Genomic DNA, 576,716 nt, shown 5'->3' with positions numbered 1-576,716 from the left:
CCACTAAAGCCCTTTGATAAGGGATTAGCTGTTCTAGAAACAGCCAGCTCTGCAGTCCAGTGTGCCTCTCACCTTCTTTTCTCCCTCGCTGCAGTCACATCACTGTGGTAAATCATGGAGTCCAAGACATGCCCATTGATCTCTTTCAAGACGATGGAAGTCATAATGGTGAATCTCAACATTGATTTTAGGAAATGATAATTACTGTATCCTTCACCCCAGCTCTTTTCTGGACTAGCATCTTGGTTTAGTAGAGGGTAGAACATGAAGGCCTAGAGTGCGTGTACTCATTGCAACTCCAGACATTTGAAGACCTTGCATCAGCTGCAACAACAAACAACCTCAAAATTTCAGTTTCTTATCACAACCTGCCTTTATTTCTTGCTGATGTTGCATTTCCAGCAAGGGTTTCAGGCAGGCTGTATGCATTATAGTCATTCAGGGATGCAGATAAGGCTGGCTTTACCATTACACATGCTTTCTTGGTCATCTCATCAGGTGAAAGGGGTGCAATGAATCACGCCCTGGCTCCTAAACTCCATGCCTGGAAATCTCATATCTGCACCCATTTCATTGACCAAACCAGTCCTATGCCACATGGAACTTCAAAGAGAGTGGGTAAGTGGAATCCTACCATGGGCCTGAAAGGATGACATAATTGTGAGCAGGCCTAACAACTATTCTAGGACCTAAATAAAGGGTTAGAGGAATCTGCTCCATGAGGAGTCAAATATCCCCATGGGAAATACACACAACCAGAAGCTGAGTGCTGATGTGGAGGGGGAAATTCTGAAGGCCTGGGGAGCTGCTGTTAGTCTGGTATTTTAGGTGTGTAGCAGATGATAACAGCACTCATCAGGGAAAGGTAATTGTTGGGGGCCTGGGTGAAGGGGGCTCTGAGCTGGAACAGGTGTGGGGGACCACTGAGTGCTCCACAATGGGAGAAATGGTCAGACTGCCTTCTTCCAGGAAGATACACCGTTTTAATAAGTCTGAGATAAATACAGTGTAGTTATCACTAGATTCTATATAAAATCAAGGGTTAAGCACAGCGGTGCTTCTAAGAGGGGGTAAGACCATTGACATGGGAAGGTGTGCGGTACCCTTATGAGGCAGACAATGGAGAGATGAGGAAGAAGCTGGTGTGTCTGCTCCATCTGGGCCTGGACGTAATGTCCTCCACGTACCATGGTGGCACCAGGGCACAAGTCAAAAACAAACCAAGCCAACAGAAACAAGCCTCAGAGCACAGCTCGTACAACTGCGCAGGTTGGGCAGTACTCAGTTGGAGGGAGTGTCCATCACACAGTGATTTATGTGAGGGGAGCATGTGGGAGCTGGCCATGCGCAACTTGAAGAATTTTGGGTGGTAGCCCTGCCTCCAGGCCCTGTGCAAGGTGAGATCTCCGACTTTGCTCTTCATTTCACCGGGCTCCTGACCTCACTAGTGTGGTTTCCTGTTTCTGGCGTGGCCTTTACCCTTGGAATCTGACAACAGATCCAGGTTTTCTGGTTTCAACATTTGGTGTTTACCAGTTATAGCTTACGTAGTCCCCAGCAGTGAGGTCACAAAGGGTGAATTCTCAGCCATGAGGGTACAAAACCCTAGAGAGGACAGGGAGAGGAAGACTACACACCCCACAGAAGACTCCAGACCAGAAAGAGGGATTAGAATGAAACTGGGATTCCCATGAGCAGAGGAACCAGGGAATCATCCTTCTGTCCCAGTTACTGTGATCCTATCCTATTGGGCCACTAAAACTGGCCTGACCTGGACAAACACTTACAACAGCAGTACCCTCATTACCTAACCTCAATTCTTGGTATAAAGTGGGTCCTCGTTGCATTTTTGTTGAACAAAAAAATCATGATTATGGGGCGCCTGGGTGGCTCAGTGGGTTAAGCCTCTGCCTTCGGCTCAGGTCATGATCCCAGGATCCTGGGATGGAGTCCCACATCGGGCTCTCTGCTCAGCGGGGAGCCTGCTTCCCCTCTCTCTCTGCTCTGTCTCTCTGTCTGCTTGTGATCTCTCTCTCTGTCAAATAAATAAATAAGATCTTTTAAGCAAAGTTTTTTTTTTTTAAGATTTTATTTATTTATTTGACAGAGAGAGATCACAAGTAGGCAGAGAGGCAGGCAGAGAGAGAGAGAGAGGAGGAAGCAGGCTCCCTGCCAAGCAGAGAGCCCGATGCGGGGCTCGATCCCAGGACCCTGGGATCATGATCTGAGCGAAAGGCAGAGGCTTTAACCCACTGAGCCACCCAGGCGCCCCAAATAAGATTTTTAAAAAATCATGATTATGTATATTTAGAAAATAGTTCAACTTTCTTCTTTTCATAGTCAAGAAGGGTGATGAGAATTTGACCACAAAACAAGCTATTGAAATGTGAAAAAGTCAAATCAACCAAAGCTGAGGGAGAGGAGATGAGTCTTTATTCTGCAGGAAACCAAGTGACCATCTGGAATTAGATTGGTGCTTAGGGACTCTGTCTTCTTAGATCTACCTTCCCTTGGGAATTGGTCCTTGTCATTACAGCTCGAAAATGTTCAGTGGTGGAGTGAGCTTTCAGCTCTTTAAATGCTTATAAAAATACAAGTCAGGGTTAGTACTGGATCTTGTATTGGTATCACCAATATCAGAAGGTATCACCAGCTTGAAAACTAACATTAAACAGAAACAATGCTGCCATGACAATGTTAAACATACAGAGGGAAAATTGCTTATGTTCTCAGCCTTGTTGAGTTAAAACAATGTATTTACACTGCATACTTCCTCCTCAGAGTAAACATAAATGTAAATCATAATTGAATGTGTGTAAGTGTAGAATAACCATTCTTCATGAAATCATTCTGCTTAGGAAAGTAAATACTGAGATTGAGGTCAAGCTGTTTTCAGGGGAACATTTGCCTCCAAATGTGTGTGTGACCTCCACCCCACTGTCCTTTGTCATTTTCCTCTAGACAGAGACACAAGTTAAAACGTAGGCGTAGTGAAAACCTAACTCACTGTCAGTCTCCAAGCCCGTACAGCATTTGTCCTCAAATAAACAGAAAACCTCACCTTGAAACAAAGAAGAAAATCTGGAAGGGGGGAAGGGCAGGAGAGAAGCCAGATCTAGATTTTTAGGACATTGCTGGCCAATGGATTTTTCTCTGCCAAGATGAGTATCGGCTATTATAAAACCCCTGCTTAACAAAGCTTCCCACCATCAAATTTGCATAATGCCTTATTCACATGCATAGAATTCCACATAGCATTGCTTCTAACCAAGGAACTCAATTTGCAGAGGGAAAAAAATTGTGACGTGAGTCCAAGAATCAAAGGCGGAGGTGGGAGGGGCTTCTCTCACGATGACACCTAATATCCACCCACAAAATGTTTGCTCTCTGGCCCGTAACCTGGGGCTCTTCTGGTTCTGAGGTCTGATTTCTTAATGGAGAAATGCTTCCACCAGTTGACATAAACACTGTTCCACTGGTTTGAGAGTTGAGACTGCCCATCTTCCTTGTGGGGCTCCTAGCCTTGCTGGTGGAGGGGGCCAGTTACTGTACTGGTGGTTCGCCATTACTAAGGGATGTCGGATTTCTATTACACAGGAAGTCTTTCTGAAATCCAAGGGGTTCTCTACGGGATTTCTTAGAACCTCTGTGCCCCATAGTAAAAGGTAATGGAAATTGGTAGCATCGATAGCCAAGGCAAAAAGTTATTATTTTATATAGAATTTCAAATACACTGAGATAGTATATTTAGTAGCTCAGTGGTCAAGGAAGTGAACTGTGCTCCAAAGCTAGCTTTCTACATTCTGCGCAGTGGTTGTGGGGTCTATAGCCTTTTTGATTGCTGGCTTCCCGTTATGTCCTGCCAGTAGGGGCTACTAGAGGAATGTCAAAAGGCCAGAGCCTCCATAGGGTGGGGACTTACCTCTTGGGTAAACATTGCCTCAGAAGGACCCTTTGCCCTGGCATTGACTTTTAGCATTGCCAAGAGCAGCCTCATTGCACCTTTCAGAAGGATCAGCACAAAATCCCTTCCCCCGAGGGTCTAAGATTTAGTAAGACCACCTGCTTCCCTTAGCTTCCTCATCCCTGTGAACAGTTGCTACTTACAGCGGTAATAATGTTGATGACGCCGATGGTCACTTTTTGTTCCTTCAGCCCTTTCACACCTGTGCGGTCAGTTCTCCATATTAAACTCCCTCTGCTGAAATATCAAATGTGGGTTTAAAGAAATTTTCTTACTGAAGTAGAATTGACACACAATATTACATTCATTTCAGGTGTACAATATAGTGATTCACAATTCTATACATTACATTCTGCTCATCACAAGTGTAGCTACCATTTGTCTCAACTGTGGTTTTAGTTTTCCTGACCAGACCCTAACTGATAGCCAGCATTAGAAGGAAGTTCAAGATTATTTGATGTTTCATTTACTATCAAATCTTCAGAAAAATTTATTAGGACCCTGAGTTTAAAAAATTTTTTACAAAGGAGGGAGATATTTTTAAGAGACTTTAATATGAAATTGCTGCTTTTCAAATGCCATCATCCAAAGAGGTACGGGAGAAATTCCTGTGAACGCATGCTAGAAAACAAATTCGTTTTATTAAAAGGTTTCCCTCTTTGTATTTGGAGGTTAAAGAAATGACAGAATTTTTTATTCCACCAAACAAACCATTTTGCTTATTTTTGGTAAATTGCACTAAATGTGGTTTAATTACTGTGTCCAGAATAGCATTTCACATCTGTGGCCCCAAAAGCTGTTAGTGCAGTGGATCTGTGGGATAAAGAAATAGAGCCCTCTTGTGGCTAATTTAAATACAACAACCCCTCGCTGTTAACGTAGATGGTATTAACCTCCTTCCTGGGTTGCAGGATCTTGGGACCGAGACACCCTAGGGACCCTGCCTGGCATTGCCACAAAACAGACAAGAAGTATACTGTCCAGATAAATAATGGCTGTGTTTCTTGGCAGTATACGAATACAGTTATTTCTCATTTTATTGTGTTTTCCTTTATTGTGCTTAACAGACAATGTGCTTTTTACAAATTGAAGGTTTGTGGCAACCCTGCACCGAGCAAGTCTATTGGCACCTTTTTTCCAACAGCAGTTGCTCACTTCATGTCCATGTATCACATTTCAGTCATTCTCACAATACCTCAAACTTTCTCATTATTATATTTGTTACAGTGATCTGTGGTCCAGGATTACAGCTCGTTGAAAGCCCAGATGATGGTTAGCACTTTTTAGCAGTAAAGTATTTTTTAAATTTTTAATAAGGTAATTTTTAACAATGTACTTTTTTTAGACATAATTCTACTGCCCACTTACTAGAGTGCAGAATAATGTAAATATAACTTTCGTACCCACTGGGAAACCAAAAAACTCATTTGGCTCACTTTATTGCGATACTCACTTTATTGTGGTGGTCTGGAACCAAACCTACAATATCTCCAAAGTATGCTTATATAACATAAACATGCTCATAAACCACGTGAACAAGGTCATTATTAAATACCCAGTTTTTTAAGGAGTATGTAGAGGGAGTGAGAATAGAAGTGAGCGTGTGTAGCATTATTGGTGGAAAGAGACACTGAGATCCCTTATGTCAGGGGTCTTAACACAAACCATAGTCATTTCTTCCTGAATTGGCTACACACACACACACACACACACACACACAGATAAGGTCCCCAGGCATCACAATGAAAGAATCTCAGCGAATGCAGTAAGACTGATGTGAGGGTAGAATATGTTGAAACATGCACATTATTATTTTCTGTGGGCAAAGACAAGATAACCCAGTGAGGTGGAGTGTTAGAGACCTCACAGGACAACTTAGAGAAGCTGGCTATGGAGGGGAGGAAGCATTTAAGGATTGACACTGGGTTCAAATGCCACCTTAGCACATTCCCAGCTGTGTGACTTAGACCAAGTTATCCAACTAATCTATTTCTCAGCTTCCTTCTCTGTAAAATGAATTTAAGAACATCTACTTCAAGACAATGTATAGTGTAATGGTTGAGGCTTCCAGTCCTACCCCTGCCACTCACTATGTGACCTTGGGCAAGTTACTTAACCTCGCCATGCTTAATCCATAAAATGGGGGGAAATATATTGATCTTGCTTGGTTGTTTTGAAGATTAAATGATTCAATATACACAAAACACTTAGGAGTCATGGATGAGTTCTCCTTGCACGTGGTAAACACACAGTAAATATTAGCTTTATTATTGGCTGTAAATCACAAGGGACGGTTTACTTGTCTTTCCTATCTGCTTCTTTTTCTACTAAGCAGAGTCATGTGAAATTGCCATTTGTGTAGGGCAAAAATTCTTGAATGCAGTAATTTCTTGGTTTAATCTAATACAGACCAATGTTTGTTTCCACATCACATGAAGGGTTTTTGGCAAGAGCCTAAGGTCGAGGAATAAAATAGAACTTTCTGTCCACATTTATGTCATGGAACCCAGATCCCCCCTGCCCCCTGCGATGACAAATATCTTGAGTAGTTTAAGCGAGACTTAATCCCCGGGAGACCCCTGAGTTCCCCCTTTTAGCCCCTGGGAGGGATGGGGAAGCAATAAGGGTGTAGGTACCAATTAGAGCCTAGTCAGGAAAATAGTACCCATTCCAGGGAGTTCCACAGAGGGAATTTAGTATCAAGAACTCGTTATGACAAAGGCATTGGGAAAGTTAAAAAGCCAAATGGGGGCATTGGAGCAACCCAGAAATTAGCAATAGCAAAGAGTATCTACACCTTTGGAGGGATAAAAGGCAGAGGGAGCACTGCCAGAATCAGCGCCAGGGCCCCCAACAGGAGAAGGAACCGTGTGGGGCTGCTGGCCCCTCCCTGACCTGCTCGCACCCAAAGCAGAGAGGGAGGAGGGGAAATCTCTCTTCCCTGTGCTCCGCAACGTGGCAGTGCCGCCCTTAGGTGGAACCTAACCGTGTTCCAATTGGCGAAGGAGTCTAGGGCATGTAGTTCCCAGGAACCAGCCCCTTGAATACAGGGCAGACAGGAAAAAAAGAGAAATAGATTTGAAAGCAGAGAGGCAAACGCCTGCATAGAGAAGCAAGAGCTGGGAGGGAACAGATGGGAAAAGAACGGGAAGTGGCAGGGCAGGGCGTGAAGCCCCGCAGCTGCCCTATTTCCCCTAGGGCGCCCCAGAGCCTCCGCACCTAATGGAGGTAGATCCCCGGCACTCTGCTGCTCCAGCTCGGTCATGCCAAATAAAGCCATGGGAGCCACACTACTCTGACTCTGGTGGCGGCATAACACAGAGAGGCGCGCAGGCGACTCCAATCAGGCACGTGTTGTGGGAACCCGCGCGGACTGACGATCTTCTGGGGAAAGCGGGTCTGTGCTGCACATTCTTGGCCTCAACCCCTAGTTTTGGCGCCAAGCCCGGCAGCCAGGAAGCCGGACTTCGAGAAAACACTCCTCCTATTGGAAGTGATCTCCCGCGAGAGTATGAAACAAGGCAACAATTTTCTTTAGGAGCCTGGATGGAATCCTGGAGCAGAAAGGGGCATTCCTGGAGAAACTGGGTAAAGTCCTAATTTAGTCAATAGGATTGTACCAGTGTTAATTTCTTGGTTTAGACACACACACTACGGATGTTCAATGTACTTTACAGGAAGCCGACTGAGGGTATATGGGATCACTCTGTATTATTTTCTCTTTTATACATTTAAGTTTATTTCAAGAAAATTGTCTTGAGTTGCCTCCTCTAGAATGGTTCCTCCCATTAGCTTGGAAGGCAGCTACAGCAGAGTTGACAGGCTCCTCCAGCTCAGTGAGGCATCACCAAGGGGAAGCCCGACACCTCCCCAAACCCCCAAAACGGCAGTGATCATATGTAGGAGACTGTCGGAGAGGCCACGTTTGGGAAACATTTCTGTGGACATTTCATTACTGGTACAAAACATGAATTCATTAACAGTAGCCTACTTCCAGAGAAAATGATTAACACTTCGGTTGTTAGCACAGCCATGCCGTTACTCTCGTCAGTGGGATTTTTGTTATGCCCCTTTGACTAAAGCAATGAGCTGTCTGATGTCAAATTTAATGGACAGAGTTCATGCTCTAAGGAAGTCCTTAACTCGAGATAGCCAGGGTACTGGTCACAGATGCTCAGAGTTTGTACACACGCATCTTTTAAAGTTGCGTTAAATAATTTTTAGAAAAAGCAGAGTCCAACTACTTACATGCATGTATACATGCGTACATAGATACACACATGACCAGTTGAGGGGGGAGGCTAAGTCATGAGCATCTAACTGAGAAGAGAGGTTTCTCCCACTTAACCACTCTCATTGTCCTCTGTCAAGATCACACTCCCCACTGGGTGGTGGTTTCCTTTAAGGATCCCAGTCCATTCTATAAACTTTTTATTTATTTATAGCAATTAAAACGGTGTCATTCTGGCTACCAAGATTTAATCCCGTGCATTTTAAATTTACAATATTGTATTACGTGGGCACGTGCCCCAGCCCCCCACATAGCTGGTGAGGCTAGTTTCTTGGGGGCCTCCTCCCACTGCTCTCTTCCTCCAGTTTGCTCCTCTAATGCTTAGGCTGGGAGGCTAGGTGGGAGGAGGTGGGGAGAAGTGGGAGGAGTCTCCCTTTGGGGATGGTTGTGATAAAGTATATTTGCCCCTTTCTGTAAACTTATGTCCACTATCTGAGCTTCTAAGCTTTGGATTGCCCTGTGGTTACAGATGGAGACTGCAATTGTCCCTAATACAGAGACATTTAATTCCACTGACTATTTTTTTTTAAAGATTTTATTTATTTATTTGAGAGAGAGGGAGAGATCACAAGTAGGCAGAGCAGCAGGCAGAGAGAGATGGGAAGCAGGCTCCCCACTGAGCAGAGAGCTAGATGCGGGGTTTGATCCCAGGACCCTGAGACCATGACCTGAGCCAAAGGCAGAAACTTAACCCCCTGAGCCACCCAGGCGTCCCTCCATTGACTTCTGATGCACAAATGCTGGCCCTCTATCTACATTCCTTTGAGAGGACTAGCCTCTGGTGGTTGCCTGGCAGTTCCTGGCCAGCCTGTGGTCCCCAACCTCACATACTATCTGCAGCCCTAATCTAGAGCACAAACTCAGTACATATTCTGGGACTCTCAGAAACCAGCATCCAAGAGGGTGGTCTTTGACCCTTCTTCTCCATCTGGGTGTGCCCTGCTCAGGTCAATTGAGGTACGTCAAGAGTCTCGATGGCTGCTAACCAGGGCAAGGAATGTCATCCATCCTTACAGAACTCACAGTGCTATAAGGAATTTGATGGGTTGCCTTCTCTGGTCTTTAGGGATGGGAATCATTCATGCTCACCCTCTTATCCCCCAGAAGGAGACAGAGGTGAGGAAATGGACACTCTTTATTGTACTCCTTAAAGAAAGTATGGCCCTGACCTCTACCTTACATGGCTTGAGAGTATAGGACCTGACTCTGCTCAGCATCGATTACCCCTGGAATTGGAGAGTCTTATAACAAAAATTATCTCTTATTTGAACTTGGCAGAAAATACAGAGGCTTCTCCCACCAGAAAACCATCTCCACTGTGCATAACCTACAGAGCCGGAGAAGATCTCAATTAGGACCTCCCTCCAGACTCCTAGACACACATGGGTAATTATATTCTTAAATGAAACAGCTGACCCCTCCATAAGAGTGACCCCTATAGCTCCAAGGGTATACTCTTTGAGATGTAATGTGGATGCTATAGATCTGTCCCATCTTGACATTCCTTTGAACTCCACGTATTCTTTTTTTACTCTTTTAACACAATAGTGGCAGGGGACTTGAAAGGTAAAAATTACCAGTGGTTTCAAAGCTCCAAGCATCTAAAATCCAAAGGATGGGGGAGGTTGCCTCCCTGTGGACCACTCTTTGAGTGTCCATGTCAAAGGACAAAGTACTTGGCTAAACTCATTCCAACCACAGCTTTGCATTGGCTGTCTGGAGTGTCCCCGGAGAACTTCCCTTATGTCTCTCTATTCAAGGGCCACTTGTATTGATGACTTAACAGTTAACAGCTCTCTGCCTCTCACTTACGTTCTTAGACTATGTTGAAAGGTCATTACTCCCTGCACTCCATTCCCTTTGCGTTGCTCTTTTTAGAGATTTAACTAAAATGGAGGCTGAGAGGTAGAGAGATTCTCTTGAATTCCATCTCAGTGTAATGCATATCCACAATACTGAACATGTTCTTCTAAACATTTGCTGATGGCCTACTAAATGCCAAGCGTAAAATAAGCACTGAGAGATAGAGAATAGGCACAGTCCCTGCCTTGCAAGCTCGCAGGGGAGACAGACAACAGTGAATGCCTGGTCTCCCCTGGAAGGGACTCACCTGTCATTCTTGGGTGCCAACAGAAGGCTCCAGAAAGGAAGTAACATGTGACCTGGAGTCTTGAAGAATAAGAAACCAAGGGTGGAGATGGAGAGAAGCTTTGCTTGAGGCAAGCAGACCAGCTAGACAGAGGTGGGGGGAGTTAAGGGCCGGTGGCATTGGCAGCCAAGGTTCTGCCTTGCAGAGCAAGAGTCAGGAGTGTAGGCCCTTGGAAGCCATTTCTCCACTAGCCACGTGTTAACAGATCCCGAGGGGTAAACTGACCATCTCATGTCCAGGCCAGAGGAGGGCTGGCTACACACTGGAGGTTTTGGGTACAGAATTGCCCATGCAGGTCTTTACTGGCCTTCACATTTATATGAAGCACTTACTTCTAAGCCTGTTATACACAGTGCACCTCACTTAATCCTTACAGCTACCCTGCGAGTCAGGACTGTGTGTATACACCTCATCTGACAGATGAAAAAATAGGCTTTGCAATTTAAATAATTTATCAAATAAACAACAGATCCAGGTTTTGAGCTCGGTTGAATATGAATCCAAATCTCATATTCCTAACTACTTCATCTCCTGCAAGAGGAATTGTGAGACACAGCCTTCAATTGATAAATCCAAGTGCGTGGTTTTACTCAGTTCCATGGCACAAATCACCTACGGGAGACCCTAGGACTCTTGCTTATCAGGATCAGGTAATTTAATCAAATACCACACATGGGATTAATTAACTTAAGTTTAGCTCAGGAGCATCTCTCTTAAGAAGCAAGAGGATTAAATTTTTTAATTTGGGAGAATACTTTAGGAACTCATCCCAGATCAACAGTACATCTCCAGGAAGGAAACCTAGGCATTCCTTAAAGATCTCCCTATGCCAGCATCCCCATCTCTACCCTTTTCTCGTTCTGGGATCTGGCCCCTGCTCAAACGAACAAATACACATTTTTTTTTTAAAGATTTTATTTATTTATTTATTTATTTGACAGACAGAGATCACAAGTAGGCAGAGAGGCAGGCAGAGAGAGAGGGAGGAAGCAGGCTCCCTGCTGAGTAGAGAGCCCAATGTGGGGCTCGATCTCAGGACCCTGGAATCATGACCTGAGCCGAAGGCAGAGGCTTAACCCACTGAGCCACTCAGGTGCCCTACAAATGCACATTTTTAAACAAGTCAGGGCTGATTAGGATCTTGGTGTAAGAGGGAAAGTTGTGTTCCACCTTGTAACATTAAGACCAAGCAAGGAGGCTGATTTTGAAAGGCAGATATATGCTGTCATCAGAACCCCATTCACCTTTGAATTCAAGGTTTTGCCTTCAAATCAGGATTTTTATTATCCTAGCAGATCCTATAGAGGGTTGTTAGTTTTGTTAAATTTAGCCATTTCAAGACAGAATATTTTATTGAGCACAGAAACTGAGAGTTTCGAGGAAAAAGATTAGGCTCACCCTTTAATTTTATTTAGAAAACCTTTTCAATTCATTCAGTCATTTAATTTGACAAATATTGATCTAACACCCCATGTGCTGGGATCAGGGTATACTACAGACTTTGAGACCCAATGCTTGTCCTGGAGAAACTCGTACTCCACTGGATGAGAAACAAGTAGCCCACTATAAATCAGAGTGACAAGAGCTGTGAAATGTATACATAGTCTTAAAAAGGCAAAGATGGTGCAACCACCCAGCAGAGAATAGAATTGGAGGAAAAATCATGGGAGACTTCTTGGAAGTGGTAAAATAGTCGAGTCCTGAGGGATCAGTCGTCAGGAGCATTTTATCCACCCTTTAACATCAATCCTCAATTGAACCCAATAAAAACAAATCATATGTTAGTGTACCCACCTGGACAATAAAAGCAAACACAATGTGGGTAACCAAAATCCCAGGTCATGAGCAAATTCAATTTCAAGGCAAAGATCAAAAGGAAAAATCAACACAACAGAACACATGAAACACTCCGATGTTAGCAGATGAGCAAAACTTAAAATTAGTGATCTCTTCTGGGAAAAATGAAGCAAGACGAAACCAGAGAGAGAAACAAATCATAAGAGACTCTTAATCTCAGGAAACAAACTGAGGGTTGCTTGAGAGAGGGGGGGTGGGAGAGATGTGGCGGCTGGGTTATGGACACTGGGGAGGGTATGTGTTGTGGTGAGCGCTGAGTATTGTGTAAGACTTATGAACGTGTATCCCTGAAACAAATAATACATTGTATGTTAATAATAAATTTTTTTTTTAATTTAGTGAGCTCTTCCGGCATAGCGGTATCTTCAAAGTTAAACGCTAGGTGGCGCTCTTAGCATAGTTTGCTGTCCCATCCCCTGACTAAAGCCAGCCCGGGGAATGGGGAGGCTCACTCTTTCCAGGAAAAACAAAACCAAGTGAGTACAGTTGTCATGAAACTGACTTTATAGAAAGAAATACCTTTTTGGTATCCTTTCTCTCTACAATGAGCAATAAATGCTTCTTACTATAAAGATAAATGTTTTCTTGTAGTCACATTTTCCTTGCAAAAATGAGGTGGACCCCTAGGGGGCAAATTGTCCCAGGCCCTTTCAGCCAAGCTGTTTTGTAAAGGTAGCAATGTTTCTGGATAATAGAGCCAAGAGTTCATATTGAAGAGCCCCTCAGGCAACTTTGACCCATCCCTCAACTTCACAGTCTCTGAGGAGAAGCTTGAGCTTGGAAGAACTTGTTAGGAAAAACTTAAACCAAATCACCAAGGCCAGGTGATACAGAATATCTGCCTCCCATTCTACTAAGTAGAAAAATGCTATATTAAAGGATTAGGATGTACTATGCAAAGCACGTTAAGCTCCTTGAATTAAACGAATTATGAGAACACCAGATGTTAGCAATAAGTCTCAAAGATGACGAAGATAAGGATAGACCTAACCCCTTAAAGCCATTCTCATAAAGTTGCAAGAATCTGATAGCACAAGGAAAAGAAGAAAAAAGAAGGAAATAATTACAACAAAAAGTATTTTAGGCAAACAGATAAATTACAGAGAAAGTATCGTAGATCTCATTCATTGATGTAAAAGAAATGGGAATTTTTTTTTAATGCTGCAAACAAGAAGCCAACTAATACAAGACACAAGGCAGAGAATAAAAAAAGAGAAAATGATTTGCTTCCAATAATATTTTAGGCAAGCAGGTCAATATTATCTGGTTTCCAAACACTAATATAAGAACCAGTCCGGGTCCATGACAAGATTTTCACTGGTCTGTGATGAAAAGGAGGCAAGAAGGACATTGTAGAAAGTTTTTTAAGAGGCTAAATACATTAAATTTAAATAATTTACTTTTACTCTTAGATTAGCACTTTCCTATCTTTCTAAAATTGAAAAGAAAAAGAAAAACATTCTTCCTATGATATGGTTATCATAGAGCTGTGTATGTGTTATTGTGTTGTTTTGTAGTTAATCCAACTCTAAATTGGGTCCATGTGGATCCTGAAACATATTTGTGGAAATGTTACTGGTCTGAGAAATCTAGGTTGCATCAGCAACCTGTTTAAGGGAGAAGGTGTTATTCATTCATTTATACAACAAATACTTGTTCAGTCTGTCCTGTGGGCAGGTGTCATTCACCAAAATGGATGAGGCGGGGAGGATGCTGGAGGTCCACTGCCAAAGGGCAGGCTCGTACTAAGGACGATGGCTGACATCTTAGTCTTGTGGTTGCACATGGGTTAATTTTTGACATCATCTGTAAAATTTAGCACTTTATTTTTTAAAAGCCAACTTGGGAAGTTGAGTGAGTGGATGTCTATTACTATTGAGTTACTTCAAAAACACGTATCTGCCCCCACCCTGAGCATTGCCAGGCTCTCCAACCAACCAAGGCACTGTCCCACTCTCCATGTGCAACATGCGGTGAAAGGAGTCCGAAGACAGAGCTCCTGAGGTTCACATAATGAATATCCGTATTAATCCTGGTAAGATAGACCAGGAAGATTTAGGTGTGAACCAGAAATCTTCACCCTGCCATGGAGAGAGGAGAAGTCTATTTATGGGATCCATGGTTATTCCCGTTTCCAATGTGTCCAGGCATCCCTGAATAATAGACAGTTCACCTTGGTCGCCTTGCTTCCCAGCGTGACATTTTGAGACTCTCGGGATCATTGGGTTATATTTGGAGCTCCTTCCAGCAACTGCATGAGTCTCCAGTCTTTAGGAGTCAAGTCAGCAGGAGGATTTTAGATGGGAAAGATTGATAAAACCTGACAGCGCTTATGCTGGTTTCCATGGTGACATGCTGAGTACTTACTGGCCCTTAAGACCAACAACATGAATAATTAAAATAAATTATTTCAGGGCTGCCTGGCCTAGATAAAGGGATCTGAGTTAAGAAAACATTTTAAGCCTCTGCTTCTAAAACAAATGTGTTAGATACACATACCTAAAGGGAGGCTTGAAAGTAATATCCAAGTAGGGTTTTGTTTGTAGCAAAATCAAAACATACAGGGATTGACTCTAAGTGTTTATATATCAGAGAATTGTCTTGAAGCATTACCTGGAGACTTACTTTACAAGATTTTCAGTTCCTATAGGGAAGTGTTTCTGTATGTCTACAACCTTATTAATTCTTTTTACAGCAAATTAGTTCTCTTAACTATGCCCCTATGCACCTCACTTTCCATTTTACATTCACTTTCTCTTATTGTTTCTACCATATACCTTTCAGCCTCACTGTATCTGGCCAGTGTGAGCCCCTTTGAACCAGAGGTGAGCAAGGGGTGCCTTCCACACTGCCCAGCATCCATGGAGTTGGCCCAGAGGTGTCTTTCCTATGCCTCTCGACACCTTTGCCAGATCTCATGGAACAGCTTTGCACATGTCTCTACCCAGACCACGCAGGAGCCGCTCTACTTCTGGCCCCTAACTAGTTAAGTAGGATTTCCAAACTTTGTTCTACTACCTCTCCTCTCTCTCCTTCTGGCTGGACCCTTCTATGGATAGATCTGCCCTGGATGCCCCCTTTCGATCATTTCTTCAGCAAAGAACTTCCGAGAGGCCAGCCTCATATAGTAAGGCCTTGGACCACCCTTTGTGAGGGTGAGGTGAGACTATCCTTCCAGCCTCCGCACACAACAACTGGTCCAGCAGAAGGGCCTGGGTCGGAGTCACTCTCCAGTCTGATTCCTTCCTGCCTTCCTCCTTCCCTGACTTCTTTTGTAAATTCAATGTTAGGTCTCGAATCAGAATCCTCAGGTCATGATGAACCATGGATTCATGCAAGACTCTTCTCTGGTATGCATGGACATATCTATTTAATTTTTGTAAGACAGTTATTGTCTTGTATGCCGATGTTTCCAAGTACACAAATTGTATTGCACCATACACTTCATTCCCTTCCTCACTATTTCACTCAGCATTGTGGTTGCAGGTTCTCTTCATGTTGCGACACACGTATCAGGTCTTGTTGAACTGCTTTATAAAATTCCCTGGTACTGCAAGTACCTCTCCATTCTCTCAGTGAGGGACCCCAGATGGCCTCCACCTCCCTAAAAAACAGTGAATATCTTCACGTACATCCCTGTAGAGACCTGTATCAGCCTCTCCCTGGGACAGGCACCCAGATATCCTCCCTACAGCAAACCCCTGGATTCCCCAACAGGACGGCTGAGTCATAAGATGGGTGTAGTCTTAATTGAGCCAAATAGGACACTGGCTTTCCAGCATGGGGCACCACATTCCCACAGTCCACATGCCCATCTTTAGGGTATGAGGATCTCTATGCCCCCAGCTCACCACGGAACTTGGCATGAACTCCAGCTTTGTAATTTGGGCTAATCTTATGCGTGTGAAATGATAATTTTTGTTTTACTTTGCATTTCTTATAAACCTCAGTGAGTCTGAGCATCTCACCAGAGGCTTGATATCACTTTAAGTTTTCTTTTTTTTATGAATCAAGTGTTTTTTCCCCCCTTTGGCTATATTGTTACTGGAATTCCGGAATTCCCCGTCTGTTCTTTGCCACCTTTACTCTCGTGATTATTTTCATTGAACGCAGCTTATTTATGATGTAATCAAATCCATTTTAAACTCATGGTTGGTCCTTTGAGGAGCTTGTTTAAGAAGTTCATCCTCATTCCTGAGTCACAAAAATATTCTCCATCCTATCTTCTATCAATTTTATGTCTTTAACATTCATAGATTTAGGTCTTAATCTAGCTAGAGACCAACTATGTATGTGTGGTACACAGGAATAGTTTTCTCTCCAGGCTCCCAAGTGTGTTTCATTGAACTATTTTTCTTTTATCAGAACTGCACTATTTTTATTACTTTTCTCTGTGACAGAGCAAGTCCCTATTCTCCCCCTCTTTGGTCTTCTTTTTCAATGTTGATTTGGTTCCTCAAGGAGCATTAAACTCCCTTATCTGTCTTACATGTAACTGTTGAGTTTCTAAAAAGAAAATCTAGCTGGCATTTCAAATGGGATCTCACTGAAGTTATAGTATAGTTTCCTTTGCAAAGAACTGACAGCTTTATGTATTAAATATATTGAGTCATCCCATCCAAGAGCATGGAATGGTTCTTCATTTATTCACGTTTATTTATAGCTCTCTTTTTTAAGATTTTATTTGTTTATTTGATGGAGAGAGAGCACAAGCAGGAGGCGCTGCAGAGGGAGAGGGAGAAGCAGGTCCCTTGCAGAGCAGGGAGCCTGATGCCAGCTGGAGGCCAGGAGACAGGGATCATGACTTGAGCTGAAGGCAGTACCTTAACCAACTGTGCCATCCAGGTGCCCCTTATTTATAACTCTTAATAGAGTTGTGTATTTTCTTCACTGAGATATTAAGTAGTCATTTCTTAATCAAATTGTTTCAGGAACTGTTGTTTTATAATACTTCTATAATATAATACTTTATACTTTATAATATAATATAATATAATACTTTATAATACTTTTCTGCTAAGTCTAGTTCTCTCTTGTTCTCTTATTTTTTCTCTTCAAAATGTTCCCAGCTATTCCTTAAAAAAAACCAAAAACATATTGGGGTGCCTGGATGGCTCATTGGTTAAGCATCTGCCTTTGGCTCAGACCATGACCTCAGGGTCCTGGAATCAAGCCCATATCAGACTTCTTGCTCAGTGGAGAGCCTGCTTCTTCCTCTGCCTGATGCAGATGCTCTCTCTCACTCTCTCTCTAGAAATAAATAAAATCTTTAAAATTAAATTAAAAGTTAAAAAGGTTATTTACTTCTATATGATCTGCACACAGAAGAGTGCACTAAACTTTACTTTTACAGCTTGATGAATATTCATAAAATGAACATTACATCCTCATATACAGAGAGATCACTAAATGTTCTTTGATAAATGAGTCCTTAGGAACTTTATAGCTTTTGTTTTTATTGTAAAGAATAACCCATTTTAACTATTTTTTAGTAATTATTTTTAAATAAATGTGGTAAATATTTGTTACTGGTATAAAGAAATGCTACTGATTTTTGAAGTGGTATCTGCAACCTTGCTGAACTTACTTGTTCTAATAGTTGGTTGATAATTCTTTTGTTTTACTAAATAGATCATCTTGTCCATAGCAAATAACTATTATTTCTTTTTCCTTCAAATCCTTTGCCTCTTATTTCATTTATTTTCTTACAGTGCACTTGCACAGGAAATCCAATATTAAGCTAAACAGTGGCAGTGATGATGAGCATTCTTTCTTGTTCCCAGTCTTAGATAGAATTCTAGAATTTCTCCAGCAAACATAATGCTTGCTATAGGTATTTGTTATATGAACTTAATAAAATACGGATGCTTCCTTCCACATCTGATTTTTCTAAGAGTTTTTCTTTTTTAACATAGTTACTGAATTTTATCCATGCTCTTCTTGGTCTATTCCTGTGGTGAGTTGCATTAATTGATTTTCTGATATTGAATCACCCTTGCTTTTTTGGAGGTAAAACTTTCTTAGTGGTGTGTTATCATGGCCAAAATGTGAATTACTATGATTATTGCTACTATGATTGTTAATAATGTAGATGGACCTCACTGATAGTTTTTTAAACTTTTTTTTTCTTGGAGCAGCTTTAGGTTCACAGGAAAACTAAGCAGAAAATGCAGAATTCCCATATATCTCCTGTCTGTACATATGCACAGCCTCCACCATTACCAGTCTTCCCCACCAAAATAAAACAATAGTTGCAACTGATGAACCTACACAGGCACATTGTAATTACCCAAAGTCCATAGCTTATGATTCACTCCTGGCATTGTACGTTCTATGGGTTTGACCAAATGTAAAATGGCACATCTCCATCACTATAGTATCACACAGGATATTTCTACTGACCTAAAAATACTCTGTGGTCCACCTATTTATGGCCCCCACCCCACAAAAACCTCTGAAAACCACTGATCCTTTTACTGTCTCTGTAGTTTTGCCTTTTCCAGAATGTCATAGAGTTAGAATAATACAATATGTAGCATTCTCAGATTGGCTTCTTACACTTACCAATATGCATTTAAGTAAACTCTTGCATGTCTTTTCATGGCTTGAAAGTGCATTTCTTTTTATTATTAAGTGCTATTCCATTGTTTGGACATGTCACAGTTTATTTATCCATTTACCTATTGGACATTTTGGCTGCTTCCAAGTTTTGGCCATTATGAATAAAGTTGCGGTAAATATTTGTGTGGATATAAAATTTCAACTCCTTTAGGGAAATACCAAAAAAGTGCAATTGCTGAATGGTATGGTAAAGGTACATTTAGTTTGTAACAAGCTGCCAAACTGTCTTTCAAAGTGCCTGTACCATTTTGCATTCCACCAGCAATGAATGAGAGTTCCTATTGCTCTGCATCCTCACCAGCATTTGATGATATCAGTGTTCTAGATTTTAGCCATTGTAATAGGTGTGTAATGAAAATACCTTTATTAACAAAGGAAATAACACTTCTCTCCTACTCAGTCTTCTACTGCCTTCCCATCACAATTATGTCCAAACTCCTTAACATAGTCTGTTAGGAACTTAACCATATAACTTATATATCCAAGCCAGGCACTTTTGAGACTAAAAGGAGGCTTTGCAAATAATGTCAGGAAAGATGACATCACCACTTAAGCCTTCCGTGTTCCCTCAGCTCCAGCCACACTCACAGGGTTGCTCTTTTTTAATGGTTCACACATTGAAGCTTTTGCACTAGCAAAAGTTCAGCAGGAATGTATGAAACGTCTGGTATGTATCATGCCCTGTATCTGGGGACATAGTGAGCAAAACAAAGTTTCTACTTTTATGGAGTTCACATTCTAGATGGTCCTTTTGTTTAGAAGGCTTTCCCTGAAGATTCCCATATGGCTCACTCATTCACATCAGTAAGGCATTTATTCAAATGTCACCTTCCTGGAAAGGTCTTGCCGGAATATCCCGTCTACAATGACCAGCCCCCACCACATCATCAATCTGTATTCCCTCACTCTGATTTATTGTTTTTTATTAGTACTTGAAATTGTATCAGTATATTGTCTGACTTTTTATAGTCCATTTCACCCTAGGAATGTAAGCTTCCAGAAGGCAAGGATTTTCCCTACTTTCATCACTGCTATATCTGCAACCCCAGGAACACTGTATTGAAACATCAGTATTTGTCTCACAAATAAATAATGAACAGTTCATCGGGGACATTTAGTATATACAAACCTTTCCTTTGGGAACATTTAACTATGTCGTTATAGTGCATTTAATAATAGTGAATTTCCCAGAGCTATCTAAAGAAATAGCTCACAACCATTTCTCTTGAAAAAAATTTTTTTCTTACTCATTCACTTAATTTAAATGGCTGTTCTCTCTGCAGATAAACTGGGTTACACAAGTAGAATTCACATATAATTCTGAATTCTCTTAGCATCACTAAAATCTAGACGGAAAGCACATGCATGAAAGAGCTGATAAGTCCTTTTTCTCGTGTCTTTCATAGCATATTTATCCACTGTTCGCCCTATAAAGTGTTGAAATTTCAAACTGTAAAGAAAGCCCTGAGAAGAAAGCTTTGATTTTCTTGAATACCCTTAGTGCTGAAGTCTGAGCTGCATGGGCTCCCTAGAGGTTTCCACCTTTGGCCAAAGTCCAGAGTCTGGCTGGAGTTTTTGCAGTTTACTACCTATATGCTCCAGAGAGCTCTCTGTAGGTAAATATGTGAACAAGAATAAATTATACACTTGACACTTGAATGTTGCAAAAGTTTGGGGAACTGACTCCCCCATGCAGTCAAAAATCCATATATAACTTTGGACTCCCCCAAAACTTAACTAATAACCTACTGTTGACTGGAAGCCTTACTGATAACAGTCAATTAACATATTTAGCTTGTTATCTGTGTTATATCCTGTATTTTCACAGTAAAGTAAGCTAGAGAAAAGAAAATGTTATTTAAAAAACCATAAAGAAGGGAAAATATGTTTCCAGTACTATACTGTATTTATTGAAAAGAATCTGCAGATAAGTGGACCCATGCAATTAAAATCCATGTTGTTCGAGGGTCAACTGTAATTATAAAATAATGAAAATAATTTTTCTGCTGAACTTATGGATATCATTCTCATGAAGCCTTCCTGCCTAGTCAAATGTTTTCTCCTTCCTTCTGCCAAGTTTCTCAGAAATTTAATTAAAAATGGCTTTGGTGGTGTGTATCCAAGGGAAACCAATTCCTGGTTTTAACTAAGGAAGAAATGAATACTTAAAGCAGGTTGCTATGATGGACTAGGAGAGCACAAGCAGGGTTTTAAGACACTGAACTGGCTTGCATGCCAAATCCAGCTGATGGCTTAAAGAATGTGTTAAGAAAGATGATTGTTTAGAGCAGAGAATATCATGAAAGCGTGTGATTCAGCATAATTTTTGAGAGGTGTATGTCAAGTACTCCTTGGACAACAATTGCTTGGACTCTTCCAGGATAGTGCTTTGAGCATCCTGCAATGTCAATTTCAATTAGAATAGTTCTTATAATGAATTTTATTCATATATTTCAATCCATTATTACTGGATTCCTTACACTGTCTTTTGTATTATTGTTCTGGACTGCGGTTGTGTTTTGGTGTTAAGAATGCAGCTTGTGTTCAAATTCAACTTGAACAGGTTCAAGTTTTCAATTTAAAAGTTTGGCAAGACACTTAATCTTCCTGTGGCTCAGTCTGTTCCACTGGAAGATGAAGCTAGTGATCCCTACGTCTTGGGCTGCTATGAGAAGTGAATGGGGTCATATGTGTGGGTGTTTTTCCCTTCAGTTTGGTATGAGCAAGGCTGGAACCAAGGTGAGGGAAGTGAGGAGCAAAATTTAAGTCCCTTCCCCCTGCAAGTCAAAAATCAAGATAAATAATTCTTTAATGCAACATTTTTTAAAAGCCAAACTTAATGTAAAAAACAAACAAACAAACAAACGGTGTGAACAAAATATCAGAAATGTTCACCCTAGGTATGAGAATGTGTTATAATCATCTGTTTGGTAGAGTTATAAAGGAACTTTGACCAACTGTGTTGCATTGTCACACAGTTTTAAGACTATTTTGTGTTTTCAGCAACTGGTTTCAGAGCCAGGTTGCCATCTGCTTCTGCTTCCTCACTGTCCAGTCAGCTGGAAGCTATTCTTAACTTGCTCTTTGCTTGAACTGGCTCTCTCTTCCTTGCAGTTACATGGTCACCTTTCTGATCATTCTCTCATCCTTCAAGTTCCTCCATTGTCCTGTAAGGGGCACTCTGGTTCTTTGAAAAACCTTTTGTATTAGCTAAAGATTTGGTGCCAACAGTTTGTTTCTTAACCTTGGTTTTCCTGATATGGACTCCTGAGGCTTTTTCTGAGGCTCTCAAGGTGGTAAAATGTCAAAAGAATCACCTGCTTTGGGATGCATCACAATTCCAGACATCAAGCTGTATTACAAAGCTGTAATCAATAAGACAATATGGTATTGGTACCAGAACAGGCCCATAGATCAATGGAACATAATTGATAACCCAGAAATGGACCTTCAATTCTATGGTCAACTAATCTTTGACAAAGCAGGAAAGACTATCCAATGGGGGTGGGGGAAGACAGTCTCTTCAACAAATAGTGTTGGGAAAATTGGACAACCACATGCAGAAGAATGAGACTGGACCATTTTCTTACACCATAAATAGACTCAAAATGGATGAAAGACCTAAATGTGAGACAGGAATCCATCAAAATCCTACAGGAGAGAACAGGCAGCAACCTTCTTGATCTCAGCCACAGCAACTTCTTACTAGACACATCTTCAAAGGCAAGGGAAACAAAAGCAAAAATGAACTATTGGGACTTCATCAAGATAAAACTATTTTTTTTTTTTAGTTAACATATGATGTATTATTTGTTTCAGGGGTACAAGTTTGTGAATCATCAGTCTTACACAATTCATAGCACTCACCATAACACATACCCTCCCCAACGTCCATAACCAATCTTTTGCACAGCAAAGGAAACAGTCAAAAAAACTAAAAGACAACCTACAGAGGAGAAGATATTTGTAAATGTCTTATCAGGTAAAGGGCTAGTATCCAAAATATATAAAGGACTTACCAAACTCAACACCCAAAAAACAAATAATCCAGTCAAAAAATGGGCAGAAGACATTAAAAGACATTTCTCCAAAGAAGACATACAAATGGCCAACAGACACATGAATAAAAAGCTCAACATCCCTCAGCATCAGGGAAATACAAATCAAAACCACAATGAGATACTACTTTACACCAGTCAGAATGACTAAAATTAACAAGTCAGGAAACAACAGATGCTGGTGAGGATGTGGAGATATGGGAACACTCTTACACTGTTGGTGGGAATGAAAACTGGTGCAGCCACTCTGGAAAACAGTATGGAGTTTCCTCAAAAATCTAAAAATAGGGCTACCCTATGACCCAGCAATTGCACTACAGGTATTTATCTAAAGGATACAAACATAATGATTCGAAGGGCACATGTATCCCAAGGTTTATAGCAGCACTGTCCATAATAGCCAAACCATGGAAAGAGCCAAGATGTCCACTCACAAGTGAATGGATAAAGAAGAGGTGGTATATATATACAATGGAATATTATCCAGCCATCAAAAAAAATGAAATCTTATCATTTGCAACCACATGGATGGAACTGGAGAGTATTATGCTAAGTGAAATAAGTCAATCAGAGAAAGACAATTATCATGTGATTTCACTCATAGGTGGAATTTAAGAAATAAAACAGATAAATATAGGGAATGGAGGGAAAACAAATAAGATGAAACTAGAGAGAGAGACAAACCATAAGAAACTTAACTATAGGAAACAAACGGAGGGTTGCTGGAGGGAAGATGGGTGGGGATGGGGAATTGGGTGATAGGCATTAAGGAGAACACTTGATATAATGAGCACTGGATGTTATATGCAACTGGTGAATCACTAAACTCTACCCCTGAAACTAATAATATACTATATGTTAATTAATTGCTTTTAAATAAAATTTTTAAAATGCTAAAAAAAAAAAAAAAGAATCACCCGCTTTAATGTAGACTTACTCTCAGGTGCATTGTGCACATAGAACTGCATTCACCAATCCACAGGTGACAAGTCCCTGCCAATAACTTGCACATTTCATAGAACAGATGGGCAACCAGTATTTAAATATGGAATAAAAGAAGCAAGTTTAGAAGTCTAGGATGTGTGGGGTGCCTAGGTGGCAGTCAGTTAAACTTCTGACTCTTGGTTTCAGCTCTGACCCATGATGTCAGGGTCATGAGATTGAGTCCTGTATTGGGCTCCCCACTCAGCTCGGAGTCTCCTGGAGATTTTTTTCTCCCCCTCTCTTTGCCCCTCGGACTTGTGCTTGCTCTTTCTCTCTTTCTCTCTCTCTCTCTAAAATAAATAAATCTTTTTAAAAAAGTAAGTCTAAGATACATATCGCACCTACTCAAACTCTTTCCTCCTATGCAAGAAACAGGTTATTTGCTGATTTATTGTTATCACCATCATGAGATTCATATTTCTATCAATAATAATTACTTTTTACTGCTTACCTACTAAGCACCAGTTTCTCTGCATACATTATCCTATTCAATTCTTTTTTTTAAAGATTTTATTTATTCATTTGACAGAGATCACAAGTAGGCAGAGAGGCAGGCAGAAAGAGAGGGGGAAGCAGGCCCCCCGCTCAGCAGAGAGCCCGATGCGGGGCTTGATCCCAGGACCCTGGGATCATGACTTGAGCTGAAGGCAGAGGCTTTATCCCACTGAGCCACCCAGGTGCCCCATATCCTATTCAATTCTTATAACATCCATTTGGAATAGGAATTATTAGCTTGTTTATGGATGAAGAAATATAGTCTTAGGCTATGACAGATAGCAATAATAGATTTATTCATTTACCCATGTAACAAATATTTACACATTTTCTGCAGTGATTGAGGCTCTGTGTTAGTATCTTTGGAGGCTGAAACAGACTCTGACTGTGTTAAACAGAAAGGGATTCATTCAAGAATGTTGAATCGCTCACAGAATCCTAGGGAGATGTGGCTATGCCAACAGGGACAAAGCCTAAAGTCACATCACAGTCCCAATCTGGTGAGGAAACTGTCACACTGACTTCACTCTCGTGGGCACTGAAAGATTCCATCAGCAGCATGACCACTGCTGCCCTGGGGGCTTTGTCCTGCTGCACTGCTACCTCTAGCAAAGAGCATTTTTTGTCATTCTTGCTGCCTTGCCCAGCTTTCCCTTCAAAGCCTCATCTGGGGCATCTGTTTGGGAGAATATAAGTCACGTGTACACATCTTAACTATAAAGAAAGCTGGGAACAGGAGCATCTGGGAACTTCTACAGTAGAAGGTGGGATGGGTCTTCAACAAGGACTCAATTCTCAAAATAGAGAAAGGGACTTCAGATGCTGGTACATCCAAAACAATAACACGTGACCACTACATTGAGTCCTTAACCTCCTGGCACTTACAAAACTGACAGGAGAAAAGAGGCACACAAATGACCACAGCATGTAAGAGAGCCCACTAAAGTGATGTGGACAAAGAGTGTCACTTGTGGAGAGAAATAAGAGATCAGCTCTGGCTGGAGGTAACAGGACAGACTCAAAGAATCGGTTGCACTGCTGTTGGGTCTTAAAGAGTGGTGGAAGTGGGATAGATAACAATTGGGAGTGGGCCAGAGAGGAAAGGCAAATCAAAGAATGAGGCAGCCAGGCAAAAAGGCCCGATGGGTGTTGGCAAGGATGAGTCCTCAGATTGTGCTGAGAGGAAGAGAAGGGAGGGTGTAATGCAGAGACCTATCTCTGAGGGGATAAATGTGGCTATGGGGAAGGGAGATAAGGGATAGGTAGACTCAGGAGTAATTGTGAAGAGGCAACAAATGAACTGAGTTCATTTCTCCTTTCTGCACCTGTCCTGGTTGGGACTCCTTACTTGTGTCTATGATGACTTAAGTAACATCTGTCTCCTCTGTCAGACAGAGGCCACCAGGAGGCAGGGACCATGTCTGCTATTCCCCCTCCTCATACATTCAGAGCCTTGCACAGTGCCAGTGGAATAGAAGGTACTGGGGGGAAGGCAGGTTGATAAGCAAGAAGACTGATAAATAATTTGTAGAGAAAAGGAGATGAAAATAACATAATTCTGAGGTTTGGGTCATACAGAAGTCTTACTGACATACTGAATTTGAGGTTCAAACGGGACATCCCAGGGGAAATTTTCCATTGAGATTTTGAAGATGATGGAAAAATGATTTCTAGCTCAACAGAATTAGACAGGTAAGTCTGTTCTATATAATTGTGCAATGGCTAACATATCTCAAGCATGCGTTACCATGATGACATATTACATATACAGTATGAAAAATTGGCTTGGGAAGAAAGTGATGTTTGATATTATGTTACTTTGCATTACCCATGCCCCTGTTCATACATTCCCCTGACAGGTACAAATATTCTAACAGTACTGTGTGATCTGAGTGGAGAGCTATATCTCTTTGGACAAGCTTTGTTCAACTGTATGTCAAAGATGCAGCCCCCAAATCCCCATGATGCAGTCTAAAGAGGGTCCCTCCTACTGCAGTATACATGTGTTCCTTGGCCTTATGCCATAATTCACATCAAGAGCTGATTAATTCTTCACAGTGAGGCTCTTAGTGTGTGTGTTTGTTTTTCAGTCTTGCTATTCTGGAGTCAAGTGACCCAAGCAGGATTTGGTGGCTAATAGGGGCACAGGACTTAAGGAATAGCACAAGAGCTGGAGGGTTTCCACCAAGCTTCCCTGGTAACACAATGAGGTGATAGGGAACATTTTATAAATTAATCTGCTTTAACCAGAAAAGGAGGCAGAACTTTTGCATCCTTACAGTTAACTATTTCTCTCCCAATAATAAGAAAAATAAATGATATATGTTCGCTATGTCTCCCCCAAATTCAGGTATATATAAACCACTGAATCTGGGTCATAGGGATCTCAGAAGAAATTAAATTGTCCTACCTAGTAAACAGGGGATATATTTGAAGAAGGGAAAACCAGGGGGTGGATATTTGAGGCTTTGAGCTTCCCAGCAGCCTTTATCTTGGCAACAGAATGTATACCTTCCCTTGGACAATCGCACCTCTCTGGTCTCAGTCCAGGCTACCAGGATGGGCATGTGGCCCAAGATGCTTCTAAAGATCCAAGAGCACTGCACCCTGGCTGGTGAGATTGGTTTAGGGATTGGCACATTTCTCACCAAGTCAGTCAGAGAAAACACTGGAGTCTGTAGTTACTCTTATGCTGAAGTAGTTTCAGAACTGTCTGAGTCCAGCCTCATAACATAAGTATATCAGAAGGGTAGGAAATTTTCTTTTGAAAATGAATTTGTCCCAAAGCTCTTTGTTTACACTTTAAAACAACACTAAACACAAGTGTTACGGACTGAATGTTTGTGTCCCCCAGGGTTCAGATGTCGAAATCCTAACCCCGATGTGATGGTATTGGGGAGTGTTAGTCTTTGGAAAGTGATCTGGTCTGCGATCTGAGGTTGGGGTCCTCATGAATGAGATTAGTGTGCCTATAAGAAGAGACAGGAGAGTTTGTGCCCTCTCTCAGCTCTCTGCCATGTAATGAAACATCAAGGAGACAGCCCTCTGCAAACCAGAAAGAAGGTCCTCCAGACACTGTTTCCGTTGGTGGTCTTGATCATGGATTTACCAACTTGAAGAACAGTGAGAAATGAATGTCTGTTGTGTAAGCCACCCAGCCTATGGTATTCTGTCTTAGCAACCCAAACCAACTAAGACAACAAGCTACTCTGTATGAGAATTATTTGTGTTTTTATGTGTTCCCCTTCACTGGGCTATGGATGCAGGGGACAAAGACCACATCTCTCTCTTTTTTAAATCTTATGTTCCCAGAGCACTAGCACAGTGCTGCACACATGAAAGTTTTAGATACATTTAATAAAAATGTGTCAGCTTCAGCTTTGCCCAAGCATGGGTGATGGGTCCTCTAAAACGGATTGACATCGTGGTAAACTGCTATTCAGAGAGATTCTACAGCCTACCCAAGGTTTAATTTCAAGGATATATCTTAAAACATTTCACGAAAACATTCCTTCGTTTGCTGAAGTCTTCCTCAAGACATCTTCAGAACTAAAACCAAACTGCTTTGCTTCCTGAGGAAAGAGTATTTTTTCCCTAGTGAATAATAGTATCTGTGTAAATGATCCTATTTCTTTCTTTGCTTTGGCTATCAGAAAACTTTGAGGTTACTTTACTGCTCAATTATTGTAACTATGTAAGATGTTTTTAGTTCCCTCATCTTTATTTTGTACTTGTTCTAATTTACACTTCTCTGGCCCTGTTACTCAATTTTAAACTTATATTTTATTATATGTGTGTATTTCCTGTATTGTTTGTTGGACAAGGTATGGGATATTAATCAGCTAATCCTTACTCAAAAATATAATTTTTTTCAGCGTATGGATGTTTGAGATAACGGTGCTGAGTCTCTAGAACAAGGAGCTCTTTGCTTGACTCTTATTAGGTGGACAGTTTTGTTTTCCTAAAATGTAACTCCTGTTTTGGAGGTGGTAGAAGTGGTGTGAGTTCTATGCTGGGCTTCTGCCTTGACTAGCAATGAATGATTCAACCTTCACAAGTTCACTTTTCTAATATGGGGCTGGCATTGCTCACTGCTCAACTCCATTTGGATCAATGAGTTAATGTTTGAAATAATTTTGAATGTGAAAAATTCTGGGTCGCTCCTATCTTTGTTGCAATGTTAGTCCTTGTCTTTGTGACAGATGAGTGTGCTTAAAGTCTTTCTGTTCTATGAAACCATTTCCTTTAAAAGTCTGCTGAAGTCACCAGGAAAACAGGTAGAGCCTGCTACAGCAAAAAGGAATCCAATCTGGACATCTGAATATGATTCATAGACACCAAACAAGAGACAGAGAAGGAGGTTGGGATCAAAAATTTAGGACTTGCAGGAACACAGAACCATCAAGATTTCTAGGAGAAATTATGGAAACATGAGCAAAGTCAGGGCAGGAAGTCCAGGGCTGCTTCTCAGAGAGGGAAGTGTTTTTCTTGGGGCCACTGTGGCAGCACTGAATTGCTGCATAACCCAGGACCTCAGAGGCCCACTGAAGACCAGGGAGTAGACACTGGGAAGGACCAACAGTCCATCAATCCGACTCCAAGTCCTTCATTCACACAGAGGGGAGGACTAGGCTTATGACTTGGGACCCAGTGAATTGCGTTAGCCGGGCCAAGACACAGCTCACCATTAACTTCATTACAATGAAGAATCTGTGTTCAGGAAATCTCTCGAGTGCTTTTGCTTCTGTTTCCACCCAGGCTTTGCCAATCAGCCTCTGCAAAGGGCGAACCAAAGGATAAAACAAAGGTCAATTGATGAATTATAATCAAACGGTTGTGAAACTTTACAATTTTGGTCCTTGAAAAATAAAAAGTCTACAAAATGTCAGCTGGATAACAGATAATTGGCCAGAAAAATGCATCCAAGAGAGGCTTGGACTGCTTTGGGTGTGTAAGGAGTGCCTCCCTTCAGCACCATGAGGGTGTGGTGAGGTAGGACTGGGGTGGGAGCTGGACAACTAGGGACTTACTTCAAGTCCTGCCAGCTTGGCAAAGAGTCTCCTGCTTCTCTGGGCTGGCTTACCCAGCCCACATCCCAACCTTCTCTGCTTGTTGTACAACCTTTCACACTGTTCTCTAGAAGAGCTCACTTTCAGCCTTACCAGTTAGAATCGCACTACTTTTGTGACCCTCACCCTTTACATCAATCCGGCTTTGTTCAGCCTAACAGACCCAGCCTCTGCATTTTCTTTAAATAATGAGAGAACATTTGCTGTCTGGAAATATCAGCCTGCATCCAAATTTAAAAAAAGAAAAATAGGAGAGGAAAGCATTCAAACAAAACTCTTGGAACTGGGATCCTGGGGTAACATACCAAATAAAGGAAAACAGGAAAGCAATTGCAATATTAAAAATGGATGACTTCCTGTATGTAAATTCTTCACGGACCTTGTTGATTAAAGCGTGGTCAATGTTTGCTGGCCTGACACCTCCTGATTTCATGAAGGTCCATACGATGGGACAGTTCTCCAGGATTCAGAAATCCCCTCTCCCCCATTTTAAAAGCATTTGCTTATAAGTTTGCCTACAGGCATCAAACCTTTTCTCTTTGGTCCTCAATGCCTATCAGAGATCAATTCCTTATTCGTTGTTTCATTGACACATCTAAGGAGAATTGACTGAATATTGAGAATAACTCAGAGGAGAGCAGAGATAGTTATCAGTGCATAACACCATGTGCCTTGATATCTGCGTCTACTGCCCACATGGTTTGAAAGTAGCAATGGAGAAAATTGTGTATCATCCTGCTGAGAGAGCATTCCTCCACTCTGAATATTTGATGAGCACATACTGCTCTATACATTTGGGACATACCTGTGCCCTCAGTGAGCTTATATTGTAGTTAGAGAAAACAACAATAAAAAATAAGCATAGTAAATCAGTAAATGATGTAATATATTATAAGACAGATGTATAACAACAACCAAAAAAAGGACAAGAAAAGTAGGGTAAGGAGGATTGGGCAGGTGGGTGGTATTAAATAAGGTCGGGTGGGCCTTGGGAAGAAGATAACTTATAAGCAAAGGCAAATAGGCAGATCTGTCAAGAAAGTGTACGGGCTGACACAGCAGCACAAGCAAAGGTCCTGAGGCAGAACCAATAATTGGTTACCCTGAGACTTGCATTCCCTCTCTTCCTCTATCAGGGAGGCTTCAGACAAGATAGTTATTCTTCATGGGCAGCAGAGGGGATGACTTTGAAGCAGCAGGAGCAACAAGAAGATGATTTCAACAGGGACAGCTCTTTGGAACAGGGCTATGTCTGGGTGAAAAGGAGGGGTAAAAAAGTTAAAAAAAAAAAAAGGTGGGGGGGGACACGCTCCAAGATTCCATTCCCTAAGAGGAGAGTAAGAACTGGAATCTAAAGGGCACACCCAAAACAAATCAACAGGAAACAAGGAGTCTAGGGTTTTGATTCCTCACGCAGTTACGAGTGCTGCTTGGTGTCTTGTGAAGCACTCGTGGAATTTGGCCTTGGATCACAGAATTTTAGGACTGAATTGTTTCTTCCTAGCTGTGCTTATTCCCTAATCCCCTTCTCTCAATTGCCTTGGTCCCTGGAGTTCTCTTAACTATTTTCTTTTCAGGCCCACTCTTGAAACTAGATCTGGCCATGGGATGACCAGTAGTTCTTGGCACTGCTCCCTCCTCTCTTCACCAAGGCAGATTAATTTACTGTAATCTGAGGTCCTGGGGGGAATTCATACCCATGGTTAGAGGTATGGGAGTGGCCAGAGTCTGAGAACTCAGGTATTTATCAAAAAGTGTTTGATTTTTCTCCCATAGCCATTATGGTTTAATGATGAGAGAGAGGGATGGAACTAGAAGTATGTGTATTTAAAATCCTCCCAGCTACCCATCTTTCTTATAAGAAAGTCAACACTCCTTAAATGTCTTCATGATTCTGGTCTACCTTCCCAAGTCCCCTCCTCACTAATCGAACACATTAGCACTTGCCTGAGGGGCTCTGCTTTCTACTGCCTCCAGGTACATGTACCTCCTATCCTGGAAGACTCTTTGAGCCCCCTCCTCACCTGGCTAAAGCCTTCTCGTCCCTCAAGTCCCAGCTTAGCCAGTCAGGGAGCTTAGTCAGTCCTGCCTTGGGGAAAGATTTCCTACCCCCTAAATTAGAATGGGCCCTTGTCCTTCCAGAACTTATCATGACACCTGGTCCATAGTAAGTGCTCAATAAAGATTCCTGCTTTATGAACTTATTTGATGGATGAATGAAAGAGCAAATGAGCAGAAAGAGAAGCTAAGAACCATGTGAATTTTTTAAAATTGAAGACCGAGAGGAAAAAGAGAAGGAACAGAGAATCAAAGAAAATAAATTTTTTAAGGTCTGAACTGCTTTCGCATAAGGCAGAATTCAGACCAATTCAACCAGGTCAATTACCAGAGAAAGCGACAGAGATTTGTTCTAGGACATTCCTTTTCTGGCTTTCTATTCAAAGTAACATTGTTAGCCATGTTAGCTGACACTGAAAATGAGTTGGATCCCACACTAAGGCTGAAGGGGTAACACAAGAGCACAACCAGGAAAGTTAAATGCATCCAACTTGGAGGGGTAAAGAAACAAATTCAAGAACATAACTTGAACTTTTTGTTCTGTCTAATCCACTGTGGTGGTGATCTTGGGCAAGTCACTTAACTTTTTGAATCACACTTTTATTGTCCAAAAAACAAACTTGGGGCTATTTGGGAAAAAAGGGATATTAGCCAAGCTTATATATGACCAAAGGTCCCACACAATAGTGGTATTATTAATGATCACCAATGCTATCCCCAGCTGTTCTCTGTACGGTTTTATTAGTCCCACTGCTGTTTCCTGATTTGTTTCCATTCAGGAAGCTTTGAAATAATGGTTAGCAGAGGGGCACATTGCAAAAATAAAAATTTTCACTCTTTTAACTTTTCCATTCACTTTAATCCCACTGCCCATCCTTCCTCTCTCTCCAGCTTCAGCTGGAGTCCTGCCATTCCTGTGATCAGTCAGGCACTGGAGAGAATCTTACTCCTGGTGGGAGGATGGGAGGGTGGGGGCAGGGGGAGTTCTGGGCCAGCATGACTGTTGAGTGTGATGTCCTTTTGTGGTGCCCTCAAAAACAGAAGTGAGGAAACAGGCCATCATTTATCATGTGGCTTTGTAATGGATGCTGATAATGCAAAACAGCCAGGCAGCTCTTGTCGCTCCAATGAAGTACTGAGTCAGCTGTTGGGGGCCAAATCGGAAAGGGAGGTTCCCTGTGTGACTTGCCCTTCTGCCAGGGATCTCCCTGCAGTGACAACTGCCCACTTGCTAATGGGGCCTGACATTTGCCCTGGGAAGGCACGTTTGTGGCCTCTAGGGGGAGCTGAAGACTTCTCTCCTTCCAGGCACTTGTACCCATACTCCCCAAGCCAGGCACACTATTGGATGCAGGTGCTAGAGGGTGGAGCTTTTGGCATGATGGCTGGTGCTGGCCCTTGAACCAGTCACTGTGACAAAGGAAATGTGGCATTCTGGTTGACCAAGCCTAAGTCAGCTGCTTGCTCTTGGTTGGAAGGGAGGCAACCTAAGCCATATGTTTGCCACAGTGAATCATGATTCCAGAGTGAAGGAAGAGGAAGTGTGATGGGCATAATAGAGACCACTAGAATTATGTCTCCCATTTCTCTGCATTCCCATGCTTTTGTCCAGAGAAAGATTCCATCAATATGGGTTTATTGGGAGCACCTGGGGGGCTCAGTGGGTTAAGCCTCTGCCTTTGGTGCAGGTCTTGATCTCAGGGTCCTGGGGTCGAGCCCCACATCCAGCTCTCTGCTCCGCAGGGAGCCTGCATCCTCCTTTCTATCCACCTGCTGCTCTGCCTACTTGTGATCTCTCTCTTTCTGTCAAATAAATAAATAAAATTTTTAAAAAGTATATGGGTTTATTGGCAAGAAAACCCTTGAATCCACAAATTAACACATGATAAAAGCCATGCACAGGCAAGAGCTCCATGAAAACACTTTAAAAACAAAACAAAACAAGACAAAACAAAACCTTTCCACTGGTACCCCATAAGTAGATGTCAAGCCAAGAGAATGCCGTCACTAAAATCAAGTAGACTGGTCCAGTTTCTCAAACCCACTTACCCACACTCTCTCCTTCTGACCTTTGCTGCTCTTCAAGGTCACAATGGCCTCTATGTTGCTACGTCCAGGGCTCATTTCTCAGGCCTCATCTTATTTGCCCCATCAGCAGCATTGATAACTTTCTTCTTGAAAACTTGTCTTCCCTGGCTTTTAGGACATCACACTGACTTTGTTTTCTTCTTATCTCACTGGCCATTTGTTCTTGGATTCTTTTGGTGATCCTCTTCCTTCCTCCAATCTCTGAATGTTCAGTGTCCAGGGATCAGTAACTGGACCTCCACTTTTCTATCTATGCTCACTCTTTAGGTGGCCTCAGCCAGTTTATGTCCTTACTACCATCCATGTGCTACAACTCCAATATGAACCCAGATCTTATATCTATATTCCTGCTTGATATTTCTACTTGAATGTCTAGTAGACATTTCCCAAACTGTTCCATGTTAAACTGAGGCCATAACAGCTCTCTTTCCACTACTATCAAAAGAAACAATTCCTCCAATAATCCAGTCATTCAGGCAAAAATCCGTCATGCTGTTCTTGATTACCTCCTCTCCACACCTTACATTCCCCACCTTGTCCATCAGAATATTCTATAGGCCCTATCTTAAAAATATATTCAAGATTGAATACACTCTCTACTGTGACCACCCTACTCCTAACAGGTCTCCCTGCTTTTGCTTTTGTCTCCTACCTCATATTTATCCTCATGGCCCAATCTCAACATGCTAGCCTCACTGATTCCATTAAAATATTAGTCAGATCATGTCAGTCCTCTGCTTAAAAACCACAATGTCCTCAGAGTAAAGGTTAATTAAGTTCTCACTACCTGTAGGAGGACCTGTGTTAATCTGTCTCTAACTTATCTTGCTCACTATCTGCTGTTAATCTCACCCTTATTCCCTGCACTAGCCACTCTACCCTCTTCTTCAGATATTCCAAGCATGTTTCCACCCCAGGGCCTTTGCCCTTGCTCTTCCCTCTTCCTGGAAAGCTCTTCTTCCACAAGGCTTACTCTTTAACTTCTTTAAGTCTTTATTTAAAAGTAAAGTCTGTCCAAAATTCAACACCCTCACTATTCTTGTTCCCATCTCTTCTTGTTTTTTTTTCTTTTCTTTTATCAGTAACATTCATATATTATTTTTACTTATTTTATCTTGTACATTATGTCTTCTCCCACTAGATCATTAGCTTTCTGAGGACAGAGCTGGTTTTGTTTGTTCTTATCATTAATATCTTCGTAGGATCTACAATAGTCCTTTAATGTGGAAAGGAAAGTAAAAAATAACATAATTGTACAATTAAGATTTGAGACCCTTGAAACCCATGCTCTATATTTGGGCTTGACTTTTAATTAAATTCAGTCATGGAGCAGGATTGGTTTCAAGTCTCTAGGCCCATTCTTGATCTAGAGAAAGCCAGGACTGTTTTCTGTTCCTGTCATTTACTAGCTTGGAAGTTTTCAATAGCTTCCCTATTGCCTTAGGGATCAAATTCATCCCTCCATCATCTGTGCTTTTCCAAGGTTATCTCCTGGGTCAGCACTACATTTGTCTTCTCTAACTAACTATTTCCCCAAATTATCTTGCTCCATACTATTTCTTCTCCTTTTTTTCTCATCTGAAACACCTTCCTTCATCTCCTCCATCCATCATTGCAAACCCACCCCATTCTTCCATGATCTATTTCCTTCTCCACCTGCTGACATCCAACTCATTTATTTAACTCACATTGTGCCTCTTTTTTTTATTAAATCTTTTTATTTTTTTATAAACATATAATGTATTTTTATCCCCAAGGGTACAGGCCTGTGAATCGCCAGGTTTACACATTTCACAGCACTCACCATAGCACATACCTTCCCCACTGTACATAACCCCACCCCCCTCTCCCAGCCCCCCTCACCCCAGCAACCCTCAGTTTGTTTTGTGAGATTAAGAGTCACTTATGGTTTGTCTCCCTCCCAATCCCATCTTGTTTCATTTATTCTTTTCCTACCCCCCAAACCCCCCATGTTGTATCTCCCCTTCCTCATATCAGGGAGATCATATGATAGTTGTCTTTCTCCGATTGACTTATTTCGCTAAGCATGATACCCTCTAGTTCCATCCACATCGTCGCAAATGGCAAGACATTGTACCTCTTTTATAGTCTTCCTTGAATACTCCACATGAAATGAAATGCTCCTTGTCTAGTAATTTTACAGTATTTTTTTTTCTATGCTTACTCCAGTTTGTTTCACAGTACCATAGTGAAGTAGTAAAGTAAGGGTTCACCCCAGTCTAGAACATAACAGCATTGATTCAAATCCAGGTCCTGCCACTAACTGGTTGTATGACCTTGGGCAAGTAGTATAACCTCTCTGTGCCTCCGTTTATTTCTTTGTGAAATGAGGACAACACTTAGCTATCTTAAAGGGTTTTATGAGAATTAAATGCACGAATATGTAAAATACCTGGAATAGTGTCTTTACTCTGGATGTTTGCTATAATTGTGACGGTTGTGCTGGTTAGTAATCTGTTTTCAGTCCACTTGATTTTGGGGGGTGTGAAACATAACAGCGGGATTTATTTCTAGTTGCTTAAAACATACACCTTAATTTTACTCAGTAATAAGTATATAATTTTTTTTCTGTTTTTCCCAGTTTGAAGGTACAGGTCAATTAAATCAAGTTTAGGGGATTCTTGGTACTATAAACAAGTTCATTGATTTGTTTTCTTCTGCATACACAATATACAACCACAATGCAAGTGTGAAGTTGACTTGAATTGACTTCAACTCCTGTTTATTGAGTTAACCCACTGTGAGGAACAGAAACATGAAGACGAGGTCCTTCCTTGAACCCCTGTCTATTCAGAAAGATCAACATATGCACAAATAACTTCCCAATATCTGTTATATGCTATATAATATATAGTTCTTTTATTTCTATTTTAAGATTTCAGCTTTCCTTAATTTCTCAATCATAGCTTTTTTTATCATTTTGAATCCAGGATGCATTAGTTCATTTGAATCAGTTTCTTGTTTTAATGTGGAGACAGATGTCATTAGTTGTAGTCTATTACTGCCTACTTAGAGAAATTGTTTTTGAAACCCTGCCTGTTAACCTTTAACCCTGAGGCCTGTGCATAGTTTCCGTATTCAAATAAATGATTAACTCACTTACCAGTGGTATTTATGAGTTCTTAGCTCACCCTGAACCTTTCCAGTCTAGCTCAGAGACTGAGGAGGTTCCAGAATCATCTCCCCAGGCTTTTCCTGAGACACATCTCTGACTGCTTCATTTGTCTTCCCTTTCCTGGTCATCCCCCCACTTCTTTTCTCCCATCCCTCTTCACTCTCCCAAGAGGTACAATGCATCTGGTCCTCATTGTGGAGATCATTCAACTTTTTATTTTTATAGATGTTTAATTGGTTATGCAGGTGAAAAGATGAAAAGGAAAGGGTGCATCTTTCTAAATATTTATTCAAAAAACAAATTCAGCAATATTCAATCTAACTTCTTGTCTTCCTCAGGGGCATTGCATCAACATCCTCTTGCTCAACAGTGGCCTGAGACACTTGACCCCTGAAGATGAATCTTGAAACTACTGCTTAATACCCATGAAATTAATTGTTTTTTCACACCTAATAGTATCTTCACTCTCCACTCTGGATAAACAGGCTCAGAAGTGGTTTATACGCCAGGTTGTTTTCCTTCTGAAAGATGATCCTTAAAGTAACTTCAGAAAACAGAAGGGCAACTCCAGAGATAAAAAAGGAGGTCATTATTATGTTAAAAAGCTCTTCAGTAGGCTATGATGCTGTTCACAAATGTTATAAAATAATTTTCCACCAGTTACTAATTTTAAAATAGTTTAGAGCAATAAGACTTATAAGGTGCCTATGAGGATAGTAGCTTCAGTCATTTTTCTGAAGGTAGTTAAGATAAAACAAAGTACTCTATAGTCTGATGCAGGTCACTTTAGGATATAAAACACTAAGTATTTAACTGTTGAAAGGGACAAAGAGATATTCAAACAATGGCATGGATTGAAGAGGTTGTGGTAATGGCTCCTTTTCCTAAAAATCTGTAAGACTGGCCAAGAAACGGAGAATGGTCCTTCCATATTGCTTTGGAAATCCTCCAGTACATAAGCTTCACCTTTAATATATCTCTGAGGTCCGGGGCGCCTGGGTGGCTCAGTGGGTTAAAGCCTCTGCCTTCAGCTCAGGTCATGGTCCCAGGGTCCTGGGATCGAGCCCCGTATCGGGCTCTCTGCTCCGCGGGGAGCCTGCTTCCCCCTCTCTCTCTGCCTGCCTCTCTGCCTACTTGTGATTTCTCTCTGTCAAATAAATAAAATATTAAAAAAAAAAGATATCTCTGAGGTCCAAAATTAGGGATTGTGAGTCAGGCTTCCCAACTGTACTCAATGCCCTTGGTCCCAGGCTAATAATGACAAAGGGAAGGAGCCACACAAAGAATCTATCTTGAAGTAGTTGAAAAGAAAATACAAGAACCATTAAAATTCATCTCTGTATGTTTTCTCAGTGAGGCCATAACCAAACTATGACCACAGTGTTTTGGTGGACAGAGCCCTATCTTTTATTAAGTATTTGAACATCCCAGTAAAATGGCTATATCATTTACAGAAGATTAGAGGAATCCACATAATTCCCCAGACCAAAAACTACTGAGAAGATGTGAAGTTCAATCAATGACCACAAGGATAAATAAAAGCAGAATTCAAGATCACAAATCTCAAAGAGATCAGTGAGACAGATGAGACCTTCATGGGCAGAAAGAGAAACAGAGGCAGCAGAGACGTCTGTCCACCGTGCTCAGAAAAATGAAGTTGCTTTAGACAAGACTGTACTACCAGAGGATTTGACTGAAATTTCCAAGGCCCACATAAAAGGGTTAGGGAACCCATCTGTTTTGTTGAATGGTTTTCTGGAACTTCATCAAAGTGAAAAAGAACCCTATTTAATTAGTCAGTCTATCAGATGCACACCTGAACGGAAGATAAAGCTAACCGTCATTAAAATGAGGGTCAGGTTCTTGGGCCTCAGTGAAGGGCACTGGAACATTTGCCAGAAAGTGGTTCATTGAGGCTCTTTTGTGGAGAAGAAAAAGGTCTCTGGAAGACAACTGACATTAAAGCATGAAAGTACCAATCATTTAAAATAAACAAAACTGTTCCAAATGTTTTTATATTACCTTGCTTAAACTTCTCAACAGTATGTGAGGTTCCCAAGGAAACTGAGATAAAGGAAAGCAAAGCCATTTTTACCAATTTTACCTAGTTAGTAAGTTTCTACCCAGAATGTAGATCTAAAATAAAAGTTTCTAAAGTCCCTGCTATTTTCACAATAGGCTGCCTCCATATGGGGCAATAATCTCTGTGTGCATGAGAGAGGAAAAAGACCAAGATAGTCTTTTGAAGAGAAAAACATGAAGTATTCCTATTACTGAATAGTAAGATAATCCTTGGAGGACAAATGGATAAGCCATTCTGCATGTAGGTGCTGATGAGATCACTTTAATATGTCAGCTTTTGCTGGCTCCACAGCCCCATCAGCTGAACATCAAGACATCAACATCAGCTGAACACCTACTTCCTTTCCATTAAGATTCTCTCACCTTTAGAATCCCCAGGAATCCCCCAGGTGTCATGGGCACAGCAGACTAATGTTATCCTTTAGTAACACTGCGGCTGTTTCTCAGGTCCCAGCTGCCTATTCGCACACCTCAGGGCTCCACCAGTGGTACTGCCGCCTCTCAGCTCTCTCCCCTACACTGAGGATTACCTGAGCTACTTCTTTACTCTTCCCTACTCTGACTACCTTCTCTGAGTTCTGGACTTACACATTCAAATGCCTTTCACACATCCCAACGGGATATCCTGAAGATGTCTCAAACAGAACACATACAAAAAAGAAATTACCTTCTCCAAAAATCTTCTTTGCCTCTTGTGGGATGAATTTTGATGAATAAATGACACCAGCACTCACAGTGACTCAAGTGAAAAACCTAGAATCACCCTATGGCCTCTTTAACCGGACATCAAGTCCTATCAGTTCTACCTTCCTCACAACTGTTTTATCATTCCTCCCTATTCCCTGAAGGGTAAGTCGGTAAACCAAATGCTTTTGGGCCACACACACATTCTTATTCACCTTGTTCCGGGCCTCCTTATCTTTCTCCTCTCACTGTCTTCTATGTTTCTTACCAGGATCATCATTCCAAAATGCATATTGTATGGAGTTGCCTCATTCCATACAATGGAAAGTCTTAAGTTTCAAATTTAAAGCCCCTCATGATTTGCACCCTACTCATTTTTCCACTCCACGTTAAATCATTGGCCCAGTTACACTTTCTTAAATCTATTGACTTCAAAAGAGCATGGAGCGATGATACACACTGGAGCTCAGATGTAGACAGTGAATAATAGGGTTACATTTTCCAAGAACAAGTAAGTTAGATTATGCACAGCTGATATGTCAAAGAAGAAACCAAGGATGGCTTGGTATTCAAAATGAGCAACAATATAGGGGATTGAAAATACTGAACTTCAGCAACTCTCTTAAGCATATCTGTTTTCCTGTGTTCCATGTTCCAACTAATGAAAGAGTAATCAAAGCAAACATCTTTGGAATGAAAATAACTTTATGAAGAATGTATGGACTGACTGTAATCTGTGTAAGAAACGTGAGTGAGTGAATACCAGTGGAGATCAGAAACAAGATTGATGGTTTGATAAAGAATCAATGGAGACTCAGAAAAAGATGAAAATGATTAACACTGAGAGATAAAGCAGCCTACTACAGAATCTGGGAGAAATTTCTACTAACCTTAAGGCAAATTGAAGTGTACTGGGAAAACAGAATGAGTGTCTGTGCGTTCCAACATGAAACAAAACTATTAGCAACCTGAGAGAAGGTAGCAAGACACACATATTCCTTTCTCTTGCTCAGGGACACAGAGTCATATTTAAGACTTACTTAAGACTTACGTTAAGTCATATTCTAGACCTACTTATAGACTACTAACTTCTCTAAGACAACATTGTGTGTGTGTGTGTGTGTGTGTGTGTATCCATCTTACGCAGGTGTTTCTTTATAAATAGAGTAAGTAGAGGGATAAAGGTGTGAGTAGAAAGCAAAAGAGTCAATGCTAAGAATTATCATCTTTTTAATAAGAAGAGGGATAAAAAGGAAAACACTATTATAGCACTTAATATGCTAGGCATTCATCCAATCACTTTTTATATATTAGCTAGTGTTTAGAACAACCCCGTATTAGTCAGAATACTAGCATAAGCTGTGTCGTGGGAAAAATTAAGTAACTCCAAAATCTCCATCTTTGGCACAAGTTTATTTTTTGTTCATTCAAAGTTTGATTTGGGTAAACAGAGACTCTCCTGCACCTCATAACTCAAGGATTCAGGGACCCTCCACCTTAAGATACCACCCAAGGATACTGTTGTTCAGAAAGAGAGGGATGCAGAGGGCAAACTGGCTCTTACCTGCCTCAGTCTTGAAATAACATATGACTTTTCCACTCCCAGGCCATTGGCCAGAAGTAGTCACATGGCCCAAATCACAGCTAGGGAGGCTGGGAATTGTTGAAGAACCCATGGATATCCCAAGGAGCATGGTCTCATTTACAACCATATGAGAAAGATAATAGCATAATCCCCATGACTTTTATAGATGATGGGAAATGGGCAAACAAGTAAAAGTAATTTGCCCAAATTCACAGTTAATAAGTGGTAGACCTGATACTTTAACCAGGCAATCTGATTCCAGAATCCATGCTTCTACAAATTATATCATAATGCCTCTCAAAAACAATAGAAATACCAATGATTTCATTAATGGCTTATATCAGTGAAACAAACAGTGAATGGAGATAGAAAACCTTCTCTTAGAATCTCAGAGCCAGGTAACATGAGCACCAGCTGGACATTGGGAATTAGGCATGAAATGTATAATCACCTTTCTGTAGATCTGAGAAAGGACTCAACCAGAAGGCTGGGATTCAACAAGGACAATCAAGGGAAATCCCTGCATCTTGCTTATTGGAAAACACATAGTCTAGAGATATATCTCTTACTGAGGAGGAGTAGCATAAAGAAAATCAACTCAAAACATATGAGAAAAGTACTGAAAATACAAGATAAAGGAAAAAGGAGATTGACAATATAGGAGTTTATTCTCAAGAGCAGGAGTGAGCAAACTTTTTGTAAAGGTCCAGATTTGTAAAGGTCCATATTTTAAGCCTTGCAGACCATACTGTTTCTGTCACAATTACACAACTCTGCAAAAAGGCACAAAAGCAGTCGTAGAAAATACATAAATGAAAGAGGTGTGGTTATATCCCAATAAAGTTCTGCTTTCAGAAATAGACTGAGAACTAGATTTGGCCCATGGACTTAGTTTGCCAAACCTTGCTCTAAAGAAAATGAAATTAAGAAATATAAACAATCAATAAACATTTGAAAAATATTCAATGTAGTAGGAATCCAAGAATTACGAATCTAAACAATGATGTAATTGTTTATCAACAAACAACCGACAAATATTTTTTAAGAAGTTATTGTTAGAAGATGTTCAGTGGGATGATTTTATATACTTCTGATAAGGGTGTGAATAGGTGAAATTCAGCCTGAAATTAATCAGTTGTAGAAAATTATATATATATATACACATACATTATATATATATAGTATACATACATATTATGTTAAATGAAATAAATCAGAGAAAATAAATCAGAGAAAAGACAAATATTGTGTGATATCACTTATACATGGAATTAAAAAACCAAACTCAAAAATAGAAAGTAGAATGGTGGTGGCCAGGAGCTGGAGATTGGGGTAAGGGAAGATGTTGGTCACAGCATACAAATTTCCAGTTATAAGATGAATGAGTTCTGGGGGTCTAATGCACAGCATGGTGACTAGTATTTTAGTAATACTATTTTGTATACTTAATGGTTAATAAGAAAGTAGAACTTAAATATTTTCACCAAGTCTTTTATATGAAAGAGATAATTACATGAAGTAATTGATATGTTAACTTATTTTGGCAATCATTTTGTAATATATGTGTATCAAATTATCCCATTTTATACCTTAAACTTACACAAACTTATATGTGTGCATATTATTATATATCTCAATTAAGCTGGAAAAATATATACATGCATTTATATGTGCCAATTTTATAAACATTTATTTAAGACTGTATAAGATAAAGACAGAACATAAACCATAAAATGTTAATGGTGAGTTAGGATGCAGCATATGGGAAGGTACATCTTTACTTATTTATTTATTTTTTTACTTTTTAGTCTATATATTCTTACTTGGTTTTCTTTTAATAAAATAAAATTAAGATGAAGATACATATGTGAATTTTTCTACATAAATGTTTCACAATCAGAAAAAATTAAAGAATACAAAAGGAATTTTGTATTCCTTTTAAGTCAGACTTGAACTGAATTTTCAGCTATAAGCTAGCTGATCTTAGTCAAATTACTTTATATCTCTGACCCTTAATTTTTTCACCTAAAAGAGTAGATACAATCACTATATGTGTATATATATATATATATATATATATATATAATATGCTGTAATGAGAGTTCCACATTGCAGCAAAGCTCCTTCAGCATATATATATGGCATGTATCATATATTAGAGTCTCAATAAATATTAGTTAGACTTTTAGAAAGACATAAATTTTGGATTGCGTGGAAAGGGCTGAGAGAATGGGAAACAGGGAACTGATCATTGTAAAAGCTTTGAAAGTTGAGGAGAGACAGCTAAGAGATTTTTTGTACATGGTGGGAGGGAGAAGAGAAGGGGAGAGAAATGGAGAGTGAGAAAGGAGACATAAGGGAGAGGGGTTGGGGAGAAAAAGGGACAGAGAGAGAGGAAGAAGGAAGAAGACTGAAATTGTTGCAGCGATATTTCTGTGAATGGTGGATTATGGATGATTTTCCTGGTCAGGATTCTGGTAAAACAATTTCACTTAGGAGTTGAGAGACAGAACTGGATGCAGGAAGAAACACTATGGTTTCTTCTCTGAACACAGGAGCTGAAAGAAAAGCCCTCTTTTAGAGGAAAGCTGGCAAAAAGGCCCTGGGGATTAGGGACCAGGGCCAAAGTGGGGGCTCAACGCAGCAGGAAGCTCAGATTGTGAGTGTCTATGCCTGATGAACAGGGAATGCCTAGGGAGGAAGGTCGCCATGGACTGCACCCCAGATCCTACCCCTGTGGGTTTGTTCCCTGAGAGTTCCACATTGCAGCAAAGCTCCTTCAGCATAGCACTGAGTCACAGTAGAAACATTTAGGGAAGTAAAGGAGGAGGAAGAGAGAAAAAAAGAAATAAATACCGAAGAGATGAAATGAGAAAAGGACTAGGCTCTCACAGTGGGTCTTCAGAGCAGAGGAATACTCCACCTTGCTGCTGGGCAGGTCACCAGGGAATCTTTCATAGACAAAAGAGCCCATTCACCAGACACCAGAGAGGCAAGGCGGAGCATCAGTAGTTTAGCAAACAGTTCCTCAAGTATCCCTCACTCTTCTCACCTCCAAGTACCACAAAAGTGTACCTTCACACCAGAAGCATTTTCCAAATGCTCCTTGTCTGTCTCTTCCTCACATTCCTACTCCCACCTTATACCCCACTAAACATATGCACTCATGTCAGCTCTTCTGGCTGACTCCTTATTTACATCTTTACCTTTGAGCATTGATGTCCCTATATCTGGGCTGTGATTCCTAGAACTCTCTGTTGAAACCTGTGTGACACTCACTGCTCTGCAATGGCGTTGTCTGTGTGCTGGTCAGTCGCACACTGAACTGTGGTGAGCAGTTTAAGGACAGAGATGCTGTCTCATGACCATTGTTCCTACATTCCTGTCACAGCATCCAGAATACAACTGTGGCTGGGCTTTTCTTACGGTCACTTTTCAGCATGCCTCTTTCATCACCACACCCAACAGAGCTCCTTTAGTTTAAGAGCCAACTCCTGGCACACAAGACAAAGTGATCTCAAGAATCCTGGAATGAGAAGCGAAGAGCAGCCAACAGAGACCTGTACACAATGGGGATGATGGACTCGGGCTATGGCAACAGACAGGATCAGGACTGCAAAAAAAATGGCATAATTTCAACCTCACTCACCTTCTGAACATCCTTCCATTTTGTTTAGTATTTCTTGCAATATTGTAAAGTATTTGCCAAAGACAGGACAGAGGTGAGTGTAGGAAATCAGTCTACCAGTCTCCACTTGACTTTTCATTATTGTTCTCCATACAATTTTAAACCTAAATCTGTAGTCCCTCTTTTCTTGGCAATCAGTTAGCAACTCATTCTTGGTAGAACTGAAGACATGATTCCTTTGTTAATAAGGAAATCAGAATGACACTACTTACTTTACTTACTGAGCACTCATTCTAAGCCATGCCCTATGCTAGGTACTTTACATACATTTCAATTAGTCCTCAAAGAAACCTTTGAAATGAACATTATTGTCCAATTTTGCACATGAAGAAGCTGATGAAGGTTGAGTCATTTGCCCAAAGTCATATATTTAGAAAGCGTTTATAGTCAGAATTTGATATGTCTTTCTGTCCCGTCCATACTGTACTGCCAAGAATTACAGATATAAAGGTCTGAGTAGAGCTCATTCAGCAGAAATTGAGTTAAGAAAGACCTCAATCTCAAATTCTATGTTCAACTATGATGGCAAATGACTTATCTAGAAGACCAGGGATTGGGTTAGACTAGTGATAAATGTGCAGCCTTTGAGACTTAAGCTGTAATGATAGCAATCACAGACCTCAAAAGCATGTTGGAAGTTGACCCCAATTAACACCACTGGGCATACTCAGTTTAGCTGTAATATCATGTAACTTCTACACATCCTTAAAGCTCCAGGTTCTGTTTTCCAGGATCATTGATGACAGTTTTGTTTTCAGAACAAACAGCTAGAGGGGGATAAGGATTCCCAGGGGATATTTAGTCTCTAGCAGTGTCTATGACCCACATTTTAAGCCCTAGAAGTAAACACAGTCTGCTTGCCAAGAGGTCTGTCCATGTTGGTTCAGACAAAGATAAACCCAATTAGGTATTACCAAGAAAGTGAAGAAAGTTGCTGTGTGGAGGAAAATTCTGTACCATTAAAAAGGCATCAAGACAAATCTACTTTTCTAGGGGTTTAAGAGTGCCAAGATAACTGGATTAACTCTGACATCTGTGCTCAGATTTGAACCTTTGTTAAAGAAAAGCTTACAGCTTAATTTTGCAAGACCCAGCATGGAATCTTTGTTGACCAGTAGGGAGATGGGGTATGAGAAAATTGGATTAGAGTTTCCGATATAAGGGCTTGAACAATCAAGAAGAAAACGCAGTTAAAAGCAGTTGTACCAGACAAGTCTTTCCTCTGTATGATGTTTCAATTCCAGAAAAGATCACAAGCTGAATAACCAAACCATCACTGATCTGTTCCATCCAGCAAGTGGCAGACTCTGAAAAGATTTTGTGTTGGTAACTGTAAGGAATAAATCCTTTTTAAAGGCAATAGTTTTAAGCTCTTATTATTTCCACTTCTTTTAGAGAAAAAGGAGCAGCCATCTCCTAAAAGAGTGCTCCATCTTTACTTGTTATTGATGTTCCTACCTCTATCCTCTATCTCACCACCCATTTCAGTCAGCAACCACCTTCTCTTTTCCCACCCCAACTATACATGAGCTGGTGTCTGTGGTAATGCCCTTCCCAATGTTCTCATAATCCCTATCATTTAATTTAAATTGTTATATTTTAAATTAAATATATTAAATCATTTACATTATATTATTAAATATACAATTTATTAAATATATTAAAATTGCAATATATTAAAATTGTTTATATGTCTTCCACATAGGAATGTAAGCTCTTTATCTTATCCATTTTTCTTGTCAGTATCTAGCACAGCGTGACACACATGGCAAGTTCTCAAGAAAGGTTTATTGAATGAATTCATGGATGGATGGATGGATAGATAAATGAATAAATGATTGACCTACAGGATCCTCTGAAGGCTTGTTCTAGGAAGACATGCCTGGATGATCTTGCAGAACATTCCAGCTCCTCCTGTCTTCTTCTGATGAGTTACTTAACATCACTGAGGCTTAGATTTCTTATTTATAAAATGAAAGCAATGCTACCCATTTCATTAGGTTGTTGTGAATCTCAGAGTAGGTAACTCATGCTGGGTGCTGATCCATGAATCAGACATTGTTCCTCATCTGTCTTCTACTGGCAGAAGTTGTCCAGGGTTACACTAGGACAGTAGCAACCATGCTATAATGAGGCAAAATTATAATGTGGCTCCAAAAGCTCAGGAATTTGAGTGTTCAGGGGACTTTTTTTTTTTTAACTGGGGCAGAAGAAGAACTACGTCAATTCCTTGATTCAGCTTACTTTATGATAGAAACGTTGTAAATTAGAGTATGTAAGAATAGTCCCAAAACTTCCACTTCCCACAAATTAAAGAATATTATGAAGAACTTCCTGGCTTATGACACCTAAAAATGCTGGATAAAAGATGTTAAAATGCTTAAATGAGTTGTCAGGAAAATAATGGAAATCATTAGAGTCTAAAAATATAAGAAAATACAAATTTTCAGAGGTAACCACCCTGAAGCAATGGGACCCTGAAAACATTTATTTATTCCTTGTGGCCTAGAGTCTTCATTTTAATGGAAATCAAGGAGGGATAAAGATACAATGCCTAAAACCTGAACAGGATGTACACACACACAAATCCCTAAACAGGCCAGGACCCAGAAGTTGACATCTGTAATGCAAGAGTAAACCAAAAGAAGAAAATCTAGCCCACAAAAGAACATAGTAAAGAAATTTTTTATCTCAATCTTGACTCAGAGTAGAGTCTAAAATTCCAATTCACAAGTGGTTCTCATAAGGTTTTAGAGCCAATCTAGAGCAAATCTAGAATTTTAGAGCAAATCTAGAATTTACACTCTTTATGTGATCCCCAAATACCTAACCTTGAAATTTAATTTTTTTAAAAGATCTTATTTATATATTTGACAGAGACACAGCAAGAGAGGGAACACAAGCAGAGGGAGTGCAAGAGAGAGAAGCAGGTTTCTCAGTGAGCACAGAGCCTGATGCAGGGCTCAATTCCAGAACTCCGGGATCATGACCCAAGCCAAAGGCAGTTGCTTAAGGACTGAGCCACTCACATGCCCCCTTAGAATTTAATTTAAAGTGACTCAAGATTACTAATGCCTTCCTAGGTAAATATGCATACCTTAAACAAACGCCTCAAGTATTTCCTCAGGTAATTATAAGCTCACTAAAATATTAAATACAAAACACAAGAGAAAACAAGACATTTGAATGAGAATAAGTAAAATAACAAACAATAGGATTATAGTTACAACAAATGGCTGATATTGGAATTACCAATTAGGAACTATAAAGTGGTTAGGTTTGATATAATTATTTTTACAAAAAGAATATTTGAGGGCGCCTGGGTGGCTCAGTGGGTTTAGCCGCTGCCTTCGGCTCAGGTCATGATCTCAGGGTCCTGGGATCGAGTCCCGCATCGGACTCTCTGCTCGGCAGGGAGCCTGCTTCCCTCTCTCTCTCTCTCTCTGCCTGCCTCTCTATCTACTTGTGATCTCTATCAAATAAATAAATAAAATCTTTAAAAAAAAGAATATTTGAGGTATAATAAGGTACAGGAACTATGAAATGTGATCAGGTAGATTTGAAAAAAGAACCAAATAGAACATCCAGGTGAAAAAAAAAAAAACAGATAATAAATGAATTAAAAACTCAGTAGATGCATATAGCATTAGATACAATGAAAGAGAGAATTAATGAACTGGAAGGAAGAACTGAAGAGTTATTCAATTTGCAGAAGAGGGAAAAAGAAATTGAAAAAAAATTAAATGGAAGTTAAGACATGGGGAGGAGATGGTAGCAGTAGACATTTTAGTCATGCTGTTACGGATACTCTGGGGTTTCTCTGAGAGGCTCCTGATCAGAGGTGCCAATGAAATATATAAGCCACAACACAAGTTGTTCTGGATATTCCCAGTGGATGAATAACATGTTTGAAAATGGACTTAGGCCTCTGGGACTCTGGGTTCTCAAATTACACAGTAGGGCTTTGATTGGTTAATCATAGAAGCTTAAAGTGAAAATAAGAAAAATAATGGATGGGCACCTGGGTGGCTCTGAGTTAAAGCCTCTGTCTTCAGCTTGGGTCATGATCCCAGGGTCCTTGGATTGAGCCCCACATCAGGCTCTCTGCTCAGCAGGGATCCTGCCTCATTCTCTCTCTCTGCCTGCCTCTCTCTCTATTTGTGATCTTTATCTGTCAAATAAATAAATAAAATCTTAAAAAAAAGAAATAAAAATAATGGAACATTTTATTCTCTGGAACACATGGATTTCAAGGGCATCAAGAAGAGACCCAAATTAGATCTGGAACTTAAAAATGAAAGCATAGGCGCTCATTTCAATGCCTATACCTCCAGAAAGTAGACCATATATTTGCCAAGGAACTCTTTAAAGACTTGCCAACAGCTTTAGAAATTCTTGATGATATAATGAAAAACAGTACATTGGGAGAAACAGAGTCAAAGCCAAGAAGTTGTTTTTTATTATCTACATGTCACAACTTATCAAAATATTGCACTTTGATGGGTGGTTTGGGGACCAATGGAAAACATCAACCCGAAAAATCATAAGGACTTAGTGAACTATGTAATCACATATTATAAGGGGCCAAGAAGGGTCCCTACTATAACTGGAAGAGTTTCCTATGATAAATAACTTGAGTTAGCAAGGTTTCATTTTTGTAGTTTTTGTCCACACACAAAGAAGAAATACCAACTCTTCCCCCATGAAAATTCACAGGAAATAACAACTAAATGAAGAATGACAAGGTGGCTTTGGCATACCTCGCAAGAGCTGCTGAAACTGTTGGTTAGGCATATCCATATACGTTCTCTTTCAGAGGTGTAAACACACTGATTGACAACTAGAATTGCCATTTCAGAGGAGGAATAAATTTATCTAGCAAAAGAACTAAGCTCATTTGTCATGGCAACCTCTGTCCTAGCTTCCAGTCTTTCTATATTTCCTACACAGATATAGAATTGTGGGGAATCTATATGAGTTATGGATCAGCCATCATTGCAGACATGTTACATATTGTTCCAAAAAAACATGTGATTATGGATTCATATCACTTAAAAAAGTTGCACAAGCCAAAATTCCTCTAAATTTGCAACTCTATGGTTGAAGTCCAAATTATAATGATATTGATAGGTTAATGTTATATTATAATAGAAGAATTCCCATCCCTGAGCTTGAAGCTGACTGCAATGCAAGGGTAAAGCAAAAGAAGAAAATCTGAACTTAACACTGCAGATGCTGAGACAGCTCAAGATGTGTGCACTGAATATATTTAGGATGAGAGCTATTGCTATTATTAATTTCACTGAGCAAGATTTTCACTGGATTTTCAGTAACCTATGCTGGTTTTGTGATTTAAATGCTCTTAATCAAAATATTTTGAATATACTGGTAGTTATAAAACTACCAGAGATCTGCAAGTTTTAAACTATTAAACTTTAAAGGAAAAGAATTAAAATGAACACATATATTTGAGAAAGAAGACATGGAGACTATAATTAAGATGTCTAACTTATATTAAATTAGAATACAAGAAAGAAGTAATAGAGAAAATGTAGAAGCAATAGTCAAAGAGATGTTGACAAAGAATTATTATGAATTTACAAAAGACAGAAATCCTCAGATTTAAGAAACCTGATGAATCTCCAGCAGAATAAATAAAAAGAAATACAAGGCAGGTAGATACATTGTAATGATACTGCAGAACACCAAAAGAGGGAAGGAAGGAAAGAAGGAAGGAAGGAAGGAAGGAAGGAAGGAAGGAAGGAAGGAAAAGGAAAGGAGGGGAAGGAAGAAAGGGAGGGAGGAAAAGAGAGAGGGAGGAGAGAAAAGGGAAGGAAAGAGAAGAGAAGAGGAGCAGAGAAGAGAGGGAAGGAGGGAAGGGAAGGGAGGAGAAGAGAAGAGAAGAGAGAAGAAGAGAAGAGAAAGAAGAGAAGGGAAGGGAAAGGAAGGGAAGGGAAGGGAGGCGAGGGGAGGGGATCAGAGGGGAGGAAAGGGAAGGAAGGAAGGAAAAAGAAAGAGCATCTTAAAAGCAGCTAGGAAAAAAATATTACTGGCAAAGTAATATCTGATTTTCATCTGATTTTCAAATAGCCACAATGAAAAATCTGAATATAATGGAATTTTTTTAAGCAGAAAGGAAATAACCATCAAGAATGATATGACCATAGGGGCACCTAAGTGCTCAGTCGTTAAGTGTCTGCCTTCGGCTCAGGTCATGATCCCAGGGTCCTGGGATGGAGCCCTGCACTTGGGCTCGAGGGAAGTTTGCCTCTCCCTCTCCCACTTCCCTTGCTTGTGTTCCCTCTCTCACTGTGTCTCTCTCTGTGAAATCAATCAATCAATCAACCAATCTTTTAAAAAAAATTATGCTATGACCATAGAAATTGTCTATCAAGAACAAGAATAAACTTAAGGCAATATTCAGAAACTAAAAAAATAAAAAATATTCAGACCCTTTCTTCTTTTTTTGTAACTAAACATCATTTATTTAATTTGCAGTGGCTGCTTTATAATTTCTTTTAGAAACATCATTTCACATATTGCTGCTTTCAGGACAGCAACTCTCACTTGCACACTCTCCCTCTCCCTCCCTCCCTCCTTCTCACCCCCTATCCTCAATTAACCAATTAGTCAACTTCTCAGTCTCTCTCTTGCTTTCTCTGCATCCTCATTTGTTGATCTCAAACTGAGAACCCTTTTACCTTGAGTGGACATATAGCCCAGTGATTAGATATCCTACTCAATTATCTTCTTAAAGAAATATATGATCCTTAAAATATTTATTTAATAAAACATTTTCCATTTCTCATTTCACACTCAAGCTAAAACAATGACTTGTTTGTTTTCACATCTTAAAAAAAATTAAACCTTTCCTCTTTAGCTCTAATTTCTTTTTTTTTTTCATAAAAATAAATAACTTTTAAAAATTAACATATAATGTATTATTAGATGCAGAGGTACAGGTCTTTGAATCATCAGGCTTATACACTTCACAGAACTCAACATAACACATACTCTTCCCAACGTCCCTAACCCAACCACCCTATCCCTACCCCCTCCCCCTGGCAACCTTCAGTTTGTTTTGGGAGAGTAAGAGTCTCTTATGGTTTATCTCCCTCCCAATCCCATCTTGTTTCATTTTTTCCTTCTCTACCCCCCCACACCCTCCACTTTGGCTCTCAAATTTCTCATATCAGGGAGATCATATGATAATTGTCTTTCTCTGATTGACTTATTTCTCTCAGCATAATATCTTCTAGTTCCATCCACATCATTGCAAATGGCAAGATTTCATTTCTTTTGATGGTTGCATAGTATTCCATTGTATATATATATACCACATCTTCTTTATCCATTCATCAACAGATACCATCCATCTGTTGGTGGACATCTAGGTTCTTTCCATCTTTTGGCTATTGTGGACATTGCTGCTGTAAACATTCGGGTGCACGTGCCCCTTTGGATCACTACATTTTTATCTTTGGGGTAAATAACCAGTAGTGCAATTACTGGGTCATAGGGTAGCTCTATTTTCAACTTTTTGAGGAATCTCCATGTTGTTTTCCAGAGTGGCTGCATCAGCTTAAATTCCCACCAACAGTGTAGGAGGGTTCCCCCTTCTCCACATCCTTGCCAGCATCTGTCATTTCCTAACTTGTTAATTTTTAGCCATTCTGACTGGTGTAAGGTGATATCTCATTGTGGTTTTGATTTGTATTTCCCTGATGCCGAGTTATGTGGAGCACTTCTTCATGTGTCTGTTGGCCATCTGGATGTCTTCTTTGCAGAAATGTCTGTTTGTGTCCTCTGCCCATTTCTTGATTGGATTATTTGTTCTTTGGGTGTTGACTTTGATAAGTTCTTTATAGATTTTGGATACTAGCCCTTTATGTGATATGTTGTTTGCAAATATCTTTTCCCATTCTGTCAGTTGTCTTTGGTTTTGTTGACTGTTTCCTTTGCTGTGCAAAAGCTTTTGATCTTCATGAAGTCCCAATAGTTCATTTTTGCCCTTGTTTCCCTTGCCTTTGGTGATGTTTCTACGAAGAAGTGCTGTGGCTGAGGTTGAAGAGGTTGCTGCCTGTGTTCTCCTCAAGGATTTTGATGGATTCCTTTCTCACATTGAGGTCTTTCATCCATTTTGAGTCTATTTTTGTGTGTGGTGTAAGGAAATGATCCAGTTTCATTCTTCTGCATGTGGCTGTCCAATTTTCCCAATGCCATTTGTTGAAAAGACTGTCTTTTTCCTATTGAACATTCTTTCCTGCTTTGTCAAAGATTAGTTGAGCATAGAGTTGAGTGTCTGTTTCTGGGCTCTCTATTCTCTCCCATTGGTCTATGTGTCTGTTTTGTGTCAGTACCGTACTGTCTTGATGATGACAATTTTGTAATAGAACTTGAAGTCTGGAATTGTGATGCCGCCAACTTTGGCTTTTTTTTTTTTTTTCCAACATTCCTCTGGTTATTCAAGGTCTTTTCTGGTTCCATATAAATTTTAGGATTATTTGTTCTATTTCTTTGAAAAAAAAATGGATGGTATTTTGATAGGGATTGCATTAAATGTGTAGATTGCTTTAGGTAGCATAGACATTTTCAAAATATTTTTCTTCCGATCCGGGAGCTTGGACCATTTTTCCATTTCTTTGTGTCCTCCTCAATTTCTTTCATGAGTACTTTATAGTTTTCTGCATATAGATTCTTCGCCTTTTTGGTTAGGTTTATTCCTAGGTATCTTATGGTTTTGGGTGCAATTGTAAATGGGATTGACTCATTAATTTCTCTTTCTTCTGTCTTGTTGCTGGTATAGAGAAATGCAACTAATTTTTGTGCATTGATTTTATATCCTGACACTTTACTGAATTCCTGTACAAGTTCTAGCAGTTTTGGAGTGGAGTCTTTTGGGTTTTCCACGTAAAGTATCCTATCATCTGCAAAGAGTGATAGTTTGACTTCTTCTTTGCCGATTTGGATGCTTTTAATTTCTTTTTGTTGTCTGATTGCTGAGGTTAGGACTTCTAGTACTATGTTGCATAGCAGGGAGATAATGGACATCCCTGCCATGTTCCTGACCCTAGTGGAAAAGCTCTCAGTTTTTCTCCATTGAGAATGATATTTGCTGTGGGTTTTTTTTTTTTAAGATTTTATTTATTTATTTGACAGAGAGAGAGATCACAAGTAGACAGAGAGGCAGGCAGAGAGGCAGGCAGAGAGAGAGAGGAGGAAGCAGGCTTCCTGCTAAGCAGAGAGCCCGATGCGGGGCTTGATCCCAGGACCCTGAGATCATGACCTGAGCCGAAGGCAGCGGCTTAATCCACTGAGCCACCCAGGCGCCCCTCGCTGTGGGTTTTTCATAGATGGCTTAATGGTATTGAGGTATGTACCCTCTATCCCTACACTTTGAAGAGTTTTGATCAAGAAAGGGTGCTGTACTTCGTCAAATGCTTTTTCAGCATCTATTGAGAGTATCATATAGTTCTTGTTCTTTCTTTTCTTAATGTATTGTATCATATTGATTGATTTGCAGATGTTGAACCAACTTTGTGGCCCAGGAATAAATCCCACTTGGTCATGGTGAATAATACTTTTAATGTACTGTTGGATCCTATTGGCTAGTATTTTGGTGAGCATTTTCACTTCTATATTCATCAAGGATACTGGTCTGTAATTCTCTTTTTTGATGGGGCCTTTGTCTGGTTTGGGGATCAAGGTAATGTGGCCTCATAAAATGAGTTTGGAAGTTTTCCTTCCATTTCTATTTTTTGGAACAGTTTCAGGAAAATGGGTATTAATTCTTCTTTAAATGTTTGGTAGAATTTCCCTGGGAAGCCATCTGGCCCTGGGCTCTTGTTTGTTGGGAGATTTCTGAAGACTGCTTCCATCTTCTTAGTGATTATGGGTCTGTTCAGGTTTTCTATTTCTTCCTGGTTCAGTTTTGGTAGTTTATATGTCTCTAGGAATGCAACCATTTCTTCCAGATTGTCAAATTTGCTCAGATTGTCAAATTAGTTGCTCATAATATGTTCTTATAATTGTTTGTATTTCTTTGGTGTTGGTTATGATCTCTCCTCTTTCTTTCATAATTTCATTAATTTGGGTCCTTTCTCTTTTCTTTTTGATAAGTCTGGTCAGGGGTTTATCAATCTTATTAATTCTTTCAAAGAACCAACTACTAGTTTCATTGATTTGTTCTACTGTTCTTTTGGTATCTATTTCATTGATTTCTGATCTGATCTTTACTATTTCTCTTCTCCTGCTGGGTTTAGGCTTTCTTTGCTATTCTTTCTCCAGCTCGTTTAGGTATGGGGTTAAGTTATGTACTTGAGACCTTTCTTGTTTCTTGAGAAAGGCTTGTATCACTATATATTTTCCTCTTAGGACTGCCTTTGCTACATCTCACAGATTTTGAACAGTTGTATTTTCATTATCATTTGTTTTCATGAATTTTTTCAATTCTTCCTTAATTTCCTGGTTGACCCATTCATTCTTTAGTAGGATGCTCTTTAGCCTACATGTATTTGAGTTCTTTCCAATTTTCCTCTTGTGATTGAGTTCTAGCTTCAGAGCATTGTGGTCTGAAAATATGTAGGGAATGATCCCAATCTTTTGGTATCAGTTGAGACCTGATTTGTGACCCAGGATGTGATCTATTCTGGAGAATGTTCCATGTGCACTAGAGAAGAATGTGTATTCTGTTGCTGTGGGATGGAATTTTCTGAATATATCTGTGATGTCCATCTGATCCAGTGTGTCACTTAAGGCCTTTATTTCCTTGTTGATCTTTTGCTTGGATGATCTGTCCATTTCAGTGAGGGGGGTGTTAAAGTCCCCTACTATTATTGTATTATTGTCAATGTGTTTCTTTGATTTTGTTATTAATTTTTTATATAGTTGGCTGCCCCCATGTTAGGGAATATATATTTGAAATTGTTAGATCTTCTTGTTGGACAGACCCTTTGAGTGTGATATAGTGTCCTTCATCATCTCTTATTCTAGCCTTTGGGTTAAAATCTAATTTATCTGATATAAGGATTGCCGCTCCAGCTCTCTTTTGATACCCATTAGCATGGGTAAGTTGTTTCCACCCCCTCAGTTTAAATCTGGAGGTGTCTTCACGTCTAAAATGAGTTTCTTGTAGACAGCATATTGATGGGTTTTGTTTTGTTTTTTATCCATTCTGATACCCTGTGTCTTTTGATTGGGGCATGTAACCCATTTACATTCAGGGTAACTATTGAAAGATATAAATTTCATGCCATTGTATTGCCTGTAAGGTGACTCTTACTCTATATTGTCTCTGTTCCTTTCTAATCTACTACTTTTAGGTTCTCTCTGCTTAGAGGCCCACTTTCAATATTTCCTGTAGGGCTGGTTTGGTGTTTACAAACTTTCTTTTAGTTTTTGTTTGTCCTGGAAGCTTTTTATCTCTCCTTCTCTTTTCAATGATAGCCTAGCTGGATATAGTATTCGTGGCTGCATGTTTTTCTCATTTAGTGCTCTGAATAATTCATGCCAGTTCTTTCTGGCCTGCCAGGTCTCTGTGGATAAGTCTGCTGCCAATCTAATATTTTTACCATTGTGTGTTACAGACTTCTTGTCCCGGGCTTCTTTCAGGATTTTCTCTTTGTCACTAAGACTTGTAAGTTTTACTATTAGATGATGGGGTGTGGACCTATTTTTATTGATTTTGAGGGCGGTTCTCTGTACTTTCTGGATTTTGATGCTTGTTCCCTTTGCCATATTAGGGAAATTCTCTACAATAATTCTCTCCAATATACCTTCTGTCCCCTCTCTTTCTTCTTCTTCTGGAATCCCAATTATTCTAATATTGTTTCATCTTATGGTATCACTTATATCTCAAATTCTCCCCTTGTGGTCCAGTAGTTGTTTGTCTCTCTTTTGCTCAACTTCTTTATTGTCCATCATTTGGTCTTTTATATCACTAATTCTCTCTCTTCCTCATTTATCTTAGCAGGAAGAGCCTCCATTTTTTTTTAAGATTTTAATTATTATTTGACAGAGAGAGATCACAAGTAGGCAGAGAGGCAGGCAGAGAGAGAGGAGGAAGCAGGCTCCCTGCTGAGCAGAGACCCCCGATGTGGGGCTCAATCCCAGGACCCTGGGATCATGACCTGAGCCAAAGGCAGAGGCTTCACCCACTGAGTCACCCAGGCACCTGAGCCTCTATTTTTTATTGTACCTCATTAATGGCTTTTTTTATTTCAGCTTGATTGAATTTTGTTTCTTTTATTTCTCCAGAAGGGCTTTTTTTTTCCTTCAAATCAGGTTTCTCTAATATCTTCCATGCCTTTTTCGAGCCCAGCTATTAAGAATCATCATTCTGAACTCTAGATCTGACATATTACCAATATCCATATTGATTAGGTCACTAGCCTTCGGTACTGCTTCTTATTTTATTTATTTTTTTGGTGAGTTTTTCTGCCTTGTCATTTTATCCAGATAAGAATATATGAACAAGAGAATAAAATACTAAAAGTGTGGCAAAGACCCCAGAAAAATGTATGCTAACCAAATCAGAAGAGACCCCAAATCAGGGGGAGAAGAAAGAGGGTAAAAAGTTTAAAATTAAAAAAAAAAAAAAAAATATATATATATATATATATGACTGGTGAACAGAACAGAGCCACCCACTTGATTTTGGGGGTATTTTGGTCTCTTAGAAGAAACTACCTCCCAAAGTTTTAAAGAAAGAAAAATTTATATATATATACAAAAATAAGGCTAAACATGATGAAAGGATGGAATATGACTGTAATGATGAAAATTTAAAAAGAAATTTCTAAAAAAGAGAATTGATAAGTTGGTTGGAAAAAGAAAGAAGAAGGAAATAGAATTTGCTCAAGCTGGAGACTAAACAAAGCCCTGTGCTAGATTTAGGGTATATTTTGATCTATTAGAAGAAACTGTATCCAAAATTTTTTAGAAGGAACAACCCTATATGTATACAAAAAATAAAGTTATATACAATGAAGGATAAAATATGATTATAATAATGAAGGTTTAAAAAGATTTTTTTTAAAAGAAAGGTATTGTTAAGATAAACTAGTTAAAAAACATTAAAAGAGGAAAGAGGAAAGGTTAAAAAATTAGAACAAGAAAAAATAAAATTAAAAAAATTTAATTAACTTTGCAAGACTGAAGAATCATGGGGAGAAAGCCATGAATTCCATGCTTTGCTTTCCCTCCTCTGGAATTCTGCTGTTCTTCCTTGATCAGTGAGCTTGGTCTTGGCTGAATATTCTTGCTGATCTTCTGGAGGAGGGGTCTGTTGTAATGATTCTCAAATGTCTTTGCCCGAGGCAGAATTGTGCCACCCTTGCTGGGGGCTGGACTAAGTAATCTACTAGGGTTCCCCCTTAGGAGCTTTTGTTCCCTGAATGCTTTCTATAGAGCTCTGGAGGACAGGAATTAAAATGGTGGCCTCCCAATCTCCTGCCCAGAGGAGCTGAGAGCTCAGGGCCCCACTCCTCAGTGAGCCCTCACAGAAAAGCAGTCAATTACTCCTGTCTCCCTGGTCTCTGGCCATGCTCCAAGCTTGCCCAGCTGGTGACCGAGTGTTTCTGTCTCTGGCACACAGCCTTGTTTGGAGTCTCCAAACCCAGCAGGTTCCTGCTGCTCTGCTCTTCCAGCAGATGAAAGTGGGTCTCCCTGGATCTGCCACTTATGGGGTCCCTGCTCAAAGAGCAGTGGTGTGACTGAGCTGTGGATCACAGTTTAAGGTAACTCTGAGCTGAGAGCTCACTCCTTGACTCTGTCTCTGTAGCCGGCTTCCCTGCTCTAATACCTGTGAGCTCTGTGACACTCAGACACCCCTGATCCTCTGTGACCCTGTGGGACCTGAGACCACACTGTCCCCTTGACGGCTCCACCCCTGCTTAGCCTCTGGAGCGATGTCCTCAGTGGAGCAGACTTTTAAAAGTTCAGATGTTGTGCTCCATTGCTCCACCACTTGCTGGGAGCTGGCCCCTCCCCTCATGGTCTATCTTCCTGGTCGCTTTGGATTCCTTTCTCCACGTGTCCTACCCTTCAGAAAATGGTCAATTTTATGTTTCTAGAATTGCTACTCTTCTTCTCTTTGATCTCCTGTTGGGTTTGTAGGTGTTTGGAATGGTTTGATAACTATCTAGCTAAACTCCTGTGACCTGAAGTTATCTCAGTCTGTTACTCCTCTGCCATCTTGACTCTTTCTATTCAGACCCTTTCAAAAAGAATTTCTAGAAGATGTAATCAAGAAAGATGAATGAGCCCGAGGGAATTCTGAGATGCAGAAAGATATCATGAGCTGAGAAAATGTTAAATCAGTGGGTGAATCTAAAACAACATTGTAATTTGAGAGGTTAATGACTAGAAGAACTAAAGTATTGGATAATTATAGCGAATACTTCATAAGTGAGGAAGGGACAATCAAAATTTAAGCATTTTAGGTTCTTTATATCAATTGAGAAAAGAATAAATGAATGAGTTAACTTTAGACTTGCTAAATTAAAATGCATTCTATAATTTATAGGGAATCATTTAAAAATAAAAATGGAGATATAATTTCCAATTAGTTGAGGGGAAAATTAAATGAGGGGAAAACCAAACTTAATTCAAAACAAAGTATTAAAAAAAGAGAAAAAGGCATGTAAAAAGATAAAAAGAAAATACAACATAAATGGCAAAATAAATTCAAATACACCAGTAAATACATAAACTCTTTAGTTAAAAGTCAAAGACCATCAGACTGGATAAAGTAACAAATCCACCTATATGTTATTTACAAGAGACCCAATTAAAAGGACACAAAAAATGTTCAGAGCAAAAGGATGAAAAGATATTATCATGCAAATATGAAATAAAAGTTGACATTATATAAAATAAACTTTAAGACACAAAACATTATTAAAGACACAGAGTTACTACATAATTTTTTTTAATTAAACTTGTTTTTTTTTTTAAGATTTTATTTATTTGACAGCGAGAGAGAGATCACAAGTAGGCGGAGAGGCAGGCAGAGAGAAAGAGAGAGGGAAGCAGGCTCCCTGCCAAGCAGAGAGCAGAGAGCCTGATGTGGGACTTGATCCCAGGACCCTGAGATCATGACCTGAGCCGAAGGCAGCGGCCTAACCCACTGAGCCACCCAGGTGCCCAAAAATTAAACTTGTTAACAAGGTGTAGAAACTATAAAATTAACACACTTAACACCATAGTGAGAAATTTTAATATACTTTTCTTAGTAAATCGGAAACCAGAGAGACAAAAGAACCAGTAAAAATATGAACTCAAACAATATAATTGACAGGCTTGATCTAATGGACATGTATAGAACAATATATCTAAATTTTGGTAATTGACATTATTTTCAAACATACATAGAATAGATATGAAAATTGGCAATGTGTAAGACCATAAAATAAGTCTCAACAAATTTCAAAAAATCAGAGTTTATACAAAACAAGTTATCTGACTAGTATATAATTATGTCAGAAACTAATAACAAAAATATAATCAAATCTTTTTTGTTTTGAAATTTTAAAAACATACTTCTAAATAACTTTAATCAAAGAAGAAATTAAAAGGAAAAATTTTAAATACCTAAAATGAAAAGATAGTAAAACATGTGTGATGTAGCCACAGCAATACTCAGAGGGAAATTTGGAAACTTAAATGTTTTGCTAAAAAAAAACAAAACAAACAAAAAAAAAAAGTTAGTAAGCTAAATATGTAACCTAGGAATGAAGTAATAGAAAAACAGAAAATATGTAAAGTAAAAAGCAGTACTAAATATACATACTTAAGTTAATGAAATTTTAAAAACCAGAATATTATCAAAATAAAATTTGTCTCCTTCTAAACAGTAATAAATCAATAAAATTCTGACTAAATTGAAAAGAGAAAAAAGAGAAGGAATGAATTAGCAATTTTTGAAATAATTAAGTGAACATCATTACTGTTGCAGAATAGATTGATGGGATAACAGTGAGTATTAATAACAACTAAATTTGAAAACATAGATCACATGAACAAATTTAAAGGAAAAACACAAAAACAAAAGCAACTCTAGGAGATATAGATAACCTAACCAATCCTACATTTATTAAAGAAATAAAATAAATAATTTTAAATCTTTCCACAAAGTCAAAATCAGTCCTAACATTTTAGTTGAGCATTCAACAAACATTCAAAGAACAGATAATGTCCATCTTGCACAAACTCAGAGATCAAAAAGGAAGGAAGGAAGGAGGGAGGGAAGGAAGGAGGGAAAGAAATACTACCCACAGGGAGTGTCTATATGCAGTAGACACACTTCCCCCTATTACTACCACTAAATAGAGTTAAAACCACTAAACATTATATATAAAAGAAATATAAGAAGACTTGGACTTTCGAGAAGGTCGAATGACCTCATGACCCAAAGAATGGCTCAGTGGTGAATGCCCTGGGTTTTATTTTTCCTCTTTATCTTAGATTGGATGCTGGAGAAGCTGACAACCAGGAAGTTTCTAGGGACACAAAGAATGTCCTCCCAAAGTTTATAAGACTATTATAACTTGATACCAGGACCAGAAAAAGATAGTATAAGATAGGAAATAGACCTTGGAAATTAAAAGTAAGATAGCAGAAATAAAAATTAATAAAACATCTGAAAATAAAATGGAGAAAAATTTTCAAAAGACATCCAGGTGTAAAATATGAAAGAAAAGATAGGAAAAGATTAGAAAACCAAAGAGAATCAAAAGGATAAGAAATATTAGAGAATCAAAAGCATAGGTCTAATATCCTACAAATAGAAGCTCCAAAAGAGCAAACAGAGAAAATAGAAGGAAAGAAATTATGAAATAAATAAAACAAGAAAGTCTCTTAGTACTAAAGAAAGAAGTTTCCTGATTGAAAAACCCACTGAGTATCCATTATGATAAAAGAAGATCAGGCTACATCACATTATTGCCAAATACTAAAACACTAAATTATGCTTACTGCTGTATACCCAGTGACTAGAACAAGTATCTGTGCTTTTTGTGTAGTATGCCAACTACATACAGGGCATCAGCAATTATAATGAGATAGGACTTCTTAACATAGATCCAACTTCTGTGATACTTTTTTTTTTTAAGATTTTATTTATTTATTTATTTTTCTAATTTTTATTTTTATTTTTATTTTTTTTCAGTATTTAAATTTATTTATTTTTTTCAGCGTAACAGTATTCATTGTTTTTGCACAACACCCAGTGCTCCATGCAATACGTGCCCTCCCTATTACCCACCACCTGTTCCCCCAACCTCCCACCCCCGACCCTTCAAAACCCTCTGGTTGTTTTTCAGAGTCCATAGTCTCTTATGGTTCGCCTCCCCTTCCATTTTTTTTTTTTTATAAACATATAATGTATTTTTATCCCCAGGGGTACAGGTCTGTGAATCGCCAGGTTTACACACTTCACAGCACAATGTCTACAATAGCCAAACTATGGAAAGAACCTAGATGTCCATCAACAGATGAATGGATAAAGAAGAGGTGGTATATATACACAATGGAATACTTTTTTTTTTTTTTTGGTAGAGGGATAGTTCAAAGAAATGAAAAATAAGATGTGGCTCTTTTAACTCTGGATAGAAAAAGATAAGTTCTATCCATTTCTTTACCATGTCTATAAAGATGACCCTCTGTTTCTTCCAAAGCTAGTATGTATTCTAGAATGTACTGTATGCTCTTTTTCCATTCTGTGAACATTGAGAAATAGAGAAGAAGGGTAGAGATTCACCAATCCATTCAATTAAAACCTATGCACTGTTTCTGGGTCCAGGACAAAATGGAATAGACACAGTTCCCCCATTACTCCCACTAAACAGAGTTGAAACCACATTATATTTAAAAGGAATATAAGAAGACTTGAGCTTCAGAGAGAAGGCAGACTGTCTAATGACCTCATGACCCAAAGAATGGCACAGTGGTGAATGCTCTGGGTTTTATTTTTCCTCTTTATCTCAGACTAGATGCTAGAGAAGCTGACAATCAGGAAGTGCCACTGGACAGAGACAAAGAATGTCCTCTCAAAGTCTATTCTCTCTACAAAGGACCAGGAAAGGAACAACCTAGCAAGACAGTAAACTTTTAGACAGTAACTACTGTACTCTAGGGAAACACCTTGGAAAAAAATGTGGCCCCACCACCATGATCAAAGGCCAAATGGGAGCAGTATCAAGTGCTCCTTCCCCTCCCAGCCAACTTGTACCAGTGTAGGCCTGGTAAGGAGTCTGATCTCCTACCCCCACCCAGCCATAATGAGATACCATGCCTCTCAGTGTCCACAGAGGCCAAGAGGAAAACCTCATCTTCTCTCCATCAGATAGCAGTAAGACAGTGCCCACTTTCCTCTATCAGCACTGTATTAAAGCCAGTCTATTAAAACAGAAGAGTCAAATAAGATTGACTCCAATAACATACTATTCAAAATATCCAAGAGAAATAAAAAAAAAACTACTTAGTACGCTAAACACCAGGGGAGGAAAAATCTAGGAAAATCTCAGCTTGAATGAGAAAATACAATCAGTAGATGCCAACACAGAAATGACATAAATGTTGACATTATCTGACAAAGATTTTATTTATTTATTTTTAAATATTTTATTTATTTATTTGACAGAGAGACACAATGAGAGAGGAAAGAGAGGGGGAGTGGGAGAGGGAGAAGCAGCAAGCTTGATGCAGGGCTCAATTCCAGGACCCTGTGATCATGACCTGAGCCAAAGGCAGACACTTAAGGACTGAGCCACCCAGACACCCCCTGACAAAGATTTTAAAGCAGCTATCACAAAATGCTTCAACAAACAATTACAAACATACTTGAAACAAATGGAAAATAGAAAAAAACTCAGTAAAAAAATAAAAAATATAAAGAAAAATCAAATACGAATTTTAGAACTGGAAAAATATCCAAATTTTAAAACTCACTAAATGGGCTCAATGACAGACTAGAGAGGACAGAGGAAAGAATTAGTGCTTAGAGACAGAACAATAACAATCTGAACAGCAGAAAGAAAAGAAAATAAAAACAAAATAAAATAAAAAAAATAAAAACATATTTAAACCTTCACATATCAATTATTACATTAAGTGTAAGTGGTCTGAATATGCCAATTAAAAGACAGAGGCTGGCAAAGTATATTTAAAAACATGACCTAACTCAAGGGCACTTGGCTAAGTGATCAGTATGGGAAAGTAGCACTTGGCTGAGTGAAAAAAGTCAGTCTCAAAAGGTCATATACTGGGGCGCCTGGGTGGTTCAGATGGTTAAGTATCTGCCTTAGATCAGGTCATGATCCCAGGGTCCTGAGATCAAGCCCCACATAGGGCTCCCTGCTCAACGGGAAGCCTGCTTCTCCTTCCATTCCCCCTGCTTGCATTCCCTCTCTCACTGTGTATCTCTCTCTCTATCAAATAAAAAAATAAAATCTTTTAAAAAAAGAGATCATATTCCAAATGATTCTATTTATATACCATTCTAAAAAAATGACAAAATTATAAAAATAAAAAGCAGATTAGCCACTACCAGGGGTTAGGGATAAGTGGAAGGGGCTGGGTATGACTATAAAAGGAGATCTTGGTGATAATGGAACAGTTCTGTATCTCAACTTTGGTTGGTGGTTACATGAATCTACACATGTGATAAAATAGCATAGAACCACACACACACATTGCAGCAATGTCAGTTTCCTCTTTTGACATTATTCCATAGTTATGTAAGGTATAATCATTGGGGGAAACTGAGTGAAAGATACACGGGACTTCTCTGTACTACTTTTTAAATTTCCTTTGAATTTATAATTTTTTCAAGATAAAAGACCTATCAAGCACTTATTTTGCCAAGTCTTGACATTAAGGATGAACAAAACAGGGCTTTAGAAAATCCTGCCATCTGGTTGACTATAATCCTTTTAAGAGAGTGGGTAAAACCCAAATATATTAAAAGTACAAATAGCAACAGAAAGAGGGTTGTAGCTCTGAGTAGTTCTGGGGTTACAAACTCCAACAGCACCAAGACCCAAGTATTGAGTCTTTAGAATAACATTCAAAATGGTAACTATTGGAAAAAACAGCCTTAATTCAATGTCAAATTTATGCAATCAGGGTAAAAAGTAGGGTATCCCCAAAAGTGGATCAAAGGCGTTACCCCAGAACAGCCCTCAGTTTTCTGCATATAAACTTATCTAAAATAAATCTACCACATACAACATTCATGTGCTAAGTGGCATGTCTTTCCCATACTGATCACCACTTTCTCACTCAGCACACTTGCCAACCTGAGTAATAGGACGTGAGCCTGGGCACAGGCCCTATTCACAAGGCCAGCTGCCCATGTTCTGGGAGGGCCTCCAGGGGCACACATATTATGCAGACCCTCCACAGACAGCAATCCATCACTTCTCATATGACCCTTTCCTCTCATACCCCCATATTTTAGTGAGACTGCTATTACCAAGATCTCACTTTTCTTGGCATTGAGCCATTAGAAGTTTTTGTTCTTTGTTCCCCCCCCTCTTTTTTAAACAAATTAAAAGCAATTTATTATAATATTCTGTGCCTACAATGGAATATGTGAAATACATGTAAGCCCATTTGGTCAACAGAAGATCCCCAACATCAAAAATATAATTGAAATTAGCCATGTCTTCCTTTCCCATTTCCATCCTCCTGCCTTCTCCTCAAACATCAACCACTTTCCTGATTTTTGTGTTTATCGTACCCTTGCTTTCTAAAAATAATTGACCAGAATGTATCTCTCTCCAAACAATATTTGCTCAGCTCTGAGAAAGTGTGGATCATGCTTTCACTGACAGTCTTACACACGTCTCCTAATGCCCATGTGCAAGAGTTTCTCTAGGGTACATACCCAAGAGTAAAATTGCTGGACCACAGAAATGTAACCTTTACCTGTGCTAGATATGCCAGTTATTTTCCAAAGAACTTGTGCTCTTTTGTAGTCCCAACTGTAGTATATAAGATTCTGTTTTTCCACATTCTCACCAACATTTAGTATGGTCAGGGTTCAGAATTTTTTGTCCATCTAGTAGATATAAAATGATACCTCATTATGATTTTAATTTGAATTTCCCTGATTATTAACAAAGTTGAGAATCCTTTATTTTTATGTATTTTTTTAAAGATTTTATGTATTTATTTGGCAAAGAGAGTGAGAGAGCACAAGCAGGGGGAGCAGCAAAGGGAGAGGGAGAAGCATGCTCCCCACTGAGCAGGTTGAAATGGGCTTGATTCCAGAATCTTGGGATCATGACCTGAACCTGACACTTAACTGACTGAACCAGTCAGGCATCCCGAGAATTTTTTAATTTTTTTTAAAGATTATTTATTTATTTAGCGAGAGGGAGAGAGAAAGCATGAGAACAGGAGGGGCAGAGGGAGAGAGAGAATCTCAAGCAGGCTCTGTGTTGAGCACATAGCCCAATGTGGAGTTTGATCCCAGGACTCTGAGATCATGACCTGAGTGAAAACCAAGAGTTGGATGCCACCCAGGTGCCTCAAAGTTGAGGATCTTTTAGGATCTTTATTTATTTTTGTGAATTATATCATATTTCTTTTTGGGAATTACATCATGTTTTCTGGACATTTTTTGACAGGTTACAGACATCCTTTATATATTCTGGATCCTATTTCTTTTTCAGATGTAGTATCAAGATTTTCTCAGAGTTCATGGCTGATCTTTTTATTCTCTTCATGATATTCTCAGTAAGCAGAAGTTATTAATTTCAATGAAGTGAAATTTGTGACTTTCATTTCCATAGAGAAGAGGAATTCATTGTGAAAGGGAACACTTGGGATCTTTTAGAAAAAACTACAGCAGAGTGACCCTTACAGCCTTTAGGTAGAGAAGGATTTCTTTAAAAAGACCCAAAAAGTGTTCATCATAATCCATGGTTGTGTTAACAAACATTTTTTAAAGATGGTTAGAATAAATCAGGAGGATAATAAGCTGAGCCCTACTCACTGTTGTTTTTATTATTTTCCCAGGAGAAACAGAGCACTCTGTGTTGCTCTTTTTTTTTTTTTAAAGATTTATTTATTTGACAGATAGAGATTACAAGTAGGCAGAGAGGCAGGCAGAAAGAGAGAGAGGAGGAAGCAGGCTCCCAGCCAAGCAGAGAGCCCGATGCGGGGCTCGATCCCAGGACCCTGGGATCATGACCCGAGCTGAAGGCAGAGGCTTTAACCCGCTGAGCCACCCAGGCGCCCCTCTGTGTTGCTCTTGAAGGGGTGGTCTCAGAGCAAAAGGCTGTCAGTGTGGCCCCAGTAACAGCCCCAGTCCCATCCCTCTCACCTCGAGGCCACCACCTTCCCAGAAGGGAGGCACAGGGACCTGCAGTGGTTTCTTCACCTTTAGTTCTTTTTTGTTCCTAGTGCTGATGGGGGTCTGTTTCCGCTAATCTTAACTGTGGCAAAATGCTCCAGGATGTCTATTCTTCTGGTTACATATGGAATTTCCTGGACTTCAGTTGATTGCTTGGGATCGGGGCTGATTAGACGCAGCTATTTCTAGGCATCCTTGCCTTTTCTTTCCTGAAAAACCATTGTGTTAGCAACATATTTTTAGGTGGGGCTATGTTATTCACATACATTTTTTTTTTCTTTTCACCAATTTCAAACCAAGTTTTCTCCCAGAAAAAAAAAATACTAGCAATGAGGGCTACTTTCAACAATTCTCTTCTTTGTAATACTATTTATATAGTCCTTGTAATACTGTACTTTAACATACTTATGATTTTAAGGCCCATTTTTCCCATGAGCAAGCTCATGAGGCTTCCCTCAATCCTTCTCATCACCCCCTACTTCTTTTTTCATCTATCTGTTTATGGGTCATTATCCCCTTCTCCATCAACATCTTCTCAGCATAGCTGAATGCTCCAGGGAGAGTGGGTTGGTGTGAGGCTCTGCCATGATGAATGGGTTTCTTTTCACTCTTTGGTAATGAGCTGGCTTCCACTAACAGCAGCTAATTTCTCTGTAGCTACTTGGAGTAACTAGATTAGGTTACCAGTATCACTGCTTCTCTCATTTTAGAATCAGTGATCCAATTCCCATGATCACCTCCTATAAATCTGGAGAAACTACTTTATAGAAATCCTAGTAAATGATTAGTAGGCATTTTCTGAAATGAATCATTTAGAAGACAACGTCTTGGTTCCCAGCCTATTTCTGAGGCAGTTAGGACCCAGTGAGTTGCTTATTTGTTGACTTCTTGATGATGGCCATTTATTCTGGTATAATACCTGAATCTTATCCCTAGTTTCTTAGTGTTTGGGCCACCAGCTCTTTCTCATTTCTTTGTCCTAGGCTTCTTTCCGAAACCTTCTCAGACAGATGCCCAGTCTGTGATAGAGTAGATTATGAGTTTCCATCTATCTGTTGATTTTGTTGGCACTGAAATGTCATGGTTGTTTTGATCCTTAAAGAAAGTCATAGCCAGGATCTGCCTCCTCCTGCTTTACCTTCCCAGGTCCAGCTGACCATATGAGAGGAAAAGGGTGAAGGAATGTGTAGGCAGAGGACACAAAGAATGCCCAGCATTCTCATCCCAAGACCTGTATGGTAATGTGGCATGCCAACAGAGAACAACAGCTCTCCAGCCTTAGGTTCGCTTGAAGCAGAAATCCTTGTTTTTCCAATCAGATAAGCAGAAGGCATTTATGATTTTGTATAAGCCAGGCACTAAATTATAGACTGTACCTTTTAAACCTGAGTGTGGGGTTGGGAGGGGGGCACCTGGGTGGCTCAGTCGGTTAAACATCTGACTCTTGGTTTCAGCTCAGGTCATGATCTCGGGGTCCCGGGATTGAGTCCCACATTGAGCTACCTACTCAGCAGAGAATCTGATTCTCCTCTCCCTTTGCTCACCCCTATGTGTGCTCTCTCTTTCTCTCACTCTCTCTTTCAAATAAATAAAATCTTTTTTAAAAAGTCTGAGCGGAACAAGAGGTCAGATCATTGCTGCCATGCACTGGGTACCTTCTCTGAACAAGGTGATTTGTGTTCAGAGTTTTGCCTGCACCCTCCTATTTAATCGTATAACCATATTTGTCCTGGGTGTTATCACCTATATGGAAAACAAGGTGGAGAAAAGTTGGGTACATTTTCTAGATCAATCAACTAACAAGTGAAGAAAAATTCAAACATGCAGTTAGCTAACGCGAGAGAGTGCTTTTAACCACTACAACATACTGGCTCCCCTTAAAAAAAAAAATGATAAGCCAGAATTACTTGATACTAAGTAAAAGAAGGTCACAGAAAGGAGAGTTCTCAGCAGGTTAGAGTAGTCCTGTGCTATAGGATAGAACGGAGGGGTCCATAAGGAACACCTAATCTCAGATCTCTCAAACTTTTTTAAAAAACATGTGATTAAAATCATATAACATAAAAGAATATGGACTGCTTCACGAAGTTGCATGGCATCCTTGCAAAGGGGCCACAATAATCTTCTCAGCGTCATTTCAGCTTTAGCGTATGTGCTGCTAAAGAGAGCAGTCTCAAACTTTTAAACTTCCAACCTACAACGTGAAATACATTTTACATCATGACCCAGTAAACACACACAGATAACTGAAATGAAATTTTACTATGCAATATTTTCCCTACTCCATGCGGTGCACATCATTCTTCTACTATGTTTTATATCTTTCTTTTAAAATAATTCTGGTTATAGTCTATTAAATAGACTTTATGACCTAGAAATACTGTCTAGAAACCTCAACAGATGGGGTAATTGAGATCTAGAAATGCCTTGGGTATCTAGAGCAATATCTTGCCAATAGTAATTCTAAATGTTTTTGTTTTCTTTCCTTATGTGACTCAGCACACCCACGCAGCACCTCAGTGGCAGAGCTGGGATGGAATGCAGATTTCCTGATTCCCGATCCAGAGTTTTTCTCTCAAGGAAAGTTTGTCAGAGAGGGACTCTCCCATGGCAGAGTTTCCTCACAGGTGTGGGTAGAAGTAGGAGGAAACAAACAGTGAAGTTGTGGAAGACTCACACTGCGACACCCCCCAGTGGACCTTGTCCAAGGTCACTGGGTGCTAGAAGGAGTTAATTCCAAAGCTGATATTTCTAGTTGTCTATATTGGTTGCTCAGTGAAATCACCTGGGAGCTCTTTAATAATACTAATGTCCAGGCTACATTTGGATGAATTTCATCTGATTAGTTAAGGATAGGGTATGTTCTCAAAGCTCCTCAGGTGATTTTAATACAGTGGCCATCTCAGTAAGAAGATATCCTTTAAAACTATTCCTGCTTATGGGCGCCTGGGTGGCTCAGTGGGTTAGGCCACTGCCTTCGGCTCAGGTCACGATCTCAGGGTCCTGGGATCGAGTCCCGCATCAGGCTCTCTGCTCAGCAGTAAGTCTGCCTGCCTCTCTGCCTGCCTCTCTGCCTGCCTCTCTGCCTGCCTCTCTGCCTGCCTCTCTGCCTGCCTCTCTGCCTGCCTCTCTGCCTGCCTCTCTGCCTGCCTCTCTGCCTGCCTCTCTGCCTGCCTCTCTGCCTGCCTCTCTGCCTACTTGTGATCTCTCTCTGTCATCAAATAAATAAAATTAAAAAAAAAAAACTATTCCTGCTTAGGGTGCCTGGGTGGCTCAGTTGGTTAAGGGACTGCCTACAGTTCAGGTCATGATCCCGGAGTCCTGGGATCAAGTACAACACTGGGCTTCCCGCTCCATGGGGAGTCTGCTTCTCCCTCTGACCTCCCCTCTCATGCTCTGTCTCTCTCAAATAAATAAATAAAATCTTAAAAAAAAGAAAGAAAACTATTCCTGCTTATCCTTCAAACTTCAGCCAAAATGCCTCTTTCCCAGCCTGATAGCATCCTGACTGAAATTTACAATCAAAAGCAACAGCCTTTCCATTATTGTATTCAGCCAGCACTCCTAGAGCCTTTCTTTTTTTTTTAAAGATTTTATTTATTTACTTGACAGAAAGAGATCACAAGTAGGCAGAGAGGCAGGCAGAGAGAGAGGGGGAAGCAGGCTCCCTGCGGAGCAGAGAGCCCGATGCGGGACTCGATCCCAGGACCCTGAGATCATGACCTGAGCCGAAGGCAGCGGCTCAACCCACTGAGCCACCCAGGCGCCCCTCCTAGAGCCTTTCATCCTGTGTTTATCTCCCCTGCTGGATGATGCACTTACTGAATGGGGAGCTTATGCCTTACTCATCTTTGTAACCAAGCGTGCAATAAATATTTACAGGATGCCCTTTACTCAGAAGGTTCTTCTCCCCCAAACCACCCAGACCTCGAAAATGTGCTGTGATTCAGCTATAACTCCTAATGCGGGTGATGGAAATTCTCCCCAGCATCCGTTGTACTAAGGACAAGAAGGACGTTCACTGTAGGAGCTGGAGAATCCTGACCAGGGAGGACAGCAGTCCCTGAAGACGGTGAGACTGCAGCATCTCTTCTCGTGTGCCTGGGCTTTCTCTCAACAATCTTTCTCCTCCCGTGTCTCCTCCGTTCAGATTTCTGACAAGGCAGTGTGGCCCGGTGTGCAGAACCCGGGACAGGAAGTGGGGAAGACGGACTTCCTGTCCGGGTCACGACCGTCCGCGCGTTGCACGGTAGAGCTCACTTTTCGGTTTTTGTTAGCAGGGAATGGCAGCCTTCCTCCCTAAATTGTCACCCTCTGCTTCTTTCCCTTGGGGATTGTGTTATATAAGACCTCGTATATGAAAACAAGCTTCGTTGGGTCCTTGAGCTTGTCTAAGGACAGCTTTGTATAAATATAAGATACCTTTTGTTATTGTTTATAACCCAAGGGATTTGCGGAAAGAAGTTGAGAGCCAGCGATGCTCTTTGTTACAGGCAGAAAATAGCTGCTGGAAAAACAACCTGCTGGGTAGAGCACAATGTTCTTATCGAACAGACAGAATTATCTTTCCCAGGCAGCCATGAACACAAAACACCTGGTGCACACGTTTCCTGCCCCTTCACATATTTTGAAAGAAAGGGACCTTTACCCTGACCTGTCAAGCAGTGATCTTCATGAACTTCTGTCCCCGGACTCTGCGACAGTTTTCTTGGCTTGCTGCTATGGACTTCAATGGTAAACATAGCTGATCGCCCCTTCATGGGGCATCTTCTCCAGATAGCACTCGGAACTTATCAGATCCACACATGTGCCTTTCTTTTTCCTTAAAATGCAGCCACTGGATGGGTTAAGAGCTAGCACATCCTCCCAGCACTGTGTTGGGTGTTGCTGAGAAAAACAGGGACCTGAAAGACTTCATCCTGACCCAGTGATTGTTTAAAATCTTTGGGGAAAGGAAACAAAATAAACCCACTGAAAACACTTAGCAAACAAAACGAATCTATTCATAGTAAGACTCACATTCTACCTTAAAGTCTCAAAGGTGTTTAAAGAAGGTAGAAAACAGTGTGGGCAAGTTCTATGGAGGGCGAGGACCCAATACAGAGAAAAGGCGCTCAATAATAGTGTTTAGTATGAAGGAAACTTGAAATGGGCCTCAAAGGACAAAAAGCATCAAAAATGGCAGAGGAAGGAGCAAATAGCCATGGTTGGAAGAGTCCTGTAGCACAGTGGTTTAAGTATTGACTGTGGAGGGAGGTGGATTAACCTAGGTATGGCACGCACCAGCTGCATTTCTGAGCAAGTTAAGTAACATCCCTAAACTCTAATCTCCTCTTCCATGGTAAGTGAGTACTAACAACACCTCCAGCATAGATTTTGGGGAGAATTGAATGAGCTAATATAGGCAAACTCTTACCACAATATCGGGCATATAGTGACTGTTCAAACAATATTTGTTGTTGCTATTGTTACTATTAGGGAAAATGTGAACAAAGGCAGGAATTACTTAGTCTGTAATAAAATAATCAAAATATTTGGATTACGTGTGATTCATGTGAATTCAAGCAGACAGAACCTGCCCCCATCAGCACTGTGAAGAAAAGAAAACATGTATTACCTCCTCAATCTCCAATTTCTTGCTTTTTCCTTCTTTTAGCATCCTCCCCACTGCCTCCATATCCCCACCTTGTCAAAATGAGCTCACAATCCTTCTTTGTCCTCCATCCCCACTGAATCCCCCACCTCCCCTCACCCAGGGCTGGATGAGAGCCTGATGAATTATAAGAAAAGCCTCTGCAATTGTGGCCTTTCAGACTACAAGGATCGAATAAGGGGTCTGAGGATAGAGATACTCTCAGATGTTTCTTGATCCTATCAATTCTTATATATAGATAGATCCTATATATAGATAGCCAGACTCCTCTAACATAAGGAGCCCTCAGCAGGACAATTTCAAGTTCCTTTACAGATCAAACTTTCAAGAGTGAGAACTGAAGGAATTTCTAATATATCTTTCTGTGAAAGTTTTTTTTTTCTCATTATGCATTCTTTATTTCATGATTAGGCTGTCCTCTCAGTTTTGGGTCGAGAGAAGGGACAGGGAAGAGTACAGAAGTCTTTTATTACCTTACCTCTCCAGCGTATAGCTGAAAAAATGAAAAGCAGGAGCAGGGGAAACCTGTCATAGGTTAGAGTCCTTGGAATCAGAGGCTGAGACAGGGTTCTTAGGCAAATCCTCACTGGAAGGATTTGTAAGGAAGTGAGAGAAGCAAGACAGGGCAGAGAAGCAAAGTGAGGACATTGGTTCAGCTGTGGTCCAGCCTCAGATCAATCCTGTGGGAAATTCTGGGACGGGGTGGCCTCACAGAATTGTCCCACCTGGAGGCAAATGGGTTGGGCTTTTATACTACTTCATCAGTAGTTGTCAGCAAGTCACACCCAGAAGTCAGGGGACAACCTCCCAGGCAGTTCTGGGTGGATCAGCTCCAGAGGGCCAAGAGCAAGTCTTCAGTAATGGGTGTGGCTGTAAGCCATTGGTCACCAACACTCTCCACCACTGAGTGACAAAAGAACTGGTCTGGTGAAAGAATCCCAGCAGCACAGCAAAAGCCCTTACCACACCCCTAAAAATAAAGACAGTAGAAAGTGTTTACTCCTAGAAGGATTATCCACGACTTTATTTAAAACCTATCTACTCCTACTAGATCAAGTCTCTCTGGACTAGAGACTTATTCCTTAACAGATTGGAAACAGCAAGAGAGAAGGGAGTGCAGAAACTCTTAAAGGTAAATACAGCAATTGAGGGGTAAAACAAACAAACAAACAAACAAACCAGGAACTCTAAAAAGCATGGGAGTCTGGAACCTTGGAGTGTAAAACCCTAGAGAATTATAAATTAAAGTCTAAAAACATTGAGATTTACAATGATGCCCGAAGTTGACAATAAAATAAGCTGTGCTTGGCCTTCTACCTTTAAGAATGCAGGGTGATACGCAACATAATTTTAGATTTCATTTGAAATGTGGAAGCTTTAGGTATATGAACAATACACACTTTACTTTTTCAGAATCTCTCCTTCCCTGCCAGCCCTAGATAAGGGAGGTGTCACTGAATTACACCTTGGAGATCATCTGACCCCCAGGAGCATGTTGAAACTTCTCAGACAGTAGCATAACCTTAGCAATTTCTTAATGTTCTGACCATTCTGATTCTACCTAGCACAAGTGTTGAAATAATCAGAGCTGACAGAAAGTTCCAGTCACCACACATATATACATAGTTTGATGGAGAGACCTGTAGCCTGGCATCTGGAGTTCAAATTCCCCCACTGTCATTAACATCTGTGTGACCCTATGCAAGTTATTTATCTTCTCTGAGTCTCAGTGTCTTCATCTGTAAGGGAAAAATTATCATATCATTATTAATATTTATTCTATTATATTACACACTCTATTACATGTGACACATTATTATATTAACAATATTATTATGTCTCATCAGCCTGCTGTAAGGAACAAATGAGATAATGCTTGTGTAGTTGCTTTGTAAAGGGCACATAATAATTAAAATGGAAGTAGAATATTTGGGAAAGTAACAAATATTTCATCCCTTTCTTTTTTTCCAATGAACCCTTTGTTAGTTTTTCTAAACCTCTAAAACTGGTGAGATAGACAAGGATGCCATTTCCCAGATTTATGCTGACCCCATTCACTGCCATCTGGCCTCCTCTGTTGCCCTCTCAGTAGCCAACCTGTACCCCTATTTCTTGCTCCTATTTCAGAATGACCGTCTTTGGAGAATGGGGTTTCTCAGGAAGGACATTGCACAATCAGAAATCGCTGATCTGCCAAGGCCGTAACATTTTTTTTCCTGGAGCCCTTTCAGGAATGTGTCACAGGAGGTGGGGGAGATGGGCCATGGAACGGAGAGTACTAGGCACCAGCAACCAGGTAATAAAATGTTTGAGCATTCCTTTTCGAAATCTAATGAAGACATCAATCTTCATTAAGTCAAAGAGTCTGGGGTCCACAGCAGTGAAATTTACTGAGCTGCATCCAAAAGTGGGAGAAACAATGACCAAAATGCAGGCCATAGAGGGAGAGGCAGTGAATTCTAGAACTTGATGACATCTATTTTCAACAACTGTTGAGATTGCCAATAGCTATTATCCCTTTACGTGAGCCTCAAGCTCACACAGTGGTGTGCCAGAGCCAGCTTGCACCAACTCAAGAGACCCAATTACTCATGGCCCTTCCCAACTCCATGCTCAGTAATGTCATGTAGCCTGCAATCAGCCATGGTGTCAGTATTTACCATGGAGATCAGCAGGTGCCACAAATAGGGTTTGTTTGTTTTTTTTTTTTCCTTCCAGAGAGCCAGCTCACCAGCCCACCACTGCTTAAGCACAACAAAATGTGTGGAACCATGAAACAGCTTTCAGAAGAGCAGTGTTGTTCTTGAATTTCCATGTGAACCACCGGAAAAAAAATAGTTTATGGGTATATAAATATCAGAAAGCCTCTGCTTTTATATACCAGATTCACCTTCCTCATATAGCCTCTTTTTCCTTTGAGGCTGAATGTGGAGAACTGTTACTACTGAACTGAGAAAAACCCGAGTCAGTGTTATATCCTTAGCATTGTCAACAGGACTGGTTTTCTCATGAGTGTTTCCCAAGCTCTACCCTCTGCTGGGACAAAGGATGCCTATGGAAAACAATTTTTCTTCACCAGGTACTTTCAGAGCTAGAAAGGTAGCAGCAAGATGCTGCTCTCTGCTTGGGGGAATTTTGCCAAACAGATTGCGAATAGCTGAAAGTAGAAAACTTCAGTAGGAGAACATAATTCTCTTCTTTCTTTTCATACTGAACTGTAGGATTAACAAAGAACAAAGGGGATGGGTCATAAGGAGGACACATAGTACATGGAGCACTGAGGGTTATATGCAAACAATGAATCATGGAACACTACATCAAAGACTAATAATGTACTGTATGGTGACTAACATAATAAAAATAAGTAAATAAAAATACAAACATACACAATATTCACCTCCACAGAAGTTTCACTGATATCTTTGTGGCTATAGCTAATGATTTCCCACTGTTTCCCATAACTTATCTAGAGGCTAGAAGCAAAAAGGATGGGGAAGAAAATTGGTATTTATAGTGTAAGGGCCTATTTAGCAAGAGCGATGCCATCTGGTTAAACAGTGATTTCGGTGTTAATGCAGTAAAACTTAAACTGTCCCTGGCCCCCCTTCCCCCTGGGGACTTACTTAAAACAAGTCCCAGAAAGCAGTCCCAGGTAACAAAGCCCAAATACAAGGGTGGGTCAGACCAGGTAGAGGTATCCAATCGGTGGGGGTGCGTACTGTCTCCCTAGCTACCAAGGAGTATGGGCCTCACCCTTTGGTGCCTTTTGGGCGCCAATTCTGACCAAGGTGATAGGCTGGTTCAAATAGCTACTATAGGGTAAATTGTGATTCAATTGGTCACTTATGTGTGACCTAGCAGGACTGTGCAGCTTTCTCTGTGTTACAATCTCATTCACCACCTGTGAGTGGCCAGGCCCAACCACATGGTCTTTGCCCTTAAAAGCTAGTCTGTACAGCAGAGAGAGTTCGCCTCTTTGCAAGAGACGGCCCTGGCTGGTCAGTTTGATTCTTGATGCTTGGCACGAAATAAAGCTTTGCTTGACCTTCGCTTTGTATCAGTCTCATTCCTTTGACCATGGACCCAACAATAGAATACTGTCTTGGTATGAGGTACTAGATTGTCTTATTTACCATAGCAACCGTGCAAAAAAAGGTACTGTTATTTCTATTTTTTCAGAGAAGGAAAGGCAAGCATTACCTAAGGTTAGCCAGTTAATGGGTTTTTGGAACTGGAATTTGAATACAGTTCTCTGACCAGATTTTTGTGCTCAAAAAACCTTTTGATTTTGTGCCTTTTCTGTTTATTGACTTATGGGGAAAAAATCCAACTGTGGACCCAGTTCTGGACACATGGATGCAGGCTGTCTGGTCCCTTGGGGTTGGCCTACCGCAAAGATACACATTGAATTGTCTCATTGTCTAATTGGATTGGAATGTGTAAAGATACACATTGAATTTTTCTAGAGAAAGCCCAGAGTCTTCCTGGATGCAGAACTTGCAATTTCTCAGGGGCAGTTTTCAGACAAACACAGTCTCTGTTGTCATGTCCATTAAAGATGTAAAATAGGAGAACATGGAAATCAGAAGTGAATCAGACAAGATTTTTAAAGATTTTTTTTTAAGTACCCTTGTTTTAATGGCCTAATCCAACTGCTACTAACAGAGTCTCAAATTGCCACCTGTGTTGCTTAAATAAAGAAAGGAAAGTTGTCTTTTCTAGTAATCTCATACTGGGAGAAATACATAGTGGTTTTAGCTGTAAATTTCACATTAGCAGTCACATTTTGGGGGACTATGCCATATCTCAGGCTAAGGAATGTGACATATGCCCTTTGGCTCCCTAGGATAAACCTAACAAAATCTCATTCTTTCAAGTTTCAGTGATAAATATATTACTGATATTCATACTTTACTTTCATAGAGTTCACCAACTCTCAGAAAGGTTAGCAGAACTGTTTATTTGTTTTTTTGGATGAAGTGGCAGAGAGATATTGCATTTCTGCACATGATCCCTTTACACACTCAAAAACAATCCCTTATGTTCCTTCCAAATCATTTTTTCTCCTGGGCAATAACTTCGTTTAATAGGCTTTTTAAGTTTGTGATTATTAAGTAATAGATATTCAAAGGTTAAATAATGAAAAAAATCTAATGTAAAATGATGTAAATATGGGATGTTACTCAAATTTTTACTGTATTAATATTAGAGGGGGTAGGGGCAGAGGAAGATGGAGAGAGGGGATCTTAAGCTCTCTCTCAACCCTGAGATCATGACCTGAGCCAAAATCAAAAAGTTGGACATTTAACCAACTGAGCCACCCAGGTACCCCTAGATTGTTACTCTAATTTTTAAAGTGTATACTTTTGGAACCTAGCATTGGTACCCAAATTAGTAAATATAAAAATCTCATATAAATTTTTGCAAAATGTTTTATAAATTTTCTACTGTGAAAGCCTAAAGTTTAGCAGGAGAGAAAAAGAGAAAGAGAGAACATGTATGTGAGTTAAGTGTTCAACGCTTCTCAGTTAGAAGTGCCTTTATGACCTCTAAGTGGAAATGTGCATGGCTAGATATATGGGTTTGGAACTCAGGAGAGAGGTTCAGACTACAGGAACAAATTTGGAATTCAATAGCATATAGATGGTAATTTGAGTCATAAGAATGGAACATATCAACCAGTAAAAGTATATAGAGTGTAAGAAAAGGGTGGGGTTTAGAACTGAATCCAAAAAATCTCCCACATCTAAAAGCCAGGACTTTTCAGTTGTCTAGAGTCACTCAAATATCTCCACCATCTCTGGATCCATTCTGTCTTTCATTTTCTAGGTAAGTTCTGGGCCAGAAAAGAGGCTTCACTGACATAGATCATGTTGGAGTCCTCCCTACACCAACTAAAAAGCTTTTAGGAGAATTGGCATTTTTTTAAACGGCATGATAGAGCTTATATTTCCACTTAGAATGTAGAACCAGTCAATAGAAGCAGATCCAAAGATGGCTCAATTATGAGAATTATCAGACCAAGACTTTAAAACATATTATAAATATGTTAAATAATTTATAGGAAAATATGGATACAATTCATAAAGAAATGGAGTATTTCAGAACAATTCAAACACTAAAAAATTAAAAATACAGAACTGAAAAATAAATATAAGAAATTTGAGGGCCTACAAGTATCAAGTGGAGATTGCAGAAAAGATTAGTGAATGGGAAGCAAAATCAATAGAAATTATTCAAACAAGAAGAAAGAGAAGGAAAAAAGTAGGAAAGTAGATAGATTATCGATAAGCACGGAATAATATCAAGTGTTGTAATTGCAGTCCCTTAAGGTGAGGAGAAAGAGAACCAGGCAGAAAAAATACTTGAAAAAATAATAGCTGAAGCTTTCCAAATTTGATGAAAACATCAAACCATGGATCTGTGAAGTTCAACAAGTCCAATGCAAGATGAAACAGAGAAAACCACTCCTAAATACATGATAACCAAACTGATGAAACATAAAGAGAAAAAGAGCATCTTAAAAGTAACCAGAGAATTAAAGACATACTTACCAAGAACAGTGATATGAATGGTAGCTGATTTTTCTTTAGAAACTATGCAAAACAGAAAATGTGTCAGAAGATAATGGAATAACATCTTTAAAGGGAATAGAACTGTCCCCATAGAATTCTATACTCAACTAAAATAATTCTTCAAAAATGAAGGTAACAAAGAGACATTTTCAGATGAAAAAAGGCTGAAAGAATTTGCAGCAAACACACCTATACTAAAATAAATGTTAAAAAATTTTTTTTTCAGACTAAAGATACCAGCTGGAAATTTGAATATACAGGAAGGAAGAAAAAAAATGAAGAAAATATGTAACATATTTCCAGTTTCTAGTCCATCAAGGAGCTTAGAAGTTGTCAGTCTGTCCTAATAAGTTAAAAACTTAACAAACTGAAAAATTAGCAACTCTTTTCAGATCTGCCAGAGAAGTGAGGTCACAGGCAAACCACTTCCCCCTCATACTGGAGAAACAGACAGATGAATACAGAGAACCATAACTTATTGGAGCAGAAATTCACAAGCAGAAGCCACCTTGGGACCGAGGTAGAAAGTGCCAAGGTAGAAAAACTTGAACTGTAATTGGTGAATTGTTGAAGGCTGAGTGTGGACAACTCTGAAAGTTAAAAACTGAAGGTGTCCCGGGTATTCAAGGCTAGATCAACATTCAAAAATCAATTAATGTAATTCAATGCTTCAACAGACCAAAAAAGAAAACTGCATGATCACATCAATGGATGCAGAAAAAGATTTGACAAATATAACACTTACTCATGATAAAGGAATACTTTAAATGATTGATAAAATAGGAATAATGAGAGACTGTGGACTCTGAAAAACAATCTGAGGGTTTTGGAGGGGAGAAGGTGGGAAGGTTGGGTGAGACTGGTGGTGGGTATTATGGAGGGCACATGTTGCATGGAACACTGGGTGTGGTGCATAAACAATGAATCCTGGAAATTAAAAAATAAAAATTAAAAAAACAAAAACAAAAAAATAGGAATAAAGGAGAACTTCCTCAACTTGAAAAAAACTATCTTCAAAAACCCTATAGCTAACATCATACTTAATGGTGAGAAACTCAAAGCTTTCCCATTAAGATCAGGGAGAGGGCAAGGATGTTCTCTCTCACTACTCCCTTTCAAAATCATACTGGAAATCCTACTAATGCAATAAGGCAAAAAAAAAAAAAAAAAAAAAAAGAAAGAAAGAAAGAAATGGCATAGAGATTGACAAGGAAGACATAAAACTGTCATTGTTCTCAGATGACATAACTTTTTATGTAGAAAATTCAAAAGAATTAGCAAAAACACTCCTGGAACTAATAAGCAATCATTACAAGTTTGCAGGATATAAGGTTAAATACAAAAGTCAATTGCTTTCCTATAAACCAACAATGAATAAGTGAAATCTGAAATTGAAAACACATTTTTTTTTGCTTTGTAAAAAGGCATTCATTTTTGGCTTTTAATACAAAATAAGTCAGAGAAGCATAGAAAGAAAATATCATACAAGACAGTTATTGAAAAAAATCCCCAACAAATGAATTTCAGTCACACTCCTTCTCTTCAGCCTGGATTAGAAAACAGGAAACTATAAGCCAACCAATGTCTGTCCCCTTGAAAAAAATCTTATTTAAAGGAAAAAAAAAAAGGAAGAAAAACACTCTATGAAATATGGCAGGAGATTGTTAGAGGCCACTGGAAGCTTGTCTTAACCAACTTGATGAAATGAAATACATGTGGCCATTGGAATATGACCACCTCCTTGTTTCTTGCTCATAATGCTCTTCATCCAAAGGGAGGGTGCTGGTCTGGGGATCATTTGATGCCTCTTATGCATAAGTGGCAACCTGACATCTCAAGGTCAAGCAGGTTTAGAGTCTTCCATTTCATATCTTCACTCTCTCCCATATGTGGTTTCTTGTCACTGGAAGCAGAAAGAGTGATGGGCTTAGCAGGGGATGGTGGGGGGAACCACTTCATTGATGTAGCAAGTGTGATCAGGCGACTTATACAAAATCCTCCTGCTTGTGGTATCCCACACATACACCAACCTGTCAGCTAAGCCAACAGCTCTCTTGCTTCCTTAAGGTGACCAAGAACATGTCAGAAGATTCTTTCAAAGTTGTGCACACTTCCTTAAAATATACTATTTACATTACCACCTTCAAACATGAAATTCTTATAAATGTAACAAAATATGTATAAGATCTATATTGAAGAAAACTACAAAACTGATGAACAAAATCAAAGTACTAAACAAATGGGGAGATATTCCATGTTCATGGACAGGAAGACTCAATGCTGTCAAGATATTAATTATTCCCAACTTGATTACAGATCTGATGCAATATCAATTAAAATCTCAGAAAGTTATTTTATAAATATCAACAAACTTAATCTAAAGTTTACATGGAGAGTCTGAAGAAACAGAATAGTCAACACAATATTAAAGAGAAAAAAGTTGGAGGACCAAAACTTCCCAGCTTCAACATTTACTATAAAGCAACAATAATCATGACAGTGTGGTACGAGCAAAAGAAGACAATAGATCAATGGAACAGAATGGAGAGCCCAGATTGGGTCCCAAATAAAGTCAACTGATCTTTGACACAACCCAGTGGAGCAAAGACAGTCTTTGCAATAATTGGTGTGGTGGAACGTCTGGGCTCAGTCAGAGTAATGAAATTAGAATCTTGATTTCCACTCAGGTAAAGAACTTGAAGTCATGAAATTGAGCCCTGGGTCAGCTCCACACTAGGCATGGAACCTGTTTGGGATTCCCTGTCTCCCTCTCCCTCTGCTGCCAGCCCCCTCACCCCACACAGAATGCCTGTGTGTGCCTGTGCTCTCTCTCACGGAAAAAAACAAACAAACAAAAACAAAAATTGGTGTGGGAACAACTGAACACCCACATGAAGAAAAGAGAAAAGAAACCTTAGACACAGATCTTAAACCCTCCACAAAAATTGACTCTAAATGATTGATCACAGGCTTAAATGTAAAAATGCAAAACTAGAAATCTCCTTGAAGAGAACATAAGAGAAAACCTTGATGGCCTTGGGGAGGACAGTGACTTTTTAGATACAACACCAAAGGCATGATCCATGAAAGAAAAATCGAGAAGCTGAACTTCATTAAAATTAAGAACATCTGCTCTGTAAAAGACAATGTAAAAAGAATGAGAAGACAGTCCACAGATTGATATTTGCAAAAGAATACCTCACAAAGGATAAAGGACTGTTACCCAAAATATACAAGAACTCTTACATTCAACAATAAGGGAAAAAATGTGATTAAAAATGGACCAAAGGACTTAACAGACACCTCTCCAACGAAGATAAACAGATGGCAAATGAGCATATGAAAAGCTGTCCCACATCAACTTTCATCAAAGAAATACAAATTAAAACATCAATAAGAGACCACCACATGCCAAGTAGAATGACCAAGCAATAAACAGACAATTCTCAGACTTTTGGAAAATATCTGCAATTCATTGATCCAAAAAAGGACTGTATCTAGAACGTAAAGAAGTCACAGGACTCAATAAGATAGTATGGCTAAAAAATGAGCAGAGGGCTGAAATAGACACTTGATAAGATATATCATTAGTCATCAGGAAAATGCAAATTAAAGCCACATTGAGATGCCATTTCACACCCATTAGAATGGATAAAAATTTTTTTTAAGATTTTATTTATTTATTTGACAGAGAGAGAGCACAAGTAAGCAGAGCAGCAGGCAGAGGGAGAGAGAGAAGCAGGTTCTCTGCTAAGCAGGGAGCCTGATGCCAGGCTCAATCCTAGGACCCTGGAATCCTGACTTGAGCCCAAGGCGGCTGCTTAACCAACTGAGCCACCCAGGCACCCCAGAATGGCTAAAATTAAAACGAATGACACAAATGCTAGTGAAGAATAGAGGTAGAGTGGTGAACTCCTGCCAGCAGGCCAAAGCCAGTTCACCCTGGTTTTGTAAATAAACATTTTTTTTTCATAAATAAACTTTTACTGGAACACAACCAAGCTCATATGTTTATAAGATGTGAATAACAGAGTTGTTTAGTTGCAAGAGTCCATATAGCTCACAAAGCCTAAAATATTTTCTCTCTGACCTTTAACAGAAAAAAATATACTGACCCCTAATATAAATCAATGCTTATGCATTTATTGATAGACTATAACATGGTACATCCACTTTGGAAAACAGTTTGGCAATATCTAAGTAAGTTAAACATGTACTTCTCTCTTTTTTTTTTTTAAGATTCTATTTATTTATTTGACAGAGAGAGATCACAAATAGGTAGAGAGAGAGGGGGAAGCAGGCTCCCTGCTGAGCAGAGAACCTGATTTGGGGCTTGAGCTTGATCCCAGGACCCTGAGATCATGACCTGAGCCAAAGGCAGAGGCTTAACCCACTGAGCCACCCAGGTACCCTGTACTTGTCTTTGATGCAGCAATTCTATTTCTAGGTATTTACCCAAAAGAAATAAAAACATATATTCACAAAATACTTGCATAAAAATGTTCACAGTATGGGTGCCTGAGGCTCCCTGCTCAATGGGGAGCCTACTTCTCTCTCTCCCACTTCCCCTGCTTGTGCATGTCCTCTCTCTGTCAAATAAATAAAATCTTAAAAAAAAAAAAAGAATGTTCCCAGTGACTTTATTTAAAATAGCCCAAACTGGAAACAGTCCAGGTGTCATCAGTAGGAAAATAGATAGACTCTGGCATATTCATAAAATGAATACTACTCAGTAATACAAAGGAGTGAACTACTGATACGCACAATGTGAATAATCTTACAAATTTTGTGTTGAGTGGAGAAAGCCTTACACGAAGAGCATATTCTGTGCAAATCCACTTATCCAAAATTCTAGAATAAGGAAAAAAGTATTCTCTGGCAGAAAAAATCAGAACTGTGATTGACGTTGGTGGGGACGGAAGTTGGCAGAAATTGAGAAGGAAAGGGCATAAAAATTTTTTCTGGGTCTAATGCTACTGCCTTTTATCCTGAAAGAGGTTTGGGTTATATACAGTTTCATGAATTGTCAAAATCAGCAAATATATACTTAATATTTATGAAGATTCATTCATTTGTATATTTTACATCAAAGGAAAAACTATAAATGAATACTGAAATCTACTTAATGTAATGCAACTGAAATATTTATAGGGAAGCTTAATGATGCTGTGATTTACTTTACAATAAAGAAGAAAATGGGTCAATGGTTAGGTAGGGAAATAAATAGATGAACAGATTCACATAAAGCAAATGTAGTTAAATGTCAGTGGCAGACTGACATTTGTTCAGGTATACACTGTAAAATTCCCTCAACTACGCTGTAGCCTGAAGTATTCATAGATCAAATCCTGGAAATTTAAAAAAGAAAAAAAGCCCACAAATTCTTTAGGAAAGGGGAAAGGGGTAGGCAGGCAGGGTGAGAGTAGTTAGTGAGTTGCTCCTTCTTTGCTGTGATTCTTACTTTACAGAAAGAAGAAAATACTTCTATAAAAACTAACTAAAGGATCCCAGGAGAACAGAATTTTACAGGATATCTATATTAAGTGGTTTTCGAATCCTTCCAGAATAGGTCGGAAATGTTCAGGTTCCTGAAGTTGTAGATTTCCTTGCCTGAATTTGCCATGGCCAGTTCATGGCTGGTGTCCTGTTTGGGATTGAGCTAGGAATCCCCAAATGTAGCAAACGTTTGCTTCCCAAAACACTCAGACTAAGATCTATTGAGAGGATGAGGCTATAAATGGCATCTCAAAAGATCTTGTTATTCTACTATAAGCCATAGACTATTTCTTATATAGCCCTAAAAAGGAAACAAGAAGAAAAAAAATTCACCTACACTGTAAGCCCCACAAAGGCAGAAATGCATCTGTCTTGCCACCATTTTATTTTTAGCACTTAGTATATTGTCTAGCACAAAGTCTTAAAGCCCTGTTGAATATTTGTTGAACAAATGAATGACTAATGATTCCTCCTATTGGAAATCTTGGAGTAACCTTCAAAATAAATGGTCCATGCATTTCAACAACTTTCTCTACTCAGCCCTAGCAGAAAAAAAACTTCCCAGAAAGATCTTGATTAAATATACAACTTTATATCCTTGTCTAAAAGGCTAGTATGTTCTCCCAATAAGAGAACAGCCAAAACAATTACTACGGCTACTACCATTCATTGAGCAAGTACTATAAAGCTAGGGACCGTGTTAAGCACCTGACCTTATTGCCTGTCTTTGCAATAATCCTGAAAGGTAAGAATGAGATAAGAAAACCAGTGCCAGGATAAATAATTTACTAGATGATATACTGCTAGTAAGACCCAAAGCATTCAAATATAAGCTGCCTAACATCAAAGCTTATCAGCCGCAACACCTAGCACAGCGTGAGGTAAATGTGTTCTCTACGATATAACACATAAATAAGGTAAGAAGGCTAGTATCTAGTCAGCTTGCTTTTCTACATGTGCATATATGGAGAATCTACTCTTGGCAAGCACATACTGTAGACCACTGTGTGTGTGTGTGTGTGTGTGTGTGTGTGTGTGTGTGTTAGTAACTGCTTGAACAATTAAAAGGAGGAAGGAAGCACATCCTCCCTGGCCTTTGGCCTCTCCCTTCCTCACCCTCTAGTAAATACAAGCCTGTCCAAACCAGAAAGCTCTTCCTACCTCTCATAGAAATAGTTGCTCCAGTATTATTATTCCCCACACAGCACGGTTTAATGTTTTTTGTTTTTGTTGTTTTGTTTTGGATATCTGTCCCCATGAGAGGACTGCTCCTGGGGTTTGCTGTTTCTCCATGCCCTTGATGAACACTCCAGAGCCCTGTTCCTCTCCCCACTGAAGGTCACTTTGAACACTAGACATGTATAAATGTTCCTGCTCTGCTCATATGCACCCCTGAACAATAGCATAAGAATAGCACCCCATCGGGACTTGATAACCACAGATCAGATGAAGAAGCTCATTCTGCAGAGAATCAGGAAGTAGCTAAAAGAGGTCTTTAGTGCAATCCCCCATTCCCTATCACAGTCACTCTTCTCCCTGTTGAAAAACCTTCCTATCAAAGTGGACCTTATTTAGAAATTAATACCTACATGTATCTGAGTTAGAACAAGTGATTTCTAGGCCACAGTGAAAATGTTGTCAAGCTGTTACAAGTACAGATTTCATATTACAAATCATGGTTCTACTTCTGAAAACATACATCATATCACTAGATACAAAAATTGATTAAAAAATAAAATAATATCCCTATATATTTTCTTCCTAATATGAGATCTATCATAGTTCAGAATAGAGTGTAAGACTTAGATGTAGTTAAAATAATTATAAAGTTAATACCCATCTTAAGACCAAAATCCCAAGAGATCCACCCCTGAGGACAATTACCTAATTTAAGAAATTGAATTGGGGGGTGTGTGTGCTGTGGTGAGTGCTGTGAAGTGTGTAAACCTGGTGATTCACAGACCTGTACCCCTGGGGCTAAAAATACATTATATGTTTATAAAAGAAGTTGAATATAACCAGTGCCCCTGAAGCTCCCTGTCATGGCTCTCCCCAGTTACATTCTCCTGTTTCCTCATCAGAGATAATCACTATGTAATCTTTAGTAATAAAAATTCCTGGTTGTTCTTCACAGTTTTAGTATGTATGTGTCCCAAAACAATGTAATTTGGGTTTGCCTAATTTTGAACTCTATACAAATGGGCTTCAACCGAAAGAATTCTAACCCTAGGTATCTTTTTGTCACTTGCACCTGCCTCTCATTACATCTACGGATGGAATTCAGCCTTGTTGTTGCTCAAATAATGTTTTAAAATGTTAATGCTAAGCTATTTTGTAAAAGTTCACCTTCATAAATTTTTCCTCCTATATTGGCCTAGGTGGACTGAAGACCTCATCTGGGTAAAACTCCAAATAGTAAGTAAGCATGGATATTCTTTCTTGCTACAAACTGCCTTGAACATTTTTGTTGTATTTTTTACTTGCAGCAATGTCTTTAAAAAGAAAATGTTGGGGATAATAACTTCATTCTCTCTCTCTTCTCCTTTTTCTCCTTCATCTCCTTCTCCTTCCTTTCCTCCTTAAATATCACTGCAGACCATTTTTGAGGCTGCCTACTGCAATTCATTTACCTTCCCACGAGCTCATCATATGTGAGAACTATTTGATCCACGAGTCACAGATGAAGAAACTAAAGCACAGAAATTTTAATTACCTTAATGCAATACAGAGATCCAAGAGATGAGAGATGTGAAGCAAAAATCAAGGAAACCTGGAAGACAGAATGAAAATCTCCAATCTCCAATGCACCTCTAGAAATTCCAGAAAGAACAGAGAGAGTGGAAAAGAGGCAATATTCAAAGAGATTATAGCTGAGAATTCTCTGGAAATGAGGAAATAAATGAGACTTCAGATTGAAGGGGGACTCTACATCCCGAGCAGTATAGACAAAAATAAATCTATACCTAGACTCATTATAGTAGAACTGCAAATACTAAATTCAAAAATAAAAATGTTAAAGCTGGAAGGGAGACAAAACAATTGTCTCCAAAGAAATGGCTATTAGACAGTAAATCCTCATCAGCAGTAGTAATTACCAGAAGATAATGGAATAGGGGTGCCTGGGTGGTTCAGTCGTTAGGCGTCTGCCTTTGGCTCCAGTCATGATCCTGGGATCCTGGGATCAAGCCCTGTGTTGGGCTCCCTGCTCGGCAGGAAGCCTGCTTCTCCCTCTCTGACTCCCACTTCTTGTGTTCCTTCTCTCACTGTGTCTCTCTCTGTTAAATAAATAAATAAAATCTAAAAAAAAAAAAGAAGATAATGAAATAATATATTCATAGTTCTGAAAAACTATTAAGAAAGAACTGTATAACTGGTTAAATTATCATTCAAGACTGAAGATGAGATAGATATCAGATTAACAAAGGTTGAGGAAGTTTTTTCTGAGAGAGAGAAAGAGAGAGAGAAAGCAGGTGAGGGAGAGGGAGAGAGAGAATCTTAAGGAGGCTCCACACCCAGCACGGGGCTCAGTCTCAACAACCTTGAGATAATGATCTGAGCTGAAATCAAGAGTCAAGTGCTTAACCCACTGCACCATCCAGGCACCCTAAGGAAACTCTTAATGCATAAATCCTCACGGAAAAAATGGATGCAAAAAAGAGACTGAAACCAGAAATCAGAAATGAATGTATAAAGTAATGGCAAAAAAAAAAATTGGTAAATTTTGGTAAAGCTGAGTATTCATCATGAAAAAGATTGTAACAATTTGAAAACTATAAGTTTTAGAAGTCAACTCCTACAATCCACAGTGGGAGTCGGAGCAACTCAACTTTCTGTGTGATGCTAAGAAACGACTTTAACTCACTGAACGTTACTTTTCCACATCTGAAAAATAAGATTTACAGGATTTCCAAGAATCCTCCAGTAATGTGTTTCTAATGCATTTGGATTGTTTCCAAGAGTTTAATGTTATAAAGGATGCTGCTAGTAACACCTTTGTACAGATAGCCCTCTCCTACTTTTGTTTAATTCAGATTAATTCTTCAGCATAAATTCCGAGGAACAGGTTTAATAGATACACACATATTAAAGGCTTTTGATACAATTGACCAAATACATTCCCTAAATTGCTTTCCTAGATCATACCAATCATGTCAGTTGATAAACTGGCAATAGTTATTAAAGGCTTTAAACAATGTTCTTATTCTTAGTTCTGCCACTCCACCTCTAGGAATAGATCCCCAAAAGAAAGAGCAACACAACCATGTTTAACAAATTACTATTTATAATCTAGAAAATGTGGAAAGGAAGCAAATGTTCAATAACTATCATAACAGGCTATTAACAATGGAATACTGTGACTATCAAAAATTAGAATTTAGAAGAGTATTTAATAAAATGAGGAAATGTTCACAGGATATTAGTGAAAAAGCAGATGTACAAAACACCATGTTTATTATAATTCCATTATATCCCCATATATGTATGCATTTGTATATATACATACGGAATACACTTATATACATATGTACACAAAATATATACATGTGTGTTTTAATATTAATATTTGACTTGTAACTATATATATATTTGGCTTCTAATCACGTTTTCTGTTTATGTATTCCATATACATATCAGTATACTATATATACAATGCTATATGGATATATTCTAAGTGTAGATATTTATATGAATATAAACAAATCAATCTATATGTAGAATATGTATGTGGGTAGAAACCAAAATGTTATCAGGTAAAAAGCAATATGGTTTCAATTTCCTGAATTTTAAACATTTTGCACTAAGAATGTATATGGCTTTTGTGACCTGAAAACAAAGTAGTAAAAGCCAAAGAACAATAAAGCCAAACGTCACTCCAGTTCACCTCATCACTCATAGAGAACTATACTCCAGCGAGCGTTTGAATTGCCTTCCTTGTTCACGCTTCATTTTCCTTTGGTAACACACCAGGGTCTACAGGGACACAAGGCTTCCCGACAAAGCTCTGGGCTTCACAGTCCCATCTCCAGTTCCAAGGGGGTACCTGACTGGTCCTTGCCAGTGATTGATTCAGAAATGGGCCAGCTCTGGCCACTGAACTGTCAGGTGAAGCTTCATTGGAGATAGTGAACTGCTGGGGACCCTTGACTTGCTGCTGAGAGGGAGACCAGGATGAGATGGTTTCTCCTAGTCTGGGCCAACGGCAGCCATCTTGCTTCCTGTGAAACATTCAATTTGCCACTGAAGATGGGGAGACAAAGAAATGGAAATAACCTGGGTCTTTGGGGGGCATTATAGCGCTGCTGAAGCCCCCCTTTCTCTAGACTTACTGTCATGTGAGGTAATACATTTCTTACTGCTTAAACCAATGGTTCTTAACTTTCACTCTGTGTCAGAATCTCCAGGGAGATTTTAAAAGCTACTAATTATTAGAAAGCTACCAGATTATTCTAAGGTAAAGTCAGGGTCTTCAGGGATAAACCCACAAGTCAGGGTTTCCTGTTGGTTTCACCTGAATGCATTTTCACTGATAAAGACATCTGCGCGGACATCTCCATCCTTGTTTTCCTTAAACCTTCAAAATGGAGATTTGCTTTGGTGTTTGCTATATAGGTTTCTCCTGGAACTGCGGTCTTTGCTTCTAAAATACATTACGACTGGTGTCTAGTTCTTGGGAGCCTAATAGAACCCATCCCAAGCCCGTTTCACGTGACTGTGTAATTTTAACACCTTAAGGATCAAGGATGTGGATAATCTGTTCAGTCTTTCTATGAAAGTATTTATTTTTTCTTTTCAAAAAAACAGTTTGTCAAGCATTACCTTTAACAACGGTTTCACTGTGCTTCAGTAATTATCGAGTTTAGTTTTAACTACCAAGTGAATACAATATTTAACAATTGTATGTGTTTGGTTGGTGTGTTGTGGAAGGTCAGGGCTCTGGAATATTCACACACTCCGTTTTTATAAATTCCCAACAAGCTTCAAAAAGCTTTTTTCATGCAAATCGCTCTTAGCGAGGAGGCTGTTATAAACGGTACCTGCTTAAAAGAGGAGTTCCACAGACTCTCAGAAATAAAATCTGCCACAGGATCCCATCTCACCACAGATTATCAAAAGCACTGTGTGTGTCTGAACAGTTGGTGGGTATAGTGGGGGACAGGGGGTGGTGACTTGGGTATCTTTTGAGGTAAACAGTGGGGGGAAATCAGAGAGCCACAAATAAGAATGGCAGCTTTCAAATTGACCCACAGCCCTCTCTAACCAGGAAACAAGCTGGTCTAAGGAGAGACAACACTGCGCCTCTCAGGGACCAGCTGCTCGTGGGGATAGCCACACAATTAACACAGCTGTGGGTTGCCAATAAAACATAATAAGCCAGGCCCACAAGGCGGCGGGATCACTGTGGGAATCCGCTCAGGCCTACCACACTACTGATGGTTTTCGTGCCATTAAACAGCGAAGGGGTTCATAATTGCGGAGGTTTATCTCAACGCTCCCTGCTGCTCTAAACGCTTAATTCAAAATGTAATGTTCATCAGCTGCTGCCAGTAGGCCAGAGGGAGAGCTTTATCAGAAAATGTCAAGATCGCTTTGAGATTCTTAGTTCACCTTAGGGCAAGGCTGCCCTCAATGCCCCACACAGAGCCTGGTGGGACGTTATCTCCTGAAGGCTCTGGAAGCGAGTACCTCGGCATTTAGATTTCCCTCCATGCCTGCCCCACTCCCCCCGCCAACACACACACTTTTTCCATTTACTACCGGGCTGTCTTAAATCACGCAAAATGGCAATTGATAAGATATGGAGTCAGCTGTGTTTTCGTCTCAGCATAGACTGGCGGACTCGATCACCTCTGCTCCAGGCCCACCTGGTTCTTGCTGTCCACAAAGCCACTTACTTCCTTGCCATCCTAAGCCTAGTGGACATACTCTGTTATCTGGGGCACCAAACTCTCAGACCGTCACCCTGTCCCCTTGTGTGGGTCAGTGCTTTACAGTGTGGGGGCCCCGAGCAGGACCATGGACTAAGAACCCCAGCAGCTTGTGGTGGAGGTCAGTAGTAGCCCGAGACTGACTTTTAATTAAGTGCCAGGTGGGCAAATCTTCTGTCCTTTCAGAGAAATCATTAAAGCTTCCTCTTAGAGTGATTTGGTCCCTAGGGAATTCCCATCACAGGTCAGCGGATCAAAGATCCAGCCAGCATCATGAAGAGAGCCCTTGTGTCCCGAAGCAGTCACATCACAATCTGGCCCTGCAGTGAGTGCAAATTGGATTTTCAGATCAGACATTTTTAGTGTTCAACGGTTTCTGGTTGGAAGATGCGTAAAGGAGGCTAGAAGAGAAAGAGAACGTCACCTCAAAAAAGGTAACATGCCAGTCATCACCGATGAGCACCCTACTGTCTTCAGGCATACCAGCTCCCGACAGCCTAACTACTAGAGTGATAGCTAGCCATGTCAAAGGAAAGACGCTGTCTCTAGATTTCACTTATTAATCCCAAATTTTAATTTGCAGTGATCTCCCCAGCATCCTCCCCTGATTGTTGGTTATTTGCCTAGAAAACCCAGTATTGATAAAATTTGAAGATGCTCAAAAGCCATGATTACAATTGCTTTTCACAGATCACTTTGTTCTTTCATCATCTGGAAAAGTTCCCAAATGACATAAAGTCAACTACGACAAAAAAAAAAAAGTCCCAAATGACTTTCCAAAGATCAGGCTAGATCAGGCAGATGAAGAGGAGATAGAGAAGCGTGTATTGTTATAGACTCTACAAACAAATTTTTGAAATACATTTTATTTGGGGTTGATCTTGATACCAACTGGAGTCTGAGAAATGGTAGATTTCTCCACAAGGCTTGTGGAGACAGATTTCTTTTTTTTTTAAGATTTTATTTATTTATTTGATAGACAGAGATCACAAGTAGGCAGAGAGGTAGGCAAAGAGAGGGGGGAAGCAGGCTCCCTGCCGAGCAGAGAGAGGGGCTCAATCCCAGGACCCTGGGATCAGGATCCGAGCCAAAGGCAGAGGCTTTAACCCACTGAGCCACCCAGACATCCCTGCAGAGAGATTTCTAATGAGCCTTAAAGTATTTGTTATAAATTTTAGCTCTAAATCAGTTTATGGGATTAAAACCTGTATCCATTACTTGCTAACTGTAGAACTGTACAAAATTTAACCTGCCTAAACCTCAGTTTCCTCATCTGTAAATTTGTGATGCTATTACTACCTAACTCATGGGTTGTTATGGGAAATACATCCGATGATAGTTCTATAGCTGCTTAGTCCTCTGCCTAGCACAGAGTAAGCTCTTAACAATTTGCCATTATTAGTATATTGAGTCAGCGGAAGTGTCATGGAGGTACCCTCAGTGAGGGCCATGTAGTACTTGGCCGCAAGTGCGTCTTCTGTGGGACCGACTGCAGCTTCAACCCAGCTGGCAGTCCTGGCTCTCAGCCTTCCCCGAGACCACCCGGCAAACTAACCACGGTGGCAAACCCCACGTTAGCAGAAAGCACGAAGTGAGCTGGCTCCACAGTGAGCCTTGATGTGATTTATTCAAAGCCTCCCTCAAAGATAACTCTCTGACCCTCCCAATATTAAAGAAACAAGAGGCCCGTGGGCCTTGGGTTGTTCATGGCCGCAGCTCCCCCAGGTCCGGTGGAGCCTCCTCGTTGCTGCAGCTACCATCAGCTCAGCCTCTTGGTCCGTCAGCAAGTTGTGATTCTAATGATCTGGCAGGAACAGGTACCCCCTCTCAGTTCCCCTAGTGTGGTCTCGCATGCATTTGTGAACCAGAAAAGCCCCCCTTCCTTGCTACTTACTATGCTTAACAGCTAATTACATCTGTGTAGGGATTATACTTTACATTGTCCAGCTTTATGGAAACAAACCCCCAGGCTTCCTCAGATTCCCTTAAACAGCTCCTTATCTCTGAGAGAGAGATTCTTATCAGGGCCATATGTTAGAGGTCCTGTGCAGTTTCCAAATGACCCCAGGAAAGTCTGGGGCCTAATCCATCTACAGGCCCAAAGTGGGGACTGAACAGAGTCCCAACCTGAGCCAGCTGGGAGGCCAAAGCCTTCCACCATCCATAAACCTGTCAAAGGCTGAGTCTGGACCGAGTTGACCCACATTAGCTCCTCTCCCCAAGTGCCATGGGCTTCCTATGTTGATCTTCATGCAATGTGGAGTTTGAGTGTGCAAATCCCAGGGGATTATGGGCTACCTAACCCAAAGCCAAAGCGAAGTCTTTGCCCTGTCCAGGGGTGCTGTGCAAGGACCATGTTGGCAGTAACACTTGGCTTTTTAACTCACAAGGGAGCTAAGCCCCTCCAACCCCCAAGGAAAGGATACTACTGTCTTCCTTTGGCCAAGATGGCAAGGTAAGCCCCAGCAAGAGAACCAACTGGCCTCACACATAATTTTCCCAAGGCTTGGAAGATTCCCAGCCTTGGCAGACACCAAAAACACTCCTTCCCGTGGCATATAACCTTGTTTTAAGGAACTCTTGGGGGAGGGGTTTCAGGGAGTGCAAAGAGCAGGAAATGTCTCCCAGTGTGAGGAGCTCAGGAGGGGCCCTGCAGGAGCTTTCCAGGCTGTGACTCAGGCATGGGGCCACTTCCCTGCTTCTCCCAGCCCGGACTGCGGCTCCTCGGCCACTGTGTCTCAGTGCCTCTTCCTGTCTCCATCCCGCCCAGACCACGGAACAAAGCAGAAGTCTGGAGTCCAAGGCAAAGACTAAAGGGTTGTGTATATATTTGGGCGTCATCTGTGGAAGCAGCTATTTTGAAAACAAAAAGTAACTTCCCTGCCATCAGAAAAACTTAGTGAGCTCTTAGAAGTGTCTACCTTAACCATTTGAAACTGAAACCTTGATGATCACCCCTTGAGAAAAGGAAGGTAGATGGAGTACATTCCTTTTCATTGACTCAGAATAATAGGGGAGGCATTGGTCTAGGACTGATTAGGGGCCAGGCACTGAACTAAGAGCTTTGCATTCATGACCTTATTCAGTCCTTACAGTAACCTTACGAGGTATGCAGAGTCATTATCTCTGTTTTATGAACGAGGAAACTAAGACTGTATTACTCCAGAGCGCAGCCTCTTGGTCTCTGATGTGCGGGACTGAAAAGGACCTTGGAGGTCACCCTGTTCAAATGGTGCTCTGATTCCTTAACCCCTCACAACTCCTCTCCGCAAACCTATAGCACAGAACACTCTCTGCTGACTCCAGGGAAGGGAGAATCCATGAGGAACAAAGGAAAGGGCATGGGATTGGGAGTCAGATAACACAGAGCGGGCCACTCTCATGGTTTCTGTCCAATGATTGAATTTGCCCTTTGGGAAGACAAAAGAAAGTCAGAGTACTTTCCACGGAAGCCCCTTCACATATTAAGAGTCCTTGCATATTCCTTTAATCTCCAGTCTAACTATTTTCAGTTTCCCAACCATTCTTTATGTAAGATTATCCTGGTAGCCTTCTTCCGGGCATGCTACTACCTATCAAGTAACCTCTTAAATGTGGTTATAAGAATGGAGCGTCAGAATCCAAGTGAGTCTGGGACACCTGGGTGGCTCAGTGGGTTAAAGCCTCTGCCTTCGACTCAGGTCATGATCCCAGGGTCTTGGGATCGAGCCCTGCATCGGGCTCTCTGCTCTGCAGGGAGCCTGCTTCCTCCTCTCTCTCTGCCTGCCTCGCTGCCTACTTGTGATTCTCTCTGTCAAATAAATAAAATATATTAAAAAAAAAAAAAAAAAAAGAATCCAAGTGAGTCTGACCAGCTTGGAGAGAGCCCCCTTTGGTATCTACATGTTTACTTGGTTTCATAGCTTAACATTTCCTCACCTCTTTGGAAACCCCAACATACACTGAAAATACAGTCAACAAAAAAAAACCTTACATTTTTGGGCCCCTGCTGGTGCCTCGCATAATAGCCAAAATCCCAAAACTCAATGTGCTGAGAGCCAATTGGCTGAAATTCTATTTACCAAATGACTGATTTTATTGTTGCAAATAGTGAACCTACTCTTGTCAGGCACTGGTGTAGGTGCTAGAGATAAAGCAGTGAACCAAAGAGACAAAAATGTCTGTCTTGATGGAGCTCACATTCTTAATATAGCGGAACTATGCCAGCCATTTTGAATTCTTCTGGCTCTTTTTGAGTGTTGTTTCAACAATGCCTCAACTGGCATATAAGCCTAAATCTGGCATTTCTAGCAATTGGTAAGAAAAATTCATCATTTCATATTGATGTGATGAGCTCGGATCCCTTCACAGAATTTTCAAATTAGTGGCAAAATATAATAAAATCTTATGCTGGAATTGATAAATATGGATGAATCCTTGAAAACAATAAAAATATTCATGGAAAATTTAAGCCTCTGTCCATTAACTTTTGGAAAAATTGAGCATTCTATAAAATCCGGCTATGAAGACAGAGTAAAAACCAGTCTGTTACAACTTCAAAGACATCATCTATACAAATCTTCACTACAAATTGTTGTAAACTTTATAAATATACTTAAAGATTTGTATTTATTGGTACATTTAATTTGGTGAGTTAATCATTGGGAAAACTGATTTTTAGCAAATCAGTCATTGTCTAACTGATTTTGGCAAAATGATACTTATTAACCAATTTAAAGCTGTTGCTCAGCCACAATGCCTCATCCCAAAATTGTGTAGAAAAATCAAATTGATTTATTCAACTCAGCCTTTGAATTCTAACCAGTGAGGTCTTTCTGAATCCTAACTCTTACCACATAAGGGTCTCCCCAGGTACATGGCAACCAGCAGTTTATTCCTCATGAGAGTCTTTATGCAAGTTTTAAAATCTAAAGCACCAGGAAGATCAGTAAGTTCCATTGGACCTCCATCCAGTTTGTCAATAGTAAATTTAAAATCTTCGAGAAATGGCATTCAACAAGTTGTAAATCTGTCTAACTTACCTAACACGAACATCATCATAAGAATATAATAATGACTAACCTTTACTGAAGGCTTTCCGTCTATTGGGTAGTATGGCGGTACTTTTCACACATCTCTTTTAATTCTCATCCAGATGAGAAAAGCAAGACTAAAGAGGTAACTCCCCTGAGACCATATAGCTACTAAATAACACACTGTGTTTCTTCTGGCAGTTAGATGTTTATTGCAACATTAACTTTTATGTTTAGCCATTGTCCAGTGGATTTATCTTATAGATAAAGCTGCCTGAAAGATGAGAATACTGGAGCCAACACATATTAACTAAGACACATAAAGGTACTGGGCCACCCTAAGATGTACCTCTCATTTGCTTAGTTGATTTATCAGAGGATGAGTCAGCTCACTGTCTTCCATCAAGGCAGAAGATTCCATCCTGGTTCCTATCTCAAATATGAACGTGTCCCCAAGGTGAAAGTAGACTGGATTTAACCCCGGCATGACCTTACCTGCGGGACTTAAAATCTTAACTGCTGATCTTCAACTGTGACATGGTGATAACAGCACCTAATACAAGGGTCCATGGCAAGGATTCGGTGATACAGTATCTGAGGAGTGCATAGCTCAATGCCTGGCACAGAGTAGATGATCAAGGTTAGTTCTCTGCTTTTCTAGCTACTCAGGTGTGAGGGACTGCAGAGCTACTTGAAACACCTATCACCATGAAATAGAGAAACAGAGTGAAAGTTAAATCCATAATATATATTTATCTAAAAATTCTATTCTGTTATGATTAAGCTTGCTCTAAGATACATGTCATCCAAAATTAATACCCACTGGCACTTCAAGTTTACATTACTAACTAATTCTGTAAGATCGGACTCAGGAATGTTTTCTGGCATGACATCTTCAGGTACAAATGACTTCGAGAACGAAAGCTGGGCAGAACACTGAAATTCACTGATGAATAAAGGTGATAAGAGAAGAATGGGGATCTTTTTTTCTCTCTTCATGACAGATCCTCAGGGCAATTTGCCAACCACACTACATAGGAGAGAGGGGGAAAAGGCACAGCAATATACCATGATCTATTCACGATGATTGAATAAAAGAAAGTTCCCTTTGACCGACTTCAAGCACAGGCTCCTTAAAAGGTGCTCAGGGTAGTTTATACAGGAGTACACTTTGATCTGTGAAACAGATGTACTTATGAAATGTTGCATGGTACCTGATAATATTCTGAAATACCCAAGAAGTCATTATATAAAATAATCCCTACTGAAGAATTCCTAGTAAAACTAGTAACAATGATGGGATTTATTCCTTCTGCACTTTGGATTTTCATCCTCTGGAAAAGTTTATAATGTAGATCAGTAGTATAAAGGACAACACAATGTTATTTACAATAAAACCAAAGGTTCCTTCTGTGTTGCCATACGACGCCTGCCAACTTGGAATTCTGGAGCACTATCAGAACCTCATTTTGCTTTATAAGCCACTACAGACCCGAGAACGCCTGTTACGTAAAGTAGCCATGTTATGCCTACTGCCCCTACAGGGAAAGAGCATGCAAGTGTGCAAAGGTGTATATGGAAACCCAGTGTCTCAAAAGCTTTAGCCTCCCGTTTGCTTACATTTTATCATCTTGGAGGTTAATGTGTGAGCGAGAGGTAGAAAAACATGCTAGGGGGACATAGGATAAAAGGGTAACTACAAAGTTGTGGGTTTGAGATTTTTACTTTTCTACTTTTCTTTCATTGAAGAGGACAAAGGAATGTGCCTTGTTAAGAAAACTTAGTGGGGTAATGAGCTTAAATCCCCCCACAGCTCTCTCTGTCCTGATGATGGAAGAGGAAGGCTACAGTGGGCAGGGTCAGAGGGTGCGGGACGGAGGAAGGTTAGTGGAAATAGAGTAATGGAAGGTGAAGGGCCAGAGGAGTTTGAAAGGAGGCAGAAGAACAAAGCAAGTAAAGGGAGAGAAGAAGGGAGGCCAGGAGCCAAGGGGAGGGGGTGGCCACACCTAAAACAAACCAAATGTCTCCAGTTAAGGCTCTGAAAATAAGAGCATGCAGGAAGCGCTTTCAAAAGCCACAAAGTTCTCTTCAATTCAAGGGCAAATGAAGAGAGAAAAGGAGCTAAGAACAGGAGCATGGAAGACAGAAGAGAGGAAGGAGAGAGCCAAACCTCACCTCCTAATCATTCTGCCTGAGGTGCTGAAAGCATTTCTTTATAAAGTGTGAAGTTTCAGCTGAATCCAAATTCCCAGCATCGGAGACAGTGCCAGGGGCCGCTTATGAGAAACAAAATCTATTTTTCCTAAACTGAAGAAAATTCTGTTTTTCTATGAGGGTGTACTGGTCTCTTCTTCCATTCATTTACTGGATGCCATCATCGTAACAGGAAAAGACAAGGTCAGGCCTGACAGATAGTATAATAATGTCTGTCAGAGACCCTAACCCACTAATCCTGGCCAATAGCCCACATCTGTAAGCGCTGCCCCAGGAATCACACACGCCCATGGCAACCCTCCTCTCCACCATAAAATTGTACAGAATGTCTCAGTAAGATGACAGGGCTTGAAAATAGTGCAATGCGCATTTCCCCAGCCATGGAGGCAAAGAGGTATATTTAATCAAGAGTACTGCCATGATCGACAACTAGTTGAAGAAAACAAAGCCAGATTCCTACCTCACTCCATATAGATTTCAGTGTAGCAGAAGAACATTTAGAACTTATTTTAAAACTGAGACAACCTTCTGCACCAAGATTTAAAAACCCAGAAGCCATCAAAAATGATAGGTACATTTGAGGGGTACTGGGGTGGCTTAGTTAGTTGAGCATCTGACTCTTGATTTTGGCTCAGGTCATGATCTTGGGGTCATGGGATCAGACCCCATTTTGGACTCCGCACTCAGCATGGAGATTCTCTCTCTCCCTCCCTTCCTCTTTCCGAGCTTCCTCTTCACAAGCTCTAAAATAAATAAGTAAATAAAAACTTTTTTTTAAATGTATATTTGACTATATAAATATTGCAACACTTGTATGAAAAAATACCACAAAGAGTAGGGCCACTCATGGATGCCGATGATTTTTAGTAATCACTGAATTGAGGTAAAAGTAATCGCTCAAAAGGGCAATGTTGGGTCTGACTTCTGACGCTGTAAGTATAGAGGCATCATTGAGAACTGCAAGTATGCTTCACACTTCCCTGGGGTGCCTGGGTCTAGCCACCTGTCTGGGGATCTCTCCCCCTCTGATTTTAATAACAGGCACCAGTACTTTTAGAGTACTTTTATCTCTCAGTCCATGTTTTAAGAATCTCAAAAGTACTCAGAATATAATGAGCATTCACATGTGCATGAATTATTTGTGTAACAAAAAAGAAGGGGAGAAGCAACTACACTTCAAGCCAGAAGTGCTTTGCCTCAAAAGAGTCATGAAATATTATAGCGTTGGAATTTTTTTTTTTTTTTTTACTAAGCATACATGTACTGGTTTAAAAAGTATAAACTACTTTATGAAAATATCCTTTATAAGAAGAAGGAAACAATTAAAAATGAAAAACCACATGGCAATTTGTCTGATTCCCCCTCCTCCACTTTAGGAGTGAGAGAAATGGTAAGAACAGAAATGCAAACTTACAAAGGGACTCATTTAAGTTTTTTCAATTTTTTTTTAATAAAATGGCATCAATTGCTGAAAGCATTATGGCCTTTGTTATGCTACATAATACTGGTATAAAATGTGAATAGTACAAAGTTCATCATATATAATATAAGGTTTTAATATATTACATTTGTTTCTACATAAACAGACTATAAATATATGTGCTATAGCATGTCTTACAGTCATGGTTCCAGCATCTCACACTATGGTACCAAATGAAAAATACATATTCTTTTTTTAAAAAGGAAAGAACAAGGGCAGAAACCAGTAGAAATAGCTTGACATGTTAAAAGTCTAAATAATACAAGAGATGTTGTTAAAACTTTGGCTATAAAATAATTTCGAAATCTGGCTAGTAGTCAGTCATTCAGAGAGTGAACAAACCAAATCAGTTCTTACTAGAGTGCAGAGGCCAAATTACTAAGATACTGACTGATTGGGGTGAAAGAGGGCGAGTTCAGGGAGGGGAGAAGGAACAAAAGAGTAAAATCCTTCCTGAAACTTTGACACCACAGCTTGACACGGAACCTACTGCATTCAGGCTCAGACATATATCACATCGGGACAGATATGTGGGTATTCATCCAGAAGAAACCAGAAGCTGGTTTATACAGTCAGAACTCTTCAACATGACAGGGAGTCTCTGTCTGAATGTCCATTCTTTATGGTGTTCTGAATAAAGGATCGGCCTGGGAGACAAGGAGCCAGAGCTACATCATTTCCTTCCTGGGGCTTGGCCAAGAGACACGTAAGAGTCCGGAAGGAACTCTCATTAGGAGTCGGAAACAGCTCAAGGAGCTCTCATTTAGCCCAACTGGGAAGAGCACGCAATCTTCTGAAACCACTAACCTCATCTGAAGCCTTTACCTTTCCTAACAGACCCCAGGCCCACCTCCGCCAGAGCCAACACAATGCCTCTGCAGGCTCCGGCACACTCTCAAAGCAAGCCGACATCTTCCTTTCTGTCGATCCAAACCCCACACGTACGGCTTGGCTCAGAACCCATATCCTGACCAAAGCTTCCTGGATGGACTCAGCCCTAAAGGTCTTTCCCATCTTCAACACCTAAAGCACTCGCGCTGCTTGGTTTATCTTCTGGTTTCACAGAGAGGCATCAACTCCCCGGGTGCTGCCACTTCACGGAGGATGCAGCCATTCCTTGAACTTCTTTTGTTAGAACCCATGGGGAGACCCACAGTAAGGGGCATCATACATGCTTTCTAAATGCATAAACAGAAGGTCAACACCGGGGGAAAACACAAACACATTCTTGAGTCACAAACATCTTCTCAGGAAATGCCTACAGGACTGGCTCCCTGCAGTCTGAGGTCCTTTTTTTTTTTTTTGAAATGAAAATCAAATGTGGCTACTTCCTAGTGATGGAAAGAACAACACTTGAAAATCTGAGCAGCACCTCTCATGTGATTTCCAGGAGTGGGGGACGTGGGTGCCTCCTTTTAAACAGGAGGAGAGCTCAATGTGGGTCCAGAGTCAGGCTGGAGAATCTGGGCCACACTGCTAGCTGGTGGTCCAATGTCCACCAGCTTTAACAGTTCAGCCTCCTCGCTGGAGTACACAGTGTTGTCTGTGTCATCGGAGTGATACCCAGACTGGTAGCCACTTGTTTGGTTAGAGCCTTCGGATGCCACAGACTCCTTGCTTTTGCTGGGCATCAGTCCACTGTGGAAGAAAGGACAACCGAATGAGTTGGTGGAAAGAAGGCAGTTCTTTCCCGTTTTACCCTAACCTTGTTCCCGACCCCGTGTGGGCTGTAATCTCCCTGGAGACACCAGCCCCTATCTCCCCAACTTGTTAATCAACGTATCAGGTTTACTCAGACAATGTCTATTTTCAGGTACGAGCATGAGCTTGTAGTTTCAGATAAGTCCTCTTATTCAGGTCCAAGTCTTTCCAGCCTGTGACAAGATGAAAGGCAGTTCTCCTGAGTTATGCAGAGGCTCCAACCAATGGAGCATTTTTATGGCGTTGAAGATTGACAGGTTTGTATACAATGATAGGAGCCAAGGGGACTCTTTGACCATGTAAAAGGAAATTGGGATGTTCTGAGAGTCGATTTCTGCTTTCCTCGCAGTGTTGATTAGGGATTACAAGGCCTATGTACGGTGTTAATGAAGTTCTTGAGCAACTTTAAACTTCAATAACTTGAAGCGTGTGTGTGCAATCAAGCCAGACTGTCAAAAACTGCTTTTTATTCATCAAAACCACATTTTTTGGAAGGACTGATGGCCTGGGTCACTCAGCAGCAACTAGAGAATGTTTTCAATGGCGTGGAACCGTGACAGACCATAATCATGTCAAAGCCTAAAAGTATAGGCTGTGCTGATCTAAAAATGGCAGGATTTACATTTTCTCAAGCCATTCTGAGGTGTGGGTTTTCCCCCTTAATATGTGTTTTACCAAATTATTCGTGTTAAAAACTACAAAAAGGATTTCATTGACTCTATGTTCATATATGGTTCAAAAGCTATTTCAAATAACTAGAAACACAATTTTTCTTTCAATTCAACCTCAAGAAATTGAGTTTAGTATCTCAAACAATGGCACGGTACCGGGCACATAGCCACTGCTGAATAAATATATTTTAAATCAATGAATGAAACATATCATGGCTCTAACAAGTTCTCACCCTGGGCCTAAAGCAAATAATACAATTGCACAATGACTCATTTTAATTTACCTTTTCTTTAGGTGAACATCCCTCAATAACCCATGGGTGTTCCCATTTTATATAATGTTTAGGTTATAAGTACATCAAAGTCTTCAATTCTCACCTAGAGTGAGTTCACTAGCAAATAAATGACTGCTCTTTATCTTAGCATTTTTATAGAGATTTTCATTATGTAGTAGGTTAAAAACAAGTACGTCTATTCAAAACAACTATAAATTCCTACAGAACCACATGGGGGAAATCATATTAAAAACCAAATTTAATATTTTTTCCACAATGAGGCCAATGATGATAATAAGCCAAATAATTCAGCCAATAATATTTAAGTATCTCAAACAAATAGATATTGACTTATTTATGCATCACACTTCTAAAGACAGATGCACTCATTTATGTACAGGTTTGAAAATTCTTCAGAGTCCACAGAGATTTTAATCATCTCAATTTAAGGGATTACCTCCAAGGACCTTTGTTACTTAGCCGGTACTACATAAACATAAAAATTCCCTGGTATTCATAAATTCTCTATAAAAACTGACCAAATCCCCTAATTAATTTCAGATTCTTTTTCAAATGTGGCATGTAATTATTTGTTTGATTAGTTTCGGTTCTTTATTAGTTCAGCTGATGCAAATTTGCCTAACCAACAAAGACACAAAAAGGGAAAACTGTATCTACATTGAAAGTCCTAAGTTCCTTCTAAAAATTCCCTGTGGAGATTTTTCTTTTCTATTTGACTGCGCCTTACCTAAAAGATGGAGCTAATTTGGTTCTGTCTTCCAAGGTTTTCAGCTCTTCTGATGCAAGGACCATACCACTGTCCGTCTGGTTGTCCTTTTTAAGAGACAAGGAGATGGCACAGTTGATTGAGCATGCACACTGACCAACTACTTAATTAAATCGATTTCTTAACTCATCTATCAGACAATATGCTCCAGTGTTCCCCAGGGGGAGGTAAAGATATCATAGACAGAAAATGGACCAGCTACAAGAAGAAACAACTGCTTTCTAGTAGTAAACTCAGGCCTGGAAGAAAAGAATTCAAGAAGCAGCAGCTGAGGAGACCTGATGCCATCCCACTTTTCACAGTGATACTATTTACACTTGAGTGGAACTGGGCATGAGGCTAGACTATCTAGAACCTTGGACTAGGGGCTGTCCTTATGGAAAATCCAATGGGGGGGGGTACTGATCAGTTTCATCTCCATAATGACCCCATGACACATACCTTTATAATGAGGCTCCAAGACTCGAATGCTTAGGCTAATATTTATCTAGCTAATATTTCATCCTTTGTGTTATTTTTAAGACTATTTTTAAAAGATGTACTTACATCTGGGATTACTTTTACTTCTGGTTCTTCCAACGGGATATCTTCAAATGTTTTTACACTCACGGGCCGGCTCTTTCGCTTACTGTTCTGCAGATACTGGCTGCAAAAGAACCAATATTTATATTTGGGTGGTGGTATATTTGGCTGCAGAGACCAAAAGTGATACCTAAGTTCATTATCTTTCAACCACAAGTTTAATAGCAACCTTCAAAACATCCTTTGGAAAAAGAAAAACAAAACAAAATAAAAATCTTTCTCTGCTAGCACACAGTGAAGGCTTCATTTCCTGTGAGGGTCTATTTAAAAGTATAATCTAAGTGAGGGCCCTAGATGAGCTCCTGTTCCTTTGAATCCTACTTCTGAGGGCCAGGGCTGGACTACAGACAACAACAGCAAACTAAGTGATCAACCGCCTTCTGCACAGTTTCCTGATTGTCTGAGATTCCTCCACTGGGCTCTTGACATATTACAGAGCATTGAACATCTTTCTGGCTACCTCCAGAAAAGTTTTTCTAGACAATGCCCACAGAGCAACCATTCAGTGAAAGATGGGCAGAGGAAACGCCTACAGATCTCACCTGGGTTCTGTAAAAGACACTGAACCCATCGGGATCTGGAGACAACCTCTTCTTTCTGCATGTAATGGAGGCTTAGTGTGTGCATGCTGGGTGGGGAGGAGGCTGCTGAGTCTCACAATCCCCTATCTTCAGCCCACAGAATGGCTGGTCTTGGGAAAAGGCAGTGGTTCAAGAGTCATGAGATGTTTCATCTGTTTCAAAGTCTACTACTGACCACACAAACTTGGGAAAGACATGAATATTTCCATGCCTCTACTGCCCCATCTTTAAAATGTGTTGGCAATATCTTTCTCTCCCTCACAGAGATATCTGAAGGATGAATGAGGTGGGTGGCAAGTGTTCCTAGAAAGAATGATGTTCTATCAGCCAAAGCCTGTTTTCCTCCTTTGAGTTCCAAAGGGTACCAGTTTCCTTCAAGGGTTCAAAGATTAGGACTTATCAGACAACATATCACCTGTTTCCTGGGGGTGCTCCTTCCCTGCTATGTGGCTCTGGGTGAGTCTGATTCTGTTAAAAGCACCAACAGTCCAGTGGAAAGAAAGGAAGTCCTTTTTACAACAAGAGACAGCAAATTCACTCTCCACGCTTATCCCAGCATAATTCCTCCCCTTGGCAGGCTTCTGGACATGTTACATATTCCTGTGTTTTCCGTGACCAAGTGGAATGAGGACACACTTGAGCCAAACAAGGAGAATGGGAATTGAGTCTCCCCACCCTGGAACCAGGAGGCTGGTTCCTCCCCTTACAGAAAGGAGAGAATGAGGCTCACTAGTGACATCCTCCTTCAGGAAATTCCACACACACAAAAAAGAGGACGTAATATATAAGGAGACAGAGAAAAGCCCACTTCTCCTGAGTCCAGTCCCTGAAAGTGGCTGTTGCTAAAAACTACTGATACCACAGTTAATCATTCATTGATTCACTCACTCAGGAATCCTTTACTGAGAATGTCCCACATGCCGGGCACTGGTCCCCAACTGCTGTCTCATAGCATCTTCATAAATAGTATCTGTTAGGGGTGGGTATCAGTATCCCAGCTTCCGAAGAGGAAACTGAGGCATAGAAAGGTTAAGGAACTTGTCCAAAATCACATAACTAGACTGTTTGAGTTACGAGTTTCCATTGAAGGACTTGAAGCACGAGACTGACAAAGCCAAATGCACCCTTTAGGAAGCTGACTCTGGTAGAGGAAGGTGAAAACAGGCAGTGAGACCAATTTAGGGGCTCTTTTCCATGTCTCTAGAAGAAAGAAGGCCAGCTTGCACAGGAGAGAGGATGCCTACAGGGTTTGGAAAAGTAGATAAGATTCCAGAGATATGTGGCATACAGAATCAACTAGAGGGGGTGCGTTTGGGCCATAATACAGTTGCCTTAGAAAAAAACAGTTGAGGAAGCTAAGACTTAGGGAGGAAATGGCTAGGCCTGGGATTCGAAATTGGCCTTCAGATTCTAAAGACCATTGTCTTGTTTGTTTTGCTACCCTACTCTACACTGACTCCCTTGGAAAAGCAACAGGAAGGAAAAACTAGAAGAGAACAATGGCTATGACAGCTCAAGTCTTTACGAAGCACCTACTACGTGCACAGCACTGCTCTCTCCCACACAGGCACTGACCGTGTGGTGGGACCAGCGCAGGGGAGAAGACTGACAGAGGTGGAGAAAGGACAGTTTCACTGCAGGCAGTCTGAGATCACAGTCAAATTCAGGAACGTCTAGTCAGGAGGCTGTCCCAGACATCAATCCACAAGGAGCACTTAATCATCACCAGCAATTAACCAAAATGAAGAAAAATGGTATGTGCCAAAACCTTTCTCTGGGAGAGAAAAGAAATCTTTGATAAGCTGCTTGGAGTGGGAGGTGAAACTCCCAAGGGGAAATGATGGAGCAACCACAGATGGTCCCCAAACTGCCCTCAAAGAAAGATGAGTCCAATTAATATGTGTTTCCTTACAGAAAGCATGCAAACTTGGGGCCAGCTCTGATCCACAGGGGAAATTAGAGACAAAGCGAAGTCTAGACAGTAGTGATCTGTCCTGTTCACCCTTCCCCCACACACCTCTCAGCCCCTTTGCTAAATAAATGTTGAACAAATATTTTTAATTAATTTGAAGGGACAACAAACGATGAGGTACCCCCAGTGATGCCTCTATTCAGCTCCATGTATAATGCGATGGGACTGAAAAACTATCAAGAGGAAGCAAATGAGAAAGAATCTTCAGCTTTTCTACCTAACCGGAAATGGGAAAAAGAACAGAACAAGCCCACTGAGAAGTACCCCAGCCTCATCTCAGGTCTCCCCAGGGAAGCAGAACCAAAAGAAAGCCTCAAAACGAGATGTGCCAGGTACAGATGCCTCAATGCTGAGTTTCTTTTAACCCAGCTGATTTACATGTGACTGTGGAGTCCTGTTTTTATAAAAGGAAAAAGGGTTGCAGGGGTGAAGAGGGGGCTGCAGACAAAAGATTCCAATTTCCATTTTATTTTTCAAATTATGGCTGGATAAAAGAAACTGGACTGGAAAGACCAATTCGAAAATCACAGACAGAAAATAGGAGCCAGGCCTGGTGTCACATTTGTCCATGCTTCTGGGGATAAATGTTAGCAGCCCTGATTTAGATCCAGCATTGCATTTGGCACTCCCATTACACAAACATGACTTCATCCACTCTCGGCACCATATGCAAAGCATCCAAGCGAGCCAAGAGACTGCCGCTCGGGTCCTCACTCCACCTGGTCACACAAAACCCAAGGAACAGAGTTCATGATCAAATGGCTTTCTGATAAAGAAATAATTAACACACAAGAAGGCCAGTGGAGCTTGAACTAGAGGTTTTTAAACATGAGAGTGGAACTATTGGCTTTCAGTTCATTCACCTTTCTCTTTGAGCGTACCTCCTTCTCGGGGCAGAAAACAGGACAAAGAGAAAGATTGGAGGACCTGGATTCATCCTAGAGATGTGATTTTCAGCAGCTTGATGAATAACTATCACCTACCGAGTGCTCTCTGAGAGCCAGGCACATAGAAGTATGTTATACCACGCAGTTCTCAAAATAATCATTTCTGAACATCCGTGCCTTCGCCTGGGTCACAGCGAAGAGGAGCGTCAGGTCACTAAGAGGCAGACTTAGTTGTCCAACCAGCTCTCTCTGACTCTAAAATCTGGATCTCTAACCACAGTTGTTTATGCCCACCAGGGGGTTGCTCTGAGCCTCACATGCAACATCTTCGTCAAGAAAGATAATAGTTTCTCCCTTGCGTAACGCTACGAGTTATCTTGCAGGCAAAATCTGATAACGGAAGGAAAAGTTCTTCGAAAAAATGCTGAAAATTCCCGACAAAAATGTCACCAGCGGCTTACGTGTTGGCTTCTACCCACTCTGGCAGTGTTCCTGCCAGCCTATGTGATTCCACAGAACAAACTGTCCAGGGGGCCTCCTCGCCCGTGACCAGGCGGCCTGGCTAGCCTAGACCTCCGTGCCCCTGCTGCAGTCATAGCACTCTCAGGAGTGCGGGCTGGACCCTGTGATCAGGGAACCCTGGTTCAGGGGAGCCAGTTACAGGAGGAAAACACCCAATGCGGAGGGGGGCGTGGGAAACAAAGAAGTCCCAGACTTCGTAAAAGGCAATTTTAATATCATAGTGTAGACACTATATCAACTCTTTCCTCAGACACAGGTGCTGGAAGAGAGAAAAAAGAAAGCTGCCTTCAGAACCCCTTTACAGATCAGGAGAGGAGAGCAGTGCATGTGTTTTAAATAAGTCCAGCATTCCCATTATGCAAATAAAATGCTGAAAATCAGACTAGGCTTCTGAAGATGTGCTGACCAGTCCAATTCAGGACACGTCCCCATGGCACCCTGCGTCCTAGCCAGAGAGGCATAAGCGTGTCCTCATATATGCAGAAAACCCTTCCTTCCAGAATCTTTCCTAAGCCATTTAAGTCACATTAATAAAAGAGTACAAGGGGATAATTTAAATACAGATGTCTATATAAAATGGGTCTCTTTTTCTGGAGATTAACGTGCTGTGGCATTCCAGCTATTTGCAGCTGCGGGGCTTAGAAGTGGAAAGAAACTGCTACGGCAGCAATGTGGACCGCAGATGGGGAGCAACTCACCTACCCCCGCCCTCTTCAAGGAGCACTTCCCCTGAGAGCCCTCTCAGGGCTAAGGTTAAATGTGGAGGAGAGAGGCAATCTTCCTTCCATCCCCTCCCCAAATGACCTTGAAGTGCCCCCATCTCCCCCCACCCCCAGGGGGATGTTGACCATATAGAGTACCTGATTCCTGCTGTGTTGTCATAATGGAATTTGGGGTCACACACTTCCTCTTCCTCCATACAGGAAACAGGTGAGGTAGGCAGAGAGAGTCCAGAATCCTCTTCCATGCTCAAAGTCTCTGATATCGGGAGAACAATGTAGTCTTTGCCATCCTGAAACAACAAACACAGAGTGCTATTGTTATGGCTCCTGCCCCTCAAGAACCTTTTCATGAGAAACAAAGGCCATAGGGGCTCCTTGGTGATGAGGTCTGTGGCTTTCGTATCTGAGCGCAGAACTTAAAGACAACATTAAAGATGGTTTGTCAAAAACAAAAGGGGAACTTGAAAGGGATGTGTATATATGAAAGCATGTTAAAAGAGTTAATATGAAAACAAGAGGCGTAAGGGGGCCGCCAACAACTGTGGTCAGGAGGAAGACAAAGCAGGCTGTGGCCAGAGATGTGGCCACAGAACACGGAGGGCTCAGAAATCATTTCTTCACAAAGCTCTACCTACAGGAGCCAAGTCTTTTAAAAGGCATGTCATCCAATTTTAGCCTCTACATTTCAAGGCAATGGAAAAATCTGATGACAGCCTAGAGAAAAGCCGTAAGTGTGCAGGAAAAGGGGTCTTCTGAGAAAAGGTTGCACAATTTGACATTATTTCATCAAGAGAAAGAAAGAAAGGGCGATGTGATACCTTTAAGCGTTTGAAACGCTTACTGATAAAAACAGATTTGACCCATTGTCCCCCACCTGTTCAAAAGAAAAGCAGGAGGAAATTGGCTTCCATTCATGGTAGTAAGAGGCCACTGACTGGAGATTAAATAACTTTGTAATGGTAAAGATAACAATTCTAAAATCCTCCAGTGGACGTTCTGGGAGTCTGGGATTTTACTGAGGAAAAGCCATCTATTTTGCGGGATTCAGATATCGTGTTGCCTGTGCAGCGTAGTAAAAATTCCTTGAAATTCTGTCCATGTTGATAGTCTGGAGATCAGCTAATTTTTATTAATTAAGTGACTGGTTGATTTTACTTTAGAAGAGCATTTGAGGACAACAAAAAGATACATCAGGAGAAATGAGTGGTTAGGATCTCATCTGTCTAAAAGGGGAGTTACAGCTTTTTTTAAAAAAGCATTATTGCTCAGATCTGCAAGAATATGGTGGCCGTGAGAACGTCTAGGGAGGAGAAGGGCCCTTGGACACACTTCTTGGATGGAGGTCACAAACCTGCTGAGCGTTAGCTTGTAACAGATTTCCCAAGTGTTCCACTAGCTCGGAAAACGTGGGTCTCTGATTGGGCTCCCCGTGCCAGCAGTCAAGCATGGTCTGGTATCTAGAGAAGCAAAACACTAATGTCATTAACAGTCTCCTTCTTCCTCATGTGGTGCTGAGAATAAGCACTTGAATGAGTAAACATTTATGAAAAGTCCACCATGAGCCCAGACACTAAATAGTAATATAACACCATATAAAACACAGAACCCTATAGTTGGAGCATCAAGTATGTATAGGAAACGTTATAAATTGACATCCAATAAAAACTAACTGGTGGGTATAGATAAAGTGCTGTTGTTTCAAGAAGCGATGACTCTCTGCTTGAGATTATCAAGGAAGACTTCCAGAGAGAAGGACACAGACGGGGCCATGAAAGAGGTCTGTATCATGAAAAGTCTTCTGGGCAAGGGAAGTTTTTATGCATAAAGAAAGGATAAAAAGATATTTTCAAGGTCTTACATTTCTGGTGTGGCATAATCAGGGGCCCTCATTCGGGTGCCTTCTTTCAATCGCCTACAAAATTCCTCATCAATCTTTACTCCAGGATATGGAGAAGCACCTAGAATAAAACAGGAATGGGACATTATATGATTTTATTTTTTTCTTATAAAAAACCCTGATTCTTGAACATCATCCCAAATATATACATACATATATATGTATATGTATACACACACACACACACACACACACACACACACACACATATATATATTTTAAACTATCCAAAGCTTCCAAGTAACCTTCACCAGATAAAGGTGGAATGCAGGAGAGGAAAATTTGCACTGGGCCACTGACTTGTATCATTCTCTTGGGAGTATGGATGGAAGGACAAAAAACAAGTGACTTACCTAACGAAAATATTTCCCAGAGCAAGACACCAAAAGACCACACATCACTCTGAATTGTGTACACTCTGTCAAAAATTGTTTCTGGGGCCATCCATTTCAAAGGGAGGCGAGCCTAAGAGGGTAGAAGACAAGGAATCAGAACCCAACTTAGCACACAACTATAGAGAAACCTTCCTCTGTTCCCAACGCAGGTCCTGAAGCTTGCAAAGACGAATTTGGATCCTGCAATTTAACAGAGCACTGGGTTCATCTTTGAAACTTACATCTCCTTTTCTGACATAATCTGGGTCTTTATAAATATCCCGGGCCAAGCCAAAGTCACAGATTTTAACCACGTTCTTCTCCGACAAGAGGATGTTGCGTGCAGCCAGGTCCCTGTGGATACACTGCAAAAAGAATCGTGTGTGCGTTAGGTCTCGGCACAGCTGATGTCTTCTGCACCTGTTGTGATCTCATGCTCAAAAAAGCCCCACTTCAGAAAACCAACTGATTAACAAGCACTGGGCTAATCTCTTTCATCAACCCTTCAAGAAAGAAGTCTGACTTTGGTGGAGGCACACATCTGCTTATCGCATAGAGTCCCAGGCTTCGGAGTTAAATAATTAAGTTATAGTATGATGATGGAGTCGTAAATAGACTTCTCTTGGACACAGTTACCAATGTGTTTCTGGTCACATCCACATATCCCTTTTGCTTGGCACCATATACGGTTAAAACCTGTTATTCTAAGGAGGCCCTAGAATGCCCTCCTCCTCGGAATGAAAGCTCAGAAATCAGGAACATGGGGTTCTCCTTCATTTGGTGCCCTTTGTTGGTTTCTCAGTTCCATACGGAACTGAAACTGACCGGCTTTGATAAACCGTCCCCCATGGGGCTCATCCTGTTTCAAAGTGTTGGATTATCGTAAAGGTCTATGAAAGAGATTTCAGCTTCTCACGGGTCAAGTTGATTCTCTGGTGCACTAAAAAAGGAAAACCAAATTCATTCTGCTTTCTCCCCACTCTTTCCCGGTCCTCGGTGTCTCTCTTCTTGATATCCCCCGTCCTCCTCTAACTTCTTACTACTGAGCAGCTTTGGCTTCACCTGGTAGATTTGTTGGGGAACAAGAGTCTCGGGGAATATCTGTAAATGAATGAAAGGCTCAGAGGAGAATTCTGAAGCTAGCACAGGAGTGATCACAGGAGCCAGGCATAGCCGACCACCCCACACCCTTGTCTCCGTGCAGCACTTGCCTCTGAAAGAGGCGTGTTCAAAAATCTTCGGCCAAGCATGACTGAGGAAGACAGGAGATTCCAAAAACCAGAAAGTCCTCTCTACTTTTCCCCCAACCAAAGCTTCTTTTTCCAGACCAACAAACAGGTGGTTTTCAAGAAAGCAGCTGGTAGATGCAAGGGAAGTTAACGGTTCCCACCCCATTCGAAAGATACCCTGACTCAACGCAGGCTCTGGTCTTTAAAAATAATAATAAAATAAAATCAGAATCTCCAAGAAAGGCAAAGGGCCTTTCTCTGTGGGAAAATCCCCTAAGACCACACTGCTCTCCTTTCCCCTTGGGAGAAAGGAGACAAGAGCTCTCTCAGGCAGAAACTTTCAAGATCCTGAGGTTCTGAAAGCTATGACGAGCTTTAAGCTTCAGAAAAAGAACTGGGTTAGCGATTTCACTCTAATTTAGAAAAACAAAAACGGTAAGTGTTTCTTCCCCTCCAGGAGGGTGCAACCAATGCATTCTGCCAACTGATCATTTTTCCTGAAGCTTAATTTGAATTTTCCTTGTTCAACATAAAACCATCCGTCCTGCCCTTCCCAGAGGGGTGACTTCAACCGACCCGGCTCCTGCCGTGGTGTTTACAGCCTCTGGAATATTTGTAACTTGTCACGTCCCCACCTCAGCCTTTGTTTGGCCTACTTTTCTAATTTTAGCTTTTATAATCGCTCTCATCTGAAGCCTGTCCTTCCTGCTTTCTAATTATACCACTAACAAATAGTTTTTGATGGATGGGGATGAATGTAAAATAAATTAAAAATAGGCTCTCTCACCCAAGATATCTGCAAGTCTCAGTCCCTCACCTTTCCCAGGTCATTGCTCAGATGTCACATTCTTATAAAGCCTTCCTGGTCCGTTCTGTTTAAAATGGGTGTACACAGGCACCCGGGTGGCTCAGTGGTTTAAAGCCTCTGCCTTCGGCTCAGGTCATGATCTCAGGGTCCTGGGATCGAGTCCCACATCAGGCTCTCAGCTCAGCAGGGAACCTGCTTCTTCCTCTTTCTCTCTCTGCCTGCCTCTCTGCCTACTTGTGATCTCTGTCTGTCAAATAAATAAAATCTTTAAAATGGGTGTACACAAGCACAGAAGCGCATGCACACACAAACATACCGTTTCTGTATACTCTCTAACCCTAACCCTTTCCTGCTTATTTTTCCCCACAGGGCTTATTCCCATTCTACCTACTATGTCTTTGACTTGTTTATATTGTTCACTGCCTGTCCCGCCCAGTAGGATGTCAACTCCAAGACGGTGGAGAGCTTTGCCTGTCCGTTCACCCAGTATCCTTAGCACTGCCGGCATTTAATAGCTGGTCATTAAATATTTACCACATGAATTAATTAATTTCATGAAATCCTTACACCTCCTTAAATGAGCAGGAACGGGGCCTTTCCAACAGAACTCTTTAAGTAGTCCCAGCAGTAGAGAATGAATTACAGTCCCAGATACACACCGCTGGCTGGCGCTGGACATCTTACTTCCAGATCCGTGATCCGAAGAGATACTCGGGGTCCCCTCTGAGCTGTCTTACCTTCCGTGATGCCAAAAACTCCATGCCCTTAGCCACTTGGAAGCTGTAACAGATGAGATGCTCCAAGGTCAGGAAGTTCTTGTATAGATCTTCAGACACTGTCAGAAGATGCAGGAGGACAGAGATCAGTATTGCCCCCAGAAACTATTTGTTCCTAAGTTTGTTAGAGTAAGCTTCATTTTAACACTCGGGAGTTAAACTTCTGGAAATAGAAGCAGAGAGAAAAATGCCTGTATCTTCTGTAAATTTGCTGAATCCTCGTATTATTAGCTTTCATCATACCCCTTAGCCAAAAAATGTTGGTTTTTCCATCTTAGTCAAATTGGACCAGCAAATCCAGGAGGCAGAAGGGAGGTGCATTTGGCAGAGATGGCAGAGAGCAAAAGAGGACTTTTTTAAGTTTGCTGTTTTAAACTGTTGGGTTTTTTCATGTACCCAGAGGGATAAACAATAGTTTCATATCAAGAACTCTAAAAATAAAACAACAATATTCAGGGTCATTGAATCTTTTCTCTCCAGGCTTTATCCTGGGACAAAGGCCAAAGGTCAAATTATAATCTACAACAGATAACTAAAAATATCAGAAATATATTCACTTCTCTCACTTTCAAGCTGAGAAAGTGCTGTAAACACATTAAAACACATCCCCTGTGGGGATTCCCTTCAAGGATATGAATGAGAAGTGACAGGAACATCCAGAGAAAGATGGTTTTATGTAAATTGGTGGTATTTATTTCCATGCAACTGGTACAAATAAACACTAGGACATTAATGGGTGTTTCAACATGATCACTTAACTCTGGTCAGATAAGATAAGACATGGCTTTTCTCCTAGAGACAAATACCAGAGTAAATGAAAACTCACTTATAATAATAACCTTGTAAGTATTAAAAAGACTGAGAACATTTTCTCAATGATTTTTTTTAAGCTTAGGGTTAGAGGGCTCTCAGTGAACGATTAGAGAAACACTTTCATTTTCCAAATGAAGAAATGGAGGACAAATTCCAGGCCACGCCCTTTCTTCTCCAATCCTTTGGGTTTTCAGCCCACTGGCCACCATTTTGTGAGAGAGAAGGATGAGACAGAGAGGGCCCCACTTGGCATGGGCCCAGTTACATGAGGTCTAGATGGCCTCTCCACACTCTTCTAGACTGAGTTCCAGCATCATACACCCTGCTTGACTTCTAAGAGAAAGAAGCCAGATTTAAGTTTTATCTGTAGCCTCATGTCTAGGGAAAGGGAAACAGGTTTCTTTCACTATTTCATGACTGGGTTCTGCTAAGACATGCCTCAGGAGGAGCCAGATGTCAGGAAGCCCCATCTCTATATCCATGGGGCTGTCTCTGCTCCTTCTAAGGGAAGCAGATCGACAGTGTATCCAGGAGCTGGAAGAAATCCTGGAAGTTAGACTGTGAACACAGCTCTACTCAGAGAGAACACTAAAATATCACTGGAAGCATAACTGGATATAGAAAAATATGCTTACCAGAACTCTTCTGAGGAAGTACGGTTGCAAGAAAGACTCAATAAGCCCCTTGGAATGGGGTAGAGACAGCAGGTAACTGCCTTAAAGAGTTTGGGTGATGTAGGCAGAGTGGGGCTGAACTGCTCCAGGCAATGTGGAGGCTAAGCTACCGTCAGAGAGCCTCCTTTGTCCTAAGGAACAAAGCACTGAGCCTCGCCTGCTACTAGATGCTGAACCAATAGTCTCAAAGCATTAGTTTGGTTGTTGCTGACTGTTGAGCCCGCCTGGGGTACCGGGATCTCTCAGGCTTGCCCTGTACTTTGCCTCGCAACATAGACAGCTGCTTAGTGAAGGCTTCCACAACTCACTTTTGGGAAAACTGAATGGAAGCAGTCTAGAAATGTAGGTCTCTTCCAAATATTAGGGAGTACTGAACTTTTCCCGGACAGAATTCCTCGTAACACTCTACCACCTTCTCTTTCCTGCAAGAGTACACGTCAAGTGTGGAGAAAGCAATGGCAGATACCTTCCTCTTCCTCCACGTCACTGAGGGATTTCTCCTCCACAAATCCAGAGCTGGCTGAGCTCTGACTACTGGTGATACTGTCCAAGCGGCGTTTGGGATCCATAGTGATTTCCCCAACGTATTCTTTCCCTTGACGGAATCGTGCCCCTTTGGTCTATAAAGAAGCAAATGGGCACACTCCTTGAATACGACAGAGATCTCTAGAAAACAATTATAGCTATTAAAAGCAGATAAGAAGGACATCAGTTATAGCTATTAAAAGCATATAAGAAGGACATCAGTTTCAGGAATATGGAATCTTGGGGCTAGAATTTGGGCAAAGAGTTCTATATAATAGATTTTCTTCCATAAAGCCTAGTTTCTTCTTTAGCTTAAAGAGATAAACACCTCGTTTCAGGTCTATTTCAGACACGCTTCTGGCATTAGGACATTAGGGTGCTCTTTACCAAGGGACTGAGACTCCACGAGACCAAATACTGCTAGGAGAGAGAGAAAATAATCCAGAGACATCCTTCCCTTTCCTTAATCGTGCCCACCCTCTCCCCTCCTTAGGCACCATCTCTAATGGGTCAGTAGATTAGAGTCACAAAAACAAAAACAAAACAAAAAAAACCAACCATGAGAAGATATGTGCCCCAGCAGGTAAAAGAGGAAATTAAAACAACCAAAAGAAGACTCCTCACAAGTTCTTCACAGCATTTTAACAGAGAAAGATTAACCTGTATTTTCCTCCATTTTACAAATGTGGTCAGAGCTGAGTTCAGTGACATACCTTGTAGGGGACAAATTCATTTCTCTTGTTCCTTAAGTAAGTTGACAGGTTTCCAAACTTGCAAAATTCCACTATCACCATGAGTGGTCCTGCAGACAGCACAGCATGTCAGGAAAGGAAAATGTTTCCATTCATGTATCTCATCAAGTGTTTAACACATGGATGAACCAAAAAAATCATAGAAGGACACTACCAACAGTCACCGGGACAGGATCATCAAAATCAGCTGGTTGCAATGCCCTTATAATGTAGCTTTTCTTTTACTAACTGGCAATTCCGCAGCAAGATGAACCAAAATTTCAGAAGAAATTCCAACCACTTGCTTTTCAACACAATCACTTAAGATGACTTCATTTTAGAGGGAACTACTCTTAAGGTCTTTGCTTTCAAGGTTTTTGAGAAGCTTACTTTTCTCATCTGAACCTCTGACACAGGAAGCAAACTGCGGTATAGTGAGATGGCATTTTTTAATTCACAGGAAGTTCTAGAATAATTTATAGTGCCCATTAAACCTCCATGAAATATATTTATATCTAGGAATCTGGCAAAGTATCCTAAGCTAAGGAAATCAAGGCCATGGGAGCTGAGTGGTTTCCCTGAAACACCAGCAGAAAATTATATGCCAAAATCATCAGGCAACCAGAACCATCCACAGATACTCACCTCCTGGCTTGGTACAGGCTCCTAGAAGATTGACCACATTGAGATGATGGCCGATATGAATGAGGATCTTGAGTTCAGACATGAGCGCTCGGTGTTCGCTGTGTGTTGCTCCTTCTACAAATATATGGCAAAGAGTGAAATCATAAATGTGGGCGTTAGCTTAGGAGGATCAGTGCCCCACTGCATGCATGTGCAACTTACCCTCTAGGGATGATAAACTGTAACCGAATTTACAGTCTGGGTACATTGAAAGTCAAGTATAAATTGTATTTTCCAGGTCTAAATCCAATTCTTAATTTACGTGCACCCAGAATGTTTGATATTTAAAGGAATCCATTGTGAAGTCTTTTGCAAAGTGGGGAATGCATCTGCAAAGGGAATCATGCCCAAATTTTCCTCTCTTACAAAATTGGATTTTCGTATATCAGGTTGACTATGCTTCTTAGGGCCTGATTATTTCAGTCCTTCCTGGTAAGGAAGCAACACCACGTATTAAATACCCTTATGTGTTAGGGGCTATGCTGAAGTTCCCGCCAATCAGTGCCAAGCAGGAAACTTAACAGGGGCCAGCTGGCAAGGCCAGTTGGCACAAGAGCCTGATGAGGCTAGAACTGCAAGTGTGATCCTGCACAGACCGGTACACTTCCCTCTAATTCACACACACGGTCCACACCTCAGACCCTGATGAGCCACCTCAAAACCGCACACCCCCTTAGCCACAAGGGAGAATAGGCAAAAGGAGAGAGAGGGCTTTGAAATGCACATGACCTACTGGCCAAGGGTCTGTGGCACTGCCCTCATCATGAAAGCACATCACAGCTGGAGCCAAGAGCCATCGATGCATCACCTCCCCAAATGAAAACGACAAGACCAGAATTCCATTACTATTAGGATAAACCATTGTTCATAAAACTTTTACTTCTTAACATGTCACCTGTGGTCCTTTTTTTCCCTAGCGCAACCATTATCTTTATAGGAGAAAGTCTTGCACATATTCCAATTCTCGGAAACATGCTGTTTTTGTGCTCTACTATTTTTACTTATTATATTAAATTTCTTTCCATGTCTCTACATGGTCTATAATTATCTCACTAATGCATCGTAATATATTAAGAAACAATCTTTACATAACCAAGGTATTATTTTCCTATAGTCAGGACATAAGTACAGTTGTATAAGCTATGCCCTGCACAAGGGCTCTCAGGCAAGTTGGGAAAGTGGGTGAAGCTGCAGCCCATCCTCAATGTTGCCTGCCAGGCCACGCACCTTGCAGGAGGCTATAAAAGAGGGACTTTTCCCCAATCTGTACAAAGGTATCACCTAAGCCATTTGCACGCTTGGCTAGTGGGCTCACCTAACCACAAAGGTGCTGATACAAGGCTTTCATCATGTTTACAGACCAGACGAAACAGAGAGAGGGATATATCACCATATAATTTTGCCTTTACCTTTTAACATTTTGACGGCCACTGTCTTGCAAGTTGCTGTCTTGTCGATTCCAAAGGCATCTGCTTCAATCACTTGGCCAAAGGCACCTCGGCCAAGAGGTTTACCTACAGTCAACGGTGACAGGAAAAAGACTTAGACTATGACAGGACCAAAGTGTCATGCAGAGATTCCGACTAGATTGGGTCACCACACATCCCAGTTTAACTTGGAAGAATCCAGCTCAACTCCCTTATATTGGCTTCATTATTAAATACCTCCCCCTTTGCTCTCCAAATGTCCTGCTTTGGATAATTGTACAGGATCCTACTTCTAAGTGACTAAAAGGATGATTACTCAAGTTCAAAAGACAGAATGAATATTCTGAACCTGGATCCAACATGTGAAGAGACTAGATTTGTCATCATCCTAAAGGAGGAAGAGAAGTCCTGGTAAACCCAACATCAAATTAATACCACTTGAAAACACACCTAGTTTCAGCCGGTCTCTGGGGAACTCCCACTTGCTGGCATCATAAGGCAGGCGTTCACAGTGCTCATCCAAGGGGAGTTCATCTGGATCCATGACGATGGACAAGTAGCCTGTCTTCAGTTCCCCTCCATTGGCCTGGAAAGCATTATTCCTTCCAGTCACATACGCTCTGTTGTCTGGCTGTTGTTTTTGTGTGCTTATTATTGTTGTTTATAGAAGCCCCATTCCTGATGTCTCATTCTCAAATAAAACTCATGAAGTTTGAGAGTAAGTCCTATTATAATCCTGTATCCAGTGTCCCCTCAACCCCAAATGAGCTCAGAATGAAGTACTTAAATCTTAATTACACTAGACAGTCCAAGCCCTTGTCTCCTCTAGTGGCTTCTATCAATTAAAGCCCAGTGGTCCAGCCAAAAGAAAGTGGGAAAGAATGTTATTGTATTGAAATAAAATTGTGCCCATTGAGCCAATAACAATGGGAGGAAACAACTCAAAGAGCCCCAGTCAGCTTTCATTAATCATGAAAACCAATGTACATGGGATGGAAGGGAAATGATTTTGTTACCCGCTTAACGGTCCGTAGAACGATGACAAGTAACAACCAGAAGAACATGGCAATCACTGCTGTGCCTACTAGAATAATGACTTCCAAGTTCGTCTTCTCCTGGGCACCTGGAAAGATGAAATTGAATGAGCATCAACAGTTGAAAACTCATACCTTTTGATATAAGATGACAAAGTTCTACACTAAAGCAAGATCTCAAGTTTACCAACTTGGAAAAAAATCCTACACAATAATAGTCACAAGCCTCTAAGTTGGAGGGAGTCTATAACATTCTTAATGGATAATTAAAGTTTGCAAAGCATTGCCCATGAAAACTTCCAACGATAAAATTCCAAAGTTAAGGATAGAAATTAAGGACATCAAGGATTGAAATGTTTGATGTCTTACAAGAAAAGCATATGAAGTGTTTGGAGGAAGAGGAGACTTTAATGGAAAGGATCACATTCTACAGATCACACTCTACAGGGAAGAAAAGAAGTATGTTTTAATTCACGGTAAGTTCTAGAATAATTTATAGTGACCTCTTTCTGGGGAAAATGAAAGTCTGGTTTCATCTGTATAGAGTCTGAGAAAGGATAATATGAGAAGACAAGTGGCCAGTGAATGATTGGTTGCCATGCAACCCCTAATTGCTCATCACTTTAAATATACCATCCCACCTAATCTTCTCAACAACACTCAGCTTTCAGATGGAGAAACAAGCTCAGAGAGGTTAAGCTCCTTCATTAAGGGCACACAGCAAGTTGGGGGAATGGTCAAGAGTCCAGCACCAGTTAGCCATCACACTACCCTGTGCTTGTGTGGCTGGAGCCGAGCCTGAGTTAGGAAAAGAGAGAAAGCTGAAAGAGAGCATCCCTCGTGGCCTGACGATAAAATGAGTTTAAACCACCCATGAAAGGTAAGGCAGAGGTGGGCAAGAAAAGCTGCAGATGCTCAGGGCTCCAGAGGACAGCTCTGAGTGGAAGAAATTAAATGCCAGAGGAGGCTTTCAACTAGAGTGATTAGCAAAGAGGTGATAAGGAAGCAATTACCACCTAGGGCCTCCCATTGGATGAGTGCAGTGTGAATCAAATAAGCTGTTCAAGTGGCCCAAGGCAGCCTCAAAAAGGCAGAAGGACAAGGAATGAACTAGTTAGCCAAGAAAGAGCTAACAGTGAGAACCAAGGACCAAGCATGGCTTGGAAGTCAATTCTGTTTCCCCAGTGGTCCTATTGAAATAATTTTCTTTTTATACACAGAGGTCTAAAAAGTCCATTATACATATAAAAAGTTCAAAGATTCAATTGTCTACATAAGTTAGTGTGTTAATATTCCCATGTTAACATTTGGGAACTTAACAGAAGAATTAAACATCTATCTCTCTCCTTCTTAGTATTCCGTTTTGGGTACGAAGTAAATGTAAGCTCTGCGGATAGCCCACTGCAAACAGCCAAACAGGTGAGGCAGAGCATGGGAGAGAGCCAAAAGTCCCCACTAGGATCTGCCCTAGTGGGCCCTGGGAAGTGACAAAAGCACCATGATACTTGAAATTTTTATTTATTTCACGCACTTGAAATCTCTTTTGCAAGTGCAGTTCATGAAATGGTAATAAGCCTACAAATTGGAAAACAAGTCATCAAGATGTAACAGATCTGACAGATGAAGGGAACTAAAATCTAGACTTTGAGAGACAAGTTAGGATGAGTTCATAAAAATTCATCAGTTACTCCTTCTGTTACCATCCTTCTTTCTTCCCCTTGCATACCATTCCTTTCACCCACATAATAGAGTTTCATTGCTCCCCTGATAGATTATTTTTTAAAATAGGAATACATTTCTGAAGAGAAAATATCCTGTCACAAATTACCTTCCCATCTGGGAAAATGCCAGATTTCACCTCCCTCCTCCATACAGGAGTTTCCTTTCACATTTAGACACACTAAAATTCCGCGTCACAGAAGCAAGGGTCTATTGTTCACAAATAAATTTTGATTGTCTGTAGTCCAAGGAAAACTGTGAACCCTTGTGATGATCTGGATAGCATTGATTTTGATGGCTGAGCAGCAATTCCAATGTTTTTCCAAGTAAATACAGGGGTATCGCTTCCACAAGTTAACCGAGCCACTCAATGAAGAAAAAAATAAAGGCCAGGTGGGTATTCCACCTGTCAGGCTGAGAATTTTTCCAAAGCGAGAACTACAAGGATAAGAAATGTGATCCAAGCAGCATTAAAATAGCATTGATTATGGTTTCTGGTTAAAATAATATGTACTTAGAGTAGAACATATACAAAGTACAAAGATTATCAAAAATCACCCAAAGTGTGTGAGTATATATACAATACAAGTGAAGTTTTTAAAACCACCTGACGTGTCCATGCAACTGCACTGACCTTCTACTATGAAAAATGCCTCCACTCTTGCACACCCAAGAACACTGCATGCCTGGCAGGTATAGAGGCCTTCGTCCTCCTTCCTCACCCTGCGGATGGTTAGGTTCCGGTTCCCATCCTTCAGTACAATACCTAAGAGATAAGAAAAATGATTGTTTCTATTTGTGATGTGATCTGGTGGAGTTTTTCAGGAAAAAAAAAAATCTAAAAATATAAATGGTGTCCTTTCCTTGGACTAGTGTCTAATTCCAAAGAGTGGTACAGGATACATGCTGACTCATCACCCCCGGCTTCCCTGAGAATTCAACAAGGCTCTAAATACTTTAATTCGGAGTCTAGAAAATGAGCCAGACCATGGACACTAATTTGCTTTTTTTTTTTTTAACTATCTAAAACAAATCAAGACATAATGTGGGGTTTGGGGCATGTCTCCAGGAGAATTCTGCAACCAGTGAGAGAGAGACATATTTTATTCACCTGAGTCTTCTACAAGTGTCTCATTATCTTTAAACCATGTGACTTGTGGAGGGGGATTCCCAGACGTGGTGCATGAAACTTCAATGGTTTCACCAATGCTTGTAGTCTGATTCTCCAGGTTTCCAGTGATCATGGGTGCCACACGCTCTATGCACACACACAAAAAAATCAGACGTTTAGTTGTAACTTTTGAAATGGTTTTAGCATCGGTAAACTAATAAACAGTGTAAACTTCATGAACAGTAGGCTGTTGATTTACTAAACTGCAAATACACAGAATAGATGATAGTACCGTTGGTCACTGAGTAAAGTTAAATGGAACAAGTCAGGATGGTTGAGATAGATCACTACATCCCTTTGAACATTCCTATTAGTGATTCTAACTGGTTGTCACATCACAAAATAAAGGTTGTCACTTTTATGGGTTTTTTTCCTCTAATTAGACACAACTTCCCCAAGGAGAAACTTTCCCTCCCAGGAAAGTTCTAGCCAGTGACACCCATGAATTCCACCATGTTTCTCTTGGAAAGTGTGAAACTTCAGTGTAATTCAACAAAGAATGCCTTATATTTATTTGGCACTTTTTACAAAACTCACTTAAACTATTTTTATTGCTCCCTATCAATCTTAGAATGGGCAAGAATATTAATCTTATTTCACAGATGAAAAAAAAAAAACTGCAGTTCAGGGGGTTAAACAACTTGTCCAAGTCCCTGTAACTAAGTGTTTGAACTAATAATAGAATCTGGCAAACCTGAAGGACTAGTCCATTGCCGTTTCCACTAAAACACAAATGAGCAAGACAACCATCCCTGAAGAAAGTCAAAGGTTTCAAGAAAATTAAGCCCATGGGTATTTCTTCCAATGTACAGCAAAACTTGAGATTTGCCCTTCCATCAAAGGTTTATAGACATATCTTGTCCAAAGCAATCAAAAGGAATCTTGCTGAAAGGATCCACTTTAACATTTAACAAAATGAGATTACCTCAGTGGTGAACTACATTGGGGTTTAAGCAAATGTCCTGGGCTCTACTCTATTCTAAGAATAATTTTAGGAAAATAAGTTGGGAGTCATTAGAGAAGCAAACCAGCTCAATGTGAGCACAAATTTCCCGGGCATGTCCTCCTTCACGTCTCTTTCTGAATTCTTCTATTACTTTGAAACCAGACTGGTCACCAAGGTGAACAGAAAACGCATGGTCATATATGTGATATGATAAGAAGGGCCCTGGGAATGACTTCACCCAAAAATTTTCCTTCTTTTAACATCTAAGTCTTAACACTAGCGAACACGTACTAGAGTCTGTCTGAAGATGCCTCTGAGGAAGATATTACTCCTCTAAAACCTTGGTATAGATTCATTCACCTGGGCAGTTTGTTTTCCTCCTTAAGAGTAAAATCAGACCACACATGTCTCCTAGAAATTGGGAAGGCACACTAAAGAGAGGAGAAGATGGAGACAGTGGACACAAAGAGATCTTCCTAAATTTGTCTGATTTCCCCAGAGACAGAGGCATGACTACATAGCTTTTGTGCAAGACACAGGTTAGATGAGGTGTGGAGAGTGGCTCCCTGGGGAATTTACAAAGCTATCTGCTCATTAAAATGATCATCCCATAGATCCCTATGCTGGACTACATAGGATGACCCAGAGGGACAGGCAGTGAATGTAACAGCACTCCCATGGCTCTCACATGTCCTAAACAACCCCACAATCATACTCTTCATGTGGCAGACACCTTACTGAGCACCTCGTATGTGCCACTATGTTCTATGATGTGAGCTACAGCAAGGTGTAAGACAGAAAACAATTCCTGTCCTCATGGACATAGAGACCTCAATGTGCCATGACTGACCAGTGGTTGCCTATGTTCTCATCTCATCTACCTACTCACCACTGTGAACTTCTGAAAACTTCTTAGCTCAGAGTAGGCATTCCATGAATATGTGTCTACTGAAATATAAGAATGTCTAGAGTGAGGCAGGAATTTTCCCAGTTTAAGCTAATCCCTTGTAGACAGTAGTGAAATCCTATCATCAGAGCTGGAAAGAAACATGTTATTTTCTCTCTTTAATACATCATTTCACCATTATTCACCTCTTTCTGCCTCAAGAACCCTCAGTGAATAGGTAAGTCTGCACCAGTCTACTTCATAAGCTCCTATAGGACAGTAATCTTCTTATAGTCCCTAAAAGCACTACATTGAAGGCATTCCAACTGTCTTTGATGACCCCGAATTGCCTCCCTACCTAATACTGTGAGCTGTCGGACCACACAATGTCTTTTCTTGGTCTTCCTGTCCTGGGCAAAGCACACATAGTCTCCTTGGTCCCGCAAGGATGCATTCTGGAGCTCCATGATCAAAATGTCATTTGTGCCATTAGAGACCTTCTTGGCATTCATTTTCCAAAGAGCATCCAAGTTCTTGCAAACAGGTGTGGGTAACTCTCCCGCATGGCTTGGCAGAGCCTGTGAGCTAATCTTGTACCACGTGAGGTCCTCAAACATAGTTCTGTCTGCAGAGCACCACAAAGACACACTCTCCTGCTCAGTTGGCTGGGCGTGAGGTTGCAAAGTGACTTTAGGGACCCCTGAAATATAAAACCCATGGTTAGAAAATGATGATTTAATTTGGGCAGCACACGATTCTCTCCTTGTTGTCTTCAGACTGCTATAAAGCATCAAGAAAAGTGAAGCTCTAGCAATCGCAGGCAATGTAATACAAGGAAACAATCAAACTAGACAGTTCTGGCCCCAAAATGTATTATTTTACCAAGATGCAGTCCACAGATACACATCAAATCTCCACTTTGAGCTCTAAACACAGTTTTTGAGGTTGAAAAAAAAAAATCCAAAACATATTCAAAGCAGATAATTATAACATGGAACTTTAAAAATTAGTTCCTCATTGACAAATCACACTCAATGACATTAAAGCTGTATTTATGAAAACAAATTAGCTCAGACTGAACTCTTTCACCTAGTCCAGTCAGCTAAAGCTTACCCATAAAACTAAGATGAACAGGCAGAATCAGCAGCATTGGGAGGAAACTGTCCCTATGCCATTATAATTCCCTCCAGAAAACTCAATGCTGTCCACTGTTCAGCACCAAGCCCCCTGAAGGAACCCCAAGAAGCCAAGTGCTAGGTTACACTTGGATGGTGGAGACATAATTATGATGCAGGACTTGTGGCTAAAAACAATGTGAAACCGTTCTGTCCCCTGAGGGAATGGGAGTGTCAGTTGCACTGACTTCACAGGAACCCAAGAGCTAGCGGAGGAGTCTTCATGTAGGAATGAAAGCACCCAGAGTCAGTCCAAGTCCTCTCCTGAAACACCATGCCACTCAGGAATGGCAAGGACCACAGAGTATCAGAGAGCTTAGCGCCCAGCTGGTTACAGACCCAACACCCCCCCACCCCCAACACAGAGTGGGACTTACTGGTCACGTGGAAGGAGATCACCCTCTCTCCTCTCCCAACTTTGTTGATGGCTTCACATTTGTACAAAGCTGACACATTTGCCGCCTGGATAACAAGGGTACTTACAGTCTATTAAAAAAAAAAAAGAAAAGAAAAGAAAAGAAAACCCAGGCCATAAACAAGGGAGGCTGTGTTTATGCACATGAATTCAGACTAAAATTCAACCTGTGAGAGCTTCGTACTCCATTCATACTACTGCACTGACCTCTCTCAAATCCACACAACTGTAATTACGCTTGCGTGGTTCATGCGTTACACAAAACAGACATTGGAAAACGAAAAGGAAATAGTGTTTTAACACTGTATGCATTTTCTATTTCCGCATTTGTAAAATCAGAATCACCTTACAACAGATGTACAGATTTAACGGCACACGTGTTTTACCATCCTGTGGTAAGACCTTACTAAGTCGATGGCACTTCTAAGAGTCGGTGGTGTTTTCAAACTAACTTCCTATGTTAGTATTTTATCATACAATTAATGGGACTGTCCATCTCCGATATCCCTCACATAAGATTGACCTCATGCTTCCATTCCATCCTTCTATCCTTCCAGAAAAGAAAGAGAGAGAGACTTTTCAAATTAAAGAACTTCAAACTCACTTTGTTTTTTCCTTCAATTATGGCAAATTGATTTTTGTTGACTTCAATTTTATTTCCCCCCTGGAAGTCATCCACATTTCTCCATCCTTTACAAGTATGTGGGTTTGTCATTAAGACGGAGTGGCTATAAGGAAGAAATAACAGCTCTTATTATGACTTAATTTTTCTTTCGTTCAAATCCACAGCAAGGAAAGGAGTCTGAGGTTGGTTATTATGTTCTTAGAAGTAACTTTCAGTGCACCCTACCGCATTACACGATTTGGCGCCAATTAAAAATAGGCCTCAGCAAAGAAGGAAGAGGTTCTAGGTAGATTCTTCCAGGATACAGGAGGGAAACAGCTATTCTGGGAACAAACCTCCATTCATAAATTGAATCGACAAGACAATTCAAGTTAATTTAGTTCAAAGGAAGACAAGGAAACTAAGAAGTCATTGGGCTTCTTAAAGTAATCTCCCTGGGACTGTGGCCTTTGTGTAGGAAATGGTCAGCATCTGAGGAAGAAACTAGTGGTGGCCATCTCAAAAACAACAACAGGAAGTGAACTGCTCGGGGTGGTAGTGGGTGGCTTGTTGTTTTGTCTTCCTAAGGATGTCTGGACTTGTGTGAGAACCTGATAAGCTGGGCCTGAGAATCCAAAGGCTGCAGCCAGGTCTGCCGCTCCCTCAGATCTAGCAGCTCTCCCTCCGAGATGGACCCTCTCCCAGATAAGAAGGAAAGAGAGCGGTATTCACCAGTTGACTGGTATAAGGAAAAACACCAAAGATTAGCAATTGGCAAAGTGAGCAAAAAGCCTGCATTCAGAAGGGTCTGCACACCAGGGCTAAGTTAGGAAGAGAAGGCTCGCTGATCTCAAGGTAGAACACCCCAAGGAAAGACATGTCCTGAAACGTAAGACATGGAGAAAGATGGCAAGATAGTAAAAGTATAACTTGGGGCATAACTTTCTTAGGAAGTGTCTTCCCAGGGTGGAATGGTGTTCTACCACAGTGTAGCTGCAAGAAATGCACAACAGCAGGCAAAAAGAGGACGTGGGCTACTCACGCGGGCTTGTAGGCGCATTCCTCCAGCTGCCAATACCAGCGAATGTGATGCGGCGGTGGGACAGAGTAGACCGTGCATGTCAGCATTTGCGTGGTGCCATACTGGTAAGAATCCACCAGAGATATCAGGGACTTCTCACCGATCTGCGGTGGGACTGGACATGGGGGAAACCACGTTATAATTGTCAATCCAATTTGAGGAACAGAAAGTGGAAGTTTTCATGAACTGAAGCCTATGTTTCTATAAGCATATGATTTTGCCCTCTTTTTCTTTTTCAAAGAACATCTAGATGGCGACATGGGAGATATGACTTCTCGTGATAACCATCATCCCCATAAGTGGAGGACTGTGTGCAAGTCTGTCCATCCTCTGCCTTAGTTTTTTCAGTCTGCGTCATAGGGATAACTCTCCTTGTGCTCCCAATCTCAAAAGACCAGAAAGAAAGAAACTCACTGGGACTAGCACAGCAAATACTTTAATTAAGTGCTAGCCATTTTTATAAGTGCTCTGCATAGGTTAATTCACTTAACCACACAGGAGAAAAATGAAACAGAAACATTAAATGACTTGCCCAAGGTAACCTGCTTCTCTTCCTTCTCCCTCCTCTTCTTCTACTTCCTTCCCTCCTTCCCTCCACACTCTCTCCCTCCCTCTCTCCCATTTCTTTCCTCTCCTCTCCCCCCTCCCTCTTTCTCACTTTTATTCTCTCATTCCTTTTTTTTTCTTTTTCTGGTTCCAAAGTCATTAATGCAAAACTATTCCCCTATCGCTATCAACTTAAAGCCTCAAATTATACTCTCAAATTTTGACTTTTTATGTTTATCTTATATAGCAGGGTAAATGCTAGGGTGAATCAAATGTTTAGTGACTTCATGAATTCTTGAGATGGGGTTATGTACAATGTTCATTTTTACATCTTTACTTTGTGTTCATTTTTTTCTCCCTACCCTACTCATTAGCTTTCCAGCTTCTCACCATTCCCCAATGTCTGATTCCTGAGTGGCTTCTGAGTGACATTTCTGGAACCTGTTCCCTTTAAAATACTCCCTGAAGCTGATGTCCCAGAAAAGAAATGAAGCAAAGCTCAGCAGACATACAGAGTGGTGGCATGATATATAGGGAAACACTTTAATTTACAAAAGAAGATCCTGAAGTTGTCATATGCCAGGCCAATATGGAGAACAAAGAATTCTAACAGAAAAGCATTTTCCAAACTGTGTTTGGGGCAAGAGATTAATGGATTTCCAGGGTGGGAAAGGGATGCTCTGGTCAAATATCTTTGTGAAACCCTCCATACTCTGTCTCTTTCCCTGGAGAATGGCAATATACATTAACACGTTAAATAAAGGTCCTGATAAGTTCTGCTATAAAGACACCTATTGTACATTGACTTAATATCTCCTACACTTACTTGACCATGATACTGTTTTATTCCCCTCCCAGAACACTTTCAGTTTGGAAAAACAATGTTCAAATCATCCTTATCAAAAACTTAGTATCTTCCCTTTCTAGCCTCAGAGTCAGATAGATCTTAGACTCCTGTTTAAGAAGAAAAAAATTAAGTTCCAACAAGCAAACAATGTCAACCTGCAAAAGCCTTCTGAGTTGGAACCTGTCTTTGCATCATACTAGCAGCTTCCCACAAAATTCAAAAAGACTCTTGCACATTTGCATGCCAGGTGCAATTTCATGAGACAGTTTCATGAGATAAGAGCAAAGGTAGTACAACAACGGTCCCTGTAGGCATTCTTATTGCACAGCATATAGCCATCAAGTCTATCGTCTATGTGAATACCGCACCTGACACCAAACAGTCCATTTACACGGCCTCTTAAGCAAACATATCCAGAGCGCACTGCCCTACACCCCCATTTCAACTCCACTGCTCTAGATCATTTTTAAAAATAGGAGCCTATTCATGATGGGAATGAGGCAACAGATGACAAAGGAAAGGTGGCCTGGCTGTTTAAGAAGATATAATCGTACTATTTATAATTAATTTGGGGCAGAGAAGGAAAACTGAATAAACTCACCATTCACAACCAGAGACACCATGTGGCTCTGTCTGTCCTTTGATAGGGGGTTTGTGAGGATGACAGTGTAATTTCCTGTATCTTTTTCACTCACTTCCGTAATAACCAGTTCCTTCTCCCCTTTTATTGTGTGATTGGACTCAATGGGTTTTCCATTTTTATACCTTGGAGGAAAAAATTCCCAGGAATGAGTTAATAATTTAAGGGTTTGCTTTCAGGTGGAACAACATTTTGCATTTATGTGCAATACTTACCATTTTATTTCAGGGGTAGGGTAAGCAACGTACTTCACAGGGACTTTAACACGGTCTCCCACTGTGGCTTCCACCAAAGATTCCATGCTACTATCAAAAGCAATAAAAGGTTTTTCTGGGAGAAAAGAAAAATAATTATTCTCACAAATGTCAACTTATTATAAATGGTCATTTGGTTTAGTTTTTCATTTCAAGTGAAGAGTCAAAGATCTGGGGAGTCTGAGTTGCCACGGGGCAGGGATTTCCCCACACTTCCTTTCCTTGGGCACGGTCCAGCTTCTCCCACACAATTGGCCTCTGCATTTGCTTTCCTCTCTCTCCAGGTGCACAGTGCGAGCCTACTCTACAGACTGCTCAAGTTTCAGTTCAAGAGTTTGCTCCTCTGGGAAGCCTTCTCCAAGTCCTCCTGGGACCTTAGGAAGCTCCTTCTCTACTCCCATGGGACCCTATCCCTTCCCGCCATACGTCCCAGGACTCAGTCCTCAGCCACTTCTCTTTAGCTACACTTTCCTCCAGGCTCAGCCATAAAGTGCCATCCACATTACTACCAAACTTGTATTTCTTCTTCTGACTTCTCTGGGTTCAAGGTGTATATATTAAATATCTCTATTTGGATGCTTAGTGGGCATGTCCAAATAAACAGACCTAATACTGTTTCTCCAAATCTTACTTTCCTGTCAGTCTTCCCTCTCTCAGTAAATAAAACCACCAATCACTCACTAGCTCACACTAATTCAAATCATCTTCTATTCTTTTTCTCTTACCCCACCCCCCACAACCACTGAGTCAAAAGGCAGATCCTGCTGGTTCTATCTTCAAAAATACATCCGGAATCAGATCACTTCCCCAAGCCACTCGCCATCTCTCACCTGGATGCCTGCAACTAGCCCCCCACTGATGTCCTTACTTCTGCCCTTACTTCCCTAAAGTATTTCTCAAAAAATACATAGTAATCCTACAAAAACATAAACCCAGAGCATGTCTCTGCTCAAACCCTTCTATGAATTCCCATATTATAAAATCCAAAATCTTTACCAAGGCCTATAAGTTGGGTGCCATATGAATTATCACCTAAACTGAGACATTTATGTGTTATTATGTGACATTATTATAAGTGGAAGAGAATAAATAAGAAATTAAGTTATTTGTTCAAAGCCCCAAAGACAGCAATTAAATCCAGGCCTCCCCAATTACAAAGCCCATGAATAAACACAGGCCTCTCAGCCTTGCCATAAAATGAAAATTTTAAAACTATCTTAGATCATAATACCTTGCTTATTATACTACTAATCATAGCATCAACAACAATCACAAGTAAAACTTAGTAAGTGCTTACTGTATCAGCTCACCTCATTATTAAAGTTGGGATTTGAACCCAAATTGTGTTTTTGACCTCTAGGTCATATGGTCTCCCTCCCTAGCAGGAGCTCAAAAATGTCTTCTGAATGAACAAAGTAGGAATCAATAGCCGACCTAAATTTATTTAAATTATCTCACTTTTCAAGGCACTGCATAACTCCAAAGGAGATCTTAGCTTACCGTGGACCCTCACTGACGTGTTGCTCTTCACAGTCATCATCCCACTGGAAGCTTCACAGATATACTGCCCTTGGTCGCTTCGGGTTACACCATCTATAGTCAAGATGCTCAAAAATTTCTTCATCTCACTCCCAGACTGGGTTTTTAGGTCCCGGATGACAACGTTTTTATGCCGATGCTGAAAAAGAGTTCACTGAACTTTCAAAGTCTCGCACACCATTACCTGGTAGCTTTTAGATACCCACAAGATCAAGCCTTGGCCCTTGGAGAACACTATTCATGCCAAAAATAAGGGATCTCAGAACATTTTATACCATCGAGACAACCAATATATTTGGTCTCAGGAGAAATAAATGGGACCAACTGAATTAAGGTTTTTAAGGATGAGATGGATATGTAGTGCAGAAATACAAGCAAATATGACCACTGCTTAAGGAGAAGTGGGTTTTATGCCCTCTCTTGAAGACAAATTCCCTTAGAGGGAAAATAGAACAAAGACTTTGGACCACAGAGAAATAATGCAACCTGAAAAGATGTAACCTAGAGAAAATTCATCCTCACAGCCTGATGGGAACAGAGTGGGACAAAGTTCTTGGCGTTGCGTTCTTTCTCCATGGATGCTATATGTTTTGCAGTTCTTTTAAACTCTGTGTGTGTGTGTGTGTGTGTGTGTGTGTTTAGGGCCTTACATTTTATCTGGCCAGAGAGGTCCCTATCTCTCAAGTCAACTCCATTGTGGCTTATTATCAAAGTATTGAGAGGCCTGGCTTTGAATTGTTAGTGTTACCTTCGAAGAAGGGTATTCCCAGTTGAAATCAATCCCCACATTTAGTTCAGTCCTTGCTGTACAGTTTAAGACAAGCCTCTCTCCAACAGACAGCTCAACTTCAAGAGGGGGGCTGACAACCACATCATAAATCTTATACCCTGGAACAAGGAAATTGAAAACACAGAGAAAGAAAAAACAAATCTATAACTTAGCACGTACTTGTTCAAAAATGATGCAGCTTCAAAATGTGCCACATCTTTTTTCCCTGAGGGCCTCACCAATACTTGGTACCCCCCAGCAAAGCGGCCTACAGAGACTTACAAAGCGAAACTACAGAGACTTACAAAGCAAAACTACATCTCAAAGATGTAGCTCAGTGGCTAGAAAAGCAGTATTTTTAAATAGTCAATAGCCAACAAAGCCATCCTTAGTAAATTATAGAGCTTTCCATAAAATAGGTATAATTAAAAGAACTGATGCCAAGCAACGTTCTTAACATTGAATTTTCCATAAAATATGCTCCAATAATAACACTCTTTTCCATCCTTGCTTTTGGCAAGAAAATAGAAAAACTCAATTATGCATAGGTTTATTTAGTAGAGAAGAGTAGATGTAATGGATTGCCCCCACACTAGATCTTGAATTAATATATTTTTCAATATCCTTTGTCCTTCACCCAATACCTTAATCTCCAAGATCTTAATATAGGAAGCTATTCTTTAATGTCTGATTTAATGATACTGAAAGAAACGGTCCACTTACCTACAACCACAACTATGTACATAATAGACTGGTAAGTTTCATCATTAATTTTTGCTTCACAGAAGACCATTCCAGCATAGCTGATCATGTAGCTGGGGATAGTAAAGCCTCTCTTACTGTCCCAGGAAATTCTGTTACCATCAGGAACAAACCTCTTTTCTGGATACCTCTGGGTAGAAAAGAAATATCAAATATTGAATAAAGTGCTATCCAAAAGTGAAAATCATATAAAATGATCAGTAAAGAATTCATCACTAAAGAATATAAACTGGTTTTGGTTTTATTGTCATTTTGACCCTTCCCAGAGGATCTTTAAAACATATGGTTGATAATATATTACATATAGGCTATCCACCTTAACATTATGAAAACATGAGAAATGATTGAAAAAGATGTAACTTACAGCACAAAGTGATACATTGAGGTTGGAAATGGACCCAAGACATGGAATCACCACAGTTTTGTTTTTCTTCTCAGTGATGTAAACAACTTCATGTTGGTCACTAACAGAAGCAATAAATGGAGATCTGTAATCTGGAAGAAAAATCAATTCTCTTAGTTAATGGCATTTACTGAAAAGTTGATTTTGCTTTCAGTTCATAAATTCTAACCAGAGAAGCAAATGATTGAGAATGACATTTCACAGCAGGCAAAGGAATCCACAGACTGGTCCGCTGGTAGATCTCTGGCTCCAAAGATATGCTGCAGAAAGGGTGTGTGTGTGTGTGTGTAAAAATCTGAAAGAAAACTCCTAGAATGAAATTGACTCCTTTCATTAGGATCATCAACAAGTAGAATATATTTTATAGGTTCCACATTGAAACAGATGGATCATTATAATTTTTTTCAAAATGAAGGAGCATACTTCATTTTTCATATACATTTTCATGTACACATGTACATTCTTCATAGACACTAAATATTTTTCAAGTACGTTAATTTAAAGTAAGGTTTTAAATTTTAAATTAATTTTGAAGTTAAATCTGTACTTTACCTACTGAATTTTATTGATGCTTTAAAAAAAAGGCATATTCTCTTTTTAAGCAAATAATGTCCAAGGGCCATGAAAATAAAGCAATGGATTCCAAAGGACCTTTAAAATAAGCAGAAAATAACTTTTTGATTCAATTATTCAAGAGAAAAAAATGATGTGGATTTTTTAAGATTGTGAACACTAGGTATGAGATTCTTTATAAAATAATGTTCAGTGGTTTTGAGTTCAGTTTAAAATTCAGCAACCATTAAATCTTCAATGATAAAAACTCAAAAAAAAACCCATGGTAAAAAGTGAGAGGAAAACAAAAGATATTTTAATGTCATTCAAACATTGTTCCTAGTGAATACACCTCTGGAAAAATAGTCCACTCCCCAGAGACACAGTACAGAGACTGTGAAATCGTACTTGAAATCTCACAGAGATAATGATTCAGACTGCTATGCCCAACACACCTGATCGAGCATTTCCAGAGCTCTTCAGGATGTCTGGCCAAAGTAAAGAAAGAGTTAATTAAACCAAAGGGAGAAAGGCAGCTAATTCCCTGCAACAGCAGAAGTTTGATTTCCTTCCCAGCTGGAAAGCACAGAAAGACAGCCAATCCAGCCCACCACATGCCATAGCCATTATCTTATGAGGCCAAGACCCACTTCCTGGCTCCATCCATTGCTGGAGGGAATGGGGTCAGAAGACTAAGGAAGCAAGGTAGGGACCAGAAGGGACATTAAAGGGCCTTCCATAAGGAATACTTCAGTGCTTTCTTTCTCATTGTTAAACCTCATGACAAAAATCTTGGACAGCTCATCTCCTAGAACATTAGGCTTAGACAGGAAGCAGAATTTAATGGTATACCCAAAGACAGGCAATGCATAAATAAACAGTGCCAGGGATTGCTACTTCTGAATCTTACCTACTTTCATCCACATACTATGAAATATTACCAAGCTTGCTTACAGAACAAGTCCTTGGAAGCTAAGTTAACCCCTTACGTAAGACTAAAGCTATTCAGTAAATCAGTTCTATTTCAGTATTCCAAAAAAAGGAAATAAACAAAAGAAACCCAAACAACCACCCATCCTCTCAAAATAAAATATTTACTGTAACTCGTGAAATGAATTTTCACATGTCTTCAGGTTTCCTGACTTGGGGAGAAGGAAATAACGAGATACTATGGGAGAGATTCATCTTGTAGTATTTCCAGACAGGCTAAAAGCAGGAAATCCTTGCAATCTTCTGAGAAAGCCTGATCTCCCAAGACTGCCAGATCAAAAGGAGCCAGAAATTCTCAAAGATCTGAGCCTTGTCTCTTTCAAATTCTACAGAGGAAGGAGGAGGGCACAGAATTCTATCTTGGACTGTGCTCACCCTGGGCAAAAAAAATTCTCAAATATTGTGCAGTCCAGGAATGACATACGTTATTTTGATGTAGTCTCCATTTTCCCATGGCACTGACCATATTGCACTATTGATGTGTAAATGGAGATATCCAAGTGTGTTTCCCAATTCTAATGAAATTCCCTGTTCTATAAAAGATGCTTCTGGAAAAATGTCTAAGCCATCTTCACCTGTCTCAAATCCTCTGGGGTGCAAAAAATTTATACAAATATATAAATAAAATGTCTAAACAACTCATTTTCACTGAAAAGAAAAATATTTAGTATACCCAAGCAAAGTTCTAACTAATTAGTACTAATTATTATTAATTAGTACTAATGTTAGTAACACTAATATTCCCCAAAATTGTATGACAGAATTATAACTATCATCAGTCAGGTTGGGTTTCCACATGAAAATTAACATAGTATAAGATTTTTGAAACACTAAAGAAAAATAATTTCTATTGTACAAACTAAATACGTGTAACATTGTGTTTTATTCTACATGGATGTTAAATTGACCTTCAAGGTGTCAATCCCAAATTGCAAACTCTAGAAAGATGTTGTATATCATCCAATACCTCAGACCACACAAGCAAAGGAAAGAAACACTGCCCTCAAAAAGCCCTTTGAGGTAGTATCTTCATTTGCACAAGAGGATGGAAATTGTTTTTCACAAAGTGTAAGTCAGAAAAGAAAAGTTCTCATGTATATAAAATCTCCAGAGCCCTTGGCTGTTTCCCTGCACATTCTTGAGAAAATCTCCTACCCTCTTGTAGATAACCTATCTCTCCACAGAAACCTCTCTGTAACGCACCCCTGAACCCCCCTTTTCAAGGATTTCAGGTTCTTTTTCTCAAACACCAGAAGGCTTTTCATAAATCCCCATAGCCAATTGTGAACACAGATTTCCCTTAGAAACAAAGAGCAGAACCACACTAACTGGGCAAGAGATGTAACAGGCCCAAGTTCCAGGACAAAGCAATGAATCTGATTCTCAGAGGAAACCTTGAGAGAAAAGAACTTTGTGTATTCCTGTTGGCAAACAGCCTTTGGAGCGAGCCTTTTGTCACACTCCATTGTCCTCGATTCTTCCCTGCCTGTGGTGTTTTAAACCTGGTAAATCAGCTTGGGAAATGAATTTGATGTAACTACTTACCTTGAACATGGACATAAATGGTTGAGGCCTTGTCAGTGTCCCGGTAGAAGCACTTGTAGGCTCCAGTATCATTTCCAATCACTTTTGGGATTGTGAGCGTCTTACAGAAGGGGCTGTCCTTGCATTCAGTCACTGCCACTCTTTTCTCAGAGCCACTCTGATTGTTGGGCCAGAGCCAGTCCAAGTCCCTCTCTCCACTGAAAAATTAATTCCAGGGAAGTAATCATAGGTAATGCCACACTATGAGGCTGTTTCTAAGAAAACAGAAGGTTTGTTTCTCAAACTTATATAAACTCAACAGATAGATTGACAGCCTTCTACCAATGACAGACTGAATGGGCAAATGACAAGAAGCCATAAACTCAGCTTCAGACACCACTTATAAGAATTCCCGAGTTTTCTACTAGTTAATTTATTCACTCAACAGATATTTCTTAAGCAGGTGTTATGTGCCAAGTATTGTTAAAGTCTGGGGACACAACAATGAACAAATCAGGCAAAAATCAATGCCTTTATGGAACTTCAGTCTGTTAAAAGAAACAGGCAATGAAATAGTAAGTAAACCTCAATGAAGCTGAATTTTTTTTAGTAGAATTTATGGTGTAAGTAAGGTGGTGATAAGTACTGTGGAGAAAATATAGAATATGCAAAGAGTACGGAGTTCTGGAGGGAGGGGGCCTGATGAAGCCATATAAACACAGGGAAGAACAGTATTCTAGGCAGAGGGAAGAGAAAATGTAAGGGCCTTGAGACAGGAGTATCTGGAGTATCAGGGGAAGGTCAAAGAAGCCAGAGTAGTCAGGTAACAGTGGCAGACAGGAAAATAAGAAGTGAGTTCAGAAGGAAGAGGGTGCAATTGTTTCAGAGCCTCACAGAACCTTATACAGACTGCATTCAAACAAAGATTATTTTCATTGCAGCATTTCCCTGCAAAGCCCTAAGAAAGTCCACATTTATAAAAAAAAAAAAAAAAAAGGCAACATCATTGATACTTCTTTCAAAGAATCTGAACTTTCCACAAAGTTGCAGCTACATGAGCAAAGTTACCTTAACACACTCCATGGCTTTTTCAGGACCTAAAAAATTCTTTTGAATAGGTTTTAAAAGAAAGTATGGGATCTTCGGGGATTTTTTTTTTTTTTTTTTCAGATTTTATTTTATTTTATTTTTTTTTCCCTTTTTATTTATTTTTTTTTCAGCGTAACAGTATTCATTCTTTTTGCACAACACCCAGTGCTCCATGCAAAACGTGCCCTCCCCATCACCCACCACCTGTTCCCCCAACCTCCCACCCCTGACCCTTCAAAACCCTCAGGTTGTTTTTCAGAGTCCATAGTCTCTTATGGTTCGCCTCCCCTCCCCAATGTCCATAGCCCGCTCCCCCTCTCCCAATCCCACCTCCCCCCAGCAACCCCCAGTTTGTTTTGTGAGATTAAGAGTCATTTATGGTTTGTCTCCCTCCCAATCCCATCTTGTTTCATTTATTACCCTCTGTTATTGAAGATGGGTAAGAGGAAAATCCACCAAGAAATGTGTCCTCAGTTAGCAAAGCTGGAGAAATAGCACAATTACTGTATCTTTTCCCAAGGGCTGGATATGGGTTACCTACCCTTGATAAGCGGACGAGAGTTTCCTTTGCAGTCTACAGTCTGAAATAGATCTGTGTCATGTTGACCACTGGTGTTCATCAAGTGTAAGCAATGGCAGTAAGATGCCCAAGGTTCTCCGTGGACCCCTGGCTCTCTTATCAAAGGACAATATCACCTCCCCACATCTCTGCCGAAGACACACTGAGAGGTTCCTGAGAAGTCTCCAGGTCACTGCATTAAACCCCCAAGTCTTCTACCTTTCCTTTGGGGGTTGGGGCTATGACACAAAATCTAAATGTTTCTCCCTTTCAAAGAACTTGGCTTCCCCAGTTAGCAAAAAATCAACAGTACGACTTCTTGCTAGCAAATCTTGCTAGGAAAATTCCAGAACGTCAAGCCGAAGCATGAAGTCTGTTACCTGTGCAGAACATGCACTCAGTGATATTAATGGCCGAATATCACACTGCTACTACAGTCATAATTTCATCATAAAGCAAAATTCCTGGCAAGGGCTAAACAAATGTCCAAGAGCCATTCTGAATATAACAAATATGGCCCCAAACTCCTTCTACTTCATCCCTTAAGGGTAAGAGGGAAAATCCTCAATTTCACTTATTTATTCAATATTTATCGAATGTCTACTATTTACTGTGTGTGTGTGTGTGTGTGTGTGTGTGTGTGTGTGTGTACAGAGAGGAGCAGGAAAACAATTCCAGAAAAATCATACAAAATTTCTGAGAGAAGAGCTTTCTCATTTTTCATTATTAAGTCATTTATTAAAAACCTCACTACTTACAATTACTACAACTCTACTACAATTCTGTTTATGTAGATTATTTTTCCCTCAATAAACAATGAGTTACTTAACATAGGAAATCTGAATCTAAAATGAATCCTTACCTGCAAGTAATATGAAGTGTTGTGTTAGCCATAATTGTAAGTATGTCTTTCTGGACGCTGAGTCTGGGTGGATCAGGGGAAACACTAGGCAGACCTAGAAACAAATTAAATAAATGAATATAGCTGCCACTGAGTCAGACCCAATAGGAAACACCTTCCATAAACAATGCACACTCTATACTTTAAAAGGCCTCTTCAGCAATTCATTGTGTAAAACTGTGAATTTACTTTTCACCATTCCCAGTAAAAGTTCACAAACTGTGTCATAACAGGAAGAATGGGCAGATGGTCATAAACCAACACAAAAGTTCTGCAATTCATGGATCTGGGGTGGAGTTCCTGTTTTCCTGCATTGCCAACTTCAAGGTCTTACAAAAGGATATAGGACATTGAAACCAAATGAACCTTCATCTGATGATCTCACTCCCTTGGGAAAGGACCCCCTGACATTTCTTATAAAGCATAGGATGCACACAGTTGACTAAATTGCTGATTAATGAATACCACTAAGAGAGATTTCTATACAGTTCATCTATGTACCCTGAAGGGGGGAGGAGGGCCCATGACATTGTCTCATTTTCCTTTATCAATTTTCTAGTGCACTTCCTCTGGTAACTGAACTGCCAAAGTTGGAAAGCTGTACATTAAAACTAGGTGAGAGGAACTTGGGGGACAGGGGACATTCACTAGTGTCCATATGATATACCTACTAATACACTTTTCCTTAGAGAATGGAACTAAAAAAGTGTGATACTAATGAATTAAAATTGGGGAATCTCAAGTTATTAATCAAAGCTCTGAGCTCTTCCTGATATCAAGCTTAGGATACAAGAAGCTGTCTTTACCTAAAAATACCACAGGACAGATTCCTCACCATGGATCACTCCCCAGCAAGAAAACAGAGTTCTTTGTGAACTACAAGTGAAGAGCTAGTAAATGATGAAAATCTATCAGAGAAAGAAAAACTGTCTGTTACGCTAGGGCCTTAATAACAAGATCTCCAAAACATCACTTTAAAAAGTGATGGATGCTGGGTAAGGACGCAGGCTTCATATGATCCTTAACTCACATTGACTAAGAACAAACTACTCTCTACCCAAAGAAAATGGAAACACTAATTCAGAAAGATACGTGCACCCCTTTATCACAGCATTATTTACACTAGCCAAGATATGGAAGCAACCTAGTGTCTGTCCATCAATAGATGAGTAGATAAGAAAGATGTAAATGTCATGGGATATTACTCAGCCATAAAAAAGAATGGAACTTTGCCATTTTGCAGCTACGTGGATAGAGTTAGAGAGTATTATTCTAAACAAAGCATGTAAGTCAGAGAAAGACAAATACCAAAGATTTCGCTCATTTGTGGAATTTAAGAAACAAAACAAACAAATAAAAAACAGACTCTTAAATATAGAGAACAAGCTGATGGTTACCAGAGGTGGGGGAGAGGGGATGCGAATTAAGAGCACACGTATCGTGATGAGCACTGAGTAATGTATAGAACCGATGAATCACTACATTGTAGAACCAAAACTAATAGAACACTGTATGTTAATTACACTAGAATTTTAAAAATAAGTAAATAAAAACATTTTTAAAAAGAACCACTGACTCTCGAGGCCTAAACTGGCACTGATCTTGGTGGGTAAATAAGACAATATTAGCAAATATGAAAAAGTATGAGTAAAGAGAGTGAGCAAATATCCAGTGCAAATATCCCATATATTGAATCTGTGGACCTCAATGTGAACAGCTGCAGACAAAATGAATAACTGCTCACACCTATTCCTTCACGCTCACCCAGATGTGCAAAGTAGACTGCTGACACAATTGTAGATTTGTTGATCAGTATCATCGGGGTTTTTTTAAGAAAAAAACCTAGAAATTAAGTTATATTAATAAATCTCAGAAACTAATTGGTATCAGTACTGATTTGTGTTTGGGCTAGTAATTCTTAAACTTTAGGATGTGTAAGATATCCTGAGCCCTACAAATCTGCATTTTCACAAATATTTCAGATGATGCGATCACCCACAGTCATGGGACGCTCTTGGATAGCTATTGACCTGGCTTCTCATGTTCAGTTACTTAGCATAGCACTTTTCAATATGGGAAGAAATAACTGCACCCAAAGTAGATAAACAATATTGTAAAGTGTTTAAAAGCAATAGAAAAGACTTTTAATGATGGAGTCTCACTTTAAGAAAAGGAAAATGAAAACAACTCATTTGGATGAGTACAAGTATCAAACCTGTCTGGGAAACACTAGGTTAAGAAACACACTGAAAACAGTAACTTAACACAATGTGTACAATGATCCAAATGAGAAGGAACCTAATTATTCGGGCACACTTACGTGAGAAAAAAAATGGTATTAAAAAAAAGCTCTAAATAAGCCATGTTCGTCCTACCACCAAAATAAGAGGTTCTTTGAAGATCTCTCATAAGTGATTATCACAGATTATCTCATACTCTGGACACACTTTCTTACGTTCAAAAAATTAATTAAAGATATGCTCTCCATGCAGAGGAAGCTAAGACAGTACCATACTATTCTAGAGACATGTATACAACAAAAATCTTTTCAACAAGGCTTTATCAATAATGATCACTTCAAATTCCTATCTGTAGACCAACCAACATTCAATTTTGTTCTGCTCCATTAAGCTTCATTCCTTTTCTTTGGCAAGTTTAAGTTCTACTCTTTGGAAAATTCTAGAGAAATAACTATAAGAAGCACATATGCTGCTACTCAATAAAAAGCCCTTCTATGTTCAAATTCCCTAACCAAAATTAATTAATTTGTGCACTATTACCCTTCCAGCTCAAAGACAGGAAGGAAAAACAACAGTGCCTCTGTCTCTAGAATTTGATGGCACCAATTACAGCCCAATCCAATTAAGCAAGTCACACACTCCAAAAGGGCAACCTCATCATTATATTCAGGACAACCCGATTACAGTTACTAATGCTGCGCTATGAAACACCCCAGGCTTAGAAGCAACTCACTTCTTTGTAGGATACAGAACAGCCACATGTTCCAGACCATAAAGGGGGAGAGAGAGGTCTTGTCAGGGACAAATGAGCGTCCCTGGTGGAGCTGGCCCGATGAACCAAGTCATTATTAAGAAAATTTAATAACTATAGACAGATGATCTTGTTACTGTATATGAGTGTATTTTTTTAAGACATGTGATTCTTTCATTTCAATATAAGGAATTTCTCTCTGAATTATTTGACTTGTTTTCCCCTCCACCTTCTCCCCTTCCTCGCCCTTCAAAGAGTGGAAATCTGGAAATCAGCAAACTGTGACTACGGAAAAAAGATATGAGAAGGGGGAGTCTGGCGAGCAAAGCGAAGAGAGAAAGGCAGACATTAATTGCATCAAGAGCAAGGGTGTTCCTACTCCTGAAGGAGTCTGAAATATACGTGGCAAGGAAAGCGCGGAGTGGAGCTCAATCTAGCTAACTAGTCCGGCAGAGTAAGTTTTCAGAACGTGAACTTCTGACCATGCGCTTATCCCAAGGACCAAAGCTTTGAAAGGTAACTGTTAACTTGGAGACATTTGGGGAGGCTGTCACAACCCGGGCTCAGAGGCCAATTTCACCTTCTCTCTGCAAGGGGAGTAGCATCTGGCACCAAAGAAGGGAAAAAAGTTTCCCTGGACTGCACCTCATACAGTGGGTATGTTTGTGGGTTCCGACCAGAAGGGAACAGCACACCGGGGTCCGCTGGATTCCTGCAGAAGCAGAGCGGAGTGCACGGTGCATGCGATCCGAGCAACCCGGTTTGCGCTCCCTGCAAGGCGTCCTTCCCCGCGCCTGGGCTGGGACCGTGCAACCAGCGGGACAAAGTTCCACCGCCGGGCACCTCCTGCCTGCCAACCCCGGGCGCCTGCCTTCCCACACCCGCCTCTCCAGAGCCTGAGGGTGTGTCGGCCCCACAGCGCTCGCTCTAGCCGAGGCCCGGTCGGAGACCAGAGTCGGGGCGGCGTGGGGAGGAACTGGGCTCGGGGGACCACCAAATCTCTGGATAATCTTAAGCCAATCAAAGAGCCTCAGTTTCCTCATTGGTAAATGAAAAAAATACAAAGTGTCAAGTCACTTTTCATCTTTCCAGCTCTCTGATTCCGAGTAAGATCCGGCCTCCAGGACCTCTCCGCATCCCCCCATCTCTCCGCCCGCACCCGACCTTTCCGCCGTCCTGCTAGGGAGTGGGGCTTCTTACCCACTGAGGCAGCCCTGGTCTCCACGCAGAGCCACAGAGCGATGGCCAGCAGCGCCTTGCTCTCCATCCCGCACCTAGCGCCCGGCGCAGTGCCCAGGACCCGGGCGCCGGTTCTTTCTCCCTGGGCCTGCCCCGCGAAGAAGGCGCGGAGGTGGACCGAGCGCCGTAGTGCAGGACTGTGGGCGCAAAGGGGAGGGTGCCCTGGCTGCGGTCACGGCTTGCCGGAGCGTCTGCGGGGGCCCGGGAGGAGAGGAAATCCCCGCTGCGCGACCGCTCCGGGCTTTCGGCAGCGCGCAAGGGATGCTCTGCGCGGGCAGAAGAAACACAACCACCCACCGCCAGCTCTCCCGGGGTCCCGGGACTCAGTGCTGTGCGAGAGCTGGAAGTCGAAACTCTAGAGCTTGGGGGCGGGACTGTGAGGGGCGGGGCCGGGGCGGGGTTCCCCTCGGCCGCCGGCCCCGCCTCTCAGCCGGGTACCAGGCCGGGACCCGCTGCTTCTTGTGCGGATTAGGTCTCCCGGTCTCCCCGCTGGCCTGGGACTGCATGTGGCCCCGAAACGTCCCGGGCGCACCCGAAATTCCATTTCGGGTAGAGATGACAGGTCACCCGTAAGGGCTTCCGAGACACTCCAAGCTTCATTAAGCTTCATTAGCATCCGAGAGGCGGGTGGAGGCTGGGTGATATCGAAGCAGGGGACAGCGCTGCCAGCGCAGGCGAGGGACACGGAGCCTTCAGGAAGAGTACCGAAATTTGCGACCGTCTTTGGCGCCCGCGCGTTCCTGAAGTGACTGGGGGACAGACCGTGGATCAGGAGCAGGTTGAAGCGACCAGGGAAAAGATACTGAGCCCAGGAGAATGCAGGATCGCAAACCGGCGGTGACTCCAACTTGTTTTGCTCGGGAGAAAAAAAAAAAAAAAAAAAAAAAAAAAAAACCTATAGTTTAAAAATCTGACTCTGAATGTCTTTAATCAGAATATACACATGCTAAGTTCTCCAAAGTTCTTCCTATTTCCTCTTCATAAAAGCCCCCAAAGGCATTTAAATTTGAGACCCTTTACCCGGATTTCACCAAAAACCTACAGCAGGGAGCTGTACGCACCCAGGGCTCTAGCATGCCCGCATTGTGAGAGCCACCCATCCTAGTGAGGCTCTCTCCTTGACAAGGGGCTTTTGTCCACCTTGTTACCTGACAAGGAGCCCCTACTTGACTCTTCCTGGGCTTTTGACCAGGTCCCTCTTCAGAACAGAGCTCCCAGACAAGATACCCTCAGGCTGAGGCAAAGCAGGCAGGCTTCACTGGAGATACAATGAAGTGAATGCTCCTGGATCAGACCCCGGGCACACAAAACACTCGGTACCAAACCTCACAGCTATCTCTCTGCATGTGTAGACTCCTCATGGAGCTGTTTGGAGAATTCAGATCCTTTAGACACTTTTTTCCCCTTCTTTTCTCTCCATTTCTCCCCACCCAGAGAGTGACACCAAATTCCCCTAACTTCTTTAAATAGGGATATTGCACATCTCTCTGTCTTAAAGGACCATCCTTCAGGGAGATGAAGAGGTAGAATTATTATTTCTGCATCTAGGCCGAACCCCCCTTCCTGAAATACCCAGTGTGAAGTGTTGCTTTTCTTCTATGTTTAAGATCACCAAGGGTGGCCTGGGTATAAATATTGTGTGTTGGCTTTTTTTTTTTTTTACTTTAAAATATAACTTGAGAGACGTCTGGGTGGCTCAGTTCATTAAGCATCTGCCTTTGGCTCAACTCGTAATCCCAAGGGGAGCCTGCTTCACCCTCTCCCTTTGTTCCTCTCCCTGCTTATTCCCTCCCTCTCTCTCTCTCTTAAATAAATAAATAAAATATTTTTTAAAAATATAATATAACTTGAAGATCATTCTACATCAACCCATAAGGTTCCATCTTATTCTTTTTAATAGTGGCATGATGTTTCCCAGCAGAGATGTACTAATATTTGATCCAGGAGATATTTATTGGTAAGATGCACAGATATCCTTAAAGAAACTTCTCTCTTCCTGCGAGTAAACTTAGCAAATAAAACAGGACAGACTCTGGCAAAGCTAGACACGGGGAAGGGGTTTGGAACCTGGCTTGGAAAAGGCCATTTTACTCCATTTCCATCCCCAAACAATTCTTTCTCTCAAGCTTATTTACAATTCATGACACTTCCTCTTCCAGGTCTCACTTAGGAAGATAGTGTCTCCTCCGAATGCAAACCAGAACCTGCAGGCCCGTGGTAATAGCCCCCTTTAGAAGTCTTGGAGGAAATGATGCGTCTTTGATGGCCACAAGACCAGAATTTGGCAGGGTCTCAGTGAAATCAGTCTACCACATTCCCTCCCACACAGTACTTAGAAGTGCCTTATGTTCATGAAAAATGACAAAGTCTGTTTTTTGAAAAACGCCTGGTCTCTGGGCAACACCCTCCCATTATCTAGCACCATTGGAGTCATTTCATGACTTAATCCTGCACTACAGGTACAGCCATAGCCTATCAAAGTGTCCGAGTGTGTTCAGTGTTCCAGAGATGGGATTCAGACACATTTGGCGGTGAAGCAACAAAAAGCGCCAGACTCTGGGACCACACTACCGGGCTTAACCCTCTGATCTACCCCTTTCTATCCATGCGATCCTGACTCATTTATTGGTTGCATACCTATGAGACACAAAAAATGATAATAGTACCTACTTCATAGGGTTTTTTGTAAGAATTAAATGAGTTATTTCATGTAAGGCACTTAGAATCGGACCCAACAGCTGGTGAGCACATCTAGTACATAGTAAGCATCTAATACGTGGGAAGCATTCTATGAAGATCAGTCATGCTACTTACAGTATGTGGCTGCCTTTGTGCTACAGAGATCTACACTGCAAATAAGGCTCACTCATTCAATAGCGGTTTTTGAGCACCTACTATGTGCTAGGCACTATAATAGAGACTACAGTTACAATGGTGAAAATAAAGGCAATATGAGCAGAAATGAGCTGTCATCACGTGGCTCCATCTAGGGCAACTTTAAGTCAGTCACAGAGTGCTCTATATTCTAGCTACTTCTTTGGGTTTCGTGCACACAGAATATACATTGTTCATATCACCAAAGCACGCTACATAAATTATACTCCATGATGCCAAATTTGGCTCCATCACTATAAACATTTTGGACTTCGTATGTTAAAAAGTAAAAATGAAGACGAGCAAAAATTTAATAATTGTGGAAACTGGATGCTGAGTGTATATGGGTTCATTTCATTTCTCTTTACTATTACATGTTTAAAATTTTCCGTGCCAAAAAAATTTAATGTAACTATACCCAAAATGATGCCTGATCTAGTATACCGTCACTAACTTTTCCACAGTCAGTATCTTGACATTACCTCTGGGAAATGGTTGAGACAAAGAGGCAGATGGATGAAAAATTGCACTTTTTATTTCATATATTTCTATACCACTTCAACAAAAGAAGAAAGTGTTACTTTTATAAATAAAAAATATAAAGATCAACTCTCTCTTCTAGTGTCTGTTATATTTTCAGATACTGCCATTTGTTGATTACCTATTTGCATAACACTTTCCCATGTTTACTTCTTTTAATTTGTTTCCAATATTTGTTTATGTTGTAACTTACAAGAGCTTATGACTTGCCAGATGTTGGCCTGATTTCATAGCACATCTGTACTCATGACTATCATGTCATGGGAGATTATGAGCATACCCTTCATCTCTCATTCACCTTCCTTCCACATGCACATTTATTTCGCTGTCTGTGTGATTTATTTTTTTAACTTAAACTCAAAATATATGTGTATATTCAAGGGAAAAAAAGGCTATTTCCCCGCAAAGCCAGGTTTGACTTGCATGTTTCTATTAGTGGTTGGTTTTCTTCCTAAACTCTAACATTCTAATAAATACAAAACAAATTCCTTTTTGTGAAATGGATAAAACAGAATCTAATTACTTGTCACCCACAAAGGAAAAATCCCAGTTACTTTAAATAATTATGTCTATGTGCCCTCCCCAAACTATCCCTTTCAGTTTCTTGTTATAGCTCACATACATATAAATAAAACCATTTTTTAATGTGGAAAGCATTAAATTAAATAATCAACTGAAAATTCACACAGCACAAGAGAAGGATGTTAGAAAATAATAAAAGTAGCCAACATTCATCACGTACCTCCTTTGGGCAGACACTGTTCTGAATACTTCACTTCATCCTTTGCTTTATCCTTACAACATCCCATGAGGGCAACAAGCATTATTAGCAATTCTTAGTAGAGAAGAGAAGTAAAGACAAGAAATTATTTATTTTTAACTAAAAGTCTTGCCCCAAAAGTGCTTTATCTGTTTGCAAACAATGGATGCATAGTTTTCTCACCGTTAATTAATGACATAATAGAAGCCAAGACACTCTTTACTTTTTTAAAGAAGAAGGAAGTGGAGGAGATTTGGGGAGCACTTACTATGTGCCAGGTAGTTTCCTTGGATTATCTTCTTTTAACGTTTAAAATTACCCAATGTAGAAGATACTCATAGTGGCTTGTGGCAAGGGAGGGGTTGTGGGGGTGAGGTTTAGGTTTAACTTTTCTAAAATCCCACAACAAGAGCTGCAGCCAGAATTGAAAGACAGAGAGGCATTAAACACCCAAGAGAGACCCCTCCAAGCACATAGAGATAGTTTCTTATTGAGGGTTGGTCTCTTTCAAGGGATGAGACTGAGTCAGTCAATGCCACTGGCTTCCTCAGCCTCTCTATGATGATCACTTCCATTTTCCCAAGCAGATAGAAGGCCAAGGGTGACTTAGGAGAATCACTCTGGGACAAATGACCAAGAAAGAGGAAACAAACTGAGGGTTAGTGGAGGAGAGGTGGGTGGAGGGATGGGGTAACTGGGTGATGGGCATTAAGGAGGGCATGTGATGTAATGATCACTGGGTGTTATATGCAAATGATGAATATGAACTCTACATCTGAAACTAATGATAAGTAATTGAATTTAAATAAAATGAGATAATAATAAAAAAGAAAGATATGTTCTACACGGGGGGTGGGGAAAAAAGAATGAAAGGCAGGTAATAAGATCTCCCCTTCACCTACACTAGGAATCCCAACCTGGCTGGATCCTCACCTTCCTTCCAATCTCTGTCCCACTGATCTTTTCCTCTAAAGGAAGGTAGTTTTTACTATACACATAATTATTTGTGCATTTGGGACTTGGGACATTTCTTTTCCATCTTGGATTTTTATTTTTTTATTTTTTATTTTTTTGTTCCTTTGGTCTCCTGAAAAAATTTTAGTCAACCTTCAATACTCAGGTCAAATGTCCTTCACAAGTGGTATGTTTTAGTTTTTTGTTCCAAGTCTTCTTCAGTTGAAATCTTCTCAGAAGAAATCATCAGGGGTTAAGTCTTACCTGAGCAAGTAGTTGAGTCTAAAAGGATGGTTTTAAGTTTTAATAACGGCGAAATGCATAATGATTATGCTTATTTAGTAAAATGTATCTTCTATACTATAGACTTATGGGGACATGTCTAAAAATAGAGCTATTGCCAAAGATACCATGGGGTGCAAATTATATATGCTAGCTATGTATCACATATCTTACATGATCATTCTTAAATTCACATTTAAGTAATAGCCATACATTTAATAAATATATCCAGAGCTATACTGAATTTATACTTTATTCTAGACAAATTAATAAGAATTATTATGTTATTCACAGAGCTAGGAAATTGCTTTCCTTTTCCTATATACATACAGCACTTATATGATATGATACATAACATATATAATATAGTCATACGTTTATGTGAATGGTTCGCCCTCAAAAACAGACATTAGCTCAAATTCATTTTGTATCCTTAGTGCCTAACATTCTGTGCATACTCACCTCTCAATACATTGATGAATTTCAAATGATTTTTGTCATTTTCTTTTCTGCTGGTCTTTATTTCTCCTTCGCCTTTTCCCCCCCAGAATCACATGTCTCTTGGGTATCCTCACAGTTATCTTTACAGAGAGTGACTTGTTGAAATAAAGAAAACTATGCAATGGCAACATAGACACAGGCAGAATGAAAAAGTTCTTAATTTCTTAAGCAGGGGCAATTGGAGTTTTGTTTTTGATCTTAAGTAATGAAGAAAAAGGAAAAATCATTTATTAGATTTGCATGTGCTAAACAAGAAATGTGTGACTTGAATTTCACGTTGGTGTCTTTTGCAGATTGTAACCATTTTCCAGTGAATTAAGACCATCTCCCCTTTTAAAAGCTTATCAAAAATTTTCAAGAACTGAATAATGCATTTTTAAAAAAGAAGACTTTGGGACGCCTGGGTGGCTCAGTTGGTTGGACGACCGCCTTCGGCTCAGGTCATGATCCCGGAGTAGCCAAATCAAGTCCCGCATTGGGCTCCCAGCTCCACGGGAAGTCTGCTTCTCCCTCTGACCTTCTCCATGCTCATGCTCTCTCTCACTGCCTCTCTCTCTCAAATAAATAAATAAAATCTTAAAAAAAAAAAAAAAAGAAGAAGAAGACTTTGTTTCCCAGGGGATAGTTACAAGTCACTCATCCTTCACAGGAAAAATACATGCAGTTCCAGGTTAGTTGTATAAGATTTCAATGCTCTTCACATTTTTACAGAATGAAGAGTGTTCCCAGTAATGTTGCTTCACCAGCACTAAGAGCTAGTCAATGACAGCAGAAAAGTTTTATGTTCTTTGTATATAAATATAGTCTTCAGAGTTTCCAAAACATTGGTGAGTAGTCCCTTGAGGCATAAATAAAAGTTCTCTCTCTGAGCAGTGTTTTTGAACATTTACTTCTAATACTTCACTACCTTGGTGCATATTTTAAAAAAGAAGAAAAAAGAAAACCCACCAAATGAAACTACTCACCAAGGGGAACTCCACACAGAGGGAAATTTTTAAATAGTATAAAAAAATACAACTTCAGATCTAACTGATAATCATCCAAAAATTGGTCAGGCTGGTTATAGGCACATGAAAGGCCATAAGGGAGTCATTTCATGCATCTGACCACATAATATAAATAGAAGTTCCAGATGTGGAGAAAATGAGTCTAGTAACAAAGCAACACATCGAAAATATTAGACGTTAGAATGGTCTTTGGATTGTGTACAGAAACACTTACATTTCCTTATCCTAAGAAAACTTGACCTTGCTTTTCCCTTAAGGTACTTCATTGTCTGTGACTTTTACCTTTCCTTCGTCATAGAGGTTCTTGAAAGAGCAGAGGCTGTCCTTCACCTTCTCTCTTCAAGGACAATAGCTTCTTCTCAGTCTTGACTCTGCTCAGCATCTCTACAATATCCATCCTGCTGTCCATCCCCTTTTGAAGCTCTGCCTTTGTTTGATGTTCATAATACTGTGCACACCTGTATCTCCAGCTATCTCCAGCTTTCAGAGGCTTGAGCTCCCTTGCTCAACTCTAAACATAGGGAATCTCCACACCCATTTTTGGTCATCATCCTATGTGCTTTTCTACAACTTTCTCAGGGAACTCATTCCCCTTCATGACATTAATTATTCTCTTTGTGGGAATCACTTACAAAATTGTGCTTTCCAGCTCTGATTTCCTGCAATAGCTCCAGACTCTAATCGCCAACGCTTCCTTCACATCGCTGTGTGTATGTTCCACTGATGTCTTAAATTTGAAATGTCCAAAACTGAGCTCTTCATCACTTCACTCCCACACTGCCTCCTCCAGCATTCTCAAGGGCAGAGTCCTTCTAGACACTATACTCCATACTTTATAGGCATGACATTCCCTTGCCTTTTCCTTTCCACCCAAATCCAATCTGGTCTACATTCTGTCCATCTCTTATATTAATCCACTCCTTATTTTTGTTCATCAAACTGCCTTGATTCATGACCATTTTTGCCTTTGTCCTGGAATATTCCGATCCATCCATCACTCTGCTGCTAGAGTTATCTTTCTAAAACACAAGGTTCAGCTGTCTTTTATCTCTGACAGTTGGCATTACACACAGCATAAAGCCCCAAATCCTAAGCCTGGTGTTCAAAGGCTTCATTCTTTGCCAGCTTCCTGTTTTTCTAGGTTACCTTTCAATGTACCATATACATACTGTATAGTCCAGCCAGACAGGGTCCACTGACCTCTTCCAGAAAATACCTCATATTTTCTTGTCTCTGGGCTTATGCTCAAGGTGTTCTCTTTGCTTGGGATGTACTTTATTCTACTCTTTGCCTGTAGGAGGCCAACATCTCTTCAAAACCAGGCTCCAGGAAGTTGCTTCCACCCCTGCCCTTCCTGCCCTTCCTGCCCTGCCCACGTGAATTACTGTCTCCCTGACTACAACAGTCAGGATTTCTTGGGTTTTAAGCAACAGAAAAGTTAACTTGAGCTGTCTTAATGTAAAGGATCATGTTGCTTTAAGTCATAGACTGACTTCAGGTAGTTTTATCGAGAGTCTCAGTGTGTCATCCTGCCATTTTTCTGGGATCTTCTCAGTTCTGCTCTCAGGATCTCTTCATAGTTGAAAAAAAAAATGATTGTACATCCTCATAATAAACTGTCCACAGAAAGAAAATTCTTTGCTGGAAGAACTTGATAAATACTGAAGAAGACTCTTTGTCTTCAGGAAAAACTTCTTGTATCTCATTTGCCTACATCCCTATACCAATTACAGGAACAGTGTCTTAGCCCATTCAGGTTATTATAACAAGAAACCATAGACTGGGTGACTCATAATCAACAGAAACCTATTTCTCCCTGTTCTGGAGTCAGGGAAGTCTGAGATCAAGTTGCCAGTAGGTTTGGTGTCCAGTGAGGGCCCACTTCCTGCTTCATAGAAAGCCATCTTCCTGCTCTGTCCTCACATGGTGCAAGAGGTTGAGAGGGTCCTCTGTGGACTTTTTTATAAAAACACTAATCCCATTCATGAGGACTTCACCCTCATGAACTGATAACCCTCCCAGAGACCCCCGTCTAGCAATACCATCCACTTTGGAAGTGAGAATTTCAACATATGGATTGGGGGGGAGCACTTAAACATTTAGATCATAGCAGGCAAGAAGGATGCCAATAGGCTTAGATCAATCAGAATCCATCCCTGCAACTCCGAGTGGTGTTGATAACATCAAAAACATATCATTGAAATGAGAAAGGGATTATTTCTCAAAGAAAAGTCTGGAGGATTTTTTTTTTTTTTAAGTAGACTCCACACCCAGTTTGGAGCCCAACAGCGGGTCTGAGATCAAGACCTGCACTGGTATCAAGAGTCAGATGCTTAACCAACTGAGCCACCCAGGTGCCCCTTGAAAGATTTTAAGAAAGCAAGGAGAGATGGTTGTTAAGGAGACAACCAATCAATGACCACAATGTTCCTCATACTCCAAAAACCCATCACTCAGTATCTGTTGTGGCATATATGATACTCTGCTTTACACCAGATTTATTTGGGTTATGCGTGTCTGTCTTCCCCAAAATATTGTGAGATAGAGGACAGACTTTGTACAGTTTTCATAATTGTTTTCTCTAAACTTATGATTAATTAAAGACATGACTTTTCCTTCTTCCTGTGAAATACTTCCCTTTCATCCAGTGGTATTATTATAGCAATAACTAACATTTATTGGGTTACCATATGTCAGGTCCTGTTGCAAGCACTTTACATGTGTTGACTCCTTTAATCCTCACCAACAACCTACAAGGTGGGTACTATTATTGTCTTTATTTCATAGATGTAGAAACTAAGGCTCAGAGAGGTTAAGTAACTTGCCCAATGTCATATAGCTTGTGGTAGAGCCAGGACCTTGCCAGGGCAGAATGAATCCAAAGTTATACTTGAAAGAAGACTCTTAATGTTGGTTCATTGCTTAATACAATATACCTCCTGGTAAAATAGTTATGAAGCTACTTCTTGTCTTTCAGTTCCTGAGATCATGACCTGAGCTGAAGGCAGAGTCTTAACCCCCTGAGTCACCCAGGCGCCCCATGCTAGTTTGTTCTTATATTAAAGCAACCATCCAAGTTTTGACAAGGCTCCTGGGATGATGTATTTGAGGATCATTTAATCTCATATCTTCACCAAAACTATCCTCTGGGCTTCAATATCTTCTTCCTGATCTGATGTCCAATATCAAATGCTTCATATCTTTCAGCTCATGATCATAAGACAATAAACCCATGAGGAATTAATGCTGGGTCATTTTTGGAGTTATTCCTGACAATAATTCTTACAGGACAGTGTGTTGGTTGACTCCTTAGACTTGTTCATCCTGTGAGATGAAATTCATAGAACTATGGGGGCCCTCAAGAGATGATACAAGCCAGTCTCCTATATACAATGAGTCATTGCCTTCTAAAGACAGATCTTGACTATGTGCATTGAAAAGATCTTCCACAGCCACATTTGGCAACACAGAATTTCTTCCAGCATGTGACTAGGACAGAGTCTTCCTGAGATGTCAACACCATGAGGTCTTGCACCATGTCCCATACTCAGAATTCTGCTGTTCAGAATTCAGAACCAGAGGCGTGTTCCTTGAGTACAAGTAGCAGACTGTCCAGCAATCTCAATTCACTCACGAAATTATTATTTCATTTTTAATGGCAAGGTAATCGTGACATATCAATGCAAGCACCAGAATTTTAGACTTTTTGAAAGTATTCCCCATGAATTAGTTATATTGTGCATGTTTTGTGTTAGAGAATTTATCTTTATTTTTATTTATATTTATTATATATTTGTATTTATCTTATATATTATAATGATAACTTATATGTTATTTATACAATCTTATGTATATGTATTATATATTCATATATAGTATTTAATATATTGCTATTATATTCTTATAATATATCATAATATAATATATTATATTATTATTAATACTTAATATATTTTATTTTTATTTTAAAATTTTGTTTACTAATTAATATATTCAAGTATTTATTAATGTTAAACCGGAGGTTCTCAATCCTGACTACATGTTAGAATCTCCTGAGTCTGGGGAGCTTCAAAAAAATCCTGGTACCCAGCACTGTCCTACATCAAATGAATCAGAATCTCTGGGAGGAAGACCTGAACAACAGATTATTCTGTGTGTTCTAATGTGATTCTAATCATTCTAACCTCGTTAAACTCTTGCTCATGAGAACAGGAAAGAGTCTTCCAAAACTTAGAAGTAAAAACATTGTAACTCTAGGACTACTTCACCCCTTGAATACTGTCATTGCAGTGAGCTTTCTTAAGAATACAAAAAATATGTGAGAAATTTTAAAAGTATGACTCATTAGAGCAAAATAACTTATACTTAGAAAACTCAAAATTATTTTTTAAAATACTTAGCAAAAAAGAAATAGCTATAATAAATAGCTAAAATAGCCCAAAAATCTATTTAATGTGAATGCATTTTAGTGTGTTTGCCATGATTCAGCATAAATTCTCCAAAAGTAAGAACATCCACAATATTGTAAAGTCTTAAAACACCCTTGAATACTTCAAATGACAATTCAATATTTACCATGTAAAATGTTCCTATCTAGGGCTGAGAAAATACCAAGAAAGTAAGGTCTGAAGTCAATAGTCTGGTAACAACTCATTTCGATAGAAAGAATTACAACTTTCCAGGCCCTAGCTTCAAACAGAGGATAAGCTTTTTATGTTTACTGAAGCAGCTCTTCCATTTTCTTTTTCTGAGTTATGCTTTTTGTTAAATGCTATTCTGAATGAAAGACTGCTTGAGGGAGGCCGGGAGGGAGGTAGACACCAAAATTGAGTTTCAACCAAGATGAATCAAACAAATCAGTTTCTCTGATCTAAAAACACTGCTGAATGCAATGTATCAGGTGATGCTGCTTTCCACCCTTCCTAGAAACTCAAGTCAAAGCTAAATTCCAATGAATGGCAGCAATCTGTAGTGCTAGCTAGCTCTTATATCCAGTTGCAAGAATTCTTTGAGGTCTCAAATGAGGCTACAACAATCCTTAAAATTCTTTTTTTTAAAGATTTTATTTATTTATTTGACAGACAGAGATTACAAGTAGGCAAGAGAGGCAGGCAGGGAGAGAGACAAGGAAGCAGGTTCGAGACCCGAAGTGGGCAATCCCAGGACCCTGGGATCATGACCTGAGCTGAAAGCAGAGGCTTTAACCCACTGAGCCACCCAGGCGCCACAGTCCTTAAAATTCTTTATGAGCTTATGTTTCAAAAAGTTTTAAAATGTCTGTATGTGTGGGCTTGTGTACAGCACACAGGATAAAAGTGTACACATCAGAACTTTTTAAAGATTTTTTATTTATTTAGTTGAGAGCAAGAGAAAACACAAGCAGTGGGAAGGAGCAGAGGGAAAGGGAGAAGCAGACTCCCCACTGAGCAGGGAGCCTGATGTAGGGCTGTATTCTAGGACCCCGGGATCACAACTTGAGCCAAAGGCAGATGATTAACGAACTGAGCTACCCAGGTGCCCCCACATCAGAATTTAACAGTGATTAGTCTTCAGAAAGAAAATGCAGATGACTTAAATTTTCTTCAAGAATTACATAATACTTTTCACACGTATATGCATAGAAGTCCTAAAGGGCATACATGAACCTTGAAAATAATTATCCCTGAGGACCAGGATGGGAATGGGAGCAGGGAAGAGATTTCATTTATTACACTAAACTTTTTTATATTTTTGAATCTTTTCATTGATAAACTATAATTTTACATTATAATTTAAATAACAATAAACATGAAAATAAAGCTGAATTTTATAAAAGCTGCTGAAGACCACATTCATCTTCTCTAATGTGGAGGTGTCTTTATTAACATCGTATTTGCCCAGGTGGGTAAGGGAATGTGAACAGAAATGTTTGCCCTTCTGCCTGCAGAGGATGGAATGGTTCTTTCTGTCTCCTCGTGTGTTCCAGGGTAATGCCAAAGCAGAATCTTTTTTTTTTAATTAATTTTTTTTATTTTTTTATAAACATATAATCTATTTTATCACCAGGGGTACAGGTCTGTGAATCGCCAGGTTTACACATTTCACATCACTCACCATAGCACATACTCTCCCCAATGTCCATAACCCCACCCCCCTTTCCCGCCCCCCTCCCCCCAACAAACCTCAGTTTATTTTGTGAGATTAAGAGTCATTTATGGTTTGTCTCCCTCTCAATCCCATCTTGTTTCATTTATTCTTTTCCTACCCCCCAAACCCCTTATGTTGCATCTCCACTTCCTCATATCAGGGAGATCATATGATAGTTGTCTTTCTCTGATTGACTTATTTCGCTAAGCATGATACCCTCTAGTTCCATCCACGTCGTCGCAAATGGCAAGATTTCATTTCTTTTGATGGCTGCATAGTATTCCATTGTGTATATATACCACTATCCATTCATCTGTTGATGGACATCCAGGTTCTTTCCATAGTTTGGCTATTGTGGACATTGCTGCTATAAATATTCGGGTGCACGTGCCTCTTCGGATCACTACGCCAAAACAGAATCTTGATCTCAGAGAACTCAAGTTATCCATAGCAATTCATTTTAAAAGCTAAGATATATTAAGCTCCTGCTATACAAAAATATTTTATCACATTATTGTATTTTTTTCTTCAAAACAACACTATGAGGCTCAGAAAATTTAAGCATCTTTAACAGTCAACACCATTGGTAAACAGAAGTACAAGGATTTAAATCTAGATCTTCTAGCTTCACAAATCAGTGTCCTTAAATGGGAAGAAATTGAAATTATGAAACAATCAAGAATTTTGAATACTAACTGGGTACCAGTCTAAGATGGTAATATTTCTGCTGACATAATTCTCTTAAATATTTTGTAGTTCTCCTACAACTCTTCTTTTTTAGGGCAGGGAGGGGCACTAGAAAGAGAGGGAGAGAATCTTAAGCAGACTCTATGCCCAGCGTGGAGCCCAACACAGTGCTTAATCTCACAACCCTGAGATCATGACCTGAGTCAAGACCAGGAGTCGGATGCTTAACCAACTGAGCCGCCCGGACACACCTTTCCTACAACTCTATTTAGAGATTTCACTCAATTAGTGAAAATCCACATCCACAAATCTCTTCGAGGTGAGTGTTCCTCTACCTTGGGCTTCTGCTGACACCGCTGGGAAATTATAGCCTTAACATTTCTCAGAAGCCCAGTTGTTTGACTAAATAAGCTCTGAGACAACATCTGAGATCTTTCAGTTGAACTTTCTGCCTCCAGTGTCCGGCAGCCTTCTCAACTGCCATTATGCTTTTGCCACTAATCTCATCAATTTTCTATTAAAAAGAAATACAATTCCTCCTACACATACATATTTTAATGGTTTAACAAAAATTTTATGTGGGGAAAGCTTCAATATACAGGGTTTGGTCCATTCTATATTTTAATTTTATATTGATCGATTGCATTTTTTTTTTTTTTACTGATGCCCGTTCAATTGTTCAGCATAGGTCCTTTCTTCATTATTAGCTCCTAAATAATAACTCCTAAATTCCCCCATGGAAAGGGGGAAATCCCTTAAAATATACTCCACATGACTTTGAAGGGAGAAGAATCCTCAAAATATACAGAGGATTCACATTATCTTACACATAAAGGCTGTCATTATTTCTTACATTAATATCCTATAGAATAACATACAGTAATATTTAGTCTTACATAGCGAATCCTGAAGACATTTTTCTCTTCCCAGTCTTCCATATTTGTTTGAAAGGGAAGTATCTTTGGAGGGGTGGGAGTTTTGGTGCCAGATGAACCAAGATTAGATTCTCAAAGCCAGACAAAGACACCACAAGAAAAGACAACTACAGTCCAGTATCCCTGACAAGCACTGATGCACAAATCCTCAACAGAATACTAGCAAACTGAATTCAACAGCACATTAAAGGGATTATACACCATGACCAAGCGGGATTTATCCCTGGGACACAAGGATGGTTCAATGTACAAAAACAAATTAATTAAAAATCAATTAAACCATATGAACAGAAAAAAGGATAAAAATCACATGATCATCTCTCCAATATTCTTTGAGCTTTCACTAACGTGATTGTCAAAGTCCTGAGAGCCTCTTCTAACTGTCCTATTCAAAAGCCACTCTCACACTGAAAAAAATTTTTTTTGCCTCTTTAAAATTTTTTTCTTTTTTTTATTAACTATAATATATTATTTGTTTCAGGGGTACAGGTCTGTGATTCATCAGTCTTACACATTTCACAGCACTCACCATAGCACATACCCTCCCCCATGTCCATCACCCAGACACACCATCCCTCCCACCTCCCTCCCCTCCAGCAACCCTCAGTTTGTTTCCTGAGATTAAGAGTTCCTTATGGTTTGTTTCCCTCTCTGGTTTCATCTTGTTTCATTTTTCCCTCCTTAAATATTTATTAAGGCAGTACCTCAGTACTACGCACAAAAACCTGTGTTAGTGTCTATTACTGCATAAAAAAAAATAATTACTCCAAAACCTAGTGGTTTCAAACAGTAAGCATTCATTATTGCAAAGTTTCTCTTGTTGGTGAGTGTGGTTCCATAGCTGGGGAGTAATTTAGCTGATTCTAGTTCTGGGTCTTTCAAGAGGTCGCAGTCAAGATGTCAGCCACGGATGCAGTCCTGGGAAGGTTTGCCTGGAGCTGAGGAATCCATTTCTAGTGTGACTTACTCACATCACTATTGAAGAAAGATTCAGATTCCCCACTGAATATCGAGGATATCCATAGGGCTATTCAAGTGTCCTCATGACATGGAAATCTACTTCCCTAGAGCAAGGGATCCAAGATAACAAGGTAGAAATCGCAGTGTGTTTTACTAGTTAGAACTAGAGGTCATACACTGTCATGCGCACAGTATCCTGTTGGCTACATAGTTTAGCCCTGTTCAGTGTGGGACGACAGTAATACTAGGGCTTAAATATCAGGAGATAAGGGTCATTGGGGATCATCACGGACTTGACTATAGTTTCTCTCATTAGTGCTTCATAAATTTTTCATAGATTCCTTTTATTGAGCTGAGGAAGTTCCCTTGTATTCCTAATTTATTGGAAGTTACTCTGAATGGATGTTGAATTTTGCCAAATGCTTTTTCTGAATCTATTAAGATAATCATATGGTTGTACTGGTAAATTGCATTGATTGATTTTTGAATGTCAAACCAAACTTCCATTTCACTTGGACATGATGTGCTTTTTTTTAACATTTGGTTAGCTGTGATTTGAAAATACTTTGTTAAAGATTTTTAAATCCATGTTCAGGAGGAAATTTTGTCTATCATTTACTTTCATTGTAATATCTTTCTCCAGTTTAGTTATCATGGTAATGGTAGTCCCATAAAACTAGTTGGGAAGTGTTCCCTTTTCTTCTATTTTTCTGGAACATATATGTTTACAAGAAAAATGACATTATCTTGAATTTTCTCATGAATAATTTGGGATGGCGGAGGGACAAATGTAAATATGGGTAAAACAAGATAGGCTATGAGTTATTATTAATGTTTAGCCACAGGTATATGGAGATTTGTTATACTTTTCTCTGCTCTTCAGTATATGTTTGAAATTTTCAATAATACAACATTTTCTCTTAAAAATAAATCAGTGTCCTTTCCACAGCTCTATCCTTCTTTCCAGTTAGTATGCTGAGAAAGGAGTGTGTCCTAAAATTTTGGCAAAGAGGGAAGCAGAGGTTTAGACAATGAAAGTTCCCGAATCCTTTTAAAGAGTGGACTGAGTATCCAAATGTGTATCAGGAGAACAGTAAGATAATAAATCAATTACAGCTTCAATTTAGATGTGCAATTTAAGACAGTCTTAATTTCTTGGCTATTTCTTCAACTTAGCTTTAACAAATTTTATCCTGTAATGCAACGGTTGTCAAACACTAACATGTAGGAGAACCACTCAAAGGACCTCTTAAAACAGAGATTGTTTAGGGCAGTGAAACAATTCTGTATGATACTGTAATCTTGGATATATGTTATACATTTGTCAAAATGTTTGGGTAGTAATGATGTGTCAATATACTTTTGTCAGTTGTAACAAATGTACCACTCTTGTGTAGGGTGTTGATAGTGGGGACATCTGTGCATGGAGGCAGGGGTTATGTGGAAACTCTACTTTCTGTTTACTTTTGTGTGAACCTAAAACTGCTCTAAAAAAATCTATTTTTGGTCCATTTGACCCATTATGTTACATTAGTTTCGGGTGTACAACGTAATAACTCAACAACTCTAGACTTTATGCTCTGCTCATCCCAAGTGCAGCTACCATTTGTCACCATACATCACTATTACAATATTACTGACTACATTTCCTAGGCTGTACCTTTCATCTACATGACTTATTCATTCCATAACTGGAAGCCTGTATCTCTCACTCCCTTTCACCTGTTTTATTCATACCCCCACTTACCTCTCCTCTGGCAACCATCACTTTGTTCTCTGTATTGATAGGTCTGATTCTGCATTTTTTTTTAAAGATTTTATTCATTTATTTGACAGGCAGAGATCACAAGTAGGCAGAGAGGCAGGCAGAGAGAGAGAGGTGGAAGCAGACTCCCTGCTGAGCAGAGAGCCCGATGTGGGGCTTGATCCCTGGACCCTGGGATCATGACGTGAGCCGAAGGCAGAGGCTTTAACCCACTGAGCCACCCAGGCGCCCCCAGATTCTGCTTTTTGTTTGCTTGTTCATGTGTAAAAAATAAAATCTATTTAAAATCTGACAATGAAAACACAGGTTGTTAAACTCCATCTTAGAGTTTCTTATGCAGTAATGCTGAGGTGGAGCCCAAGAATCTGCGTTTCCAACCAGCTCCTAGATGATCGTGATGATGTTGGCCCAGCAACCACAAGAGAATTATTTCTTTAATGTAAAGCCTCTGATTTTGGAAATTTCAAGATTTCTTCAGTTTAAGTCCTGGGTTCCATCCAAATAGAATATTATTTATTTCACAAGCTATGTTGACTCTAAATTCTGTTTGATTCATTTTGGCAAACTTTGTTTTGGACATCTACCATGTACCAAACCCTCTGTTAGCCTCTAGAGATATAAGAATACATATTAATTGCATTTTCCCTGCCCTGAAGATTTTATAGTCCAGTTTCCTTATTTTTAGTCCTGTTTATTATTTTTAGAAAAAGTTTTGTTCAATTCTAAGCTAAATATTTCACAAATTTTAGTGGAATGTCAAAATTTAATTAAATTATTGAAAATCTGTGTGACTCAAAGGAGAAAAAGTAGAGAGAAAAAGACGAAGGGATGGACTGGTGGTGATGGTCATAGTTATGGCGCTGGTAGTTGTACTAGCAAAATAGTAGTAGGAATAGGTAACTTCCTATATGCTACAGGCTGTGACTTTCTTAGAACATTTCCTCTTCTCAGTAACTGTATCAGTTACATACAATTATTATACCCATTTTACCAAATGAGGAAATTGAGGCACAAAGAAGTTTACTAACTTATCCAAAGAGACATGGCTTTTGCACTAAATTCCATCTAATGGACTTGGGTCTAATTAATCCCCCCAAATGTAACCTAATTCTGCTAAGAGAAAGAATTTAGTAATAATCACTCTGTAGAGCTGCCTAGTTCTTCAAAGCTCCAAATCCTTTTTGAGAAGCTTGACGACTCTCAGTGAGATAGTTGAAAACCAAAGGTTATAATAAATCTAACAACTCTATTCTTCTGAACAGATCACATATTAAAGGTTAAAAGTTCTTCTGCACTTTGGATTCATAAATAGGTCAATAGCCTTCATTGGAGTGGAGCACGCACCAGGTACACACACAGAAAGAGACACGTACACATACACACACACCCTCATTCAATTTCATGTATAAACAAGCATCACCTTAGACCCTTGGGAAGTATTTTTAGCTATCTCAGCCAAACTGGTTTCACTTGGCAGACAACAGCCCCTACAGGTGGCACCTATTCTCTGTGAAGTGCTTCCTTTTCCCAGAACTGAGACATTGGCACCACATACCTCCTTACACTTTGCAACATCTGTTTCTACTTATGTGCCAGCTAAGGCCACCTGACCTGTAAAAGGAAACAAAACAAAGGTCTGTGGTCATTGTCTACCAAAAATGTCATGTTTTGATCCACCCAGACCCTAGAAACACAGATAGGGAGACTCAAATGAGATGTCAAGCATTGGTCTACCTTAGGAAGGGACTATGGGGGAAAAAAACTTCCCTTATTTATCTGTTGATATTGAATAGAAAATAAAGTAGATCTGGAGCCCAGAGAAATCAATTTGTAAAGTGACTAAGTAGTCTATCCTTTCCAAAGCATCCCATGTTGTAGCAGAAGTGTTACAAAGTATTTAGAGAGATAGAAAGCTTGTCCTGAAGAGGTTTCTAAGATAAGCAAGGCAGAATACCTAACATTAGAAAATAAATACATAAGGCTAAATACACAGCATGTCAAATTTATAAGAGAAGCAGTAAGTATCATTGGCATTCCTTAGGAGCAAAAACTCAGGGCTGGAATGACAAGTAAACCTCCAGTGGCGCTACCTAGAGAAGAAAAAACAATAATAACTTACTTTGTGACAAATGAAATCACTTCCTTAGTTTACCAGAATGAAACTTACTAAGCCACATATCTCCTAAGAAATGATCCTCATGGCATCCGAGAAAATCTTTGTCCATATTCCCTAAATATATTTCTTTCCTGCTTCTCTTGTTTTCCTATAGTCAGCTTTCAATTACCTGTAGCAGTTCAGGGGAAAGACTAAAGAAGATAGCTCTAGAGGTATGTCATACCCTTTATTTCTGCCCTCAGGCTCTGTTTCCAGTTTTTAAAACTTCATCAGGTTTGCCTAACAAACACCAGAATGTAGTTATTTAAAGATGTACATGTGAGGCACCTGGGTGGCTCAGTCGGTTACGCATCTGCCTTTGGCTCAGGTCATGATCCCAGGGTCCTGGGATCCAACCCCTGCATCAGGCTCCCTCCTAGGCCTTGAGTCCATTTCTCCCTCTGTCGCTCCCCTCCCCCACTTGGGTGCATGCTCTCCCTCTCTCTCACACACACACAAAAATAAATAAATAAAATCGTTTCTAAAAAAAGACGTACATGTACAAGTCTACAAAGTTCCTACAACAAGGATATACATTACAGCATTAGATGATTTGAAGTCTTAAAAAGTGGAAAAAACCTCAATACCTATCAATAGGGAGGAGTTAAATACATTGCTGATGGAAAAAGCAAATTTCCAAGCAGGTGTGTTCTCATATGATCCCATTTAGTTAAAACAAAAAAGGATATCGGTACCTCATGAAGGCACCTCATGCACAGGAGGCAATATAAGACATTGTTAACAATGTTGATATCTGTGAGCTTGGAAACTGTCTTCTATTTTTTATTTTATTATTGTCTGTGCTAGAGGAGATTTTAAAATCTATATTACATTGATACTTTTTAAAAAGTTATTAATACACATGTATGTATCTGCATAATATTTACATTTTTTCTTTTCAGATACTCTTTATCAACTTTACCAACAAACTTTACCAACGCTTTACCAACAAACGACCTAGAATTGTCGACTTAGACTGAGGCAGAATACTAACAAAAGGGCCATAAAATAAACGATTATGCATGAAGAATCATCATTATACACAGATTTTTTTTTTTTTTTTAGTTTACAAGTATTGGTCATTGCCCCACAGAAGATCAAATTTTCCTCAAGCAACAGATGAAGGAATATTTTGACTTCTTGGTGATAATAAATAATTCAAGACCTCAGAAGCGTGACTATCAAAGTTGGAACAACACATGGCTCATGGAACTGATCACAAATTGAGAGGCTACAGGTTTAAGTGACAGAATGCTCCGTTGGCTGACGACATTCTATGACAGTTTCTGGCCTCGAGCAAGACTGAGGAGTGCTACATGTCCAGGTGGCTTTTCTTCCCTTTTGCATGCTGGGAGCTCTGAGCAGGGCAGCAAGATGGGTACAAATTCTGTGTTTGGGACCTAAAAGCGAGTGGGAGAGGCTCAGCCCATTCTGCTGATGTGCCAGTTCAGGCAAAGTTAGTTGACGTAGCCCTTTGCCTTCCTCTTGGCTTGAATCAGATCAGGAAAAGTGCTTTAGATTCAGGACTTTCTCTGCTCTCCTCGGGGTCCACATGTTTCCTGACCCTTGACCTTTTTTTTTCTGTCCAAGGGCAGTCACCTGAGCTTAGCTGACCATGACATCCTGCTTATCGCTGTGTCCTGGACCCATCATTGGAATTCACCAATCTGCCCACATCTTCTGCAGCTGACTCGCTGCATGTCCTGCCATTGACGGACCACACCATTGCCTAACTGGCAAGCTGGTTTTCTTGTTTAACAGCAACCAATTTCAAGCAACCTTGGAAATGGAAACATTGGAGGGAGTCTCTAAAATCTCATGAGCTAATTTACATAGTAAACATAACCTCCAGGAAATTATTATAATTCAACGTATGAATACCGTTTTGCTCCAGAATTCACTCCTTGGAATCTAATCACAGAAATGCTAGCACTGGTATGAAAAGCCATATATACGAGGTCGGTGCTCAGTCTGCAATGGGATATGACTCTTCTGGGCATCTGGTTAAAACGCAGACGCAAATTCAGTAGGTTGTTGCTGGAACCTGAGATTCTGAAGATCTAAAAACTCCCAGGTGATGCCAATATTGCTAATCCATGGGCCACACCTGAGTAGCAAGGATGTTTATTATAGCACTGTCCATTATAAAATTAAATTAATAACCAGAAATAATGAGTGAACACTCATCAATAGGCTCAATATATTGTAAAATAGTCACATCACTGAGTATTATACCGGCATTTAAAATATTGAAATAAAGGAACACAGGTTGATTTGGAGGGAGTTCCACAGGGAACATACAGAAAAATAGTATAATATGATTCTATTCTTGTAAAACAGCGACACAAATTCCATTTGCGTATGTGTGTATGTGTAGGATTTTATTATCACAGGTAAAATACAAGAGAATATTTTTAGGTTTTTTTTAAAGTTTCATTTATTTATTTGAGAGAGAGAGAGAATGCACATGTGGAGAGTGGGGCAGAGAGAGAAGCAGAATCCCTGATGAGCAAGGAGCCCAATGTGGGACTTAGATCATGACCTGAGCCAAGGGCAGATGCTTAACTGACTGAGCCACCCAAGCACCCCTTTCTAGAGTTTCAGTACTAATTATCTTGTGGAGGGGACAAAGGTAATGTGGGAAGGGGGAAGAAGATAAGCATTAAAAAGGGAGAGAATCCAAAATTTATTCTAAAAATAGCACGTTTATAATCACATTAATGGAAATTAATGTATTGGTATGAATACATGCATAAATATTTTTCTATTCTAAATGTTTCAGATTCCAAAAAAGTTAAAGGAATAAGACATAAGCACGATAAAAATAAACCAAAAAATCGAAATCTAGGTTATCTCCTGAAATCAGTTTTTAACTTTGGTTACGTCATTTCTTTGAAACATTAAGAGATGCCTTAAATATCTCTAATAATTTCTGTGGTCCCATCGAAGTCCTAAAATTCTATGACCACAGTCGCTTTGGCAAACAGCCTGGCAGCTCCTCAAAAGGCTAAGCATATGACCCCACAGTTTCACTTGCAAGTATATACCCAAGAGAAATGAAAACTGTCCCCACAAAAACCTGTACAAGGATGTTAATAGTAGCACTAGTCATAATAGCCAAAAAGGTGAAACACTCCAAATGTCCATCAACAGATGAATACATAAATACAAAGTGCGATATCCCTACAACGGAATATCATCAGATGATAAGAGGGAAGGAAGAACTGATAGGTGCTACAGTAAAACTTTCAAACAGTATGCTAAGTAAGCAAAGCCAGGCACAATAGACCACGTGTTGTATGCTTCCATTTAAATGAAATGTTCAGAATAGCCAAATCCATAGAGACAGAAAGTAGAGTAATGGTTAATGTCCTTTTTAGTAGCTGCATGATATTCTATTAAACAAATCTATTGTGATTTATCAATTATTCCTTGATAAGTATTTGGGTTGTCCACAACACCACCACCCCCCCCCCCGGAAATAATGCTACAATAAATCTTATAAGTCAATTCATATATCTGGTGCTTTCGTTTCTTCAAGCTAAATCCTTAGATGTGTACTTCTAGGTCAAAATCTAGGTCAATTTAAATTTTAATGGGTACAGACATGTTTTCGCAATTCCTAAAAAGTTTTAGCACTTCATCTCCCAACAATATAGAAAGAGCATCTTTGCACCCAGCTCTGGCCTGTGTTGGATGTTATCAATATTTTAAACTTTGAACAATCTAAAGGGGGGAGGTGTAAGTATTTCATTGTTATTTGCGTTTCCTGAGTACTGGAGAAATTGAAAACACAGACCTACAGCCAGATAATATCTCAACGTTAAGCTAATGTACATGTTTTCTGTGTGTGTGTTTTTTTTTACTGGTACCTTTGGACTCTGTTGGCTCTTTTTCTATCACCCACTCCCACCCCCATTCTAAGCTGAAACAAAGACTCAAAGAAACCTCAGGCCTAAAGGCAGAGTAGGGAGGCTTTAATGCCTGCTTTTCCTCTCCCCAAGATTAGATAGGACTGTGGCTAGAACAAGGAAGAAGCATAAATTAGGAACAGAGAATCCATCCTTAACCAGGGACAGAGAAAGGGATGGAAAGACTAGAATTCCAGATCACAGAGTGGAAAGGAGAAATATCTTCCACCAAAAGAACCAGGAAACACAGCAGCAAGAAATCACTGCCAGGTAGTTCTCAAGAGTGTACTTTCAACAGCTCACTCCCCCACCTCTAACCACCCTCCACCCCAACATCCTGGACTCTCCAAACAGAGGAAAAGGAACTTGTTATACGTCTTGAAAGATAATAGGGGTGGAAGGTGGGTGTTTCCCCTCAGAAAGAGGGAGGGAGGAGAAGAATTTAGAGAAAAACCTAGCTTATTGACCAAAGTGAAACCAAACAGAAAAACTGGGAGGTTCCCTAAAAGCCCACACATTGCCGCTGCTAAATATTTATCAGCCATTTGCACTTTATCTCCTGTGAATTGCCAGTTCGTATCTATTGCCCATTTTTTAATTGGACTTTTTCTAAATGTCAGTTGTATAAATATTCTTTGTAGATTACAGACACAAACTTCTGTCAAACGGGTTGCACATGTATTTATTCTTGCTTAATCACTGGACTTTGCTGATTTTGCTTATGGTATCTTGTCAGCGAGTTTTTGTATAATTTCAGACTAAGAGTTTTTTCTTTATTTCTTCTGGATTTTCTGTCTTGCTTAAGAAAATTTAATTTCAAGATTATGTAACTGTTCCTTTGGATTATCACTTTATAGTGTATTAGTGTTATAAAGATGTTATTTTATACATTTAGGTTTTTCATCCATCTGAAATTGAGTTGTTTTTAGTTTTTGAGTTTTTTAAGTTGGCTCCACACCTTACATGGAGCCCAACTCAGGGTTTTAACTCACGACCCTGAGATCAAGACCTGAGCTAAGATCAAGAGTCAGACACTTAACTAACTAAACCACCCAGGAGCCCCTGATATTGAGTCTTTATATGGAATAAACCGGATACTGATCTAATTTTACTGCCCAGGTTCAAATCCTGACTCCCCAACTTATTAGCTATGTGACATTGAATCAGTTCCTAAATCTCCCTGTGTTTCCATTTTTTCTTCTTCAAATGGGGATAACAAGAATTTCTATCTTGGGCTTCCTGGGTTAAGCATCTGCCTCCGGCTAAGGTCATGATCTCGGGGTCCTGGGATCAAGCCCCACATCAGATTCCCCGCTCAGCAAGAAGCCTGAGTCTCCCAGTCCCTCTCTCCCTCTGTCCTTCCTTACCTCCCAGATGGTGCTCTCTCCCTCTTCTCACTCTCTAAAATAAATAAATAAAATACTTTTAAAAAAGAGCTTCTATCTCAAAAGGTTGTTCTGAGGATTGAGTTAATACATGAAAAGCTCTTAGAATAATATCTGGCATGTAGTAAATGCTCACTAAATGCAGCTGTTAACTGACCCCACCAAAAAGTCCTGCCACCATCTATTAAACAAAATTTTCAATTAAAAAAATGTTCCTTTTAGCAATATAAAGATAGCGTATGTGTATTTGAATCTGCTCCAAACTCTCCTGTGTTCCATTGACCTCTGTATGAAAAATATATTATTTATTATTAGCTTTAGAGCAAATTTTAACATCTGATGAGACAAGTTCTTCTCCCTAATCTTCCTTTTCATACTTTCATGATGATTTCCCATAGTATTTTTCTGAGAGAATATTTATCCTGTATTTATTCTCTCCCATTCATTCACTCATTCGTTGGTTCAAATCCCACTGTTTGACTAGGTATGGCTCCATTAGGGAAATCTAAAAGCTTACACCCGCAAGACCAGAGGACACACAGGCAGAACAAGTCACTCACAGGCAACTCTTTGACCAAATTGCCCTTAATTTGGAGAAGAGTTAGCTTCTCCCAACACTCTGCCCATAGGGCACAACGTAAGGATTCTTGTGTGTTTACTTTAAACGGTGCTTGCATGTATGCTTTCTAGGATAACACGGTTTATCAGGATTTGCAAAATCATTTCCTGTCATTCTAAGATCAAGCACCATCTCGACTGTAAACACGTTCTCTTCTGTCTGCCCACGCCACTTGGAGGGCACCAATTCGGTTTCCCTTCTGATCACCACCAGGAAGAGGCCCAATAAATATTTCAAACATAAAAGGACTGTTATAACAAAGGGGTCTTAAAATCCTCCTAGGTTATCTGAACAGCTTTCCGTTGTAGTTTGTTTTCACCTCTCTACCCTTGAAACTGGAAGAGTCCTGCGGGGGGGGGGGGGGGCGGGCGTGGGAGGGAGATGAAACAAAATTCATGCACACATAGGTTGAGATTAGAAAAGAAAATGAACAACAGTAACAAACAAAGCGAGAATCTCCCAAGTGAAGATACAGATGTTAAGGGGGAGAGAAAGTCAAGAAGTCAAGAAGTCATTCTGACCCCAGGCCAGGCTCGGTAATCCCCACGCAGGATGCCCCTCTTGATAGCAAGCAGTTGCTGCCTCAGGGACAACTCTATGTATTCGTGTTACAAACAGGAACCTACCAGAGCGTGCATTACACACACCTTACTGTCACATGGCAAATGGTGCCTGGCTTCCAAGATAAGCTTTATGGAGAGTGAAGAGGAAGGGACTGTAGGTGAGAGGCCCAGAAGAAACACACACACACACACACACACACACACACACCCCACTTCCCTTAATCCTTTGGTGTCACGAAAGTGATCATTGATGAAAGAAGCATAATTCTTCCTCCCCTCTCCCCTTCCGTAGAATGAAATTAGAGGCGAAATGTTGTCCAAGATGGCTCTGTTTAAGGAGATGGCTTTCTATGGGCCTCAAACCAAAACCCAAAGCACAGGATAGTGGACATGTTGGCTGGACAGATCTGCAAGCCGTTTCTCCAGCTTTATTTCTTCAAAGTCACTCACACTGAGGCTCATCCTGAACTATCTCCAAGAGACTTTATTCTTTTAATCTTATACAGATTAAAGAAGGGAAGCGACAACCCCCTGGAAATTGTTACAGAAGCCTGACAGCCCAAGGTAATTTATAAGAGACTTAAATTTACAGAAAGTTCAAGTTGACAATGAGATATTTATTCAATTAGGGATAATAGTATCTGGCTCGGGGTAGGAACAAACTACAGTACAGCAAAAGCATCTGGACAATTAATCAAGGCAAAAATATATATTATGCAATGACAGTGAGCCCAGTTCTGTGAAAGAGGCTCACTGGAGAGGGAGGCTAAGAACGAGTCACACAACCTCACCCTTCCAACGACCATCTTTCTTACTAGAATAATACCAAGGGAATGAATTTCAGTAATACGGGCAGTATGTGACAACACTTTTTAATCTGTGCAGAGACCATACATGCTTACATACATCCAATAAGGAAGAAATGGTCCTTCGGATTTAATTACAATGAGATGATAATGTAGGACTCAAGCTACAGGCTCAGTTCTTTAACTACACAAATTATTCTAGTTGAAGTATACTTCCTTTTCTTGAAAGACAATTCTGGGCTTTTTCCTCCTCTAAATTCTAGTACATAGTTGTTTGGAGAGGACTTTTCTCTCATTAGAGTTCTCACGTTTATATCCATATTTAATGTATTTGGCCTTATGCAACTATTTAAAAATGAATCTGACCTGAAATAAAGTATATAATAACATTGTATTTTCCTCCCTGAATAAAATGAGTCTTAGCTGGAACTACAGAATCTCACAGTGAACCACTTCAGATTATTTAAATACAATTCTAAATAAGAATGAATGAAATTCTTTAAAAAAAAGAATGAATTGGGTCTAGGAAATAACATGGAAACAAAGCCAGTTATTACTCATGACATAGACATTTTCCCTAATAAAAAAATGGAAGTTCAACAAGAAATCACGGAGAAAATGAACAGTTGCGGATGATGGTGCCAATAACTTAGCCCCAAACTCCCCAAAGCCACTGACAACATGATGTAGGAGGCTCGTATTCCTCAGACCAGCTGTCCAAACTGATCAGAACACACAGACAGCTACTTACAACAGAAGTCACTCAAGAAATACTTATCATATTGAGCTAAATATGCAACTCTCCACTTGGAGCCGTTGTACCCCAAATGATTGGATGAATCAGACGGCAGATGGAGGAATTAATATGAAACTCATGTATTAATCGCCAATGTTTATATACTACTTGATCGTCATAGAGAACTTCCAAATCACAGGAACTGCCCCCTTTGCCCGTAAACAGAACCCTGGGAGGTCGTTAAGGGATTCCTGTCATCCTCACGTTAGAGAACAGAGTCTCAGAGAGGTTAAATGACCATATTCCCCGGAGGACACCCCTACAAGGGAACCCCGCTCTCTGACACTACCGACCGGGTTGCGAAACCAGCCCCCAGTTTCACAACCTGTACATGAGTGTCATTGTTGAGGGAAGGCCCTCAATTCATCCGAGGTGCATATACATAAACTGCTTTTGCTTTTTCAGATACCTGATCCATCTTCCAGCTGGAAAGCACCTCCCTTAATGACCTCTCAGCCTGATTTCATAACTTCCCACCACTTTTTGGTTAATGAAGCAGACTCATTTCAGGCAGCGCCCTTCCCGGAGCGGGCAGTCAAGGGTGGCCCTGGGCTTTGAGCTGGGGCGCAGAGTGGGGGCGAGGTGGGCATCTCTGCGGCGTAAGGGGAGGAGGCGGTCCCCTCTCGTGGACCACGGGGGCTGCGGGGTGCTGTGCTTGTGCAGGCCTCCACACGCCATGCCTGAGCGGCCGTGAGCGGGTGTCCGCGCGGCCTCGTCTGGCCTGGGGGAGAGTGCCACCGCGAGCCGGGAAGCGCGCCTCTCCGCCCGGCTCCTGAAATGCCCAGCAGGCTGCAGCCCCGGCGGGTCCCAGCCTCCGGCTCCTCCGCCCGGGCCCCGAGGTGGGTCCTCCTGCCAAGCCCTCGCCCCCCGGCTCGCCCCTTCACGCCTGGGCTCTTGCCTGCGCTCCCGGAGCTGCGCGTCTACGCGGGCTATCCGCCGGGGCAGAAGATGTCACTCTTGCCTTCTTTCAGACACCCACGAAGTTCAGATCCAAATCTTTCGGAGACTCGCTCTCACTCCCTCGGCTTTGGGAAGAAGTCGCGAGCACGCCGCTCCCTAGCCGGGGTCCCTTTGGTCACCGCGCGACCGTCCTGGCTGCGCTCCCCGCACAGGCCCTGGTCCCTGTGCGGGCAGCCAGCCCTCGGGGCAACCCTCTTCTGCATTGCTTCCAAATTCAATGCCTATCTTTACCCCTGTACACCAACACCACCAGGTAATCTCCGAGAAAAGCAGGAGAATCTCAGGGAACGCCCCCATGCCAACCACAAGCCAGCGTCTGCGCGCTGAACGTCGCCTTGATGGAAGGGTGATCACCTTCCTGATTTATTTTAGCTTTGTTTCTAGGCCCAGCAATATGTGTTGCAAAAAAACATGTTCTCAGCAAAATTCTTATTTCCTAATCTACCTGACCCTCTTCTGGGTCAGTTTTATAAAACCTGCTTTTAAAGAACTTGACATAATTGAATTTATTGTTTATACTCTACATTTTATACTTCCCACTGTGGATTTGAAGTGGCCCTTATAATAGTAAGTAAACCTTTCCGGCTTTTTAAGGTAAAAAATAATTGCTGCAGGTGTAGTTAAAGTTAGGAAAATGTAAACCAAGAGTTCCAGGGTGTGTATACAGCCTTACCCAAATGACAAAGTTATGAGAGCTATTAAAACTTTATTTCCATAATAGAATTATAACCTTTCACGCCCATAGTTCTTAATGTGTGCCAGGCTCTGTTCTAAATTTTTAGGAACGTTATATGTGTTAACTCATTTCATCCTCCTCAGAGTCTTTTAGAATAGGCAACCTGAGATCCCCACTTCACAGAAGAGAAAACTGAGGCCAAAGGCTCCCAACTAGAAAGGGAGCAGAATTTGATTCCAGGGTTTGTACTCCTTTTAGCCACCTCAAAATTTTTCCTCTTGGATTTTGTGTTTCTGGAGGCTACAAAAACAATATCGTACATGGATTTCTGTCAGCTCTAGAATTGCCTAGAATTAATTAAACTTACGCTTTCATGTGACCACTCTGTAAGAGCTTTAGGACCTCAACTTCTGCCACCACCCCCCAGAGCTCCTCCCACAAAACAGATGCAAAAGCATCTCCAAGACCAGTTCCTTGGCCAAGGTCATGACATTAGCGAGTGTCAAAGCCAGGTCATAAAACCAGGTCAGCTTGATACCAGAGTCTGCGGTCTAAACATGACACTTTGGGTTCTGTTTAAAGTGAACTAAATGAGGTTTAAACCCGACCCAACGTTCAGCCACCTGGCACAATCACTGATGTTATTATCAAGTCAGAGATTACAAACTGGTGACTTCTGGGTTTCCAGCCCCTCTGTGAATCACTGACGATCTGGCAGCTCGGGGTGCCAGCTCGTCGTGCTACACATGTGCATGGCCCTTGGATAGGACTGAATGGTGACAGCGTCCCTTAATCACGCAGGTGCTCAACACCTCCCTCCTCCCCAGCTCTGTCTACATCACCCAACTCTGCCAGCTGCCTGGCCCACCTCGGGCATTTGCCTGTTGAATTCCAATGGAGGGATGCTCGGGCCAGTGTTGGGTGTCATCGAACCATTGCAACTGCTGCAGAATATGAAATAAATTCTTGCCAATTAAGTCTGGTTTTCCCACAGTGTAAAGCTAGACATTTAGCGTTGGAAAGTTCCAGTCTCAATGCCCTCTTGGTATTGGGTGAACTCAATTTTACAATCCCACGTCAAGGGTCTAAGATATGGCTGCTGGTAATGGACGGGTGGTGCTAACTCTGCTCTCTGGGGAACACGACCCCTCCGGCATCAGGCTAATGTCAACCTCTGTTTGCCATTTGTGGTCTCAGCAGTCTCATTTCACTCTCTGTAGATTGCCACCACACATCTGCTTAAGCCTTCCTAGCCTCCTGTTTCCCTCGGGACCTGGAGGGTAACAACAATCTATAATATCAGTGTGATTCATGCTTTAATGAAAAGAGAAACTTGGCTTCCACAGAGCTCCAGATAAGAATCTGGATGAGAAGAATAAAGACAAAAGAGGAAGAAGGGACACCTAGTCTTTGTAAAACAGGTACAAATGAACACAATAAGGTTAGATGGACAGGGAGGGGATTGGCAAAGCACACAGACTATCTGAATACTGTGTGGTTGTCAAAAGCACGTTTGGGGCAAGAAAAAGAATAATATGGCTGCTTAACCTAATATGTTTTGGAAAGCAGCGGACAGAAATATAGTCTCATCACTGAAATATTTTTCTTTTTTTAACACCATGGAAATTAACAATATTCTGACAGTTAATTTCTCGAGGCTGTAAATTTGTATATTGATAGATTCTTCCTTGCTGAGTATAGAATACTTAGATTTCAAACTATGGCAGATTTTTTTTAAAAGGCTCAAATCAACTTGAACAAAAAGAATTCATTTTATTTATTCATATAACCAATATCCAAGCTGTTCTGGCTTCAACTATGGCTGGATCCAGATACTCGTATGGTGTCATCAGGAACTGGTATCCAACCCTGGCTCCGCTCTCCTTTATGTTGGCTTCCTTCTCTGGAAGACTTCTCTTCTGTGGTGGCAAGATGGCCTCCAGCAGATCTAGGTGTACATTCTGCCAGTTTAGGAATCCCAAAAGGAAGAAATTATCTCTCCCCCAAAAATTTGAGCAAGAGGATCAGGATGGTCTCTGTTTGATCTGGCGTTGGTCAAAGGCCCACCCCAGAATAAGTTACTGTAGCCAGAGGGATGTAGTTCATGGGTTGGAGTTAGGAGATAGGCCATCTCTATCCAAAGCCCAAGATCAGTACCAGAGCGATGTGATTTTCCAAAAGAAAGGGATTCTGTGTGCAGAAGAAGGGCACTGCGCTGGCCAACCATAAAATGGCCACTATAGCATTCATCACTCAGAGTTTTGGGTGGCTTCAATTAATTCATTTTTCTCCCGGTCCCTTTTCAGTACTGAGTTCCTTAGCTTCTCAGTCTAACCCGCAAATAAACCAGAAAAGTAAAAATTATGATTTTCATTGGATCACTGTACCAAATACAATAAAACAGGAGCCAATATATCAACAAAGGAACTCTTTTCATGAGATTTCCTGGCTAGTCTTCCAGACCCAATAGTTACCTCCAGGTAATATTAAGCATCAAAATGTTATTCACCCAAACTCCTACATATCAATTCTGAGGCTCCCACATTATTGGTATAGAGCCAACTCTTAATTATTGAAGGACATAGAATATGGACAACCATGGATAAAACCCAAAGTCTTGTTTTTAGTCAACAGATTCAGCCTCTTTCCCAGATAAACCTTCACCTCAGCTGCAGGGAACAGCCACACTGACTAATTGACTTTCACATCTGGTGCAACTGCTCCCACACATACCTAGATAGATCATAACTCCTCAACACACTTCACAGAGCCTGATTAATTCATATCAACTTGCCCCAAATGCAAAAGGGGAACATTTTGTCATTTTGGCAACAAGATTCAATTAACCAAGAACTCAAAAAGCCAAGAGTGAAAAGCAAATACAAAACCTGCCGTTTTAAACTGAATTCCTTCCTGCCCTGCCCCCCATCTCCAGGTTAGCCAACACTCCCAACCATATTTCCTATCATCCCCATCACATAAAATGACTTCTTTCGCATCTACCCTTAATTATTACGACCTAAGCATAGACAGATCACCAGGGAGAGACTGTAGATGAAAAACAAAAGCGGTTGAAGTTCTAGGAGCTGGCAGTTCTATTCCATGGTAAACTCTCTCATCTCATTTACTCCAACTGCCAAGTAACCTTGTCCTAGTCACTAGAAGCCTTCTCTATCCCTTTTGGAAATTGTCATATGGACTGCCTGTTGTGCCCAGTCTGATGGCTAACTGTCCAGTCTTTTTTTTTTTTTTAGTTACACTAGTTTCAGGTGTACAACATAGTGATGCAACCACTCTGTAAGTTACGCTATGCTCACCACAAATGTAGCTACTATCTGTCACCACAAAATGCTATTACAATAGCATTAGCTATATTCCTGATGCTGTGCCTGTTTTTCCCATGACTATTCATTCCATAACTGGAAGCCTGTACCTCCCATCCCCCTTCACCCACTTTGCCCATCCCCCCATGTCCCTTCCCTAACTGTTCTTTCTTGATGATGGTTTGTGCCGCTGCCATGACAACCTGCTAACATTCATTCTGGCCTTCACTGTGTCTGGCACAGTGTCAAACACTGGGCATGGATTATTTGGCTCAGTCCTCACAATCATTCCACAGAATGGAATACTTTTGTTATCCCCATTTTCCAGATGAGGACATTAGGTTTAAAAATGATGAAGTAACGTGCCCAAGGCAAACCCATAGTACATAGCAGAGCAGTGAAATGACACAAAAATGGAGAGGAGAAAGGAGAAATGGACAAAATCCACCCGGGGCGTGATCCGCTGTTCCATGACAGACTCTGTTTATATTTTTAAGTAAAGCTACAATTCTTTTTTTAGAATTTCCAGTAAACAAACACTTGATAGATACAGAGACTCTATTCTTTAATATAAATCATGTTAAGATATTAGGAAGTATTAAAACTATAGAAATCATTTTTCAGGATCAACATATTCTAGTAACATCGAGCTCCAAAGAAATATTTGGGGTTTTTGCTAGGAGCTTAAGTTCTTCCCTTAACTGGGAAAGAACTGAGACCCTATGGCATTTCCAGGCTTGGTGGTTTAGGCTTACATTCTGGTTCCCAAGAATAAATTCTAACCCCTAGAATAAATTCTAACCTAGTGCTAACATTGTAATGTCAGCACTAAATGTTGGCATACAGTGGAATTCACAAAATGTGGAACTAGGAGTCTGGGGTTGGAATTTCAGGTATGGATTAGCTATGGGATTCAGGATAAATCTCTAAACTTCTACAGGTTATGAGAACGATCACAACACAGGTGCACAAGTTTGCCATTATAGTGAATGGGAAAATATGTTTGGCACCTAGCACGTGCTTAAAAAAGGAATTTAAATCACTCATTGAAGCTGAAATTTTAAATAACACCTCTTTGAATCAGTGACCCTCACTGGGACATAACACCTCTAGGACATAACGGTACGTGAGAAAGAAAAGCAAAAGGACACAAAGATATATGTATAAAGATGTTCATTAAGCATAGAAATAACAAAGAAAGAAATTAGGGTGGCCAACTACTGGTCCATCCATGCCAGCGACAGAGCAGAGGCATGTGGGTCTAGAGCCAAGCTGCCCGAGCCGGAACCCTGGGTGCATTATGTTGTATGATCCTGGGCAAATGGCTTAGCCTCTCAAGGTCTTCCCCTCTTTCCTCTGTAAAGTGGGAATTATAACTGAAATGGTTGCCTCAAAGGTCCTTGTGAAGCCTAAAGTGAGTTAATACTGGTAAAGTGCTTAGAAGAATACATAGGCCATCATAAACTTGGCTAAATGTCAGCTATTTTGTGACCATTTTTAAAAAGGACGTATTTCAGGTGTAGATGTGGAAAATCTGAGTAAAAAGGAGCAAATTGCATCCCATTATTAAAAAGTAGGTATGTATATAATTGTTATGTAATTTTATGTTACATTTATACAAACACATGCATTTTAAATGAACAACTATTTTACCTATATAGATTATATTTATAAAAGTATATATTTCTATTTATATTATACCATGATGTATTATATACTTATGTGTATAGTATTTTATATTTCTATTATAAATGTGTGCAATTTGCATATGTATTAAAATTGCCTATTTTATATATATCATTGCACAGTTAAAAAAAGAAATGGGAGGAAACTTTTTTTTTTTTACAGTGTGACCTCTGAGGCATGGAATGAGAAGACTAAAGACCCTCTACTTCTATAATCAGTCCAAGTGATGGGATTATGTATAATTTTTTCCTTCTCAACTTTCAATTTTTTTCAAAGACATCAAAACGTTAATGTTACTTGCATCCAATGCACCACTGAAAAGGGACCTCCTCCTTTCCTAGGAACCCCTGCAACACAGACACAGAACTCCTGGCCCTCTAAAGAATCTGAGAAAGAAAGGGGGATTACACAGGGACTTCTCTCGAAGCCTAGGAGAAATAGTGCTTTCACTGGTAATCCGGCTGCTTCGCCTAGCTGAAGCAACCCGTGACGGCGCCAATGCCGGAGTTATATTAATTAATTAATTAGTATAATGAATAATAATATATTTAATAATATAATTAATTCAGTATAACACTGATTACCTCAGGCCAGGGAGACATTCCAAGGGGTTATTTTATTTTATTTATTTATTTTTTTTTTACAAATTATGATTGATTATTTCCATAGAGAGAAAACAACACCAGGCTTCATAAATGAAAGCAGTCTCTCTCGGCTGTTCCTGCCTGATAGGAAGAACATTTTTTTAAAGACCTCAAGTCAGGTGGCAGTTTTTGCCAATTAACAACTTGATGGGCTCCAGGTCTGACCTAATCTTGCCAGTCTCTCAGTTATATTCACGAGATAAGGAGTCATAAATAACATACCAGCTACAGGGGTGGCTCTGCCCACCGCTGGAGTTACCTCTGGCCTCTCCCTCCGTGTGGACCCCTGGCCTCATCCTCCCCAGCGGAGCCGGGCGGCGTGGCTGACCGTTTAGTCATCCTTCGGAGCCTCTCTTCCAGGAAAAGGCCATTGTTCCTGCATTTCCTGATCACTTACTTCCTGTCATTTTTTTTTTATAAGGGAAAGAATATAGAACATTTGAAAATCACAGACGGTTCTGCTCAATTTCACAACCGTAGTTTATTGTTTGTTTTATAATCATTTGTTTGATTTGGGGACCGTCTAACTAACACCACCGCTTGTCAAACCTAATCACCATTGTCCCAAAGCCACGGACAGATTCCACACCCATGCCCAGTATGAGGGTCTCCTCGTTTTCATTCACAGGTCCCCATGGCTTGCAACTTACTTTGCTTCAAGACGTCAAAGAAAGCCTGTAAGAGTCTCCACCTTATCCCTCCTACCCAGGACACATTTGATGAAGAAGATGCTCGAATACAGTGAGGATCAACACTTTCCTTAGCTGGAGAGGAGGGGGCAGGCGCATGAAGACCTGGAAATGCCTCCTCTCTGTTCCTGCCTTTCCCCCCAGTTTACAGCTGAGTAAGTGGAATGATCGTAACTGGGCCAGGAAAACCAAGTCTTGCTCTCCAGTAGGGACTGAGTCAGCAGGAGGGAGAAAATGAAGAGCTTGGAACTCAGGAAACCAGGAACCTGGGTTTGAATCTTGGCACACACATGCACGCATGCATCCCCCCACACACGTGCACAAGCACTTTAAGGGCTGGCTTTGTGCTCAGCTCCGTACTGAGCACTCATATATGCTATCTGCATTAATTTTGACAGGCCCATGACGTAGTTTCTTTCATTCTCGCCATTTTACATGTTATGAACCTGTCCAAGTTCACACAGCTAGTAAAGTGGCCGAGCCACAGCTCACTCACGCTTAAACCTCCACGGACTATGGGATTCCTGTGAGTCACTTAACCATGCTGAACTTCATTGTCCTCATTTGTAAAATGGGAATAACAAAACCTATAAGGGACGCCTGGATGTCTTAGTCGGTTACGCATGTGACTCTTGATTTTGGCTCAGGTCATGATCTCAGGGTCGTAAGATCAAGCCCCAAATTGGGCTCCACACTGAGCATGGAGCCTGCTTAGAGTCTCCCTCTCTCTCACATTCTGCCCCTCCCCCTCCCCCCCATTCTTGTGCAATTACACTTTCTAAAAAAATTTTTAAAAAATAAAAATTAAAAATTACTATCAAAGCTGCTTCCATATTGTGTTGAGAATTAAATGAATTTATGCATATAAAGTATCCCACACAAACGTTCATTGTCTCCTCCTTTCCTCAGCTTTGGTTTGCTTCTAGGTAAAATGCTTATGTCCCTGGGTTATTATAAGAACCTAATGAGAAAACAATGAACATGCTTTGGAAACTATAATTTGCGACATAAAATTAATTATTATTCTCCGATACACTTTATTTTTTTAAAGATTTTATTTATTTATTTGACAGATAGAGATCACAAGTAGGCAGAGAGGCAGGCAGAGAGAGAGGAGGAAGCAGGCTCCCTGCTGAGCAGAGACAGCCCGATGCGGGGCTCGGTCCCAGGACCCTGGGATCATGACCTGAGCTGAAGGCAGAGGCTTTAACCAACTGAGCCACCCAGGCACCCCATCTGATACACTTTAAATAAGGCTATACGACCATGACATACAAATATGTATGTACGCATACTTAGTTCTGTATGGACCAGCACCATCCCACGGAAATACAATGCAAGCTGCAGATGTAATCCACATAGGTAACTTTAAATTTTTTAGTAGCTACAAAGAAAGTAGAAAGAAAAAGGTAGGGACACCTGGATGGCTCCTTCTGTTTAACATCTGCCTTCGACTCAGGTCATGATCTCAGGGTCCTGGCATCAAGTCTTGCATTGGGGGGCGCTGGGGTGGCTCAGTGGGTCAAGCCGCTGCCTTCGGCTCAGGTCATGATCTCAGGGTCCTGGGATCGAGTCCCACATCGGTCTCTCTGCTCAGCAGCGAGCCTGCTTCCCTCTCTCTCTCTCTGCCTGCCTCTCTGTCTACTTGTGATCTCTCTGTCAAATAAATAAATAAAATCTTAAAAAAAAAAAAAAAGTCTTGCATTGGGCTCCTCGCTCAGTAGGGAGCCTGCTTCTCTCTCTGTCTGCCGCTCCCCCTGCTTATGCGCTCTCTCTCTTTCTCTCTCTTTCTGACAAATAAAAAAATCTTAAAAAGAAAATATATAGGTAAAATTCATTTAAGAATATCCAAAATATGATCACTTCAATATGCAATCGATACAAAAATTATTTATGAGCTATTTACATGCTCTCTCTCATAAGTCTTTGAAATACAGTGTGTGCTTGACACCGTACACCTCAGTCTGGACTCGCCACTCTTCATGTGCTCAGTGCAGCTAGACACACACTGGCACCTGTGGGAAGCAGTCACCTTAAAAGACACGTGGTGGGTATAGTTAACTCCACAAGAAACTGGTCATAATGGTTGCCTGGTAAAGGACCTCTCTGTGGATGGAGGTAAAAGGGATAATTACTTTTGACTCTCTACCTTTTTGTGCTTTCTTAATTTTATGCCTGTGGTTATCTTGCCGTTTCAGAATTAAATGAATAATTTACTTCTTTACGGTAACTTTTTATTCACTCTAAATACAAATAGGGACTGATGAGTCATGCAGCATGAAGACAATTATCAGCGATGAGTAACTCTTTCCTATTCCTCTTACTCTTGTCATTGTTCAGTAATTTAAAGAATCTCTCGGAGAAGTGACCGTAGAGCAATTATTTGCTCTGAGAGAATAGTCAGACAAGGGAATACTCTTAAACTGTGGAAATCAGTCAAATTAGAAATGGGGTTTCGGGGGCGCCTGGGTGGCTCAGTGGGTTAAGCCTCTGCCTTCGGCTCAAGTTATGATCTCAGGGTCCTGGGATCGAGCCCCACTTCGGGCTCTGTGCTCAGCGGGGAGCCTGCTTCCCATTCTCTCTCTGCCTGCTTCTCTGCCTACTTGTGATCTCCATCTGTCAAATAAATAAAATCTTTAAAAAAAATAAAGAAATGGGGTTTCACATAAGAGACTCTTAATCTCACAAAACAAACTGAGGGTTGCGGGGGTGGGGGGGGGTGGGGAAGGGGTATGGAGAGGGTGATTGGGTTATGGACATTGGGGAGGGTATGTGCTATGGTGAGTGCTGTGAAGTGCATAAATCTGGCGATTCACAGAGCTGTACCCCTGGGGCTAATAATACATTATATGTTAATAAGAAAATTTTTTTAAAAATTTTTAAATGGGGTTTTGTAACCAGTTTATAACCAAGGAAGTGGAATATGCATTGGTCCTACCTGGTGGGGAATCTTCTCAAACATTTCCACCGTAAACTCATGGCAGGCCAACAGAGCAGGAAATTGTGGGGGGCACATGAAGGCAGGAACAGGAAGGACAGGTGAGGAAAGATGAGATTTCCATAAACAGGAAACAACCGTATGGCCTCTTTACCTCTTAAATCTTATGTGGAGACAAGCAGAGAACCCCACTCCCCACCAGGAGAGAGGACCTACCCTTTCCCATCCGGCTTCATCCTGGCAAATAGTCAACTCAGGTGAGGTCAGTTTATCTTCCTCTAATTCCTTCACTGTGGGGCAAGGTGGCCTTCTGTGGGGAAAGAGAAGAAAGAGTAGACTGGTTGCTTGAAAGGCAAGGACACCGAATGTTCCAGGGAGAAGACTTCATAGAAGTCAGGGAGACATGGGGTGGAGAGGAGCAGTAGCCAAGAAGAGTGGTGTGACTGCGTACAAAGATTTAGCCACCAGGACATGGAGCAAAGCATCGTTCATGACCCGGAAACACTGAAGACAGCCCCAGTGTCTTCATTAGGGGGTTCTTTGTGATATAACCCAGAGGAAAGAGCAACTTATAAAACAATAGGACATAATCGTTCCACTCCTAAAAGTAATCACGTGCATACACATTCACACCCACACACACAACTGGACAGATATTTATTAAAATAAAAAGGGAAGTGGTGGGACTGTAGATGTTTGTCAATCTTTCCTTTGGCTCACTTGTATTTTCCAACATTTTGGACAGTGAGCACATATTCATCAGCAATAATATGGGGTACGGGTCACAAATTTATCTCAGATATACAGAGAAGAGGTAGTTTCCTTACTGGATCTTTCGCTAACCTATTCTTTACAATATCTATTTGTTAAAAGGGAAACCTTAACTTTTCATCCTGTCTTCTTAACCTGGTTCAATCTAGTGCATTAAACAGTCCCTCTAAATATGCATTGTCTAGTATGTGAATTAATTGATATTTAAATTTCAATTCCACACACATCTATTTCATTTTCCGTTCAATTCTTTCAAATAACGATCAAGAAAAAATACAAGACAAATCTTTATTTTCCCTGCCCTTTACTTGGAAATATTTTAGCTCTCTTCCTAGTTATCCCTAGAGGTAAAGAAATTAAAAGTTAATTTTTATCTTGTACGTGTTCTATGATTTCAGAATGGAAAAGCAGATATCCAAGAGAATAAAGACCAAGAGAGAATAAACAAAAAACTTTATGTTATAGTACAAAGATTATGAGGGCTACTGTTTTGTATTTTAAATTCTCTCTCAAGGTTGTGACTTCTTTTTTACAATAAAAAAGTTAAAATTGAGAAGAAATTCAATTCCTCAAGGTTACTAGCCACACTGCAAGTGTTGAACTGCCACACGAGGCTCCTGGCTACCCTGCTGGGCATTTAGAAGGTCTGCCCCATCGTGGAATGTTCTATCAGAGAATACAATTCCAAATAAAGCATCATCTAGGATTTCTGGGCCATCTGGCCCCTCCCTGGCTGCTGGGTTCTGGGTGAGACCCGGAGGGGTCTGGATAAATGAAGAAAAAAGTATGTTTTGGTGGACAGGAGCCCTTTGGCTTAGTGCTGGTCTTTGTGAGCTCAGGCTGCCTCAACCTTGGGGGGCCCTTGAGCAGTTTTTAGGTACCCATACAAACATTTCTTATTCAACTTCCTGACTTCAGGGTTTTTACAAAGGCCCAAGCTCTATTTGTCTACTCCCATGGTCCTCCAGTCTGCAAGCGGGCCTGAGTGGGGCCAGAGGAAGCCAGCCAGCTTCCTCACTGGGCCACTTTTTGTGACCCACTCTGTGGGCCCAGGGGATTCCCTGAGCTGCCTGTCACTCTGGCCTCAGGCCCTCAGGAAACTGGAAACTCTTGCACCAGAAGCCTCCCTCAGCCATGTCTGACTAAGTTGCAGGTCACCCAGTTTTCCAGAGTCTGATATATCGAGAACCTCTCCAGAGAGACTACAACTGTCCCAGACCGTACCAAGAAGTTGGGACAAGGCGCCAGCCCTCAGACTCCCTGAAACTTCTCTGACTGCTTTTAACACAAATCCTCCCTGAGAAGTTCCAGCCCAGAGAGGGACAGGCCCAGATGCCTTCTTCTCACCTCTCCCCTCTCTCCCTCTCTCTCTTGACAGCTTCTCTTCTTTCCATCAAGTCTTGGGGCTGGAAATGGGTGGGATATTCATCTACTACCCAACGTTCTATGGCAGAGGAACAAGCCTAGTAATCAAGATATCGCATCGCTAGTTGAGAAAGCAAGGCCTTTTCCTCTGTGTGTTTTAAGGGGAAATTAAGGAATTCAGAAAATCCCCCCTCAAAACAATAACAGTCTTCCGGCAGAATGCGATTGCATTTTCAACATTAGGGAGGGATTATTACTCGCACCTTTGTCTTTGCATTCTATATGCAACACTTCCAATGTCCAAACTGCTCCTTTATGTGTTCCCACGCCACCCGCTCAGGCAGATGGATGCCCTGGTTCCACCAGGGCCAAGGTCATTTCCTCAGAAAATTAACCCCAAAAGCACATGAATGAGTTCCAAATCATCCTGCCAGTTACAATAAAGAGGACAAATATTAATTTAAAATTTTTTCATTATAACTGCTGGGTTAGGCTAATCAGAAGCCATCTTTAGAGGAGAGGTGATGGCCAAGGTCGCCTTTTTATCTATAAGTGGGCAGGCGTCAGATGGGTGTTACAGACTGACATCCAAAGTCACCACATTACTAGCTCTGTAACTGTGAGCAAGTGGCTTTACCACTCTTTGTTTCCTCATCCATAAAATGAAAATAATAATGATGCTATCGTGCACTATCAAGAAAATTAAATGAAATTGAGTGTGTGAAGCACAAAGTCTACAACACAGTAGCCACTCAGGAAACGTCCTGATGACTAAAAAGAAGAACAACATTAGACAGAGAAATCTTAGAGCAGAAAGTAATAGTAATAGCCAAACTCTTGCTTTTTCAGCCCAGGATAAAATGGCTACAAGTATAACCATTAAAGGGTTTTATCTCACAGAATCTCAAAGCATAGTAGAATCCCAGGGATGTCAGATCCTTACAGATCATGGACTCAACACCCCATCATACATTAGGATCTCTAACAGCAGTGAGACACTTGTTCCCATCCTTGGATACCTCCAGAGGAGAACTCTGCTTCTAAAGGCAATGAGTTTTTTGTTTTGTTTTGTTGAGTTCTGATGGCTCTAATTTTCTTCTTCACCTTATGTATTACTTTCTGTCATTACAATTTTTTCTCCTTTGTTATCTTTAAAAATCCATAATAATTCAAACAACAGGTGAGATATTATAGAAGTTTGCAAAGTAAAGCATTAAAGTTCTCCTACTGCACTCAACAAAATTCTACTCTCCAAAGAAAACTCCTCTCAGCAGTCGTGTTTCCATCCTATTTACACAGACATTTTCTGTTTATACACAAAGTGATAGATGCATGCATTTTTTACATAAATGGGACCAGATTCTACATACACTTCTGCCTGCAGCTTTTTAAAAATGGAATAGTGTATCATGAACATAGTTCCATATCCTGACACGAGAACTGATATCATGCCAGGCTGGTCCACAATGAATCTAACATGTTTCTCCTTGGCGGGTCTCTCAAAGGCACTTGTTTGGCCTTCTGTTGCCACTTGAAAGAAAGAGTCTTGATGGTTTTAAAACATTTCTGGTCAGCCAGCTACCATGTGAGAACTTTCTCTAAGCTGAACATCCCTCATTCCTAATGTTACTCCTCATATGACATGGTTCTAGGTTCCTCCAAACGTGCTGGAGCTTCTCTGGATCCTTAGAACTCAACAGCATGGCCAGGACAGCTGCTCCCATGGGTACCGAACTCAGGAGGCCAGGCCTGCCTTCCTGCTGGAGAGCTTGGGAGGCCGCTCATTGATCAGGCAACCAGTTTCCCTCATCATTCATAGTTCATGACAACACAATTGATCTTCTAAACCCAAACACTTTGCGAGTGGAAAGTATACTAACTGGATGGGATATGTAAAAAAAAAACAAAACAAAAAAAAACACACACACACAGAAAGAGCTAAGGCAAAATCAAGAGCTTTTCATGTGAAAGTTGAAATCAATTAAAATATTAAGACTTTCGGGGCACCTGGATGGCTCAGTGGTTAAAGCCTCTGCTTTCAGCTCAGGTCATGATCTCAGGGTCCTGGGTTCAAGCCCCGCATCGGGCTCTCTGCTTGGCGGGGAGCCTGCTTCCCCCTCTCTCTCTGCCTGCTTCTCTGCCTACTTATGATCTTTGTCTGTCAAATAAATAAATAAAATCTTTAAAAAAAAAATTAAGACTTTTTTTTTTTTTAACCCAACTGACTTTAAACAAAGCACCAAAGCTATAGGACATACATAGCACACAAACTGGTCTCCACTGAGGGTTTGATTTTTGAAAAAAAAGCAAATATTCGTCAGATAGAGCGGACATGAGAAATAAACTATTTTAATTTCTTTTATAAATGAAGAATGAAGCCCAGAGGAGCTAAGGGATTTATTAAGTTTATTACTCAGTTAATTAGTAACAACTTTTTTAAGGAAAAAAAATTATTGGGGAAGTGGAATAAAAATTCTAACCAGTACCTACTATGTGTCAGTCACCATGCTAGGATTTTTATACATTTTTATTCAGTTAATATTAATTGAGCATCTACTACATGCCATCTACTGTTTTATGTGCCTGGACTGCCTTCCCTGTCCTCAAACAACTTACCAATTTATTGACTCATGGAACCTATCAACAAACCACCAGAGTCCATATTCTTATCCCATTTTAGGATATCTCATTTTAGGATTATTAAGAATCCTAAGATAAGAATTTTAGGATTCTTATCCCATTTAGGATGTTTTAGTGATACATATGAAGGAAGAAAGGGAGGCCCAGAAAAGTGAACATGTTTTCCAAAAGTCACATAATGAATAAGTGAGAGAGCAAGATTCTGACTCCCCGCCTTCCATCCAGGACTCACACCACAGCCTGCTCGAACCCTAGCACAGAGTTTGGAATCGGGAAGCCTGACGCACAGGGAAGTTGCAGGATTGACCTTGACTGTGAGTGTCTGTGAGCCCCTGCAGAGGTGTAGGCAACCTCTGTCAGACTCAATACCACTGACAACACTCGTTACCCAGGGCTTGTCTAATGGTGAGAAAAATCAGAATTTATTTTTTTAAAGTCTACTTAGATCCCAGGTACAATTTTTTATAACAAACTCAACACACACAAAACAGATATAACACGCTATAGAGAAGCCTAGTTAACGTAGGGAACTTGACACAACAACCACCAGCATGTGAGAGGGTCTTTACAGCTTTCTAAGTGCTATGGCGTGCATTCTCACACCGAACCCTTACAACAACTTTACGAGGAGGGAGGAGGGCAGGCATCATGACCTTATTCCTACAGAAAGGTGGGAAGGTGGGGGGCAGGGAGCAGCTTGCCGAAAATGCCAGAAGTGGTGGGCAAGAGCCTGTGTACCAGCCAGGACCTTTCATTCTATAGGCATCAGTAGCCGATCTCTGTCTATTTCATTGATCTCTGTCTATTTCATTAGCCAGTGTGGAACACTCTCGTGTTGTTTGGTTAACTGCAGTTCGCAAAAGTGATGCTTTTCCTTCTCACCGGTGCCTTGGAGGTGATTGAAACTGCAAGGGCACTTTCCATCCATCGCTCTCATGCTGGATCCCATCAGAGCAAACAGGCCGCCTGGCTCGGGTTTCCTTTCCTTGGTGTTTTCTTATCTGTGTCCCACCAATGGCTTAGCCCCAGTGGGTGAGTGGGGTCAGGAAGTGGCATACAGTCTCTGTTTTTATTCTCTGTGTGGAAATTTTCTAATTATAGGTCACACCAAGAGTTTCCATTCTCCCCATGGCACTTCACTCTGTTTATGTAACTTAATAAGCAAAGACCCAGCACTTTTTTTTTTTTTAAAGACTTAAACCATGAAGCTTTTAATGAGGAATCAAACTCATTCCCTTATCTTTCTGCCTAGTGAATAACCGGTCGTCTGTTATCTGCTTAGTCTGTAGCTGAAATTACGATCACCTCTCTGGTCAGGATTTTATAGTCTGATTACGCCTTAAGCTTCCTGTGGAGGCCATCAGGGGAAGTGGGGACATTAATTCTCTGCCACCATCACCAACACCAGAAAATAGATTCAGATACAATCCTTTAAAACTCCAGGCTTCACAGAATAAAGATATATCACAGAAGCAAGAAACCAGAGTTATAGTTCAAGAGGGATAGATATACCCCAGCATATGATACAGGAAAGGTGACCATTTAGACCATCAAAGATGTGAGATTTTAGACAGTTGCTATGTTTGTGGGAACACAAACTAAGGGCTCAAATTTAAACAGTTTTATTCTAATCACAGAGATATTTCTTCCCCCATGTAACTGCCTGAAAAGATATTTTTTAAGTTTATGCCACTTCAGTCTGGGATCTACAGGAAATGTACTCAAGAGTAGTAACTTTTAGGCAAAACTTGTTCAGTAGCCATAAGCAAATCCTATAAAACAAAACAAGGCAAAAACACATCTTTAAACCAGATTTTTTAAAGTCAAAAAACAGTAATGTAGCAAAGATTCTGTTCTCTCCTTGCCAGCGGTGTGTAAATAGAAATCTCTTTTGCAGAGCCTCTCCGCAATAGAGGCTGAAAAGGAAATATAAAAGACAGGAGTTTGGTAAAAGACCTTGACCCTGAAGCCCTACGCTAATATTAACTATTATAAAACTAACTTTTTAATTATCCTCCAGGAGCTGCAGAACACATCCAAATGAGAGGAAACTAACTTATGAATCAGGCTGCCAAATGGGATCAAGGAGGGTGCCTGCTGTTCAGAAAGAAACAGGAGCGCGGGGTCCAGAAAGAAAAGTCGTCCAACGCCAGGAAAGTCACTGAGCTTTGCTGAACCGGTGACCGCAGCAGCCATACCACCAAAACTTCTCTTCCTCACGTCCTTAACACAGTGAAGAGTCAAGGAGGCACCACGTGACATGTTTCCAGCACAGAACCTGGCACAAAGTCAATGCCACGGCAATTATTGTTGTTGCTGCTATTCCCAGACAGTCTCCATTTAGGAGTATTTGAAATGCAGATACACAGACATCTTTCAGACTTTGGGTTTCTTAGTCAGTTTTATTTTAGGCTATGTCCATTTTGCTAAGTGGAAGTCTTACTCCATGGTCTCAACTCGAGCTCAGTGTGTTCCTGGCGTGGGAATGTCCCTGGGATCCCTAAAGAATCTGTCTTTTTTAAAATTTATTTATTTATTTATTTATTTATTTATTTGACAGAGAGAGATCACAAGCAGGCAGAGAGCCAGGCAGAGAGAGAGGGGGAAGCAGGCTCCCTGCCGAACAGAGCACCTGATGTGGGGCTCAATCCCAGGACCCTGAGATCATGACCTGAGCGAAAGGCAGAGACTTAACCCACTGAGTCACCCAGGTGCCCCAAGAATCTGTCTTTTTATATGGGCTCACCAGTCAGGAAGAATTTGCTGTGCTTCGCTTTTGTTGATTATATTATGAAAAGAGTCCATATTTTCTGTGATCAGCATAATACAGAATGTCTCAAGTATCTAGTATTATATTGCCTTATATTGCATTACTTAATATAGTATCAGGTTGACTATGTTTTCCCAAGCATACATAAGCCACTTTCTCCTCTCCCCAACACCCCTCTCCGAGCCTTTCATGAAAATCACTGTTTTAGGACTTAGTTTAGGGGAATATTCCATCTCCAAAGCAGGTTGAAGGGTGGTCTTCAAAAGAAGTGGGACATCAGGAGCTCACTGAATTCCCATGAACCGGAGCAAGAAAGCATTCAGAAGCATAGAGTCACTACAGAGAACAGCTAAGAGAGGAAGAGGAATGGGTTGATTAAACTGGTGAAAAGTAAATCAGAGTCTCTTTAGCCCTCCACAGAGTGCAAGCTGTTCCTTGTGCCACCAGACCTGTAACACCAGAGGAATCCAAATACACACACTCAAATACAATCACTAGTTCCACCGCCAGTCCATGTGGTGTTCTTAGACAAATTCGAAAAGGACACCCCTTCAAGGCACTTTTCTTTCTCTTCTAAAAATCACTGCAATATATGACTTTTTTTTAAGAACAAGAAACTTAACTCCCATGTGCTTTAATAGTATCATGTAAATTTGTACAAATCCATGACGTCTAGGATATGAATGATGCTCCATAGAAGGTCCTATGTTCAGTCTACAACTCGAGCTCAATGATGCACAGCTTTCCTGGGTACCACTTGTTTCATGCCCAACATACTGACCATGAGCAGTTGTGTCTGCGTTTATGCCCGGCTTCATCTCCGTTCCTGGGACAGAATATGTTCTCAATAGATATCAGTTGAATGGTTGAATTATTAAATGAATGAATGAGTGAATAGCCCTCCTTTAATACAAGCATCAACTGCAAAAGTTGGGGGAAAAGTATGGCTAATGCTTACCGAGCACCTTCTGGGCATTAGGCCCTATGCTAGGCACATATCTGCATTCTCATGAGAACCCTGTGAAGTAGTTACTATGGCCCTCCTTGGCACCAGAGGCTCAAAGAGGTTGAGTAACTTTCCAAAGTTATTCTGATGGTTGAGTTACAAACCACATGACCACCACCATCAGGTTCCTACCCACTGCAGTAGCAAGTCAGTCTGTAGTCTTCATTGCTCTGGGAGGCTGCTACACCAATTGAACACATATGGAGTTCTTTCCCTTGTGTGGCCAGCTCAGGAGAGAGAAGGTACCAGAAAGTCCATGGTCTGGTTTCCCTTTCTGTCTATAGAGACAAAATTATCCTCTCCATGCAACTCAGCCCAGGAATGAGGTCACACATCTAGTCTTGTCCTGCATGGAAAACTCATTGTTGAAGTTGGTGGAAATTCATTCAGCTACAGAGTAACAGGCCCTATTATTACCTTGTCGGGGCAACACCTGGGTGGACATCACATTCTGAACTGTCCTGGCCACTAGATGGCACCGAAGCTCAAATGTCACAAGTCTGAGGACCTTTTCTCCCGCCATGTTTTCATTTAGATCATACCACCAGTACCCCGGTGGCAGCTTTATTAAGCGCTTCCTGGGTGCCGGGTACTCTCCCAGGGTCCCTGCAAGCATCATCTCATCTAACCCTCACAACAACTCTACAGAGCAGAGGTCTATTTCCATTTTACAGATAAAGAAGCTGAACCTGAGGGAGGTGAGAATCATGGCCAAGGAAACAGGACTTGGGAAGAGGCCGAGCGAGGATTTTAACGTAGCTGAGATGGCGTTCCCCAGCCTAGTTCTTAACCTCTCCACTGCTGTGGTTCCCCCGGTGCTATCTTCATCCTTGCACTTAGCTGAGCACAGATTCCGTAACTCTTTTGCAAAATCTTCTCTCAAGGGGGAGAAAGAAAAACTCCATTCAGGCCACATAAGTATGTCAGGCACAAGCCAAGATTTAGGCTTCCTTCAGGGCACTCAAGGGCACAACCTCAAAAGAACATCATCCTGGTGGTGAAAAAAATGGGTCACAGCCTATGGTGCAGGAAAGCTAAGTTGGTTGACTCTGGCTGTCATGTCTCACATGCTAGAGAGAGCCCCCAGCAGATGACCTGGGGGGAGGGGGTGTCCTGGCTCCTCCATACCCATCAGGAGCTCTAGAGCAGGTCCTTAAATTCTTGAGCTTCTGGTATTGTGTCTGTTTAAAGGGGTAAAAAAATCTGTGCCCTGTCCTCTTTATGGGATAAAAATAGAACATGTCCAAGTGTTCACTGTTATTGTTTAATGATAAATAAAGCATAATATCATATAAACCTTCTTTTCCCCTTTTCACCTAAGCAATCTATTCTTTGACCTCCCTGCCCCCAGCCTTTCGTTTTTATGACCTAAGTCGTAAAAAGTCTGTTTCCAGAAAACTCTTCTTAAAGCATAGATCTTACGATCTGCTCTCACTCCCTGCCACTGACTCTATCACCAACTCCAAACATGGTGGTGAAGGCCTTCCATGCCCACTTTCAATCTACCTCTTTTTCTTCGTCTCTCCCAACTCAGTCCCCTCCTTCACCTGATGCCCTAGCTAGACTAGATTATGTGCTATGCTCATTCTCCTTCTTTCACCACCTGTGTCTCCATTCAGTTATTCCCTCCACATGTCTGTGGTTCATGGTGCCCAACATCAGAGCCATTGGTCTTTGATTGGAGCCCATGATATTCCTTTCAGGAATGACTCCCCCAGCATTGTACTGGCCAACAGGTGGGCACATGATCCAAGTTGTACCTGTCAGAACTTCTCACCTTGAAATTTGTACCTTGAGAGAGGTGACCTGACCCAACAGTGTTGGAGTTGACCCATCCTTATAGATCATCCTCTGAAAAAAAATCTGAAACTGATCCTGACACATCAATTCACAATGTCTACTCCCTTTTATTTCAATTCAGGAGCCATTCCCACAATACCCAATAGATCCCCTCTTTTTCTTCTTTTTCTCCCTAACTTCAGTTAACCAGAGTCCCTCTCTGCTTTCTGCAGTCACTAAATCATCCTTCAAGATTGAGTTCAAGTGACAGTTCCTTCATAAAGCCAAATTTCAAGCACATTGTATAGTAATTCTTTATATGCATTTTTATTTTGCCTCTAGATTATTTTTTTTTTTAAATTCAGGGCCTGGGGCTTGTTCATCTTTGTATCCCCAACAGCTCTTGGTGTAGTGCCTACTACATGGTTGTTTCTTGGTAAACACTTGTTACCTTGAATGTCAAGCCATTTAAGAACAGAGTTTAAAGCAACTTCTAGGGTTTGGTAGTATTTTAATTCTGTATTCTGTAATGTTCATACATGTTCTTAGCTAATGGAATTTGTTTTTCTACAGGAATCATCTCTCCAAATTCTACAACCATTGCATTTTCAAAAAAGCTCGAAGGGGACAGTGAATTTGAAGGTACTATTCAGATCCAGAGACTTCCAACTCCTGCCCTGCTAAAATGTCAGGCCTCTGGCAGCTGCCACAGTCAGATCCCAAACAAGCGTGTGAATAACAATGGGAAGTGTGACAATTCCCTAGATTTTTTTTTTGTAAGCCTTCACAGGAAGAGCTTGACTATGGAGAAATCTATGTTTAGACTGCTGTCTTTTGTATTTGGTTTAGTAAACTGCATTTCAAGGCCCCTAGGATGCAAGTTATACTCATTATATGCTCAAACAGTTTCCCCTTCAACATGATTTTCACATCAGAATGATAAAGGGTAACAGAAAAATAAGAACCATTGCAACACCAAACTGACCCATCATTAGTGTAAAACCTTAAATGAGTACAGTTGAACTGTTTGTTGAAGCATACACATATGTGAGAGAGATACATATATGATAAAGTTAAAGCATGATTTTTTTATCTCTATGATGAAAGGGAGCTGCTTTCCTCTTTCCAGATTTGAGATCATTTTGAAGCAAAGAAAGAGAAGAGTTAAAGAGGGAGAAGGAAAGTTGACAAGTTTTCTGAGTCTACTGATCTTTCCTCTCCCCACCAAGAAGTCAGCTAGTCGGAGGCAGTCCTGGTAACAGCGGCATCTAACAGAGGCTGCAAAGGGAGTTCTAGATCTACTGTAAATATTCACTAAATTAAGCACCCCTACCCTAAGTATTGTTGCTTGTCCACTTTCAATAATTATTTGCTGAACATCCATCATGACAAGAACAAAAAAACCATCGCAAAAAGCTGTTTCCCAGCACACCCTATACTTCTATATTTCCTTAACACAGCAAAAGATAAGGTTAATCTTGACTTATATTTAAGAGCAAAATTCAAGGATACTGTCCATGCACAAAAACAAATGTACACTCTGGGAGGATGGAGTAGATGCACTTTCTCCTCCTATTAGCCACAACCAAAAGCCCATGATATATAAAATGAACAGAAGACTCTAAAAGGCAGAGAGAAGAAGGCAGACCGAAAAGAAGGAAGGAATAATAACAATAAGAGTAGAAATCAATGAAAATGAAAATCGTAAAAACAGAGAAATTAACATAACAAAGAGCTGGTTCCTTGAAAAGATCAATAAAACCGACAAACCTCTAGCAAAACTGACAAAGAAAAAAGAAAGAAGACACCAAGTGCCAATTTAAGTATTAGAAAAAAATAAAGGGATACCCCTATGGACCCTGTGGATGTCAAAAGGAGACTAGGGGAGAACAACACACATATTTAACAACTGAGACAAAATAGACCAACTCCTCAAAAAACATAAACTACCACAATTCATACAATATGAAAGAGATAAAATGAATAACCATATAATATATCAATCAATGCACAAAACACAATGACAAATTCAATACATGCATGTTAACCACTCTCAAAAAATAATAACAGAAAGGAACTTCCTCAGCTTGATAAAGAGTGCTTACCAAAAACTTGCAACTAACATTATACTTAACAGTGAAAGAAAATGTTTTCCCTCTAAGATCAGGAATAAAGCAGGATGGCTACTCTTACCATTGTTATTCAACATAGTGTTGGGAAGTTCTAGCCAGTGCAACAGAGCAAGAAAAGGAAATAGAAGGCATATAGACCATAAAGGAGAAAATAAAACTGTTCTCATTTTCAAGTGTCATAATTATCAACAGAGGAAAGTCCCAAGGAGTCTGCAAAAAAAAAAAAAAGACAAGAAAAGAAAAGAAAAAAAGAAAGAAAGAAAAAAAAAAAATTCCAGACCTCAGACCTCATAGTTGAATTCGGCAGGTCACAGAATACAATTAAGCAAACTAAATTTAACCCTATTTCTAGATAGTAGCAAGGAACACATGAACATTTAAATTAAAAATACAGTTCCATTTACAATCATTCAAGGAAAATGAAATGCTTAAGTGTAAATCTAACAGAACATGTACAGAACTTATATGATGAAAACCATAGAACAGTGGTTATAATAAAGACTGTGAAGTGTTGGTGAAGGGACAGACATACAGATCAATGAAACAGAACAAAATCCCCACAATTAGATTCACACAAATATGCCCAATTGGTTTTTAACAAACATGCAAAAAAAAAAAAAATTCAATGGAGGAAAGCCTCTTTAAGAAATGATGCTACTTGATCCCAGGGTCCTGGGATCGAGCCCCACATCAGGCTCTCTGCTCAGTGAGGAGCCTGCTTCTCCCTCTCCCTCTGCCTACCTCTCTGCCTACTTGTGATCTCTGTCTGTCAAATAAATAAATAAAAAATCTTTAAAAGAAAAAGAAACGATGCTACAAAAATTGAACAACCATAAACAAACAAACAAACAAAAAAAGCAAAACAAAAAACTTTGACCTAAGTACCTGAGTCTCGTACCTTATACAAAAATTAACTCAAAAGGGATCACAAACTTAATGTAAAACATAAAACTTTGGGGAAAAAATGGGGAACTCCGTGGAATCTAGGGCTACAAGAGGTTTATAGATTTAATGCCAAAAACACAACTCATATAAGGAAAAATTGATAAATCAAAGTTAAAATTTAAAACTTTTGCTTTGTGGAAGACCCTGTTAAAAGGGTGAAAAGATAAGCTACTGACTAGAAGAACTCTTTGCAAACCACAAATTAAAAAAAAAAAAAAAAGTCTGGTATCTTAACTATGTAAAGAACTCTCAAAACTCACGAGTTAAAAAAAAAAAACCAAAAACCCAGAAACGGGTAAATTAGAAATTAGAAAATAGGTAAAACACTTGGAGAGATACTTGACTGAAGAAGATATACAAATGGCAAATTAAGACCATGAAACTCAACTCCAGAGAATTATGCTGAGTGGGAAAAACCAAACACAAAGCATTACTGCTATATTTTTCCATTTACATAGCATTCTTGAAGTTACAAAATTGTGTAGAAATGTAGAATGATTAGCAGTTGCCAGGGGCTACACAGGGAATGGGGGAAAGAGGGAAGTAGTGTGGCTATAAAAGGCTAACATGAGGGATTCTTACCATGATAGGAATCTTCTGTGTCTTGTGTCTTGACTTCATCAATGTCAGTATCTTGATTATGGTACAGCACTATAGTTTTGCAACATGTTACCATTGGGGAAAACTGCGTAAAAAATATACAGCATTGCTCTGTATTCTTTCTTACAACTCCATGTGAATCCACAGTTATCTCAAACTAAAAAGTTTAGTTAAAATTTTTAAATAAAATAATAGAAGGTACCACGTTGAAGGGCAACACAGATGAGGTTAAAATAATAGATTAAATGTTAGTTTCTTTTTTTTTTTAAGATTTTATTTATTTGTTTGACAGAGAGAGATCACAAGTAGGCAGAGACGAAGGCAGTGGGGGGGATGCAGGCTCCCTGCTGAGCAGAGAGCCCGATGCGGGGCTCAATCCAAGGACCCTGAGATCATGACCTGAGCTGAAGGCAGAGGTTTTAACCCACTGAGCCAACCAGGCGCCCCAATGTAATATATAGTTTCTACTTCCAGTTTCATTTTCAAACTGAAACCCCTTTGAAACCCCTTTTCTTCATTGAAACCCCTTTTCTTCAGGATAAAAGAAGACAAAGTAAGAGGGGAATTTTTGAAGGGTAACATGAAAAGAGTTTATAGTAAAATAGGGTGCACATAAACATGAGAAAATACACCGTGGAGCCAGGGGAAGTGGAAAAATCTCACTCCACCTGTTACATATGACCTCGTAGCCTACACGGCCTGAGTATTTGATTTTCAAAGTCTTTTCTATTCTTAGCCTTTTGACCATTACAGTTTTGCAATTTGAACATCACAGTTAATTCTCGAGATTATGGCAGACAAAAGTAAAATAGGTCCCCAGGTTCAGAAAAGGTTTTGCTATCAAAGAGAGGTTTTTTAAAATTTATAGTTAGCATACAAAAAAATTATTATTACTAGTCTATAAAGAATATCAACCACTCTTCACCACCCATACCATTTACAGATATGTGTCTGATAAATCTTAGCTTAAATACTGCATTAATTATTAGTCACAAAGCATCTCCTTTATTTGAGACCCTTATTAAAGTTTAACATGATTTCTCTTAGACCAGTGGTATAGCATTCATACATCACACTTCAGGCGGTGGAATTTTCTTACAGAATCCAGACAAAAACTGTCACAAGAGCATCTGTAAATTCCTTCCAATAGACTTCATGAAAAATTATAGTTAAAAGAAAAGGAAATATTTCCTTAAAAGCAAGAAATAAATCATTGTCACAAATGGTACAATTAAGAAATTTTAGCCACAGTAGGAGAACAAGGAAAATGAAAGATGAAAATTTATATTCAGTCATTATTTTGATTCTACAGAGATGAGACAGTTTAGTGTACAACAGTTTAATTTCGAGCCCTGATTTGGCTTCTGAATGAAGCAAATAATTTTAACCAATCTTCTCTTGTTTAATATCAATCAGAAGAAATTTTTCCTCATGTGACAAGACCAGATAAAGATTTAGGTGGCCTGAAAGATTTAGGTGGCCTGACTCATGGCCATTTATTACTAATGAGCCATAATAGAGAATCCATATTCCTTTTCCTTTCACAAATTTTAAAATAAATAGAAACTATTAAACAAGCCGAGAAAATGGAAGCAACTTAGACTTTTGCCCTTCCCAAATATTGTATGAGTGAAAAGAAAAGTTGACCATGATTCAGGCAAGAGATGTCACTTTTCTCTCGTAGTGTTATTTTGGGCTATTTTTAAAATCTAGTGAAACTCCCACAAACATGTATAGATTAACTTGTCTCTGACATAAAAGAAGTCCAGAAGTAAATAGTTTAGAGCTGGAAGTTCCACAGATACCAGACATCCAGATTCATTTTGTCTTTCTGCTCCACTGTTCTTTGCACAAGACATTCACAGACGTATTAATTAGGGTTCTCCACAAAAACAGAACCAATAAGATGCGTCTGTCTATATACACACAGAAGACAATTTTAAGGAATTGGATCACACAACTGTGGAGGCTGGCAAGTTCAAAATCTGTAGAGTAGGCCAATAGGGCTGCAGACCCAGGAAAGGTTTGATGTTTCAGTTCAAGTCCAAAGGCAGAATCTATACGCAGAATCTCCTTTTCTTCAAGGGACATATTTTATTTCTCTTATGACCTTCAACTGACTTTATGAGGTCCACCCACAGGATAGAGGGTAAACTGCTTATTCAGTCTTCTGACTTCAATATTAAACTTTAAAAAAAATACCTTCACAACAAATTCTAAATTAATGTTTAACCACATATTTAGGAACCCTGGCTTAGCCAGATTGACACATAACATTAACAATTATCATGGCCTAATAAAGCAATCTAGTTTAACTATCATGCCTCATTTCAAGAAGCAGGAAGGAGGTAGTGGGCAAGGGCAAAGGGTGTGTGACAGTGTCTATTTCTCTTAAGGGATTTTCCTGGAAATCTTAATCAACAAGTTTCCCTTACATCTCAGTGACTAATCTTCATTGCAAAATAGTTTGGAAATTGTAATAGTTTAGTTGGGTAAAACTAGTAGTCTACCAAAATAACTAATTCTGATAATCCAGACCCTAGAGTGAATCTTTGTATTTATCTTGATTGGGTACCATATCACTCTTTGGATTTGTGGCTTCATACATTCTATAAGCTTTGAGAAATTCTTCATTATTTAAGTATTGTTTCTGCTTTTCTGCTCTATCCTTTATTTCCTTTCCTGGTTCTCCAATCACACACATCTTAGATCTTTTCATTCATTTTGTTCCTATGTCTCTTATATTATATTTTGTATTTTTTATACTTTATTCTCTCAATTCTTCTTCAGTCATGATATTATTTTCTGATCTATCTTCCAGTTTATTAACATTTTCTTTGGTCTGTCTAATGTGTGCTTAAACCCATCTGTTGAATTCCCAACTTCAAGTATTTAAACTTTCAATCATAAAACTACTGCTTTCATTGTTTCTAGTTCTCTGCTGAAATTTTCCACTGTCATCTAATCTCTTAAACATATTATTTTAAAGCCTGTGTGTGCCACCCCAAATATTGGAATATTTTGTTGGTCTATAGCTATTCTCTAGTTTTATGCTTGATTTTTGGTCATTTGATTTGTCTTCTAGTATGCCTGGTAAAGTTTTATTGCATGCCAGACATTGAAGACAAAAACGCTATTTGGTAATCCAAGGCTCTGTGTGATATTATAGTCCCCCAGAGATAATTTACTTTCACTTTTGGCAAGTATTCAGAGTAAGAGCAGATGATTTAACCCAAACAAGAGCTAGCTGGCAAGAAAAAGGATTTCATTTTTTGTAACTGTTTTCTATTTCTGTTTCTTTCTTACTCCTAAGATGCAATCTTTTGGAGATCCCAAATGACAGACTGAAATGTCATTTCAGAGCCCTTCTTTCTTGGTGGGCTCTGGATTCTAGTATTGTTCCTTCACCTATATAACATTGAAAGAAACTCAGCCTCTCCACCACCATTTTCTGTTCAGCTTCTTAATCTACCACCTATGAATCACCCAATGCCATGAAAGAGAAAATGGCAACAAAAGTTGTGTTTACCTTTGTGTATCTCTTCTTTCTAACATTTTGGCCTCTTCACTTCTCTCTATCTTGGTAACTTTCAGATGCTTTCAAAGATACACACATTCAAATTTTATTCACTTCTGATTATTGCCAGTTGAAGAATTAATCTGAATTCAACATTGCTAGAAGTGTTCTGATTGATGATTTTTGAAGAACTGCATTATAATGAATCATAATCTCTCATAATCTGAATTTATCAAATTGACCCACTAAATTGCAAAATCTTCACTTCACTTTGTGCTTTTTAAACAGCCTGTTCCTCAAGCTTCAAGGTGTTCAGGACATTGAGACTTTATTTTTTTTAAGTTAATAGGGAATAAAATGTGTTATGTAACTCATTTTCATATAAATGCAGTTTTTTTCCTGAGTCTGCACTTTTATTTTTACCTTGTGTCTAAGAACCCCATTTTGTTCCAGAAACAGAGATGCTTATATGTTAGCAATGTGTGGAAAACAAAATAGTCTCTGATACTTCCAAAATAGTACTCAAATTCCTTCATTTACCCAGTCCTTCTCACATGCAAGGCATTGTGCTTTGGGTTGTGAGAAAAGTTTACAGGACCACAGAACTTTAGAATTGAAAGAAACTTGCAGATCATCTCATTATACTCACTCATTTTACAGAAGAAATATTTGCATCTCAGGCAGATGTGGTTCACATATACAATGGAATGTTACTCAGCCATCAGAAAGGATGACTACCCACCATTTGCATCAACATGGATGGAACAGGAGAGGATTATGTTAAGTGAAATAAGTCAAGCAGAGAAAGACAATTATCATATGGTTTCACTCACTTGCAGAACATAAGGAATAGAACAGTGGACAATAGGAGAAGGAAGGGAAAACTGAAGGTGGAGGGAAATCAGAGAAGGAGAAAAACCATGAGAAACTGTGGACTCTGGGAAACAAACTGAGAATTTCAAAGGGGAGGGGAGTGGAGGAGTGGGGTAGCCAGGTGATGAGTATTAAGGAGGGTACGTGTTGTGATGAGCACTTGGTGTTATAAGCAACTAATGAATCATTGAACACTGCATGAAAAACTAATGATGTACTGTATGATGCCTAACTTAACATAATAAAATAATAAAAAATAAAATAAATTTAAAAATTTTTAAACTAAAAAAAAAAAAGAAGAAGAAAAATTATTTGTTCCAAAGCAGAAACTTAGTCTTCTTATCTCCTACTCAAGACTTTTTCCATGATGAAGTGCTAGTTGTTGGTTTGAAAAAGTGAATTCTATTTATCTGTCTCTCTTTCTCCACCATGGACTTAAACTTTTGAAAAACCTTACTATATAAAATGTATTTCTGAAATGATGATTCATGTAATCCTTATATAAAGTATAATTTTTCTACCAAATTTTTAAAAATAATGAGTATAACTCAAAAGAAGACCCATTACCACCTTCAAAAAATTAATGGGATACAAAATTGCCCCTTCTGACAGAAGTTTACAATGTCTATTTAGCAAGATATACAAATGAATGATTATAATCTAAGGAAGTATATGTTGTGTCAATGTATGATATATGATATACACACAAATCACATGCATTTATGTAACATATTCATGTATATGGTATATATGAATGGGGTGGTCATCTTATGTCTGCCTCCTCTGATAGATTAGGAGCTCCTCAAAACCAAGACTTCTAGCTTTTCATTGTCAGCTTCAGCTTGGTGTCTACAACATAGCAAACTGTTAAATAAGTAAGATTCTTCAAATCTATGTAACTGGTCAAGACAATAAGTACTCTAGGAATTCAGAGGAGGTCAGAAAATTCTGAACTCAAATCATTGAGCAAAAACATCATGAAGATGAAGGGGGAGGTAGACATCTGTTAATATTTGGGTTAATGTGGATAGGACTACATAGACTGCAGTATGAGGTGGGAGGTTGTATTAGTTTCCTATTGCTGCTCTAACAAAGTAACAAACCTAGTGATTTAAAACAGCACTAGTTTATTATCTTATAGTTCTGGAGGTCAGAAATTAGCCTTATCAAATTAATGTGTTGATAGAATGTTGTCCTTTCTAGAGGTTGCAGGATCCTTGCTCTTTCTGTCTTCATAAGACCACCTGAATTCTCTGGTTTATGGCCACTGCCTCCATCTTGGGGTGCATCAGTGAACCTTTGCTTCTGCCATCACATCTCCATTTTCTGCCTCTGGTCCTCTGTTTCCCTCTTAAAGGGCCATTGTAATTACCATGGGCCCACCCAAATAATCTAGGGTAATCTTTTCCTCTCAAAATCCTTAAGTTGAAACAAGATGATAGAGAAGTAGGAGACTGAAATATCATTAGGTCCCAGGAATTCAGCTAGATAGTTATCAAACCATTCCAAACACCTACAAATTCAACAGGAGATAGAGAAGAAGAGCAGCAATTCTAGGAACAGAAAATAGGCCACTTTCTGGAAGGTAGGACGTGCGGAGAAGTGAATCCAAAGCGATAGGAAGATAAACCACAGGGAAAGGAGCCAGCTCCTGGCAAGTGGAAGAGAAGTGGAGGACAAAATCAGAAATTTTAGAAGTCCCCTCCACTGAGGGACATCACCCTGGAGGCTAAGGAGGGATGGATCCCTCATTGGGATAGTGTGTTCTCAGGACCCACAGGGTCACAGAAAGACCAGGGGTGTCTGAGTGTGGCAGAGCTGCCAGGTGTCAGAACATGGAAGCCAAATATAGAGACAGAGCCAAGGAGTGAGCTTTCAGATTGGGGGTACCTTAAACCATGATCCAAGGCATATTCGGGCCACTGCTCTTTCAGCAGGGACCCCACAAGTGGCAGATCCTGAGAACCTCTCCTTCCTCCTCCAGGAGGAACAGCACAGGAGCATGAGGCAGGAATCTGCTGGGTTTGGAGACTCCAAACAGGGCTGCGCATCAGAGATAGAAATGCTCAGTCACAGGCCAGGTGAGCACAGAGCATGACTGGAGACCAGGGAGATGGGAGGGATTGACTGCTTCTCTCTGAGGGCACACTGAGGAGTGGGGCCCTGAGCTCTTGGCTCCTGCAGCCTGGAGACTGAGAGGCCGCCATCCTCATTCTTTTCCTCCAAAGCTCTACAGAAAGAATTCAGGGAAAAAAAGCTACCAAGAGCAAACCAAGCAGATTACTTAGCCTGGTCCCTGGCAAGGGCAGTGCAATTCCACCTCAGGTAAAGACATTTGAGAATCACTGCAACAGGCGCCTCCCCGAGAAGATCAGCAAGAACATCCAGGCAAGACCAAGATCACCGAGAACTGTGGAACTCCAGAGCTAGGGGAAAGCAACACAGAATTCACAGCTTTTTTCCCATGATCTTTTAGTCTTGCAAAGTTAAATTTTTTAATTTTATTACTTTTCCTCTTTCCTCTTTTAACTTTTTTAAAACTATTTTATCTTAAAAATGTCTTTTTTAAAAAATCTTTTTAAATTTTCATTTTTATAGTCCTATTTTATCCCTTCATTATATTTAACCTTATTTTTTATATACAAATAGTTTTTTTTTTCTTTAAAAATTTTGGATACAATTTCTTCTAATAGATCAAAATATACCCTAAATCTAGTGCATGGCTTTGTTCAAGTCACCAGCCTAATCATATTCTCTACTCCTCTTTTTTCTCGTTTTCCAACCAATTTATCTTATCAATTCCTTTTTTAGAATCTTTTTAAATTTTCAGCCTTACAGTCATATTCCATTCCTTCATCGTATTTACCCTTATATATGTAAGTTAAAATTTTGGGAGATAGTTTCTTCTAGAAACCAGAATACACCCAAAATCAAGTGGGTGGCTCTTTTCTATTCACCAGTCGTGTGTGTGTGTGTGTGTGTGTGTGTGTGTGTGTGTGTGTATGTATATGTAAACACACACACACACACACACACACATGCACTCACACACACATTTTTTTTTTTTAATTTTTTCCCCGCTTCATCTTCCCTGGTTTTGGGTCTCTTCTGATTTGGTTAGCAAATATTTTTCTGGGGTCTTTGTCACCCTTTTACTATTTTATTCTCTTGATTATATATGCTTATCTGGATAAAATGACAAGGCAGAAAAACTCATCACAAAAAAAAAAGAATAAGAGGCAGTACCAATGGCTAAGGACCTAATCAATATGGACATTGGTAATATGTCAGAACTAGAGTTCAGAATGAAGGTTATCAAAGTCCTAGCTGAGCTCAAAAAAGGCACGATAGATATTAGAGAATCCCTTTCTGGAGGAATAAAAATCCCCTTCTGGAGAAATAGAAGAACTAAAATCTAACCAAGTTGAAATCAAAAAAGCAATTAATGAGATGCAATCAGAAAGGGAGGCTATTACTGCTAGGATAAATGAGGAAGAGAGAATTAGTGATATAGAAGACCAAATGATGGACAATAAAGAAGCTGAGCAAAAGAGAGACAAATAACTACTGGATCACAAGGGGAGAATTTGAGAGATAAGTGATACTATGAGATGAAAAAATATTAGAATAATTGGGATCCCAGAAGAAGAAAGAGAGAGGGGGGCAGAAGGTATATCGGAGCAAATTATAGTAGAGAATTTCCCTAATATGGCAAAAGGAACAAGCATTAAAATCCAGAAGGCACAGAGAACCCCCTCAAAATCAATAAAAATAGGTCCACACCTGCTCATTTAATATTAAAACTTACAACTCTTAGTGACAGAGAAAATCCTGAAAGAAGCTTGGGACAAGAAGTCTGTAACATACAATAATAGACATATTAGATTGGCAGCAAACTTATTTACAGAGACCTGGCAGGCCAAAAAGAACTAGCATGTTATATTCAGAGCACTAAACAAGAAAAACATGCAGCCAAGAATACTATACCCAGATGGGCTGTCATTGAAAATAGAAGGAGGGGTGCCTGGGTGGCTCAGTGGGTTGGGCCTCTGCCTTCAGCTTGGGTCATGGTGTCAGGGTCCTGGGATTGAGCCCTGCATCGGGCTCTCTGCTCAGCGGGGAGCCTGCTTCCCCCTCTCTCTCTACCTGCCTCTCTGCCTACTTGTGATCTCTCTGTCAAATAAATAAATAAAATCTTAAAAAAAGAAAATAGAAGGAGAGATAAAAAGCTTCCAGGACAAACGAAAGTTAAAAGAATTTGCAAAAACCAAACCAGCCCTACAGGAAATATTGAAAGGGTCCTCTAAGCAAAGAGAGAGTCTAAAAGTAGTAGATCAGAAAGGAACAGAGACAATATACAGTAACAGTCACCTTACAGGCAATACAATGGCACTAAATTCATATCTTTCAATAGTTACCCTGAATGTAAATGGGCTCAATGCCCCAATCAAAAGACACAGGGTATCAGAATGGATTTAAAAAAAAAAAAAAAAAAAAAAACCAAGACCCATCGATATACAGTCTACAAGAAACTCATTTTAGACCAAAAGACACCACCAGATTTAAAGTGAGGGGGTAGAAAACAGTTTACCATGCTAATGGATGTCAAAAGAAAGCTGGAGTGGCAATCCTTATAACAGATCAATTAGATATTAGGCCAAGACTATAATAAGGGATGAGGAAGGACACTATATCATATTAAAGGGTCTGTTCAACAAGAAGATCTAAAAATTTTAAATATCTATGCCTCTAACATGGGAGCAGCCAATTATATAACCCAATTAATAATAAAATCAAAGAAACACATCAACGATAATACAATAATAGTAGGGGACTTTAACACCCCCCTCACTGAAATGGACAGATCATCTAAGCAAAAGATCAACAAGGAAATAAAGTCTTTAAATGACACACTGGACCAGATGGACATCACAGATACATTCAGAACATTCCATTACAAAGCAACAGAATACACATTCTTCTCTAGTGCACATGGAACGTTCTCCAGAATAGATCACATCCTGGGTCATAAATCAGGTCTCAACCAATACCAAAAGATTGGGATCATTCCCTGCATATTTTCAGATCACAATACTCTGAAGCTAGAACTCAATCACAAGAGGAAAGTTGGAAAGAACTCAAATACAAGGTGGCTAAAGAGCATCCTACTAAAGAATGAATGGGTCAACGAGGAAATTAAAAAAGAATTTTTAAAATTCATGGAAACAAATGAAAATGAATACACAACTGTTCAAAATCTTTAGGAAACAGCAAAGGCAGTCCTGAGAGGAAAGTATATAGCGAGACAAGCCTTTCTCAAGAAACAAAAAAGGTCTCAAGTACACAACCTAACCCTACACCTAAAGAAGCTGGAAAGATAGCACCAAAGAAAGCCTAAATCCAGCAGAAGAAGAGAAATAACAAAAATCAGAGCAAAAATCAATGAAATAGAAACCAAAAGAACAGTAGGACAAATCAACAAAACTAGCAGTTGGTTCTTTGAAAGAATTAATAAGATTGATAAAACCCTGGCCAGACTTATCAAAAAGAAAAGAAAAGAGAAAGGACCCAGATAAATAAAATTTGAATGAAAGAGGAGAGATCACAACCAACACCAAAGAAATACAAACAATTATAAGAACAACTATACTATATATATATATATATATATATATATATATATATGAAATGAGCAACTATACGCCAGCAAATTTGATAATCTGGAAGAAATGGATGCATTTCTAGAGACATATAAACTATCAAAACTGAACCAGGAAGAAATAGAAAACCTGAACAGACCCATAACCACTAAGAAGATGGAAGCAGTTATCAAAAATCTCCCAAAAAACAAGAGCCCATGGCCAGACAGCTTCCCAGGGGAATGCTACCAAACATTTAAAGAAGAATTAATATCTATTCTCCTGAAACTGTTCCAATGGAAGGAAAACTTCCAAACCATTTCATGAGGCCAGCATTACCTTGATTCCAAAACCAGAAAAAGACCCCATCAAAAAAGAGAATTAAAGACCAATATCCTTGATGAACACAGATGCAAAAATTCTCACCAAAATACCAGCCAGTAGGATCCAACAGTACATTAAAATGATTATTCACCATGACCAATTGGGATTTATTCCTGGGCTGTAAGGTTGGTTCAACATCCACAGATCCAACAATATAACACAATACATTAATAAAAGAAAGAGCAAGAACCATATGATACTCTCAATAGATGCTGAAAAAGCATTTGACAAAGTACAGCACACTTTCTTGATCAAAACTCTTCAAAGTGTAGGGATAGAGGGTACATACCTCAATATCATCAGAGCCATCTATGAAAAACCCACAGTGAATATCATTCTCAATGGAGGAAAAACTGAGAGCTTTTCCACTAAGGTCAGGAACATGGCAGTGATGTCCACTATCGCCATTGCTATTCAAAATAGTACTAGAAGTCCTAGCCTCGGCAATCAGACAACAAAGAAAAATAAAAGGCATCCGAATCAGCAAAGAAGTCAAACTCTCACTCTTTGCAGATGATAGGATACTTTATGTGGAAGACCCAAAAGACTCCACTCCAAAACTGCTAGAACTCATACAGAAATTCAGTAAAGTGTCAGGATATAAAATCAACGCACAGAAATCAGTTGCATTTCTGTACACCAACAACAAGACAGAAGAAAGAGAAATTAACGAGCCAATCCCATTTACAATTGTACCCAAAACCATAAGATACCTAGGAATAAACCTAACCAAAAAGGCAAAGAATCTGTACTCAGAAAACTATAAAGTACTCATGAAAGAAACTGAGACACAAAGAAATGGAAAAATGGTCCATGCTCCTGGATTGGAAGAACAAATATTGTGAAAATGTCTATGCTACCTAAAGCAATCTGCACGTTTAATACAATCCCTATCAAAATACCACCCATTTTTTTCAAAGAAATGGAACAAATAATCCTGAAATTTATATGGAACCAAAAAAGACCCCAAATAGCCAGAGGAATGTTGAAAAAGAAAGCCAAAGTTGGTGGCATCACAATTCCAGACTTCAAGCTCTATTACAAAGCTTGTCATCATCAAGACAATATGGTACTGGCACAAAAACAGACACATAGATCAATGGAACAGAATAGAGAGCCCAGAAATAGACCCTCAACTCTATGGTCAACTAATCTTTGACAAAGCAGGAAAGAATGTCCAATGGGAAAAAGACAGTCTCTTCAACAAATGGTGTTGGAAAAATTGGACAGCCACATGCAGAAGAATGAAACTGGACCATTTCCTTACATCACACAAAAAGAGACTCAAAATGGATGAAAGACCTCAGTGTGAGAAAGGAATCCATCAAAATCCTCGAGGAGAACACAAGCAGCAACCTCTTTGACCTCAGCTACAGCAACTTCTTCCTAGAAACATCACCAAAGGCAAAGGAAACAAGGGCAAAAATGAACTATTGGGACTTGATCAAAATCAAAAACTTTTGCACCGCAAAAGAAACAGTCAACAAAATGAAAATACAACTGACAGAATGGGAGAAGATACTCGCAAATGACACGTCAGATAAAGGGCTAGTATCCAAAATCTATAAAGAACTTATTAAACTCAACACCCAAAGAAAAAATAATCCAATCAAGAAACAGGCAGAAGACATGAACAGACATTTCTGTAAAGAAGACATCCAGATGGCCAACAGACACATGAAAAAGTGTTTAACATCACTCGGCATCAGGGAAATACAAATCAAAACCACAGTGAGATACCATCTCACAAGCAGTCAGAATGGCTAAAATTAACAAACCAGGAAACGACAGTTGTTGGCAAGGATGTGGAGAAAGGGGAACCCTCCTACACTGTTGGTGGGGGTGCAAGCTGGTGTAGCCACTCTGGAAAACAGCATGGAGGTTCCTCAAAAAATTTGAGAATAGAGCTACCCTACAACCCAGCAACCGCACTACTGGGTATTTACCCCAAAGATACAAATGTAGTGATCTCAAGGGGTACATGCACCCAAATGTTTATAGCAGCAATGTCCACAATAGCCAAACTATGGAAAGAACCTAGATGTCCACCAACTGATGAATGGTTAAAGAAGATGTGGTATATACATACAATAGAATACTATGCAGCCATCAAAAGAAATGAAATCTTGCCATTTGCAACAATGTGGATGAAACTAGAGGGTATTATGCTGAGTGAAATAAATCAGTCAAAGAAAGAATTATCATATGATCTCTCTGATATGAGGAATTTGAGAAGCAGGGTGGGGAGTTGTGGGGTATAGGGAAGGACAGAATGAAACAAGATGGGAATGGGAGGGAGACAAACCATAAGAGACTCTTAATCTCACAAAACAAACTGAGGGTTGCTGGGGGGTGGGGTGGTAAGGATAGGGTGGTTGGGTTATGAACATTGGGGAGGCTATATGCTATGGTGAGTGCTGTGAAATGTGTAAGCCTGATGATTCACAGATCTGTACCCCTGGGGCAAATAATATATGTTAATAAAAATATATTTTTTTTAAAAATCCTTAAGTCAACTATATCTGCAAAGTCCCTTTTGTCATGTAAATTAATATAGTCATAGAATTTGGGGATTGGAATGCAGACATGTTTTGAGGGCCATTATTTTGTCTACCACAGATGTTTTAAGCAAAGGTCTAATGTAGTGGTCCTCAAAGTTTCGTTCCTGAACCAACAGCAGTAGCATTACCCGCTAATTTGTTAGATTCTGCTGAATCAGAGACTCTGGTGAGTTCCAGCAACCTGTGTGGTCCCAAGCCCTCCAGGTGATTCTGATACACACTAAACCACTCTGAGAGATGCTGCCCTAGAGTTGGGGGGGGGGGGGGGGAAGAAAACAGGTTCAGAGGCCAGGAGCAGTTGAATTTCATAGGGGTGGATGATTCCTAGAGCATACAAACACTAAGATTACATGGATGGAACCAGAGCCTGGACTCCCCAGTTAAGGGGCACAGCATAAGTAGATTTCTGGCTCCAAATGTGAATTGAGTGGCCTTCTTACACATTTCATAAAATAAATTACTTAACTGAAAAAGGCTCATTGATGTCATAAGGCATAAAATTAATCTGTTCAAACTCAAAAATCTAACAGACTGATCTAGAAAAATAATTTATCTTTCTTTAAAAAATGCAATCTGAAGGTTTTGAAGGGGAGGGGGGTGGGAGGTTGGGGGAGCCTGGTGGTGGGTATTATGGAGGGCACATATTGCATGGAGCACTGGGTGTGGTGCATAAACAATGAAATCTGTTACACTGAAAAGAAATTAAATTTTAAAAATGCAAATCAAAATTTTATTATGAGGATATCTAGATTAAAGACAAAATTTCCTATCAGAATAAAGAAAATATTCAAAAGATTACCCAATATTTTAATTTCATAGTCTTCCTTGTATTAGTTATAACAATAGCTATAATTCATCAGCAATTTTACCATTTTCATTTTTTCCTTGAGCAAGCAGCACAGCGAGGAATTTTTAACAACACTGTTGTTATCTCTGGAAGTCTAGGCCCTCTGAAGAATTGCAGGCGACTTCCCAGGAGGCTTGATTAAGAGCAGAGGACAATTGTCTTTCCCAAGGCAGAGAAATGGGGCCATTTAGAATTGTGCTCTCCTGGAGGCAAACAGGAAACAGGAAGCTCTCTGTCAGCCATTCTTACCCTGCCCCCAGAGCAGGAAGAGCAGTAAGAGGAACCATATCATTACTTTGACCCAGCCCAGGAAATAAGATGGCTTATTCAGTGTGTAGACCTGGGAGGGTAGGTAGAGTGAAGACAGCAGCTATAACCAGTAACTCTCCCTGACAGTCAGATAACATCCATTCAGTGTGAATACTGAGGAAATGAAAAGGAATGTATACTCAAAACACATTAATTAGGCTTTAAACAAAAGGGGAGATAGCAGTTTTGTCAAAAAGCAGTAAACAAGCAGAAGACAAACTACCCTCCATCTCTGAAAGTCTTTTGTTGTGTCCAAAACTCCTCTGGGTGGACCCCATCCTAAACCACACCATCCTAGCACTCAACTATAGGAACTCAAAATGAGAATAACAGTAAGATGAAGTACAGCACCCCCTAGCAAATATAACAATAATAAGATGCTTCACTGTTTATTGCTGTACCTGGCTTCTTCCTGGATCTGGTATAAGAGTGTACCCACAGCTTGGAACATTTCTTTTGTTAATGTTTCTTCACAAGATTTAACAAAACTCTGGAATGATCCTGAGTTTAGAAATAGAAGAGTCAAGTGTTGAATGTGCCAAAATATATCAATATATAAATATCATCACCATTAAATATTCTAAAACTTCTTTTCAGGGCACTAAAAAGGATCTACCTAGGACCTACATTATACAGACATGATATAAGGGATCTGCACTTTGAGATCATTATTTGCGGAACAAGAAGAATTCAGGTCATGTTTCATATGCTGTTAATAAAGTTAAATGCATGTTCTGATTGCTGCCAGGTCAAGTCCACTGATCATATAACTTAACATGGTTCCAAATGTGTTCTTCCTTCAAACTTCTCCTTTAGCAATGGCATCAGCAGCCCAGTCACCCAGAGGAGAAAACTCGGACTCATTCTTGTCTTGATACTCTCCTTTTCCCTTCCCACTTCCTCCATACACACGGTTTCAGTCACTTGAGACCCTTACTCATTCTAAACCTGAAATACCCTCACCTCTGCCTCCCTCAATCCCTACAGCCCTACTTTTGACCCCCATCAAATTTCTCAATCTTTCTCTCTCTCTCCTACTAATACTGTCCCTTGACTCATGCCCAAATCCTTGAAGCATTGACCAGATGGTCCAGATGCCTTCAACACAGTTGGCCAAATGTCCTTTGTGCACATCTCAATCACTCAGGAAATTTTCATGGTTCCTTCATCAATGTTACCATATGTCTTTTATTTTTTTTAAGATTTTTATTTATTTATTTATTTGACAGACAGAGATCACAAGTAGGCGCAGAGGTAGGCAGAGAGAGAGAGGAGGAAGCAGGCTCCCCGCTTGAGCAGAGAGCCCCATGTGGGGCTCGATTCCAGGACCCTGAGATCATGACCTGAGCCAAAGGCAGAGGCTTTAACCCACTGAGCCACCCAGGTGCCCCATCTCTTTTATTTTTAATGTAATCATTGTGTAAAATTATTTTCTTGAGATATAACTTATATATAATTAAGGACAGAAATTTCAAGAGTTGATTAACTTTTACATATATGTACACCTGTAACTGCCACATCAACATATCAAATACTCCTGCAGCTCGGCAAACTTTCACGTACCTCCTCCCGGTCAATACTTTGCCACCTAAACATCACTACCATTCTAACTTCTACCGCAATAGGTTAATTTACCTGTTTTTAAGCTTTATATAAATACAACTGTACAATATGTACTTTTCTGTGTGTGTGTTCTACTTTATAAGTATACCACAACTTATTTATCTACTCTATTATTGGACACATTTGGGCTGCTTCAATTTGGAAGCTCTTGTGAATAAAGCTGCCATTAACATTCTTGTACCTACCTTCTTTAGTGTGCATATGCACTCATTTCTGTTTGGTATATACCCAGATGTGGAATTGCTAAGTCATAGTGTGTGTGGTGTGTGTGGTGTGTGTGTGTGTGTGTGTGTGTGTGTGTGTGTGTGTGTGTGTTTTACTTGAGCATGTACTGCTAGACAGTTTTCCAAAGTTGTTGACTTTACCACTTTCTAGATCTCTGAATTATTACAATAGTTTATATGCTATCTTAATGTTAGTTTTTTATTCTCTGACCACATTTGAGTTCTTTGAACACAGATCCCTATGTTGCTTACCCCATATATCCAATATATAGATTATGGTTACAATTAAATATTTATATTACATACAAGTCACAGACAAAATTCATTCATAGAGCATGGCATGGTAGAAGGGCTTAGGAATCTCACATTTATCTCTCTCTGGACCCAGCCCAGAGGTGACACATGCGTATCCTTTTCCTGTCAACACTTCAGTCACCCAAAAAGAGGTGGAATATTCAAATCAGTTCCCAACATTCCTTGGTCCCCCCACTGAGTGCCCAAAATCTCAGTTGCATCCATCTGCCTGATATTACCGGGTTTTAAACTCATTGGTATGTATTCAGTCCCTCATTAAGCTGCTGGAAACTTTAATAGGCTAGAAAACCTCCGAATTTCAACTCTTGTTTTCCCTATAACTTTGTGCACATTCATTATGAAATGTGCTAAGGAAAGTGTGTCCATTAACTATCCAACCTGCCTTCTAACGTGGAATCAATTAGTGCTGAAGCCCTCCATCTCAATCCGGAGATAGAAAATGCCTCCCAGAGAAAAACCCCAAAAGATGCATGTCCCTTGATCTGTTTGTGCAGATGGAGGGTATTAGTTACACAAACACATGGAGAGGAGATAGGATTACGGAGGAAGTCCTCCAAAGTCCTCCAGCTCTCCCTGAAAGTGAATTTCTTGTTCTTCCTGTTTTTGCTTCTGAGTCTTAAATTCTTCACCGCTCTTATATTTCGGTGAGTGTCATGGTACGAACCACTTTCTGCTCCTTCTTGCAGAGAATGTTTTCTGCTTTTTGATGTTGCTTTTAATAAAACATTGGCTCTAGACAGCTTCTGCAACCACATCCAAAAGTAGCCCTCCCCACAACCTTGAAATCGTAGCCCTCCCTGAACTAGAAGTAAAAGGAAACTCCTAGAGATAAAGGTTTATAAAAACTATGCAAAATGGAAAATACATATTGCCATTATTTTCTTTTATTCCAAGAAGCAAAGTTAAAATGTCCTTTTGGTTTTAAGTAAGGATTTTTTTTTTCTTTCAGATGAGAGAAGCCCACATGTCTGAGTTGTTTGCTGTTGCTACCCTATTCAGTAGGAGAGGTTTCATGGGGGAAAATTCTGATCTGGTAGTAGGTAGCCATTCTGTAAAATAGAGGCACCTCATTTTTCCATCTTAAGAGATGCTTCTGAAATAAGTCCAACAAATAAGTATTTCTGAACACCCTCCGGCTTTTCACCACCCTGTAGCTCCCACCTCCCACTCTCATAATCACAGTAAAATGACTGCTGTTGGAATTCACTGAAACCTGGCAAACACAGTCATTCATCCAGGGGTCAAGTTATCATTGGCAGAATGGGATGCACAGTGTAATAATCTGGCTGCTGCTTTAGGAAAACCTCAGGCAGTTTAAATAAAGTTATTTGTCCTGTGACATTTTCATAGGCTTTACAAATGTCCTACTTGCTCTCCCCCTGTCAAGTCATTATGCCACTCACTCCTCAGGATTCCCAACGGAGATGGCATGGAACCTCCAACTCAAGTACATCCTTGTACTTAAATATCAAAAAGTGGTAGCAGAGGAAATACATATATATTTGTAGGTTGCAGCATGCATTAATCATCATTTAAAACAAAATATGTAATTTGTAGTGATGTATTTCCCACAACTTTTGACACAGAGAATCCCCCCTTCTTTAATCTCTTTTGTCTTAGATCTTACTCCCTCTCACTTCTTTCTTTTGTACCTACCTCTGTCTTTTCATCTCCCTCCTTCCTACACACACACACACACACACACACTCTTTCCTGCTTTGGCATGCTTGTCACCACATCGCCATAACACCACATCTAACTAATGTTGTTGATCTGAACAACCTCACGATATATAATTGCTCCAACTAACCCAACACACTGGTCTTTTGCGAGTACCAAGCAAGTACCATCTTTACTATTCTTTACGTGTCCCTTTCAGGCCAATGGTACAAGGGGATAGCAGAGTTCACGCTGTTGTCCCATGATTCAGTCCTGGAATAATTACAATTTGACTAGGCACCATAGTTTTAAAAACAGATTTGACATAGAAAGAGTAAAGTAACAATAAAAATACTAATAAGTCTAATAATGATAATTACAATAAATTACACATAATCCTATCCTAGTAATATCAATTTCATTTTTATATTTAATTTTACATAATTAAATATACTGCATGCACATGTTAATTTTATGCTTTTTCTATTTATCATTATGCTAAACATTTTTCCATGTTTCCACATAATCTTAACATTTCATTTTATAATGACTGTCCAGTGTTTTTATCTAAAATTCATCTAATCTTGTCATCACTAATGTCAACTGGATAGCCCAGCAATTCTTTTTTTTTAAGATTTTATTTATTAATTTGAGAGAGAGAGTGTGTGCACTCACAAGACCGGGGAAAGGGGCAGAGGCAGAGGGAAAAGCAGCCTCCCTGCTGAGCAGGGAGCCCTAGGTGAGGCTGGATCCCAGCACCCTGGGATCATGACCTGAGCCAAAGGCAGATGCTTAACTAACTGAGCCACCCACAGCCTATCAATTCTAAGACTATACTCCTAAGTTGCACAACTTGATATACACAATAAAACAAAATATATCTAATTATTAATAACTATTTGTGCTAGTAAATACTGAGTGATTTTTATTCTGTCTTTGTACTTCCTAAATTTTCTATAATAAACATGTGTCTTTCTATTTTAAAACTTTAGTAATAATAATAAAAGCTACCACTTACCAAGGGTTTACTATGTAGCAGGAACTCTTCTAAGTGCTTCATATAATACTCCTTATTACAACCCTCAAAAGTGGGTTCTACCCTAGATGTCCATCAACAGAAGAATGGATAAAGAAGATGTGGTATATATATATACAATGGAATACTATGCAGCCATCAAAAGAAATGAAATCTTGCCATTCGCAACGACATGGATAGAACTAGAGGGTATTATGCTTAGCAAAATAAGTCAATCGGAGAAAGACAATTTTCATATGATCTCACTGATATGAGGAATTTGAAAAACAACAGAGAGGATCATAGGGGAAGGGGGAAAATGAAACAAGATGAATCCAGAGATGGAGACAAACCATAAGAGACTCTAAATGTCAGGGAAAAAAAACTGAGGGGGCCTCTGGGTGGCTCAGTGGGTTAATGCCTCTGCCTTTGGCTCAGGTCATGATCCCAGAGTACTGGGATCGAGCCCCGCATCGGACTCTCTGCTCAGCAGGAAGCCTGCTTCCTCCTCTCTCACTGCCTGCCTCTCTGCCTACTTGTGATCTCTGTCTGTCAAATAAGTAAATAAAATCTTAAAAACAAAAACAATACTGAGGGTTGCTGGAGGGGAATGGGAGGGATGGGATGACTGGGTGATGGACATTGGGGGGGTATGTGCTATGGTGAGTGCTGTGAATTGTGAGACTGATGAATCACAGATCTGTATCCCTGAAACAAATAATACATTATATCTTAATAAAAAATAAAAATAAATTGTGATATATTTAGACAATGGAACATGACATGAAATGAAAATAAATCAGTTCTGTGTATTTCAACATGGACAGATCTCAAACTGTTGAATGAAAAATGCAAGCTATGGTATAATAAAACATTGTGCATAAAAGACAAAAAAAATGAAAAGGCAATAAGTATCCATGAAATGGGAATCAAAAACTCACATTTTTATTTGGAAGTCATAGGCAAAAAATAAAAACTACTACCTGGAATACAAAGATAATTGAAAATAATGCATAATGGAGCTCTTTTCTTTATTTAGGATAATGACTCAAGATCCTTTTTCCACCTTACATATATGAACATAAAGTTTTATAGAGGAAAAAAATGAAAATCAAAATCAGCTGCGTATACAACACTCTTCCTTTATGACATTTTCAGCTGATCACATAATCTCCTAGTTCTATGTCAAATTAAAAATAACTATTTGCATATGTAATATGTAATTGTGTGCAATGGATTTTTTTTAAAGATTTTATTTATTTATTTGACAGACAGAGATCACAAGTAGGCAGAGAGAGAGGAGGAAGCAGGCTCCCCACTGAACAGAGAGCCCGACGCAGGGCTCGATCCCAGGACCCTGGGGTCATGACTGAACCGAAGGCAGAGGCTTTAACCCACTGAGCCACCCAGGAGCCCTGTGTGCAATGAATTTAATAAAATAAGATTCTGACCCTTTGTTTTCCAAAATATTTTGAACACCATCAGTAAAAGAAAGTTTCTAATTCTAATCAGTGGATACTAATTACAAATATATTAAGCAGGTTTCAAGTCTAAAATTAAGTAATGGCTCTGCCAAATTATTCACATGAATGTGCTTACTTCCTATAGCCTATCATGCATTTTTGAAACCTTCCTCTTTGGTATAATATGCTAAAAGGATACATATATTTTTGAAGAACGAAAAATCTACTTCTTACTAATTAAGAAATTTCTCAATTTGACATATGTACATTTCCTTTCAAATATATACTAAGACCAAACTAATAAAATGAGGCTTATGTCCTTAGGAAGTTATTTGAGCTGAAAACAAAAATAATTTGTAGGTAGTATATAAATTGTATATAAAATGTTTTTCTGAAACACTAGGATGTGCTTAATTATAGTTAGTTCCCTCAAGCACGTTAAATACCTTTATGCCCTCTTGTTTAAACTATTACATTGTTCGGCAATTTTTCTCATAGATAGTCAAAAGTAAACTTCCATGAATCTGGGACTCATGGTATCCAATCAATGAGAATGTCTTTGGATTGGAGTAAACTCCCAGTGATCACAAGGTTTCCCCATCATTTCTCAATTCTGACTTTGTAGGTGTCTTTGACCCTAGTTCTAGTGAAATCTTTCTAAGTCAGGCCCTTCATTGGAGCAGATTGATTTTCCTTTCATTTGGGGTTAATACTTTTTTAATTTTTTTTTTACTGTGACTTTTTCATCAATCCACATAGCAAACTTCTCATTTATCTCATGTATAAATTCCACAAAAATAATGTATTTCATGGGTTTTGTTAAAGATTTAATTTACGTATTTTAGAGGGGTGGGGCTGAGCAGAGAGCCTGACATGGGGCTCGATCTCACAGCCCAGAGATCAAGACCCGAGCCAAAACCAAGAGTTAGATGCTCAACACCCAGGCATCCCCTATGTTTTATAAGTAATAAAATATAGTGATGTTTTGAATGTAAGACATTCTTTTCTGTGAACAACTGAAAACATTTTTACATATCCACTTATTTTTATGTGAGTATTTTTGTTATATTATTATTTTTATAACCTTTAAGCTTTAAAAGTTTGAAGGACATATTTTCTTTTATGGAGATAAAGCTGAAAAATAAAAACAAAAACTACAAGGTTTACAACTCTTTCACTGAGTATTCAAGTCCTTCCATAATCTGACCCCTGGTCTGCCTTTGTAATCTTACCTTCCACTCCTTAAAACTAGTGCCTTTAGTGCTCAGAAGTTCAAACCATTATTCCAGGGTCCTCACCTGTAAAATGTTTCAATAATCTTTATTTCTGGAGTCTGGGTGGCTCAGTTGGTTAAGCATCTGCTTTCTGCTTGGGTCATGATGCCAGAGTCCTGGGACCGAGCCCCACATCAGGCGTCCTGCTCTGCCGGAAGCCTGCTTCTCCCTCTCCCTCTCCTGCTCCCCCTGCTTGTACACCTTCTCTGTGTGTCTCTCTCTTTTTCTCTCTGTCAAATACATAAATAAATAAATAAATTTTTAAAAATCTTTATTTCTAACTGTTTCTATAAATTAACCATGAACACACTGGGCATTGAGGCTAGCCCCTAGTAAACGTTGAAAAAATAGGAGCCAAAGGAGTCATACAAAGTTGGGTCTAAACCTCAGAGAATTGCTGCTCATGACGTCATTACTCTCTCTGAGCCTCAGTTTTCTCGACTGTAAAACTGAGATATACTATTAGGGAGGGCTTGACACAAAGCACCTGGCACAGAGCAGGCTCAACCTAGGCAGACATGTGAAGAAATGAAGTCAATGCTAATATCCTCTGTGGACAGCAAAGGAAATCGACACAGATTTCCAGAGATTCCAGTTTTAAAAAGATTTATTTATTATTTATTTATTTATTTACTTACTTGTTTGTTTGTTTGTTTGTTTGTTTTAGAGAGGGAATGAGGGAGGGAGAGAGAGACAGAGAGAATCTCAAGCAGACTCAATACTGAGGGTGGGGCTGGATGCAGGGCTCTATCTATCTCACCATCTGAGCCAAAATCAACAGTCGGACGTTTAACCAACTGAGATATCCAGGCACCCCCAGAGATTCACTTTTTTTTTAAATTTTTTATACTTTTATTAACATATAATGTATTATTAACCCCAGGGGTACAGGTCAGTGAATCATCAGGTTTACACACTTCACAGCATTCACCATAGCACATACCTTCTCCAATGTCCATAACCCAACCCCCCTCTCCATACCCCCTCCCTCTCCACAACCCTCAGTTTGTTTTGTGAGATTAAGAGTCTTTTATGGTTTGTCTCCCTCCCTATCCCATCTTGTTTCATTTATTCTTCTCCTACCCTCTAAACCCCCCACATTGCCTCTCAACTTCCTCCTATCAGGGAGATCATATGATAATTGTCTTTCTCTGATTGACTTACTTCGCTAAGCATAATACCCTCTAGTTCCATCCACGTCATCAAAAATGGCAAGATTTCATTTCTTTTGATGGCTGCATAGTATTCCATTGTATATGTGTGTGTGTGTGTGTGTGTGTGTGTGTGTGTGTGTGTGTGTATACCACATCTTCTTTGGATAAAGATCTGTTGATGCACATCTAGGTTTTTTCCATGGTTTGGCTATTGTGGACATTGCTGCTATAAACATTCGGGTGCATGTGCTCCTTCCAGTTTCACTTTAAATCACTTCTCCAAACCAGAGAACACAGGCTCTCAAAAGGCAGAGGCAAAGCACTGTCCCTGGAATTGCCTTCCAAAATGTATTCCAGAACTCAGCTTGACTCAGAAGAGCTGATCTGAAATCTGACTGCCTATGAGGGCAGGCTCTCCACACAGTGAAAAAATGAACAGTGAGGTCCCTTGACAAAACCTGGCCCAGCCAATTACCTGAAACAATAATCAGACACAGATTAATCCTTTTAAAAGTTTGGTAGTGCAGTTCTTACCTCTCACAGACCTTCTACTCTGGGTCCCCTCCCCAAGGAGAATGGGAGATGACAATGTTAATAAAGTAAAAGGCACCTCTTTGTTTATGAAACATTACGTTTGTCTATCTTTAAATTTAGAATCAGGAACATGAGGGTTTATGTAATAAACACAACAGAGTCTCAAAATGGGAACTTCAATCCCTACTAGAATCCAAAGAGACAGACATTTAGGATCAAGAAGCAAAAGAAAGGGACAGGGGCGCCTGGGTGGCTCAGTGGGTTAAGCCGCTGCCTTCGGCTCAGGTCATGATCTCGGGGTCCTGGGATCGAGTCCCGCATCAGGCTCTCTGCTCAGCAGGGAGCCTGCTTCCCTCTCTCTCTCTGCCTGCCTCTCTGCCTACCTCTCTGCCTACTTGTGATCTGTGTCTGTCAAATAAATAAATAAAATCTTTAAAAAAAATTAAAAAAAAATAAAAAAAAAAAAGAAAGGGACAAACAGTAAGTCCACAGGAAAGCAAGAAAGGAAAAGAGAAACCATTGTTGGGGGGTGGGGGCGGTGCTAGGAGAAGGAGGCCAAGGGAGGAAAAAGGGAATAAGAAACCACCATGGAGCCTCAGAAGAAACAAAAAATTCATAAAAGAACAAGGTGAAGTTCTGATGCTGGGGAATCAAATCCAACAGGGAAAGGAAGGGAAAGAAAATTAATGCATAGGGTACCAAGGGCCCTGAGCTGGGTCCTGGCACACTGTGATCATGACTTCTGTATTTCAGATGAGTAACATCAATAGTGACTAAATAAACTTTATAGGGTGATTATGACAAAAATTCAGCCAAGTCTCTGACAACATAAGAAAAAAGACACGGAACTAACTAACTCCCATTCTTGCATATGACCCTCATTCCTGGTCTTTATCTCATCAGCTGGACGTCAGTGAGAAGGTTTCTAATTAAGTCCAGTTGTGGGAGCAACACCTCTGCTCTCCCACTGACAGGTAAAGACAAGATCATTTCTTATTCATCGTTGTCCTCTAGAAAAGTGGCTTGTACATAGTAGATATGTCACAAAGGCTAGCTGAATTTCCCTGAAGAGGTGATACATTACTAAAGAATGTTCATGTCCAATTATTTTTTTATAACAACTAACAATGGCTTAAGGCCTTGGATAAGGCAAATGTCCATCTTCCAATCCACCACCCCTGAAAATATTCAACCTCCTCCCCTGCCTTTGGCTTTCTGCCACAGGTTGCTGAAACCATCAGGATTATTAAAGCTAATAGAATTCTTCTTGCAAGAAATGGAGAGAGGAAAACAACCCTACCAGAGCATTTAATTATATAAACCCCTTATCTTACGTAGTACTTGGTATCCTTGGTTATTTTCCAGTGATACTAAAGTCTCTGATTCTTCAAAATGAACTGTGTCTTGTTAAGTCTTTTTCCTTCCATGTATCCTCCCCTCCCCTACAGAGACCTTCAAACTCTGGAGGTCCAATAAGGGTTTCTTTGAAAGTAACAATCTAACATAGAATTTAGAAATGCTCTCTCAATGTCTGTTTTTGAAAAAAATTAAATTATCACACTCATTCTTCAACCATTTCTCTAAATCAACCTTATTTAAATCAAAGCGAAGAATCAATAGATTAGGTTGATAACACAGCCTTAAGTCCCTTTTATCTTCTGGTTTAGACTCTTCTTATCTCTTGTTTGGATAAGCTTCTTACCTGGCTTCTCCATCCACAACTTCTTCCCTTCAACTCATTTTTTCCACTGCTGCCAGAATGACATTTGCAAAACACAAGTTTGTTGGGGTCACTCCCTACCTCCCCCTTAGAAATCTTAATGGCTCTCTCTTGCCTGTAGAATGAAGTTCCAACATCCTTGGTATAGTATCCAGGCCCTTCCAAAGTCCAGCACCAACTTACCTTATTAAAAAAAATTATTTTTATTAACATATAATGTATTATTTGCCCCAGGGTACAGGTCTGTGAATCATCAGGCTTACACATTTCACAGCACTCACCATAGCACATACCATCCCCAATTTCTATAACCCAGCCACCCTAACCCTCCTCCCACTCCCCAGTAACCATCAGTTTGTTTTGTGAGATTAAGAGTCTCTTATGGTTTGTCTCCCTCCCGATCCCATTTTGTTTCACTCTTCCCTTCCCTACCCTTCACAAACCCCTGCCCTGCCTCTCAAATTCCTCGTATCAGAGAGATCATATGATAATTGTCTTTCTCTGATTGACTTATTTTGCTCAGCATAATACCCTCTAGTTCCATCCATGTCTTTGCAAATGGCAAGATTTCTTTTCTTTTGAGGGCTGCGTAGTATTCCATTGTATATGTATACCACATCTTCTTTATCCATTCATCTGTTGATGGACATCTAGGTTCTTTCCATAGTTTGGCTATTGTGGACATTCCAGCTTACCTTTAAATCTATCCATACAACCTACATTCCAAGCTCATCTGACCATTAGCTGAATATGCCATGCATTTTTAGGCCTTGCTATTGTGTTCATTCCATTTCTTTATCCTAGCTGGCTCTTCTCCCCATTTTTCATCTACCAAATCCAATTCATCCTCCAAGATGCAAATTAAGCTTCATCCTTCTATAAAACCACCTCAGGGATCCCCAAAAGGAATTATTTGTTTTTTTTCTCTGTGTTCCCATTGTATCTACACTACTAATAAATACTTATGTTCTATGTGTTTCTATAATGGTTGGTTGTATAATGGTATCATTGTGTCTAGTCCAGAAGTTCTCTAAAAGCAGGATCCATAAATTTATTATTCAAATTTGTTTCCTTCCCAGTGGTGAGCCCAGGGTCTTGCACAGAGTAGGAGACTGATAAGTAAAGAAGGAAGGAATGAAAAAAATAAAATGAATGAATGAGTATGTGACATGATGTAGTCAGTGAACCATTAGCAGTTTCTTAATCTATGTAGTGAGACAGCTGAAGTTTGTGAACTGTAACACTTGCCTCAGCCCCTTAGAACCAAGCGAGCAAGTAGATGCACTTAACTGAAAACACACATTTTGCTCAAAATATGGGGAAGGTATCTCCTGGTGAAGAAGATGGCTCAACCTGACAGCTCGGCCCATTAAATACTTAATGAAAGCAAGCTGTTTCACCCTTTTTTGCTTCCAGCCTCGTACTGTGTTGCCCTTGGCCCAGTTTGCTCTGTGCCCAGCACATGTGAGGTGCCCCAGCCCCTGCCTGGACCTGAAGCCAAATCAGCAGTGCTTCTCAGACTAAGAGCTTCTGTGTGTAGGGTTCAGGGCTTTCCACAATAGGCCAGGATCCCAGTGCCAGGTGCAAATGCAGCAGTAACATACCCAGAAGAAATACTGGACAGAAAATACTGGAAGAAATCAGGAAGGTGGTAGAAAGCATGGAGGGAGACCAGGGTGGGCAGACAGCAGATGGTAGAGGTTAACAGAGATTCTTCTGTAGCTTAGGGGCTGGGAAGCCTTCCACTCCAAGTTTGACTCCTGTACCTGGCTCCTAAGCATGCTCCCGATGATCCTAGGTGACTCCTGGCAAGCCAAGGACTTGGATCCTAGCTTAAGCCAAGTCAACTGGTGCTAGAACCAAACGTATTCAAATTCATCGGGAAATTAAGTTTGCTTTCAACTACCCACCATACCTTGGTGGTATGAGCGTTGGTGAGCAAAAAGAAGGTGAAGGGAAAGTTAGAGCCAAGCATATTGTGAATGGTTGTTTTTGCAATCTTAAAATTGGTGTGACATAAGAGAGGACTTCCAACAGGAGAGTGCCAAGAGAAATCATGACCATATGAAGATGTGGATAGGCACAGGATTCTCATCCATATGGCACCATGGATAAAAAGCTTATGCCCTCTGTCCAGTTAACCTAATCTGACTGTAAAAGGGAAAGGGTAATTTTTGTTCTAGACTGTAGAATTTTGGCTATATGTAATTGAATTAGCAAGAAATGAACACCTTATTGAATAGCCTCATGGCTCCTTGATTATGAAGCAGTGGCCACTTCTGCTTCCTCAAAACAGGCCGGGAAAATAGATCCTCATGAGGCAGCAGAAAGGAAGACGCTTAACAGAACTAATGATCAAAGTATCTGGCTGCCTGTTTGGGGAAGCTCTCCAGGTTGTGTTTACCAACTCCCTGCCTCTCTTCCTCCTAAACACAGAAGAAAAACAAAGTGGGATCCTGAGGTGCATTTCAGAAAGCCCTATGCAAAATTCAGGATGAAAGTCAGGGACAATCAGAGCTATAGAAACAATTGAGTTACTAGGTTAATGTGGACGCTGACATAGACGTGCAGGAAATTCCAGGGACAAGACCCACAATGCAAAGGGGTAAAAAACATAAGCCTCTTAAATATTTTGACTGATTTTCCCCCAGAACCTTTCAGAGCTACAGTTATATATTTAGATGAGTGTTCTCCCTCTAATTAAGGAAGACAAGTCATGTATAAAAATAACCATAGGAGGCAATAAGGGGAGGCAAAGATCTCTAAGATTTATATGTACTATGTGTTTGATGCAAGAAGAGGGAGAGAACTTCCTGGCTGGGGGAGTGGAGATGACGTTATGACCGTGCAAAAGAACTGCATCCTCAAGGATATCGACAAGCAGAGATGAGAGTGAAGGGCATTCAAAGAGAAGATAGCAGTGTAAATAAAGACACAGAGGCAATTTAGTTTGGTTGGCGGGTAAGATTCATGCATTATCAGAGTAAGGCAAAACTGGAATGGAAGGGTGAGCTGGGACCAGGCCGCGAAGGCCTTGACCGCAAAGCTCAGTCTGTACTCGGTGAACAATATGGGGTCATTGAAGGTTTGTGGGAAGTCATGTGATTCAAGCTTTGATTTTTTGGATTGGTTGATTGTTTATTTCCCAGGTGAGAAGGCAGGGGATAGATGTGACGAGGGAGGACAGTGAGAAGGAAAGGCCATTTGGGAGACTGTTGTAATAATTTGGTGAAAGGGAAAGATGGCCTGAACTAGTGGAACAGAAACTTCTGATGATACCAGCACAGACAGGGATGATCTGGAATAAGCAAAGAAGGCTTTAATGGTGATTAAATCAAGCAGAACTGTCAGGATGAGCATCTGAAATAAATATGGCGGTGGGACTCAAATGTTTTCTCAGTTCATGGGACCAAAAGGCCAAGTCCGCAGTGACTGGTTGCCTGGAAGGCTGTCATAGCTATCATTAATGCAAGGGCCAAGGACCCAGTGCTGCCAGGAAAACAGTCATTCTGAAAGCCACAGGCCTGTAACAGCAGCTTCAAATATAAAATATGAAAAATATATTAAGATACAGATGATGACACAAAGAACTATTCCAAAATTCACAGAAGTATCAAAGGCCTATAATATTTTTATAAACTGAAACCTCACTAACCACAAAGAAAAATAAATTTTAAAAGATAACATTTCTTACCTATCAGTTTTTCAAATATTTTTAAAACTTTTTAATATTCAGGTTAGGGAGAATGCAGAACCATTTGGCAATACGTAACAGAAGTCTTAAGCTTGCTCATGCTCTTTGACTCAATAATTCCATTTCTTGAAATAGTGCTAAGAAAATCATCATTGATACTTGCAGATCTTGAGTTTGTTTCTATTACTGAAAATTGGAAATAACCAAAAGTCCATAATTAGGGATTTCTCAAGTAATTTTTGTTTCATCTATACTATGAAATACTATGTAGCCATTTAAAACATTAAATGTTTATACTGCAAAACATTATGTAGTGACTTGGAAACAGTTTCATTATATATTAATTGGAAAAACCATATATGAGCAAAACAATATATGAAATACAATACGTTTTTAAAAATTATTTATTTATTTATTTATTTATTTGGGGGAGGGGAGAGAGAGAGAGCAGAAGGAGGACCAGAGGGAGAGGGACAAGCAGACGGCTCACTAAGCACAGAGCTGGACACGGGGCTCTATCCCACCACCCTGAGATTATGACCTGAAGTGAAATCAAGAGTCTGACACTCAACCAACTAAACCACCCAGGGGCCCCAAAATACAACACCATTCTTGAAAAATACATGATATAGGATTGAAAAACTATACCATATCCTAAAGTTAATGATGCTTATCCCTGAAGAGTAAGGTAATAAGAGATATTATTCCTTTTTTATCTTTTTTGTAAAGTTTCTATAACAAATATTTACTACATAATAAGAAAAACGGGTGTTTTAAAAACAGAACTCGTTAATGGGCCTCAGCACCATAATTATTGTCACAGATATTTGTTGAGCACCTACTATGGGCCAGTAGATCTATCTAGGTGATAGGAAAGCAGGCAATATCCCTATTCTCATGAGACTTGTGATTTAGAAGACTTCAATTTTATTTCTCAATCATTTAAAGTTGGGAAGGTAAGTACCTTTCTAGCAAGACTCCTTTGGTTGCAAATAATAACATACTGTTCAAATACGCTTTGGAAGGAAAAAAAAAATGAGGAGTTCACAAAACTGAAGCCCATGTATGACTAGATTATATGGAATCTTCAGAACTTGGTGTCTCATGAAATTGCAGCCTCCTTTTCTTTGTGATTGCTCATTATCAGCCGGGCTTTCCTCACAGAGTCAAGATGGCTGTCAACAAATCCAGACTTATAGCCAATGTCTTCAACAACACAAAGCAGAAATATAGATACTGCCTTTCCAATAGTTAAAAAAAAAAAAAAAAAGGCAAAAAAGAAGGAAGTACAGTTGATCTGGTCCTGACAGGACCACTCACCATAGCCTGAGGAACATAATGGTATGAAGGGCCAGTCCTAGGTCACAGGGCCTCTGCTGAGCAGGGACTGAGAAGGGAGGAGACATTTTCCCCAAGCAAAATCATAAGGCTGCTACCAAAGGAACAAGAAATGGATGCCGAGATGGTAAAACAATAGCCTTATGGCAGAAGCACAGAAGCCTGATAGACAAGCTGGAGTCCTAGCTTCAAAGCATGAAGCTTAATTTAAAAAAAAAACAAAACTGAGCTTTATTGGACACTGCATTTAACGTACACAGAGAATGTGAACATCACCAACCAAATTTACTTTTAGACTCACATCAATCTAATCATAGGTATATTTTGAAAATGTACTGGGGCGCCTGGGTGGCTCAGTGGGTTAAAGCCTCTGCCTTCAGCCCTGGTCATGATCCCAGAGTCCTGGGATCTAACCCTACGTTGGGCTCTCTGCTCCGCGGGGAGCCTGCTTCCTCCTCTCTCTCTCTGCCTGCCTCTCTGCCTACTTGTGATCTCTGTCTGTCAAATAAATAAATAAAATCTTTTAAAAAAAAAAAAGAAAAGAAAAAAGAAAACGTACTCATTTGCATATTTTGCCATGTGACTTCTGATCTCATACATATTATGGGTGAACAGAAAATCAGCTATGTTAGAAATCAGCTCATTTAGCAGGCAATGTGAGGGGGCCACCCAACATCTTGCCACTACATAGCAGCAAGGCCAGCCCAGGAACTCTGACTTACCTCTTTCCTACCAGCATTTCTGTTGCACCTTGAGGGCTCTCTATCCCATATAACTCCAGAGAGCAATAATTTTTCAGACTTTTAAGATTACACTGTGAATGAAACACACTTGAAACCTAATAGATTGGCTCATAAACACCTCATTTCTGCTCTGGCTAACAATTAAACAGTCTCTATCTGTAGGAATATCTAGCTAATTAGCAACATACGTTCCCCCATTTATCCCTAAGGCCCACTTCAAGTAAGTGCTTCCTTTATTAATTATTTTCCATAAGTATTTTAACATTCCAAAGCTCACAATATGAAGAAATCAGGCTTGCCAAATATATTCAGAGTAGAATATCTGTCATCCTATATGTAGTTCTACCCTCTGCTCACCTGTCTTTCCATAACTGGGAATGAGATTAATGTTCAATTCTAGGACTTGAGTATATATGGAGGGTTCTAAGTGTGGGGAAAAAGATCAAGATCTAGTAATTAGGATTAGGGTACAAGATCAGAACTGGTCCAGTAGCAAGTCTGATTTGATGTTGAGTGAATGAGTATAACTCGCTGCCCTTAATAACTTCCTTTCCACCTGTGCACTTGGTCAAAGATCTTATAAGCAGCTGTGTCTACGATGCTGTGCCTCAGGGACTTCCTCCAGGTTCCACCTCCCATTCTTCACTTTGAACCCTATTGTTTTGGTCTGGTTTCCCTGGTTCCTTCCTGTTTCCTTGAATCTGGATTTTCCCTCTTTGCCTGTTCCCTTCAGGTTGATAACTGGATTGCCTGACTTGCTTCACTCCACTTTGGACCTTTAACAATAGGCTCTACAGCCCTTGGCCAGTCTTTCCTACCCTTCCCCATACCAAGCCACAGTGATTCCAGTAGGCTAGGAGTAGACTTTGTGGCCTGACCCCTTACTTGTCTGAAAAGAAAGACCGAAAACTGAATTCTCTTGAATGGAGCTCCTGCAGCCCCTTTAGTCTAAGATAAAGATTAAATCTCGGATGGATCAGGAATTCAGTGACAAATACTAACTGAGCACCTCTTATGTGCCAAGTGTTACTCTAGATGCTGGGGATATAGCAGGGAACAAAGCAAAGTCTCTGATTTCATGGAGTTTATAAGAGAGGGTGGAAAGGACAGATATATAAATAAGTAGACAAAATAATAATCATTACAAGTCAGGTTAGACTTGTGCTATAATAAAAATAAAACAAGGTGGTATAGACAGATTCTAGGGTAGTCAAGGAAGACCTCTTGAGGAGTAATAAGAAGGATCTGGCCTCAGGAAGATTTGGAGGAGAAGAGTTTTGAAGGAGAGGAAGGAACAGATTTAATTTTGGGATCTTGGGATCTAGCAGGGATGGAAAAAAGATCAGTGGTCCGGAGTCCAGAGAAAATGTTAATAAACAAATAAATAACTTGCGTTAAACATGAAAGGGAGGACTCAAAATCCAGCTTAAGAGTGTGCTGATTTTTCTTCCCCTTTCAACCAGGATTACGACATAAATGTGATACATACTTGTCCATATTTGTGTGGACACAAATCTCATTGGCAGCTCTGGTAAATAAATGTAGGACCAGTTGGGGTCTCCCTGACGCCTATCACAACTGTGAACACAGCCTCTGATAACACTGTTTTGTCACTTTTCACTCCCACCAGCAATGAAGACAGATAAATGGCTTCCTGACAAATGGCCCCACTCTCCAGAGCCCATGGCTCTGAAGGAAGGAGACTTGAAGGAGACATGAGTCTTGGAACATTTCTCAGGGTGGACTCTTTGAAGGGTTCATGGCCACGAGCCCTCTGAGTCTGCGCCAGCAGGAGCCACTGCATTATTTCTTCTGAAAAATTAAGATTTTGCTTGCAGCTCATTAAAATTTCAAAAGGCTTATGAAATGGATTCCAGACTAACTATGTACTGTTGCAATTTGCAACAGAAAATACCTGTTTGTAGAAATAATAGGGATTTAAAAATGAAAAAATACCTTGTCTTTTGCCTGTGTCTAGCCACAGGGCCCTAGAGAAAATAATATGTCATTTCTCGGGGGATAGATTTTCACCTAGGTCATGTTTCCCAGGGAAAACAACAAGAGAGGGTTGAAGAGTGCCCTCCAAAATTTTGTGTGCACCAGAACTTCAGAATGTGACCCTATTTGGAAATAGAGTCTTTGCAGATATAATTAGTTAAGAGGAGGTCATACTGGATGAGGGCGGGTTCTAAATCCAATGACTGGTGTCTTTATAAGAGAGAAGAAGAGATTGGGATACAGACACAAACTCACAGGGAAGGAGGCCATCTGAAGATGGAGGAAGGGATTCAAACAATGTAGCTACAAAGGAACACGAAGGACTGCTGGGAACCACCAGAAGTTAGGAGAGGCAAGGAAGGATTCTTCCCTAGAGCCTTCAGAGGGAGAGCATCCCTGCCAACACCTTGATTTCAGAGTCCTAGCCTCCAGAACTGTAAGTGAATAAATTTCTCTGGTTGGAAGCCATCCAATTTGTGGTGCTGTGTTCCTGCACTGCCAGGAAGCTGAATCAACAACCATGGTGGCACCAGAAGAGAGTGAGAAACTTCCAGGTGATGGAAATCAACTCCCTACACCAGCAAAGTAGAAAACTGAGTCGTTATTTGAGCAGTTATTTGATGAATTTGACCAATGACAACTTGGGGACAGGGACTTGAATTGCATGGGTTAAAAGTTGGGGCTTTGCCATCAGAATGTCCCTGTTGGGTCTTAACTCTGCCACTGACCTTGTGTAGGTTACTAAACTCTAAGCCTCAGCATTTCCTAGATAGAATGGGACTTGTCTCACAAAGTGGCTGTGAGATTCGAAAGGGAAAACCTCTGCGAAGAGCTTAGCGAGTGCCGGTGCCCTAGTAAGCTCCCAGTGAAGGGTGGTTGTTCTTACCCCTCCTCCATCTTCAGAAATGCTTCCTACCTATGAAGGAAGGGATGAGTGGTTATAGTCAAGTGTGCTTTCAGAGTCTAGGTTCACCTACCTCTCAGCAGGAACAGTCTATAAACTGAAAGCATAAAATACTCACCAGTTCTGAATGAGAGACAGCCTTGCTATGTATAGCCTTGCTATGGCTTTCTAGAAGGCAGGAGAAAAGTGACTGGAGGGCTGGGACCAGGTATCAGGAGGGGCCTGACCTTGCTCTGGTCTGGGCTGCACCATCACCCAGCTGAGTGAAGTATTGTTTCTCTCTGGGCCTCAGTTTCCTTTTGTGAAGTGAGGAATGTGGTCTTGGTGATCTCTAACAGTGCTTTGAGCTATTAATCAAAATTTTTAAAAAATTTTATTTCAAACTGGTAAAGTGAAAATGTTATGATATACAACATCATGAATTTTAATGAGTCCTTGTCAGCAATGTGAGGGGAAAAAGCTCTAAAGATGCTGAGGTTGAAACTTTCCAAATAAATTCATAATATTTGCAACACGGTATTGTAATTTTGGTTTTGATTACGCTAATCCGACTCCTTTATTTCTGTAGTTACCTCATATCAAAACAAAACCAGGGGAATTTTTCACCAAAATCATATTTTTTTTCTTTTTATGTAGGAAAGTCTGAGTAATACCAAAATAAAAATACTAATGTTCCATATTTAAATGGTATCTTTGATCTGAGGTCTTCCTGTATAGTATTTTTATAAGACATGCATGTTATTATTTTTGTTTCGTTAGGTCACATTAAAGTGCTAGGATGTCTAGACCCCTGGTATTCTGAGAGCTCTTCAAAGTAACACAATGGCATTTAATAATAAACTCAGCATTTGGCTTCAGCTGTACCTTACAACCAGGAAGTGCTGCACCTTTTAGTTTTAAATGACATTTCATCACCCCATGCACTTTCTAGGTAGAAAACCAGAATCAAGGCAGATTCTAAAGAAGAATCCAGACACATGTGACATTTATCAATAATAGTAGCAAACGTTTATTAGGTGTCTAGTCTGTCCCAGGCATCATTCTAAGCACCTTACAAGTGTTAATTCATTTAAGCCTCACAACCCTAGGAGGTTCGTGTGATATCTCCTTCTAGAGATGAGGAAACTGAGGCATGGAGACACGAGAAGCCTGGTTCAACATCTGACTGCTAGTGACTCACACAACTGGGACTCAGCTGTGGCGTCTGCCTCAGGAGCCCACAGTCATCACCTCCCCCCGCACTGTGAGGATACTGAGGCTTATGGAAGTTTAGTAACTTGAACACCTGCCCCTGTTTCTCATACATTCACTACCTCCTGGTGACAATCCATCAGCGTGTCACTCCAAGAGGAACAAAAGAACCCTATCAACGTCATTACCTGGCTCCACCAACTTGCACTGTTCTTCATCATTGGTGAGTCCCAAGCTGAAGACTCCACTAGACCACGTTAACCTTTTGCATCCTGCAGTAAATGTTTCAGCTGTCAGATACTTGATCCTCACGTCTTATTAAAATATACAGCCCCCCCAAAAAAAAGAGCAAAGTTCATGCTAGTCTTTATTTCTGAGCAGATTGAGTTTCACATCAAATATTTCATCTCCTTCCAATGTATAATCCAATCACTTCCAAAACCCTATTATTTTCTTTGTATATTCATGCATTGCAAGAAATTAAAAAAAAAAAAAAACCACCTGAAAAAACCTTCAGTATTGGGCCAAATCCACTCTGAAACGTTTATTGCTGTTTTTTATTCCTTGGAATTACTCTAGGCCACAGTGGTTAAAATTGCTATCATCTGTGAAGCATTTTAAATCCCTGGGCTGAGAAGTACACTGGTCAAACTTGATTTTTAGTGAGTTATTTTACCAGACGTTACCTTCCTCCTACGATGTCAACTCTCACTCAGGGGAAACAGACTTCATCTCTCTCCCAGAGGAAGGTGGAACGACCTTTGAAGCTGATAAAACTGCCGCTAAGGAGTAATGATTATGGTGTTCTAGAATCACTCTTCATAAAACTTGCACACACAAAGTCCAGCAGCATTGCAAGCTTCTGGATTGTATTTAATTTTATAAAATTTGATCATTTATTTCCTTATTCCATGCCTTGCTCTACCAAGGATTCAAAGCTCATATTTTTTTAAGGTATGTTGTTTAAGAAAGTTTATCTTCCAAAGTGACAGATTTATTCATAGCTAAAGGCAACTCTTTCCTCATATTCCTGACTGCCCTCCATTTTTTGTATCAGGTAAGATCCTAGATCCAAAATAATACAAATATTCCTCCCAACAAAACCCCTCTCCTACTGCCCACCCCTAACCAATTTCCTAGGGACCTCATTAAATGAGTCCAGAAATTAAATTCAGAACTATCGTGCATCATCACAAAAAAAAAAAAAAAGGCAGAAATAGGGTTATTTAGTGTGTGGAAATTGGCTTTATCTTTCAGGCATTTGCTTCTGTTATTAAGGAATCCTTGAGGCCCACCATCTCCCCATCTGCCAAAAAAGGTTGACATCAGTTTGAGGCAATCAAAGTTATCAGGTTGTGTGAGGGGAGGAGGGACATGGAGGTGGGGGCGGGTGGACACACAGACTTGCAGAGCTGGGCCATGTCATAAGCATTCTTTGCAGAGGAAACCAGGCCAAAAGGCTGATAAACCCCAATCTCTTTTCACAGCTTGCTTTCGAAGCCCCTTAATGCAACTCCCTCATTTGTTCATCAGCACTTTATGAGAAAATAAACAAAAACATGGTCTGTTTCCTCATTGTCAGCACATCAGAACACTTCCTGCTCCAAGAGGCCGCCATCCCACCCTAAGAGTCAGGGGTCCTCTCTCAATTTTGCCTCAACTTCTTAACAGCTCATTTGCTAAGCTGAATTCTAAGGCCCTAATCGAATCTGAAAGCCCACCTGCCCATCTGATCTCTGAACAGGTTAGATGTCTTAGACTCCAATGCTCTGCAAGAGCAGGAGATTCCACTAGAAAGACCAGAAGTGAGCTACACTGAAGCCATGGAGGTCACTTCTTTTTTCTCCATTCCTCTATTACTTACATAAATAAATAAATAAATAAATAATAAATAAATAGGCTGAGGAAAAGGAGAAACATTTTAAAATAATTAGCTTTTCCCCAAATTGCCAGTTCTATAAGGTAACACAAGCTCTATAATTGTTGTAACCTTTTCAAATCAATTCAGTCTTTCCAGATTTTTCACTAAATCTGACTAGTAGAAGAAAAAAATAAAGAAGGAGGAGGAAAAGAAGGAGAAAAAGAAGAAGAAAAAGAAAGAGGAGGAGCAGGAAGAGGAGGAGGAGGAGGAATAGTCATGGCAAACGTAAGAGCTGGTGGGTTATGACTCCTGTGTTTAAATTCCCAACTGGCTCGCCAGTCCCCCATGATAGACTGGGCACTGCTATCACCCTTCTTGAGAAGATGCAAACATTGAAGAGGGACCAGGTGGACACAGAGTCTAGCTGAAGAGCACAGCCAAGATTTTGGATGGATGTTGGAATGTTTCAATAGCTCAGAAGTACAGTGGGTGCCCACCATGCCAACTTCTAGGAATCTGATATTTAAATACATGAATATAGGGCTGCTGGGTGGCTCATTTGTTTAAGTGTCTGCCTTCAGCTCAGGTCATGATCCTGGGGTCCTGGGATCAAGCCCCACATCAGGCTCCCTGCTCAGCGGGGAGTTTGCTTCTCCTCTTCTCTCTGCCCACTGCCCCCTGCACCCCCAAATCATGCTCTTTCTCTCATTCACTTTCTCAAATAAATAAATAAAATCTTTTTAAAAAAATCCATGAATAGTATGGAACTGCAGTTAAGAGCATAGGCTCTGAAGCCCAGCTTGGTTTTTTGCAGCATAACCCCAGCACACAGTGTATCAGAGAAACTAAACACGTTCCTTAAACTCTCTAAGCCTCCGTAGCTGCTGCATACGATGGTTATGACAGTTAAGTGCCCTGAGTGAGCAGAGGCCTGTGCCTTTGGGCTCAAGAAATGTTAGCTGTTAAATATCAGACGACATTAACAGATTCCAACATTTCTTACACTGTGCAGATTATGAGCATAATCCCAAGGGCCTGTTTTTTATTTTAATAAAGAAAAAGTAAAATTTAAATTTAATTTTTTTTTAAATGAGGAAAGAAATAAAGAAAACACAGACACAGTGGGAACTAACTTGGCCATATTTGCCAAAGAGGAGATTTCAGTGTAAGTTGCCTCTGTCTTAGACCCCATGCAATAGCGTTTGTGTTATGACAAAACAAAGACCTCATTTAGAAACAAAGCAACTCCTGGCATGAGCCTGGGGCTCTAGCATACTTTGGAACCAAAATCCTCGGGAAATAAGTGAACATTGCCACCGACTGTGTAACCATGTGATCTTGGGCAAGGCCCTTAACCGCTCATTGCGCTCATTAAAAAAAAAAAAAAAAAAAAAAAAAAAAAAACTTGAGCAAAAGGTATCAAAGATATCTGAGTGATCTGAGTGCCATTCATCCTAATGTTCTATGATTCTGTTTAATGCCAAAAACTGTCTAAAGTAGAATAAATCCACATAATGAGAGCAATAGCTCCCAAGATGACACAATCTAGGATAGACAATTTACTACTGGATCATTTAGACTCCCATGAATATGGTATTGTCGAAAGTCTTTTAGTCTTGTCTCCCAAACTACATGAAAATCTCTTTGAAGACAGAGATCTTCTGCATCATTCATATTCCTTTTTGTCCATCTCCCCAGGACTGAACACCTAGTAGCCATCAAGAATGTGCACAAATAGAGCCTAATTGCATAAGCCATACATATCCATCCATATTATGACTTCATAGTCATGCTGAGCACTTGCTGACCAATCACAGCAACCTAACTCCAAACAAGTATCAATGAGAAAAGCCAAGCACGTGACTCAATGAGACGTATTTCTATCCTTTTATTCATTCACAAATGTTTACTTAATAACAGTGCTATGCCAGGCATGGGGCTAGATGGTAGGGATGCTCTACTCCACCATCCCCATCTTCACACAGGTAATGTGTAAGTCACAAATGTATACCAATAGAGCATAACTAGAAACCAAACAGGGTCAACCATCCTTTTTTTCCCCCAAACCAAGATTATCCTTGTAGATGAAGGGGCTTCACACAGTTCTACCCTGGAGTTTTATTACTATTTTATCATGTCAACAGGTGCGGTATTACTAAGTCTTTTTTAAATGTATTTATAGAGCTTTGCCCCAGTCCAAAACCTAGTATTTATCAACAATATTTTAGCCTCTCTTAAAACAGAACTATTATACTGTAAACTGGTGACTCCTATTCCCAGAAGCCTTCGGAACTTAACATTTCCTGCTGCTGTGTTTTTTCTGGTCTTAAGTATGTCAGCAAAATACTCCATGGCCTGTAGATTATCTGTAAACCGACTGACAAGTATCAACTGCAGACCATGCGCAGACGTTTCTTTGCCCCTATCACTGCCCTCAGATGATGTTGTGAAAAGTAAAAGTTCATCAGATGCTGGCGGGGTTCGTGATAGACCCGCACTGTGAATTCCTAAGGCTGAAAGGCCGTTTGCAATTCATCACTCCTCCAGCTTATCAGCCACAGAGTGACTTTCCTCCATTTAAATAGTGGCCTGCTTCCCTCCTATGGCTCCATCCCAGTTGCCAAAGTTCTCTAAATGCTAATCAGGAGATAGAGAACACTCTGTGATCTTGTAAAGTGCTCACCCAGCAATTTGGTAAAAACAGAGTGTAAACATCATGCCTGGATACCTGCATTTGTTGGTCAAGGATCAATACAGAAATGACCACCACAGAGTCTGTGCCTGCCACCACAAAAGGAAATGGAATATTCCGATGTTTTTCTAGAAATTTCAGCTGTCCTTAAAAGAATAAGAATAATAAAGCCAGTTCACTTATATCAAGGTTATCTATGGAAAAAAAAAAAGGAGGGGACCTTGAAATTATAAAGCTCACAGATCTAAAGCGAATATATAGAGACATAACCTGACTCTATTAAAAATGTTTGAGATAGGAATATATAAACAGTTCCAAACAATGTGAATAATGGCATTTGAGTGCTTAGTTAGCAAATAAGAGAATCAACAATATTGTGTTTGCCAGTCTTTTTTAGAAAGTCGCCATGGTTTTGTGGGTAGAAAAATCAACTTGGAATTGAGACGTCTTTGTTTAATTCAGTAAGTGTTTACAGAGGGCCTTCCCAGCTTCACCACAAATACAATGAGTGAACATCATAAAGTCATGCCTCCTCCCTACAGGGTACTTTGTCAAGTCTTCTGTGAAAAGATCCAGTCCAATGGGTTTTTCAAGGCTCCCAGTCATCGGTAGTACTTATAAGAAATATACAAGATAATCAGTCAACAGATTACCTCACTTGAAAGCCAGTACAGAACTCCATGTGATGACTTCTAAAGAATCACCTGCTAATTTTCGATATATCTAGTGTCACAGAATTTCAGAGCTGGAAGCATCCTCAAGAGGTCACAAAATAGAGTAAAATTTGGCAAAGATCCATATATAAGTAAATCAATCTAGACAGAACAATTCATGATCAGCGTTAATCAAGTAGAGGACCGTAAGGGACCTGACTGTGCAGAAATCAACATGAGATGGCTCCCAGAGGGAAACAACAAAGATAAGATGTTGAGCCAGGATTACAAAATCAAAGTTAACCTCAAAACCATCAGAGAAATGTGTTCCCTCGGGACACTGGTAATTTCAATGCAGCATAACTTCTTTTGAATTTTTATTCACTAATGTCAAGAGTGGTTTTAATATTAATTGTTAAGGGTCAAGTTCAGACGCAAAAAAGCATAGGCAGTCAAGTAGATACAACCTGACGCGTTTATCTTTTCAGCGCACACTTTCTGCTGCAGGCGTGTGCCAGATGTAGCAGCAGCTGTAGGAAGTTGTTTATCTAACCTCTTGACCTTTGTAAAGTGTTAGGAGATGGCAAAAATCATGTTTTTAAATTATAGGCATCTCCTTTCAAACTAGCATCTTCTTAGTATCAGTCAAAACACATCAATAAAGACCTAAGAAGGTCAAGAAGATATGATTGTGTCCCAGCGATATCTGTAAAAACATACCTTTTATGGTTACTTACAATGCCACCAGGGTTCCCTCCTTATTTCCAAAATCACTTCATCCATTCAGCATCCAATAAATATTTATTGCAGTCCTACTGTGTGCGGGGCATAATTATAAAGCAAAAATCAGATGAATCCTAACACCTATAACGTGTGTCTTGTCTGAATTTTTACTCATATAGGTTGTGCTTTGCAGATTTACCCTTCAAATTTTTCAAAATCTATTAATAGTCTCCGGATGTGAGATGGTTCAAAGTCTTTAGGCATACTTATTTTAAAAATATTATGGAGGGGGAGGGGGTAGTTCACAGACAAATGTAAAAATCCCAGAGGCAAATTTCACATCCTTCTTGCTGAGAAGAGAGTTTTGACCAAGCTTTGGGGCCACACAACTTCTGTGCTGATGGGTCATCACTCAGGTCTATAGGGATTACACTAAATGCAAGTGGGATTGATCTGTCAATCCCTCATGAGAAATTATCACTCATGAGAAATAATAACAATGTCATTAGCTAAGTTTCCAAAACAACCCAGTTCCTGCTTGAAAGTCAATCCTTCAGAAACATGCTAAGACTGGCTTTTGTTATGACATTTGGATGAAGTCACAAAGGTTCATTTGGTTTTTCTCTGTCAACGTCAATGTCCTCTGGGGAAACCAGTGTGGTGATATCAAAAAACAATGAGAAACAAGTCAGGGTCTCCAAAAAGAAGACACAAAACAATAAGTATTTTTAAGGCACTCAGTTTCTCATTTTGGTCTAGAAATGCTAAAAAATGCTCTATTTCTTTCCACAAGTTCAGCTCACAACTGAAATCAGAACGTATTCTCACACACTTTTGAATCATTTTCATTAATTTATTAGAATTCTCCTAACCTGATAAAATATTTGTAAACTTGGACATTCACAATCAGCTATATTTAGACACTTTCACTATGTGTCTATAATTCAACTATATAACCACACATGGATTCTAACTCTAAGTAAAAGAACTGACACAAAAGTTCATTTCTCTTTGAGATGTGTGCTCATTGTGTGTATTCACGTGTGTGCACACAAGTGTGCATACATGCTTGCATATGTGTGTTTGCTGGGAATACAAGGATTGACAGATGTGGCCCTTGGCTTCAAGGAGCTCTTCATCTAGTAGTTGCACTTAGAACCATTGCTTGGCAAGATTTTCTCTGGCAATCTTTGTTTATATAGTAAAAGGCCATTTATTCACCATACAGTGATACAGTATAAGATTTTGAATTTTCAGCTTCCACAACTGGCTCTCTTGTTTTCCCTTCAGTATGTAACCTGAAATTAGCCTTCAAGCCCTCGGAGCCTCCATTTTTCACTATCACGTCAACTTGCCTTAGAGAGATGACATCATTCATTCAAAACAATAATCTCTAGGCATTCTGTTGCAACAGCAACCTGTTCAGCAAATCAACCTGATTTTCCAATCGTGCAAATTGCATATACTCAGGCTGAAGGAATGACTGTGGCAAGACTAAAAGAAACATGAAAATAATTCTGAAAATATTTTCAGATGCCAAGGAACAAGACAATCATTCAATCATTTAATAAATATGACCTAGATATCTACTTGAGGCTAGCTGTTGTGACAGAAAATTACTTCCAAATGTCCTTCTCACTCACTTTAGAGCCATAGTGAATCATGATGACCAAGTCTTGGCCATAGTCATAAAAAAAAACAACCCAAATCCCCTGCCTAAGACATTTTTGCTAAGATTCCTGTGAGAATGTGTTGACGGGGGAAAAAGTTGAGTGCTACTGAAGGTAAAAAGATGTATATTATTGGAAAGATATATGGACTACTCATATGGTGTGATATACATAAATATGGAGTGATTTTAGATAAAAAATAAATGGTCCCTAAGACACTAAAAGCATAGCCAACAACAACAAAAATAGATAAACTGGACTGCATTAAAATTGAAAACATCTGTGCCAAAGGAAATAATCAACAGAATGAAAAGGCAAGTCGTGGAATAGAAGGAAATATTTATAAATCATATATCTGATAAGAGGTGAATATCCAGGAGATATATATATATTTATATGAACATATATATATTTCTTTAGAATATATATATGAATATATATATTTATAAAGAAATCATACAACTCAACAACAACAACAAAAACAATTTAAAAATGGGCAAAGGACTTGAGTAGACATTTCTCCAAAGAACACATACAAGTGGCTAGTAAGTACATGAAAAATGCTCAGCATCACTAGCCATTAAGGTAATGGAAGTCAAAACCACAAAGAACTACTTACTACTTTATACCCTTTAGGATGGCCACTATCAAATAAACAGAAAATAATAAATGTTGGCAAGGATATGGAGAAATTGGAATATTCTGCCCTGTTGCTGGGCACCAAAAAAGTGGAATATCCACTAGTGAAAACAGTATGGTAGTTTCTCAAAAAAATTAAACATAGAACTACCATGTGATCCAGCAATTGCACTTCTGGATGTATATCAAAAAGAATTAAGAGCAGGTCTCAGAGATATTTGCACATCTATGATTATAGCAGCATTATTCACAGTAGCCGTAAGGTGGAAGCAACCCAAATGTCCATTGCTAGAAGAATAGATAAATAAAATGTGGTAATGCATACAATGGAATATTATTTAGCCTTAAAAAGGAAGGAAATTCTGATATATGCTATAACATGGATGAACCTCGATGACATTGTACCAAGTGAAATAAACCAGGCAAAAAAGACAAGTAGTATAGGATTCCACTTATATGAAGTATCTAGAGTAGTCAAACTTGTAGAAACAGAAAGTAGTATAGTGGTTTCTAGGAGAAGCAAATTGGGAGTCGTTGTTTAATGGGTATAAACCTTCATTTTTTGAAAGACGAAGAGTTCTGAAAGTCTGTTTCACAGAAACATGAATATATTTAACACTACTGAACTGTACGCTTAAAAATGGCTTAGATTGGTGGTGCCTGGGTGGCTCAGTCAGTCAAGCATCTGCCTTCAGCTCAGGGGTCCTGGGATCTGAGCCCCACATTGGACTTCCTGCACACTGGGGAGCCTGCTTCTACCTCTTCTGCTCCCCCTGCTGGTGTTATCTCTCTCTGTCAAATAAAGAAATAAAATCTCTTTTTTTGGTCCCCTTTGAGGTATTTTTTAAATTATTTTTTAAATAATTTTAAATTGCCCCAGGGGTACAAAAATCTTTTAAAAAATGGGTAAGATTGTAAGTTTTGTACTACATTTATTTTACCACAATTAAAAATAATAAGGATAAGTAAATGGTCTCAATACAATTTTAGAAAGTTGATTTCTTTAAACAAACACTTTTCTCAACGATTTAAAAATCTATAATACTTCACCTGGAGTCAGACCAAAGGCCATCAGCTCAAAGGAATACAGACTTCAAAATCTGAGACAGAGTCAACAAGTCTTTCTCCTCATAACTGATAGTAATAAGGATAGCACACAACAGAAGAGATGTCTTTAAGACTCTGGGAACAGCAATTGTAAGTTGCATTATTCAAAGTTCACCAGTGAAAGAGAACCAATAGGATATACGTAGAGACAGATTTATTTTAAGGAATAGGCTCCAATGAGTGTAGGGGCTGGCGTGTCTAAAATCTGTAGGGTAAACAGAAGACTAGAAATTTGTACAGGAGTTAATGTTGCAGTCTTGAGTCCAGACACTACAAACTCAGGCAGGATTTCTATATTGCATTCTAGAGGCAGAATTCTCTCCTGTTCGGGGACCTTAGCCTTCAAACAATTCGATGAGACCTACCCACCTAATAGAGGGTGATCTGCTTTATTCAAAGTCTACTGGTATAATATGTCAATCTCATTAAAAATTACCTTCAAAGCAACATCTAGACTGGTATTTGACAAAAAAAAAAAAATTGGTACCATAGCCTAGCTAAACTGACATCTGAAATTAACTATCACATCAATGATACAGATTTTCTCTTAAATCATTCATATTTGTATAAGTGAATTTCTAATACAAGTAGTCATTTTGGGAAGTTAAACATTTATTCTTCTGATGTTTTCTTTGTTCTCTTTTGGAAAGTCTCTTTTTGTACCAGTCACAGCTTGGATTATAACCAAAATACTATTATTTTGCTTATTTAGTCAATTCATTAAAAAAAACTTTGTTCCAAAGACTTTAGGACTATTTTTAAAAATCAAATTCACTTTCAAAGTTAAAAATTTACCATCTTTGATACTGGCACAAAAATAGACACATAGAATAGAAATCCCAGAAATGAACCCACGATTATATGATCAACTAATCTACAACAAAAAAAAGGCAAGAATATACAACAGAAAAAAGTCTCTTCAACAAATGGTGTAGGGAAAACTGGACAATTACATGCAAAAGAATGAAACTGGACCACTTCCTTACTCCATACACAAAGGAACTCAAAATGGATTAAGACCTAAATGTGAGACCTGAAACCATAAAAATCCTACAAGAGAGCACAAGCAGTAATTTCTCTGACATCAGCCGCATAGTAACATTTTACTAGTTATGTCTTCTAAGGCAAGGGAAACAAAAGCAAAAATAAACTATTGGGATTATGTCAAAATAAAAGGCTTCTGCACAGCGAAAGAAACAAGCAACAAAAGGCAACCTATTCAATGGGAGAAGATACTTGCAAATGACATACCAAAAAAGGGTAAATACATAAAGAACTTATAAAACTGAACACACACACAAAAATAAATAATCCAGTTTAAACATGGGCAGAAGACATGAACAGACCTTTTTCCAAAGAAGACATACAGATGGCTAACAGACACATGAAAAGATGTCCATCACTAAACAGCAAGGAAATGCAAATCAAAACCACAAGGAGATATCACCTTGCACCTGTCAGAATGGCTAAAATAAAAAACTCAAGAAACAACAGGTGTTGGCAAGAATGTGTAGGAAAAGGAATCCTCATGCAATGTTGGTGGGAATGCAAACTGGTACACCTACTGCAGAAAACAGTAGTTTTCTGCAAGTTTCTTCAAGAAAATTAAAAATAGAACTACCTTATGATCCAGTAATTCCACTACTGGGTATTTACTGAAAGAACACAAAACACTAATTAGAAAAGATCCATGTACCTCTATGTTTACTGTAGCTTTATTTACTTTTTAAATTATTATTATGTTATGTAAGTCACCATACAACACATCATTTGATGTAGTGTTCCAAGATTCATTGTTTGCCTATAACACCTAGTGCTCCATGCAGTATGTGCCCTCCTTAATACCCATCACCAGGCTTACCCATCCCCTCACCTCCTCCCCTCTAAAACCCTCAGTTTATTTCTCAGAGTCCATAGGCTCTCACAGTTCAACTCCCCCTCCAATTCCCACCCCTCTCATTTTTCCCTTCCTTCTCCTAATGTCCTCCATGCTATATTTACAATAGCTAAAACATGAAAGCAGCCCAACTGTCCATCAATAGATAAATGGGCAAAGAAGATATAGTATGTGTGTATATATATACACATATATATGTACACACACAATGGAATATTACTCAACCATAAAAAAGAATGATATCTTGCCATTTGCAACAACACAGATGGATCTAAAGGGTTTATTACTAAGTGAAATAAGTCAGTAAGAAAAAGATAATTACCATACAATTTCATTCATATGTGGAATTTAAGAAAAAAACAAAGAAGAAAGGAGACAAGAAAATAGACTCTTAAATACAGAGAACAGGAAGGAAAGTAGGTATGAGAATGAAGGAAATTAAGAGTACAATTATGATGAGCACTGAGTAATGTATAGAGTTATTGAATCACTGTATTGTACACCTGAAACTAATATGGCACTATATGCTAACTATACTGGAAATAAATACGTACATGCATGCATACAAACATACACAAAAAATTGAACGCTAAAAACAAAACATTTAATACCTTTTACAATCTTTAAAGCATGCGTTACCAAAACCATTACACAGGTATTTCAAAAACTGATTCAAATATCAATATTACTGGATTTAGCATAGCACTTCCAAAGGAAAAAAATCTTTCAGTTGTCTTCTCTCTTCTTCATGAATACACGATGGTCATTAATAATTAAATTTTTGAGCTAAGTTTTAACTATGAAGTTGTAGTATTGAGAATTGTAATGTGAAGGAATATTAAAATGACAAGTATAAAAGATCTCGAGCACATTGTTGATAATAGGGAAAAGACAACTACAGGAATCTGATTAAATAAATTATAATATTAACTTAAATTGGTTAGACTACTGTGTAGCAGTCTACAGTGTTACAGGCAGAGATAGGAAATATACAGACAGTTTTTAGGCAGTAAAACTCCCCAAATTTGTATGCATCATAACTTCGGTACATGTTATAATCCAAAAGTAGTTAGGAAACCACGTAGCAGAGGAATATTTAAAACAATGGGGAAATGTTCAAGATCTATTGCTGAGTAAAAAGACAAGATATAAAAGAATGCGTATGGCATGGTGTATTTAAATATTTTTAGGTATGACTAGTATGTAATGATGGAAAAAATACATACCAAAATATTAGCTGGAATAATCTCTGAGTAGTGAGATTATAAATAGTTTCTTTGTTGTTTGTCTTATTTTGCTTTGCGGTTGGCTTGTCTGTACTTTCTGTTTTCTACAATGATATGTACTGCTTTTACAAAGAAGAAAAAATAATAAAAATTTAAGTTGAAAATGTCAAGTAAAAGAATGATTTGTCTTTATGTCATCAACACAGTTCAGACTACATAAGTTTTGGTCCTAGTCAACCGATCTCTGTTTGATAGTAACAGTATCTGTAATAGCAATTATAAGGATGATAATAATAAGGACTTTATAACAAACTATGCAAATTGTGCCTCTATTAATTGATTGGACCTCATATATGTTTCCTTATAAATCAGTTAGCTGGAATTTGGGTTTAGAAATTAGTTTAGTGTGAATTTAGTTGGTATGAATCAATCTCCCTTGGTCAGTTCATCCATAACTGGGAAGAAAATCAATTTCTGAGTTTGCAAAATTAAAAACCCCATATGATTATATCTTGATTATCTTATTATGATCCTTCGAGTTTAACAAAGATAACGAGATAACTACATAACGGTAGTCTCTTCCCCCAAAAAACTAGACTCATGGATAGATTATCTCCATTTTTAAAGTGCTTGTCTTTTTATAACTTTTTCTTAAGTTGTTGGTATTATCACCTATTGCTGGAAAATACTAGCAGCTGACAAAGTGAATATTAAAATAGCAAACAAACACTAATAAACAACAATTAGTTCAAAATAGCTCATTGTTATTTTTTCACAGACAATAATAAATCATGTTTTAGATTTTGCATGATTTGGGGCCTCTCGGAAATAGAAACTCCGGGAAGCAGAATTAGAAATATAATAAATAGATGTATTGGGGGAAATGCTTATGAAGGACAAAGGGGGTAAGGAATAAGAGCAGGTCAAGAGAAAGAAACTCCACGGGGCGCCTGGGTGGCTCAGTGGGTTAAAGCCTCTGCCTTCGGCTCAGGTCATCATCCCAGAGTCCTGGGATCGAGCCCTGAGTTGGGCTCTCTGCTCTGCGGGGAGCCTGCTTCCCCACCTCTCTCTCTGCCTGCCTCTGCCTACTTGTTATCTCTGTCTGTCAAATAAATAAATAAAATCTTTAAAAAAAAAACAAAACAACAAAGGTCCAACAGAACTATATTATTACCAAATATAGAACATTTTTCATGAACTAAGAGTCAGAACTGAACTTTCAGTCGAGGCCACAATCCATGAAATTCAGCTTACTTGGTCCTCTCTCGCAGATATGAAGGCAACTCACTAGTTAGAAAGAGTAGGTTTTTTTCTCCCAAAAGTGAAAAAGGGAAAAAAAAGAAGCAGCTACAACTGCAGAGGTTGATGCAATTTTGAAAAAACACAAACACGGCTGGTGGCCATTTTGTGAAGTGGCGAAAGAGATGGCCCACTGCGTGACCTTGGTTCAGCTATCCATTTCCTGTGACCACCTCATTGACAAGGACATCGGCTCCAAGTCTGACCCATTCTGCATCCTTTTACAGGATGTGGGAAGGGGAAGCTGGACTGAGCTTGGCGAACTGAGGGAGTACGGAACTGTTCGAGCCCCAGGTTCTCCAAGACTCTGCAGCTTGAGTACCACTTTGAAACAGTCCAGAAGCTCCGATTTGGCATTTATGACATAGACATAATGAGCTGGGGAATGACTTCCTAGGAGGGACTGAGTGTTCCCCAGAAGAGGTATCCACTCAGAAGATGAAGGATAGTTGTATTGTGACCATGGAGGTGGAGGCCAGAAACCTAGATAAGGCCTTCCTGGGGAAATTGGATCCGTTCTTGGAGTTCTTCCATCAGGGTGATGGGAAACGGCACCTGGCATACAGATCGGAGGTAATCAAGAACAACTTGAATCCTACATGGAAACACTTCTCTCTTCCCCTTCAGCATTTCTGTGGGGGAGATCCCAGCACATCCACCCAGGTGCAATGCCCAGATTATGACAGTGATGGTTCACATGATCTTACTGGTACCTTCTGCACCAGCTTGGCCCAGCTGCAAGCAGTCCCCGCTGAGTTTGAATGGATCCGCCCTGAGGAACAGCAGAAAAAGAAAATCTGCAAGAACTGTGTGACTGTTTATGTCAAGATTTGCCAGGTAGAAACACAGTATTCATTCTTGGACTGTGTGATGGGAGGTTGTCAAATTAACTTCATTGTAAGCATTGACTTCACGGGCTCCAGTGGAGATCCTTCTTCCCCCAGCTCCCTGTACTACCTGAGCCCAACAGGGGTCAATGTGTACCTGACAGCAACAGGAAGTGAGGGCAGCATGATTCAGGACTATGATTCAGACAAGCTTTCCCAGCATTTGGATTTGGGGTCCAGGTACCCCCTGATTGGCAGGTCTCCCATGAATTTGCCGTGAACTTCAACCCTAGTAACCCCTACTAAACAGGCATCCAGGACATTGTGGATGCTTACCACCAAGCCCTGCCCCAAATTCACCCCTATAGCGCCACCAACTTTGCACCCATCATCAACCATGTGGCTAGGTTGGCAACCCAGGTTGCCTATCAGGACTGCCTTGCAATACTTCATGCTGTTGCTGCTGACTGACAGTGCTGCGTCAGATGTGAAGGCCACATGTGAGGCTGTGGCGCATGCCTCCCACCTGCCCATGTCAGTGATCATCGTGGGTGGCGCTGCCTTCGAGGCCATGGAGCAGCTGGATCTGATGGTGGGCCCTTGCGTGCATGCTCTGGGGTGGAGCTGCCTGTGACGTTGTGCAGTTTGTGTTCTACCACCACTTCCAGAAAGCCCCCTCAGGAGACACTAGCACAGACTGTGCTTGCAGACGTACCCACACAACTCATCTCCTACTTCAAGGCCCAAGCTTGGGCTCCATTCAAGCCACTTCCAACCCCAGTCAAGAGCCCTGCACGTGCTCCTCAGGCTTAGATTCCCTCAGAGGGTGGGCTATGGCTGGTTCTCAACCTTGTGACCCTAAGGTCTCTGTGGGCATGGTTCAATCCTGCACACATTCCCCAGTGCTACACTTTACATTTTATACTTTTATATTTGCTCCTGCTGTTGCTCTTGATCCCTTCTGCTTGCCCGTGGAGTCCTTCATTTAATAAAGTCACGAAAGCCAAAACAGAACAAAAACAAACCAAACACCTGATAGAAGTCAACTTGATGAACAGAGGAAGCCACGGATGCTTTGAGCAATGGGCAGATGTGTATCATTTCTTCATTCCATTATCAGACATTTATTATGTGCCTACTGTAGGCCAAGCTCACTGGGAGCTGAACAGGATTAACCATACTGTAATTTCAGGCCGTCCAAGAAACCATCACACAAGCAACCATTGTAGTACCAATTACAAGTCTGATTCCTTTCTTTACTTTTTAAAATTTATTTTATTTTTTTAAAAGATTTTATTTATTTGTTTGTCCAAGAAAGAGAAAGAGCATACAAGGAGAGGGAGGGAGAAGCAGGATCCTTGCTGAGCCAGGAGCCCGATGCAGGACTCAATTCCAGACCCTGGGGTCATGAACTGAGCTGAAGGCAGATGATTAGCCAACTGAACTACCCAGTGTCCTGCCACTCTTATTTCTAATAACTGGTCCCTCTCCACAAAAAAGGAATTCCTTCTGCTATCAAGTGACTCAGAAAATAGGTCCTCCCCCTCCCCGATACCTCAGGTGATAAAATTTACTTCAAAACTTCTATGGCTTAGACTTTTTTTCAGGAACAAATTAAAGACCTAAACCAGTTATTTTTTGTATTAAGTTTTTTAAAAAGCTGAATGAAATGTAGCAATATTTTTCCCTATCTATCTCACTTCTACATGCAGATTCTTAGTTTGCATACAATTCCCAACACAAGTCATTTGACCCTATCTTCTAAAGTATGTTTCGATATAAAAAGAGAGAGTGCAAAAATAGTGAGAGATGGGGTTAGGTATACAGCACACTGCTCAGGGAGCTCTTTTAATTCAATTTTGTTATCGAAGCTTGGAATCTAAAATATGAGTATGGGAGGAGATAGAATTCATAGCCGTCATATTGTACCAAGGTCTCTCTGCTCACCCTCCCCAGCATTAACATAATTACAGGAGTGGTAAAGCCATAGAAAAATGCTTCCTATTCTCAAAAGCTTCATTCATCCTGGCATTTCAATAAAACCCAGTATATATTTGGTTCCCTTTTATAAAAACAGCATAATGCTTTTGGCCACAAGTCATTAAAAGACCATGGAGGACAACGTAAGTGTTGATTTTTCATTTTCATCTCAACAACCATCATTTCTATCATCTTTATTCAGACATCAATTACCTGCTCTGTTTCCTCTGCCCTTCAAGTAAGAAAAGCAGTTCCCTGGAGGAGACTGAAGGAAAAGCAAAACTGATAGAGTGTTTGGAAAAAGAGGTTAAAATGGGTGAATTGAAGGCTCATCTCCCCTCAACCCAAAAAACAATCAGGTCAACTCAGAAAATCTGCCCTTCAATTAAAATCTGTGGCAGAATAGAACAAGGCAGTTTTTGCCACAAACTTTGCATGACTTGGCTTCCAGGCACTTTGGTAGGTTAAAACCAGTAGAAAAGAGACCAAAACAAAAATAAAGAAAAATGTTAATAAATGATTGTGTTTTAGGAGAAACTTTGTTCAATTTCATAAAACCACTCATTTCAGTAATTATTACCAAAGCTAACATTTAGTGCTGGAAAATACCAGGCACTGTATCAAGCCCTTTACAAAGTTCATATTTAATTCTCACAAAAGTCCTATGAAGAACGTACTTTTATTCTCCCCATTTTCTAGATGAGCACATGGGGATACACAGAAGTGAAGAAACTTGCACAAAGTCAAGAAGCTATTAAGTTATAAAGATGAACATGCTATGGGGATTTTTATTGGGGATGGAGAAATGTTAAATATTCAGAAAATTGTAGAACATTTCCAGCCAGAATCATCCTACCCAAAAGGACAATAGCACTACCCATGGGGAAATATACCAGTAGAGCCAGGAGAGAAACGAGGTCTGTATCTCAAGATAGACTATTTCTCCTCCATTCCCTAACCCCTTGCCTATCGCCTCCATCTCTATTCCAAAGCGTTGGGTCTGATGAAAAGTGAAAAGGCAGTTTATAAACTCCTGCCCCAATGTTTATAAAAAAAAAAATAAGAAATAAATAAAAAATTTAAAAAAAAAAAACTCCTGCCCCAGATCCCCCAGGCTTCAGGTTAAACCCATGGTTTAGATGAGGTAGGAGATTAGATTTAAATTAAGTCTGAGATTGACTTTTTAAACCAAAATAGACTGAAATTTTTATAACTTAAAGAGGGCAGAACATTATGGAACCTGCCAAAGATGTTAAAGAGTGGGAAAATGGGAATTCACCTGAACACTATAGAAATCAATAATTGGAGGGGCACGTGGGTGGCTCAGTCAGTTAAGCATCCAACTCTTGGTTTCAGCTCAGGTCATGATCTTGTGGTCATGGGATTGAGTCCCACGTTGGGCTCCACACTCAGTGCGGAGTCTGCTTCAGATTCTTTCTCCCTCCCCCTCTGCCTCCCTGCTCAGTCTCTCTCTCTCTCTCTCTCTCTCTCTCTCTCTCTGAAATAAATAAATAAAATCTTTTTTAAAAAAGAAATCAATAATTGGAGAAAATACAAACATTTCATGTTTATGCTCCACTTAGTTAAAACTCCTCAGTTACCTCCCCCATAAAGGGGAGTGGGGTCATGGTTTTCAAACACTCCAAGGAAGGAAGGTCCCAGAGAATGTTTCTCTCTGCCATACTGACCACCGCAGATAAGCAGCTGCTGCTCGCCCTGCTTGGAAACATTACATCCTGTTTCCACCAAGGGGCCTGGGTGGAACCCACAGGCTGCCATCTAGGGTTGTGGCAGTTGGATGGGAATTCACTGGAAGCCTGGTAGGGATGCTGGCCATGGGCACAGACACTGCACTCCTGCTGAAGTGTGACAATTGGTAATGAATAGTTTTCCTCTCCCCTTGCCATGGCAGGTGCTTGATAGCAGAGGCCACTGTTAAATGACCCAAGAGGGAAAAAGCCCAGGGCAGGGCAAGCCTGGGGAGCATGTGTCTGACACACCTCACAATTTTCCCTGAGCTTCCATTCTTCCACCCAGGACCAGGTTGTCTCTGCTCACACAATACACAAATACTCAAATCCCAAATTCCCTTGGGCTTTTTTCCAGCTCCCTCCCTATCAATCCCTCCAATCTGCCCTTAGAGAAGCAAATAATTGGAAAGTGTCCCTGTTAAAACCATATCTGAAAACAGACCACCTAATAAAAAATACCAGTTGGTATAGACTTGGAGGACAATTTAGCAATATCTATTAAAATTGTAACGTGCTTACTCCCTGACCCAGCAATTCTTCTGGGTATTTTCCTGTGAGTGTGTCATACACAGCTGTATTCCCAGTGCCTTAGAGTGACCATTACCAGGTAGATAGTGGGCGCTCAATGAAAATGTATTAAACGATGAAATGAATGAATACGTAATTTGAAAAGATGAATTGGCAAACAGGTCAACACATAAGTTAACATTTCACCTACGTTTATGAAAAGCATAAGTTGTATTTTTCCTGCTGTTTAGAAAATTTTGTAAACCTTTTCAGGTCACAGCATGTTATCAGAGGTACAGAAGTCTACATGCTCTCTGCGCACAATCCTTCTGTTACCTTCTTTAATTCTATTGTGCCCCGTCTCCCCCTCCATACCCTTCACAGCTCCACTTCCATTTCCTGCCCCACATTCATGTTTATGATAACGTCCTTGCATCTCTATGTAGTACTAAAAGATAAATAACAATTTTACACATGTGTTTTTATCTTCCATAAGCGATATTGCATATAAATCTTATTCAACTTCTTGCTCTTTTCACTGTGTTTTTAAGATCAATCCATTTAAACTGTAGTTACATCTAATTCGCTGAACTCTGAGTATTGCATAGTATTCTGTACTAGTCACTCTGATTTACTCACCCATTCCCATTGTGATGGACAAGTCCCTTCCAACTCCCTATCATCACTAAAGATGTTACCAAAATATATTAAAATGCTCTTATGTATGTTCCTTATACCTGTGCAAGAGTTCCTCTGGAGCATATGACTAGAGAAGGGATTCTAGGTGACAGAGAATATGCATCCTTCTCAGTTTCTCTAAGGAGCACCAGATTGTTTCCCAGAATGACTACACCAACTCACATTCACTAGCATATGAGGGTCTCTCTTTCCTCAAATGGAATTATCTGACCACTGACCTGAATTATCAAACCTTACATTTTTTTGTATTTTATCATCATAAAGTGGTATCTTATGCTTCGTCTGTGATTCTGGTTTCAAAAAGACTCATGTCCCTTGCACATGGTCTGCTTTTCCTTTAGGAAGATTTTAGAATTTTTTATCTTGGTCTTTGAAGATCTTTATTTTCGCTTTAATCTATCTAACAGATGAAGGTCCTATTCTCAATGATCTTGGAGGATGAGCAAGTGGCTGAGATTATCCACGCAGTCATAATTGTGAATAGATCTGAGAGGTCATTCATCTTCTATTCAAACTGTTCATGTAATGCTGAAATCCCCTTCTGCAATATCTCCGTCCACATTAATCCAGTCTCTGAAATGTCAAAGAGGAATCCTCTCACACCAATGGACATTACAGCTCAATATTTGCATCTTCCTTAACGTTCAAGTACTTGAAGCAGGTGCAGCAACTGATACACACAGATCTCAATAAATAGGGGCTTCCTTCCTTCCCTTCTATTTGCCTACTTCCAATGACTTGAGTGCAAATCCTCATACAGGCCCTATAAGTATCTGAAAAAGTCACCTTGTCTCCCTCCGTGTTTCCTTCCTCTAGTTTCTAGCTCCTGCCCACAATAAACTTCCCACATCAGACTTTCTATACCAATCAATTTCCTGTTGGTTCTTTCAGCGAATACTCTGATTTGGAAGTCTTCTGGAGCCCCTTAAAATGTGGTGACTAGAAAATGGATATCCAGGTAGATTCTAAACAGAACAAAGCACAGTGAGCCTATGACTTCGTCCACTTTCCCTTGAGTCCGTTATGCAAAGTGAGGACACATCCCAGTCTTAGCAGTAGCAGCACCTGCTGGCTCACTGAACTTGTAGCCAGCTCAATCCCCCAGGCCTTTTTCACATGAATGCTTGCTTCTTCCTGTGGAATTCATTCTGAGAACTGCTTGGATGGTTGAGAGTGCAACCTGAAATCAAAATCTATGGTTCAGTCCACCCTTCAAGTGTTCACATCCAATGTCATTAACTCCTGGTTCTTCTCCTTTCTTTTTTCCATTCAGCTGTTACATGATTGCTCAGACTGTAGTACTAGATAGACCAGGGTTCAAAACCTTCCTCTGTGTCTTCCTAACTCAGTGACCTTGGGAAAGTTATTTGTTCTCGCTGTACTTGTGCTGCTTTGATCTCCTTGGAAATAATAACCTTTACTTTGTAGTAATGTGAAGTGCTATGAAGATTAAATAAGACGTAATATTATAAAATGACTGACACACAGAAGACCCTCAGCATGTGAGTTCCTTCCTCCTGACTCTTTGCCTTTTCTGCCTGGTCTTCAGAATGGAAAAGAAGGCACCCAGTTCTTCTAAGCTCTGTCTAGACTCCTGACTCCCACAACAAAAACTATCCATCTGCCTTTATATTTCCTCAACTCTGTGCTCTCTGGTACAAAACACATTAGCTGATCCAAGATAGTGCAGGAAGAGGTCACAGTGGATCGAGATGTTCCTTTTCCAGATGATATTTGCAATTTCACAGAAGTTTCCCAGATTCTCATTGCCTTAATGCTTTAGGGATCAACGTCAGAATATAGGGTATGAAAGCAGGCAGAAAGGACTCTCCCCACCTCAGTGGTTTTATGTTGGTACACTGTGGCTGTGAAACACCTCAGTGGGAGATGGCAGAGATGGGGACATCAGACTGAGGAGCTATACTAGTCCAGTGGCTACCACCATGATGAGGAGCTGTGCAGAGCTCACAGGAGACCAATAGCATTCACATCAGACATTGCTTCACAGAGCTCTAGCCACCTATGTGCAATTCCACATGAAGTTCCCCTTTATCAGTTCCCACATTATCAGAAAGTTCCCACATTATCAGAAACCATTGAGGGGAAGATGGAGGTCTGCAACAAACAGTGGTTATGGTCTTTGCCACATTCCCTTTGGCCCACCTGATTTCAGCATAGCTTTGGTGGACAGCCTTGCCTTACAACACCAGATTCCAACTCAAGGCCCTACCAACGTATCTCCAGATTTTCTGCTCAGAGATGTTGCCCAAAAAGCAAGGAAGATTACTGAGCCTGCATGTAGCCATAGCCCAAAAGAGAAAAAGAATTAATAGCCCCAGATGAACCCCAGCTTCCTGCCCAATGGAAGAATTATTTTTGAGGTGCTTTCTATAAGGTTCTTCAGAGCCAGGTGCCCACTGTAGCAACCAGCTCAATAAAATACCTTTATTGGATTTTCTTCCTTCCCTGTCTCATCCTCCCTACTTCTTCATTGTGCTTCCCGGATTATCTCCCCCAAACTACCTGACCCTTGTCTGTCTCTCAGACTTTGCCACTGGAGATATCCAACTAGGGTTTTGACATCAGCTAGAGAAATGGTGAGTTTTTTTGTTCCTGTTAATTTGGCATCACTTTATCGTCAGATGGATGTGCTCTGAGAATACAAAAACTTCTTAAATGTTACCTGAAACATTTGGTTACTCTCCAGCCATTAAAAGGGTTACAAATAGGGGCGCCTGGGTGGCTCAGTGGGTTAAAGCCTCTGACTTCGGCTCAGGTCATGATCTCAGGGTCCTGGGATCGAGCCCCGCATCGGGCTCTCTGCTCAAGCGGGGAGCCTGCTTCCTCCTCTCTCTCTCTCTGCCTGCCTCTCTGCCTACTTGTGATCTCTGTCTGTTAAATAAATTTTTAAAATATCTATTTAAAAAAAGGTTTACGAATAGAATTCACTGCTCTACCTTCTGCAATCTTGACTGTCTCACATGTGCTTTTAGTGTTCATGGAGATGTCAAATAACTTATCCAAGTTCACACAGCTGGTGAGAGGTAGAGCAGAGATTTGAACCTGTGACCTCAGAGTTTATACTTTTTCCACCAGACCTCCCAGGATGTGAACCAGACCTTCACCTCTTCCCAGGGCTCCCTGGTCAGGGAATCTGGAGACAAGAATTTAATTCCTGGCTTGACCACCAAGTAATTTAGGCCAATTTACCTCTTTAAAGGTTTTACTGACTCCCCTGAAAATACAACTGTATTTTGCATAACATCTTAAGAGCACAGAAAGAATGAACTCATGTTTGTAAAGTACTCTATAAAACCTAAATATACTTTTATCTTTAGCATATTCTCATATGCAGTTAAAAACCATACTCTCAAAAAGGCGTTCTAGAACCCCAAACTAAGATTGGGTTTCAATGTCTCCATTTCTTAACTAGCCAGACACCAAATGACATCTTTTCAACATCATAGATGATGTCTTTTGGAGCCTAGAAAATAAATGTCAATACTTGTGGTAATTTCTGAGAATTTAAAAGTGCTAGTCCCAGAATAAATATATATTAGTGGGGGAGGTAATATAACCTGGGCCAATAAATATTCAAGAAAAATACTCACACAGAAAACATGTGGGAATCTAAGTGTATTGATTCCAAAGGAGGAAAGTAAGTTGATACTCAGATTGGACTGTGGTGGTACTTGAACCCAGGGCTCTCTGGCTGCCTGTGACATGCTGCTCACCATTTCTGGGAAGTCAGAGCCAGACACAAAACTCACATGCTCCCCATAGGATGGAAATACCCTCCGTGTGTCTGAAGCAACCTTCCTTTTACTACCATGATATTTGATAAACTGGAGATTGGTTGCATGAATATGACCACAGTCATTTCACTCTATAGTCTTAGAAATATTAAATATATCTAGAAGCCATAGTTAACCATATCTTCCCTGGCAGCATCAACCCATTACCAGATGTATTATTCAAAAGATCATAAATGTGGATAATGCAAGCTTAAAACATCTCAAACCTTTTCGTGAAGTTTTCAGACTTTCCAACTTTAGCAATCCTGCTTCAGCAAGGCCGCCTGTGGTGTATGCTAAGTACTTGCCACTGTCCCTATTTTCTGAGCCTTGGTGTGAGAGTGAGAGCTAATTTTAAGAGTCAGCTTAGCTAGGTCATGATACACCCCAGGTATTTCGTCAAATATTATTCTAGATGTTTCTGTGAGGACACTTCGAGATATTAACATCTAAACCAAGAGGCTTTGAGTAAAGCAGATTACCGTCTAAGGCGGGTGGGGGTGGGGAGGCCTTCATCCATTCAGACGGAAAGCATTAGTAGAAAAAACTGACCTCGAGGGAGAAGAAGTCGAGCAGACCACCTCCAGACTCAAACTGCAGCCCTTCCCTGGTTCTCCAGTCTGCCAGCCTACCCTGCAAACTTTGGACTTGCCAAGCCTCCACAATCATGGGAGTTGGCTCCATAAAATGAATCTAGATAGATAGGTAGGTGGGTCGATAGATAGATAGACAGACAGGTAGATGATAAACAGATAAATAGACAGACAGACAGGTAGATGATAGACAGATAGATAGACAGACATCCTGTTGTTTCTCTGAAGAACCATAACTAATACACCTAGTTAATATCACAGAATTGACCATAATACCAAAGGGGCATGAAAAACATTTTCAACATGGCATGTGGGGTACATTCTAACAACTGCAGATTTGGTCAGTTTTCTCAAATGCCACAGGTCACTGGTCCCAAACCAACAGACAAGGGTTCAAATTCTGGCTGTGCCTCTTGTTAGCTGTGACTATAGGATGTTATCTAACCTCCTTGAGCCTCGGTGTCCTCATCTATCAAAGAATACTAGTATTTACTATATAAGGTTATCATAAGGATAAAATAAGTCACTACCCATGAAACATTTAGAAGCACACCTGGCACAGAATGTGGGCTCGTTCGAAGTTGTCATAATCCTCGCTCAACCTCTACCTGCTTCTGCTTTCCATCGAACTCCCACCTTGGAGAGGAGCATCCCAGCAATACCTAAAAACCTCATCTTATCTTCATCTTCTCTATTTCTCTCACCAACTTACTCCCCGCGCACACACACCCCCCGCCCAGAGCCTATGGACTCTTCACCCCCAGTGTCTTCTCCCTCTGTGCTTTATTCACTCATTCATTCTCCAGACATCTACTGACCACTATTTCTGGGCCTGACACTGGGTTTGGAAGTGTTGTGAAAACACAAATATGCACAAATAAGTAGACAAAGGACTACTATGAGGTGGAGGAGGCTTTTCATTCCCATTGCCCCACCCTTGGTCGGTCTCCAGCCTCTTTCTTGGATGACTGATGGAGCTTCCTAAGCAGCTTTCCAATCTCTCGCCCTGCAACCCATCCTTCATCTGACACGTCCCAAACTCAGGTCAGTTTGTTTCTCTTGGCCTTGGGAATAAAATCCACAAATGTCCCTAAACAATCATTATTTCTTCTTCTCCCAATATTATTCTCCACAGTGGGCTTTCTGACAGAACATTGTGTTCCTGGGTGCTCTGTGACCCTGCGTCTGCAGCTGGTCCTCACTCTGATCACCTGCCCAAGCCTTCCTTTACCTTCCCGGTCAAAAGTAAACATTCTTCCCTCTCATGGTTCTTGTCCTTGCACTTGACATTCCAGCTGTCATTGTTTGTGTAGCCGAGCCCTGGCTTGAACACAGGCCATCTTCGCGCCAGGGTCCAGACACAGGGCCTGGGCAAATCTGGAGGGCCCCTGGGGTGGGTCTGCCAAGGTTTTTTTGCCTAAGGGTCGGAGGAGCCTCCTGGGAAATGAACTCATCCTGAGGGAAGAGAAGGCCAAGTCACACAAACATGTTCCAAGGACAGTCAGCCAGTGTCCAAGGAAGGGATAATTTTGAGTGCAGCGTGGTTTCTGCCACTCAGCTTGTCCTTGGCCAAGTTCACAGGGATGCATGCCTGAGTCACTTAGTCATCCATTTGTACTCAACAAACATTTGGTGAGTGCCTACCCTGGTTCAGGCACTAGACTGGGCATTGGGGATACACAAGTGAGCAAGAGAGACCCATTCCCTGACCTGAGGGAGCTTAACTTGAAGCACCATGGGAGCTCTAAGGACAGGGGAGCTGCAACCAAAAAGTGGGTAGCTTTTCTGTGTTCTCTTTGTTAATTTTTTATAATTTTTTTGTAATTTTAATTTTTCCAGTTATAATTTGTATCCCTATGTGACTGGGATAACAGAGGGCAACTCTCTTTTGTGGTCTGTGTGCGAGAATATATTAAGATTAGGGATAAAGGATGCTTTTCCCATGTGATGTGAAAGTTGGGGAAAGCTGAGGTGAGAAGTGGCTCAATGGTATGAGCCTGGAGCTGGACCAGCCAGAGGAGAAACGAGATGACATCATCACGTGCAGGACAGCACCTGGGATGACTGAGAACCTGCCTCTGCAGCAGGAGCAGGTGAAAGACGGACACCAAGGGGGCTGGCGAGGCAGCACTGGAAAGGGATGTGCCTGGAAGCCTTGCAATTCCATGTGTGTTAGGACCCTATTTCTGCCTCAAAAGAACATCTTAGGGAAACAACATTTTGTCACATCTCACCCACCAAGCTGTCATATCTGGAAGGGCAGGCACTATGTCTTACTGTTTAGGGAATCAAATCAGTAACTAGCCAAAAGTAGGCATGGAACAGGGGCACCTGGGTGGCTCAGTGGTTTAAGCTGCTGCCTTCGGCTCAGGTCATGATCTCAGGGTCCTGGGATCGAGTCCCGCATCAGGCTCTCTGCTCGGCAGGGAGCCTGCTTCCCTCTCACTCTCTCTGCCTGCCTCTCTGCCTACTTGTGATCTCTCTCTGTCAAATAAATAAATAAAATCTTTAAAAAAAAAAGTAGGCATGGAACAAAATTTCATTGAATTAAAATGAAAACGAAGAACTTTCACTTAAGTAAATAGAGTATGCAGGTGCATAGAGTAAGAAATGTAAAGAATTCTTAGAGTTAGATGGGGGCTTCCCCCTCATATTACAAACCAAATTTTACACTCATTCTTCATTCCACTTTGGAGGCTTAAGGCAGAATTAAAATAAATAGAGTTAGTGTGTTGCCAGTCATTTTATATGAGTTCTTTGTTTTTATTATAAAATAATCCATTCTCATGATGAAAAAATAAACAGCCTGGTAAAAGGCGGAAAGGTGAAAGTAAAAGTAGATACCATGCAAACACGGGGTACAATGTTCAATGACAGAACTGAATAGAATTCTATCGTTTGGAAACTCCGGAACTGTCTTTTTTCTCCCACTTCTGTACACCTCAAGCATAATAATTCCCCCATCCCCTGGGACAGGATGGAAAACAGAGATGGAAACAGGAAAAAGTAATGGGTGACTTTCTCACAATCACACAAGGTGGTTGACTTCAAAAATCCAGACTAGTATAAGACTGATTTCTGAACAAAAGAAATCGAACATCATTGGTCCAGCAACCAAAGTCTTGGCCCTTCTGAACGTACTCATCACAGATTCCAACCATATCTCGCTGGTGGAAGGAAGGTACTCGCAATTGCCAAGCCGCTCAACAGGGACTCGGAGTTCATTTTTCATTCATTGTTTTCTGGGGCAACAACAAAGAAAATTTTAAATGATAAAGATTGAGTGTGTCTATTTTTACTCTTCATCTGCTCACACCATGATAGAGAAAAAGGGTGTTCTTGTGAAAGCAGAACCAGGAAACAGAAGCCCTTGCCCTGATTCGCTGCTTAGTAGACGGAGGACCTACAGCAAATCACTTAACTTTTTGAGCCTCTGTTTTCTCTTTGGCAAAAAGGAACAATAATTCCTACCCTGCCTCGTTCACAAAGCTGTGGTAAAGATAGATGAGTTTCCGTTTTTGAAAATTCTAAAGAGTTCTAGAAAGGGGCAGTACGAAGCCTACGTCACTCTGCAATATTATACCAGAGGTCTCACACATTCTTTCCCTGTATTCCCTCCCAAATGCTTCACCCAAAAACTTAACCCCCGCTACTTCCAACTATCACATCATTCTTCTGGCAGGATTCTCTTTATCACCGGAAAAGCACCCAATACCCACGCATCATCAGCACAAGGTCAAGAGATGACTGTCAGCTGGAAAGAAAGGCAGACCAAGGAAACGAAGACCACATAAAAGGAAAACATTTTCTACATATCGCTGTCCGGTTTTCCCAGCACCATTTATTGAAGAGACTGTCTTTTTTCCATTGTATATTTTTTCCTGTTTTGTCGAAGATTATTTGACCATAGAGTTGAGGGTCCATATCTGGGCTCTCCACTCTGTTCCACTGGTCAATGTGTCTGTTTTTATGCCAGTACCATGCTGTCTTGGTGATCACAGCTTTGTAGTAAAGCTTGAAATCGGGTAACGTGATGCCGCCAGTTTTGTTTTTGTTTTTCAACATGTCCTTAGCAATTCAAGATATGTCTCCAAAGGCAAAGGAAACAAAAGCAAAAATGAACTTTTGGGACTTCATCAAGATCAAAAGCTTCTGCACAGCAAAGGAAACAGTCAACAAAACAAAGAGGCAACCCACGGAATGGGAGAAGATATTTGCAAATGACAGTACAGACAAAAGGTTGATATCCAGGATCTATAAAGAACTTCTCAAACTCAACACACACAAAACAGATAATCATATCAAAAAATGGGCAGAAGATAGGAACAGACACTTCTCCAATGAAGACATACAAATGGCTATCAGACACATGAAAAAATGTTCATCATCATTAGCCATCAGGGAGATTCAAATTAAAACCACATTGAGATACCACCTGACACCAGTTAGAATGGCCAAAATTAGCAAGGCAGGAAACAACGTGTGTTGGAGAGGATGTGGAGAAAGGGGAACCCTCTTACACTGTTGGTGGGAATGCAAGTTAGTGCAGCCACTTTGGAGAACAGTGTGGAGATTCCTGAAGAAATTAAGAATAGAGCTTCCCTATGACCCTGCAATTGCACTGCTGGGTATTTACCCCAAAGATACAGATGCAGTGAAAAGAAGAGCCACCTGTACCCCAATGTTTATTTGTAGCAGCAATGGCCACGGTCGCCAAACTGTGGAAAGAACCAAGATGCCCTTCAACAGACGAATGGATAAGGAAGATGTGGTCCATATACACGATGGAGTATTATGCCTCCATCAGAAAGGATGAATACCCAACTTTTTTTTTTAAAGATTTAATTTATTTATTTGACAGAGAGAAATCACAACTAGGCAGAGAGGCAGACAGAGAGAGAGGGGGGAGCAGGCTCCCTGCTGAGCAGAGAGCCCGATGTGGGACTCGATCCCAGGACCCTGAGATCATGACCCGAGCCGAAGGCAGCGGCTTAACCCACTGAGCCACCCAGGCGCCCCAATACCCAACTTTTGTAGCAACATGGACGGGACTGGAAGAGATTATGCTGAGCGAAATAAGTCAAGCAGAGAGAGTCAAGTATCATATGGTCTCACTTATTTGTGGAGCATAACAAAGAACACGGTGGATATGGGGAGATGGAGAGGAGAGGGAGTTGAGGGAAACTGGAAGGGGAGATGAACCATGAGAGACTATGGACTCTGAAAAACAACCAGAGGGGTTTGAAGGGGCGGGGGTGGGGTGGGGTGGGGTGGGAGGTTGAGGAACCAGGTGGTGGGTAATAGGGAGGGCACGTGCTGCATGGAGCACTGGGTGTGGTGCAAAAACAATGAACACTGTTACGCTGAAAATAAACAAACAAAAATAAATAAATTAATTAATTAATTTAAAAAAAGGAAAACATTTTGTTTCCATGGCTCTGCCTCTAAGGTCCACATGAAGGTGAGTATACCATTAAAAAAAATAAAAAATAAAAAATTTTCAAACCCTCTGGCTGTTAGAGCTAGGGTGATGGAAGGTGCAGCATAGTGTAATGCAGAATGCAGAGGGGAACTTATTCCAAGAAAAACCCAGGTGGCTGCAATATACAAGACGGAGAGCCAGACTACAAGGGTCCTTTGATAGCTATGTGACTCTGAGCAAGTCAGAGTCCTGTGCCTCCGTTTCCTCCCCCGCAAAAGCGAGATTCTCATGTCACCAACTCCATAAGGCTATCACGAGGACTCAATGGATGAGCCTGGGTGAGTTACCCAGCCCTGTAGCTGAAGCAAGGAAGGGACAGGTGAGTGTTGATGGTGATAGATGGTGATGGTCATGAAAAGGTGCTGGTGCTGGTGACAGTGGGGGCAGCGGTGGCGACGATGGTGATGGTGGTGGTGTTGACTTCACTTCCCACAGCTCCCACGTAAAACCGTGGGGCAGGACAGGACAGAGAACGAAGTGCCCCAGGAGGAGACAACAAACCTCGGCTTTCTACAGAGGGCACACCGAAGGAAACCAGGTGTCTCAGTCCGTTCAGGCTGCTATGATTAAAAAAGTACCATAAGGTGGGTGGTTCAAACAACAAATCTTTATTTCTCACAATTCTGGAGCCCGAAAGTCCAAGATGGAGGCGCGAGCAGTTTCCACGCCTGGTGAGAACCTGCTTCCTGGTTCATTACTGGCCATCTTCTCACGGTGTCCTCACGCGGTGGGAGGGACAAGAGAGCTCTTACTAGTCACCTACCAAAGGTTTCACCTCTAAAATGCCATCACATTGGGGGCTGGGATTTCAACATATGAATTTGGGGTAGGAGGGACATAAACATTCAGTAGAGCACAAGGCTTCTTCAAGGTCAGCCCATGCAGAGGTCTGGCAATAGCAAATCAGAAACAGCAAGATCCCTCCCAACCCAAAGCTGTAAAATTGGGTCTCCTGAGACTGTGACTTTTGTACAACTTCATTCAGAGAGACTGAGACATCCTAGTGATTTCTATGAAAACCCCAGTAAAGGCAAGAGCCCATGGCAGCACACGTGAACGTGAGGTGTAGACGAATACGGTGCAGAAAAGAGCCTCTGGGACAACGCAGACCCAGGGCCAAGAAAGAAAGTGAGCCAAGGCACATGGAGCCAGGGCAGAACGATTCCCTTGGCCTCTCTCCACTGCAGGGGTTACTGAGTTCGCAGTGAGGAGAGACGCGTTAACACCAGACCCATTCTCTTCACATACCTAATACTGTGCTTTTTTTTTTTTTCATTTTATTTATTTTTTCAGCGTAACAGTATTCATTCTTTTTGCACAACACCCAGTGCTCCATGCAAAACGTGCCCTCCCCATTACCCACCACCTGTTCCCCCAACCTCCCACCCCTGACCCTTCAAAACCCTCAGGTTGCCCCAACCTCCCACCCCTGACCCTTCAAAACCCTTAGGTTGTTTTTCAGAGTACATAGTCTCTTATGGTTCGCCTCCCCTCCCCAATGTCCATAGCCCGCTTCCCCTCTCCCAATCCCACCTCCCCCCAGCAACCCCCAGTTTGTTTTGTGAGATTAAGAGTCATTTATGGTTTGTCTCCCTCCCAATCTGTAAATAATACTGTGCTTTTTAAGACATTTGCTTAAGCTATCTCTTCAGTAAAGTGTTGGTAGCTCACCCTGTAGTTGGGGTACATCAAGGAATTGTTTTCACTGGTGCGTTCAGCAGATATTTACAGATTGCTACAGAATTCCACACCCTGTGCTTTGGAATGCAAGTCCAAGCCAACAGCTTAGCAGGGGAGTTAGAATGGTAAACAACTTTAACCCTGCAGGCTGGAGTTCTGCAGGAGCACGAAAAGCCCCGGGGCCAGGGAAACACTGCAGTCGTTAGAAGGGAAGATCTCCAAGGGCCTGGAGCCTTGTTAGGGATTTGGTCTTTGTTCTGACGCCATGAGGGTCATTAAAAGATACATCAGGTTAAATACTCTACCAGTGTTGTTCCAAATGCTCATGGGAGGTGAACCCCAAATATCTCATCTAGATTCTGGCACCCAGAATGAACCGGATTAACAGCTCCCCTTGCAGGGGCACCTGGGCCGTTCAGTTAGTTAAGCTTTCAACTCGTGATTTGGCTCAGGTCATGATCTCAGGGTCATGATCTCAGGGTCCTGAGATTGATCCCACAGCAGTCTGGGTGTGGAGCCTGCTTAAGATTCCCTCTCTCCCTTTCCCTCCTACCCCTTCCCATAGTACCTTTCCCCAAATCCTCTCCACTCTCCATCCCAACCCCCACCCGCTCATGCCCAATAAATAAATAAATACATAAATAAATAGAATCTTAAGAGAAAAAAAATCTTCCCCTTGCAAAATCACTACCACCCATGGATTATTCTTTTTGGGAGTGGCTTTAAGTTATATTGTGCTCACCCCACAGCAGCAGATGCCTAGGCTACAGCTCCTCCGAGGTGTCAGAAAGAGATAAAACTTTATTCAGACAGACTAAAACCCAGAAATCTTCTCTTTTTAAAATAGGAACACTATTCAGGTAAACAATGCTTTCATTTACTGTAAGACTCCAAGATTATCCAAAGATTCTCATAAGATCAGAGATGCCCAAGGCCAGGGCTTTGCCAGTTAGCTACTAAAATTTTAAAGGCAAAAGGAAGGAATCTGAGTCACTTTCATTGTAAAAATAGAGTATGCTGGATGGAGGCCAGCGACCTATTGTAATAATCAAGACACTGCTCTTTCGATGTTTGAGGGATAAGATCAGAATTCACACTAGCAATGTTTATTTTATTTTCTAAACCCTGTGAGAAGCCTTTCTCAGTGACAGCAACACAGTTTCCACAAAGGAGGGGCGTAGGGCCAACCCCACCTGCTTGGAAGAGATCTGTCATGAAGCTACATTTGTGTAACCAGCACACTGATTTTTTTCAGATTGTATGATTATTTGCAATGGCCGGAAGAGCAGAGAGAACTGAAATACTCCAAACCACCCTCTTGTCATGCCACCACTGTCCATCAACAAAGGTGGTGTATCTCAGCGAACGTAATTAACTACGAGTTGGTAATTAACACGGGATGTTAAGGCGAAGCTACCGGAAGGAAAGGCGACTCTACCTGAGTGGTTTCGTCCATGGATAATGTCTTCCCATTCAGTGGGGTGATTTCTGTCATCTAGGAATGAAATGAAAGAATGCATGTCATTATCTGTGGGCATGACACATATTCCAAACTAACTGTGAGGGATATTTGGGGAGCACTGGGAGATCTCACATCATTTCTTTCCACTCTTCTTAAGCCCTTCCTGCCTGTTGCTGAAAATTCCCACCATTTTTACTTTTCCAAGTGAAGACATTAAAAGCCACTACGAAAATGCACATTTTATCTGGGAGGGGTAGCACGTTGAGTCATTAATAATAACAATTTTTTGGATGACTTCATCTAGTTATCCGGTTGGTTACTGGGCAGTTTCCAAAGTAATAGTAACGATGCCTTTTGATCCTGGGGAGGAGGGGAGAGAACGTCTGTCTGAAAGACAGACCCTGGGTGTGGGCCCAGGAAGACGCTAAAAAGAACCTTACTGCTTCCCCACACCCCTTTGCCGGGACTGACCTAGTCTCATTGTTTAAGTGATTTGGGCTGAGATCATGAGAATTTTTCTGGCTCCAGCTAAGTGTTTTATTTTAAACTTCAGACCGTGCGAATAGAATGGATAAAGAAACTGGGTCACACATTCACCAATGATGTGAATTTACATGTTTTACTTGACGTCTTAAAGCCTTGGTTTCTCATGAAAAAATGGAATAATAAGTGTGCCTCAGCCCGGAGAGCTCTTTTGAAAATCAAGTAAATTAATAAATGTGAGAGCAAATAAAAGAGACCATGTTTGATCTAGCAATCACACTCCTTGGTGTTTATTTACCCAAGTGAGTTGAGGACTTATGTTCACATAAAAACCTGCACGCAAATTGGCAATTATGAAATCGTCAATATAGGGAAGTAACAAAGATGTTCTTCAGTAAGTAAGCGGATAAACAAAGTGGTACATCCATACAATGGAATATCAGCAATAAAAAGGAATGAAGTATCAAGCCCCATAAAGGTTTGCAGGAACCTTAAATGCATATCACTAAATGCAAGAAGCCAATCTAAAAAGGATACATATTCTATGACTCCAACTATCTGACATTCTGGAAAAGGCAAAACTATGGAGACTGTGAAAAAAAACCAGTGGTTTCTGAGGTTTGAAGGACAGAAGGATCAGTAGGTGAAGTGTGAGGGATTTTTAAGACAGTAAAACTATACTGTATGATACTGTAAAAGTGGATACATGTCATTATGCATTTGTCAAAACCCACAGAATGCACAACACAAAGAATTAAACTTAAATGCATAGTTCGGTTACTAATAATATATGAAAGGACCGTGTTACTTCTGATTAAAACACTTCAGTCGCACACAACAAAAGCCCACGCTCTGCACAACAGCATCCAAAGCCCTCCATCAATGGTCTTGTCCTCTACCTATCCTGGATAACAAGAGTTCCCTCAATAAACTTCCATGTGATCTGTTCAGCAGCCCGTGTTGGGCTATTCTGCCTAACATCCACTTTTCCTTCTCCTGCTAATATTACCCATTTTCCTTCGGGAACCAACACCTAACTCACCTTGGAACCAACACCAAACCACCCTCAGGTGGTTTGGCTAGGGCTGCCCTACCACACTCATATTCCAGGTTGGGAAGGTGGTACAAGCCAGTCCAATCAGAAATCATCCAAAAGCTTTAGCTGGAACCATTAGAAAAAGCAAACTCTCTCTCCACTGGGGCCTCTCAGAGACTAGATTGAAACCTGAGTGTTTGTGGCCATCTCTGCCATCTCATAGGAAGATCCTGCCTAACAGAACACAACAGATAGAAAACAGAGTCTGGAGAAGGAAGAAGCCCAGGCCTAATGCCAGCCATCGAATGCCTGGATCCAGCTGATTCTGAAACTGGCTCTGCATTTCCCATCCCCTTAGAATATTCACTTATTTGAGCCAACAAATTTTCCCTTTATGCTTAAACCATTTTAATTGGCCTTTTATCATCTTACAACTATGATTCACACAAGGAGGATGTTTTCTTATGCTTCATAAGCTCCTTCTCCTCACCACATCCTATCAGCCTAACAAACACCTTCTCACTTCTCAAGATTCAGTTCACTTTTTTAAAAGATTTTATTTAGAGAGAGAGAGAGCATGCATGTGCAAGTAGGGGGAGGGGCAGAGGGAGAGAGAGAGACTCTTAGGGAGACTGCCCCTCAGCACAGAGCCCGTCATGTGGCTCAATTTCACAACCCCAAGATCATGATCTAAGCCGAAATCAAGAGTCTAACGTTTAATCAACTGAGCCAGCCAGGAGCCCCAAGATTCTGTTCTAAGTCCACCTCTACGAACCTTTCTAAACCTGTCGCCAGCTCCACTCTAGTTAGAAAAGGTCCCTCTTTCCCTAGAGTCCCCACAATACCCTTATTGACTTCCAACAGAGTATTCCATCCTTACTTATACTAATCATGCTTCGTTGGGTGTTTGTCTCCACCAGCCACTGGACTGTAAGTTCCTCAGTTCCTCAATGGAATATGTCCTAGCTTGCTATCCCCATACTTTCTGAATGCTTGTTGAATGGAAAAGCCATTATCAAAATAGGACTTCACTGGTAGAAGGGCAATACCAAGGAAAAGAAAAGAAAAAGGAGAAACTTGACCAAATAAGATCTAAATAAGATGGAAGAGGGGTAGTGTACAGGACAAAAGTGAGTTACATTCCTGATACATTCATTACTCTGATAAGGAGTCCTTATTCTCTTCTTACTCCCCTATCATCCAACACCCTGGGTCTTCTGTTTTATTTTTTGTTTTAAAATTCTCTGTTGTCCCTCAACATCTATTCCCCTCTTCTCCTATAGAAATTGAAACCCAGAGGCACCTGTGTGGCTCAGTCGGTTAAGCCTCTGTCTTTGGCTCAGGTCATGATCTCAGGGTCCTGGAATCGAGCCCCTCATCGGGCTCTCTGCTCAGCAGGGAGCCTGCTTCCCCACTCCCCCCCCCCCACTCTCTCTCTCTGCCTACTTGTGATTCCTCTCTGTCAAATAAATAAATAAAGTCTTAAAAAAAAAAAAAAGAAACCCAGATGTTGTGGGATACAAGGATGCCCAGAATTAAAACTACATTTCCCAGTGTCCCTTGCAACATTGATCATATTCTAGCCACCAGAATGTGAGCTTTGAAGTGGTGCACACAAATTCCTAAACAGCAGATGCTTGCTTTCTTCCCATTTTCTCCTTCCCACAAGCTGGATGAGTGAGCTCTTGTGGACTGTAAGGATGAGAACAACAAATGGAAGTAGGCCAGGTCCTTGAAGTCCCCATGCCAGCCCTGGGCCATTACACTACAACTGTTACATGAGAGAAAAGACCAACTTCTAACTTATTTAAGCCACTGTGATTTGAAGGTCATTTTCTCAGCTGACAAACTCATACCCTTATGTAACTCCAGCGCCCCTCTTTTGTTTTTTTTAATCTCTCTTGTGCTCCTTTTCCCCCCTCCTTTTGCTCTGAATTGAAACTATTAGAATTGGGTGTTCCCAGAAGACAAATCAGCAGACACAAATAAAATTCACAATAATGTTTCTCCATCTTGCAGTCTTTCAGCTGTCTTCAAGCAATCATATATATCCACTGCAAAAATCCCCACTGTTCTGGAAAACAGACTGGTTGCAAAAGCATATTTGCCTAAAATACATTGAGGGCACCATCTCATTTGGATACTAGAAAACCAGCAAATCCCAAGTTTCTCATGACAACCTACATTTAGAGTAGTTGAAAATCAAAAAGACACCCAATTCCCAACTTAGGAATTGTCTAGTAAATTTCAATATATCCCCTGGGTTTAACAAAACATACTAGCCATTAAAACTAACATTTATAAGGAGTATATAATGATATGGGGGATGACTATAGTGAAAAGAGAAAAAAGGCAAGGTATAAAACTGTATCATACAAAAAATAATATGATCTCCTTACGTAGAAAAGATTGGAAAGAAAACAATACTCATGACAAAACCCTATCATATATTAAGTACCTACTGCATGCCAGGCACTGTGCTAAGCACTATCTATGCATTTTCTCATTTAATCTCTAAGAACACTATGATGTAAATACAATTAGTACTTCAGTTTTATTAATGAGAAAATGTACTGGAGGAGATTAAGCAACTTTCCCAAAATTTCACAGAATACAAACTCAGGTGTATCTGACACCAAAGTTTATGCTCATTAGACTGCTGTCAGCAAACTTTTCCATGAGGTATTTGAATGATTTTTTAAAATATCTTTTTACTTTTCCTTAGTACCTAAATTTTCTAAAAGTAGTATTAAATGTAAAAAGACACAAAGTAAACTGTTTTTAAAGAAGGAAAGCGTGTCTAGACAAAACAAAATGTTTCGCTTTTTCCCTAAAATGTTTATGTCAGAGTAGCACACCAGAGCCTCAGAGAAAAGCCAGCCTAAGTGAGCTGACAATCGAGTGGGTTTATAATTCTCAGGTTTCTTCATTCGCCTTTCAACAAAGTCTCATCACCAGAAATGTTACAAGTCAGTAGTACTTAACCTCTGGGGGATCGTGACTCCTCTGAAGATCTGTTGAAAGCCATGAACCCTCTTCCCAGGACAATGAGAAAAGCATGCACCTACATCTGCCCCCACACACACATTTGGCACACGATTTCAGAAGACTGACAGGTACAACCACACTTACGGATGTGCCCCAAGTCCAGGGCCCCAGGTAACTTCTGTTTGACTTGTTGAAGCTCAGCTCCACACAAGAAGCCATTGATGGCAGCCTTGTTTGCCAAGACACCCTACCATCAATGGGGATGTGCTCTAAGGTCTTTGTTGGTGGGAAGATGGATTTCAGCAGGTTTATCTACATTCTTGACTGATTCCCTGATTCAGTATCTGGGGATGATTCTGAGGAAACGAACAGGCTACATGGTATGAACTCATGAGGAAAGGCATGAAAACAATACAAGGGTAACTCCCAGAAGTGTATCCCTTTACAGTTAACAAACATTTCCAAACACTTAATCTCAGTTGACACCCCACACGCACCCCACCCCCGTGTACACAGCCCTATGAAGAGAGCGTCATTAGCCCTATTTTACATATAACCCAGGTCTTTGCTCTCAACTTCATCTACAAGAGCTAACTACATTTTGGCCAAACCCCAAGCTTGATACAAATTCAACCCCTTCATGATTCCAATAAGAAATCTCATTGATTTAATTAAGTATATCATAAATTTTCTAGAATTACTGAAGGTTCATGGAGACCCTGGAAGTTTCATCTCACACAGTACATTTCTCTACAAAATGCAAGTTAGACCCTTCTGGTGTCTCTCCTCCCGCTCCATTCCCCAGATCCCACACGAGCTCCCACAATCTCCCCTTTCTTTTCTATATTACACAAAGTAGCTTTCTTCTTTTACATCAGTAGAGGGCTTACTGAAGCATCTTATCAATCAAGCTAATGCATTAGATAATGGAGGGGGGGTGTTCTTTGAATTGTTTTGTTTTGTAACTTGCCACCCAGTATTCACCTCCCGTTCTTGTGGTAATAGCCTTCATTTTTTCTTTGGGGAGTCATTCTCCCAGTTCTCATTCCATTTGGTCCCAGAATAGCTAATACCCTGGCCAAGCCAATCAGAGTCTCACATCGCACTGGTCATAGTGACTGGTTTGGGAACAGATTAAGTGACTCTTCGGACACAAGGAAGCCCTATGAGATGAGACTTTCTCCGAGGCTGGGAGAGAGGATCTGACTCAGTCACACATGAAGCTGAGAGGATATAAAATTGAGGGCTCCTGCCACCATCTTCTATAAATGAAGCCTGAGACCAAAGCCACACATGAAGGGTAGCTGAAAGATGGTATGAAACCAAGTCCTGATGGCATAATTTGGGCCCAATGCCAGAAATACCTGAAGCCAATGTCTGTGGTGGGTTGATTGGTGGCCATAAAGATATATCTACCTCCTAGTCCCTGGAACATGTAAATGCTACCTTATATGGCAAAAAATGACTATTATCTTATATGGCAAAAAAATGTGAGGATGAACATACCCGGGATTATCCAGGCTTAAATGGAATCACAATGCATTCCTATAAAGAGAGGAAGATTTGAAGCAGACCAAAGAAGAGAAAACACAGACACACAAAGGAGAAGTTGATATGAAGATGAAGGCAGAGAGGGGAGTGACATGGCTGTAATCACTCCACTTGAGGTTCTGGCTGTGGTTCCAACCCTAAGGAACACCAAGGATGCCAGGTAGCCATGAGAAGCTAGAAGAGACAAGGCCCCCAGAGCATCTGGGGGGAATAGAGCCCTGCCAACATCTTGATCTCAGACTTCTGGCCTCCAGAACTGTGAAATGAATTTCTGTCATTTTAAGCCACCAAGGCTGTAGCAATTTGGAAAATAATACACCAGCCCTACCCAGAACTTTTGGTTTACCAAGCCAGTAACTTCCCTTTTCCCTTAGGCCATTTAAGTTGAGCTTTTTTGTCACTCGTAGCAGACTTAAAAAAAAAAAAAAAAGATTTTATTTATTTATTTGTGAGACAGAGAGAGCATGAGCAGGGGTGTGGGGCTGATGGAGAGGGAGAAGCAGACTCCCCATGGAGCAGGGAGCCTGATGGGGAGCTGGATCCCAGGACCCTGAGATCATGACCCAAGCCAAAGGCAGACGCTTAACTGACTGAGCCATCCAGGCGCCCCTGTAGCAGACTTTTAAATGATACAGCTGGTCTATCCTTAAAAATGAATTTCCATAATAGCCATTAAAATAAAATTTTTCTACATCTCATTATATACAAATAAGGAAACCTTTCAAAGAGACACCACAGATACACATCACAAGTGTAAAATCCAAGATATTATAAAGTGACTCCAACCTAGTTCTCCAACTCTACATGTCAGGTTCTGCAGAATGGGTTTTGTTCTAATTGGTGAACACATCGTCACGACCACACATACAGGTCCAGCCGCAAACAATGATGCAGACACCAGCATTATCAAATTAAACTACCAGCCCAAAAAGTGAAGTACGGGGGACCATTTGCAGAGTTCTAGTCCATCCATTTTGTTAGAGCTGCTAAAATTCTAGTCTGGAATAAAGCCAAACCCACTGAACATTTCTCACTTGGGCCATGTCCCCTCAGGTGTTTTCACAATTCCATGCCTTACACTGTGTTTTAAGTTTTCTATACAAACTCTTACAAACTCTTTCTTATTTTCCCTGGATGATTTCCATCTTCTGTTTAGAGTTTCACTCTAAAGGGAGTATATGATGGTTATTTATTTTAAGATTGATTCATTTATTTGAGAGAGAGAGCGAGTAGATAGTGGGAAGGGGAGAGAGGGAAAGAATCTCAAGTCACCTTCCCACTGAGCATGGAGCCCAGTGAGGGCTTGATCTCACAACCCTGAGATCTGACCTGAGGTGAAATCAAGAGTTGGCCATCCAAACAACTGGACTGGAACAATTAACCCTATGGTGGTTAATTTTATATGTCAAGTTGGCTGGGCCAGGGATGCTCAGATATTTGGTTAGACATTACTTTGAGGTGTGTCTAGCAGAATGTTTCTGGATGAGATTAACACTGGGATCAGTGCACTCAGTAGTTTGCCCTTCCGGGTGCTGGCAGCCCTCCTCCAATCCACTCAAGGCCTGGATAGAATAAAAGGCAGAGTAAGGGAGCATTCATACGCTCTTGATCTCTCTCTCTCTCCCTCTGGCTGCGGTCCTTAAGTTGGGACATTGGTTTTCTCTTCCCCCCCAGACTTGGATTCAGCTGTCACACTGTCTGCTCTCCTGCTTCTGGGGCCTCCAGACTTGGATTGGACCTACCCCATTGGCTGTCCTGGGTCTAGACTTTTCTGCCTCCACAATTGTGTGAGTTGATTTCTTACAACAAATCTCTTGACCTGTAGATATAGATAGATAGATGATAGATAGATAGATGATAGATAGATAGATAGATAGAGCGATCAATCCTACTGGCTCTGTTTCTCTGTATATGCATACATATATCCTACATTGTTCCTCAGAAGTTTGGGCACAATTTATATACAGGTATCCCCAACTTTTCCAAAAGTTCACATTATGCCACTTTGCTTTTACAGAAGACCTACATTGGTACCCGGTCTCACTAACTGAAAGAAATTTGAAGAGGATTTTCATTTTTACAGGAAAAGGTGAAAGGGGGAATAGAATTCCTCATTTGTGTTGCAGCAAGGAAGTACAGAGGAAACTCACACCCCGAGCAGTGAGCAAGGGGGGCCCTGCCCTGCTCCTTCCCCAGGAACTGTATTCAGCATCATAGCACCAAACCAAGCCACCATAGCTTTGAACTGTGTCTGTGAGCATCTGTGCTTTACCTGGATTTATTTTGTGCATCCATTAGCAAGATGGGTGCTAAAGTATCAGAAAATCCTAAGAGAGGTTATTATTTGAGTCTGGAAATGCTCAAACGTGTTTCCATATACATTAGTGGTGAATATTTCTTTGCCTTACACCATTTTGGTTTGCAAAAGTTTTCATAGGAACACTCTGCTCTTTGGATAGTGCGGAAACCTGCATGTACAAGATATGCACATCATCATTTCATTATACCACATATATGGTACTAATATAGTTTTCAGTGTCTCCCTGTTTAGGGCAGTCTGCTGCTTGCAGCATCTCTTTTTAAATACATTATCCCTTAAAAGGATAAAAATATTTATACAGCACCATATGGTTTACAAAGCTCCCATACCCTCAACCTTTATTTTAATGCACACATTTCCATTTTCAGACTAGGGAAATGAGGCTCAGAAATTGTAATTTCTGTAATTTCCCATCCCCCACTATTAAAGACACCAGCTCTGGGGTCTTAGCCAAAATCTCCTGGAGCCAGAAGATCCTTGAACTAATTGAAGGGAAGTGTTGATCTGAGGGAACAGAATGTAATACTTACCTTTTAAGGGCTTCCCTTGGTATCACCTCAAGTATAACAACTCTTGATCTGAGTGTTACATGTACTTGCATAACGGAAAAAATTTGGAAAGTCTTTATGGTTCTAGTCACTCTCTTGTCCCATAAAGAAGCTCAGCAATGAAGCTGGGGGGTCTGCATTGCTCATTCCTCCAGGCTTGCACTAGTCTAAATAGCACTTTTCTGAGAATTGGGAAGCTCCCAGGAACTTTGAGGTGCCTTGTGTCTTAAGGAGTAGGTGAGTGAAAACAGGGTGACCCCAGAACCCACTTGCCCCCAGCCAAAGGCCTTTGCTGCTGCCATTGACACCACACTTTGCCACCCTGAGCCCCATCCATTCTCTTCCTCCTCACTTTCAGATTCTCTCCCCTTTATCCTCTCTCATTAGTTCTCCCCCTAAACCCCAATTTCCTTTAGGGTGGCCCTTCCAAGGCCACAGCTAAGTGTGATACCCACTGGCTGGCTGGCCCGTATCCTACTATGCTCACCCTAGAAAGTAGAGCTTTCTTCTGTAATCCCAACACAAGCATCTTTGGCTCGAACATCGAGCCCTCCCTTGAGAATGCCACCAAAATTACAAGCAAAATAAGAATCTTCGACCAACTCTTCCAAAAGCTAGCTACTGGCCCGTTTAACTGATCTCCATTCCTGATGCCCTAAGGAGGTCCTGCAGAGCCAGGGAACCACTTACTTTCAGCCAATCAATCCAAAGATCTGATGGAACTTTTAAACAATGACCAATATTGGGAAATAAGGCTTTATTGTTCACAAATTGCTGCCAGGAACCACAGGCCCAACTCATAAGGTGGGAAATTTCAGAAAGCACTTCCTCTATGATAGGGTAAAACCCTCTATTCTAAGTCAAACCATTTCAGTCATCACTTAATGTTCAGAGTCAATCAAATAAACTGTGCACCAAGAAAGGAAACAAATAGCGGCCAACAAATCGTGTTCACAATAGAACTGAAATCATCAGAGCGCTTTTTTTCATCAGAGCGTTTAATTCAACATTCCTCTTAAACATCTGTGAAAGTTATAGAGCATTTATCTTAGCCATAATAAAGAGTACTTCCTTTATGCTTATGAAAGAAAAACGGTCTCCAAGAACTTGGGGGGCAAAATTGCCAGCCAGTTGATTCTGGCTGCACTGGGGAATGGGGGCAATAAGGTATCTTTGCCCCCCCACTCCAGTTGGGGGAGCAATGAAGTTGCTCAGTAAAAGAGCAAGGACACTAGGCAAGTGCTGTTTCCTATGAAACCTGACGTCACTGCTCCCTGACACCCAGTCTGGCCCATGTGACTGGGCTTCTTCTCAAGGGCTTCAGGCCGCTCCTTGGATCTATATTTTCTGAGAACAGTTGCAGAGAGGATTTGTATTTTTGCCATTTGGGGTTCTTCATCCTTGTGCAAAGTACGGGATGTTCTTGAGCAGACTGTGAGACAATTACAACATTGCCCTATTGCTCCAGAATAGTGTAGGAGGCCTTGTCTACCCTGAGGACCCACAGCACCTCAGAGTCTGAAGTCCCACTGAGCCAGGAAAGCCCCTTACATTGATGAGCTATAAGTAGGCATGTGGGAAGAGTGACCATTTCGTGCTAGGTTTAAACTATAAATTTAAAGTTATACAGTTGAGGGGCACCTGGGTGGCTCAGTGGTTTAAGCTGCTGCCTTTGGCTCAGGTCATGATCTCAGGGTCCTGGGATTGAGTCCCGCATCGGGCTCTCTGCTCAGCAGGGAGCCTGCTTCCCTCTCACTCTTTCTGCTTGCCTCTCTGCCTACTTGTGATCTTTCTCTGTCAAATAAATAAATAAAGTCTTAAAAAAAAAGTTATACAGTTGACCCTTGAATAACATGGGTATGAACTGTGCAGGTCCACTTACCTGCAGAATTTTTTTCATTAAATACAGTGCGTTACCCTAAAGGTATTTTCTCTTCCTTATGATTTTCTTAACATTTTCTTTAGCTTACTTTATTGTAAGAATACAGAATATAACACATCTAACACACAAAATCTGTGTTAATCAACTGTTTATGTTAATGGTAAGGTTTCCAGTCAACAGTAAGCTATTTGTGGTTATGTTTTGGGGGAGTCAAAACTTATATGCAGATTTTCAATAGCTTGGAGGTCAATGCCCCTAACCTCCTCATTGTTCAAGGGCCAACTGTATTATATTCCAAATGAGTCATGCAGAAACATACCCATAAACAAAATAACAGAGAAAGTAAGAGAAAATGACATCTTTGGGTGGTTATAAAAAAAAATGACTATTGCAGACTTTATGAAATCTGGATAGAGGACAGATACGCTTATATCTGAAAATGCATTTTCTTCAAGATACCTCAGCAACAATCGTTGCCTCTGAGTGGAAGATAATTTTCTACTTTGTACTCCCTTTAAATTTTTCAGGTATTGAATAATGCACATATAGAATTTTCATAATCAAAAAATACATATGTATTGTTCAAATGCTGCAGTGCAGGTCCTGATATCTAACCATTTTAACAGACTAGGCATAGAATACACCCACCATAGGAACACAACAAGGGGAAAATAAGCATGAGATCATTTTATGGCGTCTCTGAAGAACTTCTAAATATAGCCTCATATTCCAGAATTGGATCATGGATTGGGATACTATGGGAATTCCCAGTTTGGGACCCAGAGCCCTGTTGTGTATGGAACTCTGGTCCTCACCACAATTCTAGGCATTTTCTCCAGCCCCTATATAGGGGTGCTGAGAAGGAATAGATCTGGGAAAGGGACTCCCCACTGCTTAACGAGGACATAAGAACGTAAGGAGGACATTTCTGCTATAAGAAGAAAATTAGGGTAAAAACTCAAATCAGTACAGGAATGAATTATCCTTTTCGTCCATCCCATCAGAATAGCATAGTGTTTAATGTTTGAAATATTAAGTTTGGTGAGGATTTGAGGAAATGTGTTTTCTCGGCCAGTGCTGGCAGGAGTATAAGTTGGTATAGGCATTTGGGAGGGCAGTTTGGATTAGGCTATTAATTAATTAACTATACGTACATACACACACACAGCTGGGTCAAGTGTATACTTGATTATTGCAAGAGTAACACAAACAATACTTTTCCTAAAAAATGCCAATACTTTTCAGTCAGTCTGTAATATTACAAAAGCACAAAAATAAAGACCATAAAAATTGTGTCGTGCAAAACTGGCTGTACTGAAATGACAGAATCCCAAGAGTTCATGGTAAGAGATCTTTAATTAACTGCCTTTTGCCAACAAGATTTAGGTGGGGGATGGAGGCCAATCAACCAATTTCGTCATATCCAGATTCACATTATAAGATCTACCCCAGAGAAACATCACAAGAGTACGAGATCACTCATTGGAATACTGTTTGTGTTGGAACAGAAATCACCTGCAAGTCCATCCGTAGGGAAGGACTTAAATCACCACGGCTTCATACTATTTTTTTTAAACCAGTTTCTTTTTTTTTTTTTTAAGATTTTATTTATTTATTTGGGTGGGGCGCCTGGGTGGCTCAGTGGGTTAAAGCCTCTGCCTTTCGCTCAGGTCATGATCCCAGGGTCCTGGGATCGAGCCCCGCATCGGGCTCTCTGCTTGGCAGGGAGCCTGCTTCCTCCTCTCTCTCTCTCTGCCTGCCTCTCTCCCTACTTGTGATCTCTGTCTGTCAAAAAATAAAATAAAAAATCTTTAAAAAAAAAAAAAAGATTTTATTTATTTATTTGAGAGAGAGAGAATGAGAGGGACAAAGGAGATCAGAAGAGACTTTAATTTGATCTGTAATATTCAATATTTAGAATTTACAATGGAACAAAAACTTATGATGTACTATATGCTGGTTAACCGAACCTAATAAAAAATAAATAAATAAATAAATAAATTTTGTTCAAAAGAAACAAAAAAGAACTTAAAATGGAAATATAGTCATGTATCTCCTGTGCGGTTAACATAAACATAAAAAAAAAAAAAAAAAACCTCTTAGAAAGACAGACACAAAGCCATATAGGCTGTAACCACCAGGGAAACTCCATGTATTTATGGTTTCACTTCTTTGGTGCTTTCCCTGAAAATTCAGGGGAAAAAAACACATTTAGCAAAAAAAGACGTTCAAGTCTTGCTCGTGTATGTTTTAATTCTTTTTAAATTTCCCCTGGTTATGTAGTAAAGAAAGCTTCATACCTCAAGGAAGAAAAGGTGGGAAGAGGGGGAGGGGGTACGGCAGAGAGGGGAGGGGAGAGGAGGGAGAGAGGCAGATAAGGTGGAGAAAACTAGGGAGAACTATACTCGCCTCCATACCCTGTGAGGAAAAAAAAAAAAAAAAGGGGCTCCTGCCTTAGGATCCTGCCCCTCCCACTTCATGGCTGTGTGAACTTGAGCAAGTGGCTTCATTTCTGGATCCTGTGTTTTCTCTTCGGCAGACAAGAGCGAAGAAAGCCTGGGTAAGTTGTCTAGTTTGACGTCCGGTGCAGGGCAGGGAGTAAGGCAGCATGCTTGTGAGCAGGGCTAAGGGGAGCTGAGAGCCTGAGGACAGTACTCTGCGATATGATTAATTCCATCTGATGGGAGCTGACCAGCTTCCCATCTGTTATTAGACAAAGAAAAGAGAAGATGTCATCAGCGAACCTGAAACTTCAGTCTGCACAAATCCGCAGACATAAGATTCATCGGCTCCATAGGTCATTGCTATCATGAGACCACATTTGCAGCCCTTGATAATTTGCAAAGCGCTTTCCTTTCCATTACCTAATGTGATTCTCACAACAACTTCGTTAGGTTATCAGGCAGATAATATTTGCATTTCCAGAGGAGGAAATTGAGGCTCCGGGTAGCTAAGTGACTTGCCGGAGTCACTTAGGAGAGCAGAGATTCATTCCAAGTCAGATCAGTGCGGTCAGGAAGCCTACCCCACTTCCACGCCCCGCTGTACCTTACCATTGATCCCTCAATAACAGGGGCATTGAGTGCAGGTGGCGTGGGTGAGGGGAGTGTGAGGGTGTGGGAGAGGCTAACCCACTATCACTTCTGGGTTATCTCCCACTCCCGGTTTACCCCATGTCACTATCCACTTTGCAGCTACTCCATAGAATGGACCAGCTTCCTCTGTAGGAAAATTCTCCCTTAATTCAACCTTGTACATAATCCAAAACCATCAAGTTTGAATCTCCCTGTCCACTCTAAGATAGTATTCATGTCGGGGCCATTGTCTGTCTTTCTACTTGATAAAGGTTTCCCTCTTTCTCTAGCTCTCCGCTCCTTTTCCAAACACATGACATGGGGAAATTCACAGACTTCATACTTGTTTGGGCATCTTCTGAATCCTTGGAGGATATTCTGAGATCATGTTCTGTCCATGAATCATTTTTTCCAGGACCCCCTTCTAGTGTCAGAAGCAGACTGTCCCTTAATCTTTGGGGAATTAAAATAGATTTTCCTTCTCCGTATGTGTGTAGTGAACCATGACCACTTGGCTTAGGTGGCTTTGTTCCTGGCCAGCTACAAAAGAGGGAATCTGGTGAGGAAAAATCATTTGGGCTGGTTTTCAAGAACCTAGTGAAAAGTTTCAAGATTTATTTGTTCTCAGATGTAGTTACACACACAGAGAAGAAGAAAAAAGGTGGAGGCGGGAGGGGGAGGAGGAAGAAGTGGAAGAGGGAGAAAGAGAAGAAAGAAAAAAGAAAAAAGAAATCAAAAAGAAAAGAATCCCTTTTTATATCAGGAAGTTGATATTTTAAAAACAATGTATTTTTTCCTCCTGCGAACCTTAAGCAAGGCATCTAAATCAGGACCTAAAAGCCCAGAGGCATGATTCCATAGTGTCTCTTTGCTTCAGTAATATGCTAAAGTAGTTATAAATCCTTTGTCTGAAAGATAGGAAGGAAAGACAGATTTTTCATCCAGGCGACTAGGATAAGATAGGAAGCCAAGTACCATAATGTCTTCATAAGCCCTTCAACAAGATTACTTAACAGACTGGTTTTCACTGCCAAAGCAAAGTAAAGAACTAAAGCAGTTTGCTGCATACGTTAGATGAACTTGGCCCAATTCCATCAGAAAATGGAGAATTGGGGGAGTTGAGGGGGAGAAGACTTTCTTTGAGGAGTAGCCTCACTTTTTTTTTTTTTTTTAGTAGCCTCACTTTTATGCTCCATTTGTCAATGGATATCAAGTTCCCCTAAAAAAGTAAAGTCAGCGGGTACGGATGTAGCTTATAGATAATTCTCTTATTCTACAAAATTAACATTATTGAGTATTAAGTTATGCTAGAGACTTTGCATATATCATCTCACTTAATTCTTATGACGTACCCTCAGGAAATTTTATGTATATATAAAATTCTCTCTCTCTCTATATATATATATATCAACCTTGACTTTTAGGTGAGTTTAGGTGAGGAAATTGATGTTCCAAGAGAGCTTCACTAAGCGACCCAAGGTAACCGTGCCAGGGGCAGCAAGAAACGATTTGAACTGAATTCTATCACACACACACGCACACACCATTTTGTATTACATGCATCAAAAAGAGAGGACATAAAAACTGCTGGGAAATCCATGCCTGATACAATGTAATGCATATATTTTTACAATGGTTATGTGGGAGGAATTTATATTATGATGAGAGTTGTCAGAAATCATATCGTGAATTCAACCTATACAGCCATGAAAGAGATTTCCTTCATTTTTTTTAATTTAAAATCAGTTAACATAGAGTGTAGTATTAGTCTCAGAGGTAGAGATTAATGATTCATCGGTTGCATATAACACCCAGTGCTCATTACATCACGTGCACCTGTGCACCTCCTTAATGCCCATCACCCGGTTATCTCACACCCCTGCTCTCCTGTCCAGCAATCTTCAGTTTGTTTCCTATAGGTAAGAGTTTCTTATGGTTTGTCTCCCTCTCTGATTTCATCTTATTTTATTTTTCCTTCCCTTCCCCTATGTTCATCTGTTTTGTTTCTTAAATTCTGCATATGAGTGAAATCGTATAATTGTCTTTCTCTGATTGACTCATTTCACTTAGCACCACCTCTTCTTTATCTATTCAGCTGCAGATGGACATCTGGACTCTTTCCATATTTTGGCTGTTGGGGACATTGCTGCTATAAACACCGGGCTGCAGGTACCCCCTTTGAATCACTACATTTGTATCTTTGGCATGAATACCTAGTAGTGTGATTGCTCCCTCATAGGGTAGCTCTATTTTCAACTTTTTGAGGAACCTCCATACTGTTTTCCAGAATGGCTGCACCAGTTTGCATTCTCACCAACAGTGTAAAGGGGGTTCCCTTTCTCTGCATCCTCGCCAACATCTGTTGTTTCCTGACTTGTTAATTTTAGCCATTCTGACTGGTGTGAGGTGGTATCTCACTGTGGTTTTGATTTTATTTCCCTGATACTGAGTGATGTGGACCATGTTTTCACATGTCTGTTGGCCATTTGTATGACTTCTTTGAAGTAATGTCTGTTTGTATCCTAGAACAACATATTTCTATGTAGAAATAAAGTTTCAGTGACTTGGTTTATGTTGTCATTAGAGAGTCACGACAACTAAAACCTAAAGTTACCTGAAATTTTTGCTCTCTGACCTTATTTTAAATATGTTAACTTTTATCATTATAAAAGACAACCCCCTCCCTCAACTTGGGTATTGGGGACTGTAGTTTTTGTGGACTATCTTGTCAACTGATCAGCAATTTCAGCTTAAGACAGAGGAAAAGAGCTTCTTCAATGTAGCTTAGCATTATGGAAATGAACGGTAGGATCCAACAGACTAGATTTAAATTTATGTTCTATTTCTTTAAATTTTTCTAACATTTATTTATTTATTTCTGAGAGAGAAAGAGAGAATCTCAAGCCAACTCCCCGCTGAGCATGGAAACCAATTCAGGGCTCCATCTCACGGCCCATGAGATCATACCTGAGCCAAAACCAAGAGTTGGACCTTAACCCATTGAGCCATCCGGGGCCCCCATGCCCTGCCTCCTAATGGTCATGTGCCCAGCGCAAGTTCTTAAATCCCCAATGCACCCATTTCCTCTCTTGAAATGTGGGGATAATGAAAGTACCTATCTTACCGGTTTACTGTGAAGATTAGTTTACACATTTCTTTTTGAGTTAACGTATTTAAACCTGTTGTTCACCGTACCTGACATATTTTTGTTATCATTAGAGACACACTCAAAAGAAATAATTTAAGCCTTCAAAAAACTGGAGATTGGACAAATCTTCTTAAAACTAAGCCTAAGTATTAAAATTATTCTTGCAGAAAATGTAATCTCCCAGGAATAGTATGCCTGAAATATAGACAAAATTACAAAATTACAGGGTTGAAATTGAAAATTAATTTTGTATTCATTTCCCTTTCAGAAAATTCAACATGTAAACCACCAATGCAAAGTGCCAGTCATCCCGTATTATATAAAACTGAAGGAGAAATATTTTCCTCCTCTTTATATAACAACCATGTCACAAAGTTACTATTTAAATCAGGAATTATTTAAAGTCAGCAATTCTCCTGTTTCCACTTGTGCTCTATTAAATAGCTGGTCACCATACTACGCCTACAAATATTATATAATCAGACATCAATCTTCTATAGCTCATCATTCCAAGAATGGGTAACAGTGATTTTATGTATGTCCTCCATAATTCACTGTGGCATAATTACCAATAATTTCGTTGGGCTTTAGTTATTGTACAAAGTTACAGAGACTATAATATGCTTACCATTAATATGCGCTGTAAACATAAATTATGAAATGAATGATTGAAGGGAAGAAACTAAATGGGTAAATAAATAATGTTTAGTGGTCTTTGTAGTGCTATCATGCAAGCACAAACAAGTTTTCAAGGACGAAACAAAGAACATTAGCGCCACCTGGAGGCAGGAGCCTATATGACTTGGAAAGTAAACCTGAATTGTGGGAAAGTGCTCTCAGCGTTGAAATGGGCAACGGAGATGGTCTGTGTGGCTATTGAGCACTTGAAATTGACTAGTCCAAATGGAGATGTGCACACACCAGACTTCAAAGACTTAATATGGAAACAAATATTAAATATCTCATTCATCATTTTATATTGATGAGGTTGCAATACTATTTTTTATTCTATCGGGTTAAAACATGTTACCACAATTAATTTGACCTATTTATTTTTACCTTTTAACGTGGCTTCTAGACATTTAAAATTATACATGTAGTTCACCTTATCTTTCTATTGGACAATGCTGATCTCGCCTTCACCACTCAGAAGGTGGGCCATGCATCAGCAGGGCAGGTGTTCATTACCTGAGAGCTTGTTAGAAATGCAGAATCTCAGGCCCCATCCCCCATCTACTAAATAGGAATCTACATTTTAGCAAAATCCCCAGGTGACCCTTATGTATATTAAGCTTGGGACTTTTTTATACAATCCAGCCCCTTGTTTTACAAATGAGCAAACGGAGACCCAGAGTGGTAACGTGGCTTGTTCATGGTTATCTAGTTGGCCGCCCTAAACCCTGATTCCCTGGTCTTGAAACTGCCAAATACCACACCCAACAATGTATCTTCCTGCAGACCTTTCCCTCTCGAAGTAAAAATAAAACAGATTGATGCTTCACTAGCAAAAAATGAAATATTATTGTAAATATGTGACTGTATCACATCTTCAGGAATATTTATAACAGAATTCTAAGGTATTCTTCAACACTTGTGCAAGAAAGTCGCCATTGGGGCACCTGAGTGGCTCAGTCAGTTAAGCATCTGCCTTTGACTCAGGTCATGACCTAAGGATCCTGGGTTGGAGCCCCACATAAGGCTCCTTGCTTAGCGGGGAGTCTGCCTCTCCCTCTGTCCCCTCCCTGCTTGTACATGCGCTCTCGCTCTCTCTGTCAAATAAATAAGAAAGTCAATATAAGCCGCTACATAAAAACATACAAAACCTGTACCTAAACCATTCCTACAAATAATGCCCTTTGACCATGAAAAAAGGTCAGGGTTTAGAATCAAAAATGTACCTTCCAATCACTGAGTCACCAAGAACAGTTTACTTGTTTTCCTTTTCAGATTTTTTATTAGCTAAATCTAAAGTTTGCATCAGTATTCACTCTTTGCACTGTACAGTTCCATGGATTGTATCAAATGAACGTCATATATCGACTATTACAACATGATACAAGTGGTTTCATCACCCTAAATATTCATCCCTCCCTACTTACCTGTCAAGCCCCTGGCAATGGCTTTCTTTTTTTTTATACTCTATAATTGTCTTTTTCCAGAATGATGTCCTGTGGTTAAAATCATATGGAATGCAGCCTTCTTGGTACATAGTTTTCTTTCACTTAGCAATATTCATATCTAATCCATGCATGTCTTTGGGAGGCTTGATAGCTCATTTCTTTTTATTACTGATCTCTATGCAACTGTATGGATGTATCATGGTTTGTTCATTCATTCACCTATTGAGAGACATCTTGTTGCCTCTGGTTTTTAGAAATCCAGCATAACTCTTATCCTTGTTCCTCTATAGGTTTTCAAGATTTTTTCTGTCTTTGGTTTTCTGCAACATTAATCCAATACGGCTAGGCGTGGATTTTTTGGTATTTATTCTACTGGTGTTCTCTGAGCTTTCTGGATCTGTGGTTTGGGGTCTGCCATCAATTTTGAAAATTCTCAGCTATTATTATTAGATATCTTGCTGTTCCTTCCTTTCTCCTCCTGCTCCCTCTGATAGATAGTCCTATTATGCAGAGATCACCTTCTTTGTAACTGCCCCCCGCAATTCTTTGATATCCTGTTCAATTTTTCCATTTTCCTTTTTTTGTTTGCATTTCAGTCTGGGGGATTTCTGTTGAAGTATCTTCAAACTCAGTGAGTTTGAAGATAGCCATAGCCATGTACAGTTTAGCGATCAGCCCTTTCAAGATATTCTTCATTTCTGTTACACTGCTTTTGACTTACAGCATTTCTTTTGAATTCTTAGAGTCTGAATCTCTCTGCTTCAGCTACCCATCTGGTCTTGCATATTGTCCACTTTTTTTCATTTAGAGATCATAAAACATAGTAATTTCCAAATCTCTTCCATATCTGAATCTTGTAATGTTTGCTTTGTCTCTTCACACTGTTTTTTCTTGCCTGGTAATTTTTGGTTGAAAGACATATGTGATGTTTCAGAGAGTAGGAACTGAGGAAAGATCATTAGTTGTGAGGTTTTATGTTTACCTTGCTAGGAGTCAGACCGGGGTTTTTTTTTTTCCAGCATTTACTTGGTCGGTAGAATACACTGCCCAATGCTCTCTCAAGGCCGTGTCCTTGCAAATGGGCAAGAACAGTTTAAAGGAGACAGATTTCTTAAGGATAAGAAAGAAAGTAAGAAGAAGGAGTTTCAGTTTATAACCCAGCTTCTTGTAAGACGGTCTTATTCGTTCTTGGAGTGTCCAGCTCTCCGTAGTATGTTCAGGACACAGAAGGACTTTGAATAATATGTGTCGAATGAACAGATTAATTTCTATTGATCAGGTTCTATACCTTGGGAAATGTTCTCTTCTTTACATTGTGGGGTAACAATGTAAAGAAATTTAGGAAAACAGTTAAGTAGGACCCATGTCTAAAATTAGTAGTGCTTTTAGGTCAGAATTCCTTTGTAATGAAGCACATTGTTAAAAGAAAATACAAATAATACCAACTTTGGGGGTGAGAATATAATCCATTGCATAGAAAGAGGGGGTTCCCAGTAAAGTAATATTGGCAAGGAATTCCAAGGAGCAGATGTTGTTCAAATATTTTCACTCATCTTTCTAAAGATTTTTACTAAGACAGATAAATCAAGCTTAATCAATTTCCAGTGTCCTGTGCCTATGACCCAAATGTTTTCTCTCATAAGACATTATTCCTTTTTATGCCAATTAGAAAATGTAGATTTAACTTAGGAAACGAGCTTCTTGTTATATGAGTTGAACATACTAAGTGGAATAGGAAGCACATTAATGAAATGTATTTTTTTTAATGATGTAAGTCATATAGGAAGGAAAGTTTAACTCCCACTCTCTTCCTTTCAATTGTCCCGTTTCCTCATGTTTTATCCATTACTCATGTCAGGTTTTGTTATTAACCTAAATAAAATAATAGGATATCAATCCTGCTTGTTTTATGTAATAATGAACAGACGGTTGTTGCATATAATTATTGGAATGAATAATGATGAAAATGATATGCAAAAATATTCATTTCTATACCATTGATTTGGCAATGAAGTATGCACTGCCTTGCACTTTTTGTACTGACGTCTTGATAGAAATGGAATGATTTATTATTCAATCATTCAACAATATACATTGAGTACCTATATGGCAGGCAGTGACTCGGGAACTAGAAAAACAGGGAATAGGGGCACCTGGGTGGCTCAGTGGGTTATTAAGCCTCTGCCTTCAGCTCAGGTCATGATCTCAGGGTCCTGGGATCGAGCCCCACATCGGGCTCTCTGCTTAGCAGGGAGCCTGCTTCTCCCTCTTTGCCTGCCTCTATGCCTGCCTCTCTGCCTACTTGTGATCTTTCTGTCTGTCAAATAAATAAATAAAATCCTTTAAAAATAGAGAGAGAGAAAGAAAAACAGGGAATAAAACAATTGCTGCTCCCCTGGTGCATTTATTTTTGTGGAAAAGACAGACAAGAAACACATAAATGATGGAATGCATGATATTGTCAGACTGCAATAAACGATGTGGAGAATAATAGGGGGAGGGAGTGCAAAGGAGGGAGGTATTATTTTATATAGGGTGCATGTCTCTTAAATTTGAGTGGGAACCCAGTAGAATCGAGGGAAGCAGTCATGCAGATAACTGGGGGAGAGCTGCCTGGTCAAATGCAACAAAAATAGAAAGGCCATAAGGCAAGAACAAGCTTAGTGGTTTGAGAGCAACACAGAGGCCAGTGTGAAGGGAATAGGGGGACGTGGCAAGAGAAGGAGGAGATGAAGTCAAAGAGGTAACGGAGGCCAGATCAGGGAAGACCAAGGACGCCATTATAAGGATTTTGGATGTTCCTCTAAGTACAAGGAAAGCCACTAGAGGGTTTCGCAGAGGTATAGCATGATCTGACTTCACCTTCAGAAGGAAACACTCCAGCTGCTATGAGGGGAATGGACCTTAGAGACTAAAGTAGAAGTGAGAGTTAGAAGATTATTATCGGACGCCTGGGTGGCTCAGTGGGTTAAGCCTCTGCCTTTGGCTCGGGTCATGATCTCAGGGTCCTGGGATCGAGTCCCGCATCCGACTCTCTGATCGGCAGGGAGCCTGCTTCCTCCTCTCTCTCTCTCTCTCTGCCTGCCTCTCTACCTACTTGTGATCTCTCTCTGTCAAATAAGTGAATAAAATCTAAAAAAAAAAAAAAAAAAGATTATTATCATAATCCAGACAGGGAGGAAGTGATGGGGACTTGAACGAGAGTGGAAGTCACAGAGATACTGAAATGGTATCAAATTCTAGACATATTTTGAAGGTAAAACTAGCAGGATTATCAGGTGAATTAGATGTGGTGGATGAGAAGACAAGGTAAGACCAAGATTTTTGAGCAAGGGAGATAACCAGCTCCTGGGAAGATGGAAACATGGGTAGATTTGCATGGGGAAAAGAAGGGAGGGAGGGAAGATCAGAAATTGCTTTTAGGGGCACCTGGGTGGCTCAGTGGTTTAAGCCGCTGCCTTCGGCTCAGGTCATGATCTCAGGGTCCTGGGATCGAGTCCCACATCGGGGTCTCTGCTCAGCAGGGAGCCTGCTTCCCTCTCACTCTCTCTGCCTGCCTCTCTGCCTACTTGTGATCTCTCTCTGTCAAATAAATAAATAAAATCTTTAAAAAAAAAAGAAAAGAAATTGCTTTTAGAGGTGAATTTAAGATAACTTTTAAATATTCACTTTTAAAATGAGACAGCCTAGAATAATTCTAGGGAAAGGGTGAGGCCTTGGCATTATTTCAGTCCCTGAGACGTGAGATCCCCAAAGAAGTGAGTGGAAACGGAGCTGAGAGGGATTTCAGGACCAAGCCTGGGAATATCCGACACCAAAAGGGACTGATGAGACGGTTTTGCTGCTGTTCAGATGTTTCATGTTGTCATCCCCCCAGCCAAAATGCCAGCTCCCTGAGGCTACAGCCCAGTCTTTCTATGCCCCACTATGCACTGTGCCCAAGGTGAGGCCTTAATAAACAGTTGGTGTATGAGTGAATAAATGATTATACCAGGCACTGTTTAGAGGGGTTACCTAGATAAAGGAAGAAAAATGTACAGGAGGACAAGACCAGATCTGCTTCTCCAGTCCCTGCCACTCACTCCTCCCCATGGGAGAAAGAATGCCTTACCTGCTTGATGAACTTGGGAAAGGAAATTGAGACTGAGGGGCTCAGCAGACTCTGGGCTCTTACGTCTTGCCAAGACTGCCTGTTGGGAGCTAGAAGAGGGAAAGGGGAATGATACATTACACCACCCTTCAAATCTCAACGCATTGTTCTGTGGGCTTTTATGACTGGTCTCTTTCACTTAGCATACTGTTTTCAAGATTCATCTGTGTCATAGCAAGTATTGGGTCTTCATCTGTTCTTATGGCCAAATATTATTCCACTGTATGGATATACCGCCTTCTGTTCTGCAACTCCTCAGTTGATAGACATTTGGATTGTTTCCACCTTTGCCTAATAGGAAGAATGCTGCTGCGACCAGGCATGCACAAGCTTTTGTGTGGGCACACGTTTTTCAATTCTTGTGGTTATATGCCTAGTAGTATAATTGCTAGAAATGATCAGATTATGAATATGCTTTTCTAATACTTTTTATTGTGAAGAGCAATAAAAATACATAAAAATACATGAAACACAAGTATATGGCATGACAGTAATTATAAAGTAAACACCTATATAAACACCATACAGGTCAATAAATAGAACACCACCAGCACCCCAGAAATCTCTCATACAAATTCCTTACCAAACACAAACTTCTCTCCCTTGAAAGTGACCTGCCTTGAGGGTTCTAGGGGATGGGAGGGAAAAATGAAACAAGATGAAACCAGAGGGAGACAAACCATAAGAGACTCTTAATCTCAGGAGGGTTGCTGGAAGGGAGGCAGGTGGTAGGAATGGGTGGTTGGGTGACAGACATTGGGGAGGGCATGTGCTGTGATGAGTGCTGTGAATTACTTAAGACTGATGAATCACAGACCTGTACCCCTGAAACAAATAATACATTATATGTTAATTTTTTTAAAAGGGACCTGCTTTTTATGATGATCACATTTTTGCTTTTCTTTCCTACTTTTAAACTTTATGTAAGTAGTATTATACAATGTGTAATTTGTGTCTTGCCTTTTCTGCCCCCACATTGTTGGTAAGATTTGTCCATATCACATGGAGCTATATTATGTTCCTTGCAATCATGCTAGAATATTGGATTGTCTGCAAATGGCTTGATGTATTTATCTATTTTATTGCTGATAGACATTTGGGTTGTTTCCAGTTTTGAACTACCATGAATATCCTTTGAATATTATTGTCTACATCTCCCGGAGCACATGCATGTGTCTTTTTTTTTTTACACATGAAAAGCAGAAAACTTTATTTTTCTTCTCAATTAGCATTTGAAATACAAACCTTGCTTTTTGATTATTGAATATAGGACATCCTGTAGATAACAAAAAGCACAATACCATTAATGTATCTGTTGTTATTGCCATTACAGGAGAGAAAAAGCAATTTCATTTGTTACCTTGTCCCATTTCTTATCCTAAAGAGGTACCACCATTAGTTCAGTTAACCAAGAAAATAATAACAGGTGTGTTTACATTCATGTTATAAACATGTGCACATATAATGTATCACCATTAATCATTAAACTTTTGAACTAATTTTCCACCTATACTTAGTGATTACTGTTAAGTCCATTCCGGTTTTGGAGTAGTAGAGAGTTAGAGATAAGTAGTTGGTGTCACTTTTAAAACTAGAATGCAGGTTGAGAAGAAAGTGTGAAAGGAAAAAGGAGGATATGAAGTCAAACCCCTGAAGAAATGTCAAATGCTTCGCTATTCACCTTTCATTCAGTAAATCATCTTTGAATTCCTACAGTAAACCAAATATTATTCTAAAATCTGGGAGAATTCAGTGAACAAGACACAACACTATTGTTAGCTACTTGTACAATGACTGTCCATGTGAATCAATTAAAAAAAAAAAAAACCATCGAGGGGCGCCTGGGTGGCTCAGTGGGTTAAAGCCTCTGCCTTCAGCTCAGGTCATGATCCCAGGGTCCTGGGATCGAGCCCCACATCGGGCTCTCTGCTCAGCAGGGAGCCGGCTTCCCTTCCTCTCTCTCTGTCTGCCTCTCTGTCTACTTGTGATCTCTGTCTGTCAAATAAATAAATAAAATCTTAAAAAAAAAAAAAAACATCGGGGGCACCTGGGTGGCTCAGTGGGTTGAGCCTCTGCCTTCAGCTCGGGTCGTGGTATCAGGGTCCTGCGATCGAGCCCCACATCGGGCTCTCTGCTCAGCAGGGAGCCTGCTTTCCCCTCTCTCTCTGCCTGTTTCTCTGCCTATTTGTGATCTCTCTCACTGTCAGATAAATAAATGAAATCTTTAAAAAAAAAATCGATAGCTTGTTCTATATAAAAGTGTTCCAATGTTACATTATTATCTTTAAAATGCATTCTAGTAAACATACTGTAATTGTAAGCAGATGTCAACTGATACACCTTGACTTTTGAATTTCTATTAAACTCAGTGCGATTACTGTTCTTTACGCTTGTAAGAATCCCATAAATTCTTTGATGTACCCCCCGTTGTTTACTTATCCCACTATGCTTGTGTTCTTGTTGAACCTTTGATATTCTTCCTGTCTCATTTGCTATGGCTGCTCTCTGGTCCGCATGCATGTGTCTTGCTCTAACATACATCCAGGAGTGGAAGTACTAAGTCATAAATACGGTATCTTCAACTTTGCTAGCTAATGCCAACCTGTCTCCCAAAGTGGTTGTAACAATTTATCCTGCCTCAGCACTGTTCAATGATTCTAGCTGCTCTAGAACCTTAACACTCAGTATTTCAGTTGTTTTAATTTTAGCCATTCTGATATAAAATTATATTTCATTTTAGTTTAATTTTCAATTCCCTGGTTATTTATGTGATCGGGCACATTTTTGTATGTTCTTGGTAATCTGAATCTCTTTGGGGAAGTGTCCACTCAAGTCTTTTACCCATTTTTCTATCAAGTTGCCTGTCTTTTTTTTTTCCTATTTGCATTAAAAAATATTTTTTTATTTAATCCTATATTGATTATATATATAACAAATACCTTTCCCCATTCTGTGCCTTGTATTTCACTCTATGGTGTCTTTTGATGAAAATAAGATTTTAATTTTAATGTTGTAGAATGTACAGATGTCTTCTTCTAGTTGTTTTTTATATCTTGGGGGGAAGGAACTTTCCTACCATGAGATCAGTTTCTTACATAACCTTCTAGAAGATACAGGAGAAAGTCATCTCCTATATTACCTTCTAGATTTATTTTTGCTTACACAATAGGTCTTTAATCCACCTGGAATTGATTTTTTACTAATGGAGTGAGGAAGGGGTTCCATTTCTTTCTCTCACTTCCTTATCTGTCACCACTCTCGTCTCTCTCCTGCGGTTTACACATTTGTCCTAGCCTCCCTTATTATAAAGTGCATCCTTTCCCAACTGATGTATCACACAACCTCAGTCATACATCAAGTGTTTGCATAATGGGGATTTGTTTCTGGGCTCTCCACCGTGCTCCATTGTCTGCTGTCTATCCCTACTTCCATACACACGGACATCATTACTACTATAGCTTTGTGTTAGCTTTGATGTCCCATAGAATGAGCCTCCAACCTTCTCCTTCATCTTCAACAGTGCCTTGGCCATCTTTAACCCTTCCGACTCCCATATAAAATTTTTTAAAGATTTATTTATGTACTTTAGAGAGAAAGAGAGTGAGAGAGTGAGAGCAGGGAGAGGGGTAGAGAAAGAGGGAGAGAATCTCAAGCAGACACTCCACTGACCACAAAACCCGAGGTGGAGCTCAATCTCATGATCCCAAAATCATGACCTGAGCTGAAACCAAGAGTCTGACATTCAGCGGACAGAGCCCCCCAGGTGCTCCTTTCATATAAATTTTAGAATTGACTTGCTAAGTTCCACAAAAAGTTAGGATTTAATCAGGATTATATCTATTCTGTAAATCACTTTGGGGAGAATTATCATCTTAACCAGTCTGTGAGCTTAGTATAGCTCTCATTTTAGATACTTCCTAATACCAGTATGATTTTCTTTTCTTTGAAAAAGACTTACCTATCTCTTATGAGATTTAGTCCTAAACATAGTATTTTACTTAAAATCATATCTTTAGGGGCACCTGGGTGGCTCAGTGAGTTAAAGCCTCTGCCTTCGGCTCGGGTCATGATCCTGGGGTCCTGGGATCGAGCCCCACATCGGGCTCTCTGCTCAGTGGGGAGCCTGCTTCCCCCTCTCTCTGCCTGCCTCTCTGCCTGCTTGTGACCTCTGTCAAATAAATAAATAAATAATCTTAAATTTTTTTTTAAATGAAATAAAAAATAAAATAAAATCGTATCTTTAAAACATTTACCTTCTGGTTTTGCTGAGAAAAAATGATCAATATTTATAAACTGATTTTGGGGGGCTCCTGGGTGGCTCAGTGGGTTAAAGCCTCTGCCTTCAGCTCAGGTCATGATCTCAGGGTCCTGGGATCAAGCCCCTCATCAGCTCTCTTCTCCGCAGGAGGCCTACTTCCTCCTCCCTCTCTCTGCCTGCCTCTCTGTCTACTTGTGATTTCTCTCTGTCAAATAAATAAACAAAATCTTTAAAAAAAAATAAAATAAACTGATTTTGGTATTCAGCAACCTTACCAAAATCTCCAGTGAGTTCTAATATCTTATCTTAGACCCTATTGGAGTTTCTGACTATCTCCAAATAATGACAGCTTGTTTCTTATTTTGCAGTCCTTAAAACTTTCCTTTCTTTTTCTTCTTTATTGAGCTGGCTGAGGTATGTAATAAAATACTGACTCCAAAGGTTTCACTGAATTGATTGAATTTGGGTTTCAAATTTTGAAGGCTCAACCACCAACATTTGCTCACTAATCGTAGTTAGGCTGTGAGAGAAAGAGAGGAATCAAGGTTGAGTGCAAGGTTTTTGGCCTGAACAACTGGTAGAACTGCATTGTCATTTACTGCTGGCAAAGCCAGAGATTTGTTTATCATATAGCACTGGTAATTAAATGAAGGAAGATAAAAACTGGCTTATGCTTATTGGTAATGACCTCTCTAACAGACTTTAGCCTGGTTTTCCACTTCTTAAATAATTCACTCCTGAAAGGATTTAAACATATACAAACGCTCTCAGTAGGGTTTGAGTTGTGACTTCCTGATCAGCCACTGCCCTCCACAGGGGGTTTGTCTGAATATGAGCTGTACACTCTTGATTAAAATCTTAATAAACAGAGAGACAGTGAGTGAGAGAGAGAGAGAGAGATGACTTTTCCCTCTAGCGTCAATATTTCCTATTTTCTTACAGACACATGCACACACACACTATCTTGTTTTGCAACCTTTCCCAAGTCAAACAATTAAGAGAATCTCTGTCACCCAGGAAACTTGGTCCCGGCAAGTAGCTTGTCGGGAAAGATGTCCTAGAAAGACTAGCTGCATTTCTGCGGTGTTAACCTAAAAACAATGAAGAAAAATGAAGAGATGACTCCTGCCAAAGAGATCCTAAGTCATACAAAAAGCCCTCATTTCCCAGCCAGAAGGCCAATTTGACCATATGGTTGTTTGCAATCACAGCCATGTGTTTTATAGTCAACTTATTTTCACTTAACCTCCTGCTCCTGCTATCCTAAACTGCGTTCCGTGTTTCTACCGCCTTCATCATTACCATGTTAATGTCTGCATGGTATTACAGCGTGTTATTGCAATACAACTTAACTAAATAAAGTGAACCATTCAGGGTTGTTTCCATTTTTCCATTGAAAAAATGCAGCAATCAGGCTTGCAGCTGTTCCCATCGCATTGTTGAATCATCTTTCGGGGTTCGCCTATAGGTCCGTGAGTCTGACTAGGGACTGGCAACAACCAACGAGCGCCAGCGTGACCCCGCCCTCGGGGCGGGTCCCGGGCGGGGCCGCGCACGTCCGCGTCCCGCGCTGCGTCACCGACGTCCCGCCCACCTGGTGTGCGGTTCGCGAGCGGCTGCTGCGGCGCTAGCGGGTGGTTCGGGCACTGGTAGTACGGAACGCCGGCGCGTCGGCTATGGCTCCGTGGGCTGTGGCCGAGCTCTGGGCGCTGAACCCGCTGCGCGCTCTGTGGCTCACCCTGGCCGCCGCCTTCCTGCTGACCCTGCTGCTGCAGCTAGTGCCGCCCGGCCTGCTCCCGGGCTGCGCGCTTTTCCAGGACCTGATCCGCTATGGGAAAACCAAGCGTGAGGGGCCGTCGCGCCCGGCCGCCTGCCGGGTCTTTGATGTGCCCAAGAGGTAACCGCGCCCCGGCTCGAGCCCGGGAAGCCGAGGCGCGGAGAGCCCGGGGCGCCCGGCTCGGGCAGCCGGCAGGGGGCAGCAGAGGCGGGCGCGGGATTGGCGCGGCCCGGGCCCGGGAGGCCCTGACAGGTCTCCGGGCGCGGCGCTGCCTTGGCGGGTCTCAGGGGGCACGGTCGCGTCCGCGTCGTGGTCCAGCGGGCGAAATGCCCCAAGGGCCCACGGACACCAAGGATGCTGAGCCGCGCGTGAACGTGAACGTGTACGTGTGGCCGCACCGAGTCTTCCCCTCGGGGGAAGTAGCGCTTCCGAATGTAGGCCTGGTCACCCGGCGTCAGGTTAAAGCCTTTTGGTCCCAGATTTTCCTCTTAGCCCTCGCCTGCACTCTAGGGCTCGATCTAACTTGAGGTCACTCACTTGTAGACATGAAGGCAGGTCCGCCCTTCGCCTTTGTTTCCCTCATTTGTCTCCGACCTTCGAAGTCAGGACGGGGGGCGCCACCCCCTTCTGCCACACCGACCCTCCTCACTAGCACCTGGGCGGGTGCCCCTGGAGAAGGCGGCCCAGGAATGCACATTTTTGTCAAGACTGACCCCGAAGCTTTGGCTTTCAACAGGTTTCATAACCAAGTTCAATGAAAGATTAAATCATTAGGGCTTAACTAGGGTTCTTTCAGAATTGTGAAGACTTTTTGTAGTTTGCTTTTGTTTGGGGTTTTTTTTTATTATTATTATTGTTTTACTTTGAATTCAGAACAGAGCTGAGAAGAGTCACCCAGGCACTTCTAGACGGTAGGAGAATAGCTCTGTCTTTAAGGTGCATGGAAAGTTGAACATTTAGGAAGGAATCTGGAGGAACGTGATAAGGTTTCAAATGTATTAAAACACCTTATCGCTTGAACCTCTCAGAGACAGTGTCCCAGGTCCGCAGACAAGAACGCAGCTGAGTAACTTGGCTTTTTTTTTTTTTTTTAAGATTTTATTTATTTGACAGAGATCACAAGTAAGCAGAGAGGCAGGCAAAGAGAGAGGAGGAAGCAGACTCCCTGATGAGCAAAGAGCCCCATGTGGGACTTGATCCCAGGACCCTGAGATCATGACCTGAGCTGAAGGCAGAGGCTTAACCCACTGAGCTACCCAGGTGCCCCTGTAACTTGGCTTCTGAAACGTGGATAACCGCCCCCACTTTTGTCTGTTGGGAGAAAGATTCCTCAGGTGTTAACACTGAGAAGGGAAATATAGGACATTCACTGGAAGAGGAAAGGAAATGAGGTCCTGGGAAGAGATAGAAGTACTTAAGACAAATTAGTCAAACCCTATATTTATTAGAGGCTCTTTTTAAGCAAACATTATCCATCATCCTATTTTTAATCAAGCTTGATTGCAGTACATCCTTTTATGCTTTATAGCAATGGCATTCCCAGATTATCATTTTTTACTGTTATAAAGTGAAGAAAAAATATTTCTTAGTATGAATTCTAACAATTTGTTTTCTGAATTTTGAGAAGGGTGTTGACGTCTCTAGATTAAAGGACACATTTCAAGTGCATTTCCTGCACTCCACTGTTCCTCTGGCTCCCATTCCCCAGCTGCTAGTGCTCAAGCACTTGATGATGTGACAGCTAAGAAACAGACTTGGTACCTTTCCTTTATTCATCACTACTCTTTGGGCTTGTTGTAATTTCTCCCATAATTTACACCTTTTTCTTCTTCCAGAATTCTAGAGTAGAACCTCCCATGATGTCCAGGTGATGTTTTGGTTGTTTTTTTCTAAATTTAAACCATTTCTTTGAGTATTGGAAGAAGATACAGCAAGTCCAGGCCAAGAAAGAAAGACAAATATGCCTAGATACTATCTTTTTTTTTTAATAAATACTTTTTAATCATCTTGTTAATTTCTTTTTTTTTAAGATTTTATTTATTTATTTGACAGACAGAGATCACAAGTAGGCAGGGAGGCAGGCAGAGAGAGAGGAGGAAGCAGGCTCTCCGCAGAGCAGAGAGCCTGATGCGGGGCTCGATCCCAGGACCTTGGGATCATGACCTGAGCCAAAGGCAGCTTTAACTCACTGAGCCACCCAGGCGCCCCTAGATACTATCTTTAAATATTTTTCCTTATGCAAAATTCAATTGTACTCTTAAAAGTGAACCTGTAATTTTTATACTTAGAGGCAGCTGTAAATCACATTTCTGCATTCACATTTCTGCATCTAAAATGGTGCTTACGTAATTTTGTTTGGGGTTATTTTTTCCTAAGGAGGCAAGAATAAAACCTTAAATTGGTTCATGGCATGTTCAATTTCATTACCACTGTCGGGTAGGGTTTTTTCCCTAAATTAAGGTGACGGTACTTCTCTTGTTTTCCTTTTGGTTCGTAGATTATTAATTTCCGAGAAAATCTGAATAAATAGGTGATGTCAACATGAGTCACAATGCTCTTGACTTGTGTAATGTGTATAGAAGTACTTCTGCTTCTAAGTTTCAAAATGGTATCAAAGCCTTGCAATTGAATTGAGCTCTGGAAGCAAAGAGCCATCCAGACTTTTCTCCAGGGGTGCAGCAGTCATAACCAGGGACCTGTGCACAGAATTCAGGGCAAACCTGGGTTAGAAAAAAAATTACATCTTTATTTCACTAACCTCTAGCCAAAATTCAGCATTTCCTTAATGATAAATGTATTTAATGAACCACAGTAGAATTAGCAGTACTTGCAATATGGTGAAAGATTTTTTTTCTATCACATTAAAAATATTGAAGAGACATCAAAACATTTTCATCACCACAAGAATGAATCCCTAGATCTTGTTATTTGATACAGTAATTAAGCACACATATTACTGTATCAGAGATTTCTTTTTCTAGTAGTTGTGTACCTATATTTCAATATAATTGATTTCCTGGGTAATCCCTATGTATTTTATGATCAAAGTAACATTTTGAAAAGTGGCCAGTTCCCTTCCCCAGACTGCGAGGGAGTCCAGGGAAGAGAAGTGTTAAGAACCCTTGCTCTAGACTATGAACTGGCCATAAGTTTACATTGTCTTGTTTGTTACCATATCCCTGGTTCAGTGCCTGACAAATAATCAGGTCCTTGATCACTCTGTCTTGAATGAATTTAAGAAAAACAGGATTTAGGTTGGGTTGGTTTGTTGATTAACAAAGGGTTTATAGAATACTTACGTGCCAAGAGCCTTTGCTCTTATAAAACAGGCAATAAATATGTAAACAAATCTTACAAAACAAGGTAATTTGGGGCGGTAATAAATGCCTCAGAGGAAATCGAGCAGGATTACTTGATCATGAGCAATGGGGTGATTGTGACAGTGACAACATGGAGAGGATGGTAAGGGAGGGACGGGGCAGGAGATGAGCTCACTGGGGGAGGCAGGGCTGGCTCACCAGGGCCACGGTGGAGATGAGATTTTATTCTGAGTGTATGGAAAGCCACTGAAGGCTTTAGGACGGGGAAGGAGGCGTGACATGATGTGATTTGTGTTTTTGGAAGGGTGACTAGCCATTGTGTGGAGAAAACTGAGTAAGAGGCTGTTACGATGGTCCAGGCAAAAGGCAGTGGTATGGGTCAGAGTGCTCACATAACACCTCTTGCCATCCTGGTGGTGACGACATTAAGGCACTTAGCACAGGCCAGGCACCTAGTCAGAATCAGTAAATATTAGTTCACTTCCTTAGTTGACCCCATAATTCCCATAATGTGGCCTTGGATCAGTCTCAGCTATCAGCAAGCCTGTATTATTAAATCCTGCCTCCTGGCTCAAAATCATCCAGTGGCTTCCAGCTTACTCACAGGAAGAGTCCAAGACCCTCTACTGTTTTGTTCCCACCACCTCACTGACTTTGTGTCCTATAGTTAGCCCCTATGTGGTGCTAGTCCAGCTCTAGGCCTCTCTGCTAGTCTTCTTTCTCACCTCAGGGCCTTTGCACTGCCTGTTCCCTCTATCTAGAGAGCTCTTTCCTCATATAGCCACATACATGGTTTATGTCCTTACTTCCTATAATTCTACTCAGATATTACCTTCTCAGTGAGGTATTGCCTATCCACCCTGTTTAAAAGTATAATTTTACCACCACCATGGTATTCCTTCTTCTCTTCCTGGCTTTCATTTTCCCAGTAACCGTAACTGCCTGCTGGCATGCTATGAATTTTACTTTTGTGTGTGAGTGTGAGTATAATTGCCATAAGGGCTGGATTATCTGTTGTTTTTGTTGTTGCACCCCTAGAGCAGTCCCTAGCTTCTATTTAGCCCTGAAATATTTATTAAAGTAGTGCTTGCTTGGTGCCAAGTCCTGTGTTACCATAAGGATCACCTTATCCCTCTTCCCACGGGCTTGGAAAACAGTGCTGCAATTAAGTAAAGTGCCAAGGGAGGAAAAGAGGGAGAATGTCTAAAACAAAAGGGGTGGAGTTCTTAGATCTGTTGTCGGAGGCTAAAGGGATCTTTTAACGTGGTATAAATTGGCATATGTGATACAGAGACAGAAAAGTTCAGGTTCAGGTGGATCTAGGTTGCATGAATTCGAAGTGTAGCAGTGTGGGGGCACTTGGTGGCTCAGCTGGTTAAGTGTCCAAATATTGTTCTCAGCTCCGATCTTGATCTCAGGGTTATGAGTTCAAGCCCCGTGTTGGGCTCCACGCTGCGCATGGCACCTACTTTAGAAAAAAGAAAGAAAGAAAGAAAGGTCGTGCTACAGGGTGATTTTAACTTCAGAGTCATCGGACTGAGTTCGGAGCTAAATACCACTTACTGTCTGACCTTGGATATGTAACGTAACATCTGAGCCTTCGTTTTCTCACCTGCCACGCGATAACCAAGTAAACTTTACAGAATTATTTCTGCCTACTTACCAGAGGGATTTTTTTTTCTAACTTTAGAAAGAGTGAAATGAATAAGCAATGCTGTGTGTGTGTGTGTGAAATATACATGACATAACACTTAACATTTTAACCCATTGCAGGTGTACAGTTCACTGGTGTTGTATCCATTCACATTGCTGTGCAGCCATCACCACCATCGATTTCCAGAACTTTTCCAGTAGCCAGAAGGGTTTTAAAACCTAAGTTATTTAAGTCACTCTGCACAAATGGCTCCCCGTCACACTGAATAAAAGCCAGTGTCCTTGTAAGACCCTATAGCATCTGCTTCTCCACCCAGGTGTCCTTTATTGTTCCTCAGAGCCTATGTGATTGTCATTTCCTCTGCCTAGAAAATTCTTTCCCATAGAAGCTCACTAAAGCTATTCATTCTAGCCAAATACCACTTCCAGAGAGGCCATCCTTGACCACCCTTGGCCTCCCCTCGGCACCCTCTCCACCCCCTAACCAGGTATTATGCTACATGTCTATAGGTTGATTTGTTGACCATATGCTGAGGGTAAACATCAAGGCAGAGACCTGGTCTGTTTGTTCCCTGCTGAGTTCCCAGATCCTAGAACATTCCCCCAGCACGTCATAAGTTCTCAATAAATATTTGCAAAGAAATGAAGTAGGTAGAGTGGCTGGCCCAGAAGATGTTTTTCAAAAGTCAGCCCCTCCCCTTTGCGTGGAAGCCTTCCCAGCAAGGTGCTGCTGGCCTTCTGCTCTGCTCCTGCAACTCAGACCGTACCTGGGCTCAGTTCTAGGAAGCATGTCTTAAGAAAGACCCTGGAAGGCAACCAAAAACCAGTGGCCAGGTAGGGAAGGGAGTATTGGAAATACGAGGATGAGCTTTGGAGGAAACTAAGCTCTTGAGCCTGGAGAAGATCGGAATCAGGAACAAGAGGCTAGCTCGGCAAGGGCAGATCTGGTGACAGAATTTGTAACAGGAGTCGGGAGAATTAAATGGGTTGCTCTGGAATGATCAGATGAGATCAGTATTTGTCAGACCCGGTTGTGGGCAGGGTCTGTGGTGGACGGGGCAGGGGTTGCCCCGTCAAGTCTGATACGATCATCTGGATCTTCTGGAAGAAGAATCCCTGAGCTCAGTCTACTTTGTTGTGACAAGGAAGAGGCTTGATACAAAGTGATGTGTTGAAGGCCAGGGAGGACAAACTGCGGAGTCAGAAAGATTTTGAATTTACTTAAATAAAGAAAAGTAGGAGAAGGATAGGTGAAGGGACCTCAGAAGAACCTGTGTTAGGCCTTTGTGCCATAGTAGGTGAACTCCTTTCGGTAAACCAGCATCCTCCTTCACATTAAGGTAACCTTGCTAATTTCAGCGTCCATTGGCTCTGGTTTGACTTGTATTTCATTTGTAACTGTGTTGATTGCAAAATAGGCGCTGTCCTTGATGAAAGGTGTAACCATCAGAAGTTGGTTCCTCGTTTTATGAGTTAAAGTCATGCTATTATAAAGTAATTTGGTCAACACAATTTCGGAAAACACTGAATCAGAAAACCTTTACGGTTTCTGGCAGCCCCGAGAGCTTGTGGTTTTGTAAATCTTGTGTAACAGCTCTATGGCTGTTGCAGCAACATTGCCCAGGATTTAGAAACCTTTCACACATTTGGCTTCTGTTGGCACGACCTAGGTTCTCTTTGCCAGGGTCTGGTGCCCCCTCTGTTGGAACTTGAGCCAATCCTGTCACCCCGAGATAAGAAAGGTTGCTAATTGACCCTCTATCCAGGTTTAACAAGGTCAGTCACGGTCTCGTTAACCTCAGGTGGCCTCTTTTTTTTCCGGAGTTAACTGGTCCCATCCTTTGAAAGGAGATTTTAAAAGCCTGAACGCCTGCAGGATTCAAGTTCTATTAAAAAACAAAAGTACACTTTGGGAAACGGGGAAAGAGGCTCCAGAGCCTAAAATAGTCTTCCTGCATAATGCTTTAAAGAGGACCTCCTCTGATGATTGCCTAACTGGTTTAACCTTGCAGGTACTTTTCTCACTTCTACATCATCTCAGTGCTGTGGAACGGCTTCCTGCTTTGGCACCTTACTCAGTCTCTGTTCCTGGGAGTGCCTTTTCCAACCTGGCTTCACGGTCTGCTCAGAATTCTCGGGGCTGCCCAGTTCCAAGGTACAACTCCATGGGCTAGTTATAACCATTTCGTCCTGTTCCTGCCTCTCCTGCCTGCAGGGAGCTGTTCCTGGAATTTCACAGTCACCCCCAGTCTCCTCCTGTGTGGGTCCAGGAAGTGGAGGGTGAGGCCAAAAACAGAGTTCTGCGTGCTTTCTAGCCCGGTGACTACAGGGTTGTCTCCATGTCCTTCACTGAGATCACAGCCAACCAAGAGTCCGCTCTTCGTCCCTGCCTTCCCAGCGAGTGCTATGCTGTGTACGAGACTGGCTGTGCTCCTTCGGATATTTTTAGTGCTGTCAATGCATTTATGCAGAAGTCTTAACACCGCAGTGCGAAAGCTCTTGGGCTCCATTCGGTTTGCCTCGAAGTGTTTGTCATTTCTCTAGCTGAACCAAAATCATGTCTCAGAACCCCAGAAATAGAATAGAAATTACTCTTGATCACCAGTTAAAAATATTGGCTATACTGTTAGCAATAGTTATATAATAAAATTGGCTCTGAATAGTTGTTGACCAGATGATTATAGAATAGCCTTTAAATTCACCTCACTCAAACTCGAATAAAGGATACATGGAACAATTTTAGAAATCAGGAATTGAAGGTGAAAACCATAAGGCCGCCTCAGTTAATGTCAGGGAGAGGGTGAGGGGCTGAATTAGAAACAAATTGTCCTGGTGCTATCTCTGTCCTTTGTTCTACCACTGGCTCCACGGGAACAGTCCTTTTCTTTATAACCATGGGAACTTGTTGCAAAAGATGACAGCCCGAGGCAAGACCTATGCACATCCTATTTGGAACTGGCAGAGACCTTAGCAGATCCCACTTCCCCCATTAAAACTTCATCTCTCCCTTTGTTTACTGTAGGGCTAGCTGGGGTTCTGGAATTTAGAAGGTTGGTTGTGAGGAGTTTTATTTGTATGTTTGTTTTAACCTATTCCTAAAGAGTTAAATCTAGGATTTGCTGTATTTAAAAATAGAAAAACAGCCAATGCTATTCTGTACTGATGGAAGTCTAGATAGGGCTTACCTTTGTTGGGGGGAGGCAGTGCCTGGAGGGGAGACAAGGGAGTGCTGGTTGTGTTCTGTTTCTTTTTCTTTTTTTTTTTTTTTTTAAGATTTTATTTATTTATTTGACAGAGAGATCACAAATAGGCAGAGAAGCAGAGAGAGAGAGGAGGAAGCAGGCTCCCTGCTGAGCAGAGAGCCTGAAGCAGGGCTCGATCCCAGGACCCTGGGATCATGACCTGAGCTGAAGGCAGAGGCTTTAACCCACGGAGCCACCCAGGCGCCCCTGTGTTCTGTTTCTTGATCCGGACGCTGGATATATGGGTGGAATAGGTTGGTTTAGTTTGTAAAAATTCGTTAAACTGTATCCTTAATTCTAATGATGTGTGTGTATGTGTCTGTGTATGTGTGACATTCATTTAAAAAACAAAAACATCTAGGTGTTACGTCATTTTAAAAACGAGTACTTCCTCTGAATTCTTTTGGCAGAGGGGTGGGAGGCAGGTAGGGAGATAGATCTCAAGGCTCACAGTCCCCTGAAAGTATGATTTTGGTTTTTGTTTGTTTAATATGGAAAGAAATGCATATTTCCCTCTGTCTCTGTTCCTGTCCCCTTTTCTGCCTGTCTGGGTGCCTGTGTCTCATCTCCCCTGACCCAGGGATCCCACCGGGTGGGGTTGTTAGGGGTCATCCGGGCATTCTTCCCGACCATCTTCATCTGGCTGTTAGCGCCAGGAACCAGAGGTCCACGGACATCAGCTTCTACGTGCACAGACTCCTTCGCAGTGACATGCATATAACTAGAAGGCTTTCCGATGGTGGAGAGGCCAGAGACCTGAGTTTGTCACTAGTCAAATTCCGTAACTTCACTTGGCCCACTTCCTCATGACTTTAAAAAAAAAAAAAAAAGGTGTTAGGCTAGATGATGTTTAGGGCCCTCTCGTAGCTCTAATCTTATTTAATACTCTGTGGAACAGCAAGAGAAATAATATGACTTTGCATCAGCCCCGGAAAGAGAGATGCTGACATGTTGCATTCTGCATTACAGGGGGTGAGCTGGCGCTGTCCGCATTCTTAGTGTTAGTATTTCTGTGGCTACACAGCTTGAGAAGGCTCTTCGAATGCTTCTATGTCAGTGTCTTCTCCAATGCCGTGATTCACGTCGTGCAGTACTGTTTTGGACTTGTCTACTATGTCCTCACCGGCCTGACTGTGCTCAGCCAAGTGCCACTGGACGGCAGGAATGGTGAGTGGTCCCTGGGGTCTGTCCGTCGAGTCACTGGGCATGTGAGGCGCTGTTCAGGCAAAGCCCTCCACCAAGCCTGACAAAAGTTTGAAAACAGACCTGCCCAGACCTGCCCAACCCAGTTTGCATTTAAGAGTTTGAAATCTACCAGCCTTGGAAAAAGTCAACATGCCCAAGGGTATATACATTAACTATTACAAAATTGCTAAAACCCGAGAGACGCCAGCATAAGCACTAATGCCCGTGGTAAAGACAGTAAAGTAAAATAAAGATAGTAAAGTACCAGGTGTTGAGGAGGCTTGGTGTAAGGACGAAGAATTGGGACGTGGGTCTCCCTTGGTGGGACTGAAGTCCGTGACCGCAGGCAGAGTTACTCTGGAAAGAAAGAGGGAGTATGGGCAAGAGTTGGAAGCAGGGGGACACGCAAGAGCAGGAGAAAGGGTCGGCAAAGTTGCTCCACCAAAGGCTCAGTCTCCCTCGGGTGTGTGTGTGGAAGGGGAAGGGTGGTACGGGATTAAATCTCAGCAAACCAGAGGAGGAGGTGTGGCCTGGGCCAGGGTGAACAGTTGTGATTTGAAGAGGGAGTAGAGAGCCGTTTTGTTGCCATTTCGTTCTTAGGATGATTCTGATCATAACAAAGCTTTTCTTCAAGGGAGGCAGCCTGAGGGGAGAGTACAAAAGCGTACTATGGAGCGTCTGAGTTGTGTCTGAACATTGCTGAGCTCCCACTGGCCGGGAAGAGGGAAGCAAAATTATGACCTTTGTTTATGAGGAGGAAACGAAGTGTGCTTTGCGGGGGGGAAGAGAGGCTGGAGATCTAACATGTAGGACTATCATTTTTGTAAAAACAATACGTTCTTTTTACACAAAACTCGAGTCACTTGGGGTGACTCACGTTAGTTTTTAGTGCTGAGGCGAACTTCACCCTGCTTTGCCTTTGGTGTCCTTCTGCCCACACACTGTAGGGCAGAACATTCATGACAGTTTTCTCTCAGTTCAAGTCTTCGTGTGTCCTATCTGTCCATGTAAATAGAGACCAAAGTCTGGATGTTTCCAGGACTCAGTGAACTTTCTCCTCAGGTTGGATTTCGGCCTCAGAATAGCCCCTTCAGCATCCTCTCTCTGTCGCTATAGCACAACCCAAGGTCTCTATGGCTTAAGGAATGACATTAGAGTACAATTTAGTAATGAACTTTCTTAATTCATGAATTATTTATTGGCTCCAGCCACTCAGGTAGCATCTCTCCATCTGCTTCCACGGAATTTAATCAAGTCAGTGTTTCCTCCCTGAACGTTCTGCTGTGGCACTCACGTGCAGCCCGTGTCGAGGTGCACAGTGCTAGGATTTCCACCCAAAGGAGCTTTCCGAAGCACGCGGCTAACCCGCTAGCTTTCAGTCTTTTGGCCTCCGTTGGCATTACGTATCTCTTCTGGAGCTTCGTCCGCTAGCTTGACCCCAGCTTCTGCCCCTCCCCCACCACGAATAAACAGTTAAGAAAAAGCAGCTGAGACACCCCCAGAAATCGTTTTCTAGACACTCCTTTCTGAAGCTGTCCTCTGTTTCACCTACTTGTCTTTCAAGAAGTCATATGCAGGCATTTGGGGCAGTATGAGGAAAACTGGTTTCAGGAATTCACTGAGAGAGAACACACAGGCATGTGTCAGCCATGGGGTCTGATAGGAATAGACTGAGTCTGAATTCTGGCTTACTTAACCGCCCTGAACCTCGGTACCTTCATCTTTAATCAGGGACACATCCCGATTTCAGAGGGTTCTTGTGAAAGGGAAGAGAAAGGGTGTCTACAAGCTGCCCCCTCATCTCTTGGTCTTCAAAGCCTAGAGGGTCTTCCTCCAGCCACTTTCCATTACACTGTTGTATTTTATTTTCTTCTGAGTGCCCTCTCTACCTGAACTTGTCTTGGTCATCGGTTTGCCTGCGAGTTTCTGTTTGTCCCTTGCCACTGGAACATGGGTTCCTGAGGACTGAGATCTGACCTTACTTACTCACTGCTTTTATCTCCGTGTGAGATGCCAGGCTCAATAGACACTCAATCAGTAAATAACGAATAAACCAAGAGTTAAATACTACACAGATTGGACTCTCAGCCTTCCACTTGCCTCCCCTTTCCTGCGTTATAATTCCAACTTACTCTTAGGAATCTTTCCCTCATAGGTACTTTCTCTGATTCAGAGTAGGTCACTTGGCAGCGATGAGAACTCTAAAACACTGGCTTCAGTTTTTAATCCTAAAATGACTTGCTCTTAAAGCCCTCCAATTTAAAACTATTTTTCATATTTTGTTTCTTTTTAACCTGGAAAAAGATAACCTTTTTATTAAATGGCTGAGTCTAGTAAACATTAAAAGTCTATAGTAAACTGTTTCTATAGGGCAGGTTTTTAAAAGAAATTAACACAGGTAGACATTGGTGGACTCTCATTAGTCGTTAGCTGTCATTAGTCCTCCCTCCTGGTGCCCATATGGAATCGCATATTCTCGGTTCTCTTACCTGAATCGACTCTGTGGGGGCTGTCTCTTGGCTCCAGGCCCTCAGGCTCTTCCCCACCATCAATCCAATCTGCAGTCAATGGACAGCTTTGTTTCTTCAGTCAAGTTCCTAAGGAGGCTGACTGCTTCCTGCTGATCATAAGGAAGTCCTGAATTTGCTTTTCTGATGCCAGTCCTCAAAAGACCTGAATTCTTCCTGTCTTCTTGGTAGCTGGAGAAGAAAGAGGAAGATGATACTTTGAGTGTTTCTACTTCTGAACTAAATCTAACATGGTTCTCTCTAATCAGAAGAGGACAGTTTGTGTCTTCGTCTTGCAGTTTACACTTCTTCTCTTTTGGGAAGCCCCGCCGTGAGCTGTTACTTCTAGGGATTTTCTTTTGTTTTTAAAGATTTATTTATTTATTTGACAGATAGAGATCACAAGTAGGGAGAGAGGCAGGCAGAGAGAGAGAGGAGGAAGCAGGCTCCCTGCCAAGCAGAGAGCCCGATGCGGGACTCGATCCCAGGACGCTGGGATCATGACCTGAGCGAAAGGCAGAGGCTTTAACCCACTGAGCCACCCAGGCGTCCCTCTAGTGATTTTCTTCATTGACTAGAGCCAGTCAAGTCTGTGCTCTGCATTCAGTGTCTCCCCTGAATGGTTTAGGGTGGCATCTCAGGGTGAGATTCCTTTAGTGTTTTACTGACAGTAGACCGTAAGAAAGAAGACGTAACACCAGGCTTAGAAATAGAAGCGCAAAGCAATGTCACCACACGAGAGTGCATCACGAGAGGAGGAGACAGAGCCGACCTCTGTGCTTGAAGCATTTGAAGAGGCAGCAGGAGAGCGTGTCCATGTAGCATTCTCTGTCGGGGGCCACTGAAGCTGCCCCTGGAGGAGGAGCCTACCCCTTCACCCAACTGGACAGCGCTCTCCCCTCCAGACCTGGTACATTCGGTCAGGGTAATTTTCCAGTCGAGCAGAATAGTGGGAAATTGTGTTCTACTGACTGTATGGTTCTACTAGCTGTATCAATCCCCAAGCCTCTGAAATTTTGCAGGCTGGCTAATAAGCTAATTCTTTTTTTCTGTAGTCTATGTGATAGGGAAAAATCTCTTGCTGCAAGCTCGGTGGTTCCATATCCTCGGAACGCTGATGTTTATCTGGTCGTCTGTCCGTCAGTACAAGTGCCACGTCATTCTCGGCGATCTCAGGAAAAATAAAGCAGGTGAGGCGGCCTTCCAGAGCCATGGCGTGGGGAATTTGAACCCTCAGAAGTTAGTTATCCCTGTTCCTTTATTTTTTCCCCACCTGCCCTAAATTAACAGACTCATCTATCACATGTGCTCCTTTTGGACAAGACACCTCTCTGGGTCTCGATCTTCCCCTTTGTAAAATGAGAGCGTTATGCTGAAAGACTTCCCCCGGCTCCGTCTAGCCCCCACGCTCTGTAATTCTATTCTGTGCCCACATCTGGCGGCCTGCACAGCAGACACGTGCCTAACCAGCACGTGAGCATTCCCATTACCTGCTGAGTTAGGGTCATTCCAGCCGCAGCAAAAAAAAAAAAAACCTTGACTTTTTAGTTAGCTTGTATTGACTTATCACAGGTACAGTTTTCATTAGGTTTTTTGAAATACTAACAGTGGAATAATACTATTCAGCATTTACCCAGTGCTTATTCTGTGCCAGGCCCGGTTCCTGGAACTTCACATAGAGTCTCACAGTGCTTAGTTGAGTTGGGGACAGTCTTATTCTCCCTTTACAAATGGGGAAACCGAGGCACCGAGCTGTTAAGCAGCTTTTCTCAAGTTCCACAACATATGAGTGGTAGAGTCAGGATTTGAGTTCATGCCGTCTGAGCTCTTAATGACTAGCTTAGAGGCCTAGTGGAGAAACAGGCTTTCCTCCGTGCTTTTTTTCAGCTGATAGTGTAACCTAGGCATGTAACTTTTTAACACATAGTAGGTTGACAGTGAAAGTGTGATGGGAAGTGGGTTTGCACTCAGGTCAGCAATCTGAGTTGTTGGAAATGACTTGGGGCCTGAGGTGGTAAAGTCTGTTTCTGCGACTTCGTTTGTTCAGGTGGCCTTCTGTTTCTGTTTCAGGGGTGGTCATTCACTGTAACCACCGAATCCCTTTTGGAGACTGGTTTGAATACGTTTCTTCCCCGAACTACTTAGCAGAGCTGATGATCTACATTTCCATGGCTGTCACCTTCGGGCTCCACAACTTAACTTGGTGGCTAGTGGTGACATATGTTTTCTTCAGCCAGGCGCTGTCTGCTTTCCTCAGCCACAAATTCTACAAAAGCAAATTTGTCTCCTATCCGAAGCATAGGAAAGCTTTCCTGCCATTCCTCTTTTAAGGTAACCTCAGTCATGAAGCATGCAAACCAGGTGACAGGTGCAATTCCTCAGGACAACAAAGCCTAGGGACCAAAGCACAGTTTCTGCAGAACTGTTTGTAATTCCGCGTTCCGTTTTTACACCCAAAAGTCTTCACCGAAGGAGCAAAGCAAGACCCCGCAAGAAAATGAATCTTCAAAGAGGAAATCCTTCTGGCAGGCCTGGGAGTGCTGTGTCTGCCTTCTGAGATGCTTTATAAAACCAACCGACCGCTAACAAGTAGAGGAGACTTCTCCAAGCTGCCTCACAAGCAAACTAACCAAGAATATACCAACGGCTTCGCACATGCACCTACGTCCCCAGAGGAAGAGATGAGACCGTCCGTGGCTTTTTGCTGGGGACGCATGAGCTGGACTATATAAGAAGCAGTATAGCAGTGCGCAGTAACTGTTGTAAGAACGGCACATTCGTGCAGCACCAGATTTCCTGGCTTAGTGACTAAGGTATTAACGTGATGGCTTTTGTGCAGGCGTCATATTACAGTCTACTAGCTAGTGAAGTTTTGCACTAATAGGTACCTTGCTGTGGGAGAAAGAACCTCATTATTATTCAGACGCATAACCAAATGCAGTGAAAACACATCCTCCTACCCTCATCCTTGGGGCAATAAAAACGAAGCTGCTCCACTGAGATTCTTCTTAATCTAAACTTTCAGTATAAGCACATGAAAGCACATTCTAAAGTTCTAAAAATAATTTGCTGTAGCATTTTCTCTCCCATCCATCGAATACCGCCTCAATCAGTTGCTCAGTCCGTTCCAACAAATGACCTATTTGTTTCATTTATCATTTGGGTGCGCCATCGTCAGGACGAGGACTCAGGAACAAAACTTTCCACGCTGGAAGTGTAAAGCAAATTGCAGTTTGGTCTTAATTTCCACACAGATGTGCTCGCTTCGGCAGCACATATATTAATTTCCACGCAGATGACACAAATGCTTTTTAATAGCAAACTACTTGGGGAGGGAACGTATTCTGCTTTATTTAGCATGTCATTTCATACCCAGGTTAGTCTAGGAATTTGAATGACATTCTGGAATTTCATTGCACTTTTAAGTGAAATGATGATATCCCCTGTGAAGAACCCTATCAGGGGCTATTAGAAGGCATTCCCAGTCCCCAGTGTCCTCGTCTCAAGCCCAGCGTCCCCTATCGTCCCCTCCTGTCTGTCGCACTCACTTCCATGTCTTTTACTTTCCTCTCCCTTCCTTGCCCAAACACTGCATTGCCAGGTGAAGGCTAAAGAGGAGGTAGCGATGCCCTCAAAGGGGGTCAGAACAAAGTAGCGTGGTCTCTGACGACAGCTGCACGGTGGAGAAATCGGAGAATTGTGCTGTGCTTGGGAGATCACAATCGGCATTGCTCTGGGTGGTAGTGAAAATGCTCCGTGCGCCCGAACGGGGAGAGTGGGCAAACCCGTGCGTGGAGAAGCCAGAAATAGGTTGGGGCTGGAGGCCCTTGAGCTGCCTGCCACCCTCGTCACTGAGCCTCAACCTGTCATTCTGTTGCTCCTAAGGGGAAGTGACCAACTACCTCTCTACAGCATTCCCTGGACTAACTACCGGCTGTAAAAGTGTGCTGAAAATAGCCTTGGCTTTTTCTAAGCCTCCACGTTGTAGCTCATCCTCTAGACTAACATTTGCCGTCAGTGAGTGTGGATCATGTTGTCTCCACAGGGGTGTGTCCTGTGTTACATTTTTAATATAATGAGTGATTATTGCTAGATAGTAATAATTGCTGGATTATAGGTTACTCAATAATTTAAGGAGACTATAAATTTTTTATAACTACCTGAGAATTCAAGGACATTGATGAGTAATGAACCTCAAAGTGAACCAATAATTGAAAGAAGATCTTAAATTAGTAAATGAGCAAGTAGAAATTTTTTACACCTTTCTAAAGCAATTTTTTTTAAGATTTTATTTATTTATTTGACAGACAGATCACAAGTAAGTAGAGAGGCAGGCAGAGAGAGAGGGGGAAGCAGTCTCCTTGCCGAGCAGAGAGCCCGATGTGGGGCTCAATCCCAGGACCCTCAGATCATGACCGGAGCTGAAGGCAGAGGCTTTAACCCACTGAGCCACCCAGGCGCCCCTAAAGCAATTTCTGCCCACTCTTCCCATTGCTTATCAGGGAAAAATCATTTAACTGGTTTTGTCAATTACATATATTAGTCTAACCTAAGATTTTTTGAATAAATGGACAAGAAGCAGGGGAGCTGGCCGTGATCCACAAATAATTCACGCTACATGTGCTTCATCATGTTTCTCAAATACCAGTGATCTAGAAAGCCAGGTATTGATTTTAGGGAAAGCAAAATTTAATTATTGAAGTAAAAACTGAATATGCACCTAACTATATGCACCTAATTGAGAAAGTTTAGCATTGAGTCTCTTCCTTGAAAAAGATTCTCGGGGCACCTGGGTGGCTCAGTCAATTGAGCATCTGCCTTTGGCTCAGGTCATGATCTTGGGTCCTGGGATTGAGTCTCCCCGCCTGCTCAGTAGGGAGCCCGCTTTTCTCTCTCCCTCTGCCCTTCCCCCATGCTTGTGTGTGTGCTCTCTCGATCTCTGTCAAATAAAATCTTTGGAAGGAAAGGGGTGAGGAAGGAAAAGGTTCTAAACTCTTGAAGCCTGTAGATGATAAAAGAACACAAGGGTGGGGGGGCGCCTGGATGGCACAGTGGGTTAAGCCTCTGCCTTCGGCTCAGGTCATGGTCTCAGGGTCATGGGATCTAGCGCCACATCAGGCTCTCTGCTCAGCAGGGAGCCTTCTTCCCCGCCACCCACCCCTCCCCACCCCCTCAGCCCCCAACCCCACTGCAGAAAGACAACCCTGCCTCCTGAGTCTAGCCCTCTGGTAAAACTTCATAGGATGTGTGTGGTTTTATTTATCAGGGCTCCTTGGCCTATACAACACCTTCCTGGGAATTAGAAAAGATATCACTCAGAACATCCCCATAGTAGCAGAGCATGAACCTTTGTGGGCACAGAAGGCCACTGGTGATGGGACAGCTGCCCAGTGAGCAGAGCTCAGGCTGGGTCTCAGCCCCACTCAACCTTTGTGTCTGGTGTCCTTTGTGCAGTATTCCAACCGCACAACCTTCCATAGCATAGAGACCAGGTTCGTCGTGCTGTGTATCTGCAGATTCTGTTCACTCGAAAGACAAGACTTGATTTCATGGAATCATCTCATTGAGAAAGAATAAAACTAGGAGAAGGTAGAATTAAGCAGTCTATGCAAAACATCTGTGCTTCCACTTACAAAAGGGGGAATCTGGTGGACAGCAGGTGAGTGACCCTCAAACAGTAGACTGTCGTCGGTTTGGATGCCAGAATTCCAGCCCCAGAGAAAATATTTTGCTTACTTTCTCACTACCAACTCCTGCCTTTGCAGCTCTTTGTCGTAGAACTGCAATTCCAACAGTCTCGCCACCCTATTGGGACCTTTGATATATCGATCTCATGGCATTTTTATAGCCCTTCACCCAGAAGTCTTCTCTAATAGCCTTACCCCGCTTAAATTCCAGGAAGTCACCATCATTTTTTCCCCTCACATTTATCTTCAATTCTTGCCTCTTAGCATTGCCTCTTCTTACTGATTTAGCGAAGCCACAACCCTGGTTAGATTTCAACTCCCGCTGGGTATATGTGCCCACACAATTGAGCAGTGGCTAGAGAAATACAGTCCACAGACAGCCCACTTCAGATTCATGACCACTAACCTCAACTGGTCTTCGTGCCGCAATCATACTAAAATTCTCCAGTCCATTCCCTCTCCCACTCGGCTATGTTACATCTCTGTCCCCAGGAAAATGAAGCTACTGGAAGAGAACCCCCCCCCCCAACAGGTTACCACCACCTCCTCCACCCACCTAAGACATCTGTCCCTCCGTATGCTACTTTCCCTCCTTACGATTATTAAAGGATACTTTTTTGAAACGTAAAATCATGATCCTCATGCAAATATAAGATAAACGTGCCAACAATTTTACTTTACTCATTAGGGAAGGAACCAGTAAATGTTAGAAACAATTCAAAGAAGACTTCCTAAAAAACACATATATGGGTACCAAGGCGTGCCAAAGTGCATGTAATAGATGCAAAATAATTGCTCAATAGTTTCAAAATTAGCCTCTTCAGCAGGGGAGGGAAAGCAATTGTGCCTCCATCAGACAAAATTCATTTGTATGTCTGTGGAAATTATTTGCATTCCTATCCATTCTCTATGAGTTGTAAAATAGCTCAAAGACCAGGGGTAGAGAACCCAAAAAGTGTGCTAGGAAGGACACCAGTCCTATTTTTTGCTCACTTCAAAGTCCTCACATTTTTCTCCTGAAACTATAAACAGTCTCTCTGGATTTCTTCCTAAAGCTAGGTCCCCCTTCTTGAGCACCAGATTCTACCCAAAGAGAATACTTGGTCTTTCTTCCTCCCACTAGATCATCATGTCTGCCCTTTCCTCAACATTTCTAGAAGCAGACAAGTACCTTTTTAAAACCTTCTAACTCCATTTCCCTCACCAGATAACAAAGCCATTCCTGGGGTTTGGGTTGGTTGGTTTGTGTGCTGGTTTTGGTTTTAGTTTTTTTACAGCAAAACTAGAAAGATTGGTTATATTCTCACTAGCTTTGGTTCTCCTCCCACTGTTAAGTCCCCTTTCGTAGACCACATGACTCCAGCGAAGCTGCTCCGGGAAAGATCTCCAGGGACCCCACTAAACCCGGTGGTTGCTTCTCGGGATCCGTCCTAACGCAGCAGCAGCAACTGGTCACTTGCTCTAATCGTTTCCAAGACACAACAACCCTGGGTTCCCCTCCTAGCTCCCCGGCTGCTCCCACCCTACTGACTCTTTCCATCGCTCCTGACCTACGGATGCTTGGAGTGTGCTCATCTGCAGTTCCTGGTCCCTTTCTCTCCCTGTAGTTGGTGATCTCATCCGGTCTCAGGACCTTAAATGCTTTTTATATGCTGACAACTCCTGTGTTTAGGCATCTGGCCTAAACACCACTCCTGAGCTCTGGGCTCATATACCCAACTGCTTATTTAGCATCTCTACTTGATATACAACAGATATCTCGAGTTTTGACACGATTGAGTTAGTTTCTGATTTTCTATTCCCCATACCTTTTATTTTCTCAAACCAATACGATGGCCTCTTCCTTGACTCTCCTCCTTTCACACTCCACAAACCGATCCGTGGTTCTAGCTTCAGAACACATCCAGAATCCATCCCCGTTATCATAACTCTCCTGACTACCATCTTGATCTGAGCTGCCATCGTTTCTTGCCCAATTTATCCCAACAGACTCCTAATTGGTCTCTCTGCTTTCTCCCTTATTCCTTCCGGCTGGTTTTCAACACAAGCCAGGGTGATCCTTCAAAAACCTGTATCAGATCATGTCATACTCTCTCAAAACCTTGCGAAGGCTCCCACTTTCTTTCAGATAAAGGCCCAAGTTCCTAGGATAACCTCCTAGCCCCCACATGATCTGGCCCCCAGTCACCTCTCTTGCTCACCTCCTCCTTGTGCCCTCATCCACTCCTCCCACACAGTGACCTCTGTGCCTCTGTGCCCTTCCTTACACGTGTCAGTCCTGCTCCTCTGGTAGGCCTTGGCACGGGCCGTGCCCTCCGCCCGGAATGTTTTCCCCTAGATAGCGGCCACACGGCTAACTCCCTCACGTCCCTCAAGTCCCTGTATTTGTTTTCTGTCGCTGTGTGACCAAGTACTCCAGATGTGAGCAGCTTCAAACAGCGGACCTCTGACAGTTTCTGGGCCTCAGGATTTCAGGGGCCACTGAGCGGCGCGCCTCCACCCCAAGGATTTACTGCAGTCAAGGTGGCACCTGGGCTGAGATCTCAACTGTAAGCTCCCCCGGGGCTTGCTCACCTGGCCGTCAGCAGGATTCAGCTCCCTGCGAGCTGCTGACCTAAGGACCAGGAGCCTCCCTCTGCTCCCCGCCACGCAGGTCTCATCACAGAGCAGCTCACAGCACAGTACCCAGGTCCCATCAGAGCGAGCGGAGCGAGCAAGGGTGTGCAAGACCCTTTGCATCTCTTTGTAACCTGATCTTGGAAGTGACATCCCAGGGCTCTTGCCAAATTCCGTTTGTTGGGAGGCAGTCACTAGTTCCAGTCCACATCCAGAGGAAGGGGATTAGACAAAGGCGGCATGGCCGGGAGGTGGGGATAAGGGGAGCCATCCAAGAGCCTGATTACCACAGTCACTCTCAATAAGGTCACCTCCTTACTTAAAGCTGCAGCCTAGCCCGCTCTCATTTCCAACCCCCTTTGCTCTTAGGAGCATTATTAACAAACACTGTTTTGAGCCCCTTCGTTGTGAGGTGGTTTGTTCAATGGCAAATAGCTAACCGATGCTCCCTCTTCTAAAAAAATCTCTATAATGTGCTTCTTCACTTATGTTTATTATCTTATTGTCTGTCTCTCTTCGTTGGAATCTAAAATGTTGTTTGGGGGTTTTCTATTTTGTTTTGTTTTGTTTTGCTTGCAGATGTATCCCCAGCCCCAGCACAGTGTCTGGTACATAATAGACACTCAAAAAATATTCATCTAGAGAATGCTTTTGTTGTCACTGTTTTCTGCATAATCACTAATCTCCTGCCTTTACTTTGTTGCAGAATTACAATACCTGCCTGATGAACACTGAGCATCGTTTCTATTCACATGTATGAAAAACTTGTGCATTTATACCACCCAGCAGCCAGTAACAGTTATGGTAAAGAGGAAATAAAATGAAGTTTTGAAATTTGGTCAAAAGAAATGCTTAGGAATCCATAAATTGTTACAATCCCGCCCCCATATATTTATCAGGTTTTATAAAAGAAATGCAGCCTTTATGGGAAATTGGAATACATATATTTATTCTTCAAAATATTAAGATTAAAGCCTGTTTAGTGAAGAGGAAAGTGCTTACTCTTCAACATGAAGCCTGTATCTTTCATTCTTGTTCCTCCCCTACACTTAAAAAAAAATTCAGCACTTTGAGATTTTTTTTGCTTCTTGACCTCTAGACCTATTACTCTGTGGCCTGCTATAACTATGACCATAATTTTTGACAGGTGTTTTAGATAAAATCTTTGAGGTTTAAAGAAAAAACAACAAAAAACCATGCCAGGGGAAGTGTATAATTCAATAAGTTGGAAAGAACTTAATCTGATCCTCCATAATACTCCAATCTTGAGCTTGTTTCTTTTAAGATTTTATTTTTGAGTAATCTCTGCACCCAACGTGGGGCTCGAACTTACAACTCTGAAATCAAGAGTCACATGCTCCACTGACCGAACCAGCCAGGTGCCCCCATTTCTGTGCTTATGAAATGGTGAGATTAAGTCATTTTCAGTGCCAAATATGGCCCATGCTGATGATTGAAAAGGGTGGATATTAGTTCAAAGTTCCACTTCTCATTCCCACCTAATTGTGGCCAAATTGCATTTCCAATACATCTTTCTCCCTTCCCATCTAAAATTATCTATTGAGGCAAAAAAATAAAGCTAATAAGGGAAAGCTTGGGAAAATAGGGTGGATATTTGGTAGTATTTTGGAAATAAATAAAAAATAAATTTGCATTGCCATGGGAAAAAAGCTCAAAAAAATTAAAAATTAAAAATTAAAAAAAAGTATCTATTGGAGTCTCTCCTTCTATGATTTTGCTTTCAAGACACAGGAAAAAATTTTAGATTTCAGAGTCATCATGCAATTGAGGACCACAGCAGTTGGTGAGGGGCAATGAAATAGGAATGGATTCCCTTCTCTTCCATACCCCAAGGATTAAAATTCTGAGAGTAAACTTTGTTAGTGGATGAGTGCCTTCCATGAAATCAAGCTCAGAAACTTGGAGATGGAAGAGACCTCAAAATTCCTGATTTTTCCAAATAATGTATTAACCTTTATAAATGAACCTAAATCCATTTTGAGCCTCTTGTTCATAATCTCAGTAATGTCTTTGGTGATCTTGTATCCTCTAAATTTATCATACAACTTTTGTCTTTTATAAAACTCTTTGTTTCATTCTTCGAAAGTTTTATTTTTCCAGTCTAGAATTCCAGAACGTGTAGAGCAAATCAGTTTACCCCTCCCACACTCATGATATTATATACTCTAACGTTTTTCCCTTCTCAGGACAACTTTTCAGATTTCAGATTAAATATTATTGTTCTTACTGTTGATTTATATGACAGGGACATGAGTTTTAACTCCGATGAGTTTTGCTTGCGTCCACTGGATTGCATCTTTATTGGAGTGTGGGGATTTAGGTGCAGAAGCACCTGATAACATAAGAATATGTCAGAAATGAATAATACCTGAGTATACCGTTTGGGGCATGCATGCTAATAAATTTTACTCATTAATAATGAGTAAACTCATTATTACTCATTTACTCATAATAGGGTATAGACTTATCAAGATGGAAAGGCATTTGGGGATATGGATAGATCTTAAAACTGGTTAGTAGAGGTGCACAAAGGCATGGTTACCTACAGATTGAGCATTGTATTGCCTTACAATACTCAGGACTACCTGTCATTTTCATGGCTTGACAAAGTCTGTCTTCATGACCATGAAATCCAAACTCTTTTATAGTGAGTGAAACAATAAAGACCTCAAGGCAAGTTCTTCTGCTCCTTGATGGAGCAACAGCACCCTGATTTGCCTAGTGAAGGAGGGAGTATTTAATTAAAAGTTATGGGCCCAGTTAGAAAGCTCGCTCCTTCCTTCCTGTCGCACTTGCATAAACAGGCCCTCTGAATTATAGTCAAATCACGAAGCCACATTAGTTGCTTGCATGACTTCCACAAGTTTCAGGAAACATTGGCTCGTGTGTGAGGAAACATTAAGATGCCATTGTATAATTTATACTTACAATTAAATTCAGATTGACATAAAACTAATCTGAGAAATTAAATCTGTTGGGAGAAACAGTTCCACAAGAATCAACCCTTCCGAAGTACCAAATGTATATTTCAAAATAATTTATTAGAAAGTTATCTTAGTGTTGTCACAGCCTATAAAACATGCTTAGCAGTTGCATCAACAGAAAGATCTTTTCCAAAATGAAAATGATCTACTTGAGATCTTGCATTTGCCAAGAGTGACTGATGTTGCTTTCGGTCATATCTACTGAAAAAGAAACTGCATGCAATGAATTTCTTATCTATGGAAAATGCAAAATAAATGACAGGATAAATCTTGGTGAATTTGCAGACAGTAAGCCAGAAGAATTTCATAATCAATCAAGATATCGCATTAATGAACTATGATTATTTATTGTGTTATAATTATGACATATTATTACATATTATTTCGCAATTCTTAAATTCATGTAGTTATTCATGTGCCACATTAGTACCTTCAATTAAGTGCACTTTTCCCCCTGCATTTGCTTTTTTTGTTGTTGTTTTTTTTTTTAAAGAGAGAGAGTGAGTGGGGAGAGGCAGAGGGAGAGAGGGAGAGAACCTTAAGCAGGCTCCACGCCCAGCGCAGAGCCCAACTCGGGGCTTCATTGCACTACCCTGAGATCATGACCTGAGCCAAAAGTCAAAAGTGGGACGCTTAACTGACTGAGCCACCCAGGCTCCACTTTCCCTGCTTTTTAAAGAGGTCCCACATTTTCATTTTGCACGGCCCAACGAAGTATGTAGCCACCCCTGACTGCATGACAGGTGTTTGTCATAAGCCATTCCTGAAGACAGTTCGCAGCTATGAATGCTTAAAAAGTGTAGAGAAGAGCACGAAATGCAAGAAAATGCATGTTCTTAATGTGTTTCATATAAAACTTAAGCAGCTAGTAGACATGTAATCTATGTTCAGAGTAAAACAATGTAACAGTATGAGCTGGAGTGCAGAGTTTTGCATAAAGAAAAATCTGTTTCTATTTGATCCAAAACAGATGTCACGAAAGAACAGTTTAGGACAATTCCTCCAATGGGTTGGCATACTCATGAAAATTATGGTTTCTGCTGTCTAAAAGAATGAGTTTAACAAGGATAAACTTCCTTTCAAATGAGGGTGAAACTCAGGTGCATTATTAAAAGTAAGCCTGTCTGATTACCCTTCTTCTATCAGCATTCTCTGATTTCTAACTAGAGAAAGCTATTTTTCCAAAGATCTGAGAAATGGTCACCATAGTATGGGTCTTCCTTCTATCCTTGGTTCTTCTGAAATGACTCCTTCCAGTAACTCTGCCTGAGAAACAAAATCACAATAGAGATGACTAACACTTGAGAATGAAACGACAAGGAATAGAACTTATACCAGATAAATCAAATTGCTTCCCATAAAGCTAAAAAAGATCCACTTATTATAATTATAATTGTTTTAATTTTTGTACAACGATTGTTGTATAAAATTCATTTATTGCAAGAATTACAAAACATAGAAAAGATGCATATTTACCCAAAACAATTTTACTTCTTTCTTCTTGGCTTTTAATAACATAATGGATTCTTAAGTGGTATAATTTGTACGTCAGTGCTTTTAATGGGCCCATTTTAGCCCCATTTCTAATGCTTGTCTTCTTAAAATAGACTGAGAAAAGGTGCATGTGTGCACAGAATCACAGTGAAAGGTATCATCACTGTTTAAAAATCAGGAAGCGCCGCGCCTAGGTGGCTCAGTGGGTTAAGCCTCTGCCTTCAGCTCATGTCATGGTCTCGGGGTCCTGGGATCCAGCCCTGCATTGAGCTCTCTGCTCAGCGGGGAGCCTGCTTCCTCCTCTCTCTGCCTGCTTCTGCCTGCTTGTGACCTCTCTCTGTCAAATAAATAAATAAATAAATAAATAAATAAAATCTTTTAAAAAATTAAAATAAAAATCAGGAAGAACATTGCAATACATTTAAGAATCAGAAAATAAACACGCATAATACAAACAGATTTATGAGGTATAGATATATCTTATAAGATACATTTTATATACATATATGTATCTTACAAGTTTTTTGCTGCGTGCCTCCGTTTTTAAGGCTGACTCTATCAAAGTTAACTTTGAAAGACAAAAACGAGTGAGGAAGGGCTATCTGAGGAGTGTGTGGACGAGAGTGGCCTTCCTGGGTGAGTGGCAGCGATTATAGACGGAAAAGCCATGGGACTTTTGTCAGCCCGGGCTCCCTACCTTCCTACCCACCTCTCCCTCCCGGGCCTCTCTAAAGGACTACTGAGTGCCAAAAACCAGGATTTTATAGTAAAAGTAATGTAATGAGTGAGAAAGGGGTCAGAGAGGAAATCATGTTGTTTACCATACAGCATCTCAGCAACACAGTGGTGTGTGTGTACACACACACACACACACACACACACACACACACACACACACGACCAGCTCTCTGTTTCAGTAAAGTCTCCCAGGAAGGGTGGGGCTTTGGGACGTTCCCTGCAGGCTTCTTGTTACCACGTGGGTGTGGTTCCAGTTATACTGAGGGTGTCTGGCTCGGGTACTTTCACACTGTAGGTCTAGAAAGGACCAAGCTTCCTGCTCCAGCATGTGGAGGAAGGATAACAAACTGGCAGGCTTCCAGCCAAATCTCAGGTACAGAAAGGTGGTTTTGTGTTTTGTTTTTTAATTTGAATTAGTGACTGTAATAGTTAATTTTATGTGTCAGCTTGGCTAGGCTATGGTGCTTAATTATTTGCTCAAACACTAGTCTAGATGTGTCTGTGAAGATACTTTATAGATGTCATTAACATCTACAATCATTTTTTATTTTTTAGATTTTATTTGTTTATTTGAGAGAGAGAGCAGGAGGAGGAGAGGGAGAAGCAGACTCCCTGCTGAGCAAGGAGCCCGACGTGGGACTCAATCCCAGGACCCTGGGATCATGACTTGAGCGGAAGGCAGAGGCTTAGTGAACTGAGCCACCCAGGCGCCCCTACAGTCATTTTTAAAAAATATATCTTCTAAGTAATCTCCATACCAACATGGGGCTCGAACTCACACCCTGAAGATCAAGGGTCACATGCCCCACCGACTGAGCCAGCCAGGCACCCCAACATCTCTGATCGTTTTAAGTGAAGGAGATTTCCGTCAATGATGTAGGTGGGTTTCATCTAATAAACTGGAGGCCTTGAGAGCAAAATATGAGGTTTCCTGAAGAAGGAATTCTGCCCCTGGAACTGTAATAAAAAAAAATTGCCGAGTTTCCACCTACTGGCCTGTCCAAAGCATTTCAGCCTCACCAGCCCCTAATCACTTGAGCCAACGTTTTAAAATTAATTTATTTCTCTCTCTGTGTACATACACACACACACACACACACACACACACACACACACGTATTTGTGATATTTCCCAACTTCCATTGCAATAACTGTGGCCATGGGGCTAGGTTCTGGCCCAGACGTAAGCAGATGTGCTCCTTGTGTCCTCTTCTGTCTCCAGCCAATCCTCCATGCTGCTTCCTGAAACAGGCTGTAGGGCCTGGAGGTAAAGACACAGCCTAGAAAGGACAGAGCAGAAAGCTGGGAAGAACCCAGATCCCTCATTACCATGGAGCTGCTGAATGAGTTCTCAATTGCCTCTTGCAAGAGAAAAACATCCCGATCTAATTTATCCTAGATGCTATATCGGATTTTCTCTTATATTTAGTGGAGTGTAATCCTAATTCAAAAGCCAGGAAATTTTGCATAAAAATTTTGCATCATTTTCCGCAGGAATGTTCTCGAATTGGTGGAGTCCACAAAGGAAGTTGTTTCCGGTGGAACTGAGGCACTCCTCCACCCTTGAGATGCCACATTAGTAGCAGTTCTGCAGGTCCCCCTGTGGACGGAGGGACAGGTCTCAGTGTCCACAGACACTGGCATGGGGTTCAAGCTCTGCTGTGAAGGCAGGGCAGGAGGGAAACGGAAGCAGGTGCTTCCATTCCATGGCTATGATCTATTTCTCATTTTAAAGACCTTCATCTAGTCAGATAAATGTGTATTCCTCTAGTCCACGTGATTTTGACCAAATACCTTACTAATACTCGGTCCTTATTTTAGGGAAAGAACATTGCCCCCACCCGATTTCCAACCAGCTCTCCGCCCTCGATAGCATCACCAAACTTCTTGCATTAACTTGACAATGGAGGGAGCTGGACCGGAGAGGATGTCCCCTAATCTGGGGGAGGTGATGAGGGGATAGAGGTTGGCGTCTCAGTGGCAGTCAGCTTAAATGGACCAGGCCATCATTTGGGAAGAGAAGTGTTCTGGGTTAAAGCGTTCTTGGTGGGGCACCTGGGTGGCTCAGTGGGTTAAAGTCTCTGCCTTCGGCTCAGGTCATGATCCCAGGGTCCTGGGATCGAGCCCCGCATCGGGCTCTCTGCTCCGCATAGAGCCTGCTTCCTCCTCTCTCTCTGCCTGCCTCTCTGCCTAGTTGTGATTTCTCTCTGTCAAATAAATAAAATATTAAAAAAAAATAAAGAGTTCTTGATGAGTTAAAGATTGATTCTTGTCTTTGGCTGTGAATGAACTTGAGGCCACCGGGATGTAAGCAGAAAGTAGGATGAACTCTGTCGCTCAGAACTAGGCCAAAGACAAAGAAGGCACAGAAGACTCTTCAGAGCTGCTCAGGCCATTTGGGTGGATGTATGAGTGTGGCATGAGACTGACCTTCAAATATGAACGTATGACAAGATCAGAAATCTGTGTTTTTGAGCCAGACTGTGTCTATGTCTAGATTTGTCTTCGTCTTTTCACTCTCACAATTTCATTAAATTAATGTTTCACTCGTATCAGAGAGTGTTCTGTGGCCTGGCACTATTTTAGACCTTGGGGGTGCAGTGAGCAAAACAGGTAGGATTCCTGTCCTGATGGAGTTTGTGTTTTGGTTGAGGAATACAGATAATAAATCTAATGAGTAAACGATCAGAAAATCAGGACAAGTCCAGATAGTGATAAGTACTATGAAAAAGCTGAAAAGAAGGAGGAGGAGGAGGAGGAGGAAGAGAGACAGAGAGAGTAGGGGGAGGGGAGGGAGGGTATACCCACCTCAGATGGATGGGCAGGAAGATCTCCCTTGAGGAATTGGTATTTACCCAACACGATCAGAAGATCTGAAGAAAGAATGAGCCAAGAAGAATAACAGCAAGTGCTGGACAAAGGTCTTGAGGTGAAGACGGGCTTGGTTGGACACGGCTCATGAGGTAGAGAAAGCCAAGGGATGAAGTCACACAGAAGGCAGGGGTTAGAACACAGAACTTTAATTCAGAGAGAGGGACTTTGGACTTTATTCTAAGGGCATTAGATAATTAGATACTAGAAGCCATTAGATAATGTAAAGCAGGGAAATGAAATGACTTATGTTCATTGTGAAAGCACACCAGGCTGCTGGTTAGATTACAGATTGGCAAGAGTGGACGCAGGGAGGCTGTTACTCTAGAAGTCTCTTTTCAGAGTCAGGGTGAGAAATAACACCTACTTTGGCCAAGGGGGTCACGTCGGACTAGGAGCTAGAAGGAGGTGAACAGACTCAGGATCTGCTTTAGAGCCAGAGACAACAGAACTTACTGATGGATCGGATGTGGGCTAGAGGAAATTAGTGGACTCTAACGGGGGGGACCTGGCTTACTGAGATGGGAAGACTAGGAAAGGAACAGGTTTCTAGGGGAAAATAAGAAGACCTGTTTTGCTCATACTTTATTTGAAATGCCCAGGAAACACCCAGATGCAGACAGCTAGCAGATAGCTCGAGAAGTGGGAGTGAAGCAGGTCGTCGGCAGTCTTGCTGAATTGTCAGCCTGTTTGCAGAAATCTCAGAAAAGTCTGAGAATGGGCCTAGAAAGGCATCCCTCTTTCCTCCGGGCCAGCAAAGGTCCCCTACAAGGCCCAGATCCCTGTTATCGGAGGGGTTTGGAGTGCCCGTGGGTAGCAGTATGCTTCATTTCACATACTGGAAGTGCATCAGGAGTCGAGGAGATCAAGCAAGTTGTAAATTGCTATTTGTCATTTACCTACACATCAATTTGCCAAGCGCCTTCTCTTCAATTTTGAGCGATCTGCGCAGCTGACTCTGAGCATGAAGTTTCTGGTTTCTGCTTCTTTCTCATTACTGCCTGTTCTGGCTTCTCTTACCAGCCTTTACTCTCTGGACTGTTTAAAGTAAAAACCTTTCATCTACCCCTTGGTGATTTGGGAGTGCGGGAGAGCTCTCTAAGGGAGCCCAGGAAATAGTTGCCTCTTCATTACTTCTGAAAAGTTGAGGAGGGAAACCCAAGAGTGAGATAGGTGGTTAGGTTGGAAGGAGGGACTTTAGGTCTGGTAGCCAGGTGTGCTGGGCTAATACCGAATTCCAGAATTCCGGCAGTACTGGGCTCAGAGAGATTAATTCGCCCAGTGGGCTGTACCTCCTGAGAGGAAGAAGGTGATAGAGCTAAGCCCAGTATTCTAGCTTACTCTGGCCAAATTTACTTTATAACATCAGTGGCAAAACGGTTACATCTCTGAGAGAGCCAGGAAACAGTCCTCCCCATGGGAACTTGGAGTGGGGAGAGGCATTTTCCTCTAATAGATAATGGACATGTTCGCCATTAATTGGGCTGGTTTTATATATTTCGATTTTCAGTAAGTAGGGCACAGTTAAATTCAACAAAGAGGCATCCAACACAATTCTGCCACTTATCAGCTGTTAATTTCGGGAAAGTTTCTTGACCTAAGTCTCAGATTTCTCACGTGTAAAAATGAGAATACTGGTACCTACCTTGTAAGGTCATTCACGTAACAGATTCAGCGCACCGCCTGGGTCAGAATAAGCAGTCAATAGTGACTTATTACTACTATTATTACTGTAATGATGGCTACCGATATTCCCATGTTGGGAAATCTAGGTGCCTGGGAATATAGAAGACGTGATCTTACCATTTAAAAGCTCAAGACTCAGTAAGGAGGTAGGAATCAAAAAGCATTAAAAGACAGCGTTACACGTTTGTGGTGCGGTTTCTTCACCAGAAGGATGCCTATCAGTGAGACTGCGGTGAGACTCCATCCACATAGGCCGGACAAAACCCAAAACAAACCAAAAAAACCATCGTGGAATTGTCAAGTCTCTCACATCCTTCCTGGATACGGGGTCAAGTTAAGTAGCTCAGTGGTTTGCCATGAAATGTATCAGGAAATCTATGTTTTTAGACTTTTTTTTTTTTTTTAAGGGAGGTAGTCAGCGGTGAGGTTATTGGAATGATGATGAAAATCCTCAGAGTGGGGGAGCCAGGGTTCTGATTAGTCCCCCAGATCAGGCGAAGAATTCATTACTTTGAAATCTGACACCTGAGGCCTCAGCTGGCAAAGCCTAAAGTCCATGGGATCAAGGGGAGACTGGGACAGGCTGCAGGGGTCCTACTCGGGCTCAGATTCTGACAGGGCACTGACCCTCCTGGGCAGGCTCCCCATGGTGACAAGGCGTTGCCTGTTGACTTTGCTTTACTTCTGTAAACAGCTTTGCTGCCTCATCCCGGAGCCACCTCACATGCAGCGGCTATGCCTGGGCTCCTTGTAGCTGTCATCCATTCATCCTCACCGCCTCAGCTCACGGGGAATCGGGCCAGGCGCGCTTCCTGTTAGAAAGTTCCGGAGTGTGGGTGGCCCACCCCAGAAAATAAGCCAAGTGCCTTCCAGGAATCAGGGACACATGGCCAGTTTTGCCACATTTACCCTTTTGGCTCAGACTCCCTTTCAGGTACCTCTGAAGCACAGAAAATCCTGTAGGCATGTGGGCTCCTGAGTGGCTCAGTCGGTTAAGCAGCTGCCTTCTGCTCAGATCATGATCCCAGCGTCCTGGGATTGAGCCCCACATCCGGCTCCCTGCTACGTGGGGAGCCTGCTTCTCCTTTTCCCTCTCCCTCTGCCTACTGCTCTGCCTGGTTGTATTCTCTCCTTCTGACAAAATAAATAAATAAAATCTTTTTAAAAAAGGAAAAAGACCGGGGTGCCTGGGTGGCTCAGTGGGTTAAAACCTCTGCTTCAGCTCAGGTCATGATCTCAGGGTCCTGGGATCAAGCCCCGCATCAGGCTCTTTGTTTAGCAGGGAGCCTGCTTCCTCCTCTTTCTCTCTCTGCCTGCCTCTCTGCCTTCTTGTGATCTCTGTCAAATAAATAAATAAAATCTTAAAAAAAAAAAAAAAAGAAAAAGAAAATCCTATATGCATAAAGGAGAGGGCATTGGGAATAGGACAGTTGGACTTCTGGGGTATCTGTGACTGGTCTGTAAGGGCTTGAGCATTTGAATTGAGAATTTGAATTGAAAGGCACAACATCTGTACCCCACACTGTGTAGGAGGCACCCTGGTTACTAACACACCGAGAGAAGCGTGTATGAGCTACAGCAGCATGATGCCACGGGTAACGAATTCTGTAAGAGGGGGTGTTGGAGGAAGACTTCTGAGAGGTCGGGCCTGAACAGGTTTTCGAAGAATGAGTAGGAGTTTACAGTGGTAAAACAGAGGAAGTTAATCACAGAACAGCTCGCACAGAAGCTTTACTCCCTGACTACCTAAGGTGGTAATTTCAGTGAACTCAAAGTAAGTTTGCCCACTTAGCCATGTTGTTTTTGTGGATTCATTCCTCGTTCTAGTATTTAATAGGTAACTTCCATGGCTCTTCACAAAGTACAGGTTTAATGTATGTGTATTTATGTTAAGTATTTAGACTATTGCTTGGCACAGCACTCTCTTAGTCAAATTTCTGATAACTAAATAGCTCAACTTTTTTTGTATAAGATGTACAAATACTTTCAAGCCCAACCAACAACTGTCTTTTCCTGTTTTCTACTCTTGTCTGCCAAAAATCCTAGACACTCAATATCTTTTTGTTGTTGTTGTTATTTATAGAGAGGGAGGGCAGGTTGAGAGGGTAGGGCAGGGGCAAAGAAAGGAGAGAATCTTTTTTTTTTTTTTAAAGATTTTATTTATTTATTTGACAGAGAGAGATCACAAGTAGATAGAGAGGCAGGTAGAGAGAGAGAGAGGGAAGCAGGTTCCCCGCCGAGCAGAGAGCCCGATGCGGGATTCGATCCCAGGACCCCGAGATCATGACCCGAGCCGAAGGCAGCGGCTTAACCCATCGAGCCACCCAGGCGCCCGAAAGGAGAGAATCTTAAGCAGTTTGGAGCGCCACCAAGCCTGGGGCTGGGATCGCAAGCCCCCAAGATCATGACCTGAGACACAATCAAGAGTTGGATGCTGACACTGAGCCACCCAAACACCTAATTTCAAAAGTCAAACATGTTAGGAGACCAGTCTAAGACAGGTGCAGAATAAAAAATATCCAAAATAGAAAGGCTTTAAATGTTTCTGGTCTGGGGATAATTGCAGGCAAACAAATATCTAAAACAAGTCTTGAGGATTTTCGCCTCTTATTTCCGAAGTCCCATTTCAGAGATTTGTTTTAAATCGCACTTGACTCTCCAACACTGCCCTCAATAGCTGGCCGCACGTTCGAGGCGGCAGCGAGCTAGGTGTGGCGGTCCCCCCAGCGAGCGCCACGTAACCACAGCGCTCCAACTAACTCGACACCTAGGACAGGCTAACGGAAGCGTGGGCCGGCCCGGATATTAGGGCAGAAAACTCGGGCGGGAGCAGAAGCAACCGGCCGGGCGGTCCCCCGGCAGCCGGGCAGACACCTGGGAGGAAGGATACGCGTGGAGCGCGAGAGGGATGCGAGGGGAGGAACGTCACGCGGCCCGGCACCTCCCAGGAGCGCAGGGTCCAATGGGAGGAGGGCGCGAGCCGCACCTCAACCTGCCCGCGGACGTCACGACGCCGAGGAGGACGCCGGGCCAATGGGAGGCTGTCACGGGCAGGGGCGGGGCCCCGAGGAATTGGGCTGGGCCGCAGCGAGACAGTTGGCTGAGTCCTGTGGCCGCCGAGGGAGAGGGGGAGGACCGAGGCGGTCGCTGCGGACGCCGGCCTGCTCTGAGCTGCTCGCGCGTCCTTGCCACTTCCCGCATGGTGTCGGTTTCTCACTGAGCGGCGGCGGCGGCGAGGCGTGAGGGACGCACTGCGGGGGCGTCTTGGGGTCGACGTTTCCCGTCGCCGGCACTTCCTCCTGCGGCGCCCGTGCGTGGCCGTCTGGGCCGGCGGGATGGCGGCGGCGGCCCGGGGGAGTGGCCGCGCATCGGCGCCCCAGCTGCTTCTGCTCCTGCTCTTCGTGCTGCCGTGGGCCCCGACCGGCGTCCGCTCCGTCCCCGACGAAGATCTTAGCCACCGGAACAAGGAACCGCCGGCGCCTGCCCAGCAGCTGCAGCCGCAGCCCGCGGCCGTGCAGGGCCCCGAGCCAGCCCGGGCCGAGGTGAGCAGGACGGGCCGGACTGGCTGCGGAGCCGGTGCGCTGGGTACCAGGCTAGCGGCCGCCGGCAGCGCCGTGCTCGGCCCCGGCGGCCGGCGAGGGGGAGGGGAGCCCGCCGCCGCTTCTTGCGGGTGGAGACGGTGGAGGGCGCTTCTCCCCGGGTCGGGCCGGGCCTCTCCCGGCTCTTTATGGGGGAGGGGAAGGGAGCGCCCAGCCCGGCGTCCGCGGGAAGCCTCCCGCCCGGGGGCGCCGGGATGCTGCTGCCGGGGGATGGGCTTCTTGATGACCCGCCGTGTCCTCAAGAGCGGCAGATACCCGTCCCGGGTAGGAAGTTTTTCACCGAGGACGTTGGGAAGCTTTTCGTGTTCCCTGAGGATAGCAGCATCGGACGTTTCGGTGTTGAAACCGCTCGTCCCAGACCGCTTCCCCGGATTCAGCTTTGCACGACCTGTGTGTTTTGCCCAACGTATGTGGATTATGAAGCGTGACTCTCACTTTTTTAAAAACGTGCTCTGGCTTGCTTGAAGTAGCCCTCGGGAATGCAGAGGAATAACCAGTCAGAGTGCTGCGGCGGTGTGGGATGGCAAAACTAAATTCCCAAGCATACCAGAACCCGGTCCTTTGGTCTTATCAACGTCTTAATTTACGTTACTAGAATCACTGAGTCGCTTGTGTGCAGACCCTCGGCGGCATTTTTAAATGCCTTCCCTGTAGCCAGAAAGCTTTCTCCCCATTTCCAGTTAGGATTCCTGAATTGAGGCCTTTGGGGTCTCTTCTCGTGGGAGAGGTTTGCGGTTCCGCCGCTCCCGCTCCGCCCAGGCAGGCTGCATTTAGCCAGACACCGCCTAAGGAATCTTTCCGGAATGGAGTTCTCTCCTACTGCTCAGAAACCCTCAGTGAGTTGCCCCCGCATACCGACTTCGGTCCATCCTCTCCTGCCGGATATTGAGATTTCTTCCTGATTTGGCCCCAGTCAGCATTCCGGCTTTTTGGACACCACTCCCTTGCTCATAGGCAGCACTCAAACCACTCAGACTGGACATGTGCCATGTACTCTGTGGCCCGTCTCCCCAGCAGGGAGCCTCCCTAAAAAGGCTTCCTGAGCTTGGGGCGGGCTGTCAGAACCATCCCCACCTTTCCAGAACCAGCAGATACCTACTCGTTGGAGACGTCCCTAAAACTTCCTAGTTAAAAGTCATTTCTCTCTTGCCCGTCACTCCTGGGCTCAGCTGACCCGGGTAGCCATTTCCACTTCTGAAATGGAACTAAAATGCTGATTCATGAAATGTATTCTTAGTGTTTATCCTTTAGATTTGTGTCATTTAAGATCATTATCTGTCATTAACTCATTATTTTCAAACTAGACTACTTTTGGTTAAGTAACTTTGTGAGTGAGGGAGATTTTGAATGTAGCATTCCAGGCCTTTCATCATAGTTTTAGTCACATAGTGATTTTTGAGATATAAATAGTGGTAGGTGTGGCTATTAATAATACCTTTTTAGGCAGCTAGGAAAAATCTAGCCTTGTAAAATAAAGACAGCAGTGTGCTGTGACTGTATTTACGTGGACTTAAGGATCCTTGTCTTTAAAACTGGAGATGGGAAGGGAGGGGACAGGCACAATATAATGTGATTTTCGTCTTAAATATTTCGGCACACAGTGGACCCTTGAACAATGGGTTTGAAGTGTATGGGCCCACTAATACGTGGGGTTTTTTTCAATACAGTACGGTAAATGTATTTTCTCTCCTTATGATTGTAACATTTTCTTTTCTCTAGTTTACTTTATTATAAGAACACAGTGTAAAATATGTGTCACATACAAAATATGTGCTAATTGATAACAGTGTATGTTATTGGTAAGCCTTTCTGTCAACAGTATGCTATTAGCAGTTCAGTTTTGGGGGAGCCCAAAGTTCTGTGCAGATTTTCCACTGTGTGCTGCGGAGGTGGTGGCCCAGCACCTCTAATCCCGCATTGTTCAAGGGTCAGCTGTATTCTTGGTGGTTAAGATAGGAATTTATTTATTTTTTAAAAGATTTTATTTATTTACATGTTAGAGAGCACGAGCAGAGGGAGTGGCAGGCTCCCCACTGAGCAAGGAGCCCAGGGATCATGACCTGAGCAGAAGGCAGACACTTAACCCGCTGAGCCACCCAGGCGCCCAAAGATAGGAATTTATTCTAAATTGCTCTATATTGTGGTAGAATCTGATTATCTTGTTTTAGTCATATTTTCATCTAACGTTTTGATAAGGCTCAGGTTTTTTCTCTAGGGTGCTACAGCATTTTGGGAGAGATTTTTCTTTCATGTTTTCTAAACTATGTAATTTAAGGATCCTTGGCTTTTTTTGTCCTGTTATAAGTAAGATATGGTCAGAGTTCAATTTAATAACTATATAAGCAGGGGCTGATTGTTGCTGGGTATCTGGAAGTTTCAACCAATTTGCTTTGCAGCTACACCCAGTAGCTTTTAAAAGGGTAGGTTATTTAAATTTACTTTTTTTCGTGCCACTGTGTGAGAGTGGACTTCTGAAAATGGAGGGGGAGGAATCTCTCCTTCACTGGTAGACATTCACATGTAGGATGTATCATGAAAAAGTTGTACCTCAGGATACTTTGAAGCAAGATGACTGAACTTCTGACAGGGCTTTCTACATTGGTTTTTTTCCCCCTATAATCAGCTAAAAAAGTTGGGGGTTCACGCTCTACTGACAGTTACAAATAAACCCCAGTTTACAAACCCATGGGAAGAGTAGTTGTTGGTCACTTAGATCCTTTCATTTATGCAGTTTATGCTTCTAGTGATTTACTTAGTTTTTTTCTTCTTTTTCTTTCCCTGGGCAAAGCATGTAATCCAAGAAGCCTTAGGTCCATTTAGTTGAGGGAGCTGAGAGGGCACTTTACAATTAGCTGCGTATTCTGGACATCCACAGAACCGCTCTGGTTGCATAGCACAGTTGATAAAGCCACAAAAGCCTATTACCTCACCTACTGCAAATTCTCGTTACTGTATTTCTGTTTTACTGTTTCTTGGCATTTCTTTTATTTATTATCTTTGAACTATTAGAAGGCCTTCTGTGCAATATTTTATTTATTTATTGTATTGACATATAATGTATTATTTGCCCCAGGGGTACAGGTCTGTGAATCATCAGGCTTACACCCTTCATAGCACTCACCATAGCACATACCCTCCCCAGTGTCCATAACCCACCCGCCCTCTCCCTAGCCCCCCACCCCAGCAAGCCTGTTTCTTTTGTGAGATTAAGAGTATTTTATGGTCTGTCTCCCTCCTGATCTCTTCTTGTTTAATTATTTCCTTCCCTACCCCCCACAACTCCCCACCCTGCCTCTCAAATTCCTCATATCAGAAAGATCATATAATGTTTGTCTTTCTCTGATTGACTTATTTTGCTCAGCATAATACCCGCTTGTTCCATCCATGTCATTGCAAATGGCAAGATTTCATTTCTTTTCATGGCTGCATAGTATTCCATTGTGTATATATACCGCATTTTCTTTATCCATTCATCTGTTTATGGACATCTGGGCTCTTTCCGTAGTTTGGCTATTGTGGACATTGCTGCTATAAACATTCGGGTGCATGTGCCCCTTCGGATCACTACCTGTGCGATAGTTTTATAAACATCTTTTCCATTTTCATGAGGTTGCACTCCTGCTCCATCCTGCCCAACTCCAGCCACTCAGTTCTAGCCTCTTTATAGCAAAGATGGGCTGTCAGGTGACTCTTGTCTTACTCATGATTGCCGTGTCAAATGAAGTGATCATTATGTTACAGAATTTGGTGGTAGTATTCTACCACCAAACTCGATCCCAGGACCCTGGGATCATGACCAGAGCCGAAGGCAGCAGCTTAACCGACTGAGCCACCCAGGCGCCCCACTTTTCTTCTGTTTTAGAAAACATTCTGATACACAACACAGAGCTACCATTTGTTTAACCAGTTCCCTGTTGATGGACATTTAGTTACTTTGTCTTCTGTTACTACACATGACATTACATTTGCACATGCTTCTAATACAGAGAGATGAACTCCCCTAGGGCTCCTGTCGTAAACTTCGCTTCAGGCGTGTACCTGCCGTGCCCACGGAATGCGTTCACTTTCTCTTGAGGATCGCAGGGGGTTGGGGTGGGAGGCGTTGGGCTAGGCCTTGCTTACGGGCTTCTGTGTCAGTTCGATCTTGAGGAGCCAAGGCGAATCAGAAAAAGGAGGTAGGAAGGGCAGTAGGACTGCGTGACTGAAGGCTGGTGGTTATCAGAAGCTTAACAGATTCTTGTGTGGCGCTGCCCAGAACTGTAGCCCGAGCCACGTGGCCATCCTTCCTCACTGGAAAACTGTGGCTTAGGGCTATGTGGGGACGTGCGTGAGCTGGGCGTGCTGAGTAGGTAGACACCCGTGTGGGAAAAAAGGAATGCCGTGTTCCCAGAGTAGTGTTTTGGCTATGTCGGATTAAGTAAAATATTATTAAAAATAACTTTACGTTTTTAAAACATGGCTACCAGAAAATGTAAGTTCTGTGGCTTGCATTATTTTCTGCTCGATGCTGCTGCTCTGGCCCATCCTTCCATAGGGAACGTGAGGCTCGTCGCTAGTGAGGTACCATAACGAACCAACTTCGTTTTACAAGGATGAAACTGGTCATTGTGGTGCACTGTGGTAACTGTTACGGAGTGCTTGCTGTGTGGCTAGGCATCATCCTAAAGCTTTCTGTGTGGGAGCTCATTTAATTTTCGCAGCAGCCCTGCAGCTTGAGTCACGGGGAGGTAAGCTTCCGGGCCCCAGGTCGTCCAGTAAGTGGTAAGGCCTTGGCTGTGGACCCGGGCAGTCTGATACCAGAGCCACACACTAAACCACTGCAAGTTACCCTGAAGGTGAATTAGAAAAAGGAGATGCTCCCAGCATACTGTAAGCAGTTAGGCCTTTGACAACCAGTGATCATTTTCTGACCCCGTTATTAGCACTTTAAATTTTAAAAATCAACCTCCATAATACCCTGATGCTTCGGTTTTAAATTCTTATCACAGTGGTTGGTGATTTAACACTATCTTTTTGGATATCCAAGACTAACCTAATATATGATAAAAGCTGCAGGTTGATTTTCTTGTGTTGTGTATGTAGCAAGTTTTTAAGGATATGTCGTTTTTGTTTTGTTGTCCTTGCAAGGCAAGTTTTATTTTGTCGTCATTTCACAGAGAAACAGACAGGCTGAGTAATAAAGCCGGGGCTTTATGGCTGGGAATTATAAGGTCACGAGAATATGTAGTATGGCTCCCCGTGTTTTTAAACTTAAACATTTTCTGGTTTTGAGCTTAGAGCTAATTGATCGTAAATGGTGTATATTTATTCCTAAACATGTTCTTGGATTTCAGATGCTAAATACTTTACAGTGAAATTCCTTCATACAGGAGGAAAATGGTTGCATTAACGAGAGCCAAGTTGAAGTGCTTATTTTTTTTTTAATGATGCTTAATGATCTAGGGTATTTGAAGAGAAAGGAAGCTCATCTTTGAAGGATCATCAGCATAGATGGAGCTAAAATGGTCATGGAGAGAAAGCAAGAATTTCTTTCTTTGTTTCTTTTTTTAAATGATTTTATTTATTTGAGAGAAAGCACGAGGTGGGGGGGTCAGAGGGAGAAGGAGACTCCCCACTGAGCAGGGAGCCTGATGTGGGACTCCATCCTGGGACTCAAGGATCATGACCTAAGCCAAAGGCAGTCGCTCAACCAACTGAGCCACCCAGGTGCCCACGAAAGCAAGAATTTCTTAAAATGGTACTTGCTTAATCAAGAGCTGGCTTCCAAGGCTGCCTTTTGATTTAGTCCTAACATCAAATATTTTCTATAATGTTAAATTGCCCCAATTTTTAGCTCAGAGCTCTAGTCTGATAACTGATCTTCACAGATCAGCAGGTGGATCTGTAAAACAAGTGGAATTGGGACCCACATTCATGTCGTGAGTTGAGGAATGCTGTGCACGCTAAGCATTTAGAATTTTATTCTTAACTCTGACATCTCTGACTAGGACCTTTGTAAATCAAAACTCTTCTATTTTTTACCCTGTCAGATATCACTTGTGTTTTGGGGGTTTCTTTCTCTTTTTCTTCTCTTAGGTTTCTAGAGACTCATGGGCTTTAAAAGTTAATTAAAGCTTGGCTGTTAGGCCAGGAGGAGACATGCAGAAGTGATTTGTCTAGCTCACAGTTTCCCAGCCTGGGAACTAGAGATGTGTTGGGTTTGGTAATTCTTTGCTGTGGAGGTTGGGGCCGTCCTGTGCATGGCGACCTGTCCATAACAGTACCTGTGGCTTCCGCCTGCCAGGTGCCAGGAGGTCACCCTCAGTTGTGACAGCAGCAGCGTCTCTGGACATTGCGTAAAGACCCTTGAGAGACCAAATGGTCCTGGTGGCGGACCTCTGACACAGTGCATGTCCCGGGAGGGGAGGTTCTCTTCTCTGGAACTCTGACACAGAGGAGGAAACTGACTGCCTTCTCTAGCCATCCAATATGGCTTCACATGGCTCTCTTGGGGGAGAACTCTTCTCTGGGGTAAGCCAAAATCTGCCCCCTAAAGCTCGCACCTGTGACTTTCTAGTTCTACCTCTTGGGACCCCCACAGTGTAGATACAGACCCGCAGAGTTTTTGCGGCCATGGGGACATAGGCCTCTTCTCATCCTTTCTTTGATTGTTTTAGAGCCTGAGTTGGCAAACTTTTTTTTTTAATGGGCCAGGTAATATTTTAGGTTTTTAAGGTCTCTGTTGCATAATTTTCCCTTCCTTCTTCCATCCCTCTTTTTATTTTTCATGACCCTTTAAAAATGTAAAACGTTCTTTTAAGGATTTTTTTTGACAGAGAGAGAGACAGAGAGAGGGAACACGAGCAGGGGGAGAGGGAGAGGAAGAACAGGCTTCCTGAGGACCAGGGAGCCCAATGCGGGACTTGATCCCGGGATCATGACCTGAGCCCAAGGGAGATGCTTAATGACTGAGCCACCCAGATGCCTCTATAAAAAACATTCTTAGGTGACATGGGCTGGTCGTGGCCTCGCAACAGCCTGCCACCCCCTAGCTTGAGAGCCTCTTCTGTCTGGGATGATCTTCAGGGGGCGGGGCCTTCTCCAAGGTGGTGCCCCAGAACCGTGCAGGACTTTGGGTGAGAGCTGGGCAGCACAGAATAAAGGACTTGTCACTACCTGTTAAAAAGTACTTCAAGTACTTGCTTGTTTGAGCGTGGTCACATTTTCAGCTTCAAATGGCCTTAGTGCCCCCCAGACTTCGGTTTGTCTTTTTTATTAGACCACATGACACCTCCTAGGATATGTTTAGACACTGGTATAGTACCATCGTCTATCCAGCTCTGTATGTGTACAGCTTTTAACAGTTTTAACTTTTTTTATTGAAGTGTAGTTGACACGCCGCGTTACGTGAGTTTCAGGGGCACAGCATGGTGATGCGACAGCTCTGTGTGCACGCTGCCTCACAGGTGTGCCTACTGTCTGTCACCACGGCACCGTTGGCTGTATTCCCTGGGCTGGCCCCTTCATTCCCGGGATGCTCTCACTCCTTAGCTGCAGGCCTGTATCCCCACTCCCCTTCCCCCATTCGCCCGTCCTCCCACCCCCACCCCTCTGGCAGCCATCAGTTCCCTGTAATTACGAGTCTGTTCCTGTGTTCTGCTTGCTTTTTTGTTTTGTTTTTTAGATTCTACGTATAAGTGAAACCAGATGTTATTGTCTTTCTCTGATTTCGCTTAGCATAATACCCTCTAGGTCCATCCATGTTGTTGCACATGGCAAGATCTCATTTTTTGGAAAGATTTTATGTATGTATTAGCACACATAAGCAGGGGGAATGGGAGCGGGAGAAGCAGACTCTCACTGAGCAGGGAGCCGGACTCGGGGCCCTGATCCCAGGACCCCAGGATCATGACGTGAGGCCAAGGCAAATGCTTAAAGGCCAAGGCAAATGCTTAACGGATTGAGCCATGCAGGCACCCCAGGGTCTCATTTTTATTAATGGCTGAGTAATATTCATTGCATGCGTGTGTGTGAGTGAAAGTGAGAGAGGAGAGAGAGAGAGAGAAAACACCGTATCTTCTTCTATTGGTGTGTGTATGTGTGTGTGAGAGAGAGAGAGAGGGAGAGAGAGAGAGAAAATACCATATCTTCCTTCTGTTGGTGAACACTTAGGTTCCTTCCCTATCCGGCTATTTTAAATAATGCTGCAGTAAACATAGAAGTGCATAGATCTTTTCAAGTCAGCGTTTTTGTTTGGTTTGGGTAAATACCCTGTACCGGATCGTAGGGTAGTTCTATTTTTAAGTTTTTGAAGAGCCCCCGTACTGTTTTCCACAGTGGCTGCATCAGTTTACATTCTCACCAGGTGCACGAGGGTTCCTTTTCCTCCACATCTCACCAACACTCGTATCTTATCTTTTTGATCTTAATCATTCTGACAGGTGTGAGGTGGTACCTCATTGTGGTTGTGATTTGCATTTCCCTGATGATGAGTGATGTGGCGTGTCATTCCATGTGGCTGTTGGCCATCTGGATGTCTTTGGAAAAATATCTGTTCGGGTCCTCTGCCCATTTTAATCAGATTATTGGGGTTTTTTGGGGTGTTTTATAAATTCTTTATGTATTTTTATATCCAGCTATATTAAATGACAGCTAGAGCCATTTCTTGCTCTAGCCTGTTGAGAACTTTCTGGATCCTATTTTGTCCTATAAAATGTTAAAGGAACTTCTCTCTACTTTCTGTTACTTGAATGTTTGGTAAACATATCTGACTCTTCCACTCAAGTTACAAATAAAAATTTGAATGAGACATAGCTAAGAACTAAGTCTCAAATACGTGGAAAATAAAGTAATTTTAATATTTGGCTATAGCTGGTCTCCTTAGGAAAATTATTTTGCAGAATTATACTTGGATCTGCATTGTAGCATTCATCAGTTAGAGGTTTGGGTCATTATAAATGGCTTTCAGAGTCCTTAGACAGTGAGTTAATGACCATGACAGAAAAACTTTAACTCACATCCAAAAATAAAAGAATTTTAAGTAACAATTTTTTCCCAAAAATAGCTGATACAGATTATGTATCTTTTTTATTTCAGAAAGGATTTACACCAGCTGCCCCGGTTCATGGCATTAAAGAAGATCCAGCTACCCAGACGAATTTGGGATTTATCCATGCATTTGTTGCTGCCATATCAGTTATCATTGTATCTGAACTGGGTGATAAGACATTTTTTATAGCAGCCATCATGGCAATGCGCTATAATCGGCTGACGGTGTTGGCTGGGGCTATGCTGGCCTTGGGCCTAATGACGTGCTTATCAGGTGAGTGTGCTTTTTTCCTCCTCATGACTTTATTGAATTAAGGAGAAAGCATGGTGTGGGGCATTGAGTCATTGACTAGCTAGTCAGGTGCACTTGGGGTGACAGAGTTCCAGATTTTAGTGAACAGAAAATGGTGTCAGTTACGTACGTTGCGAAAAACCACGTTGTACTTTTAAAGTTAAAATTTCAAAGTTTGGAAGAAATTCAGACATGTGGAAGCTAAAGACCATCCTGCTGAAGAATATTTGGGCAAATCAGGAAACCAAAGAAAAACTTAATCAATTTATGGAAACCAATGAGAACGAAGACACATCGATCCAAAACCTACTGCATACGGCAAAGGTGGTCCTAAGGGAGAAATATGTAGCCATCCAAGCCTCCCTCAGAACAATAGGAAAGTCCTGAGTCCTGAATACACAAACTGTCTTTACACCTTGAAGATCTGGAGAATCAACAACAAATTAAACCTAACCCACACATGAGAAGGGGAATAATTAAGATTAGAGATCAATGAATTAGAAACCAGAAATACAGTAGAACACGTTAATGAAACTAGAAGCTTTGAAAGAATTAATAAGATTGACAAACCACTGGCCAGACTTATCCAAAAGAAAAGAGAAAGGACCCAAATTAATAAAATTATGAATGAAAGGGGAGAGATCACAACTAACACCAAGGAAATAAATACAATTATCAGAAATTATTATCCACAGCTGTATGACAATAAATTAAGCAACCTGGAAGAAGTGGATGCATTCCTGGAAACCTGTAAACTGCCAAGGCTGAAACAGGAAGAAATTGAAAACCTGAATAGACCAATAACCAGTTACGAGATTGAAGCAGTGATCCAGAACCTCCCAAAAAACAAGTGTCTAGGGCCTGTTGGATTCCCTGGGGAATTCAACCAAACATTCAAAGAAGAAATAACAACCATTCTCCTGCAGCTGTTTCAAAAAGTAGAAACAGAAGGAAAACTTCCAGACTCTTTTTATAAGGCCAGCATTACCTTAATCCCAAAACCAGAGAATTTGAGACCAATATCCCTGATAAATAGGGATGCCAAAATTCGCAACAAGATCCTTGCTAGTACGATCCAACAGTACATTAAGAGGATTATCCATCATAACCAGGTGGGATTTATCCCTGGGATGCAAGGGGGGGTTCAGCGTTCACAAATCAATGCGATAGAAGACATAGAGAGGAGACAAGAACCACGTGGTCCTCTCAATTGATGCAGAAAAAGCATTTGACAAAATACAGTATCCTTTCCTAATTAAAACTCTTCAGAGTATAGGGATAGAGAGAACATTCCTCAACTTCATAAAATTCATCTATGAAAAACCCTACAGTGAGTATCATTCTCAATGGTAAAAAGCTGAGAGCCTTCCCACTGAGATCAGGAATATGACAAGGATGCCCACTCTCACCACTGTTGTTCAACACAGTACTAGAAGTCCTAGCAACAGCAATCAGACAACAAAAAGAAATGAAAGGTATTCAAATTGGCAAAGAAGTCAAACTCTTTTTCTTTGCAGATGACATGATCCTCTATGTGGAAAACCCAAAAGTCTCTATCCCCAAATTACTAGAACTCATACAGTAATTTAGTAATGTGGCAGGATACAAAATCAGCGTACAGAAATCACTTGCTTTCTGATACGCTAACAATGAAACTGTAGAAAGAGAAATTAGAGAATTGATTCCATTTTCAGTAGCACCAAAACCATAAGATACCTTGGAATAAACCTAACCAAGTGAAGAATCTCTGCTCTAGGAAGTACAAAACACTCATGAAAGAAATTGAAGACACAGAAAGATGAAAGAACAGTCCATGCTCATGGATCAGAAGAATAAACTTTGTGAAAATGTCTATGCTGCCCAGAGCAATCTGTACTTTCAATGCCATCCCAATCAAAATACCAATGGCATTTTTCAACGCGCTGGAACAAACAGTCCTAAAATTTGTATGGAATAAGACAAGACCCCGAATTGCCAAGGAAATGTTTGAAAAAGCTAGGGGCATCATGTTGCCCGATTCCAAGCTATATTACAAAGCTGTGATCACCAAGACAGCACGGTACTGGCACAAAAACAGACACATAGACCAGTGCAACAGAATAGCGATCCCAGATATGGACCCACAACTCTATGGTCAACTAATCTTCGACAAAGCAGGAAAAAATATCCAGTGGAAAAAAGTCTCTTCAATAAATGGTGCTGAGGGGCGCCTGGGTGGCTCAGTGGGTTTAGCCGCTGCCTTCGGCTCAGGTCATGATCTCAGGGTCCTGGGATCGAGTCCCTCATCGGGCTCTTTGCTCAGCGGGGAGCCTGCTTCCCTCTCTCTCTCTCTGCCTGCCTCTCTGTCTACTTGTGATCTCTCTCTGTCAAATAAATAAATAAAATCTTAAAAAAAAAAATAAATGGTGCTGAGAAAATTGGACAACTATATATAGAAGAATGGAACTGGACCATTCTCTCACACTATACACAAAGATAAACTCTAAATGGATGAAAGACCTCAATGTGAGACAGGAATCCATCAAACTCCTAGAGGAGAACATAGGCAGTAACCTCTTGGTATCGGCCACAGCAACTTTCAAGATTCTGAAGGCAAGGGAAACAAAAGGGAAAATCAACTTTTGGGACTTCATCAAGATCAAAAGCTTCTGCACAGCAAAGGAAACAGTCAACAAGACAAGGAGGCAACCCACGGAATGGCAGAAGCTGTGCAAATGACAGTACAGACAGAGGGCTGATACCAAGATCTATAAAGAACTTCACAAACTCAACACTCAAAAAACAGATTATCAAGGCAAAAAAATGGGCAGAAGACATGAGCAGACACTTCTCCAAAGAAGACATGCAGATGGCTAACAGACACACGAAAAAAATGTTCATCATTATTAGCCATCAGGGAGATTCAAATCAAAACCACACTGAGATACCCCCTTACACCAGTTAGAATGACAAAAATCGACATGGCAAGAAACAGCAAGTGTTCTAGAAGGTGTGGAGAAAGAGGAACCCTCTTACACTGTTCGTGGGAGTTTGCAAGTTGGTGCAGCCACTTCGGAAAACCGTATGGAAGTTCCTCAAAAAATTAAAAATAGAGGTACCCTGTGACTCAGCAATTGCACCACTGGGTATTTACCCCAAAGATACAGACGTAGTGAAAAGAAGGGCCATCTGTATCCCAGTGTTCATAGCGGCAATGTCCACAGTAGCCAAAATGTGGAAAGAGCCAAGATGCCCTTTAATAGACAAATGGATAAAGAAGATGTGGTCCATATATACAATGGAATATCAGCCATCAGAAAGGATGAATACCCAACTTTTGCATCAACATGGATGGAACTGGAGGAGATTATGCTAAAAGTCAAACAAAGTCTATTATCATATGGTTTCACTTACCTGTGGAACGTAAGGAATAGCATGGAGGACATTAGGAAAAGGAAGGGAAAAATGAAGGGGGAAACCTACCATGAGAGACTGTGGACTTGGGGAAACAAACAGGGCTCTAGAGGGGAGGAGGGTGAAGTATGGGTGAGCCTGGTGGTGGGTATGAAGGAGGGCACGGATTGCATGGAGCACTGATGTTATACACAAACAATGAATCATGGAACGCTACATCAAAAACTAATGATGTGCTGTATGGTGACTGACATAACACAGTAATATAAAAAAATTTCAGCTCGTCACAGCCAAGAACCGTACTCCTCATTTATTCGCTAGTTTTGTTTTTTTTTTTAAGATTTTATTTATTTATTTGACAGACATCACCAGCAGGCAGAGAGGCAGGCAGAGAGAGGGGCAAGCAGGCTCCCTGCTGAGCAGAGAGCCCGATGTGGGGCTCAATCCCAGGACCCTGGGATCATGACCTGAGCCGAAGGCATAGGTTAACTCACTGAGCCACCCAGGCACCCCTATTTGCTAGTTTTTTATCCTTGGTTTGGCTGTGTATACCCTTGTAGGGTGTTGTTTGTTTCAGTCCAGGTAAGCTTCTGTCTGATCTCTTAGAAATAGAAGTCAAGTCACAACAGGGGATTATAGATTGCAGGACATTTCAAGGGCATGTTGGAAAGCAGTAACTGTTGAAGGACATATGGTAATCAGTAACAAGAGTCATTTTCAGTTTGTTGTGTTTGATTAAGCTGTTCTTACCCATCGTAATACGGGGATGAAATGTTCTTAGATTCCCAGTTTGTGTTACTATTGTATCGGCTTCAGTTTTTCAAAGAATTAGACCATGAGAAAGTAAGCTTAACATTAAATCATGAAGCATAGTTGAGTCTCTGTTTCAGAAGCCATCCCAAGCCACCCAGCTGGGCGGAAAACAGCTTTCCCCTGAGAGTCAGGCCTGGGTGGGAACCTGACTGCCGGTAGTGGCCTGCTGATGAGTTCTTAACCTGCGAGCCTCAGCGCCCCATCTGTGAAATGGAGACGATCATGCCGAGTTCCCAGTTCCCTCGGAGGGCTGCAGTCTGTGTAGTGTTGCAGGCGCTGGGTCCTTCACCCCTCCGCACCTCTCCGACCTCGCACGGAAGCTAGTTCAAGTACAGAGCAAAGTTCCGTTTTTGGCTGCTTGGACGCCTGTTAAGGTTTATGTCCTGTTAAACCTTTTACACATGAATATTTTACTGATTAAAATAATCTCCTCATATTTTAGAAGTTTGCTTTAGCATTATTCATAATAAAAACATTTTTCCTTCGAAAACAAATTTCGATATAGAATATAGGAAAAGTGGAGCGAGTTGTTGGTGAAGTCATGCGTTGGGAATGAGTTTGAATAATACCAGAGAATTTTATTTTTTAAATGATTATAACTTTGTGCTTCAAAACCTTTTATGGATTTTGCTTGTTCAGATTTAGCTCGTTCAACACTGTCATCTGCTGCACGAATATGCATACAAATGGAAATTTTTTTTTTAAGATTTAGTTATTTTAGAGAGTGTGCAGATGCGGGGGGGTGATGGGAGAGAGAATCTCAAGCAGACTCCTTGCTGAGTGCGGAGCCTGAAGTGGGATTTGATCTCAAAACCCTAAGATCACAACGTGATCAGAAGTCAAGAGTCGGAGGCGTAACCAACTGAGCCACCCAGATGCCCCCATAAATTGAATTTAAAAGAGACTAACAGTTTTCTTTCTTTCTTTCTTTTTTTTTTTTTTAGATTTATTTATTTTTTTATTTGACAGAGATCACAAGTAGGCAGAGAGGCAGGCGGGGGTGGGGGGGAAGCAGGCTCTTTGCCGAGCAGATAGCCTTATACGGGGCTTGATCCCAGAACCAAAGGCAGAGGCTTAACCCACTGAACCACCCAGGTACCCGAGACTGACAGTTTTCTGTAAGTCTCCAAATGTTCATATTTTTTATAGATTAAATTACAGTTATTAATAGTGCACAGTTGATTAAAAGCAAAATATATCACAAAGTAAATACATTTGTATTACATAATTTAGCTAGTATATCACACTACCTAAAACATTTTTTCAGATTTGGAAATGCATCTCTTAATGAAATGATTGAACAGTTTATTGTTAAGTAGGCTCTGTGCCCAGTGTGGTGGTCAGTGTGGGGCTTGACGTCAGCCTGAGATTGAGAACTGAGCTGACATCAAAAGTCAGATGCTTAACGGACTGAGCCACCCAGGCGCCCCAGAACTATTCTTTTTAAATTAGTTTATATGTCTGTGGATGAATATTTTTATTGACTAAATGAAGAAAGGTTTAGCCTCAGGGCACCTGGGTGGCTCAGTGGATTAAGCCGCTGCCTTCGGCTCAGGTCATGATCTCAGGGTCCTGGGATCAAGCCCCACATCTGGCTCTCTGCTCCTCCACTCTCTCTGCCTGCCTCTCTGCCTACTTGTGATCTCTCTCTCTGTCAAATAAATAAATAAAATCTTAAAAAAAAAAAAAAAAAGGTTTAGCCTCAACTCTAATCTTTATTATTTTTTTTTAATAGAGAGGTAAAGGCGGGGAAATTTTATTGACATAAATAAGTAGATAGTGAGAAATTTTGTTACAACTGTACTCAGTTCATTGGACTCCTGAGTTTTAGGCTAAAAATTATACACTAGTCTGTCATCAGAATAATTTTTAATGGTTTACCAGCTGGCAATAACACTAAGATTTTAAATACTGCTCTTGATTTTGTTGAAAGCAGAGAATTGGAAACCATCAAGTATACCAAAAAGAGTTGCTCTGAAATTTATCAAATGACTCTTCTTATACATGTTAGTCTTTTCCTTAGAAGTACCTTGTTTAACTGGCTGTATTTGGAAATGATCGAGAAAATGGAAATATTGTTCATTTCAATGTACTTCGGCCAACAAGGGGTTTTCTTTAAAAACTATCACATTATATATTTTGAATACATTTTGCCAGGCCTTGGAGCTGCAGAGTTAGCTCGTTCAGTTTGTGGAAACCCTCTACCACCTGACCTGCCGTAGTGGCTCTAATAGGTGAACAGTAAATCATCCAGGCTGGGCTTGCTTTCTGTCTGACGTCATTTGACTTGGTTTTTGAAGTGAAATGAATGTGATACACACCTCATGACAACCATCTGCTTTAGAATTCTTTTAAAACGGACAGTGGGCAGGGGGATTGGGCGCATGGTTGGGGGTGGATTAGGCACGGCAGCCTGCTTGGAGTGTGTCACTGGGGCGAGAGGAGACCCCACAGGCTTTGGTGTTGTCTTCTGATGCTCTCTTGGCTTTGTGGTAACAAGACTCTGCCTTAGGGAAAAGGCATTCATTTGCAGTGGTTGGGAATGAAAGAGGCAGGATTTCTCAGTGGAAACTCGTTCCTGCCAAGGCTGAAACTCCGTATTTCTAATGCCACGAGTGTTAGTTCCAGGAAACGTAATGCCATTATTTCTGATGTCATGACCTTACCAGAAACTTGCATAAGACAGGGAAGCCCCAAAGCCTCGTATCTGGTTTATGATGCCTTGATTGAGGACCCCAGTGGTTTTAGGCCCCCCTCTTTGCTGCCCGAGGGTCTATATTTTTCCATATGTGGGGAGATGCACCCTAGAAAGCTGGGCGTAACGGGGACAGAAGGGAAGTGAAGAAGGGACGAGAGAAAGGGGAGCGTGACTGACTCCTTAATGAGAAGCACATTTCAGGCAAATGAGTTTTAGGAAAGAGAAGTCAGACTTTGGGAAATTCCTTGAGAAAGTAGTCATCATGTCCCCTTGGGAATTCTTTGTCTATCCCTGGGTCAGTCCCGGTTTGGAGCTTTGCACTTGTAGGTCTTGTCTCTGTCAGACGCTGCTGGAGGACTCGGTGCTAGGCAGGCCCCTCACTTCGCTGCGGGGGTTCACCCGGCCGATCTCGGCCCTTCCACGACGCGGTATAGCCCTGTGTGCTTCGGGGTTTCATTGCTGCTCCCTCCTCCCCTTTCGCCCATCTCACTCCTCCTCCATGCATCATCCGATTTCTGCTTCTGACACCCTCGGAAAGGCTTCAGTGATCAACTTGCCTCATTGGAGTCCAGTTTTCACTTCCGCGAGCCCCTCACGCCGCATTCCTGGCCGTCCCCACCTTTCTATTCTCTTGGCTCGCATGTCGCCCCGGGTTTACAGGATAATTACTCTGTTTCTGTCTCTCTGGGGGAAAATTTTGTGCCACTGAATATTCCTATTCCCCACGGTTTTATTCCTGGCCCATCTCCCCACTCCTTCACACCGTGTCCTTATGCGGAGTGTTCTCAGCATCATTACCTGAAAGTCGGCCAGTCCCAGATCTCTGTCTCCGCTCCAGGGGATTTTTCTGGGAACTTCCACATCGCCAAGGTGTAGAAGGACCGGGACGTGCAGCTCTGTTCGACTTGTTGCAAAGTCCTTGCTTAAAGAGAAGTAACGTCTCCCTATTCCCAGAGCAAAAGTGCTGGAGTGTCTGAGGGAGAGTTTCCAAAGCAGGAGGAAATACAGGGACAGTAACCGGAAGAAGAAAAAGTTGTAACGCCAGGTAGTTTTCCGCTCTCTGGAGACGTGAGGCAGAAAAGATGGCGTCGGAAGTGTCCGGAAGTATCAAGGGTTTTTGTTTTGTTTTGTTTTGTTTTTAGATTATCTGAAGATAGAAGGAAAACTGAGTTTAGGAGACTTAAAGAGGCTTGCTACATTCCATTTTTAAATATAAAGCTTTTATGGAAAATAGTTTAAACTTACAAAGTTGCATAAATAAAACAGTACAAACACCTATATACCTTTTATCCAGATTCACTGTTAACATTTTACCTCATTTGCTTTAGTGTTTGTGACCTGTCCCTATCTAAATAAAATTATGAATGTGTATGTACATACATGATTTATGTATTTATAAATGTATGTGACCTATACATGCTCTGTAGGTAAGAATGTACATATACACATAATTTATACATAGCTTTATATACATGGATAGAGTGGTGCATGCTTTACCAGCCCTGTCTTCAGCAGTCGACCTGAAACTATAGCAGTTTTTCCCCTTCTGTAGAGGAGCAAGTCTAGGGAAGTATTACATTTGGTTCTTTTTAGTCTTTTAATCTGAAATACTTCCACAGCTTTTCCTCATGTTTTACAATATTAATATATTTTTTAAACAATACACCCCCTCCCCTTCTCATGGATTTCTGATCTTGGGTTTGTCTGTTTTCTCGTGATTGCTTTAAGATTGTGTATTCTTTTTTTTTTTTTTAAGATTTTTATTTATTTATTTGACAAACAGAGATCACAAGTAGGCCAAGAGGCAGACAAAGAGAGAGGGGGCCGGGAAAGCAGACTTCCTGCTGAGCAGAGAGCCCGATGCGGAGCTTGATCCCAGGACCCTGAGATCATGACCTGAGCTGAAGGCAGAGGCTTAACCCACCGAGCCACCCAGGCGACCCTAAGATTGTGCATTCTTGACCAGAATACGACATAGGAGCTGTTTGTCCCTTGAGAGTGTCACGTCTGGGAGAACATGATGTCCCTCTGTCCCTCACTGATGTCAGGATTTCTCTTGTATCTTTTTCCCTGCAAATAATATGCAGTCTTTAAGGGGACACTATGAGACAATACGGATACTCTGTCCTCGCTGTTTGGCTGATTGTCACATGATGTCAGCGTTCCTTTGATGACTGCAGAACGGTGGCTTTCTTGTGCTGGGGCCCTGTCACCGCTTCCCACGGGCCCCGGCACACTGTGCTAAGAGCTCCTTCCTATCCCACGGGCTTGTCTACGTGTTGTCAGTAAAACTGGGGAATTCACGGTTTCAGTGGGTTTTTTTTTTTTTTTTAAGATTTTATTTATTTATTTGGCAGAGAGAAATCACAAGAGAGGCAGGCAGAGAGAGAGGAAGGGAAGCAGGCTCTCCGCTGAGCAGAGAGCCCGATGTGGGACTCGATCCCAGGACCCTGAGATCATGACCTGAGCCGAAGGCAGCAGCTTAAACCACTGAGCCACCCAGGCGCCCCTTCAGTGGGTTTTAATGACTTAACTATATTGCTTAAATTGTCCCAGATCCGACTGCTGAGAGCCCCTGCAGGCCGGCTCCTGGTCCTCGTGTCATGCGCCCATCATTGGTTTTGCTCGCGCTTCTTTCCCCTCTAACGAGGTAGTGCAGGTGTAGCTTGTGCCCGTCTGCCCAGCCCTGGAGTTAGCTGTTTGCCTGAGGAGCCTTTTCCAGAGGAGCGCCGTGAGAAACCAGGGTCGCCTGTGAAGTGGGCTCGTTCCTGATGTATCTTTGCTTGGTGGCCTTGTTTCAGTGGACGCAGCTGGAAAATCGATGTATCGTGTATGTGCACACGCATGTATGCAGATAGGCATGTTCACACGTAAAATTAGAACAGGTACACATAAGTGTACACTTGATGTCTTTCTAAACAGGGTTTAAAATTTCCAGTTTTGTCATGTAGCGAACTGGGAATACATTTGATGTGGTTATACATTTAATGTTCAGGCAGATGTGTTTGTACACTTGATGTTCAGGCAGATTTTAAGTGTTTTCCTCATTTTATAAAAAGAGTGTGTGAAGTAGAAGTAATTGCATTTAAGGCGCCTGGGTGGCTCAGTCAGTTAAAGTGTCTGCCTTCAGCTCAGATCTTGATCCCAGGGTCCTGGGATCGATCCCTGCTGAGCAGGGAGCCCATTTCTCCCTCTCCCACTCCCCCTGCTCTTGTGTTCCCTCTCTCGCTGTCTCTGTCAAATAAAATCTTTAGAAAAAAAATTGCATTTATTATGTGTATGGAAACGTCCTCTGGCCTTTGCATAGTTTTTAAGTTTTAAATACTGAACTGATAATACTGATATAATTGTGTTTCATAGTTAGGATCTGAGTTCTTTTTTTTTTTTTAAGATTCATTTATTTATTTATTTGGCAGACAGAGATCACAAGTAGGCAGAGAGGCAGGCAGAGAGAGGAAGCAGGCTCCCTGCTGAGCAGAGAACCCAATGCAAGGCTCAATCCCAGGACCCTGGGATCATGACCTGAGCCAAAGGCAGAGGCTTTAACCCACTGAGCCGCCCAGGCGCCCGGGATCTGGGCTCTTGATATGGTTCCAAGTATAGTTTTTTGTGTAACTTCTACAGTTGTCCTCTTTTTTAACGATAGGAAAGAATGGTACTGAATAAATTTGAGTCTGCTGTAAATGGTATTTTAATACATGTATAAGAATTTTCTTTTATAAGATCTAATTCAAGTAGTTCAAAAGGAGCAGAGTTGGAATCATACCTACCATGAGAATCTTGTCGTGCTGTTTCACTATTGAAGTTTGTAATTTAAAGAACCGTGATGAAGAAATATCAATTACATATGAAGGTGGTATCCAGCTTCCAGGTTACAGGATCTCAGGATCCTCCGAGGGCATCAGTGCTAACTTTCTTCCTGAAGTACTGTGCCCAGCATGACGCGTGGCAAGCCAGTGCCTGGCTGAGTGTGCCTGGAGAGGAGCTCGTCATCTCCCCGTGGAAGACGTGCCATCTTCAGCCGGACCGGACCGCTGATTTCATTGTATTAGACCACTGGCATGATCGAAGCATCCAGAATTGGTGGAGGGAAAGAAGTGGAATTATTTAAGGTTTAATACGTATTAGATGAGCTTCTCATTTGAACCATTTTCCTTTAGAACAAAGTTCGGGTTTTTTAAGATTTATTTGAAAGAGAGAGTCTGTGTGAGTGGGGGAGGAGGAGAGGGAGAGAGAATCTCAAGCCAGCTCTGCTGCTGAGCAGGAGCCAGACCCAGGCTTGGTCCTCGGACCCTGCGGTCATGACCTGAGCTACCCAGGCGCCCTGAGACCAGGGCTGAGTCAGGATTCCTGAAGTGCACGACTGCGTGGGTTGGTTGTGCACATGCTCGTTCACTGGACACACTGCTGCGTTTTCTTCCAGTTCTGTTCGGCTACGCCACCACCGTCATCCCCAGGGTGTATACGTACTATGTTTCCACGGCGTTATTTGCCATTTTTGGCATTCGAATGCTTCGAGAAGGCTTGAAGATGAGTCCAGATGAAGGTCAAGAGGAACTGGAAGAAGTTCAAGCGGAATTAAAGAAAAAGGACGAGGAAGTAAGTCATGGCAGTATAAAGTATCTGGACCCAAAAAGCACTCAGCTAAGCACCCTCACTGCCCTGAGGTTCGTCAGTGGCCGTCCCTCCCTGTGTGATGTGTGCGGGCCACCCAGAGATGGCTTGTCGCGCTCGGTTTGCGATCTCAGAGCTGTCCGTGCTGGGGCTCGGGGCGAGTGGGGCTGTGGTGAGCACGGACGCCGGGACGAGTGCCAAGCTCGTGTGGGCAGGCTCCTCCCTTCGTGATGAGCTCCCGCGAAGCAGGAACTATGCTTTGTATGTTACGTGTCTTCCGCAGCATTGAGGAGGACGAGTGAGCAGTAAGTCCTGATTTTGCGGCAGAGGAATGGGAGAATTGAGAGCATAGTGTTTGTCGTTGTGTGTGAGAGGTTCAGAAGAAAAGTTTGGGGTCACGTAGTTTTAGTTTCTGGGAGCATAGTCCATAAAATCTAAACGCTTTTTAAAAGAAAGAGTAAGTAGTTTTGTACTATTTTGATTTGCTTCCTGGGATTAATCTGCTACTCTCTCTCTCTTCTTTTATTAAAAATTTAGTTTCAACGAACCAAGCTCTTAAACGGACCAGGAGACATTGAAACAGGAGCCAGCACGACGATACCTCAGAAGAGATGGCTGCATTTTATCTCGCCCATCTTTGTTCAGGCTCTGACGTTAACATTCTTAGCGGAGTGGGGTGATCGCTCGCAACTAACAACAATTGTTCTGGCAGCCAGAGAGGTGAGTGATACTTGAGAAACGGCCGCTTCTGGATTAATAGACAAAGCGTAACGATGTTACTTTGCTCCAGAGGACCCTGGACGGTCATTCTGGGCCGAGGGACTGCTTCATGTGCTGGACTGTTTTGGACCTAATCATCCGGATTCTCTTTAAAATGTCCGTGTCCCGTTTCCGCATCAGATGGCATTCTGTGTCCTGGCTGACCTGGCGTCTTTAGATTTCTCTTGTTGATCTTCTTCCCTTTGGTTTTGCCAAAATGGTACTGGGGCAGTTGCCTTGACTTGGTTTTGTCTCTCCTTAGACCTGTAGTGTTGTGGGGGTCACTTTACAGGATAACACTCAGTAGAACATTAACAACAGCCTAACTGTCCAGTGTGGGGAAGTTCATTTATTTACGAAGTTCTGGGTAGCTCTGCGTTGGCAGCTTGAGACGTTCCCAGTGCTTGCCTCTGACGAGTGCGGTCACATTTGACTTGCTTCTGGATGTAGAGTTTCGCGGATCTTAGTCCCTGAATACTAAGGCCTGAGTGCTAAACTAGAAGAGATTTCCGATCACTTTGTCCTGTCCTTTGCTCTAGAGATGCAGAACCTGAGGCAGACACTGGGCAACTTGTCTGAAGATAAGCCAGTTGGTAGCAGGGGCGGGGACCGGAAGCTGAGGCTCTTGCCCTCTAGCGTTTCCTTCTCGATCTGGCTTGTAGTTGTCAGATGCCACTTATTTAAAAGATAGCTTTGGGGGAGGTTGTTTTTAAAATTTTAATCTTCTGGGAGGAATTAGTTTCGCATGAGGCGTCTTACCGCTCACACAGGTTTATTAAGATGTCCTGGGAGGCGGTGGCGGAAAGCGGCGCTGCTGCTCCTTCTCAGTCTCTTCTTGATCTTAACGGATACAGGGCCTTTTTTATATCTGTTAAATTACACTTTTTACCCAATGGTAGGATTTAGATAACAAGCTTGATTTGAAGGTGTCCTTAGCTCCTAGGGGACACCTGCCATAAAAGAACAAGTTCCTTAACATCAGCCCCACTTTCAAACAAGATAAAGGCCGGGACAGGGCTGAAGTCCGGCCAGGCCAGAAGCAAAAAAGTGCTGTATTTAAAAAAAAAAAACAAAAAAAAGCTCAGTTTTTCACTCAGGTCCTGTATTTTAAAACTTTCTTGGAAAATGTCACCATAATGGCCGTGCCCTGTATTTTTTTGATCTCTAGCCCTTTTTATTGGCTTTCAGATGGCCAGGATTGGGACGTGGAAGTAAGTGAGCTTTTGGTGGTGGTGGGCTGTCATGATGGAAGAAATCACCGCGTTTTTCTTAACAGTGTCATCTGTGTGGCACAGAGGGCCTTATGAAAGGTCCGGGTCCACTGTGCCCGGGTTCCCTCAGTCCCGCTGCTTTCTGGCAGCCTGGCGCGTGCTGACCAGGGTTGAGTCTTCCACTGTGTGACCAGGTTACTGCACCCCGTTTTGTCTGAAGATGGGGCATTTCTCTACTTCATGGGGTGTTGTGTGGATGAAGCAGAGAAGGCACGCAGGGGCCCTGCCACAGCGCCATCAGCCACCAGCCCTGTGGGGACACGTAGTGAGCTCTTTAGGAGCAGATGTACGGGTGTTCTGGTTTTGGTCCCTTAACATTCCTAACTTTTTTGGTAATTTTTTATACAAACCATGCCGAAACGCAGTTCAGTTCATTTTATTTTATTTTAATTTTTTATTTATTTGACAGAGAGAGATCACAAGTAGACAGAGAGGCAGGCAGAGAGAGAGGGAGGGAAGCAGGCTCACTGCCGAGCAGAGAGCCCGACGCGGGACTCGATCCCAGGACCCCGAGATCACGACCGGAGCCGAAGGCAGCGGCCCAACCCACTGAGCCATGATCTGAACTTTATTTCTGCTTCCAACACTGCGTCCTTTGAGATGTTAATTAGGTACTAAGCTTGGGAAAAAAAAGGGTAGGGGATAAGGTTCCCAGGTTCCTGGGTCAAATAAATTTTGCAAATGACAAAGACTGAAAACTGCTGTATCGAAGAAACCGTTTAATTGTACTTGATCTGTTGATTTTTCAAGCATCACCTTCCCGCAGAATGGCCCCATCTTAGGATGCCAGCTGAGAAGGGCGAACGTGCAGAATCCGAACGCCGCAGTCCCGCCCTCTCTCAGTGGCAGTGCTGTCCCTGCTGCATTCCACATCCGCACCCCCCTCCATGTCCCCACTGGGTTGCTAAAATCTTTGGCTTTCTCCCAGCCCAATTTTGTGAGCATTTTGGCATGCGCGAGTTTTTCTCATGTGAGAGTTCTGCTGCTTCCCTCAGTTCCACTTCTCCAGATGCCGCCCTCTCCCCCCACTCCCCCCGGTCTCAAAGGGCTTTGCTCTGAGGGGAAACGAGAGTTGGTCCATTTTCTTGCTCTCTAAAGCCACTGGTCCCCAGCGTCTGACCTCACCGGCTCTGTGGCCGTGGGGCTGAGTGTTCCCTGCAGGCGCGGGGCGGCCCCACGGTGGGGGCTCATCTCGGAGGCTCAGTGCCTTGGCTGCCTCCGCCGGCTTCTTGGGGCCGCTCTGCCACTGTCCTCCCCTCACGGCTGCTCTCCTTTGGCTGTATTCTCTCTCAGGGTCGTTCTCTCTGTTTACGCACATTGAACTCAACTGACTTCTGAACCTCTCCACTCTTAGCTCCTGTCAGCACCCATAAACCCCTTCTTCATTCCTTCCACTGACTTTTTAAGTCATGCTGGTCTTGTAATTCGTCCAGAGAATTGTGGGTGAGAAATACAGATGTCAGGCCTGATTTTTCTCTTCCTTAACACCTAGCACTCCCTTACCACTAAGGCAGATCACTTATGCCTCCTAAAATTCCCAGATCTGCCTGCTTTTCTCTGCTTCCAGTCTCCTTCCCCAGTCCAGGCGATAGCATCTCCCTTGACCACCTCACCTTTAATTTTGTTCTCCTCTAGTTTCCTTCCAGTTCCCTCTCTGCACCAGACTTCTAAAGCGTAAACCTGTTCTGTGACTCTCCGGCAAAACAACAACCAGTGTCTTAAAAAGTCCAAATTCTGGGGTGCCTGGGTGGCTCAGTGGGATAGAGCCTCTGCCTTTGGCTCAGGTCATGATCTCGGGGTCCTGGGATCAAGGCCCGTGGCGGGCTCTCTGCTCAGTGGGGAGCCTGCCTCTCTGCCTACTTGTGATCTCTGTCAAATAAATAAAATCTTTAAAAAAAAGTCCAAATTCTAAGCTTTTAGATAGGGTCCTTCACGAGCTGACCTCTACCATGTTATGTTCTATGTTAACAGGATCTGCAGTCGTCTCTTATCGGTGGCCTGTTGCCTCCTAGCATGTTCTCTCCTCCACAAAACAAAGTCACTTCCTGCTTGTTCTTCAGGGCTTGCTTTTCTGGAAAGCTCTGGCTGGGCTTCCCAGTCTGAGCACCTCCGCGTTGTGCTGGAAGCAAGCACTGACTGCATGAATACGATGTTCCCGGCACGGAGTTAAAGCACCGAGGAGAGTAGAGAAGGCAGGCAGGCTCTGTGCTGTAAGGGCTCATCTCGTCTCCTCAGAATAGCAGGCACCACCCGGGGAAGAGGTCTCGGTGGAGTCCCATCAGCACTGGTCACTGAAGAGCTTCTGCAGCGCCGTGAATGAGGTGCGGCAGCGGCGGCAAGGCTGTATTAGCGTTATTTCGATCTCAGAAACATTTCTGCCACTTGTAGCTCTATTCCTAGATGTAGCTGGAACATATCCCTTCGAGCAGCTATTACACTTTTCATAAATTATACAATTGAACTCATGGAGCTATTTTTTGGCTGTGGTGTTGTTCTCCATTTTCAGTGACTACCCGTTCTCAGGTAACCATTTCAGTTGCTTTCAAATGAACGTTACTATACTTGCTTCCAGGACCCGTTCGGCGTAGCAGTGGGCGGGACAGTGGGCCACTGCTTATGCACCGGATTGGCAGTGATTGGAGGAAGAATGATCGCACAAAAAATCTCTGTCAGAACTGGTAAGTCTTTGGTTTATGTATTTATTTTTTAAGTAGGCTCCACACGCAGCATGGAGCTCAACTCGGGGCTTGAATTCACCGAGAGATCAAGAATCAGATGCTTAATTGGGAGCCATCCAGGCACCCCTTTTTATTTTTTAAATTACAAAGACAATACCATTTGTTTTAACTTCTAGAATTACTGAGAGAGAAAGGGGAGTTTAAGTTTTTACTTCTGAAGTACCGTTGGTCTCTGCAACGATGATCTCCTAGAGGTCTCGTTCATCGCCGCTGCTGTTGGACACATGGACTGTTTTTTGCGTGCATAGATTCAGTAAAATACAAATTCATCTAAAAGCCTTATCGCATTTATAGTCACTTTTTATCAGTGTATTTAAGTAAAAAAAAAAAAATCATCACGTGGGAAATAAAACTTCCAGGCCTTCCCAGTGTGTTTTGTAAGATTGGGATTCATAGGTGGAGACGGTTTATGGATTCCACTGAAGAGTTCCTGTGTAGCTGAAAGGGCCTAAAATGGCATAGAAAAAGTCTCTTTGCTTGTCAGAGGCTGTTGAACATTTTCTTAAATAACTGGGTTTTGAGAGAAGTTAGAGTTCTATTGCTGCTTGTCAGCACAATCTCAATTTTAATATAATTGTCGTTTCTGGAAACAGTGCTGGAGAAGCAATGGATGAGGACTGCACAGTCAGGCGTCTGTAGTATTCTCTGCTGGGGAAGTGTGGTTTGAGTGTAGATTCTAGTTTATCTTCAAGGTTAGTTCAAGAGATTGGAAGAATAATGGGCAACATCTGAGGTCCCTCATAGAGGAATTTTGCCTTATTTCACTTTTTTTCTCTTCTCTTACAGTGACAATCATAGGAGGCATCGTATTTTTGGCCTTTGCATTTTCTGCACTGTTTATAAGTCCCGATTCTGGTTTTTAATAAGCCATTTGCTCGTTTGTATTTTGTTTAAGATAGGTAACTGTTTATGTACATAGTGTACATTATAACTAAAAGTGACAGAAAAGACTGTATTTTGTAGCATTGATTTGCGAGTTTGACCCATTTAATGAAATTATGATGTCCAAAAGAAGTAATCATTGATTCTATTTGCAACATGGATTTTTAAGAAACCTGATATCTAAGTGTGGCTTTTTCTTTTCTCCAGCACAATTATGTTCATATGGTCACTGTTTTTTTTTAGTATTTTGGGGTTTTCTGGTAGGACAACAATACACAGAACCACTGTACAATGGGGTCTGTCCTTGATTTTCTTTCAGCACCGACCCCTTTAATGACAAAGATCTGTTTTCTCCTGGATCACTGAGTGTTTTAAGATATTTGCCTTAAAATTTTTCTTGGGAGGAATGAATTTTTAGCTTTTAAAGTAGTTCCTTAAGCCAGAAAGCAGTGTAATCATGGACTTTTAAAAATTGGTTTTTCTTTTTAAGAATGAATAATGTATTACTGTTATAAGAATTGTTTGCCAGGTCCATTCTCCTTTTTTTAAAATTGGGCAGGACACCCAATATAAAAACAGTCAATATTTGACAATGTGGAATTACTAAATTAAAAGGGAATACTATGAGTGTATTCATATTTTTTCTATATTGAATAAACAATGTAACATAGATACAGTGTAAATAAAAGCGGTATGACCAGAGCTTGTTTTCCCTTGTGCATTTTATAAGTGAGTTTGTAACAGTAATTATCAAAGTAGTATTAATATTTATAGACCAGTTTCTAAAGTTGATGTTAAAAAACAGGAGCCAGGCATCTTCTAAAGCCTGTCTTACTTTAACTACCTCAGATCGCTCTGGGACATAGTAGCTACTAACAATGTTAAAAAAAAAAGTCGTATGGTAGAGCAGTGCGTCAGACCCGTGTCATTCTAGAGCCCATAAGCACAGTCACGTCAGTCTAACTATTAGTGATTCTATCCAGACAGCATCACCACTTCTCCCGGCCTCCCGGTTCTGTTCCCATGCGCAGTAGCCCTGCTATTTAATAGCCTCTTAAAAGTAGCAACAGCACATATTGATGACAAAGTCATTTTTGGAAACTCTTTTAAGGAGTTCTCTAGCCACCAGAACAAGGGCCATTACAGGGTAGTAAACACAAGGCCCACGTGTAAAAATACTTCAGAGAAATTTCAGGCAAGACCCCAGAATACACCATTAAGTCCCCTAATACAGCCTTAGATGATTAGAAACAGGGCCAACGAGTAATTACATTTGATCTTCTGCAAGAAGAGAATGGAGGATTCCTTGTTAGGCAGCAGCTGGTACCATCACAGCCCAGCCCAGCAGTGCAGACAGCCTGGCCCGAGAACGAGCTGGGAACAGTCCTTGAATAACAGCATAGCTTTCTGAGGCACCACAGTCTTCTAACAGGATATAACTACTCACAGAACTGGGAAGCTCAGACTTGAAGGTACAAGGTAAAAATCACTAATACTGTTAAGACTCTGTTGGAGCGGGGCGCCTGGGTGGCTCAGTGGGTTAAAGCCTCTGCCTTTGGCTCAGGTCATGATCTCAGGGTCCTGGGATGGAGCCCCGCATTGGGCTCTCTGCTCCGCAGGGAGCCTGCTTCCTCCTCTCTCTCTGCCTGTCTCTCTGCCTACTTGTGATTTCTGTCTGTCAATCAATAAAATATTTAAAAAAAAAAAAAAAACAACTCCCACTCTCTCTGCCTGCCTCTCTGCCTACTTGTGATCTCTCTGTCAAATAAATAAATAAAATCTTTAAAAAAAAAAAAAAACAAAAAACTGTTGGAGCGCCTGGGTGGCTTAGTAGGTTAAAGCCTCTGCCTTCGGCTCAGGTCATGATCTCAGGGTCCTGGGATCAAGCCCCACATCGGGCTCTCTGCTCAGCGGGGAGCCTGCTTCCCTTCCTCTCTCTCTCTGCCTACTTGTGATCTCTGTCAAATAAATAAAATCTTTAAAAAAAAAAAAAAAAAAAAAGCCTCTGCCTTCGGCTCAGGTCATGATCCCAGAGTCCTGGGATCGAGCCCCGCATCGGGCTCTCTGCTTAGCAGGGAGCCTGCTTCCCCAGCTCTCTCTGCTTGCCTGTCTGCCTACTTGTGATCTCTGTTTGTTAAATAATAAATAAATAAATAAAAAGACTCCGTTGCTAATACTGTTAAGACTCCATTGCTGAATATAAGAAAAGAAAATGTCAGTGATTTTAAAATATTTAATAGTTTCCTTTAAAATCCAAAATAATGTGATTCGTGTAAGTTATGTGCCACATAAAGCAAGTGTTATTTTTGAGAAATGCAGGTGATACTGAAAAACATAGCACTGAGGTATTTTTTATTTTTTTAAAATTGAATAAGGAAACAAAGTCTGGATCTAATTATTTTTACATTTACAAAAAAAAAAAAAAAAAAACAACCAATGCTACTGCTTGGCTCTTTTGCTATGATTTTCGGTTCTGAAAACATCACAAAAGTCTGTGGGAAAGAGCATTATAATAGGACATGTAGTTTTAAAAAACTATGCACATCATAACCTGGAGAAATGATCAGATACCAAGAGGCCTGAGTGGAGGTAGGCTAGTAAGACATTTTACCTCTTCTCAAAGGATAGGTCTGAAAAACAAGGGTAAGCAACTGTAACACCAAATTGAAATGGCAATCAACAGTAAGTTGGTAACAGAATGATCCACATTTTATGTAATATTGTACTTCCAAACTCAGCTCATGAAAATCAACAGAGAACCCAATGTAGCACCATGGAAACCATTCATTATCCCTTCCTGCTTCTGTGCAATGTAGGATTTGGGCAGAAGACGGTACCTAGAAAATGTCAGTCTCGTTTTTTTAAATCAGTCTGGATTTCAGTTAAATGTTTGCTCTAGGAAAAGTAGGTGTTCTTAAAGTCAGTTAGCCATTTATAGCTCTACCCTTTTGGGAGTTAAGAACAATGGGCTACATCTCATTTGTATTTAAAACCAAGAACCAAGCAGTAAGGACAGCAATGTCAGGAGTAGCACACCAAGACACCACACAGAACATGAGAAAGAATTTGGTGTATGTTTTTACAGCTACTAACTGATGTTAGCAATTGACAATTTACAAAGATACAACTTTTTTTGCACTAACTGGTTTCAGGACAGCACTGAATGTGACTCATCTTTGGGCTTCGATCTCTACAGAGTGAATGTGCAAGTGCCACACTGAGGCCCTTCCCTAGCTTAAGCCATAGTAAAACAAGATTTCAAAACCTTTCTAGAATGGTCTAAGAATTACAGCTGTTCTGGCTGACATGAATTTAGAAAAAAAAGGACATTCCCTGGCCAACTGTTTTTGCTTGACTGTCTCGTTACCCAGTGCATCGGTCACAGGGCGGTCCAGCCTTCCCTCCAACTGACTCCCGCACTGGCCGCACCACTGCCCGCAGTGAGTCGCCAGCGCAGACCAACTCAACACACATGCAACATCTGAATGTCTTTTTTTTAAAGCGACGTCACAGTTTGTTTCCTCTGAAACTTAAAAGCACACATTTGAAAACATCACATTTTCAATGTAGCCCTCGGAGTTAACCATTTTTTACATGATTAAATCCAACTTGTGGTCGACATGCTTTCATTACCATTCTTGAAGGGGTCCCAGGAACTAGACAGTATGCCCTGTCCCTGGCCTGTGGGACTCACTCGCGGAGCCCTAACGTGGAAAATTCTGTTCCAACATATAGTAGGTGAGAAGCATCCTCAGAGTTTCTAGGCTTCAAAGGCTCAAACACTACTTTCGCTGGATAGTGCTATATATGAAGGATTTGGTTTTTTTTAAAGGTCCAAGCAACAGTCACTATATAAAAACAGCAAACGTTTTTTTTGTAGAAGAGTACAGTGCACATACATTGTTCCACCAAAGTTTAAGAACTTTAAGTGGATTTTAATACGGATAGGAGAGTGACGGCCATTAGAAGATGCTGATCGTCTTACTAACATTTCCCCCAAACGGGCAAAACCCAGGCAGTGAGTGCCGTCGGTTCCGTCATACTGGCCTTTGGCTGCGTTGGGGAAGTAATCCTATAAAAAGTACCCACAAAATAGAAAAGGCAGCAAGTGAAACTAGAAGAAGGTTGGGGCTATACAGAGCAGATTCGGAAGGAGTTACCTTTATTTTTTCTTAATTGAGTTGAGAACAGGAGGAAGTGCAAGGGCATCTGGCTTTGGGCCCTGCACTACCGTCCTGAAGTGACACAGATTGGAATTGGCCCGGGACAGTCCTCGTGAGGGCCAGAGACTGCGCCCCAGGTAAGAAGAGTCAGTTCTTTACATAAAAGATCACGAAGCAAAACAAAATAAACCACAAATTAAATACATGACACTGTGAAATCACTTCGATGAGAAAACACAAAGATATTTTAAAATATAAATAAATACATTTAGCCATTTTCATTCAAGAAACCCAGAGAACTGCTTCCAAAGCAATTGCGTCTTAAAATCACGTTCTAAATTCCTCCATAAATACTCACTATTTTGATTGTCACTTAGTGCAGCACCTCAGTGTTTGCTGGTGGTGGTGACGGACTCCACGCAATGTCTCTTCACAGACTATCCTATTCCACTAAAGACCGTTGCCCCAGGAACAGGCAGCTTACAAAATATTGTTAAATACCCAAAGCAGAACCTGCAGAGTATTATTTTATTTACGAAAAACAAGGAATGTAGTGTTAAATTACGGCAAGGGGAAAAATATGCAAAAACAGTCACATGGAAAGAAAGTTTTAATTTTTAAATGTCCACGTTTGCTTAATTTCTTGTGAGCTGTTCAATACTGTTTTGAATATCCTGAATTAATAACTATACCAACAAAATGCATCCCCAGTGTTTCCACAGGAGACAGATTTAAAATAAGACCAAATTATACTTTTCTTCAACCAAAGTAGTCTTCTTCTCAGTCCTTTTTGTGCAAAAATATTACAAGAGCAATTCAAATGGAAACACTGAAATGACATGCCAACATTTCAGAGCACATTTAAAACACCCAGAATAATTCTTGAAATTACTGTATTCTAAAATATTACTACCAGTCACTTTTAGGTTAGTTCTATACATCGATTCACACTGATGAAATTTCCCTAGACCTCTGAAAATAAACAGGCTCACTGGTCTCTTTTGGTGTCCACACGATAGGCAAGATAGGTTTACAATAGTGTCGAAATGGAACTAGGCATTTTACAATCTCCTGACTCCACCACATTCAAAACCGAAGTCAAAATTCATTTGGCTACCTTGAACTCACTCCCATAAACCTGCTACGGTTCACTGGATCTAAACATTTCTCAGAAATGTGTTATTTTTAAATTTCACCTAAGTGATGATTTGGGGATCCTTTCGAAATGGTAATGCCTAAGGTAATAAACTTTATCAAAATGAATAGTTGCAATAAAGTGCTTGTTACGTTTCAAAATGATGCTTTCAGACTGCGGTATGTTGTTTGAAGAGCGTGTGCTCGTCCTCCAGAAAGGATCCCCGGGCATGAGAGGCGGCTCCTCTCACCTGTCTCAGAAAGCAGCAGCGCTGTCTTTCGGTAGGCTGGCAGCAGGCACGGTGCTCATGCACGTGAGGCGCTACTAGTGCTACGGCAAAAGGGGGCGAAACTTAGAAAAGGGGAGGCATGTGGAGGGTTCCTACCGTACTCATAGTTATATACAAATATATTAAATATGCTATAAAAATAGTCGACTCTTTTCCTTTGCATTTATGTCAGAAGCTCCTTTCAGAGGAATGCTCACCCGACCCAGACAGACTTCAGAGGGTCTCGCTCTCCAACCACTATAAAATGGCAAGTGCCTTTGTGCTGTTTCTTCTCCACCATTTGAAAATCCCAGTCCGCCTACTCCTGGCAATAGTAATTTCCAGTGTTTACACCTCCCAACATCGACTCCCAGGGGCTGAAGAGCGGGTCACAGATATTGGAAAGGTCACAGCCTCGAATGAGTTTTACACAAATGTTCACTGACAAACTTTCAATCATCAAAGAACAGAGCAAAAGAAAAAGGGAGAAATGGTTTCAATCCTAGAGTAAAATGCCACTTGCCTTCCACCTCACAGAAACGAAAAGGTTTACCTCACTGAGGTGGAAATATCAGAAAACAAGTTGAGTAATATCCAGTTTAAAATCATTTTAAAGGATTGTGTGGAGCCAGAGAAAGTACTACTTGAAGGGGCCCCTTTCCAAGGCTTCTCGCACAAAGGCTCCCCTCCCCGGAGCACCTGCCCTGCACGGCGCCGCGCCACCCCCACCCTAACGAACCGCAAGCAGACCGCTTTAAGGCAATGACCACAAACTAGTGCTTCGGCAGAATCCAAATCACATTTTCACTGTTCTGCACGGAGTATTCTATAACCAACTTCTCAAAATCCCTGGCATCCTCTTATTTCTAGTACATTCCTAAACCAAATTTAAGTGACAAAGCAGAACATGGGACGCAAGTGACCTCCTCAGCTTAGGACAGAGCTCGGAGGCGTAAGGGTCGTATTTGCTCACGTGCGTTCCCCATCCCTCCTGTTAGCTTTTTCTCTGATATATTCTACCAAAAATCAGAGTAACTTTTGAGTGTGCGGGTTCTGGCCTGACGCCACTCTCAGCAGCAGCCGGACCGATCCTCGCGGTCCTCCCTCGAGGTGTCCCCAGCAGGGTGGCCACAGAGCAGCTAACATTTCCCCATGGCTTCAACAGTTTGGGACCTAAAAGTGCCACCCAGAACAAGATGTTTTTTAAGAAAAACCAAATCTCTGTGAGAGTAAAGCAGAGGGAAGGTAATGACTTTGAAGTAGCTGAAAGGTGTCTCTAGTTGGTATTTTTTCATTACGCAGATTTGGGATTTTAAGGAACAACTTTGGCTCCGGAAATGAACAAGAGGCAACTGCGGAATCTTCATCAGAATGTCAAGTCTCAGTGACTGGGGGGTGGAGGGAGGGACAGCTCTGCAACCCAAGTTCAAGGAAAGCAGAAGGAAAACACAGAAGGAGCCGAGGCAGCTGGTGCTCCCTCGCTCTCGGACAATGGTTCGTACTGCCAGAAAAGGGAGAGCAGTAGCCGCTCCTTTAAATTCAGCAATCCATTCCACGGGCAAAAATGAGCTGTGAAGAACAAAGGAATTACAAAATGACATCTTACCTAATTCTCCTTCCCAAATATGGAAAATACTTGAAGGAACTGGTAGAGGAGAACGTGAACAGTCTACAGCTTTACTTTGTGGATTGTCTCACGCTTTGCCTTTGTTAACCTAAGTACACAGTGCTCACAGCTGGCCAGCGCTCCTGCTAAATATGGTGTTGAGAGGATAAATCTCAACAGAACAGTTCGTGTCTTCTGTCACCCATACCGCTAGACACTGCCAATGAACAAATGAGGCACAACTCAGATATATACGGAATGGCGGAAGGTTGAGAAAGGCAATTTGAAAGGGGAGAAAATTAATACTGTTGCCGTATTATACAACATCAGTTTCATCTATGTGTACCTGTGCTCAAGTTACACACACACTCCGCCAACTGTTCGTGACATTCATGAGAAAGTCAGAAATCTCTTCATCCAGATCATTTAGCTAGAAGAGGAGCTTCTTGATATGTTAATTATGGATTGGTATCTAGCGACACTTCTTTTGTAGAAGGGTAGGTACCAACTTTCTTTGGTTATTTTCTTTTTCAATATAACTTTTTAGTTTAAGTGTGCCCAAGTACAGTTGTCTACAGAAAGACAAAGTATATCCCTTCGGGATGAGAGCAAAGTGGAGGACAGAAAAGTCCTAAGAACTGAGCTTAAGAGCAATTCTGTAGTAGGTTGTTTTCATTGCTCAAAACCTTCTTTAACAGCCTCAGTTCTGTTATACATTTTCTTTTAAGGTCAATTTTGATATATTACCAACTTGCCAACCTCCCTTTCCTCAGTAATAATTTTTGATACTCTAATAAGATATTTCCATTAATTATCCTTTGCTCTATAGTTGTAAATTTAATTATTAGTACCATAAAAAATCTATAAAATGCTTTATGTAATTTCTGTTGGAATTTATTACCTTTAGAATCTAATATTGCCAAATGAAATCTTAGTTCATGTTTAGAAAGCATGTGAGTTTATTCTATTGTTACTGTGAAGGCAAAGCCAATTCCTACCCCTTCTTTTTTCTTTGTAGGAATATCAACATCACATTGAGAAAATACTTACAGGTAATTCTTAACTGTTTAGCTTGAAAGGAAGATGTTGATTTAGGGAAATAATATTGTGATCACATCAATGACTCTGGTAGTGTTAGGATGTCACCCCCCCCCACCCAAGTTACTTGTACCTCCAGTCCAAGAGACTAAAAGCAGTCTTCCTGCGAACTGAAGAGAATCTTAATGGCACTGACACCCACATGCTGTTAAAAATGTACTAAGGTTTCGAAACTGCTACTGAAACCAGACAATGAGTTCAAGATGGTGAGTTATCACCTGAATCAAAATCAAGGCACTATGGGTTTTTTTTTTCTCTCAAATAACCCTGAATCATTTATGACTAAAAGAAGCATTGAAATTGTGAAGGATATAATAAAAAGATTCCAACAAATCCTAAAAGTTAAAATTCCCACCAGTGAGAATGTTAAAAAGTGCCTAAAATCTTTTGTGTGCAAATTTTACTCCTATAACTGGAACATTCTTGAAATGACTTTCAGGCTTATTGAAAGCCGTTTACACAACTATTTCCAACTATGAACTATATCAAAATATGTGACCAAAACTTCCAACCATCTAAAATAAAGCAGTGCAAATCCTATTTTCAAACCTACATGAAAAATTATGAAATGAGGGATATTTCTGAGAAACTTGGAAATCCTTTTGCTTCAATAATTTAACCTGGAAAAAAATATCCATTCCCAGCAGCACATCATACCTCACTGAACAAACTGTGACATCACAGCCAAAGTACGAACAAAAAGCCTTGTGCCCCGGAAAGTGAGGAGAACACTACTGTGTTGTAAACAAAAGGGGAAACAGAGAAGTACTGGTTTGTACATGGTGTCAGTCTAAGGAAACAGACCTACGAGGAGATAATGCTTTCATGCAGCTTACAAAATGTTTTGCTTTCTTCTTTTATCCAGACATATACATAATTTTTTACAGCATCTATACATAGAGAATTGGAACCACACGACATTCTGAAATTAAGGACTATCCGATCATTATCTGAAAAAGGGAGGGGGTGGGGAAGGGGCCTACTGTATCTACTGGACTGTCTTCATGGCATCACTGTAAGCAACCCCTGACGTGACAGTGGTGTGTCCTCTGTAACACAGAAACAGGCACAGAACCACTGAAAGTTACTAACATTCTTAGTGCCTTTCTGACTGACTGGAGGTCATGTTTCATAGCTGAGCTTCTCAACATTTGGCAATACACTCTTTCCGTCGAGAAAATAGCTGGGCGAGGAAAACACGGGCAGAACTGGCTATGGCCCCGTGATCGTCTCCTGTGGGCTGGTACTGCATGGACATCTGGAGCTCTAGGCAGCGTCTTCCCTGCTAACCAATCCCAGAAACTACAACACTCAACACTGCATCTTGTGAAACTGCTGGAACTTTTCCTTGTAGCCTCAGATCATCTGAGCAATTGCTCTGGACAACCCCTTCCTCCCCCGAGGTCAGAGAGGAGGCGCGTGTGCTACTGCGGCTGAACCTTGGAAGGGTCGCTCAGCCCGTCAGTCCTGTGCCGGTGCAGTTGCTGCTGCTGTGGAGACTGGTGCTGCTGGTGATGCGACGGAGGGAAACCGCTCTGCTGCAGTGGAAACGCGGCAGAGAGGATGAGCTGAGCGGAAGGACTCCCGTGGAGCAACCTTGAAGTCTAAAAGACAAGTGCATTATGCAGCATTGCTTTACCCGGTTAATCTGTCCACATCAAGATTTACGCAAGTTTTCTACTCTGGACAGGGACGGAATCCTTAAATTCCACATCATCTACATCATTTTTTATCTTCTCATTTAAAAATAATATTTTGGAAAATGCTTATGAGATTTCCTCTTTTTGACAATACAGAATTTTTTAAAATTTATTTTTTAAGGGAATTGAGCTAGATATTTTTTGGTATAGAAAGCAGTCTATGGCTTGAGACCACCCACACGTACTTTTCCCCTTTGTATACCTTAAAGACTGCAATTTTAAGCAGACAGTAAAATGAGTAAAATGCAAGCGCAGCTGAGAATGCACGAAACACAGACACTCCGCAGTCGGACAGGCCTTCTGCGCAGGCTCCTTCAGTTGGTGAGAGCAGCCCTTCAGGAGCCGAGAGCGTGGGCCGCCAGGTTCAAACTGGCGAAGCCATTCCCTAGACTGTGAGACTTGTTCAAACTACTTACTTCTCTGGGCCTCAGTTTCTTCATTTACAAAATAAAGACAAAGTGCCTCCACACTGGGTTTTTATGAAGATTAAATATTAACATTATTATTATTTAGAAGTACCACAAAAATGAGGGCAAAGTGAGTGCCTTAAGTCCTATATATGTAGCAGTGTGATTAAAAAACAAAACAACAACAACAAAAACAAGGGTATAGGATGTGACGCCAGAAACCCTGGATCTGAGCTGTGCTATGCCATTTATCAACTGTGTAACCCTGGGCAAGTCTCAACTCTGTGAGCCAGTTTCTTTCACCTGATTCCGATTTCTGGTGATACAAAGAAAATTAGCCCAGAAAAAGTGAATATTTACAATGAATCTTCTTCCTCACTACTGACAACACAAACTGATGCAGGGCTCCTAATCTAAACATGGGACTGTGATGGGAGACCTTTGCAAATGCATATACAGGGCACAAGCGTGTATACACACACACACGGGCAGATCTTGGAACCTTAAGCTTTGCCAAAGACCTGGACAAACTTCTTTCTCTATTATTTAGGAAAAGCTTTTGTAACAAAAAACTCAGGATATTTGTGAGCTTTACAGGATTACAACAGAGGCATATTTTGGAATGAGATGTTATATAATCAGAAAAGCCAAATTTATATTAACTCTCTACACAGAAGTGTATTTCTAAACAATACTGTTGATCTTATTTCTTTACGGGTCTCATGTCTCTGGAATTCTTCTTTCAGAAGCAGGGGAGAATAGAGTGCTTGTTCTTTTAAGGGCCCTTGTTCCCTGATTCAGGAGATTGAGATCTCAAGGCAGGTTCTTTCCTTTTTTAAGGTTTTGCTCAATTCTCATTGAGTATGACTTTCTATAGAAAATAGTTTATAACTTATTGTAAATTCTAGTTATTAATTCATTTATAACAACAGCTAACCTAGTCACTAATAGCTGCAGTACAGGCTTCAGGTCTAAGGGGCTGTCAGTAGGACTCTCAGAGGTATTTAGGCAACTAACCTGTTTTAATTTTCTGTTCTCTCCAAGAACTCTATTTGCACCGTTAACACTAAGGGTGGTAGACTAAGGATGTATTTGTGCCTGGGTATACAGTCTAATACTGAATTTTCTAATCATACCATCATACATACATAATCATACATCTGCATGCCTCTAAAACTGATGATACGGTACGTGGCTGGCCTCCATGGACTGGTCTCCAGATGAATCTAGGCTAGCCTGTATTCAAAACTGCTCCCCGTAGGCCAGAACGAAGAAGCTGGATTTCCAGAAGTCAAAACCTGCTGCTGTGTGCTCCAAGAGGGTGCTGAGGTCCAGAAACGTATCCTGCTGAATTCCCAGCTGAGGAACCTGGGTTAACTTTCTTCTCTACCCTTTAGATAAACAGATCCAGTCTACTGAGATACGGGAGATCTGTGATGAAATATGTGTCTGCATTTTTGGCTAATCTGAGTGTTTACTCCATTGACCCAGACAGTGCTCATAAATGACAGCTAGTTCTGTGCTTCTATGTTCAGTGACTTACGCGCATTGTTGACCCACGAGGTGTGAACTGTGAGCACTATTATAGATGAAGACACTGAATTTTAGTAAGTAACCTGCCAAAGGGCACACAGCATGTAGGAGAGCAGGGACTCAGTCTCCGGGCAGCCTGACTTCAGAGCCCGTGCTCTCAATGATGACAATACACGGCCCGCCACAGTCTTTCTCCTCTGACATTAACTTACAACCAAAAAATCATTTCTAAGATTTAATCCAACATAATAATTTAAGGTGATGCCTCTAATTTTTCCAAAAATCCCTTTTGATGCCCCTGGCCTGTAGGAGCACATATTTTTGATGGGCCACTAAAAGGAAGACAGGGTTTGAATTCCAGAAACTCCAGCCACACAGAGCTCTATATAAAGTACCTTGATGTGGACGGCAAGTAGCTACTTACTCTATCCAGTAGTTCAGATAACCGGGTATGCCTGTGGCAGAGCTAAATGTCTTCCAAAGACCAAACAAGGGAAGAAAGAACAGCTAACGCGGACAAGCTTTCTGCCCTTCCAGAAATTTAACTTATACAATAAGCTTTTATGGATTTTTCAGATGATTTACAAAATTGTTCTTTGAATGCCTAATTCCACTCTGTGGAAGGAAATGGGAGAGCTCCCCCTCGGGGAATCACCTGTAAGAACTGCTGTGGCGGCTGCGTCAGCTGAGCCTGAGGCGGTGGCTGAACCGAAGCGAGCTGCTGCTCCTGGGAGCTCGGCTGCGGCTGCGTGACTGACAGTGTCTGCGGCGGCTGCTGTTGTGGAGCAAAGGTAGGGTAGGCGGTCACCACCTGACCCATGAGCATTGTGCTAGGTACCATGACCGCCCCACAAGCTACGGGAGCAGTTACTAATTTGGTCACAAGTTGCTGACCTTGAGAAAATCTGTGAAGAGGAAGGAAAGAGAGAAGAAGAGGAGTCAGAAGTGTAAGGTATATATTATAAAAGGTGGTGGGCTGAATACTCCTCTAAGATATACCCAATGATACTGCCAGTTTAGTTTTTCAAAGCCGTACGTTCCAATTTCGTTTCCTGTTTCACGTTTTTAAAGATGCCTTTGGGAATACCAGTAAAACAAAAATGTATGTAGTAAAACGAAATGATCACAAACAAAAATATAAATTTTTGGACAACTATATGCAAAAGAATGAAGTTGGATCTTTACCATTCACCACGTACAGAATTTAAGTCAGACTGCATTAAAGCGCTAAACATAAGAGCTGCGACTACAAAACTCTTAGAAAAAGACAGGGTAAGTTTCATGACACTGGATTGGGCAGTGATTTCTTGGATGTGATGCTAAAAACACAGGCAACGAAAGATAAACTGGACATCAAAATTAAAAACTTTTGTGTATCAAAGGACACTATCAGCACAGGGAAAGACCATATCTCTTTCTCCTACTCTGTGGGAGGAAATTATCCGCAAATCCTATATCTGATATAGATTATATAAAACAATCCTACAACTCAACAATAACCAATCTGATTAAAAAATGGGCAAAGGTCTGGAATAGATGGTTTTCTAAAGAAGATCTACAAATGGTCAATAAGCAAATGAAAAGATGCGCAGGGAAATGTGAATCACACCCATCACGATGGCCATGATAAAACAAATTAGTGCTGGTGAAGATATAGAGAAATTACAACATGCACTGCTGGTAGGAATAATAAAATAGTGCAGCTACTAAGGAAAACAGTAGGACTGTTCTCAAAAAGAACTAAAAGCAGAATCTCAGATACTTGTGCACTCATGTTCACAGCAGCATGATTCACAATGGCCAAAAGATGAATGCAACCCAAGTGTCCATCAATGAATGAGTAAATAAAACACGGTGTATTCACACAATGAAATATTATTTAGCCTTAAAAAGGAATAAAATCAGGGCACCTGGGTGGCTCGGTAGGTTAAGCATTCGACTCTTGATTTCGGCTCAGGTCATGATCTCAGCGTCCTGAGATCAAGACCCACAATGGGCTCTGAACATGGAGCTTGCTTAAGATCCTCTCTCATCTGTCCCTCCCCACTTGCACTCTCTAAATCAATGAATGAGCAAATGAATGAATAAATATCTTAAAAGGAATAAAATTCTGACACATGCCACAACATGGACAAACCTTGAGAACACTGTGCCAAGTGAGATAAGCCAGTCACAAAAGACACACATATTGTATGATTCCATCTGTGATCTAGAGTGTCTAGAGTAGTCAGTCATAGATTTATGTGCTTAGAAAGCAGGACGGTGGCTTCTAGGACCTAGAGGGGAGGTGAAATGGGGAATTATTGTTCAATGGGGCAGAGTTTCAGTTTGGGACTAAGAAAAAAGTTCTGGAGGGAAAAAAAAAAAGTAAGGAAAAAGTTCTGGAGATTGATGGTAGTGATGGTCCCAACGGTATAAATGTACTCAATGCCAAAGAAATGTACATGTTAAAATAGCCAATGTGGTAAATTTCACGTATATTTTACCACAATGAAAAAAAGTTTTAAACCTGTTATCTTCCTTTTATAAAATTCTAGGTACTTGGGGGAATCAGCTATATGTGGCATGTGTTCATTTTGCTAATCATGAATAAACTTAAAGCTATCATAAGGGATTTTTAAAGACCTTTCTATTAGGTTTACAGAAGATATTTATATAGCAACTTGTACCTTATGAACATAATTCAAAATTAAACGACCTTCTAACACTGAATAAAAATGTCCTCAATTTGTAAATTCATCGATGTAGTATATACCCACTGTGTTAGAATTCACTAATATTTGCTCCCTCCCCACCTTCCTTCTTCTATTTTAATAAAACAACAATAACAAAAAATGATACCTGTTCAGGGAACAATAGTATTTCTATTTGCCTTTTCTGTGAGATGAAGTTAGTTTCTAATATTGGCCATTACAGAGCTATGACTCCATTGTGACTGAGCACGACATCACTGCAGTTATACACCATGTCAAGTACATAATGGTATTAAAGTTAGTAGAAATTAACTTTATTATTTATGTGGTCTGTAAGACAAAATAAATCCATTTTTGAATCCATACCAAATCCTGAAAATAAAATATTCTTATTTTATATACTTCAGGGCTGAATGTATTACTTAATGCAAAAAATATGTAGAAAATAATTAAAAATCTGACATACGGAGAATGATGCCCAAAGAGAAAGTAACATTTTCAAAGTGGCCTGGGCATAGAAGTATTAAATGCTCATTTATCTCTAATCTTAAAAGAAATTGCCCTAACTGGTCACTGATAGAATGTGATGAGAATACTTCATCCATCTCTGGCACCAAGACACATTCTTCAATCTACTTAATGCTTAACTCCCACTTCTGTGATTTCACATACATTACTCCCTTTGTTTAGAATACCCTTCTGAGAGTCCCTGCCACATGAAAAAGTCTAGCCCTTTAAGACTCAGGCCAAGTACCTCCTCTGTGAAGCTTGGCCTTGACCACACTCCTCTCTTCACCTGTTTGCCTCAACCCATAAAACTGCTAACTTCCTTTTTCTAAAGACCTAGGAAGAAGTATTTATCATGAATAATACTGATTTGTTTAATCCCCTATGGCTTGTAAGTCTGATCATTCTCTTGGGACAAGGAATGTGCCATACTCACTTAAGTAGAAGGCCAACAGTTGCTGAAATATGTATTTTCACCTCAAAAAAAAAAAAAAGTGTCCACAAATAGTTGCTAAATTGTATCCTCCAAAATGCACATCAGCATTCTAGATTAATGATGTCTTCCTCAGGCTTTAAAAGTAATCCTCTACATTTCTATAGAGCACATTCATAACACCTCCTTTTAGAATGTCGGAGCGAGAAGTTGGACTTCACTTGAGGAACTGAGTTCCAAAGAGAAGCAAGAAGTTCTCTGTGCTCTCACTGCCTCTATGATCCTACAGCTTCTTTACTCTTTGGAAATTAATAGGATTTTAATCAAATCTATTACGTAGTTTGATACAACAAAATTTTATTATAAAAGCAGCAGCCTACTTGTATTGCAGTAAAAAAAAAAAAAAAAACTAAATAGTATTTAAAAGAGAAGTTTTAAGACCATAGAGACCCCACAGTAGTTGAGAAAGCTTCCCAATAATTAGAAATAATGGCATTTCTTCAAAATATTTGTTTCTATGTCAACTATTTGGACTGCCCACTAAAATAAGTAAAAAATGGCTGTTTTTCTAGAATGGCCCACAAAAGTTTAGTGTACTATAAACTTATGTACTACTCATCACCCCTTTAACTATCTACAAGCCCCTAACCAAATTACTATAAACTCACTCTTTTCTTATCTAGGAAATAAAAGACCTAACAACATCTTTAAAAAACAAAAAACAAAAAAAATTCAATGAGATAGTGTATTGTGAGCACCTAGCACAGTACTCAACAAACTCAAGAAAGGTAAGCTACTTTTATTCCATAACCCATACAGATTACGGGAGTATAAACCTTAGCCATTGTTACTGCATGAAAACTCATCAACATTTGTATTAAAATGTTGAAAGTTTCAGAGTCGTACAAAGCCTGTCGTAAAACTCCTGTAACAGTGTGCTATGGATACTGGACTCTGTAGAAAACAAAATTTATTGTTACTGTTTTATTATAACATCCTTAAACAATGGACATATTCTGCATTTTTGTTTGTTTGAGAGAGAGGAGAGAGGGATAGCAAGAGAGAGACAGAGCACGAGAAGGGAGGAGAGGAAGAATCAGACTCCCCACTGAGCAGGGAGCACGACAAGGGACTTGATCCCGGGACACTGAGATGGCCCATGACCCAAACCGAAGGCAGAGGCTTAAACAACTCAGCCATCCAGAACCCCTCTGCATTTTTATTTTTCTTTTTTTTTTTTTTTAAAGATTTCATTTATTTATTTGACAGACAGAGATCACAAGTAGGCAGAGAGGCAGGCAGAGAGAGAGAGAGGAGGAAGCAGGCTGTCCGCAGAGCAGAGAGCCCGATGCGGGGCTCGATCCCAGGACTCTGGGATCATGACCTGAGCCAAAGGCAGAGGCTTTAACCCACTGAGCCACCCAGGCGCCCCTGCATTTTTATTTCTAATTCAAGAATGCTGGTGGGAGTTGGCTACAAACTAAAATCAAATTTTTAAAAATCAAATCAGTTTTTTAATTCATCAATTTTTACAACTGTGGAATGACTGAAATATGACAACTACCTGATCTGTCTGTCCTGAGTGAACGTAGTTACTGCAGCACTCGGGGTACTGCTCTGTGGCATGCTAGATGGGATCTGGACCATGCTTCCGGCTGCCGGCTGTGAGATCACCATAGTGTTGTACAGTGGAGCTGTGAGAGTGCTCTGTGTCTGACTGGGAAGAGATGTTTGTTGACTGTGCCCACTCAATACATTCTGTTGACTCTGCTAGAAAATAGAAGATATTACAGATGAATTAAATGAAAAAAAAATTTTTAAGGAAATATGCATCTACTATCTACTACTAATATGCATTACTCTAACAATAGTTGACATGACCAAAAAAGGAGAAGCAGGACACATTACTCTGGGAGAAATCTTAACTACAAAGGAAAAAAACCTGTAGTAATTGAGAATGAATTTGTCTTCAATATCTTGTTGGAATATAAACTATGAACTTTAGAACTTCTGTTAAATGCCCAGAGTGAGTGATGGATGTTAGACATCTTGATAGATTTCACCTGAAGTCTTGGGATTTACAGTCACTGATGTATACCAATTACCTGCATCAAATTTCCTAGATTACTGATTAAACTATCACTACTGTAACAGCTTATTCTTCATAGTAATGTGTTTCCTGGTCACCCTCTTTTGTAAGTCAAACCTTTATAACATACAGAAGTAGCCTTTTTGTTCATTTTTAACAAACTGCAAAATTTTTAAATGTCAACATACTGAAAGCATTTATAACATTGACATTTTAACAATTTTGCACAAAAATTTTAATGATCACCCTCAAAACTAAACTTCTAATTATTACTATTAAAAGCTAAAATATGGAATTATTTCAGATAGACCTTCATTTTCGTTTCTGCAATAGTGTACATTTCAATCACTCAACACTCCAGAGCTCATTGCACTTGATCCATTACCTGATTTGATGTACTCTGTAAAGTCTGCTGTGGTATCATATGCTGAGTTGTGCCAATGTGTCCAGTATTCATTCCACTTTGAATCTGGTTAGTTTGAACGACCTGGCCCTGCATATTTATAGGTGTGAGTTGCTGGATGTTAGATGAATTCCCAGAAGAAAGTTGAACAGAACCAAAACTCAAACCAGGGGTTGACTGTTGTAAAAACATCTTTAAAAATAAAGATTACATTAAAATGAGCTTTGTAGATTAAAAAAAGAAGAATGAGAGCAATTTTAAAAAGAGAAAGCAAAAACAAGCTACAAATTAAGTTTAAAAAGCAAATAACAGGTTAAGTCTTTTTCAGTGACCAATTAGCAATAAACAATTACTGGAAAAAACCCAACTTTTATCCATTCTTCCAGTCATCCCATAACCTTATCATGTTTCCAACTGTCAGAAAAAGGGTGATAAATTTCAAAACCTCTACTTGTTTGAATATTTTACACATTGGTCATTGTTTGTTCTACCAGCTAGCATTACCCCAACTCAGTGCTACTCAAAGATCTGTAGACAGGCAGTTTTTCATCAATCATTGTTTATAATGTCTGGCATCAGACAGAAGTAGCTTTTTTTCACTCAGTTTCCCTTCTCCAAAATCCTAGTTTCTTCTGAAAGATACAACTTCAGTGGCCCTGACTACTGATCAAATAAGACTAACTAGAATTATATCTACCAGAAGTTTACTAAAATAATGATTGATGACTGATTTACAAACTCTACCTACATGTACCTAGAAATCTACACAAAATACAATATTATTAAATTTACTAAAAATTAGATTGCTAAAAAGAGGACTTTAATCTGGAGAAACAACGATGTTGATGGAAATACTCTTAGGAATGAATCAGAGTGTAAATGCCATCATACCGAGTAGGTAACCAATGAGTATTTATTGAACTAAACTGATGAAATGTTATCTCTTGCTTCTCATTTTTAATTAAGAAAAGTCAATTTTCAAAAAAAAAAAAAAAGATTAAAAAAAAGAAAAGTCAATTTTCCTAAGAAACCAAAATGTGAATGACATGTTTTGTTTGTATTCAAATATAATAACTTTACCTGCAGCCCTTGACCATGGACCATTTGAAGTTGTTCTTGAATTTTTCTTAGTTCTTCTTGTTGTCGATGAATATTTGCCTCTATCATCCGTGTCCGTTGCTCTAATTGGTCTTTTAGATGCTGCATGGCTCCTAATTGAGCTGAAAACTGAAACTGAAGTACCAGTTTGGGAAAAGTGCAACATATTTTAGAATCACTTACTCTTCATAATTGTGTGATGTGAAAAATAAGTAGTATATATCACAAGCTAAGAATGTTTTACACTAGTTTTCAATGTATTATCTCTCAGCTCCTAATTCACCCACCTTTGCTTGGTTTTCTGCTACTGGAGTTGGACCCTATAAACATTTCTCCTTTGTCAGCAAACACAAACTTAGTCATGTCTGTAGATGGTGCTGGAGGGATATGCAAAAGGAGTATCCCTTGACTTTCCAGCAAGTCTTACTGGCATCCTTATGGGAAGCGCCCCTGCAATTTCTGCTGGTACCCCAGCAGGTGGCTTTCTGCTCTCCAGCTCTGGTCTGTGGTACCTCAGTGAACCTCTCTCTCATCCAGTGGCTACAGCCACACCAGCTCCAATGGGAACTGAGTTTCAACTTGGCCTGGAGGAAGAAAAGTTGCCTGGGGGAATTTTCCAAGTTGTTCCTTCTTTGCATATTACACTTCCCCTCTCACAGTTAGTGGCTGTTCTCTACATCCATTATCCCTGTATTATTTAGGATTCCGTTACCCTGTTAATAATTTTTATTATTATCCCTATTTCAAATTTCTGGTACGGCTTCTGACTTCTGACCAGATCTTGCCTGATTACAAGTACACACTGGCGTTGGAAGACCAGCGCTCAGTTGGTCAAGCCTGCAATTCTTGATTTTGTCCCAAGGCATGGTCTCCAGGTCCTGAGATTGAGCCCTGTGTCAGGCTCACACTCAACACAAAGTCTGCATGAGACTTTCTCTTTCCCCCTCTCCTCTTTCAGGACCCGAAGACTTTCTCTTTCTCCCTCTGCGTCTCTCTTGCCTGTGAACATGCATGCTTGCTCTCTTCTAAAATAAATAACAACAAAAAACAAAAAGATCAGAGCTCATACTGTGGCTCTATCATTTCCTGGAACAAGTTACTTAATTTCCATCATTTAACAAATGAAAAAGTAGCCTGCTCCTAGAGTTATTCATATCAAATTCTGTCATCCCTAGAATGGCCTCTTTGTACACATCATTAGAAGGTTATAAAAATCTAACAGATAACTAACCATATTTTTATTCATATTTTCAGCTGAAACTATTCACAGTTGTATGTTCACAAGTATGAAATGTAGACTTTTATAGACTAAGCAATTATGAATAAATGCATACATGAATGCAAACAGTTATTCTACTTCCAGGATTTTCAATCTTATTTCATGGTTTTACTTGAGTCATAAACAGCTTCTATTTACTACTGCTTGAAATTTAGTCACACTTAGTGATTCATCACTTAAGTGTATTCTGCTCATTTAATTATTTCCATGAATATTTAGCACAGGATATCACACAAAGAATTCCAATTTATCGGAAATGTGTCTTAATCTTAAAATAGTCTCCTACAGGGGCACCTTGGTGGCTCAGTCAATTAAGTGTCTGCCTATGGCTCAGGTCAAGATGCCGCGGTATCGAGCCCACACTGGGCTCCCTGCTCAGCAGGGAGTCTGCTCCTCCCTACAACTTGTACGTTCTCTCAAATAAATAAAATCTAAAAAAAAAAAAAAGTCTCCTACAGTGAACTGCATCTAAAAGTGAGCAAAACCCTCCAAAAAGCCTTTTTCTCTATCTTCGAAAGTATGTGTTGAGGATACTGAATATTACCTTTCAAAAAGTATAGAACTCTGTCTTTTGAATTGACAATCATCAGACCGTATCTTATATTAGATCACAGTAAGTAGGAGAAAACATTACAAGTTTTGTGCCTCAGCTCCTCATGCCTTTAAGAATTATTTAAAATGTGTATTTTATCCTAACAAAAGTTATTTATACTTTTGGGTAAACATTACATTGTCAACACTGAAAGGATTTCTATTAAATGCAAATAATAGATACAAACACAGAAGAAGATACTAATCACAGAACTAAGAGACAAAGTATTTGGTTTTATCGCTCAATGAAATATGAGATCTGAATACTTACTAATGTTTCTGACATAGTAGATATTACTAATTTCATAAAAATATCCCTTTAAAATGTTAAGAAATACTCATTCAGTAACTTGAGATTAATGAACTAATAATTGAAAGTATGTCTAAATATTTACATTAAAAAAATCTGTTAACCTTCAGAACAAATGTTGACAAAACTATGTTGATAAAAAAATGTTGATAAAAAGTATTATAACTACAGGTAATATTTAAGCACGTTACACGATCATACGTTGCTGGATGTCAAGATTATGATGTTTAGGTAATTTACGATATTGTCAAGATACTTGTACAGTGTCATATAATGGCTAAAATTATATATGTATAATTTAAATAATAACCATATAAGACAAAGATATTTTTAGAAAAACATTTTTATCTATTATTGACTATCATTATTTGAAATACTGCTACATCAAGGTATATTTAACCAGACAAAACAGTTTGGATTATTTTTATCACTACCTAGTATTTTTAATGTGTTTGAGACACTGAATGAATGCAGTCATAAATTCCAAGTTGGGAAGTTATAATCAAAAGTAATTTAGTGTCACTTTTGTTACGCCTCTCCTTTCTCCTGCTAATTTCTATATTCAGGCCTCCTTCAGGACTCAACCCCAGCAACAATTCTTCCAGAAAGTTTTCCTTCACTTCCTCGGGCTGCATTAGAGGTCCATCTAATGTGCTCACGTATCAGCCTGTATACCTGGAGCACAGACTATATAATACCGTATTGTAGTTCTAGGTCATTCCTTCTAGATGTAATAAAGTCTCATAGTATATGTCTATTTGTATTGCTGGCACCTGCAATAACTCAAGTATCTCAGTAAATGTCCCATATTTGAATGAATGAATATATGAATAAAATTATTTGAGTCTTCCAACAGTGACAGGAAGAACAAATAGAAGAACTTTATTTCATTGTTAGTATCATTCTGTCTATAGTGTCTCCCAGTGGGGGTGTTATAGCATATAAACCGGATAATTCCTTGTTGCACAAACTGTCCTGCATTCTGAAAGCCAACTAGCATCCCTGGCCCTTGTCTATTAAGGGCCAGTGATACTCCACAATCACTGACAATCAGAAATATCCCCCAGACATTATAAATGCCAACAGGTGAGATTCACTGCATTAAAAGTATATATTTTTTAAAATCTCTATTAGCTTAAAAACAATTTATCATTTTAAAATACTTAACTGAAACAAACAAACACAAAATACCTGGGACATGCCTTGTGGAATTGGTAAATTTGCAGCTTGAGACATCGCTGGCTGTGTTAACGACTGACCAACAGATTGGGAATTTATGGACTAGGAAGCAAAACGAAAAATAACACTGGAGTGACAACTATTCCCATCCATAAGTACTTCCACCAGAAATAGCACCATGGTATCTTTATAACTAAACTACAATTTGCCTCATAACATTTTTAGCGGAGTACAGGCATGCATACTGCCCCTCTACACTGGATGTGCCCATTCCCTATTTATCCTTTCATCTTCTAAGTCATCTGCCACATTACCTTGCATGGGCTCTTAATAAAAATTAAATGGACATAACTGAAGGTGATTGGTATTCGAAATTAGATATGAAATGGCTCTAAATTATTAACTTCCCTTAAGTAAAAGAAATATCTAACTTTTTACCTGGAAAATAATCAAAAGGAATATGTCTGAGAATGATTTCACAAAAAGGGAAAGATCTCAAGTATTATTTATCAACAGCAATTCTGATCTTTATTAAAAGGGGTAATGAATGAATGAATTTCTAAAAATTTACATGATCCCCCCCCCCCATAATAAATCCTTATTCAGACAAGTACTACCTAGATAAAGTTTACCTGACTACTGAATGATGCTCTCCTCGATGCCATCTTTTCATGAGCTGGTAAATGTGGTCTGGGAGGAGTGCTTGTGTCCGTTGGGATCTTTGTTGGTGTTGCTGAGGTTAGTCAACAAAAATGAAACAGTGTTAGTACTTTACAAAATAAAATTTGCAAAGATAAATCTCAAGATGGATTCAATAAATTAAAAATAAACTTTCAATTATTTTTCTAAATTATTTCATAAAAGTGAAGTCTATGACAATAAGAGGATTCATTTTAATTACTTCTTTCTTAAGGACAAAGAATGTATCTGACATAGGAAAACTTTATATTTAAAAATGGTCACTACTCCTAGGGCTCAATAGTAAAAAAAAAAAAAAAAAAAAAATTCCATTTAAAAATGGCCTACAGACAAAAAGACACTTCTTCAAGAAGATACACAAACGGCCAGCTAGAATATGAAACGTTCAAGGTCACTCAACATCAGGGAAATGCAAATCAAAAACCACAATGAGACACAACTTCACCCGTGACAAGATGGCTATTATAAAAAAACAAGAAATGTTGCTGAGAATGTAAAGCAAGAACCCTTCCACACTTAAAATTGGTGGGGTTATGAAATGGTGGAGCCACAGTGGGAAACCGTAGTGGAAGTTTCTAAAAAAATTAAAAATAGAACTACCACATGTGATCCAGCAATTCCACTTCTGGGTATTTATCCAAAAGAATTGAAATCAGGATCTCAGAGAGATATCAGCACTCCTATGTTCACGGCAGCACTGTTCTCCATTATGGCTGCAGAGTGATCTCATACTATTCTTAATAGCCAAGATGTGGAAACAATCAAAATGTGTATTGAGAGATGAATGGAAAAACAAAAGGTGGTATATATATACAATGAAATACTACTCAACCTTTAGAAAGAATGAAATTTTGCAAGATGAATCAAAATGGATCAATCCTGAGGACATTATTCTATGTGGAAAAAGCCAGTGAATGAAAGACAAGTATTGCATGACTCCCTTCTATGAGGTATTTAAAATAGAGAAATTCACTGAATCTGAGTAGAATGGTGACTGACAAGGGCTGGGGGATAAGGAAAATAAAGAGTTAATAATCAATGGGCGTAACGTTGCCATTAAGTACAACGAATAAGCTCTAGAGATCTGCACTACAACACTGTATCTATAGCCAACAATAATGTACTGTAGGCTTGAAAACTTAACAGGACAGATCTCACCTGAAGTATTCATACCACAGTAAAATAAAATGTATAAAAAGAGAAGCATAGCTACAAAGGAAAAACTTTTTCCCCTAAGATTTAAGAAATTCTATGTTTAACACCTCTTTAATGTTCTACCTATGGTGTTCAGTGGGTCCAACAACCTCCTTTTCCTTACATGGTTGTAATACCCTGGGAAATTAAACTGCTAAACCCTTTAAACAAAAGAAGGTTACTACTCCAATGATAATTATGCAAGTCTTCATTAAAAATTAAGAATTAAAAATAACATTCAGGAGTTAGTCCAAGATGGCAGAGGAATAGGAAACCTTAGTTCTGTCTGGCCCCAGGAATTCAGCTAGACAGCTATCAAGTCATTCTGAACACCTGTGAACTCAACTGCAGATCTAAGAAGAGAACAGCTGCAACTCTACAAATAGCAAAGGGACCACTCTCTGCAAGACAGGAGGTGCAGAGAAGGGAAGCTGAGGCCATATGTCTGAAGATGAACTAACTGCGGGGGAGGGAGCCTCCAAAAGTTGGCTACTGGAAAGTGATACAGCAGCGGAGTGCAAAATCAGAACTTCTAGAAGCCTGCTCAGGTGAGAGATGTCCCCGCGTGAAAGGTGCTCAGGTGGCAGAAGCAGGACGGAATACTAAGTGGGATGGTGTGGTCTCAGGATCCCCAGGGTCACAGGAAGACTGCGACTGCCTGAGTGTGGACGAGTTTCCAGGCATCAGAGCAGGGAAGCTGGCTATCATCAGTGAGCCCAGGAGTCGGCTCCCACCTCAGGGTTGCCATATACTGCAAACCGGGACACAGTAGAACCACAGCGAGACCACCCCCCTCCAGAAGTGGCATGAGGATGTACCACAGGAGTCTTCAGGGTTTGGAGACTCAAAATGGGGTCATGTGACTGAAAGAGAAATGCTGGGTCACAGGCCAGGTGAGCAGAAACAAGGGAGACTGTAGTGATTGATTGCTTTTCCCCGAGGGTGCACTCAGCAGCGTGGCAACTGAGCAATCTGCTCCCCTGATTACTGGGAAGACACCAATTCATACTCATCCCTTAAAGCAGCATGGAAAACCTTCAGGGAACAAAGCCACAAGGAGCAATCAGGCACAGATTACTTAGCCTGGCTCCTGGCAAGGGTGGTACCATTCCACCTGGGGCAAGGACACTTAAGAATCAATGTAAGAGGCCCCTTCCCCAGAAGGTCGGCAAGACCAAGTTTACTTATCACAGAGAACTGCAAAACTCAAACACTAGGGGAAGACAGTTTATATAATAAATGGTCGTCTTCTCACAATTCTTTAATTTTTCAAAATTAATTCTTTTTCCTCTTTCAACCAATTTTTACTTTATGAACTTCTTAGAAATCTTTTTAATTTTCATTTTTACATTTACATTCAATCCTCTCATTGTATTTAATTTTATTTTTGTATATAAATTTTTCTTTCTTTACAATTTTGGGATGCAGTTTCCTTTAACAAACAGACCAAAACACACCCAGAATCTAGTGTATGGCTCTATTCTGTTCACCTATTTGATCATATTCTTTTTTCTCCTTTCTTTTTTTTGGTAAAAGTCTTTTAATTTTCATCTTTACAGTTACATTCTATCCTTTCAATGTAATTAAAATTTTATTTTTGTACATATATGTTTTTCTTTCTTTATAATATTGACAGATAGTTTCTTCTAACAAACCAAAATACACGCAGGATATAGTGTATTGTTCTGTTCTGTTTACCTGTCTGTTTACATTCCTTTTCTTTTTTTTTTGGTATTTTAATTATCATTTTTACAGTTACATTCTATCCTTTCATTGTACTTAATTTTATTTGTGTGCATATTTCTTTTCTTTACAATTTCCAGATCTAGTTTTTTTTTTTAAGATTTTATTTATTTGAGAGAGAGAGAGAGAGAGATCACAAATAGGCAGAGAAGCAGGCAGAGAGAGAGGAAAAGCAGGCTCCCTGCTGAGCAGACAGCCTGGTGTGGGGCTCGATCCCAGGACCCTGAGATCATGACCTGAGCTGAAGGCAGAGGCTTAACCCACTGAGCCACCCAGGCATCCCCAGATCTAGTTTTCTAATAAACAGACCAAAATATACACAGCATCCAGTGTATTGCTTTTCTGTTCACTGTCTGATTGTACTTTTTTTTTTTTTTTAATTCAGTCTTGGGTCTTTTCTGATCTGTTTTGTGCATATTTCTCTGGGGTCATTGTTGCCATTTTAGTATTTTATTCTCTTACTCATCTATTCTTTGGATAGAATGACAAGATGGAAACATTCACCTCAAAACAAAGAGTAACAGGTGGTACTGACTACCAGGGACCTAATCAGTATGAAAAGTAAGATTCAGAACTAGAGTTCAGAATAACAACTATAAAGATACAATACATAAAGATATATTAAGAAGTGTACTAATGAGATGCAATAAAAAATGGAGGCCCTAACTGCTAGGATAAATGAGGCAGAAGAGAAATAGTGATACAGAAGACAAAATAATGGAGTATAAAGAAGCTAAGAGATAAACAACTATGAATCATAAGGGGACAATTTGAGAAGCGATACCATAAAACAAAACAGTATTAGAATAATTGGGATCTCAGAAGAGGAGGATGGCGAGGGGAGGTGCAGAAAGTATAATGGAGCAAATTATAGTGGAGAACAGGTCCGTAACCTACAAAGGCAGAAACAATAGACTGGCAGCAGACCTATCCAGAGACCTGATGTACCAGAAAGGACTGGCATAATACATTTGGGGTGCTAAATGAAAAGAATATGCAGCCAAGAATACATTATCCAGCTAGGATGTCATTCAAAATAGAACGAGACACAAAAAGCTTCCAGGACAAAGAGAAACTAAAAGAATTTGTGATCACTAAACAAGCTTTGCAAAAAAAATTAAAAAGGATCCTTTAAGCGAATACAGAGCCCAAAAGAAACACAGACTAGAAAGGAACAGAGACAATATACAGTAACAGTAACCTTACAGGCAATACAATGGCACTAAATCCACATCTTTCAATAGTTACTCTGAAGGTAAATGGGCTAAATGTCTAATCAAAAGACATAGGGTACCAGAATAAATTTTTTAAAAAAGCAAAAACTTTCAGAAAGCAACCTTAAAACAGGTGCCCGGGTGACTTAATTGGTTAAGCATCTACCTTCTGCTCAGGTCATGATCTCGGGATCCTGGGATCAAGCCTCTCATCAGGTTTCCTGCTCAGTGGGGAATCTGCTTCTCCATCTCCCTCTGCCCCTCCCCCCAAGTTGTGCACTGGCTCACTCCCTTTTCTCTCTCTAAATAAATAAATAAAATCTTAAAAAACAAAACAAACAAAAAAGCCAACTTAAAGAACACTGACTGGGGGCGCCTGGGTGGCTCAGTGGGTTAAAGCCTCTGCCTTCAGCTCAGGTCATGATCCCAGGGTCCTGGGATCGAGCCCCACATCGGGCTCTCTGCTCTGCAGGGAGCCTGCTTCCTCCTCTCTCTCTGCCTGCCTCTCTGCCTAGTTGTGATTTCTCTCTGTCAAATAAATAAAATATTTAAAAAAAAAAAAAAAAAGAACACTGACTGGTTCTACCAATAAAAAAAAGGAATAAACAGTTTTGTTTTTTTGAGGGACGATTAAAGGCAACTTAGCAATACCAATACTACCTAATAATACCTAAATAATTTTTATACACTATTTTATAAACTTAATTCTTTGTTCAATGTGAGCAACATGGCTTTTGCTCATTGGAAAGGTTAGTATATTTCAGAAAAGTATAAATTTATCATTTTGAAGCAGGATTTTACCCATCTTCCCACCCACCCACCCCTCTGACAACAAATCATGCTCTTTTCTATATTTAAGAGTCTAGTTTTTTGTCTTTTTCTTTGTTAATTTGTTTTGTTTCTTAAATTGGTGAAGGAGAGTAAGAGTGCATTTATCATCATAATGAGGAGTATGTATAGAATTAAGTCATTATATTGTACACCTGAAGCTAATATAACACTGTATGTTATACTTCAACTAAAAAAAATAATAAATTTAAAAAGAGTGTTTCTAACTTTTTAACATAAGCAATGCTACAGTAAACCTTTTCATGTAAAAAAATAAAGTAGCATTTGATGAAAAATGCTGACACCAGTAACACAATTTAGAAGCTCTCTCTTGAGAAAGAGTGCTTTCAAGTTAGGGTACTCACAGGAAGGGTCTGAGACCGCTGTGTGAGATGATTTTCTTGAACTCCGGGAGGAAGCAGAAGGGGTTGGGCTGTGATCAAACCTTTCCAAGGCTTCCTTGAGACTGACTGTGTTTATACGATTATCAGACCCAGAATCTTGGCTCTAAGGAGACAGAGTAAAATATGTTTTCTAGTAGTTCGGTTCAGGGATCCCTAATTAGCAATACAGTAGCCTGCTAACCCCCTTCCTCCCCAAAATCAGTTTTTACCCACAACAAGGCAAAGGCACCTATATAATATTTACCTGTGTAATATTAGGTAAAGAAATAAAATTTTTTCTATTGCCAGAAAATTCTCTACAGAAACAGATGCAGAAGAAAGAAGCTGGACTCTTAACTCACACCACATACAAAAATTAACTTAAATGGATCAAAATCTAACTGTAAGAACTAAAACTGTAAAACTTTTAGAAGGGAAACGTTTTATGACACTGGATTGGGCAACGACTTCTTGGCTGTGACACTGAAAGTATAGGCAGCAGAAGGGCATCAAACACTATAAACAGAGTAGAAAGACAGCCTGCCCCTGGGATGGGAGATAACATTTGCAAACGACGTATCTGATAAGGGATTAATACCCAGAATATACAAAGAACCTTACAGCTGAACCATACATTCAACATCTAGAAAATTAGATCTGGGGGTGCCTGGGTGGCTCAGTGGGTGGGTTAAGCCTCTGCCTTCGGCTCAGGTCATGATCTCAGGGTCCTGGGATCGAGCCCCGCATCGGGCTCTCTGCTCAGCAGGGAGCCTGCTTTTCCTCTCTCTCTGCCTGCCTCTCTGCCTACCTGGGATCTCTGTCAAATAAATAAATAAAATCTTTAAAAAAACAATCCAAATTTAAAAACAAAGTTACAAAGACATTTCTCCTGAGAAGATATATTAATGGCCAATAAAACACACTGAAAAGATCTCAGTGTCAGTAATCATTAAGGTAATGCATATCAAAGTCATGAGATATATACCACTTCAAACCCATCAGGATGAATATTACTTAAAACCAAAAAAAACCCAGTGCTGACAAGGATAAATTGGAACATTTGTACACTGCTGGTGGAAATATAAAATAGTGAACCTACTACAGACAACAGTATGACAGTTCCTCAAAAAATTAAGTATAAAATTACTACGTGATTCAGTAATTCCATTTCTAGGTGTACACTCAAAAGAATTGAAAACAGAGACTCAAACAAGTATTTGTACACCCATGTTCATAGCAGAATGATTCACAATAGCCAAAAGATGTACGCAACCCAAGTGTCCATCACTAGATGATGGATAAACAAAATGTCGTCTTTTAAGAGGTGGCTCTTTTCTATCTCATAATAGTCAGAGCCTGCTCTGGAGAGGAACAACAGTCCTCCTACTGCTCCTTCCAGAATGCTTCCCTTTCCTTCTTCCCAAAACTCACAGCCAGAATTTCACATTATCACTATATGACTAACTCACTGCTATGATCAGTCATCCACTGACCTTGTGGCCACTCTTCACTAAGCACCTGAATTCAAATTTCTGCTTCTGGCTCTGTCTTATCCTCAGTAATGCCTACTTCCACAGTTACCAATATCAATATTAATTCACATGTTCAACATCATGAGTGCTCTCTTCCTTGATGCCTTGATCTTGATTTCTTCTACCCGTCCTCAGTCACTCGTTCCATTGTCATTACCAGTAAGAATAAACCTTTTCCATAATCTCAATTTCAAACACCCTCCTCTCTGACCAGCATCTTTCATATTTCCTAATCATTTCTCTTTAGTATCTCAACTCCAATAACCCTTTAGTGGAACAAAAAATACATTGATTCTACCACATTTTCACAATCGCTCTCACTTTGTTTTCTCTCCTCTTACCCAGCTTAAATTCATGGTTAATCATCATAACCACACCCTCAGGGGTATCATCAACTCTCCTGCTTCTATCGTCCTTCACCACACTCCCCTGGAAAAATCCCAGAGGACTGCTGGTTAAGCCAAATTCTTAATCTATTCTAAACACGGCTGAAGAAATACAACATGGTGACTGTTCTCTCTTTAAATTAATGGCCAAGAACCTAAAGCGGACCCTTAATCCTGCCTGCCAGACTAATATTACCTTGTCTGTTCACTTTCCTACTCTCCTAGAAAACAATTTAATCCTTGTTCCCCCCTTCCCAAACCTCCAAGTCCTGTCCTAACCTCACTTTTAGCCGGTCCCTCTGCTTCCTGTTTGACTGAGGAGTACAGCTGTAGACTCCTATCACTGTATCAATCTACCCAGCAGCATCTGTACTCATATTCTGCCTTTCTTCATGTCACTACAGATCAGGGATCAGCAGACACTCTCTGTGAGGGTCAGAGAGTCAGTATCATAGACTTTGAGGGCCACACAGTCTCTGCTGCAACCATTCAACTCTGCTGTTGCAGCACAAAAGCAACCACAGGCCATATATGAATAACTGAGTGCGGCTGTGGAATCGGAGGCTATAATTTTCATGTGTCACAAATACGATTCTTCTTTTGCTTTTTTTGTTTCAATCACTTAAGAACATGTGGAAAACATATTTTTAGCTTGTGGGTGTTACAAAACCAGGCAGAGGACCAGATTTGGCCTAAAGGTCATAGTTTGCTTCTCTCACTGAATAATTTTTCCACTAGCTAAGCCCTATGTGTTCACTATGGACTGGACCCCATCCTCTCTCATCTGTTCAAGAACATTGCTCTAGCATTTCTACCTCTGTCTCTATCAGTAATTCTTCTCTCTCCAACAGAGCATTCTCATCAGTATACAAACATGCTATTATTTCTCCCACCTTAAGAAGCAAAAACTTCTTTTAAGCCTACTTCTTCTAAGCCTTCTTCTTCTTCCTACTACTGCACGACTCCTCCCCTTTGTAGGAAAACCTTCCCTCCTTGCTAAATCCCCTTGTCCCAGAAAACTCTCTCTGAAGCCCACCCTAATTAGGCTCTCACTCCTATTATTGATCAACGAGTACATGTTGTTAAACTCAGTGCTCACTTCTCAGTGCTCATCTAATTTAATCTACTGTAGGTGACTCGGACAAAGCTAACTGTTCACCCCTCATGGACACACTTTTTCTTGGCTTCTAGGACAACTCAGTTTCCTGGTTTTATTCACACTTCTCTGGATATTTCCCTTGAATCGCCCTCCCGTCTTAATGATGGAGTGCCCTAGTACTTAGCCCTTCAGCATCCTCTCTCTCTCTCTCTCTCTCCACTCATTCCCTGGTGACCACATTTAGATTCATGTCTTTCAAATCCATCCACACACTAAAGTTTCTCAAAAACATATGTCAAATGGACCTCTTCCCTAATCTCCAAGAGGACTGTGGTGGAAAGAGTAAACAGAGCTGAAGTGACAGAGGCAGAGTATATTCTGGAAGCAGGGCTAGTTGCATTTACTAAGGACTGTACACTGGCATAAGAGAAAACAAAGCAAGGAGGAATGACCTCTATATTACTTTAATTTCTATAACTGTCCTCCCTCATTTCAAGGAACCCTAGATTTAAGCGCTTTTCTCGGAAAATGTATTTCACTAAAATATACTGGATCTTCTTCCCCTAAGCATACAAAGCCTCTTTGAAAAAATTCTTTCACGTGGGATCTGTGACTGCCGAGCACTTCTCTGGGTTATTCACGGAGGTATTCTGAGCATCTGGAGCCATGTCCAGTACTTCCTGGCACGTGGAAAGAGTTCTTAACAAGGGTTGTTGAGAAACTGAGTATCTCTCACATTGACCCTAGCAATGCTGCCTATTTAACTCACTTTTTGTACAGATGATTGAGCCTTTCATTCCACTTATTTTCTGCACATCGAAAGTAACTGCTGTGGGCAGCTTCTGACCTAGCTCACAATGATCCCCACTTCCTGGTAGTCACCACCCTGTAAAATCCCTCCCCTAGAGACTGAACCTAGCGATTTGCTGCTAATGAACAGAACAGACAGAAGTGATGGACTATACTTCTGTGAACAGGTTACGAAAGACTCTGACTTTCATCTTGCTGCTGGTGTCTCTCCCTGGATCTTCTTACCTAAATGCTCGGACGTAAACAGCTACCTAGAAAGGAACTGAAGTTTGTCTCTGGCCATTAGCCAGCAATAAATCAAGGCCCTCAGTCCAACTGCTGCTAAGGAATCCCATCCTTCCAATAAGCACTGAGGAAGCTTAGAAACAGATTCTGCCCCAGGGGAACCTTGAGTTGACTGTGGCCCCCACTGACACCTTGATTACAGTCTTGTGAGAGACCCTGGCCCTCGAAGCAGAGGGCCCATCTAAACTGCCTAGATCTCTGACCCAGAGAAACTATGAGATAATAAATGTGTATTATTTTATATCATTAAGTTTTGTTACACAACAATAAGTAACTAATATACTAAACTTCTACCTGGTATTAATGAAAAGAGAAACCACAGTTTAAATTCTGACTCAACTCCAAGCCATGTGTCTTTAGGGGAGACTCCTCCCACTGAAAGCCTCAGTTTCAACATTTTCAAAATGGGGATATTACCTATGAGATAAAGATGTATAAGGAATAAATGACTCTTCATGATTCATATGAAGAACTAGCCAGAGCCTTGCACATTGCAGGAGATTAGTAAATGGTAGTTTAAATCCGAGATAATATGTCTCTCACTAAATAGGAGGCCCTTCAAATCTTTTTTAGAAGCAGAAAAGATTTTAAAATATTAAATTTAAAATAAAAATAAATAGTAAAATATAATTTATACCCATCACAAGTGAGGCAATGAAACATTTGAAAAATACTTTTCTTATATTGAGACTTGCCTTTCATTGGAAAGAAATAATTTTTTTTAAAACTCTAAAATACATACTTTATCAGCAGCTGTCTCAGGAAGAGACTCTTCAATGCCAAGTTCTCGTCGTCTTTCAGCCCTAACTTCTGCATAACTACAAATGGAAAAAAAGAATTTTCGTGCTTAACCATTCATTTAAAATACTGCAGAGATGTGTTCCGTGTTTGTTATGTGTCTTACTTGTTCATCACAGATTCCACAGTATCTGCTATGCACTACCCAAACCTTGAACCCATCTATAGTGTTCTATCTTAACCTAGGTATCTCAGAAGTTTTATATACTACTGTAAATGATCTGTGACTACATAGTACTTAAGAGGAATTAAATAAAGGAAAAGTATGCTTATCTATTCCAGTGCTCCTTTTACATGATGGACTTTGGTACATAAAAGACAGTTACAGCTTCTGCTCTAAACTATGACATTCATGTCAAGAATTATATATGTATATTAGCTCCATTCTATCTCCATATAATGCCTTTAATCATACACTGAAAACATGTATCAAAAAAATTAGGAGAAAGACCACTGTAGTTCTTAACAAGTTATGCCTAAAAATTACATTGCCAAACTATCAGTGTTTCTGTAATTCAGAAATGTTATAAAAGGATTATTACCTTACTACGGTGTGAGTACAAACAATAAACTCTGGCCTTGAATTCCACTGATGATAAGTGATATAATAATGAGTCTGAAGCCAAATCCACTGTTGTCCCTTGGTGAGGAACCTATAATAACATGATTTGCCTTTCCCATATTGCATTACTAAGAAGAAAAGAGAAAAAAATTATTGATTCATATCATTAGCTATGAATCTGGTTTTTAGCCAAAGCTATCATTTATATTTAAATCTATATACATAATTCTTCTGGCTTTTCAATAACATACATATCAGTTGTAAGAAAATGTTATTCTACAGAGATTATTCTACAGGCCTTAAGCTTAAGGTCCCAAGCAATTAACAGATCTTCCACGGTGCCCAACCTAGAGTCAGTGCTGATCTCAGAAATTTGTCACACACGATACATTTCCAAATACTTAAGAATGAGGCAGTCACACATTGGTTTCCTCCTACTAACATGGACTAAGGATAACAGCAATAAATAATCCCATTTGAGGTTTCCCCCCCCACAGGTACCCTGGCAGGGACAGCATCTTTGGAGCATTTAATTCAAAACTTTAATGAAAATTAGAATAAGTTTATTGTTTAAAGTAACTGGTAAGTACAGTATTACTCAAAACATTCTCTGTAGATTATAAGTTCTGAAGTCCTGTAACAGATATTAAGCAAAAAAAAAAAAAAAAAAAAAGAGTTCTATAGTTAAATTAATTTGGGAAGCACTGTTAAATAGTTTTACTTAGTTTTTCTTTTTAAAACTTTGAGTATGCTAATTTATGTCATGTTTCTGGGGGTGAGGAGGTGGTAGGGATTGATTATGAAGTGTTTCCCAGTTTTCCTTGACCATAAAATGTGTTTTTAATGGACTGGCATTCTGTGAAACAAACCTCAGGAAATGCTGGTCAGGAATCAATCTCTCTCTTCCTCTCCCTCTCCATGAGGAAACCGAGGTCTACAAACTCAATTCCTTGTCCAAAATTACCCAGCTAGTCAAGAGAAGTGTCCGATCTTGTCAATACATCATAGAGCTTAGTGCCCCTATCAATGGGAGTGAATAATATTCCTTTTGTGCTGAAATAACTTTACTCTGAAATCTTCCATTCAGTTGATACTGTTATGTAACATGGTTTATTTTTCATATAGAGGCTTACTAGACCAGCCTAAGACACCATGAAAATATCTTAAATATCTAATTAAGCTTTAGAGGACACTTCAAGAAGGTAGGATTTGGTAAGGAGAATCAGAGAAGCAAATAAAACACACTTCTGAAACAAAAAAAGAACAGCATGTGGTAAAGGGTCTAGGTTCTAATCCTGTCTCTGCTACTAATGAGTTGTGGGATTGTCAGTAAATTACTTGGCCTTGCTGTACCTCAGTTTACTCATGGAGATAACAATAATATCCACTTTCTAGAACTCTGGTAATGAATAACGGAGGTAACATACATAAATTGTTTAGAATTGCGTTGGCCAGGCACAACGAGATGCTACTGTTCCTGCTGCTAATAACCGTAACACAGCAGGTAACATTAAGCACTCACTGTGGCTTTCTACGAGTTTCTTTAAATATGTACTTGCCTCCTGGGCAGACTTACATGCCTGGAAAACAAAACTAATGAAGTAGGGTTAAGTACTTTGACATATACAATTTTCAAAGGAATCTCCTTCTCTTACTCCGGATGTAGAACTTACACACTTCAAAAACAAGGTTCATTAAAGCCATATTATAAACCTGTACTTACTAATACAGATTAAAATATGTAAAACAGAAACAAGTTTAAGTTTGATCTACAATTCCTACTGCATTGGCTATGAAGTAAAATCTTCCAAAAAAGGAAATCTTCCAGTATTTAAAAAAAAAAAATACAAAATGGTTACAAGTCTCATTTTACCACCCTCTATTAATACACTATTTAGTTGACCGGAAGCAGTTATTATCACCAGAAATATTAAAATCTACTTACAATGCTCATGACACTTTGCCAAATTTTCTAGGTCATCCACATGATAGTAATCATAGCCTGATGTTCCCAGAACTTCAAATGGCAAATATCCTATTATAGGTGGTGCCCTAAATTATAAAACAATCAATATTATAACTTTTCCATAATAAGAAATACTTCAACTAGAAATCAGTTTTTGGGGGGCACGTGGCTCAGTCGGTTGAGCATCTGCCTTTGGCTCAGGTCATGATCCTGGGGTCTGGGGACCAAGCCTGCGTTGGGCTCCTTAGTGGGGAACTTGCTTTTCCTTCTCCCTCTGACCCTCCCCCACTGCTTATGCTCTTGCTTGATCTCTCTCAGATGAATAAATTTTAAAAATCTTTAAAAAATAGAAAATAAAATAAATCTTAAAGAAATCAGTTTTGGGGGAAATCTTTAGTTTTGAAAAATGGGTAATGGATTGAACATCTCATTAGAAAAATTTTGTCCCTGACACCCATTAATTTCAAGACTTACATGACTTTTAGCTTTTAATGGAATTTAAAATGAAGTTACCTGTGATCTAGAAACAGGAACTTCCATTCTAAACTATGCCTGGATGTAAACTCTTCATTAGGTTCTTCAACAGTGCACATTTCCTAAAAGCAAATTAATAATTAAAATTTAGAAATACTGTTCTGTGCCCCCAGGAGAATCCTAAATATTGTCAGCCATGAAACTCATTATTAGATCATTTTTCCCTAAATTATTTTTTAATCACATTTTAATTTTCTAGTATTAAAGAACGTGACAATAAACATGCAGAATTCTGGGGGAGTATTTCTCACTCAACATATTTCTCTATTCACTCACATGCCTGTAAAACCCTAATTCTAAATTCAGATCTCTCTCTTGAATTACAGTTCTATATTTCTGTCTGGATGTCCCCACGCATCACAAACTCTGTATGTCCTAAAATGAACTAACTGCCTTACTCTTTATATCCACACAGTTTTGTATCTCGTTACAGGAGGCATACCCGTGTTGTGCCATAGTCTAGAAATCTGATAGTCACAAGACACTCTCATTTTCCCCTTTTAAAAACCACCTAAATGGCTGTTACCAAATCCTTTCAATTTCACCTTCTAAATTAAAAAAAAAACAAAAAACAAAAAAAAAACTATGTAATCCCATCCATCTGCAGGTGTCTTATTAGACTCTAGACTTGCCATTTCTGGCTCATGTTATTGCCATAGCTTCTCCCCAGACAAGTCTGTCTGTTCTTTAACTCATCTTTTACTATGGCCACAGTTACCTTCTGATACTCAAGTAAGATCTTGACTTCCCTGCTTAAAAACCTTCATGATCTCTCATTCGGTTAGGATAAAGTTTAAACTCTTTAGCATGGAGAAACAACAAAGAAACACATTTTATTTCTGGACTCTGCTTGCTGTTTTAACCATCCCTACGCCCTCCATTCACAATAACCCTAGACCCTAGTCATACTCAGCAATGTAGGCCAACCTCCTCTGTGTCCTTGAATGACCTCTTATAGCACAGTGAGGTGAATTAAGAGTTTGGGCTTTGAGAAAATGGGAATTGTAATTAATCTACCACTTACAACAGCTGCAACTTTGAGCAAGTAACGTAACTTCTCAAAGCCTCAGTTTCCTTACATATAAAATGAGGTTCATACTAGCATCTATCTAATAAAGTTATCACAATAATTAAATGAGACCGCACATGTGAAGTATGCAGCGATCAGCAAATGTTAGCTGCTGCTATCATTTCCTAAGAACAGAACAAGCAGAGCAAGACTGGACTAAGGTTCTCAAACTGCTACTTCTAGAATATGGTCTCCCTCTAAAATTAAATCTTAGCCTGGCTTATTTCAAGCCACCTTCTAGTGGCTGAACTATTTTCCCACTTGTCTACTACTAAACATCTACTTCTTGAGCCCCAGGGAATAAAATAAATTTTTTAACTGAATTTTAAAATTAAAAAGGTAAAATTATATGCAGTAAAAGGTCATGCATATTTCAAAAGAAAATTTCAAAAGCAATCTTTAAAAATTACCTAGATTTTTGGTCTTTCCCCTTGAGTATAGATTGTGAACTATATAAAAAAGTAACCTAACACTGCACAAAAGCAGGACAGTGGTGATATATAACCACTGGTTAACTGCAAAGGATATGTATTTTAAAATTAGTTATAATTTAATGGGTGCCTTGATAACTCATTTGCTTCAAAATAAATTAAGATGAAATCAGAGAGGGGGAGAAACCATGAGACTTTCGACTCTGGGAAACAAACTGAGGGTTGCTGGAGGGGACGGGGGCTGGGGGATGGTGTAACTGGGTGATGGGCATTAAGGAGGGCACTTGAAGTAACGAGCACTGGGTGTTGTATGCAACTAATGATTCACTAAATTCTACTTCTGAAACTAATAAAACTATGTTAATTAACTGATTTTAAATTAAAAAAATTATCACAACTGTGTATATTTAATGGCTCATGATCATTACTGCTTTAATGTTTGTAAGAAATATCAGTTATTCTGGAAACAACAAAAAAATTACATAAAGCTAGTTCTCATAATATGAAGTGAAATCCTCTTTGGAAAATAGAAACATACCTTGATGAACTGAGGTGTAGCTAATCTCACAGTAGCTACAAAACAAACTCTATCATCATAAGAAGGCCTGTGTGTGCGTTGTATAGTCCCTTCAAAACCATTGTGTGCTGAAGTGGATACTAAAAAAATAAGGAAATATTTATCAGTTACTCCAGTAAAATCTAGTTATTATTGATGTTCAAACATCTGTGTCTTTAAGAGTTTAAAGAACCAACTTAAAATTCACTATATTTTTAACTCACCACTATTTAAAGATTTGAAATTTCCTATAAATTTCACATATTCATAAGTAGACGGCTCCTTTGGGTCTATTGTTCCTCGAAGCATATGACAACAGAATTCTAACTGATTTTTTGCTGAAATGAGAAAAAATGTGATATATTTGTGATTTATCATAATGAATGATCTATAAGATGATAAGAGTTGTGTGAGTTTATAATCATTATTGTCTCCAACAGAAGTCCTCAATGACATTTTGCTTAGTTCATAAAAGTAAAATGTCTTTAAGAGATGATCTCATCTTATTCTTAATAGAGGAGACATATCTTCTGATATAAGCAACTATGTTTCCTCACTTTTATCTGTTTTTCCTTCTCATTCTTCGCTCTCACGTGAAAGAAAGATTTTGCTTCCCATTACAAAGCTAATGCTTCTCTCCACTTCGAACAGTCTTTCCTACCTTTTCTAGGACCAGGGCTACACCACTGTCATTCATTCCTTTAGCATCCATACATTCTCTTCTTTGGGTCCTTACTTTCCAATTTTAAATTTGTTCAGGTATTTCCACCTTCAACAAAGGTTTTTCATGCTACTCTTTTTAGTATCATAGATCTTCCTTTTTATTATGTGCTCTATTTCCACAGATTCATCTCCCTGAACTTTCATGAGATGTGGTGTTAGTCCTTACACCTCTCAAGAAATTTTTTAAGATCACCAACATCTGTATTGAGTTAACAATACAATCAGTGATCTTTCCTCGTTGTTTCTACCTCTTTAAGACTCATTACATCTTCATCCCCATAACACGAAACTTAACCTTCCAACCTTCCTATTTCCATAAACTCTCCATCAATCAATTTTCAAACTATGAGCATTCACAAGAGTTCTTTTTTATCTTTTACTATCCCCTTATAAATTTATTGGCATTGGTAAATTTATTTACTCCTAAATCTCTAATTCTAACATTTTATGTTTAAGACCAAATCTCGTATCATTATTTGCTTTAGGACATTTCTACTTGATTGTCCCACCAAGCAATTTAAACTCAAAATATCTGGAAGTGAATTTATCCCTCTTTCTTCTAAGCCAGCTGTTCTCTCCTTTGTCTTATGTGTGTTATCTCCTCAGTTAGAAACCTTACCAATTTGGTCTCTTCTCTATCATATGCCCCAAAAGTAATCCGTCACCAGGACCTGCTGTTTATTTCACCAAGCTCTCACTAGTCATTTTTTCCAACTTAGCATCCAGTACCACCAATTTAGTAGAGAAATTATCCTGCGTTCAGGTAGCTGCAAAATGTATAGCTTCTCCACTCCTGCCACTAGAATTCAGTCTCGCCTACTACTCTTAGACTGATATTACCTTCATCGTTATTTCAACACTCAAGGACTAGTAACACCTCTTCACTCACAGCATCACACTCATACTCTTTATTACCACAAAAGGCTTTATTATCAAACTCAAGAGATCTAACTACTTTCTTCCTAAAACCTTCCTCACTGATGACCCTGGCCACTTGGGGCACCTGTGCCCAATGCCAAGTCTTCCTGAGTTTATCTACTCAACACTCATATACAGGTTTTTCTTTCCACCCTTACTTCTATTGCTATTCTTAACTCCAGTCTGGTCCTTCCAAAATTTTTCACCTGAGCTTTACTTTTTTCAGACCACTTTTTTTGTTTTCCCCCAAATCCCTTTCACCGGCTCCTCATTATGTGAAAAATAAAACTCAAACTCCTTAGGATGAACTGGTGAGCCCAATTTCCTTCTCCGGACACAAATCACACCACCTGTACCACCCCACTTTCACTATGGCCCAAACCACCAGCTTGCAGGATCCTGAATTTTCTAAGCAATTTCCCCTGTTATATATCACATTATTCACTTGGCATCAACACTTTTGGGGGAGAAATGAATTTGTTTTGTATACTAATTGTTTAACTAGGGGGTCACGGATTCATTTAATTAAAGCTTTTCTCTATCAAAAAGTACAGTTACCAACCTCACCTCTGATCTTGGAAGCAGAAGTCTAAGAGCTGTCTTTCTGCCAGAAGCTTGCCTGCATTCAGTTCTCCAGTCAATTCTGCCCTTACGAAGGTCGCTAAAGTGGACCATCTCTCCTTTGTCCACCTACAGCTATGTCCCAGAGTTCCAACTTTCTTCTCTTTGCTCTATATGTTTACCTTAAGCAGTGCCATTCAATCTACGACGTCAAGCCTATTTATGGACACATAATTGCCTCTGTGTCCAATTCAGACCTCTTTCCTGGAATGGTCTATTGGTCAGTGTCATAAGAACTAGGCTTCAAATGGATTCTCCTTATCTCTAGTTCTTCTGGACTCCTTCTAATCCATTCTTAACAAAGATATATATTCACACATTGTTACACATAAATGTATGTGTGTGTGTGTGTTTATTCTTAGACAGTAAGTATGCTAAGAATTTCAGGGTTCAAAATACAAATAACTTTTAAAATGATTACGCAGTATTACCAGAAAATGCAAATATTTTAAATCATGAAAAAAAGTGATTAAACACTAAACAGTGTTATAACAATTTTCAGATTAAACAAGGGGTAATTTAGTGAAGAAAATGAGACATTCTGGTCAAATTAATTTGTCAAATGAATCTAAGAGAAATGTCTAACTTCTAAGAGAAGTATAGTATTTTGTACTTCTTGAAAGTAAGGACAATTTTTCACTATTCTTGACACTCTTATGAGATAGCACAAGTTCCAGGCATATTAAATATATACAATAAAAGATAACTTAATTCAGTTTAATTAATAAAGCAATTTCCCTTACATAATAATATTCTGAAATACAGAAGTTACTTTTTCCTACAGTTCCAGTGTTCAATTGGCCAATGACAGTGAAAATGAGACTATTTTAATTTTCTCTCATTACATACAAAAATGTTTTTTAATTTATTGCCAGGTTCCACTTCTGTGTGTAATATATTTTTATGGCGAAACTATTACAACAAAAAAGAGTGGGTTTCAATATACCCTGAAAGAGAGTACAGACTTTTAATATGGTCATAATTCCATTATGTATATACTAATATTTAAAAAGGATCTAATAGGGTATATGGAACGATGCTATGTGTTGATATGGTTTGACATGTCTGTGTTTGTTACAAAAACTAAACTGTGTTTGTTATAAAACTAAAGGAAAATGCAACCAAATACATTTAACTTTTTGCTTGATAGTGACTACTTACATTTTAAATATTCAGGGGTTAATGAATCACTTTCCAGCAGATGAGTAGAGAGTATTTTATAAACCTCTGAATGTTCCCCCTCTGGGATAAAATTAAATATACTTTGATCCACAAGATCAGACTAAAAAAGAAATTTTTAAAAAATACAATAATTTTAGTGATTCAAGATACATTTATTTTAAAAATATATCATCATTCTTAAAACATCACATGAGCACATGGCTAACTTTCAGTCATCTATAAAAACTGACAAATTCCAAGTTATAAAAGCACAGCTCAAAAAACAAGAGAAGGTGGAAGAGGGTTAACATGACTTCATGCCTCTGCTATGAGTGTCATCAGATCTATGATCAATATGACTGTGAAAGTCTGATAAATTATTTGCAAAGGTGAGTTTCACCAAATTTGAACATTTACTATGTAACAGGACTAAGAAGGTTTATTACAAATATCTTTGGCTAGGAGATACAGCATTACCATATATCCAAACCTCTGGTAAATTATGGTGGTGTACACTGTAACAAAGGACCAAAGCATTAGCCCCTGGCTAAGTGAACGGAAGATTTGATTTTGGTGTTATTTCAATTGTCTAGTGTGTCCTTTCTTTTTTATTTCATTTTTTCCGGCCATCTATCCTGTATCCCATTGTCAAAAAGCCTTGTTTTTAGATAACAAAAGAGGCAAGTAGTATGTTAAGCATTACAATCCTTACTAAAAATATGGCTTTAACCATGGTTTACTAACCAACAATAATTTGACAAACATCAGGTTGTCTATGATGTGCCATGGCTGTGGAATCAAAAATGACTAAGACAGTTCCTACACTTGAGGACTACTGATAAGGGGCGCCTGGGTGGCTTGCTTGGTTAAGTATCTACCTTTGACTCAGATCATGATCTCAGGGTCCTGGGATCAAGCCTGCATCAGACTCCATGCTCAGCAGAGAGTCTGCTTCTCCCCCGTCCTCTGCCTTCTCCCCCACTCATGCACATGTGCACTCTGTCTCAGATAAATAAAATAATAACATAATAATAATAAAAAACAATCACTGACAAAACTTCAGAGACTTCACATTTCCTATCAAATCTAGTCCATTTGATGTGGTTTCTCTACATTTTCAAACAGCCCCATAGAATTCTGGGAACAGTGAAGTGGTATGCCAAGAACTGTGGAGGAAGGGATGGAGGGCAAGGGAAGTGAGAAGGGGTTGTGGAGGCCGGGCTAAAGGTCTATGCCCCTGCATTCAACGAAAGCACTTCCACTGTTTCTATTTTAAACACCAAACACTTTGTTAAAAAAAAAGGCAAAGAAAAATAAAAGCAAAACAAAGGAAAAAACCCTCAAAGAACAATGAAAAACAACCATGGGGGCTAGTGAGAGGTAAGAAAGGGATGTTTTACTACTCTCCACACATTTTCTTTTCTCTAGCCCTCACTGTCCAACCCATGAAGTAGAGTATCGTTCCCTCCCCTTTCCAGATTTGTACTCTGTACCTTTCAAAGTTTAATTCAAATTATTTCCTTCAAAAAAGCATTCTCTTCTTGCTCTTTGCAATGACGTGGATGGAACTAGACGGTATTATGCTAAGTGAAATAAGTCAGTCAGAGAAAGACAATTAACATATGATCCCACTCATGTGGAATTTAAGAAACAAAAAACAGATGAACATAGGGGAAGGGAAGGAAAAATAAAATAGGATGAAAATTGAGAGGGAAGCAAACCATAAGAGATGGTGAACTCTAGGAAACAAACTGAGGGCTGCTGGAGGGTAAGGTATAATTGGGTGATGGGCATCAAGGAGGGTACTTGATATAATGAGAGCACACACAACTGTGAATCATTAAATTCTACCTCTGAAATGAATTTTTTTCTAAAAAGCATTCTCTAAACACCATAATTCACAGTAAAAATAATAAAATTCCTTTAGTATTTATTACTCATATCATTCCTTTTTCATAAAAAAACATTGGTTATATTTTAATGTCTATGTCCTGCTACCCCATGAGTGAACAAAAGGGCCCTATCTCTTACACCTTTATCTCCCATCCTGCAAATCAAGACAACACTGGCACAATGCTTTGCATATAAGTGTTACCAGTACAGTAAAATATTTTGGACTAAGGAGTTATTTGATAAAGCTTAAGGGATAACCATACCAAAAATACATCTGTATTTTAATGAGATTTTTCTGAAAGTCTGAAAAATCTCCAGAAGTAATGAACTAAAAATTGAAGCATGAATAAGAGCAAAAGCTAGAAAACTGCTTTTTACTGACAAAATAAAGTATCAATAATCTATGCATTGATACCAATATAAAAGTTGTCTTAAGAGAAAAATAAGACACCAATTTAATAACTCATTTTATTTATTTTTTCAGCGTAACAGTATTCATTCTTTTTGCACAACACCCAGTGCTCCATGCAAAACGTGCCCTCCCCATTACCCACCACCTGTTCCCCCAACCTCCCACCCCTGACCCTTCAAAACCCTCAGGTTGCCCCAACCTCCCACCCCTGACCCTTCAAAACCCTCAGGTTGTTTTTCAGAGTCCATAGTCTCTTATGGTTCGCTTCCCCTCCCCAATGTCCATAGCCCGCTCCCCCTCCCCCAATCCCACCTCCCCGCAGCAACCCCCAGTTTGTTTTGTGAGATTAAGAGTCATTTATGGTTTGTCTCCCTCCCAATCCCATCTTGTTTCATTTATTCTTCTCCTATCTCCTACCCCCCCATGTTGCTTCTCCATGTCCTCATATCAGGGAGATCATATGATAGTTGTCTTTCTCCGATTGACTTATTTCACTAAGCATGATACGCTCTAGTTCCATCCACGTCGTCGCAAATGGCAAGATTTCATTTCTTTTGATGGCTGCATAGTATTCCATTGTGTATATATACCACATCTTCTTTATCCATTCATCTGTTGATGGACATCTAGGTTCTTTCCATAGTCTGGCTATTGTAGACATTGCTGCTATAAACATTCGGGTACACGTGCCCCTTCGGATCACTATGTTTGTATCTTTAGGGTAAATACCCAGTAGTGCAATTGCTGGGTCATAGGGTAGTTCTATTTTCAACATTTTGAGGAACCTCCATGCTGTTTTCCAGAGTGGTTGCACCAGCTTGCATTCCCACCAACAGTGGAGGAGGGTTCCCCTTTCTCCACATCCTCTCCAGCATCTGTCATTTCCTGACTTGTTCATTTTAGCCATTCTGACTGGTGTGAGGTGATATCTCATTGTGGTTTTGATTTGTATTTCCCTGATGGCGAGTGACGTGGAGCATTTTTTCATGTGTCTGTTGGCCATCTGGATGTCTTCTTTGCAGAAATGTCTGTTCATGTCCTCTGCCCATTTCTTGATTGGATTGTTTGTTCTTTGGGTGTTGAGTTTGCTAAGTTCCTTATAGATTTTGGATACTAGCCCTTTATCTGATATGTCGTTTGCAAATATCTTCTCCCATTCTGTCAGTTGTCTTTTGGTTTTGTTAACTGTTTCCTTTGCTGTGCAAAAGCTTTTGATCTTGATGAAATCCCAACAGTTCATTTTTGCCCTTGCTTCCCTTGCCTTTGCCGTTGTTCCTAGGAAGATGTTGCTACGGCTGAGGTCAAAGAGGTTGCTGCCTGCATTCTCCTCAAGGATTTTGATGGATTCCTTTCTCACATTGAGGTCCTTCATCCATTTGGAGTCTATTTTTGTGTGTGGTGTAAGGAAGTGGTCCAATTTCATTTTTCTGCACGTGGCTGTCCAATTTTCCCAGCACCATTTATTGAAGAGGCTGTCTTTTTTCCATTGGACATTCTTTCCTGCTTTGTCGAAGATTAGTTGACCATAGAGTTGAGGGTCGATTTCTGGGCTCTCTATTCTGTTCCACTGATCTATGTGTCTGTTTTTGTGCCAGTACCATGCTGTCTTGATGATGACAGCTTTGTAATAGAGCTTGAAGTCCGGAATTGTGATGCCACCAACTTTGGCTTTGTTCTTCAATATTCCTTTGGCTATTCGAGGTCTTTTCTGGTTCCATATAAATTTGAGGATTATTTGTTCCATTTCTTTGAAAAAAATGGATGGTATTTTGATAGGGATTGCATTAAATGTGTAGATTGCTTTAGGTAGCATAGACATTTTCACAATATTTATTCTTCCAATCCAGGAGCATGGAACATTTTTCCATTTTTTTGTGTCTTCCTCAATTTCTTTCATGAGTACTTTATAATTTTCTGTGTATAGATTCTTAGTCTCTTTGGTTAGGTTTATTCCTAGGTATCTTATAGTTTTGGGTACAATTGTAAATGGGATTGACTCCTTAATTTCTCTTTCTTCAATCTTGTTGTTGGTGTACAGAAATGCAACTGATTTCTGTGCATTGATTTTATATCCTGACACTTTACTGAATTCCTGAACAAGTTCTAGCAGTTTTGGAGTGGAGTCTTTTGGGTTTTCCACATATAGTATCATATCATCTGCGAAGAGTGATAGTTTGACTTCTTCTTTACCAATTTGGATGCCTTTAATTTCTTTTTGTTGTCTGATTGCTGAGGCTAGGACTTCTAGTACTATGTTGAATAGCAGTGGTGATAATGGACATCCCTGCCGTGTTCCTGACCTTAACGGAAAAGCTTTCAGATTTTCTCCATTGAGAATGATATTTGCGGTGGGTTTTTCATAGATGGCTTTGATAATATTGAGGTATGTGCCCTCTATCCCCACACTTTGAAGAGTTTTGATCAGGAAGGGATGCTGTACTTTGTCAAATGCTTTTTCAGCATCTATTGAGAGTATCATATGGTTCTTGTTCTTTCTTTTATTAATGTGTTCTATCACATTGATTGATTTGCGGATGTTGAACCAACCCTGCAGCCCTGGAATAAATCCCACTTGATCGTGGTGAATAATCCTTTTAATGTACTGTTGAATCCTATTGGCTAGTATTTTGGCGAGAATTTTTGCGTCTGTGTTCATCAAGGATATTGGTCTGTAGTTCTCTTTTTTGGTGGGATCCTTGTCTGGTTTTGGGATCAAGGTGATGCTGGCCTCATAAAATGAGTTTGGAAGTTTTCCTTCCGTTTCTATTTTTTGGAACAGTTTCAGGAGAATAGGAATGAGTTCTTCTTTAAATGTTTGGTAGAATTCCCCTGGGAAGCCGTCTGGCCCTGGGCTTTTGTTTGTTTGGAGATTTTTGATGACTGTTTCAATCTCCTTACTGGTTATGGGCCTGTTCAGGTTTTCTATTTCTTCCTGGTTCAGTTGTGGTAGTTTATATGTCTCTAGGAATGCATCCATTTCTTCCAGATTGTCCAATTTGTTGGCGTAAAGTTGCTCATAGTATGTTCTTATAATTGTCTGTATTTCTTTGGTGTTAGTTGTGATCTCTCCTCTTTCATTCATGATTTTATTGATTTGGGTCCTTTCTCTTTTCTTTTTGATGAGTCTGGCCAGGGGTTTATCAATCTTATTGATTCTTTCAAAGAACCAGCTCCTAGTTTCATTGATTTTTTCTATTGTTTTTTTGGTTTCTATTTCATTGATTTCTGCTCTGATCTTTATGATTTCTCTTCTCCTGCTGGGTTTAGGGTTTCTTTCTTGTTCTTTCTCCAGCTCCTTTACGTGTAGGGTTAGGTTGTGTACTTGAGACCTTTCTTGTTTCTTGAGAAAGGCTTGTACCGCTATATATTTTCCTCTCAGGACTGCCTTTGCTGTGTCCCACAGATTTTGAACTGTTGTGTTTTCATTATCATTTGTTTCCATGAATTTTTTCAATTCTTCTTTAATTTCCTGGTTAACCCATTCATTCTTTAGAAGGATGCTGTTTAGTCTCCATGTATTTGGGTTCTTTCCAGCTTTCCTCTTGTGATTGAGTTCTAGCTTCAGAGCATTGTGGTCTGAAAATATGCAGGGAATGATCCTAATCTTTTGATACCGGTTGAGACCTGATTTGTGACCCAGGATGTGATCTATTCTGGAGAAGGTTCCATGTGCACTAGAGAAGAATGTGTATTCTGTTGCTTTGGGATGAAATGTTCTGAATATATCTGTGATGTCCATCTGGTCCAGTGTGTCATTTAAGGCCTTTATTTCCTTGTTGATCTTTTGCTTGGATGATCTGTCCATTTCAGTGAGGGGAGTGTTCAAGTCCCCTACTATTATTGTATTATTATTGATGTGTTTCTTTGATTTTGTTATTAATTGGTTGATATAGTTGGCTGCTCCCACGTTAGGGGCATAGATATTTAAAATGGTTAGATCTTCTTGTTGGACAGACCCTTTGAGTAGGATATAGTGTCCTTCCTCATCTCTTATTATAGTCTTTGGCTTAAAATCTAATTGATCTGATATAAGGATTGCCACTCCAGCTTTCTTCTGATGCCCATTAGCATGGTAAATTGTTTTCCACCCCCTCACTTTAAATCTGGAGGTGTCAATAAGACACCAATTTAAAAAACTAAAACTTTCATTTTGGAAATGACTATTGTTTTCTATTATTTATTCTTATCTACAATTTCTTCTATTTCAGTAAATTATGATGTGAGCCATGTTACCCTTGCTTTTCTACCTATAAACTTGTAGGAGGTTTCATATTTATAGAGAAAAAATATGAATGACTAGTATAGAGTGGTATGGTCACAGGTAATGCTTCCCCACCATTCTGCTTCCCCTGACACTTGATAATCTGAAATGTCAGAGTTAGCAGGCAACTAATGAATTAATGAATGTGTCAAACTTTCCTTTAACCATTACATTTAAAATCTCTAAATGAAGCTAATCATACTTGATGTTGGCAAACCACCCACTCAGTTCCCAAACACAATTCAAAGGGAAGAAAATAAAGTGGTAGCTATCTGGATCCTTCTACCCTCTTAATCATTTTCATGAAAAAGAAATATAAAACCTGCTGTTTATAAAATGGGACCTAAATCAACAGCCTTTCTGTTTTCTTTCTTTCCTCTTCTTAAACTGGAAATTTGTGCCTCTTAATCCCCTTCTCCTATTTCATCCATCCTCCCCCATCTCCTCTGGTAACCACTAGTTTCTTCTCTGTGTTTAAGAGTCTATTGGATCTTTTAATTCATTTCTTTACTTTTTCAGATTCCACACATAAGTGAAACTATTTAGTGTATGTCTTTCTCTGACTTATTTAACTTAACATAATACCATCTAGGTCCATCCACGTTGTTCCAAATGGCAAGATTTCATTCTTTTTTATGGCTGAGTAGTATTCCATTATATATATACACACCACACCTTCTTCACCCATTCATCTACTGATGAACACTCGGGTTGCCTCCACATCTTAGCTATCATAAATAATGCTGCAATAAACAAAGGGGTACATGTATCTTTCTGAATTAGTGTTCATGTTTTCTTTGGGTCAATACCCAGGAATGGAATTACTGGATCATTCAGGTCTTTCTGTTTTTCTCTACAGTAGGTCAATGTGACCATTAAGTGGAAACTATTCACTCCCACCAATTTCCTTTTCTTTCAGGTAGACAACCAACAGTCAGATAATTGCTTTTAGTTTGGAAATATAAACACAAGTTGCTTAAAAAGGATTAAAAGCTCCTCTGAAAAAAATGTCAAATATATGTTGGATATAATAACTATGTTCCTTTTGTACAGGCACCAGGAACAAAAATTCTGGCCCTATCAAATAAGCTTTCAAAATCATTATATAACTATTCAAAAAAATTCTAAATTACAGTTTCGCATACTATGTTTATACCAAAGTCCGTACTGACTTTCTTAAAACACACTTATGTTTATACTTCCCAACTAACAAGTTAAGAACAGAAAAGGAAAGGAAAAAGTATCTTCAGAGCAGCACTTTCACTCTTGGACTCTGTTACACTGTAACAGGTTAATCATTCTCCCACCCCCACCTCCCTCCCCGCCCCACATTACAGGTGATTACGAGTTTAATATACTCTCTCTCTGGAGCACATTGAACCAAGTGTGAGGAAATAAGTTTGTCAAGTGTTACCAATTTTAAGTTCCCAGTCAAGAGGCCTGACTTTTTGTGTTGCCACTTTTATTAAATGCTTGCATAATTAAGTCCAATTTCTCTGGGAACATGTCTGCTGATAACATAAAGGCAGGCTGGGCTGAGGAGGTCTAAAATCCCTTCTGATGCTGAGGTTGTATGACCCTATGATATGATTTTGTCACAGAATGTCAAACCAAGAAAGGGGAAAAAAAATCAACAAAATGCCTTCTCCTAATTGTTAACCACAAATAGGTTGAAATGTACCTAATTTCGTAAGTATGAAGTGACAAAGAAAAATATTCTTTTTGTAGGACCTAAAGTATCAGTTTTATAATTTTATAGTCAGAATTAGAATTTAAAAATTTTAAGTCCCACTGAACACTAAGATGGCAAATTCTAATTTCTCAAGAGAACTGAATTATAAACACTAACGCCTAACTTGGGGATTTGCTAATGTTTCTTTCCTTTCAGGCAACAACCAAAATTCTATTTTAGACAAAAAAGGTTTGCATATTAAAATGAAAAAATTATTTTAAACTATTTGCTACAGTCATTTTTTTAAAAGATTTTATTTATTTGACACAGAGAGAGAGATCACAAGTAGGCAGAGAGGCAAGAAGAGAGAGCGGGGAAGCAGGCTCCCTGCTGAGCAGAGAGCCCAATGCGGGTCTCGATCCCAGGACCCTGAGATCATGACCTGTGCCGAAGGCAGAGGCTTAACCTACTAGCCACCCAGGGGCCCTGTTACAGCTAATTTTTAATGACAACTCAAAATAGGAAAGCACATATTGTTTTCTATTATGCATAATCCTAAACAAGTATTATTTCATTTTCTCAAAAGACACTTGTGTTTATGTTTTCAAACCACTAAATAACATATAATTCAGCAATGTCAGTGATGTGAGGTAATGTAATGTACAGTAAGCAGAGAAAAGCAAAAAACTGTTTTAGAAAAGGCTACTCTTAACTCAGAATGAAATGAAATGGGGCTACTGGATCAGCAGCAGTCCTCTTTGCCAAAAAAATACACCTGCCAGTCTATAAGCTTTGGCTTACACAATCAACTAAAAAGATCCAGAAGATGTGAGTAAGAGAGGAAACTGGGCATGCGGCATATGGGAACTCTCTGTACTATCTTCATTTTTCTGTAAATCTAAAAACAGTTCTAAAATTAAAAGTTAAAAAAAAAAAAAAAACAGGAGGGAATGTGAGGGCAAAGAGGGTTTGCATTGAGAAGGAAAACATTAATGATTAAACACCTAAATCCCTGCAGAATCTGATCTTTAAGTGTGGAGTCTAAAGCTATAAAATAAGCAGAATAATCAAAGGAAGGGTGATAGTGCTTTTTGCTATCTCCTGAAAGAGACCTTTACAGAAGAGTTTACTTTGTATTATTATAAATCTTCAAAAGATGGGCAATTTAAGGGTAATTTATAAATAACTTCAGAATATTTATACTACAAGTCCTACCTCAGATAAGAACAATTATATTTTTAAACAATTACATTTTAAATAAAAACTTTAAATTTAGGGGGCGCCTGGGTGGCTCAGTGGGTTAAGCCGCTGCCTTCTGCTCAGGTCATGATCTCAGGGTCCTGGGATCGAGTCCCGCATCGGGCTCTCTGCTCAGCAGGGAGCCTGCTTCCCTCTCTCTCTGCCTGCCTCTCTGCCTAATTGTGATTTCTCTCTGTCAAATAAATAAATAAAATCTTTAAAAAAAAAAAAAAACAACTTTAAATTTATAAAAACTGTCAACTGCAGCACAGCACCTAGCATAACAGTGTGACACAGAGTAGTCAATAAATACACGTTTAATAAAACAGCAAACAATAAGATATAATTCAGGTATTCATCAACCTAATCAAAATTACACAATATAATTCTTTGCTAATTCTGTTAGTCATACTGAAAATGGTCATTATAAAATTCTCATTTCTAGCACAGAGCACAAAAATTCTGTACCTATTATTTTTAGTGTGTTATTCTAAGTTATTCTTTTGAGAAAATTACTTGAGTTCCTCTAAAAGGAACAAATAGCTCCCCCCAAATTTACTTTTTCTAAGATATTCCCAGTGATTTAAGCAACACTGTCACCAGGCTGATTAAAAAGGAAACACTGAAAACAGCATTAGAATAAGAAGGGCAGAGGTTAGATACAGTGGTAGTTAAAATATTAGTTACTGCCAAATAGGGAGACATGGTTAGAGCTCTCCTCCTGACTCTAACCACTGTTCAACATTGCTCTGGGGATCCTCTTCCTCGTGCTTTAGAACATTTAAAATAGGTCTTAAATAAGAAAAAGATCACAGGATACTTACTGGTAAATGTTCAAGTAATGAAGTTATACTCTCAGACACATATATTATGCTTCCATCTGTCATGATTGCTAAAAAAAAACCATCAAGAGCCTGAAATTAAACATAATGGTCAGTTAAGCGAAAAGAAAAAAAGCATAGGACAGGAAAAAAAAAAATCTAATTAAATGACAAAGGACTTAGTGTGTAATTTCCAGAGTGCTGCCAAATGCTAACTTTTCCCTTTACAACACCTTAGTACATATCTTTGTGCATTCTTAAATGTTTCATATCACAATATGGTCATACATGGAGAGTTAGCTTCTAAAACAGATACCTAATGTTCTATCATTATTTTATGTATATTATAAGAGAACTGCCTTATTTGAAGATGCTGGTATCTGACATGACATCAATGATATGTCTGACACAACACATTCCCACCTTTTGGGTATATTAATGAAAAGATGTTCGACTGAAACTTAAGGAGATACATGAGGTTAAAGTGAAAGGGAAATTAAGCTGAAAAAGTAGGCTGGGTCAGATCATGAAAGGCCTTGAATACCAGGTCAAGACATAAGGACTTCATTCAAAAGGAGTCTAGAAGCAGTATTACATGCATTTAGAAGAAACAGAATTATGTTAGGAAAATTTCAGTGGCTTCTGGAAGTCGGGGAAGTTAATGAAAATCTGAATGAAATCAGTAGCAGTAAGAACAGAGAATTAGGCAAACTTTGAGAAATGGGAAGTTAGAGTTCAGAGAGAAGCTAGTACAGGGGATAAAATAATTAACAATAAAGCAATCCTGTACTTTTTATTTTATAAAGTATTTTCACTGGAGAACCCTAGGCACAGAAGTGACAGCTGAAGAAATGAGAGCTGCAAAAGACAGAAGCATGCCAAAGACAAACCCTGGGAATAATTATCTACACAAGGGGATGAGGAGGAGGACAAGGGCCAGAGAAAATGACAGAGAATAAAGACGTTGTCAAGGAAGGCAGTGGAAGAGAAAATGACAAGGTGAGAGAGGCAGAAGAGGGACCGGTCACTATAAAAAGAGATCAAACAGGATAAGGACTAAGAAAATGACAAGTGAATTTTGATGACTCTTAAGAGTTAGGTCAGTAGCGAGGTGCATCAGACTACACTGAGTTTAGAGACAGTGGATATTGTTCATTACAAAGTACTCCTTTTTGAACTTCAGAGGGAAGGAAGGAAAAGGACAAGTTCTAAGGGGTCCAAGTATCAAGGGAAGTAACTCAAGTATATACGCAGGTTGAAGGAAAAGAAGATCCAGTGGAAAAGATGCTGAAGATAACACATCAGAAAAGACAGACCATAAGAAGAGCTCCTCTCTGCCTATCGAAACGGTTATCATGCTAAATTTAAGATTCTTTTTAATTATAGGGCTCTCTCAAAGGATAGCAACTGCTGGTAAGAACCATATCTATCTTCTTGAACACTGTCTGCAGCACCTCACAGATATGTGGCATGTAGTGGATAAAAAATATCTGTAGTATATAATATATGGACCTGGGAGTCAGAGTAATCTCCTGCTTTGAAATAACTGTTGAAGAATTGCTGAATATATGGAAAAAGGTACCCTCCATGTCCCCTCACCTTCTACTGGGGGACAGATCTGGATGTCAGAAAGAACTTATTTTGAGTAGATGCCTATCTTCTAGAATGACTCAGAAAAACCCATTCTTGGCTGAGTGTATGTGTATGAGAGAGAGAGAGAGAGAGAGAGAAAGAAAGAGAACCTTGTAATTTAAGAAAATTCAAGGGATACCTGGGTAGCTCAGTCAGTTAAGTGCCTGATGCTAAATTTCAGTTCAGGTCATGATCTCAGGGTTGTGAGATCAAGCCCTGTGCTGGGCTCTGCACTCAGCAGGGAGTCTGCTTAAGGTACACACACTCTTTCTCTCTCTCTCTCTCCCCCTTCTCCTCTCTTTTCCTCCCTACCTCTTACAGCTCCCCCCCCCACACACACACATATGTGTGTGTGCTGGCTCTCTCTCTCTCAAGTCAATACAGAAATCTTAAAAAAAAGAAAAAAGAAGAAAAGAAAATTCATGAAATTATTTTTACCAAAACTCCTTAGTACAATAATGCCTGTATTATTATTTCATAATGAATGGCTTAAGAAGAACATACTTCATGTGAAGCTAGATTCTGTTATCTCTAAAAGTAAATTAATATTTATTATGATGATATGTATTTGCTCTTAGGATATTTGCTAGAAACTGAGTGAAGATCCCTTCTGTGAAAAGAATGAACTGAAATCAGAACTCTTAATAACGTAAGCCCATTGCCAGAACCGGAGCCTAGCCTTTTAACTCCGACACAGGCAAAGGCTAAGCAGAGAAAAGCCTCCACCAACGTACCACAAAAGTCTTAACACAAGAAAGGACCCAGGGCCCAGGACTTCTTTTGAGAGGAGGGATTTAATTTCCAATTCCAAGCACAGTGGATGGGTACACCAAAAACTTAAGGGGTCTTGAGGAGGGCCCTAAGGAGGAAGACTAGAGAGATATGGATGAGAAAGTTAGACAGGGAAGGACATCCTACTCCCAAGACTGAAGCCTGTGAGGCTTATCCCCTTTCCCATCTGTATGATATAATAGGAAGAGTTCATTAGTTAAAACTGTTTGTCTTCAATGATGGTGGCAGAGGAGCAGGATCCTAGCTATACCTTGTCCCCGGATACAACTTGGTAACTATCAAATCACCCTAAATATCCCAGAAATCCATCTGAAGACTGGCAGAGCAAACAACTAAAGGTAGAGAAGAGGCCACATTGAAGAAGGAAGGAAAATGCAGAGAGGCCGTGAAAAAGAGGCTGCTACAGTGGGGAGGGAGCCCCAGTACAGAGACTGACAAAAGACAGACTAGCACACAGGGGAGTACAAAAGGAAAACAAATCCCCATAGCACCTGGGTTTGGAACATAAGAGGGGCCGAATTTCATGAGTTCTGGCAATCAGCAGGGCTTAACGCTAGAGTTCTAAAGATCTGCAGGTTTGGCTCGGAGAATCGGGGGTCACTGGGGAAGAAGGCAGGGCAAACATCCTGTGGACACAGTGCGGAAATGGAGCTCTGAAGAGCAGGTGGGACATAGAGTGGGGAGGTTATTCACTCATCTCAGAGTGTATCCCAGAGAGAGAGCATTCATAGAAAGACCCCACCAGGAACAAAGGAACTGGCAGGCACCATTTCCCTCTCCCGCCCCTCAGCCTAGGCACACAGCCACCTGTGGGAACAAGGGCAGCCTCAGCACTCACTACTTAACTCGTTTACACCGAGCCGCATCCTTCTGTGCTCCAGAAAAACCACCCTTTCCAGTCACATTTGTGTCAGTCCCAGTGTGATGGCCCCCCCGCACACCGCCCCCAAAACCCAGCCCAAACCCTTGGCCACACCACTTCTCCCCACCCAGAAGTCTTACAGGGCCTCAGTTTCACTGGTGGTAGTGACAGGTCTCATTTCACAACAGGTGAAGAGAGCCTCCGCAGACGACTTGCCTGAAGGGTAAAGTGGCCAGGACACAACAGCAGAAAATACACACAGCACATGCTGGAGATACTCCTTGAAGTGCTAGGCTCTGGGGAAGAAGTAACACTACTCAGCAGGGCATTACAAAACCTCTCCTTCATAAGGCCATTACCCTCAAGAACAGGATGATGAAAGTGACTTTCCTAGCATAAAGAAGCAGCCAGAGACTTAAACAAAATGAGAAGGCACAGGAATTTGTCCTAAATAAAATAAAAGGGCAAGGCCAGAGGCAGAGACCTGAGTAAAACAGATATAACTAACATGCCTGACAGAGAATTTTAAAGTAATGATCCTAAATATATTCACCAGACTTGAGAAAAGAGTGGAAGATATCAGCAAGACTCTCAACACAGAGATAAGGAATAACATAACAGAGAAAAAGAGCTCAATGAACAAAGTGAGAAATATACCTAATGGAATGAACAGTAGAATGGAAGAAGCAGAAGAATGAATTAATGACCCACAAAACAGAGTCATGGAAAATAATCAAGCTGAAGAAAAGAGAGAAAAGAGAATAACACTAAATGAGAACAGACTTGGGAACTCAGTGACTCCCATGAAACTCAGTACCATTCATATTATAGGAGTCCCAGAAGAAGAGAGAGTAAAGGGGGCAGAAAATTTATTTGAGGAGATAATAGCTGAAAACTTCCCCAATCTGGAGAAGAAAACAGATATCCAGACCCAAGAGGCACAGAGAACTCCAAACAAAATCAACAAAAGCAAATCCAGTGGTAAAGAAAAAAATCTAAAAGTAGCAAGACAAAAGACAACAGTTACATACAAGGGAAACTCCCTAAGATTAGAGGGGGATTTTTCAACAGAAACTTTCCAAGCCAGATGGGAGTGGGCATGATATATTCAAAGTACTGAATGGGAAAAAAAAACCTGCAGCCAAGAACACTCTACACAACAAGGCTATCATCCAGGGGTGCCTGGGTGGCTCAGTCATAAATCATCTGCCTTCAGCTCAGGTCATGATCCCAGGGTCCTGGGATCAAGCCCCACATCAGGCTCCCTGCTCAGCGGGAAGCATGCTTTTCCCTCTCCCACTCCCTAGCTTGTGTTCCCTCTCTTGCTATGTCTCTCTCTGTCAAACAAATAACTAAAAAAATAAAATCTTTAAAAAAAGAAAAAAAGGCTATATCATTCAGAACAGAAGGAGAGATAAAGTATTTCCCAGACAACAACAACAACAAAAATAAAGGTTTTCCCAGGCAAACGAAACTAAATGAATTCACAACCACTAAATGAACCATGCAAGAAATACTGAAGGGGACTATAAGTCGAAAAGAGAGACCAAAAGTGACAAGTGTGAAGACAGAGAACACAAAAGCAATAAAAATGGGTATTTCTGTAAAATATCAAACAAGCAACTTAAAAATAAAAGGATGTAAAATATGACACCATTTACCTAAAACATGGACAGGAGAGGTGTAAAGAATGGGTTCAAACTTAAGCAACCATCAACTTAATGTAGACTGCTACATGCAGAAGATGTTATATACAAACTTAATGATAACAACAGATCAAAGATACTAATAAATATGCAAAGAATAAACAGAAATACATCCAAATGTATCACTAAAGAAAACCAGCAAACCATCAAAGAGAAAAGACAAGAAGGGATCAGAGAAACTCTTCAGAAGCAACCACAAAACAGGTAATAAAAGGGCAATAAATACATAATTTGGATAATTACTTTGAATACGAATGGACTAAATGATCCAATCAAAAGACATAGAGTGACAGGACAGATAAAAAAAACGAAGACCCATCTATATGCTGATTATAAGACACTCATTTTAGACCTAAAGATACCTGCAGATTGAAACTGAGGGAAAGGAGAAATATTTATTGTGCAAATGGATGTCAAAAAAGAGGCAAACCAAGAAACAGACTCAATTATAGAGAACAAACTGATGGTTACTGGAGGAGAGGTGGGGGGGATTTGAGGAGGGTGGGTGCCAAACACATGAAGGGCATTAAGGAGGGCACTTGTGATGACCAGTGACTGTTGTAAGTGATGAGGTACTATATTCTACACCTGAAACTAATATTGCACTACATGTTAACTAGCTGGAATTTAAATAAAAACTTGGGAAAAAAAAAAAAAAGAAAGTCAGAATAGTAATACTTAACATAGGACAAATTAAACTTTAAAACAAAGATGGGGTGACTTCCAAGATGGCAGAGGAGTAGGAGACCTTAATTTTGTCTGGCCCCAGGAATTCAGCTAGATAGCTATCAAACTATTCTGAACACCTGCAAACTCAACAGGAATCTAAGAAAATAGCTACAACTCCAGAAATAAAAAAGCAACCACTTTCTGTAAGGTAGGAGGTACAGAGAAGTGAATCCAAAGTGATATATGGAAAGACAGTGGGGGAGGGAGGCTCCATCAGCCAGCCACCTGCAAGTGACAGAGCAAGGGAACACAAAATCAGAACATTTAGAAGCTTGCTCCGGTGAAAAGATGTCACTTAGGCAACTAAGTAGGGGGTGGAAGCCTCACTAGGGCAGTGCAGTCTCAGGATCCTCAGGGTTGCAGGAAGACCAGGGTTCATATTGGAGCGGGGAAGCCAGCCACAAAGGGTCAGCCCAAGAGAGGGCTCTCAGCTCAGGGTTGCCATAAACCGCGATCCAGGGCACAGTGGGGCCCCTGCTCTTCGAGCAGCGGCCCAAAAGCAGCAGAACCATGGAGAGACCCCTGTTCCTCCCCCAGAAGGAGCAGTACAAAGGCATGCCACAGAAGCCTGCTGGGTTTGGAGACTTCACATGGGGTTGTGTGCCAGAGACAGAAACGCTCAGTTATAGGCTGGGTGAACACATGGTGTGGCCAGAGACTGGGGACACAGGAATGACTGACTTCTTTTCTCTAAGGGCTCACTGAGGAGTGGGGCCCTGAGCTCTCAGCTCTGGGAACAGAGATGAGAATACTGCCATTTTCATTCTCCTCCTCTAAAGCTGCAGGGAAAACCTTCAGGGAACAACAGCCACATAAGAGCAAACCAGAGCAGATTACTAGCCTGGCCCCTGGCGAGGGTGGTACAATTCTGCCTCGGGCAAAGACATTCGAGATTCACTGCAACAGGCCTCTCCCCCAGAAGATCAGCAAGAACATCCAGCAAAGATCAAGTTTACCGATCAATGAGAACTGCAAAACTACAGTATTAGGGGAATACAGCACATAGAACTCATGACTTTTGTCCCATGATTCTTTAGTCTTTCCACTTTAATTTTAAAAATTTTTTTCTTTAAAATTTTTCTTTTCCTTTTTCAATCAACTTCCTATTTTATCAACCTTTCTTTAAATATATTTTTAATTTTCATTCTTACAGTCACATTCTAACCCTTCATTGTATTTAACCTTATTTTTGTATATATATCTAAGTTTTACTTTCTTTAAAATTTTGAGATGCAGTTTCTCCTAACACACCAAAATACACCCAATATCTAGTATATAGCTCTGTTCTGATCACATTCTCTCTTTTTTTTAAAAGATTTTATTCATTTTTCAGAGAGAGAGAGAGCACACAGAAGCAGGCAGAGGCAGAGAGAGAAGCAGGCTCCCTGCCGAGCAAGGAGCCTGATGTGGGATTCGATCCCAGAACCCTGGGATCATGACCTGGGCCAAAGACAGCAGCTTAACCAACTGAGCCACCCAAGCGTCCCACACGTTCTTTTTCTTTTTCATTTTTTTTTTTTTAAGTTTTCACCTTTATATTTACATTCAATCCTCTCAATGCATTTAATATGATTTTTATATATATAAGTTTCTCTTTCTTTACAACTCTGAGAGGTGGTTTCTCTTAACAAACTGACCAAAATACTCTCAGGAGATAGTGTATTGCTCTGTTCTGTTCACCTTTGTTGTTATTTGTATCCCTTTTTGTTGTTGTTGTTTCTTCTCTTTCTCTTTTGTTTTTTTCTTGTTTTTTAATTTCATTTTTACAGTTACATTCTATCTTTTCATTGTATTTAATTTTATTTTTGTGCATATACAGATTTTTCCTTTGTTAGAATTTTGGGATCTAGTTTTCTATAAACACAAACCAAAAATACACTTAGAATCCAGCATATTGCTCTATTCAGCTCACCTACCTGATTATATTCACCACTTCCCCCCACCCCCGGTATTGGATCTCTTCTGATTTGTTTAGTGTATATTTCCTTGGGACTGTTGTTGCCCTTTTAGTATTTTGTTCTGTTCTTCATCTGTTCTTCTCTGGACAGAATAAGAAAACAAAAAAACTCACCTCAACAAAGAGAATAAGAAGTAATACTCACTGCCAGGGACCTAATCAATATGGACAGAAGACGTCAGAACTACAGTTCAGAATAATGATTATAAATAAACTAGCTGGGCTTGAAAAAAACATAGGAGACACTAGAGAATCCCTTTCTGGAGAAATAAAAGAACTGAAATCTAACCAAGTTGAAATAAAAAGGCAATTAATGAGATACAATTAAAAATGGAGGCCCTACCTGCTAGGATAAATGAGGCAGAAGACAGAATTAGTGACAGAGAAGCCCAAACAATGGAGAATAAAGAAGCTGAGAAAAAGATGAACAACTACTGGATCACAAGAGGAGAACTCGAGAAAAAAGTGTTAACATAAAGCAAAACAACATTAGAGTAACTGGGATCTCATAGGAACAGGAAAGAGAAAGAGGGGCAGAAAGTACACTGGAGCAAATTATAGCAAAGAATGTTCCTAATCTGAGGAAGAAAACAGGTATCAAAATCCAGGAGGCACAGAGAATGCCCTCAAAATCAAAAACAGGTCAACACCCTGAAATATAAGAGTGAGACGTAAAATATCAGAGACAGAAATTCCTGAAAGCAGCTCGGGAGAAGAGATCCCTAACCTACAAGGGTAAAAACACAAGACTGACAACAGACCTATCCACAGAGACTTCCTAAGTCAGAAAGTACAGGCATGATATATTGAAAGTGCTAAATGAGAAAAATATGCAATCAGTAATACTTTATCAAGCTATGATTTCATTCAAAATAGGACAGATAGGGGTGCCAGGGTGGCTCAGTGGGTTAAGCCTCTGTCTTCGGTTCAGGTCATGATCTCAGGGTCCTGGGATAGAGCCCCACATCGGGCTCTCTGCTCGGCAGGGAGCCTGCTTCCTCCTCTCTCTTCCTACTTGTGATCTCTCTCTGTCAAATAAATAAATAAAATCTTAAAAAAAAAAAATAGGACAGATAAAAAGCTTCCAGGACAAAGAGAAACTAAAAGAATTTGTGATCACTAAACCATCCCTGCAAGAGATATTGAAAGGGATCCTCTAAGCAAAGAGAGAGCCCAAAAGTAACACGGACCAGAAAGAAACAGAGACAACATACAGTAACAGTCACCTTACAGGCAATACAATGGCACTAAGTTCCTATCTTTCAATAGTTACCCTGAATGTAAACGGGCTAAATGTCCTAATCAAAAGACATAGGGTACAAGAATAGATTTTTTAAAAAGCAAGACCCATCAATACGCTGTGTGCAAGAGACTCATTTTAGACCAAAAGACACCTCCAGATTGAAAGCAGGGGCAGGGCGGAAAACCATTTACCAAGCCAGTGGACATCAAAAGCAAGCTGCGGTGCCAATCCTCATATCAGACAAATTAGATTTTAAACCAAAGACTGTAATAAGAGATGAGATGAGTAAGGACACTGTATCATACTTAAACAGTCTATCCAACAAGAAGATCTAACAACTATAAATATTTATGCCCTTAACATGGGAGCAATCAATTATATAAGCCAATTAATAACAAAATCAAAGAAACACATCGATACTCATACAATAATAGTAGGGGATTTTAACATGCCCCTCACTGCAATGGACAGATCATCTAAGCAAACTCAACAAGAAAATAAGGGCACAGAATGACATGCTGGACCAGATGGACTTCACAGATACATTCAGAACATTCCATCCCAAAGCAAAGAAATACACAATCTTCTTGAGTGCACATGGAACATTCTCCAGGATAGATCCCATCTTGGGTCACAAATCAGGTCTCCACCAGTACCAAAAGACTGATATCATTCCCTGCATTTTCGGAACACAATACTTTGAATCTGGAACTCAACTATAAGAGGAAAGTTGGAAAGAACTCAAGTACACAGAGGTGAAAGAGCATCCTACTAAAGAATCAATGGGTCAACCAGGAAATTAAAGAATTTTAAAAATTCATGGAAACAAATGAAAATACAACTGTTCAAAATCTCTGGGAAGTGGCAAAGGCAGTCCTAAAAGGGAAGTGGATAGCATTTTAAGCTTTTCTCAAGAAATAAGAAAGGTCTCAAATACCCAACCTAATCTTACACTTAAAGGAGCTGGAAAAAGAACAGCAAATAATGCCTAAACCTAGCAGGAGAAGAGAAATACTAACAACTGAGCAGAAATCAATGAAACAGGAACAAAAGAACAGTAGGACAGATCAACAAAACTAGGAGCTGGTTCTCTCAAAGAGTAAGACTGACAAAGCCCCGGCCAGACTTATCCAAAAGAAAAGAGGAAAGACCCAAATAAATAAAATCATGAATGAAAGAGATGAGATCACAACCAACATCAAAGAAATACAAACAATTGTAAGAACATATCATGAGCAATTACATGCTGACAAATCAGACAATCTGAAAGAAATGGATGTATTCCTAGAGACATACAAACTATCAAAACTGAAACAGGAAGAAATAGAAAACCTGAACAGACCCCAAACCAGCAAGGAGATGAAGCAGTAATCAAAGATCTCTGAACAAACAAGAGCCTAGGGTCAGATGGCTTCGCAGGGGAATTCTATCAAACATTTAAAGAAGAATTAATACCTTTTCTTCTAAAGCTCTTTCAAAAAACTAAAAACAGAAGGAAAACTTCCAAACTCTTTCTATGAGGCCAGCATTATCTTGATTCCAAAACCATATAAAGACCCCATCAAAAAGAAGAAATACAAACCAAAATCCCTGATGAACATGGATACCAAAATTCTCACCAAGATACCAGCCAATAGCATCCAACAGTACATTAAAAGGATTATTCAGCATGACCAAGTGGGATGTATTCCTGGGCAGCACGGTTGGTTGAACATCCACAAATCAATCAATGTGATACACTACATTAATAAAACAAAGAATAAGAACCATATGATCCTCTCAATAGAGGCAGAAAAGCATTTGACAAAGTAACATGCTTTCTAGATTAAAACTCTTCACAGTGTAGGAAGAGGGTACATACCTCAACATCATAAAAGCCATCATCCATGAAAAGCCCACAGTGAACATGGCAGGATGGCCACTCTTACCAATGTTGTTTGACACAGTACTAGAATTCCTAGACTCAGCAATCAGACAACAGAAAGAAATAAAAGGCATCCGAATCAACAAAGAATTCAAACTCTCACACTTTACAGACGACATGATACTCTATGTGGAAAATCCAAAAGACTCCACCCCAAAACTGCTATAACTGATAAAGGAATTCAGCAAAGTGTTAGGATATAAAAATCAATGCACAGATATCAGTTGCATTTTATACACTAAGAGTGAGACAGGAAAAGGAATTTAAGGAATCAATCCCATTTACAACTACACCAAAAATCATTAAGATATCTCAGAATAAACCTAACTGAAGAGGCAAAGGATCTGTGCTCAGAAAAATACAGAATACTCATGAAAGAAATTGAGGAAGACACAAAGAATTGGAAAAACTTTCCATGCTCATGGATGGGAAGGACAAATATTGTCAAAATGTCTCTGCTACCTACAGCAATCTACACATTCAACCCAACTGATATCAAAATACCATCAACTTTTTTTCACAGAACTGGAACAAATAATCCTAAAATTTGTACAGAACCAGAAAAGACCCCAAATAGCCAAAGGAATGTTGAAAAAGAAAACCAAAGCTGGTGTCATCACACTCCCAGACTTCAAGCTCTACTACAAAGCTGTAATCGTCAAGACAGCATGTTACTTGCACAAAAACAGACACATAGATCGATGGAACAGAACAGAGAACCCAGAAATGGACCCTCAACTCTATGGTCAACTAATCTTCAACAAGGCAAGAAAGAATGTCCAATGGAATAAAGTCTCTTCATCCTTTGCACGTGGCTATCCATGGTACTGGACATGCCACAGGCAAAGGATGAAACTGGACCTTTTCTTATATCACACTCAAAATGGATGAAAGACCTAAATGGGACATAGGAATCTATCTAAATCCTAGACAAGAACACAGGCAGAAACCTCCGTGACCTCAGCCACAGCAACTTCTTCCTAGACATGTCTCCAAAGGCAAGGAAAACAAAGGCAAAAATGAAATACTGGGACTTCATCAAGATCAAAAGCTTTCACACAACAAAGGAAACAGTTGACAAAACCAAAGACAACCAACAGAATGGGAGAAGAGATTTCCAAATGTCTTATGAGGTAAAGTGTTAGTCTCCAAAATCTATAAAGAACTTATCAAACTCAACACCCAAAGAACAAATAATCCAATCAAGAAAAGGGCAGAAGACATGAACAGATATTTTTCCAAAGAAGACATCCAAAGGGCCAACAGACACATGAAAAAGTGCTTAGCATCATTTGGCATCAGGCAAATACAAATCAAAAACACAGCTGAGATACCACCTCACACCAGTCAGAATGGCTAAAATCAACAGGTCAGGAAATAACACGTGCTGGCAAGGATGTGGAGAAATGGGAACACCTGTTGGTGGCCATGCAAACTGGTGCAGCCACGCTGGAAAACAGGATGTAGGTTCCTCAGAAAGTTGAAAATAGAGCTGTCCTATGACCCAGCAATTGCACTACTGGGGATTTACCCCAAAGATACAAAGGTAGTGACCCAAAGGGGCAACTGCACCCAATGTTGATAGCATCAATGTCTATAGTAGCCAAACTATGGAAAGAGCCCAGATATCCATCAACAGCTGAATGGATAAAGAAGATGTGGTATATATATTTGATGGAATGTTATGTAGCCATCAAAAAAAGAAATCTTGCAATTTGTGACAACATGGATGGAACTAGAGGGTATTATGCTAAGTGAAATAAGTCAACCAGAGAAAGAAAATTATTGTATCATTTCAATGTGGAATTTAAGAAACAAGGCATAGGATCATAAAAGAGAGAGAAAAACATGAAATAAGATGAAACCAGAGGGGGAGACAAACCATAAGAGACTCTTAATATTAGGAAACAAACTGAGCTTGCAGGAGGGGACGGCGGTGATGGATGGGGTGGCTGGGGGATGGACACTGGGTATATGTTGTAGTGAGCACTGTGTGTTGTGTAAGACTGATGAATCACAAACCTGTGCCCCTGAAATAAATAATACATTATATACTAATTAACTGAATTTAAATTAAAAAAACAAGGACTGGAATGCTTGACTGGCTCAGTCAGTGAAACATATGACTCTTGATCTTGGGGTTGTGAGTTTGTACAGAAATATAATTGAAACATTATAAAAAAACTACATGCCAACAAATTGAACAACATAGAAGAAATGGATAAATTCCTGGAAACATATAACCTACCAAAACTGAACAGCAAAATAAAAATTTGAACAGACCAACTACCAGAAAGAAATGGAATCAGTAATCAAAAAACTCCCAACAAACAAAAACCTAGGACCAGATGGCTTCACAGGCGAACTCTACCAAATATTCAAAGATAATACCTATGCTTCTCAAACTATTCCAAAAAACCGAGGGGAAGGAAAGCTTCCAAATTCATTTTGTGAAGCCACCACTTACCCTGATATGAAAACCACAAGAAACTACAAGGAAAAAAAGAGAGAGAGAGAGAACTACAGGGCAATCCCTGTAGTTCATCCCTCATGAACGTAAGTGCAAAATCCTTAACAAAATATCAACAGACTGGAAGAGATTATGTGAGTGAAATAAGTGAAGCAGAGAGAGTCAGGTATCATATGGTTTCCTTATTTGTGGAGCATAACAAATAACATGGAGGACATAGGGAGATGGAGAGGAGATGGGAGTTGAGGGAAATTGGAAGGGGAGGTGAACCATGAGAGACTATGGACTCTGAAAGACAATCTGAGGGTTTTGAAGGGGCGGGGGGTGGGAGGTTGGGGGAGTCAGGTGGTGGGTATTACAGAGGGCAAATACTGCATGGAGCACTGGGTGTGGTGCAAAAACAATGAATTCTGTTATGCTGAAAAGAAATTCTTTTAAAAATGTGAGAAAAAAAATATCAACAAACCAAATCCAACAATACATTTTAGAAAGCATTCATCACAATCAATTCAGATTTATTTCTGAGATACAGTGGTTCAATATTCACAAACGAATTAATGTGATACATCAAGTCAATAAGAGAAAGGATAAAACCATATGAGCCTCTCAATAGATGCAGAAAAAGCATCTGACAAAGTGCAACATCCATTCATGATTAAAGATCTCAATAAAGTGGGTTTAGAGGGAACATACCTTAACATAATAAAAGCCAAAGATGAAAACACACAGCTAACATCATACTCAGTGGTGAAACACTGAGAGTTTTTCCCTTAAGTCAAGAACAAGACAATCATGTCCAATCTCAGCACTTTTATTCAACATAGCACTGGAAGTCCTAGCCACAACAATCAACCAAGGAAAAGAAATAAAAGGCATCCAATTTGGTAAGGAAGAAGCAAAACTTTCACTATTTGCAGTTGATAGGATACTGTATATAGAAAACTCAAACGACTAACATCCTTAATGGGGAAAATAGCTTTTCCGCTATGGTCAGGAGCAACACAATGCTATCCACTCTTACCACTTTTATTCAACACAGTACTGGACTTACTAGCTACAGCAATCAGACAACAGAAAGCAATATAAGGCATCCAAATCTGTAAGAAAGAAGGAAAACTTTCACTATTTGCACATGACATGGTCCTGTATATAGAAAACCCCAAAGATTCCACCAACAAACTGATACACTAAATCACTAGAACTGACACACTAATTCAGTAATCAATCTACAGAAATCTGCTACATTTCTAGATACCAAAAATAAAGCAGCACAAAGAGAAGTTAAGAAAACAATCCCATTTACAATTGCACAAATTAATGAGATACCTAGGAATAAACCTAACCAAAGAGATCAAAGACTTATGCTCTGAAAACTGTAAAACACGTACAAAAGAAATGGAAGGTGACACAAAGAAATGGAAAGACATTCCATGATCATGGACTGGGAAAGCAAATATTGTTAAAATGTCTACACTACCCAAAGCAATCTAAACATTTAATGCAATCCCTATCAAAATACCAACAGCATCTTTTATGACTAGAAGAAACGATCCTAAAATTCATATGGAACCACAAAAGACCCCAAATAACCAAAGCAATCTTGAAAAAGAAAAGCAAAGCTGCACACCTCACAATTCTGGACTTATATTAAGTTATATTATAAACCTGCAGGAATCAAAACAGTAGGGTACTGGCAGAACAGAAAACCCTGAAATAAACCCACAATTATATGGTCAATCTTCAACAAAGCAGGAAAGATTATCCAATGGGTAAGAGTCTCTTCAACAAACACCGCTGGAAAAACTGGACAACATGCAAAAGAATGAAACCAGACCACTTTCTTACACCATACCCGAAAATAAATTTGAAATGGATTAAAGACCTAAATATGAGACTTGAAAATCCTAGAAGAGAGAATAGGTAGTAACTTCTCTGATATGAGCCATGGCAAACTTCTTCTAGATAGGTCTGCTGAGGCAAGAGAAACAAAAGCAAAAATAAACTATAGTGACTACATCAAAATAAAAAGCTTTTGCAAAGGAAATAATTATCAAAACTAAAAGGCAACCTATGGAATGGGACAAGATATTTACAAATGACATTATCTGATAAAGGGTTAGCATTCAAAATATATAAAGAACTTACAAAATTCAAGACCCCAAAACCAAACAACCAATTAAAAAAAATGGGCAGAAGACATGAACAGACATTTCTCCAAAAACATACAGATGGCCAAAAGACACATGAAAAGATGCTCATCATCAGGGAAATGCAAATCAATACTACAATGGGATATCACCTTACACCTGTTAGAATGGCTAAATCAACAACACAAGAAACAACTGGTGTTGGTAAGGATGTGGAGAAAATGGAACATTCTTGCATTGTTGGTGGGAATACAAATTGGTGTAGCCACTGTGGAAGACAGTATGGAAGCTCCTTAGAAAGTTAAAAATAGAACTACCCCATGGTCAAGCAATCACACTACAAGGGATCTACTCACAGAATACAACACTAATTCAAAGGGATACATGCACCCAGATCTTTATAGCAGCATTATTTGTAACAGCAAAGATAAGGAAACAGCCCAAGTGTCCATTCGACTGATGAACCGATGAGGAAGATGTGGTATGTATTTATGCATGTACACACACACACCTACACACAAATATACAATGAAGTATTATTCAGTCATAAAAAAGAATGAAATCCTGTCATTTGCAACAACATGGATGGAGCCACAGAGTATAATGCTAAGTGAACTAAGTCAGTCATAAGATTTCACTGATATGTGGAACTTAAGAAACAAAACAAATGAGCAAAGGAAAAAAGAGAGACAGACAGACCAAGAAACAGACTCTTATCTCTAGAGAACAAACTGATGGTTACCAGAGGGGAGGTGGGTAGGGAAAGGGGTTAAACAGTGATGGGGACTAAGGAGTACACTTCTGATGAGTAATGGGTGATGTACAGAATCACTTAATCACTATATTATACACTTGAAACTAATATAACACTATATGTTAGCTAAAGGAATTAAAATAAAAACTTAAAATGGAAGTCTACAGAAAGGGACAGTACCTCCTTGTGGATCTGTATATAAGATAAGGATGACAGGGCACTAGTCCTTTCCTTATAAATTACTGGAGAGAGTGGCCAGCTGCCAAGGGGAATGAGGTACATACTAGGAGATTACTTCACATAGATATGATTTTGTAGAAAGATCTGATCAGCCTAAATCCTCCTGATTTCCCTGACAACTCTCAAGCTACCCCCTTCCCTCCCAAGGATAAGAAGGAATACTCCTCAGGCAATAAAGATAAAAGGGAGACAGACAGGTGGCAATGGAGGAAAGGCGAGAAAGAGCCAACACGTAAGTTATAATTATGTTTCCCAGTTCTTAAATTAATTAGGTACCTGACCTTGGACAAGTTGCAACTTTTCTGAGCCTCATCCATAAAATGAGCTGAATGATTTAATACCTTCTACTAGCAGCTCTAATATTCTAAAGATAGAGCCTATATTTAAAATTCTGCTGAAAATGTTATCAGGACTGCCTGTCTGTTATCTAATCAACACAACTAGGTTAGGTGGACCAAGGTTGTAATTTATATACACATTTATACATGTCCTCCTTGTATCTTGCACATATCTTGGCATATTAATGTTAGAACATATATTATATAATATATAGTAGCTAATATATAGTAGTAGATATATTGTATAAGTAGTTAGCATATAGTAGAATATATAGTAGCTGTTAATACTCATTAAAAAGCAAAAATGTCCTTATTAAATAAATAAATGTAACACTTTTTAGTAATCTTAAAAGTTGCAAGGATAATGAAACAATTCATATTTTCTAAATTTTTAATATGTTCCAATTTTCTCTGTTGCATGTTACAATGTTCTAATTTCCAAATTTATTTACTTTTTGTAGTTATCTATGTTATGTACTACTGTGTCTTAACAAATAATAATAAAAAATCTGACCAATGTAAAGAAAATTTGGAGACAATGCTTCTCTGTATAGCCCATTAGGGAATTTACCTTCATTAAGATTATAATAAATAAGTGAAGATATTATATAAATTTGTGAATTCAAATACCAATAAAGAAGAGTGGGTAGTTTATGATTAATATAGAAGAGCTTATTAAACCACTGCATTGAGGTTATAATCATAAAACAAAAATTAAGGAGTGATTAAGTGAGTTATTTCCTTTCTCTGTTTAGACATTACGATGTGTGTACACTTTCATAAACACATTACTTATACCTAACAAGATAATTTTGGACAACTTCAATGAGTTTAGTGATGAGTAGATGATCAGAAGGCTATTACAGACCACTCCTAAAACTTTAGAAGTAATAAAACAATTTTGTTACAGAAGAACACTTACCTTTTAGAGGAAAAAGATCCTAAAATTACAGACTATTACGTGGTTTGTAACTAAAGTGTCCGCTAATTTAAAGACCCAGTTGCTGGTTTTTGAGCTACAAGATCTGTTCTTTGGCTAGCTTTCACTGAAAAGAAGTTTCATGAGTGGCAGTGTGCACAGAGGCTCAGGCCATGGAGCTCAGAGGCTGCAGTGAATCCTAGCTGAGCTACTTCCTCTGTTTTGGGTAACATAATCCCTTTGTTCCTCAATTTCCTCATCGGAGGCAAGTAAGAAAGGGATTCTAAGAGACTCTACTTCACAAGATTACTGTGAGCATTCATTGAGTTAATATGTGAAATATGTTCAATTATTGTTCAGATTTAAAGCACAGCAATAAATATATATATATTTACAGTCCAACAAATTTTCATATGGTAACATTTCTGCTGAATATGTACCTAAGCAATCCAGCAATTAACTGATCTAAAGTATCAACAGAAAAATAACTCATTAATTTCCAAAGTATCTTATGTTGCTTTAGACTTTAGTTGATATACAAAGTTACTTGCAATATGGTCATTACACACATATACATGACAGATAAATGCTTATGGTCTAAAATAATATATCCAAACAAACAGGGTTTAAGAGATGTAAATTATCTCTGTTAGATTATCTCTAACATCTCTATCTCGACTGCTTTCTTCAGCTCTATGTCTACTTTGTTAAGAGTTTATTTTTGTCCTTAACTGTTACTGCCAAAGTATACCACCTCTGTTTCCTATCTAAGTTTTCGTGGAAATTTGATAATGAGCTGTGTACTTTGTATACAAAGATGATACCTATATTATTCTACACAGGAAATGATTAAAAAATAGAAAAGTAAACTTGATAGATATGAGTGACTCAAAATGTTTGTGGATTTTATAATTGACTGTATGAGGTATTAAATTTTTTCAATTATAAGCAAGCATGTTCTGAATTGTTTTCGAAAATAATTCTGTCACAGAACACTTACTTATTTCCTTTTAAAAGTTTCTACTTGAATTAAGAAAGGTTGTCTTTCGATGTATATTCAATGTTTTAATATTTCTAAAATACTTCATTTATTATCATTCCATACTGTATTTAGATGAATTTCAATTTGTTAAAAATGATCCTTGGTCTAGTAGTATACATTTCATAATAATATTTAAAGATTTTATTTTTAAGTAATCTCTGTACCCAATATGGGGCTTGAACTCATGACCCAGAGATCAGGAGTCTCAGGTTTTACCAAGCCACCCAGGGGCACCTGGGCATAAATAATATTTAACATGTGATAAATAAAATACATTATTCTTCACTTGAATGTTGTTAGTGGCCTCAGGTAGAGAACTTGATAGCTATAGGTTTCTGACTTTTACTAAACCTCTCAAAAATCATATAATATAAAAAAAATAAAAATTTAACATTACCTTACCACATAGCACTATTTACTTATACATACATTAATTTTAATTGAAGATATAGTTTATTGATTTACAGGGAATTAAGACTTTCCAGTATTAAATTAATATTGTTAAAACCATACTAATATTCATCACCTCAATGATTTTTTTTGAGGAAAACAAACTTTTCAAAAATTAAATCTAGACATACCTCTAACATTAATTGTGTAAATTCTTCATTACTAAGGAATGTAGGTTTCCAGTCCTGTCGAATTTCACTGGCATCTGACTGTGCAGTGATTTCTGTAAAGATTATTTGACACATTAGTGGCATACTCCAAACACAGGGTAGGGGGGTAAGGGGTGATACAAAAGTCCAACAAGTTGCTTTCTCTCCTCCCTCTCTATTTAAGATGAGAACCACAAGCAATAACATTTATTGGTTTTAGGTAGGTATCAGGAGGCCCAGGTTTGGGTATGATGAAATACATGGACTAATGTGGCAAGTTATCTCCTTGGATTTGGTCTTTCGGAAATACCAGTCTTTGGGTTTTCTTTGGGGAGCTTTGGTATTGCTGTATTGCTGAAGGTCTGAGAATGCTTCCTGCTTGACATAATGACCAAATAAAAATCAAAATAGGCATACTAGTAACAAGCACTGGGAAGAAATTCTTTCTTCTCATCTTTCTCTTGACATTCAAATAGTGGAACCTAGCTAGAGCAATTGGATAAGAACCTGGAAGAAAGGAGCCAAGGAGGTCGGTCAATCAGTCTGCTTTTAACTAAGATGACTTTAGGCTTGCCTATTACCAGGCAGAAAGATTTCTCCCAACCTGAGGTGCTCTATTCCGAACTAATCAAGGAGACTAAAATTTGCGGAAAAACTTTAAAGTAATAATCCCAGAGTGATTTTGCTTAGTGTCCTCTTGAATGTCTTCTTAGTGGTAGGGAACTGGTCAGAATCTGGAAATCCCTGGCTTGGGGCACACGTTTTAACAAAATTATTAGTTTATTTTGCAAGATTTTTCTAATGGATTTAGTTACGAGAAAGCTATTTATAAATCACGAAAGTTATTAACTATTAAGTTAATAAACTATTAAGTTAATATTAAGTTAATTAACTATTAAGTTAATAAATATTTTTCCATTTTTAAATGCAGACATATTCAACAACTTGGCAAAATAAAAATCTGTATCATAGATTTTACTCTATAAAATATATTCTACTTTGCAGTGAAAAGTAGGGACCAAGCAGTTTTGATTTTCTATTAGCAGATATATAAACGTAAGATATTAAATTGTCACCCAACACTTGGCATATTGAAAATGCCTGTATTACAATATTATAAGTAAGAAGTCTAGCTACTAATTCTGTAGAATATAGTCATGCTTTTCAAATTCACACCAATTATATATATCCAGAAAAAGAATTTAAATCCACAAGCAAATCCATCAAGTTTAGTTAAACACAGGCTTAGAGTACCAATAAAAGTATTTAAGAACTCCCTTTCAATTTGAGGTAAACTTTGCTTTTGCAAGAATTATATCCAATTTTGGGAAAAAAAATAAATAAACCATGACCTACTTAATGCCAGAATTAATCCTCTATTATCGGGGCAAATGCATTCATATGATTTCATTTCATTCAGCCGTCATTTATTGAACTGCAGTGTCTGAGGGGACTAGGTGTGCTAACAAGGGACACTATGGTTGGTGAGAATACGATTTGCAGAGGTAAAATGTAATGACAATGGTGACAATAAAAATGAAGACAAGCAATCTTGACACATTTATGGAAGAATCAACAGAATTTGGCAACTGTGATACAGTACTAAGGAAGGTGAAAAAAATCTTTCAGTCTTGAGTCCTAGGGCCTGAAAGGGTAGTGTTGTAAAAATGTAAAAAGGAAAGTTGAGAGAAGGAGGTGACTTGACAAAATGAACATGAATTCAGTTTCAGATGCACAGTTTGAGCACATGCAAAAGAAAGATCTGGAAGTTATATGGAAACAAAAGACTGAAAAGCTTGCATCTAAAAATACAGCTATGGTAGTTTAACAGAGAGGCAATAGTTGAAGCTATGGAATGAGATAAGCAAAGGAAAGAGTATAAAACAAGAGCACAAAAGAGAAGACATCTGGGAGGAAAAAAAAAGTGTTTCAGTTAGGAAGGAGAGGTGAATGAAGAAGTGCAGTATAATACAGGCCAAGGGAGAAAAAGAAGCCAGTGGTGGATGGGTTAAAATTTCCAGCGCAGGAGCACCTGGGTGGATTAGTGGGTTAAGCACTGGACTCTTGATTTTGGCTCAGGCCATGATCTCAGGATCCTAGGACAGAGCCCCGAATCTGGGCCCACACTAAACATGGAGCCTGCTTGGGATTTTCTCTTCCTCCCTCTGTGCCTCCCCTCACTCATACACTCTCTTTCTCTCTCTCTCTCTCTAATAATAAATAAATCTTTTTAAAAAAATTTCCAGTACATTCGATGTAAGAAAAAGCTATTGCTATTGTTTGACTGGCAGCAGAACAGGTGGGGCTGCTGGCAATTGTGAAATTAAGAAAAATAATTTCGAAGACTGGTGAAGCATAAACCAGCCTGATAATGCACGACTGAGTGAGCTCTGGAGGAATGACTGTAAGTACTGGTTTCAAATTCTCCTTCAGAAAAATTTTACGGTTTCGTCTGCCACCTGGAAAAGGACATGTCCTTTTACAAGTTTTTCATCTATTATCTCTGTTATAAAAACATTCAATATTCTTTAACTTTTTCATAACTCAGTCAAAATTATTTTCTTCGATTAATAATCACTTTATTTAATGAACAGTATTTATTTCCTAGACATACACAGAAATCATCTTGTAAAAAGCATACAAGGCCCTCATGATGTGGTTCTTGCCTTTCTTTGAAATATACCCATGATTTTCCAACTCAACTGTGCTCCAATTACACTGAACTCTTCCTGCTTCTCTGCATTTGCACACACTATTTCCTATTTCCTTCAGGTGAAATGCTGTTCTTCTTAACCTAAAAGGAAGACTAGCTGCAAAATCAACTATTTTTAAGACTTTCTTGACACATTTTTTTCCCTCTGTGTTCTCATGGTAAGTTTATGTTTACAAACACTACTCATATTTTAAGCATATGCAATGTAAATTAGCTGTTTCCATATCTGCCTTCCTTGGCTTGAGTTAACTGAGGGCCAGGACTGCTACTCTGTACCCCAAGAACCTAGGATACAGTAGGCACTAAATAAATGTTTGTTGAATGAAATAAAGGACATACCAGGAAACTTTCAAAAAGGCAACTGATCACTTTCTCTCAAAAAAAAGGTGAGGAAGCATCCAATTTTAAGAATCACTGTCAAGATTCCACCACATTATGCTTTAAAGGAGACTCTTATTTAAAAAAAATCTGTCTTATAAAGTTAAAATTTTACCTTTATGTTTTCGTAAAAAATCAATGCTCTTCTGCAGAACAGTAGATTTGTCCATCTTCCTAGCATTACCAGGAAGCATGGATCCCAGTTCTTTAATGAGAACATTAAATTGATCTCTACGTTTCTTTTCAGATTTGTTTCTAGATACTCTGATGGAAAAAAAAATTAAGCAGCTTTCAAACAATCCATTTGATTACACACATAGTTTAATACAATGCTCACTTTGGACACAACTACACACATATGCACTTCCATCAATATAGATGTAATAAATATTTATCCACAGGTGACCAACAACGTACAGTTAACTGGGGCAATAATTTTCTTCTCAGTTTATCACTGAAGAACTTACATATTAAGCACTTGCAAACATGTTCTTAGGAAAAGGCCAATAAGACAAACCTCATTCAAATCACAAGTTGTATTTAATCTAATATTTACCAAGAATTTGTATTTTACCTATTTGGCTATTATGAGTATTACTGAGATATATTTGTGGAAGTGCATATAATGTGTAAATACAAATTATTCAAAATTACTAGGTAGGAGAAAGTTAACCATTTCCTGTAAGTTTTAAGTTACAAACAAATCTAAAAATGAAAATCTACCCTCAAGCTTATCCATACAGTCTTCCTCTTTATGCCTGTATGGCCAGACTCTAGCACCGAGCTAGAACCATTCATCTGCATCTCTCTCTCCATTAGGCTATGTACACCTTGATAACAGAGCCCCAATTTTTTCACCTAAGCACTTAAGGGTAACAACTAACAAACAGTAAGCACTCAAAATATGCACACCAAATGAATAATTAGTACTGTTGTATGTGAAGTAGCTAACCAGTAAACATTTATCAAGTGGCATCAAGACCTTTAGATAAGCAAATACATTTATATAGCAACTAATCATTCTACAATACTTCTAACCTCTAATTGTATACTTCGTGAAGTTAGATTTTCTAATTCAGTTTTTGTTTAAGCAAAACTTGTTTATACTCATTTCCCAAAAGGTCAGAGGACAATTTTATTTATTTTTTGCTCAGTAACAAAGAAGCATATATTCTATATTATTACTGGGAAATGACTCCTCCTTCAAACAGTGAGTGCTTGCTATAATAACAGAGACTATGGTAATAAAGGCTAAGGATACTGAGAAAAGACAAGCTCTTTCAAGAAATTTATCCAATTCCAATGGAAATTCAGAGGAACCAGAGATGGCATCCTCATCTACTGAAGTGAATCATGAAGGCTGAGTGAGAAAAGGATGGTAATGAGTGTACGCAAGGCACTGCAGGTACAGGAAGCTCGTAGAGGAACAAAAACCTACCACTAGTGGTCAGATATGACTAACACAGCTAATGAATAGGCTTTCTGTGCCCCAGTATGCTAGAGCTGGGGGGCTGGGTGGGAGACATAAATGCTGGAAAAAATCATGAAGTTTTTATGTTACATAAAAGGATTTTAATTTAATCCTGAAAGTAATGGGAAGGCACTGAAAGGTTTTAAAGCAAAGAAATGATGGGAACAGAACAGCTCGTTAATAAGATCACTTTGGCATCAGAGTGAGGAAAGGATCGATGCTTGGTGAAACAAAGTCATTTAACAAATACTGCTGAAAACTTACTGTATGGCAAACAAGCCTGGATACCAGATGACCATGTAGGAGGCAAGTGCAACATCCTAGCCTATAAACCACGGCAGTGGCAGTGTTAACAATAGTGTGGGTTTGAGGGTTAAGAGGCAGAACTATCCATTCTAGGTAAATCAAACCTGGTTTGCAGTGGGAAGCAAAAGGGAAACCTACAAGGATTCCCAAGTTACTGATAATGCTGTTTATTAATATGAAATAATAACATGTGATACTGGTTTTGGTGTACAGATGGTTTGGAGAGAATTTAGATACGATGAAATTGCCTGTTGCATATTTTAAAAGATATGCACAAGAGGCTTAGATATACAAATCCAGTTATATCCCTTCAGAAAACAGTAAGAAATCAGCATTTGAGAATTAACATGTATGAAGTATCTGAACACATGAATTGGAATAAATATAAAAGCCAATATTCATTGCACACTGATGTGCCAGGCACTACTACAAGCACTTAAGAAATCTCATTTACTCCTATAAGGTAGACTTTCTTAGCACTTTTCATTTTACAGGTGGCAACTCAGGCGCAAAGGAGAACATGCCCAGTACCATACAGCTACCACGAAGTAGTAATTCAAATCAGCCGTTTTTATTCCAGGGGAGGAAAACATACAGAAATCACATAACTGCCAACTCTATCACTGGATGACAAACACTAAAGCAAACTTTACTTCATACTACATGAAAGATGGAATTTCTCAGCCCTTATGATAACTTCACTGAGAACAGGCCACAGATGGTTCATTTTGAGGGCGGCTATAAAACTCCTTTTGTTCTTGGTTCAACACTAAGGTACTTGAACTCATCATTGTTTTAGTCAGAGTTCAGTGTGGTACTCCTTAATTGTGACAGTATAGTGAGGTTCTTTTTCTTTCTCCTATATCTTTCAGAGCCACAATATTTCTGGTTCCCTAAAAACATTATCAAACTTTCAGAATCTTCAAAAATAGAATACCCGGGGCGCCTGGATGGCTCAGTGGGTTAAAGCCTCTGCCTTCGGCTCAGGTCATGATCCCAGGGTCCTGAGATCGAGCCCCACATCGGGATCTCTGCTCAGCAGGCAGCCTGTTTCCTCCTCTCTCTCTGCCTGCCTGTGATCTCTGTCTGTCAAATAAATAAATAAAATCTTTAAAAAAAAAAAAAAAAAAGAATATCCTTAGCTTACCTTACCCATCAATAAGCTTGGCCTTTAAGAATGTCCAAGTCAATTCCTTACAGTTCTGCCTCTTCATTCAGGCAAGACTGAAGAACTTTCCTTCAGCAGACTGAGGTTAAGGGATAAGGGGTTGTCCTATATATTTTTAGTTTCAAATCCAGGTCTTTTTATTTCCTTGAAACATTGTATAGTTTTCCTCAAAATCTTCTTCTTAGATGTATTTTAACCATTCATTAAAGTTTGTATTTTTCATATCCCAGTATCCCCACCCCCCTTTTTTGGGCTAAATACAGACATGTAAGAACTATTACTTATTACATGTTTATCTTTTGTATCTGTGTATAAAACAACATCTACCCTTGTCTAAGCACCCACACAGTTCAACATAGCTGGGGAAAAAACCCAGAAAGTGTTTATTACTCACTCTGAGGGACTACAAACTTTGCTATAATGCTACCTGGACTCTCCCCCTCCCGATACTATAATTAACTGCCCACGCTCCTATTTAAGGTAGAAGCCCCTATAAATACCACCATGGCTCTAGATCCCATTCCCTCACCTATTTGAGGATACCTCTCCAATAATTCTCCTCTCCCTTTCCCCACTGTCTACTTTCCCCCTCTTGGGAGAATGAAGGCACATGGAGGGGCCTACCCTGAAAGAACTCCCAATCGCCAAAGCTTGAAACAATTTGAGCAACAAAATAAAAAAGTGTGGAGTATATAACCTAAATCATAAAATAAACAGATAAGTCCCTACAGACATAAAAAAAAGATGGGAGAAAATGTTTTTACAGAAATATTCCCAATGTGTATAGATATCCCTCCCTATGGGAGGTGGAGCTTAATTCCCTCCATCCCTACTCTAAAGGTACACTTCATAACTTGCTACCAAAGAACAGCATGAGTCAAGGGGAAAAGAGTAACTATAATGGTGAATCTGGCAAACCCTACCTTAGCCGAGTGATGAAAGTTAACATCCTTAGTGATGCCTTATAGATATTATATACTCATAATATGATTTGATGAGATGAGCAGTTTTACTGGATAATTATACTTAAATTATAAAATGCATATTGATATTCTAAGCTTTTCCACCTTGCTAATATATCTAAGTTCTTAACACAGACAGCTTTTGGAAATCACTAATTTACTATTTACTTACTTTTACTTTTACATTTACTTATTTATTTACTGCTTTACATCTTAAGTTGAACTACCTTTTTGCTTTGTCCTTGTCATCTTCTTCCACCAACCCATCAAAAATACTACCATCTTCTCTAAAAGAAAAAAGAAAGTGGACAGAGAAAATAAGAGCAAACTCATTGAGCAACAGCAATTTCAAAATGACATGTGAATCAAATCAGTTCTATCCTAGGATTTTTGTAGAGTTAAAGGACTGTACAAATTCAAGTTGAATTAACTGCTAAACTGTTCTCTAACAAGTATTAGAAAACTACAGTTAATCCATGTTTAATTACATTTTTCAAAAGTTTATCACAAATGTGAATTTCAAAACTACTTATGTACCATATATACAGCATGCTAAACCAGAATTTAATCAGAGGTTAATACCTTGTTTCAAACTGGTAGTAAATCAATGAGAACTATAGAAAGTCAGTGTATTTGCCATTATATAAAAGGATTCATTTGAAATTATTTTTATTTATAATAGCATAGCTTAAAAAATTTTGAGACATTCATGTTATAATGCCACAAATCACTCATAAACATCACGGTATCTAGCTTTTAACTTATATTACCACATTTCATTCACTACTGATTCATGCAACAAATATTTACTAATACTCATGTGCCAGGCTCTGCTCTGGACATGATTACAGAACATTAGAACAGTTAATCAGACACAGAAATCCCTGCTCTCCTACAGCTTATTTTCTAGTAGAACAAAATAAATCAAGAAGGAAATATATGATGACAAGTTTTATATTTTTTAAAAAGGGGTGATTTTTTAGTTACTGTGATGTTACTTTAATCTGAGTGGTTAGGAAAGGACCAGCTGAGATGCAGACATTTAAGCTGAGATCTAAGTGACAAGAAGGGGTTGGTTATGGGAAGATCTAGGGGAATAGCATTCTAACAAATAAAATCAAGAGCACTGCTGGATAATTCCTTAACCTAAGTAGCATTATTAAATAATTTCATATGACCTTTCCATGAATTCACTATTCACTACTTTAACCACAACTTTCTGAGGCCTACAAAGGCACATATGGTGTCTGTTGGATCCATTGTTGAGAACATCTACAAATTTTATATTATAGAGTTCCATGTCTGGACTTTCAGGGTTCCATGTGTGCACTGCAATTTATGACAACTTTTGTATATATATGCACATTATTGAGGAGAAAGTCCATAACTTTCATGATATTCCCAGAGATAACTAACTCATATTAAAAATCACTGCTTCTGTCTGAACATGATGCTGTCTCTAGATGTCATATTGTCTAGAATGGGAATTGGCAATCATCAAGAAGCATAATACCACAATCATATTTAATCACTTAGGAGCACTGAAGGAACATCCTTTCTGAGGAGACAACTACACATAGAGCCCACCTGAAAATACGGCATGGCCCAAATCTATGTCAGTGCTGCAGGCAGGCCTCTCTAAGGAAACTCCTTGCCCCTTAGGTCTTAAGTTCTGGTAGAGTATGTATCTTCACTGTTTATCTCACAGGAAAGGGAGACGGGCTGGCCCCAGACGTCAAAGGTCACTTCTGTATACAACTCTAGCTACAAAACTCTTAAAGAATCCCCTACGGAAGAATCACACAGTACACTATAATAAAAATACAGGAACTTGAGTGTCAGACAGACCAACACAGGTCCTAATCCCAGCTCAGCACTTAACTATGTGACCTTAAACAAGTTATTCAACCTCCCTGACCTATTGTTTCCTCAGCTGTAAAATCTCATGGCATTACTGGGAAGTAAAATGAAATAACATATAAAAAGTACTCGACAACAAAGAGCTGTCAAAGAATAAGAGCTTAAAATATGTTACTGTATTTCATCAAATTAAAAACACCACTAATCTTTATAAAGACTTATCAGTATTTTATGTGCCATCACATTGGGGAAAAAATGCTACCAATTAAACTATGATAAGGCAATTGTAAGATGAATCTTAGTGTCAGAGGTGTTAAAATGTAAATAAACCAAACAAAAATCTTAAAATCAAAGAAACAAGGTTTATCCTACTCGTAAAAGTATGATTTAAAGACTGTAATTTTAACTAATAAAATCCTAATTATAGTTACCACTTATCAATCACAAATGCTAAAACACTTAAAGGGATGGAGTTAGCAGCAATAAGGAGAAAAAAATAAGACAGAAGGAGATAGAAGATTCCATAAGACGCCAAGGAAACATCTGTCACTGTCACAATTTCTTTCAGAGTAGCTCTGACCAAACACTCAAAATTACAGTTCATGATCTGTTTGGGACACAAACCATATGCTGCTGACTTTGACTACAGATATAGTGTATGTCTTATTATTACACTCCGTTTGCTCAATATGGAAATTAAGTGTAATAGGAATTATGTTTAAATACAAAACTCCTTTTATCAGTATGATACAGACCATTACTCTAATAATAAATTTTAAAATAGCTTTATAGGATTCAAAATAAAGAGTCTCTAAAAACATACCTGTCAACAATTGAGCTCATTTTACTACAGCTTACGGTAAACAACATAACATATTACGTTTTCGTCTTGTGGTAGACATTTGTACTTCTCCTTGGGTGAAAGGAAAAATAAACAGTCATTAGTTTTCAAAAAATTTATTTCTACAAACATAGTAATATTGAGGAACACTGTATGTTATAATAGAGAATTCAAATGTTTTGGTTTGTACCCAAGGCTGAAACATTTTCAAGCAAATACCTAGAACTGGGGCAAATGTGAGGCTCCCTTCTAAAAAAAAAGGAACAGAGGGGAAGAAAATTGAGGATTCATTTTCTACTATAAAGTAGTAAAAAAGGCTACTCTTAATATTTAGCATATATATTAATTAGAGTATGTAACTGTGAATAGGTTATAATTCAAAAAAAGATACATACACCCTTACGTTCATGCATCAGTATTTACAAGAGTCAAGATATGTAAACAACCTAGGTGCCCACTGAGACAGATGAACAGATAAAGAAGATGCTGTGTGTACGTGTATGTGTACAGTGGAATATTATTCAGCCATAAAAAGAATGAAATCTTGCCAATCTTGACAACATGGATGAACATAGAGGGTATCATGCTGGATGAAGTAAGTCAAACAAAGACAAATTCCATATGATTTCACCTATATGTGAAATCTAAAACACAAAACAGAAACAGAGTCATAAATACAAAGAATAAACCTGATAGTTGCCAGGGAGAGAGGAGGGGAGAGGGAGGATGAGTGAGCTAGTGAAGGGAAGTAAGGTATACAAACTGCCAGTTACAAAATAAATAAGCCATGGGAATAAAAAGTACAGCATAGGGAATATAGTCAGTAATACTGTAGTAACTTGTATGGTAACTACACTTATCATGGTGAGCACGAATAATGTACAGGATTGCTCACTGTTTATACCTGAAACTAATATAACATTGTATGCCAACTATTCTTTAATTTAAAAATCGAATCAACAACAAATATTTGTTGAAAACCTATTTTCTATTCAACAGTAGGCTAAGCTTTAGGGATACAAGGATAAAACACAAAGTCCCTGTAGGCAAAAATCTGCAATTGAATAGGGAGACAGATACCTAAAGAATAATAAAAAGGATAATGAAGGTATACAGAGAGGGGTCAGAGGAAATAGTCTTGATGGCAATGAATTTGTCAGGTAGTCTAGATTGTTACTAAAAATATGGTGCAGAGACCATCAGCAACGGCATCATCTGAGACCTTGTTAAAAGACAGTCCCACTGAATCAAAATCTACATTTTAACATGGTCCCCATGTGATTTGTATGACCATTTGGGTATGAGAAGTAATAGACTAGAGGACAAGAGAAGGTAGTATGTGAAAGGCTGGAAAGCCACAGGAATGGCAATTTGCAAAGGCACAAGGCTTATGAGACAATGGAGCAACCTATTTGAGAGACTTAAAAGTGTTAGCATTATCTTTAGCGAAAAATCCAGTCATGTTACAACTTAAAGTTTAATTACTAGAGCATAAAATGAGAGTAAGAGTGGACAGAAGGGTGAAGGTAAGACAAGTAGAAAAGAGCCTTATTAGGGTGTGCCTGGCTGACTCAGTCAGTACAGCAAGCAGCTCAATCTCGGGGTAGAGGTTCAAGCCCCACACTGGGTGTAGAAATTACTTAAAAATAAAATGAATGAAGAGAAAAGAAATGAAAGGAAAAGGAAAAAGAAAAAGAAGAAGAAAAGGAAGAGAAGAGAAGAGAAAAAAAGAAAAGGGAGGAAAGAGCTTTATTATAAGGAGTCTCATACCTACATTGAAGGAATTAAGATTTACTACTTTAAAACAGAATCATAGCCTAAAATTTGTCATTCTGTATTCTACAGTTTTTCTAAAGTGTAAGGCAGGTTTTATTCAAACAAAATACTCATATCCCATAGCTGCGAATTAAATACTGAACAACCACCTCAACAGTTTTGAGGCATGAGAAATTCTACTTTATTATACCTTTTGTTTAAAATTTAGAAAATACTATAAATTAATGTGGAACTCTAGGTGAGAACAGATGAAAGCTATCCTAAGAACATAGGAGTCTGAACTGTTCTATCACTGTTTGCAAATGTACAGGCACGAAGGAGCGAGGGAATGGTCCTTGCTCAATGATGCTGCAGTGCCCATGTGGTAATGGCTACAGAAGTGAGACTGCAAAGGGCTAACAGCTCTTAAAAGAAAATGAATGGGGAGTCAAAGGTAAAAATAAAAAGAACTAACACAAAATACTGGTTTTAAGTGTCTGGATCAACATCAGCAGATGAAGCATGGAATTACACAATTTGAGAGTTAGAGAAGACTTTTTTTTTTAAATTAATTTATTTATTTAATTTATTTGATAGACAGAGTTTACAAGCAGGCAGAGAGGCAGGAAGAGAGAGGGGAAGCAGGCTCCCTGCTGAGCAGAGAGCCCAATGCCGGACTCCATCCCAGGATGCTGGGATCATGACCTGGGCTGAAGGCAGAGGCTTTAACCCATTGAGCCACCCAGGTGCCCGAGAGTTAGAGGAGACTTTAAAGATGACCCAAGCACAACTCTCTGGTCTAAAAGACATACCTCTACAATCATGGTAATGACAGAGGCTGGTTCTATCACTAGAACAAAAAGAATGGTGCAAAGGTAACAGCCAAGTTGGGTGAATTAAAAAAGAACAGTTTCACTTTAAAGTTAAAAGGCCAGATCTGAACCTTAAGTGGCACCAAGTATATGCTTCTTTAATTATTAAAAGGTAGAAAATACGACAAACTAGGAGAAAAAAAAGAAAAAAAGACCCCAAGAATTAGGGCTTAGATAAGAATTAGGGCTTAGAACTTAGGGGTTCGTAACTGAACCCAAAATGGTTTAGAAGATATAGGCTGATGCTTTATTAGGCTATTTTACTAATGTTATTAACAATACGCTTTCCAAACATCTATTGTGCTGCGAACTGAATGACGTAGACTATGTTTCTCTACCAGTCTAGTCCAAGATCTTTTTTTTTTTTCCTTTCTAGCCAAGTGACAAACAGGATATATTTAAGGAAAAGGTAAGGGAAAAAGTGAAATAGGCCCAACTAAGTACTCTAGGGCCAACTATGGGAAGATTCCTCTTAACTTCGTTAAATGGTGCCAAATTAATTTTATCCAAACACCATTACCCTTAGAGGGTAATGGTGGAACAGCCAAAAGGTCTTGTTTTAGAACCACTGGAGGCCTCACATTTTCAGTACCAAAAAAACTATCCGGAGTCATACTTTCTATTCTATGGATTCTAAGGATTCAGCTTTTAAAAATAAGCAATGTCGGGGCGCCTGGGTGGCTCAGTGGGTTAAAGCCTCTGCCTTCGGCTCAGGTCATGATCCCAGGGTCTTGGGATCGAGCCCCGCATTGGACTCTCTGCTCAGCAGGGAGCCTGCTTCCTCCTCTCTCTCTCTGCCTGCTTCTCTGCCTACTTGTGATCTCTGTCTGTCAAATAAATAAATAAAATCTTAAAAAAAAAAAAAAGCAATGTCCCTATACACAGCATGGAATTTCAACTATGTAATGTAATACAGATCAAATTTTATTATTAAAGGTCTTTTTTCTTGGGGCAGCTGGGTGCCTCCGTCAGTTGAGCTTCCAACTCTCGATTGTGGCTCAGGTCATGATCTCAGGGTCGTGGGATGGAGCCCTGCATAGGGTTCCATGCTCAGCACAGAGTCTGCTTGTCTCTCTGCCCCTCCCTCTTCTGTGCATGCATTCTCTCTCCCTCCCTCTCTCTCTCTCAAATAAATAAATAAAATCTTTAAAATTACTCTTTCTTAAATATTGAGATTAATAGGCCAGCATGGGCTACAATAATGTCTTTCAAAAGATCAGTAACAGTTACTAGAATCCAAAGTTCACAAATGAAATTACCAAGGATCAAGTTTCAGCTAGGAATCAACCGGTCCTTTACATTAGCAACCTGAGCTCAAAGTCACTTAGTGATGACTTCCCAGCTTTCCGGTGGTATTACTATGTTATGATGATAAAGGGGAAGGACAGTGGAAATCTTTTATAAATATCATTTTAAAAACAAGCTTTAAAAAGTATTTATGAGGGATGCCTAGTGGCTCAGTCAGTTAAGCGTCTGCCTTTGGCTCAGGTCATGATCCCAGGAGTCCCACACGGGGCTCCGTGCTCACTGTGGAGCCTGCTACTCCCTCTGCCTGCTGCTTTCCCTGCTCGTGCACGCCCTCTCTCTCTCTCTGATAAATAACTAACTAAAATCTTTAAAATACATGTATTAAAAAATACTTAGGAAATGGGGAGATATAATTAACTAAGAAACATTATAAAACATTCAAACTTTGCCAAATACAGAAGCAGATATGTTTTTAATTCAGCATTAACATTAAATATAATTAACAGAAAATCTCGGTGCCTGGAAATCCATCTTTGGAAAAGAATCCCTATGCATAAAATAACACATTCTATATTACAAGTAAACTGTACAGTATCTAATGACATAATACTAGTCCTCTGAATCCCATCTACTGTCACCTCTCAAGGCTTTCCATTCTTACATCATGAACTTGTCTCTTGATAACTGGATTTTTCTGATTATCAACTTAGTACTTTACCTTAAAAAACAAAAACAAAAACCAAAAAACCACCCTTGACACACCAACCCCCTTCAGGTACTACCTTTCCTTTTTTGCTCCCTCTCGCAGGAAAACTGCATGGCAGAGCACAGTTGCTATTCCAACATCTTTAATTCCATTCTCTCCCTTCCTTTAAAATGTGGCATTTATTTGCACCACTGTATACATGTTCAGATCTAAAGTGTCCACAAAGTTTTATAAGACTTATTAAAAAGTCAGAAATCCTCTGTCCTATGATCCCCATTTCCCACTTCTCACCACTTTCACCTCTTAAACTATTTCTTCTGGCAGTTAACGCTCCAATATCCTTTATTTTGTGACTTCTTGATTCCCTCTGTTTTAGGGAGGGTACCTACACAGTCCTAATTATTCAAGTTGTCCCAAAGTAATTATTAAAATGTCTTTTGCTCTCAAGAGTCTTATTTTTCATGCATAATCCAATGAATTCCACTAAGAAAAATATGAATTTAGTTTTCTTTGACTCCCCATCCTTACCTCATATATGTGCATATTTGCCCAAATTCCCAGTACCATAATTTTGGCTAGGTGGTTATATTCAGTTAACATTATGATGACTCTAAAAATGCAATTCACAGCTGAGCCATACAGCATACTACAATTGCCTTCCCTTTCTAAATAATTTTCCCTAGAGTTAATCGTTTTATTATTGACTTACTTTCTATAAACTTATCATCAATTTAGCCCCAAACTCTTCCCTGTCTGAATCTCCTCTTAATATCTTCAAACACATTACACATTCTACCAATGTAATCTCACACCTATTTATCTTGATACCTTCTGACCTATTCCTGTCGGGACTGGACGTTCTCCATAAACAGCAACCAGCGATCATCTTGGGATCATTATTCACAATCTTCCTGGTGATTTCCTGGGTTTCTACGTAAGGTGCATTTTCTGTTTCTTCTATCTTATCGCTTCATCCCTTTCAGTTTACTTCTTTATTTGTGTTGAGTACCTCCTACAATAACTCCCCAAGAAAGGGGGCATGGTAGATAAGTATTTTTAGACATCACAAGTCTGAAACTGTCATTGGTCTGTACTTAACAGTTTAGCTCCATAATGAATACTGGATTGGAAGTAAGTTTCCCCTCAGTATTATGAAGGCTCCAATGTCTTCTAGTTTCCAGAGTATTCTCAAGAAGCCCAAAGTCTTTCTGATTACTGATCTTTACATGTGACCTATTTCTCTTATTCTGGAAGCTCCCTTATGTTTTAAAATTTAACAGTGATATGTCCTATATTGGGCTTATTTCCATAATTGTCGTACTATAGGCTCTTTCTACTTGGAAACTTATGTCCTCTAATTGTGGATAGTTTGATGAATCAGTCTCTATTCTTTATTTCTCCTATTTTACTCTTTTCTCCTTTTTGGGAATTCCCATTATTTCAACACTGGATATGCTGACAGTTGCTCCAATTTTCTTATTTTTTTTCTCTCCCATTTAACTTTGCTTTACTCTCAAAATCTGTTTTACTTTTCCACTCTTCCACTGAGTTTTTCATTTCTAATGTAATTGTTTTTCTTTCATGTTTCATGGATTCAGCATCTCCTCTTACCTCTCTGAAACCATTAAACAATAGTTTTGTGTTTCAATTTTTACCTGCCTACCTGCCCCTAACTTCGTATTTTCTTTTGGCATGGTATTTGGCTCTTACACAAAAGGTCTTCCTAAAATGTCTGGTGATCTCTGGCCACCAGCTCACTTAAGGGTGGGGTCTAAAAGGATCCCTGAAGCTCTGTGTGATAGGGCTTGCTATCAACTTTATTGCAGGGATACTAGGTTGGAATATCTCTTTGGGGAAATTCTTTAAGTCTGTATCTTCAGATCTTTTCTCTTAGGCTGGTTAAAATTTCCAGAAAAGAATCTTCTAAACTACTGACTGAAAATTATAAAAATCTGGTAGCCTAAGTTCTTAATCCCTTTATTTTCAATATGGTACTCCCATTTTCAACCATGCTATTTGATCCTTGCTAGAGAATAAATCTTTAGCCTTCTGCTAAGATAGTGATTGGGTAGTTGCCTGGAATTCCAAGGTATGAAAAGGATCTATAAAATATAATCACCTCTTAGACTGGCAACAAATCGGACTGTGTTTAGTCCCATTTTTACTCCTTTGCAAAAGTAAAGCATGTTCTCAATTCCTAACATTTTAGAGGTTCTATAGTGCCATAAAATTTCTCATCATTCTCACAGATGGCTCAGGATTCTAGATCCATAAGATAGATATCACACTTCCTTTCGCTTTTCAGCTTCCAAAATTTTGTTTTAATTGTTCTTTCTTCCCTTCTCTTTGTTCTTATGAAGTTATGTCTTTTGTTTTAAAAAAAAAATTCTTTAGCTTTAATGGAGTTTCAAGAAGAAATAGAACTTAATTGCATTTTTTGCCATCTTCAACTGGAAATACCCCATTTTCTCTTCATCAATTTTAATCAGGCTTTCACTTTCACACAATCCCACTGAGACTGCTCACTCTTAGTATAGTTATAAAAGATATTCAAGCTGCCAAATCTAATGGCTGCTCTACTCTACTCTCTATTTTACTTCTTAGTAGCACATGATGTAACTGATCACTTCTGCATTTATTACTTTTCTTTTTTTGCTTTCTGTGACAGAACACTTTCCTAATTTTTCACCCATCTCATTGGCTGTTCCTTCTCCTCTGATTAATACTGGCATGTCCTAAGGCTAAATCATTCTCAATCTATGTACACTTCCTAAATAATTTCATCCAGACATACTCCTTTAAGTATCTCTCTATGCCAATAAATCCCAAATCCATACCCCCAGACCAGATTCTCAACTTCAGAGTCTTATATCCAACTACCTTTGATACTTCTACAAATTTTACAGGTAACTAAAGCATTATACAGCAAAACAGAACACTTGACTTTCTTCCAAAGAAAGCACTTCTTATAAAGCACTTTCTTACAGAGCACTATTTCTGCAAATTTACAGAATCTGTTCCTCTCCCAGTTTTCTTCTCCAACCTAAATTCCATATGCTCTTCCCCTCATATACTCTAGACACATTTTTCCTTTCTGTTCCTCAAGTATTCCATGGTCATTTTTGTTTACTGCCTGTAAATCTCCTCTCTCAGATCTTCACAGGGCTGGCACATTCTTGCCATTCAGATCTTAACTGAAATATTCCTCTTCAATGAGAGCTTTCAAATATTTCATATTTCTTTCAATTATGAAAGCAGTCACCAGTCTCTTAATGGATAATCACATTATCCATTTTACTCTCTGCACTGAACTACAAATGTTTCATTGGTTTGTCTATTATTTGTCCTCCCTCCCTTTAGAATGCAATCCTAGTGAGAGCAAGGACAGCTTCTGTCTTGTCCATTACTGGATTCTCAGTATCTAAAGTAGCATCTAAATATAGCTGATACAATAAGCATGTGGAATAAATAAATACAACAGGAAAAATTTTTAAATAAAACATTCCTCAAATTAGTATGTCAAAATAACTTTATGGATTCATTTATATAGTTTGCTGAAAATAAACTCTAAGATACAACCTTTTCATTACCTTTTGTATGTTTTGGATCTTTGAACTGATTCTTCAGAAAACTATAGGTTCAATATATTCTTCTATACGGCTGACCATCACTCTCAGAACTCTGTTTAAACAACAAAAAAATTTATTAGACGTACTCAACTTATATAGAAGTTTATCATGAAAAGTTTTAAAGTAATTTTTAAACTTAAGTTTAGAACTTAGTCACAAAAGTGTGCATAACAAATGTTAAACTCTACAAATTGTTTCTAAGAGAAACAACTTAGAGAATAAATGAAAACAATAACTTAATTCTAGTATAGAAGTTAAAACACAAATGTATAAATATAACTACAAAATACATTAATAAGCTACACAATAAAAAGATGTAACTTGTGATATTGATAATAAAATGTAGAAGGGAGAGACATGTAAAGAGAGTTCTGAAGCACCATCAGTTTATTATAGATTATCAAAACTATGAGATGTTTTATGTAAAACCTATGGTTAAGCACAAAGAAAACACCTGCAGAAGATACAAAAAAGGAAATAAGAATCAAAGCATGTCACAAAAAAACAAAAACAACAGCAACAACAAAAAAAATCACCACCACCAACAAGAAAAACAGACAACAGGAGGATCAAAGAGACAAAAAACTACAAAACAGTCAAAAGCAAATAACAAAATAGACACAGTAAGTCTTCCCGATCAGTAATTATTTTAAATATAAAAGGACTAAAGTCAGCAATCAAAAGACAGAGTAGCTAAATGGATCAGAAAAAGTTAAGATCCAACCATTTGCTGACTACAACAGACTCACTCTAGATGTAAAAAGACATACAGAGGATGAAAGTAAAAATGAAAAGATATTCTATGCAAATATAACTGAAAGAGAGCAGAAGTGGCCATACTTATATCCAAAAAAGTAAAAAACTGACAAGAGGCAAAAAAAAAAACAAAAAAAACAGGACGACATATAATGATAAAAGGGTCAATTCATCAGAAAGATGTAAGAATGGTATATACACCCAACATCAGAACATACCCCAGTATCAAAAAAGGATAAAATACCTAGACAGACCCAATGTTTATAGCAGCAATGGCCACAGTCACCAAACTGTGGAAAGAACCAAGATGCCCTTCAACAGATGAATGGATAAAGAAGATACGGTCCATATATACAATCGCGTATTATGCCTCCATCAGAAAGGATGAATACCCAACTTCTGTATCAACATGAATGGGACTGGAAGAGACTATGTTGAGTGAAATAAGTCGAGCAGAGAGAGTCAATTAACATATGGTTTCACTTACATGTGGAGCCTAAGGAATAACATGGAGGACACTGGGAGATGGACAGGAGAAGTGAGTTGGGGGAAATCAGAGCGGGAGAAAAACCATGAGAGACTGTGGACTCTGAGAAACAAACTGAGGGTTTTGGAGGCGAGGGGGATGGGGTTAGGTGAACCTGGTGGTAGGTATTAAGGAGGGTACGTATTGCATGGAGGACTGGGTGTGGTACATAAACAATGAATTTTGGAACACTGAAAAAAATAAAATAAAACAAAAGGAAAAAGAGAAAACAAATATCTAGACAGAATTTCAACAGGGAAACAGGCAACCTGAATAACATTACAGACCAAATCAACTTGACAGATGTATACAGAATATTCCACCCAACAGCAGCAGAATACACTTCTTTTTCACTGCACATGGAACATTTTCCAGGACATGTCACATATTAGGTCACAAAATAAGTTTTAACAAATTTAAGAAGATTTGGTATGAACCAAGTATCTTTTCCACCAACAATGGAATGAAACTAGCAATTGATAACAAAAGGAGAATTGGAAAATTCACAAATGTATGAAAACTAAGCAATACACATCCTTAAGCAGTGGATAAAAGAAGAAATAAGAATGAAAGAAAATACTTGGAAAAAACATAACACAACAAAACTTATGGGATGCAGCAAAAGCAGTACTAATAGGGAAGTTTACAGTGGTAAATTTTACATTAAAAAAAGGAAAAAATATCTTGAGGGCACCTGGGTGGCACTGTCAGTTAAGTGTCCAACTCTTGGTTTCAGTTCAGGTCATGATATCAGGGTGATGAAATCAAGCCCTGCCTCAGGGCCCATGCTCAGCACTAAGTCTGGTTGAAATTCTCTCTAACCCCTCTGTCCCTTCCCCCAGCCCTGCTCTCTCTCGAAAATAAATAAGTAAATCTCATAAATAGATAAAACAGAATCCAGAAAGGAAGGAAGGAAGGAAAGAGAGAAATCTCAAAAATGAACCCTAACTTTATACCTCAAGGAACCAGAAAACAAACAAGCCCAAAGTTAGCAGAAGGAAGGAAATAATAAAGACTAAAGAAGACTAAACAAAACAGAGGATAAACAATAGGAAAAAAATGAAAAAAGGAATTTTTAGAAAAGATCAACAAAATTGAGAAACCTTTAAGCAGACTAAGAGGAGAAAATTCAAATCAGAAGTGAAAGATGCGGCGCACCTGGGTGGCTCAGTGGATTAAGCTGCTGCCTTCGGCTCAGGTCACGATTCCAGTGTTCTGGGATCGAGCCCCGCATCCGGCTCTCTGCTCTGCGGACAGCCTGCTTCCTCCTCTCTCTCTCTCTGCCTGCCTCTCTGCCTACTTGTGATCTCTGTCTGTCAAATAAATAAATAAAATCTTTAAAAAAAAAAAAAAGGAAGTGAAAGATGCAGTGCTAAAACTGACTTTGTATGAAATACAAAGAACAATTAGATATCAATTAGATAAACCAGAAGAAATAGATAAATTCCTAGAAATGCACAACCTACCAAGGCTGAGTCATCAAGAAGGAGAAAATCTGAACACAACTATGTAACTACTAAGGATACCTAATCAGTAATCAAAAACCTCTCAACAAAGAAAAGCCCAGGACCAAAAAATTCAATGGAGAATTCTACCGAACACCTCAAGAAGAATTAATTAACATCAATCTTTCCCAAACTCTTCCAAAAAATTAAAGAGGGAACACATCCAAACTCATTTTATGAAGCCAACATCACCTTGACACCAAAGCCATTCAGACTCTACAAGTAAAGAAAACTACAGGTCAATATCCTTAATAGGTGCAAAAATCCTCAACAAATACTAACAAACCAAATCCAAGAGCATATTAAAAGGGTAATATCCACGACCAACTGGGATTTATCCCTGGAGTGCAAGCATGTTTCAATCAATATCAATACCAATCAAAATCAATATGATACAGCAAATCCACAAAACAAAGCATAAAAATCACATGACTATGTCAATGCAGAACAAGCATTTGACATAATTCAACACTCTTTCATGATAAAAACACAGAATAAACTAGGAATATAAATTTTCTCAAGATAACAAAGGTCATAAATGAAAAACCCACAGCTAACATCAGATCAACAGTGAAAAACTAAAAGCTTTCCCTCTAAGATGAGGAACAAGGCAAGGATACTCACTCTTACCACTTTGTATTCAACATTGTACTGGAAATTCTAGCTAGAGTAATCAGGTAAGAAAAAAAAGGCTTACACGAATCAAAAAGTATGAAGTAAAGTTATCCTTGTTCACAGATTACATGACCTTATATGTAGAAAACCCCAAAGATTCCACAAAAAAACCATTAGAACAAACGCCATAGAACTAACAAACGCCAAAGTTGCAGACACAAAATCAACACATCAAAATCAAATGCACTTCTATATACATGAACAACAAACAATCTCAAAGGGAAATTTAAAAAACAATGTCATTTATAATAGCATCAAAAAGAATAAAATAATTAGTAACAAACCTAACCAAAAAGGCAAAAGACTTGTACACTGAAAACTACAAAAAAAAAAAAACGCTTAAAGAAATAAGACACAAATAAATGGAGGGATGTTTACAGTGGACATACAGAGGATGTTTATGGAAGATTTAGTACCATCAAAATTGTCCATATTACCCAATGTCATCTACGGATTCAATGAAATCTCTATCAAAATCCCAAAGGCATTCTTTGTAGAAACTGGAAAAAAACTAAAACTCATATGGAACAACAAAGACCTCAACTAGTCAAAAACAATCTTGAAGAAAAGAACAAAGCTGAAGGCCCCACACTTCCTAACCTGTAAAGATATTACAAAGCTACAGTAATCAAATGGTATGGAAGTGGCATAAAGACAAACACATAGACCAGTGGTAAAAAACAGAGAGCCTAGAAACAAACCTTGGTATATATGGTCAAATGATCTTCAACAAGTGTACCAAGACTACATAATCAGAAAGCACAGTGTCTTCAACAAACGACACTGGGAAAACAGTATATCCACATGCAAAAGACTGAAACTAGATGGACCCTTACATCTTACACAAAAGCCAAATCAATATGGATGAAAGACTTAAATGTTAAGACTTGAAACTATAAAACTCCTAGAGGAAAACAAAAGAGAAAATTTTAGGACACTGGATTTGGACCGAAAACAAAGGAAACAAAAGCAAAAACTGACAAGTGAGACTCATTCAAGTCAAATAACTTAATATTTCCTGTAAGGAAGGTCTACTACCAACAAATTCCCTCAATTTGTTTGAGAAAGTCTTTATTTCTTCTTCATTTTTCAAAAATAATTTCACAGGAGGGGCGCCTGGGTGGCTCAGTGGGTTAAAGACTCTGCCTTCGGCTCGGGTCATGATCCCAGGGTTCTGGGATCAAGCCCCAAGTCAGGCTCTCTGCTCAGCAGGGAGCCTGCTTCCTCCTCTCCCTCTCTCTCCTGGCATCTCTGTCTACTTATGATCTCTATCTGTCAAATAAATAAATAAAATCTTTAAAAACAAATGATAATTTCACAGAAAAAACAATTCTAGGTTAGTGAGTTTTCCTCTCGATACTTTAAATATTTTGCTCTATTTTCTTCTTGCACAGTTTCTGAGGCGAAGTCAAATGTAATTCTTTGTTCTTCTACAGGTAAGCTGTTTTTTTTCTCTGGCATCTTTCAGGATTTTTTTCTTCCTATACAATTCTCTATAGTTTGAAAATGATACACGTAGGTGTTTTTTGGGGGGTACTTATCCTTCTTGGTGGTCTCTAAACTTCCTGGATCTGTGATTTGGGGTCTAACATTAACTTGGGGAAATTCTCAGTCATTATAATTTCAAAACTTCCCTCTTTCTCCTGCTATTCCCAGTACACGTTACTTTTGTAGTTGTCCCACAGTCAACAATAGGATATCCTATTCTTTTCAGTCTTGTCCTCTTTTCTTTTCTAAGATTTTATTTATTTGACACAAAGAGAGAGTACAAGCAGGGGGAGCAGCAGAGGCAGAGGGAGAAGCAGGCTTCCCACTGAGTAGGGAGCCTAATGTTGGACTCGATCTCAGGACCCGGGGATCATAACCTGAGCCAAAGGCAGCCACTTAACTGACTGAGCCACCCAGTACCTGCTTTTTTTTTTAAGATTCTACTAAGATATCCTCCAGCTCAGACATTCTTTACTCATGTCTCCAGTCTAATATGCCCTCCAAAGGTATTCTTCATTTCTGGTACAGTGTTTAACTCCTTATCTACCTTTTTTCTTAGGATTTCCATCTCTCCATTTACACTGCCCACCTGTTCTTGCACACTGACTACTTTATCTATTAGATCCCTGAGCACATTAATTATAGTACTTTAAATTCCTGATCTGGTAACTCCAATACCTTTGTGCCATGTCTGGTTCTGATATTCACTCTGTCCCTTCAAATTGCTTTTTTTGTCTTTTGGTATGCCTTATAATGTTTTCTTAATTGCTGGATATGATGCACTAGGTAAAAGGAACTGCTATAAACAGGCCATTAGTAATGGGTGAGGGGAGCTTGGGGGAGGGGAAGCATTCTATAGTCCATGATTAGGTCTCAGTCTTTTAGTAAGCCTGGACTGTGAACTTCATCACTGTTTGTCAGGTTTTTTTTCTCCCTCCTTAAACTAACATGGTTAGAGTAGGCAGGCATTTGGTATTTTCCTTCCTCCAAATCAGTCAGACTTCCATTAACTAGTTTCCCCTGAGAGTGGGTCTTGTTAAGAACAGAGGGCTCTGGTGTATTTCAAAATGGTTCTTTTTCCCCCAGTCCTGCTGGACGCAAGAGGAGATTTTTCTGATATTCACTGTGGGAACCTGGTTGAGCTCTTAAAAGGTAAATCTCATGATGCTGCTAAGGCCCCCCTGTGACTAGGTCCCTTTGGAGTTTTTAATTGTCAAAGTTATCCATAGTAAGCCTCCAGCAAACTGTCAATTACAATTAACGGAATTACAGTTCCAGTTCTGTACTGGTTTCTGAGATGGTTTCAGCTCCTAAGTCTCTGTTCTAAGAAGTTGTGACCCCCTATATTTGCCTGTCTGACTCTAATCTTGGGGAGACTGCCCTGTAATCAAGTTTTCCCTGTGTCCCCCCCTCTTCTTTATGCATCCAAGAATTGTTTTTTTAGACCATTCAGCTTTTTGGGACAAAGTGGTGACTTTGTTTTCTTTTTTCCATTATAATAATTTTCTTAAACCCTGAAAGTTAGTGCCACTCTAATAATATAATTTTAATGTTTATATCACAAATGTATTTTCACCTAGGAACTTTAAAATAAAAAATTTTATGATAGACTCAATTTTTTTCAATTAGAATTTTTATTACAGTAAAAAAATTACAGAAAAATAAAGGTACCCAAGATTAGATTAAGGCTGTCAATTACTCATTTTAAGTCAGTAAGTATTTAAGGATCAACAGAAGTTCAAACTCGATGTTAGAGATTATAGGCACTTTATAAATTAAAGTAACTAATTAACAACAAGGAATTTCTTAGGCTTTTTCCTGTAATAGACCATAGTACAAATTAATGACATGATCGAATGTATTTTAACACCAACTGTACAGAGGCTGCCACACTATTTACTATTTAATAGTTTTTCTGTGAATTAGTTCTCAACAGCTCAAATGCTTGCTTTAAAAACACCAATGAACATATAGGAATTATTTTCACTGAAATCTCTGCAGCAGCTAATATAAAAAAGGTCATGACCCAATAGTGACTGATAATCATCTTTACATAATATTTATTAAAGAGTCAACTATTCACATATGGCTGGTTCATATTCGGTTTCTCCCACTGTCTCCCTACTTTCTCTGTATGTGTGTGCGTGCATACTTTAGTTTTCATTTTCGCCTTCAAGAGGGAAAATTAAGGTGAATTTTACTGAAATTTTTTGGTACTGAAAACTTCAGGAACCTTCAATTTCAGTTATCAATGTTCTTTCATGGACAAAGAAAATTAGGAATTACTGTGTTCTTACTATTTTTCATTGTAAAAGTGGACTATCGTTATAACATTCTCATTGACAATATTCTTCTAAATCATGAGTTTCTTCAAAACAGGAGTAATAATTTATTCATCTATTACGAGGAACCTGTCAGAGTATTTGACAAATACTAATACTCAACTGGCACTGGTGAGTAACTCAATTAACTGAGATCAATTCAACCTTCCCACAGAATTAGTACAAAACTTTACACTCAAGTTTGCTTCTGACCCATTCAATGCCCATTCTAAATTTTTTAAGATTTATTTGACAGAGAATGAGAGAGAGAGAGCATGAGAGAAGGGAGAGTCAGAGGAGAAGCAGACTCCCCACTGAGCAGGAAGCCCAATGCCAAGAGTCCAGGATTATGACCTGAACCAAAGGCAGTGGCCCAACCAACTGAGCCACCCAGGCGCCCCATTCTAAATTTTTTAAAATAAAGACTATAATTGTATATGTAATATAACAGCTACAAAAAAGGATATTTTTATAGGAAAAGATTGATATATTTTGAGAAAAGGGGATTTTTTTTGATAATGAAACATTACCCTGGAAAACTGAAGGAATCAAAAATAAATGGTCTGACTCAAAAGCACCAGAGCAAAAGGACTGAGTTCCTAAAATGTGCATGAAACAAAATTCAGAAGCCAGATCCCTATGTCCTAGTTGGTTTTAAGTACACTGGGATAGTTCTCCCCAGTCAGAATTAAAGCAGCTAATAAAGAGCATGCTGGAGGAATCAGTATAAAACTTAAGACCTTCGGAATTTAGAAAGGCATGGATGGAAATCTCTGGAAAATAACTTAATCAAACTAAGCTTCAGAACTCTTAGCTAAAAGGGTTCTTGTGAAAAACAGAAGATATAATGCTCAGGAATACCTATTTTTGTTAACAAAATAAACACCAACGGTAACTCCCCCTTGGAAAAAAAACAGAAGGCTTAAACATTTGCAGCATGACAAAGGGTTAATATCTTTACCGCATAAGGATATTTAGAAGTTACTCAGAAAAATGTTAAAATCCATCCCCCCCACCCCTGGCCCTAGGCTTTCAGTGGATTCACCGAAGCAGCTTTACCCAATTTGGGCACCAGCATCATCTCAGAAGCCCAGTGCAAAGAATCCCCAGGAAGTCTCAGCTGCCTCTCAAACGATCTCCGAAGTATTGATAAAGAACTGTAGTAAATTGACTGGATCCTAGGATCCAACTCCTTTCCCCTCTATGAGAATATCCGCCCCAACGGCAGGACAGAAAGAAGAAACCACAGGGGCTCCTTGACCACATCACATCCGCAGCAGCAGGAGGAGTGGTAGAGTAAGGACCCTGTTAACAGCTCAGAAAGAAAGGATGAAAAGGATGATGCGACTGACCGAATACCAATGCTACCTCAACCGCAGTGCACACTTCAAAAAGCAGAAGGAAACTGAGGCTGAATCAGAAGAGTGGAAAGATTTAGACACAATCATTATTGCCTGTATCATAAAGATCTTCCTGAGGATACCAGCATGGAGAATAATTATGACACAGAGCCAATGTAAACATAAACTTTACTCTTGTACTCTTCCTTCTTGCTAGCAATTTTAGGATCATTATGCAGCAACCTGGGAAAGCTGCTCTACGTTAGTGCAAACTGTATAATATTTTGATAATCTATGGTATAAGCTCCGTCTTTTTTTTTTAATCTTTTCTACCTTGATACCAGTAATTTGTGAGGAATCCTATAGTTTACACTTGAATGACCTCAATATACTTCCACGTTTTGATTTGACCTAAGGAAGCACTAATAGGTTTCAAATGTGGCCATTGTGTTTGAGAAGCCTGAAGTTATTAAGATAAAACCTAACATCAAAAATCGGAAGCTAAGTAACTTGTGCAAAAGAAATACACAGAAAACTTTGGGTGGTTTGGTTAGAGCGTAATTGGCAGGGTGCATAGGCTAGATTTTCTGGTTTTCAAAAACTGAACTGCAATAAAATGTTTTGGTGTGCTATTTCAATTTTCAGTAGCAACTGTGTAGAGGATCTTATTAAAATGAGACTTATTTGAAAAAAGTAAAACAAGCTTTGCACAGTGGCAGTATTGGAGCCAATGAGGTTTATCTGAGGCGCGATTATTGCTAATTTAAAAAGTAAAACAAAATACTCTGAAAACAGATTTCCTGGGTATGTATTATAGCTCAGTCCCTTTATTAGCTGTGGGTCTCAGACTAGTCAGTTCATCTCTATGCATCATTTTTTTTTCATTTTGAAAATGGAGATATGACAGTAGGTACATGCAGTTGTTCTGAGGATTAAATATGTTCCATGTTTGGGACAGCACACAGAAAATGGCAAATGAATTTTATTTTAAATTTTTTTAAAATTTCTTTTCAGTGTTCCAGAATTCATTGTTTATGCACAACAGCCAGTACACCATGCAATACATGCCCTCCATAATACCCACAACCAAACTCACCTAACATCCCACGCCACTCCCCTCCAAAACCCTCAGTTTGTTTCTCAGAGTTGGGTGAAACTGAACGGGGAGATGAACCATGAGAGACTGTGGACTCCGAGCAAATGAATTTTAAATATGATTAGTGCTAATATTATCAATTAGATGGCAAAGGATCAAAGAGACAGAAGAAAGCCAAGAAGGATTAGCTGTCCCTAAAATTAAAGGAAAAGAGTGTTTTTAGAAGTTGACAATGTTAGGGGCGTCTGGGTGGCGCAGTGGGTTAAGGCTCTGCCTTTGGCTCATCTCATGGTCTCAGGGTCCTGGGATCAAGCCCCACATCGGGCTGACTGCTTGGCGGGGAGCCTGCTTCCTCCTCTCTCTCTCTGCTTGCCTCTCTGCTTGTGATCTCTCTCTCTCTCTGTGTGTCAAATAAATAAATAAAATCATTAAAAAAAAAAAAAGTTGACAATGTTAATATTGCAGTGCAGACTAGATAATGACTCTAAAATGTCCATTGTATTTAATAACAGAATTTGATACCTTTGGTGAAGGAGATGTGAAACAGACACTGAGTACTGCTTTAAGAAAGTAAACTGGAAGCCCCTTCCTTAAAGTTTGGTGAGAAAAAGTTTAGTGAGATGTATCAATAGCTTGAAAATATTTATACCCTTTGACACAGTAATTTTACTTTGAGAAAAAAGGGAACAATCAGAGGTGTAGCCAAAGTTCTGTATTCATTGCACGACTGTGCAAAATCTAACTGTGTAAAGTTAGAAAGAATTTAAGCATCTAATAGCAGTAACAGTGGCACCAAGATATTTCAAATATAAATAGAAATAAGCCAAAAGTTAAACTGTAGTTAAGTAGCTTATGAATTTTTAATTTTCTTCCTTAGTACATTCTAAAATTTCTTGCATGAGCATGCACTATTATTATAATCAGAAAAACTGAAGTGCTGCCTTTTTCTTTTTAATTGTCCAACATTAGAGCCCTGATACTTCAGGAACATAAATTACATGTTTATCCATTCCAGAAAACAAAATATGAGTAACAAAATAACACACTATTGTTAAAAAATAAGAGCAACAGGGGCTATTTTCCTATGTACTGTTGCCATAATTTAAAGAAAAAACTTTTTTTTTAAGTTTTTTTTATTTATTCATTTGACAGACAGAGATCACAAGTAGGCAGAGAGACAGGCAGAGAGAGAGAGGAGGAAACAGGCTCCCTGCTGAGCAGAGAGCCCGACGCAGGGCTCGATCCCAGGACCCAGGACCCTGGGATCATGACCTGAGCCGAAGGCAGAGGCCCCAACTCACTGAGCCATCCAGGTGCCCCTAAAGAAAAAACTTTTAATTTCACTTAATTATCAATAACCTTTAAATTATTAATTTAAAATGATTAACTCAGGAACTTGGGTTTAAGAAACAGAAACTACAATAGATCTTTTTCTAACCTAATAACCTACTGACCCACTGACCTACTTTGGAATTTAGGTCAGTTAAATCTGATATCACAGATTATTTCTGGAGCTGATGGATCTACCAACATTAATTAAAAGTAGTGCTGAAACTTAACTGACTGGTATAATACAAAATCCAAGCAGTAATCCTCACTATGTTTATCATGATTTATGAAAAATTTTAACTTGCTTCTGCAGAACACTCAATGTTTGTATTATAACTGAAAAGATAATTATTCCTAAGAGAACAATTTTAACTTGTGAAGATTCAAATACTTTTTAAATTGTTTAACATATGAGTAAAGATGATATTAAATAGTTCTTAACTTACTCAATACTAAATGGGAACATTAGCCTACCCCTATGTCAATGGATGTAAAATATTAGCAAGATGAAAAACATTCTTACCTCTCTATAAAGGAGTTTCTGAAACTAACTGAAACTGAGAACTGACAGTAAGAACAAGAAACACACCCCAAAGCAAACTTGAACTACGAACCAGGCGAAATTCTGGCTCAAGACAAAAAACAAATGGCCAGAATTATTGTCTTTCAAAGGTGAAGCATTTTTGAAGCTTCATGAAACAAAGAAATATTTAAAAACTAGTACAACGTTCTTAGTAGGACACACAAGAGTATTCCAATGATTCAATTAATGTATTGCTTCAAATAATGCCTGAGATCCCTACTCACACAGTGGACTAATCTGGTCCACAGAATATTAGGAGTATCTTATTCCTTTTTCAGAGATGAGACTGAGGGCTGAGCCTGTCCCCAGCCTCCAACGAGTCCCACAGAAGATCTGAAGGTACAGAACTGAAGTCTGAATCTAAGTGAATTAAACAGGAACCAGGTACCACAACCCTGAAGCTACACTCCAAAGCCCTCCTGCCCCCACACCAGGACTCTTTATTAGGCTCAGCAGGAAGATAGAGGGGACCCTGTGGTAGACAAAATAATGGCGCCACTAAAAGGATCATTCATGCCCTAATCTCTAAAGTCTGTAAAATGTCACTTTACATGGTAAAAAAGGACTTCGCAGATGTGATTAAGATTAAAGATCTTGAGATGGGGAGAGTATCCAGAATTATCTGTGGGTGTAGTGCGATCATGTGAGTCTTTAAAAGCAGAGGACCTTTCAGATACATGCACCCTTATGTTTACAGCAGCATTATTTACAATAGCCAAATTATGGAAGCAGCCCAAGTGTCCATTCATAGATGAAGCGATAAAGAAAATGTACTATATATATACATGCATGTATAGGTGTACACACGCACACACACACACACACATACACACAGGAATATCATTCAACCATAAAAAAGAATGAAATCTTGCCATTTACAACAACATGGGTGGAGCTATAGAGTATAATGCTAACTCAGAGAAAGACAAATGCCGTATGACTTCATATACCATAATACCATATGACTTCACTCATATGTGGAAGGAAACAAAACAAATGAGCAAAGGGAAAAAGGGGGAGAGGGAGGGAAGGAAAAGAGACAGACAAACAAGAAACAGACTCTTAACCCTAGAGAACAAACTGATGGTTCACACAGAGGGGAGGTGCGGTGGGATGGGTGAAATAGGCAAAGGGGATTAAGGAGTGCATTTGTGATGATGAGCACAGTGTGTTGTATGGAAGTCTTTAATCACTCTATTGTACACCTGAAACTAATGTAAAACTGCATGTTAATTGAACTGGAAATAAAATTTAAAAAATTTAAAAAATTAAAAAAAAAAAACACACCAGAGACCTTTCCTGGCTGTGGTCAGAGAATTTATAAAACCGAGAAGAAGGGTCAGAAAGATACAATGTTGTTCGGTTTGAAGGTGGAAGAAAGGGGCCATAAAACAAGGAATGTGAGGCTTCAAGAAGCTTAAAAACACACACAAAAAAACAGATTCTCCTTGGAAAAAGAGGAAGGAATTTTCCAGAAAGGAATGCACCCCTGCTGACACCTTGAATTTAGCCCAGTGAGACCATGTGGCACTTCTGAGCTTCAGGACTATAAGATAATATATTTTTACTGTTTTATGTCATTAAATGGTAATTTGTAGGACAGCAACAGAAACTTAATGCAAATCCAAATATCTCTGGCAGCTCTTGATAAATTTGCCTTTCGCAAATCTCTCTCCCTCAATATTTACAATAACCTGCCTTGGAAACCATCAAGACTAATCCCATTATGCCCTACTTTCCTTTTATATCAGTTACTAAAAGAGCCCAATACCTCCCCTCTACCCTCCAACACACAATTACCTGGATTCTTGTCCTTACACACTTTTTATAGCCCTACAATGATCCCTATTCCCTTCCTTTCCCAATTTCCAAACTCCTTTAACTGTGTTCTCTGGAACTCAGAGTGATCTCATTAACAAAATCTCCTACTTCCTCAATATATTCTTGCACACTCTCTTCACCTTCCTTGCACCCAATGAAACCCCACTCTCTAGAAGTTCTGCTCTAACTCCAGTCCTTTCAAATGACAGCTGTTTTTCTCTCCCATGTCACAGATGACCAAGTCCTGGTGGTGAGGTGGACCTCCTTGTTCCTCACCGTCACTGCTGAATTATTCCCTTTCTCCCCTCCCTAAAATGTCCAGTTTTGAATCTCATGTCTCCAGATGATATCAGCTGCAACCCTCTCTCTGTGTTAGAACTATTCATAAACTCCCAGAACAAACCCTCTTGTCCCCTCAGGGCTGTTACTCTCTCTAATACCTCTTCTATCGTTTTTTGAATTTTAATATCTGTAACAACGATCCTCTCAACATTGGCCAGTCAGTTCCTTCACTTTCTCTCCTCCAAAATCCTTCTTCCAGCTCATTCCCCTGAGTTATTCTAGAACTCACCATTAGAAATAATCACATGCCTCTCCATATTCTCAATTTCAAACACTGATCCCTCTATAGCTCATACAAACTGAGATAGCTAGCATGTGATCTGCTTGATTCAAAACCACAAACAACAGATTTTTTAAAAATTGGCAGTACAGCTCTAACTTATTTATTTATGCCTCTGACTTTTTTTCCCCCAACCTGTCTTAGCCTCCTAATCTTTGCTGAGCCCTCACAATTTCTCATCCCAGAAAAGGCATAAAGGAGCAAGGCAAGTTTATCTGAGATGGTCAGGGAATATCAGACAAAAATGCTTCTTTTTCGTGTTTATCTAAATGCCTTCCTTTTTGCCACTGAATCCTTTATACATTTATCATGGATAAGCCACTTCATGAGACATTCTGTAGCAAAATGCAATGACTGCTTACAACTCTATACAGTGCAAATCATACTGATGATAAAAACTTCTTATAATTACAACTTACAGTATTTATTAATACAGGCACAAATAATACAAATACTGAAAAACATGTGGAGGGGAAACCAAGGCTTCTGAAGGTCACATCTCTTGCCACATTGCACAGTACCAGTTTTCCTTTCTAGCTTCATATTTCTCTAACCTCATCCCCCTTCCATCCTCACTGTAGACATACTCCCTGTTCTTGAACCACAGTGAACTTCTCACTAGTCCCAGGAGGTAGCAACCAAAACCCCGGGTAAGCCAAGGTCCACTCGTCAGTGCCCAACATATTATCAACATAAAAAACTTCTAAATAAACTAGAATTAACATTCACAGGAAATCACATTGTCATCCACATCAGGATTCGATTAATCTGGACGTAAAATTCATGTTATTAGTGAAAAACTAAACGGACGGACCATGTATTAGTTTCCTATGGCTTCTAAAACACATTACCACGAACTCAATGGAATGAAAAAAACACTAATTTATTCTCTCCCAGTTCCAACCCCACTGGGCTAAACTCAAGGTGTCAGCAGGGCTACATTCCTCTCTGGAAACTTTAGCAAAAACTGTTTCCTTGCCTTTACAACCTTCTCAAGGCTTCTCACCTTCCTTGGCTTATGGCTCCCCTCCTCAATCTTCAAAACCAGCATCAGGCCATATGCTTCTCAAGCTGCCATCTCTTCTGCCTCCCTTTTCCCTCACAAAGACCCTAGTAACTGATCACACTGGGCCCACCCCAATAATCCAAGAGAACCTTCCCAACTGTAATTCCTCTTTGCCAGTCAACCTAACATAATCACAAGTTCTGGGAGTTAGGGAATGGACATGTTGAAGGACCATTATTCTGCCTACCACATTCCTTGACCAAAGAAGTCTCTGTTTGGTGAGGACAAAATTAAGTATCTCTGGGGAAGATAAGACATTAAAGAACAATTTGATTCATCAATAGATAAAGGACTTTACCACCATAGCAGGTAGTTTGTAACAATTTTTTTTTTGTATTATATTATTGAAGTATTGTAACTTCTGAGCCATCTTTTCCTTTTATGTTTCTTCAAGGAAACTGAAAAATAATGTGCATGATAATTCATGTTCTAGGAATTCAACTGCAACTTTCAAGCCTAACAGTATTGCTATATGGCCCCAAGAGACTCTATGTCTGCTTTTTCTGAATGGCAAAAAAGTTAGTTTAATGTCCAAAAGAATATGAAAGCATTCTTTCCCTTTTGGACAACTATTTCATGTGCTATACTGCGTTAAAAAAAAGGTATAATTTCAAAGTGTCAACATTTGTCCAATGTCCAACATTTGTCCAACATTTGTTATCTTCTTTGTCCAAAGAAGATAAATTAAATCCGATCCTTTGTGGATTGGCCTGTTTTAAAAAGACAAGTGTAGGTAAATTTCTCTTTTCTCCCCAAGATTTTGCTTATTTATTTCAGACATGGAGCGAGCGAGCGAGTGAAGGAACAAAACAAGAGAATACCTAAGCAGACTCTCACTGAGCATGGAGCCTGATGCAGGGCTCCATCCCGTGACCCATGAGATCAGGACCTGAGCCAAAACCAAAAGTCGGTCGCTTAACCAACTGAGTCACCCAGGTGCCCCTGGGTGTATGTAAATTTCTGAGCTGGATCTGAGGAGGGGAGAGAAGAGAGGGAAAGAGGGGAATGGAAAGGAAAGGGAGGGCGAGAATGAATGAATAAAATGTATCAACCTAGAAGTACAGAATTTTATTAGAGATAAAAATTTCCGGGGACCTGTTATTAAGTAGTAGTATGAAATAATAGGCTTAGGGGCTAGCTCACGAGATATTTAATAACTTAAAACTATTATGTACAAATATGACAATGCCACAGACCCATGTAAAATGCCACTAAACATATATCAATTTTTAAGGCCACAAGTATTCCTCTTTTTGCAGTATAATCCCTTTATAAAATAGGCAGTTGTGCTGACCTATTAAAACTTGGGTAAACTGCCAGGTTGCTTTTGTGTAACCAAGTAGGCCAAACAAGTTCACAACAATCTGAAAACTAGTTCAAATATGTTTAGATGGATCCTGAACCACAGATTATTCAGAAAACTACCATACAACATTTCTTCACTGAAATAATTATTGTATCTACACTTTAAGATAGAATTTACTCCCTTTAAATTTTAAGATTTTTCAGTATGAATCATATGCTATCCATTTCCACTTTTCTGTCTTATCCTTATTTACCTTCAAAACTCTGAAATAAATATATATGGGTCTCTCAGTTGACTATTACCTATTTTTTAAAACTGATTAAACAGATTTAAACTGATTTCCAAATCCTCACCTGAAATGTTAAGGTCTTAGAAAATGGCAGATCAAGACACTATCTGGATCTGTGGAATAGGAAGAGAGATGGGATTCAGATTGCACAGACAAATCACCTCAGTAGCATGCAAGTAGGAATAATTAAGGACAAAAGAGAATGTGTGAGTGGCAGATTACTTCACAGCCAGGCCTATGACCAGGTTTCACAAGGTGCAACCTAGACTTGACAAGTATTACAGAACAGAGACATTCGTGATACAGAAGACGCAGGATTTGAGATTTCTACTGATTTATCTGTATGTCTGCTACTGAGCCCAGACAGCAAATTTGTATTTCATATATTATTTGTTTTTTTGGTTCTGAAATTTCCATTTCATTCTTTTACATGATTTCTATTTTTCAGAGAACTATGTTCCATTCATTTCAAGAGTGTTCACTCTTACCTCAAGGAGCACAGATATAACAGGTGTTTTAAAGCCTTTTTCTAGGGGCACTTAGAAAAAGGCTTTAATTAATTTAATTTAAAAAGGCTTTTCCCTCTCTCTGTGTGTGTCTCTGTCAAATAAATAAATAAAATCTTTTTAAAAAATTAAAAAATAAAGCCTTTTTCTAAAAACTCCATCACTGGATCATCTGAGGTTTGGCATCTATTCATTGTTTTATCACTTAAAAAGTGGTCAGTTTTTCCTGTTTCTTAGTATGTCAAATAATTTTGGATTATATCCTAGACATATATAACTTGAGTATCAGGTTATAAAACTCCAGATTCTATTAACCCCTTCTGGATAATTTGATTTTTTTTACTGAAGTTTATTGTAAGTTCCATATTGCCTTCCGTGGGTAGTAGTTCAAATGTCAGTTCAGTTTTTAAAGCCTTTAACTATATTGTTTGGGTTTATCCTTTGCATGCAACACTCAGAGGCAAGCCTGGATCTGAACAGTGGTTTATATCATAGTTCAGTTCTCTAGGTCTTTGCTCTGTTTCTTTGGATCTGTTCTGTGCATGTATAGCTCACGAGTAAGGTAGGAGCTTTGTAGGGTCGTACTCACAATTAGGGAATCTCCCCTCAGCTCTCTTCTTCCTGAGATTTTCCTCACATGCTCCAGTTTCCAGCAGCCCCTTTACCAATTCCTCTGCCCAGGGAATCAACCTCTTTCAGAGTTTTAATTGCTAGTGCCACCACGGCAGTGCAATTCTAGAAGTGGAGACAGTCTTATCGCAGGTTTGAGAGAAAAAGGAAAATAAGTGAACCCCTCTTCCTTATTCTTCAACTAGAAATGGAGGTTTCTCTTGAACGTTTTGCTAACTGCTACACCCGTTGTGTAGTTCTACAGTTCAGCCCACCATCTGGTCAAAGCTGGGTCAAAGAAAGAAAAAAATGATAAACTCACAATTATACAAGTTACCCTTCAAACTACAACTCCCCTTCTCAATTTGCTTTAATTTTCAGTGTAAAATAGTTGTTTTTGTATTTCATTATGAGTTTCTATTTCTAATCAGTAGGAGAATTAGGCTTATTCCATATCTTGGTCTACCCACTGTATTATAACCATGTCCCAACAGACTTTTCACCTAGTGGCTTCAGTAGTCACTTACTGATCATTACCTTGATCCTTTATTTCATTAGAAGGTGCACTGTGGTGAGTTTCTAATCCTATTATTTTCTCAGCATTTCTTATCAGCTGTGATTCTTCTACATAGGTAAACTTTCCCTCTTAACTATTTGGTTATCCTGGAATATAACCTGTGCAGAAAAACATTAAATGTTGATTCTTTCATTTATAAATGATTTTCAGAGTAATGATCTGATACCCGGGGGGAATTTTTAAATATTATGATGAACTTCTGGAATCTTTTATGTGTATCAACTACTACAGTTAGTACATTTCTTACACCTATTTTTATGAAAATTTGCAAACACACAAAAGTAAAAAGAATAATATAATTATTAATCTACAAATGACCTATTTTCAACAATAATCAAATCATGGTCAATCTGGTTAATCTATACTGCCCCTTCTCTATTCCTCCCCACCCTCCTTTGCATTATTAAAAGTAAACCCCCAAAACTATCACTGCATCTGTAAATACCCCAGTGTGAATCTATAAATTACAAGGACCAATAAAAAACATAACCACAATATCATTACCCTAGCTTAAAAATTTAACAGAGATGTATAAGACCTCCACACACAAAATAAAATTCTGAGATTTTGAAACTCTCAATACTGAAAGACGTCCAATATACCTAATTTGACCTATAGATCTGATATTAAGCTAGTCAATATAAATATTAAATAAATAATATTAAACTTGCTTTTTTTAAAAACTTGCTTACTATAAAGAAGGTTATCTATTTAGGAAATTGACAGGTTGACTATAAAATTTTTACTGAGATCCAAAAGACCAATAAAAACCGAGGCAATTGTGAAGAACATACTTGGAGGATTCAAAGCTCCAGTAATGAGAAGAGTATGGCACTGGCACAACAGCCGCCCAATGAAACAGAAGAGCCCAAAAACAGACCCACGAATAAACACCCATCTGAACTGCAACAAAGGCACTAGGGCCTTACTATAGATAGGGAAAGGATAATCTTTTCTTTGACAAATAATGTTTGACAAAATGGGTTTCCATATGGAAAATAAAATGAACCAGGAACCTTACCATATGCCATGCATAAACCTAAATGTAAAGGTTAAAACAATCAAGTTTGTAAGAGAAAACATACAAGAATACCTTCTTGGCTTTGGGATAGACAAAGATTTCTTAAAACACAAAAAGCACAAGCCATAAAAGAACTATTTGGTAAGATGAATTTTATTAAATTTAAGAAATTTTCTTAATAAAGACACACTACTGGGGCACCTGGGTGGCTCGCCGTCGGTTAAGTGTCTGCCTTGGCTCAAGTCATGATCCCAGGGTGCTGGGATCAAGTCCTGCATCAGGCTCTGCTCAGCAGGGAGCCTGCATCTCCCTCCCTCTGCCTGCCCTCCTGCCTGCCCCTCTGCCTACTTGGGCTCTATCAAAAAAAATAAAATAAAACCTTTTAAAAATAAATAAAGATACACTATTAAAAGAGTAAAGAAGTAGGATACGTATCTTCAATACCTAATCCAACAAAAAACTTACCCTAGAAATAAAGAACTCCTACCAATCCATAAGATAAACAACTCAACAGAAAAATGGTCAAATGACATGAATAGGCATTTCTCAAAAGAGGATATCCAAATGGTCAATAGCATACAAACATGTGCTAAATCCTTAAAGACAGGAGGAATTTCAAATTAAAACTCCAATAATTTTTTCACCACATATATGGCAAAGAAGCTAATATTTAAAAATACTAATAATTTTAAGTGCTGGTGAGGATGTAGAGCAATGAGAACCCTTGTACACTGCTGGTAGGTACAAAGTATTCCAACCATTTTCAAAAACTAGGGGCACCTACTAAAGCGCAACAGTGAAATACCATGATCAACAATTTCACTCTTAGGTATTTAGTCAAAAAAAAAAAAAAAAATGCGTGCATATGTGCACCAAAAGACATGCTCAAGAATATCCACAGCAACATTGTTTGCAATAGCTAAAAACTGATAATAATCCAAATGTTCATCAACAGTAGAATGGATAAACTGAGGTGATATACAATGAAGTACTACAAAGCAATGCAAAAGAATAATATTAATGTTGTGTGAATCAACATAGGTGACTCAACATAAACAAGATGTTGATCAAAAAAGATAGTCAAAAGATGTTTAATAATAGACAATACTAATGAATAGTAAATGAAGTCAGAATAATAGTTACCTTTGGAAATGTGTGTTGACTGTCAGGGGGCATGAAAGAGGCTCCTAGGTTGAAAATATTCTATATCTTGATCTTGGTTAAAGGAGTGTTGACTTCATAAAATTTAATCAAAAGGAAACTCAAGATTTATCCACTTTATAAAAAGCATAGTTTAATTCAATGCAAAAAGTTTTAAAAGTCAGCAATACTGTATCAGTCCCTTAATTTTTAAATTTTTAACTTTTTGGTTGTTTTACTTGGTAAAACTCAAGTCTAGGAAAACAAGATTTCTACATCAGTTTGCTTCTTAAATGGCTATTAAAAGACATATTTACTTCCTTTTTCAGTGCAATTACTGAAGAATGATCTTGATATACTGATCTTTTCCAAATTATGAAGGCAACAGAAGGTCGTTGAAGTTAGACCCATCCCATTATTTACAACCTAAAAATTATAAGACGACTTTTTTTTTCTTCAGAGACAATGTGTGTGTGCAAGTAAAGGGAGATGGGGAAAGGATCCTCAAGCAGACTCCTTGTGGAACACAGAGTCCAATGCTGGGCTCAATCCCAGGGCCCTGAGACTGTGATCCAAGGAGAAACCAAGACATGGAAGCCCAACTGACTGAACCACCCAGGTACCCCTATTGATCAAGTTTTCTATATTAATTCCAGATCCCTAGTTCCCATAATTTGTATTTGGGGGGAGGGATGTAAGAAAACTTAAGGCTTCTGAGGCTTAGCAGCAGTTTTAACTAGAATTCCATAGCAAATCAAGGCAAGGTGTTAGCATAAGGCTGTTGTGAAAATGAAATAAATTACTAAATGTAGCATGCTTAGAATATAATGTCTGGCACTAAAATAAAAAGCTCAAAAAGGTCATCGATTATTAGTAGCAGTTTAAGAACCACTATAGTAGAACCTTACTCTTGAATTCCTTCAAAATATAATAAATTTAAGGTCAAATATAATAAATATAAGACAGTAAAACCAGATCTACTTTTAAAAACAAAGCCGCTCTATGGCGTTAAAGGAACACAATAGACTTTTAATAAAACAAGCTATAGTGGACATTGTATTAAAGCAAAGTAGCAGGTAGAAGAAAATTTAACACATTATACCTAAAATTTTTCAAGTTCTAAATTCTACTAATTGGTATTTAACTATGATTTTATGATTTAAAAAAATGATGAGATAATCAGCAAGAATACTGCTAATATAAACACTTCATCTCTGCATAGTAGTTTTACATTTGCTAAGTTCTATTTCATTTTATCTCCACATTACTATAAAATAACTAAATTTTATAGACTATTTATAAGTCAAACTTATTAAATCTAATAAAGAATCACAGAACAGAGTATCTGCACTGACAACCACAAATCAATCATAAAACACCCAATAAAAAAATATTGTTCAGGGGCGCCTGGGTGGCTCAGTGGGTTAAAACCTCTGCCTTTCACTCAGGTCATGATCCCAGGGTCCTGGGATCGAGCCCCGCATCCAGCTCTCTGCTTGGCGGGGAGCCTGCTTCCTCCTCTCTCTCTCTCTCTCTCTCTCTCTCTCTCTCTCCTACTTGTGATCTCTATCTGTCAAATAAATAAATAAAATCTTTAAAAAAAAAAAATATTGTTCAGAATAGTACTACCATGTAAACAGAGTATGTGTGGAAAGCATTTTGAAAAAAGCACAAACACTGTAAAGTGTATTTTTAATCAAAGTAAATAATTTAAAAGCAAGAGTATTTGGACATAATCTCTAGGTTTTTGGAAATTGCTAATGTCATTTCTTTAAACTTTTTACTTGGAAATACCTTCAAACTTTCAGAAAAGTGCACAGATAGTTCAAAGAACTCCTATGTATATTTTATCCAGACTGATCAATTAACATTCGCATCATTTTTTCAACGTATATGGATAAACATTTGATGAACTATTTGAGAATAGGTTGTATCTATTATACCCTTTTACCCCTAAATATGTGAATATATGCCTCTTAAGAACAAAGGCATTCCCTTAAATAGCCATAATATAGTTACTAACATCAGGAAATTTAACAATTACACAAAATTTTAATTTAATGTCTATTTTCCTTTTTTTTTTTTTAACTGACCAAATGAAGTTCTCTAAGGCTTTCTTCCTCCTCCAACACAGGATCCAGTCCAGAGTCAGGTAATGACTGCATTTAGCTGTCCGATCTCCCTAGAATCCTTTAATATGGAAGAGTTTTCCTCAACTAAATGCCACTTAAACTATCTCATCATTAACAAGGTGTTCTGCAGAATAATACTTTAAAAAGCTGGGTTCTTGAGCAAACTATATAGGGAAGGTTCATTAAAAAGAGAGATTCAGCGGATAAGTTGGGGAAGTTTCAGATGACTTAAGATGAGAATATATGAATCTTCCTATCCAAGAGAAGCTTTTAATATATATAATATACATATTATACATTATTTATTTATATATTTATACACATACATTTTAAAGCTTTATAAGAAGGCTTCTAAATTTCTTTGAGATTGGTAATTTCTGGATTAGTAGTTTATTTTAAAAAGTAATTTATAAACAACTTAGACAAATAAATCTGGCCAATGATTTCATGGCTATTTGTAAAGAACAGATCCAGAGAAAATTACTGTTTTCATCAAAATTCTCTCCTATAGTTTTTTTTTTTAATTCTCTCCTACAGTCAACAAAAAACACCCACTCCCAATAAGCAAACCTTTAAAGAAACCAGAATTATTGTGATCATACATACATATAACAGGTACTAGAGCTACAACAGATCTTATTCTTTTACTTAACATTGACTTTGTGCCAACCATGTGTCGGGCCTACAATAGCCATGGTGGCATCCATTGTTTAAAAAATGGGCACAGTATTCACCCTTAGGAAACTTACAATTTAGTAAACCCAACACCTTTGGTTTCAGATAGAAAAGGTAATATTTTTCCCTATTTTGAAAATAAACCTACTAGCACTCAACCTATAAATACTTCTCCAACCATGAAGAGCATAGGTCGGTTAACTTATTCTGAAAAGGGCTACATAGTAAATACTCTTGGCTTTCTGGGCCCTAGGGTCTCTAATGCAACTACTGTACTTAAATTAACTCTGCCACTAGAGCATGAAAACAGCCATACACATTAGGTTTAAAAAAAAAAAAAGGAAGGGCTGTGTTCCAATAAAGCTTTATTCACAGATGCTGAAATTTGAATTTCATATCATTTTCACTTCACAAAATAGTATTCTTTTGAGATTTTCTTTTCCAAAATTCTAGAGATAAATTAAGGCTACTGAAACAAGTAGGTGATCATGCTCTAAATATTTTTATAATACTCTGTCCTATACTTCTTGCCAGGAGATCATATACCTTAATATAGCCAACAATTATAAATTACACAGAAAAAAGAAAAAAATACAGCATACCTCGGAGCTCAAAACGAAAACTGAAGGTATCTAGTGAAACTCACCAGGTTCTAAAAATTCATCTAAGAAGAATGCAGAATGTTCCAAACACATCTTAAACTGTGACAGAATCAACTTCTAAGTTTCAGCAGCTTTACAGGAAAAAATAAAATAAAAATACTGTAAAACAAGGGCAGCTATGGAGATAATGTTAGCCAAAGCCTAAGCAACAATATCTCTAGTATTTTTCTTTCCCATGCATGTTGACAGCATTAATTGGGGCCTCCTATATGCCAGGAACTGGGGATGCAGCAATGAACATGTCAGATCCCATCAACCCCTGTGGGAGCTCACTATGTAGGGCAACTCCAAATGGGATGAAAGGCTTTAAGAATAATGACGTTGTGAGGGGAAGGCATGGCAGAAAAACAAGCCAGTCTGGTGAGAATTGGTTAGGAATGGCCTCCGAAAGGAGAGGCATTTAATGGAAGCATGAACAGATCTGGCCAGATAAAGAAAGGCAGGACGGAAGAGAAAGTGTTTCATCCAAAGTGAAGAGCAGGTTCAAAAGGCCAGATATAAGAGAGAAGTTGGCATTTGTGTAGAAGTAAAATAAGTTCAATGTGGCTGTTCAGAGTAAGAAAGGAGATAAAAATAACATTCTTGGAGATGAGGCAGATAAGATAGGAAATAGTGGAAGAAATTTGCCCCGAGTCACAGAGTCACACAGGAGTAAAAGGCAGAGCCCATTTTAAACCCTCATCACCTGACGGGGATATACTACCCATTCTGAAGTTCTATTCAACCCGCTAGCCTCAAGGGTTCAGAGGGGGCCCTTGGAAGGAAGCTGAGGAAAAATTGCTTGTGAAGGATGATCCTTTTAGGGGGCTTTTGCAAGGGCCTGAAGGAAGACTGCCTTGGGCCAACAGCCTGCCTGCCTATGAATGAACTGGACAACCAACCATCAAGAAATCCTCCTGCATGGGGCATCTGGATGACTCAGTGGGTCAAGCCTCTGCCTTCGGCTCAGGTCAGGGTCTCAGGGTCCTAGGATGGAGCCCACATCGGGCTCTCTGCTAAGCGGGGAGCCGGCTTCCTCCTCTCTCCCTGCCTGCCTCTCTGACTACTTGTGATCTCTCTCTCTCTCTCTGTCAAATAAATAAATAAATAAAATCTTTTAAAAAAAAATCCTCCTGCAGAATGATGGGAAAGAAGTCAGTCTCCAGCATCATTCTCAGTTACTAACAATTACCAAGCACTTTACTATGTGTGAAGCCCTGCTATAAGTGCTTTACATATGTATTAACTAACTCAATCCTCGTAATTGCCCTATGAGGTAGGTACTTTTATTACCCTCTATTTCCAGTGTGATTTTATAAAACCATCCAATCATGGCCAGTAATTCTTATTAACGTTAAAGTTAAATGATTAGAAACATTAACATTTCTCATCACAATATTAAAAGGATTTTCATTACCCTTCTACCAGAAAAGTACCATTTTAAATATCAATTAACAAAAATAAAAGACTACAACATTAATTCAGTTAATTTTTTTTTTAAGATTTTATTTATTTGGCAGAGAGAGATCACAAGTAGGCAGAGAGAGAGAGAGAGAGAGAGAGAGAAGCAGGCTCCCTGCTGAGCACAGAGCCCTATGCGGGATTCGACCCCAGGACCCTGAGATCATGACCTGAGCCGAAGGCAGTGGCTTAACCCACTGAGCCACCCAGGTGCACCAGTTAATTTTTTTTTTAAATCTTAAAAGAAAAAAAATCTTCAAGAATTACTGGAAAATCAGAAAGTATGGCAAGAATAGAATATGGATAAATACAATAGACTTTCCTTCTCGTATATTCTTCTTCTCTTATATTATTTTTAATGGCTTAAAAGCAAAAATGATGTCACTGTGTGGTATGGTTCTCAAAATGCAGGAAAAAAAAGGCAATATATTAGAAATGGAGGGGGGTAAAGGGACTTAAGAACCAGCAGGCTATAATAAATTATGGATGCATAAAACAGTACCTAGAGCAATGACAAGCTATTCAAAGAGATACCATATCTCAAGGTAGCCAAAGAGACCTAAAAGTGAGAGGGCTAGTCCTTCAAAGAATTTCAGCTAATAAGAACTAAAGAAATGACATAGATGGGCAATAATCATTAATAGATTTGAAACAATTAGGGAAGAGTAATAGTAAATTTCACAATGGATCTTAGGGTTACCAACTGCATGCACTAATCAATCTTAGCACCTCCAAAAGTGAGACAACCAAATATGAAGTACCCCCTGAGGTAATAAGTAATACATAGTACTACTTATAAAATATTCCTGTTGAAAAGAGTCAAAATAGGATCAAACCTTTAGGTCATAAATTCCTTTTTTAAAGATTTTATTTATTTATTTGATAGAGACAGACACAGCAAGAGAGGGAACAGAAGCAGGAGGAGTGAGGGGCGCTTGGGTGGCTCTGTGGGTTAAAGCCTCTGCCTTCGGCTCAGGTCATGATCTCAGGGCCCTGGGATCGAGCCCCACATAGGGCTCTCTGCTCAGCAGGGACCTGCTTCCCCCCCCGACCCCCAACCCGCCTGCCTTGGCCTACTTGTGATCTCTGTCTGTCAAATAAATAAATAAAATCTTAAAAAAAAAAAAGAAGAAGAAGAAACAGGGGGAGTGGGAGAAGGAGAAGCAGGTTTCCCGCCAAGCAGGGAGCCCGATGCTCAATCCCAGGATCCTGGGATCACGACCGGAGCCGAAGGCAGACACCCAATGACTGAACCACCCAGGTGGCCCTAGATCATATATTCTTTTTTTTTTTTTTTAAGATTATTTATTTATTTATTTGACAGAGATTGCAAGTAGGCAGAGAGGCAGGCAGAGAGAGTGAGAGGGAAGCAGGCTCCCTGTTGAGCAGAGAGCCCGATGCGGGACTCGATCCCAGGACCCTGAGATCATGACCTGAGCTGAAGGCAGTGGCTTAAACCACTGAGCCACCCAGGCGCCCCCATATATTCTTAACTGGAGTAATACCACACCCAAAAGGTAAAAAGATCTTAAAATAATAAGTTAAAAGTTTCTTACTCTCCAACGCACAACACTATAATCTGTCCCCTGGGTCTCAGGAGGTAGACAACAAAAAATTCTAAAAAGGCCCTTTAACGGGACAATAATGAGAAAAGAAAACAGTAAGTTAATAAACACAAGTTTGGATCAAATTTCCAGTTTACATTAATACTGGAAGAAAACAAATAAAATGACATCAGGAAAAAGCAATCAGACAAACCCAGAATATGAAATATTCCATAGAACAGTTCTTTCAATAGGGAGGGAAAAAAGGTAAAGGCAAATGGAGGAGAGGGCCCATCAATTGTTCTGAAATTTAAAAAGACTCAAAGTCTTCAGTTTTAAAAATATACTTAGAAATACAGAACAATGACATGTGGAATATGCTTCAAAACAATATCAGGAAAGAAGTAAGGGTTTAGATGAAAAAAGACCCCATTATTAAAGCTGGGTGAGAGAATTCTGTCATTTCATTATTCTACTATATATACTGTTGTATAGTTTAAAATATTCCATTAAAACAAAATCATGAGTTATTTGAGGAAGATTCTTCTTTCTTAAGAAATTAGAGAACTATATACACACAATAAAATACAGCAGCTAAAAAAAGAACAAAATAAATAAGTATATCAATTAACTCTGGAAGAATCAGATTACTTAGGGTACAGAAGAAAACTCAAAACAAAACAAAATATCCTCAAGACACTCCTGAATAAACTGCACTGCATGAAACAAAACCAGGACACTATATACTTAACAAATAATACAGATTTTGCTACACCGATAACTGTTAAAAATGCTTTACAAATATAAACTCCTTTGCCCAAAAACTAGTTATTATCTTCATTTTGGTTATAGTAAGTGACCTAAAATAATATATTAAGTGGTGGAGTTGAGATCTAAACCCACACCGTCTGGTAGTCTGGTTCTACTGCACAAGCTTGTAACTACTATACCATGTTGCCTTTTGAAATGATACAAGGAATATTAACAATGTGTTTAAAGACATTCACAGAAAGGCAGAAAGATATAGTTGAAGGAATCTGTCAGAATATTTAATAAAAAAGAGGTAGAAAACATGAGAAGAGATAAAAGATGTAAAATCAATCCAGAAGGCCAACATATTATTGGTAAGCCTTTCAAAATGGGAGAACAAAGAAAACCAAGAACTATTAACCAAAGAAATAATAACAGAACATTTCCCACCTGAAGGAAGACAACAGGCATTTCAACCACAAAGGGCCCATCAACTCCAAAGGGTCCAGTGAGGACAAAAATAATTCATACCTAGACAAATAACTGTAAGATTCCAGAACTACAAGGATCCTGAAGCTTCCAAAAAGAGAGGAAAGGAGTCCTTTAGAAAGTAGAAGTCTCAGAATAACATCAGACTTCTCACCATCTTGACCCAGAGAAAAAGAGCAAAACCCTCAAGTTCTGAGGAAAAATTAACCTAAACCTAAATTTCTACACCCAGCAAACTATCAAGCAATTATGAGCCAGGTCAAAGCCATTTGAAGACAGCAAAAATTTAGAACCTTGTACCCTGAAGTTAATTATAAGTACTTTGGATACTGACATTAATTTAGGATACATTCCAGCAAGAGGGAGAATGCCATGAAAAGAGACATATGTGGGAATCTAAGAAACAGTAAATCTAACCCAGAAATGCAGGAATACCTTTGAATGGAAGCTATACAGACTTCTAAACCTATCATGCTAAAGCAGGCAGGAAGAGGGTTCTAAAAAAGGTCTCTCAAAGATAACTAGAGATTCCATCAACAGATAATAGATATTATGATTCAAGCAGGAAACATGTGAGGATATGGTAAAGGTATGTTTTTCAAGGAAAAAGGCAATTAAGGATGATAATGGCAGAAGATAAACAATATAAAGCAAACTAGTAAGAAAATCAAATCAGATTATAAAGCAAACTAGTAGTAAGATTTTGAAAAACTTCCTTTGTAAGTAAGATAATCTAACATAGATATCAAATATTTTAATTTTTTTTAAATTTTTTTTTAAATTTATTTATTTGACAGAGATCACAAGTAGGCGGAGAGGCAGGCAGAGAGAAAGGAGGAAGCAGGCTCCCCGCTGAGCAGAGAGACTGATGCGGGGCTCGATCCCAGGATCCTGGGACCATGACCTGAGCCAAAGGCAGAGGCTTTAACCCACTGAGCCACCCAGGCACCCCATCAAATATTTTATTTTTTGAGTTCCATTAGCATCATGACCTTGAACCCACCGAGAACAAAAATTAACCTTAGCTCAATAACTGCAACTTACTGTACTTAAAATCAACCTGACAATCCTGGATTCTTGTCATTACAGAACAAAACATAAATGTTACATTATACACCTACTCAAATACAAAACAAAAGATGGAAATGAAGGAGTACAAGACACAAGATAAAGAAAAGGATAAAGTCTTGATGTTCTTTTTAATTATTATTTAAAGATTTTACTTTTAAGTCATCTCTACACTGCATACAGGGGCTCAAAATTACAACCTACAAGAGTCACATGTTCTACGAACTGAGCCAGCCAGGTACCCCAGAAGTCCTAGTGTTCTTAATTTGCATAGTAGGGATTTAAAATACAGTATCTGAGGAATTCAAATACTTTATTTACAGTTGCAAAAACATTACTGAAAGAACTAAATATAGTAAGTATTAAACTGGAATACAGAGAGAAAAAAAGAAGGCTAAGGATAAATAAGCTAAATCCTCATCTTTTTTAGCAGGAAGTAAAGACCACATAATTGAAGTTAATTAATCAAGAAATAAAAGCAGATCGCAGAGGAAGAAAAGCCCAGGACCACATGGCTTCACAGGAAAATTCTCTAAAACATTTAAAGATCCTCCTCAAACTCTCCCAAAGAATTAAAGAGGAGGCAACACTTCCATATTCATTCTACGAGGCCACCATCACCCTGATACCAACACCAGAAAAAAACACAGTAAGAAAACCGGAGAGTAATATACCTGATGAATACCAATTTAAAAATCCTCAACAAAATACTAAGAAACCAAATTCAACAGCACATTAAAAGGATTACATACTATGATCAAGTGGCATGTACACCAAGAATGCAAGGATGTTTCAACATATGAAAATACACCACATTAAGAAAATGAAGGGGAAAAAAACACATGAACATTTCAATTGATACAGAAAAAGCATCCAACAAAATTAAATGCCCTTTCCCAACAAAAACAGTAAGCCAGGAACAGAACTACTTCAACATAATAAAGGCCTACTATGAAATGTCTACAGCTAACATCATACTCAAAAATGAAAAAATGAAAGCTTTTCCTCTAAGATTAGGAACAAGGCATCACTTCAACATAGTGCTGGAAATCCTACCTAGAGCAATTATTAGAAATAAAAAGAAATAAAAGGCATCTAAATGGGGAAGGAAGAAGTAAAAGTTACTCTTTTTGCGGATGACATATATGTACAAAACCCTAATGATCCTACACCCAGCAAAAAACTTTTAAAACCAATAAATGATTTCAGCAAAGCTGCGTAATATAAAACTGACAAAAACCAGTTATGTTTCTACACACTAACAATGAGCAATTTGAAGAGGAAATTAAGAAAGCAACTGCTTTTACAATAGCATTAAAACAAATAAAATACTCCAATTTGGTGAAAAATGTGTATACTGAAAAATACAAAATACAACTAAAAGAAATCAAAGATACAAATAAATGGAAAGATAGTCTGTATTTATGAATTGCTTCCTATGACTAGTGGCTACTACTGTTCAGCACAATTATGGAATACTTCCATCACCACAGAAAGTGCTATAAAACAATCCTGGTAGAAATTATAATGTAACAAAACTAGAAAATTAACAATAAAAATTTTTAAAAGGCTCTCCACCCTGTAAATTAATATGCGTCTGTTTTTACATGTTTTCTATTTTTTCATATTCCTTGCTATTTTTTGTTGCTATACTGTTTGTGTTTATTGAGTGCAAAGTATATTTTGTCTATAAAGTTTCTTTCCGTTTACTAAAATGAGTGTTATTCTGACTCATCTGCCTTTTCCATGTTACTTTTTTGTTCATACTTTTGGCAGTTTTACTTAAGGCCTGTGCCAATTTTTTTTTTTAAGTTTTAATTTCACATCACTTTTTTTTTTTAATAGGACTTGCATTAGTTTCCTAGGGCTTCCAAAACAAAGGACTACAAACTGGGTGGCTTAAAACAACAGATACTTATTCTCTCACAGATGAGGTATGTGCCTTCTATACCCAGTCTCCTGAAAGTTTTTATCTTGAAAAAACGTTTAACTTTATTAATGCTTTTCCTGTATCTATTCAATAATAATAAATTGTGATTTTTATCTTTCATTCTATTAATGCTGTTTATCACATTCAATGACTCTTATATGTTGAGTCATCCTTGTACCCCAAGGATATACCCCACTTGATCATGGTGTATGAACCTCTTACTGTGCCACTGAATTTAGTTTGCTAGGATTCTGTTGAGAATTTTTGCATCTATATTCCTCAGGAACATTGGTCTCTAGTATTCTTGTAGTATCCTAACCCAGCTTTGGTATCAGGATAATGCTTGTCTTATAATTTGGGAGTACTCCTTCCTCTTCTATTTTTTGGAAGATCATAAGACTAGTGTAATTATTCTTCAAATGTTTGGTAGAGCTCACCAGCGAAACCTGATCCTGGGCTTTTCTTTATCGGCAGGTTTTTGATTACTATTTCAGTCTCCTTATTTTCTACTTCATAATTCAATCTTGGTAAAGGTTATGTTTCTAGGAACTTACCCATTTCTTTTAGGCTAATTTGTTGGCATGTAATTGTTCATAGTAGACTCACGATCCTTTCCGTTTCTGTTGTATCAGTTGTAATGTTTCCTCATTCATTTCTGAATTTGAGTCTTCTTTTATTCTTAGCCTAGATAAAGATCTGTCAAGTCTCTTTCCAATGAACCAGCTGAGTTTCCTTCATCTTTTATATTGTTATCCCAGCCTCTAGTTCATTTATTTCTTCTTTCAACTGTTTTCTTCCTTCTGCTAATTTTGGACCTAGAGTGTTTTTTTTTTTTCTAGTTCCTTGAAGTGTAGTTATATTGTTTATTTCTGTCTTCTTTTTTTCTTAATCTAAGGTATTTATCACTATGAACTTCAATATTAAAACTTTTTGCTATACCCCATGTGTTTTGGTGTGTTTCCATTTTTAAGGGATACAGTTTACTCTGGAGCGCCACAGATTTGAACTGCAGAGGTCCATTTATACATGGGTTTTTTTTTAATATAAATATATAAATAAATTATATAAACTATAAATTTTTCATATAATTTTAATAACACTTTTCTATAGCTTTATTAAGAATACAGTATATAACACACAAAACATACAAAATATATTTTAATCAACTGCTTATGTTGACCAGAAGACTTCCTTCTGGTCAACAGAGGGTATTAGTAATGTTTAAAGGAAGCCAGAAGTTATACATGGATTTTTGACCTCGTGTTGTTAAAGGAGCAACTATATTTTTATTTCTTTTACTTTCTTTAACCTGTTGATTATTCAGGTGGGTGTTATTTCCACACAACTATGAATTTTCCAGTTTTCCTTTTGTTGTTTCTAATTTTATTCCACCGTGGTTGGAAAAGATACTGGACATGAAGTTAATCTTCCTACATTTGCTAAGGCTTATTTTGTGATTTAACATGTGCTCTATCCTAAAGTGTTCCATGCACACTTGAGAAAAATGTGTATCCTGCTGCTGCTGGGTGGAAAGTTCTGTTCTATGTGTAAAGTGTATTTCATGTCCATTGTTTCCTTAGATCATCTGTCCATTGTTGAAAGCAGGGTATCAAAGTCCCCTACTATTACTGTATTGTTATTTCTCCCATGATTATCTGTTATTTTCTTAATGTGTTTAGATGCTCCAATGTGGGGTGTATGTGTGGGTGTGTGTGGGTGTGGGTGTGTGTGGGTGTGTGTGTGTGTGTATATATATATATACACACATATATATATATATTTGAGATATCTTAATGAATCAGCCCCTTTTTCATTTTATAATGACTTTGTCTCGATACAGTTTTTGACTTAAAATCTATTTTCCCTGATATAAGTATAGCTACCCCTGCTCTCTTTGGTTTCCATTTGCATAGATTATCTTTTTCCATCCCTTCAATTTGAGCCTACATGTGTCCTTAAAGCCAAAATGAGTCTCTTGTAGGCAGCCTATACTTGGGTCTTGTTTTTAAATCCAGTCAGCCACTCTATGCCTTTTGATTAGAAAATTTAATCCATTTGCATCAAATTATTGATAGATAAGAACTTACTAATGCCATTTTATTGTTTCCTGGCTGTTTCGTGTAGTCCCCTCATTCCTTTCTTCCTTTTGCTGTCTTTGTGAACGGACTTTCTGTGGTGGTATGTTTTGAATCCCTTCTCTGTCTTCTGTGAATGTACCGCAGGTTTTGCTTTGTGGTTGCCACGAGGCTTACATAAAACATCTTATAGGCATAACAGTCTATTTTAAGCTAACAACTTACATATACAAAAATTCCCTCCTATATTTTATTTTTTATGTTGAATTTACTTTTTATGGTCCATATAAACTGCTGCAGCTATAACTTTTAATAATTTTACCCTCTAAACCTTTATACTAGTTAAGTGGTTAACATACCACATTATATCGTACGAATACTCTGAATTTGATTATATACTTACCTTTACCAACGTGTTCTATAATTCTATAAGTTTTTATGTTACTAAGTAGCAACCTTTCATTTCAGCTTGAAGAACGCCTCTCAGCTTTTCTTGCAGGTCAGATCTAGTGGTGACACCCTCAACTTTTTGTCTGTTTGGGAAAGTCTTTAACTCTCCTTCAATCTTGAACAATTTTGCTGGATAGTTTTCTTGGTTGGCAGGTTTTCCCTTTTGGCACTTTGAAGAAATCATCCATCCCACTTTCTCCTCACCTACAAAGTTCTGCTGAGAAATCTGCTGACAGATTTATGAGGGCTCCCTTACATGGAAGCAATTTTTTCCCCCTTGATGCATCTAAACTTTTTTTTTTTTTTTAAAGATTTATGTATTCGACAGACAGAGATCACAAGTAGGCAGAGAGGCAGGCAGAGAGAGAGAGAGAGAGAGAGAGGAGGAAGCAGGCTCCCAGCCAAGCAGAGAGTCCGATGCGGGGCTCGATCCCGAGACCCTGGGATCATGACCTGAGCTGAAGGCAGAGGCTTTAACCTGCTGAGCCACCCAGGTGCCCCGATGCATCTAAACTTTTATGTTTCAATTTAGATAGTTTTTTTATAATGTCTTAGAGAAGACAATTCTTGAGTTTGAAATTTTGGGGGAACTATTAGCTTCATGAACTTGGATAGCCAAATCTCTCCTTAGATTCGGTAAGTTCTTAGCCATTATTTCTTTAAAAATTAGCATTTTAGGGGCACCTGGGTGGCTCAGTTGGTTGAGCAACTGCCTTTGGCTCAGGTCATGATCCTGGAGTCCTGGGATCGAGTTCTGCATCAGGCTCTCTGCTCCACAGGTAGTCTGCTTCCCTCTGACCCACCCCTTCTCATGCTCTCTCTCCCTCAAATAAACAAAATCGTAAAAAAAAAAAAAAAAAAAAGGAAAAAAAAAGCATTCTGCTCCTTTCATCCCCTCTTCCTCCATGATTTCAATAATGCATAGTTTAATATTATCTTATCATTTCAAGGCTTTCTTCACTCATTTTCATTCCCCTTTAATTTTGCTCTGATTACACAGAGTGACCTGTCATCATCTTTCTTCTGCTTGGTTGAATCCACTGCTAAACCTACTGAAATCTTCAGTTCAATCACTGTATTCTTCAACTCTAGGATTTCTGTTTATTTTAATGGTTTCTATTTATTTTTTAAATTTTCTTTTTGAGAATTTGTTGGGTGATACTGTTGCTCAAAGCTAAGTGTTTATATTTAATCCCTCTGTTTAATTTTCTTATTTACTTGTAAAGCTTACTTGAATTATCAAACTACAAATTTCAGGCTGTCAAGCTGTAAAAACTGGCTTAGACAGTCTATCTAAGAAATTGGGAAACAAATACTGTACCCATTCAACAAGTGACACTCTCTTGATATAGTCTGTCTATATGCTTTCAAGTAATAGTCTCAGATCACAGAACAAAACCTTTTCACCCCAACTCTTACCTATGTTTCCTCTCTCATAATGACTTCGTAATAAGATGTAATATATTTTGAAAAAATATAATAACTACAGCAGTTGTGTATAAATTATCTAATACAAAGTGCTACCTTAAATATTGAGTACCTTCATTTTACAAATACTAAAAATTTCAAATTTGCCCTAGGTCATTACTAAAGATGTCACCCCTTATATTTAAAATATTCCCTAGAAATTCCAAAGGAGTAAATGCCTTTGAAATAGATCATAAATCTTTAGAGGCTATGAGTACATGTTTTGATTATTATTTCCTGACCCACTTAAGTATGCTTTTGTTGTTTGAAAGGTATTTATTTAAATTAAAATTTTAAGGTGCTCCCTATCTTTTACTGAATACCAAAATTAAAATTAAGTATTCCTGTCAAGTAAAGAGAAGCTGAATATGCCCATCAGAGAGAACTACTTGCTATCCTCGTAAGTAGAAGAGAAGACTAGGCTATTGGTGCCTGAAAAAGAACTTGTATTTTCAGTATAAATTAGCTGTAATCAAATCTTAAGAGAACTAGAGTATTTTTCACTTTATACAAAGGAATGAAATTGTTTAATGGATAAGAAACTATTATACAAGACAGTTTCTAGGGTATTTTTATTTTACTTATCTTACCAGTTTCTTAAAACTTACATATGATTGATGTAATACATATACATGGTTTAAAAAGAAAATAGTAAAAAAGGCTTATAATGGAAAGGCAGCCAGCCTGTCCCTACCTGCAGTCCTGCTGCCTAGAAACAATCACTTTCACCTACTTTTTGCATTTCACTTTTTATATTTATCTCCAAAATTACAGGTCACATATCCTTGTCTTTATTACCAGATTATGTCTATTGACTCCCTATTATGCAAAAGAATGATTTAGTTCACTTATATTATCTTCAATCTGCATTCTTTTCTCCTCATTCCAAAGTCAATCAATCCTACCGAGGCATGTAAGACTAAAAGCTGAATTTTTTTTTTAAGATTTTATTTATTTATTTGACACAGAGAGAGATCACAAGTAGGCAGAGAGACAGGCAGAGAGAGGGGGAAGCAGGCTCCCCACTGAGCAGAGAGCCCAATGTGGGGCTTGATCCCAGGACCCTGGGATCACGACCTGAGCCGAAGGCAGAGGCTTAACCCACTGAGCCACCCAGGCGCCCCCTAAAAGCTGAATTTAACATTTATTTCATGTTAATTAAATTGCTAGGTATAGCAAGCAGCTACCATATTAGATGGGTAGCCCTGTATTACTCCTATCTTTTGGCATAAAGTTTCCTTTACAATCTAGAATTAGAATCAATTTTTATATATGTTCTACACGTGCTTGAGAAGGTATGGTGTCTATTTTCAAGACAGAATTCAGTTTATCCATCAAATTTTGCTTATTACTTGGGGTACTTAGGTGTTCTACTGCCTTAAGGTTTTGTTCATTTGATACTCTATGGTCTTCTACCAGTTATGGTTTTTGTGAATAAATCTCTAGAATGATTTTGCTTTTAAAATGTTAAATTTTTAATTATTATTTTTGTACAGATATTTGGTACTTCATTAGGAAATGAAATATTACAATTAGAGTACTCATCCTTATATTGCTTAATTCCATCCTCTTTATATTTTACAGAATAGTTTTCTACTACTTTTAATAAGGTTTTTATTAGTGTACTAATGGACATCTTTATAATCATCTCCATATATAATGAACTCAGCCCTCTATTTCTTTATATTTTACCTTTCAGTTCTCTACTACAAGCTATGATTCAATGTGGTTTTTTTTTCCTCTTTCCTTTCTCATCACTAGAGTTCAATCAAACACATTATCTTTGTTAACTGTTTACCTTTCCACTGTTAGGTATACTTCTATTACTATACTTACTGATTTTAAATGCTATTGGTTCCTAGTTATTTCATAGGAGGTAATTAGCATATTTGGCACACTTACTCAAGCTACCACATTCTTTCCCCGTCTCCTTCTGAAATTGATAGTTATTTCATTATTCATGTATACAGAAGACTAATAAGGTCTGTTCAAATACTGACTTCTAAATGAAGACTTCTCTGTTCACCCAATTTAAAATTGTAAACCCTGCCTACTCCCTCACATTCATATATTACAACCCCCTAGAGCCTGATGGGTTTTTCTCCAACAGTACTAATGACCATCTAACATGCTTACTGGTTTCTCATCTAGCTTCCTCCAGTTGGAATATAAGCTCCCCCAAGGGTTTTGCCTACTTTGTTCACTGCTACAACACCAGCAACTAAAACAGCACCTGGGGCACAGGTAGATACTCATTGCTTGCTAAATGAGCAAGATAAAGTCCACTACTAAAAGTTTATTAAAAAACTGTAAAAGCAATACTGAGAGAAATTATAGGCCTAAATGAAAGTATAGGTCTAAATGAATGGAGTTCTACTGTGTTTGTGGATCAAAAGACTTGGTATTAAGATATCCTTTCTAAAACGATCCATAGATTCAATATAATCAATCACAATCCCAGGAGCCATTTTTATATGAGTGGTCAAGTTAATCTTAAAATTCATATGAAATGAAAGGAATCTGAACAAAACAATTTTGAAAAAGAAACACAGTGCTAGAGAACCTCCATTACTAGACTTAAAGCTATAATCATCAAGACATTAAGATACTGATGTAAGAATAGACATACAGATCCCTACCTAAAGTAGATTTCATAAAGACCCACACATACGTGTTTAGTTGATTTTTGACAAAAACAGAAAGATAATTCAGTGGAGAAAAGACGATCTTTTCTCAACAAACGGTACTAGAACAACTGTATTTATCTATGTGGGGGGTGGAAATTTTTTTTAAAGAATCTCAACCCTTTCTTCACACTATATATTAAAAAAAACAAAAACAAACAAACAAAAAAACCCTGAAATGAAACAGACTTAAACACAAGAGCTAAAACTATAACACTTCTGCAAGAAAACATGTGAAAAATCTTTGAGGTAGATAAATATTTCTTTGAACACAAAATCTGAAGCATAAAAGAACTGATAAATTGTATTTCATCAAAATTTAAAACTTTTCAAGACACCATCAAGAAAATAAAGGAAGGAACAGGTTGGGAGGTAACTTTCACAATTCTAACATCTGATCAGAACTTCATATCAAAATATATTAAAGAAATAGAACATATCAAAATATATTAAAGAAAAAGAACATTTTATGTCTTACGTTGCTTACAATAAGCAACCCATTTTTCTAAATGGGCAAAAGATTTTAGCAGACACTCCACAAAATGTAAGAATGAGCAATAAGCACATGAAAACATGCTCAATATCATTAGTCACTAGAAAAATGCAAACTGAAACCACAATGAGATATACCATTACACAACCACTAGAATGACTGAAATTCAAAAGTGACAATACCAAGTGTTGACAAAAATGCAGAGCAACAGAAACTCACACATTTCTGAGGAGGATATATAGTAGTACACCCACTTGAGAAAACAGTTTGATGGTATCTTATAAAATTAAACATACAACCCAACAATTCCATTCCTAGATGTTTGCCCAGGTGAAAACCCATGTCCAAAAAAGGTTTAGCAGTTTTGTTTAAGGCCAAAAGTTGGAAGCAATCCAAATATCCACCAACTGACAATTATAAACAAATTATGTCATATCCCACACAATAAAATAGTCCACAGCCATAAAAAGAAACAAACTATTGATAGAAGTATCAAAAACATTAAGCTAAATGCAAGCCAGACCCAGAAGACAACATAAAGTATGATTTCTTTTATATTACATTTGCAGAAAAGACAAAACTGTGTTAATAGAAAACAGATTAGTGGTTGCCAGGGGAGAGAGAATTTTTCAGGGTGAAAGGAATTTTCTATATCTTGATTGTGGTGGTGGGTACAAGAATGCATCTGTCAAAACTCAATCATATGTATACTAACACTGAGTAAACTTTAATATATATATAAATAAACCCGAGTTTTAAGAAGTAAGCTAGGTCAAAAACTAAAATCCAAATACCTAATATACAATAGAATACTTAACACAAAATAGCTCATGGAAATTAAGTATTCTATGTAGCTTTAAAAATAAGAAGTCCATATTAAGGTAAAATAGAATAGCTTACAGTAGCCCAATATTCTTGCTGAGAACAACTAGAAAAGCTAAATAAGTTACAAAAATCCTATTCTTAAAACCTGCAGAAAGATGTGGAAAGCTGGAGAACAAGTCAGTCTAAAATTACAGAGAAGAGAGAATCTTTTAAAAATGTTTAGATGGGGACGCCTAGGTGGCTCAGTCGGTAAGCTTCTGCCTTCAGCTCAGGTCATGATCCCAGGGTCCTGGGATCAAGCCCCACATCAGGCTCCCTGCTCAGCAGAAAGCCTGGTTCTCCCTCTCCCACATCCCCTGCTGTGTTCCCCTCTCTTGCTGTGCCTCTTTCTGTCAAATAAATAAAATCTTTAAAAAAAAAAAAAAGTTTAGATGATCCGCAGTTGTCACTGGGTATAATCAGGTATTTTCTGATTATGGGCATGGGCTGGAGACTAAAAACATACTCGTCCTGTGCAGAACATTGATGCTAAAGAATCAAGAGCTCAAAAGAGCTTCTTGTGTTCACACAGGGCTAGAGTAACAAAACTGGACAACTACAGGGACTTCAAAATCAAAGCTACTATCTCCACAAGAACATCTGATTAATTTTAAAACCATGTAGGGTAAGAAGGCTAAATAGTTAACTGAAAAGCTTTGAAAAGCAAAGTAAAAATTCCCACCTTTGGCACTGCTAAGAGGATAAAGACCATCAGGCTTTGAAGTGAAAGCTGTGAAAACCACACTGTACAAATAAGGCAAATAAGAGGAAGGGTATATCATCAAACTACTAAAATAGCAATCTAACCTCCATATAAATTAAGATGATCGGTTCCCCATTCTACCTGTCTAGAAGAAAAAGGGGACCCTGACTGGCAAAACATGCTCAGTAATGCTTCCTTTAATAAATAAATAAATAAATAAATAAATAAATAAATAAATATTTTATTTATTTATTTGACAGAGACAGAGAGAGAAGGAATACAAGCAGGGGGAGTGGGAGTGGGAGAGGGAGAAGCAGGCTTCCCGCTGAGCAGGGAGCCTGATGCAGGACTCAATCCCAGGACCCCGGGATCATGACCTGAGCTGAAGGCAGACGCTTAACAACTAAGCCACCCAGGTGCCCCCTTTATTTTGTTTTTAATCACAATGTCTGGTATCCAATAAAAAACTATAAAACAATCAACCAACTTGACCTCATTCACATTTATATAACATCAGCTAATAACAACAGAATATATATTCTTTTCCAAATACACAAAGAACATTTACCAAGACAGACCATATTCTGGGCTACAAAACAAATCTCAATGTAATTAAAAGAATCCAAGTCATATAAAGTACGTTTTCTCATCACAATGATACTAGAATATAACAGAAAGGCCTCTGGAAAATCCTCATATATCTAGAAACTAACACACTTCTAAATAATGTATTGGTAAACAATGAGAACAAAGTAAATTAGAGACTATTTTGAGCTGAATGAAAATGGAAAAAACATATACATATAAAAATTTACAAGCAGTACTTAGAGGGAAGTTTACAGCACACAGGGAAGCAGGGAGGCAGAAAGGGAATCTATGACCTCAGTCTGTACCCTAAGAAACTAGAAAAAGAAAAACTAAAACCAAAGTTAAAGGAAGAAAAGAATGAAGTTCAGCTTAGAAGTAGAAAATAAACAACAACAACAAAGATAGAGAAAATTAGCTAAACCAAGAGCAGATTTTTTGGAAACCTTAAAAATTAATAAATCTCTAGCCAGACTGATCAAGTGAAAAAAAAAAAAAAGACACAGATTTAAAGTCCAACTGAATCTCTATGGATTATATATAAAATTCACTATAGATTTTATAGATATTTAAAGATATTAAGATTATAAACAACTTTACCAATAAATTCTACAACATAGATGAAATGAACAAGCTCCTTCAGAAACTCAGCATACATGTGAAGAGCTGGAAACAAACAGGACCAATAATCAACAGAACAACAAACCATATAAGCAGACCAATAGATGATGCAGATACTGGAACAAATAGACAAGCATTTAAGTAACTAACCAATATATTCAAGAGAATTGGGACTACTAAAAATCTATAAAATAGGATTAATGCTCTAGCACTCGAAATCACAACATAAAATTAAGAATACAACAGATCAGGGGCGCTTAGGTGGCTCAATGGGTTAAGCCTCTCTCTGCCTTCAGCTCAGGTCATGATCTCATGGTCCCAGGATCGAGTTCTGCATCTGGCTCTCTGCTCAGCAAGGAGCCTGCTTCCCCCCTCTCTCTGCCTGCCTCCCTGCCTACTTGTGATCTCTCTCTGTGTCAAATAAATAAATAAAATCTTAAAAAAAAAATACAACAGATCAGTTTCAACAAAAGAGAAAATAGTTTTACTAATGGAAGAGGGGTCAATAGAAGATACCTGAGTGATATACTGAGAAAAAACTATTTAAGAGATGTGTGGAACATGATCATTGACCTGTAATATCTAAATTAGAATCTGAAAAGAGGGAAACAGAAGCAATATTTGAAGAGGAATAACAGAACATCCTCAAACTAAAAGGCATCAAGCTACTAATTCCAAAAGTTGTATGAACATAAAGCAAAATACTTACAAAGCATACCTCAATACATTACAGTCAAACAGTTAAAACACTAAGACAAAAGAGAAAGTCTTAAGAGCAGTCAAAGAAAAATTAAGACACATTATTTTCAGCCAGACTATAAGGTGATAATTACCTTCAATAAGACTGGTAGCTGACTTCAACAAAAAACCAGAAGACAACAAAACATTTTTTTAATAAAGAAAAAAAATAACTACCAACTTAGAATTCCATACTCAGTAAATAATATTCTTCAAAAAAGAATGAAATTAAGATGGTCTCAAATAAAAAAAAATCACTGTTGGTAGTGTTGCCAATATTAAAATATATACTAAAGGAAGCTTTTCAAACAGAAGGAAAATGATCCTAGAAAGAAACACACAAAGACAGGAAGGAAAAAACCTAGAAAGGGTAAATATTAACAAAAATTAGCTGCCTAATAATGCTTTCTACAGTTTAAAATATGTACAAATAAAATACAGAACAATAATGATAAAAAAGGTTGGAGGACTTATTGGGGAATGATAGTAGTCATTTGTACTATAATAATAAGTCAAGTATACTTGTTATAATCTCTAGAATAACCACTAAAGATATAATGAAAAAAATATATAACTCACAAGCAAATAGGAGGAAAAATAATCAAAATAACTTAACTCAAAGGAAAGCAAAACAGAAGGGATAAAAAGGAATGCAAAGCAGATAATTCAAAGAAGTCAAAGTTAATGGTACTGGCAAACTAAGCAGTAAAAAAAAGTAAATGAATACTCAAAGCAAAAGACTAACAGTTCAATAATGATAATCTGTATTTATTCACAGACATCCAGAAAACATGAAAGTTTACAAAACTGCACATATTCCACTTTAAAACTGCAACAGGTGGGGCGCCTGGGTGGCTCAGTGGGTTAAAGCCTCTGCCTTCGGCTCAGGTCATGATCCCAGAGTCCTGGGATCGAGCCCCACATCGGGCTCTCTGCTCCCCCGGGGAGCCTGCTTCCTCCTCTCTCTCTCTGCCTGCCTCTCTGCCTACTTGTGATCTCCGTCTGTCAAATAAATAAATAAGATCTTTTAAAAAAAAAAAAAACTGCAACAGGTGAACACATATACACAGAAATGCCTCAGAAAATACTGAAAAAAATTTTAATCTCAGGGCTCATCCCTGAAACTTCAGGTGATTTTATCATAGATTTTCTTTATAGTTTTTGGCACTTTAATTCTTTTCTAAGGAGCAAGACCCATTTTCATAAAAACCACAACACTTTTCAAAAAAAAAAATCAGTTTACAAATTTTAATGATCAGCTCCAACAAAGTAACAGACTTACAGAAAGAGAACATAATCAAGCCTAAAAAGAAGTTTAAAAATATAAACTTATTTCACACAATAAACTCTAATCTGGAAACTAAGAAAGTTTTATAATTATAAATACATCACATCATCACCATTTCTGATGAAGACAAAAATTATCAGGTAAGAGTTGGAAATAGGTTTTCCGATTAACAAATGGTTTCCTCACTTCTCTTCTTATTTCTAATAAAAATCTCTGATATTTCCATTGTAATATATTATATGTTAAACTTGTAAAATAAAATTTAAGTCCTAACATTTTTCACTTTAATTTGTGGGTTGTTTCCTAAATAAGATTTTTAATACCACCTCAACTAAAATTTAAGTTTCAACACAGAAGAAAACCAGTTACCAGTTTCATGAATCAAAACTTGTTAAAGGGCATCAAAGAAAAATACACAATACCATGCCATCTTGGAACTATATTCCAGTAAGTTTATTATTCTAAGTCACATAAAAAGATCAAGTACTCCCAAACTCTCTATATAAAAACAAAACTCTAAACAATTTATTTAAATATATTTAAACTGGGAGGAAAAAAAAAAAGGTTAAGAGCCCTGTCTGGTATATACTATGAAAATAACAAAACCAGAATAACTGCTAACATTTATTGACCACTTCACTATGGGATACTCTTTGCTCAAGTAATTCTGCATTTTTGTCTCACTTAATCCTCACATCATATTATAAACTAATATTATCTTCCTTTTACAGATGAGAAATTGAGGTAACATTTGCCCAAGGTCATACAACCATCCAGCAGTAAAGCCAGGATTTGAAAGCCAAGCAGGCTAACTCTAGAACCCTGCACTCTTTTTTTTTTTTTTTTTTTATTTGACAGACAGAGATCACAAGTAGGCAGAGACACAGGCAGAGAGAGAGGGAAGCAGGCTAGAACCCTGCACTCTTAATCACCACACTATGCTATCAATGAAAGTAATTAAGACCTTGTTAAAGTAGTATGCTGTCTTTGTTATTACGTTTCAGGCCATAAATAAGCTTTATTTAGAATAAAACCAAACATTTTAACTATGTGGTCCTATTGCTGAGACAATAATATCTAAAAACGTCATACTTTCATGACAGAGAAAAAAGCAAAAAAGCAGTCACTATTAAAAGTATATTCATTAAACATGAGAACTTCCAAAAATAGACAATAGAAGGCACATTAAAAACTACTGCATTGGGGGCACCTGGGTGGCTCAGTGGGTTAAAGCCTCTGCCTTTGGCTCAGGTCATGATCCCAGGGTCTTGGGACTGAGTCCAGCATTGGGCTCTCTGCTCAGCAGGGCGCCTGTTTCCCCCTCTCTCTCTCTGCCTGCCTCTCTGCCTACTTGTGATCTCTCTGTCAAATAAATAAATAAAATCTTTAAAAAAAAAACAAAACAAACTACTGCATTAAACGGTCTATAAAATCTTGCCTATTTTCTCTTGAAAGTAATCTAACTTAGTTTTTCTCCCCAACTTTAACTGGAAGATCCAGACACCTAGGAGTAGAATAAAATGTCAGAGAAATCCTAAATAAAGCTAATGTCAATTTTTTGGGTGATGAAGGATTCTTTCTCAGTATTTACATTTTCCTTTTAAGGAAGTGTTTTGGAGCAAGCAAAGAAACCTCTCTGTTGAACTTCATTTTAATCATACATGGACTGATTCATAAATCCCCACCCTACTTAGAAGGCTCATCTAGATAACTGTTATCCAAATGACTTATGCTCATGAAATGCAAAGTTAGTTTAATACAATTCAAAGTAAAACACAGTTTAGAAATAAACATTATAAAAGCCTTGGATTCACTATTATGGATCATTATTAATTTATTATATACTTAGATTTTTCCAACAAAAAGCATAAAAGTTCAGTTTAATCTGGAGATTAATACAAATTCAGTATCAATCTACTTAAATTCTAATTCAAAAGTGACACTATTTAAAAATTGATAACTTAAATGTCCAACTGAAAGAGATCAATTAGTAAATTATTACACAAACATAGATGAGAGTACTCCACAGACATTGAGAATAATCATGTTGTGGAAAAACACTGACATAAAAATGTTCAGGATTCGTTGTTAAATGAATAGAATAATTTGCACTACAGTAGATGCATTATTAGCCCATTTTGTAAATATCATATGTCTTTAAGTACACATGTATTTATAAAATGGCGAAACAAAATGCAGAAGAAGATATTCCAGAAGGTTAACAATGGCACCTCTTTGTAGTGGGATTTCCAGAGATAAAAATTTAATTCATGCTTTTTTTTGTCTCCCAAATTTTCTATGTCAGGGATATGCTATTTTTATAACTGGGGGGAAGAGTTTAAGAAAGATACAAAGGATTTACATTCCAGCTGTATTTTAATATGTATCACAAATTCTTTAAAAAAAATTTTTTTTAAAGATTTTATTTATTTATTTGACAGAGATCACAAGTAGGCAGAGAGGCAGTCAGAGAGAGAGGGAGGAAGCAGGCTCCCCGCTGAGCAGAGAGCCCGAAGTGGGGCTCGATCCCAGGACCCTGAGATCATGACCTGAGCCAAAGGCAGAGGCTTTAACCCACTGAGCCACCCAGGTGCCCCCAAATCACAAATTCTTAACTAGAGATATGGCTTAACCCTTACTAGTAAAGCCCTCACTTTTTTGTTTTGTTTTTAAATACAAAACCTCTTTACATGAACCAACCTGTATTCTTGTTTTCCACTATTCTGGGTAACAATTAAAAATTAAAGTACCTGATTAAATGTGAACTCTGAAAAAAGATGGGAATTTCTGTCTTACTAGTTGACCTCATAACTGTAGAAAATAAAATATTCCTGAAAAATAAATGTAAGTCACATCTTTAGCAGTCAAAGGAATTCATAAAATTCCTTTAAAATTCATAAGTCAAAAGGAATTCATAAAAAAATTTTTTTATAAGTGATTTCTTTCTGTTGACTTCTCGGACTTAAAACAATAAGCAGAATTAAATCTTTGTGAAATACACACCTAAACAGGGAGCGAAAATAGTCCAGTCAACACTAAAGAGGATGGGTTTAGATAATTTAAAACCTGCATAACCAAAAACATGGAGAAAAACAGTAATCTATCCACCTAATTCCCAGAAGTTACACTAACAGGGCTATATAAATGACTAACAAATGGTTGTAAAGCAACCTATAAATAAAAATGCCACAATAATTAGAGTTCATCAGTAAGCAATAAATTGCTCTGACACTTTATTCTTTAATTCATATAACTCCATCTAGAATTTTAGACTTGGTAAAAGGGAAAATGCAGTCTTGACTAGTACAATGTCTGTAAGAAACTACACATTTTAAAAAGTATGCATCTGCAAAGAACTGGAAGGAAATAGACACAAAACAGAGTGATTTGCTGTAATATGGAACTTCAATTTTTTACAATGTTGTTTGCTTTCATAGTTTAAAATATTTACAGCAAACATTTTAATTGACATAACACTATTAGTAAAAATGGGTGGGAAGGGGATATATTAAATATGCGCTTTGAGAAAAGTTAATAAGAAGCAATTTACTTTTAACACTAATACTGATATATTAGATGGTAGATAACAGTTAACTGACAGAATTAAATTTCCTAATATTCCTAACAATCCTGAAATCTAACAGAGGCTGTATTATAATTATCAAACTAAATATCAGATGGCTCTTTCCAATGGACTACTGTAAAAAAAAAGCAACTATCAATTTGTCCTATAAATGCTATAACGATGCAACTTAATTCCTTACTTCCTTGCTCATTAAAAGCTAAGATTTGAGCTTTCTAAATTTGTTCTATCCTTTCTTAATGATTTAAAAGGTTCCAATCCCCATGCATGTAAAAATAAAAAGCTGGAAACATTCTCACCCTTATAAACGTTATGTATATTTTTCTTCTGGAATCAATCATTTCCTACCTTGTGTTATAATCATTACATACATGCTCTTTTAACTACACTAGATTTCAAACACACAGAGAGCAGCATCAGTGATACTGCATCTTTCTAGTATATCACATATACGTAGTATATACTAAATCACATAGTAAAGATTTAGTCTTGATTAATCCTCTGAACTTTCTGCACACTCCATCACCTGAAAAGAATTATTCAAAAGGTAGTGTTCTCTTGCAGGAGGAAACAGGAGGTGAGTGAAGGTGTGCATACTCCTTTGTCTGCTGTCAGATAAGCACAAACTAGACCAAAAGGCCTTTCTATTCCTTTTCCCTTCCCAGGCTAGATTCCATCTAAGTCAATCAGCATCTCCTAGCTAAGCACAGAGCAGCCTTCAGAGGACCTGGAGAGGTTGATGTAATCTAGGGAGTTTCTAGTGGTCTGCAAGGCCAGGTCAAAATCCAAAGAAAACCCTAGAATGTGGACTCTAAAGAGTCCTACAAAACCCAAGGAATGCAACTCTTTCAGCTGAATACAATCTACAACCAGGTAAAACTCACACCGGTATGACCTAACTGCAAACTGTAAATGCCCCCCGAGCTGACCGGACCCTCACAAGAGAAAAGATGAGTATGTTCTAAGGAGTACACCATATGCTAAACTTTCTGACATACTCCAGGTTGTTTTCCTGTCCCGTGAGTAGTAACAGAGCCCATAGTAGAGGCAAACTGACAGAAGAGACGATACATTTTCCAATATTAAAAAGTCTATGTTTGTAAACACAGAAAAAGATCTACAAGATTAAAAACAGTGTTAATAGCAGTTATCTCTGGGGAGGGATATGAAATAAAAGTTTAATTTTCAAAGGAGGTTTTCACTTATGTACATATTGTATTCTTTTCATCTTTCATGAGCATCAATTTACTTTGGTAATTTAAAAAAAATTAAGTAAAATGCTGAAATGTGATTCTATTTTTTTCAAAAAGGATTAATAGACCCACATGGAATTCAAATGAAAAATAAATGCCGTTTTGCAGAAGCTTGGCTACTACAGACCTACAGTTCAAACAGAAATAATGCAATTATCCTATCCTACAAAATAAAAAGGAATACTGGTAACATAACAAAAATGCCCATAGCAACTGTCACCCACTACTCAACATTCACTACTTTGATTATACAATATTAGCCACCAGAGGGAGTTTCAGTACCCTACCCTCAAAATTATATCTACTCTAACAAAGCCCTTTTTCAATTTTAACCTAATTAAAAAGGTTATGCTAGCAGAAAAAAAATCTTACTACAATTTTTATAGCAATCCATAAATCATAACAAGTTTTTACTTTATTGCACCAACAGAACACTGCTTCTCCATTTTATTTTTTCATTAGAACTATATTTACAAATTGACATTTCATTGAGGTGCGGGTCTGATTTCCTTAAGAAAAAAAAGTTTCCCAGTCTGAAAAACAAGCTACTTGGACAATCAAGTCTATTATCATTGTAATGAGGTCCATATTCTCCACTTATCACAACTTTGTGGTTAGAAAAAGTAAAATTTTATACAACTATGACTCCTAAAAAAAGAGGAAGAGGGACACAAAACTACCCTCTGAAAACAGCATACTCCAGCCATAATGCCCAATGGAAATAATGCCATTTACAACTAAGCATCTTTATGAGTTAGTCCGTGATGTCAGCATCTTAAAAATCAAAGTTGAAAGAGCCCAGCTTATCATAAACTTTCTTTCAATGTTAGTTCCTTTTTCTAAAAAACATTAAGAGAAATCACACTGAAAATGTCCAAAATCACAAGTAATGGAACAGAGACAGGCAGACAGACAAAACCCACACAGCAAATTATTTGGGAGAAGAGGATTTTTGTTTAATCTAGTTTATGAGTCTGTAACATAGTCATAAAAAATTTCTGAATACAAAGACATATTCAGTGTAAATCTCATTTCCCACCTCCCTTCCTCAAGCTACTACTTCTCCCTCTCTCCCACTGCCATTACTTCCCCAGTATCCTCCCAGAGTATCTTTATAATTGAAGAGCAAACACAAGTTCATATTCTTATTCCTCCCCCATATCTTAACACATAAAGTAGCACATTATTCACACTGTCCTACACCTTGGGGTTTTTCCTCCCGTCTTTATAACATATTTTGCAGATCTTTCCACGCCAGTGCACAAAATGCTTCTTCATTCTTTTTCTCACAGCTGATCATAACTAGTTCTGCCACAACTTTCATTTGTCGTCTTCTGGCTAACCTCTAATGACATTCTGTTCATTCAAATACATAATACCTGAGTTAGTTTCCTTCCCCCAACAAGATTTTAAAACAAACCAGATTTGAAGTGTCCCAGGAGATAACTTTCAAGAAAGCAACTCATTAGCTAAATTACGTCCGTTTCAGAACGTTTGTTTTTCAAGCAAGTGAAGGCACAAACATACCACAACTCTCAAATCACTAAAAATAAACCGACAAATTAGAATGCAATCTTCATGTGAAATTACCTTTTTTTTGATTTGGGGGATCAGCATAATAGTCATATCAATAATGACTGTAAAACTTTCTTCTTGTGCTTTTCTTTCACTGTAAAGGAAAAAAAAAAATTAAGGCTAGTAAGCCTTGAAGTCCTAAGAGCAAGAGAACGACCACCTGACTCGATCTTCAATCCCCAGGTCAGAGGCCAAGGCAGGACGACTTCTACACCAACGAAACGCTCTGAAGAATACAAGCTCTGCGGCGCTACGTGTTGGAAATTACACACCAGGAGCCAGAGCGCCAGAACCAGATCCACAGACTCCAGCTTCGCTGGCGGAAAGGGATCTAGAACAGCCAGCCGCGGTGGTGACAGGGCGCGGGGAGGCGCGGGTCGCCAGAAGGAAGACCCGGCGTCGCACCGCGAGCCCTCGAACCCGCGCAGTCTCCCGCGTTGGACGCGCGTTCCCCGGGAACCGAGCCCCGGAACCACGACCACTAACGGAACCAGCCCACGGGCGGAGGCCGCCGCTCGGACAGCGGACCGAGGCGCGCGGGCCGGCAGCCGGGAGGGCGGGGGTTCCCCGGAGGAGCTGGCCGCCCCGGCGCCCCATTGGGCGCCGCTCCAAACGTGCCCGAGTTGTGACAGGAATAAAGTGGGTCACAAGGCCTAGCGGGTCCCCAGCGAAAGCCCTCTCGGCACCGCGTCTCCGGCTTTCCCGGCCTCTGGAACCGGCCCCAGCCCGGAGGAGCGTTCCGGCCACTGGCCCCACCGTGCACCCCAATCCCGCCCCTGCCCCGCAGGTAACCCCAGCAGCCCCGGAGGGCCCCTCAACCAGGGCGCGACTCCACCCCAACTCCCGGGAAAAGGCACACTAGGGCGACAGGCAAAACTTGGGCTTCAGCTCCCGCCTTCCCCTCCCTCGGCCGCCGCCCCCCGGCCCCACACACACACACCGCCCCCCGCTCCCTCCCCTTCTCCGCGCCCTTACCGTGTGGCTTGCGGCGGCTCCGGCTTCTTCCCTCCCCCACCCTGGAGTCTGGTTGTGGTGACTCGGAACCACTAACCCGGAGCGTCCAGGAGACACAGCGGCTCCCAGCACAAGCAGCACCTGGGGCTGTGAGTGGCGCCCCCCCCCACCTCCAAAAAATTCACCGCTACTGCCGCCCGCTCCTCCCCCTCCCTTCCCTTCCCCTCCTCCACCGGCACCGGGAGCACGCATGCGCCGCCGAGGCAAGCCTACCGGCGGACTTCAGGCCCCGGGCCCACCCGGTGGGGCGCTACTCACCGGGAGCGCGCACGCGTCGGCGGCCAGATTTCCTTCGCGCTCTCGCTCTCGGGGGTTTCCTTTTTAAGCCGGTAGCCGCAAGCCCAGTCTGTGATTGCGCTCCCTGCTAGCGCATGCGTCGTCAGTGACCCCCGCGGGCTCCGACGGCCGGCGCTCAGTATTTGCCCCTCCCCTCACTCTCCCTTTCCCCGGCGCAACCCCGTGCGCATGCGACTTGCCCCGTTAGGCAGCGCGGAGCCGCGGAGGGGATCCCGGGCGCCGAGGAGACTCCGGCTCCCTCGGGCCGTGCGTCTGCGCCGTCTGCGGAGGGAAATCGGGATCTCCCCGGCGCCCGCTTCCCGGTTCTCATTACTGAAAAGCTGGGGAGGCGGGGCCTGCTCGGGTGGAGGGTACGGTCGGTTCGGGACCGTTGGCGTTAGGTACGGACGGCTTTGGTTTTCACCCGTTGCGGGGAGCGAGGAGGAGGGAGAGCTTCTGGCCGGATGAGGCACCCGGAGGCCCGCAAGGGGACCCGCTCTCTTTTGTAAAGCAAATCACTGGGCCAGCACGCCGGGGAAGATTTTCTGGGTGTTGGCAGACGGAAGGCTTTTTTCATTCTCCAGCGGCATCACTCGCGTTTCCTCTCCTGGGACTGGGAGAGGTTGTTTGCGAAGGTGGACAGACAATCCGAGACGTCTTTTCCTTCTCCCTGGAAGGAGCGCGGCTCGGGTCGCTTCTTATTGGTGGGTGGGCCTGCGGAGGCCGGATACGCGCCCCGGGCTGCAGCGGGAGGTGAAAGGAGGTCAGGAGGTGTTCCTTGGGAGTTTTTCACCTGGCCTTAAAGGCCTGGCGACAGTTTAGTCGAAGAAGGGGGATGAAGCAATGGGATACACCAGGCTCTGATTTGCACGGCTCCCCTTGTTAGAAAAATGTGTGACTTCCTACTTACGTTAGGGGAAATTTCTTCCCTTGATGCATAAAACACACTTAGTCCACATGGGAAAGCACTTTTCAGTAGTTGTAAATGATTGGAAAAGAAGTTTATACAGTCTTAATTCCTAGTCGTTTTTAATGACTGTCCTTTGGATTTAAAATAGAAGCCATCTTGTTTCAAAAAATAACCGTTTGGGCTATAAATTGCTCCCTTGGAGGTAACATGCACCTCAGTAAGCATTTAAAATTCCTGCTGGGGACTCCTGGATGGCTCAAGTCATGATCCCAGCGTCCTAGGATCGAATCCCACATGGGGCTCCTTGCTCAGTAGGGAGCCTGCTTCTCCTGCCTTGTGTTCCCCCCAGCTTGTGTGCACTCTGACAAAGTCTTACTAAAATAATCAAACAAAATTCTTGCTGTATGCTCAGAGGAAAAAGAACATCAAAACTGAGGTACTTACCCCTCATCCTTCACCCCAGGATTTTTCTGTCAAGAGTGGGGAAAGAGGATTTGTTAAGCTACTCCATTATATAGCAGAAGGGAGTTTAGTAGACGTTTTTGTTCATTCCCTATTCTGATCATTTTCTTTGGAAACTATTCACTCAGCCCATATGGCTGCAGCAGGACTCCAGGGTGAAAGCGTATTTGAGTTAATGCTCTGCTTTAGGCTGGTTTTACCAAGAAGGGTGTTCTATCTTTGACAATGGATTTAAATTTAGAAAAAGGAGGGCCTGAAGCCATCTTTTCACTCATGGGTTATTCTAAGAAGGAAGGTAACTTGGGAAAAAAGCAGATTAAAAGATGGAGATTCGGCCTGGAAACGTGTTTCATGCCCTGAATCCAATGTGGACTAAATAACTGAAATTTCAGTTAAATTAGTCAGTTCTTTCATGCGTTTGTTTTATTGCTTAAACCAGTCACTTACTTCTGTAAATTCTAAGGGATGCTGGTAGCACCAGAGGAGGCAAGGTTAATAATACAGATAAAGTAGATTGTAGCCAAACCAGAGGGTTTGAATGCTTCCCCTGCGGCATGGATGTTTACATTCTATTCTGTTCTAAAGTGATCCCTCCTCAGTTCTACAGCATCTCTAGACTTCGTATCTTCAAAAATACCTTTGCCCCTTTTAATGGTTCCATTGTCCTCTTAGTCACTACTGTCAACTCCTTCATCTTTGACTCCTTCCTTCCTCTCTCACTTTGTGTTTAATCATTTACTAAGACCTGTTGATAATCCTGTTTTTCTGCTCCTCTGCCACTGCTTGAACATTTCCCACAGTTTGATTCACTTTATGTTTCTCCCATATTCTCTCCAAGAAGAAAACTATCATGGTTTTAAAAACCTTTCCAACTTCCAGATTCTACTTTTCCCTAAAACCATCATTCTGCCTCATAGTTGCACAGATCCTAAATTTATGTCCCCACCCTAAACACAACTTATATATATATATGTATACAGATACATATATATAATTTAAATATTGTTAATTCCTTCTGATATACATTGCTGTTACTTAAACTGAGAATTTCCAACACTTTCCAACTGATTCTCCTAGTTGATGTCTTGATAGAGATAATATAGCTTAGTTGTTAAAGAGTGCAAAATTGGAAACTAAAGTTCCTGGATTGAAATCCCACCTCTTAATATTTGCATAACTTTGAGCAAGTTATTTCTCTGTTCTTCATTTTTCTCATCTGTAAAATGAGTAATAGCAAACCTATCTCATGGGATAATTGAGATATAAAAAATAGATGTAGTTGTGTACGTGTGTGTAAGTGTACATGGTACATAAGAGATCCCGTGTAAGTGTTGGCTAGTTTTTTTTTTTTTTTTTTTTTTTTAAAGAAGGCTCCACACCCAATGTGGGGCTCAAACTCATGGCCCTGAAGAGTCACACCCTCAACCAACTCAGCCAGTCAAATGCTCTTTAGTGTTGGCTGTTACTAACGATAATCCACTTTTGTGTAATTCTTAAGTCTCTTGCTCAAATTCTTCCCCTAGTTCCTGGGTCCCGTCAGTTTCCAAACCCTGTCTGCCCTTTCATAATATTTCTCTTATCCATCCCTTTTGTTGGCATTACTAATTTCACTACTATAATTTAAAGTAAATTGGAACATTGGAAATTTAAGATATGTATAATTGCTAATACACAGAAAACTTGTGGACTTTTTTTTTTAATATTTGTATTTATTTGACAATATTCCTAATCATGGTCAGGATACCCTGTTTAATCTAGCCCTTGCTATCTCTCCAATCTCATGTTCTCCCATTTTCTCCTTTTCCCATAACACTCCCACCCAGAAATTTCCTTCAGTTCCTTGCTAATCGCCCTGTTCTCTGGCATTGGTACATACTGTGACCTTGCCTGAACCACCTTCCTACCTCTTCTCATGGCTGGTTCCTCACTCTTCATGTCTCAAAGTTCTCACTACCCTATTTTTAAGCAGGGGTCTCTCCTACCTCTCAGCTGCCCCGCCCTTCCCCACAGAGTACCCCCACTTACTCTCTGTTGTTTTGCCCACTGTTTCTTCCATAATACTAAGTTTAAGTTCCATGTATATTTGACATTTTTCTCATTTATTAACTAACATCCCCGCCATCACAGGGTAAACTACAAGAAGCAAGGACTATGTGTTTTGTCCACCACCGAATTTGCAGCATCTGTTTCAGTCCCTGCTTCTCCCTCTTCCCCTGCTTGTGTTCCCCTCTCTCCCTGTGTCTCTTTCCGTCAAATAAGTAAAATCTTTAAAAAAAAAAAAAAAAAAGCATATAAGATGTCTTTAAGGGGGTTGATACTGAGTGCTGCCCAGTCACTTAAGGATGTCATTAAAACAAAAATTGCAGTTCAGTTAGTCTGGGATGGGGCCTGAGATTCTGCTTTTCTAAGCAGCATCCAGGAATGCTGCAAATTCCAGGACTATACTTGGACAAACAAGGCACTGTAAAGTAGGGAAGGGAATTGCATGGTTGGCAGCAAGGAATAGAGAAAAATACTAGGTTAGGGTATATGAAATACCCATTTTTTTATAGGTCTCATACTTGACTTGTTGAATCAATTGGCAATTAAAAAAAACTTTTAAGTCTGTAGCCCACTAAATAAAACTCATTCAATAAAATGGAAAATAAATACTAAATAATTTCTCTGCATTCTGACATTTATACCCTACTGAAATGAGAATGTGTCAATGAAAGAGCACATGGAATTAACACTGACCCGTAGCGGCGCGTGTGAGGACTTGCTGGAGCAATGTGTGTGTTTAGGCATGTGCACGCACACGCTTCATTTGAAAAAGACTGACTGGACTCACAGCCACTTAAAACAACATTTAATTTTATGATTTTTACAAGTCTTCATAAACTGTTCTTATGAATAAAAACTTACTGCCACCTGGTGGATTTAAGAGTTGGAAGGGAAATCTGTATCGTTTCATTCAGGTATCTTAAATACTATACTACTTCTGTTCATTTTAACTTAAGAAAACAAATAGGTATTTACTTTAAAAAATTTCATTTAGGGGAACTTTTTGCTTTTGGTTTTAACTGGAGATAGGATAATGTTTGTATTTATATGCATTACATGGTATTAAAGTTACATTTTAATCTTATAATGTGGCTTTTCATTTCCACAACTTTTATCCTATTTAGAAAGATATCCACCCATTTGTTAAAGAGAATTTTAGGAGTTGGACCAGTATAGGTTATTATTTCTCTTACATGTGTGCATAATACTATAAAAAAAAAAGACCATCTTGTGCAACCCTCAACTTTCCCTCACTTCATCCCAAAATGTACGGTTTCAAAAGCCCTTCTTCACTGTCTCAGAAGAAAGGGATCTTCCTAATCCTTTGCAAAGTTAGATCATCTGGTTTTACCTTACCTGGTTACTGTATTCAAATCTGTATTTAACTTTCCTTCCCCTTCCTCTTTGTCTGCCGCCTCTGTGATTCCTACTTCCCCCACCCCCAAGAGCAGCAGTGTTTTCTTGACTCCATGTTGAACTGTCTCAATTCTCACCAATTTATTTTTGTAACTTAGTCTAGATTCTCTCACAAACATCAGTGAACATCCACAATCAGAAATGGGTCATCAATATAAACAAAGTAGAATAAAATGTTACTGAACTATTACATGCTGGATTTACCAGCCTTTTCTCTAAAAGTACTGTTCATTACTAAGCCAAGATAAAACATCCTATAGGTCTTTTGCAGTGTCCTAATATTGTATACTTTCTCATGATGAATTCCTCTGTGATTACTATTAAAACATAGGTAAACCTCTCAATATATTTTTCTCAATTCTCCTGATTTAGAAACTTGACATGTCATGTACTTCTGATTCTATAGTCTATTGGTGAGAGTACTTAGTAATTTTCTAACTTCATAACAGAATTATCAAAAACAATAATAATGTGTCCAGGTGTTTCTTATGTACTTTTCAGAATCCTTAAATTGTGTTTTTCTATTGAGTGGTTAATTTTTTTTTAACAGGTAAGAGATTTCGAGGTAAAAAATGGTCATAAATTTAGGTATTTTCAGTCAAGACCCCTAAATAATAGAGTTTAAAATCTGTTGATATAGTGGCAACCGACTAGCTCAGTCACTGGAGCATATTACAGTCTCGGGCTCATGGGTTCAAACCCCACATGGGGTATGGAGCCTACTTTAAAAATAATAATAAAAATAAAATCTATTGATTGAAATGAAATGAAATTTCATGGTCATCTTTCATTATGTTCATTCATAGGCCTCTTTGGGAGTAAGCAACACAGAGGACTTGTAATATCTGTGCCTTTATCCAAAATGAGTCCAAAAGATGATAAACCACAGAAAAATATTAAGGGTTTAGTACAAATTCTGGTTTTGTTGGAGGCAATAAATATTCTGAAAGTTTTTGAAATGATATATAAGCTATAATTCTAATATAAAAATGAAAATAAATCCATAAATGTTCTGATCTCTGATTATAAAGGCAGTGACAAAACATTCAGTATAAAAATACTTTGAAGCTATTTATTAAATATTTCTATTTGGTATCATCATTATCACTGTTTGAACTATTAGTGTCATCATAAATAGAAGTGTTTCTGATTGAAGATACCATCACATCTACAATGTCTTTTCTGGGGTTTTCTTCTAAATCAGTCTGTATTGCTCCAACTTCTGCTAGTTTCCATTCAAGTTCTGCAATAAATAACCCATCATTAAATCCAGTAAAAATCTTGGAAAATGAAAATAACTCATTTATGTGACAAAGTAACTGATACTAATAAAATCAATGTGTAAATGAGGATATATTTAGAACTGAGTGACAGTGAAAGTACTACAATATCAAAACACATGTTGGATATAGCAAAGTTAAAGGGAGAAATTGTAGCTAAATGTTTATTGTATATTGACTGAAAATAAGTGGCTTAAAAGTTCAAATCAAGAAACTAGAAAAAAAATAAAGTAAGAAAATAAGAAAAATAAATAAGAAAAGCTGAAAGAAGCTTTTGAAAAGCTTCAAAAAAAAAAAGCTGAAGAAAATTCTTAGCAAAAGTAGAAAAACTAAATCAGTATAGGTGACCAACAAAATCAAAAGCTCATTCTCTGAAAAAACTAACAGACATACCTCAACAAAAATTATCACAAAAGGAAAGAAACCAGTTCATATAAGGAATTTACATGGGACATAACCAAAGTAAAGATTCTTTTTTTTTTTAAAGATTTTATTTATTTATTTGCCAGAGAGAGAGATCACAAGTAGGCAGAGAGGCAGGCAGAGATAGAGGAGGAAGCAGGCTCCCTGCGGAGCAGAGAGCCCGATGCGGGGCTCGATGCGGGGCTCGATGCGGGGCTCGATCCCAGGACCCTGAGATCATGACCTGAGCCGAAGGCAGCAGCTTAATCTACTGAGCCACCCGGGCGCCCCCAAAGTAAAGATTCTAATATGGCTATAAGACTATGAGAAACTTATGACAAGACATGTGAAAACTTCAATGGGAAAATTTTAACAAAAATACAAATTACCAAAATATATCTGAAAGAGAAACCAAAAGAATTGAACTAATAACCAAAACCCCAATCCCTCTATAAATTCATCATTTTGTCAATTTTATTCCTAAGTACTGTATGGATGAACAGAACATTTATGAGGCAAATTACAAACACACTTCTGAGGAAAATTACAAAATATGTTACAAAATGTAACATATACATCCATGAGGAAAATTACAAAAGACATAAAAAATAAATGATGAGATATATCTCATTCATGGATTGGAACATCCATTGTTATTGGATATCAAATCTTCAACAAGTTCATCTATAAATATGATTCTAATAACAGGATTTTTCATGTAAGTTGACTAATTCCAACATTTATATGAAATTTTGAAAAAGACTTGCACTGCTAGAGACAACTAGATTGTTATAAAGCTGTAGTACTAAACAGTGCTATACTGATTCGAGGATAGACAAACAGTATAGACTTCAGAAATTTTGGAACCAGAAAAAGTGACATTAGCAAACATTAAAAATCAGTGGGGGGGCGCCTGGGTGGCTCAGTGGATTGGGCCGCTGCCTTCGGCTCGGGTCGTGATCTCGGGGTCCTGGGATCGAGCCCCGCGTCGGGCTCTCTGCTCCGCGGGGAGCCTGCTTCCTCCTCTCTCTCTGCCTGCCTATCTGCCTACTTGTGATCTCTCTGTCAAATAAATAAATAAATAAATCTTTAAAAAAAAAAAAAAATCAGTGGGGAAAACACCTCACATACATTAGGATTGTTACTATACATAACACATACATACAGAGAAAACAAGTGTTGGTGAGGATGTAGAGAAATTGGCACCCCCGTACATGGTAGGTGGGAGTGTAAAACGGGGCAGCCATTATGCAAAACTGTATGCTGTTTTTCAAAAACTTAAAAGAGAATTAATATATGATCCCAACAATTCTCCTTCTGAATATATACCCAAAAGACTTGGACTAGAACAGATTAGTTGTATATCTATGTTCATAGCAGCATGATTGACAAAAGCCAAAAGGTAGAAATAACCCAAGTGTCCATGGACAGATGAATGGATAAACAAAATGTGGATCAAAAATAAACTGGAATATTATTCAGCCTTAAAAAGGAAGGAAACTCTGACAGATGCTATAAAATGAATGAACCTTAAGGACATTATGCTAAGTGAAATAAGCCATCACAAAAGGACAACTACTGTATGATTCACTTATATGAGGTATTGAGTGCAGTCAAATTCATGGAGGCAGAAAGTAGAGTGGTGGTTGCCAAGACTGGAGGAGAAGGGAATGGGGAGCTATTGTTCAGTGGGTATAGAGTTGCAGTTATGTAAGATGAAAAGAGTTACAGAGGTGAACAGTGGTGATACTTGCACAACAGTGTGGATGTACTTAATGACACTGAACTATATACTTAAAAATGGTTAAGTCCTGGGTATGTAATGCACAGCACAGCATGGTAACTATAGATAATAATTCTGTATTATACATTTTTATAAAAATGGTTAAGATGATAAATTTCATGTTATATGTCTTTTACAATTTAAAAAATTGTTTAAATATATAAACACGCACACACACACAAAACCCAAAACATGGACCAGATAATACACTATTCATCTTAGTGATTACTGTAGGGAGACAGGAAGGGGAATGGGACTAGGAATGACAATATAGGTAACTTCAACTATATCTGTAATGTTTATTTGAACAACAAACAAATAGCTCAAGCAAACGAATAAATGTTCACACTCGTTATTTTGGGACAGTAATCAATGAATGTTTGCTATATTATTGTTTATACTCTTATTCACCAATTTTTTTTATTAAGAGGGTGAAGTTCAGTGGCTTTCACATGATGGTATGAGAAAAAGATTTTAATAATATAGATTAAAGCAATTCCAAGAAATGACTGGATCAAGGATATGGCCTTAGAAGTAGCTTAGCAAGTAAATATTATTAAAGAAGTTAAAAGTAGAAAGTATTGTGCTATGAAAAGAAAAGAAAGGGAATTGATTAACTGACAAAATCAGGTAGTATGTGGATATGTGAAAAATAAATTGGGGGTGCCTGGGTGGCTCAGTGGGTTAAAGCCTCTGCCTTCAGCTCGGGTCGTGATCCCAGGGTCCTGGGATCAAGCCCTGCGTCGGGCTCTCTGCTCGGCGGAGAGTCTGCTTCCACCTCTCTCTCTGCCTGCCTCTCAAATAAATAAATAAAATCTTAAAAAAAAAAAAAAAGAAAGAAAAAGAAATTGTGCAGAGACACTATGCTATAGAAATTTAGTAGAGAAGAGAAAGACAAGATTATGAATCCATCCAAAATCACCTAATGAGAGAAATGGAAACCTAGGACAACCACAGAGGAATAGGGTATGGGAGAGAGAACAAAGAATGTTAGGGTATTTGGGGTACAGGGAATGTATGAGACAAGGAATACAGGCACAAATGAATAAAGAGTTTCTGCAGTAGTGCTTGAAGAACAGCTTGGCTGGAGCAGAAACTAGAAAATACTGAGTAATATAGTTGGATAGGCAGGCTAAAGTTTTCAAGCAGAAGATTCTGTAGTTTTAACTTATTTCACAGAAAGAACTATTAAGGATTTAAGCAAGTCGTTGTTGTAGTAAGAGTATTATTATAGGAAAATTAATCTGGAGGCATACAAGAAGAGACTAGAAGGGAGAGAAAAACACCTTATATTTCATGGAAATAAACTTTCATGGTACTTGTTAATTTATGGAAATTTTCACCTGTTTTTTTAAATAAACATTTTTAAAATAATATCATTACCTTCTAGCTTGAGATTTATCCCTCCGCATTCTATAATTCCAATGAATTTGCCTTCAATCTGACCGTTTTTATAAACAAAAATTGTTGGCAAACAATTGTCATGGTAGTGTTGAATACAGCTATTCACGATGGCTTTAACAAATTTAGTTTCTGGAAACTTCCTTGCCAGGAGACTAAGATGCTGGTTAACCAACAAACACATTGGGATGCTAAAAAGAGAAATAGTACACAATATCTTTAAAAACAGACTACTTATCTCAGTCTAACAGAGTAAGTGAAACATCTCTATGACAAAAATATACCTTTGGATATATATATTTTTTTAATTTATTTGTTTGACAGAGAGAGAGTGTGGGGGTGGGGGCGGAGGGAGAGAATCTTCAAGCAGACTCCCTGCTGAGTGCAGAGCCCCATCCCTTGACCCATAAGATCAAGACCCGGGTGGAAACCAAGAGTCAGAAGCTTAACCAACTGAGCCACTCAGGTATACCTCTTTGGATATTCTTTCAATATAACAGTTTATCAACTCTCATCCTTCATTGTTACCTTTAGTAATGATAAACTATGGAGTCCTCCCATATTTATTGTAAACAGAATTATAGCCTGGGAGTGAGGCTTGCTACGGTAGGAATTTGATGCCTAACTAAGGCTAACTACATCTGACCTAGCATCAATTTCATGAAGTTAGTTCCCAGTTTATGGGACCCAGGAAAAATAAAACAAGACAGGGCACTTCTAGGGAATCTTTGGCAGTTCTGAGATGAAACAAGGGTTTCCAACACTTTCCACCACCTTGGGCTTATTCCCACATGAGATTATAACATCCAAAGTGTCTCATCTCAAACTTCCTTGAATTTCTTGACTCTAACATACTTCTCCCACTTTTCTTTGACATCCCACTCTATGCAGCACCCTGTTCCCTATTATCCAGAACTATTCCCCATCAGATATTTAAGGGGCACCTGACTGGCTCAATTGGAAGAGCCTATGACCCTTGATCTTGGAGTCAAAAGTATGAGCCTCATGTTGGGTATAGAGATTACTAACAATAACTAAACTTGAAAAACTTGATTGGAAGTGTGACCAGAACCTGCAATTCTTTCTGCTATCGCGAGACTCCAAAAATACCCATTCTTCAATTAATTCCTTTTCTCTCTTACTCACAGCCTCATCAAACGGTTTCAGAGCCAATCCTTTATCTCATACTCATTTCGCATGGGACCTTTCTCTGTTATTTTGCTATCTCTTTAACTGCTTTTTTCAATCTTCTCCACTTTCTATAAATATAAGTTACTAAATTTTTTTAAAAGTTCTTCCAACTCTGTCTCCTTCAAATAACTACTCTCCTGTTCATAGCCCAAATAAAAAGGAAAATAATAATCTCTATGCTCCCTTCCCTTCCCTTTCTTTAAAGGTTTTCCCTTTTTTTGGCTTTTGTGATAACACTTTTTTTCTCCCCCAGTGCAAAAAAAAAGGTGGCTTTATTAAAGCACAGGGACAGGACCTGTGGGCAGGAAGAGCTGCTGTGATAACACTTTCTATTAATTTCCTTTTTATTTCTTTGACTTCCTCCTTCTATGACTCAAATGTAGATGTTCTTCGTGATTGTGTCCTGGACCTGCTTCTCACACTAGACACATTCACTGTGCAATCTTACCATTCTGATATCAACATTGATGAACATCATCTCCCCTCCTCCTCAAAGAAAAAAAACATATATCTGTATATATTATACATTTCTTCTGTATTTTCTTAGGTTGTCACTGAGGCCAAAAATCTCTATTCTCTACAACATCTAATCGGTAATCAAATCATATTGCTTCTACTTCCTTATCTCATACCTAACCTCTCCTCTTTTTCGCCATTACCTTACTCCTTTCCTTCCTTTTCTGAGCTTCATATAGTCCTAAGTGGTCTGTTTCCAGTCCTGGTATCCCAAATTCATCCTTGACCCTGCTGACAAAGGGAGCTCAGCATGAAAATCTCACCATGCAACAACTGCGCTGCCTTCAATGGCTCCTCACTGCCTTCAGTATAAAGTCTGGGCTCCTCAGTGTAGCTTTCAAGGTTTTTTGTGTTCTCTCCAGCATTCTTCTCTGCCTGCTACCATATTACTTAAAGCCATCCAAAGCAAGATGCTGTCTTATTAGCAAGATGCCTAGACACTCCATCTAACATACCCCATGCATCCTGTCTACTTCCTCTTTGGGGAATCTTATTTTTTGAGGCAAGACCAAGAATTACATACTCTGTAGAAAGTTCCTTACTTCCTTCCTCCAAGCATAAAACTTACTACTCCCTCTTCAGTGCTTCTATGCAACTCTGTATAGAATTCAACTCTAGCACCTAAAAGATTTTAAGTTTAATTCTCTCTCTCTATTGATGGGATAGACAGATGTTTTATATGCCTTTGCATCTCCAGCATCTATAAAATCCTCAAAAATTCTTTTACTACTAGATGATGTTACATACCAATTTATGGAGCAAGAAACTAAGAAAAACTAATTAAATGCATTATATGTTTAACTTACATTTCAGAATATATAACATCATTTGTTTTCATAATTATAACCTGCAACAAATCTAGATACTGCTTTATTTTAGCTTTAATATTAGAAAAGTATGTACTGCCTAACTTAGAATATCAATTTTCCACACAAAGCAATAACATAAACTGACTGAGTTTCAGTTTTCCTCAAATAGGTGAGATGAATCCACTAATATCTAATTTAAAGGAATTTCATCATACTGTCAGAATGAGAGCTGAGTCAGTGGAATGACACACACTTATGGGATAAGTGGGGTGAATGGCAGAAGGTAGGTGGACATTGATGGTGATAATAAAAAGTGTAGAATTAAGAGTATGGTGTAATAGATTATGTGCAGGGAGAAAGTGGTTGCCTGAAGACCATCTGACAGCAAGTGGTAAGGGAACAAATCTGGTGTTGGGGATCAGGGGCTAGAATTTAACCCCAGAAGAACTGTAAAATATAAGGGAGACCTCTGCATGAGAATATGAGATTAGGGCCTAGTTATGGTAGTCAAGGCTTAAAATATGCATTTGGCATAGGAATGATGTAGAAACCCAAAACTGGAATTTGGACACAGGTGTATAACTAAATAAAATAACAATCAAGGCTGATCTGAAGCTCAGCCACTAAGCTCGCTGGCCCAGGGTGATTAGAGCCCCCTAGGGGACAACAGGCAAGCTGAGCCTTCACTTGGATGAACAGTAGGTCCAGTTCTATAATTTTAATGGCAAATTTGATGGCAAAAAGACATTAAAATTACAGAACATAGGAACCTAGTTAAAAAACAAACTCTTGGGGTGCCTGGTTGGCTCAGTCCATTAAGCCTCTGCCTTGGGCTCAGGTCATGATCCTGCGTCCTGGGTTGGAGCCCTGCCTCAGGCTCCCTGCTTGGCAGACAGCCTGCTTCTCCCTCTCCCTCTGCAGTTCCCCTGCTTGTGCGCTCTCACACACTCTCTCTTTCAAATAAATAAAATCTTAAAAAAAAAAACAAACCTCTCTGTTCCTGTAAAATTTATAGAAGGCAGCTAGAAATATACAAATATATTTAGCAGTTACACTCTACTTTACAATATGGAAAGTTATGAGTCAATCCATTATTAAAAACTAGACATTTGGGGCACCTGGGTGGCTCAGTCATTGGGCATCTGCCTTCGGCTCAGGTCCTGATCCCAGGGTCCTGGGATGGAGCCCCACATCAGGCGGCCTGCTCAGCGGGAGGCCTGCTTCTCCCTCTCTTACTCCCCCATTTGTGTTCCTCTCTCACTGTGTCTCTGTCAGATAAATAAATAAATCTTAAAAAAAAAAAAAACAACTGGAGTTTTCTAAGGACTATTTGTCACATAAGTAATTTTTTTGTTTTATTATTAATTTGATTATAGATTAATTTCCTTAAAATGTGTGTTTTATACCAACACATTAATGCATTATCTTAATGTCAAGAGAAATGAACATTTTAGGTAACTATCTTAGACTGACTGCCCCTCAAAAAATCTTCTAGGGTCACAAATACTTAAAATATTATTTAAAAGATGCTTATTCTTTGATTGCACCAGAGGAAATGAGAGTGTGAAACAACCCAGCTGAAACTGTAACATATTTGATCTCTTTCATGAATTTTTGAAAATTATTTGTCCAATCTAATCATTTATCTAGAAATAACCATCAAAGTAAAGTAATTTTATGCTGTGGTATGGGCATTCAGAACCAGCATCCATTCTGCTAATCCTACTGGGTCCCAGAAAAGATACTCAGTGAACCACTTCAGTATGTAACATTTCTCACACGGAGATCCCACTATTGTAAATGTCAGTGTGCCTCATACTTCCTGGTGAGGAACCAAAATCAGCATCATTTATGAATTGGTTTAACCAGCTAAGTGGTACGGGAAAAGTGGGAAATGATTCTTTTTAAGGCTTTCAGCTACTCAAAAATTAATTACTAAGCATTTTAGTTACAATTACAGTAATGTCTTCTTTAATGGGACATGGCGTCCTCCCAAAATTTGTGCACGAACTGGTAAGCTGGTAAACAGCAGGGCTCTAATTTGCATAAATTGCTCTGTGCAGAGTTTCTGTGAGGACCTGCAGAGAGAAGAAATTTTTTATTCAAAGAACGAGATGAAGACAATGAGGGAAACTCGTGTGGCCTCTGTTCCTGGACTGGCTTGGAGCCAGGCAGAGTAGCAGGGACCTAATGCGGGAGAGATCTGTGAAACTCTGGGAGCTAGCAGTGTCTCTGTGGCACAGAGTTGGGGAAAGTCCACTTGACCCAGTTACTGTATACCAGGTTGGTAGGTCAGGGGACATTTGGGTACTTAGTACAAGTAGGCACTATAAATTAATTGATTTAGGAGCATAGGGGAGTACAAGGGAATTGTTCTGTTAAAAGAGACTTAAAAGACATGATATATCCAAATGCACTGCATGACCCTTGACTGGATCCTTTGTCAATTATTATTAATTTTGGAATTATTAGTAATTTTGTTAGGTGAGAAAACAGCATTATGGCTATATAGAAAAATACCCTTATATTTTGAAGGTGCATGCTGAAGTACTCAGGAAGAAAGGTTTATGCTGTATATAATTTACTTTGAACTGATTCTGCAAAAAATACACATGCACGCACCTACATGTAAATAAAAACATACAAAAGTGGGAAAATGTTCATTTTTGAATCTACCCAGCTGGCCTTCAGGGTGTTCATTTTATCATTCTTTCTACTTTTCTGTATTTTGAAATTTTCCATAATAAATTAAAAAAATTAACTGCCCAAAAGTGTTTTTTCTTTTTTTTTTTAAGTGTATTTATTTAAGTAATCTCTACACCCAACATGAGGCTCAAACTCACAACCCTGAGATCAAGCACTGAATGCTTTCTGACTGAGCCAGTCAGGTGCCTTGAAAGAATGCTATTCTCCTAAAAAGTGTGACAAGTTCTTTAAATTAGACATGGAAACATAATAAAATACCTAAATCCCTGAAGCCCATTATTCTCTACATACATGTATGTTTATATTAAAAAGAAAGCCACAGGCCCAAGGTGGAATCACTTGCCCCCCAGGACAGCAAAGACTTAATTACAGTTTCAACCTCTCCAGGAGTGATATCTGGAATTTTCCGGTCAGTACCAAATAAGGTCATCTATTACATGAGCTCTTCATTCCCCAAAGGAAGATGAGGTGATCCATCTAATTAAAAACCCCTCCTGTTCCCCCTAGGAGAAAGTCACTTCGCCTGAAATAATCCTTTCTTTTCTTTTACTAATTACTTCCTGTCCCACCCTCCCTGCTATAAAAACCTTCCATTTTGTACAACTCCTTGCAATTCCCCTCCACCTGCTGGATAGGATGCTGCCTGATTCATTAATCACTTAATAAAACCAATTAGATCTTCAAATTTACTTGGTTTGATTCTGTTTTTTAATATTATATATGTTTTCTTTTCTTGAATAGGCTTTGTTATATGCTTTATAAAACCTCAAAACCAGACATAAATATCTTAAAATATTAGTAGTATATTATTAACACTTCACAAAAATGTTATGGTAATTACCTTGATCTGTATAAATGAATTATAACTGATACATCTTTTTCTGCATTTGTGACTTCATTCACATACTGATTTCCAGAAATTTCTCTTAATTCCCCAAATTTTTGTTTTTTCCTAAGAGCTTTCCATTCCTGTAACCGCTGTTCTCTGATTAAAAAAATGAAATTGAAAAAGGAAATTGTTATAGTCTTCAGGCCATCCCTATATATAGTAACAATATAGGGCAATGAATGTGATGCTAGTACCTATCAAACACTTTTAAAGAATGGTAGAATAACTATTAATGGTATTATAAAACCAAATTTTCTTTTCTTTTTTTCCCTTTTTTAAGATATTGTATTTATTTATTTATTTATTTGAGAGAGAGCGAGCGTACAAGCTGCAGGGAGAGGCAGAAGGAGATGGAGAAGCAGGGAGAGGCAGAAGGAGATGGAGAAGCTGAGCAGGGAGCCAGACAAGGGCTCATCCCAGAACCCTGGGATCATGACATGAGCTGAAGGCAGACACTTAACCGACTGAGCCACCCAGGCACCCCCCAATTTCTCTTTTCACATGGGCATTTGTGTTACAGGTATTGCAAAGACTAAAGAGTTAACTATTGCCTTTTAAACTTATTTTTATTTAAGACTAGGTCTTAATCACAGCTATAGAGAGTTTATTTAGACAATGAGCCAACGAATTCTCATACACAGGTTAAACACTCATTAAGGAATATACATTAAAAATAGCCGACATTTACTGAGTGCTTACCATGTTTCCAAGCACTGTTTTAAGTGTATTACATTAACCAATTTAACTTTATCAAGATAGTACTATTATCCTGTTCACATGCTCTTAACTATCATGCTACACTGACCTTCAGTCTAAAACCTTTGCAAATATGTATAATTACTTGTTACACTTTTATTGTAGGAAGAGAAATAATAGAGAAGAGTGATTACTGTAAAGTGAGACTAAACTGAGTTTAAATGCCAGCTCCCACTTGGGAGTAGCATGAACTCGGACAAGTTATTTAATCTCTCTAAACTTCAGTTCCCCAACTGTGAATGGGAATCATATTAAGACGTACTTACATAAGAGTGTTGGGGATTAAATGAGATATTCCATGTAGATGTTTTACGATGGTGCTGAGCACACAGAGAGCATTCAGTACGTGTTACCTAGTGAAATTTGTCATCCATAGAGAACTTTGAAACTTTGTTAAGCAACTCTCAAAATTTGTGTGTTTTGGGCGCCTGGTTGGCTCAGTGGGTTAAGCATCTGCCTTCTGCTCAGGTCATGATCCCAGAGTCCTGGGATCGAGCCCCACATCAGTCTCCCTGCTTGGTGGGGAGCCTGCTTCTCCTTCTCCCTCTGCCTACCGCTTCGCCTACTTGCGCTCTCTTTCTCTGTCAAATAAATAAATAAAAATCTTTTTTAAAAAGTGCATGTTTTGATTTAGTTGTTGAATGCTTAGATTTATGAAGCACATTCAAATGGTTTCTGACACATCCGCAAGTTTCTGAAAAGTTACTGATTCTATATCTCTAAGTTATCTGGGAGTACATGATCCATTCTTTCTCTGTGTATTAACTATATTTTCTTATGTTCTGCATAATTAAAAAAATTTTTTAAGTAATCTCTATGCCCAACATGGGGCTCAAACTCATAACCCCAGAATCAAGAGTCATGTGCTCTACTGACTGAGCCAGCCAGGCCCCCTGTTTTCTTATTTTCTGTATTGATGCTCTGGCATCTGGGACCTTGCTGATCCTGGAGGGACTGCTTCTCCCAGGACTAGGTAATTTCTAAAGATAGCAAGTAACCACTGCAGAACACATTGCTTAAAAGCAAACCAACCAATCCAGAGCCCAATCCCTCAACCACCTCCTTTATTGGCCTGAGTCACTATTCCTATTCCCTAAGCATGCCTGTGCCAAGAGTCAGACAACTGGGGACAGCTCCTACAGCCCTGAGCCTGACAAAATCCTACAGATTAGCCAATCCTAAATCTGCTCAGCCTGTGTGGCTTGCCTTTTCCACGGAAATCACAGTGAAGTGCTGGGTCCATACTATCACCTCACTCCTGCCTCTTTGCCAGCTCTGGTGCCTCCTTCTATGGCCTGGAGTTGCAGCGCATGCCCGCTGCTCTTGAGAACTGAGTAATAACCTATCTTTGCAATGGCAATTATCTCCTGTTCCATTGGCATGACCATACCTGAATAAATACAAAATCCTGGGTATATTTTAGAACACTCTGTCCTTATTTCATCTATTAGAAATGTGTCAGGTAAAACCACCCACTTTACATAATGAGTAAGCCAAGCAAAATGAAGCCTAGAGAATGCCAAGAATAGGAATACGAACCTAGGGCCTTTTCACAACTTTCAAACTGAGGTCCTTCAATTTTTCTATTGACCCAGATATTCAGAATTTACGGTTACTCCAAAAATCTCTTGGGAGCCCTATTTGTTCACTATGAGTATTTAGCGTCACTATCATTAATTCCTCCAATTTGATCTCACCAGCTGTATCTACTGAAAATTTCAAAAGGCTTCGGTTGCAATGATGGGACCACAGCCTATTTAATAGCCTGGCTGTCAACTACTTCTCTTCCTCCTCTACTCCCCCACCTTCTCCTCATTTTTCTTTGTTATTTCAGTGGATTGGGCAGGGATATTCACAAACACCCAGGTTGTTTCTGTCATCAGAAAGGGACATAGTGTTCAATGGCCAGCATTTTTCACCTAGCAATCATTATCAGTTGGGATTCAGTCACAAAACCAGAAAGCCCTCCAGCCATTATAAACAGGCTTAATCTGGGGGGGGGGGTGTTAAGCGCTTTACCCCCTAGGTGTAAAAATAAAGATTCTAGGCTGAGCTACCAGGAATGACTCCCAAAACAACACTGAAAACTGGTCTGCCAGGGGAATAGCTTTCTCTGCTTGCAATCCAGAAACTGGGGAATCTGGAACTACTGTTTCAATGTGTCCTACTGTCAGCCTACACTGGGGATCAGAAAGCCACTGCAGCAACTGTTGTCTCTAGGGACCTAGCTCCTTCGCAAAGACTGGAAGAAAATATTTGCAGAAGACACATCTGATAAAAGAACTATTATCCAAAATATACAAAGAACACTAAAACCTCAACATTAAGAAAGCAAACAATGTGCTTTGAAAATGGGCCAAAGACCTTAACAGATAACTCACCAAAGAATATATTGATGACAAATAACTGTATGAAAAGACGCTCTACACATGTGTCATCAGGGAAATGTAAACTGAAATAGTAAGAGACAGCTATGTATCTATTAAAAGGGCCAAAATCCAGAACACTGACGCCGAATAATTGAGAGGATGTGGGATAACAGGAACTCTCATTCATTGCAGTGGGAATATAAAATGTATACCTTTTGGAAGACAGTTGGCAGTTTCTTATATAATTAAACATACTCATACCCTATCATCCATGGTATTTATGCAAAGGAGTGAAAACTATGTCTACACAAAAACATGCACACTGGTGTTTACAGTAGCTCTAATGTTTATCATTGCCAAAATTTGGAAGCAATCAAGTGTCCTTCAGCAAGTGAATGGATACACTGCGGTACATCCAGATAATGTAGTATTAGTCAGTGCTAAAAAGAAATGAGCCATCAAGCCATGAAAACACACAGAAGAACCTTAAATGCATATTACTAAGTGAAAGAAGCCAATCTGAGAAGGCTACATGCTGTATGACCCCAGCTATATGACAAATATAGCTGGAAAAGGCAAGACTACAGAGACAGTAAAGAGATCAGTGGTTGCCAGGGATTGGCAGGAGGTGGGGAGGCTGGCAAATGGGCAGACATAAAAATTTTTAAGGCAGTGAAAATACTTTGTATGATACCATAATGATGGGTACATGTCCTGCTTTTGTCCAAGCTCATAGAAAACACAACACTAAGGATGAACTGTAATGTACACTTTGGACTTTGGGTGATTATGATGTATCAATGTGGGATCATCAATTATAGTACATCTATCACTCTCGTGGGAGATGTTGATGATGGGGGAGACTATGCATGTGCTGGGGCAGGAGGTATTTTGGAAATCTCTGTATCTTCCACTCAGTTTTGTTTTTTTTTTAATTTTTATTTATTCTTCCACTCAGTTTTGCTGTGAATATAAAACTGCTTTAAAAAAATTCTTAAGGGGGGCGCCTGGGTGGCTCAGTGGGTTAAAGCCTCTGCCTTCGGCTCAGGTCATGATCCCGGGGTCCTGGAATCAAGCCCCACATCGGGCTCTGTGCTCCGCAGGGAGCCTGCTTCCTCCTCTCTCTCTGCCTGCCTCTCTGTCTAGTTGTGATTTCTCTCTGTCAAATAAAAACAAACAAACAAACAAACAAAAAGGCTAAAAAAAAAAAAAAATTCTTAAGGGGCACCTGGGTGGCTCAGTTGGTTAAAAGTTTGCTTTTGGCTCAGGTCATGATCTCAGGAGCCTGAGATGGAGCCCCACATCAGGCTCCCTGCTCAGCAAGGAGCCCGCTTCTTCTCCTCCTCCCCTGCTTGCTCACTTGCTCTCTCTCTCTCAAATAAATAAATAAATAATAAAATCTTAAAAAAATAAAAGACCTAAAATTTTTTGTTGTTTTGGCTATAATAAGGAATTTACTTTAAATCACCACTATCAGGGGAAGCCTGGGTGGCTCAGTTGGTTGAGCGGCTGCCTTCGGCTCAGGTCATGATCCCAGGTCCTGGGATCAAGTCCCACATCGGGCTCCTTGCTCAGCAGGGAGCCTGCTTCTGCCTCTGCCTGGCATTCTGTCTGCCTGTGCACGTTCTCTCTCTCTCTGACAAATAAATAGATTAAAAATCTTTAAAAAAAAAAATCACCACTATCAGGATGACTACAGAATTTTCCTTTGTTAATAACTTGAAAAGTTACATGTTCCTTCTTCCTTTTAAGTGACAACAGAGATACGAAAGTAATACCATAAGTTGGTGGCAATTAGAGTTGGACTTTTAATATGGAATATGGGAGTGGGAAAACTTCCACACAGAGTTATCTCTCTTTAATCTCTAGGGCAGAGACTGGCTGGGTGGTCACTGGTATAGCTTCCTCTTCCAGCGCTCATGGGAAGACTACATTGGCCAGCTTCCCTTGCAATTAGATTAGGCCTAGGAGCTTGGATTATGGCCAACAGGAGTGAAAGTGATATGTGCATTTCCGTGACTCACCCCTGAAATGTCCTTTGCTGTCACTCACATTATCTCCCTAGTCCCCAAGCCTGGAGGGAAAGGATTCTGACATGATGAAGAGAACCTAATGAAAACAGCCCAGATCCCTAGTCATCACCCAAAGGAGAGCTGCTCAGGAGAACTGCAGGACACGCACCATCTGTGGGTGAGGAACTGTCCTGCCTAAAACCATTGAGATCCTGTAGTTGTCTGTTACAACAGCATTAATCAACTCAATAAATTCTGCTGACACAAATGATTACATCAATACCATTGCTATCCTTGAACAATCTTTGCATTCCTTGAACAAACTAATTATTCACTCTAGGTGATTATGTTAATATACTGTTTTATTTGCCAATATGGTATTTAAGGTTTTAGCATCTATGTTTTACAAGTGAGACTGGTCTATAGCAATGCTTTTCAAGTTAAGACATGTGGACATCCTATATGATAATCACTTAGGCATAGTGGTTTCCACAGATGGGCATATTCCTGAGATCCAACCCAAATTTACTGAATATTACCTCTTGGTGCTGGTCTCAGGAATGAGCACTTTTAAACTTTATTATATGGACACTACTAACATACACAAAGGTAAAGAGATTCCAGATGTATGCATGGCCAATCTCCTTGCATCTCCACCCCCATTAACTTCCCATCTCAAGAACTATTCTGAAACAAATGTAAGACATCATGTAATTTCATCTGAAAATATTTCATTACGTATCTCCAAAAGATGAGGATACTTTAAAAAATTTAATTCACATGGCACAATCACACCTAAAACAATAAATTCCTTGATATATTCAGATATTATTCAAATAATCCTATTCTAAAATTACATAAAATATCCATAAAATTTACCATTTAACCATTTTCAAGTGTTCAGTGGTACTGAGTACTGTATCCATTTTTAAAAGTTCATTCATTCAAATGTGGATCCAAATTAGATTTATAAAAATGGTTGTTATATCTCTTAAGTCTCATTTAATCTACAGATTCCTTTCCATCCGTCCTTTTTCCTAGCAATAAAATTCAACTGTTTAGAGTTTAGGTTAGTGACTTTTTAAAAATTTTTGATTGATTGATTTTAAAGAGAGAAAGAGAGAGAGGAAAAGGGAGCAGGGGAAGGGGCAGAGGGAGAGGGTGATGGAGAAGCAGATTCCCTGCTGAACACAAAGCAGGCCCTGAGGTGAGGTTCCAACTCTCGACACTAAGGCTATGATCTGAGCTGAAGTCAAGAGTCAGACACGCAATGGACTGCGCCACCCAGGTGCCCCCAATTCAGTGATTTTTAAAATATTCAGAAAGTTGTGCATCCATCACCACTATCTGATTCTAGAATATTTTTATTAAAAATCTAATCTGTAGTTATTCCCTATTCCCCTGTCATAGGCTTTACTAATTGATAATCTCCTTTCTGTCTCTATAGATTTTCCGATGCTGGGACATTTTGCAAAAATGAATCATATAAAAATGTGGCCTTCTGTCACTGGTTACTTTCATGTAGCATAGTATTCTCAAGGTTCAATGATGTAGCATGTGTCAGTATCACAATCCTGTGCATGGCTAAATAAAATTCCATTGTACAGGTACACCACACTTTATCTACTACCCAGTTAGTTGATGGACATTCACATTCTTTGTACTTTTTTGACGATCACAAATAATGCTGCTCTGAACATTCATGTACATGTACATGTTTTGTATATATATCTACCTCAGAGTAATTTCTGGATCATATGATAATTCTATGTTTAACATTTGAAGAAATTCCAGACTGTTTTTCAAAGCAGTGCACCATTTTATATTCCCACAAGCTATTTCTGAGGGTTCCAGTTTCTCCACATGCTCACCAACTCTTATTGTATTCTTTATCGTAAGCACCCTAGTGAGAATGAAGTGGAATCTCATGGTTTTGACATGCATTTCCCTAATGACTAATTAAGTTGATCATCTTTTCATGTACTTATTTTCCATTTGCATTTCTGCTTTGGAGAAATGTCTATTTGAGTCCTTTGCATGTTTTTAAACTGGGTTATCTTCTTTTGTCGTTGAGTTCTAGGAATTCTTTATATGTTCCGGTTAGTAATCCCATATCATATATATAATTTGCAAATATTTTCTCCCATCCTGTGGGTTATCTTTTCACTCTCTTGACAGCGTCCTTTGCACGGAAGTTTTAAACTTTATCTATTTTTTCTTTTGTTGCCTGTGCTTTTGTGTCATTTCCAAGAAATCATTGCCAAATTCAATGCCATGGACACTACTCCCCTTCCATGTTTTCTTCAAAGAATTTTAGAGTTTTAATTCATACATTTAGAATCTTTTAAATGTAATTCTTATATTTAGGTCTTTTAGGTTTTTGATTCACTTTATTTTTCGATAAATTTTTATGATATGCGGTAGGAGTCCAACTTTGTTCTACATGTGGAAATCCAGTTTTCTCAGCACCATTTGTTGAAAAGATCAAATGGTCTTGGCACCTTGTTGAAAATCATTTGACTGTATATAGGAAGGTTTCTTTCTAGGTTTCCTATTCTATTCTGTTGGTCCGTATGTCTAGCCTTAGGTCATTGCTATGTTATTTAGATTACTGTCACTTTATAGTAAGTTTTAAAATCAGGACGTTTGAGTCCTCCAACTTTGTCCTTTCTCAAGATATCTTTGGTTTTCAGAACATGGATTATGTTTCTTTGTATTCATTTTGCCAACTTCTGCTCTTAATTGGAGATCAGCGGGACTAATTTAAAATACACTTAAACTATGCAGTGTTAAGTGCCTGACGTGACACTTTTTAATTTTCGTGTAAGTGCCTGACATTAAGCTCTTGATTGCTGAGGCACTCATGTCAAAAAGATATACATCTTGAAAAACATACTGCCAGCTGTATGACACAGCCACAAGCAAAACAACCCGATAAGGAATTAGGCTGCCCCCACCCATGAAGATCCCTCTTTCAGACTAACCTCTGCCATTTAACTCTTTTTTTGCTTTCCTTATGTGACTTTCCCCCTCAATTCTCCCATCACTGTTTCTTTTTGTATTTAGTTGATTTTTATAATGTGCCATTTTAATTTGCATCTTTTCTGTTCTTTATTCTTTTAGTTTTTTCTTTGTGCTTACCTTAAAGATTAAAATTAATATAACAACCTACTGTGAATAATACCAACTTAATTTCAGAATCACACAAACACTCTGCTGGTATACACTTCCTCCTTCCCCTTTTATACTGTTATTGTTACAACCTACATTCTTATGTACTGTCTGTCCATTAACATCAACTTAGAGCTATTGTTTTATATATTTACCTTTTAAATCATACAGGTAAAAATAGAGTTAGGAACCAAAGTTGAGTAATTCTTTTCTATTTACTTGTGTACTTCCCTTTACCTATGCTACTTACTTCTTCCAAAGGCTTTGAGTTACTGTCTAGTGCCCTTTAATTTCAGCCTGCAGGACTCCTTTAGCTGATTTTTTAGGGCAATTCTAAGAGTAACAAACTCACTTAACTTCTATCTAGGAATCTCTCCATTTCTCCTTCATTCTTTTAGCATAGTTTTGCCAAATGAAGAATTCTCGGTTGACAGTTGTGTGTGTTGTTGTTTTGTAGCACTTACAATGTATCAACTGGCTGACTTCTGGCCTCCAAGATTTCTGATGAGACACTGACAGTTTTTTGTTTTTATTTTTATACTTTTTAAATTTTTTTTATAAACATATAATGTATTATTAGCCCCAGGGACACTGACAGTTTTATTAACGGTCTCTCATATGTAACAAGTCGCTTCTCTCTCACTGAACTCAAGTTTCTGTTTTTATTTTTTCATAGCTGATTACAACGTATCTGTTTGTAGGTCTCTTTGAGTTTATCCTACCTGAAATTCATTGAGCATCTTGGTTTTACAGACTTATGTCTCTTCTCAAATTTGGGAAGCTTTCAGACATTATTTCTTCAAATATGCTCTCTAGTCCTTTCTCTTCTGCTGAGATTCTCACACTTATAAATTGGCTCACTCAGTGTATCGTAAGGCCAATTAGTGAACAGAGCCTAATTGGCTCTGTTCACTTTTCTTCATTCTTTTACCTTCTCTTCCTCAGACTCAATAATTTCAATTGTCTTATCTTCAAATTTGCTTATTTTTTTTTCAGCTTGTTCAAATCTGCTTTTGAAGTCCTTATATATCTCTCACTTCAATTTTTATTGTACTTTTTATTTTCAGAATATATTTTTCATTGTTTTATAATTTGTCTCTTTATTGCTATTCTCACTTTATTCATATGATCCTTTCCTGTCTTTGTCCATGTCTTCCTTTAGCTCTTTAAGCAACTTTAACTTAATTGGTTTAACGTCTTTGTCTAATAAGTTTGACATCTGGGCTTCCTCGGGTATACATTGTATCAATTTATTTTCTTCCTTGAATGGGCCATAATTTTCTGTTTCTTTGTATGTCTTGTGATTTTTTTGTTGTTGTTGAAAAGAACACTGGATTCTTATAATGTGGTAACTCTAGAAATCAGACCCCTGCCTCCTATGATTTCTTATCGAATAGTGTCTCTGTGCCAGGGATCAGACTGATGTAAAAGCACTAAGGTCATCTCTGGTCTTTTCTGAGCTTTCATCTTTCCCAAGCCTTTCTAAATTCCCTCATTTATATAGTAGTTCTTGAATGCCCAAAAAACAAACAAACAAGTGAACAGATATGGCTCCTTTAAATCCTCTGGAAGCTACCTGAGCCAGTAAAACTTGATACCATGGCAACCACTCTTTGTGCCTATACCTCCACATTCCAAAGCAACAATTCATAATCAGAACATCAAATGATATTGAGGGCAGAGTCTTTATTGTCCACTCTGGCTCCAGCAAGCTGTGCCAGAAACACAGGCTGCTGTCCAAACAGGGTTGCCTACCGTGGGGCTGGGGATGAGGGATAGCTAACACCACACTGAGGACTGAAATCAACCTATACTAAATACAACTTACCAGCTAAACCTTATCTTGGAAGCTGCAAGTATTCAAACAGACTCCAGAGTTCCAAAGCTGTAGCTTGAGATGATTTCTGCGGTACAATAGTTATCTAGGTGGACATATGTCTTCCTGGAGCTTTCTACTCTGCCTTCTTTCCTGATGTCAGCTTAGTCAGTTGTTTTTATGAAAGTCTCTCAAATCTGGGTTTCTCTCATGTATTTTTATAATTTGACAGAGATTATGAATTATTGACAAGGACACTACATAGGCAATGTATCCTCCTCAGTGTGTCATATCAGGAGTTACCTGATGTCAATATATATTATTGGTGATGTTAACCTTGGTCACTTCCATAAAATGGGGTCTGCCAAAACTCTACACTGTAGACTTACTACTTCCTCCCTTATAATTACTAAATATTTTGGGGGAGAAACTTTGAGATTATGAAAGTATCCTTCTATTTAAACTTCCCCACTTATTTCAGCATCTGTCAACAGGCCTGCCCCATGGGGAATTATTACTCTGGTATTCTGATGGTGATTTTTTTTTTTTTTAAGATTTTGAGAGTGGGAGCGAGAGTGAGAACACAAGCAGAGGAGGGAAGGGGCAGAAAGAGAGACAGAGTGAGAAACAGACTCCTCACTGAGCAGGGAGCCTGATGTGAGACTCGATTCCAGGACCCTGAGATCATGACCTGAGCCAAAGGCAGACACTCAACCAACTAAGCCACCCAGGTGCCCTTGACAATGATTTTTCTATTTTCTTATTCCATCTAACACTTTTATACTGGAATTTTCAGTGAGAAAGAGGTGTTACTTTCTCTGAATTTTTTCACATATCAAGTTATTTATGTCACTAGGGAATTCTGGATATTTATTTTGTCATTCAGTGTTATAAGTATTTATTTTGTTGTTCAAGTTGTTCCAACTATGGCCATTTTCTGATCTTTAGTTTGGCTCCTATACCTTTAAAATGCTTGTTTTCTTTAGCATTTCTTTACTTTCTGGTACCACAAGATGCTCCAGACTCATATTTTAATTACTCAACTCACACAGTGTTCTCCAAGGAACAAAGATTCCTGTTATTAAAGAATAGCATTTATAAAACAAGAGCAAAGAGCTAGGTACACTCATTGCTACCAGACTATTGCTGCTTCTAATCCAATTCACTGTTGTTGGGGTTGTTGTTTTTTTTTCATTTTCATGTTGAAACAAACCATTCTTTTTTTTTTTTTTAAGATTTTATTTATTTGACAGAAAGAGTGAGAAAGAGAACACAAGCAGGGGGAGTGGGATAGGGAAAAGCAGACTCCCTACTGAGCAGGGATCTCAATGTGGTGCTTGATCCCAGGCCTGGGATCATGACCTGTGCTGAAGGCAGAGACTTAACAACTGAGGCACCCAGTCTCCCCTAAAACAAAGCATTCTTGGGGCTAATCCCACTTGATCAGGATGCATTGTTCTTTTTTAATTGCTGGATCTAATTTGCTAATATTTTGTTTAAAAATTTTGTGCCTATGTTCATAAGAGGTATTTTTCTGTGACATTCAGGATAAGCTGAAAAATATATATATCTGTTCTAATTTCTGAAAGTATTTATGACTGGAATTTCATTATTTATTATATGATAGACATTATCTTAGATGGAAAACTGTGGCTCCTGTTGGTCTTTTATTTTTCACTTTACTTATTTTCCACTTATATTTTCCACTTAACTTAAATGTAACTTGATGAAGTTCCACTGTATATCATTGGATAGTTTTTTTTTACTTAAGCAAGGGCAAAAATATGCAAGAAAAAAATTTCCATCTTATATAAAGTGAGTTGATTTTAAAATGTTCTTAAAAGGACACCTGACCAGTTCAGTTGGTAGAGCATGTGACTTTTGATCTTGGGGTTGTGAGTTCAAGCTCATGTTGGGTGTAAGGCTTACTTTAAAAAAAAAGGACAAAAAACTAAAATGTTCCTGGGGCAGCCGCGTGGCTCAGTCAGTTAAGCATCTGTGTTCAGCTTGGGTCATGATCCTGGGGTCTTTGGATCAAGCCTCCCCCCCACAAATCAGGCTCCCTTGACCCTCCTGCTTGTGCTCTCTCTTTCTCTTAAATAAAGGAATAAAATCTTAAAAAAAAACCCTAAAATGTTCTTAAAAACTCATTTTGTTTTTTTAAAAAAATCTATTCCGTAGGAAAAATCAGGGTTTTTTTTTGTTTCATCCTTATACTTTTCCATTCAAAAACTCATAAGTTGCCCAAATAAATCACTGTACCTATATATTTCAATAGCTCTCATATCTTCTTCGTCAAATTCATCTTCAGCTTCCTTCAACTGTGCAAGAGTCATCTTTTCATATGGTTTAACTAAAACAAAATAAATTTTAGGAAACTGAATTATTTAAAAACCATTTTTTACTTTATAATCACATGGCTAGAAAAAACAATGTATACATAAATGGAGATAAAGAATATCTTTAATGTTGCAGGTTCTCCAATATATAAATCTATTTTCTAGCTGACTGTTTCAGCTTTGTTTAAAGTGTGAATTTCCCTCCAAATTCACAGAACTACCAACCTACATTTAAAGTAGATGTGAACATCAATTAGACCCCATAAATTCAGATTTCCCAAGTACTTAAAAATCTTGACAAATGAAACACACTACATACATGATCAAAATAGAAGATAATCACGAGGTGAAGGAATATGGCAGAAAAAAGTCTCATTAGGTTAGATACCAGGACATTACAGCTCTGTTATTAACTAGCATATGACATTTGACTGATCAATTAAAAATTTTATGTGTCAGCACCCTAATTTTAAAAGTATGGGTGGGATTTCTAATGTTCTTTCTCCAAGTTTATGAAATACACTTTCACTATACTATCTCTATCCAGCCCACTAACTGCATAACTGTACCCATTGCTTCTTTCTGTAAACGTAAAACCATTTCTTCAATTTCATCCTTTGGCTCTTCTTTTGGAGGAAGAATGCCAAAATCTCTTAAAATTTCATTCCATTCTGTATCTTCATTTGGATCCTATTAAAAAAATAGAAAACCTATTAACATAGTTGTACATTTTAATATGTGTATGTGAAATTGATAAATAGCATTTTCAACAATGCAATTGTTAGGAGCTCTATGATAACCAGACAATTAGTTTCAAAGACTAGAACAAAGTGGCCTACTTTATCCTCACTTCTCAGCACTAGCAGTACTACATACTTCAATAAACAGGATACATCCTCTACCCTCAAAATTATCCTGAGATGCTTAATAAAAAATCAATTTGGAACACATATATCAAATATTAATGAAGTAAACTCGTAAGTCATGGAAAATTCTCTGATGACTACAGAAGGCAAACCAAACCAATTCACATCATGCACAAATACTGTTTTGTTTTTCTATATAGGCCTTTAAGACCTCCAGGTGAACACGCTTCTCTTTTCAACCATGTAGCTTCACGGGGTTCTTACTCCCAGGCTAAATGTTAGAAGAAGCTAGGAACTTTTCCATATTTTAAATTCTAATTATAGTTTCTTTCTAAAAAGTTAACCTTGTTTTCCTTGTAAATTAACTTTGATATTTTATTTGCTTCTTTTCCAGAAGTTGTAATACATTAACTCTTTTCTTTCTAGTCTGCTGTCCATTTTCTCTGGTATTTCCAAAGGAAGAGAGAACTTTTTATACATGAAGAAATACTGTGGCAAAGTATTTGATGACCTTGAATGATCTTCACATTCTGGTATTCAAATCCTTCCACAGTCCCCTCTCCTTGATTATGGGTGGGAACTGTGACATACTTCTCACCAAAAGAACATGGCGAAGATGAAGAAATGTTATTTCTGTGCTTATACTCCATAATATTATAACTCCATCTTGCCAGCATTCTTCTCACTGGCTGGCTTTTGGCTTTGATAAAGCAAGTTGCCATACTGTGAGGTGCTCTATGGAGAGAACTATGTGACTATGCATAACCCACAATGCTAGAAATAGAGGTCCTTAGTCAAATAGCCCCCAAAGAAATAAATTCTGCCAAATATCATGTATGCAAACTTAGAAGTGGATCCTTCCTCTGCTGTACCTTCAAATGAGACTCCCAGCTTTGGCTGAGCCCAGCTACCCAAGTCTGTGGCACTTTGTCATGCAACAATTACGAATATAAGCATCACCTTATATCTCCTCCTCATTCTATTCTTTGGCTAAAGTTTTGTTTTTCTAGCCACTATTTGTCTTTTACTGGTCTCTCTATCCATGAGATCTTCCAATCTCTTTTCTTTCTATATGTCTCACAACAATAAACAATCAGCATCAGTAGACGTTCTGCACTTGGTAATGATAGACTATATAATTTGAATCAAATCTTTTGCTGAGAACATCTAGTAAAATGCGAAAGCACTGGAGAATCAACAAGGCAGTGAAGAGAATTATCAGGAGAAGATCTTAGATGAGAAGGAGACCCAGAGAGGAATTCTATGTTTGGGACTATTCCCCTTGGATCCACTACCAGTTTTGCAAGAGACCAAGATGCTGAGAAATTGAATAAAGGCACACAGATTTGAGCACAGTGACCAGAGACAGAAATCATTAAGAAAATGGTAACTAGGAGATCATCATATATTTTGAATTTAAGAAAACACTTTCTAAATAACTCATAGGTCAGAGAAAAAAATCACAACGGGAATTAAAAAGCACTAGGAATTGAATGATAATAATAATGCAACTACATATGCAACTAAAGCAGTTCATAAAAATTCATACCCATAATTTGATATTTATATAAATAAAAAAGGTTTAAATATTAAGAATCCATGGGGCGGGGGCGCCTGGGTGGCTCAGTGGATTGAGCCGCTGCCTTCGGCTCAGGTCATGATCTCAGGGTCCTGGGATCGAGCCCCGCATCAGGCTCTCTGCTCTGCAGGGAGCCTGCTTCCCCCTCTCTCTCTGCCTGCCTCTCTGCCTACTTGTGATCTCTCTCTCTGTCAAATGAATAAATAAAAATCTTAAAAAAAAAAAAAAAAAAGAATCCATGGGGCGCCTGGGTGGCTCAGTGGGTTAAAGCCTCTGCCTTTGGCTCAGGTCATGATCCCAGGGTCCTGGGATCGAGTCCCACATCAGGCTCTCTGCTCAGCAGGGAGCCTGCTTCTCCGTCTCTCTCTGCCTGCCTCTCTGCCTACTTATGATCTCTGTCAAATAAATAAATAAAATCTTTAAAATAAATAAATAAATATTAAGAATCCAATTAAGGAAGTTGGAAATTTTCAGAAAATCAAGATAAATGGCAAGAAAAAAAATCCAAATGAAGATAAAAAGACTGAAAGTAGAAAATGATGCAATGAAAAGTGAATATATAATAGTATTAACAATGAGAAATACTGATTCTTGGAGAAGATTAAAGAAATTGATAAACATTTAACCAAGAGTGATCAAGAAAGAAAAAGTGAGAAGGCACAAAAAAACCAACACTAACAATGTAAAAGGGGAACTCTTGACAGGTGATACAAACATTTTATCTGAGGGTCCTCTCTATGTTGCTCATCTTTTTTTTTTTTTCCTACTTTAAGGTAGAAGCTTAGATCACTATGAACATTTCTTTTCTAATAAAAACATTTAAAGCTATGTATTTCCCTTTTACAAATTCTTTAGCTGCATCTTACAAATTTTGGTATGCTGTAACTTTAACATTCAATTAAAAATATTTCTCTTTTGTAATTTTTTACTGACATTTAATTATTTGGAAGGATATTGCTTAATTTTCAAATGATTTGAACTTTCCTAGATATCTTATTAATAATCTATAATTTAATTCTCTTTGGCTAGAGAACATACTTTAAGATTTTGATTTTTTTGAAATGTATTGACTTGTTTTATAACCCAGTATATGATGTGTCTTTGTGAATGCTTGAAAAAAGTGAGTGTTCTGCCGCTGATGGGTATAGTTCTCTAAAAATCAAAAGACGGTTGACAGATTTGTTCAAATTTTCTATTTTGTTAGCAATTTTTATACTTAGTTGTTCTATCAATTACTAAGAGGAGAGGTGTTAAAATCTCAAATTATGACTGTGGATTTGCTTTATATTTTAGAAGCCTAATTATTAGGCAAATACACAGCTATATTTGCATATCTTCTAGATGAATTTCTCCTTCTATCATTATGAAATCTTCCTCTTTATTTCTAATAGTAATCCTCTTTAAGTTTGTATTCTCTTAAAATTTAAACAATTTTTTCCATTATTTCTTTCCATTTTTTTAACCCTCTTTCTTCACTTCCTAGGATTCCAGATCCATGTATGTTAACCCATTTAATAATGTCTCGTCCGTTCATTAAATCTCTATTCACTTTTCTTGAATATTTTTTCTCTATTCTTCAAATGGTCACGTTCTACTGATGCATCTTCAAGGTCACCTACTCTTCTGCTGATTCTGGTTTGCTGTGAAGCCTGTTCAATGAATTTTTTATTTCACTTGTTAATCCTCTCAGTTCTAAAACTTCCACTTGAGTATTTTATTACTCTATTTCTCTGCTAAGCTTCTCCATCTGTTAATTCATTTTCCTTTAATTCCTTAAAGATATTTATGATAGCTGTTTTAAATTCTTTGTTAACCTCAATATCTGGATAACCTTAGGATGTTTCTATTGATTGCTTCACTTTTTAATATAGATCATATTTTCATCTTCTCTTCTTTCTGCTTGTCTAATGATTTTGTATACTAGACATTGAGGATGACAGAGATTCATGATTCTGTTGTGTTGTTCCTCGTAAATGTGTCGATTTTTATACTTTCAGGCAATTAACTTGGCTGGGCTCAAACACAAAACTATTTCAGCTGAAATGGTCAGCAGCTGGAACCTCAGATCTGTTCGGTTCTTTCACCTTCCAGTCGTGACTTTTTATAGGCTCCTCAGAGTATCCTATGTACATATGGAGTTTAGCTGACCAAGAGTTGGATGGATTTTATACATAGAATTTAAGAATCCTTTCTACATTACTTTCCTTTCTGAGACTTCCCCGCAATTCTCCCACCACTCTAGTAGCCCAGTACTTTACCCTCCAACAACTCAATCATTTTCTATCTCCCTGTGACATGATCGTAGAATGGCCTCAGGTACTCAATAATATCTAATCTTTTTTAACCTATTATGAAGGTTTTAAAATAATCCACAAATTCAGGGCACCTGGGTGGCTCAGTGGGTTGAAGCCTTTGCCTTCGGCTCAGGTCATAATCCCAGGGTCCTGGGATTGAGCCGCAGAATTGGGCTCTCTGCTCCGCGGGGAGACTGCTTCCTCCTCTCTCTCTGCCTGCTTCTCTGCCTACTTGTGATCTGTCAAATAAATTTTTTAAAAATCTATAAATTCATACTCCTTTTTGGAGAGGTGAAGCTTCATCTCACTCCCATTGAGTAGGCTGAACCCAGTGTCTCAATTCTAATAAACTGAAAACATGATGGAAGTGATACCCTGTGATTTCTGAGACTAAGTCAGAAAAGGCATTGCTGCCACTTTTTTCTCTCAATCTCTTTCATCCCTTGCTCTGGGGAAAACCAGCTGCCATGCTGTAAAGATGCTCAAGCAGCCCGTGTTAGTCTGCTTGTGCTGCCACAGCAGAATATAAGACTGGGTGGCTTAAATAGAATTTTATTTTCTCATAGTTCTGGAGACTGCAGGTCCCAGATCAAGGTACCAGGCAGGGTTAGTTTCTAGTGAGACACCTGGCTTGCAGGTGGCTACCTTCTTGCTGTATTAACACATGAACTTTCCTCTGTGCACAGAGAAAGACTGGGGAGTTGGCGGGGAGAGAATGCTCTCATGTCCATTATTCATCTTAGGACACCAGTCCTTTTGGATTGGATTAGAAACCTACCTTTCTGACTCCATTTAACCTTAACTACCTTCTTAAACATGCTATTTCCAAATATAGTCACATTTGGGGTTAGGGTCTCAACATATGAATTTTGGGGAGACACAATTCATTCCATAAAACAGCCCTATTGAAAAGTTCAAATGGTGGGAAACTGAGGCCTCCTGCCAACAGTCATGTGAGTGAGCCAAGTTGGAAGCAGATTCCACAACCCCAACTGATGTGTTAATGATAAATGCTTATTAGGTATTTCGAGCCATAGCCACCTGGCTAAGCCACTCACAAACTTCTGACCTGCAGAAACTTTCAGATAATAAATATTTGTTCTATTAAGCTGCTAGATTTGGGGCTATTTCATCACACCATAATAGATAACTAATATGCTTATTCATGCAGGGGCTTTTGTCTTAGTTTCTTTTTTTTAAAAAAACTTCTAGAAATCTTTATTAAAAAATAATCAGAGATGTAAAAAAAAAATTCCTGTTCCCCTATTTACCACAGCAGTATTCATTAATAGCAAAACTTAGAAACTTTAGTATTCAGCAAAGAAATTAGAGATGCATTCAGCTTTTTACTACAACGAATATAGTTTCTATTTCTACAAGCTCCTTTCCATTCCTTTATCTATTCATTCTTTTTTTTTTGTATTTTAATCAAAGTATTTCATTTTTCTGTTCATTCATTCAAGATTTTAATTCCATTATAGTTACTATACAGTGCTACACTAATTCCAGGTATACAATACAGTGATTCAGCAATTCTATGTATTACTCACACTGCTCATCATGATGAGTATACTTTTTTTTAAAGATTTTATTTATTTGACAGGGGGTGAGAGAACAAACGTCAAGGGGAGAGGCAGAGGGAGAAGCAGGCTCCCCACTGAGCAGAGAGTCAGACGTGGGGCTCAATCCATGACCTGAGCCAAAGGCAGTCGCTTACCTGACAGAGCCACCCGGTGCCCCATGATAAGTCTACTCTTTTCCCATCACCGATTTCATCCATCTCCCCATTCACCTCCCCGTCAGTAACTACCAGTTTCTTCTCTAGAGTTAAAGTCTGGTTTTTGATTTGTCTTTTTTGTTTCTAACTTCCACATATCAGTGAAATAACATATTTGTCTTTCTTAGACTTATTTCACTTAGCATTATACTCTTCAGAGCCATTCGTGTTGTTCAAATGGCAAGATTTCATTCTTTTTTATGGCTAAATAATATTCCTGTGTGTGCACAAACGCGTGTGTGTGTGCACACGTGTGTGCGTGTGCGCATGCACACACATGTATCACATCTTTATCCATTCATCTGTTGAAGGATACTTGGGCTGTTCATTCTTTTTTTTTTTTTTTAAAGATTTTATTTATTTATTTGACAGAGAGAGATCACAAGTAGATAGGTAGGCAGAGAGAGAGAGAGAGGGAAGCAGGCTCCCTGCTGAGCAGAGAGCCCGATGTGGGCGGGACTTGATCCCGGACCCCGAGATCATGACCTGAGCCGAAGGCAGCGGCCCAACCCACTGAGCCACCCAGGCGCCCAGTTCATTCTTAATAGTTTCCTATATAAACTCATCTTTGTTGTAATCTCACTTTCTATTTCTTTGAACACTTCATGACAGAAATTTTGTATTGGGCAATACAATCCTTAGGAATCTAAATCTGTTATTTCTTGTCTTTGTTCAGCGTTTGTAGTAGTCTTGTGTGATTATTTTGAGATATTTCTTTTAAAATATGGGTGTTTTCTGGCTATACTGCAAATTTTCTTCAAAAAGGTTTTGCTTCATTGTTAACCAGGAGTACTGTTTCTCACTCACTGACCCTCTTATACCTCCCAAGAGGACTTTTGATAATGGAGAAAGCTTCTCCTGTAACCTCGATTGTTCCAGAGGTCAATGTGTTGCTTTGGTCTTCAGGCCTCAGGGAACCCTTCCTTGCTGCCTACACATCTTCAGTTTCTCTCCACTTCTCAGCTCTTTGCTGTTCCAGTCCTGAATCCTGCCTCTGCTGATCTGACCCTGGTGACCCCTTATCCTGGATGCTGGATATTCCCACCCACAACATAGTCTTACCTCCCACTCAGGGCTCAACCCTCAACCCTGTTTGGAGTGGAGCAGCTCCTAGAGACCTCTATGAGAGCAGCAAGACTACATACAAGTTTTGTGGGTTTTTTTTTTTAAATTCAATTAGCCAACATACCATACATCATTAATTTCAGATGTAGAGTTCAGTTAATCATCAGCTGCATATAACACCCAGTGCTCATCACATCACGCGCCCTTAATGCCCATCATCACCCAGTTTTCCCATCTTCCCACCCACCTCCCCTCCAACAACTCTTCGTTTACATACAAGTTGTTCTGCAGACTCTATTTGTTGTGGATTTTTTCGTGGATAGTGAGTGTTCCTCAAAGCTCACAGTTACTGATAACTCAAAAGCAGAACTTCCTTTTCCCTTTTGTGGCTTATCCATCCATTTATGTTCAACTGTATCTACATGTTTTAGACATATAAATAGCATATAGTTAGGGGTTTTTGTTTGTTTTTAATCCAATCTAAAAGTCTCTAACTAGAGCATAGAGTCCATTCACATTCTAGGTAAATACAGGTATACTAGGTTTAGATCTACCATTTTATTTTGTGCTTCTCTGTTGGTCCTTTCTGTTTTATATTTATAATACATCAACTCCATGTACCCCTTTTCCAACTTACATGTTACTGTCTTAGTTCAAGCTGCTGTAACAAATTACTATTGACTGTGGCTGGTAAACAACAGAAATTTATTTTTCACAGTTCTAAAGGCTGTAAATCAGAGATCAGGATGCTAGCACGGTTGGGTCCTGGTGAAAGCCCTCTTCTGAGGGGCAGATGGCTGCCTTCTCCTTGCAGCATTTCATGGCTGAAAGACAGCAAGCTAGCTCTCTGGCTTCTTCTTTTTGTGGGCAGTAATCCCATTCATGAGTAATTCCCACCCTCATGACCTGATTACCTTCCAAAGACTCCACCTCCAAATGCCATCACCCTGGGGATATTTCAACATGAATTCTAGGAGAGGGGCTGTAAGTTACCCGTCTGTAACTCATTCTATTTCCATACTTTTTTTCTTAACAATACATTATCATCATTAATATTGCTATTATAGGTAGCCATCATTTCCTTAGATTTACTCACATTATTTACCACCTTTTTCTTCCATTCCTTGTTCAATTTCAGACCATCCAGTGTGGAAATACTCTCACTCTCAACCTTGAGAATTCCCCTTAGTCAAGACTTGCTAGGGCATTATTCTCTCAAATACCTTCAGCATGTTTTTATTTTGCTCTCTTTATAAAAATAATTTTTCTTTGCTCAGCCATAAAATATGAGGAGATCTTGCCATTTGCAACAACATGGATAGACCTAGAGGCTATACTGCTAAGTGAAATAAGTCAGTCAGAGGGACAAATACCATATTATTTCATTTATGTGTGGAATTTAAGAAACAAAACAAATGAACAAATAAAAAAGAGACAAAAACAAAAAACAACCCAGACTCTTAAATACAGAGAACAAACCGGTGGTTGCCAGAGGGGTGAGAGGTGAGGGGATGGGTGAAATAGTTGAAGGGGATTAAGAGTACACTTATCTTGATGAACACTGAAAAAACGTACAGAACTGTTGAATCATATTGCACACCAGAAGCTAATATAACACTGCAGATTTATTACACTTCAATAAGAAACAATAAAATAGAATAGAGTCCAACAAATCTGGAAGCCTGAAAAATAATTTTTCTGAGTATAGTTTTTTTTTCTTCCTACACATTTTTAGATCCACTGTTAAAAAATCAGTTGTTGATCTCTTGTACTTTTGAAAAGATAATCTGTCTTTTCCTTGTTTGCCTGCATTTGACATTTTCTTTGTAGTTCTCTGCAGGGTTGCATGATGTATTTAGTTGTGTATGTAAGTCCCAAAGGCAGGCTGCCTCAAGATGGACCACTTTGGCACACTGGTTATTTTAAATTAAAGTTACTTAGACAGAGTTATGCAAGGACACTCAAGACTCTTCTGTCCCCCTGAAGGCAGGAAATAAATCTTCCATGTGAAAAGTACCCTCCCTGCAACAGGAGGTAAAGAGACATCCTTATCACCAAAGATGGGAAATTTAGAGCCCAGAAGCCTGTATTAATAACCCTTGTTCCTTTTTACTAATTTACTACCATAGCCCAAATTCTGTTTAGAATTCCTTACTAACTGAAGTTCCCAAAGTTTTCTTTGATTTGTCAATTCCTCACAGATTTACTGTCTCTATCTAGAAGTATAAAAACTATCTGCCTCCATCATTTCTTTAAATCTCAGTATCATTGGGGCATCGGGGTGGCTCAGTGGGTTAAAGCCTCTGCCTTCAGCTCAGGTCTTGGGATCGATCCCCACATCGGGCTCTCTGCTCAGAAGGGAGCCTGCTTCCCCCTCTCTCTCTGCCTGCCTGTCTACTTGTGATCTCTCTGTCAAATAAATAAATAAATCTTTTAAAAATAATCTCTGTATCATCATTGGGTCTCCATGTGCACATAATAAAACTTTGATTTTCTCTCTTGTTACTATATCTTATGTAAATTTAATTTAGTCCAGCTGGAAGATTTTGAGGATAAAGAATTTTTCCTTCCCTTCATGGACTTCTTTCATTTATCCTGTGTGGATTCACTGGGCTTTTAGAAATTGTAGAATGGTATCTTTTAAAAGTGCTGGAAATTTCACCTCTACAACTGAAATCCAACTTGAAATGCCAGACTTTTCCTTATTTATTAATTTTTGTATCTTTCCATATTTCCATACTGACCTGATAAACCTATCCACTGGTAGTTTTTATTCCTTTTATTGCACATTTTCATTTCAACACTTTTCATTTAGCTCTTTACCAAAAATTTTTACTATGGCAAATGTAAATAATATGAAATTTACTACCTTAACCATTTTTGAAAGGTACACTTTAATGGCATTAAGTATCTTCACCCTGTGGTACAATGATCACCATTATTCATCTCCAGAATGTTGCATCATCCCAAAATGAAATTCTGTACCTATTAAACAATAGCTCCCCATTCCCGAGCTGTACCCTACCCTTGGTAACCACGATTTTACTTTGTCTCTATGAATGTGACTGTCCTAGTTTACCTCATATGCATGGAATCATACAGTACTTGTCCTCTTGTGACTGTTGTATTTCCTTTGGCATGTTTTCAAAGATCACCCATGTGGAATCATGTATCAGAATCTCCTTCCCTTGTAAGTCTGAATAATATTCTATTTTAAGTACACCCCACAGTTTGTTTATCCATTCATTCACTGATGGACATTTGGGTTGTTTCCAATATCGATGTACAAGTATGTTTCAGGCGCTTTCAAATCTTTTAACTATATACCTAGGAGTGAAACTGCTGGATTAAATGATAATTCTACATGTAACTTTTTGGGAAACTACCCTAATGTTTTCCACAGCAGTTGCACTATGTTACATTCCCTCCAGCAAACCCACAAGATTTAAATTTCTCCACATCCTCATCAACACTTGTCATTTTCCATTTTGATAACTGTTATCCTGTAAGTGTGGTCTCTCATTGGGATTTTTATTTTTATGTTTTTAAAAGATTTATTTATTTTGTAGAGAACATGTGCACAAGCAGGAGGCGGAAAGAGAGAGAGAAACCCAGGCAGACTCTGCACTGAGCATGGAGCTTGATATGGGGTTTAATCTCATGACTCTGAGATCATGACTTAACCAAAACGAAGATTCGGTCGGATGCTTAACTTACTATGCCACCCAGGTGCCCCTATTTATTTTTATTTTTAAATTTCTTCTTCTTCTTTTTTTTTAACCATAAAAAAGTTCAAGCCCACCCAATGTGGGCTTGAAGTCACAACCCCGAGATCAAGTCACAGGTTCTACTGACTAAGCTAGCTAGGTGCCCCTGTGATTCTGACTTAAGAGTTCTCTAACAATTAATGATATTGAGCAGCTTTTTATGTGCTTATCAGCCATTTGTATCTCTTCTTTGAAGAGATACATATTTAAATTCTTTGCCCATTTTTATTTTTATTTTTTTAAATTTTTATTTTTTAAATTTCTTTTCAGTGTTCCAGAATTCATTGTTTATGCACCACCCCCACTGTTCCATGCAATACTTGCCCTCCATAATACTCACCACCAGGATCACCCAACCTCCCACCCCCCGCCCCTCTAAAACCCTCAGATTGTTGTTCAGAGTCCACAGTCTCTCTTGGTTCATCTCCTCCTCTAATTTCCCCCAACTCCCTTCTCCTCTCCAGCTCCCCATGTCCTCCGTGTTATTCCTTATGCTCCACAAATAAGCGAAACCATATGAAAACTCTCTCTGCTTGACTTATTTCACTCAGCATAATCTCTTCCTGTCCCATCCATGTTGATACAAAAGTTGGGTATTCATCCTTTCTGATGGAGGCATAATACTCCATAGTGTATATGGACCACATCTTCCTTATCCATTCGTCCACTGAAGGGCATCTTGGTTCTTTCCAGTTTGGCAACTGTGGCCATTGCTGCTATGAACACTGGGGTACAGATGGCCCTTCTTTTCACTACATCTGTATCTTCAGGGTAAATACTCAGTAGTGCAATTGCAGGGTCATAGGGAAGCTCTATTTTTTAATTTCTTAAGGAATCTCCACACTGTTTTCCAAAGTGGCTGCACCAACTTGCATTCCCACCAACAGTGGAAGAGGTTTCCCCTTTCTCCACATCTTCTCCAACACGTTATTTACTGTCTTGTTAATTTTGGCCAGTCTAACTGGTATAAGGTGGTATCTCAATGCGGTTTTGATTTGAATCTCCCTGATGGCTAATGGTGATGAACATTTTTTCATGTGCCTGTTAGCCATTTGTATGTCTTCATTGGAGAAGTGTCTGTTCATCTCTTCTGCCCATTTATGACATGATTATCTGTCTTGTGTGTGTTGAGTTTGAGGAGTTCTTTATAGATCCTGGATAACAGCTCTTTGTCTGTGTTGTCATTTGCGAATATCTTCTCCCATTCCGTGGGTTGCCTCTTTGTTTTGTTGACTGTTTCCTTTGCTGTGCAGAAGCTTTGCCCATTTTAAAAAATCTTTTTTGTTTTTGAATGAAGACAATGGTTTAAGAGCAGTTTTAGGTTTACAACAAAATTGAGAGGAAGGTACAGAGATTTCCCATATACCCTTGTACCCACATATGCATAGCCTTGCCCATTTACAATATCCTCCACCAGAGTGGTAACTTTGTTTAAAGCAAGTTCTTCATTTAAAGCTACAATACGGCGCACCTGGCTGGTTCAGTCAGTTAGGCATCTGCCCTTTGGCTAGGGCTGTGATCCCAGGGTCCTGAGATGAAGCCCCAAGTCAGGGTACCCGCTCAGCAGGAAGCCTGCTTGCTCCTCTATGTCTGTTGCTCCCCCTGCTTGTGCTCTCTCTCTAGCTCTCATTCTCTCAAACAAATAAAATCTTTAATAAATAAGTAATATGTTGATTGAACATTTTTTAAGAAGCCAAAATAAAACAGCAACAATTTTTTTTATTTTATTAAGACTTTATTTTTTTAAACAGTTTTGTGTTCATGGCAAAACTCAATGGAAGATACAGTGATTTCCCATATTCTTCTGCCCCACATATGCACAGCTGCTACCACTACCAACAGCCTCCACGGAATGACACATTTTTCACAAGTGGTGAACCTACATCGGCACATCATACTCACCCAAAGTCTACAGTATACATTGTGTTTCCCTCTGGGTGTACATTCTATGAGTTTGGGAAAATGCATGATGACACATATTCATCATTATGGTATCATACAGTCTATTTTCCCTACACTAAAAATCCTTCTGTGCTCTGCCTATTCATTTTTAAGTTGGGTTGTCTTTTTTATTGTTGGAGTTTTTTTAATTAACATATAATGTATTATTTGCTTCAGGGGTACAGGTCTATGAATCATCAGTATTACACAATTCACAGCCTTCACCATAGCACATACCCTCCCCAATATCCATAACCAAGCCACCCTATCCCTGCCCCCCCCCCCCACCTCCCAGCAACCCTCAGTTTATTTCCTGAGATTTAGAGTCTCTTATGGTTTGTCTCCCTTCCTGGTCCCATCTTGTTTCAATTTTTCCCTCCCTACCCTCCACACCCCCCTGTCCTCCTTCTCAGATTCCTCATATCAGAGAGATCCTACAACTGTCTTTCTCTGACTGACTGCTTTTGGTTAGCATAATACCCTCTAGTTCCATCCACATTGTTGCAAATGCCAGGACTTTGTTTTTTGATGGCTGCATAGTATTCCATTGTATATATATACCACCTCTTCTTATCCATTCATCTGTTGATGGACATCTAGGTTCTTTCCATAGTTTGGCTATTGTCCTTCCCCCCTTTTCAACCAGTTATCTTTTGAATGTCTCCATAGTTTTCCGAAGTGCTATATAGTTGGGATCAGAGAGTTTATGGTCTTCTCAGATAGGTTTCTTTTTTTTTTTTTTTTTTTTTTTTTTTTTTTTTTTAAAGATTTTATTTATTTTTTGACAGAGAGAGATCACAAGGAGGCAGAGAGGCAGGCAGAGAGAGAGAGGGAAGCAGGCTCCCCGCCGAGCAGAGAGCCCGACGCGGGGCTCGATCGCAGGACCCCGAGATCATGACCCGAGCCGAAGGCAGCGGCCCAACCCACTGAGCCACCCAGGGTTTCTTTCACTTAGTAATATGCATTTAAGGTTCCTCTATGTCTTTTCATGGTTTGATAACTCATTTCTTTTTAAGCACTAAATAATGTTCTATTTTCTGAATATACCACATTTGTTTTATCCATTCACCTACTAAAGGACATCTTGGTTGCTTCCAAGTTTTGACAATGATGAATAAAGCTGCTATTAACACCCAAGTGCAGGTTTTTGTGTGGATGTAACTTTTCAACTCTTTTGGGTAAATACCAAGGAATGTGATTGCTGGACTGAATGGTAAGAGTATGTATAATATTATAAGAAACTGTCTTCCAAGGGCTATATCTCTTCGCATTCCCACCAGCCATAAATGAGAGTCCTTGTTCCTCCACATCTTGGCCAGCATTTGATGTTGTCAGTGCTCCAGATTTTGGCCATTCTAAAAGGTGTGCAGTGGTTTCTTACTGTTTTTTTTTTTTTTTTTTTAAGATTTTATTTATTGGGTACCTGGGTGGCTCAGTGGGTTAAAGCCTCTGCCTTCAGCTCAGGTCATGATCCCAGGGTCCTGGGATGAAGCCCCACATCGGGCTCTCTGCTCCATGGACAGCCTGCTTCCTCCTCTCTCTCTGCCTGCCTCTCTGCCTACTTGTGATCTGTCTGCCAAATAAATAAATAAAATCTTTTTTAAAAAAAAGATTTTTATTTATTTGACATAGAGAAAGAGAGCACAAGTAGAGGGAGCAGTAGGCAGAGCGAAAGGGAGAAGCAGGCTCCTCACTGGGGAGGGGAGCCTGATGCAGGGCTCTATCCTGAAACCTCAGGATCATAACCTGAGCCAAAGACAGACTGAGTCAACCAGGTGTCCCTTTTCCTAAATATCTTATTCTTTCTGATGCAAATATATAGGGGATTGCTTTCTTAATTTTCTTTTGGATTATTCATTGTTAGTGTATAGGTTTATCTTAATCAAATTTTTTTAAAAATATTTTATTTATTTAACAGAAAGAAATCACAAGTAGGCAGAGAGGCAGGCAGAGAGAGAGGAGGAAGCAGGCTCCCCGCGGAGCAGAGAGCCCGATGTAGGGCTCGATCCCAGGACCCTGGGATCACGACCTGAGCTGAAGGCAGAGGCTTTAACCCACTGAGCCACCCAGGCGCCCCTTAATCAAATTTTTAAGCTCACTACTCCCTGCAGATAATTTCAGTCTAGCCTTTTACTTTTTTAAACTAAGAAACATAATTGTTTTATAACCTGCTTCTGATCATTCTAGCAAAATTTTTCTGTTCGTTCATGTTAATGGTGCCCTGTTTCCTTTATGTGCTTAGTTACTTTTGACTGATTTCTGTTTGAAGTCCTTGAGAACTTACCCGAGGGAATTCTCTGAGGCCTAAGATAAAGACATCTCCTACACAGAGGATTTTTTATTTCTTCCAGGAATTATAGGCAGTAAGTATATAACTAATATATACCAAATTCATAATTTGAGGCTTGCTAGACCACCCAGACAATACGCCTTAGGCTGTAATCTATGTGAGAGCTGCCGTGGGCCACAACTTCTTGGAGACAGGTATTATTTCTTTTCTTTTTCTCCCCTTTTTCTCCCCTTTCTCCCCAAGCATCAAGACAACCTTCTCTGAGTTCTCCTATACATGAGTTTATCTCTTGTTCCTATTCCTATTAGTTAGTCTTCCATCCTTTGGTGGTCCATACTCCTTTGGCTCCTTCTCACCCTGTGATTACATCCAGGATCAAAACACAGACTGCTAATGCCTTCATGGTAAAAGTGGCTTTGGAACTGTGGAAATCCATTTACATGGTTTTCCAATTTCCCTTCAATTTTTGTCTCCTAGTTTCTTACTATCATATCATCTCTTTGATGCTTTAAAGGAAATATGTTTTACATGATAGCCAGCATTTTTTACTTGTATGCACAGAAGAGTAGCTCATTATCATCAGAAAGTCCAGCACTACCTTTTTAAAAAACTCCTTCTGCACTTGACATCCTCTACTATCTTCTCTTTTCTCCTTCATAGTTAAACTTCTTGAAACAATTGTCTACATAAGCTGTAACCACTCCCATATCCCATTAACTCTTCAATCCTCTCCCAAGTATGCTCCTGCTTCTTTCAAAACTGCTCTACCGGGGCGCCTGGGTGGCTCAGTGGGTTGGGCCGCTGCCTTAGGCTGGGGTCATGGTCTCAGGGTCCTGGGATCGAGTCCCGCATCGGGCTCTCTGCTCGGCAGGGAGCCTGCTTCCCTCTCTCTCTGCCTGCCTCTCTGCCTGCCTGTGATCTCTCTCTCTCTTGCTGTCAAATAAATAAATAAAAATCTTAAAAAAAAAACAAACTGCTCTACCTAATGTCACCTACGAGTGCCATGTTGTTCATTTCAATGGACATTCACTGTATTTGATTTCTTAAGCAGAACAAAACACTTTGTCATTCCTTTCTTGTTAAAATGATCTTTCTTGATACACATGATACCACTTTTTTTTTTTTAAGATTTTATTTATTTGACAGATAGAGATCACAAGCAGGGAGAGAGGCAGGCAGAGAGAGAGAGGAGGAAGCAGGCTCCCCGCTGAGCAGAGAGCCCGATGTGGGGCTCGATCCCAGGACCCTGGGATCATGACCTGAGCGAAAGGCAGAGGCTTTAACCCACTGAGCCACCCAGGCGCCCCGGTACCACTTTCTTAGGGTTTTATTTATACCTTCTCTGCTCTTCCTTAACTGATCCAGGAGTTCAGTGCAATGGAATTTAACAGTAAAGGCTCCCTAGTCTATTCTTCCCTTCACTTTTAGAAATTATCTATGAAATTTTATCCGCTAGAAATAGGTACCACAATCTAGTTTGTTAAAACTATTATGGCTTTTATCATACCACAAATAGTTACATCTGTCTCCCTCTTATTCCCTCACAGTAAACTCTTTTAGAACAAGTCCAAAATTAAACAAACACTGAATTACTGACTGCTGAATAAATCAATGAATAAATGAACAAAGGCTAACAGGCCATTAACTTCACTCTCAATCATATGTGGCCTATTTCTTGAAGGGCAGGTATAAATACAGACAAATTTGCAACTTTTTACAGACTGGACAAAATGTACTTGCTAGGAATCTATTATTACCACAAAAGGACAATCCATTAAAAATTATATTAACTGGGGCACCTGGGTGGCTTGGGCTCAGGTCATGGTCTCAGGGTCCTGGGATCGAGCCCCACATCAGGCTCTCTGCTCAGCAGGGAGACTGCTTCCTCCTCTCTCTCTGCCTGCCTCTCTGACTACTTGTGATCTCTCTCTCTGTGTCAAGTAAATAAATAAAACCTTTAAAAAAAAAAGTCACTGGGGCGCCTGGGTGGCTCAGTGGGTTAAGCCGCTGCCTTCAGCTCAGGTCATGATCTCGGGGTCCTGGGATCAAGTCCCACATCAGGCTCTCTGCTCAGCAGGGAGCCTACTTCCCTCTCTCTCTGTGCCCGCCTCTCTATCTACTAGTGATCTCTCTGTGTTAAATAAATAAATAAAATCTTAAAAAAAATAATCACTTATGTTCAAAATATCCTAGTAAATTATGCAGTATATGCAAATAGAAAATAAATATGTAAAACAAGAAAAATCACAGTGGTTTTTAACTGCGGAGCAGGTGGGAAGAAGCTGTTTCTGAAGGTCAGAAAGTGGAATTTTTACCCTGGTAAAAGAAGAAACGAAGACACAGGCTTCCGACTAATAAGGAAGATTTACACAGAGGAGCCTCCTTCTGAGGAACACATGGGAGCCTACCAGAGTTTTCGCAATCAGGTAGGAGAAACTGAGAAACTCCAAGGACAGTTGGTCTCCCTCAAGACCATGCAGCTGCTGGGTTTCCGTTAAGATGTTGTTATAAGGCAGGGGAGCAGAGGACTTGCACTGCAACACCTTGAGGCTAAAGTTGCTGGTCTGGTTCTCAAGTCAGAAATAGTCCCGCAGTCGAGCTCCAAGGACTCGGGCGTGAAACACAACAACCCCCAACAACTCCGAATGCTTCCCCCCACTGACAAACCTATCTTGAGTGTTGAAAAATGGTGTTCTCCTGGAGTCAGTCCGGGCTTCCCTGAAACCTCGACTGAGACGCACGCAAACTTTAGCTCGTACCAGAACAAACGTTAGAACCCACCCGTTGTGGGCCGCCCCTCGCCCTGGTGTTCACTGGAGGCCCAGCCGGTGACTCCCCTGGGTGCCCACCTGCATGGTGTTCCCTTTCGCCCCTCGACGGCCGATGTCGTCCGGCCCCCGGCGACGAACTCCTGACTCGCACCGAAGTCTCCTTCCAGGTGGAGGCGAGCGGGGCCGCAAGCCTAGCGGTTTCCACCGCCCGAGGGCAGGGGGAGGGGAGAACAAGGGCTTCCTACGCACGCACGTGCGCTTGCGCAGCTCTGTTGCCAGGCAACGTGGAGGCGGGAGCTGGTGGGGGCTTAGCTGTGGGTACCGATGTGCCAGTTTGGGGGCATCTCTCCTAAGTGGTGTCTCACTTGTTCACAGTCTTGTGTCGGTGCTTGTACTCTTCCCACCCTTCCTTCCGCCACCACCAAATCAGCAAGTTGTTTCTGAGCCTCTGACACCCTTCAACCCCCGAGCACCGTCTTAAAATCTGGGGAGAGAAACGTCCAGCTTGTTAACCTGGAGCCTATAGCCTATATTTGGATGGCATTTAGGGGATCCCTAGTCTATAGCCCCCAGTTGTACATAATTTTGTTTTATGTGTATACTTTTGTTGGCTGGGGAAGGGGGGAGGATTTGGGGTTTAGAACCAGAGCTTTCATCAGACTCTCAAATGGTTCGCCGCCGCCATCTTAAAAACCCACTGCCTTAGAAGACAGAAGCTCTGGCTTTAGGTAGGAAACCTAGACAGTCGGGTTCCTTGGTGGTTGGGTTAAGGAAAGGATGTTTACTGGGAGCTGCCAGGAATGTGAGGAAAACATTTGATATTATCACCAAATGAGGTCATATACAGGGATATACTGTATATGATTTAGCAAAGAATCAAAAAATGTTTTTAGTGACACCATTTTAAACTTGGGTTCAGTATTAGACCTCTTCATGTGCAGTGCCCAGTTAATATGTAATATAAATCCTGTACTTCTGGTAGCATATATATTTTGTTGTGTTTGTATATTAAATATTAATTTGTTAAATATAAAATATTTTAAAACATCCCACAATTTTTGTAACCATGTTTTGGTATTTTTTGCTTTCTTTTTTCTTTCTTCTTCTTCTATTTTTTTTTTTTTTTTAATATCCTGGATCCCTGAAAAATGTAAACGTCCTAAGTCTCTCTGTATTTCTAAGAGGCTCTGGGAACTACTGCTTAAATTAATATTTGACTCCTTTTTATTTTGACAATCCAAAATCCAAGCTAGTTGAATTACTACTGTGTGTACACTAGCTAATGTTGCCCTATATATTTGTAGCTATAGAGCAGGAGACCTTGATCCTCTCAAGTCCCCATCTTTCAAAGCAATTCATTTTTAAATTTTTTTTTGTATCCTTCTTCCTTCTTTCCTTGCATTTTTTGCACAGGTTGACAAGAAATGAAATTCAGGGACTTTGTTAGTAAAAGTCATAATTTAAGCTGTAATTATTGGTCAGCATTAGTAAGATAAAGCTTTGTGAGGTCTTCTACCCTGAAGATTTTAAGACAATCCTATCTACTCTAGAGCCAACCTCCCCTAATCAGGCAGCCTGCTTGGTGGTAGAGGAGGTTATCCAAGACCGGGGTCAGAAGGGAAAAATCCAGGGGAACCTGAAGGAAGATAATCTCAGCATCCATCTGGGGTTAGTTCTGTATCCAATAAACACTGATTTGATATAAAAAGTTTTCCAAGTGTGTTCATGATCCTCTGCTAGCGAGATTTTCTTTCTGGTAATGGACAAGACTGGTTGTCTTTCCGATGTTGCAGGGCGAAATGACTAATTTTAAGATAAATTGAACACTACCAGTTGGTAGAAAAAGCTAACTGTCTGATATGTTTGTAGCACTCAGACATCTCTTTTGTAATAGATAAATCAGAACTTCCTTATCAGACTATTTGGTTGGATCATGGCCAAATTCTCCAACTAGTGTAGTTTCAGTTGGCAATCACATTCTAAGATAGTTAGCTACTGGACACTGAGGGATTTATGAGAGCTGATTTTGTCACTAATGAAATCCAAACAGGATGAACTAAAATAGTTCATTAAAACTCAACTCTCTTCTGAGTGTCTTTAACAAAAATAACAAAAGAACATGTGTGTCAGTGCAGTTGACCCTGAACCACAGAGGAGTTGGGAGGACCCCCTGCACAAAATCCCCCAAACTTAACTGCTAATAGCTTACTGTTGACCAGACCCTTACTAATAACATAGTCGATGAACACAATTTTTTTTGTTATATGTATTACATGCTGTATTTTTACAATAAAGTAAGCTAGAGAGAAGAAAATGTTATCAACAAAATAGTAATAGGAAATAGCGGTGCCTGGGTGGCTTAGTCAGTTGAGTGTTTCTTCGACTCTTGGTTCCTGCTCAGGTTATGATCTCAGGGTTGTGGGATCAAGCCCCAAGTTATGCTCCCAGCTAAGTAGGGAGTCTGCTTGGGATATTATCTCTCCCTCCCGCAACCCCTCCCCCTGCTTGTGCATGCACACTCTCTCTACTCCTAAATAAAATCTTTTTTAAAATGTATTGTGTTTTTTTTCTGAAGTCCATATATAATTGGATCTTGCAGTTCAAACCCATGTTGTTCAAGGGTCAACTGTATTGTCAAAAACTGCAGGGATTTAAGGAACATCATTATTTAGAAATTTATTACATAAGAAAAACTATTTTGGGGCATCTAGGTGGCTCAGTGGGTTAAGCCTCTGCCTTCGGCTCAGGTCATGATCTCAGGTTCCTGGGATCCAGCCCTGCATCGGGTTTTCTGCTCAGCTGGGAGCCTGCTTTCCCCTCTCTCTGCCTGCCTGCTTGTGATCTCTCACTTTCTCTCTGTCAAACAAATAAATAAAATCTAAAAAAAAAAAAAAGATTTAAAACAAAAACTATTTTAGGATGCTTTTAAAATTGTCAACAAGTTAATACTCACAACCAACTTTTATTGAGAATGTTTACAACACAGGGATTCTCACACATAGTAAGTTTAGCAAGCATTTTTTTCTGAGAAGAAAACAAAATGTCAACATTTTGCATTCCCTGGTACTGCTTCTGCGAAAAATAGTTGGTATCCTGTATAAAAAGAAAAATTAAATTTAAAGTCGAGTATAAGAATGTGAAGGTGTATATATGTAAAGTTAGCATATAGACATTTCTATAAATATTTCTTCAGGTCTGATAAAATTGACATAAAAGATATCTCATCTATTCTTCAGTCAGTATATTTTTAGCTATTAATCTCTCTCTGATAGACTACTTATATGTCTGTATTTTCCAAAATTTTACAGTATTTATATATATACATATATATAACTATATGAAAGTGGTTTTCTAAAGTTCATTGATGCCAATAAGATTTATGAATAAAATATTTCAAAAGTTACAGTTATTCCTCATGTATTTATTTCCTTTGGTTTTGCAATTAAATCACTCTATTTTATGTCTAACCATTTTCTAAGTAGATAAACGTCTCCAGGACAGAGTAATACCTCAGACAATCAGATGAGAAAAACAAAGAAAAAATGATTATTGAACTATTTTGCTATTAACAAAATAAAATTAAATCTTAAGTGAGTTAGTCCGTGTAAGCCCTAATCTTGAAAACAATCCAATTCAAGCTATTTTCCTCAGAAGTTTTTCCTAAATTAACCAAATCACCGATTAAATTCTATTTCATATTTGTGAGCACTCTACCACTTGGTTTGGTGTTACAAGCACAGACATTTTTTCCATTTAGTATTAAACTTTTTTATGTGTATTTTGTAAATGTCGCTACATTTGTAATATTATAAAAGATAGCCTCTTTTCCATTATCCTTTTGTTCCATTTTCCTTAAAAAAAGGGAAAAAAGAATATATTTGCTCATGTTTCTGATGTGAACAGCTCTTTGCTGAAACAGAAATTAATGCCAAATATAGTCTGAAAATTTAAGTTCCTAATTAGGTTCTAGGAGCACACTAAATTTTTTCTCCACTTTTTCAGTGTATTTGTCTCTTTTATTTCTTATCTACCCGAATTGGCCAATGTATAAGAACCACATTAAATAAAAGGTGACGGAGTACCCTTGCTTTGCTCCTGACATTAACAGAAATTCTCCGAAGTGTTTTACTGTCAAAACCGTTACAGGATATGTACATTCCCTATAAGCCCAGGATGGTTTGGGGTTCTGTAATCTGCCTAGGAATACAATATTATCAGATTCAAAATGGTTAATATAATTTTAAGAAATATTATTAACTTTGGAGTAGTCTCAAAAATCTTGACTTTTGGATTCTAGTCTATTTACTTTTTATCCTTTTAGAATCAGTATTTATTACCCATTATTAAGAATAAATTATATTGGGGCTCCTGGGTGGCTCAGTGGGTTGAGCCTCTGCTTTTAGTTCGGGTCATGATCCCAGGGTCCTCAGATCGAGCCCCGCATTGGGCTCTCTGCTCAGCGAGAAGCCTGCTTCCCCCTCTCTCTCTGCCTGCCTCTCTGCCTACTTGTGATCTCTGACTGTCAAATAAATAAATAAAAATGAAAAAAAAAAAACACGTTACTGATGGGCACCTGGGTGGATCAGGAAGTTAAAGACTCTGCCTTCAGCTCTGGTCATGATCCCAGGGTCCTGGGATCCAGCCCCACATCGGGTTCTGTGCTCAGCAGGGAGCCTTCTTCCCCCCTCTCTCTCTGCCTGCCTCTCTACCTACTTGTGATCTCTGGCAAATAAATAAATAAAATCTTTAAAAACAAACAAACAAAAAAACTGTTACTGATTTTGAGACCATTACATAAATAATGTTAATAAAGATTCATCTCTTTTTATAAGATATTCTCTTAAAACATCAGACATTGATGTGGAATTTTGAAATGATTAAATAATTTTTCTTCTAATGGTGAAAATATTTTAATAGACCTCCTAATGTTGAACCATCCTGAGTTGTTGAAACAAACTTTACTTTTATGGAGTTACATAATTTTAAAAATTTAAAAAATACGGCCGGGGGCGCCTGGGTGGCTCAGTGGGTTAAAGCCTCTGCCTTCAGCTCAGGTCATGATCCCAGGGTCCTGGGATTGAGCCCTGCATCTGGCTCTCTGCTCAGCAGGGAGCCTGCTTCCCCCTCTCTCTCTCTGCCTGCCTTTCTGCCTACTTGTAATCTCTGTCTGTTAAATAAAATAAAATCTTTAAAAAAAAATACGGCCGAATACAACTTACTAATATTTCTTTAACATTTTTACGTTGATATTTATAAATAGGATTGAGTTCCAGTTTTCCTTTCTTGATATTACTTTTATAAGATTTTGATATTAGTATTTTCTGGCTTCATAAAAAATATTTTGAGATTTTCTTCCATGTCTGAGCTGTAAAAATTCAAAATCTATTGGTCTAGTACTTTGGAGGGGGAAGTTTTTAGATAATGTTTTCAACTTTTTTTTCCATGCCCATTCAGAGGTATTCTTTTTTTCTTTCTTCTAACATCAATTTTGGTAGTACTTACTTTATTAGACAATCCTCCATTTTATTCAGGTTTTCAAACTGATAGTTACAGAGATTTGTAAAGTACTGTTTTGTGATTTCTGTTTCTTCTGTATCTGTTTCAATTTCCTTACTTTCATTTGTATATTTGTACATTTATGGTTTCTCTTTTTTTTTCTTGATTAGGGTAGGCTAATTAGGTTATTTTATTTTATTTTATTTTTTGCAAATAATTAGATTTTGCTTTACCAATTTTTCTATTTAACTATTTTGTATTTTTTTATTTCATTTTTCATTTTATAATTTTCTTCCTTTTGCTGTCTTGAGGTTCACCCTTTTTTTTTTTAATTTTTTGAACTAAAACCTTAATTCACTCATTCTTTCTTGCTTGATAGCATTTAAAGCATTGAATTTTTCACTGAATATGCCTTTGGCAGAGTCCCATTAAGTTTTAACATGCAGTGTTTTTATTATCTCTTTGTTTTCTGGATACATTATTATACATCTGGATACAAAATTATACATTTTGGTATTATCTTCGCTAGTTAGAAATAGTTCATTTTGATATTTGGTTCTATGAGAAAATACTAAGAATTTTAACATTCTTAAGCTAACTATGTATTTAAGGGTTGAGATAGTGATATGAAAAAATATATGCAAAAGTATGTTAAGTACAGAATCTACATTTAAGATTACATGAGGTTAAAAGGATATACTTTTATTTGTGTGGTATTAATTTATCAATCTGAATTTGGGTCTAATTTCAAAATTCACAACCTGTAAGATATTAGGATTAACATGTTTATTAAATATGTAGGACCACATATATCTTCTCTATCTCCATCCCTGATGTGGAAATTCTGTGAGTTCCGAGGTAGAAGTCATGTTCTCATGTCTTTCCACATTTTCTTAGTTCTCTAGAAGTGGTAAATCACAGCTTTTCTAAAGAATCTTTGAATACAGGTCACTTGGAAGACAGAAATGCATTCAGTCTGTAAGTTCTGGCCCATTATTGTGGACACTGATTACTACAATAAGAACACAATCCTTGACATCTTACCTGCACCATAAATGATGATAAGGTCAATGTCTACAAAACCCAACAGGACTACTGTGACATAATCCAAGGAACACACAACATGGGCAAAGCAAATCTGGTCCTAAAATACTGACATTTTCCATCATATAAAGCCCCCACTGCCCCTATAACAATAGTATGTATATAGAATATTAATGTACCCATGCAGTCAAGTAATAGAAATATACTGAGCATGGTTTAATTTGTGAACATCTGAAAGTGACAGAAATTTTCAAACTGCGTTGAATTGGAAAATACATACCATTTTAAATGTAACCCTCTGATCTTCTTCCATTGCGTGGCTAGAAAAGAATAAATAATAAAATAAAATAAAATAAATCAGTGTAACTAAGGAGTGAAGTTAACTTTCATACAAAGCAACCTAATGATTTCTATGGGAATTATTATATCTTCTTTTATCTAGTTTTGCTCTTCCTTCCATCCATTCTCCAAACTGTTGTTAAAATTAATTTCCAAAACACCAATCTTACTGCATGGCCCTTCCTAGTCCAACCTAAAGTTGAAATTCCTTAGTTAACTATTTCACTGGCTAATTCCTGTTGATTCTTCAAATTCAGATCTTAAAGCCTTCTCTGTACCTCCTCTACTCTCCGGCCTGGGTTAAGCACCTTTCTTCCAGAAACCAAGCACCTGGACTGAAGGTGCGTTTAACAAACTATTTTGTATTTGTTTATCAGTTTCCCATATTAGGCTGTAAACTCTTACAGCATAAGAATGGAATCCTATCTGTATGTTTCTAATCTTTGCAACATTGCCCAGCACTCAGTAGAAATTTTTTTAAAAATTGCTAAATGAATGAATAAAAAAATCTCTGATAATGTAGTAAGGATACAAACATTTTAGAAAGTGAAGCTGCTTAGAAAGAAACATTTTGTACACAATTTAGACAAGTAAAATATTAAATGCAATTACAAAGTTTTGCCTACTTATAGCCTCTAGTATAGTTGATTCTTTCACTTTTAAAAACTTATAAAAATAGTCATAACTCTTCTAGTCTCCTGAATCAAATATTTGGTAAATGATTCCTTGGAACTTAAGGAATAATGCATCTTTAAGACACTCACCTACTGCACATGAAATTTGATAGAACTAAACTGTTTAATATCTGAATGTCACTTGGGGTATTTACAAACATGAGCGGATTAGAGAAAAGATCAGAGCTACCATAATATTAAAACAATATGGTGGGGGAAGAAGTGAATCTCCGACTAGAACACCTGATAGCAAATATCTATAAACAAACTTAAAAACTTAATGTAAATAAGTGCATAGTCAGGGTATTTTTTTCAATTTAAATGTTGAGTGATTTTTTTAGAAAAATGGTATTTACATACCCTGAACAAAAACTGTCTTCGAACTTGGCTTGCAATAGGACCTTGGAATTCTTCCTGGAAGAGAAAAGGAGGGCATTACAAATCAACTAACAGTAAAAATAAGTGCAAATTCTTAGTGAATTCTTAGTGAAGCTCCAAGTTATTTTCAACTACCATAATTAAACGAGGAAGGAATCAAGGACTTGAGTATATAATTCCTATCAATAAGTAATCTTTGAATGTATACTTGAGGAACTTTCACTTAGCAATATCACCAGAATGTTGTATTTTAAAATAATTTACTAGGGGTAGCTGGCTGACTCAGTCGGTAGAGCAGGCAACTCTTGATCTCAGGGTCATGAGTTCGAACACCATGTTGGGTATAGAGCTCACTTAAAAAATTTTTTAAATAAAATAATAAAATAATTTCCTTATCAACATAACAGCTTCTAGGAAGTTTGTCAGTTGTATGTGTATTCATCAGTTAGTAGAACGAGAGATGAAAGTTCATAGATAATTAACTATATTTAAAACCACCTCTCAGCATTTTGTTAAAATGAAATAGTTTCCTTAAAATACATATTGTATGTGCTAACACATGATCAGGGAAAAATGTTAAATAGAATTGTGTCAGACCTAAAATACACTATGTTCCTATAGGAATTGAAATTGAAATTGAAATTGAAGGACAACTTTGGTAAACGATATTTGTTTAAGGAGACTTGAGTAGATTTTCCCAGTATAATCATATTCACAGAAATGATAAGAAAAAAAAAATAAGTAAGAATACACCAATTTTTTGTAATGGGTGTTATTTTGAAGTTGCTTCTTTTCTTAAAACATTTCATTTTAAACAATGGAAGAGATTTAACGTTTTATGGTTTCCATAGAAAGGGTTCTCATAGCTTCCTATTTCAACAACTACTTTTTATAGCAGTATCAGGATGGCAATCACTATGAAATATGTCATCAAGTCCTTCTGAAATTATTCTATAAGTATAATCAAATTTTAAATTCTAAGAAATGGCTCTGACATATATTAAAATTCTGAAATCCCATATTAATTGGGGTGCCTGGTTGGCTCAGTCAGAAGAGCTTGTGACTTGATCTCAGGGTTATGAGTTTGAGCCCCACATTGGGTGTAGAAATTATGTAAATAAATAAAAAACTTGAAAAAAACCTTTGAAATCCTTGTTTACAAGAAATGTATTTTAAATTCTCAATATTTTTTACCTAATTCTCATCCTGACTACAAACTCCCCCAAATTACTTAATATTTTAAAATGCACACATAGAAAGTATATATTTATATGCTTGTATAAGAAAAGTTACATATGTTACATTAAACTGGAAAAACAAGACAAGGAAAATGTAACTTAAATAGTGCCAAATTTTAAAACTTGCAAGCCCAAACATACAGGTCTGTTTAGTCTTATTGGAGAAAGAATTTAGGAAGTAGAGATAAAAAAAAATGTCGGGACGGAAGTGAGGATGTCTAGCAAAGAACATTTAAGAAAAGTGTTTGAATGCCCCAAATCTGAAAACTCATTTTCCTTAGGAACACAAAACATTTCACTATCGAAAATCTGTTTTAAGATTAGGAGACTTAGCTAACACTCTACTGTAATTTTTTTTTTATTCATGTCTTACATTCTTTTCTTTCATTGGTTCCTATGAAATTTGACTTGTTGCAAGATACTTTAAGGAGTTATTTTTCCAACAGGATATACTGCTAAGTCAGAGGTTACATTTTCAGCTAGTTTTCTGGAAATACAATCTTGCTCAAGGTGGAACATTCAGACAAAGTACCAGATGGTCACAATACTGAGTGTTTAGAACTGGTAAATAATGACAGCGAAGTGATATAATAAACTAGTCATTTGTTGGTGTGTTTTAAGAAACCACATCTTTAAATTGAAATCTTACACTATTCATCAGTCAAGCAAAGTCTTCAGAAAGTAAAAGTTAATTCAAAAAAGTGTATATTATTTCTAGGAAGTTTGTTGACAACGAATTTGATTTTTTTTTTCTAAAGAGGCTATTACAGTTCCTCTTACATTTCTTATTCAAGTTGGCAGCAGATATTGTCTTCCCTGGAGGAAGCTTAGTTTAAGAAAGTGAAGAACTGGGGCGCCTGGGTGGCTCAGTTGGTTGGGCGACTGCCTTCAGCTCAGGTCATGATCCCAGAGTCCTGGGATCGAGTCCCACATCGGGCTCTCTGCTCCTTGGAGAGTCTGCTTCTCCCTCTGACTTTCTCCCCTCTCATGCTCTCTCTCTCTCAAATAAATAAATAAAAATCTTAAAAAAAAAAAAAAAGAAAGTGAAGAATTTAGGAAGGAAATAGGTGACCATGAAAATAAATTTTGATGAATTTATTTGCCTAGACTGTATGCATTTTTAAAGGTATTTGAAGACCGTTTGTTGGTAGTATTTAAAGAATAAAATTAACATGGTACTTAAGTTAAGGGAAAAATCTAACAATAAAGTAATAGAAGTATGTGGGGACACCTGTCTGGCTAAGTCAGTGGAGAGTGCAACTATTGATTAAGGGTTGTAAGTTCAAGCCCCATGTTGGGTGTAGAGATCACTTAAAATCATTTAAAGAAATAATAGAAGAATCCAAGATTAGACAATAAAGACAGCATAGTGAAAAAAATATTTGCTAGACAGGAAGTCAGAAAACTCTGCTGTAATCGCTAATCTCACTTACTAGCATGATCTTGGGAAACACTTTATTCTGAGTCGTTTCCCTTTTAGTAAACTGGGGATAACAATACTTGCTTAAGTACTAACAGAACTGCCAAAAGAATAAACTGAGATAACGTAAGACTTAAAACTAAAATGCGTTACAACAATGTAAGGCATTACTTAAAAGTAATACCTAGAAACTGTCATCAATGAAAGAATTAAAAATTCTTTTAAAATGACAATAAAGGGGTGCCTGGGTGGCTCAGTGGGTTAAGCCTCTGCCTTCGGCTCAGGTCATGATCTCAGGGACCTGGGATCGAGCCCCAGATTGGGCTCTCTGCTCGGCAGGGAGCCTGCTTCTCTCTGCCTGCCTCTCTGCCTACTTGTGATCTCTGTCTGTCAAATAAATAAATAAAATCTTAAAAAAAACAAAATAAAATAAAACGCAATAAAAACTCCACAATCTCTAGTTAAAACATGTTAAAACTCAGTTGTATTCCTCTTAAACACAGATACTGGATTGAGGCCATATTTCTGTTTAATTGTGAAAGTTAAAGATGCCTGCATTTAGTTTCTGATCTATTTCCTTCACAAATCTTACTCTTCCTAACATTTTAATATTTGGCTGGAAAGCTTCCCATCCTAGCCAACAGCCAACCTGTACACTGAGGGGCAGTGAATTGTCCTTCACCTTTTCTCCTGTTCCAACCTAAGTACTAGGCACGCTGTTGTGTCCTTTCCTTGAACCAAGAAGAGTTTCCTCACCAGGAGGGTCATGGCCCTTGGAAGGGCGTGTAACCCCAGCTTCCCTCATTGCTCTCAGCTTGGACCCAAGGGGAAGTAACATGGGGAGCAGGAACGATTCTCTTCCTCCTGAGTGAAAACACTTCCTCAAACAGGTGCTCTTCCACAGGGCGCTTATATCGGGCTTTTCCTGAGAGAGTGTCTTCTCCATCACCACAACTGGGAATTCAGGGCCCCACAGAGAGTGCCGAAGCAAGCATGCAGTTTGTGTTACGTACGTCCAGTCTGAACCTCTTCATTCTTCTCTCATGCAGTTGAGGAACAAGCTGCAGTAGCGGATGGACGACAGACGACTGAGAGACACGAACACACACACGTGATGAGCACGAAAGCTTCTCAGCATTGGGCATAAAGATGGTTTCCTATTTGTTTGGTTTTGGTTTTGCTTTTACCCCACTCTACTTGCTCCAGACAAAAAAGAACAAGAAAGATGTTATGTGATGTAGCTCTTTGAGAACGCTTCAAAGAATGTGGAGAATAAGCCAAGAGATTGAATGAAATGTGGTAGGGTCTGTGCTAGGATCCTTGTCATCAAGCTGGAGAAATGCTTTCCTTAGGGCCTCAGCTCCGTCATCAGCTGCCGGCAAGTAAATCACCCGCCAGCATCTCTGAGATGCTTCCAGACTTATGCAAAATGGTTTGGCCCGATGGAACCAACTCCGTGAGAATCAGTTTTCCGCTATGAAAATGTTTTGTCTGGAAGATTATCGTGTACACGCATCTGGGAACCTCCTTCACAAAGGTTATTTTGTACTTAAAACTGAACATATGGAACAAGACAACAGGGGACACCAAAAGTGACAAACGTGTCATCGATCGTGAAAAATGGGACTAAGATACATTTTCTCAAAATGTAAAGATGTCAACCAGAAGGAAACGAAAGTATATTTGAGACATGGGATTACCTGATACAGTTTCAATTTAAAGGCATGGCTTGGATTGAACCTTCTCACAAATATTAAATTCATTTGTCAAATGGATTACTTTAAGCTCTATTAACGGTGATTTGTTAATCATTTCAACCTACCATTCAACTCCTCATACATAAGAATATTCAATATGACAAGCATTTGAAACTGAGTTTATATTACTGTTATCTTTTCAGAGGTACATCTGTGTTTAAAATCACTGTGCTCCTCATTCCCTAAATTGGTCCATGGGAGTGAATCACAAGCATAAAAGGAATATTATGGTTGAATAATTACTAAGCATTTCAGATTGAAACACCAGAATAGCATTTAAAAAATTCATCTGTATAAAAAGAAAAACTACCACTAAAACCACACAATTTGGGAGTGAACTGAATTCACTTTACTGGTATCTGGCTAATCTTAGTAAATTCTCACATTAAACGCCTAATTACAAATAAGGAGAGCTGAGGAATAGTACTGGATATTTCTAGTTATATTTAATGATATTCTTGGCAATCATCATTTAAAATCATTCTTAAAATGATTTTGGTTAAATCTTGTTTTTCCTTGTACTAATTGATTTCTAAAATAATATGTTTTACTTAATCATTTGTGCCATTTTTTTTCATCTAGAATCTCAGTTTCATAACAGGAGGGATCTCTTTTTTAATTTTCTATTTTATTGCTACATTTCTAGTACCTAGACTTGTGCTTGGCACAGAATAGATACTCAGTAAATAATTGTTGAGTGAATGAATAAACTTAATGTACATGTAGTTAGTAAGATATAAAATAAATGAAATGTGTAATAAATATTGAATTCCATTTGTTTATTCACATATAGACTCTTAAAGGGAAAACATGAATTTTGATCTAGCTCTATTAGATAAACTGCAAAAACAGATTTTAAAAAATATTAGCAATTACTACTAAGAAGTAATTCTACAACTTACCACAACATTTGAATTGCCCAGCTTCCGTGTCTTTGAATAATGAAATAAGAACTGTTGAAAAAAAAAGTAGTGAGATTTACTATAAACGGTTGCTGGTTTCTTTTATTATTTTTTAGTGTATGTATTTACAGAAATCACCTTACCCTTTTGGTATTATCTTTTTCATCTGTTTCCTATTGAAAAAAGAGAGAAATAAATATCATATTATATATGACATATTATAAGATTATAATATATAAAACACTGTATTATTATATTATGTAGTATATTATAATCATATACTATATGTAGTATAAAGTTTATAACATAAAATTATATTTAGTTTTTTAAAAATATGTGACACAGGGGCGCCTGGGTGGCTCAGTGGGTTAAGCCTCTGCCTTCAGCTCAGGTCATGTTCTCAGGGTCCTGGGATCCAGCCCCGCATCGGGCTCTCCACTCAGCAGGGAGCCTGCTTCCCCCTCTGTCTCTGCCTGCCTTTCTGCCTAATTGTAATCTCTCTCTTTCTATCAAATAAGTAAAATCTTAAAAAAAAAAAATGTGACGCATGTGTTATATATAAAATATAAGCCTAAAACTGGTTAAGCATATGTTGCTTTAAAATAAATGGGAAATTAATTAAATATTGTTTATATTAGATGATTGTACGCTCCCTTATTATTGTTGCTAAATTCTCAGACATCTGAGAAGCTGAACTATTTGTTTCTTATCCAAAACCAACTTAGGCTCTTCTAGCTCTTCATGAACTGCTCCCAAAATTGGGCATACTTTCTTCCAGAAGGAATTACAAGGTATCACTGAACAATTTTTTACCTACAAATAAAACACTATTTCAGTCTTACCTGGGGCTTTGGTAGAGTCCCCATAATTGTGATGCAAAGCTCCTCCAATGCATTGGATGCCTAAAGAATACAAGAAGATACACAGGACAGGCTTTTGCTTTTGCATCATTTACTGAGAAGAGAAAACCGGCGAATATTAGGAGCGCAAGGATATTCCAAATACCCAGAAGAGAATCCTTCCTGTGTCCCATTAAAACTCTGTAGGAATCCCTTGGTTTCTCTCATGACAAACACTTGACTCCTAAAGTAAATCCTTCCTTGCAACCAGCGGGGGAGAATGTTGTGTGCTGGGCATAGGCTGGATGGAGGCTTCCCCTGCGGTCCAGATACACAGTTCTCAGCATTTGCTAAGACCCCATGAAATTCTATGACTGGGAGAAACGAGAACAGGGCCAAAAGAGGGATTATTCTTCGCGGCTTGTAGCAGAGTCTGAGTGTACATGCCAAAGCTGTGAGCCTCGCCGAATATTACTCATTATTGGCTCATTTAAAAATCCTGCAATGGCTCCCGATCAATGGGAGGGGAGGAAGCCGCGCACGGTGCCCCTCATCTGAGTTACCACCCTTCCAGGCTGCTGACTGCACACCCCGGGATCAGGTTTGTCAAAGTATCTGAGCACAGAAGTAGGGCAGGGCTCCCTGCGGTTAGGCGCCGGCTGGGTGTGGTGAGGAGTAACACAAATGGACAAGCAGGGGCGAAACCTGCTTTGCACAGGATTCAGCACACTAGCACCACAAACAATTGATTACTTAATAAACGCATAGCAGAAGTACCGACGAGCTGGAACAGTGCTGGGAGCTGGGGGAGCCATAGAATTAGTAGTTGAAAACATGGGCTGCAGAGCTGAGCTGCCTCAAATTCTAGAGCCGTGCAATCCCAGTTCTGTTCCTCAGCTGTGGCTCCCTGGGCTGGTTATCTAAGCTCGCAGAACTTCACGGTCTTCAGCCACAAGTCCGGGATGACAACATCCCTGCGGAGAGTTCTTGGAAGGATTAGGTGGAGGCGGAGCTCTCAGCACGGTGCCAGGTACGTGGCAATTAGCAGTAAGAGCAGTAAAGAATGTGTGGCCTGTAAAGCTGGATTTACAACTGCAGTTACTCTTTCTTGGGAAGACATGCCATAAAGGATTGTTCGGGGCCAGCGACGGTCTCGCCCTTGCCACAACAGCGCATGGTGACCGCGTGGCTTGCACCGAGGGATCCGGGCAGAGCCCCAAACACGGAGCATCCTCCCTAGCACTTCGGAGGTCTGCTTTGCTCTCTTCCATTTGTTTCCCTGCTGGGCACGTTGTGGGGATATTTAGGAATAATGTGAAATGGATCTTATTTTCGTAGTGCTTCAGTAAATTGCAAAACACTTTCATATACCTAATTCGCATTCCGCCCTTAAAACGCAGGCGTGAGAAGGACAGGGAGGGTTCCCGTGTGTGAAGGACTGTGAGGTTCTAGGAGACTGTCACGTGCTCAGAACCGCACATGGCCAGCAGTTGGGGCTTGGCCGTCTGGCCTACAGACCTTGCTGTGTGGCCTTGGCATTGGCCATTAAGCCTACAGCTGGGGGGGTGGGGGGGGTGTCGGATGAAAGAGAGTAACACTGATATACTCCTTCCCGTTTTTCCCTTCGGGGTTGGGTACATAGGTCACCCCATAAAAATCTGGAAACAAATTCCTGAAACCTCCTTTCATGGCCCATGTAGAAATGCTGTAAAACACAAAACAATAAAAAGAAAATATCTAGTGATGTCATGTGTCTCTTAACACAAGAAGAATAAATTCAGTGTCTCCTAAGAACAGCTTAGAAGCCAGACGAGGCTTAGCAACAAGACCAAAGTTTGATGGAAAAGGTTTCAAAACATGGTGCATTTTCTCCAGCCGCTCTTCTCATAAAGCCATGATTCTCTGAGCTACAACTATTCTTTAAGGATTTTTCTCATACTGTTTTAATATTTTATTTTTTATTCGTGGACTTTAATGATCCTTTCTTTCCTCTTTGGTAAAAATGTTTTGAATCTGAATGCTTTGTATGTGAATGTTCAGATAATCACACAAACGATAAAATTATAGTAATGTGATTTTTTTTAAAAGTTGTATCATGTAGGGTGCCTAGGGGCCTCAGTGGGTTAAAGCCTCTGCCTCCGGCTCAGGTCATGATCTCAGGGTCCTGGGATCGAGTTCCGCATCGAGCTCTCTGCTCAGAGGGGAGCCTACTTCCTCCTCTCTCTCTGCCTGCTTCTCTGCCTACTTGTGTTCTCTCTCTCTGTCAAATAAATAAATAAAATCTTTAAAAAAAGTTAAAAAAATAAATAAATAAAAAATAAAAGTTGTATCAGTAAATGTAATTGATTCTATAGTAAATTTACCAAAGCTCTCCTCAAAAGGTGCAGTCTCCAAATCCAGCAAAAGCTTTGTCTGGCTTCATGGGGTCTAAATGAGTGTTTTAAATTCATCCTTTTAGTACTGAAGAAATAAGATGACTCCGAGGGTGTTCCTGACTTTTAAATGCATGCTTCTGCATTATACACTGATTAACATCCATCCTATGTTATAAGCTGTTAGTGCTCCTCCAGCACCTCGAAATATTATTCATAAATGTCATCTATTGCGGTCCTGGTCTTGTTTTTCCATCTAATGCCGTGAGCTCGCCTGCAGACAGGGGGATGGGTCAAGGCAGGAGGAATACAGCACTAATTGCGGCTGCCTCTCCGCCTCGGCCATGATGACACTCTGGAAGGACGACGTGACCTTGGCATAGCGTGGCACCTTAGCCAGACCACGGGGGGTTACATGGGGGCTTTGCAGTTAGTAGTTAAGCCCCAAGCACACTGCTGATTGGTCTGAAAGAGGCTGAGCCCTCCTCTCCGGCCAGGAAACTAGCGATCCTGATGAACAAAGGCAGCACACTGAGGCTAACTCTGCTGCACCCACACTAGGGAGTAGAGCAGCGGACAGAAAGCAGTGCACCCCATGGAGATGGCGTGGAGAGGGCACGCTTAGTGTCAACGCCTCATGCTTCCACCTGCACGAGCTACACGAACACTCCTCACTTCCCAACCGTCTCTGAATTCTTGCCTGTGGGAAGAGGCAGGAGGCCCCTGATCATTGACTGGGAGTTGGAAACTGGGCATGCTCCCTTACCCCTTTCCTCCTCGGGAGCTGCTCTCTGGCTGGTGTTCTTGTTGGGTCTCTGCCCTGTGCCTGGAAACCTGACTGGCTGGGAGGCCTCGAATCACCCTCTAAGCCCAGTTTCAATTCTGGGAGTAGTTTTAGCCAACACACTTGGTATCAGATCTAAGGCCACCTTCGTAAACTGCCTTCGCCGTTACAGTGACACTTCGACCTCCTTACCTCCTTAAGTCTGACTCCATGTTTCTCTCTCTGTGGGTTTCACACTCCATTGAGGGAGAGGATATTAGCCTCCGAATGCAACAACAGATATGTTATTTTGAACCGAACCCAGAATTTGATTTTGAAATTAATAATGAAATTAATAATAATGAAATTAGCATTTTCATTTCCAAAATATGTGCATATTATCTGTATTTCCCTTAGAGAGAAAGGCCCCAGGATGACCTTACAACATAAACTCACAAAACTGATTATTACCTGCCGATGATGTAATGATTTCTAAAGTGTTGACATGTTTTAATGAGTCCATAAAGTAATGACAGGTCCAGAGGGAGAAATGGAGTGACACCTACTTATGTCACCACAAAAACACCTCCAGTGGGAATTACCTGAGGCTGAGAATCAAGGGACAGCAAGGCCGAACAAGCGTCATCTATCTGTGGAAAAGAAAAATGCCAGTTACATCTTGGAAATAGAGAGAATGGCCTCAAAATTAAGAAGCACCCTGTTATCCTGTGGTTCTTTATTTCGTAAATCTGATCGCCTCATCTAAATTAACATGATAAGGGGCACCTGGGTGGCTCAGTGGGTTAAAGCCTCTGCCTTGGGCTTGGGCTGTGATCCTGAGGTCCTGGGACCGAGCCCAGCCCCGCATCGGGCTCTCTGCTCAGCGGGGAGCCTGCTTCCTCCTCTCTCTCTGCCTGCCTCTCCGCCTACTTGTGATCTCTCTTTCTCTCTGTCAAATAAATAAATAATAAAAAATCTTTAAAAAAATAAACATGATAGTAGCATAAGTGCTAAATGATAAATAATACACAGAAAAAAACTCTACACAACAGCTACCGGTTCTGTAGCAAGGAGCCAGCATTAGGACAGGGTTGGAGTTCAGTGGTTTACTGTGGAATGAGTAAAGATTTTGCCACACTTTTCACTTTTGTAAGTTTTCCTCCAGTTCGGGCTGTCTTCCATCTCCTTAGACGTAACCACTGACCAAAGACTTTCCCAGATTTATTACATCTACATAGGCTTTTCCAACCTGAATTCTCTGATGTTCAGCAAGATTGGAGAACTGGCTAAAAGTTTTCCCTACATTCATTACATTTGTAAGGTTTCTCTCCAAAACGGATACTCTCATGTATTATAAGTTCTGAACTTTCAGAAGAGACCTTCGCACGTTTACTACATTTATAATGGTTCTCTGGAAAGTGAGTCTCAGACGTATATCAGCATTTGAGCCTTGCTTACGCTTTTCCCCAGACCTACTGCATTGATCTATTCTCTCTCCATTATAAAGGCTCCGGTAGTTTTAAAAAAAAATTTTATTTAAATTCAATTAATTAACATATACTATATCATTATTTCAGAGGTAGAACTCAATGATCTATCAGTTGCATACAATGCCCAGTGCTCATTATTCAAGTGCCCTCCTTAATGTTCCTTAACGTCCATCATCCAGCTGCCCCATCCCCCACCCAACTCCCCTCCAGCAACCCTCAGTTTGTTTCCTAGGGTTAAGAGTCTCTTATGGTTCCTCTCCCTCTCTGATTCACCTTATTTTATTTTTCCTTCCCTTCCCCTATGGGCTGTGTAGTTTTTTACATTTGACTCCTCTTGTAAAGCCTGTCTCAGTTTGCTACACAGGTGAAGTTCTTCCTCATGATTGATACTCTGATACTTTTTGATGGATGGTTAAGCATCATCCCACATTTATCAAGTTTATAGATTTCTGAATTCTTCTCTGTTGAGTAAGTCTTGAGTGTCAGTTAAAGAATGTGGCAAGCCTTTAAACAATGCTAATCCCTGACTCATTACCAGAGAATTTATACTGGAGTGAAATTTTACAAATATAAAGAATCTGGAAGCCCTTTGATCAGTGGTGAAACCTCATTCAGTATCATGGAATTAGAGAGAAGCCTTATTAGTGTTAAAGGATGTGGTAACATCTTTAAGGACTTCTCAACCCTTATTCACAACACGGAGTTTAAACTGAGGAGAAACCTTACAAACACAAAGATTTGTGGCGAGCCTCTTGCTGGAACTCACGACTTACTCACCATCATGGATCTCACACAGGAGAGAAACCGTAACATGTAAAGAAAGTGGCAAAGCCTTTAACTGGAATTCAGTCATTACTCAGTGTCCCAAAGTCACACTAGATTCAAACTCTAGAAATGTAATGAAAGAGGAAAGACCTTTGTTTAAAAAAAAATACACCTTAGAAAACATGAGGGAGGGGCACCTGGGTGGCTCAGTGGGTTAAAGCCTCTGCCTTAGGCTCAGGTCATGATCTCAGGGTCCTGGGATCGAGCCCCACATCAGGCTCTCTGCTCAGCAGGGAGCCTGCTTCCCCCTCTCTCTCTGCCTGCCTCTCTACTTGTGATCTCTCTCTGTCAAATAAATAAATAAAATCTTAAAAAAAAAGAAAAGAAAAGAAAACAGGAGGGAGTGCCTAAAGGAAAATAACTTTACAGATAGAAAAAATTTAGAGAAGTATTTCATGGAACATCGAATGCCAATAAATGTCACGGTTAACAGTAGAAGTAAGTCAATCACTCTTCAGACATTACTTTAAGTCAGAATATTTATTATAGGGAATACGAGTTAAATGTGTAGATAACATATTCGTTAATCTGCTTTAAAAGGTAAAGGGGATGGATTTTTGGACAAGCATAATTAACTACAACATTTTTTTTTAACACTGACCGTATTTGGCATTTGTAACTGGCAAATTTTAATGTATTTCTACTCTCCAATCACTTCATGAAATACCTGTACTTCTCGTGGGTTTATGAAATCATGTGGACGATTGTGGCTAAAGCAAAGATCACATGACAGCCTTCTTCATTCAGTGGGGTTTGTGCATATCTAATTTTCCTTTGAAGATTAACAACAATATAATACACACCATAGGATGAAAATCTAAATGGAGATACTGTTTGTGGCTGACTGATAACACTGATGTATGTTACCATGAAATAGATGTTCGGGGAATCACCTGTGTTTTGTAGTACTAAGGAATATTTTGAATCCTATAAATAAAACGTGATATCAAATCATCTTTATGAAAAAGGTGGCAATACAACAAAATACTATTGTATTTTTGTAATGGCTGTCGTTAGAAGTAGGGAATATTAGCTACTGTGGTTGAAATAAAGAAATCTTTACAGATAAAAAAAATAAGATGTAGTGAGCTACAGTTGACAGCTGTTTTCAGTCTTTATCCTAAAGAGAAAAACTGAAAGACTTTAAACTGTAGTGTAAGAGATTTATATTAATCATTAAAGATCTGTGCTGTGGAGTTTAGCACTAAAGCAGGATGTCTGGAGTAGTTTATGGCATTTATTTCTTCGGTGGCCTTTTAAAATGAGACTGGGAAAAATAGTACTGATTTCTTGTCTGTCTGAGATTATTTAACCGGAGTCCTGTTTATGGCATAACATCTCAGAATTCTTTGTCGATCAGGTTAATTTCATTTCCACTCTTATACTATACCGAAGAGGGAATAATCATACTCTTTGGCCATAATTCCTCATGCTCCTATTGCTTCCAAGATGAACATGTCCTCTAACATATGATTCTCTAATCCAGAGAATCAGGAAGGTATACAATATTATAGAAGACCAAAGTCTTAGTGTCTCTTTCCTTTTTATCCTCACAGAGCCTATCATGTTCTCCATATGTCACAAATATTTAGGGAATTTTTAAAAAGATTTTATTTATTTATTTATTTATTTGACAAAGAGAGACACAGTGAGAGAGGGAACACAAGCAGGGGGAGTGGGAGAGGGGGAAAGCAGGCTTCCTGCTGAGCAGAGAGCCCCACCTGCACATGGGGCTCTATCTCAGGACTCTGCGATCATGACCTGAGCTGAAGGCAGACACTTAACACCTGAGCCACCCAGTAGTCCCAGGGAAATTTTTTTTAAATTCCTCTCATCCCTTGTGCCCACCCACCTGCCCCTCTTCCATGCCATGCAAATCCAGAGTCACAACTATAAAGACACACACACACATACGCACACAGGATATGCCATATCCAACATGTCCAGAATAAGTGCTCAATAAATATTCTTTAAATTGCACTGAACTTGTAGAAAGAAAATAAAGTCAATTTAGAGGGGGAAGGCAAAAGAGACCTTTCTAAAGCCTTGAATTATGACCAGTGCTTTAAAGCATCACCCTTAAATGTTACTTAGTTTGCGTCAGAAGGGTCGGAGGAACCCATCCCTCCCACAAGGTTTTTGTGCTACTTAGGTATCTGAAGATACCACACGCTCAAAGGCAAAGTTGTCCACCTGCAGACCAGGCTGCCCGCCGAGGTGAGACGGCCTTGTCCAAGAACAGCGGACCCTTGAACCTAAGGGCTAACTAATCAGTGCATCAGTATTGTTTGGAGAAAAATATCAGAAAAAGAAAAAACACCAATTAATCAAATTAGGAGATAATTGCAAAGCTCTTCAGTCTTTGTTCTTTTTTCTTTGAAAGGCACAGCAACACTGTTCACCCACTCTCCATATGGATAAGCATTCATTCATTTTACTCGGCCTGTGGCCCTAATGGATTTAAGAGCCACTAATTGCTTTTGAGAACTCTGTAGAGTCTGTTGATGAATCTGTTTGAAAATGGTTAGGTCTCTGTACAAGGTTCGAAACGGATGTGTTTCTAGGGTCTGGATAGCTCAGTTATTTTTAAAACCTCCAGCAGAAAAGCACATCTCTTAGTGTCTTAATTTCTTTAAATATCTTTTCCTGTAAAAGAATTTATAGTGTTTTATAATTCTAGTTTTTTCCCCCAGCTTTATCATCTAAAATTCATTTCAAAAATTTTCCACAGAAATATAATTTCCAGCTAAAATAAATGTTTCTGAGTTATACATTAATCTCTATTATCTAAATTATTCTTCTTGTCTATATACCTCTGGCATGTATTTTGATATATCAAAGCAGAGAACCTTATAGCAGACTTTATGAGCTTCTATGCTATTAGAGATTGTGTGGTACTTGGCACTTACTACCCATTTTATGTATTTTATGGTCATGATCAAGGGGTCCTGGGATCAAGCCCCATGTCAGACTCTACACTCAGTGTGGAGACTGCTGGAGATGCTCTCCCTCTCCATCTCCCTCTGTGCTTCCCCTGCTCTTGCACACTCCATCTCTTTCTATTTTTTTGTAAGATTTAATTTATTTATTTGAGAGAGAGAGAGAGAGAAATCAAGAGGCGGAAGCGTCAGAAGGAGAGCAGACTTCCCCTGAGCAGGTAGCCTGATGTGGGGCTCGATCCTGGGACTCTGAGACCATGACCTGAGCCAAAGGCAAACACTTAACTGACTATGCACCCCTATGCACCCCTCTCCATCCCTTTTAAATGAATAAAATCTTTTTTTGAAAAGCCACACTGAGTTGCATATAAAGTATATTTCAATAAAGTTCTTTTAAAAAAGAATAACTTATGACATTATCTTTATGTATTTTTTTTAAATATTTTATTTATTTGACAGAGAGAAATCACAAGCAGGCAGAGAGGCAGGCAGAGAGAGAGGAGGAAGCAGGCTCCCTGCGGAGCAGAGAGTCCAATGCGGGGCTCGATCCCAGGACCCTGAGATCATGACCTGAGCCGAAGGCAGAGGCTTTAACCCACTGAGCCACCCAGGCGCCCCTATCTTTATGTATTTTGTTAGAGGTCGCTTAGGTACACAGAAATTCTCCTCAGCTCCTAGTTCATGATCATCATTGAACTGGCTTTGTGTATTCTTTTATATTTCAGTTTCCTACTCCTAGTCCATCCTCCCACGGCAACCCTTCTGATTTATTTGATGAGTATCCTCCACTTATTTATGTTCTTGTAAAATTTGTATTGCTATTCGGTGTGCACTTTCTTACTTTTTTTTCACTTAACACTACACTTTGAGATCTACCCACGTGACTGGGGACATCTAGTATGTTGCTCCTAAATGCTACAGAACATTCTGCAATGTGCACCTACCCTACGTCTGTTGCCTACCCATTCCCCAGGGATAGACAGCTGGGTTTTCTCCAATTCCATTACAAGCAAAGCTGTAACCAGCCTTCTTGTATCTGTCTTCCACTTGTGGATCTATAGGAGGACATCTGTGGCCTACGTGCCCAGGAGAGGGAATGCTAGATCTTGGGGATACCTAGGTTGTTTTCCAGATAGCTCCACCAGCTGACACTTTCACCAGCAATGCCCGAGGTTTGCACATCCCACATCCTTGCTAACACTTGGCATAATCTAGATTCCATTGTTTTGCGAGTCTAATGGGTAGAGAGTAACACTTTGTTGTTGCCTTAATTTTAATTTCATTATTACTAACGAATCTGAGCATCTCGTTAGATGCTTATTGGCCTTTAGGCTTCTTCTTTGTAAACTATCTGTTCCATCTTTTGACTACTTTTACCTTGGATCCCTATCTTTATCCAACTGGTTTGATGGAGTATCTTAGAAATTCTAGAAATTGATCCTTTGTCGGTTTTAGACATAGCCAACATCTTTCAAAAGCTCTTACTTTTTAAATGTAGTTCTTTTGAAAGAAATCTTTACTTTTAATGTAATTCAGTCAGTCATCTTTTGGCTCCATGATTTATATTTGAAATTTTGTTTTAGAAGTCATTCCCTGCTCCTAGCTCACAAAGATATTTTCCTAATAAAAAAGATAGATTCTAGGGGCGCCTGGGTGGCTCAGTGGGTTAAAGCCTCTGCTTTCAGTTCAGGTCATGATCTCAGGGTCCTGGGATGGAGCCCCGCATAGGGCTCTCTGCTCAGCAGGGAGCCTGATTCCCACCCCCGCCACCGCCTGCCTCTCTGCCTACTTGTGATCTCTGTCTGTCAAATATAGAAAATATTTAAAAAAAAAAAAAAAGAGTCTTTAGAGGATGCTGTTTGGGGCGCCTGGGTGGCTCAGTGGGTTAAAGCCTCTACCTTCAGCTCAGGTCCTGATCTTAGGGTCCTGGGATTGAGCACTGCATCAGGCTCTCTGCTCAGCAGGGAGCCTGTTTCCCTCTCTCTCTGCCTGCCTCACTGCCTATCTCTGTCTGGGAAATAAATAAATAAAATTTTTAAACAAAAGTATAAAAAAAGATTCTATTAACTCTTATAATTTACACTTTATATTTAGATCTTTAATCCACTTGAAGCCCACTTAGTTTTTCTGATTGAAGAATAATTGACATACAATATATTAACTTCAGGGCACAACACAGTGATTTGTTATTTTATACATTACAAAATGGTCAGTGGGGTGTTAGTTTTATTTTTCTCCATACAGCGAGCCAGTTTCTCACCTTCACTTGCCAAACAATCTGTGCTTTTCCCTCTGATTTTTAATGGTACTTTTATTGTAAGTTGTGCATTTCTGCCTTAGTTAGGGTTTTCCCAGAAACAGACCTTGAGATGGTGATGTGGATATGAGTAGGTTATTAGGGAGATGATTCCAGAAGCACTGGCGGAATAGCGAAGAAGATAAACAGAGAAGAGAAGGAATTCCATAAAGTATATGTTATCGAGTGGGTTACCACCATGCCTAACTGGGGTCAGTCTGTCTGGGGAACTCTAGGGGCCAATGCAAAATACATCTGTTATCCCAACTGAGGGAAGAGGCAGCTGAGGTTTTTATCTACTACCTCCCTTGGATCAGCAATTGAGAAGTATTCTCAGTGGTGGGAGCATTTTCTCTCAGGCATTTCTGGTCCAACTACAACCCACATGGGGTTTGAACTCATGACCCTGAGATTAAGAGTTGCGTGCTCTACTGACTGAGCCAGCCAGGCACCCCCAAATTTTGACTTAGAATGTTTTTATGTCATTTAATTCTAACTATTTTATAATTTCCACTTTAGCCTGGGATTATTTACCAAAATGTTACTTATTTTCCAAACAGATGGGATACTGAAGTTATACTTGTGTTGTTAATTTCTAATTTTATTACATAATGATTGGAAAACATTTAAAATGGTTCCTTTTTAACTTGCGGAAATTTTCTTTGTGCCCTAACACATGACCTCTTTTTGTTAATATTCCGATTATACCCAAAAAGAATGTATGTACTATTTAGTGTAGGTTTTAAAAAATATTTCAAATAGAATTAAACTTATTAATTGATTGGTTAAATTTTTGTTATACCTATTGATGTCATTTGTTTTAACATCAGTTTTGAACAGGTGTCTTAAAATCTCTAACTACCAATGTTCACTGATCTATTCTCCCCAAAGTTCTATTAGATACTAAGTGAATTTTGAGTTTTTAAAAATACATAATAATAATGGCTGTATCTTTTACCTTGCTGTTCTTTTATCAGCGTAAGACACTGAGTATAATTTAAGAGTTACGCATACTGAGATACTGAGCATAATTTACTAAAATCATAAAATAAGGTCCCTCTTTGCTAAGACAGTTTGTTCATCTGGATTTTATTTCATCAGATATTAAGACTGATACTCCAATTTTCTTGCAATTCATATTTGCTTGGTATGTCCTTTTCCATACTTTTTGCTTGGCCTTTTTTTCTTTTTTAAGTGTGACTTTTTTTTTTTTAAAGATTTTATTTATTTATTTGACAGAGAGAGAGGTCACAAATAGGCAGAGAGGCAGGCAGAGAGAGGGGGAAGCAGGTTTCCCGCTGAGCAGAGAGCCCGACGCGGGGCTCGATCCCAGGACCCTGAGAACATGACTTGAGCCGAAGGCAGAGGCTTTAACCCACTGAGCAACCCAGGTGCCCTTAGGTGTGACTTTCATAGACAAGATATTGTTGGATCTCTAAAAAAAAATTCCAATCTGTGAATTTCTGTCCTTAGGTGATATTTTTGGCACATTCACATTATTGTAATTATTATTAGGGCTTATTTCTGCCATCTTACTTTACAATGTACTGTAATTGTTTTGTTTCTACTTATCTTTCCTTCTTTCATTTCAAAAGAATAATAATTCTGAATATTATATCAGAATATTAGTAAAATCATAGTTGTCCCCAAACTCAATTATCTTAGTTCATTTGATAATTTCAAAGAAGGTAAAGTTTCCACTAATGTATAGGGACAACGCTTTACCTCATTCCACAGCTGTCGTTCTTGTTCAGGCTGTAATCCTTGAGATAATACTGGAGCACCTGAAGATAAAGTTATACGTACATGTTATTTTTATGGTATTTCTTCTAAAGTTAAACATTTAGCTATAATTCAGTTTGCGATGCCATTTTTCACTTTCACTGTATATCATTACCCTCCTATTTCAACTAGCTATTTCAGCATTTGACTTAGTATAAGGATACATAATTATTAAACAAACCTTAGTAACATTTCAAAGACATTAAGAGTGGATTTCTTTCTTCTACACATGTCTATGAACGTGCATAGCAGCATTATCCTAAGCGCCCCAGAGTGGAAACAATCCAAACAAAATGTGGTGAGTGCACGTATGGAGTACTACTTGGGCAATAAAAAGGAATGAAGTACTAATAGATGCTGCATCAAAGAGGAATCACGGACATATGATGCTAAATCAAATAAGCCAGATGCAAAAAAAACAAAAAACAAAAAACAAATATTGTATGATTCTGTTATATGGAATGTCCAGAAAAGGCAAATCTTATAATAAATCTTATAATAACAGAAGGACTGGTAGTTTCCTGGAGCTGGGGGTAGGAATAGACACTGACTGCACATGGACATAACAGATTTGGGGGGGTGCTTCATGGAAAATTGTATTATTGTCATAACTGCACAGTTCTAGAAGTCTACTTAAAACCCACTGAGCTGGGGCACCTGAGTGGCTCAGTTGTTTTTAGGCGTCTGACTCTTGGTTTTGGCTCAGGTCATGATCAAGGGGTCCTGGGATCAAGCCCCATGTCGGGCTCTGCACTCAGTGCAGAGACTGCTGGAGATGCTCTCTCTCTCTCTCCTTCTCCATCTCCCTCTGCGCTTCCCCCTGCTCTTGCACACTCCATCTCTTTCTATTTTTTTTTAAAGATTTTATTTATTTATTTGAGAGAGAGAGAGAGAGAGAGAGAGAAATCAAGAGGGGGAAGGGTCAGAAGGAGAGCAGACTTCTCCTGAGCAGGTAGCCCGATGTGGGGCTCCATCCTGGGACTCCGACACCATGACCTGAGCCAAAGGCAAACACTTAACTGACTGAGCCACCCAGGCACCCCTCTCCATCCCTTTCTAAAATAAAAGAATAAAATCTTTAAACAACAACAACAACAACAACAACACACTGAGTTGCATATAAAGTATATTTCAATAAAGTTCTTTAAAAAAAAGAATTACTAATGCGCACCTGGGTGGCTCAGTCCGTTAAGTGTCTGCCTTCAGCTCAGGTCATGATCCCAGGACCTGGGGATCAAGTCCCACAGCAGGCTCCCTGCTCACTGGGGAATCTGCTTCTCCCTCTACACTTATACCTGTTCGTGATCTCTCTCTCTATCTCAAATAAATAAATAAAATCTAAAAAAAATTACTTATTAGGTCCTTAATTATTATTGGAGTAAAATGTTAACTAGTTTACATCCTCTAAAGTAATATTTTCTCTGTAGATTCAATTTTCTAATTCATCCTATGTAAATTATCTCAGTCAAAACACTGAGAAAATATTTATTAATATTAAATGTAATCACTACTCATATTCTTATATGTAAACATTCATCTTTATAAAATCAAGAAAATATCCTGTAGCAAAAGAGAAATTTTTCTAAGATCTTAAATGTAGCAAAATTAAATAATTTAAAGAATAGGCTTAAAGAAAAGAATCTTTGTTAAGATTTTATTTATTTTATTTGATATAGAGAGAGATCACAAGTAGGCAGAGAGGCAGGCAGAGAGAGAGATGGGGAAGCAGGCTCCCTGCTGAGCAGAGAGCCCGCGATGTGGGGCTCAATCCCAGGACCGACTCAATCCCAGGACCCTGAGATCATGACCTGAGATGAAGGCAGAGGCTTTAACTCACTGAGCCACCCAGGTGCCCCAAGAAAAGAACTTTTTAAAAATAAGATAGCCCCTATTAACACTGACTGAGCATTTACTTAAGCCAGGCATGATCCTGAGCATTTAAAATGTAATAGGTCCTTTAACCAGATTTTTAAAATAGCTATGATACTTATTCCCATTTTTAAGATGAGGAAACCGAAGGAGGGAAGGATGAAATAATTTGTCTCAGGTTACCGAAATAGAGACATAACAGACTGATTTCAGACTAGGTCTGACAGACTCCAAATCCTGACAGATTTTTTTTCCCTAATTCTGCCAGTTTTCAGTCAAGTCTTGCCTTGAGTTCACACAAATTTATACTATCATTTAAGTTCTAATAATATTAACAGTTATTGGCTACATTTTCTGTGGTACCAAGTGTTAAAACTGACTTACAGGACTCATGCGGTCCATAACAGAGCGTTGATTTATCTCAGAACCTAACTGAATCCCTTTTCATAGGACAGCTGTTCAAGATGGGTAAACTTCTCAATTACGTATTTTTCACCCATAGCAACATACGAACGTTTATCTCAAAGTCTCTGATGTCTGATGGACATTACGCTGAGCTGATTCTGTTTTCAAAAGGGGCTAAAGCAGGGCTTCTTAACTTTTCATGTAAAACACTGATGGATCTTACTAAATGAGATCCTAATTCAGTCAGTCAGGGATGGGCCCAGGGGCTAGCAAGCTCCCTGCTGATACCGATGCTGCTGGTCCATGGAGAAAATTGAATATCCAGGGGGATAGAGCACTGCGCTGTAGAAAGAAATGCAGGGGGCGCCTGGGTGGCTCAGGCGTTAAGCGTCTGCCTTCAGCTCCGGCCACATCTCGGGGTCCTGGGATCAGGGTCCTGGGATTGAGCCCCAAATCAGGCTCCCTGCTCCCTGCTCAGCAGGAAGCCTGCTTCTCCCTCTCCCACTCCCCTGCTTGTGTTCCCTCTCTTGCTGTGTTCTACCAAGTAAATAAAATCTCTAAAAAAAAAAAAAAAAAATTAAAAAGTTTAAAAAAAAAAAAGAAAGAAACGGAGGATGCCTCCTTATTCAACAGAAAGAAGCAGCTCCAACAAACATTTTGGGTCTAAGCTTCTCTTTAAGAGTCTGCTTCTCCCTCTCCCACTCCCCTGCTTGTGTTCCCTCTCTTGCTGTGTTCTACCAAGTAAATAAAATCTCTAAAAAAAAAAAAAAAAATTAAAAAGTTTAAAAAAAAAAAAAGAAAGAAACAGAGGATGCCTCCTTATTCAACAGAAAGAAGCAGCTCCAACAAACATTTTGGGTCTAAGCTTCTCTTTAAGAGTCTGAACCTTTCCTAAAGGAGGATATGAACGTTCTCAGGAAAACAGTCTCAAAGACCATTGGCCCTTTCCTCACAACTTGGACACGTGGCTTGTCTACAGTTACTAAGGCTCGAGTAATAGGGCGGTGAGAGGAAGAGGACGGAGGGTGAGAGCAGGAGTCGACTTTAAAGAACCAAACCAGACCCAAGTACTGATGCAAAGGGAAAAGGCAAAGATTTCCATTCTTTGGATTCAGTCTCTACCGGCATTTACTGCTGATTCCTCCACTCACTCTACTGCTGTTTGTTTGACAGGGTGTTCTTGTGCAAAGGATACAATTTTATGTTCTTCCAATGCCTGCCTGTCTCCCACCCTCCTACCTCCACACTACCTCACCAACAACCGTGAGCTTGCCTCCTTCCATGCCCCCAGCCTGCCGGGCCACACAGAAATTGCCATTATATCCAACTTAGTCCCAAGCTCTTATGTAATCAAAAAGGGGTGCTTTGTGGCTCTTACACAACATGTGTAAACACAGTCTCAGGGTAAAAAAGTTAGAGGAGCCAACATTTTAAAATGCTTTCAACTTTAGAAACCCAGTAATATCCTAGTATCAAACCCAAACCTAAGGGGGAATTATTTTTCTCTCCTTTGTGTACCTGTTAACCAAAGTTGGTGTGATTTTCTCCCCCAAGATACCCTAGATATGGGCTTTATACTGTCAGATAAGAGTACTAGACACTTCCTCCAATATAGTCAGAGACATTGCCCTTATCTTCGAGATCCTGAAAATGGCACTGTTTTTGATGAGTTTTGAGATTGATACTTACGTACTATCTAGTAAAGTGAAACCTTTAGTCTTATGTTGCACAGTCTAACTAATGCAAACAATATGGACAGACAACTTTTGTATCTGACAATACACCTCTGTAAGAGAAAGAAACATTGACCTTTTTATTGGGGTATAACTGACGTACAACATTATATTAGTTCGCAACATAATGATCCTAAATTTGTATACATCATGAAATGATCACCACAGTAAGTCTAGTTAACATCCATCACATACATAGTTACGATTTCTTCTGGGATGAGAACTCTTAAGATTTACTCTTAGCAGCTTTCAAATAGACCATATAGTGCCCATGCTGTACAGTACATGCCCGTGGCCAATCTATTTTATAGCTGGAAGTTTGTACCTTTTGACTCCGTTTACCCATTTCACACACCTGCACCTCCCACTTCTATGAATCACACATCTGTTCTCTGTATTCACATGCTTGGCTTGATTTTTTAAAAAGATTTTATTTATTCATTTGACAGAGATCACAAGCAGGCAGAGAGGCAGGCAGAAAGAAGTGATGGGGGGCGGGAGGGGGAAGTAGGCTCCCTGCTGAACAGAGAGCCTGATGCGGGGCTCAATCCCAGTACCCTGAGATCATGACCTGAGCCGAAGGCAGAGGCTTAACTCACTGAGCCACCCAGATGCCCCTTGCTTGATTTTGTTTTGTTGGGGTTTTTTTGTTTTCTTTTTTTTAGACTCCACATATAAGTCAGATCATTTAGTATTTGTCTTTCTCCGAAAAACAGATTTGATTATTCTAAAAGTGGTGCTAATTTTCTTTTCTCATGGCTAGAACTTAACGAGTATAGGGTTTGAAAGGGAGAAACTGTTCTTGTTGACCGAATTTTAAGAATTATTAAATGAGTAGGGGTCTGAGCAGGAAAAAGCAGTTTTGTTTTGTTTTTTTTTTTTTTTTTTGAAGATTTTATTTATTTGTCAGAGAGAGAGAGAGAGAGAAGGAGGGAGCACGAGCAGGGGCAGGGGCAGAGGAAGAAGCAGGCTCCCCACTGAGCAAAGAGCTTGATGCAAGACTCGATCCCAGGACGCTGAGATCACAACCTGAGCTGGAGGCAGACACTTAAGACGGAGCCACCCAGGCGTCCAGAAAAAAAACACTTCTTAATTTAGTCTTGGGTATTTTGATCACTTGCTGTCACAAACCAAATCAAGTTCTGTTGCAGTTATCCAAAATGTGCCCTCTTTTAGGAAATTGCCTGCTTTATTTTAATAATGTTCTCTGAAGTGTAAACCGCTTCCATTCACCAAACCTGCAGCCGGTTCTTCATCTCGCATTGCTGTTGCATGAGCTGCTGACTCGTTTTGCCAAGGCTGCTCCACTTACTGACACTGTCTTGCTTTCCTCTGGCTTTGTGACGTTTGTTTCACTGTTTTTTAGGTACATCCAGTTGCATTCTGCATAGTGATTAATCTTGGTGGATTATCTCCCAAGTTCGATTATCTATGTTGTGCTTCCCATCCAGGGCCATTTTTAGGGACTCGGGACTAAGGAAGATCACACTTTATATTCTCCCCTCTCCCCTTTCCCTCACATCTTTAGAGAGATAAGGTTAGGTTTTTTTAAAATATCAAGAGCAGGTCTAAAGGGAGAAAAGATACAAAATGGTAGTCTAGGGGGTCTCTGTGCTGTGAGAAAGGCGTCTTATCCCTTTGCTTGAGAAATACTAGGGATATTGATGAGATGATTGGCCAGCCAGCAGAAACGCTCTTTTCTGAAATAAAACCCAAGACTTGTCCTTTTTAGAAAGCAGTTTCTGCTTGATACCAGTGGCCTGAAAATTCCCCCTCTTCCCAAAAAGCAGTTATCTCCAGCTGATGCAAATATCACTGTAAACACACAACATGTAACATGCATGGCAAGTACATTTGCTTTACAAAAAAAAAAAGACACTTTTAAAACTATAATTATAAAAAAAAACTATAATTATCTGTCTCCTTAATTAGGTAATAAAGGCTGCCATCCTAATTCTACTAACAACAAATTTAAAACAGAAAAATATTAATATTACTTTGCATGTGTTATGCTATATTATTGCTGGGTCTGTGATGGAGAAGGTTAAAGTCTAGCTTCTGACTGCGTAGATCCCACAGTCAAATGACCTCATTTTCCTTGCCCCCTTCTCCAATGCCCCCAGGAAAGGGCAAAAAAAAAAACCCCAAAACAATGAAAGGACAGCGATAAAAATAAACCCATTGCAAAAGAACACTAGCTTCAGTCTCTCTACCTCTAATTGAGGGCTGGCCTGCAGGTTCTGAAAGGTCCCGGGAGTTATGGTTTCAAGTCCCCAGTGCTCTGAAAAACAATGAGATGGTCTGCCCACCTTTGCCTCACTGACAGGCGAGCAGAGGGAAGCTCAGAGCCGCTGCTGTGGAATTAGAAAATTCGTGGTCTTAGCAAGACAGTGGCTGGCCCTGGAGGGGACTCTGGGTCAGAGGTGGGAGATAAAGGATGGATCCCCCAAGGTATCTGGAAAATAACCTTTAGGGAATAGGGAAGTGATCTCCCCATTGGCATGTGCTGGGCTCGGCTCTACCTTGTCTGCAAGCTTCAAACATCCCTCCCTGACCTCGCCTTTGCGTTTCCCACTTCTTTTCTCTAGATCAAGAACAGAAAAGTCCCTGTTTTATCAAATCACATCTGCCTTCGCTGGCTTTAGCTATAAGACTGAAAGCCAGGCTTGCCCACTTGCCTCTCCAATTCTCTGTTAAAAAAAAAAAAAAAGTCTCCAGGGCACCTGGGTTGTTCAGTCCCTGAAGCTGTTGCCTTTGGCTCAGATCATGATCTCAGGGTCTTGGGCTCCCTGCTCCAGGGGGAACTTGCTTCTCCCTCCTCCTGCTCCTCGCCCTGCTTGTGCTCTCTCTCTCTCTCTCTCTGTGTCAAATAATAAATAAAATCTTAAAAAAAAACCAAAAAACAAAAAACGTCTCCATTCTTTTTTTCCTGATCTGGTGCGTCAAAACCCAAAAGGCACAGAGCCCACCTAGAATGGAGCCCGTCAGGGTTATGTGGATGGAACAGGAGCTCATTCACTATCAGCAGGTGAAGTATCAAACTCTCGTTTTACTTTAGCCATCAATCCCTCCAGTAATTGCAGTGAAAGGGAACGCATTTTAATTTTCACTATGTTAATTTATGTCAGTTTTCGCCGGCCACAAGCCAGGGATGACCCGAGGCCGAGGGAGCCCTGCAACTTTCCGCCAACCATAGGCCACCGGGGTCCTGGGGATTTCGGCCCTGCAGGGACTGCACTCTGGCCGGGCCACTCGCACCTACTCCGCTCGCCGCCCGCGGACAGCGACGCGCGCGGGTCATCAAAGGCGAGAAGCTGGGGAGCCCCACAGCAGGAGGGGAAGGAGAGAACCAGAAACCAACTGAAGAGGCGAGAAAGGGAGGGAAGAGAGCGCGGCAGGTGGCCGGGGGAGAGGCGCGAGAAGCGGCGGGCGCGGGGCGGGAGAGTGGAGGGAGCCCCGGAGGCGCGCGGGGCCCGCTTACCTAGGCAGGTGCCCACGCAGCAGGCGAGCAGCGGCAGGAGCAGCAGCAGGGGCCGGGACGCGGCGGCCACCTGTCCGAGGGCGGGCACGGGGCGGCGGTTGGCTGCTTGCGGCATCTCGGCGCCGGAGGGAGGCTCGGGGCTCGGACTCTGCGCTGCCGGGGCCAGCACTCCACGCGGGAGCCTGGCAGTGCCTCTGTGTCTTCCGCGCGCAGCTCGCGGGGCTCCGCGGCCAAGCTGACCTCCCCGCGCGCCGCCAACTTTTAAATCTCGCGGACACGTGGGCTGGGACGGCGCGGGCCCCACGCGCGTCACCTCGCGGCCCACCGCCCCCGGCCTCGTCGCGTCACTAGCGACCCGCCGCCCGCCCCCGACCCCCCACCCGCAGCGGGATCCGCCCCCGGTCATAGTTCTGACTCAGGGCACTGCGCATTCTCTCTCGGCGAGCCCTCTGCGCTCTGGGATGAGCGTGGAAATAAAACAGTGCACGTCTGTTAGCTTCTTGGCAAGGGTCTGACTGGGAGCCAAGGAGGATGGCAAACCAGGAGGCCCGAAGAGGCTGGGATCGGGGTTTTTAAGGTTGGTGGTGGCGACGCTCTCTCAGTTCTCACGTCTGGCTGGGACGTCCCTTAATCAGCCCCGGGGAAAGCCTTCTGTGCCCCCCAAAGACTGTGCAGGCCTCTACCTCTGTAGAAGCACTTCTGTCCTGCTCACTCGTTCATCCCCAGCCCCCAGCACCAGCGCGGTGCCTGTCAGAGCCGTGGTGAGGTTGGTGTGCCCCAAATTCCTGCAAGGTCTGAGATCATTTAGGGAAATGCACTTACTTGGTGAAGCAGGTCTAGAAGAAAGGATTGCTGAGATTTGACCACACATACATTTTCAATAGGTCTGGAAGGTCTGTGACTGTCCTGTGGATTTCCAAGCCCAAGGTTACTCCTTTTTCTATGCGTTTCCCCTGCCGTCACTCCCTACCCATTCGTTGCCTTCTGATTTCTAGGGCGATGGGAGCTTGGCTATCCCCCTCCATACTTTCCTTTACTTCCTACGTGGAAATGTTCAGGAAGCAGCCTCTCCAAGGAATACTGGCTGATACTGTTTTAATTTCCTTCTACAGAAGGAGGGAAGCCTGATCTCATTTGACCTCCTTTCGAAAGAAACCCAGGAAAAGATAGAAAGGACATACATTAATGTTTCTTAAGAGACATCTTCCCATGCTATTGAATATAACACTCATGACATCTCTGGTATATAAAAGTATTATGATCTTCATCTGATGATGCTTGGAGATGTTAAACTGCCCGAGGATATCAGCCCGTGAGGCAGGCCCCTCTGTGAGGACGTTCCTTCTCTAAGTTGGGGATTTTAATGCATTAGACGCGCACCGTGCCACCCACTATAGGCAAAGCATGCCCTTAAGGACTAGAACATTAAGTAACAGGAGGAACTTCCCTAAAGGAAATGAGTGGTGAAGGACCCCAAATCCATACTCAAAGAGCTGTCTTACAAGGCAGGTTGGGATAGTCAGAAATGGAGGCAGGTGTGTCATCCTGACAGGTAATGTGAAAAAAATATCCACTACCTTCTTTTAAGTTCTCTGTATTCATGTAGCACGTGAACAAGGCTGGTTAGAGTCATGGTTCAGAATCAAGGATGGATGAGAGCAGATTCGAGTCAAGATTGCTTATGCTTTGATTTATTCCCAAAGTGGTAAAAAGGTAGTGCAAAGGCTGTCGGCGGATGGAGACGGCTCTGATTCCCCAGTCTTGCCGGGGTTTCCTGGAAGGGCACTAGAGGACAGCTAGCCTCAGCAGCCTGTGCGGCGTGAGATGTCAGTGAGAACAGAGAAGCCTGAGAATAGTGGCCTCAATGCTTTTTATACCCCACTGGCAGGACAGCAAAAGAAACAACTTGGGTATTACAAGTGTTTTCTGCATGAACCTGGCGGCTCTGAATGTCCTTGTACATGTCCCTCGGTGCACATGCGGGAGAGTTTTCAGAGGTGTATACTTAGAAGTAGAGGTATCATGGGAGAAAATCTGGTTAAACGCTACTTGAAATTGTTTTCCAGTGTGTTATATCAATTTGCACTCCACCAGCACTGCATGAAATTTCCTTGCAAAAAGCTTTCCCAGTCTGGTGAGTGTGGCATCTCATCATGGATTTAATTCACAGTTTCCAGCATTAATCAGGGTGAGTGTCTTCCCACACATCTATTGGTCATCATTGCTTTCTCTTCAGTGAAATACCCATTTGTTTCTTG

General features: G+C 39.8%; 6 protein-coding genes, 1 non-coding gene and 2 pseudogenes across 14 annotated transcripts; 4 read left to right on the top strand and 5 right to left on the bottom strand.

Annotated features, from left to right (window-relative positions):
* Positions 1 to 69,233: 69,233 nt before the first annotated feature.
* On the bottom strand, positions 69,234 to 69,340 carry LOC123937802. The gene has a single exon (XR_006817591.1). It is a non-coding gene; the product is annotated as a U6 spliceosomal RNA (small nuclear RNA).
* Positions 69,341 to 100,482: 31,142 nt separating this feature from the next.
* On the bottom strand, positions 100,483 to 144,111 carry KDR (kinase insert domain receptor). Its single transcript, XM_045997670.1, has 30 exons — positions 143,761 to 144,111; positions 139,531 to 139,624; positions 137,042 to 137,238; positions 133,916 to 134,046; positions 133,513 to 133,681; positions 132,769 to 132,908; positions 131,982 to 132,159; positions 130,443 to 130,557; positions 130,189 to 130,352; positions 128,156 to 128,309; positions 127,114 to 127,237; positions 126,472 to 126,580; positions 125,278 to 125,619; positions 123,028 to 123,174; positions 122,551 to 122,682; positions 120,180 to 120,286; positions 119,614 to 119,749; positions 119,146 to 119,250; positions 117,698 to 117,811; positions 117,035 to 117,123; positions 116,263 to 116,416; positions 114,271 to 114,368; positions 111,739 to 111,861; positions 111,476 to 111,587; positions 111,084 to 111,183; positions 110,577 to 110,682; positions 109,364 to 109,515; positions 104,506 to 104,605; positions 103,921 to 104,006; positions 100,483 to 102,163 (listed from the first exon to the last, which is right to left on the bottom strand). The coding sequence occupies exons 1-30, from the start codon at positions 143,825 to 143,827 to the stop codon at positions 101,941 to 101,943; spliced, it is 4,068 nt and encodes a 1,355-aa protein (XP_045853626.1). The 5' UTR covers positions 143,828 to 144,111; the 3' UTR covers positions 100,483 to 101,940.
* A 101,089-nt stretch (positions 144,112 to 245,200) lies between these two features.
* On the top strand, positions 245,201 to 246,735 carry LOC123937373 (annotated as a pseudogene).
* Positions 246,736 to 293,017: 46,282 nt separating this feature from the next.
* Positions 293,018 to 308,106, top strand: SRD5A3 (steroid 5 alpha-reductase 3). Its single transcript, XM_045998212.1, has 5 exons — positions 293,018 to 293,325; positions 300,191 to 300,333; positions 302,390 to 302,587; positions 306,168 to 306,302; positions 307,183 to 308,106. Exons 1-5 carry the CDS (start codon positions 293,105 to 293,107, stop codon positions 307,440 to 307,442), a joined length of 957 nt encoding a protein of 318 aa, XP_045854168.1. The 5' UTR covers positions 293,018 to 293,104; the 3' UTR covers positions 307,443 to 308,106.
* Positions 308,107 to 326,308: 18,202 nt separating this feature from the next.
* TMEM165 (transmembrane protein 165) lies at positions 326,309 to 353,997 on the top strand. Its single transcript, XM_045997686.1, has 6 exons — positions 326,309 to 326,751; positions 335,884 to 336,109; positions 347,455 to 347,630; positions 348,183 to 348,365; positions 352,248 to 352,353; positions 353,200 to 353,997. Exons 1-6 carry the CDS (start codon positions 326,545 to 326,547, stop codon positions 353,274 to 353,276), a joined length of 975 nt encoding a protein of 324 aa, XP_045853642.1. The 5' UTR covers positions 326,309 to 326,544; the 3' UTR covers positions 353,277 to 353,997.
* Positions 353,998 to 357,972: 3,975 nt separating this feature from the next.
* CLOCK (clock circadian regulator) lies at positions 357,973 to 493,933 on the bottom strand. Of its 8 annotated transcripts, XM_045996457.1 has the most exons (25): positions 493,778 to 493,932; positions 492,521 to 492,599; positions 466,890 to 466,976; positions 442,822 to 442,912; positions 434,633 to 434,722; positions 433,537 to 433,736; positions 432,177 to 432,236; positions 428,158 to 428,306; positions 424,934 to 425,025; positions 405,601 to 405,690; positions 395,300 to 395,420; positions 392,101 to 392,214; positions 391,859 to 391,977; positions 389,800 to 389,882; positions 389,266 to 389,372; positions 387,301 to 387,448; positions 386,703 to 386,778; positions 381,831 to 381,972; positions 376,420 to 376,520; positions 375,800 to 375,889; positions 372,411 to 372,563; positions 371,313 to 371,522; positions 370,403 to 370,608; positions 365,861 to 366,110; positions 357,973 to 363,169 (listed from the first exon to the last, which is right to left on the bottom strand). In XM_045996457.1, the coding sequence occupies exons 8-25, from the start codon at positions 428,234 to 428,236 to the stop codon at positions 362,990 to 362,992; spliced, it is 2,361 nt and encodes a 786-aa protein (XP_045852413.1). In that variant the 5' UTR covers positions 428,237 to 428,306; positions 432,177 to 432,236; positions 433,537 to 433,736; positions 434,633 to 434,722; positions 442,822 to 442,912; positions 466,890 to 466,976; positions 492,521 to 492,599; positions 493,778 to 493,932; the 3' UTR covers positions 357,973 to 362,989. The 8 variants fall into 8 exon arrangements, with proteins under 8 accessions (XP_045852413.1, XP_045852407.1, XP_045852367.1 ...); XM_045996451.1 differs by lacking the exon at positions 433,537 to 433,736 and having other exon boundaries at positions 370,403 to 370,605; positions 493,778 to 493,933; XM_045996411.1 differs by lacking the exon at positions 433,537 to 433,736.
* On the top strand, positions 452,173 to 452,290 carry LOC123937707 (annotated as a pseudogene).
* A 5,778-nt stretch (positions 493,934 to 499,711) lies between the features above and the next one.
* Positions 499,712 to 528,585, bottom strand: PDCL2 (phosducin like 2). Its single transcript, XM_045997379.1, has 6 exons — positions 528,523 to 528,585; positions 522,636 to 522,756; positions 521,990 to 522,080; positions 509,556 to 509,699; positions 503,475 to 503,683; positions 499,712 to 499,869 (listed from the first exon to the last, which is right to left on the bottom strand). The coding sequence occupies exons 1-6, from the start codon at positions 528,583 to 528,585 to the stop codon at positions 499,712 to 499,714; spliced, it is 786 nt and encodes a 261-aa protein (XP_045853335.1).
* Positions 528,586 to 543,358: 14,773 nt separating this feature from the next.
* NMU (neuromedin U) lies at positions 543,359 to 574,962 on the bottom strand. The gene is made up of 10 exons (XM_045997693.1): positions 574,459 to 574,962; positions 566,914 to 566,972; positions 558,241 to 558,288; positions 554,507 to 554,566; positions 553,808 to 553,837; positions 553,665 to 553,715; positions 552,019 to 552,093; positions 548,330 to 548,383; positions 547,237 to 547,276; positions 543,359 to 543,509 (listed from the first exon to the last, which is right to left on the bottom strand). The coding sequence occupies exons 1-9, from the start codon at positions 574,862 to 574,864 to the stop codon at positions 547,241 to 547,243; spliced, it is 819 nt and encodes a 272-aa protein (XP_045853649.1). The 5' UTR covers positions 574,865 to 574,962; the 3' UTR covers positions 543,359 to 543,509; positions 547,237 to 547,240.
* Positions 574,963 to 576,716: the final 1,754 nt, after the last annotated feature.

This window comes from Meles meles, chromosome 2 (assembly GCF_922984935.1).
Source record: "Meles meles chromosome 2, mMelMel3.1 paternal haplotype, whole genome shotgun sequence".
In the NCBI taxonomy this organism is placed as follows: domain Eukaryota; kingdom Metazoa; phylum Chordata; class Mammalia; order Carnivora; family Mustelidae; genus Meles; species Meles meles.
The sequence above is the reverse complement of the archived record's forward strand: the minus strand, read 5'-3'. Positions and strand labels throughout refer to the sequence as shown.

Excerpts from the sequence above, each read along its gene's own strand:
- KDR (XM_045997670.1), bottom strand. The coding sequence starts at position 143,827 with ATGGAGAGCAAGGCGCTGCTGGCCATCGCTCTGTGGCTCTGCGTGGAG. Across the intron at positions 139,625-143,760 it reads GACCAGGGCTGCCTCAGTGG|GTCTGCCTAGTGTTTCCCCT; the intron begins GTAAGAAGCCCC and ends ATTTGTTTCTAG. Across the intron at positions 102,164-103,920 it reads AAATTAGCTCCATCTTTTAG|TGGACTGATGCCCAGCAAAA; the intron begins GTAAGGCGCAGT and ends TTTCTTCCACAG.
- SRD5A3 (XM_045998212.1), top strand. The coding sequence starts at position 293,105 with ATGGCTCCGTGGGCTGTGGCCGAGCTCTGGGCGCTGAACCCGCTGCGC. Across the intron at positions 293,326-300,190 it reads GTCTTTGATGTGCCCAAGAG|GTACTTTTCTCACTTCTACA; the intron begins GTAACCGCGCCC and ends TTAACCTTGCAG. Across the intron at positions 300,334-302,389 it reads CGGGGCTGCCCAGTTCCAAG|GGGGTGAGCTGGCGCTGTCC; the intron begins GTACAACTCCAT and ends TCTGCATTACAG.
- TMEM165 (XM_045997686.1), top strand. The coding sequence starts at position 326,545 with ATGGCGGCGGCGGCCCGGGGGAGTGGCCGCGCATCGGCGCCCCAGCTG. Across the intron at positions 347,631-348,182 it reads TAAAGAAAAAGGACGAGGAA|TTTCAACGAACCAAGCTCTT; the intron begins GTAAGTCATGGC and ends TTAAAAATTTAG. Across the intron at positions 348,366-352,247 it reads TTGTTCTGGCAGCCAGAGAG|GACCCGTTCGGCGTAGCAGT; the intron begins GTGAGTGATACT and ends ACTTGCTTCCAG.
- CLOCK (XM_045996411.1), bottom strand. The coding sequence starts at position 434,679 with ATGTTGTTTACCGTAAGCTGTAGTAAAATGAGCTCAATTGTTGACAG. Across the intron at positions 432,237-434,632 it reads ATGAGCTCAATTGTTGACAG|AGAAGATGGTAGTATTTTTG; the intron begins GTATGTTTTTAG and ends TTTTTCTTTTAG. Across the intron at positions 363,170-365,860 it reads CGCCACAGCAGTTCTTACAG|ACTTCAAGGTTGCTCCACGG; the intron begins GTGATTCCCCGA and ends CTTGTCTTTTAG.
- PDCL2 (XM_045997379.1), bottom strand. The coding sequence starts at position 528,585 with ATGGATGAAATCGGTGATGGGAAAAGAGTAGACTTATCATGGGGCACC. Across the intron at positions 522,081-522,635 it reads TTTACAGAAAGAAGCAATGG|TTAAACCATATGAAAAGATG; the intron begins GTACAGTTATGC and ends ATTTTGTTTTAG. Across the intron at positions 509,700-521,989 it reads AGAGCTATTGAAATATATAG|AGAACAGCGGTTACAGGAAT; the intron begins GTACAGTGATTT and ends TTTTTTAATCAG.
- NMU (XM_045997693.1), bottom strand. The coding sequence starts at position 574,864 with ATGACCGGGGGCGGATCCCGCTGCGGGTGGGGGGTCGGGGGCGGGCGG. Across the intron at positions 566,973-574,458 it reads CTGCGTGGGCACCTGCCTAG|GTGCTCCAGTATTATCTCAA; the intron begins GTAAGCGGGCCC and ends CTTTATCTTCAG. Across the intron at positions 552,094-553,664 it reads TGGGCAATTCAAATGTTGTG|TCGTCTGTCGTCCATCCGCT; the intron begins GTAAGTTGTAGA and ends CGTGTCTCTCAG.